We start from the raw sequence: 464,906 nt of genomic DNA, 5'->3' as shown, positions 1-464,906 counted from the left end.
AGACGCAAGCTTGACCGGTTGGGGAGCACATATGGAAGGGCTCTCAACCCAGGGGTCATGGTCGGCGAAGCAAAGTCTAAGATCGTCAAACGCAAGAGAGCTGATGGCGGTATGGGAAGCGCTGGGCCGATTCTCAAAGGAGATCAGAGGGTCACACCTAAGAATAATGACCGACAATTCAACAGTCGTCGCCCATATAAATCACCAAGGGGGCACCAAAAGCAGACTACTGATGAAGATATCAGGAGACATCATGAGTTGGGCACAGCGAAATCTCCAATCGATAACAGCGGTGTATATTCCGGGCCCAGAAAACACTATAGCAGATTTTCTGAGCAGGAGAGAAGTGCAACCGGGAGAATGGGAGTTGAACACACAGGTGTTCGATCTGTTGACCATGAAATGGGGTGTTCCAGAGATAGATTTAATGGCGACATATTCAAACACAAAGGTGAAGAAATTCTTTGCAAAATCCTATCATCCTCAAGCCGTAGCCTTAGACACCTTCTCAAGGAAATGGCAATTCCAGCTAGCCTATGTCTTTCCCCCAATACCCATGATAAACAAGGTCCTGAGGAAGATCCGGGAAGAGAGAGTGGAAGTAATTGCTATCCTGCCTTACTGGCCGAGGAGAGCCTGGTTTGTCAACGCAATGAAAATGTCGACACAAACACCGTGGAGTCTTCCCAACAGACCAGACTTACTGAATCAAGGACCAGTATTTCACTCCGACCCAATGACCTTCTCGCTAAGGGCATGGAGGTTGAGCGGCAAATTATAGAAAATCACAATGTGTCGCGTCAAGTATCAGAGATGTTGCTGAAATCAAGAAAGGATGTATCCTCCATGGTGTATTATAAAATATGGAACAAGTTTATAAGATGGAGCGGAATTACTGAGAACTTCTCGAGTATATCAACTGGGAAGGTATTGCAATTCTTGCTTAATGGATTCCAAATGGGTCTGGCTGTAGCAACCATCAAGACTCAAATAGCGGCGCTCAGTGTGCTGTTGGACCGTAGACTGTCGGAAGATAATCTAGTCAAACGGTTCTGCAGATCCATGAAGAGAATAAAGCCATCGATGAAGAATCTGGTAGCACCATGGGATCTAAATCTGGTGTTAAATGTCCTAGTCAAATGCCCCTTTGAGCCTCTTACAGAGATAACCCTTAAACTACTTACATGGAAAGTAGTATTCTTAGTTGCCATCACTTCAGCTAGGAGGGTGAGTGAGTTGCAGGCACTATGGATAGAGGAACCATACCTCAATATATTCCCGGATAGAGTTGTCCTGAGGACAAATCCGAACTTCCTGCCTAAGGTGATATCAAAGTTTCATATTAATCAACAGATTACATTGCCAAGTTTCCATGCGCATCCAGAAAGCGAAGAACAGAAGTTGTGGCATATGTTGGATCTGGTCAGAGCCATTTCCATATATTTAGAAAGAACATCCGATGTCAGAAAAACAAAACATCTTTTCATAATACCTGAAGGAGCTAAGAAAGGATTAGTTCCAACAAAGCAAACAATATCCAGATGGATTAGAGAAATGATCCTGTTCGCCTACAAGTTGGAAGGAAAAGCAGCTCCACCAATTGTGAAGGCACATTCAACAAGGGCAGTTTCTACGTCATGGGCTAGGAAGGCCAACGCGTCAACTGCAGAGATTTGTCAGGCGGCTACCTGGTCGTCCATCCACACATTCTCTAATCACTATGCGTTAAATGTATCTGCCGCCCACTTTGGGAATTATGTTCTTGAGGAAGCCCTATCGGGGAATTAATACCTCAGAATAAATATATCTTGCATTACTGATCCCTCCCATTGGTTTTTATTATGCTTTGGTATGTCCCAATGTATAGGCTGCCATGGGGATCGTAGAAGAAATGTGCGAATTATACTCACCGATAATTCCTTTTTCTTCCTAGAGATCCCATGGCAGCCATGATTTCCCGCCCTTGTGTTGTTGTCTCTTTTTTTCCAGGGACTAAGATGACGGAGACACTCAAAAGACACAGGGTACAGGGAGGAGGGGTCAATTATACCCAAGGTGGGCGGTCCCTGCAAAAAAGATCCTGTCTGAACTAAAGGAGGAGGGGATTAACCCAATGTATAGGCTGCCATGGGATCTCTAGGAAGAAAAAGGAATTATCGGTGAGTATAATTCGCACATTTTTTGGCATTAAACTGTAGTTGCCATGCTCTTGACCATTCCGCTAATCTACCTGGATCATCCATCATTTGTTTTACCCCTCCTGGTGTGTCTACCCTGTTGCATACCGTTTTGTGTCATCTGCAAAAAAGGCTTATTTTACCCTCCATTCCATTTGCAATATCACCAACAAAGATATTCTAAAATACTGGTCCAAGTACAGGTCCCTGGGGTATCCCACTGGTAACATTTCCCACCTGTGGCTGCACTCCATTTACTACAACTCTGTTTTTGTCCTGCAACCAAGATCTTATTCATTTAACCATCGTAAATAAACTTTAAAGCTTGGGATTGGATTCCAACAGTCTGCAATGTGGGACAGTGTCAAAAGCCTTACTAAAGTAGCTACAGCTTCCCCTTGATCTATTAGGTACTTATGTAGTAACTGGGCTGCCGATTTTGAAATCGGGTCCATCGCATCGCATCGCACCCGACCAAATCGCATGCGATGCGATGCGATGCGATGCGATGGACCCGATTTTTCCATAGGATTCAATGTTAAAATGGACTGAGTCCATTTTAACATGGAATTCAATGGGAAAAAGGGGTCCTTTTCATACCCCTACTATCCAAGTGGGCATGGAGTTGGATATAAACCTGTGGCGAGCGTAGCGAGCCACCGAGCCCGAAGCGTGGCGAGCGTAGCGAGCCCCGCGAGGGGACACAGAATACCGTCCCCTCGCGGGGCTCGCTTCGCTCGCCACGCTTCGGGCTCGGTGGCTCGCTACGCTCGCCACAGGTTTATATCCAACTCCATGCCCACTTGGATAGTAGGGGTATGAAAAGGACCCCTTTTTCCCATTGAATTCCATGTTAAAATGGACTCAGTCCATTTTAACATTGAATCCTATGGAAAAATCGGGTCATCGCATCGCATCGCATCGCATCGTATGCGATGCGATGCGATATCGCATCGCATCTGATTGTATGCCTTAACTTAAGGCATACAATCAAAAAATCGGCAGCCCAGATACTACATAAGTACCATCTATTACTTTAGTCACCCAGTCAAAAAAGTCTATATATGTTTAACATGATCTCCCCCAGTAAACCCAGCCTGTAAGTTGCTGGTTTTAAGATATTCTACAACTCTTTGTTTTAAGAGTGTTTCCAGCAATTTCCCTTCTACTGATCTAGGCTCACTGGTCAGAGGTTGCTTGCCTCTGCCTTGCTTCCACTTTTGTGCAGTGGGACATTTGCTATTTTCCAGCCCTTTGAGATTACTCCAGTAGCTAGTGACTGGTTGTATAATTCTGTTAATGGTTTTACTAGCTCCTCTTTAAGCTCTTCTAGTATCCTTGAATGTAGCACATCTGGCCCTATTGACTTATCCACTTTCAGTTATGAGCATTCTGTTAGGAGTTTCGCCTCTATAAATGTACTTTTATTCATTTTTCTGAATATACTTGCAACTTAACTGTAACCCATGCATGTCCAAACTGTGGCCCTCCAGCTGTTGTGAAACTACAAGTCCCATTGCAACAGTGTTGTCTATTAGGGAATGCTAAAAGTATGGCAAGGCATGCTGGGATGTGTAGTTTCATAACAGCTGGAGGGCCATAGTTTGGACATGCCTGCATAGCCCCTTCCCCTCTTTTTCAGCGTTGAATACTGAGAATAAATAATTATTAATATGATCTGCTATTACATTGTCTCTCTTAAGAAGACTTCCACCCTCTGTCTTTCACTAATATACCTTAAAAAAAAAAAAAAAGTTTCCCCCTCTTCACCCACTGACTGGGCCCTTTCCTCCTCAGCTGTGCTTTTGCACATCTGATTACCTTCTTAGCTTCCTTCTGTCTAGCAAGATACAGCTTTGTCTTGTTTATTCTTCATCTGCTGAACTTTTTTGCTTACACCATACTTGCTACTTCTATTACAAACCACAATGGCTTCCTTTTCCTTGTGTGTTTCCTAACTCTTCTTACACGAAGTTCTGTTGCTTTTAGTATTGCACTTTTTAATTGTTCCCACTTCTCCTGCACTCCTTCCAAGTTCCTCCACTCTGCCAAAGAATCACTTACAGAGTTTCCCATCTCTACAAAATCAGCCTTCCTAAAATCTAACACCTTTTGTTTTTGTGTGTGATGAGTCTTTTTCGGTCTTATTCTGAACCATGCTGCTTGATGGTCACTGGATCCCAGGTGATCAACCACATTAACGTCCCATATTCTGTCACCATTTGTAAGTATTAAGCCTAATATTGCGTCCTGCAATTGGCTCTTGTCAAGTTCCTCTTCCTGACCTGGTGGTCTGTAGATAACCTCTATATGAAGAATCGCCTTCTCCTGTTTCTATGGTCACCCAAAGGGCCTCAATTTTTCCAGTTCCTCCCTTATTATTGCAATAAATTCTGGTATTTTATTCCCTAAACTCCTAGCATTTGCACACCTAGTTCTTAAAGTTTTGTTTGTGCTTTACCTGGCACTAGCTACAGTTGGAGCCTTTATCAACTTTGTTCCTTAGGTCGTGGCTCACCATGGCTATTCTATTGTTCTCAGCAGCAATACAATACATAGAACAATACAGTAGGGGATTAGCATAGTAATCCTATTACTCACTTAATACAATTAACAGGCTAAATGAGGAGGGCTCAAGCTGTATGTTCATCTTGCAAGCTCCCAATGAGTCTTCTCACTATTTATATAGTATGTCAGGCAGCTGTTACACTCTTCCTGGTTTCTCTTCACACCTAGTAACAATACACTATACAGATACAGGCACAACCAAAATCACACTCTGATTTCTCCCACGAAATTACAATCACTATATAGATAGACCGATATAGAATACAAGACAGATAGAAAGCAATAGATAGTCAGTGACCTGTTTCTGGTTTAAACTCACAAGTCATTTAAGTGTGCAAGCTTCTCTCTGAGGGGTGAATTTATGAAGCTTGGAGAAGTGTTATCTATCCCCATAAAGAATGTTATGAGCAAGGTGATAATGGTTCAGCCAATCAGCTACAATATGTAAATTGACAGGTAAGAGCTGATTGGCTGAACCATTATCACCTTGCTCATAACGTTCTTTATGGGGATAGATAACACTTCTCCAAGCTTCATAAATTCACCCCTCAATGAGCACAGTGTTAATCCTGCATTCAATAATGATGCATGGTCCCACAAGGTCAGTATCGCAAGTAGAGACAGGCAGTGCAGGCAAGACCATTTTGACTATCTATGTGTACAGTGTATTTGGTCATAGGCCAAATAGCACAGGAAAAATTGTAATTCAAGAATAGTCATAATTGCAGCATAGTCAAATTAGGCCATGAGCCAGAATTGCACTCTGCACTCTTGCACTTTTACACAAACCAAAGAAAGTCATATGTTGTATGAACAAATTTTTACAAAATACATGGACAAACGTATGCCATGGTAAGAACATTTGAACAAATATAAAGCCCTCATGTAGTAACCATGGTAATACATATAAAGTATCATGCTCAATCTAAATTGCCATACAATGTATTATGGTTTTCAGGAGTTCAAATGGATCAACCAAGTAGATGACTATTAGCTTTTATATATTCCAAAATTAAAGTGATGCGTCGTTCATCATATTCCTTTTTAAATAGTTTCTCATCCCACTTGAACTGGACCGTAACATATGGAGAGACACAGAGGGTAATAAACACCTCTTTGTCTCTGCACATATGTTGTTGCTATTGACAGTTTTCAGCCATTTAATGTGCGTTATTTACATAGAGCCATGTATTCACTTTTTTGCCCATAAACAAAGATGATTTAGATCCAGCACCCCTGGTTAAGTTTACAATAGGATTTTGGTTTACAATTAGAAAATCATTTTATTTTTGTTATGTATTGTAAGCTGACTGTGTATTAAGGTGTGTACACACGGTCAGATGTGCCTTAAGATACGATGCACGATCCGATCCAGATTGCAAGGTACATCCGATTTGCATACAAGTCTGACTATATAGTGCAGATCTGCACTATATAGTCAAGGCAGACAAGATTTTCTGCCTTGCGATCTGCATCCGATTCCGATCCGATGTTGACTATATCATCAACATCGGAAGGCAAATAGTACCGTGTGTACACACTATTATACTTGAGTGTTTATAGGCTAATGAAAACAGATATTTAGAAAATCACAATCATTGGAAAATATTTCAAACCATAATGGCCAAAAGTAATATGCAAAATCACAATACACACATTTCTTTTTATATAAATATAATAATGTGTATTTTGGATACTGAGTAGAAACAACCTCCATTACCTTAATACAAAAGGGAGGGGGAAAAAATCAGCAGCTAACATTTTATTCCCAGTGCATGTCACTACAAAAAGTTACCTATCCACTGCTACCAGTCTGTATTTACGTTGCTGAATGCACAATTGACATATGTGCATACGGTAGTAAGACATTTGATCTAAAAACATAATAAAAATAATGCAGTCTTACCTCTTGTCCATTATGTTACACCTTTGCAGTGTAAGCACAAGGTTCAAATGATCCCATAAAGTCTCAGATATGTTTTAGTACAATGTAGATAAGAAATGTGTTGTATCTTTACAGTGCTCATATTGGCAACCACACTTATTTACCACAAATGTACATTAACCCCTTCAGTGTTTTTTTTTTATTTATTTTTAGGGAGCGCTCCCCACTGGGCAAGTTTTTTTTGGGGTAGCGCTCCCTAAACACCCCACTTTTTTTCCAGGGGCCGGGCAGCATTGTACACTAGATCAGCCGCTGCGCGACCCTGCCCCCGGTAACCCGGCTGTGTGAGGCATGATGTTAGCAATGTCACGCTGCACACAGCCTGGGAGGGGAGGAGGCAGGGCTGGGCAGCGGCTGAAGCTGATCTCAGCCCTAAGGAGGGAGCACAGACAGTGGCACCCTGAGCATTTTCTGGGTTTGCCAGTGTGGGCAGTGGCGCATAGGCCAGAAAATTCTGGGGAGTGCCAGCGAAGGGGTTAAAATGTAGATTATAGAATTAACTAAGATGATATCCTTACCAATCTACCTTACTGGTAAATTATGGCTATGTCATAGTACAATACAGTAGTGTATGGTGTGCCATGACCTATAGAACAAAATGTTAAGGAAAGGGCAGTACTGTTAGTATTCAGATTAGGAATCCTTTTTCTTTTTTTACGGCAAAAGAAAGCCAGTATTAAGATGGGCACGCACTTTAAGATAAGTGTTTGATCTGTTAAATTTTTTTTTGGTACTTGTTTCCTTGCACGGCCACCCCGATTTACATCGGGGTGGTCGTGTCGGAAAAATCGGGTCGATCGCATCGCATGCGATGCGATCGACGCGACCGACCGATTTTGGACCCGATTTTTTTTTTTTTTTGAATGAAATGTAAATCGGGTCCCTGGGACCCGATTTTACATTGGATTCAATGTAAAATATTCCCAACCCCCCCAAATGTCACGGCGTACACCCCACCCCACGATAGACGCCAACCCGAAGCGTGGCGTGGAGTTGAGAATAGAATAGTGTGGCGAGCGCAGCGAGGGGACGCGGATACCTTCACAGGTAAACGCGTCCCTTCGCGGACTTCACAGGTGTCCGCGTCGCCACGGACACCTGTGAAACCCGCGAGGGGACGCGTATAACTGTGAAGGTATCCGCGTGCGCTCGCCACGCTTTGGGCTCGGTGGCTCGCCACACTATTCTATTCTCAACTCCACGCCGACGTGGATAGTAGGGGAATGAAAAGGTCGGAGGACGCGCACCGCTGCGCTCGCCACGCTTCGGGTTGGCGTCTATCGTGGGGTGACGACGGGGACATCTAAAATGTGAAATGGGTCATATTGGCCCATTTCACATTTTTCACATTTTTTCAGGATTTCAATGTTAAAAAATCTTTTAATATTGAAGCCTATGTAAAAATCGGGGGCATCGCGTCGGGACCTATGTTAATGGTCCCGACCGACGCGATGCCCCCGATATTTTACCTTTCCCGACACGATTTCAATGTTAAAATATTTTTTAACATTGAAGCCTATGGGGAAATCGCGGGCATCGCGTCGGGACCATTGTTAACGGTCCCGACCGACGCGATGCCCCCGATATTTTGTCCTAGCCGGCCAAATGGACCTGATTTCAAAGGAAATCGGGTCCATCGTATGGATCGTGTACCTTAACTTAAAGGTACACGATCCATACGATTGTGGCCGTGCTAGGAAACAAGTACCTTTTTTTTTTTTTTATTTATTGGCATGGATCAAATGGTTGATTGTCATGTTCATAACCTGGCTGGTTGGAACAAAAGCTGATTGGACAGATATTCTTAAAGTGTTACCCAGCTTTACACCCTCCAAAGGTATATATTTTTTTGCTGATTTAATAAACTGTAAAGGCAATTGGAACAATATTTGTAATGGTGATTATCTTTTTTTTTTTATATATCTAAAACCACCATTGCTATATTGCCATTTCTATTGTGTGGGCAATTTAAAGAGCAAAACAATTTAGTACATGGCCTGTATCTATAGATATCTTGGTACTTATATGTTAGTTGGGCGCCCACTATAGTTCGTACGCTCATACCCCCACTATCCATGTCGGCATGAAGTTGATAGTGCAGCGAGCCGAAGCGTGGCGAGCTCCGTGGAAAACTAAGCAAATAGCTTAGTGGGCGCCCAACTAACATAAGTACCAATATGTTATAGCTGCTTTAACCATAATCTGCCTAAAGTGACACTTGGGGGGTATTTAATCCCAGGTCATGACTGTCGATCTGGGCGGACAGCCGTGATCCTGGCCTGTTCTCGTTTTGTTTGACAGCAGATCGCAAGACGCGATACAATGTTCCACTTCGCGATCCGCAAATAGGGGGTTTGTTTGCATAAACGGCCATGGATTGTTGATATTCGTCCGTGACAATTCACAGCCGAAATCGACAAAATAGGTCCGACTGCTTTTAAAGTCAGGCCCATTCTGTCGATCTGCTGTCGGGAATCCACCGTTGTAAATAGTGGCCCAGATTGAATACTCCGCTTGGACTCTTACAGTTATGGCTTTTATAACATGGTTGTTAAATACTAGGAGTAAAGAGGGGTATTATTGTATTTCAAGACAAATAGCAGATAATCAGACATGCTTTACAGAAATACATGGGAATGCTGCTATAAAGTTTACTTCCAGGACTTTGTCCTTTATTGTTAATGGAAAATTCCAGTTCTCATTACAAAGTACAAACTTTACGGATTTTCGGTGTATTGAATACAAATATAACAGCACTTAGAAAAGAATCTCTAGAACTATCTTGAGAATCCCTATGAGTATAGTCCGTAGCATTGGTTCTTCATCTTGAGATGCTTCCAGTGGGACTTGTCTTTGCTGTTTCTGACTTTCCTCCATCTGTTCGGGATCATAGGAGGCTCCAAGGAAAGGGTCCTCGTGAATTGTTCTGTCATAATAAACTTTAATTTCAAACTCACTCTCCATGTAAGCTGGATGGCCATAAATTCCAATGCCCACTGGGCGATGAAAATGGTCTGGGACAACTACTACATCCAGGCCGCATGTTGTAGATTGCAGCTCGTAGACATCAAAACTGGGATTAAGCGTTGCATCAGAAACATACATGTCTGCATCGCCTCTCAGACTCTGCATCTCCAGTATTATTCTTCCTTCCTGGTTAAGTCTGAGATAACTGTAATTTCCAGCCCCTATTTGTCCCTGGACCACATGGAGAAGAAGCCACTCGTCTGGTATCTCATCATCTGTGAATCCTTCCACAAGAGATAAAGTGGACAGTGCAAAAAGTGTCAGAAGGCGCTTTCCCCAATGCGACACCATCTCTCCACTGGAACATGCCAAAGGTTGGGGAAAAGAAAAAAAAAGGTGGTCATTTTCTAAATACAAAAACACATGAAAACATAAAGAGGACATACATTCTTTGCCACCAGTGTTCTATATGCAAAATACATATTTGGTGTGGTGTTAAAAGGCTAAAATGCAATAATAAACACCTTCAATATCATTGCCATCTTACATTTCTGGCTTAAACACTACTTAGTGAACTCTTTGGGTAAGGTTACTAAGGTGAAAACACACCCACAAACCCCTGATTATAATGAAATTCCACTTAAATAAATCTATTTATAGTACACACAGTAGAAATAGCAGGAGTAATTTAATAAACATGAGTGGAGTTTGCAAATATATATATGGTTGGGACAGATAGCAAAATATATACTGAATAATCACTATTAATATACATAAAGGGTTACCTGTCTATGAAATGTGATGTATGGTGCCCATAAGCAGAAATCTCCCAGCCTTCAGAGAGAAGAGGCATAAACACAGTTCAATAAGAACTGCAGAAGATCTGTAGAAAACATGGTACATATTGTACCGTATCTATACAGCTTGCAATGCCAATATGTACCACCGAGGGGTCAGTATCGTAGCACAATTTTGACTTCAAAGTGTCCAATCTGGTTTGAGCTATTTCTAGTATAGCCAAAATTGCACATTTTGTATAGTCAATATCTGTGGTTCTGTGCGTTATGAATTCAAATTTGCATAGTCAGCAGTGAGTACATCAATGTCCTACTGACCCTCACTTAGCATTTGCAATTTTCTTTTACTGTATAATTGAGACATCAAGTAAAATTCCATACAGGTTTTGAAATTAATATTTATCTTTAAATATTTGTGCTCATATCTTTTTTGTTACTCTTGTGTGTGTTTTTTATTTCTATGCGTCTATATTTTTTATGTTCTATGTTTTATAAATGTTTAATGGCAGCTTTATAAATATTGATTATCTACTGGTCCTCCTGTTTGTTCAGGAGACATATTTTTATGATGTTTATGAAAAATCTTAACAATATTTAAAAATAAATAAAAATAAAATAATTATCAAGGGTTAATCTCACCCTAGCAGTTTTCCAAATTAGCTTTATAGTTGTACTCTAATGCTGCCGCAGATGCAATTGTTGACTGCAAGAATGTGCTAAAACATGCTAACTGGACAGCTGCTAAGATTTGTAGACCGCTGGACCTTTCGCAGCTGCCCACAACTGTGTACAGTCCAGGCATGTCCAAACTATGGCCCCCCAGCTTTTGTGAAACCACAAGTCCCATCATGCCTTGCCACTGGTTTTCTAATAGGGAATGCTAAAACTATGGCAAAGCATGCTGGGATGTGTAGTTTCATAACAGCTGGAGGGCCACATTTTGGACATGCTTGGTTTACACGTTCACAGATCCAGAACACACAGACCGCTCTAGTAAGTCTATGGTTACCCCGAATGGAGGCTGCAACTGATACGCCAGAGACATAGGGCCAGATGCACTAAGCTTCAAAAAGTGATAAAATGGAGAGAAATAAACTAACAACCAGCTCCTACCTGCCATGTCACAGACTGTTTGAAAAATGTCAGGCAGCAGCTGATTGGTTGGTTATCACTCTCTATTTTATCACTTTTTGAAGCTAAGTGCATCTGGCTCCCAGAACTGCACATGGGAGCTATGGGTGCCCAAAACAATTCCATGGAAAGCAGTGTCCTAAGATTCTACCTACTGTACATGAATCACACTAATAACCTCACAGGAAGAGACAATACAGTGATACTGTGGTCTATGTACTGTACTAATTCTTGGAGAGAAAAAGTGGATGCATATAAAGTGCCAACCAATCAGCTTTTGTAATTTTTTCAAACAGCCTGTTAAATGAAACCAATTGGCTGGTACTTTCTCCCTCCAGCCACAGTCCTGTGGGATAATGTATGAGTGTTCCTTCCCACTGTGAATGTTAGAGCACTGAGAAAATGTCCCTTCCAAGTGTCGCAATGTCCCAAGTCGACGCAGGTGGCACAAATACCTGCTTCAGCTGACTTTATCATATGGCAATAGGCTTATTATTCTGCATATGTTTATGCAAAATGTTTTGGACTACACAGTGGTTCTCATACAGTCCATGTTTTCCAGATCACCTGGCAGGAGCACTCTGTATCACCAACTACCTCAGGTGACCTGGAAAATATGGTCTGTGTGGGGTCCTGAGCACCAAGTTTGAGAATGTGTGGACTTAAAAATCAAACCATATAAATCAAAACATGGAAATGAAAACTAGATTGGAATAACTTAAGTTGCATAAGAGTGTTTACATGTAATCACACTGACATTTATAGCTCTTAGATCAGACACTACTGCCAGTCACTGTACTGCACAGGAGCACACTAGTGGCACTACGAGGCTCAGCAGCTCTCGGTGCCCGCACCACACACACTACTCAATGTGGCAGGAGGCGTGTGCATGGCCCGCGTACAGAGCACCATGTCCTCTGAGCCTGGATTAGGAGCCATGTTACAGGGGTAGTGTCTCCGGGTTACGAGGACAAAGTACTGGGAGTGACAGCAGCAGCAGCGTCACCGGGGAGACAGTACCCCATAGCAGCAGCAGCCGCCAGGCAGAGACTCACTCACCGGAGAGGAGACTGCAGTTCCCCCAGCCCAGAGGCGAGCGCAGCCCGGCCCCCAGATCTACCAGCAGCAGCACCTGAGTGGGACTAGTGCAGGAAGCAGTAATGGCAGGAGGAGGAGCAGGAAGTGCCTCATACATAAATAACTATTGTGATGATGATCCTGGATGATTCCAGGCAGACTGGGTCTGGCACCATTACTGATCTATGACAGGCGGTAGCACCTCATGCCTACCCAGTACCCACCTTCTTACCCTTTAGCCCAGCATGACAGATGAGCTGCCTTACGTTTTTTAAAGGAAATTCATGTTTTAATGTTCATTAGAGCCTTGAAAATAGAGTAGGACGTGTGTGTGTGTGTGTGTGTGTGTGTGTATATGTGGATAGTGAATGTTTGAAATATAGAATGCTGACACTAATGCAGACACGGTGTAAATGTTACAGTCATTAAACAGTTTATAAAGTTATACTACTTCCATGGTTAAAATGTAAGTAAAATGACAACAATGTCTGTATTATGCCGTCAGCATTCTGCTGTCCAGATATTAATTGTTGACCAAAAATGACCACATCCAGTTTAGTGGTCTGCTGATCCCAGATATGATTAAGCTTATGAGGGTTTTTTTTTCTTTTCAGTTTACACACAGAAGCACTGCATGTAAAATGCATCTGGAAAGAATTGACAGCGCTTCACTTTTTCCACAAGGCTGAAGTTATCTTCTTATTCGAACTCAAGCTTCTGATTTAGAACATTCACTGTTCCAAGGGTTAACGAGCAAACAAATTTGGGCAACAAATTTGACACCTAAAATCAACAGAGGGGGGTCACTAGCATATGACCCACATGTATTTTGCCTTTCTCAACACTGGTTTGGGCATGTAATGCTGGCGAATTGGGCACATATTATTATTTACTATTTGGAATAAGCAGCTGCAGTTTTGCAAGGGTTAACATGTCTAATGCTGTGTACACACACGGTGCGATAGCCCTGCTATTCGATCCGGAAAAAATCACAAGGGAACCCAAACGCACGCATAAAATGTTGACAATATAGTACAGATCTGTACTATATAGTCATGGCTGCGATCGAAAGCTTAAAACCATGTTTGATCTCCATTCGATGTGATACCAATTCGATTTTGACTACAGTATATAGTCAGGTACTTGTGTATTAGCCGGTCGCCCAATTAGCATACGTACGCAGGCGTAGACTAGCTACGCTGTCAGCGTAGTCCAACGGCTACTTAGCGTAGTGACTTTGTGGCAGCCCAACGGCTGCCTAGCATAGTTAGCGTAGTCACTCCACAGCAACGGCTGCCTAGCGTAGTTAGTGTTGTGACTCCGCGGCAGCCCAACAGCTGCCTAGTGTAGTTAGCTTAGTCACTCCACGGCAGCCCGGCTCTGTCCCCGGCATCCATGGCTCTATCCCCGGCGTCCATGCCAAGTCTAGTGAGCGCCTCTTACACAGCGTCGGTAACCGCCAGATCCCCTGCGCTGGTGGACGCCGGCGGAGAGGCGCTCCAGCTGTCTGAGACGTAGGTGCGTCTCAGACGCTCCTGCATCTCAGTAATTATTAGCACATGCGTCTCATGCATAAAGGGGGTATGCGGGCGCAAGTGCTCCAACTGCTCTGTGTTGTAGGCTCGCCAGCAATTGGAGTAGATGTGCGTCCCCGGTTCGATGTGGCTCTCGATGGCGGCCATCAGGGTACTGGCATCACGTCTTTGTACTGGTGTCACAAAGCACTCACCAGTCTCCCTGCAAATGCCTCGGAATATCCTCTGCTGAGGCAGCATCTGTCCAACATGGTTCTTCCTCTTCACGAACAGGCTCTCTTTGACTTTGATGATTTTCCCCGGACCGAAAATTTTGCGTTGGGGCTGCGTCATCAGGTCCACAGTGCAGGTCTCATGCATAAGGTGATTATACTGGACCGCTGTTTTGTTGGACATGTTCAATTGACGCTCACAAAAATTTATAATTGTGAGCTCCTCCACCCAGTAATAAATAAAGCGTACCAGTGTCAATAACATTAAATGGCAACCTGGGAACCAATGTGCCGCATGCAGGCTCACCTTCTTACGGCATGATTTGATATGGCAGCGCCACGTTGACTCCTTCATGCTGAGGCACATTGGGTGTCCATTTATGCAACTTTAATGGGCCCCACACACAGCACAATTTTCAGGCATTTTCTGAGCGATTTTACTAAATCACTCAGAAAATGGCTGAAAATGCATGTAAATCGCTGTGTGTATAGCCCACACAGTGATTTGCATGCGCGCCCCCGCCGTTCTGAATCTGCACAAGATTCAGAATGGACCTGCCTGTCATATGTGGCCTCGGATGTGAGCAGGGCCTTCTGAGCGACGATGGACGCCGCCCTGATGTCCCACAACGCCGCCCCCCTTGCCATGCCGGACGCCGCCCCCCCTGCTCGCCGCACAAAGACACAGTAAAGACCCGCCGCCCCACCGCCTCCCCCTGCTCCCTCCCCCTGCTCGCCGCACAGAGACAGAGCAGGGGGAAAAAGCCACTCACCCACTCCACAAATCTGCTGCCTACCCGCAGCAACTCCCCCCCCTGTCACCTGTCCTCCTCTGGCGGCGAAGTACTTCAAGCCGCCTGCCCGCTCACACGTCCCCCTGCTGCTGCAGCTCCACTGCCACCAATGATAAGGCACCCCTATTTATTTATATATAAATAAAACCACTGCCACCAATGACAAGGCTTCCCTAATTATATATATATATATATATATATATATATATATATATATATATATATATATATATAGCACTTACCCAACCTCAGTAGGAAAGGACCAGACCAGCACTCAGTTTAGGTGAAAAAAAAGGTTTATATTCAAGAAAAGTACAGCATAATCAAGTGTAGACAACAGGGCTGACCCGACAGCCGCTTCAAACGGAACCCAGTCCGGTTTTCTTCAGGGGTTTTCTATATATATATATATATATATATATATATATGGAAGAAAGGGGTTGACTCTGTTTTTGCGCTAATTTGTGTGTGCAGCACCACCAAAATTCCTCCTGTTAGTGAGGAACAGTATAGTAATGGATAGGAAAGGGGGGGATTGGGGTGCGCTACTCAATGTGAAATCTGTACCTCCCAAAACACAATTATTAATATAACATTTATTTAAAATTTCATTTCCTTGAGTTTTCGTCCACAGTGATTAGGCCCAGTCCATGTCTGGAAAAATATTTCTTTTATTAAAGATCAGAAACCCGACGCGTTTCGTCTAAAAGACTTCATCATCGGTGATAACTGAGGGTGGTACAGAAGAAAAAAAGGGGAGGGGTATATAATTTCCATAATATTTTCATAAAAATACAATTAGAGATTTTTTCTTTTATAAATTATTAACTTACATACCGATTGGAAAAGATAAATTCGTACAGCTGATCCTGGTATGGAAAATTTCTGCTGATCGAATAATATATTAAATCTAAAATAATAATGGTTTAAAATTAATACTAATAATGAGTATCGTGTTTAAAATAGTTGAAAATAAGATATAGGAGGAGCTAGCATCAGAGGGATTATTTGTATAATATTCAAATCTTACCACAAATTTGGTCTAAATGGTAAGAACCAATAGTGGACTTTTTCTGGACTTTGATGAGTTGGTAGAATATATATAAAGGATTTCTACCAACTCATCAAAGTCCAGAAAAAGTCCACTATTGGTTCTTACCATTTAGACCAAATTTGTGGTAAGATTTGAATATTATACAAATAATCCCTCTGATGCTAGCTCCTCCTATATCTTATTTTCAACTATTTTAAACACGATACTCATTATTAGTATTAATTTTAAACCATTATTATTTTAGATTTAATATATTATTCGATCAGCAGAAATTTTCCATACCAGGATCAACTGTACGAATTTATCTTTTCCAATCGGTATGTAAGTTAATAATTTATAAAAGAAAAAATCTCTAATTGTATTTTTATGAAAATATTATGGAAATTATATACCCCTCCCCTTTTTTTCTTCTGTACCACCCTCAGTTATCACCCCTGATAAAGTCTTTTAGACGAAACGCGTCGGGTTTCTGATCTTTAATAAAAGAAATATTTTTCCAGACATGGACTGGGCCTAATCATTGTGGACGAAAACTCAAGGAAATGAAATTTTAAATAAATGTTATATTAATAATTGTGTTTTGGGAGGTACAGATTTCACATTGAGTAGCGCACCCCAATCCCCCCCTTTCCTATCCATATATATATATATATATATATATATATATATATAACAAAGAAGGTGACACTCCCCCAGGCTTTAGTTCAACCCCTTATTTAGATTTTGAATACTTTTTTTATTCCCCTGAAGTTTCTGTGAGAGATTTGAAATCTGTCATGCTGAATCTGCCATTATGAATCTCTGGCACAAATCTGTGTGTGTGTGGCTCATTATCTGAAAATTCAGTTTTAGGGAAATCTCTCGCGCTGAATCTCCCGTTATGAATCTCTGGCACAAATCTCTGCGTATGTAGGCACCTTTAGTCTGTGGCAGCAAAAAATCCAAAGACGAGCAACAAAGCTTATTAGGGGAATGGAGAATTTAAGCTAAGAGGAGAGATTAAGCAATTTGGGACTATTTACATTAGAAAAGAGACGTTTAATGTGGGACATGCTCAACATGTACAAATATATCAGGGGCCAATATAAGGAACTGTCACACACCCTTTTTTCTACTAGAAAGGAATCTAGGATGCGAGGGCATGAGTATAGATTAGAAGAAAAAAGATTTTGTTCAGCTAGAAGAAAAATTTCTTTACGGTCAGAGCAGTCAAACTCTGGAACTCTCTTCCTGGAGAGGTGATGTCAGCTGGCTCAATAAATACGTTCAAAACAAAGTTGGACAAACACTTGAGAATGAGAAATATGGTCTGTCTTTGAATTGTCAGAGCCTACCAAATCAGCAATGGATAATCTATTCTAGGTTGAACTAGATGGACGCAAGTCTTTTTTCGGCCTTACCTACTATGTAACGCATCCCCTCGCGGGGCTCGCTGCTCTTGCCACGCTTCAGGATGATGTGGATACTGGGGGTGTTTTCTGGTCTCATTCACACCTGCAATATCATATATCTGACACACTAATGACGACGTGTGTTAACGAATAACTGCTATAATTTAGTAAATAATTAATGAAGAAAGAGCATATTAAAAGAAATAATGACAATAATCACCAAAAAGAATGACAATGATAGGATTTAATGATGAAGAATAATAACATTAATGAAGAAAAACTGGTAATTATGAAAGAGCATATTAAATCAAGTAATCACAATAAATAATTAATATTAGTAATCAATGAAGAATAAGAACATTAATGAGGGCAAAAATTAGCCAAAAAATATAAATAAGAGTCAATCTTCCTTTGGGAGCAGCGTCAGCGCGTGGAGGATGTGCTCAAATGTCTTATCTGCAGCCGCCCCATAAATTCCTGCAAATAGGACTGTAAATGTTGGCGCTTGTTCCACCATTTGCAGGAGCCCCAAAGGCGTTCGATGGGTTGCGTGTGCACACCTGTATCAGGGTCTACAAAGTTATATCGGTGGTTTACTCTGGCATGCCCGCCAGCAATCACAGTAAATGGTTGGGCCAGGCTCAATGTTCTCATTGATGGCTGACATAAGAGCGGTGGCATCACATTTCAGCACAACTGTAATAAAGCACTGTCCAGTTTCTCGTGAGATCCCACCAAAAATCCATTGTTGAGGTAAAACACGGCCGACATTGCTTTTTCTCGTTGACCTCAACAATCTGGCCCGGACCACCGATACGGCGCTGCTGCTGTGCCATCAGGTCCATGGTACAGGCCTCCCGCATCCATGCATTGTACAGGACCACAGTTTTGTTGGACATTTGGAGCTCACGCTGACAATAATCTATTGATGTCAGCTCCTCTGCCCACAAGTATATGAAACGTATGAGAGTGAGAAATGATAAGCGGCACCCCAGAAAAAAATGGGCCGCTCTTAAGCTAACCTTCTGACGGCATGCTTTTATATGGCACCGCCACATGCACTTCTTAACCGTCAAGCGCATGGGGTGCCCATTGGTGCAAGTAGCCGTCACGGGCAGCAGGTGATGGTCCTGAAAGAATTGGACAGCCTCCTCCTCCGTCTGAGGCAGCGTAAAGATGCTCATCAATGCAGCCATCTCAATAACTTTCACTAATTCACAAGAAATCAACACCAGCTCTGAGGTATACTTCTACTCCTGTCAGAATATCACCTCAGAGTGATTTCTGAGAGGATCTGACAGGGGACGGGAATGACAGGGTGCGGAAAGGGTAAAATCACATTGCATTGCATGGTACTATAACGTAATGCGTTACAAAACTGGGTGCCGTGATAATACACAAGTACCAAAAAATGTATACGGTCACTAGGTGGACCAAAGGAAGGTCAACATACATTAGGTCGTCCACTGAAGGGAAGAGATTCCTGCCAACCTGGTCTGCACTAACTACCAGAGATCTTGTGTGTCTGGTCCATATCTTCAACCAGAGATCCTACACCATGTCAGCAAGCTCTGGGCTGTCGTTACCACCTGGTCGTCCTTGTATTATGCCTAAGTCCTCTATTATTCATAAATCCTGAGTTCCTGCATGGCTTACCTAAAAGCTTCTGTGTCTGCTCCTGATCGATGGACCTTATTCTTGTTGACTCGCAAGGCTGTGTATTTTGCAGCCTTGCAATTCCACCAGACACTGCCCTCGACCCGCAGTTCCGGACATGCCCATCGCACGCCGTGATCCCCCGTGAATCCCCGCAGGGCTGCAAATGGATGATTTGCATAATCATCAATTCGCAGGTTGGTGACCATCGAATAATTTCTCCTGATCCTTCAGCATCCTGTGCAGGAAGCAAGCGGGCAACTGACATCTGTGAAATCAGCTGCCCATCACACGCATCACCGGGCGATTACCATGGGAGTGGCTATGAATTCCCCTGCACGCCGCCCCACACTCCCTGGCTGCACAGGGAGAGTGACAGCAGAGAGAGACTGACAGTGGGAACACACACAGAGAGAGAGAGAGAGAGAGACAGCAGGGACACCTAAATGTGCTAACACTCCAGTAACTGATGGTGCTCAGGATGCTGGAGATGTAATAAGCAGAGTTTAGGGCAGATGTAAATAGACCAGGTGTAATTGCAGCAGCAGCAGGAAGGTTCTCTGGTGACAGGTAACCTGGAGCCTAGGAATCAGCCTCTGGTATCACTCTCAGTGGTGTCTGATTGGTAGACTGTCATGTGACTGCAATAGGGACTCTGATAGGAGCATGGGACCTGGAAGGTAACACTAGGTCAGGCCGCACGATGGACCGCAGCACTAGGATGACATCTGAATATCAGGCCAGGCTGCAGCACCAGCAACAGATCTGCGGCAGAGTATGGACCAGTGCGTGGGTAAGACGCGCACACCAGTGTCACATTTCCTGACATGGATGACATCCATGGACCTACTTATTGATGGATTTTATTACTGATCTTCTGCTCCTAATGGATTTAACCATTTGGGTAGTCATCAATTGAATCTCAAAGATGGTGAATTTTTTTCTCTGAAAAGGTTACCAACAATGAGTAAAACATTTTTTTTCCACAGCCTGATTCTCAAAGCCGGTGCATTTTGTTCCTCTGAAAAGGTTACCAACAGCGAGTAAAACATTTTGCCACATCCTCAAACTATCGGCCTGACCAAAAGATTCAAGAAAGATCTGGAAACATTCCCCTATCTTTACCTTTCTTCTTCACAAGACAGTCTGGTCTGAGTTACTTCTGTGATCTGAGTTCACAAACACCAATTATAACCATGTCTCTTCTGGTTCTAAGCCGTTCTTGTCTATGGACATCCAGGAGTTCGGGAATTTCAGAGGTTACCAGTTTTCGATGTTCCAGCAGTCAATGCTACTTTACAATATTTTTCTAATATTTGGAAAAAATTGCAGATCATCATAGATGGGCTCTCCAAGTCTACATATTGGAGATCGAGTTTGGCTTTCCACACAGGATCCTCAATAAGAGTACCTTCAATGACATTTTCCCCATGATATTCCTACTCAATTCTATCTTACCTCTTGTATAGAAACTCAAACTTTCACCTACCTTACGGATTCCCTTCCATATTGTATTTCTCTGTTGAAACCTCTAATACGAAATCAATTCCAGACAACTGCTGCCAAAACTCCCAAAGTTCGTTCTCAATTTGGAAAAGGGTTTGAGGTTAAGGAAATACTACAGTAGATTTGCAATGTCACTTTGGGCATTTGCAATATCATATATACTGGAAAGGATGTAAAAAGAACCTGGTTTGAAGCTTCTTGTGTCCATGCTTCTGGCCTAATTTGGAAATGACATCAGGAAAATCCTTTTTTAATTTTTTTTTATAGTTTTTATTGAAGCATTGGCATCGCACTAAGGCCCTTATTCTAGTTCACTCTTTTTGACAAAATCCTTCTTAGATGGACAAAACCATGTGCACTGCAGGTGGAGCAGATACAACGTGCAGATAGAGTTAGATTTGGGTGAGTTATTTTGTTTCTGTGCAGGGTAAATACTGGTTGCTTTATTTTTAACCCGCAATATAGATCTCACTTTGAGGTAAAACCCCACCCAAATCTAATTCTCTCTGCACAAGTAACATATGCCCCCCTGCAGTACACGTGGTTTTGTCCATTTAAGAAGGATTTTGGCAGAAAGAGTGAAGTAGAATAAGGCCCTAAGTCACACACACATTATTACAACCAACATGAATATGCAGTGCCAAGATGTATACATATATAAAAATAAAAGTAGTACAATGCAAATACAATCAAAGAGTATTACAGATCAATAATTGTATGACATAGAAAAAGCAGGTTAATCATTTCCAGAAAGGTTAGGAAGAAATTACTAATATCCCATTCTCACTGCAGCCAAATTCCCGGGTCTAGCATGTAGCGGGAATTTTCCTTTTAACACAGGATTTTTGGCAGTGTGAACGGGTCGCATACCCGGATCTCAGACACGGGTAAAACCCTTCTTTTTACCCGTGTCTGAGATCCGGGTATGCAGACACGGGTTGACCCGTTCACACTGCCGAAAAACCAGTGTCAAAAGGCAAATTCCCGGGTAGAACTTATTCACCCGGGAATTTGCCTTGCAGTGAGAACGGAGGTCCAGGGCGGCAGTCCCCATCATTTCAATGCTGGTGAAAAGCCGTGTATTTCTCACTCGCAGTGAGAACACGGCATAACTGACGCAAAGTTTCTCTACCACATTTTCTTTTTTTTCCAGATCTGAGAGAATTAACAGGAACCGTTTCTTTAACAGTTCATGTTGTGTTTAATAAGTAATAAACTTAAATAATCAGGAACAAACTGAACATAATATGCCGGATGGGATTGGGAATGTTACGTAATGTAAGATATATAAAAGATTATTTCTAAGGCACAATAACATATTAAACATCAACACAAAATAAGAAAATCTTTTTAAAGTTGGGAAGAGTCCAGAGTCCACTTCAAAAGGAGGGACTACTGTCAGAAATAAGCGGGCACATGCCTGGCGGTTACCTTTCCAGAGGATTTGAGCAGAAGTCTGCCTGGTTATTTTTTTCAGTTCTGAATTATCTTCTTCCAACATACCAATTAATTTTGTCTGGTTATTTCTTCGATTCTGATTTATCTTCTCTCAGCAAGTTCATTATCAGTGGCGTAGCTACAGGGGTCGCAGCGGTCGCACCTGCGACCGGGCCCCTGAGCCAGGGGGGCCCAACCCCCGCCACTGTCCGGCCGTCCTGGATGAGGGTAGTGAACAGCACCCGTTCCCAGTGGTGCTTTGCGGGCCCGGCCAGCGTGCGTTGCGCTGACGTCACGCGGCTCTGGCATTTCCCTCCGGGGGGGGAGTAGGACGTTCGGTGGGGCTAAGGACGGCATCTCAGGAGCTGCCTCTGTAAGTTGCGATGTCCGCAGCTTGGCGACACAGTAGTTACTGCTTCCTAACCACATCTTTAATATTTGATCTATTCCATAAATTGGAATACTTTTACTTTATGAATGGTGTGTGCCAGAGTAAAGGAAGAAAGAAAATCTATCCTGCAGCTTATGAGCATCTTCTGTGTCCATTAAACTTCCTTTTTGCTCCATCCAGAAAACACTTGAGACTATTAAATTCATAAATACTTTTTTCCTGTATTTCTGCTGGGTGTTTAGCTATCTGGGGGAAAAAAGGGAAAAATAAATAAAATCAATAGAATTGATTTACAGGTATGAGGAATCAGCCATATTTTGAAGCGAAATACATATGGGAGATTACAAATAGAGTATTAAAATATAAACAGACAGAGATTTTAATTTTGTTGTATGTAGGGGGGCCCCAAGCTGACCTTTCGCACCAGGGCCGATGAACCCTTTGTAACGTGCGTGGGTGGATGTGAGGTAGGTGGTGGGCTGAGCCCTCAGCCGGGACCGCTGTTTAGAACGGCCACCGCAAAGCCCTACGCTGACTCTGTTGGCCGTCCCGGACCAGTGACCGCGGGCTGCAAGGTGCTAGGCTTCGCCTGTAGCCGCCGCGTTCGAAAGAGTCAGTTAAGCCGACTCTAACCCCGATGCAGCCAGGTGTTATGTAGGGACAAACCCACGGCGACCATCAGGGACTCGGACCAAGAGGAGGAACTGGCTAATAGGGCCTAGCTGGAAAGAACACCCTATCTCGCGGCACCAGACCAAGGACGGGGGGTGTGACCGAGTCACAGACACCAGAGCAAAACGTGACGGGGTATACCAAAGACACCCCTACAATAAATGATACAAATACCGATACCCCCAAAACGGGCGAGTACCCCCTAGCATGCGCCTCTCCTAACTTCGGAGAGGCCAGGCATGAACCAGGAAAGAACAACTAAAGAATAAGGGCTGCTTGCCCACAAATAAAAGAATAATGAACCAGGCTCCACTGGAGCACTTACACAACCGGATCGGAAACACCAGCGGCAATGGATGGAGAAGTGCACGTCTGGAGGATCTCGGCGGGACCAGAGGACACAGCTGCTGACCACGGAACAACCGCAGGACCGGCGGTAAGATGCGGCCGAGCAAGTGGCACGGGAGGCGGCACAGGACAAGTGCAGGGTGGTGAAAAGAGCAGGGACCAGGACACCAGAGAGTAACTGACTCTCCAAAGAAACAATATCACCGGCGGGGCTGAGTTGGGCCAGCCCCCTTAAAAGTGTGCTGCTGGCCAATCAGACTCCGCCGTGAGATCCGGCCCTCACTCTGTTTTACTTAAATCCAGCTGTCTGGGCGAGCCCCGCAGGCGTCCCCTGGTTGCCTGGCAACCGCCGGTTGACGCGGCCAGACTTTCATTACAGTCCCCCGGCTGGGTGGAAGTGACGCCGCAGCCGGGCGGACGTCGCGTCCTTCCCCCGGGACTCGCCGGGTGGAAGTGCCTGGACCGCCCTTCTAAGGGCGCCGGGACGCTGCTGCGGCGGCACCGCAGCAGCGCGCTTCTCAGCGCTGCTGACACCCTTAGCTACGCCCCTGTTCATTATACTTCATCTGTTTGTCTTTTGAATGAACTATTCTTCTCAGGTTACATCAGTAATTTGTCTTTGTGCTTATCCAATCCAGTACATTCATCAGCCCTCAGCTTTCTCTAGTTACCTCAGTAGAGTTTGTGTCAGACTACCCAGGCAGGGAGCCATGACCTACATGTCGGGAACAGCCAAGTCCAAACCCTCTTCTGGTGGTCTCTGCTGAAGGCCTCGGCCGTTTAGAGTCTGTGCCCCTGTACTGGATAACATCAATTGTCTGATACAAACTTTGGTCTTCATTGGTTCCTGCACAGGCATTACATTTAGCCAGCTACACTGCAGGCAGTGGCGTATTTTGAATGAGTGCAATGTGTGTGGTGCACATAGGTCCAAGTCCCAGAGGGGCCACACCGCACACACTGCACCCATTGTTTAATACTTACCCTCTGGAATCCAGCGATGAAAGCAGCAGCCCGAAATCACTGGAAAAGTGGCAGTGGCATCATTTTATCATAGTTCTGCAAATGTACAGTAGAGTCTGGGCCCTCTAGTATTTGGAGGCTACTACACTGCGCACTAGAGCAGTGCTGCGGCACTTGCAGCTGAGAGAGAGGAGTTGGCCGGAGCAGAGAAGGTTGCACACAGGCCTAGTCTCTAAAAGCGCCTCTGGCTGCAGGCACCTGAACAACTCCTCTTGACCCACAAAAAACCTGGTTCATGTCACACCACACCCTCTGTAGTACTGGATCCATTTGAGTATTGGTAAGTTTGAAGTCAACAGACTCAATGATCTGTCAGCCTCAGTGGGCAGCACACTGCAGTCTCAGGCATTAAGCAACACTAGTCTTAAAAGCACAAGCGGTTGAGCACAAGCGGAAACAGACAAGCCCACAGGAAAGTATACAATGATATGATATACCGGAACTTTAAGCACTGCACTCTCTCTTTTTCAGTTTCTTCCCAATCATTGTGGCCCCCCTTCCACACTCAGCAGGTGGCCCACAGCACCCCCATGCACTCAGCGAGCGGTTCATGCCATCCCCCTCTGCACTGAGTGGGCAGCCAGCTTCATCCCCCATGCATACACACTCAGCGAGTGGTCTGTGGCATTCCGCTCCTCACTCAGCAAGTGGACAGCTCTCATCCCTGCCACCCAGCTCTCATCCACAACACTGCTGGAGTCTGTCGGGCAACCCATGGCCTCTCAGAGCTGCCGCTGGTCCCCTCAAAGTTGCCACTGGAGCCTGTCGGTCACCTTCACCCGGCATTAATCCACACCAATGCTGGAGCTCCGCACCCAACAAGTCTGTTAGGCCTGCTGTGTCCCTGCTGTCTCTCTAGCTGGGTCCTAGCTGTCACACTACCTGTATCTCCACTGTCACTCTCCCTGTGTCTCCACTGTCACTCTCCCTGTATCCCTGCTATCACTATGCCTGTGTCCCCACTGTCACTTTCCCTGCTGTCACTCTTCTTGTGTATCTGCTGCCATTCTCCCTGTCCCTGTATCCCCACTGTCACTCTCCCTGTGTCTTTGTTGTCACTCTCCCTCTGTAGCCACTGTCACTCATTGTCCCTGCTGTCACTCTCCCTATGTCCCTGAAATTTGTCACTCTCCCTGTCTCCACTGTCACTCTCCCTGTGTCACTGCTGTCACTCACTCTCCCGGTGTCACTGCTGTCACGCACTGTCCCTTTGTGTCACTTCTATCACTCACTGTCCCTATGTCCCTGAATTTTTCACTCTCCCTGTCCCTGCTGCCACTCTCACTGTATCCCCACTGTCATTCTCCCTGTGTCCCCACTGTCACTTTCTCTGCTGTCACACCTTGTGTCCACACTGTAACTCTCCCTGTGTCCCTTCTGTCACTCTCCCTGTGTCCCCACTCTCACTCTACCTATGTCCTTGCTGTCACTCTCCCTGTGTCCCTTCTCTCACTCTCCCTGCTGTCACTCTCCCTGTCTGCCCGCTGTTACACTGTCCCTGTGTTGCTGGTGTCACTCACTGTCCTTGCTGTCACTGTCCCTATGTCCCTGAATTTTGGCTGCTGCTGGAGTCCACCAGGCACCCCTGGTCCCCTCATAGCCACTGCTGGTCCCTTCAAAACTGCCACTGGAGCCTGAGGGATACCTACGCCCAACTCTCATACCCATCTCCCGGCTCTCATACATGCCGACGCTGGAGCCACGCGCCCATCAAGTATGGTAGGCATGCTGTGTCCCCACTGTCACACTCCCTGTATCCTCACTGTCACTCTCCCTGTCTCCACTGTCACTCTTCCTGTGTCCCCGTTGTCATTCTCCCTCTGTCCCTGTCACTCTCTCCCTGCTGCTACTCTTCCTATGTCCCTGCTGTCTGTCCCTGTGTCACTGCTTTCACTCACTGTTCCTGCTGTCCCTGCATATGCATCTGCCCCACTGGGATAAGAATTTACCTTTTGCGGTGCACATCTGGTTATGTCTGTATCTTAAAGAATTCACTGATATACTGCTAAGCAAAGTTACATATGTGTATATAAGAATTGTGGTAATAACACTTTTAATTGAAATAATAATGATATTTAACTACAATATTCTACTATTCGAATAATAACTCTCGAAGCTCTTTGGAGTGTCTGTTATAACGCCTACTGCTTTCAGATGTGTTGTGTAGGGCACCAGAATAATAATGTATTAGGAAACAGCGCCCCCAAGTGACAGACTGAGACCGCACAGACAGAACTCCCTTAATGGTGACAAAGCGGCAGTATTACTGACCACCGATCCAATGTCTATTAGCACCACCTAGTGAAAGTTAATGGTTTCACCTCTCTCTAACATGCACAATAATCCTGCTCTAGTAATACAGGGATCATATAGTAATATAAGTAATTGAAGAAACAGCTACATTTTTGCGATTTTTGTTAGCTTTAGTTTTTGTGTATTATGATAACCTAGCTATCTGTCAGGACGTAAAAGTACAGGCTCCACAAACATGGCGCCTTTAAGAAGACAGTATTTCTCTATAAGTTTATTTTCATGAACGTGGCGCCAAGGACGTCTATGCAGCTACGCACAGTTGTTGGTCGCATGATACAGTTTGCCTTGTTGCTAGGATACAGAACTGCTGTCTGTGGTGCCAAATACTGGTGTGTGCAATAATCACACGAGGTAGGAAGTGCACTTTGTAGATTCTGTAGACTGTAGTTGTGAGGAGGTTTCTTAGTATGACCCACGTTTCTTACTTAGAATTATTGTGTAACAAAGGCTTGCAGAATTGATGTCAATAAGTGTGAATATCTCTGGCTGAGATGCATTAAACCATTTAAAGAGAAGTTCCCTGTAGCAGATTATAACTTTTATAGAATTTATTTGATAAATGATTGCTAGTTTTTATGGGCAATACATTGCCCTCTTTAGAAGGTTTTCTGCATCTCCCCTTAAATAAATCATATAGATCACCCTGGACGCATTGCATCTTTTTTTTGGAAGAGACTAGATTCCGGGACTATGTAAAAACCTGACCGGACTAAACCCCGGACTGCCGGACAGGACATCACAATCTGCAGTCCGGAGCTTGTAGGGTCCGGTCCAGGGGGGGTGTCCTTTCCGGGGGGTGTCTTGTCCAGGGGGGTCCGTGGGAAAGCTATCACCAGGGACATGGGGAAGGGGTGATTACAGCCTCCCTGTGTGGTCCGGACCATCCGGGTTTTGCTACATGCCCGGACCATGCAGGTAGGCTTTATTCTCCCCCTGCTCCTCTCCCTGGTGACAGGTGTGACAGGCAGCCCCCCCGGACAGGACACCCCCGAACAGGACACCCCCCGAACCGGAGGCTACAAGCTCCTAAATGCAGAGTTTGATGTCTGGTCCGGCGGTCCGGGGTTTTTGTCCTGTCCGGCTTTCACCCATACCCCTAGATTCCCTTCAGTTTTGATTACAGGATGTGATGATGTTCAGTGAGGGCAGAAGTTGTTAGATTCACCAGGTGTAGGTTATTTTCTTTTATTTTAGCTGCATTGTACCCTCGCAGGCTTGCTATGCCCACACGCTTTGGGCACGGTGGCTCGCTTCGCTTGCCACAGATTTAAATCCCCCCTCCAGGTATACGTAGACCCAGGGCATGATAGGAAAATTGTCAAAACTGAAGGGGATCTAGACACTACCCTTCTTTTTTATTTCCCAACACAGAAATACAGAACGTCATGTTGTATTGTATGCTTGCAGGGGGTACTATTGGAAATGCTGCCTGACACCTCTGCCTTAAAAGAACTTCCGCACAGCATGGTCTCTGAGAGACGGTTCATGGTATCCACTACGCCTCTATCCCATGTACAGTTTGCATGTACCCACCAGTACTGTGCTCTCCCACTGAATGGAAATGAGCTTTGTGTATGGAAGACTGACCCCCTCCAAGAACAGGTAATCTGTTACCGGTGACCGCAAAACTACTTTTATTATGGAACCAACTGGTTTTCTAGCAAGTTTGGTATTTTTAAGATGTTAATTGCCTCAGTTTTGATATCAGAGTTGTTCCCAATCTGTTTTGCAAAACACAATGGGAAACTTGTGACTGCATCACACCCACACGTGTCATGACCACTTTCCCATCCCATCCCTACTCTTACTTACCAACACCCAGGAATTGGTGACGTAATGCCTGGAGGGCTGCCAGTCATCAGAGCTCCCTGCTACTGTGACCTCCAGTACTGTAAAATGAGCTGCCACCTTGCAGCATCACTTTATTGCACTGGGTAGTACAGGAGCAGCACAGAGACCCGATGACTTGCAGCCCCCACTGAAGCACCAATCACCTATCCCTAGGTAGGGAAGTATCAGCTTGTGTCTCCATTAGACACACATAGCTTATCCATACTTTTCTACTTTTGAAAACTAGTTTCAGGCAGATTAAAGTTGGTTGTAGAATTTTGCTCCACATATATGTGCCTAAATGCTTGTTGTGAGATATTTCTGTTTAACATTATTAACTATGTATTCACGGAATCTAGCAAGTGATTATAATAACATTGCTGTCTGCAATATTGGATTTATTTGTTTGTAGCTATTTGCTGAAATATTTATTTGCTTTAAAACACAGCATAATATACATGATTGATCACACTGGCCCTGTCCCTACACAGCTTTCCCTGCCTAACGGAAAGCTGCTCCATAAACCCTTTAATGCATGTAAGTGATACTAAAACAAAGTGAAAAGTCTATAAAAACATTCCTTTTCACATTATTTTAGTAAAAAAAAAACTGATCATAAATCTGGCCCTTAAGCTCCATACACACTAGGTGATTATGTGCATGGTGCACGATGATGGGGAAAATAGCTGGGCAGAAAAAGGCTCAGTACTTACACACTGAGTGTTTTTCCCACTGCCCAGCAATTTTCCCTGGGAATGGACGGCTTTCTATAGCAGGAGGCTATACCACTCTATCGCTCATGTGCTGGTAATACCGGCGTCCGGCAGCAATGATGCGGGCGCGGGGAGCAGTGCTCACCGCTCATCGCTGGCCCGCACACACTGGGCGGCTTTCATGCTGAAAGTCACTCAGATGAGAAAACTGAGCGGCTTTCACATGAAGTGAAGTCTGGGGTTTTTAATTTATGTAGGTTTGGACTTAGGCTAATCATCATTAATTATAAAATTTATGGAAAAAAGAGAAAGTTGGGAGGAGCGTGCCTCTAACTGGCAGCTGGTACGGGGGTTGTCAGCCCCAATAAAAAGTGGTACCAAAAAGAATGCAGATGTACCAGCGCCGGCTGTTATTAGTGAATGAATATACTCAATGTATAAAATGAAGAGTTATTTTAAGACAAGATACAGTATAAAAAATACATATGGAATTCCATTAATGCAATAAAAACATGTTAGAGCGCATATTACCACTGGATGTGCTTTTAGATGGTAATTGGGATATGTCTCCTTTAAATATGTAGCGACGGACGATTGACCAGGTAGCCAGCAATTTCCAATGGTTTGTTGGTGAAGAGATGTCAGATGGTATTGTCCACGTACCCAGTAAGGTATTTTTGAGGTAAAACCTGGATGAACAAACAGTTCTTGGGTCGCATCGGATCAGCCTCCGGATACAATTGAATAAGGAGATTGTATTTATATTCCCATTTGAAAAGATGTTTCTTGTGAAAAAGATGGTATGTCCATGCAAATCTTTTTCCACAAGAAACATCTTTTCAAATGGGAATATAAATACAATCTCCTTATTCAATTGTATCTGGAGGCTGATCCGAGGCGACCTAAGAACTGTTTGTTCATCCAGGTTTTACCTTAAAAATACCTTACTGGGTACGTGGACAATACCATCTGACATCTCTTCACCAACAAACCATTGGAAATTGCTGGCTACCTGGTCAATCGTCCGTCGCTACACATTTAAAAGAGACCTATCCCAATTACCATCTAAAAGCACATCCAGTGGTAATATGCTCTCTAACATGTTTTTATTGCATTAATGGAATTCCATATGTATTTTTTATACTGTATCTTGTCTTAAAATAACTCTTCATTTTATACATTGAGTATATTCATTCACTAATAACAGCCGGCGCTGGTACATCTGCATTCTTTTAAGTATAAAATTTAGTCTAGTATGTATTCATATTATGAACATAAAAATGACAATTTTAGGTGACAGTGCTGCACCCTCCTCCCCTTTGTTCCTTGCTTAGAGCTGTAGTTGATACTAGTAACTGTTACTAAAGTATGGGGGCTGTTGGAGTAATTGAGCGAGAATTGTAACCAGGAGATATAAGTGATGTCTCCTGCGTTACACAGTTAATAAATATCCTTGACACCTAGGGCAATATCCAATAACCTGCGGTCGGTGATCATGGGTAATTGGCCCCCCGGGTGCTATCTTATTAGCCCTGTGAAATTGGCCACAAAATTAACTTAAGTTTCACTGCTATATACTTCATCAAAGATCATTGACAGGCGATTGACAGACCCATTTGGAAAACCTCAAGCAATAAAGATGTAATTCTGTAGTTCTAGAATGTAATATGGTTATTTTTCCATTTTGGCAGCCTCTGATTCTGAAAGGACATCACCAAGCAATAAGTGCAGTGGCAGTTAAGCAGGATGGGGGAGAGTGGCTAGTCGTCTCCGCATCACAAGACTATGTCATTATGTGGAATCTGAATGAATGCACACAGGTATCAATGCATGGTACTGTAAATAACTTTTTTTTTAAACAATGGCAGTATTGCATGCTCGCTTAGTACATGCTTTAGTTATTAAACAAAAACAATCTATACTTGTTCAGTTATTTATTTTCAGATATCTATTTTAGTTTATAGGAACATGGTCCAGTGCTTAACATTTTATTATCTTAAATGCACAATTTTTATAAAGAGTTTTCTTCAAATCATTTGACACTTTAAGATGAACCAAGTCCAACTGAATTCCAGTTCCACAACAAAAAAATGAAAATAGCTTCAGTTGGAGTTAGATTTGTTTTTATATAATCTTACATGCATTCAGTGTGTACTTTCCTGACCCTGTTCAACTTAATCTGCTGAAACCCAAACATTTGCTGGGATTAAGCCAGTTGATTAGAAAAAAATGATATACTACTTACTGGCTCTCCATGGATCCAATGATCATGCCAGTGTCCCATGGCTTGTACACACCTAATTCCACACAAAAAGCTTTAAATGGAGTAAACTACCCTATGGGTGTGGGTCATTGGGTAGACATGCATTTGGTCGACATGGCTTAGGTTGACACCTGAAATAGGTCGACATCGATGGAAGGTCGACACGTGTATGTGTCGACAATCGTGACCAAAAGGGAAAACCCAGTGTCGACCTACCCAGTGTCGAGCTAATGCTTGTGTCGACCTTCCAACAATATTGACATTAGACATGTCGACCTTCAGTGGTCGACCCAATGCATGTTGACATTTGCTGTGTTTTACTTAATGGCCGTATACCAACACAGTGCGATTTGGAGCAATTTCACCCTATTCTGATGGATCGGACTGAGAAATGGGATGAAATCGGGTCAAATCACATATGTTTGACATCAGGTCCGACCAGATGTGCGGTCCTATGCGCATTTGGTCAGAGTCGACTCCCTGGGAGCTCCCCAGGATTTCTTTTACATGCGATAAATTGCATATGATTTATTGCATGTAAAAATGGCATGTGCCAAGTCCGATGTGAGCCCTCCCGGTGGAGCGCAAGGGAAATCAGGTCCGACGGAAGTCTGTAATCAGGGGATGCATAACTACATTTTCAGTGTCTGTGATTTGAGCTTCCAGAGTGCGTGTGGCCATTACCTAAATAAGCAAACCATAAAACCTATAGCCATAGACTTTATAAGTAAAGCAGCATGTGACTATATGGGAAAGAGACTAGAATATCCCTGGCAGGCTTTTATAGCAAAACCAAAATTGACTGGAGAGAAGACAATGGGGGTTATTCTAGTTCACTCTTTCTGACAAATTCCTTCTTAGATTGACAAAACCATGTGCACTGCAGGTGGGGCAGATGTTACTTGTGCAGGGAGAATTAGATTTGGGTGGGGTTTTACTTCAAAGTGAGATCTATATTGCAGTGCAAAAATAAAGCAGTCAGTATTTTCCCTGCACAGAAACAAAATAACTCACCCAAATCTAATTCTCTCTGCACATTTTACATCTGCCCCACCTGCAGTGCACATGGTTTTGTCCATCTAAGAAGGAATTTGTCAGAAAGAGTGATCTAGAATAACCCCCAATGTGACGCTGTCATACTGCATGTGTCACATGTTAGAACTATACACTGCCAGGCCTGTTATTACAGAGAAAAGATCATGTATTCATTAATAACAAAACTCTGCACTCTGGAGATCAAAGATTATGGTACATGCTTGAACCGGTAGATCCACAGTAATTAGAAATTATTAATCTGTTGTGCAATTACAGACTACATGGTCTCCTGGCAACCAAATAGACAGATAGTGTAATACCCCTTTTACAAAAGCCAACCAGGTCAAAATCCCGGCAAATTTTGCCGGGATTTCAACCCTGCTATTGAGCAGGGTTGATCCCGGGCTCTACCCGGGGTCCTTGCTGGTGTGAAAGGGGTATGGGTACTCACCCTCGTTGCCGGTCCTCCGTGCATGCGGTCAGGCCGGGGATCCACACAGGCAGCGGGCGCAGATGACCGAACAGGCAGCAAATGAAGATAATGCAGCTCTCCGGGGCCCTCACTGCTGCCAGAGAGCTGCGTCATCTGCGCTCACCGTCTGACCTGTCATCTGTGCCCACCGCCAGTTTAAGGACCGGAAACCCAAGGTGAGTACTCTCACCTGCCAACCCACCTCCTGCCCGCCTCTGCCGCCATCCCACCTCCTGCCCACCTCCTGCCCACACCAGAAAATGCAGGGACTTTTCTGGTGTGAAAGGGGCCAACCCGGAAATGCCCCGGCATGATCCCTGGGCCGTATTTAAGGGTGGGTCCCTGCATTTTCTGTTGGGAAAGGGGTATTAGTATTTGTTGTCCCTTAAATATAAGAGCCAAAGGTAGCCTACCTCTCTGTGCAGAGCCCCCTTCCCCCTTATAGCCCATTTTGCACAGCTACTTTTTATAGGAAGCATCAAGTTCTCCCTTCTACAACAAGTGCACATTGCCCATCTTGCGTGATCATCTGCTAGCACCAGGCAGGAAGCTGTTTAAACATTGATCTCCAATTGGTTACTGCCCATGCAGAGACAAATAATGAACTGTGGGTACAATGCAGATAATTATGTGAAAAGACCCCCAGTCCTTCCTTGCTTAGTACAATATATAACAATTACACTCCAGCTGCGCTTCCAGATCACAGCCAGAAGTTCTGTGTATAATAGTTTCTCCCCTGCCTTTATGCTGTCATTTGACTTATTTATTAATATATAGCTAAGTCGACACACATTGCACTAATCAGACACTTGCATTGACTGAGCTACGAAATGATTTATCATTCTTCTTTCTTCCTCTTATGCATGTGTTATGATGTATAATTTAGCTAGATGGCGATCACAAACTTAATAAAAGAAGAATATCAAACATTTAGTTTCATGGATCCTGGGATATTTCTGTACTGGTTTTATGGCACCCGCTATTTAATATGTATATCATATCTTCAAAAGTGCAGTAATAATAAGTAATTCAATTTCCACACACTTTTGATAATACATAGGCCCTCATTTAGTTACTGAGCATCCCCCGTTTGCACAGGGAACCAATGGTGAAGTTCTGCGCCAAAAGGTGTGACCCTCAAACCTTGAATAAATGGTACAGACTCAAATGCCTTAATCAAAGTTTCAATGTATTTTCCAAACATCTTGGAGAATCAACCACAGATCTGTGGATGTGGGCTTAATAAAATCCTTCTGTCTCATCGTGGCACATGTTACATCTACCCCACCTACAGTGCACATAGACTTTTGATCAAGTCTTAATTAGGCCCAAAGTCACCCAAAAAAGCCATTGACCATGTCTAAACCATGTATTAAGGTAGGCTGATTTTAGTCAAGTTTGTGTCTCCCCTAGCTTACTAGGTGCGAGACATAAATACAATAAATACAGACATCTCCACATACACCTTTCCTTTCCTTTTTGTTGTCATTTGGCAAGAGGTGCCTAGCACAACTAAGATGCTCCATGGCATATTTTAAGAAAAATCACCATGCATGGCACACCAATTGGGGTATGTGGCTTGCTGTTAGGAAAGGTATATGTTGACACATCTGTAAAACACACTTACCTTATATGCTCTAACCACGAACAGTGAAGTCTAATTGCCAATTATGGGACCCTCCGTTTGGCTGGCGTCGTTGGCTGAAGATATCATCACCCATTCATCATCTTATAACATCAGTGACCCATCCCCATAGAAATGGGGCATATACAAAACCGAATCAAGATATCAGGGGAGGGATCAATAGCGTCTTTTTAAAGTGGTCCACCATTTTAGTGTTCAAAGCTAAAATATATATAAACAGATTATAGTTCTAATCAAATAACATTTATACTTCATTTTAAAAATATAAAGGCTTATCAACACTCTATGTGCTCCACAGTGCTGGACTGCAGGCATTTGTACTTTCTCCTTATTCTGCTAATAATTGGCACTTTACAGAGCTTTCCATGTTGCTTGCTGCTTATTCTGATTTGCAGTAAATACCTGGGCAAGACAACTCCATATCCTACTGGTAGCTCAGGTGATGTTCCAGTCACAGGTCAGCTGACATCTTTAGTTATGCTCTTAGCCTAATAAATACATTTGTTGCATCTTTATACCATATTTAATATACATCTATAGTGCCTTAACTTATGTACCTGCTATGAATAAATGTTAGGATTTTAGTTTTGTTTTCCTAAAATATTTATGTGAACAGACATAGTCATGAAACTATATTTCAAGCCAAATGCTAATCTATTGTACATGTTTAATTATTTTTTAGGACTGCTTCCTCGAGGACTTGTCATTGGGACTCTCTTGGGCGCTGTTCAACATTTAGGTTTCCATCCTGAAGAAAAGTTGGTGGCAGCATGTGTAATGAACAGAGTATTTATTCTAAATGCTGAGGTAAATCACCTACAGAACTGTGTTGGCCTGCACAGAGAATGTTGTTAAATGCCATTTAATATTCATGAGTATTCATACTGATTATGGTAACAATAATAAAAATAATAAAGAACTCAGACAACAGGGGGTGTTATGTCTCCATTGCTCTTGTACCAAAAAATGGTGGATAAGAACCAGTGCAGCCTAAAATCGGCTGATTGTGCCCTCCAGTAAATACAGGTAACTGATGGGTCCAACAAGCGCTAAACCTGGCGACCCCAGAAATAAGCAGCCACTCATCGGTTAGGTCCAACCGTCCTTTGATATCTCCTCCTTGTGACGCAATACTGAGCTCCACAGTACATGGTCCACTCCTTATGGTGCAATCTAGTTTACTTTGATGACTAACCATTTCTTCTGGTACAAGTACCCTTATTATGGAGTTGACTTATCTGATTATATTCAGCTATCACAATATCACACTATGGCAGTGGATCCCAAACTGGGGTGCTTCGGAACACTGGCAGGGGTGCCCTGGCTTGGTGGCCCAGGACCAATTAAAAATAATTTATTGTCAATGTAATAGGAAAAACTAGTGCTGGTGGCCTCCAATCATATGTGGACAAACATAAGCAAATCCAGTCACTCACCGCATAACTGACCCTGAGGATGACATAAACACAATTTACTTAATTTAAGATTTTTTTTTTTCTCTAAATTACTCCATAAAACATTTGGCCTAGGGGTGCCACGACAACATTTCTGATACTATAGGGAGCCATGATTTCAAAGAGTTTGGGAACCACTGGACTATGTTTTGTGTTTCTGTCCGGCTTAGTAATTACAAGGATGTAAAATATCTGGATGGGAAGGATTCCTGGATTCACTGCAATACTTGAGGATTCCAGTATATCAGTAATGAGTTTAGCGCCTGTTGGGCACATCGGTGACTGTTTTATTCTCCCTTGCACTTGCACTCAATACTACCCTCTGCACCCGCATGTGGTGGGACACCTGTAAAACTATGACTGTTTACATTTCTACCGAAGCATATTCTGCCATTTTTATTAGTCAGCTCAGAATACAAAATCATGAAGTTTTCTTGGTGGCTTGCTTTAATTTATGCAGTGAGCCACTGTAAGTACGGTAAATATTTTTTTTGTGGTTATTACTACATGACAGCTAGAACATGCTGGTGTTCTATGTATCAGTGCTGATTAAATGTTTCATCATTCTCCTATTACCTACTAACAGAGGGAAGAAATGATGGCAGACTTTGAAGCACACTTGGGTCCAGTGACTGCAGCTGAGTTTTGGCGTGATAACCTTATTGTGTGCATTTCTGAGGATAGAACATTTTCGGTAATGGTAGCATACTGTACATTGGCTTCTGCTTTTTTTTTATGTAAAGATGTGTAAAATTTTAATTAAGGAATAAATGTAATTAATTTCTTACTGAAACATATAAAAGCTGTCTTGTTCACAATGGCAGATAGAATTGATCTTGATGATGAATTAAGGGTGCTATACAATAAGCCCCATAAGCCGCAGTTTATGGGGGATTTTGCTTTGCTTGCCTGAGAAATGGGAAGCATAACCTCTGATAAGCAGCACCAGGAAACTCATTTTATAGTAAATAACACATGGGTCCAGGAACTTATCCTGGGTCATTTACCACACGGTAAAAATGACTATAATTGGATAGCCCGATAGAATTATCGTGCTAAAAAAGCTAATTTGACCACGCAGTAAATTACTACATGTAATAAGATACCGCCCTATGGGGGATATTTACTAAGATGGGAATTCTAATTCACATGGGATGTTGCTATGGGCAAGCAATCAGATTCTGTCTATTATCTTCTAGAAGGTGCTAAATAAATAAGAATTAGGTTCTGTTTGGTTGCCTATAGCAACATCCCATGTGAAGTAGAATTCCCATGTTAGTAAATTTCCCCCCTAAGTCTTTTGAGAGATGATATTATGGCTGTTCTGAGGATTTTCACATTTTTAGTAATTAAACTATCAAAGTGTATATTTCATAGTTATCTTTAGGATCTTTCAATCTGTTACTGTTATTTTTGGTTACTGGTTAATATAGAATTACTTTACATATACATAATTGTATTGCTTTTGCTGTGTATCAAAGAAACAGTGAGAACAGTAATAAACTTGAATATTCTGTTATCTTTGCAGTTATGGGATTATTGCTCAGGACACTTGGTTTACCAATCTGGAATAATATCAGGTATTTACCTAAACAGAGTAGACATTTTTTATATTGTTTTACCCATGTTTTTTTTTTTTTGAAAAACGTTTTATTGAGTCAAAGCATCAAAACAACACAGAATGCATTACTGCACTCTCAGGCACGAGAGTCATACATTAAATATTCAAGTATACAGAAGGGGGTTACATAATAACAACAGAATTTCCCATTTTTGTAGCATGAGTTTAAAGCGATAGTCGTAGCAGAGGGAGTTGGTGAATTAATCCAGGACTAGCGGGGGGTTGTTGAGTAATCTCTGTTCTTCGTACCAGCGGGTATTTTGGAAGCATTGGTGGAGAGTTTGTTTAGTTGATGTGGGTAGGGTTTCCATATAACTGTTCCAAGTGGCAAAGAGGGAGGCCTCCAACCAATCCATATGAAAAACAGTTTATCTCTGAACATTGCCAAGGCTGGAGGGGAATTTTGAATCCACACTTGCGCACTGCCGCGCGCATAGCGCTAGTTATTTGCTATTCACTACAGGGACCCCGCCGGCCGCAGCCAGCTTTATACACATGACGGCGCCGCAGGTACCCCTACGGCACGGACACCCCTGACCGCCCCAGCACTGCAGGGACGCCGGGGCAGCAATTTGTTTTACACAGTTCGCTGGGGGTAAGGGGCGAACTGCCACCCTCCAGGTGCCGGTGCCCTAGGCAAATGCCTAGAGCTGCCTAGTGGTGGCGCCGGCCCTGTGTGTGCCATATGTATGGCACTGCGAACCAGTTTGTGGTGCCTTAAATAAAATGCTATAATAATACTAGTAATAATAATAATAATAATAATAATACCTGCTCCCAGCGGCAGCAGTGGACTTTTTGGAATCCTGATTGTGACAGTGACTTCTGGGTCAGACCTCTAACCCTTTCCATAGTGGCTTACTCTAAACACTCCCCCCCCTCAGCTTTACTTACCTTCTTTCAGAGCTTTACCTTCCATCGCAGCCTTACACTTTTAACATTCTAACAATGTCTTCATTTCACGTGTCAACATTCTGAGACATTTTGACTTTTTGTCATTTTGTCATTGTCAACCTTTGGATTGCATCCTGTGTTAAAGCACAGCGCCTTAGAGCTGTAAGGCTAGATCATTATATATTTTAATGGGTATGGCTCATAGGATAGAAAGACATTAGGTCTACACGCATTAGGTCAACCACTGAAGGTCGACATGACTGAATGTCGACAGAGTCATTAGGTTGACAAGGGGAAGGTCTACAGTCAACGGTCGGGTTTCACATGGGGTTTCACTTTTTGACCCGAATGTCGACACAGTTGACATGGACACTAAAAAGGTGCACCACATCCCCTCACATACTTCGTGCCCATGTCGACCTAACCCATGTCGACCTTCATGCAAGTTGAGCTTCAGTGGTCGACCTAATGCTTGTGACCATATCTCATTTTAATAGTTGTCACCAAATGCAGAGAAGAGTTGGTATGAACAATCTACTATTAGCGCTAAAAGGTAGAAAGCTTAGGTTAGAAATCTAATAGAGAAAAAAACTCTAGTTACGCTAACTAAATAAAAAATAATGTATTATTTGTTTATACCAGCATTCCCTCTGCTGAAGATGTATATTGATCGAGAAAATGAGCAGCTGGTTACCGGTTGTGCCGATGGGATGGTAAGATACACATTTAATTTGTTTTCTTTGTTTCCTACCAGTTTTATACAGTCCTACACTTATAGTGTGTACACACGGTTAGATATGCCTTCCGATGTTGATGATATAGTCAACATCGTGTCGGCATCGCAGGCAGATCGCAAGGGTGAAAACCCTTGCGATCCCGATGCGCGTTCACGTATCGCAAGACAGATAGGCAGGTATTCAATGCCGGTGCGAGCGGCCGGCGAGGGGGTTAAACTGCGAGGATCACAGAAAACCAGTGATCCTCGCAGTTTAACCCCCACGCCGGCCGCTCGCACTTTGCAACGTTCCGGGGGAATCCTCGCAGTCACAGAACGGCGAGGATTCCCCTAAACTGCGAGAGCCGAGGCTAGTGCAGCAAACTCGCTGTAATTAGCCTCGATTCTTGCAGTTTTTGGAGGCACATTCGCAAATTCCCCCTCGCTCAAAAAACAGAGCGAGGGAGAATTTGCGTATGAGGGGGGTCAGTTGAATACTGACAGGGTGAGCGGTGACTGCGAGCAAAAAGTCCTGCTCGCAGTCACCGCTCGCCCACGGCATTGAATATATGCCATAGTCTTGGCTGCATTGACTATATAGTGCAGATCTGCACTATATAGTCAAAATTGTGCCACTGCATGCATGCCGTGCGATGCGAGTTCAGAAGCGATCTGATCGTATCGGGACTCGCATAGCACAGCATATCTTAGCGTGTGTACACACCATTAGAATATCTGGCTGTCTCAGAAACTCATTATCTGATGTAGAGGTTTTGGGTATTTAAAAATAATTCCATCAGGTTAGACAACACATACCCATAAACTGTGCCTTTTTCTTTTTCAGATCCGATCCTTCAGCTTAGCAAAGGGACACAATTTTCGAGATCTTTGTCACATAAACCTTCAAAAGGAGAAACTCAAATTCTGCAGAATAATGGAAAAATACAGGCCCTCTGGAATAACAGGTGACCTACTGTACTACAGATGGAGCGCCTCTCAATATTGCCGCCAGCTTGCATGGTGGAGGTTCTGCCGTTCCAATTTTCTTCTTGTGCTGGAGTCCACCAAGGGGTGTGGGTGCACGCCATGCAATACAATCCGCCACCACTGGGTGGCTAATGCTCCATCAAGCTAGCATCGGAGTGATATACTGTAATGTGCCAATGGAATCCCGCCATTCGCCATACAGAGCGCACGTACAGTATGAGACGCTCGTGCGAAATGAGACGTGTATGTTTTATATGGTATTCAGTCACATTGTTGCCACTCAGAATGTCAACATTACAATGCTGAATGGTTCAGAATGTTGACATGTTCATAATGTTTACATTCAATGCATCAATACTGACCATTAGCTTTAGACTGCGGTCAGGGTTAAATAGTCATGTCAACATTTTCACTGTCAGCATGCATAATGTTGACATTCTAATGTGCGACTTTTGCGGAAAAATCGGACCAAACTCGTCTCCCATTACATTCTGGCCCAAATGTTCATTTAATAATCTCATACCTACGGGTGGCAGCTGCCACTAAATGACCAATACTGTAGTGACATCTCTAGCCACCAGTGCCGCCAAGCTTTGGTTTCACCTTCTCCTGTTGAATGGAAGATTTAACCAGTAAGCGGTCCGTGTTCCACAAATAGTGAAAGAACTAAGCTCTACCAGTACAAAGGAGTGAATCGCCTCTGGTAATGTACACATACCAGAGTGCAATGCTGTCAGATTCCAAGGCATGGTCCTGACAGTTATTATCAGGAGCCATAATAAAACCTAAAGCTGAGAAACAATAAAACCATGAAACGGAGAAAAAAGTACAAAGCTTGATAAATTAATAATTTAATAGTTTATAATAATGTATGAAAAATTGACCGTAACAAATAATAATAATCCTTACACTTCTTATAATTTTTGTGAGAAAAATATTACTGATAATTATCAAGCTCTAATATATTATTCATTTGGCAATATTTTGGGTTTGTTTAAAATGTTTACTATCCATTATTTTAAATGAATGAAATGGAATAGTAAGTTATAGTTTAAGTACCAGAGCACTCTTTTTTTATATTTTTAGTGCCTTCAACATCTTTATCATTCATACGTTATAGGGCAATGTCAGAGATTACCATTGGACTGAATGATATATGTGTTGGTCTAATAAGTGGCAGATTAGTTGTATTTATATACTGTTTTATGGTCAATTATATAAACATTTTAGTTTTAATCTATCAATTTATTCAGTTTGCATGTACTCAGTAATCAGGGCTTTATTATTTTTGTCTATATCATGGTTTGCGGTGACCTGGAAGCTCTGTTTTCTCCCACTTTTTTGTTGTCCCTCATTTTATACACTTGTTTAATAGCCGGTCCAGTCACAATTGTATAGTTCTGTTAGGGATTTTGTTCTGTTTTGTTGGGTAGTTAATAACCAGAACCATTGTTGGGCATTTATGATTTTTGGACTTCTATCTTATACTCATTATGCATTTATCCACCATATATTATGTCTGTGTGTATGTTAGGAGGTGAGGGAGAAGGGCAAGGGCAAAGGGAGAAGGGCAAAGTATATGGTTGCACCTGGGTCTACCACAGCTGTTCACATTACTGTGTCGACAATCTGAATGTCTGTTTTATATACAGTGCCACACTTCTTTATTCTACTCCTAAATACACGGCTCGCAATCAGAAATGTTCCCTATTATCCTGCATAATACTAATTTCTACATCTTTCTGCCACATTGTCTTATGGTGCTTGTCTGAAAAATCATTACCTAAGTGTCAACTGGAATCTAGTTGCCATCCATGCCTTTAAATCAGATTGTAAGATTCCAATCACTATACTGTTTTGTTGAGGAGTACAGCCAATAAATGAATTACACAAATAAAATAAAAAATAGCTGCAGAGGTGCTATGTCCACTACTAGTGTGAGCAGCAGTACATAAATCACTGCACTATTGATCAACTGACAGATTTCTACAGGACTATTGAATTATGTATTCTAATCTTAATGAAGAATAGTTATTCTATGCAAAGAATAAACCTTCGACCACAATTCACAATATACAAAAATTTATTTCCGATGTCATTTTTATGAAACATGATTTATTAAAGCATCACTCCTAGTACAACTTCCTCAAGAGCACCTTGTGGCATAAGCCATTGCAAACCTTCTCTGTTCCATTTTGCATCTTATTTTATGTGTTCTCAATATTTATAGACAAAATGAAGTTGCCGTCCATGGATAAGAGTCCTTGTGATGCAGTAGATTCTGGCCTTCCTATATTACATATTCAGAAATATGAACAGGACGAGCAGGAATATGACATGTAAGTGGCCCATGATGTTGTTACTGTTCGGTCTTCTTTGGAAATCGTTTTCCTTTAAATTTGTTAAGCCGCATACACAGCGGGCGATCGTGTGCTTAGCGATCTAGCCCCGGCGATGTGGCTGGTGGCTATGTGTGGTATTGCGCATCAATACCGCTATGAGGCATACTCATGAGGCAATGTGTGCTTAATTTCTAAGTGATCTAGACAGATTGCTTAGAAAATAAGCAAAAATTGCCTTGTGTGAATGGGCCTTGAGGCCAGATGTTTTCCTGATTTCCAGAAATTTTCCATTTAAGCACACAGTGAAGGGTGTCATGTCAGGTCAATGTACGGCAGTACACGTATATGCCTGTATATTCTATGAGTTTTGTATTTAAATATACAGCACAACATAATCTTGCCTGTATATTGCTCTTACAGCTACAACCAATGGGCAATATTTTTCAGAAAATTAAATTATCATAAGTATTTTACTTCCACTGACTGCTAATCTATTAAACATTGATTTTATTTAAGTCTTCATTCTGGGAGATTTTACAGGAGAAATGCAGTCAAAATGCATTGCCAGTAGAATAAAATAGGAAAAGGCCAGACAATCACAAATCATGCTTACATGCCTGCCATTTTGTCTACCTGAGCATTACTGACCTCTAGCCTTATTGAAGTGGGGATTGTGGCGAAACAAAAAAAAGTCATTTGGAATTGTTGAAGAAGTGCCAGGATATCCATGTAGTGAAAGGCAGCCAGGACTTCCAAGTTCCACACTAGTATTTAATCTTTTTTTAACCCTTTGATTGCCAATATCTCTGTAAGGGAAAATATTCACTAAAAATGTCTTTGTCGCATGCATTTGTTATATAACTTTATAAACATTGTGAAAAAAAAAGATTATATTTCCTATATAAGGTAAACAGGTCATTACAGGTCACACCTATTTTTGACAAAAGGCACTGAAAGGGTTAATGCAGATGTGTCCACATACATCTAGCCTCCTAGCACATTAAACAGCCTTTCTAGTCTTGCCACGCCTTAAGTGTGTATCTTTTTGCGTGCAACTTTTTCCATGCTTATTTAAAATGGTGCATATCATTTTAATCAGCAGAAACTGCTTGTGTATCTTATACTTACTGTTTTGCAAATAAGATACATAGGGATGGAAAAATTGTCACGCAGAGACATTCAATGCTGCCAAGCTACATGGAGCTGATGTGTTATGTGTAACGTGACTTGTAGTGGACGGGGATAGATGTATGTGGACACATCTTTCATTAATTTTTAAATTCACTTACTGCACAAAGTACTCTTTTGAAATTGGCATTCAGTAGTTTACACCTCTTTACGCTTGATATTAAAGAATAAACTATAATTTTTCAGGCCACTCTTAGGAAATCCTGTACGTCTCTGGGTAGGCATTTCTACGGATCTGATTTTAATCAACATGGCTACATCGGAAATTGAAGCTATTGTTCATTTTGAAGGTAAGAAGCTACAATATCACTCTATTGTGCTGCAAAATCAAAGTGAAGTCCTACCAAGACAGAATACACACACACACACACACACACACATATATATGTGTTGTTGGATATATATATATATATATATATATATATATATATATATATATATATATATATATAGCAGTTGTAAGTTGGCGCCCTTGTTTAGACCTTTAGTGATTGGGTCTATATAGCCTTTTGACAAAATTCAAAGCAATAAAAGTAAAGTTTGTAAACATTTATTAAAAAGTCTCTTACTCCACACAGCAGTAGTGGTTATTCCAGACCATAAAAAGTTCAATAGTGCATTTCAGAAATTTCAGAATAGCAAACACTTTCCCAATGCGTTTTGTCCCCTTCATCAGGGGTTCGCTACAAACATAAAAATATACTTTAAAATTACATAATGACAATTCGAACATTTATTTTTCTACAATGACCATAAAAATCAAGGGACTTCACTTTTAAACAATTATGATTATAACTTAATTTGCTAAGTCATCTGAATACATCAATTCATGGTCTGAGAAAGTTACTAGAATAAGGAAGAAAAGGTAAAACCATAAGGTTGATTGAGGACAACTCGAACTATTTAGGTAACATACTGTACTAAATAGCACTGACATAATTTCCACGATTCTCACAAGCGGGATGTATCCCCAGCCAGACGTTTTACAATAGGTCCTTTAAAAATTCTGAGGTGCCTGTTGGAGATAATGTACTCTTTTTAGGATATTACTACATAATAAACTTGACTCTTTTATGAAGATTTCATAGGGGGAGGATTACTGATTGTAGGTACAAGCCTTCTTTTCTTAAGGTACACACATTCGATTTAAATTTTCCAAACTTAAAACACTAACACTGTTGCTTTAAGTCCTTCTCTTTCAATAATTGATTCAGTATTAGGATATTTTATTTCTTGTTATTGGTTATATCCGCATACAATTGAACGGATAGCTGTAGACATATAAACAAGTTAGATTATTGTGGACATAAGGTTAAAGTATACCCCCCTTCCGGGGCCAAAGTTCATTCTGTAATTGAATGTTTACCTTTGTGGATTAAGGGGTTTGAAAATTACTCCAAAAAATATATCCAATGTTAGATCAGCCCCAATTGTGGGGGTATTTATGTTAGGTGACCACCTGTCTACACAAGCAAATACCTGATTAAAGCCAGAAGAGCAACATCCATAATGTCTCATATTATATCATAAGGGCATACCTACCAATGTATGCTCAAGTACGGGTACACGCAATACAAAGTCATGAACTGTTCAGAATGTGGTTCTCACTGTCTGATAGACAATCTCATTATTAGGCCAACCTAAACATGTTGAATAAAATATTTATAATTAACAGTATTTGGCTCCGTATCAGAATATCAAGATTTCAACAAATATATAAGATGTGTTTATTTATTGTCCATGAAAGGATTCAGAGATTGTAATCTGTGATTTTATGTTTTTAATCCACCCAATAAGGAGTTAATCTCAGTTGTGGGGTTACTATTATGGAATGAAGTTTGTCTACATATGTAAAATAACAAACTAGGAGAATATCTCCCATAATTGCTCCTATCTTATCATAACGGAAAAGTCTGAGAGGGCATACATACCGATATGCACTTAAGGACAGGTACAGTCAGTACAGAGTTGTGGTTTTGTTCAGAATGTGGTTTTCACTGTCTGATACATTCTTAGACCACTTTACATAGGTTAAAGTTACAATTTGCCCACAATATTAGGCTCTATGTCAAAATGTTTCACTTTTAACTTTTAACAAATATTTGCCATATATTAGATACTTCACAAAAAGAAAAAACACACATGTATTTTCAAAGCAATTATTCCTTAAGAGCATGTTCTAACAAAAGCAAAGTTTAGCACATTAAATATACACAATTTAACAGGATGATTTACCCTTTTGGATGTGTATGCCAGTGAAAGGTTCATTGAGAATGAAATTGCCCTATCTACTGGCTCAGGTATATAAAGGGGCCATATCGTGACATCACTTCTTGTTGTTACTTATTTAATTCGGGTTATTTATAATTCAAAGTATTAGTATTCACACCCTATCTTAATTCTTAACTTGACCTCTATTAGATGGCCTTTAATATTTATAGAAAACATTAGTGCTTATCCTGGTTTATTTAATGGGACTGGACTACCCAGCCTACTTTGCGGCTGTCAGTCTGGTTCCCCTGCCGTTTGTGGCGTTTCTATAAGTTTATAAATGTCCCCATAACGTTGGTGGTATAGTGGAGGAGTGGGGGATCACTACCCACTAACTTGATCCCCCTTCCTTCACTCTAGTAAGCCGCACTTCCGGGTTGCGTTCCAAAGGCCGGAAGTGCCATTGTCTGGTGCTTCTGGTCACTGCTGGCTGTCTGATGAGTTGCTAGGAACCTTTCTCCAGGTTCCTAGCTGGAATTTGTGCTGCTAGAACTGCTAATCCCCATGCTTAGTAGATTTACACTGCCAATATAGTTTCAATATCTACAATTATAGGTGTACAGTATTCACATCATGAGGTAATACATAATAATAAAGAATCGTAAAAAATTATAGAAAAAATTATAAAGAATAATTAATTAAGGTGACCCTTTTATCCATTAATTAGTGAATGATTTAATTTATTATCCCATCCCTTCAAATTCTTACATTGATTCCTAATAATATATATAATATCCAATATAGAGTAGCACTCTCAAACGAATACAATGTCGGTGCTCACCACAGCCCATACCTGGGGGCAAATACAATAGACGGCATAGAAGTGGCACTTGCTCCAGGAGAAATAATCACAGAACATGTTTGAACATGCAATGTATCATACCCCTGCACAGTAAAGTAAACCCAAATATGGAATTACTATATTTGATATGACTATTTATGAAATTAATTGCATTGTTAAATTATATTTCCCTATGGATCACATATCAAATGTATAATAGATTTCTCGTATTACTATTTAGCTGGCAATGTGCTTTATAAACCTTTCATTTTTAATTATTTTAAAGATTTTGATGGACTCAGTATTCATGTTGCTGGATCAGTCTCAATTTCTAGCAACTCTGGATCTAAGGTATGTTTTAGATGAGTATTGCATTTGTCCAATTTGTTTTAGTCTAAACTAAAGCCTCATATACACTAGCTGATGTTCCCGGCCAGCAAAATTGGCAGTATCGGGGAGCTGGCAGGGGTGCAGGCATCAGCAAGTGCACACACTTGCAGGTACCTGCTCCGAAGTGAGCAACAGCAGGGGGTGGTGGCCCGTGCTGCAGCATGGCCGTCGTTAACGATGACCTCCCTCATCTGGACATGCTTGGATGAAGGAGAGGGTCATTAATGACGCACAGGAATGTGCATTGTTAACAACAGGGAGCATACACACTAGGCAATCTTTTCTGAGTGATAATGTAAACAATATCGCCTAGTATGTATGGGGCTTAAGGGTCAGATTCAGTTATTGCAAGATGCCTCTGACCCATTACAATATCATTTCTTATAACACCTTGGTAGGCAGTAAATGGCAGATGTACTTTTATTTATTTTTTCTCATTCTCTATTTTTATCATAAATTCTAAATTGGCAAAGATACTAGAACTTGTATTTTTTCAAATGTCTGTCTTATTACATATTTAGTTATGCCTGACAGAGAAAATGTTTAGAGTAATGTGCGCAAATAACCTAAGGTGCAGCTAAAAAGATAATAAAAAATGTGATATCCTGTACACTCAACAAGAACACAAATCCAGAAAAACATAAGCTTATATAGCGCTCCAAGTTAAACCATAAGTGAATAGTAGTACTGGTGTCGCCACATGCAACACAGGAAAAATTAATAATAATACTGTCCTTTTAGTTCCGCATACAGATTTCTTCAGAGATATAGTTCAGCTCTAAAATTAAAATACAATCTTCTTTCTCATAAAACCAAATGGCACATATAATAGGAAGCCCAGAAAAGACAATTGATAGTACAGATCAATTTGGTACAGCTGGAAGTTTAATAATAGATTAAGTTGGGTATTCAATCCCCTGCTGCTATTCCCGATGGGGGAAATAGCGGCGGGGCTCTATTCAATGATGTTGTTTCCTGACAGCATTGAACAGGGATCTTGGCCGAATGGACCTGAGTTTAGAAGCAGTTGGGCCCGTTCTGCCAAGAATGGCCGTGGATTGTCGACCTCCAGGCCATTGCTTGCCGATCCACGGCCATATCTCCCAGCCACGTCCCCTTTTCAGCGTTTGACTGGCGGGACATTGAATCGCCTGCCGATTCTTAGTCAAGCCACCCGAGAATGGGACAGGGTCACGGCTGTCGGGCCAGCCCGACAGTCGTGACCTGGGATTGAATATCCCCCTATCACTTACAATAAGCAGAAATGTATATGCATAGTATATGAAAATCTTAAGGCAATGCTGCTAACTTGAAATCCAAATCCATTGGTAATGTCTATATACGTTAATCGTTCGCCTCATAGGTCCATGAATATAGAGAGAAGCCAAAGCAAACGGCAAGTGCAGATCAAATAAATAAACAAAATTTTAATATCAGATTGCACTTACAGTATACATTTTAAAGACAAGCGTGAAACATCCAAGGCAAAGCCGCATTAGTGAAGGTACTGTTCGCTCACATTCAGATAATTGTTGCTAATGTTAACATACAACTATATATATAGAAAATGATATATTATTTAACAATATATTGATAAAAAAAAAAAACTATTAGAATGTATTTACAAAAATGCTATCATTGTCCACTTTAAAGATATCAATAACTGCATAGAAACACTAAAAAACTGGAATATAGAAAGTGAAAAAACGAATAGAAATATAACAGCTACAAATTAAAGTAAGAAGTGTTTTAAATCAAAATTACCATTTAGTTCCTAGGGAACAAGGGTTCCTAAACGAGGAATCCACTTCATTTCAGATTGTGCAAGTCTCTACATCCCTGGTTGTATACCCCAAATGTTAATTAAAAAACTATTTTTTATTAACTTTTGGGGTATCCAATTAGTGTCACTTTCTATATTCTGGTAAAATTACTTTTGTTTATTTAACTGATTTGCACTATTTTTGCCTTTCCTTTGGCTTCTCTCTATATTCATCTATCTGTGAGGTAAACTATTGCTGTATATAGACATTACCAATGGAATTGGATATTGGGTTTGATACAATTGCCTGAAGATTCTCATATACTATGCATATACAGTACATTTATGGGTACTTATGTAGTATCTGGGCGTCCGATTTAGAAATCGGATCGGATCGTATCGCATCGCATCGCATGCGACCAAATCGTATGCGATGCGATGGTCAAGATTTTTCCATAGGATTCAATGTTAAAATGGTCTGAGTCCATTTTAACATAGAATTCAATGGGAAAAAGGGGTCCTTTTCCTTTCCCCACTATCCAAGTGGGCATGGAGTTGGATATAAACCTGTGGCGAGCCCGAAGCGTGGCGAGCCTCGCGAGGGGACACAGAATACTTTTTAAGAAATATGCGTCCCCTCGCGGGGCTCGCTTCGCTCGCCACGCTTCGCTCGCCACGCTTCGCTCGCCACGCTTCGGGCTCGGTGGCTCGCTGCGCTCGCCACGCTATATAAAATCAACTCTATGCCCACTTGGATAGTGGGGAAATGAACAGGACCTTCTTAACATTGAATCCTATGCAAAATCGCATCGAATCGCATCGCATCGCATCTGATTGTATGCCTTAAGGTAAGGCATACAATCACAAAATCGGCAGCCCAGATACTACATAAGTACCCATTTATGTTATTGTAAGTGTAAATCTATTATTAAACTTCCAGCTGTATCAAATTGATCTGTACTATCTATTGTCTTCTCTGGTCTCCCTATCATATGTACAAATGGTTTTATTAGAAAGGAGAATATATTTTTATATATTTTAGAGCTGGACTATGGGGGGTATTCAATCCCCGCCGCTATTTCCGTCAGGGGAAATATTGGAGGACATCTATTCAATGCTGTCGTTCCCAAAGAGGCAGCTTGTCAGAACGGACTCAAATTTAAAAACAGTTGAGTCCGTTTTGCCGAAAGCAGCCATGGATTGTTAAGCTCAAGGCCGGATCTCGACAATCCACGGGCATTTTTACAGACACTCCCTCTTTTTGTCGATCAACAGATACACTTTCTTGTTTATTTTTCTTGTCATAAGGGACTGACTATCCCTATATTTATCTGCTGCTTTTTTTTAACAAAAGCCAGAGGTAGCGCCTGAAACAAACTGTCCTTAAGACAGTAACTACCCACTTTTTTGGGACATTGCATCCTGCCTGCAGATAAACTGGTGAAGGGGCCAGTGTCCTGACTGTCGGGATGTACCGACCGTTGGGACCCAGGATTGAATACCCCTATATCTCTGGAGAAATCCGCATATGGGAACCAAAAGGACAGTATTATTATTATTATTTTTTTTTTCCTGTATTACATGTGGTGATAATTACTACAATTTTTTTTTTAAATTGTGTAATTTTTATTGAATTTTTTTTGAACAATAAACAGACCCTTCGATAGGGGTGTATTCAGTACTGCGATACATGAATGCAGGGAAGATATACAACAGTGGAATAAAAAAAAAAGATTTATAAAAGTATAATAGGAGAGAGCATACATTACTGAGTCACCCATATTCCCTCATATAAATTACACAAGCAGAACTTTTCACAGGATAAATAAAAAAAAAAATGAAAAAAAAAAAAAAAAATATATATATATATATATATATATATATATATATATAGTATCGAAGTTGTTTGGCACTCGAGATAATTGCAGCAATGCCGAGGTGCCTTCCAAATAGAGAGATATACAAACGTAGTTTTTCCTTCCAGTACCCAGCCGGGTGTTCTGTCGGAAAGAAGAGGCGGCACTCGTCGGACTTTAAATAGGTGTTATATTGGTACAAGTAAAAAATTCATTACACCAGATTAAGACGACGTTTCAAGACCCATATTGGTCTTTTCATCAGGTCTCAGTGCAAGTGGTACAGTGCAAAATCACAAACAAGAGTATCTTACCTCGGGAGAGACTTATAGCAGTGTGCAATTAACATGTGCATGAACACAGGTCTGCAGCTACTCCACAGGACTTCCGGGTAGACGGATGCAGTGTTCCGCCTACCCGGAAGTCCTGTGGAGTAGCTGCAGACCTGTGTTCATGCACATGTTAATTGCGGTATTGTGGTATACCTGGATCCCGAGCAACACCTTAGCCCTACCCAACTATCTATACTATCTTACCTAATTCTATGACCCGCCCTCCCCCCCCCCGCTCCCCACCTTAAGTAAAGGATAGTATACGGATAATAAACAGGGGCATAAAATAAAGTATTCATAACTAATACAAGGCCAGCCTTCCCGCTTTAGATAAGGCCCATAATTAGAAAGCTAGGTATTAGGATATATTGATTAGTTGAGAAATAGACAGCCTAAAATATTCTTGAAAAGGAACAGGAAGAATAAGCCCTCAGTAGGACAGACCTAAGACTTATTGGTACCATCACTCCATCTGTAGTGATTTGGAAACCACAATAAGCAAAATATTTTAGCAGAGCCACTCGTAGCAAGACAATATAAAAGAGAAACAATAAAAAAATAAAAATAAAACACAGCAAAATAAAGCATACTATATATGACACGGGAACATTAGGGAGCATGAGGAGGAATAATATATACATAGGTGTACATGATCCATGATACATGAAACAAATCCCTAATCTGGCCAATTTTTAGTTCCCTGATGAAATAATACCATCATCACATGTGGATTGTCTTTCTCATGAGAATCATTCTAGGAATATCTGGGACATAAGAAAGTCAAAATCCAGGAGCACTGTGCACTCGATTTTAGCTGAAGCAAAGGATAAAAACGAAATAATTCACCAGAGCCTTCCTCAGGATAAGCGTACCAGATGGGCTCAGCTGCATATAGGTCCATATAAGAATAAATGTCCGGTGTAGTGGTCAGGTCTGCCAGAGGATAATCCGGATAGGCAATAAGCTTGTGAATATCATCTGCATTTCCCAAATCACAGCAATCAGGGGCATCAAGAGTATAGGAGACACCTCTTCGTATATCATCCAAGCAGCGAGAGATTCTGGCAGATGAAGCTTATATAGCATGTAGGATTTGCGTAACAGAGGATTCCATTTTTAGCAAAAGAACAAGTGACTCAAGTGATCCGCTATAAGAGTATGTATAGTGGTCCGGCCAGGAAATCGCCAAAAATGGGTCACATTCAGCAGAGTCGTAGGTCAATATCCAAGCCAAGAGAACGGCGTCAGCCAATCACCAATTATACCGTTAAGGCGCTGGATCACCTGGCGGCTGCACAGGACAAAAGCGGGAGTATACCAAATGGCTCCGAACCCCACCACGGCTGCCATCCACTGAATCTTAGGCGGTCTGTATCGAGCCCCCCAGCTCTGTGCACCGCCGGTCAGGGCAAGATGGCGCCGGTCCCTCCGGTGCGGTCAGTGACAGTGTGTCCCAGCCGAGACCACTTATCGCTACCTCCGCTAAACTTGCCGGAGAGGTTGCCAGCCCGCACTCCCCCCAGCCCGCCGGGTCACCGTAAGCAGGGGGCTATTCAACAGGAGAGTGTGTCCGGCGCTGGGAAACTCAGCCTGCAGATCCCCAGCTTCCGGGGTCCGTTGTATCAGTAGGCCGCAAATGAGAAATCAGCCTAGGTGGCGCAGAGACTACGTCGCAGCACACCAGCCGGGGCACCGGGTAGTCAGGTATGTAGTCACACAGGCAAGGCAAGTGTCAGATCCGTCGGCGAGGGTAAAATAGGATATTTAAAAGGATATGTAGCAGGAGCTCCTGGAAGCTGCTGCCTTCCTCTAGCCTGTCTAAGCCACGCCCCCGATAATTACTACTATTAACTTATGGTTTAACCTGGAGCATTATATTAGCTTATGTATTTTTGTATCTATAGTTAGTTATACCTGTCTAAGTCAGGTGGATGCCGCAATGCTGATTATTATTGTGGATATGAGTGTTTATTTTTGTACTGAACATGAGTGAGGACTAATCAATGTGTTTAACAGACAGAAAGCACTTGTAGGTGGTATTGCGGTGGCAACTCGCAACCATCTTGGGGGCGTTTCTGTGTCTGCGACTTCATCTGTGTATGCATTTACAAAAGATCTGGCATCTGACTTCGACATTTGACATTCTAAGCAACCATAGGTTTTCCAGATATACAATGGTGCAACTGATGTCCGTCCAATGCTGAATCTTTGTATGCAATCTTTGATTTTACACCAGCTTTGGGTGTCTCAATACATATTTCCATGCTGCCACCTCTGATATTCACCGTGTACAGGATTGAAGCTTCTACATGATTTATGTGTACCTCTGAATCAAGCCCACTGTAGCTATACAAGGCTCAACAATATATTTGATAGTATTCCATCTAGTACAGGTTGGAGCTAAGTCAAATCAAGGCTTCGATTCACAGAGTTGAATGCAATTCGTGTTTCACAGGGATCTTGCAATTCAGTCACATTTCCATTTGTGGCTGAATGGGTGGAACTGGGTGGTAAGGAGGCGTCTGTATGTACTGTATGCAAAACTTAGGGTGTTTATAGCAGAAGTGCAGGCTATGCCGAGTGCATAAATACACCCTGGTCTGATGGATATCTTCCACCAACGATTGGAGTGGTGTAAGAGCGTGCTGATAATTATTGCAGCTATAAAAGCAAATGTATGGTTATGTATGGTCACAGATATACAAACAACTCTTAATATGGATGAAGGCACACAAAGTGATTGCAATTCCTGTTAAATTGTGTTCAACTCTGCATTGTCCCCTTCATTTCTCTGAACAAAACCTTCTTATAATGCCATACTTCTGAATATGTCAATGGCAAAACAATGAGCAATTCATTTTTCATTTATTAACAGGTTTTCTGCTTGATTGCTTCAATGTTTGGAAACCAGATCTCTCTTCTAGAGTTAGATGCCCATTCTTTGTGGCAAATCCAGCCATGTGCCCTGCAGACTTGTGGAACAAGCACAAACTTGTCCATTGTATCCAGGTACTATTATATATTTTTATTATTTTTTAAACCTAAAAATATTTCTAGCGCTCATATACTTTCAAATAATAAAATATGCAACCATCACATTAAGGATTTAAAAATTCCATATTTGTACTGTAGTTTACCCACACAGAGTAATGCTGCAATACATAATGTACAATACTGTATAGGCCTTTTCAACATTAGTCACATTTAATCAATCATGTCCAATAAAATGGTCACATTTTCTCCACTATTAATAAATCACATTCCATTACACATTTTCCATATTTGCCAAAGCCATCTACTCTAACATTAAACCCGCTGTTCAAGATCAGAAGGAGACTACTGATCTATAACCAGGTGGTTATAGAATCAAGGTCAAAAACTAACAAATGGACGGAAAGGCTCATTGGGAAGTTATGTAGAAATAAAGTTTTGGTTTTAAAACTGCCAAATTTAATAAAAGCCTATGCCAGTGGTTCCCAAACTGTGTGCCGTGGCTCCCTGGGGTGCCTCGGGACACTTGCAGGGATGCCTTGGATTGGTGGTCAAGGACCTATTCAAATTATTAATGGTCAGTGTAAAAACATTGCTGGTGGGCTGTCAGTAATAAAATATGTGGACAAACAGAAGCTTATCCTGTCCCTCATCCATAATTAAACCTTTGTATGACATTCAGTATAAAACAATTTGCTTAATATTTTTTCTAAATTTCTGAATAAGAAACTTTTGGCCTAGGGGTGACATAAATAAATTCTGATGCTTTAGGGTCCCGTGATTTGAAAAAGGTTGGGAACCACTGGCCTACAGAAAAGTGTGGTTGTTGTGATAGCTGAGGGAGCGCAAATGTATTCTGTTTGACTTATATGGCAATATCTTTATTTATCTGGCTTTAAGTTAGAGAAAAACTCAAGAATCTCGAACGCCAGATGCAATAAGTTCTAGCATGGCATAAACTGCTGCTTGCCGTTATCCGTATACATGTGATTATTCACTTAAATAAACTGTTGTTTATGCAGCATATTTGGCTTAGTTTACTTTTTAGTCATACCTATAAACTACAGTATACTGCCAATTTATTTTCCTTTAAATGCATATTTTCCACCCATGTTATTCGAGATTGCAGGGAAAAGCAGTAGCTGCATTTTATACCACATTGGACCTAAAAAATCATTCACCAGCTGCAGCCATTGTTTCGGTATAGGGATCATGTTTTCTCCAGTGTATTAATGTTTGGGTGTGTGTATGGATGTTCCACGATAACTCTTGAACGCTTTAATCATCTTCAAACTTCGAACACTACCTTATCATATTAAGGGGCAACCTAAGTTCGAAGATGGGTTTAATTGGACAAGCCCTTAAGGGTGCTCTCATAATGGTCCATGCTATTTCTGTTGGTTTCATGCATTGTGATATGTCTTTGGAAAGCTTATGACTTTCTGAATACTACACAATAAACAGACTCCCTTAAGTGGACTCTTAAAGACCTATGAGGGTCCATTAAATGAAAAACACGAAACTTTTGACAAACTGAAATTCGTAAGCCACTCATCGGCAGAGTGGTCTGTGAATGGAAAACTATAGATATGTTGTGAAATTCATGTGAGATCGATCCCCAGTCAGTTTTTTTTCTCTTGATTGCTTATTCAGTTTATGATTTCGGGATCTTCTGTACCTGCTGTGGTTGGCAAGGGTAGATGGATAGTTGGAGACCTACTCTGGCTGCTGCAGCAGCTTCAGCCCTACTGTGGTTGGGAATAGAACGTGAATAGTTGGAGACTTGCTGTGCCTGCTGCAGCAGCTTCTGCTTTGCTGTGGTTAGGAAGGGTAGGTGGATAGTTGGAGGCCTGCTCTGGCAGCTGCAGCAGCTTCTGCCCTTCTGTGGTTGGTAAGCAAAGGTGAATAGTTGGAGACTTGCTGTGACTGCTGCAGCAGCTTCTACTCTGCTGTGGTTGGGTAGAGTAGGTGGATAGTTGGAGACTTGCTGTGCCTGCTGCAGCAGCTTTTGCCCTGCTGTGGTTGGGAAGAATAGGTGGAACAAGATTTGCAGAAGCATACACATTCGCCCTTCTGTCGGACGGGCCTTAAGACTAGTTGTTCCTATAATAGGTGATACATTATACAATACATGTCTAAAATAAAATGCTAAATGGTGCAATAAAATAACTCTTCCGTCTATTTGTCCTCATTCTAGCGATCCTCTGCTCTCAACATCTCCCTTATGTTTTGACCTTTCCACAAAGCCTGTCAAACTAAAGACAAATGGTTAGTAACACCTAACCCAATGATTGTATTGATTAATTCTATTTTCTGCTGTTACTTTTGTGGATAACATTTCTAAATCTACATCTCATCAAGAACATTTAACCCATGGAAAAATATGTATGCTGCCCCACATGTACTAATGTATTGATATGCGGCTAGAACTGCCCTGGAATGTAGGCACTTACACCTGCAGGACTGCATGTGGTGGCAAGAAAAAGAAATGTAACTTCTTGCCTACTAACAGTTTAGGAACAACCCTTTTTTTTATTAAACTAAATTTATTATTTAAATGAACCATGGAAATTAGGAGTTCAAGGCTGTTATAAAGCTGATTGCTGTTTTTTATTTTCCTTTGTTAATTAAATAGGGGACATACTTTAAATGCTTCTTTCCCGTTCCCTTTAAAACATCTTATCCTGCAAATCTAAATCTAATTTTATAAGAAAAAATAAAAATTTGTCACACAATTTACTTGGTGGATGGTAATCTAGACACAGTAATTTTGATGTGCCAGTTCCATGCACTATAACCTAAAAACTGTAAATATATCATATAAATGTCGAGTTAAATAATTTGCACTTCAGGACTGTGCTTATACACTTTCAGAGTCATCCTCACTGGCACTAAGAACAGAATATCAGTGTGCAGTGCTAAATTAGCATAGTACCTGTCATCCTTGATGTTCATAGGTGTGCTTTGATTTTCACATTGGAACATAGATTGCATCAGGAGGGTTATACTGGGTAAAGGAATCAAGTGGTGTGGATTATGCTCCCCAGTGGGTGGGTGTAACTTTGCAATTACTTTTTTCCTTTTGGAGAGAGTGGTAATAGAGATAATATAAAAGAGTGGAGTGCATGGCTGTTTTCACTCAACAGAAATATTTTAATGTTTTTTTTTATTAGGCATGTTCAACGACCACTTTTCATGTTTTGGGTCTTGAGCTCTAGCCACGTTTTGGATCTGGATTTGTTTTGAAACACAGCCTTCCGTGTTTTTTGCGTTTTGGATCTGTATTTTTTTGGGAAAAAACATAATAACCGCTAAATTCGCAGAATTTTTTCTTTTTATTGGATGACTATGCTAAGCGACACAAGTGGGTGGCACAAACATGTGGCCCATCTAGGAGTGGTACTGTAGTGGCAGACAGGATGGCAGTTTGAAAAACTAGGAAAGAGCAGATAAAGCAAAAAATAAATAAAAAAGATGTTCAAGATGGATTCGTACTTGGGAACTCCCACCCACCCTTATGTTGTATAGTAAACAGGTCATGCACACTGTCTTTAACAAACCGATAATTTTAGCAATAGGGTCAGCCACATGATTGTGGCTGAAATGATTGGTTTCAGAAAAAAAAAAAGTAATTAATCTCTCCCTTTACAAACTGGCTCTACAATGGCAAGATGTCCTCCTCATCCTCTGATTTCTCAGCCCCGTCAGTGTGTACATCCTCACAGATTATCAATTCATCCCCGCTGGACTCCACAATCACAGGACCCTCTGTAGTCTCTGGAGGCAATTGCTGGTCTTCATTGAAGAATTGATCATTCATTTTGATGAAAATCATCTTCTCCACATTTTGTGGAAACAACCTCCTACACCTCTCGCTCACCAAGTTCCAAGCTGCACTAAAAACTCTTCCAGAGTACACAATGGAGGGGGGACAACTCAGGTAAAATAGAGCCAGTTTATACTGGGGCCTCCAAATTGCCCCATTTTCTTGCCAGTACAGGTACGGACTGTCTGGCATGCCTATTTGGATGCTGTCACCAATGTAATCCTCCACCATTTTTTCAAAGGTGACAGCATTGTATTCAGTGACAGTAGACATGTGAGCAATTGTTGGCAGGTCTTAAGTCCGGACCAGATGTCCAAACTTGCTCCTGCCTGCCCTGCTTCACCACCAGTGGGTCGGTTAAGAAATGTTAGTTGTTTCGGTACTCTTTACCTAGAACGGCGCCCAAGATTTGGATCTTGGGCATCGCAAGGTAAAAAATCGCGTCGGTCGTATCGTATGCGACCAAAAAATCGCATGCGATGCGACCGACGTGATTACCGCGATTTTACATAGGGAACAATGTTAAATGGCCCAATTGACCCGATTTTACATAGGGAACAATGTAAAATGGCCCACAGAGCCCAAATAGCCACCCTCAAGTGTGAAATGGCCCCCCCAATTGTTAATGCCACCCCACGATCAACATCAACCCGAAGCGTGGCGAGCGCAGCGAGCCCGCGAGGGGCGGCGGTACGCGTCCTCCGACCTTTTCATACCCCCACTATCCACGTCGGCGTGGAGTTGAGAAAGTGTGGCGAGAGCAGCGAGCCACCGAGCCCGAGCCCGAAGCGTGGCGAGCAGACACGGATACCTTCACAGGTATCCACGTCCCCTCGCGGGCTCCACAGGTATCCGCGTCCCCTCGCGGGGCTCGCCACGCTTCGCTCGCCACGCTTCGGGCTCGATGGCTCGCTGCGCTCGCCACACTTTCTATTCTCAACTCCACGCCGACGTGGATAGTGGGGGTATGAAAAAGTCGGAGGACGCGTACCGCTGCGCTCGCCACGCTTCGGGTTGACGTTGATTGTGGGGTGGCGTTAACAATTGGGGGGGGGGGGCATTTCACACTTGAGGGTGGCTATTTGGGCTCTGTGGGCCATTTAACATTGTTCCCTATATAAAATCGGGTCAATTGGGCCATTTAACATGGTTCCCTATGTAAAATCGCGGTTATCGCGTCGGTCACATCGCATGCGATTTTTGGTCGCATGCGATGCGACCGACGCGATTTACATTTTAACATGCATTTCTATGTGAAATCGCGGGCATCGCATCGGTCGCATCGCATGCCATTATAATGGCATGCGATGTACATGCGATGCCCGCGATGGGCGCCGTTCTAGGTAAAGAGTACCGTTGTTTCCTCCCAGCCACAATTGTGGGAGAAAATGAAGGCCGAGCTGTTGCCGTGTCACGTTCCACTTCAGATGACAATCTAGATTTTGAAACCTATAATAATTTCCATTTAGATCCAGTTTTGAAACACGACACATTTAAAGCTTCACTACGATGAACCTTTATTAAAAGAGTGGCTGATATTAAACATTCCAGTAGGGAGGAGGAGGGGAGACTGGAAAGAGACTGCTGTCAATGTGAGGCTACATATTTGCTATCCAGGTCTTCCACTAATCGTTTGAGTTAAGATTTGGCTAGGAAAGAGTGATCAGACTACATGTCAGATAAATCCAAGTGTAGGCTACTTTTCTCTCAACATGCCCTCTAAGCACAGGTGCACATGGGTGGCAGCTATTTGGCATACCTAGCTAGTGGTAAAAGGGGGCAGTAGCTCAATTCAACACATCCTTGACTCTCAAAATGTAATGCATTACTCTACCGAGGATATTGTTCAGGTCTTTTATTCCTTCTATTGTACTTTATATACCTCCAAAGTCTCTTACACGGCACAACAATTGCAGGCATATCTCTGCCGCATTGATCTACCTCATTTATTCGAATCGTCTATTGATTTGCTGGAGGCTGGGATCACTTCGGGGGAGATAGAAGCTGCCATTGCTTCCTTCCCTAACAGGAAGGCGCCAGGAAGCGGTGGCATCCCTATTGAGGTTTATAAGACTATTTTGGAACTTACTGTCAGGACTCGGGGGTCCGTGGACACACCTACCGGCAGTAATCCGGTGGTCACACGGACGCCCCAGACCTCTGCATCTCGCAGGAGCCATGGGACAGGGCAGGGGAGCAGCCGGACGTCAGAGGCATCCTCCGTAGCTTCCGGATGCCGGGCGTCGGGGGTTGCTAGGCAACCAGCCCGGCGCGCTACTTCCGGCGGCAGTGACAGAACTCCCAGCGGGTTGCCAGGCAACGGCAGACGCCGGGCGGTTCAAACATGAGTTCTGACTGTTTCTAAGCAGTCAGGACGCCGGATACTTGGCGCCCTTTCTTCCAGCACCTATCACCTTATGGGAGGCTTGGCCGATTGGCCTCACCTCATTGGCTCAGCTTCCTTTATCAGGTGTCTGAGAATGCTCTCAGACGCCGGTGATAGATTCCTGTTTCTCGCTGGTCAGTTGCCTCAGCCACAGGCAGCCATCTCTGGGGAATACTTGGCAGTATCCGGTTCGTCCTGAGACCGTCATCTCTCACACCCTCCGGGTGTCGTGAGTTGCCCTGGGCTACCGCCGTGTAGCATCATTACTCTTTTGTGTGCCCTGTTGGAAGTGGGCCTTGTTCCTCCTTATCGGTTGTGAGAATATTACCTTATGTTAGTTGTGGTGGTCACAACTTTCTTTAGCAGTGTATTGGTCTCACGGTTATTTTGTGACTAGGGTCACTTGTTTGTTGCGACGGTGTCGCAGTATCATTTTGTATGGTTATCAGTTCTTTTGTATCTTTTGAGTATATTCTTTTGGGATACCCCGAGGGATCAGTCCATATATCCCGGAGTAGTTACTCTCCCAGGGTTCCTGGGGGCTCCTGCCTCTGGTGCTTTTTAGTTAGTGATCCCCTTGTTCTCTCCTAGCTTTGGTGGGTGCGTTGTTTCCTCTCAAGACCAGGTGGCATCGGGGTTGGAGCCTGACTAACGGGCTCCTTCGGACGCGGCTATTATTGGCGAAGCCTAGTACCGCACGCGTCCGCCAACGCTAGTCTGAACCAACGGAGGTAGGGCAGGCAGGAGGGTGCCCCAGGATCATAACACTTACTTACTAAATATGTTTAATGCTTTTTTATTTAAATCTAACTCCCTCTATGTTAAAAGCCATTATTATTATTATTATTATTATTATTATTAAGGGGCACAGGGATCATTACAATGGGTATAGGCTTGGCTGGCAGGCACCAAAAGAGTTAAATTAAAGCTCCCACAGTACATGGGGTGTGGCTGGACCAAGCAACTGAGCGGACGTGGGTGCTGGGAGCTCTGCGCAACTCCTGATTAAATATCCTGCCCCAGGGACTATAGACCTTTTGCCTCTCTCCACTTACCTCCCCGTGCCTTCCCTGCTTCTCCAGCGTCGCTTGTGACTCCTCTGCTCGGTCTGTGTGGGCGGTGGAGGCTGTCTGACCCTGCGGTGTGTCGCGCTGCGGGCCCAATCTTTGAAATTTTGGATGGGAGCGATCTGCTGTTGTTCTGCGGTGTGGTCTTGTCCTGGGTGCTCCTTTGCCTTTTGAAGCCTCCCCTGCACTGCTCGCGGTCATTCTGGGTGGCCTGTGAGGGACTGCCTGGACACTTCTGTGCAGCCCCCTGCTAGGGTGCGGGCGCCATCTTGAGAACTGTGCTGCGTGACTCCGTTGTGGGTGATATTCTCTCCATGCTACTGCCGCGGCCTGATTGCTGTCGCAGTCTCCCTCATGGAGAGAGGCTCTGCCTGCTGCCAGCTGCCCGGTCTCAATATTCACTCTTGCTGCCGGCTATCTTTTCTCCTCCCGGACGGGCTGTTTTGCTGGGTTGAGCACCTCAACCCAGCAAAACAGCCTGTCCGGGAGGAGAAAAGATATCCGGCAGCAAGAGTGAATATTGAGACAGGGCAGCTGGCAGCAGGCAGAGCCTCTCTCCATGAGGGAGACTGCGACCCCCAAACCGCGGTCGCCATCCTCAAAGTCCAGTGGATGTGGTCCCTGCTGCCTCACCTCTGCGGTAAATACCTATTTGTGCACACTGCATCAAGGTAGTGTGTGGTGTGCTAGCCACCACTAATCTGCTTTCATTACCTATTTGCAATATATCCTGCATGCACTACTTCAATGATGTCTGACCCTTTAAACCTTCTTTAAAATTCTGGAGGCAATTATTGCATCTACACAGAGGATCCTCGCTGCATTAGGGGATGTAGATGACTCCACAAATTCTGTATTTGTAACTTCTGAACCCTCTGCTACCTTCCTGGATCAGGTTTGTCGGATGGGGGTTGACCCGGGTACCTGCGCTGCTGGGTATGAGAATGATCTGACTTTATATACTGACCCTGTGTACCCTCCAGATTTACTCTGTCAAGTGGAGCCATCCCTTAATACTTCCACTGGGGTTTTGTCTCCTTACTTGGCGGTTTATATAAAGCTCTGGCCTACAGCTCCGGCGACCAGGCTTGCAGCAGGAAAATCCTTTTCTACATTTTCATTTCCAAATCCCTGGCTGGACGAGAAGATTCTGGAACTTTTGCCTCAACCCTGCGAATTGATCCGTGTGCGTTTCTGGGTATATGATGGTGGGACTGCAATTTATGTGGCTTCACATGGGAGGCGAGCTTGGCCGGACTGAACTTCTTTAATCCTTGCTGATGACAGAGCTTTTGCCATTTCTTGGCTGCTCCTTTGCAGACATATAACTGTATATTCTGTTTGTTTGTCAAACTGAAACTTTTGTAATTCTGTATTTCTATCCTGTTTACTACTTTATAAGTAAGGATCTAATTTTGAATGCCACATATTGCTTCATTTATCCAAATATACCTTATGTTTGGCATTGCTTTGGTAGTAGACCAGGGCCTTGTTTGTGGTCAGAATAATATGTTTTGATGAATGGGGGAGGTGGATCTTGCACATCCTGACTCGGGGTTCTACCTACCTATTTTGTAACTGGGTCAATGGGGGCTTGTCCCCTTTACGCAAACTTTCCTGGACTCTTTACAATTCGTATCCTCAAGTTGCCTTTAATTTTACTTAAGTAACCTATTTTCTTTGTCCCCTGTCAGTTATCCTGTCAATATCCTGTGTTTGTTAGAATAGGGTGGGAGGGGGGGGGGGGGTTAGTTAGTTGAATTAGTTAGTAAAGAGTATAGTGGGTTAGTGAGGGGTGTGGTGGGTTAATTGGGAGAGATAGGTTAGTTTTTCTGTTTTGGCTAGGTTAGCTATATTTAGTAGCTAAGGGCCGCTAACTTGCTTTCCCTTATCATTTATAGTAGTAGTGGGGTAGGGGTAATTTATTTTCAGGGATCCAGGTATGCCTAAGTTGGGGGTGGGTTGTACAGGGTGGGGGGTTCTGAGGTAGGGTTGCTTTGGGAGTATGGGGTGGTATTCTGTTTTGTGTTTGAGGGAACTTATTTTATTCCAAGATAGACATGTCGCTCTGCATAGCTCATTGTGTTATCATATCCTGTTTGGTATATGTTAAATCGGATAACTATCTATGTTAATCGATTCTGTAAATTGCACTATACTAAGATTATCATTTAGATATTCCTGCTTTTGGATGTTTGGCAGCTGCCCGAATGGCGCCTTCGGGCATTTCAGTGCCGAAATTCGCACAGAAATTGTGTTTACTACTGTTTACATGATTTTGAGAACTGTGTGCAATTTGGTCTTTTACTATGTATCTTTTGACATGTTTGCTTTTCTGGGTGTTTTGTTTGATTGGTGTTTTGTAAAATCCAATAAAAATTACTGAATTAAAAAAAAACTCCCACAGTACATGGCTCCTTAGGTTCCTATACCCTGTCCCTAAGCCTCGGCCTACCAGTTTTTATTTTGGTGCCAAAGCAGAGCAGACACCTTTTTTTTCAGGCTAATCCTGTTTTTCTTTATTATTTGATTTATTTAATTATCTTTGGTATCCTGTATGAGCGACAACGCCGGGGTAAAGGTCGCCGGGCACTGTCGCTCCAACAACTCACACTGGGACGGCAGCACTAGCACAAGACTAGTGACTTCCATTGTAGCCCTACAATGTACTCTGCTGGCGCTGAGGGGGTGAGTATTCCAGACTCCCCACGCAGAGATCTGTTCAGCGACAGAAGCAGATGCAGTGAGGGTCCAGTACCCCTAGGACTTGGCAGTAGTTCTTTCAGAGCCTGTAGCAGATTATTGCAGCCTCCCCTCTCTGTTGGCCCACTTACAAAACACTGGACAGCTATTTTCAGAGCACAATGCTGCTGAAATCCATACAGAGAAGAAAGGCTTTGGCTTGCTGGTCCCCTATACCTTGTTCTTGGTGTCACATTTAGATATTATCCTGCCTACTTTTAGCTGGACAGTTGAGAGATTTACTTTATTATTAACTTGCATTGTGTGGTTTGTGTCTGTGTACTTGTGGATAAGTGGGGAGTTTCTGCTTTATACCACCAGTAGAGGTAATTGTGCTCTGTAGACACATTAATTTTGCTTAAGTAAGATTGTTGTGTGGGATTCTCCCTTACACTAGTTTATCTCTCACTCTGTAGCTATTAAGTGTGTGGATACTGTATTGTTACACCATGTCCTCCAGAGGTAAGAAGGCTGTTGTCTCAGAACCTCGCTCTTGCTTGGGCTGTCCTGCTCTGCTTACTTCACAGAACCCAGAGGACATCACACTTTGCTGTGGATTTGGCTCATCTTCTTCGATGGAGTCTCAGAGTACCCTGACTCAGGTAATGACGCAGTGGATAGATCGCTTTGCAGCTCAGACCCCTGCCTCTCAAATAATCGCACCTCTGGCTGTAGGTTGCAGGCCTGGTATTTAGTCCTCTGTCAGCACAGGTGAAACAAACCATCAAGAATACAATCTCTAGTGTAGTATGTCCAGACAAATTTTGAGCTCCACAAAGCAAATTTTCCATAGGGGCAAACATCCTAGGCGCCCTAATACATTTCAGGAGAGTTTCACTCCTGTCACTGTTCTGACAGGGAGGATAGTGAGGCTCTGGGGTCAGATGTATAATCTTCCTTTTCCCCAGAGGAGGCTCTCTCCTCTGCAGAGGTAGATGCCCTCATTAGAGAGGATCGGTCTGTCCTTATTATCGTTTCCATCCTCTGCTCAATTAGAGGACATGTAAGAACTAGCATGGGCTAAATATGATAAATGGTTTCAGTTATCCAAATGCTTTGTTTCTTTTTATCCTCTCCTTCCTAAGGACAGGTCTAAATTGGAGTCCCCTCCTCCAGTAGATGCACACATTAGCAATCTAGTATGCTCTTCTGGGCTACCAATCTCAGATCCGTCTTTGAAAGTTCACACTGAACGGAAATGGAGATGTTTTTAAAGTCAACGTATTCTCATGTCTGCACAATTGCTAGGCCAGCACTTGCTTTGGCGGGGGGTAAATAAGACCATGTCTAGCTGACTTGAACATTTTCAGTAGAGCCTTTATTCCTCGTTTAGTCAGAACTAATTATTGAGCGTTGTCAATAAAGGCAATGAGCCTGTATCTATTTAAGAGAAGCCTCTATGGATACATTGGTTCTAGCTTCCAGAGCCTTGGTTTCTACGGTTATGACCAGACGCACCTTCTGGCTGCACTCTTGGAGGGCAGATGCTATCTCTAAGAAGGTGCTGGAGGCTCTCCCGCATTCTGGTGATACTGTGTTTGGGCATGAATTAGAGAAAATTGTTACATCTTTGGCTTCTTCCTTCTGCTGATGCTTCTAGACCAAAGTCTTTATTTCGTCAACAGGGCCAAGCTAAGGGACAGCCCTCGTCGAGATTTTAGGCTCTGGCCAAGGGGGCTAAGCACCACTACAAACAACCCTGAGTGACCACACATCCACCTACCAAGCTGGTAAACAAGCCTTCAGCATGATGGCATGGTCAACCTCCAAGTGGGTTGCCGTCTCCTGTCATTTGCTCTGCGTTGGTTGGAGACGTCGACCGACGCCTTGGTCAAAGCAGTTGTCCCGTACGGGACCTTTTGGTGTCGGCCTCCAAGATGGTTCCTGGGAAAGCAGCTGCGCTTCAGCAGTCAATTTCTGCTCTGCTTAAAGCTGAGGCCTTTGTCCCAGTTCCTCAGGATCAATGAGGCCAGGGAACCGGGCGGTTCATGTGCGGGAGCGTTTATCACATCGCACGGGAAAAACACATGTATGGGCACCTTGAATTATTTTCTTTGAGTCCATAGGTACTTAGGACACCCTCCCTTCTGCTCCTGTCTTGTGAGGGTTTGCCTGTATTGGTGGCGTGGGCGGTTTCCACTCTCATATGTCTGGTGAGTGTATGTTGCACCTTCCTTCCTTTACTTGCCCACTCCTGCCTTGGACTTGCTACTAAAACTCGTGTGCTGGGTCTTAGGGGCGGGGCCTGAGGAGCCAGACACTATGGGAGTTTTAATTTAACTCTTTCGGTACCATGCCCATGGTGTGCTAGACCTTACTACTATCTCTGTATCAGCCTATCTCACTAATGGTGTGTACACACAGTACTTTTTGCCTTCCGATGTTGACGATATAGTCAACATCGAATCGGATGCAGATCACAAGGTTTTTAACCCTGCAGATCCCGATCCGATTCCGATGTGCATTCACGTATTGCAAGGCAGAAAGTCTTGTCTGCCTTGACTATATAGTGCAGATCTGCACTATATAGTCAGACTTGTATGCAAATCGGATGTGCCTTCAGATACTATCCACGATCCGATCTGATCGGATCGTGGATAGTATCTGAAGGCACATCTGACCGTGTGTACACACCATAACAATCTCAGCAGAGGACCACAACATATGTACTGTATGAAGCAGTCTGCACTTAGTGGATGTGTCAATCTTAATGGTTAAATCAGTTGTGCGCATTGCCATAAACAACGTGCTACATCATTCACTTTGGAACCAGATTTTGCACCAAAATCTCATATTTCTTCTTTGGGGTTCCTGGGTCCCACAGGGATTACATCGGGTTGTAAGCGGATCCAGAGGACCAGGCACCAACTTCTCCAAAGCTTTCAGAGCTTCCCATCATGCCTGGCTCCTCTCCCATATCTCCCCTATAACCCCATCTCCATGCTAAGCTAGTCAGTTTTTTGTTGGTGCCTGCAGGAAGCAGGTGCACCAGTGATTTTCTCCAGGGATTGCTGTTTAGCAATCCCAAGCTTTATTTTTTATTTAAGTCTTATTTTTACACTGAGCGGGTAGCGCTGCTGACATTGCCCCTGCAGCGCCGCCACTCCAACCACCCCACGGGTATCCATTACCACCTGTCGCTCCAGGGGGCGTACACAGGAGAGTGGACGGAAGATGGGACCCGGTCAGCACGCCAGGTCTAAACTGCCCTCCATAGCAAGGATTCCACTAGACTACCAGGGACTGGGAGAGCAGGCTGGAGACAGTTATCCAGAGAGGAAACTGTCCTCCATTTTAAAATAGGCTCCATGTTACCAGTGGGGGGAAGTCTAGCTTAGGAGGAGGTGGTGCCTGCCTGCGGCCCCTCCACCCAGCTTTAGGCGCCAGTTCACCTCTGGATGCCTATTTGCTGCTGATTCGCGTCTCCAGCTCCTCTCCCAGAAGCTGGCAGGCATCTTCATCGCTGTACAGACCCTGGAAAGCTGAGCGCTGCTCCCCTGTAAAAACATCTCATGCTGACAGGTTTTTACAAGCATTCACTTTCTCCCATAGCCTCTGGTTATTGTGTTGGACATAGCGCAATATACAGTAGTGGGTGTGGGCTCACACTCTCTCTCTGTTTACTGTTGTATGTGTGGCTATATGTGCTGATTTGTATATCTATATATAGCCTACTGCATTGAATCTCCTGTGTTTTTACAGATAGTAGATACCCTTTTCCGGTGGAGGACTGTACGTTATGGGAGATTCCACTCCCGGTGGACTCCCATGTGACCCGGCTGGTTAAACCATCGGTGCTATCAGTAATTTCTACTGCTTCCTTAAAGAACGTCACTGACCGGTGTCTGGAACAGTGTCTAAAATCAATATTTTCCCTGGCAGGGGTGGTTAACAGACCCATTATTGCTGCATCCTGGGCCACAAGGGCTATTCAGGACTGGCTAAAGGTAATAGAAGATGAACTCCCGGCGGAGGTTTCTGAGGAATGTTCTGCATGTCTAGCTCACATGCATTAGGCTGTAGCTTACATTGCGGAAGCCATGAATGATGCTGGACAATTAACAGCTAAGTTGTCAACAGGTGGACACCGAATCCAAAAAAGCCCTGGAGGTCTTACCCTTTGCAGGGGAAATACTGCTTGGAGAAGAACTAAACAAAATAGTAGCTTCTCTGGCCGCAGCCAAAACTGCATGCCTGCCCCCAGCTTCTACATCCTCTCGAGCTAAGGTCGGTTCCTTTCGTCCCTTTCGTCCCACAGGTAAGAGTAAGGTGTTTGGCAGACCAAATCTGCAAAGCCCAAGCAGAGACAGCCCTGGGCAACCAGACATGCTACTCCCCAAACTGACAAGCCCGCTGACGGGGTGGGCCTCCCCCTGGGGGACCCTAGGGTGGGGGGCTGACTTATCTTCTTCTCAGAAGAATGGCTCAAGATGTCGTCAGAAGCTGGGTAAGAGAAGTGGTGACCCATGGCTACACCGTGTCATTCAAAGGGCGCCCCCCAAAGCAATACTTGCCCACAAGTTTACCCAGGGACCCACGGAAGAGGTCCTGTTTACAACTGGTAGTGGAGTCCTTACTACAGTCCAGAGTAGTAGTGCCTGTACCTGAGCATCAGCGAGGCCAGGGGTATTCTTCCCCCCTATTCCTGGTCCCAAAACCAGACAGGACATTCAGGCCTATACTAAATCTAAAATCACTGAACAAATCAGTAAAGGTGGCCAATTTCCACATGGAGACGCTCGGGTCCATTGTTCTGGCAATGGAACCAGGGGACTATATGGTGTTGCTAGACATCCAGGATGCGTACTTACATGTGCCCATTGCACTGTCCAACCAAATATTCCTGCGGTTTGCAATTTTGATGGATCATTTCCAATTTGCGGCTCTCCTTTTCGGTTTAGCCACGGCCCCCAGGGTCTTCACAAAAATAATGGCAGTGAGGACGGTGTCTCTGAGACGACAAGGGGTAGAGTACTTCCATACTTGGACGACCTGCTCATTCTGGCCAATTCGCAGAAGACCTTGCTGAAACATTTTCAACTGACACAGAAGGTCCTTCAGTCCCACGTGTTGGCTGAGAAACTGAAAGAAATCAGCTCTGGTCCCCTCCAGGCGGATGACACATCTGGGAGCCCTACTGGACTCTCGCGCCCAGAGGTTGATCCTTCCTCCGGAAAAGGGTCAGCAGGTGCAGACAAAAAATTTGACGTTTTTCTTCAGCTACAGAGAGTGTCTGTTCACCACGTGATGAAAATCCTGGGTTTGCACGTTCGACATGGGCGAATGGGCGCAGTTTCATTCTCACCCTCTGCAGAGACTGATTCTAGCCAGATGGGACGACCGTCCACATTCTATACGCTCTCAAACAATGAGCCTGACTCAAGAAGTGAGCATCTCTTCAGTGGTGGCTGTTGGAGTCCCATCTAAGGATGGGAAGGCCCTTTTGGATTCCACATTGGTTGCTTCTTACTATGGACACAAGCCTGCGGGGTTGGGCAGCCGTAGTAGAATCCCGATCCTTGCAAGGAAGGTGGTCCAGGGAATAATCCAGGTTGTCCGTAAATCTGTTGGAGCTGCGAGCAGTGTTCAACGCCCTTCTGCTATCCCAGGATTTGTTGCAGGGCCGACCCGTGCAAATAAGGTCCAACAACAGGACCATGGTGGCCTATATAAACCACCAAGGAGGCAGGAAAAGCATAAAGGCAATCAGGGAGGTATCCAAGATTCTCCAATGAGCCGCAAGTCACGTGCCAGGCATCTCGGCGGTATTCTTACCAGGAGTCCAGAACTGGGAAGCAGACTTCCTGAGTCGCCAGGACATTCACACGGGAGAATGATCCCTGCACCCCAAGGTGTTCTTGCAAATAGTCGAGAGGTTGGGCACTCCAGACGTGGACCTGATGGCTTCCCGGCACAATCACAAGGTGCCTTTGTTCGGTTCAAGAGCCAAAGATCCTCTGGCAGCCTTCACGGACGCCCTGTCGGTTCCGTGGAACTTTTGTCTGCCCTATGTTTTTTCGCCAGTGTCTCTTCTCCCTCTAGTTCTCAGGAAGTTCAAGCAAGAGGGAGGAGTGCTCATCGTAGTGGCCCCAGCGTGGGCCAGACAACACTGGTTTTCATATCTAGTGTAGCTGCCAGCTGCTCCTCTTTTTCAGTTACCTCTGCGGATGGATCTAATTGGCCAGGGCCCTTGTCTACATCCGGATCTGAAGAGGCTACATTTCACGGCGTGGCTCTTAAGACTGCTTTCCTGAGATGTTTTCTCATCAAAAGTGGCTAGGACCATGCTCCTAGGATCTATTTTAGGGTGTTGCACACCTATTTTACCTGGTGTAGGGCAAGATCACTCAACACCAAACAATTTAAGGTGGCTAGACTGTTGTCCTTCCTTCAGAACAGTTTGGATAAAAGTCTGCACCTGGCTTCACTGCGAGTACAGGTATCCGCACTGTCGTGTGGTTTCAGCAAAAGCTGGCTATCCTTCCTGACGTACGAACGTTTTTTCAGGGGGTGCTGAGGATTCAGCCCCCGCACACTCCCCCGTTTGCTCTGTGGGACTTGGTCCTTTCTGCTCCTCCAGAGCCACCTTTTGAGCCGTTGGACTCAACGGAGCTGAAATGGCTCACAACAAAGGTAGTTTTCCTGTTGGCTATGGCATCGGCCAGGAGAGTCTCCGACCTGGGAGCATTATCTTGTTGTTCCCCGTTCCTGATATTCCACAAGGATAGAGCATATATATGTGGTTTTTTATATAAGAATGTAGGTAGCAAAATTTATGCAATAGGTCAAAGAAGGATGGCATGTGGAATTTTAGGCATAATCACTATTGGAAATGCTATTGATAATATTGATTTATTTTATATATATATATATATATATATATATATAATATATATATATATATATAATGAGCTTGTCGACTTATTTCAAAGGAATCCTATCACATGCTCAGATAAAGGAGACAGGTCCTATACCCTTGCAATAAGGAGAACGGCACTACTAATGTATGGGACTGGTAAATATGGATACTAATGCCTCTGAATAACAAAGCAATTAACAAATATATATATAAAGCCTCATTTATTCTCTGAACATCATCCACATCTGCTTTGTGTATGTGTTAAATGTTGTATGTCCTGTGCGTCTATTTTTACAATTTTTTTCTTGATTGTGCACAATATGTATAATATGTATTAATTATGTGATTTTATTAAATTGATCATTCTTTATCTTTCAAGTCTTATATATTCTTTGAGTGAAGCAGCACCACCTTATGGTGTAGGTTCATAGCCAAACACCGCCCTGTAGTATTGTTCCAAATACAGAGGTACACAATACCTCTGATAGGAGGCTGCAGCTTGCACAAAGTATATTAAACTAACTACCACCAGTGCCAAAGCAGCGCTCCTGTGTGACTTTTTAAGTCACTGTGTTTTTAATCTAATTTCAGTTGTAATGTAGTTTAAATATTTCTTTCTAAACAGGGGTCCTGATAGGTAAAAGTGAAAAGCAATTGAGGGGGCGTGGCCTGACTGAGCTAGCGAGAGGAGGCGGGGAAGCTGAGCTCCGTCAAAATCGTGTTTTTTTTAATCCTGTATGCAGAGATTTAGACCTTCCTGCCCTGCTTGATTCGACCTCTGGTGCCCTCCTGATATTGTTGGACCACCCGATACCCACCTAATCGGCTTGACTTGGGCGCGTGGGGACTCTTGGCCTGCCTCCTCCTGTCCCTGGTGCGACTGAGACTGGGCGCCATTTTGAGCACTCTCCTTGGCGTCCTGCGACTTCTGTGGTTTGTCTACGTGTTCTCCCCAGGTGCTCTTGCGGACGGGTGCCGAGCGCTGGTCACTCCCTGTAAAGGTGAGCGGTGTATACGGGAAGCGTTCCCGTTGTCCGCGTGGGGGGTGCTGGCGCCGTCCTGCCCGCATGCTCCCTGGGCTGTGATTGCCATCATACATCCTCCTGGCCCTACCATCTCGGACCTCCAGCAGATCCCCTGTTTTCGGGCTGCGGCTACTCTACTTCTACTGTAGAACATAACAGTGGACATTGACTCCATACTATTATACCCCCTGGCAGTGATCCGGAATATTGGGTCTGGCAAAGTTACCCCTGATTATTGCCTTATCTAGTGCACTCACTGGACTGCTCCAGCTGTGGTGTGCACTTCAGCGACACTGACTGTGGTGGAGTGCTAGCCTCCGCCATTTCTATTGAGTTCAGTACTGCTACTTATAACCCTATGCACACAACCATGGACTGTTCTTTCCGACATATACTGGAAACAATTTCTGCTTCAACCGCCAGACTCTTGTCACAGTTGGATGGGGTGCTGGGAGGTGCCCCATCCTCTTCATCTGCTCCTGAGTGTAAAAGTGCGGAAGATATGGATGGCCTTTCTGTGCCCGCTGCCATGATGGCCCCTTCTGACTATAATCCGGACCTAGGTCTGACCATGTGTCCTGCTGAGACCCTGTGTACAATTGTGGACATCAGTTGCTCTATCTCCACGATTGCTTTTGGTAGCAATGATTCCCATCGATTAACACTATTGCTGCTGCTGAACACGCTAAGATCCTGGTTTCTGTCTATTAATATTTGTAATATCACCTATATATGCTCAGGTCCCTCTCCTGTCTTTAATACATTTGCTATACTTCTCCGAGGACCCGAGAAATGGCCTGATTGAGATCTCCTAATATGGTTTACATAAATACTGCTATACTGTTTAGTTTTTAGTTTTTAGATGCCTTTCCTTTACTATTATAAAAATAGAATAAAAGAGAGCGCGCACTGTGTTGATCTATTTATAATTATTTTACTTAATTAATAACAAATTTAAACAGTACACTTGAATAAAAAACATACATAATATATAAAATACATATGTAAATATACAATAAAAATCTTAATTGATGGGCATCCGACTTGTCTCCTTAGACCTGATTTTGTTATAATAGTGCCTCTGTTAAATCAATTGGATCCTTATGGAAATATCAACACTGACTCCCTTTTAAGAATGGTACTGATTAGTAAATGGTCTTAGTTCACAGTATCAATGATATTACCACTTGCTGTCCTCGTCTGTGTGCAGTAGTTGTTGAGATCCTCACATCTGTCCGCTTCAACCGGTGTTGCTCCGTTGTAGGTGAGCCGGTACCGGGAGCAGACTCTGTGATCCGGGCGTCCACTCGTCTGCTGACAACCAGCGTGGCCCCAAGATGGAGAGGGCTGGCGCTGGGAGCTGACAAGCCGCAAGATGTTGGCTGCTGATGACCAGCATGGCCCCAAGATGGAAAGGGCTGGCGCTGGGAGCTGACAAGCCGCAAGAAGTAGGTGTTAGCCCGGGCGTCCAGATAGACGGACGTCTTTTGAATTGCACCAGAACCGAGGGATAAGTCTGTTAAGGAGGTATAAACAGCAAAGTCCAGTATTGGGTGTATTTAAGGGTGTAGAAAGAGGCACCCAGAGGCAGTCAGGTTTCTTTGGAGAGGTCAGATGAAGGTAAATCCTTGACGCGTTTCTCCGTCTGCAAATACTGCCGGTTTCATCAGAAGTCCTTCTTCTCTAAGATCCTATTATCATAGCCCTCAGCAGATCCTGCTTTAAATATCCTTACTGAATATTATACATACGTTGGGATGTGGGGGGGTAGTTAATATAGGCTAGTAAGCGTAGGTTAGTGGGGGAACTGTTAGGTTTAGGGCTCCAGGTATTCCCAGGTTGGGGGTGGGACATACAGGGTGGGGGGTTACTGGGGGTTTGATTTGGGTCCTCCTGCGGCACCTCATCGCACAGTATAAAAAGTATGTGCTGCACATACTTTTTGTACTAGCTTTCTATCGCATCGCATCGCATGCACAAGGCATACGATGCGATGTGTGCTAGTTAAGCACAGAACGCACGCCGGGATCGATGCGTCTGTGGGCACCTTTACTTCTATTAAGGACCTGTCACCAACAGAAAATTGCACAGTAAAAAAAGATTCCTCAACAGACAATAATTAAGCTTATTTCATTTACTTTGTGTACAGTCTGTACTGTATGTTCCGAATACACTTTTCACCTGTTTGCAGAAAGCTAGCCATAATCTTTGCAGGTTTTCATATTAATGACAATGTGTAAAGCATCAATCTGTGCCATCATCTAAGCCGTTGTCGTGCAACTCAGTCTCCTGTTCAATTCTAGTTGGTCACATGACAATAGTGGCATAATCTTTTTCGTTCAAATCCTCATCTAACTTTAAAAAGTCAATGCAGGAAGTACAAGACCACAGGTTTCCAAATGATTTTAGAAAGCCCATAGTTAAAGACATACATTTATATTTTTAAAACAACTACCTCAATAGATTGGATGTGTATTAAAGGTTCAACAGTGTCTAGGTGGATGGTCAATAGATAGACGCCAAAATGTTCACATGGAAAAGGTTAACATTGATAAAAGGTCGACAGGGAAAAGGTCAACTTGACTTTTGCGCTGGAATCTCATCCAATGTGGACACCTGTCTACATGGACCCCCAATTATTGTAGCACGTACCTTTTGCATGGTGCTTCTTTCTTCTACCTCTATGCTCAACACACTTTACCATTCCCAATCGTTGTCCACATTGATCGAAAAGCATGAAAAAAAACAAAAAAAGAAAAAATTTGTGAAAAACTCACCCTTTTGCTTATGGTTTATTTGGATAGCCCTTGCCGATGCTATTAGCTACACGCGTCCTCCGACCTTTTCATACCCCCACTATCCACGTCGGCGTGGAGTTGATTTTATTCGCCACCGAGCCCGAAGCGTGGCGAGCGCAGCAGAATACATGTAAAGTAGTCCGCTTCGGGCTCGGTGGCTCGCTGCGCTCGCCACACTATATAAGTTCAACTCCACGCCGACGTGGATAGAGGGGGTATGAAAAGGTCGGAGAACGCGTACCGCCGCCCCTCGCGGGCTCGCCACACTTCGGGTTGGTGTTGATAGTGCTGGTGGCGTTAACAATGGTTATTGGGGGCTCACGATGCATAAGATCCATGAGATTAAAAAATCGGGTCCATCGCGTTGATTACCTTACCATAAACTTAAGGCATACAATCAATGAGACGGGCGCCGTGCTAGGAAAGCACTACCCAATATAGAGAGAGAGAGAGAGAGAGAGAGAGAGAGAGAGATGCAAGCTGTTTTGATAAAAGCCTGAGGGCTGAAACGTCAACTTAACCATTGTCTGGCTATGAGTTGTTTGTTATTGAACCAGTCCCGAGTGACGCAGTCTTCTCCTATTATATATATATATATATATATATATATATATATATATATTGTAAGACAGTGACAGGGAAAGTCATAGATGGCAGGTACTTTTCCCCTAGAATCCTGTCTTATGGCATATAGACTGCAGGCTATTTCAATCTGTGTGGTAAGCTCCAGCTTACAAAGGGTGTTCTGTCCTGGGCTGGTAATCAGGAGAGCACCTGATTCTTTTAAAAAGGAGTCAGCCCTTTCCATAGGGGCTCTCTCTCTCTCCCTGGGTGCTGGAGGCAGTAAGCTGCTGCTAGAGAGAGACAAGGCTGTAAGTACTGCATTACTGGATCTATATCTGCTGTATGTGTCCAGTGTCACATAGTGTGGCCCTGGTATAGAGAGGGACGTTTATTCTGTTTAGTTAGAGCTCAGACGAGCAGGTTTTTGTTTGCTGTTTTGCCTGAAGTGTAAAGGCTGTTGTTAGTTTCTTGCTCTGAGTGCTGCAATAAAACTCAGGCAAGCCCTGTTTTGGACCCAAGCCGTGATGTCACTGTCTAAGTCTGTGCCAAATCCTCACCTGTGCCTACCCGTTTGATGCTAAAACCCCACATATGGTGGAGAATGCGAGCAAGCATCTCACTTAAAGAGACATACATCGAACTATAGGACTTTTGCTACAGCAAGCTGGAAGTTGTTGCTAAAGGCAACCAGCCACAAGTGAGTGTCTGGAGTGCACTGATACTTGCATGTCCTGGCTGAAGGCTGCTGTAACACTGCAACAGGAGACTGTTAAAATGGAGGACCTTTTAAAACACTTGGTGCAGGCAAACGCATGTCAGCAAAAGGTGCATGAGGAGGCCATGCGTGCACAGGCTGAAACCAATGTTTTGCTGCTTGAATCTAACAGACTAGCCTTAAAGGAACAGCAGCAAATTAATCTGCAATTACAAGAGCAAATACAGAATGTGGCTAAGAGTGTGGCGCAGAGGGTGCAAACACCCCAACCCTTGCTTCCAACCACACGGGCTGCAGTACAGAAATCTCTGCAAAAGATGACTCTCACGGATGATGTAGAGGCCTTTCTTGCGGTGTTTGAACGTGTAGCAGAGCGTGAACAGTTACCCGTGGATCAATGGGCAGGTGTGGTAGCACCTTTTCTAACTGGAGAACCACAAAAGGCGTATTTTGATCTGAGTGAGCAGGATGCTAACGACTACGCGAAACTCAAGGGAGAGATCCTTGCTCGCTTAGGCGTAAACATGAGTGTGCGTGCCCGGAAGGTGCATAACTGGACTTTTTCTGAACAGTTACCTGCGCGGTCCCAAATGTATGACCTGGTCCACCTGGTAAGGAAATGGCTACAGCCAGAGGAGTCTACACCAGCGCAGATCGTGGAGAGAGTCGTGCTGGACAAGTATCGATGTTCCTTACCTCCAAAGGTTCAGCGCTGGGTCGGTCAGGGCGACCCTAATGATGCCGAGGGGCTTGTCAACTTGGTTGAGAGGTACAGAGCTACTGAAAATCTACTCCAAGAAGTGCCTCCTGGACATTCCACCCTCAAGAACAGCAAAGCGGCCGGATCATCTGGTAAGACTGTTCCGTTTACTAGAGGGGTGAATAATGTTGTAAAGGGAGGTGGCCTAGATGGGGAACAAACAGTGGAGAGGCGTTCCCAAGGGACAGTGGGGTCCAAACCTGGGTCGCAAAAAGACTGGGGCCGCATACAGTGTTGGCGTTGTCATGGACCTGGGCATATTGCTGCCAATTGCCCCCTTACTTCTGAGCCAATGGAGTGTGATACAGCCTGGCGAAGCTCTTTATATGCACGTTCTGTTTTCTCTGCTGAGACTGTGTCAGAAACTGGACAGCAAATATGTCATGTAAAGGTGGATGGTTATCCCGGGAGGGCTCTACTGGACTCTGGGAGTTTAGTTACTCTCGTCCATGCCAGCTTGGTAGACCCTGGGACACTCACAGGACGTTACATAGGGGTCTTCTGCATACATGGGGACACCAAGGAGTATCCCACAGCTTTAGTCCAGCTAAAGAGTACTTGTGGAACTGTGTCCCATGAAGTGGGCGTGGTAAAGACCCTGATGCATAGTGTGATCCTGGGAAGAGACTTCCCATTGTTCTGGGACTTGTGGAAACAGAATGTACACTGCACTAGAAATGCTGTTAATAATGAGAATGTGTGCCCTGTGATTAGTCCTGAGCCTTTTGATCAGGATACTGAGGTTCAAACGGTAGGGGTGACCACTATTGAATCTGACCGTTTTCCCCTAGCTGTTCTTGCAGGTGAAGCTGAGGAGCAGGAAGAAGCATGTGACATGCCTGAGCTAGAGATGTCACGTGATAATTTTGGGACTGCTCAACTTAGAGATCCCACCTTATTAAGAGCTAGGGAAAATCCTAAAGTCATAAATGGTGAGCCCCAATACCCCAATGCTGACAAAGAGTTAGTACAAAGGAATTATGATGTGTTCTCAGAACTTCCAGGGCGCACCACAGCCATAAAACATGACATTGTCACCGAACCTGGAGTTCGGGTACGCTTAAAACCCTATCGAGTTCCAGAAGCGCGTAGACAGGCCATATCTGGGGAGGTCCAAAAACGTTACCTGGGGTATGTTATCGGGAGAGGTATAATAAAGCCACAAATAAATAAAGTGGAGGCTATCCAAGACTGGCCTCGTCCTTCGACAAAAAAACAAGTCAGGGCTTTTTTGGGAATTCTGGGGTATTACCGTAGGTTCATTCCCCAGTTTGCAACCATGGCAGCGCCCCTAACCGATCTTACCAAAGGAGGTAGGGCAGTTATGGTCAGCTGGAACCCAGAGGCTGAAAGGGCATTCCAAGAATTAAAAGTGGCCCTTTGTAATCAACCAGTCCTGATCACTCCAGATTTTAAAAAAGAGTTTGTCGTACAGACTGATGCTTCTGATGTGGGACTAGGTGCTGTCCTCTCCCAAGAAGTTGGTGGAGAGGAACACCCGGTAACATATTTGAGCAGGAAGCTCACACCTGCGGAGAGAAACTACAGTATAGTCGAGCGGGAGTGCTTAGCAATCAAGTGGGCCCTTGAATCCCTAAAGTACTATCTCTTAGGACGCTCCTTTAGATTAATCACTGACCACTCCCCACTTACATGGATGTACCAAGCCAAAGAGAGAAAGGCAAGGGTCATGAGATGGTTTCTCAATTTGCAAAATTTCAAATTTACAGTGGAACACAGAGCAGGAAGGCTTCAGGGTAATGCTGATGCCCTATCCCGAACATACTGCCAGTTGGCAGACAGTGTCCGACCCCACAGGTTCGAACAGAGGGGGAGGGTATGTAAGACAGTGACAGGGAAAGTCATAGATGGCAGGTACTTTTCCCCTAGAATCCTGTCTTATGGCATATAGACTGCAGGCTATTTCAATCTGTGTGGTAAGCTCCAGCTTACAAAGGGTGTTCTGTCCTGGGCTGGTAATCAGGAGAGCACCTGATTCTTTTAAAAAGGAGTCAGCCCTTTCCATAGGGGCTCTCTCTCTCTCCCTGGGTGCTGGAGGCAGTAAGCTGCTGCTAGAGAGAGACAAGGCTGTAAGTACTGCATTACTGGATCTATATCTGCTGTATGTGTCCAGTGTCACATAGTGTGGCCCTGGTATAGAGAGGGACGTTTATTCTGTTTAGTTAGAGCTCAGACGAGCAGGTTTTTGTTTGCTGTTTTGCCTGAAGTGTAAAGGCTGTTGTTAGTTTCTTGCTCTGAGTGCTGCAATAAAACTCAGGCAAGCCCTGTTTTGGACCCAAGCCGTGATGTCACTGTCTAAGTCTGTGCCAAATCCTCACCTGTGCCTACCCGTTTGATGCTAAAACCCCACAATATATAGAGAGAGAGAGAGAGAGAGAGATGCACATTAAAAAAAACTAGGTCTGGAACCTAGTTAATCTCAAATGGATATATAAAAAGTGCGCAGTATACTTCCAAGGAGTTATGTCATGTTGAATTTTGTGCCCAGATATCACTGCCAAAGCAAAAAGAATTCCCTTACTTTTAATAGTTTTTAATACTTTAAATTTGTCATGGTGTTCATAAGAAGTTTTACATAATTTATATTTTTCATTTAGTACAGTTTAGTTCAGCAACGCCGATTCCCTGCGGTGTTCAGTTGTTTATGCTTCTGAAATACTAATATTGTCATATAAATAGTACTTTATTGAATGGTTTGTGTGTGTGTGTAATACTAAATTACTTTAACAAATGGGTTGTGTTTTCACCTCATACATCATTCAAAAATAAAATCACTTTGCTGTGTAGAAGAGATTAGGATAGAAAGTAGGAAAGCAAGCCTTGGAATGGTCTCAGCAATGGTTGTTGGACAGTAAATGTTCTAAAAGGTTTGGCACTATTTAGGTTGAAAGACTTTAACAGCCACACAGCATATTGCATGAGTCTTCTCAGACAGCAGCTTCTATAATGAGCAGTATTATACATTCTGTCAGCTCCATGATTCCCATATTTATGTACAGTGGTGCAAAATATTCTTTACATCTATAATACCCCTTTCACACTGCACTTTTAAAACGGTATATTGCCGTTTTTTTTTCCTTTTTAAAACGTTTAAAGCTGCAGCGTGAAGGTGCCAGAGTTGATTTACCGGTTAAAGTTAACTGGTATTTCAACACGTTTAAAAAGCAGAGTCCTACACGTTTCAAAGCCGTTTTTTAGGCAGTGTGAATGGCTCTATTTCTATGGCTTGAAACGTGTCCCTTGGGGGTTAAACAGGTTTGGTATTAAATGCTTTTTAAAACGGTTTTCACCTGCAATGTGAAAGGTCTTAAGGTTCAGACCCGTTTTAAAGTCCCATTTAAGAATACAGGGTCAATACCCGTTTCTGCAATGTGAAAGCAGTATTAATGTTTTTTCTCTTACTAAACAAAGACAATTTGATGGGAAACAGACTGGAAACATGCATTTTATCACAAAAACCTTTGTTTATCACTTATCTGTATAAACACACAGAATTTGAAAATCGGTGTTTCTTTGCCACAATACCTGTTTCAGTGTTAGTTTAATGTTGCCAAATAAAATACTTACCGTATATACTCGAGTATACAGTAAGCTGACTTTTTCAGCACATTTTTTATGCTGAAAAAGCCCACCTTGGCTTATACTCGAGTGAGGGTCCCACTTACCTGTTCTCTGGTGCAGTGCGGGTGTTCTACAGTCTCTCCCACTCATCTGCGGGCACTTACCTCTGTGGGTGGTCCGATGACTGCTGATATCACCACTCTTCTTTTCTCCTGCACGCTGGTTCGCTTTTGTGTGCAACCTACTGATGCCTCAATTAATGTAATTTTATTTGTATATATTTTTATTTTTTTAATTTACCATTAGCTGCTGCATTTTCCACCCTAGGCTTATACAGTCAATAAGTTTTCCCAGTTTTTTTGTGGTACAATTAGGTGCCTCGGCTTATATTCGGGTCGGCTTATACTCGAGTATATATGGTATGCAAAGAATAAAGAATGTTTTATTATCAATAGTTTTTTTACACAACAGAGTGCATATGTGAAACTGCTGCTTGACAAGTGTTACCTATACACAGAATAAAATGTTAAGTGTTGTTTTTTTATTTTAGAAATCTACTTCTAGGGTCTATTTATGAACTATGGAGACATAGGGGTATATTAAATTGATGTCGAAACTGCTTTCTTGCCAAAAAGACGGCAGTTTTTGACATGAATAAGTCAGAAGGGGTTCCGACATATTCAGTGCTGGCTGTTTTTTTTCACAGGTCAAAATGTTCCGACCTACCGAAAACCAGGTGGATTGATGGAATAACCGCTAATCCACCTGCTTTTGATGGAAACAAATGTGTCCGGCAATCTCATTCTGACATGAAAAGATGTCGGATTGACGCAGGTAGGATGGCGCTGGGTGAGCAGCAGTAGCTTACACATCGCTGTCCGCTGCCTCCTGTACCCTCCCGCCACATACCGTACCCTCCTGCTGCCTCCCGTACTCTCCCGCCGCCTCCCATACTCACCGGCCGCACCGGTGAGAGCAGTGGCGTAACTATAAATTTAGCTCCCCCCTGCCAAAAAATGTGTGGCACCTCGCTGAGGTGGAAACGGCGAATGCAGGGGGTCAGTTGAATACTGACCTGCGAGCTGTGAAGTCGTGAAATGGGCACTGCTCGCCATCACAGCTCGCCATGGGGCATTGAATATACCCCATAAACTTTTGTGGGGGGATTTTTGTCTTTTTTTTGTTTGTTTTGGCACCACACCAAAACTACTGGATGAATTTGGATCACTTTTGCGATTTGGGCATTGGGTTGATAAATTGGATGAAAAGTGCATAATCGCAGAATCAGACAGAATCTGATTAGTTGCCATGGGCAACATCACCTCTTCATTTTAGAGGCTTTGGTAAATTTACCACTAAAATGCACTTTTGGTTTTAAAATTATTGCTTTTTTTCAGTCAATGGAAATTTAGTAGTACATTTTATTTAAATGTATTCTTTTCCCCTAAACACAAACACAATTGAGGAAAAGAGAAATAAGTATGAGACAGAGGGACTGAAAGCAGCACAGGCAACATTGGAGAAAGCCACATTAAGGGCAAAGGGACACTTATGAAATGTATACATATGCGAAGAGCCACAGGAGCATATCTATACACAATATAAATCTGTTTCTGCGTTGCCATAAATTTTTCCATAGAGTCCGCAACCAAGCGATGAATTTCCTTCTGTGCAGGGTCTATATGTGCTCCATGAGGCATGTTATGGAATGTAAGTGGTGTTATAAGATAAAACCATATTGATACATTGCTTACCATATACTTTGCATCATTTTCTGAGGACAATAGCAATACAATTTTACCCCACTTTTTTCTGGTTTATGGTTGACTGTGTGACCAACTGGTCATCACCATTTTGCCGTGGTGATGGACCGATTTTTATGTGGAGGACTGGAGCTTGTATATGTCCCATTGTTAATCTGGCCCTGCTGAAAGCATTTGATATGGGGTTACTTTGCAAACATATATCCTGTATAGGATTTTTAGATTATGCAGATACCACTTAACACTTGACCTTGTATGCCCCCATTAATAAATAAATGCATATTGGAGCCCCTGGCTAGTATGCTTGATACTTATCACAGTTTCTCCTTTTTTAAATTTCATGTTTTTTTTTATTATTCTTTTATCCTGCGGCTTCATGAAAACACTGGTTGCCAAATCTCCCTTTCGGCCTTCTGTCTGTTTTCTTGAAAGTTTGCTCCTGGTCCCTTTCTCACATTAACTTTTTTATCAGTTACGGAATTTAAAAATTCTTCAAAATCTTTCAAATTATTGTGTATTTGATGCTAATCTGTCGTTTTAGTGTTTTTGGATATATACAGTATCTGCTATACAATGGAAAGCTAGGGATTATTTTAAACCCCTAAAATGTCATTGCTTAAGGGTCCCATACATCATGCAGGTATCCAGGCAATTCCCTGTCTGGCTAATCTGTGGATCAACGGATTGGTGAAATCGAACATGTTGGTAATCCCCAATTCACCAATTTTGATCAAATTTTTTTATAGGGATTGGCAAATAGGGGATCTTTAACCCCTTACCGCCGCAGCCTGTTTTTGCCTTCCTGACAGAGCCCTTTTTTTCAAATCTGACAGGTATCACTTAAGTGGGGATAACTTTTTTTTGCTTTTACTTATCCCAGTGATTTTGAGATTGTTTTCTCGTGACACATTGTACTTCAAGTTAGTGGTAAATTTTGGTCGATACAGTCTGTGTTTTTTTGTGAAAAATACCAAAATGTCGTAAAATTTTTTTAAATTTTGCAATTTGCAAAATGTTAAATTTTCTGCTTGTGAGACAAATAATCATACCACTCAAAATAGTTAATAACTAACATAGACCATATGTATACTTTATGTTTCCATCATTATTTCAACCACCTTTTAATTTTTTTGGACACTAGGAGGCTTAAAATATGAATAGCAAATTCTCAAATTTTCAAGAAAATTTCAAACACTGATTTTTTTTAGGGACCAGTTCAGTTCTGATGTGACTTTGAGGGACTTGTATGTGAGACACCCCCATAAATGATTCCATTTAAAAAACTGCACCCCTCACAGTATTCAAAACAGCATTTTGGAAGTTTGTTAACCCTATAGGTGTTTCACAGGAATTAAAACAAAGTGTAGGTGAAATTTCAAAATTTCATTTTTTTTGCAGATTTTCAATTTTAATACATTTTTCTAAGGAACACAGTAGATTTTACTAGAGAAATGTGACTAAAAATTGATTCCCCCAATTCTTTTGTTTTCATAAATATCCTATATGTGGCCCTAGTGTGCACGTTGACCAAACCACAGGCTTCATAATAGAAGGAGCACCTACTTGATTTTGGAGCCTCCTTTTTATGAGATTATTTTTTAGGCACCATGTAGGTTTCTAGGCACCATAAGATGCTAAAAGTTAGGAACCCCCCCACAAGTGACCCCATTTTGCAAACTACACCCCTCAGGGAATTCATCTAGGGGTATAGTGTACATTTCAAACCCCCAGGGGTTTCACCAATTTTGGTACAACTGGGCTGTAAAAAAAAAATGAAAAATTAAATTTTTTACACAAAAATGCAGTTCTGGCTCAAAATTTTTCATTTTCACAAGGAATGAAGGAGACAAAGCACCCCAAAATCTGTGCCCCAATTTCTCCCGAGTACGGCAATGCCTCATATGTGACCAAAAAATACCATTTGGGTGCATGGCAGGACTCAGAAGGGAAGGAGTGATATTTGGATTTTGCAGCACACATTCTGGTGGAATGAATGGTGGGTGCTATGTCGCATTAGCAAGACCCCCGAAGCACCAATACAGTGGAACCCCTCTACAAGTGACCCCATTTTGCAAACTACACCCCTCAGGGAATTCATGTAGGGGTATAGTGTACATTTCAAACCCCCAGGGGTTTCACCAATTGTGGTACAACTGGGCTGTGAAAATGAAAAATTACATTTTTTTTACACAAAAATGCAGTTCTGGCTCAAAATTTATCATTTTCACAAGGAATGAAGGAGACAAAGCACCCCAAAATCTGTGCCCCAATTTCTCCCGAGTACGGCAATGCCTCATATGTGACCAAAAAATACCATTTGGGTGCATGGCAGGACTCAGAAGGGAAGGAGTGATATTTGGATTTTGCAGCACACATTCTGGTGGAATGAATGGTGGGTGCTATGTCGCATTAGCAAGACCCCCGAAGCACCAATACAGTGGATCCCCCCCACAAGTGACCCCATTTTGCAAACTACACCCCTCAGGGAATTCATCTAGGGGTATAGTGTACATTTCAAACCCCCAGGGGTTTCACCAATTTTGGTACAACTGGGCTGTGAAAATGAAAAATTAAATTTTTTTACACAAAAATGCAGTTCTGGCTCAAAGTTTATCATTTTCACAAGGAATGAAGGAGACAAAGCACCCCAAAATCTGTGCCCCAATTTCTCCCGAGTACGGCAATTCCTCATATGTGACCAAAAAATACCATTTGGGTGCATGGCAGGACTCAGAAGGGAAGGAGTGATATTTGGATTTTGCCGCACAGATTCTGGTGGAATGAATGGTGGGTGCTATGTCGCATTAGCAAGAGCCCCGAAGCACCAATACAGTGGAACCCCCCCACAAGTGACACCATTTTGCAAACTACACCCCTCAGGGAATTCATCTAGGGGTATAGTGTACATTTCAAACCCCCAGGGGTTTCACCAATTTTGGTACAACTGGGCTGTGAAAATGAAAAATTACATTTTTTTACACAAAAATGCAGTTCTGGCTCAAAATTTTTCATTTTCACAAGGAATGAAGGAGACAAAGCACCCCAAAATCTGTGCCCCAATTTCTCCCGAGTACGGCAATGCCTCATATGTGACCAAAAAATACCATTTGGGTGCATGGCAGGACTCAGAAGGGAAGGAGTGATATTTGGATTTTGCAGCACACATTCTGGTGGAATGAATGGTGGGTGCTATGTCGCATTAGCAAGACCCCCGAAGCACCAATACAGTGGAACCCCTCTACAAGTGACCCCATTTTGCAAACTACACCCCTCAGGGAATTCATGTAGGGGTATAGTGTACATTTCAAACCCCCAGGGGTTTCACCAATTGTGGTACAACTGGGCTGTGAAAATGAAAAATTACATTTTTTTTACACAAAAATGCAGTTCTGGCTCAAAATTTATCATTTTCACAAGGAATGAAGGAGACAAAGCACCCCAAAATCTGTGCCCCAATTTCTCCCGAGTACGGCAATGCCTCATATGTGACCAAAAAATACCATTTGGGTGCATGGCAGGACTCAGAAGGGAAGGAGTGATATTTGGATTTTGCAGCACACATTCTGGTGGAATGAATGGTGGGTGCTATGTCGCATTAGCAAGACCCCCGAAGCACCAATACAGTGGATCCCCCCCACAAGTGACCCCATTTTGCAAACTACACCCCTCAGGGAATTCATCTAGGGGTATAGTGTACATTTCAAACCCCCAGGGGTTTCACCAATTTTGGTACAACTGGGCTGTGAAAATGAAAAATTAAATTTTTTTACACAAAAATGCAGTTCTGGCTCAAAGTTTATCATTTTCACAAGGAATGAAGGAGACAAAGCACCCCAAAATCTGTGCCCCAATTTCTCCCGAGTACGGCAATTCCTCATATGTGACCAAAAAATACCATTTGGGTGCATGGCAGGACTCAGAAGGGAAGGAGTGATATTTGGATTTTGCCGCACAGATTCTGGTGGAATGAATGGTGGGTGCTATGTCGCATTAGCAAGAGCCCCGAAGCACCAATACAGTGGAACCCCCCCACAAGTGACACCATTTTGCAAACTACACCCCTCAGGGAATTCATCTAGGGGTATAGTGTACATTTCAAACCCCCAGGGGTTTCACCAATTTTGGTACAACTGGGCTGTGAAAATGAAAAATTACATTTTTTTACACAAAAATGCAGTTCTGGCTCAAAATTTTTCATTTTCACAAGGAATGAAGGAGACAAAGCACCCCAAAATCTGTGCCCCAATTTCTCCCGAGTACGGCAATGCCTCATATGTGACCAAAAAATACCATTTGGGTGCATGGCAGGACTCAGAAGGGAAGGAGTGATATTTGGATTTTGCCGCACAGATTCTGGTGGAATGAATGGTGGGTGCTATGTCGCATTAGCAAGACCCCCGAAGCACCAATACAGTGGAACCCCCCCACAAGTGACCCCATTTTGCAAACTACACCCCTCAGGGAATTCATCTAGGGGTATAGTGTACATTTCAAACCCCCAGGGGTTTCACCAATTTTGGTACAACTGGGCTGTGAAAATGAAAAATTACATTTTTTAACACAAAAATGCAGTTCTGGCTCAAAATATTTCATTGTCACAAGGAATGAAGGAGATAAAGCACCCCAAAATCTGTGCCCCAATTTCTCCCGAGTACGGCAATGCCTCATATGTGACCAAAAAATGGCAGGACTCATAAGGGAAGGAGTGATATTTGGATTTTGCAGCACAGATTCTGGTGGAATGAATGGTGGGTGCTATGTCGCATTAGCAAGACCCCCGAAGCACCAATACAGTGGAACCCCCCCACAAGTGACCCCATTTTGCAAACTACACCCCTCAGGGAATTCATCTAGGGGTATAGTGTACATTTCAAACCCCCAGGGGTTTCACCAATTTTGATGCAACTGGGCTGTGAAAATGAAAAATTACATTTTTTAACACAAAAATGCAGTTCTGGCTCAAAATTTTCATTGTCACAAGGAATGAAGGAGACAAAGCACCCCAAAATCTGTGCCCCAATTTCTCCCGAGTACGGCAATGCCTCATATGTGACCAAAAAATGGCAGGACTCATAAGGGAAGGAGTGATATTTGGATTTTGCAGCACAGATTCTGGTGGAATGAATGGTGGGTGCTATGTCGCATTAGCAAGACCCCCGAAGCACCAATACAGTGGAACCCCCCCACAAGTGACCCCATTTTTCAAACTACACCCCTCAGAGAATTCATCTAGGGGTATAGTGTACATTTCAAACCCCCAGGGGTTTCACCAATTGTGGTACAACTGGGCTGTGAAAATGAAAAATTTAATTTTTTTACACAAAAATGCAGTTCTGGCTCAAAATTTTTCATTTTCACAAGGAATGAAGGAGACAAAGCACCCCAAAATCTGTGCCCCAATTTCTCCCGAGTACGGCAATGCCTCATATGTGACCAAAAAATACCATTTGGGTGCATGGCAGGTCTCAGAAGGGAAGGAGTGATATTTGGATTTTGCAGCACACATTCTGGTGGAATGAATGGTGGGTGCTATGTCGCATTAGCAAGACCCCCGAAGCACGGTGAAATGATGAACCTAATAATCTATAGATGTGTGGTATATTTTAAAGCACTCCTTCATACATAGGCCGGGTTTGTCGGGGCAAGTTTCACAGTGGAAAATAGTTTGCTTTCGTATTCCCTTTTTATAGCAAACTTTGCACCTTTTTTGTGTCCTGCCCTTTTTTCCAGTGGAGGGGATTTCGTTAGGAAAATGCTGCCCTGATACAATACGGGGGCCAGTACTTGAAGTACTGGGGCCAGTACTAGAAGTACTGGGGCCCTCTGCCTGCTGGTTCCCAAATATTAGGCCCTTTATGACTTCCTCTTGAAAGTGCATAAATGTCCCCGTCTGGCTGGTAGAACGGAATAGTACGTAAGCGTTATACAGTGCCATCTGGATGATATACACGACCAGCTTCTTATACCATATTTTTGTTTTCCGCAGGGCACTGTACGGCTTCAGTACCTGATCTGAAAGATCCACTCCGCCCATGTACTTATTGTAATCTAGGATACAAATAGGTTTTGAGGTGTGGGTACTGGTCCCTCGTACAGGGACGGAGGTGGTACTGTCTCCGTGAATTGTTGTCAGTATAAGGACATCCCTCTTGTCCTTATATTTGACCAACAACATATTTTCGGTGCATATTCCCCTGCTTTCACCCTTTCTCAGTAATTGGGCAACGTGCGTTTTTGGGAGGCCTCTTTGGTTCTTGCGCACAGTACCGCAAGCTGCTGTACCTCTTGAACCAAGGGCCTTAAACAGGGGGATGCTGGTGTAAAAGTTATCCACATAGAGGTGATAACCCTTATCCAGGAAGGGGTGCACTAAATCCCAGACAATCTTTCCACTAACACCTACGAGGGAGGGGGGGCATTCTGGCGGTTCAATTCTTGTGTCCTTCCCTTCATATACCCTAAACCTGTGGGTGTACCCTGAGGTACTTTCGCACAGCTTATACATTTTTATGCCATACCTTGCCCTCTTATGGGAAGGTACTGGCGGAATTTAACCCTTCCTTTAAAATGTATAAGTGACTCGTCTACACAAATGAATTTTTGGGGGATGTACATCTCAGCAAATTTGGCGCTGAAATGATCAATGACCGGCCTGACTTTGAATAGCCGATCAAAGGTGGGATCATCTCTGGGTGGGCACTGTGCATTATCGTTGTAATGCAAAAATTTAAGGATCGTCTCAAAACGAGTCCGGGTCATGGCCATACGATGAAGTGGGGTGCTGTACAGAACATCTGTACTCCAATATTGCCTAATTTCTGGCTTTTTAACTATGCCCATATGTAACACCAGACCCCAAAACGTCATCATCTCTACTGCATCTACAGGGGTCCACCTAGCAAATGATGACGTGGGGTTTTGGGCAATAAACTGCTGGGCATATAAATTACTTTGGTCCACCATTAAATTTATAAAATCATCAGAGAAAAAGACTTTGAAAAAGTCAATTTCTTTGAGGCCTGTACTATCAAATTGGATTCCTGGGTTGGCCAAAAACTCAGGAACCTGGGGCTCAAAATTGTCTGGTGGTGGGGTCCATACGAGATCAATCATTGGGGGGGGGTCTCAGCTGCTCTACGGGGGCGTCTTTGAGGGGGTCCCTCATCACTAGAGGAGGAAGAGGAGCTTAAGACAAATGCCAATTCATCGCTTACTTCACTGGCTGTGTCAGTGTCAGAGGCAAGAAGGGCATATGCCTCCTCCGCTGAAAACAGTCTTTGCGATGATTGGGACATTTTTATTATTTTTAAGTGTAGTGTTTCAACACGTGTATAGTGTAGGGGGGGGGGGGTACAAACTTTATTTCAACACGGGGGGTATGTAGTGTGTATGTAGTGCTTTAACACATGTAAGTTTAAACGAAAAAAAAAAAAAGCTCCTGCGCCAAAAATTGAGCACAGATGTTGGTCAGTAACGTCCGTCACTGATCAGCGCTCAGCGGGCACAGGACACCCACAAAAGCACCGTGGGTGTAAAAACAATAAAAAAAAAAAAGCCCACAGCACTCTCCAAAAAAATAAATAAAAAAAAACTGCTGAAAAAAAATTATATCAACCCTGTGCCAAAAATGCTGTTCAGTGATGTACGTCACTGATCAGCGCTCAGCGGCCACAGGACACCCACAAAAGCACCGTGGGTGTAAAAACAATAAAAAAAAAAAGCCCACAGCACTCTCCAAAAAAATAAATAAAAAAAAACTGCTGAAAAAAAATTATATCAACCCTGTGCCAAAAATGCTGTTCAGTGATGTACGTCACTGATCAGCGCTCAGCGGCCACAGGACACCCACAAAAGCACCGTGGGTGTAAAAACAATTAAAAAAAAAAAGCCCACAGCACTCTCCAAAAAAAAAAATTTAAAAAAACTGCTGAAAAAAAATTATATCAACCCTGTGCCAAAAATGCTGTTCAGTGATGTACGTCACTGATCAGCGCTCAGCAGCCACAGGACACCCACAAAAGCACCGTGGGTGTAAAAACAATTTAAAAAAAAAGCCCACAGCACTCTCCCAAAAAAATAAATAAAAAAAAACTGCTGAAAATTTTTTATATCAACCCTGTGCCAAAAATGCTGTTCAGTGATGTACGTCACTGATCAGCGCTCAGCGGCCACAGGACACCCACAAAATCACCGTGGGTGTAAAAATTTTTTTTAAAAAAAACCCCACAACACCCTAAAAAAAAACAACAACTGCTGATCAGTGATGCACCACTGATTAGCAGTGATGAAACACTGATTAGCAGTGAGTGGCAGCAGGCACACAACTGTGGGTGCAACCTGACAGGGTTTATATATATATAAAAAAAAAACCTGCACCCCAAAAAAGGTGCTGATCACTTAGTTTATAGTGATCAGCACAAAAGGGGGGCAGCAGATACAAAATTAAAGCACACAATTTAAATGTCTGACACAATGACGCTGCTGCAGCAGCAGCAGCAGCAGCAGCACAAGGAAGTCACACAAGGAAGTCACACCAGGAGCTGGCACCAACGCTGATCAGGTCAGTATAGGGCACAGATGGGCACGGAGACCGCTCTGCACGCTGTTCCTGACCGGAATGGCGGCTGCAGGGCTGTCTCCGTTATTTCATCTGAGGTGAAATGGCTGTGATTGGTCCGTCGGTCCGACGGACCAATCACAGCCTTTGGGGGCAGGTGGTGTGAGGTGGGGTGACCACCAGTGTCACCCTTACACCCGGTGGTGATTGGTGCTGTACTTTACAGCACCAATCACCACCGATCCCTGTGTCACCGGCGAACGTTATTCGCCAGTACACAGAAAAACGCTGTAATTGGCTGTTCACATTGAACAGCCAATCACATCGATCGCCGATGGGCGAGGGCATCGCTGCCCCCCCTGGGCAATGAGGGAAGATGTCTGCTGTCAGGGACAGCAGACATCGTCCCTCTGTCACCGCGTCTCTAGATGCGGTGACAGTTAAATGGCATGACGTACATTTATGCCATGTGTCGGGAAGTACATCCCGACCATGACGTAAATGTACGTCAAATGTCGGGAAGGGGTTAATCTTCATTTTTTTGATGATTTTGCTGATGCAATGTTGCTCATCTTTTCAGTAAACAAAGTCCGGCCGTAAATGTGCGGTCCACATTACCTAGAGAAAAGTTTATTATGTGGTGCAAAAGAATAGACCAAAAATAAAATCAGTGTACAGAACACCAATCTGAATACATCCTTTGACATAAAATATACCTCAAGTTCCAGTGGCAGCTGCAGAGCAGTTCAAAATTCAAAGAGGAGCCACGCCTATTCACCTATTGCCTGACGGGCGATGTTTGTTAGTGTTTGGAGTGGCAGTTGGTGTGGCTCCCCTATATTCATTATGGAGAAGCCACTAGGCCTAATTCTGCATCAGTTGTAGATTTGCAAAAACAAATCTCAAAACTGCAACATGCTCGGGGCCACCCAGTATGCCTGGTCCTTCCCTGCAATGCGATTTGCAAGCACATCGCAGAACTGTGACTTGCTCACATAACAATGGCAACCCCCTCTCTGGGCAGCATAGCTACAAAGGAAGGCACCCCAAAAATGCTTTGGACCATGCCAACCCAACACAGTGCATCCGCCCTCCTGCCATCATTCAGACTGAGGTTGCATTTTCCAGATTGCTACCACAGTATGAGGCTTTTTGCATGCACATTGCATGTTGCACACATGTGCAGAATAACATAAATGGCAGAATTTTGATTCTAGCAATTCTGCATTCACTGCTGAATAAGGCCCACTGCTCACAACCCTTCCAATTTTAAAAGGATAGTCCGAATTGAGGGGACTGTACTGCTCTTCCTCAATTGGCATGTTCGGAACTATTGTGACTTGGATGGCATCTCTTTAATGACCAGGTGCCACATGCATCAGAGGCAGAGGCCTGTGGTACTTTTAAAGAATGTTTTAGGAGTAGGGCAAGTAGGTTGTTGGCCAGTGACTGCTATAGTAGAACATCCAATAGTTAATATAACTTCAACTGAGGTATACACATACGTTACTTGTGTCTAAATTCTTGGTTGGGCTGGATTCTGGATGTAGTCAAAAACTTTGTTTTTCAGCAGGAACAGGAACCAATACTGATGCCTTTTTAGTTTTCCCATTTTGCCAACTACCGGGGATGCAGAATGATGACTTATCCATTGCTGTATGACTTGTTGAATTTGATATATGCTCTGGTATGTCTCTTAATTGCAAGGGCATTGTGTGATTTAAAACCTTTAGTTTATCTACAGTTCTGCGTTAGTTTTGTATCTTTTGTTCTGGTGTCTATACGATTCATATTATTATATTTTACATAGACCACATGGTGGACACAACATGAAATCTCATATATGAATCTTACTATAACTATATACTTAAAGCAATAAAGAGGGAGGACAGCGGGACAGTGTCCAAATAGGGGCACTGACCCGCTGTAAATGGGACATTTGGGAGGAATGTGAAAGTGTAATTGATAAAATAAGCTCTACTACCCAGACTTTGGCCTTTGAATTTGACATTGAGGTGGATATTGAGGGGGCCCAAAATTCCTAAAAGTCCATGAGCCTATCAAAAGGAGTTTTATTAATCTTTATCAAAGTCAGGTACTCAAAAACCCCCATGTTGAAATCCTACCCTTTAAACAAGTGTGCAAGGTCCACATACAGATCTCGGAGTGTAGCCAATGAACAGTTGATAATATTTTTTGTTACAGACTTCGTGAGTGGCTTCATTATCTATGCAGGAGCTGCAGATTTCATCTGTATCAACATGTATCTATCCAGTTATTTAAAAAAAAAAGTTTAGTTGAACTGTTAATTTCCAATGGGCAAGTTCCTGCCAGCTGACTTGAGTCATGCCCTCACTTGACTACCTTCCATATTTTCCATCATAAATTTTGCTTTTGCTTTCCCATGCAGATTTACTGCCAGTTTTCCACACTTTTTCTAATTTGTTTTCCTTCACTGTTGTAGCATGACATATTTCATATTTCACTTGTGAAATAATCCTTGTAAAATTCAAAAAAATGTATCCTCTAAAAAACCTACTTTGCTGCTTTAGGTAATGCACCATGTTTCTCCTAGTTTTTTATGGCTTACATGTGTGCATTGACATGATCTACAGAGGATTCTTCTGGATAGTTCCGCTACTACTTTCTACATCTTATTAACTTTTATTTTCATTTTATTGACTGCTGAATAGAATATTGCATTTAGTTGGTGACAACCTATATTGTTTCTGAAATAAAGATGGTGATGAAAAGAGATTGCCCAGATCCGTCAGAAACAATAAAACCCCATACACATGGGGCAATGGAAGGCCTGTGCTGAGTAAGGTGCTTAAGCACAGATTGCTAGTTAGCTCCCATTGCTGCACACATGCGATGCACCTGCAGTGTGTGCTATGCAATATTTTGCCTATGCTTATAGGTGATCTTAGTTGGATAGACAGTGCATGGATTATCTGAGCGGACAATGGCAAAGAGGGAGACCGCACATTGCCATAGGGAGCACACACGGAGTGATCCGTGCTTACTTTATCTTACCTTAACTTAAAAAACAGCATAAAATCGCTACGTGTGTATGCCCCTTAACTCATTCCAGCGTGCTATGTATCTTGGGTGATATTGGACCCAGATTAAAGGGCTGACAACAAATGATACATACACTGCTCAAATAAATAGAGGGAACACTTAAACAGCACTATGTAACTCCAAGTCAATCACACTTCTGTGAAATCAAACTGTCCACTTAGGAAGCAACACTGATTGACAATCAATTTCACATGCTGTTGTGCAAATGGAATAGACAACAGGTGGAAATTATAGGCAGTTAGCAAGACACCCCCAATAAAGGAGTTGTTCTGCAGGTGGTGACCACAGACCACTTCTCAGCTCCTATGCTTTCTGGCTGATGTTTTGGTCACTTTTGAAAGCTGACGGTGCTTTCACTCTAGTGGTAGGATGAGACGGAGTCTAAAACCCATACAAATGGCTCAGGTAGTGCAACTCATCCAGGATGGCACATCAATGCGAGCTGTGGCAAGAAGGTTTGCTGTGTCTCTCAGCATAGTGTCCAGAGCATGGAGGCGCTACCAGGAGACAGGCCAGTACATCAGGAGACGTAGAGGAGGCTGTAGGAGGGCAACAACTCAGCAGCAGGACCGCTACCTCTGCCTTTGTGCAAGGAGGAACAGAAGGAGCACTGCCAGAGCCCTGCAAAATTACCTCCAGCAGGCCACAAATGTGCACGTGTCTACTCAAACAGTCAGAAACAGACTCCATGAGAGTGGTATGAGGGCCCGACATCCACAGGTGGGGGTTGTGCTTACAGCCCAACAATGTGCAGGACGTTTGGCATTTGCCAGAGAACACCAAGATTGGCAAATTCGCCACTGGTGCCCTGTGCTCTTCACAGATCAATGCAGGTTCACACTGAGCACGTGAAGGACATGACCGATTTGGCAGTGGGTTAGTAATGGTGTGGGGTGGCATTTCTTTGGGGGGCCGCACAGCCTTCCATGTACTTGCCAGAGGTAGTCTGACTGCCATTAGGTACCAAGATGAGATCCTCAGACCCCTTGTGAGACCATATGCTGGTGCGGTTGGCCCTGGGTTCCTCCTAATGCAAGACCTAATGTGGCTGAAATGTGTCAGCAGCTCCTGCAAGACGAAAGCATTGATGCTATGGACTGGCCCACCCGTTTCCCAGACCTGAATCCAACTGAGAACATCTGGAACATCATGTCTCGCTCCATCCACCAATGCCACGTTGCACCACAGACGGTCCAGGAGTTGGCGGATGCTTTAGTCCAAGTCTGGGAGGAGATCCCTCAGGAGACCATCCACCACCTCATCAGGAGCATGCACAGGCCTTGTAGGGAGGTCATACAGGCCTTGTAGTGAGGCCACACACACTACTGAGCTTCATTTTGACTTGTTTTAAGGACATTACATCAAAGTTGGATCAGCCTGTAGTGTGTTTTTCCACTTTAAAATGGGTTAATACATTTGATTTCCATTGATAATTGTTGTGTGATTTTGTTGTCAGCACATTCAACTATGTAAAGAAAAAAGTAGTTAATAAGAATATTTCATTCATTCAGATCTAGGATGTGTTATGCAAGTGTTCCCTTTATTTTTTTGAGCAGTGTATAACATACAAGGTATATACTGACACATGCTCAATCATTTTAGTAATATGACGCAGGTGCATGAAAGTGAGGGGTAATCTTAAGTAAGAAAAAGCACATTGGGGTAAATTTACTAAAATGGGACTTTTCTATTGATGATGGGATGTTGCCTATAGCAACCAGTCATATCCTATCTATTATCTTGTAGAAGGTGCTAAATAAATAAGTAGAAACTGATCCTATCTTCAATAGAACTCCTATCTTAGTAAATGTACACTATTGTTTTCCCTAGCACACTGAAGGTATCAGTAATCTGATTTATAAACTATGCTGTGTTCTGAGCGAACTTGCTTAGTGTTCTGGGCCATCTAGCATTGCTCAGAACACTGCTCTGCATCTCCCCGTGTGTAGGCCCCTTTTGTAGAATTCAGAGATCTTGCTTACATATATCTGCAAATATATGGGTAAGCCGACTGTCAAGGCTTCTCTGACTATTGGTGGTCCCTATTGTTATCTGGATGTGCAGTGCGGCACCCCAAAAATCAGCATAAACCAAACGGCCTAGAGCAGCACACCAGTGCAATAACTAAAGCAGGGGTAGCCTGGTTATTGATATCATTCAGTGTGCTTGGGGAAACAATGGGCTACTATAAATGATACATATGGTTAAGATGTAAAATAAAAATAAAATAGTTTTACAAATTTTTTAATTTATACTACAATATTTTCTTTAGGAAGAGTATAAGATATATATTTGAACAGCAGCCATTGCTTCTCTGTAAGATTATTTCCTTTGGGCACTGCATGGAGTGCTGACAAATGACATTGAATGGGGGGAGGGAGGGAGTATGCTCTCCCTGCATGTGTGCATTGGCAGGCTAAGTATCTGTTTGTTATTTGAGTATTTGGAGTGTGTAGAGTACCTGTCAGGCTCGGAGTACCTTGTGGATCCGTCTGAGGCCCTGAGGATTGGCTATCTCGGTCTGGAGGAGACTGAAGTATGGCAGGCCGAATGTAAGTCTTTTTCATAGAAAGAGTCCTGTGGGAAAGGACCAACCCCATGATAAGGATGAAGACACTGGAAGATTAATCGGGAGGCTGGACCGGACTTGAAGATGAAGTAGATAAAGAGGAGGCTGGGTGGCTGCACCAGAAGACTTGGAGTGACCTTGAAGAAGAAGACAACGAAAGCATGCCGGAGGACCTTCCCAGACGATTGGACCAGACTTGAAGAAAAAGGACAATGAAGGATTATCCGGAAGGCTTCGCCAGATGACTGGGCCGGACTTGAAGAAGAAGACAATGAAGAATTATCCAGAAGACTTTGCCAGATGACTGTGCCAGACTTGAAGAAGAAGATAAATGAAGAATTATCCGGAAGACTTTGCCAGGTGACTGGGCCGGACTTGAAGAAGACAATGAAGAATTATTCAGAAGACTTTGCCAGATGACTGGGCCGGACTTGAAGACGAAGAATACTGGTACCGGTTCACCGGTATCAGTGCAGAAGCTGGTTAGCGGACGGAGGTACAGGTGCAGTGCTGGATTGCAGGTAACAGGTGCAGTGCTGGATTGCAGGTAACAGGTACGGTGCTGGATTGCAGGTAATAGGTGCTAGAGGCAGGTAACAGGTGCTGGATGCAGGGAACAGGTACTGAATTGCTGGTAACAGGTGCTGGATTGCAGGTAACAGGTGCTGGATGCAGGTAACAAGTAATTGATTGTGGGTAACAGGTGCTGGATTGCAGGTAACAGGGACAGGATTGCAGGTAACAGGTACAGGATTGCAGGTAACAGGTACTGGTAAGAGCATGAGCTGGAGCACAGGTTAAAGCTTCCTCTCTAAGAATTGACAACAAAGCACTGGCGTCTTTTAGCCCCAGGAGGACTGGCTTTATCCCCCTGGGCTTCCTTTTGATAGGTGCAGTTCGCAGGAACCCGGCGCTATTGGCCAGGTATGGCAAAATGGCGGCGCCCAGCAGGAGACAGGAAGCTACTTCTGTTCCCCCGCCGGGAGCGCATGCCGGGACCACCCAGAGGAGGATGGACACAGCCGGGCTGACTGAGCTGCCGCGCTCACCCGACCTGCACTCGGACAGCCAGCCAGCAGGCCCCGCCACCGGAGTGGAATAGGTAAGCGCCACAGCCCAGCATCGGCCGTGACAGTACCGCTGAATAGGGACCAGGTGTCTGGTGTCAGTGGCTGGGGGCATATAGGAAGGAAGGTCTGTGTACATAAAGAAAATTTGTATACCCCTACAAGGGGAAAAGGGGGAAGGGGGCACTTAGACTTGAGCTGGATCACTAGCAGCTGCTAAGGAATGTCAGGTTAGTCAGACCTGAACTAGATAAATACCAAAGAAAAAAGAAAATGGAGGAATGCTGGTATTTGATGCAAGTTGACCTCACATAAGTAATGGGGGAGAAAGGGGAGGGGCTGTCCATTCCTATTATGCCTCGAATCGGGACCATATAAGTGCAAATGCAAGGAAATAATGTTACCGTCCACCTGTTAATTGAAGACTGTGGTGTGTCTTGTTCCTCCCAGGGACTCAAGGTCTGAATGTACTTGGCCGAGTCACCATCCAAGAGTAGGGGAGTACACCCAATGGCTGCAGTCAAAGATGGTGGTATGGGGATCCTCCTGTGCAAATGGCAAGGTCCAAATTGTGCAAATGGTGTGGTCCAAGGGATGTTTCGTGGCTGTTCTGGATCAGTCCATAAAATGTGAGTGGGCAAGGCCCTGACGCGTTTCACTGTCTCAGCGGCTTTAATAAAAAACACCCTGGCCGCCCGCATATTTACTTACATTTGTGGAGTTGGCAGCCGGGACCGGGTTGCTGAGTGGGAGGGCTGCTGGCTTGCCAGGTTGGTAGGCCGTCTCCTACGGCGGGGTGGCTGGGTGGCCGGGAGCCGAGAAGGCTGGGTGGGCAGGCGGACGGCTGAGGCGGACCTCGTCATCCTGTGCAGTGCTGCACTAAGGGCCGGTGCTAGGGTGTTTGGCGCCCTCCCGCAATCTTTACATTGTGGTCTCACAAGGAAGGGGCATGGGCACACAATAGTACTCCCAATTCAAATTATTACACAGCACCAGAGCTGTAACTGTGGCAGAAAAGGAATTGTGACCCCCCCCCCCCCCCCCCCACCACCACTACAGAGAAAACAGGGAACAAATGTAGGGGCATGGCCACATAACAGTACCAATAACACCATTATTACACATTATGCCACATGCCGTAATGGCCATTCCTCATTATGGGCCTTATTCTAGTTCACTCTTTCTGACAAAATCCTTCTTAGATGGACAAAACCATGTGCACTGCAGGTGGGGCAGATGTAACTTGTGCAGAGAGAATTAGATATGGGTGGGGTTTTACTTCAAAGTGAGATCTATATTGCAGTGTAAAAAAAAAGCAGACAGTATTTACCCTGCACAGAAACAAAATAACTCACCCAAATTGAATTCTCTCTGCACATTTGACATCTGCCCCCCAGCAGTGCACAAGGTTTTTTCCATCTAAGAAGGATTTTGTCAGAAACAGTGAACTAGAATAAGGCCCTATGCTTCACAGTAATGTCAATTACAAATTATGCCACACATCGTGATGTACCTTACACATTATGCTATGCGTAATGCCCCAAGTTCTTCTGCTTATACACATAATGCTACCAGTAGTGCTCCTTAAACAATGCCCAGTACTGCTTTGTAATCAAGTCCAGTCTAGCCCTGAGCCAAGCAAAGCCTACATAGGCATGGAATTTATTTTCAAATGTGTCGCCAGCTCATGAGTCAATTGGAGCTCTCGGTCCGACAGCCAATCAATAACTGCAGCTGCCGGACCACAAGCTCTGATAGTAGTTGCATTGTTTATACATAATGGCCAATGTATCCCACAGTAGTAGCATTGCTTATACATAATGCCCAATGTATCCCACAGTAGTAGCATTGCTTATACATAAAGCCCACTGTTGCCCTCATTATTCATAATGCATTATACATAATGCCCACACTAGTTTCTGACAGCAGTAGCACCCTGTAACGCCCACACTAGTTGCTGACAGTAGTAGCACAGTGTAACGCCCACACTAGTTGCTGACAGTAGTAGCACGTGTAACACCCACGCCGGTTGCCGACAGTAGTAGCACCGTGTAACGCCCACACCAGTTGCCGACAGTAATAGCACCGTGTAACGCCCACACCGGTTGCTGACAGTAGTAGCACTGGAAGGTACCAGGGGTGCCACTTTCTGTAGAGCACAAGGAAGTATTTTATTTTATTTTAAGAGGAGTGCAGGGACACATATATTATAATACATCCTGAACTGCTGTGCTGGCTGACTGGACATATATATATATATAGGGAAATTGAAGAGGGCACCCACCAAATTGTAAAACATCAACTGGTTTTTATTGGCATCTGATAACCAAGCGTATCGACGTGACGTTACGTTTCGGTCCAATATAGACCATCCTCAGGACTAGGTACAGCATTACAAACAACTGTTGGCAGACATGCGACCTGGCATCCTTCCTCCAGAGAATGTATCATATGCCTTGATGTTGATTCATCAGTAGGAGCACCCCCCCTTGTTCTCCACATTGAATAAAGTGCGGACTACTTCCAAAAATTATATATATATATATATATATATATATATATATATATATATATATATATAGTTTGGGGGGCAAACTATAGTTTGGGGGTGCATATAAACCCGGGACAGGGCGGCTACTCAGTAGGTCTCTGCTCACTGTAGCAGAAGCACCTCTGGACTGCTGACTCCATTTTCCCTTCAAAGGCTGTGATATTTTGGTGACTTCCCCTTGATAAAGATCCTGGATTGGGATCGAAACGTTGGGACAGTTTTTGGAAAAACTGACAACTTACTTGGTATGTGTAAAACCTAAAAATCTTTTTTTCTGTTGATGAATAAATGAAAAAAGTTTTTTATCTTAAGGCGAGTGCTCATTTCCATTAGTGGATTTTTTGGATTATATATATATATATATATATAGTTTGGGGGGCACCAAAATTATATGGCCTCCTCGAGACTGGGATGATGCACAGCCTGCCCCCTCCCCTAGTGGTTATTACCTTATTCCTGGCACTCAGCTGTACCTCCAGTCTCCATTGATATTAGTGACTTCCTGCACCTGCTTTCCCCTGGCTGACCACTCACTGACGCTGACAGCAGCGACGGCTCACACAGTGGTACACGCCTCAGGGCTCCGCTGTGCTGCCTGTGTGGCGCACTGAGCCCGCTTCCAGGCTGTGCTGAGCGGGTAGCGCCGGCCCTGGCTGCACTGCCGGGTAAGGGAGAAGCCTGGCAGTGTCTGAGTGCTCAGACAATGCCCGGCATTAGACTGCGCATGCGTTTTGGGGGCCAAATCCCGGGATCCCGCTTATCCCGATCCCGGGATTGGCCACCCTAGTCTGCACCTACCTCTAATGTCTGTCTTCACTCCCCCCTCTCTCCATATCCAGTAAGATTGAAAGAGAACAGTGTCCCTTCAAAAATTGCTTTCACTTTCGGTTATGACATCTTTTAGCACACAAAGGAGACATTTGGTCCATCCAGTGGCCTCTAGTAATCATTGGCGGTACTTTACCTCATAGAGGTGAGGAGTAGTTCGCATTTTTTATATATAGATTTTCTAAACATCAATTGTTCTAAAGATTTCATTTCAGAAGAATGCAACGGTCAGAATATTTTGATGTTATGAAGTTATGTTGATTGGAAGTTTCCTTTTAATTACTTTAATTTCTATAATTTACATTTGCATACAGCAAGCAAAGTTAAAATATATTGACAATTGCTTTGATGTAAAATTAAAAAAACACCAGCTGTAAATAAAATCAGTTTTTTTTTTCAGTTTTAAAAAATGAGGTCGTCTGCATTTTATATCATTACGATGACTAAGAGGATGGAATTTGAGTTTTTGATCTAAAAATACATGTTAGTTTAAGGCATTAAATTCAAGAAAGTCCATCACATTTCCACATAAAATGGAATGAGGCATACGAATGAGCGTGTCTTTAGCTCGCACTAACTAACCACAAAAATGCAGCCAAAGGTACCAGAATCTTTCACTTCTAAAAATGAATTGCAACACTGCCAGTAAAGTATTTATGCATTCAAAGACCTTCTAAATGATCGATGATCACACTTAATTAAAATGAGACACTAGATCAACTATACAGAGAGACGGAAAAGCAATTTATTATCTTCCCACAAGACGATCCATGAGTGCTTTTACAAACTAAGCTAGACATTTTTACCAAATGGCATTTGTATTTCTGGCTATTATTTTTCTGCAGTAAGTTAATTAGTTAGTGGCTTTCGAAAATGCAAAGTTCTTACCACTTTTAAATATATTCCTGATGAGCATTTTTTCAACCTAAGGCTATTAAGATGACTTTTTTTAATAACCAACTTTATGGCTTTAACAATGGGGGTTATTCAATCCCGGGTCATGACTGTCGCTCCGTTCCGACAGCCGTGACTCTGGCCCGTTTTTGGCCTGCTTGGAGACTGGTGAAAAGGGGGCGTGTCCGCATAAATGGCCATGGATTGTCAAGATTCAGCCGTGATCGCAACAATTCACGGCCGTAAACGACAAAATGGGCCCGACAGCTTTTAAAGTCGGGGCCATTCTGTCGATCTGCCTCTTCAATGTGGTCGGTCAAGACAGCATTGAATAGGCGTCCGCGGCTATTTCCCTTGTTAGAAATAGCGGCGGGGATTGCATACCCCATGTGAATGCTGAAATAAGTTATCAGCAATCAGAGGGTTTTTCCTTCTTTCTTTTTTTCAGTTGCACATTTTGTTGTATTTGGTTGCACATGTGTATGATCCCAAAAAATAAATAATATATATATATATATATATATATATATATATATATGCAGGGTAGAAATAAGCGGCACTCGGAGGCTGAAGTGCTAGTGAAGAAGTGGAAGTTTTATTCCATGTGCCCAAAAGAAAACGTTTCGGAACTCGGGGGCCCCGTCGTCAGTTCAGGGAAGCTGGCTGGTGGGTGGGCCTAAGTCCCGGTTGGGGGGTGGAGCTCCAGAAGTTAACAGTCTCCCCCCGGCTGTGGCATTACCCTGCTGGCTGGTTGGTGCTGGTTCTTGGAATACGGGGGACCACTACTCATTTTGCCCCCCCCCGTGTTTTGGGAACCAGGACCGGCCCTTGAGCCTGGTGCTGGTTTTATAAAATCCTGGGGACCCCTATTTGTTTTGGCCCGCGATTTTATGAAACCAGGACTGGCTCTTTGAACCCAGGGCTGGTTATGCTCAGGAGGGGGGACCTCATGACATTTTTATTTTATTTTTGTTTTAACTCTTTTTATACCAGAACCATGCACAGATCACAATGATCTGTGATCTCATGAGAACTACCTACCTCTCGCGAGCAATTCCCCTGTGCTTGTCTACAGGCAAAGCCACCGGGCGGGTGGGTGGTTCACTCAGAACGGCTAGGGGGGCCGCATACGGCCCCCGGGCCTGAGGTTCCCCACCCCTGCTCTAGATCCATGACCTTGGCTTCCAGAGCAATCACCTGCTTACATCTGATACGGACATACTCGCCTTTGTACGCAATGTCCATCAGCAAATACATCTGACAAGATGCACACTGGTGGAGATTCTCAACCTTAGTCCAACTCATTTTACCTAGTTGGAGAAACTGCTACTAAATCATTTACTATTAAATACCAGTACAATAGTACCAGTACAATAGTATTACAGAACAGTAATCAAAAATATACTTAAATGTGCTCCAATTGGTCTGACCCTCCTCACAGTGTCCGGCCACGCTCTCTGGTGTGAGATTGCTTGTCCGTCTTTATGTGAAGGTTGCTATTGTGCACTCTGTGGATCCTTCATCAGGTCAGGTACCTGGGCCTCTAGCAAAGATAAAGGAATAACAAACAGAAACAGCATGGACGCAAGTCTCTTGCACCTTGGTTTAACCCCTTCCTGGTTTTAACTCCTTCATGGATGTAACTCCACACTTAAACAATGGTACTTGAACCAATGGCACTTGAATTCGCAAGCTCAATACATTCGCTTACCTCCAGCAGTAATGTACTGTATTAATATACTGGTAATTGATGCATGCTTGAAATTTAAATACATTTTTTAATATTTATGTGCTGAATGAAGAACATATCTCAGTGGTTCCCAAATGTACCAGGGCTTATAACCTTGAGGAAAGCGTTTGGGAATCTATGGCATAGTGATTGTCAGATGACCAATATTTGTAACACAATTCACTGCTTCATACGTCTTCATCTGTGTTTAGCCACATGAAATGTATGTGCTAACCACATATTATTAACGAAAAAGGCAGCTCTTATTTAAAATTAATATAAATTTCTTGTGTAACAGAAGTCACATACACTAGTTAAAAATAACTTGTTTCCTTTATTTGTAGCAGGTAGACCACATACAGACTTGACAGCTTGGCAATTCACAAGTCACAGCATAACATGTTAATACACAGGCTTCACAATGTGGGCACAACCAGAGGTTCCTAGCTTAGTCCCCACACCCCAAGCCTATTGCCCATCCACGAACTGGTATTGGGAACCCTAGCCCTCTGCTCTGAACAAACATTTTAAAGGAAATTGCAGGTGTTGGTAATTAGCCAAACCATGATTCTTATCATATTTTAGGAATACATGGACTGCTGCTGCTCTAAATCCTGATCCTGCTGTTCCATATTTAATTCGTGTGGAACTATGCTGTCCCTGCCACACTTGTTATATTACAGTCATGACACTAGTCCCATTATTCGATGCCCAGCAGACTCCGATGCAAAACATCATTTCCCTCGCCTTTAGATGTTAAGGGGCATATATCTACTTTAGCACTACTTACATACAACATGCAATGTCCCAAAGTCTCCTCCCCCTAGCGCAGTGAAATATATAAAGGAGCAGGTTATTGTCTATTATTTCTGCATACAGTACAAGTGTATGTGGAAGCATTTGTTCTGTATATGTTTTGTATAAATGAAATAAAAACTTGTTTTAATTGACTTGAGAGATATTTTAGGGCCAAATGTAATAGTTTGAGAGTTTCAGAAAGTAAAAGATTTTTCACAATTTTTTTTTTTTAAATCGGCAATCATTTACACTGAAAATCCAGGTTGATTTTTACCATTTAATTGATTGCTACTTTAAAAAAATGGGACAACCTCCCAAAATCTCTCACTTTCTGAAACGCTCACCCTATTACATTTGGCCCTTAGTTTTTTCTGTAAATAAAATGAATGGACATTACAATTTTGTTGAATGAGATACTTTTAATGTTGAAATGGAATGCTTCAGAAACACAGACATCTAGTGTATAATTGAAAAACCAGACTTTTGGATATATCCTGAGCAGTTGTGTCACAATGTAATAAAATATTAGAAATATGTCTGACATAAAAATGTCAATTGACTTGACCATAAAGATAATTTTACAAGGTAATTCTTTCCACTGCAGCCTCTAACTCATTTATTTTTTGGTGAGACATCATCCTAGTGGTAAACCATTCATTTCAATTTCTCATGTCATGGTTTGTTAAATATAGCTAAAAAAATAAAGCTGATCTATAAAAGTGCAGCACTTTAAGCATTTGGATTTGCAGGACAAGAGTTTTGCACATGTGGAAGTGCAAAGTTTTGGGACGTTCCTTGCTGAGTGTTTGCACTACAGTATGCATGTGAATGCACAAACTTAGCATGTGTACAGTTTTTCTGACTTGCCTTTGCCACATCTTCTGCAGGTAGCACATATTTGGCTTCATTCAACATTTTTAGTGGGAAACCCTTTGCATCTTCATGGAACACTTTATATTGAAACACAAATGCTCATGTGTAGATTTAAAAATACAGTGAAAAGCTTTAAGTGTGCATTGATGACACATGTAATTAACAATTTATATCTCACATACGAAGTGATTCGTATTTGGATGCCAAGTTTTCCTGACAGCCAAATACATATGAGCGTGAAGTCTGCACGGATCAGTCAGACCCGTGCAAGCTTTTGTATGTAAAAAGCAGAAAAATAAATAAATAATGTAATTTAAAAAAATGGTGTCCTCCCCCCCATGAGCATAACCAGCCTTGGTTCTTTAAACCGGTCCAGGTTTTTCAGATACCTGAAAAAAAATCAAATAGGGTTCCCCTGTATTCAAAAATCAGCACCGGCTCTTAAAATGGTCCTGGTTACAAAAGTACAGGAAACAAAAAAGGGGTCCTCTGTATTTTTTATAAACAGCAGCAGACTCCCAACAGCCAGCGATGTCATGCCACAGCCGGGGGAAACTTTTTATAAACGTTCTCCCAGTCACAATATGACACCCTGGCTGGTCAGCCCTGGTTGGGTCCCTGGGTAGTGGGGACCCCCACCCCAATAAAGGGCCACCCCCCTCCAGGCACCCCTGACCAATCCTCAACCCCATGGGCGGTGGATGCTGGGCTGATGGAATTGAAATGGTTCAAAAAAGAGTGTTAAAATATGATATTGGGGTTTGTAGTAGAACTACAAGGCCCAGGAAGCCTCCCCCATGGGTACCTGTGAATAAAAAATTATACTTACATCCCTCGGGCATAGAATGGTCCTCTACTTTCATGTAGGTATCCAGGGGGGTAAAAAAAGACCACTAAACCAACAAAACCCGATATCAATTGAACTGAGGAGCCGCAAGTGCCTTCTCCTGGAGAATGAGGGGATCCCCATTGCCGTCAGTCACTGGACTTCCCTCAGCCTATCAGGAGTGGTTCCCACCATAGACGCCTATGTTAAAACCCCAAGCCGTTTTTATTTATTTTCTGGGTATTTTCTTCTGAAATCATAGCCAAAATCAGCGGTACAAATTTTAGTAAATGAGCAGACCACAATAAAACGCATGACCATGGCTGAGTTCTATCAATGGTGTACTCATTTGTACACCTGAAGTTGACGTTCTTAAACAAAAAATGTAAACTTAACTTTATGAGCCGTAATGCAATTTTTAAATGAATATATCATTCCTGTAAGTATATATTGCTATCTTGAAAATGATTAATTCAATTGTTTCACGTGTTCTATGCAGTGGTACAGATGAAGGTAAAGGACAAACCACTTGTTTTCAACTCTAAAATCAAGTCATCTGGGTACACTACAGCGCCAAGGTGAGTTAGGCCAAGACTAGACTGAATATTTCATTATTACATAAGCATACTTTGGAAAATGTAACATGTTTTATATGGGATTTTAGATACATAATATCCATTTTTTTACAGTGATGTTCCAGTTTTGGATAAACTTTGTATTGGGTTGTTTTACAAACTCATTATTTTTGTGAATTTTGACAAATAATGGCCTGAAAGTTGTGATTTGAAACAATAGCTAACAAACAGTTTCAAAAGACTAATATAATATTGAGAGTGCTACAGAGTTGCTTGATTATCGCTCAACCAGAGCAGATATGTTCATCTTGCAGCGAGCCTCCAAGTGCGTTAAACAGCAGCTCTAGTCACCCCATGGGGACTCTGGAGCACTGAGCATATTTGCATGCAACTTTTTCCATTATGATGTGTCTTGTTCACAAAGCTGTGTAAATAGAATGCACAAACAGCTTCTGCTGATGATATTGATATGTAGCATGCCTATATCCTGCATGCAACCTCATCTGTATCAGCATACAATAAGCTACATAACATTGTTTTCCAGAAAAAGTCTGTAACATACTATTTCATTTGTAGATACAGCCACAGTTAAAAACAGAAGTCATCTCACGTATCTATTTAATCAGCAGAAGCTGATATTGCACCCAATACAGACTAGGAAAAGTCGCTTGGCACTATACACCGAGCTACGTATTATGTGTAATGTGAAAGTAGAGTATTGTAGTTAGCCTTTCCTATACATTTAATTGTGTACTAGTGTATTGGACTAGTCATATGCCTGGTCACCTTGGTCCATCTGCTGCTCTGTCCCACTTTGTTTCATCTTTTTGTAAATACTTACCCTCTTCCCATTGCAGAGTGGTCCCTATTTAGGCATGTGCTGTTGTTTGCTGCAGCACGAGCTCTTCAAGGGAAGGTGTATACACCGGCTATCACTGCTTATGCATGTGTTTGACAGGACAGACCTCAGTATTACATCCTGCCATCCTACCACTAATGTGAGATCATTGAGATTCAGAAAAATGCTTTTTTTAAATTGTTTGAGATATTAGAAGTTAGGAGTTTGGTGTAGCATTGTTTGAGGAATTTATTCTCGATTATGTTAAGTGGGGCTAATTCCGAGTGGATTGCATAAGTGGTGGTGGGACTCTGCGAATTGCGCAGGACAGGTCCTGCAATCAATGTGCAGAGCAGTGAACACCTCTGCCTGGGTGACCAGCAGAAGCATTCCTTTGGAAGGGCCGGGGGCACGGAGCCCAGCTTTTTTATGAAGCATGATCCACTGGTTTCCACTGGAGTTCCACTGGAGCAACTGCAGGGTTATGGGCGAGTCCCAGTGATCGGCACAGATAGCAGGAGGAAGCTAGCAGCCAATTGTATTTGAGCTCTGTGATCTTGCATCCAGGCTCACCTGTGATCATTTTGACAAGTGGAGAATTTGTCCAATCAGCTCTGAGGTAGCATTTATCAAGTGCATACAAAATGTAGGAGCTGGCTTGTTGTTCACTTCCCGGTCCAAAAATAATAGGGTGTGAGAATCAGAAAGTGAGAGCTTTTGGGAGAGTTTTCCCATTTTTTTTTTTAAAGTAGCAATAATTTACATGGCAAAATCAACCTGGGTTTTCAGTGTAAATGATTGCTGCAAGGGGCGTAACTAGAATTGTGTGGGCCCCATAGCAAAATTTTAAAAGCCCCCCCCCCCCCCCCCCTTCACCATGTCACTAAAATGCCCCTTAGAGGGGCAGAAAAAATGGGGAGAGTGAAAGAAAAAAGGGACAGGGACAGTGCTGCACACCAAAGGGCAGCCCTTAATGCAAGAGCTGTGCTTTGCTTTACTAATAGCATATGTTAGTGCATAAGCGATTAGTATGGATGCAGTAGCCAGCGGAGGGGGATGGCAGATGTTAGAATATCCCACCCAGAGTGTTGAGAGAGGTGAGAGCATAAAAAAGACAGAAAAGGGTATGGTTTGAGATTGAAAAAGGGAGACGGGGAGGATGAGAGGGAAGAGAGATGAGACAGAGAGTGCGAGTGAGAGAAAGAAAGAGGTGGCATGGGGGTAGAGGAGAGGGAGTAGGATTGGAGAGGAGAGGCAAGGCAAGGATTGAAAGGGTTTACAGGCATCCCTTTTTTGTGCCTCCCCCCAGTTCAAGAGGTGCTGCAGCAGGTCTTGCTCTCACCTGCAGTAACTGGTATTCTGTGCTGCTGCACCTGCACCATTCTCCCACAACGGCGTCTCATCTCCAGCTCCATCTCCTGCAGGGCAGATGACCTCCTGCGCCCCAGGTCCCACAGTGGCGGGTCACACGTATCCTCGCTCCATCGTCAGAAGGTCTCTGCTCTGCCTCCTATGCCAGCTCCTACAGCGGTGTCCCAGTTCCAGCTTCTGCAGCGGCAGGGCTCCTGTGCCTGGCTCCCGCAGTGGTGAGTCACATGCGCCAGGGTAGCAGCAGCTGGTTTCCTTGGTTCCGGCACGGTGGTGTCTTTTAACCAATGCTGGTGCCGCTGAAGGGAAGGGCAAAGCGGGCAGCTATTGCCCGAGTGGAAATATTTAAAGAAAGTGTCAAAAGGTGCAGGGGATAGCCTGCTGGGCCCGGGCCCCCCAGCCCCCGGGCCCCATAGCAGCTGCACCCTGTATAGTTACGCCACTGATTGCTGCTCTAAAAAATGGGAAAACTCTCCCTAATGCATTGTACACACCAGGACGACTAGGGCCTGATCCCCTCAATCTAGATCCAATTCCGACCAATTGGATGTAGATTGTAGGTAGATTGGGTCCTTTTTTTCCCTGTTCTGGTCCGATCCCGATCCGATGCGCGGCCCCGCGGGTCGGTCGGTCGTTATTCAGATCCTACCTGCTGCAGGTAGGATCTGAAGAACCACCATACAGCCGGGTGCGGGTCGCCATCGGATCGGACCCGCTCACAGTGCACATCGTGAGCGGGTCGTGCCCCCCCGCGTCACCGTGAGCGGGTCGGACGAGACACTGACGACCCGCTCATGATGTGCATCGTGAGCATGTCGTCGTGGTGTGTACCCTACATAAATCTCTCACTTTCTGAATCTGACACACTATTACATTTAGCCCTTAATTTGCAATACTTGAAACATCTTCCCCTTAGTTCCTTGAACTCTGTATTTATGAAATTATTTATAATGTTATATAATCACCTCTTTGCCTTATAAGCAATTGAACATGATAAAAGTATAGTATTCTGCTACTTCCTTATATTACAAACTTTCTAATATCTCTACAAAATGTATACACACTTAAACAATGTTAATTAAGGACAGAACAATACTGTTCTGTCCTATATTAGCATACTACAGAATGATCGTGATATCCCTAGGTTTGATGTGCAGCACATCAAACCTAGAGTCCGTCACTAGCGACCACAGGAGCACACAATCACCTGTACACACTGAGTGATGTAGGGGATATGTAGTTATGAAACAGCAAATCGGACCAACATTGCTCCAGTATGTACCTGGCTTTACCCACAGATACAGATGGAGCTGCTCTCGTTGGACGGGGACCTGGCGCGACTACCGCTATCCGGCAGGTCTGACCATCCACCAGGAATGTGAGACGCTCGCACGTCCCTTCTCCGCCATGCGCCGTCCGCCAGCTCCACCATCTTTTGGCTAGCTGGCGGACTGAACGAGAGTGTCTCCTTCTGTATTGATATAAAACATGTAGTGTTATAATGTATCCTAATTAAAGCATGTCAATGTATTAACTGAAATTTCATTACTTCTACCATTGAGCACATTTAACAAGCATTATATGTTAAAATCATTTTAATAAACATAAATACACAACATAATAGCAATAATCATATAATCTTAGCAATAACTATACTAAAGCAGTTGGATTTTTTTTTCCTGCTTTACAGTTTCCATTCACTGAATTGAAAAAAAAAAAAAATTTAGGAATTGACTAGAGAATTGGCTCAGCTCGAGGATGAATGCTTGAGCCACACAGAGTTTCAGTTATACTGCACTGACTAATTCACATACCAGTCCTTACTACCTATATAATGAGTATCCAGAGTGTAGACACATGTTTCTTCAATTATGTGGCGACAGTATATTTCTTCACATGCTTTACAGATCACAACTTGGGCTAGTATTGTGAAACTCTTTTAAAGCACATAACCGTACGTATATAACCATAAACTTATATAGTCAATGAATAAAATGTTTCAGAAATAATCATGCTTTGCTGGTTACCGTATAAATGGTAGGCACTGTCTAGGTCAACATCACTAGGTCGACCACTAATGGTCGACAGTGACTAGGTTGACATCTTGCAATGGTCGACATACCCAAGGTCATCATTGGCAAAAGCTCGACATAGGCTTATGGTTGACATATGCATTGTCAACATAAATAAGGTCAACTTGAGGGGACTTGTGTATTATCTGGGCGCCCGATATTTTCATTGTACAACCAAAAATCGGCCACATCGCATGCGATCAGATTGCATGCGATGCGACGCGATTGGACCCGATTTTTAATTGTGCAGGCACCCAGATTCCTGATTCATATGTTAAATGCCCCCCCAGACCCGATTTTTGATTGTACACCCACCCTGATTGGTAATGACTATGTCAAATGCCCCCCCAATTGTTAACGCCAACCCACGATCAACGCCAACCCGAAGCGTGGCGAGCGCAGCTGTACGCGTCCTCCAACCTTTTCATACCCCCACTATCCACGTCGGCAAGGAGTTGATTTTATATAGTGTGGCGAGCGCAGCGAGCCACTGAGCCCAAAGCGTGGCGAGCGTAAGCGCATTACTTCACATGTATTCCGCGTCCCCTCATGTATTCCGCGTCGTGGGGTGGCGTTAACAATGGGCATTTTACCTAATAATTAACCATCATGGTGGGTATACAATTAAGAATCGGGTCTGGGGGGCCATTTAACATTGGGTACAATGTAAAACTCGGGTCGGTCGCGTCGCATCACATCGCATGCCATTGTAATGGCATGCGATCGATTTTTACATTGTACAAGGAACGTCTAAAAAGCCGGGTCCCATCGCGTCTCATCGCATACCTTAACTAGTGGCATGCGATGAAAAAATCGGGCGCCCAGATATTACACAAGTACCAACTTGAGTTTTTCATGTTTTTTGTATCTATGTTGACATATGTCAACATGGACACCGTATAAATGTACCCACCCTCGCACAGCTCGCTGCGGTCACAATGCTTTGGGCTCAGGAACACTATTATATGCCCACTTGGATAGTAAAGTATGAGAAACCACCTTTAAAAAAAAAAAAAAACACGTGTGAAGAAATCATGTTACCTTATTCACATTGACCATGTCTATGGCCGACCTAGTGACCGTCCACCTAGACATTGTCTACACAATGACCGCATACCCTCTTTGCTATCTGTATTCTATGGATTTGCTTTGTTTATAGTACAGAGGTTGTTCTGCTTCAGTGTTCTCCATCATCTACTATTTTTTATTTTGGGACTTCGCCTCCCAGGTCTCATTATACAGCATGTAGTGTATTAGAAGAAATGCTTCAATAACTCGCAGATTATTTCCATATAATAATTCACTTAACCCTTTGAATACCACTGGCAATGTTGCTGTAAGCGATCCTCAAAATATCTGCTAAAAATGCCATTGTTGCTCACAGTGATTATTCGTTTAGTATAATTAAATACAAATACAGCCAAGTCAAATAATTGAAGTTTTATAAAATATTGCAGCCAAAAAAAGGACAGACGCTGTGAGGATCTCTCACGGCAACATTGGCACTCAAAGGGTTAAACATTATGGCATCACCTCTTGCTGGTAATCAATATGGATATGAGGTGTTTGTATGATGTAAGATACATGTATAAATATTGTCATTAAATGTTACCATATGGTTCTATAGATACCACAAAACTTCTTACCTTGTCCACTGTTGGAGCTGTGACACTGGAGGGCACAGAGTCACCCAAAAGCTACATGTGATTCTGAGGACAACATTGTCATATGACTTGGTAGTAATTGGCTTTGTTCTGGAAAGGCTAGTTTTGAGTCTGTGGGACCCATCTTTTTTAACAATCAAGTCCATGTTTGTTAAGCAGTGATCTCCATCTGATTAGTTTATATTGCAATTTTTATACTATGTATTTTCACAATGGCAAGATGGTTTGGTGTACCCTCCCCTTTTTATATAAGTAATTCCAGATGCATAGAGGTAAAATGTTTCACTGTAATCAGTTTGGGTCCGCAAATGGTTGGTTCTCAGGAATCTCACTAGGAGCATCCCATTGACATGAAGGATGGCAGCTCTGAAAAGGAGGGACATTCGATCAATAATCAGCTTAAGAGTATCTGAGGCCTGATCTTTGAGAGTTGGGGGATGCAATAACTTGGCAGATTCCTTTCTGAACTGTTGATGACCATGGCCCTGAGGGAAATTTAATAGGATGAGAGATTCAGAAAGTGAGAGATTTGGTAAAAAGGTCTCCAGTTTTTTTTTAAAGCGGCAATCATTTACACTTCAAAAACAGTTTGATTTTGATGTGTAAATAATTGCCACTTTAAAAAACTGGAGATTTCTTTCTGAATCTCTCATCCTATAAAATTTCCCCCGATGTGTGTGTAATGGATGCTAGATCCCAAAATTAGCATCCATTACATTATTATCCATTATTGGTAGACCATACAGTAACTCATGCATCCCAGAACAAATAGCTAAGTTGGATGATACACACATGGTAATGTGACCATGGTGATGAGCATAGATTGGGCACAACAATGTGCATACTCCGTGCTTCATCTATCCATTCTGTGTACATCCAATGCATCACCAAGGAGTCACATTCTGGTTCTCTCAGACCCATGATTTAGCTTCTGCTGCACCTGTTATGGGTATATGCAGTGCAATTACCCCAAAGCACAGGACCAGTCTCATCTGTATACCTTAGTCCCTCTATAGTGGTGCATTGTTGGGAGGCTAGAAGCAAGGATCTACCAGAATGTGGTAGTGCCAGGAATGGCAAGAGCTATACTGGCCAATATGTTGGCCATGTGCAAATTGTTCAGGTGCTTGACCCGGAGGTGCAGAGGCTGAAGGGCTTTGGTATGTCCATCACTTTGGTAGAGCCCAGTGTTTTCTCAGTGTATCTTATAAGGAACATCTTATCATGACTATGGGACAATTGAAGGATTATATGAGGAATCTAATAATCCCAATATCATCACATCGAGGTTAAGCAGACTTAACATTGCTTGCTGTGATTTTCTATGGTACATCTCACTCATACATTTTGTTTCTCCTTTCAACAAACCAATAGATAGTTCTGTATTTCGGTGTACTGTACAATGTATAATAAAATATACTTTCTTTTTTTAAATTTTTCCAGAATGAAAATGTTTTCTCCAAAAACCAATACAAGGACTAGTCCTCTTTTGAAAATAAAGACTGATATTACAAGGTAATAACTACTGACTTGCGATGGTGTCCAGCTATTATCCCCAAAATGGATAACCCCTAGATGATTAGATGAATATAGCTCTGGCATACTGTATGCTATACTGTATGTGCCTTCATTAGGAAAGGTTGAAGACCAGGAGGACAAATCATTTGACATTAATAATTCCAATACCTTTGCAGCGCTGCTGTGAGGAAAATAATAACATACACCTTCTATTTAAACATTTTTTTGAGGTGTGTGTGTATATATATATATATATATATATATATATATTAATGATGGGTTTTATGTGTGTTATATACTATATTTATGCTTGGAAAGTATACTTACTGTATGTACTAAAGGTTTTGGGGTCAACCAAACAATTTTGTGTTTTGCATGAAAACTGACTTTTATTTATCAAATGAATTGCAAAATGAATAGAACATATAGTCAGGACATTGGCAAGGTTAGAAATAATGATCTTTATTTGCAATAATAATTTTGTCTTCAAACTTTGCTTTTGTCGAAGAATGCTCCTCTTGCAGCAATTCCAGAATTGCTGACTTTTGGCATTGTAGCTGTTAATTTATACAAGATGAATATAGATTGACCCTTTTTGCGTGTCGCTGCCTATGGATTTTGCACGGTAGTATGAATCACCTTTCATACAACAACATAGAAAAATACAACGAAGATACTGACAATTCCTGGGCGCTGACTGGAATTTTCGCTTATTCTTGTACCATTGTACCCAAAACAGAAAGAGAAAAAAACACAAAAGTGTAGTACAGTCTATATATATTTAGACAAATGCTGATTTGAATGTAATTGTAAGCAGTAGGACTCCTACCCCATATAGTGGTCTACTTTTCAAGGTAGACACAACTCGCTTGTTTGGGAGCAATAAGGTCACCACTGGATCACAAGTACCTCCATCAGTTTTAAAAGCGAGGCTTGGAATAAACACATTATGGTTGGATTAGTGGTCACATGATCGGGAGTTTAAACCTAGTCCCAAGTCGTCCCATTATTACATACAGCTCAATCAGACCTTTATTTTCACAATTAAGTCATCATTTTTAAAAAGGAAAGAAACTGGCTTCAATCACCAAAGATTAATACATGACAATAGTTTCCCTGCATTAAGCCGAGACTTAAAATTTCAATTGTATATAATGTTTATGTCTATTATAATCCAAATTATAAAACAGTAGAACAATAATATTCAAATATATAACCAAACGGCCCTCTTTGAATAGAGCAAGAATATAATTAGTCATAGGCTTACATATTAATTATTACCATTGAGGATTAACCATATCCACGTAGAGGAATTTTACGTTCCCTTCATAAAAAAAGTTGAAAAGATTTATTATAAAGATGAATACAGCTGGATAAATCCCTAGGTAGAAATTAAGTAATTTCATCATTAAAGATTACACTACTATTCACCAGCAGATATAAATAGTGCAGATTTCACATTATATTATTAAATTCAAAGGCTTCATTGAGACCGTCCGGGTATAGTGAGTCCAATTAATGGATCCAATATATTTCCTGCCGGCACAGGAAATACCTGTCTGAATGTTGCTTTTATGTGTTTTATGCCTAAAACTCTCAAACATTCTGGATTATGTTCATGGTGATGAATAAAGTGTCTTGAAACACTGTGGGGTGTATTCAATGGGGCCGGCAGCGGCAGGGGGGTTAAATGGTGGGGATCACCGAAAACAAGCGATTCTCACCGTTTAACCCCTGCGCTGGCCACTCACCCAATTTAGCGTTCCGGGGGAATCCTCGCTGTCTGAGGCTCATGGCTAAAGCAGGGAGCCCACTGCATTTAGCCATGAGTCTCGCTGTTTTAGCGTCCACATACGCTGTTTCCCCCTTGCTCCAAAAACGGAGCGAGGGAGAAACAGCGTATGCAGGTGGTCAGATGAATACCTACCCTGCGAGCTGTGGCAGCGAGCAGGCAGACCTGCTCGCTGCCACAGCTCACCCCCAGCATTGAATACTGCCCAGAGATTCATTCATTTATTTTTTATGTTCCGCCTATTTAATGGAATCTAGTTCTAAGTCTCCTAGTAGTTCGACCTACATACATCTTACAATCACAGGACAAATCTTATCACATACTGTATGTAGTGTTTCAGTTAATGAAGAAATCTTATTTGTGTATTTGTGCATTAGTGGGGATCAACATTTTTTTTATACAGGTTGAGTGTCCCTTATTCGAATATCTGTTATCCAAATTATTCCGAAAACCATAAATTTCAGAAAGTGAAATTTTATTTTTTTGCTAAAACCTTACTGGGGACATCTGTAACAGCACTAGTAGGGACATGCTATGTAACTGGCACTATATATGTGCAAGAAAATGATTGCTTGGCATTCAAAGTCAGTGCCTGAGATAGTACAATTTTGTTTCATGTTTTTAAACCTTGTTTCATGCACAAATAAAAAATATTTGTGTGTATTTCATGTGTTTGATGTGTCTGTACAACATAAATGCAAGATACTTCAAAATACATCATTGAATTATTAAAATATTCAGAAATACGGAATAATCCGTTATCCAAAATTCTCCTGGTCCCGAGCATTTTGGATAGGGGACACTCAACCTGTATTTCTTATGTGAGGACAAGGTAAGCATCTTGTTCCACCACATTTGAAGCATCCCTTTGGCTTAGAAGTGAGCCAAGTGGATCCTGACTGTGAAGCTGAATCATCTGACCTTAAATGACTAGGTGCTAATAATTCTTTTAATGACGTGCTTTTTTTTTTAAATAAAGGTAGGTTTACTAGGAAGACTGCTAGGAATTCCTTTAAAAAACAGAAGTTTTACAGCTAGTATAGTAATTTACCACATTAACAATGTACACAGTGTATTTTTAATTAATTTAATGTTGTTCTGATTGAAAAAAAACAGTGCTTTTCGTAAAAAATAAGGACCGCAGACTTTTTTTCCCAATAACTTGTTTTATTAAAGCACCATGGATAAAACATACAATGAGATATTATAGTATTACAACAGTCAGAATTGTTTTTTTTAGAATTTCCATAATGATTGAACATGTTTATTAGATACAGAAACAGTATTTAGGGGTGGGCCGCCACTCCAAAACTAAGACAATATAACTAGTTGGTCCTGTGCTGCCATTCTGGTTAAGTACTACGTGGTATTTTTGATGCTGTTGTGTATTTGGTTTATGTGGAAAGTGGAAGGGAATGTATGTACAAATCCCATTGCGTGAAAAAAATGTCAACCCTCTTTCCCTTATGTATTATGGCCTGCACCCAGTCCATCCTAAATATAAAATTCAGTTTGGATAAAAATAGTGGTATTTGTGGTGGAGAACTGTCAATCCAACCCTGCAATATAGTTTTTTTCCCAGCTGTACTTAGGGCCAATAGTAATTTTTTACTGTCGGTACTTGTTTAATTTCACGGCGACAGCATGGCCGCCCACTACTTCCGGGTTCGGCGCTCTGCAAACTTTCTAAAATAAAGTCCATGCCAATGTGAATAGTTCATACCCCCACTATCCACGTTGGCATGGAGTTGATTTTAGATACCTTGGTCATCCTTAAGGTATGATCAAATACCCCCAGAATTGCCCACTCCGGGGTAAAGGGGACATCGTTTATTAGATTTGTCTCGGCGTACCTTCTAACAAGATGCCAGAAATATTGCACAATGGGGCAACTCCAAAGGCAGTGATATAAATCCGCTTCAGACTGATGACACTTTGTGCATATGTGGGATATTGACATCCCCATTTGGAAAAGTTTGAGAGGTGATAGGTAAGCATAGTGAAATGTATTAAGAAATAATTCAGATTTTACACCCCACCCCTTTATACCTTACGACACTGATACCATAGGTTGTTTATGTACCTGTTGTATTTAAAACCAATAAAACTTATTTGCACTAAGAAATAATTCAGAGGACAAGGCACCACAAGAAAATCTAAGGGCTCTGTCCAAATCTGACATGGATAGGGCTGGAAAACGCAACAACCAATTGGACATGCCACCCTTCAATTTAGAATAATCCAGTATTTTCCTCAGAAAATTATAATGTATGGAGATGGCTTTAGCCATAGGAACAGGGTAAGACAGAAGTGTGTCCATTGTATTATTCCAATCAATGTCAGAGAAATGTGAAAGAATATGATTAATATTCTGTGTTTGTATATATGATAAGGGGTATGGGCCAATCATAGCAAAATTCATAGTTCTGAAAATGTCAGAAGGCGCTTGTCCTCAATAGAGACTAGTGACCGAATTGTGTTGGACCAAAAACTTTTGAACTGTAGTGTATGTGATGTATCATCTAAACTATATTCAGTATTCTTTTTATGTTTTTTTTTTAGTGGAGTAAGAAAAGAATATCCTCTGAATTCCCCAGCACCCGGCTGTCTGCAAAAACAGATAGCACTGTCTAACAAACCAACATCTGTCTGTGGCATTCATTACTCAGGTATGTCTTCTGTTGGAGACACAGAGCATCAAATTAAGCTCAGTGATTCACCCCATCTCCCAGCAGCAGGAGTTTTGGAAACCTGGCAACTAACTACTCTGTGAGTAGCGACCGCTCACCTTCTAATCTGGCCCTGGTAGCCATCATTTTGGCAGGCTAGTTAAACGTATTTGAGCAGTAGATGCTTTGCAGAACTAATAGTTCTATCTTATAAATAGTCTGTGCATTGCTTATAAAGGTTTTGTTGCACAGATAACTCACATACCGCGAGCAAGTACAAACAAGGCGGTCCATTTATTAACAAGGTTTAGCTATTTCAAACTTGTTGTGTGTGATAAAGGGTGCTCCAGCTCCAACTACTGTTATCCCCTTTTAGTATTTCATAAGAGCCTTAAAAATGCTACATAATTCCAAGGAATCACATTTTGTATTTGTTTGTCCAGGTATTAGTGCCAAGCACTATTAGTGCTACGCTATTACTTGAATAATCATCTACTGTTTTTTTACATAATTTTTGGGTAGGGATATTATTTACAGCCATCAAAGTATTATTTTACACAAAAAAGTTAAGTACTTTTACCTTATGTGCGTTTCCTTCTTTTACCTGAACCATCATACTGTACTTCAATGGCATCTAATCCCTCGGTTTTATGCCACCCTATTATTTATTTTAGTATTGTCTGTTTGTATACCCTGTCCTTGTCCTATACTGTCTTGAACTGTAAATCACCATACACACGGCGCATAGTACACATTCAATTCTGACTATATAGTACAGATCTGTACTGTCTTGCTTGCACAGTCTAATTTTCTATTAGACTTCGATGCCGCTCACGGCATCAAAACCGTTCGATGTTTATTCGATTTTGACTATATAGTCAAAATCCTATTGAAACATAACCCTAATTGCACCATGTGTACAGGGCATAAATCACTGTTATCTTGTTTTCGTTTACCTGTTTATAAATTTTGTAACTGGATGCTGCGGATCCCTTGTAGCGCTTAATAAAAGCAAGTACATGAAATATTATACTTTTATAAATATGAATTACATGCTGTTCCTGACTTTAAGTAAGTATTTTCAAATAACTACTTAGGGCAGGTCTCTTTTTTTGAAACACTCTTAAGGTGCCCATACACTTATCTGATTTGGGCCGATTTCATCCAATCCCGATGGATCGCGCCGAGAAATCAGCCCAAATCGGATGTGTTTGACATCCCATTCGGTCCCGTGCGCATCGGGTCGGACCTTACAGATTGAACCTGCTGCAGGTTCAATATATCGGATCGGACCCATCAGCAGCACATTGCGGGTGCTTTTTAGCACCCATAATGTTTTGGGTATGTGCCACTGGTGAAGCACCATTGGTACACACCTATGTGCAGGGGCGGGCCCCGGCGTGGTCCGGGCTGCACTGAGCACCCGAATGTGGTCATGCAACAGCGGGCTGGTCAGTGTCCGGAAAGCACTGAGCTGCAGGTGCCATGCGACTAGCGGCGGCGGAATTGAAAACAAAACATTTAATTAATTTTATTATCTTGATCTAAACAAGATCCAGAATTAAAGGTGAGTGGTGTTGTCTTCATATGTCCTTACCATTGGCAGTTTGATTTTGCATATCTCAATAGCAACCTATCACTATAAATGACAGGTATACAAACAGAATGAAATGGGAGTGCACAAAAAGAAAACCAGAAAAATAAGTACTAAGTATTAATCATAAAACATTCTTTTTAGATAATTTTCAGAGGTTTAATCTTCTTTTATATTTAACTAGCTGAAACATTTTCCGATACTTGTTTCCTAGCACGGCGCCAATCGCATAACGTACTTATTGGTGTGTGATGCGATGTAATATTCCCGTTAAATTAACAGGAGTGCTTGTACTATGAAATATCGCATAGCATTGCATGCCAGCAAATGGCATGCGATGCGGTTTTTAATTGTACAAGCACCCTGATGGGTGCTTACAATGTTAAATGCACCCCCATTGTCAACGTAAATGTAAAAATTGAATCGCATCGCATGCATCAATTGTATAAGATGCACTTCGGGGGCGCCGTGCTAGGAAACAAGTACCCATTTTCCAGTTAGTAAGTGATCAATGAGTTGTTACTCTTAACATATTTAAAAAAAATTAGTTGCATAGTATCTCTTCTAACACACCCATAAGGTGGCTACCTGATGTCCTTTTTGGGGTGTTACCAGTACCCCTGATTCCCAGCTTTTCTTTATGTTAAGTTTTCTAATCACTTTTTCATTGCAAGATGGGTTGAAAATTTTCTTTCTCTTATCAATGTTTCTATTCCAAGGCTTTTGTGTACACAATATTTTTTGTCTTCCCACCACCACTTGTGTCAGTTATTTTAGTTACGGTTTTATTTATTTACAGTTTCTTATATAGCACAGCATATTCCGTTGCACTTTACAATTGGAAACAACAGTGATTAAACAAACTGGGTAGATACAAACCGACATGGAGGTAGGAGGGCCCATTTCAGTCAGTTAGTAATTGAATTATGGTTATTTCTGTCAGTTGTTACAGTTCATTAAAGTTCCAAATCTGGAATGGCCACAATAGGCTCCTCATGTCAAAGATCTGCCTAGCGTACAACAAGGGGAGGTCTGATCAGGACCCCAACCCCCCTAAAACTTGGGCAGGATCCAACTGGACCATCTCACGTTGGTTTCATCCCGATCGGTATAGGGGTGCCCGAATGCATAACTGGACAGACAAACAGACCAATGGCTTTTAGATATAAGATGATATTTATTATTTCAAGATAATCTTTTAGTCAGTCTTCTAGTGCCCTGTACATGTGTGAGCCTACAAGTCAGTTTGGTCATGCACATCCATTTTCCACATAGGTCTAGCAAACCAGTACATTTTGTAATTCCTCTACCAGATAACTTTGCTGTCTTAGGAGTTTATTTACTAAGATGGGAGTTCTATTGAAGATGCAATGTTGCTATGGGTAGCCCATCAGATTCTATCTAGTATCTTCTAGAACAGACATGTGGCCCTCCAGCTATTGTGAAACTACACATCCCAGCATGCATTGCCATAGTTTTAGCACTGCCTAATAGCATAAGTGTGGCAAGGCATTGTGGGACTTGTAGTTTTAAAACAGCTGGATGACCATAGTTTGGCCATGCCTGTTCTACAAGGTGGTAAATAAATAAGAAGTCAAATCTGATTGTTTGCTATGGGCAATATCCCATCATCAATAGAACGCCCATCTTAGTAAATAAACCTCTTAGTGAATACGGACTATTCTGTCAATTCTCATTAAATAGACCCCACTTCTATAACTGCACTAGGTGGAAAAAAAAGGTCTTAGAAACAAAGGCATAGAGTGAACATGCTGCCTGACGTTGTTCATGGCCCGGTTCACCCAGACCTGATAGAGTTCTTATTGGACCACCAAGTGTCCGATAACACAAGGAAAGTTATTGATCTAATCCATGCTATCAACACATGTAAGACCTCTGCTCTGGTGGTGTTATTTTATGCCAAAATGGCCTTTAAATGGTTCACCTGGTCTTCTTTGTTTTGCATGCTCCAAAATATGGGTTTCTCTGGTCCCTTCCTTTAATGGTATTGCATCATCATATCACAATCCCACTACCTCTGTACGGAGCAGTTGCTGTTCCTCCCTGTTTTCAGTTCTCTAATCTCACAATAAATGGAACAGAATAGTCTCCATACCCAACTTTTCCAAGCCTGGCAGTTGTATTATCTCAGTGAATAATTGAAAAATATGCTACAACCAACTTTTCTCCACCATTTTCACCAAAAAGACCCCAGTGCATGGAAATGATCATTCTCCTCAATATTTAGACTTCTGACTTAGTAGGGCAATATAGTGCATTACATGACAGATATTTTAAATCCCCACCACTACATCCGGTGGGGGCCGAGGATGGTCGCACTGACACAGAGCTCCCTTTTCCCACCCAAGGAGTTCCCCCATCCTCGGCCCCCGGAGAAGAGTGGCGGAGGAGGCGGAGGGGGACGGACGGGAGCGCGAATGGAGGAGACGGTCGGAGGCGGCGAGGAAGCTGGAGGCAGAGCACGCTAGCTCCGTCCTCCAGACTGATGGGGCAGCCGGAGGCTGCTGGGTTCGGGGTTGGTCGCACACTCCCGCTCCATTCCTCGGAGCTCCCACCCCCGGCGCCCCCCTCCCCCCTACCGCACAAGACGGGCTAGCTGCGAGCAGGCAGCGGACCGGGATCCCCCTGGGCAGCGGCAGTCCGGGCCTAGCAGAGGCCCCACACCTCATCCATCAAGCAGCACCGGCCAGTGGACCACGACCTACTGTTAGGTGAGGAGGATCTGGCTTAGGACACCAGCAGCGCCAATTCATGGCCCCAGGCTCTCTTGCTCACCCCCTCGCAGGCCGGTAGGAGAGGAGGCCTCTGCTCCGGGAGACACCGGCATATGCTCCCTTCCCTGCATATGCTCCCTTCCCTGCAGGCCCACACCCCGGCCCCCTGCCTCACCTAGGAGATGAGACCTCTGCCCCTGGATGTGTCACCAGCAGCTACCAGCAGGTTCGAAAAGACTATCGGGGCAGCAGCATGGAACTCAGCCCAGGGAGGGCCCAACTCCAGCCCCAGGCCTCACTGACTCTCCCCAGGCCTCACTGACTCTCCCCCCCTCTCCTCCTCCACCGCCACCACTACCGCAAATGGCTGCCTCGGATCTGTGCACTCAGCCATATGTAACCTCTTGTCCATTGTCCCCTGTGTGATAACAGTACTGTCTCTGCTATAACTGCAATTTCTCTTCTCATACTGTTACCTTCCAGGCTGCTGCAGCGACCAGTGGCGCCGCTGATGGCTGCCTAGGCGCTGTGCAGCCTGGCAGGCATATGTTCTCTGTGTGCCAGTATACTGTCCCTGCTTATATTGTCACCTACCTGGCTGCTGAAGCGACCAGTGGCGCCGCTGATCGCTGCCTAGGCGCTGTGCTGCTTGGTGGGTATGTGTTCCCCCATGTAACGTCTCAATGTAATGTATGTAATGCCCCCCCTTCATCCCTGCTTGATGCTGCACTGTATATCCACAAAAAATTCCTAGTGTGCGCAAGCACACATGGCCAATAAAGTTGATTTTATTCTAGTATATTCTTCTATTGGGTATTTATAGTTTTCTCGGGTTTTGTAGGACACCATTTTCTTATTTTTTTTTTTTAGCTGAAATATGTTCTGAGAAAAAAATTCTAACTTATAAACGTCATGAAACTGTATTTATTGTAATTTAATTGTGGTGTCTGACCTCATTTACCAAATAGACTATGGGCAGTATTCAATGAGAAAAATTCGCTGTGATTTCTGGAGAGTTTGTGCTTTTCACACGGTGGAGAGAGGTTTTTTTTCTCCAAAGGCGAGCCACCCTATTCAATGTGAAATATTCTCCGTCTTTCTAAGTGATTCTCGCCGTCTCTCTCCGTGTAGAAATTCTCCATCTTTTGATGGAGAGCAGGAATGTGAACTTTTAAACTAAAAGGGTGTTTTTTTTAATTTTGGTGTCAAAAAATCAGGTTTTTTTTTCTGTGAAGGGCCATGTTATTTTTATTCATGTGCCTATAGCACATGAATATATATTTAATTTTTAAAAAAATATTTTTTTACATTTTTTTTTTTTTTTTACACAGTGCAGCCAGCAGGGGGCCGGAGCGCTCGAGCCGCTCATTAGATATTCATATATTCACTGCACCCGAAGCACGTTCGGGTACAGTGAATACTGGGTCCCCCGCTGGCTATAGGGGGGGCGGCCTGTGCTGCCTGGGTCCAGGGGAGCCCTGCTCCCCACCCCATATCCCCTGCAGCAGCCAAGAGAGACTTTAATCTCTCTTGGCTGCTACGTCCCCCGGCTCCCTGACAGCTCCCTGCCGCGGACGCTCGTCCGCTGCAGGGGTTAAGACTCGCCGCGAGTGGCGGCGAGTCTTAAAAACGTTGAATAGTGGGAGCAGGAGTGGCAGCGAGCCCTCCGGAACACGGAGAGTGCACGGCGAGCAAAAAAAAATGCTCGCCGTGCACGGAGAATATTTTCATTGAATACTGCCCTATGTGACTGCATAAACAAACAAATAAATGTTTACTAATATGTTTAAGGTCCTTCCACAGTTTGAAGCCAAGTCAGCAACCATTTAACCAAAGCCCCATGTTTTCTGTTCCTTTTTCTTTAATTCTGTGGCTTAAGTATGATAACATTTCTTGATTAAACCTTCCATATTTGTGCTACATCCTTGTCTTTCACTTTATTTTCAGTCAATGCACGTCAGATATTTAAACAAGCAACCACTGTGTTGTAAAGTGGCAATTTACTCCAGTCTTTTTGTATGGCATAATCCTGTAATTAAGAATGCATTGGTTACAGAGGGTTTATCCGAGGACAGAAAAAATGGAACATGTCCTCAATATCCGTATTATATATTAACCGTGTATATCTTGACATCCTGTTCCTCTCATGTCTTGACTTTCTTGTAACCAAGTTGTAAAGTATGCCCATATGTTATACAGATATCAACTTCTTGTCCCAAAATGCTCTATGTGATGTAATGGAATCCATTCAACCTTAATAGACCATATTAATTGATCTTAGAGCAGAGTTGCTAAAATATCTTATAAATATAAATTCAAACTGACATTCGTACTGGTGCTAGTAAAATCAAAAGTATTTTCTGTGGACAGAAACAAAGATGATAAGCTTCTAAATATCTGAATCAGTAAAATAGATCCGGGACAGTTACCGTGATGTACAGATTTATTATATTGGTGTATTGTAGCGGAACACACTTTTAAATTTTGTTTCTTATATTTTACCTAGGAGATGGCATGAAGCTCGCATGTGGATTATCTGACAAGTCCTTATTGGTATTCAGTTCCACATTAAATGGGGAGCCAGCTGTTTTTACAGGTATCAATCTCATTTATCTTTGTGTTAATATGTTTATATTGTACTTAGTGAGACAGAATGGCATTTTCCATATAAACCCAACAAAGCCTGTGCTATGCTACTTATAAATATAGCAGACAATCAGAACAAAGAAAGACCTTCCATTATATTGAATGCAAACATTAATTAGCATGGTACATAAGAAACTATTGTACATATTCATATACTGTAGTAAAGTGGTTCCCAAACTGTGTGCCTAGGTAACCGGGATGCTGTAAAGCTGTTGTAAGGCTGGTTTCACACACTCTGGCTCCTGCCGGACGGTGAAATCCCGCACGGCCAGGGAGCCGTGCCGCACACACTAGTTTATCATGGAGGGGATGGCCACAGCCCGGCAGCCGTCCCTTCCAGTGGCGGGATCCGGCTGCAACCGTGCGGCCGGGCTGTGGCCGTCCCGTGTGAATGGACACAATAGTGTCCATTCACAACTAATGTGTGCGGCACGGCTCCCTGGCCCTGCGGGATTTCACCGTCCGGCAGGAGCCGGAATGTGTGAAACCGGCCTAAGGGTGCCTTCGGGTTAGTGGTCCAAATCAAATTATTTATGGTCAAAGTGTAAATATCATCAGTGATACAGTATAAAGCTCGACAGTCAATAGGTCGACCAATATTGGTCAACATGCTAAAGGGCGTCACATGAAAAAGTCGACATTTGTTAGGTCGACATGTTCAAAATGTCAACACAACCAACAGGTCAACATCTAAAAAAGTGGGGGATTTCTAAACTTACTGAAGGACCAGTATATTACACAATCAATAGAAACACCTACTCGTAATGGGGCAATATTGGACTTAAGGGTGATTCAGACCTATTGGCTAGACTGCATTTATTCGCAGCCTAGCAAGCACCGAACAGCCTCCATACAAATCCCTGCATTAGCATACAAGTGGATGTGTATGCCTACACATCCACTCACTTTTATCCTGGCTGGAGATGGACGAATTTGGGGCAGGGGCAGCTACCCCCACCACACGCAGGCATTGACGCACACATAAAACGCAGGGTATTCCCCCTGCTTCTGCCCCCTTCCCTCCCATACTGGAGCAAACGCCCCATCGATTGTGAAACTCACCAAAGGCGTTTGCTCAGGTGGTTTGCACATATTGGTGCATGCTGCATGCACATGCACATGCACAAAACCCGACCACCGGCGACGGGGCCGAATTCGGACCTGAACGATCAGGTTTAAATCGGCCCCTTAGTACTAACACATAATGTGGATTTAGTATCCAACACCAAAGTAATTGAACATCTGGGAAACCATGACCACAATAGAGTTTTCCTGGAAATTAGCTTCTGTAAACAATAATATAAGGGACCATATAAAATACTTCATTTTACAAAAGCTCATTTTTAATTGTTTAGGGTCTCTTTAAAAGAATTAAAGTGGGATACTCTATTTAAGGAGGAAAACTTTCAAAAAGTTGCTGGATACATTAACAAATAAGAATAATAAGAAATATCAACAGAACAAACCCATCATGGTTGAACAAAAATGTTAATTGGTTCCCAACTAAATTAACACTAGAATGAATGTGTGTGCATGTACATGTGGTAGGGAATATAGATTGTAAGCTCCACTGGGGCAGGGACTGATGTGAATGTTCAACTGTACTCTGTAAAGCGCTGCGGAATATGTATGCACTATATAAGAAACTGTTAATAAATAAATAATAAATAAAATGAATGTTTGGGAAGCAATGAACAATAAAAGGAGAGCATATAAGGCTGACAGGGACGAGGAGGCTTTTACTAAGTACAAAGAATTAAAGTTTGTAAAAGGGAAATTAAAGAAGCTAAAAGGGTAAATTAAAAGCTAATAGCCTCTGAAAGCAAAAAAAATCCCCCAAAAAATTTAAATACATAAATTTAAGATTAGGAAAAAAGAACATACCATAGGCCCCTTAACCAACCTTAATGGAAATAGCATTACTGAGGATAATAAAGCTGAACTATTAAATACATTTTTTCTTCTGTCTTTACTAGGTAGGAGTAGGCAGTGAATCTACAGGCACCACATATGGGAGGTGCTCTCTAGAACTAGATTTCACTACAGAGGTGATCCACAAGAGGCTATGCAAACTCAAAACAAATAAATCACCAGTACCAGATGGGATTCATCCCAGGGTTCTAATGGAACTGAGGGAGGACTTAGCAAATCCTATGTATTACATTTTTGATAAATAATTTTAATTTGGTATGGTGCAAATAAACAGGAGAATAGCAGAAATAGTACCAATATTCAAAAAAGGAAAAAGATGAAAATAATTTGAGGGAATTTTAAGGGATGGTATCCTAAATTATTTAGAGGGGTATTGCATAATCAGTAGAAACTAGCATGAGTTTGTAAAAAATCGTTCTTGCCAAACTACTCTAATACGTTTTTACATGAAGTCAACGAGAACCTAGATATGGGGTATGCTGTAGAGGTGATCTACCTGGACTCTGTAAAAGCCTTTGATACGGGATATAATGCATGCATGGATAATAGATTTGGTAGTGTCTTTTGTGAGATTCTGTAGGGTCGTATTTTGGATATGTTTTTTAGATGCATGTAAGATGATTTTGCGACAGATTGAATGTGGGAACAAAAGACAGTTTAGAGTCAAGGATGACCCCTAGGAAATAAGTTTGTTGGGTAGGGTAGATTGTCAAGTTGTCAACAGCTATAAAGATATCAGGATGGTAACTGTTCTTTTCTGGTGGGAATATAAGTAATTCCGTTTTGGAAATATTGAGTTTGAGGTGGCGAGAAGACATCCAAGATGAGATGGCAGAGAGACATTCAGAGACTTGTCAAAAAACCACAGGTGACTCTGGGGTTGATAGATAGATTTGAGTATCTTCCACATACAAGTGATACTGAAATCTGAAAGAGCTGATTAGTTTGCCAAGAGAGGAGGTATAGATCGAGAACAGCAGAGGACCCTTGCTCAATTCCGACTGACAGAGGTAGTGAAGAGGAGGTAGAGTCAGAGAAGCGAACACTGAAAGAACAATCAGATAGGTAAGGTGAGAACCAAGAAAGGGCTGTATCATTAAGACCTAGGGAGTGCAGTGTTTGTATGAGAAGAGTGTGATCAACAGTGTCAAATGCAGCAGAAAGATCTATAAGAATAAGTAGTGAATAATGGCCTTTAGACTTAGCAATTACCAGATCATTCACCACTTTAGTCAGTGCTGTCTCAGTGGAGTGTTGGGAACGAAAAACTGACTGAAGTGGGTCTAACAGACTGTGAGAGTTAAGAAAGTGTGTGAGGCGAGAGTAGACAAGTCTCTCTAGCTTGGAGAGGCATGGGAGCTGAGAGATATGATGATAGTTAGAGAGAAAGTTGGGCTCAGAATTGTGTTTTTTTCAGAATGGGAGTAATCACTGCTTGTTTGAACAGAGATGGAAAAGTACCAGTAGCAAGAGCGAGATTGCAAACTTTAGTTAAGGTTGGGAAAAGCACAGGAGATATAGTTTTAATGACTTATGCAGGTATAGGATCAAGAAGAGAGGTAGTAGATTAGGAGGGCAACAAACTGGGGTGCAGTGCTCAGTGTCATGTAGCAACCAGTAAGGCCAACAAGATACTAGCCTGTATAAAAAGGGGTATAAGAAGTGGTGTCGGCAGACACAATAAATACATTTAAATTAAGGGGTGACAAGCATTTAATGGATAAAAACATCCGGGGGTATGACCAATAAACATAATTGAGCCCAAAGTGGAATCGAAGTAAAATATGCAAAAGGGGATTTAACATCTAGAGACCCTCTAAGGGGTCCTATAAAAGGTTGAACTTGATGGACTTGATGGTCTTCTTTCAAGCTAAACTACTATGTTACTATGAAATGGAAAAAGGTTGACATGGTCATACTTTTTTAATCCCAGTGAGCATACAGGGAGAACATAATAGTTTGCTGAGCGCAATGTGTCCATGCCAATTTTTTTTTACATATACAGTACCAAAAAATAAGCAAAAATGGATGTCGACCGTTTTCTGTGACAACCTTTTCCATTGTCAAACTTTTGCTCGCGGTGACCAAAAGCATGTCGACCTTGTTAACTGTCGACCTTTGGCACGTCGACCTTTTAACGGTCAACCTAATTACTATGGTTTTTCCTATGGTATTTATTTGAGAATTCCAGATAACTGCACCAACTTTTACACTTATACACAAAAATATTGACCTACAGAATGCCTTTCCTGCAACCCTGATTATAACTGTAGCTTAACATTTATTTGAAGGTGCATTTTCTGTATCATCAAACAAATACTGCCTCAGATTGGTATAACTGAGGCAGTATCTATGCTGTATGTTATAGTGATAGTTCTTTAAAACAGGTTGAGTATCTCTTATCCAAAATGCTCGGGGCCAGAAGAATTGTGGATAACGGATTATTCCGTATTTCAGAATATTTTTATATTTCAGTGATCTTGAGGTATCTTGCATTTATGTTGTGTAAGCACATCACATGAAATACATACAAATATATTTTATTTGTGAATAAAACAAGGTTTCAAAACATGAAACAATGTTTGCATGCTATCTAAAGCCCCGTACACATGGGGGAGATATATTGCTCAGCCATATATGGCTGAGCAATATATGGCTGAGCAATATATGGCTGAGTAATATATTGCTCAGTTTCTCCTTTTCATCAGTGACCAGAGATGGTCGCTGATGAAAAAGAAACTGCCGGGGGAGCCCGGCAATGGTAATCAGCTGGTCGCAGGAGCATGTTCCTGCGGCCAGCGATCACTACAGGGGTAAAAACGGGAGCGCGCACCCGGCGATATATCGCCGGTGCACACTCCCATCGTGGGCAATATGGTAGCTTAGCGACCATATTTCCCACAATATTGTACAAAATCGCCCCCGTGTGTACGCACCTTAAGGTACTGACTTTTAATGCCAAGCAATCATTGTCTTGCACATATTTAGTGCTTTTAGCAAAAAAACTTTTTTTTTCTCACTTTCTGGAAAGTATGGTTTTTGGAATAATTTGGATAACAGATATTTGGGATACTCAACCTGTATAAACTTTCCAATCCAGTTATGTTTGAGACGTATTGCCTTATTATTGTCTCTCAGTTCATATATCCATGTGATTGAGGAATATGTATAATTTTGTTATATAAAGGAACAATCAGAGACTGAATTTTATATTGGCATTATTACAGTTTTATTTGTTTATCCCTATGCTCTGTGTATGTTACACTGTTATTTACTGGTATTTAATGTCGGTCTACACCATTATAATTTTAACTTTTTACTGTTCTATTGTTTTAATTTCAATAGCTAAAATGTTGAAATAATTTAAGTTTAAGAGTTTAATTACAAACAATAAAGTGCACATTTGCATCTGCTCATTATTACCTTCCTGGAATTGTTATTTTTCTTGCATTCACTAATTTAAACAGCCTGTCATCTTGCGAAATGTCTTAATTTATGTTCTTTGGGTAGACACCATATTACTAAGCGTTACAGCTGCAACAACTCTCTTAGTAAACTGGAATATATAAATTTTTACAAACTCATTAGCGTTGTTCACTCTTTGGGAAGTGTAGTTTAACGTCTGGTCCACAGAATGTAATAATTAGTCTTTTGGACAAATGGAATCAGCATTAAAATGACATTGGTCATTAATCACTTCCTGGATAATTATGTCCCCAAAAACTGATCAGAAATAGTTTTTTTAAACTAAGTTTAGAACATATTGGGTGACATTCTATGGGATGAGATAAATGCGCATTTTTTTATCTCGCACCACATCGCCGATATTCGCACTTTTTTAATTCGCATTTTTTGGTAATAAATCGCATATTTAATGGGATGCGATTTGGAGGCTGAAAAGTGCGATGTAGTGCGATTTGCGGCGAAGTGGTGCGAATTTATGACACAAAAAAGTGTGATTTCTTCCGCCGGTCATGTGTGAGTTTTGGACCAACCGGAGTGCGATTTACAAAACTGTCTCCGCATGACTAAGAACCCCCTAACCTATTGGCCCACCTCTGTCCCCTCCATTATGCATCACCCCCCCCCCTATATAAAGGGGCACTGGCGCCATTTCACTCTTTGATTGGAAGTAAGGAGCATGGAGACAGTGGCAGTGTGAGCAGAGGAAGAGGTGTTCGTGGCAGAGTGAGGAGTGGCAGAGTGAGGAGTGGCAGAGTGAGCAGTGGCAGAGTGAGCAGTGGCAGCAGCCAGCCAAGTTGGAGAGGCAGCAGAGGACTGCTGAGGTCCATTACAGGGAGTGGCAGCAGTGTGGCAGGCAGCATGGCTACAGCAAGGCCAGCCCCAGACCAGGCCCTGGCGGACCAGCCCCAGCAGGAGGAGGTTGAGGATCCGCTGGCATCCCCATCCTATACCCAGGACCTATTCCATACCCCAGAGCAGCTGCAGGAGGGCCACATGTCAGAGGTGGAGGAAGATGGAGTGAGGAGGAGGAAGACACTGGCATGGAGGAGGAGGGGTACATGGCTGGAGTAGAAAATGAGGAGGAGGTAGAAGCTGGCCGCACAAAAAGTGGCTGAAAGGTCAGATTCTCCTACGAGGAAAATGCTGCGCTTGTCCGGGCTATCATACCCGTGTTTGACCGGTTACTGGGGAAAAGTCACCACAAGAGCACTGCACAGCGGAAAAGGGCTATGTGGAAGGACATAACCCAGTCTACTTCCTGCAGCCCTAATTTAGAGGTAAAGACAATGTCAGTGTCCGTGCAGAGGTGTGGATCATTAGGTTGACAGTAATTACCTTTTACTTGTGTCAACCTTTTCTCATTGTCGACCAAAAGTCTGTCAACCTTTTTTTTTAACCTATTGCCTGTTGTCCAATAGTGGTCGACCTATTTAATGTCTTTCCTAATTACTGTGGATCAATCTACTGTATCCCTTTGTGCAGTTGAGCAGATGATTTTTGTACTGTGCAAGCTTCTGAGTTATACTGCTGACAAGCAATGTTTAATGAGAAATGTTGGGCACAGAGAGGAAAGCAAAGGACAATCGATGATCATTAGATGGGAGGTAACAGTTGTGGACAGTCAAAGACAGACCTGACCATTTTGGGGTTGTGTCTGACTTAACACATATAGGGGGGTATTCAATCCCACCAGTGACAGTCCGAATTGTCGAGCATTTGTTTTTCTCGTTTTGCTCGACATGAATATTTAGCTCGACAAGTCGAGTTCTCGCCTATTCAAACTGTAATTTCAATCCCACCCGTAACAGTCCGAATTGTCGAGCATTTGCATTTGTTTTTCTCATTTTGCTAACTGAAAATTTAGCTCGACAAGTCTAGTTCTCCCCTGCTCGACAAGTCGAGTTCTCCCCTAGAGGAAAGTGGCAATTGTCAGAGATAGGCTTCATTTTTATAGTCAATTATATAAAAGTAGATATCTTGTTAAGAATGAAAATTCTCCTATAAAAACCATTTCCAAATCAGCAGACTGCACAATGCTGGTATCTCCCTGAAGTCTCAGTACAGGAATGAGAGCTCTGAGGTAAATTGCAATGCATTGCATTGTAGAAATAAACAAAAGAATGGCAACAAACAAACTAAACATAGGTGTTTGATCAAACCAGAAGTAGACATAAATAGACATGTATACAGAAGACTTTCAATGGGTAAAATGCAGCACAGTGAACATGAAAGGTGAGCAGAAAAAAATATAATACTTCTTATATGCCAAATGGAATAATTCAAACAAATGCGTAATAATACAAGCTGAAAACTGATGCTGACAATGGAATATTGGGTTAAAGTATACCATATAAACATGCAGCAAAAGTAAAGTTAATCAAAAGAGGAATATTTAGCAAAATATCACAAAGACAGAAGTCAAGATAAGCACTACAAACATTAGTACAATCCTGCATATACATTTAACACAATTTATGAACATGCAACAAGAGAAACTCCCTTGTCACGACAGAAATAATTGTCGAGTTAAATTTGAGGGAAGAGTGATTTCAAACAGTCGAGGTCAGGTGAATTCTTTGACATTGAATAGGCTGCAGGAAGGCACCATTCAGGGTCGTTGTAAAAAATAAGACAACTTTGGCGCATTAAAGTGTACAAAATCAAACTGAATTAAGTTGAAATAGAATAATAGCATATCAAGGGCGATTCTAGTAGCATATTTAAATAACAATGTCTATCTATTAAAACAGAAAAGAACCAAAACAAAACCCAAAACAAACGTCCCCATAACTCCTTAAAGCAAACCTCCCCATAACCCTCCACCCTGTATAACCTAACACCAACCTAGGAAATACTTGGATCCAAGAAAATCTTAACCCCAACTTCACCCACACTAATGTAATGTATGCTAATCTAAACACCCCCCCCCCCCCCTTAACCTCCCACCCACCCATGTACGGATAATAGACAAAGGGACTGTGTGGGGCGATGAACCAGTAGCCATTAAAATATATATGTATAGCCAGTATTTACCAACAATATTATGTTGTATATATTGAACACAATAGAGAATGTGACAGATATATACCATAAAAAAACAAAACAGGATACATAAATTCAGGACAGTAAGGAAGATAACAAAAGATACAAACAGACAGAAAAGGCATCTAAAATTATAAAAACACAAAAAAAACATTAATCCGTCCAGTTCTCGATCTCTTGAAAAAGCAAAGTTAACTCAGTAATCTCATACCCAGTCATTCAAGGAGAAACATGAAAATATCCAGAATATTTAAACATCAGGTTCCAGGATCCAGAGATTTTCATCAATAGTAAAAGAGGTGTTTTTAGATGAATCGTAACGACCCCAAAGCCTGCAAGTATGGGACAGCAAATAGTTCCACATTTGGGCAGAGCCATAGCAGAGTACAGATCCAAAGTACGAACTGGTATAGGAGCTGCAGGTGTAATATATATATATAGGCAAATCTTCCTCAACAACTTCAGCACACCGCTCAGGAGTGCAGGTCAAAGACAGGATATAACCATGTATGTCATCAATCTGGTGAAGAAGTCTAGTAGTAGAGGCGTAAACTGCACGTATTTGTTGAACCAGTGCTTTCTTTTTTGTCTTCATTTTGACCATTTGGGGATGTGAACCTATGCTCCTTTTTGGGGGGTGCAGATGGCGATTGTAATTTCTGTAAATATTCCATCTAATTCAGAATGAGCACCACTGATTGAAAATCAGCTCCACTTTCTATTTTATTGCGTTCTGTTTTGTAGAACACATAACTTGAACATTGGCTTTAACATTCTATTTCATGTAGATTTGTTGCTATTTACAAATAATATGAACTTCAGTAAACAGAGAGAAAATAATTGCTATGACAAATTTAACACAAAAAATGTTGTGTACAGAAAACTTTTCATTTCCACTAGAGGGAAGCAGATGAACACAAACATGAATACTTCTAGGAGATGATGAGCATGAGTTATTAGATATAAAGGAGCAAATGATACAGTAACATATATACAGTAACAAGGGTTGTCTGCTGTTAAGTGTGCAAATAAGGTCAAGAAATGATAACTCACTATATGAGTAGATGATTGAATATAAATGATATATATTTATATTAACCAGATTTGAATAAACATTCCTTAGTATATTGAAGAAAAGGGTTCGACACACTGAAGCCTTTTTATCAGTAACCATATTACACATAAAATCTTTGCCATTCACATCATTCCATACTTACTGTACCTATTCTCCCAAAAAGTGTGTGCGCCTCCCGATCATGTTGTGGGCTATAATTACAGATAGATGTACACAGTATGTGCTGTTACCTATACTATCAGCACTCAATTCATTCAAATTCAAGTTTCTGGCTGAATTTGAAGTTTCAGCTATTACTATTATTTTAGTAGTTTAAAGTGTGTCAAATGTGTTATGTTGCACAATTCATTAAAAAGCTAAATATTATTCATCAAATAGTTTATACTCATTTGTTGTGTTTTCATCCCTATTTAATCCTAAATTAACAGTATAAAAATATTCCATACAGGCAATTTCATGCAGAAGTGCTATTCCTGCCGAGTGTAGTAAGCATGGTGATCTTATCCATGCTTGGCAAATGTTTGCTCCCGCTAAATTGGTCTGTTAAGGATTGAAGCAGAGGCAGAACTCTGGGAGGCAATGGAGTCATCTGCCGCCGGGCTCCTGCTCCCAAGGGGGGTACCTCTCCTCTCCTGCAAGTTTGAATCAGTTAATTGAAAGCCATTGATATCACTTCTGTGGCTGACTCCCCCTTCCAGCATGACCATAGTAGTCACAGTTTCTTTATTTTTAAACATAATATACATTACATACATATATATTTACTGTATGTAAGGTGCAGTGTGTGTGTGTGTGTGTGTGTGTGTGTGTGGGGGGGCACCAGTATTTATCTTGCCTCCGGGCAACTGGGACGAACTTACGCCACTGGATTGAAGGATTGAACGTAACATAGAAACAGAGAATTTGATAGCATATAAGTCACTTGACAGTCTAGTCTGCACCTTTTTTTAATCTTATAGTGATCTTGATCCTTAGTTCTTTGTAAGGACATCTCTATGTCTATCCCAAGAATGCTTAAAGTGATCTAATTAATTAGCCTCTACTGTAAGCAGACTTAGGGCAGTATATAATCCGTGATTCCGACTGTTGGAACGTCTGGACATTCGGAATCCCTGGCTCTGCTCGGTAGATACTTGACAGGCGGAATTCAATTTTCTGCCTTTTAAGTGGCGAAAAGTGGGTGTGGTGGAGAAAATGGCCATTTCCAACAAAAAAGATCTGACTTGTTTTAAAGTTGGATCTGTTTTGTCAAAATTTGCTTTCAATGCTGTCTGAAACGGCAGCATTGAATAGGCAGCAACCACTATTTCCCCTGTCGGATATAGCGGCCGACATTCAATACCCCCCTTGCTATGAGAAGAGCTTCCTATATCCATTTCCCTTATTTAGGACTTGTGGTACTTAAGAGGTGACAGGTGTTATGGCATTTTCAAGCTTCAAGTCATAAATATGGGGGAGAAGGATAGTTTCATGCTCTGCTCCTCCCTTGATGCACGCATTCTGTAAAACACCGATGCATATACACATACTCATGCAGACATTCACACAGAATATATATTGAGACACATTCATACTCACACCATACAGTAGTTGCCCATTGTCCTGGGATTTCTGGAAAACTCCTTAATTTGGCAAAAAGCAGTTCTCCAACATCCTACTATTGTAGCCACACATGATCAGTATGCAGTCATACATGATCAGGGGATGCAGTTTAAATCCCGGCGGTCGGGATCCCGGCGTTCAGAATCCCGACGCCGGAATCCCGACCGCCGAAATCCCGACAGTTTCTCCCTCCGTGGGTGTCCACGACACCCCTGGAGGGAGAATAAATTAGCGTGCCGAGTGTAGCAAGGCACCGAGCCCGCAAGGGGTCGTGATCCACGTTCCCCCCTTGTCAGGATTTCGGCGTCGGGATTTTGAACGCCGGAATCCCGACCGCCGGGATTTCATACTGAATCCAAGATCAGTATGGTTATATAATGCCATGAATCATGGCAAAATGTCATGTCATTATAGTACCAGCCTTTGCTCAAATACAATATACCATTAACCCCTTGGATGTTATGCACGAAAATTTTCCGGGCTCAGCTGCGTTGCCGCAGCGGGCTGTCCTGAAAAATTTCCGGGCATATATACGACTTTACATTAGGTGCGCACCAGTGGTGCCTCCAGCGAAGCACCACTGGTGCACTACCTTTAGGGGTCCCCCCCATCACTCCCCCTCCTGTCGCCCCCCCCCCCGCTCCGGCGATCGTACCCTGAGCTCCCCTGCCACCAGCCGCCATTCACTGTGACGTAGGCGGCAGGCTCGGGGATGGTCGGCGCGGCTCGGGGGGACTCGGGAGAGTTCAGGCACCCGAGTCCTCCCGAGCCGCTGTGAAACATCCCAGAGCCTGCCGCCTGTGTGATGACTGACAGGCGGCAGAGCGTAGGTGAGGGGGGGGGAGCAGAGGTGAGGAGGGGAGGAGTGGCGGCTTCCTAGATTCTGTGGTGGGTTTTGCTGGGGCAAGACAAACCTGCCCTAGTAGGTTTGTCCTGCCCCAGCAAAACTCACCACTCAAGGGGTTAATGTTCCCCCTTTCCTAAATATCCAAATAGGTTTTCCTAAGTTGACCTAGTAACCGTATACCTTCTCTTCAGGCTGAGATTTTATCCTTAGCTAGAAGAGGTAAACTGTTTGCTCAGTACTTCAGTGCCCATTACCAATCGCCAATTCAGCAGACATTGAAGAAAAGCTTCATCAATCCAGCCCTTGATAGATCAAAAACAATCCATTATGTCCTACTTTATACTCAAAATAGAAAAAAAATTCCACACCCTGAAATACTGAATTTTTATATTTTGTCACCATCAGAATCAGAATTTGCTTTATTGGCCAGGTATACTTGCGTATACTAGGAATTAGATTTGGATTGCTGTACAACAGCCAGGGTAGGAACAAGTAACCGTGACAGTACAGATATATATCACATGTACAGATATGCATTAAACGTATTCTAATGAGGGAAACGGACATGGGGTACATATATTTACTGAGCTGTGCAGCACCCAGGCAGCCAATCAGCGTTGCCACTTGGTGATTGCACCAGCCAGGCAGGTAGACAGGTAAACCAGTACAGCTGTAGGACACATACAGATATGCACTAAATGTACTCTAATGAGGGACACAGACACGAGGAACATATATTTACTGAGCTGTGTAGCACCCAGGCAGCCATTCAGTGGCGACACTTGGTGATTGTGCCAGCCAGATAGGTAGCAAGTAAGAACAGTACAGATATAGAAGACTACAGGGGTGACATGGGGTATATATTTTGGCTAGTGGCACATTTAGAGATTTCCTACTATTCACTATTTTTTTCTAATGTTTTTTATCGGGCTATCCAATTTGGTTCGCCTGTTTAAAAGTGAATGATCTCCTCACTGTAAGCACTCCTTGTCCTGATCTCCTCACTGTAAGCACTACATATTGTATTTTGTCAGTGCTTCATATATTTAATAAAACGTAAGTTGATCTAGAATCCTAGGTCGTTGTCGTTATTTGTCACCAAAACTCTCGATGTTCTTGTAATATTTCACGTAGATTACTACAATTTACTTCTTTCTGGTCTCTTTCTCATTCATTTCCCCCTATTTCAATGGGGTACCAGATGAACTCCTGCCAGTCAGAATTCTGACAGTCATTACACCATCAGGCTTCACTGCGCTCGAATCCAGGCAGTTGGGATTCTGACGTCGGACTAATGACTGTCGGGATCCTGACTAGTGGCGCTCTGTACCTCACATTTGCAATCTATCATGAACACTGCTGCTCATCTGATTTAATTCTCCCACTACTCTGTCAGCTTCCACCCTTGTGCAAATTGCTTCAACATAAATTATATACAGTTTAAGCTGATTACCCTCACCTATAAAGTCCTCATTTGCTCCACACCCACCTACATTTCTTACCTTTCTTTTCCTATCTACAACACTGACCTCTTCCTCGCCTCTACTCTGATTACCTCCTCTAAATCCCACACAAAAGAATCATCCTATGCTGTCTATCTGCTCTGAAACTCTCTTCCTCACTTTCAGAATTTTGGTTAGCCTCCAAACCTTCAAGCATGCCCTCACTATTTCATGCCAGCCTATCAGTCATCTTAGCTCTCTTCCTAACACCATAACCATTCATCTACTCTCTCTACTAGTTTATCCTCCTTGTTTTTACCTTCTCTCAACTGTAAAGGCCCCCATACACTGAGCCGACTTGGGCTGATTTCAGCCGAATCGGGCCATCAAATTGGCACAAATCGGGTCGGTCTGATGTCCCCTCAGGTTCGATGTGCGTTCCTGTGTGCGTCAGACCTGAGTCATTGGTCGGACCTGCTACCTGTCTGACCCCATGACCTGTGACCTCCCTCCCGGTGGCGAGTAGGGACACATGCGGTCCATCACAACAAATTATGATGTATTGCATGCATCCCGGCTGCCCGGGAAGGAGTATCGGTTGCCGTACACTGCTGCGAGACATCGCAGCAGTGTATGGCCACCTTAAGCTTTTACAGACAGGACTCTCTCCTTTCATACACTATCACTGCCACCAGTGAACTGTATCTACTGGTAAAGGTCCTTACACGGTACAATTATTGTATACAATTTGGACTAGATCGCATCGCATTGCATAGGCTTTGCAATGCGATGAGATGAGATCTAGTACAAAAAGTATGTGCAGCACATACTTTTTGAGCTGTGCGATGAGATGTGTGACGGAAGCATGCATCTCATCGCACCCAGCAATTGTACCGTGTATGGGCACCTTAACTCTAATCCTCTCAGTTGGCCCACTATGTGGTTACAGGCTCAATTGCGAAATTCAATTGTTGATCAACCCCTAATTCAGTTAGTGTTGATTGTGCTCATTATGTTTTGTCTTAGCATGCATATCCGCTAAACCCAACCCAAACTATTGGCCGCAATGAACAAAAAGTCCTGTTTCAGTGAATTTCAGCTCGCCACCCTGGTGGTGCCAGCTTAACTGCAGGAAGCGGTAGCCATCCCCCCCCTCCCCTTTTTACTACCCACATAAATATAGTCTGATCAATTTACTGGATCAAACTTGTTAAATAAAATGATCAACCGACTGTAGCTTTCAAAATCAAATCCACACCTTTTAGATTGTGAAAAATGGCCTGCATTATTACCTTGTTTTGTTCAGTTCTCTGACCTCTCTTATTATGACCCTCACAACAAGAACACTTTGAAGTACTCAGAAATGCAAAAATGTTTTACATGGTATTGAAGTTCTAAGTACTGTTTGTTTCCCAAGTACTACTAATTGTTACAGATGGGCTTATCAGCTACAGTATGTTCAGTGCTATATGCTGTAAATAAATGGAGTCTTTGCCATGACAACAGACAAACAGTAAAACAAGCTTATAACTTGGAGACCTTGTGCTGTAATTATTTTGTACAAAGAGGTAAAGTAACCTTCTTTGTTGCACAATATTAAATCTGGCATTAATACAAACACAAAGAGATAATAAAAATTGCAAAATGCATCCAACTTTGCCTGGTCTACAGTTATTACGGAACTTATAAAACTTTGCAATATAAATATTGAAATTAAAGAAAAGTAGGTTTGTGCGTGCATTATATAACTCCTCTCCCATAGAAGAATATAAAATAAATATATGTACTATGTATGTATTTACAATAAATATGTGTGTTAGCTAATAAATTATACAGTAGAAAGAAACATATATTAGCAGACGAAGAGTTGGCCTCAACTGCGCCCCAAACCCCATACATAAGGGGCCTTGTTTTGAACCGCATGCCCGTCTATGACTTTATACAAATGGCCTGACCACCAGGTCAGGATGAGGAACTTGACAAGAGCCTATTGCAGGGCATCAATAAAATGGCATTAAATGGAGAGGTATTAATCATGGGAGACTTTAATCTACCTGATGTAAACTGGGAGGTGTCTGTTGTGAGTTACCTACTGTATGCTATTACTAGTGTCTGTCCTTGTGTTTCCCTCCTATGTCCTTATAGATTGTAAGCTTGCAGCAGGGCCCTCTTACCTCCAAGTCTGTCTGTTGTTACCCAGTTTGTTTATCTCTGTTTACAATTGTAAAGCGCAACAAAACTGCTGGGCTATATAAGAAACTAAATAAATAATAAATAAGTTACACCAGAAGTAGGGAAACTGGTGAGAGAGCCCACTTGTAAAGACGCACAAATGGTGACAGAATATCTGACGTAAATGGGATCCAGTGACCTTCAAGCAGTATGGTTCAGAATAAAGACAGAAAACGACTCATCACACACAAAAACAAAGGTGTTAGATTTTAGGAAGGCTGGTTTTGTAGAGATGGAAAACTCTGGAAGCGATTGTTTGGCAGAGTGGATAAACTTGGAAGGAGTGCAGGAGAAGTGGGAAAAGTTCAAAAGTGCAATACTGCCCACCTTTCCATCACAACCCTAATATAATTTACCCCTCTTACCAAACCCTCGGCCCCACCATGCACAATGCCTAAGTCATTCGCATACATGCTCTATTTTTTCATAATCTGCTACTATACATCGGATCTACCTACCCTTTCCCTAATTCCCACCCCCAACCCAAACTTTCCCCCTACCTCTCCCTGTCTCTTCACACACATCTTTTGGCGTACTATATATTTGAAAATATATCTATGTTGTTATGACTAATCTGTCACATTGTATTTCTGTATACTGTACCCATTTAATTTCAATAAACATATTTTGCTCTAAAAAGTGCAATACTGAAAGCAACAGATCTTTGTGTCAAAAAATTTAGGAAGAACACAAGGAAAAGGAAGCCAGTGTGGTTTGTGAAAGATGTAGCAAGTATTGTGAAAGCAAAAAAGTTGGCCTTTAGGAAATATTAGAATTATGAAGACAGAGGTGTATCTTGTTAGACAGAAGGAGGCTAAGAAGGTAATCATATGTGCAAAAGCACAGGCTGAGGAGAAAATGACCCAGTCAGTGGGTAAAGGGGGACAATTTTTTTTTTAGGTATATAAGTGAAAGGAGTAAAACAAAAAGTGGAGTAATAAGACTAAAGACAGATGGCGGAAGTCTTCTTGAGGGAGACAATATAATAGCAGATCATATTAATAATTATTTTTGCTCAGTATTCACTGCTGAAAGAAAGGGGGAGGGGCCACAGTTAAGTTGCAGGTATATTCAGAAATATGAGGGAGAAACAAGTACATTTACAGAGGAGAAAGTCCTAACATAACTCTCACAACTGAAAGTGGATAAATCAACGGGGTCAGATGGGATACATCCAAGGATACCAAAAGAGCTTAAAGGGGAGCTGGTAAAACCATTAACAGAATTACTCAACCAGTCACCAGCAATTTACAGGATTGTAAACAGCATGGGTTTAATGGGGGGGGGGGGGGGGGGGTAATTTCAAACAAATCTTATTGCCTTTTTGTCTGAGTGATTAAAGTAATAGATCAAGGGGGGACTGTAGATGTCGCTTATCTAGACTTCAGTAAGGCTTTTGACACTGTCCCACATCACATACTGTTAAATAAACTTGAAAGCTTTGGATTGGATTCTAAGATGTTGAATGGATAAGGTCTTAGTTACATGACAGAAACAAAGAGTTGTAGTAAATTGGGTGGTATCACTGGAGGGAAAGGTTACCAGTGGAGTAAGTGGTCAAGATCATGGCAACTACAGTTTAATGCCAAAAAATGCATTTGGGTCTCAAAAATCCAAAGACTAAATATAGTATAAATGGCACTATAATGGAAACTACTGAGGAGGAGAGGGATCTAGGTGTCACTATTTCAGGTGACTTAAAGGCAGGTAGGCAATGTAACAAAGCAATGAAGAAGACACGTCAGATACTTGGTTGCATAGGGAGAGGAATCAGCACTAAAATAAAAAAGTAATAATTAAACTGAATAGGTCATTGGTACGACCTCATCTAGAGTACTGTGTTCAGTTCTGGAGGCCATATCTCCAGAAGGATATAAATACATTAGAGACTGCACAAAGAAGGGCAACTAAAATGGTGCATGTAGGCTCAAAACTTACCCGCAAAGGATGAAAGATCTTAATATGTACAGTTTAGAGCAGAGAAGGGAAAGGGGGGACATGATAGAAACTTTCAAATATATCAAGGGTTTTAACAAGGTACAGGAGGGAGACACACTTCACAAAAGGAGCAACAGAACACAAGGACATGCACTGAAACTAGAGGGAGGAAGATTCAGGGGAAATTGGAGGAATAATTACTTCACAGGAAGGGTAGTGGATAAGTGGAATAGCCTCCCATCAGAGGTGGTAGAGGCAAATATCATCAAGCAATTTAAACATGTTTGGCATATGTATACGGATATCCTTACAAATAAATAAGGATCAAATATGGTTTCAGGTAACATGTTTAATAAAGGGTTAGACTAGATGGGCCAAGTGGTTCTTTTCTGTCATCAAAGTCTATGTTTCTATGGCCTACAAACTCCTTTCTTTGTGTACATTTATTCACTCTAATGTGAAAAGACGAAGACTAGTAGCACCCGTACCATTTTGTGTGTCCTTATTCACTGCCATCAGTTCCATCATCAAACATTGCACCAGCCTTGTGGCAGGTGCAGGTTCTTCTTCAGACCTCCTAGGTTTGTGTCTGGGTCTGATTGCTTCCATAATACGATCAGACTTTTTTGCGTACACTACTAGCTATCTCCAAGTCACTACCCAGGATCAACCATCACTTTTCCCACACATTTCTTATACCATCTGAATTGATCACAGCAGCGCCTTGTGGGTACATTCTTTTAAATGTATGCGGTGTAGGCGTTTTCAGAAATTTCTGTATGTGCTCAGTGTACTCAAATAATCTCTCAACTACATGATGTGCATTGTGTGCACATTGTAGGTGGCTCTGAATCAGTCCTAAAATGTTTTTGCTAAAAAAGTACGCCCTGATTCAGAGATGGAACATGGGGCCTTATTTTGGTTCATTCTTTCTGACAAAATCCTTCTTAGATGGGCAAAACCATGTGCACTGCAGGTGGGGCAGGTGTTACTTGTGCAGAGAGAATTAGATTTGGGTGGGGTTTTACTTCAAAGTGAGATCTATATTGCAGTGTAAAAATAAAGCAGTCAGTATTTTCCCTGCACAGAAACAAAATTACTCACCCAAATCTAATTCTCTCTGCACATGTTACATCTGCCCCCCCTGCAGTGCACATGGTTTTGTCCATCTAAGAAGGATTTTGTCAGAAAGAATGAACCAAAATAAGGCCCATAAAGCCGTTGGAACTGAGTGATTATTGGCACAGTGCTGAAGTAATCCTTACGTACCCATGCACAATAAGGATGCTTCCGCAAAGGGATTGACAGTTATGGACCATTTGGGCATGTTAACATGGTATTAGCTGGGAGTGGTTGTTACTGGGTAGACATGTTATGGCCATTTTTGATCCATGAGTGATTTTCAGTAAGAGCTACAGTAGCAGATCTAATCAGGATTCCTTGCATTGGGGGCATCTGTATGTTTATTTTGTTTACAAATGACTTTATATGGCATTTGTTTGTTATGCATAGCACAATTCATTAGGGTGCGCACACACAGTAAAACCTAGAAAGGGATACTCGACAACAAAGATTCTTTATGTATAGGACCACATGTGCATGTCTAGCACGCTTTTCATGTGACCAATCCCCCACGGTTGTATTCCACAAAAACTGTTCCACCCAATCTCCAACCCGGCCTATAGCCATCATATGCCCATCAGTAGTGTTCTATAACAAATGTACAACTTAATACACAGTTCCTGTATGGGTTGAGATAATAGGGGTGCAAAGCAAAGGTGAGTGTGCCAAAGCACGGCTACATTTTGAGTGAGTTGCTTACTGACACTGATCTCATCGGAATGTCGGCAACATTGGAAAGTTTGGTGTCTAGTGTCAATATGGCATACAGTAAGACATGTGATCCTGCAATATAATATTCCATCTACAGTCAGCGAGTAGGAGTAGCTTGTCGGGACAGATGGCAGACAGATCACTTTTTCTTATTAGTATTTCACTTAAAATAGTGAACTACTGTATTTAGGCTGCATGGCAGCTAACATTAATCACTGTTGCTAGTGATATATCCTTGATAGGTGGACGGAGACGTTTTTATGCTTTCAGAAATAAAATCTACTCCTTTATTAGGTACAGAAGTAGATTGCGCATATCTGCACACCGCCACTCACAAAGTAATATTTCACAATGTTTCGGAATATGTCTAGTGTCCGTGAGTCTCTGAACCACTGCCATCTGCTGGCAGAGAGTGAAATTACATCTCTTCATCACACAAACACAGAAGGTAGCAGACTAGCTTTCGAAGCTTTTGTTTCGAGCGGATTGCTAGTATTACATATTTGTTTTAGTACCCTGAAACAGACAACACTCCATAATATCATATTTGATCAAGTCACAAAGGGCAACAACTCTCCAGGTATAAAATTGTGATTTAGTTCAGGGTTTTTGATATTTGTAGGAATACATTTGCTGAAATGATCATGCAATGGGCAATATTCATAGTTTGATGCTAAAATAAAATGTGACTACACAAACAAATTGACAATCTGCGTTGGCTGCAAATGCAACTAAACCTGCTTTGTCAGTGAATGATTCTGCCTCCTCATTCAAGTTACAGGAGCAGATGAAAAAGGAATGGGGTAGTAGGTGTGGCTTCACTATGATATGTGTATGCACACTACAGTAACAGGCCAGAGAGCCAGTAGTAAACAGGGCCATAAATAGGGGTGTGCAAATGGTGCCATCGCCTAGGGCATATGGCCCAGGGGGTGGCATCATGTTTGTAAACAGATATTCAGTACAAAGTAGTTAGCATTTTAGTGAAATTTGCAATGCTTAAAATTCATATGCCTTAAATGTGATTTAGAGCAGTATTCAATGCTCTGGATTCACCGCTTTTCTCTGTGAACTGGGCTGTTTTTCATTGAAATGGTGAATTTTTTTTCTCCGAAAATGATATTCGCTGTATTCAATGTTCACAGTTTGCTTTCAACAGTGAATGCCGGCCAGTTCTCCGTTTCATACTCCCTGCAATTTGCTGGTGTATTTCAATGGGGTTTTGACTTTAATTTGCCGAGAGTGTATTCAGTGCTAAAATGGATAACTGCTTTCTACGTGATTTTCACCGAGTTTCACAGTTTTACATTTGTAAACCTTTTTATGTGAACTAGAATTTGTTCTTTTACAATAATGGTTTTCTTTCTTTTTTTTTTTGGTGTAAAAAAAAAAATCGGTACTTATGTAATATCTGGGCTCCCGTTTTTCTTATGAGACCGCGTCCCTTCGCGGGGCTCGCTGCGCTCGCCACGCTTCAGGCACGGTGGCTCGCTGCGCTCGCCACACTATATAAAATCAACTCCATGCGTAGTTGGATAGTAGGGGTATGAAAAAATGGGGTGCATTTAACATGGGAGTCCAGATAATACATAAGTAGCAAAAAATCTGTCATTTTATTATTTGAAGGATCTTGCTATTTGTTTTGTTAAAAAAAAATATATATATATTTTGTACAGATGATGTCAGTAGGGGCGCGGGGACCTGCTCATTAATATTCACTGCGCTGGGTCCCACCGATTACATATGCACGGGCAGGACCAGCACAGCACTCCCTGCACCTCCACGCCTGCCCAGTCTCCTGGAACTGCAGCTTCTGCTGCCTGTGTCCCCACCAACCCCCCCTGCTGCTATGTGCAGCTGCCATCTCCCTGCCTTCTGCCATCCTCCCATCTCCATATACGGCATTCGCCGGGGGGGTACAAATTTGCTGTCAAGGGCAGCAAGCCCCTTACGAGTTGAATAGGGGGAGAGGGAGGGCTGTCTGTGAATCCTCCAGCCCGGAGAATGCCAGCGAATGTGCAGCCGATTGGCTGCACATTCGCTGGCATTCTCCCGGGCTGCACAGGGTGAACCGCGGCATTGAATAGTTGCCTTAGACAAATCAGATAAAGGGAAATGTAATAGGATAGGACAGAATTATGTACCTGATGTGCACAGAATCAAGGGGTTAAATGTAAGGGTGTGAGAATCAGAAAGTGAGAGATTTTGTGAGAGTTTTATCATTTTTTTAAAAGCGGCAATCATTTACATGGCAAAATCAACCTGGTTTTGCAGTGTAAATTATTGTCGCTTTAAAAAAAGTGGAAAAAATTCTCACACCCAATTAAAGGACAGGTCAACCAGTGGCTCTCCAGAAGTTGGGAAACTACAAATCCCATCATGCCTTGCCACCGTTTTAACACTCCTTTATAGCAAAACTGTGGCAAGGCATGATGGGATTTGTAGTTTGACAACATCTGGAGAGCCACAGGTTGGCAAGGCCTGCCCTATTACATTCCACCTAAAACCTGTATCCAGCAACATCATTAGTTCACAACTGACACCATTAAGACATGTCCCTCATATAGGGCATATGCAGTTTGCATCAACTCACCTACTTGGGTGATAAAGCTAGATGCAGCCAGAGAGTACAAGTTGCCTGGAAAATATAGTGCATTGCAAAGATGTAAATGAGAACTTAAAGCAAGTTACAAACAAAAACAAAACCACAAGTGGAAATGATGTCCATCTTTGAATGAGGTCCAGAATGTTTTCCAGCTTCCAGGCTTTAATTGGAGTTGGAAATGTATCCCAATATTTAATAAGTTGATTTATGTTCACAATCTAATATTTAATTTGATCTGTATAAAAATATACAATATTCAATGTGGTTATAGAGTAAATTTTGTACACAACTTTTGTAATCTTAAATGTTCTTTTCCCTGAATTTTTGGAACCAGAACCGTTCCAAGAGCAGGACGATATTTACCGCAAATCGGACACTATTACATGCGTGATTTTTGTCGTTTATGATCAAAAATATTGCACATTCTAAAAATATATATTTATTTATTTACAGTTTCTTATATAGCATAGCAGATTCCATTGCGCTTTACAGTTGTAGACAGTGATCGAAAAAACTGGGTAACAACAAACAGACATGGAGGTAGGAGGGCCCTGTCTACAACTGACCACTAAGACAGCATTGGGGCCCTTATTCAGATCTGTGCGGCCGGAGCCGCACACGGTGCTCCGGCCGCACAAACCAATCCCCGCCCACGATACGGATCGCCACGGCCGTCCGTACACGGACGGCTGGCGATCCGCAAGAAAATGGTGGGGCGTACGCCTCCACCATGGTGGGAGCTGCCCCCTGCATTCGATGGTCGGCGACCATCGAAGGCAGGGCCGCACGCCCCACCAGGTCCCGCAAGCTGAGACCACACGGACAATCGTCCGTGTGATAGCTTGTATGGGGGCTGAGAGCTGACATCCGGCGACGTCAGCTTTCCGCCCCCATCACTGGCGTCATACCCTCATTAGCATGCATACGCCCCGCGTTTGCATGGGAACGCCCATGAAACGCGAGGCGTATGCATAGGGAAATGAGGGTATGAAGCCCCTCACGCCCCTATACGCCCCCTTTGCGGCGGACGAACTACGTCTGCGGCGAATTGGGCTGCACATGCGCAGATTGACCTCTGCGCATGTGCAGACTGAAAACATCGGCGGTACGGCCGCACGCGGGCCGTACCGCACGATTCAGAATAAGGGCCTGGGTGTGGTATCATAGATGTAACATGGCAGGGCATAAATCACAAAATCTGCTTCATACCTCAGTCCTTTGCACAACTAATGTGTTGAAACCAAATACCGCATGCTTTAATGTTATTCACTGCTTCAGGTGTCAATACTAATGCAGGTGGTCTTGTAATTATTACACATTACAGTTAGGTATATTTGTGTATACTGTTGAATTTTTTATTGTTCATTCAGGGTAACTATAAATGCAATATTTATTACCTTTCAAAGGCCACAATGGTGCAGTTAATGGCTTGGGCTGGAGTTACAACAGAAATTGGTTGGTTTCTACCGCTGATGACAGAGCAATGAGGATTTGGAATGTGAAAAATGCAGATTGTGCACTGGTTCTGGTAATAAACATTTTTCACTTTCAGTATGTAGACTATATTGTATAATAAGTGTGGATTATTAGATAGAAAATGTCAAGATAAACTGTCAATAGGTCTACTCCAAAAGGTAGACAGAGTGAAAATGTAGACATGAAAAGGCAGACCCACTAAGCTGAGGTAAACACGGTTGAAATGTAGACATGAAATAGGTAGACACATGAAAAGGTCGACATGCGTTTTTCACTTTTTTTCACTGTAAGCCTAGACCCCCAATTAGTGTATCGCGTACCCTCGCATGGCTCTCTTCGCTCATCATGCTTTGGGCTTGATGCTTCGCTACGCTTGGCAAACTATTATTCTCCCTCTGTGCCATCATTAAAAATTCATGTAGACGTTGTCATGTGTCTACCTATTTCATGTCCACGTTTTGACTCTTGATATTTTGACCTATTTCATGTCAAAATCTTTCATTTTGACCTCTTGACCCTGTGGATAAATAAGGGGCCTGGACACATGATAAGGCAAAGGGCGAGGAAAGTATACATTTCTATATTACGTGTTCTCCTTTGATGGGGGCTCTGTCCGGCACTTTTCTTACATAGCTCACAACACTGTGCCCCGCACCCTCCTCCAGAAGAAGGATCATGGTTCACAGCCCTCTCCCTCTCCTAATCTGTTCCTGGTAAGCAGTAAGATGATGGGCTGCGTCTTACCTCCTATGATAGTGTTTGGTCCACCCAGTGGCTAATAGAGAACAATCCCCAATTTCCTCCCTGGCTTTCTTCATAATGCTGTCTGACTTCAAAACATTACAACTTAACCCCTGTAGTGGTGACATCATTTTGGATATATTACTAGGGAGATGGAGCTGGCAGCGGTTTGACTATGGAGACAACCACTGCATGTATTGCATTAGATCTATTCTGGTTTCAATGGGTTCTGTGTAAGGCTCCCCATGATCCGGAGCTTTTATGCTCCACAAACCATGCACCAGTTATTGATACGCCATAGCTGGGCAATAACTTATAGTGACACGTGCTGTGTCTAACTTAAAACTCAGCTTAGTGGGTATCTCAAGGTGTGAGCATCCAACTACCAGGAGAAATACAGCTGCAGTATAATATCAGGTGGCCGGGAACCAGGAAAACTATTGCAATGCACAATGAGTCTTTGGCATGATTTGAAAATTCATCCTATGCATTTAAGCGCTGAGACAGAGTTGCACACAAGTCAGACATAATTACTACCGCTTGTATTGCATTCACATAACTAAATACATATATTCAGAATTAGACACATTTTGTAGAGCCAACTGTCCACATCAATATGCTGAATTTTGATTGCAACCAGGATCAGCTGTAATTAGAGATGCAACAAAAATGTGTGTGATTCTGCAGTCACTGTAGCTGTAGCAGTCACTGAGGTTTATCAGTAGTAATGTTATTTACGTCATTCTCTATTTTTTCTATTTTCTAGGGGAAGGAATCGTTCTCTAGGCCTGTCCGCTTCCCACAGTTTTATTACTTGGATAAATTTATTTTGTTGTCATCTGGAGCAGAGATTCAGGTTATGAAATATTATCTAGATGACTGCAAGGATGACGTAAAAAGGTATTTAAGATGTAATCTATGCATGGTTACTATATTTCTTTCTCATACCTAAGGCTAGCTGTCCAAAGAAAATCATCATGATATACTTTCTGTATAACAATCAATTAACAAGGAGAGGGCTGCCCACATTCTTCAGAGAGGAAGGCAGCATTTTTTTTCTGGTTATTTTTTTCATCTCTGTAGTGACTGGATGAATATACTAGTATAATAGTCAGAATTCTTTCATAATACTGGGTGCAATATAATGCTCAAAACTTCACAAAGGTGCAAAATAATTAGAAATGTACTGGTACTGTTTTACCCGGATTTACTCGGTTCTCATATGTGACAGCCAATAGCCAATCGGAAAAATCTGAACTTGCTATAATTTAGAGATAAGAACTGAGAAAGTTTGAACCTGCACATCTCTAAAAATAATATAATAAATTGCAACAATGGCAAAGTTTCAATTTTGGATATACTGTGCAGTTTTTCTTACAATCTAGAGGACTGTGCATACAGTATATCCTTACATACACAAGTGATGATTTAATGTTAAATCATTTAGTACAGATGGAGCGCTTGCGCCTGTGGTTCTTGCAGTGTCTGATCACCAGCCCCCACCAGCCGCCGGAAGGGGACGAGTGCGCACGTCCCCTTACTGTGAAGCTCCCTGACGGTCCCCGTTGTTTCGCCGACAGTCCCCACCACCAGATCCAACCTCCCCGCCCCCCCTAACCATGCCCGTCTCCCTGAAATGGAGACGGGCATGTTTCACGTCCCCATCTCGCCAGCGGGGGCAATCTGACGAGCCCCGGCGCTGTCTGAGGCACTCCTGTACATCTGTATAGTTGTGTTCAGTGGTTCCTTCGTAATTCAAATTCAATTGCAGGATGTGCTTTCATCTACCTGTATTAGTTTTACAGTAGTTCTTGGAACCCCAATAAAGCATAGTTAGCAACAGTGAAGTGTGAGGAGTGTCCTTGTAAACTTAGCGAGGTTATAATGTGACCGAGTACACTGTGAATACATTATACTGTATATATTAAATGTTTAGTTCCTTTCTGAGTTTATATATTAAATATTAATATATATATTTTTTGTTTACCAACCTGCCAAAGAAATTCTTTCTAAAACAGAACATTAAACAACTATAAAATAAAATCATAAAACCAGCCTACGGTATTCTCATTATGTTTAATTTTGTTCTTTTTCATTTAATTGCTATCCAATGTACTGTACACTGAACTGCAAATTAGATAAGAAAAGTACATTTGTGTTCAGAAATCTTGTACTGTTTTTATACATTTTCCAGTTTTTTTTTAGTATACAAAGCTAGAAAGTTGCTTTGTGGTTTTTGAATGATATAGCAAAAAAATAAGAAATCCAGCACAGATATTTAACAAATCCTGAATTCTGGATCAAAATAGTCCCTTTTGGTTTTGGTTATCAAAAATTGCTTACCTACATTTTATTTTCTGGTTGCAATATGAACATTTTATTGGCAGAGCAATCGGAAGAGACTCTAAGCCCAGAACATTTTTTAGTGTGCCGAACATGTTCTTTTCCATACACGCATGTGGAAAGGCATGATTTCATGGTGATTATTAACACAAATAATCGTTTGTGGCTTATTTTGTCTGCGAATGCAGAAATGTGTAATGATACTAGATCTGATGTATATCATAAAGGGTAGAATTTATTTCTGTGATCAGTTTCCTTATTGCCCATAGTTGATTAAGTTATAATGACATATAATGTATCTAGGCTAGCTTTAATACAGTAAGTGTCTTGTGAACCTTTAATTTTATTAGCAGTCATAGCGCTTAAATTCACCCATACCTCTTTTATATAATTAGTTGTAAAATTGTATGTATTATGTCTTCCCCACAAGTGTTCTGAAACTCCTGCACAATTACATAAGATCCCAGTAGCCACTAATGAGGGTCTTAAGGGTTTTAAGAGAACAGCCACCCGCTAAAAAGGAGTAATTTGGTCTGCCGAGTGGCCACTAGTGGTCACTGGCGGTATTTCACCTAAAAAAGGTGAGGAGTAGTTAGTATTTTATATATTGAGATATCTATTCCTAACTATACCATGTACATCTCATCAACACATTTTGGTGGAAACTTTCTAAGATGGGAGTTCTATTTTACATGCGATGGTGATATGTGTAACCAATAAGATCTTGTAGACAGTGCTAAATAAATAATAAGTAGATTCTGATTGGTTGCCCATAGCAACACCCCATGTGACATAGACCTCCCATCTCAGTAAATGCCCCCCTTTGTGTTGTAATGTTAATATTTACAGAATATGGAGGGAAAAAAATAGTATGAATAAAACTAGAATGAATCCCTAAAAACGTAAACCAATTTAACAATGACACATCAAAGTGATTGAAGATTCATTGCATAAATAGAATAAAAATAATAGTTCTTGAAAAAGAATTGCTCCTTAAAACCAATTACAAACCTTGGATTATGCAAATTTAACATTTCAACCTTAACTATTGGTATACTTCAGGGGGGCCCTGCCTTCACGTGAAACATTTGCATTGAAGTAAGGAATTATATGAAGCTGATATGTTATGATCTATCATGATGTTTTTGTTAGTATTATTTTATCCATTATCAGAGTTTATCTGTTTCTTCTGAGATATTACAAAGCTACAGCTGAAAATTATTGAAGGATTAATTAGTGCCCTTTAGTCTATTTTTTTCAGTTGTGCTTTAAGTGGATAAATGATACATGTATTCATAGTTGTAATTGACTGTGACTATTTAGGGTAGCTAGAGTTGTTCCATTATATTTATGTAAACCTTTAAATGTATTGTATAATAAAGCCCCGGTGCTCCAGGATTTCTCTTTTCTCTGTCATTGACTTGATTTTCCCAGAAACTACTGTTCACATTACTCATGACAAACTTATCAACTAACCTTGCAAAAATGTTTTTTGATTTGCTGAATATTTTGATGTCTTATCATAAGCAATAGGCTTTTTATGCAAACAAAATGTAAAACGTAGATTTTCCCACAAAATAAGTACCAAATCAATTATCCCCTGCAGTTTCTGCTGTCAATTTCCTGTACTTTCTCTTCTAATTAAAACATTGTTTCGGTACTAGCTGTTCCATTTAATTAGAACAAATAACAAACTGAACATCTTGGGAGATAAAAAGAAAAAAAATGTTTTTTTACACCTTTTAGGCAGACATCTAATTAATGGTAGTTTAAAAAAAAAAAGTATAAATATCTAAAAGGAGAAGTATGCAATAATTACATAACTATGGTTTATACTAATGTAATATACTGAAATATAGCTTCATATAAAACAATTTAATTTTCTAGTGCTGTTTTTCATAAAATCTTACAGTCCCATTCAGTACTTTTCAGATACTACTTGGTAAAGCATGTTACATGTTATGTAATAGTTCATAAAAAATGCGACTAAGTGGCAATACAGGTTGAGTATCCCGTATCCGAGTATCCGTTATTCGAATTATTCCGAAAACCATACATTCCAGAAAGTGAAAAAAATAAATATTTTTTTGCTTAAAACTCACTGGGGACATTTGTAACAGCACTATTGGTGACATGATATGTAACTAGCACTATATATGTGCAAGAAAATGATTGCTTGGCATTCAAATTCAATATCTGAGGTAGTACACAAATTTTGTTTCATGTTTTGAAACCTTGTTTTTTGAACAAATAAAATATATTTTTGTGTATTTTATGTGGTAATAAAATATATTTGTGTGTATTTTATGTGTTTATACAGCATACATGCAAGATACTTCAAAATACATAATTGAAATAATAAAATATTCCGAAATACGGAATAATCCGTTATCCAAAATTCTCCTGGTCCCGAGCATTTTGGATACGGGATACTCAACCTGTATTACAATTAAATAAAAGCGTTTATATACCTTTTGGACAGCAGATGTTAGTTCATGCAATGCTACATTTTTGGATATGCACATATGTAGTAACATACAGGATCTCCCTCAGGCTGATGCAATCAGTATACTGATGGCGCAAATGCCAGTGGTCACACCGTCAATACAAACCCGAAAACTATAATACCAACAGGCACATTACACAGGCAACTGGAATCCCAACAATGACAATATACGGACAACATCAAATATCGACAGCAGCAATCCCGACAGGCTGAAATTGAATACCAAGTGGCATTCATAAACATACCCCCCACAGTTCAAAATCCAGACAAAAAACAGGAATGTGTCAGCGGTGTGTTTCTAGCAACACACCAGGACACTGGTGATCTGACTTGCTTTATAATGTATGAATGATCTACATCACCTGGCGTCCTGTGGTGCCGTGCGTCACTTGCTATGGCCTCTACACATGGAGCAATTTTCTAAGCGATCTAGTCAAATTAAATCAGATCGATAGAATAAAAAATGACACAAAATCAGTACATGTGTATACCCCATAACTAACTATATATATTGTGACAAGGAATCACATACACTGGATTGAAACAAAGTCTGATTCTTTATTTGTAGCAGGTAGACAGCATACCAGGATAACAGTTTGGTAATTCTTAGGTTACAGCAATGGCAGGTTTCAGCAGGCTTCACAATACGGGTACTCCAGAGTATACCTAACATAATTGCCACATTCCCCCCAGCATATGACCCAGCCACTAAAAGACCTTGGAAACACTGACCCTCTGCTCTGAAAAAATATATAACAGCAAGCAACAGGTGTTGTTAATTAGCAGACCAAGAATCACAATACAATTTAGGAAACCCAGACTGGCACTCACTTATGGGAAATCTACTAAGATGTGTATTGTACTTCACATGTGATGTTGCTTTGGGCAACCAATCAGATCCTGTCTACTATCTTTTAGAGCAGGGCTGGGCAACACCGGCCCTCCAGATGTTGATGAACTACACATCCCAGCATGCCTTGCATCAGTTTCAGCATGGCCAGATAGCAAAACTAATGCAAAGCATCCTGGGATGTGTAGTTCATTAACATCTGGAGGGCCGGTGTTGCCAAACCCTGTTCTAGAGGGTACTAAATAAATAAGAAGAAGATTCTGATTGGTAGCCCATAGCAACATCACATGTGAAGTACACATTTAGTAAATTTCCCCCACTAGCCCTGCTCTTGCTGCTGTTTAATCCGCATTAAGGTAGTGTTTTCATTAAGGTGCCGCACTTCAAACTTACATGGCTGTAAGGCAAAAAACTAACAGGTCACAGGCATTCACCTCTTTCCATTTCATTGCACTATTGCAATATGGGGCCTAATTCAGACCCGCTCACTAAGCAGTATCCTTTCTCTACTTAGCAAGTGGCAAATGCCACCCACCCTGCAAATGTCCACGCCTGCACGTAAATGGATGTGTACGCTTATACATCCATTTGCATGCTCCCAAGTGAGCTTAGACATGCCTTCAATCTCATGGAGATGCCCAGTGTTTTTTGGGGCACACTCACAGTTTTTGTGGGCACGCTCCAGGAAATACTGGGCATTCTCATGGGACAGCCCCCTGCCTGCCCCGCTCTGTTCAAATGCCTTAGCGAGTGTGATACTCTCCAGAGGCGTTCACGCAGCGTATCTGCACATGCATATTTTCGCCACTACGCATGCACCATCAGTCCCCAGACCAAATTCAGATTTATCCAAGTCAACTTGAATCACCCCCATAGTCTAAGACCCCGTACACATGGGGCTTAAGCACGGATCACTCAGCACACATCGCTGCACACCTGCGATGCAACCACGCTAATAGGCAAAAACGCTGTGATCTTCACTGATCATTCCTTGCAGGCGATGGCGACACGCGGGACCGCACATTGCCATCGATGGGTGTAATACACACTGAGCTCCATTTATAAGTCTAGCCTGATTGAATAGAAATTTGGTAAAACTCGCCCTGTGTGTATGCCCCTTAAATCTATACTCCAGCCAATATCTGATAGTCAAAATTGAATCTAACCAGAATCGCACTTAAATTGTAGCACTCAAGCAGTTAAAAACAAACAAGCAGAACATAATTTGTTCCTATTTAAATATATGTTTATAATTTAGAGTAGCACTTGCTGTTCTTTATTTGAAAATTAACTATGAGTTTGTTCCTCAATGATTTAAATTATAACATGAAAGACAGTTACACTAAAACATACTGTACTAAATATTTTGTACTTTTTATTTTTAGGTATAAACAGAAAAGCATATGTAAACCAGTACAAAAGATGCAGATGGATTCGGCAGTGGAGATTACTGGTCTGTCGGCTGTGAATGATTTTTATTCCTGTATCCTCTTTTAAAAAGAAATAAAAGAATTGTAAAAATATATCAAATATATATTAATACTTGATTGATTAATTATTAAAATGATCCAACAGACCTCCAGTTGCTATGCAACCAGGTTGTCAGGGTCAACACCAAAAAGTTCGACATGCAAAAGTCTGACACATAAAAGGGTTGACGAGTTTTTCAGGAGTTTTGTTGCTATCAATGTCGACACTGGAAATGTAGGCCACCAATTAATGTGCGCTCGCTCTGACTGCCATATTTCAGGCCACTTTAACATTCCCGATTAGAATCCATGTGTGTATGTGAAAAAGAAAAAAAAAATGTCGGAGAAAATTAAAAAAAAAATCCATTTAGACAATCGCCATGTTGATTTTTACTTGTACTGACCCTTTATGTCAACCTTGTGCATGTTGACCTTTTGGTGTCAAGCTATTGTCTATAGACCTATCACCCAGAACCCATGCAACCAGATTGTGTGTCTCCCACATAGAAACATTGCTTGTGCACACCTAAAGCCCTGTACACATGCATCGATTTGCTTTTGATTCGATGTTAGATTTGATTTTCTATTAGATTACTTTTGCATTAGATATCAAATTCGATATCCATTCATGGTACATTCTACACATTTGATTTACTAGATCAAATTTGATATTTCCTTGGCTGCACAGTAGATCTTTCTGTTCGATTTTGTGAAAACGGGATCGCGCATCGAATCGAATGCAGATCGAAAGTGACACAAAAACCATTCGATTTCATTTAGGATTCGATTTGATTTTGCTTGTATAAGCAAAATTGAATTGAAAATCGGGAAAAATCTATGCATGTGTACAGGGCTTCAAACTGTTTGTTTTTAACCTCCTTATTCTATTATTTTCTATAAAGTGTTATATAAATCACTGCTAAATAAATAAATAAATAAATAAATGATAAATGGGGCTATTTCATAACTATAAACTGCTGTCAAATAGTACTGTATTTAAGTTTATATAACAAATGTGAGCAACAATGTTTTGAACATCTCTCACAGAGATGTTGGCACTGAAAGGGTTTATACTGTAAGACTATTGTCATGTATCTGTGGACATGTTTTTGTGTTTTGTTTTAGTAAAAGTTACTTAATTATTACGTACGTTAATTAAACCTGAACAGCGGTCCTTCAGATATTGTACTTGCAGCAGGAAGCAACCGCGCTGTTGAGGTTTTTGATCTTAATGTTGGCTGCAGCATAGCAACGATACCAGATGTCCACCCAAGAGCTGCCCACCAGATCTGCCAAAATAAGGTAACAACCTACAAATCAATTAAGTTTTCCCCAGTTGCCTGGAGGCAAGATAAATATTGGTGCCCCCCTCCCAACACACACACACACACACACACACACACACACACACACACACACACACACACACACACACACACACACACACACACACACAACACCTTATATAAAGATAATGCATGTGTGTAAGTATGTATGTTATATTTAAAATAAAGAGAGAGTAATATTGAAGGCTTTCAAAAATAAAGAGAGAGTAATATTGAAGGCTTTCAATTAACTGATTTAAATTTGAAGGGGAGGAGAGGTGCCCCCTTGGGAGCAGGAGCCCAGCGGCAGATGACTCCATTGCCTCCCAGAGTTATGCCTTTGCTTCAAATCTAGTGTTTAGCATTAAAACACAAAAATTATATTTTCCTGAGAAATGTGCTCAGTATCCACGTATTATTGAATGTTATTATTTACATTTTGTGACTATGATTTGTCTTAATATAATCACATTATCCTTGGCATTTAAAACAACATTGGGTACTTGTTTCCTAGCACGGCCACAACGATCATAATCGCGGTCATCGGGGGTAAAATCGGGGCCATCGCGGGCATCGCATGCGCAAAAAAATCGGGTGCGATGGGCCAGCCGCGATGCCCGCGATTTCCCCATAGAGAACAATGTTAAATGCCTCAATTTACCCGCGATGACCACGATTTCCCATAGGAAACAATGTGAAATGGCTCAATTTACCCAAATTATCATAGGAACAATGGTAAATGGGCCAAAAACACCCCTGAACATTGAAATGTCCCCCCAAAAGTAGTTTACGCCACCACGTGATCAACGTGAAACCCGAAGCGTGGCGAGCGGCGGCGGTACGCGTCCTCCGACCTTTTCATACCCCTACTATCCACTAGGGCGTGAAGTTGAGAATAGAATAGTGTGGCGAGCGCAGCGAGCCACCGAGCCCGAAGCGTGGCGAGCGAAGCGGATACCTGTGAAGCCCGCGAAGGGACGCGTTTACCTGTGAAGGTATCCGCGTCCCCTCGCGGGGCACGCTGCGCTCGCCACGCTTCGGGCTCGGTGGCTCGCTGCGCTCGCCACACTATTCTATTCTCAACTCCACGCCCTAGTGGAGAGTAGGGGTATGAAAAGGTCAGAGGACGCGTACCGCGGGGTGGCGTGAACTACTTTTGGGGGGACATTTCACTGGTCAGGGGGGTTTTTTGGGCTTTCTGGCCCATTTACCATTCTTCCCTATGATGATTTGGGTAAATTGACCCATTTAACATTGTTTCCTATGGGAAATCGGGGTAATCGCGGGTAAATTGAGGCATTTAACATTGTTCCCTATGGGGAAATCGCGGCCATCGCGGGTGGACCATTTAAGCATTTTTAGGCGCACACGACGCGACCGACCCGATTTTTCACTGTTTTCAATGCATTTCAATGGAAAAATCGGGGGCATTGCGTCGGTCGCGTCGCAGGCCACTAAAATTACCCCCGATGGCCAAGATTTGTGGCCGTGCTAGGAAACAAGTACCCAACATTGTAATTTTGTGTTCAGATTGTTGGTTCATATGTTTTGGGGTAGTTAAATGATATCACTGGTTATTATAATATTGTTATCATGCCTTAAGGTGCCCATACACGCTCCGATTCCGGCATCCATTGCATCGCATTGCATGCCTTGTGCATGTCTTGTGCATGTGATGTGATGCGATGCGATAAAAAGCAAGTACAAAAAGTATGTGCAGCACATACTTTTTGTACTGTGCAATGAGGTGCCGCGGGAGTGCGCACCTCAAAGCACACATCGCACCGCCGGAATCGGAGCGTGTATGGGCTCCTTTAGATAATGATGACAGTATTGCAACTAGAATTTACAACCCCAGTATTAAAATTAAGGTTGGACAACATTTATTGGATAAAAACATCCAGGGGTACAACTTATGAATGATACATAATTAAGCCCAAAGTGGAATTGAAGTAAAAATTTCAAAAGGGGACAAACACAGGTATTATGTGGTATATATATATATATATATATATATATATATATATATATAGACAGTAGTAGCGGACCGGCACTCCTCCCTTGAAAGTATTCTGCTGTCGTGCCTTCCGATACAAGTAACTACGTTAGAGGAAGAAATGGCGGCACTGGCAGTCTTGTTGAGGAAAATCAATGCATTTAATTCACATCACAGCAACCAAACGTGCATAGGTGTCCGACGTTTCGGGGTGGTATCCCCGTTTTCAAGGTGCAGAAAAACAACAGCATTACATGTGTTAGGACTCCTACCTTTATGGGGTAGAAGATCTGAAGGCGGGAGCCCGTTCTCTGCGGCGGCGTCCGGCGTATGACCGGAAGTGGTCAGTGCTCACCTTCCGGCTCTTCCGCCGGGAGCGCTTGTCGCAGGTAACCCAGGCAACCTGCATAAACAAAGTGGAGTGTGCATGAGTGAGGCATGTACAGTGTCAAAATACAGAACGTGTAAGTGTAGACAACATTTAGATATAAAAAACGATTTAAAAGGTATCTCTCTGTGGCTCTGTATGGCCGTTGCTTGCAGCTTCACTGCCGTTAGTACTATTTAATGCACTTTTCAAGCATAGCATTGTATTTCAAACAGAAGTCGACAGCCGTGTCAACATTGCGATACATGATGTTCCTGCTCGCGGAATCCGCTGTGAAATACAGCGAATATCGCAGGCAGTGTCACAGTGATATATGTTTGCAAATATTGTTAACTATTTTTAAGTATTATTAACTCAGAATGGGAGAAGGGGACTTTGGGGAGTGCATAAAATTAACGCTGGGCCAGTTCATGCATTCTTGATGCCTTCAAATGGTGTTGTTCAATCAGAAGACATTCCATGGCATCCTTTCGTTCATTCCCTGTGGAAAGATGGTTTTCAATTTAAATATCCATCGTGCTTCGGATTGAAGCAACCGGGTGTCCCTGTCGCCACCTCGAAGTTGTGCCGGTATATGCTGTATGATTATATGTTTAAGATCGTTCAAAGAGTGGTCCATCTCTGCGAAGTGCCTGGCTACTGGATGTTCTGACACCTTTCCTTTTGCTTTGTTATTCAATGCGGTTTTGATGGTGGACCGATGCATTGCCGCCCGTTCCTTAAAGGGCCTAATGGTTTTACCCACGTACCCCTTATCGCACGGGCAGGTTAGAAGATATACCACGAATGCCGTGGAGCATGTGACTACTTCATGGATCTTGAAGGTGCCAGGTGCTGATTTAATTGTGAATGAGGAGCCAGTTCTCATATGGTGGCACGTCGTGCATTGGATGCATTTATAGCACCCAGGTGCTTTTGTTAGAAATGTGTTTCCACTTGTCGTTTGTTTAATACTAGCAGCAAATCCGGTAATGTCCGTATGGACCACCATGTCCTTGATGTTTTTGCTTCTAGTGAAGCACGTCATGGGTCTCTTGTTCTTAAAACACGGGAGTCCTTTGTCAGTACTGACAATAGGCCAAAGTGCCCGGGTGGCCCTGGGTATGACTGGGCTTGCAGTGGAATACTTGCTGGTCCAGGTGATAACTTGGTTGGTGGTACGTGGCTGTCCATCTAGGAGGGTTTGTCTAGGTGTGTTGAGAACTTCCAACTTCTGTCGTTCCAGTATTTTGCAGTCATAGCCCCTATTGCTAAATCTCTGGACAACTCTGTCCAGTGCTTCCTCCACCATTTCAGGGTCACTTGTGATCCGGGCACTGCGTATTAGCTGTGACTTGGAGAGGCCCACCTTCAGGGCTTTGGGATGATGGCTGGAGGCTTTTAATAGAGTGTTTTTACTGGATGGTTTGTAGTAGACTGTGGTACTTAGTCTACCCGCATTAAGAGTTACGAGTACATCCAGATAATTGATTGATTTCTCCTCAATTTGTGAGGTTACCCGGATAGGCGAGTCCCTCTCATTGATGAATCTTATCAGATCTTGAAGAGCGTCTTTCCTGCCCTGCCACAGCAGGAAGACGTCGTCTATGTAGCGACAATAGCTGTATATGTTGCTCGCCCATCTGTCATCGGAGAAATACATCAATTGCTCCTCCTGTTGCATGAAAACATTCGCGTACGATGGGGAGACATTGCTCCCCATCGCACACCCACTTGTCTGAAGGTAATACTCTCCGTCGAACAGAAAATAATTCCTTTTAAGGATCAATTCCAGCAGGCACATAAAGAGATCAATGTCCAATGCCACATTGCCTACGTTGTTTAGGAATCGTCTCATCGCCAGTAGACCTTCACGGTGGGGTATGGCCGTGTAAAGGCTGCAAATGTCCATAGTACATAGCAGGGTATTTTCCCCTACTGTGTCATTTTGTTGTAACCGTTTCAAGAAGCTGGTCGTATCTTTAATATGATTGGGTTGTTTCAGAATCAACGGTTGGAGGATACCATCCAGAAATGCTGATATTGGATGATACAGGCCATTCCTGGCAGATATTATTGGCCTGCCAGGAGGGTGCTCACTGTTCTTATGCATTTTCGGCACCGTAAAGAATACCGGGCAAATGGGGAATTTCTGCTTCAAGGCTGCTGACAATTTAGTGGAGATTTTGCCACTCTTTTGGGCTTCGTCTAAGACAAGGTCTAGCTCCTTCTTATATTCTGCGGTGGGATCGTTAGACAATTTGCAGTATGTGCTGGAGTCGCTCAATTGATTAAGGGCCTCTGCCCGATAGTCATTGGTGTTCATAATGACTATCCCTCCGCCTTTGTCGGCTGGGCGCACCACGATGTTTTTGTTGCTGCCCAGAGTGCGGAGGGCCAGTTGCTCGTCACGTGACATGTTGGCATGTGTGACCGTAGTGGCTTTGGTGTATTTCGTGACTGAGTCATCCAGCAACCTCATAAAAGTCTTTATGGACGGGTTCGTGGAGGATGGGTCGTATTTTGAACTCTTCCGAGAGTTAATAAACGTTTGGTGCGTCTCCACAGGAACAGAATTTGTAGAGTTTTGGAAGTGCTCCCCAAGTCTTAGTTTACGCCCTAATTTGTAGGAATCAATGCCCCATTGTAGCTCGTCATGTTGATGGGTGGGAATGAAAGAAAGTCCTCTTTGTAATGCCGATTCCTCAGCTGGGGTGAGGGTATGGGTAGACAAATTAAATATTACCGATTCCTCGGTGTTGATCTTATCGGGGTGCCTTTTGTTTTGTCCCCCCCTGCGGGTGGCCTGCCTCTTCCTCTGGCCACCGGGGTGGGTGCGCTGGGTGGGTTCCCTAAAGGGGCAGCCGTAAGATTTTCCGGGACTGAGTCCATATCATTAACGGCAAACTCACTGTCACTGTTGGACGTGGCAGTTTCCCGACCTTGGCCCTCGCGTCTGCGCCGCCAGTGGTGTTTCGCCCTGGCATTGTAGGGTCGTTGCGTGGCCTGTTCGCCTCCCATAGCCCAACGGTAGACTTTGTTACTATCATAGTCCTCAACAACCGCCGCATATTTGGACCGTTTGAATTTGACCAGGTCACGGTGGTATTTATCGACCTGGCTTTGTAATTTAGTGAGCCACTGTTGAGTCGTGTCCTCTTGTGCTGCTGCTCTAAACAGTGGTTCAACTTGTCCTATCTTAGTCTTAGTGATCGCCAGTTCACGTCCCGCTTCTTCGATCACCAAAAGGACCAGGTCCAAGCTGCATCTGTTGAGTATCCCCACCCATTTGCTGCAGAATTCAGGATTGTAACGCCCGATGGTCGGGACGTTACGAATCCTGAATCCCCGGGGGATCATTTTTTCTCTAAAATAGTCTGATAGCGCTATGCCATGCAGTTGAAAATCAGATTCCCTTTTCTTCAATCTGATCAGCTGTTGGAACAGGTCCTCCGCCCCTTTATTATCCTCCTGTGATGACAATTTGTCAGAGAACAGTACCCTGGGTATTTCATCCTCTGAAAAAGTGTATGTGTAACCCTTGGACAGGTTAATATTAGAATATCCCCGTGCCTCATCTCCTTGTTGCATATTGCAGGTAACGTTGAGTCGTAGTCAACGCGTGTCTGTGTCGCCTCTTTTAATTGCAGAGTGTAAAGCGTAGTGCTGCACGGCAATCAGCCAGTTTGAGGGCCACTGGGATACTGATAAACAACAGTGATAAGTGTCCGTGAAGAATAAAGCCTCCCTGTTATAGTGGCGGTGCTGGTGTGTCGACCAGGAGCTGTCAACACTCCGTGAAGTAAACAGGTGCTCAAGATTAAAACGTTGCTCCGTCTTCTGCTTATTAATAGGTATAAACAAGTAAATACTGTGTATATATATATATATATTTATGTTTATATTAACCCCCCCCCCTGCAGTTACCCATTGACCAAGTTTATACTGTCTTTACCTTGTGTATTGACAGTGCAATAAATTTCCCATGCAGTTTGTGGCCAGTAATAACAAGTGGGAGTGGGCCCCACTTTCTAATGTGACCCCGGCTCCCCCCAAAGGCTTAATCCGGCCCTGCCGGGCATTATAGTAGATGAAGGTGCATGAGTTCAACCTAATGAATAATAATAATAATAATAACAGTATCTGCCTTCTCCCTTGAGGAGGATGAGCCCTAGAAGCTATGTGACAAAGATGAGGATCAGAGAGACTATATCACAGGATAGGGGCTTGGTGTGAAATATATAACAGGATTACAGTAGAAGTTGCTGAATTCTTTATTCTTCCTAACAGTATGGCAGAGTAGGCACATTTGGTTGTGACCACTTCTCCAGGAAAGCCCTAAATAAGTAATTCTTCGAATGTAAATGTTCGGGTTTAGTACGTGTGTGTGTGTGTGTGTGTGTGTGTGTTCTGTGTATATTTACATCTGGACAACACCCTCTAAGGCAGTGGTTCCCTACCATTTTTATTTCTCCCAAACCACTCAATTAGGCTACCCCCTCATCTAAATTGGAAATATCCACTCCACAGTATTTGGGAGTGGAGTGGAATGGAAGTAAGTGATATGCGTATCCTTATGCGTATCTCTATATTAAGGAGTAGCGGGGGAGTACTGTGCAGTCAGGAATCGGGCCCCTCTGTGTCTAGTCGCTGGCTGTGTACTGTCTCTGGCGTTCCTGCTAATGCCTGTAGGATTACTGCCGCTGCTTCCTTCAGATAAATAAATGAATGAATAAACAGCATCGCTCAGAGTCTTGTGAGTAGAAAATGTATTCAAAAAGTGGGGACATAATCAGGCCAACGTTTCGGGGGCTCAAACGACTCCTTTGTCAAGGCATGTACATTGCCTTGACAAAGGGGTCATTTGAGCACTGAAATGAAGCTTGAGGTGCTAGGTGCCTCTGGTGCGGCCTAAGCCAGGGGAGCCTGAAAATTAACTCTCACTTTCAGGAGGCATTTTTACCCTTTACCCCTGCCTTATGACTAGGGAAGGGTACATTTTTCATGTGTGTGTGTGTGTGGGGGGGGGGTGTTTGCACTACACCTCATAATTTTCTGTTTTTGTTGGTCACCTTTTTGTGGGGCTTTTGGGCATGGCCAACCCTGGGGACAATGGGATGACCCTGAGCCGTAAGGAGGAGGGGTGTCCAACGGCCCTTGCCCTTTCGGGTGTTGGGTCCCTCTAAGTTTCTGCATGAAGGGATCCACAAACCCTTTTCCCCCTTAGTGGATCTTTTGGCTTTGAGGGCTTTGGAGAGTAATGAGGCACTTCTCCTTTTGGAGAGGGTCCAAGGCATTTATTTTTCATGTTCACTGGGTGATGAAGCCACGCACCTCTGGCTTTAAGTGTAAAAAAAAAAGAGAGAAATAGAGTGTTAAAAAGTAGCTACTTACTTGAAATGACTTAATTATGACTAAGCTGCTCTAATTTGTTATAAATGTAATGCAATACAGTATAAAAAGCATTAGTAATGTATTTCTGAGGTCAAATTCTTATTGGATTGGTATCTTCTGAACAGTTCAAAGAATATGTAAGAGTATGCTAAAGTACAGCCTGATCTGGTAAAACACTTAGCTGTTTTGAGATGCTCACATATCGCTTACAACACGTGTGCAACCATTCTGCTACTGGTGTTCCATTCTTTTGCTCAGTCAGCTGAGAGATCTTGGCCTGGGTAAGCACTGCATGCTGTCAAAACTGTGGACACATGAGATCTCTTGAGGCTGAAAGTGGAGGCAAAAATTTCTGTGGTTTAGAAAGGAAACTTAAACTTGTTTTTCTTATGTCAAGAAAACTATTAATGGATCTTATAAATCATTTTTTAGACAAATGCATTAGAGTTGCATATGAGAACATTCTGATCTGAAAAGTAGTCCTTGATTGCACATACAGTAAATTTACAGATTTTCGGGACTATATATTGCGCGAAGAAGTAGTTTAGATGCTATACAGATTCCAGAATACTCTCCCAAGCACTACCATTTCCTTAATACACTAGCTGTTTAAAGCTAGTTTATGTAAGATTAGAAGTTTATAAACATGATTTTCTATATTTTTAAATGTTGTTTCTTTGCTTGCCCTCATATTCTGAAAGTGTACTTTATATTAGTTGACAAGAATTAAGCCTGATAACACAAAGATGTTTGATTCTGAATCAGGTGGATCTTTTTTTGCATTTCCAGAGCCATAACTAGACATTTGAGTCCACTGTGCTAGGAAGAGAATTGGCACCACCCCCTTTATTCCAATAGGGGTTTTGTTTTTTCTCCTCGTTTGGAGTGGCATGACAAATTTGATTCCAGATAAAGCCAATTCCCATGCTATGATGCCACTTCCTACAGTATATATGTATTACATAATATTTAAACATAATTACTCTTTATACCAAAATTCGTACACTTAACTTTAAAGATATTTTTTAACCAGTTACAATACCCTTTAGTAAAAAAACACATTTCAATAAACTGCCATACCCAGGATTTGAACCCATAACCTGTTGCATTCCAGTCAAATATGATCAGCATTACAATTGGGCAAATCTATGTACTGTGTGTGCAGCACACAGCCAATCCCGTACATTACACATTGTAATGGCATGCGATGCGGCGTGATATTAAAATTGTACAGTGCGGCTCTTAGGACCCAAAAATCGGGTCCCATCTTATACCTTAATTAGTGGTATGTGATGGCATAAGATGGGCGCCATGCTAGGAAACAAGTACCGAAAACAATTTCAAACATGTTAAACCATCTCAGGCATATTCTAAACACCATTAGGAACAAAGATTAATACAAATATTCACGTACTACAGTAAGTATTAAATGACTTTGGTGGTGTCTTCTATGCAGAAGTTTTGTAAATACATCTAAAATGTATCCAAAATGGCATGTTTGGTCTTTGTTTCTTGATTAATATTAAACTGTGTTTAGTGTGTTTCTTGTTTTCTTCTCTTTTCTTAAACATATATGGCTAGCAATATTTCTATTGATAGTATTAAAAGTATTTTACCTTTTGCTTTTTCACACTTTTTTACAATTTCCTCTTTATTTACACAGGGCTCTGCATTTAGCACTCAGACAGCTGAAGCTTACAATCTCTTTGTGACTATGGCCATTGGTGATAGCCTAAAATTATGGGATATTAGGATTTTGCGGTAAGAGTTAAAAGCAAAAACTTAATTTTTTTGCATTGTATTCTACACAATTTGAAAGCATTATTATTGGCACAACAAAAAGTTCGAAATTACTGTACCAGCTTACACATTTTCCTAACTCGCACAACTAATTGGACCGGCTTCAGTCAGGCTTTCGTTCCCAACACTCCACAGAGACAGCACTGTCTAAAGTAGTAAATGATCTGGTCACTGCTAAGTCTAAGGGCCACTACTCACTTTTTATTATTCTAGATCTCTCTGCTGCTTTTGACACTTTTGACTATACACTTCTCATACAAACACTACAATCCGTAGGTCTTAAGATACAGCCCTTTCTTGGTTCTCATCCTACCTATCTAACCACTCCTTCAGTGTTCGTTTCTCTGATTCCACCTCCTCTTCGCTACCTCTATCACTTGGAGTACCTCAGGGTTCAGTCTTAGGTCCTCTGCTGTTCTCAATCTATTACAAAGTAGTGATGCTTTTGCGCTACTGGATAAATGTAATGCTGAATATATTTGCTGAATAGAAAGAGAAATGAATCCGGACACACTGCTTGAACTATGACAACTTTATATCATTAAAATTTAATCACATAAAATACAGTTCACATAAAAGAAAAAATAATAAAAAATAAATAAAAAATAAAAATTGTCAGTACCTGGGTATGTTGTGGACCCGAGCGTGGGACAGGATCGGTTGGGGACCGCAGGATAGCCGGATGGATGTAGGTCTTTCTCATAGGCCAGTCAGAGGTAGATGAATACACAGGATGCCGGAAGATCTCCCTGGAGCTATAGACTGCTGAAGGTAGCCAGTGGGAGCATGGAGGACTTAGAGGCTGGCAGCTCGAGGTGTATGGAGGCCTGGAGGCTGGAGGTACACCGAGCTGAAGACGGAGGACACACAGGAGGTTGCAGCGGAGGTTGCACTGTCGCAGGAGACCGGAGGTGCACAGGTGTTGGCAACGGAGGGTGCACTGGAGCAGGAAACTGGAGGTGCACAGGTGTTGGCAACGGAGGGTGCACTGTAGCAGGAAACTGGAGGTGCACAGGTGTTGGCAACGGAGGATGCACTGTCGCAGAAGACTGGAGGTGCACAGGTGTTGGCAACGGAGGGTGCACTGGAGCAGGAAACTGGAGGTGCACAGGTGTTGGCAATGGAGGGTGCACTGTAGCAGGAAACTGGAGGTGCACAGGTGTTGGCAACGGAGGGTGCACTGGAGCAGGAAACTGGAGGTGCACAGGTGTTGGCAACGGAGGGTGCACTGTAGCAGGAAACACAGTTAATGTGGTAACCAGGTTGGGGAGCACAGAACGTTGATCCTTCCAACGGAATGACAAACGAAGCTCTGGTACCAGCCTGCTGCAGGCTGAAGCCTTTTATCCCCCTGGGAGAACTGCAATTGGCTGCAGCTCCTGGACTGGTAATTCCATTGGTGGGCTCCGGAAAGATGGCTGCCATTTGAGGACATTGCAGCCCTCTCAGCTCAGCCCCTGACCCGGTGCCTGTTGGTGATCCTCCCACAGGCTACCAGAGGTACTGCTGGGTTAACCCACTCTCCCCCGCTGCTCAGCATGCAGCAGCGTGACCCTGCTCCTGGCCCGACGTTCCCCCGCAAGTCACAGCCCGCCGGAGGAACGGGCCGTGACAAAAAATAAAGAATGTTATACAATAGTAGTGGTCAGTCCATACGGAACAACATTAAGAAGTCTCCGGTTAATAAAATTATGCAATGAACAACAATGCAATTAGCAGCAGTAATTGGGCAGTTCAATATATGGTAAAGGAATCCGCACATTAAGGGCATATGTAGTGCAATGAGCCAATCCTTTTTAACATGGAAGTGTAACACGCATAAGTATTCCGTTGGCAAAGATAGTCTGTTAGCACAGGTATAGATGTTTTTTACCCTTGCAAGGTAGGAATAGGGAGCTGGAAGACGGTCACTTGCTCACCTAATATTGCGGTGTCCAGTTCTCGTTAGGCGGAGAAGTTCATACAGCTCTGCGGCTGTTTGTAGATAAAAGCCGGAAATTGATATGCATGCTGTACGGGTCCGAAATCACCAGCCACAATCACTGGCAATAGATACTGCTCGTGCCGCCTCTGTAGTTTTTGCAAGCACTTTAAATTTTAAATATGGTGTGTAGCGTGGTTCGGCAGGGTCTGATCAAACAGACAGGAGATCCCACAAAGAAAGGAGATGACCTCAACGCGTTTCGTAACACCTTGTGTACGGGAAACTTTCTCAAGATCTGTCTTCTCGCCACCTCATACTAAATATTTCTAAAACAGAATGAACTATATTAAATATATTTATTTCCAATAAATAGTAGTTACCAACCATATATCACTATAGCGGTTGAGAATATGACAATCACTCCTACCACTCAAGCTCACTATCTAGGTGTCATTCTTTACTTAAAACAAGTTGTTTGTCAATGGAAAAAAAGAGGGGCCTAGGTCCAGACCATTTATTACTACCACTACACGCATTGTCACGGAAGAGTGGAGTTCCGAAATAAATGAGATCGGGAGTCTATGAGATTTTTTTTAATCAAGTTTCTTTTATTGAAGCATTACAGATCAATATAATATAAGTACAGTGTGTACAGAAGTAAAGACACAGTTCACTTAAAACAAGTTGTTTGTCAACGGAAAAGAAAATAATATACGACATTTTCACGGTGCAATAGCATTCCATTGAAGATGTCAATGAACATACAGTAAATAAAATAAAATAGAAAAATTATATATAATGAGAATCACAAGAGGGGCCTGGGTCCAGGCCATTTATTTCCTCCACTACACGCACTGTCATACTTGGAAGAGTGGAGTTCTGAAATAAACAGTATTCTATGAGATTGGGGGTCAAAGGACTTTCATCAGGCTGCATCCATCTGCGGAATGCTCTCCCATGCACAATAAGATTCCCCTCCAGTCTCCAAACCTACAAGCGTTCCCTGAAAACTCAACTTTTCAGGCAAGCTTATCAAATTCCAGAACCAGCCACTTAACCTTCATATTCCGTTCCTATCTAATCACATCACCGTCGATGGGACCACCCAGCTCATACACAAAGTCACTGGAACATGCCTCCTATGCGTTTTGTCACTCAATTGGACTTTGAAGTCCAATTGAGTGATGAAACACATAGAGGCGTGTTCCAGTGACGTTCTGTGCGAGCTGGGTGGTCCCATCGATGGTGAACCGGGAGTTGTCGGGCTCTGGTGCGGCGTATAAGAAAGACTGTCCCATGCCATTGTGATATCGCTGGCAAGTTGTTCATTCAAAACTTTACTTGTATGTGAGCTATTATTTTATTATATACATTTTTTACCTTATTGCTCATTGTGCGCATCTCCTATTCTTTGTATATATATATATATATATATATATATATATATATATATATATATATATATATATATATATATATATATATATATATATATATATATATATTGAAGAAAAAGGTGTAGAGGTGCGCTCAGAGGATAGTTTCACCAATCAACAATTGGGGAAATATAAAACATTTATTACATACAGTAAAACAATTAAAAATACTTTCGTAAAAGAGCTTCTCATTTGAAGTCAATTATACAATTTTACAATTTCATGGTGTGTCATTATCATCCAATACAACTTTGATCATAGGTGTTGAAAGATCACGCAGAACCCTACGCGTTTCGTCCACTAGGGACTTCTTCAGGGGTAATACACCAGGATCTAAAAAGGGAGTGGTGAAACAATGCCGTAAGGAGATGGAATTTAACCAAGAAAGTTTGTTTAAGGAGGATATTTTCTCAAAGCATGGAGGACCGGAGGAAGAGACAAAAAGAGGAGAACAAGAGGAGAAAGGATGTGGGTGGTTCCTCCCAGGGAACTGTAGAAAAAGTTTAAGTAGGGATTTCCCAGAGTCACCCTAGTGAAAATCAGGGGTAGAAAATGAACATACCTATGGATATAGTATACCTTGGTTCGATACAAGTGGCATATAGTAAATAACCCTTTTGGGAATTAAAGAGGGAGATGTGGTCACAATAGTTATTCCGGTGACCCTGTGATACTCCACTTAGTGATGGGTATAAAGGAATCTGTAAATTAATACAGTGTGAATGAATGAGTACATACAACTCCATCGTCAGTGGGTTCAATTTTCCAATAATAACATCATAAAGACTACAAGACATATAATAGGTCTCTATAAACGTATAAACATCTTAATATATGGCCCAATCGTCAAGGTGGGGTATAGTGGGTAAACATATATAACTGTACATCCAGTACGGTGCAACATCTCTATGAATCGTTGGTATTACAGGTACTTGAAATATGATACAATGAGAAAGGAAATGTACATACCGAATCGAGAAGCACAAAAAACACCTCCCCGACAGGTGACTTATTTTCCAACTGTACAGTCAATTCTGAATATTATTACATAATAATTGGTTACAAATTTATACATAGGAAAATATGATGCTTGTTAAACACCAGCTGACTGAAATATGTCAACTTAAAAAATATGTCAACTTAAAAAATATATGGCCGCTGGCTTTAATAATCCATAAATGGGTATAAAGGTACATAGAGTACCTGTATATATATATATATGTTAGCTTGTTCACCATATTGGGTTATTAACAGAACATCAGTATATGTTGTAACTAAGATTCACTAAGACAAAACAAATAGTGAATAATACCTCAGTATATGTTATAACTAGAATTCACTGGGACTCACTGGAACAATATATATAGGTAACACTCAATTTTGCCTATTACCAGTGTGGACTTAATGGTGACAGATGTGCATAAATAGTACATACAATATGTCCTATGTTTACAGTGATGCATATCAAACATACTTTGGGCATTACAAAGGGCCATAACATACAGTGGTCAGAAATATACAAGACCAATTGGGTGCAACCTACCTGAATTAGTTAGCCTCAGTCACAATCAGCATGGGGAGAGAAGATAAACCTCTGTGGAGTGAGGCTTTAAATACCCTTCTTAGAGTGACCTCACTTCCGGTTTTTGAATAAGTGATTAAAGATAAACCCAGGTTTTTGAGAAACTGAGGGTGGGGTACAGGGTAATACAGCTGTATAGCCATGGATAAGGCAGACCCAGGCTCTCTAGATCAACAGAGGTGATTAATTAACTATCTAAAGGGAAATATCGCATTTCCGGGAACGCTTTTGCGTTCCATTTTGCGTGTCAGCCCTCTGTTTAGAGTGGCTGATCACGTGCGCGTTAGTTCCGTCCGATAGGAGGCTGGGCGCCATGGTTATCAGGAGGGGGTGGGCATTAAGCCTACTAGGCGTTCCCCTATTGCGTAGCAACCCTCTGACCTTACTACTGGTACGTGGGCGGGGTCTATCTACTGGATGGGCGGCTGGGCGTAACAGGGACCGGGGGAGTGCGTGACTCATCTAATAATCACGTGTGTGTGAGCGCCGGTGCTGAATGGTCAAACCATCCAGCCTATATTAGTAAGCTACTGATATACAACTGCTCACGCTTTGCGTGCCAGTTTGCGTTCCACAGTAACTATGGTAACGCGTGGTATAAGGAAGTGGATAGGAAGTGAAAAAGAAACTTCTGATATTAACTGGGGGATATAATATTCCCTATATAACGATAAGTGTAAATCTTACCTATTATACGTGTAAGGGATGTTGGTGTGATGTAAAGGATATATTATGACAAGGATCCCAGGGGCTCCGTGACATGTAGAATGCACATTTGAACACACTATATGAGCACCTTGGCTAGTGAATGGATGACTACCAATACGCCCATTTGTAAATATAATGACAAAAATAGGGATCAGTGACGTGTGTAATAAACAGTGTGAGCACCTAGGCTAATGGATGGATAACTACCAATATAACCATTTATTAATAATAATCAAAGACTATAATGAGGAATGTGATATATGAATATGTGTAATAGTGGAGACTTCCATTTGTTCTAGTAATGGGGCAATTTAAAGATGGAGGGAACCTTACCCTCGGGGTACATTAATATGTATATGTGGGACACAACCGAGCTAATGGGTGAATGGAAATATAGGTATAATCTAAACTGCACTTAGGTCTCCCGTGTGCAGGGAGGGAGGGGAGAGGGAACTTTCTAGGGGTAGTGCCAGTGCGGGACTATAAGTAAATAGATGGGGGATGGATAAGACCCGACTATAACCCTCTCTAGGTTTATAGCCATCCCTCGAACATAACCTATGTGGTTATGGGTGGAGTGACTTTCTGTACTCAACTCTATATAAAAAAAAAGGAAAAAGGGGAAGAGGAACATTGATTGATTAGGAACAATCAATGTTCCAAACGTCAGGTTTCTAGCCCAATTGGTCCTGTATGTACATATTTTCAAACATCTCATAACAGCCTTCAGATCCATGTATAGAATGGGAAATATAGATAAAGAGAGCAGGAAGTGGGAGAGCTGAATATGTGCCCTTCAGTAGATCTACAAGAAAGACACAATATCAATGTTCTCATTGAGACCATTGGGAGTTAAAGAACCTAAGGTGAATATCCAGAACGTCTCACGTTTGGATAGGGTAAGGTCCCTATTCCTGCCTCTGGGGTTCTGGGGGATATGTTCAAGGACGGTGAAGGAAAAGTTTTTTTCCGGAATGGAACAATGTTTGTGGAGATAATGGCGGGGTAAATTATGAGAAGTTAACTTGTTCTTAATACTTCTAAGATGTTCCTGAATCCTTATTTTAAGCATTCTCTTGGTCTTGCCTATATAATATAGGCCACATCCGCAAGTGATCCTATACACGACATAGTTTGAAACACATGTACAAGATTGATTCAGGGTATAGGATTTATTCTCGATGGTCTTCCACAGGAATGGTTGCTTTTCCATGTACTTGCAACATATGCACTTAGTGCACGGGGTACATCTGATGGTATCCTTTAGAAAGTGGTTCCCCCTTTTCGAAGTAGTTTTATCTATACAGAAATGACTAGGAGCTATTAGGCTTCTCAGATTAGGGGCCCGTCTATAGACCACATTGGGTGAAGGAGGTAGTGTCGGTCCCAAAACTGGGTCTTTTAATAGGATATGCCAATGTTTAGCCAGAACTTTTTGATGCGGTAATTTTCCTTGTTGAATTGGGTGATAAAAGGACGGCATAAGGTTTTTTGAACCCTTTTGTCTGTTTTATCACATAACATTACTTGTCTATCAGATCTTTCGGCTTTTAATCGGGCTTCTTCGATTTTTTCCTCATTGTAGCCGCGTTCAATGAATCTTTCTTTCAGGACTTTCGATTGTTGTGCGAAGTCATGGAGTTCTGTACAGTTCCTTCTGAGTCGGAGGAACTGGGCGTATGGTACTCCGTCTTTCCATTTTGGATGGTGGCAGCTATTATAAGGGATGAAGCTATTGGCATCAACCTCCTTAAAATATGTTTTTGTATTAATAAATTCCCCAGGTATTCCCTTGAGAGTGAGGTCCAAAAAATCGATTTCTTTGTCATTAACCTTTGAGGTGAATTTAAGGTTGTAGTCATTGACCTGAAGATAGGAGTTAAAATCATCAAGACTTGAAGCGTCTCCCTGCCAAATGAATATTAGGTCATCAATATATCTATAAAATAATTTGATGTGTTTTTCAAATCTGGAGCCATAGATGTATACCTCTTCCCACCTCCCCATCAGGAGGTTAGTATACGAGGGGGCGAACTTCGTCCCCATCGCTGTCCCGTTCTGTTGGAGATAGTAAGTGCCGTTGAATTCAAAGTAATTGTGTGTAAGGATGTAACTAATACACTCGATGATGAAATCAACTTCGTTTACGGACTTCTTTGGATCCTTAGATAGGGTCCATTTGACAGCTTCCATTCCTTTTAAGTGCGGGATGGACGAGTATAGAACTTGAACATCCACAGTAAGCCAGTAAAAATCTTCTTGCCACTTGATGGTTTGAACTTTCTGTAGAACGCTTGTAGAATCCTTTAGATGGGATTTGTTGAGTTTCACATAAGGCTGTAAAAGGAGGTCTACAAAGTGTGACAGATTCGCACTGAGAGATTCCACACCTGCCACAATGGGTCTTCCAGGGGGTTTCTTTTTATCCTTGTGGACCTTGGGGAGATGGTAGAATATTGGCATAATGGGGTGTTTCGTATACAGATACTCAAACTCTTTTTTAGTAATCAATTGATTCCTAAGTGCATTTATCAGCAGTATGTATAGTTCCTCCTGAAATTTGGCTGTGGGATCTTCTTCAAGTTTTACATAAGTTGATTGGTCCTCAAGGATGTTTGATGCCTCTTTTAGGTAGGCCTCAGTAGTTTGCAGAACTACTGCCCCTCCTTTGTCGGCCCCTTTAATGATTATTTCCTTGTCTTTCTTCAGGGTTTTGATGGCCCGTTCTTCTGGGGTACTCAGATTATTGTTAAATTTGTGGTCTGAAACTTTAAGTTTTTGAAAATCTTCATTCACTGAGTCATAAAAGATATCAATATGACTCCCTCTGGACTCTACAGGGTAGAATTTCGACGGGGGAGCTACTCGGGATAAAGTTTGAATTTCTCCTTCCGGCTCCAAAGTGGGGTTTTTAATGAAGTGTCTTTGTAATGCCAAGTTTCGAATAAATTTATTCAAATCTATGAAAAGGTCGAATTTTTTCACGTGGGTATCCGGTGCGAATTTAAGACCTTTATTTAAAACTGTGATCTGCGTTGCAGGTAGTTGCCGCGCAGTGAGGTCAATAACCCCTGTTTCTGTGACGTTATGCCCGATGTGGCTTTTCTTTTTTTGGGGCTTCTTTCTTCCACCTCTACATCCTCGTCTTCCCCGTTGAGGATTCTTTTCGTGCCTTGGGGTGAATCCATCATACGGTGGAGTTCTTCTTCTCTTTGTAGGATAGGTCGTTGAAGGGCCATATTCCCACCTAAAAAACGTTTGGAGTGTGGTGGGGTAGGAGATGGAGATCTGTAGTTCCTTCTATGGTAATTATGTTCGGACGGGATTCGGTTACGATAGATTTGTTGTCTCCTAGGATCAGATCTATCCCTATAATTCCTAGGGCCTGAAGGGTCTCTAGGTTTTCTACGGCCTGAACGGTCTCGGGGGTGCATATAATAATGATTGGAGTTGGAGGCTTCTTGATTATACACTGGTTGTTGCCATCTAGTGTGGTAATCTCTTCTCGTATTCCTACGTGATTTAGTTTCTTCTACAAAACGGGAGTCCCGCTGATGGTAGTTGGAATATATGGGGCCTTCATAGAATTTAGGTCTTGTATGTTGTGGATTTTGTTCCATCCTTTTATCAAAATTTGACCAGTTTCGGATTTTCCCATTTGTATAGTCGTTTTTATCACGTATGAATTTTTTCTGTTTTCTACGTATAATCTCATTCTCTTATTCGTCCAGTTTATGTTGAATATCTGCAACATCACGTTTGAACTCCTCGCTCTCACCGAATTTCTCTAATAGTTTCTCTATCTTGTTTAACTCCTCTTCGGTTTTAAGGATTTCTCTCTTTCTTTCATCCACTATTAGTGCTATGAGTTTGGATGAGCACTCATCCAATATAGCATTCCAGTGTGTCAAGAAATCTTCATTATTGTTGCCCATAGTTGGGGTCTTACTTATTCTCAGTCCTCTTGGTACACGTCCTACCTCTAGGTACTTTTCCAAGGTATTGATGTCATACCAATTCCTTAGCTCCCTAAGGGTGAGCTTTTCAACCATATTAAGGTAGTTGTAGTAATCATCCTCCTCTGTCTCAATTAGTTGTTCCTCCTCCAGAAAGATATTTTTCACTCTGTTCGATCTTTTAGATCTATCATAAAACGGCATAGTGTCTAGCAGCAGATGGGGTGCACTTTAGCAGCTGAACCTAGGTCCACGAAAATAGGAGAAAAGAGGGGGTTTGTGACCCTATACTGCGCTATTGGGTGAGCAGCACGACTCTAAAGACTCCGCCGCTAATGGGAGTCTGACGTAAAGAGTGAAGAAAAAGGTGTAGAGGTGCGCTCAGAGGATAGTTTCACCAATCAACAATTGGGGAAATATAAAACATTTATTACATACAGTAAAACAATTAAAAATACTTTCGTAAAAGAGCTTCTCATTTGAAGTCAATTATACAATTTTACAATTTCATGGTGTGTCATTATCATCCAATACAACTTTGATCATAGGTGTTGAAAGATCACGCAAAACCCTACGCGTTTCGTCCACTAGGGACTTCTTCAGGGGTAATACACCAGGATCTAAAAAGGGAGTGGTGAAACAATGCCGTAAGGAGATGGAATTTAACCAAGAAAGTTTGTTTAAGGAGGATATTTTCTCAAAGCATGGAGGACCGGAGGAAGAGACAAAAAGAGGAGAACAAGAGGAGAAAGGATGTGGGTGGTTCCTCCCAGGGAACTGTAGAAAAAGTTTAAGTAGGGATTTCCCAGAGTCACCCTAGTGAAAATCAGGGGTAGAAAATGAACATACCTATGGATATAGTATACCTTGGTTCGATACAAGTGGCATATAGTAAATAACCCTTTTGGGAATTAAAGAGGGAGATGTGGTCACAATAGTTATTCCGGTGACCCTGTGATACTCCACTTAGTGATGGGTATAAAGGAATCTGTAAATTAATACAGTGTGAATGAATGAGTACATACAACTCCATCGTCAGTGGGTTCAATTTTCCAATAATAACATCATAAAGACTACAAGACATATAATAGGTCTCTATAAACGTATAAACATCTTAATATATGGCCCAATCGTCAAGGTGGGGTATAGTGGGTAAACATATATAACTGTACATCCAGTACGGTGCAACATCTCTATGAGTCGTTGGTATTACAGGTACTTGAAATATGATACAATGAGAAAGGAAATGTACATACCGAATCGAGAAGCACAAAAAACACCTCCCCGACAGGTGACTTATTTTCCAACTGTACAGTCAATTCTGATTATTAATACATAATAATTGGTTACAAATTTATACATAGAAAAATATGATGCTTGTTAAACACCAGCTGACTGAAATATGTCAACTTAAAAAATATGTCAACTTAAAAAATATATGGCCGCTGGCTTTAATAATCCATAAATGGGTATAAAGGTACATAGAGTACCTGTATATATATATGTTAGCTTGTTCACCATATTGGGTTATTAACAGAACATCAGTATATGTTGTAACTAAGATTCACTAAGACAGAACAAATAGTGAATAATACCTCAGTATATGTTATAACTAGAATTCACTGGGACTCACTGGAACAATATATATAGGTAACACTCAATTTTGCCTATTACCAGTGTGGACTTAAAGGTGACAGATGCGCATAAATAGTACATACAATATGTCCTATGTTTACAGTGATGCATATCAAACATACTTTGGGCATTACAAAGGGCCATAACATACAGTGGTCAGAAATATACAAGACCAATTGGGTGCAACCTACCTGAATTAGTTAGCCTCAGTCACAATCAGCATGGGGAGAGAAGATAAACCTCTGTGGAGTGAGGCTTTAAATACCCTCTTTAATTCCCAAAAGGGTTATTTACTATATGCCACTTGTATCGAACCAAGGTATACTATATCCATAGGTATGTTCATTTTCTACCCCTGATTTTCACTAGGGTGACTCTGGGAAATCCCTACTTAAACTTTTTCTACAGTTCCCTGGGAGGAACCACCCACATCCTTTCTCCTCTTGTTCTCCTCTTTTTGTCTCTTCCTCCGGTCCTCCATGCTTTGAGAAAATATCCTCCTTAAACAAACTTTCTTGGTTAAATTCCATCTCCTTACGGCATTGTTTCACCACTCCCTTTTTAGATCCTGGTGTATTACCCCTAAAGAAGTCCCTAGTGGACGAAACGCGTAGGGTTCTGCGTGATCTTTCAACACCTATGATCAAAGTTGTATTGGATGATAATGACACACCATGAAATTGTAAAATTGTATAATTGACTTCAAATGAGAAGCTCTTTTACGAAAGTATTTTTAATTGTTTTACTGTATGTAATAAATGTTTTATATTTCCCCAATTGTTGATTGGTGAAACTATCCTCTGAGCGCACCTCTACACCTTTTTCTTCACTCTTTACGTCAGACTCCCATTAGCGGCGGAGTCTTTAGAGTCGTGCTGCTCACCCAATAGCGCAGTATAGGGTCACAAACCCCCTCTTTTCTCATATATATATATATATATATATATATATATATATATATATATATATATAGAAGGAAGGAAGAAGAGATAGTGCGCTCTGTCTATTTCACCACTTTTGTACATTAATGATCATACATTGGTACATAAATTTTGTATTTAATCTAATTTTCTTAACAACGACAAAGAATCAATAAAAAAGTATAAAATTCAATACAGATTGCAGATTCAGATACACTTTGTTCAAGTGAAAGACAACAGATCCGACTCCAAGATGACAGGGAGATGGACAGAGTTAGGGGGGGTGCGGGGAGGCGGTGGGGACCCCGGGTGACTGCCGACAAGCCATCTCGTGCACGCGCGTCACCTTTCGCAGATACAGATAGCGGGTGGCGGGGGATGGCGGCTGGCATTGCCATCGCCATCCCCTGCAAAGACAAGCCCGGCTCCATCTATATATTTATATATATAGTACTAGGTGATTCATCACGCCCTACAGGTGCTGTTCGTACTGTTGTAACCTGTAAACATCAATTTGCGTGAAAAATGTTGTTTGTATTTTATGGAGGATGCGCTGCATTGCTACTTTAGTTAGAGGTGAAATTTTGTAGATGAAAAGGTTGGTTCTGCATGTGTGTGGTGAATGTGGTGTAGGGGTGGCTGTGGGGGTGCTTATGTTGTTTGTTTGGATGGTTGAGAGCGGTTGTGGTGGTGGGGCTTGATGGGCGGGCGTGGGGTTGGCATGGATGAGGCATGGGTGTGGGCGTGCTGTTGATTGGTGTGAGTTTGGTGTTCCATGGGTGTGGGTGGGGGAGGGGCTGTTGTGTTGTTTATTCAAGTGCATAGCACCTGTGTCACAATTCCAGTAGTTATTGTGACACACGTGCTATACAAATTCACGTACTGGACAATGACACTTGTGCTACACTGACCACCACTGATCGCCTGCACACACTCACGATCAGCGCTGCAATAACATCACGGCTGCGCACTTCCAGTATACCCGGAAGTGACGTCATGCGTTCCACAGTGTGGAACGCAAATCGGCGGTGGGAGGCTGCACTCCCTTATATAAGCAGGGAGACAGACACGGCTCCCCTGCCCCTGTTCCCACATGAATACCTTGGTTGAACTATTGCTGTGTATTGCTGCACTGCCTTGAGAATGGTCCTAAGGGGCCGAAACGTCAGCAGGCTTTTCACTTTGACCGAATAAACTGATTGGGACATTGATCCCTGGTGACTACATTCTACTAAGTCTGGTGAGTGCTGTTTTGTATCTATATAGCAGTGTGAGTCCTGGCTACACCGCTATTTATACGGCACCCCAGCGGCTACCTGATATGTGAGGGTGAGAGTGCAGGTCCTGTATATGTATGTATGTATGTATGTATGTAGGCAATTGCATATGCGCGGCACTCCGGACTGATGCTGTATAGATGAAGGTGGAAACCCCGGTGCCCTCCGTGCGATACACCTGCCGACTGCAGGTGCCTGTATGTAGCTATCTTGGGGCGGCGGCACTCGGTCCAAAGGGAATAAAAGTCAGGAGACTGTGTAGTTATACACCAACGTTTCAAACCTCTGCGGGTTTTTTATCAAGGTGAGCAAAAGACAACATAACACTGTGACAAAACATACCTTTATACCATTCACCTCCGCTCACCCGACTCCCCGGCGTCCCGCCCGGCGCTGTAACATGACGTCATCCTGGATGGAAGCCGACGAGTCCGTGAAGGGCATCCTGAATCTACAAGTGCAAATATCAAAAAATTATCATAAAATACGTGCAGTACATAAGAGTATCAGTGTAGGACCTGCCCACACCCATACATGGTGAAATATACATATTATGTAAGACATTTTATAAAAACTTTAAAATGACATGTGGGTGCAAGTAAAAAGAAAAGCTTGAGAACTTCTGCATTGCGGACTACTAACATATCCGCTGGACCATAGGGATTCGTCTAGTGCTGTAATGATCCCTAGGAAATTATAAGTTAAGGAGAACACAGTCGACCCAGATGGAACTATAACAATGGGCTACATGCAGTCGACAGATGGATAGACTGTGTCGACATAAACACATGGGTTATATATAGTCGACAGATCGGTAGACTGTGTCGACATAAACATGAATAATGCTCCTGCTGACGCTATTATAGGCAATATTTATAAAAAGTGTGACATTCCAGAGTGCTCATTAAGCCCTCTGGGGGATAATGTATCTAGGCGGAAAATCCACCGGCTCTCCGCTCTATTTAACATTAAACCCCTGTTTCCCCCCCGTTTTAACGGGGGTATTTGCTCGATGATTTTGTACCTCAGGACAGATAGTGCATGCCTGGCTTGTACGAAATGCCTGGCTACAGGCTGGTCGCTGGTGCCCGACAGAAGGGCATGTTTAATAGCTGACCTATGGGCAGCAGCTCTCTCTTTAAATGGCCGGATCGTTTTGCCCACGTAGTGTTGGCCACATGGGCAACTGATCAAATAGACAACGTGGTCCGAGTGACAGGACACACGCTGTCTAATTTTAAAGGGTTTCCCCGAGTAGGGGTGCCTGAATGTGTCCCCGACGGACATATAGCTGCATGTTGTACAGCCCGTACACTTAAAGCACCCTACTTTGGGAGTGCCTAAGAATGTGGATCGTGCCGGACCCATGCTGTCAGTGATGTCATTTTTCATTAAGTAGTCTTTGAGGTTTTTCCCTCTAGTATATGCACACATTAATTTAGAATTTTGGAGGCAACGCAAGGATGGTTCAGTGCGGATGATAGGCCAGTATGATTTGGCCATTTTACTGATGGCATGACTACTTGGATGGAATGAATTGACCCATATAAAGTGGTCGCCCTTTTTCCGGCTAGATGGTAACAGGGCTTGTTCCCTGGACATGGATAAGACACGCTGTTTGGATTTAAGTAACTCCACTGTTTTGTAACCCCGGGTCCTGAATTTGTCAACCATTACAGATAAAGTTGTTTCCAACTCCTCAGGGTTGCTGACAATCCAACGTGCCCGCAACATTTGGGAGAAGGGAAGGCCAGCCTTGAGGGGGGTGGGATGATGACTGGTGGCCATTAACAAATTATTGCGATCCGTGGGTTTACAGTATAAGGCCGTGGAAATGACGCCCTCCTGGTTCCTAATATCCACGTCCAAATACTGTATACTCTCATGGCTGATGGTGAAGGTGAGTTTAACTGGCGATGGTGAGGCATTGTGATTGAAAATGAGCTGCTCAAGAAGTTCACGGGGACCTGACCACAAGATCAGCAGGTCATCTATGTACCGCGTGTACATGACCAGATGCCTGCTGATCTCGGGGTCCTCAAGAAATAATGTATGTTCCACCTGGAACAGGTAGCTGTTGGCTAGCGACAGGGCCACAGAGGACCCCATCGCACACCCGCAGCGCTGTAAATAGAATTTGATGTTAGACATAAAAAAAATTCTTTTAAGTGTAAGCTCGAGCAACTGTACAAATAGATCTATATCAGGGCCCTTGTACAGGGGATTGTCAGTTATCAACGATCGGACCGCCGCGAGCCCCCCCCTCATGCGGAATACATGTGTAGAGGCTCGCGACGTCCACCGTGCACAACAGACACCCCTGTGGTAACTGCCCCAGCTGTTGCAATTTTAGAAGTAAACTGTTGGTGTCCTTCAAATAAGTAGGCTTCCCCTGCACACAAGGCTGTAAAAAGCTGTCCAAAAAAATGGATACAGGTTGATAAAGCGACCCCCGGGCCGAGATGATGGGTCGACCCGGTGGGTTCCTGGCATTTTTATGCACTTTAGGTATAGTGTATAACAGTGGTACCACTGGGAATTCCGTGGTTAATGCTGTTTGGGTATTGACATCGATGTGTCCCCGCTTTACACCTTCGGCCAAAATGGAGTCCAATTCACTAGACAAGTATAAAAAAGAACTAATAGCATACAAAAAGAACAAGAAGGACCGCGTTAATAATGATTACGAAAAACACCTGGTTTATCCGTGGCTCACAGGTGGGGATAATCTGTCTAGACCTTACAGGCGCAAAAATACACAACGTTTTGCGCGTAACATCAGAGACACAGAATCATCCCGAGGGTCCAAAAAACTCGCAATCAATTGGCCCGCAGCGGAGAAGTTTTACCCGCCGTGGAGGCCAAAATCAAAGGTCAAAAAAGACAAGTAAAACCTCCTGTCAAAAAGTGATTGAGCCTATCTTTAATTTGTCTTCTCGTCCACTCACTGGGGATGAAGAAAAAGTACTCCTTAAGGGGTTAAACTTCATTCCGACAAATAAAGCGGACCCATTTCTGATCAAGATCGAACAATTTAAACTTAACCGCCTCCTAAAACTAAAAGAACATTATCAGGACAAGGAAACAGTGTTGCCTACCACGGAACCTTTACCCACAGCAATTCGAAAAAAATCCAAATTCGAGCCTATGTCGGTAAACCCGTCTATTAAAACGTTCAATAGACTCATTGAACATGATAACGCCACCATTTTGTCTTCCCCCATGGACACCAATTCCAATTTCTCCGCATCAGAGTGGAAGGCCCTGAAAACACTCAGCACTGACACCTCCATAACTGTCCGCCCTGCAGACAAGGGGGGCGGACTGGTTATTCAAAATGTCTCGGATTACCTACAGAAAATCGCAGGACAACTGTCAGATGTCAACGTATATACACCTCTTCATAAAGACCCGTCCATCGAATTCAAGCGTGAATTGGACTCCATTTTGGCCGAAGGTGTAAAGCGGGGACACATCGATGTCAATACCCAAACAGCATTAACCACGGAATTCCCAGTGGTACCACTGTTATACACTATACCTAAAGTGCATAAAAATGCCAGGAACCCACCGGGTCGACCCATCATCTCGGCCCGGGGGTCGCTTTATCAACCTGTATCCATTTTTTTGGACAGCTTTTTACAGCCTTGTGTGCAGGGGAAGCCTACTTATTTGAAGGACACCAACAGTTTACTTCTAAAATTGCAACAGCTGGGGCAGTTACCACAGGGGTGTCTGTTGTGCACGGTGGACGTCGCGAGCCTCTACACATGTATTCCGCATGAGGGGGGCTCGCGGCGGTCCGATCGTTGATAACTGACAATCCCCTGTACAAGGGCCCTGATATAGATCTATTTGTACAGTTGCTCGAGCTTACACTTAAAAGAATTTTTTTTATGTCTAACAACAAATTCTATTTACAGCGCTGCGGGTGTGCGATGGGGTCCTCTGTGGCCCCGTCGCTAGCCAACAGCTAAATGGTCCAGGTGGAACATACATTATTTCTTGAGGACCCCGAGATCAGCAGGCATCTAGTCATGTACACGCGGTACATAGATGACCTGCTGATCTTGTGGTCAGGTCCCCGTGAACTTCTTGAGCAGCTCATTTTCAATCACAATGCCTCACCATCGCCAGTTAAACTCACCTTCACCATCAGCCATGAGAGTATACAGTATTTGGACGTGGATATTAGGAACCAGGAGGGCGTCATTTCCACGGCCTTATACTGTAAACCCACGGATCGCAATAATTTGTTAATGGCCACCAGTCATCATCCCACCCCCCTCAAGGCTGGCCTTCCCTTCTCCCAAATGTTGCGGGCACGTTGGATTGTCAGCAACCCTGAGGAGTTGGAAACAACTTTATCTGTAATGGTTGACAAATTCAGGACCCGGGGTTACAAAACAGTGGAGTTACTTAAATCCAAACAGCGTGTCTTATCCATGTCCAGGGAACAAGCCCTGTTACCATCTAGCCGGAAAAAGGGCGACCACTTTATATGGGTCAATTCATTCCATCCAAGTAGTCATGCCATCAGTAAAATAGCCAAATCATACTGGCCTATCATCCGCACTGAACCATCCTTGCGTTCCCTCCAAAATTCTAAATTAATGTGTGCATATACTAGAGGGAAAAACCTCAAAGACTACTTAGTGAAAAATGACATCACTGACAGCATGGGTCCGGCACGATCCACATTCTTAGGCACTCCCAAAGTAGGGTGCTTTAAGTGTAGGGGCTGTACAACATGCAGCTATATGTCCGTCGGGGACACATTCAGGCACCCCTACTCGCGGAAACCCTTTAAAATTAGACAGCGTGTGTCCTGTCACTCGGACCACGTTGTCTATTTGATCAGTTGCCCATGTGGCCAACACTACGTGGGCAAAACGATCCGGCCATTTAAAGAGAGAGCTGCTGCCCATAGGTCAGCTATTAAACATGCCCTTCTGTCGGGCACCAGCGACCAGCCTGTAGCCAGGCATTTCGTACAAGCCAGGCATGCACTATCTGTCCTGAGGTACAAAATCATCGAGCAAATACCCCCGTTAAAACGGGGGGGGGAAACAGGGGTTTAATGTTAAATAGAGCGGAGAGCCGGTGGATTTTCCGCCTAGATACATTATCCCCCAGAGGGCTTAATGAGCACTCTGGAATGTCACACTTTTTTATAAATATTGCCTATAATAGCGTCAGCAGGAGCATTATTCATGTTTATGTCGACACAGTCTACCGATCTGTCGACTATATATAACCCATGTGTTTATGTCGACACAGTCTATCCATCTGTCGACTGCATGTAGCCCATTGTTATAGTTCCATCTGGGTCGACTGTGTTCTCCTTAACTTATAATTTCCTAGGGATCATTACAGCACTAGACGAATCCCTATGGTCCAGCGGATATGTTAGTAGTCCGCAATGCAGAAGTTCTCAAGCTTTTCTTTTTACTTGAACCCACATGTCATTTTAAAGTTTTTATAAAATGTCTTACATAATATGTATATTTCACCATGTATGGGTGTGGGCAGGTCCTACACTGATACTCTTATGTACTGCACGTATTTTATGATAATTTTTTGATATTTGCACTTGTAGATTCAGGATGCCCTTCACGGACTCGTCGGCTTCCATCCAGGATGACGTCATGTTACAGCGCCGGGCGGGACGCCGGGGAGTCGGGTGAACGGAGGTGAATGGTATAAAGGTATGTTTTGTCACAGTGTTATGTTGTCTTTTGCTCACCTTGATAAAAAACCCGCAGAGGTTTGAAACGTTGGTGTATAACTACACAGTCTCCTGACTTTTATTCCGTTTGGACCGAGTGCCGCCGCCCCCAGATAGCTGTATGTATATATATATATATATATATATATATATATATATAAATATATATATATATATATATAGGTGTATTCTCACAAAATGTTACGGTACTCACACGGACTTGGTTCATCCCAAAAAAATGAGTCAGCAGACATATTAATTTTGTATATAAAATATACCCACCCACTATACATAAATATGTGTATTTGATGATACATGTAGCAGCATAAGCAGAAGAGGAATGTCATCTTCCTGGCCCGGTTAAGGGGCCTCTTAAGTATTTCTAAACTTGGGATAATAGAAACTTCTCAACTACTAAGAATCTTTTGTGGTTGTCTGGTGACGTTCAGTTACATCAGTGTTTCTTATTCTTTATAGGTTGTGGAAAAATGTGGACCATATTAAAATGTCTGTGGAGCACCAGTTATTTGTTTTTACAATAAATATGAAAAAAAATCTGTATTGAAATGGTCCTTAGAAATTACCACATAACTTGTATTTTAAAAATTACTACTTTTCCAAGAGAACTAGTTAGGGGGAGGCGGGGGCGCTATCAAAACCAAAGAGCATCCATGTCCATGAGCTTTGTTTTCTGTAGAAACCACTTTCTATGCTGTAAAATAGCAAAGTCTGAGTGAATACATTGCTCCATCTATACAGTGGGCTGATTTTGAATTACACGTAAAAGCAGATACTGCAGCATCTATTGGCGAGCACCCATCTACAAGTTTATTCAAATGCAGCCAAAAACTCCTTCCCTTGTCTAGTACATCCCTGTGGCCGAATGTTCAAGGACAGAGGAGCACACTTTTTAGCACCTATGCATCATATTTGCCTACCCTCCCGGAATGGCCGGGAGTCTCCCAAAAATCGGGTTCCCTCCCAGCCCCACGGAAAGGTGGGCAAGGCTCCCACATTCCCCCCATAGCCCCCACTCCCCCGTGGAGCTGGGGAAAGAAGTGCCATAAATCGCGGGTGTGGGGGAGGGGGCGGGACTAAAATGACGCAAATTGCGTCATTTTAGCCCCGCCCCCTACTCACGGACCCGCGAATGGCGGCGTTTGCGTGGATTGGGGGCGGGGCATTGATACGACAGCCTTGTCCCTGTCCCCAGACCTGCACATTTTGTTGTCCTCTCCGGGGTTCTCCTGGAGAGGGACATTGAAAAGTCGGCAAGTATGTTATGCATGCTGTAATACCAATTGGTGCATTCTTATACGCCACCATCGGTCGCACCATTGAAACTTACACCAGCCTTATAGCTAGAGAAAGTTTTTCCTTTGATAACGTCCTCCTATGCTTGCATCTGGGAATGCAGCCACTTTCAATGACACCCTCAATGAACAGACCATTCTTGCATGCACTATTAACCACCTCCCAGCCACCACCCAGGAATGCCCCAACAGCAACTTTTGTGAATGCCATAACAGCAACTTTTGTGAATGCACAGTTACAAGCTGTTCCCCAGCTGCATTTTGGGTAGATCGGTATCAGGCTCAGTGTGTTTCTAGTCTATGAAGCTTTAGGGTTTTATTTATGAAACTCTACTCTTTTGGTCGTATTTATGCTTTATATTTAGAAGAGCAATGTTTTTCCAACCATTTCTTGTAAGTAAAACATTGCTTGATCAGAATTATATATTGCAGAAAGTGGAATACATTATATATTCAAACGTAGCCAGAAATTTCAGCCTAGAGAAGTATCTGCTACCTTCTTGTTAAGTGAATTTCTATGGTTCACATAAAGACTTAAAAGAGAAATTGTGGCCATCTTTAACCACAAACGTATTTAAAAAAATTAATTCAGCCTATTAATACCACTCTGTACATACTGTAGTCTCCCACTGTAAAATTATTTCCCAGAGCCATTGCAAATACACCCTCCCGGTGGCGATTTAATCCCAATTAGCATTAACACCCCCCAGCAGCACCCTCCTAATTATTAATGATGTCCAGTTCTGTAACATATAATAGACTTTTACTTGTACAAAATCCCATCGATCATTCGGAGATAGAGGGGAGATCAGTGACGTAACTATAGCTCCGCAGCCCCCGCCATGGCGGGGAGGCACAGAGAAAGTTTGGGCGCCAGGGGGTCTGCGGGGCTATAGTTACCCGCTGCCATCTGCCGTGACCTGCCGCCGTCTCATCTGTTTGCGGTCATGGACTCCCGGCTGTTTCGGCTCCCTCCTGCTGCTTATGAAAAGAGGCACTCACATAATGGCTGCCCCCATACAGCAGACCATTTTTGTGGATGCTAGAGGAGGCGGCAGCCTCCTCCTAGCATCCTTAAAAATGGTCTGCTGTATGGGGGCAGCTATTTTGTGAGTGTCTCTTTTCATAAGTAGCAGGATGGAGCCGGGAGTCCGTGACCGCAGACAAGACCAGTGGTGGATGCGGCGGACGAGGGAGGGGTAAGGTGATTGAGCTGGAAAGGTAAACTGTACTTGGGGGGAGTGCTACTAACATTTTTGGCAGGGGGGAGAGAAATTTATAGTTACGCCACTGGGGGAGATAGATTGCGTATTACTGCTTATCACTGAAAACTTTGCAGACAGCTATAGCAGCTCAGCATTACAGCAACAGCAGCTGCTCTGTAATTCACACACTGTATTGTATAATATTACATATCTATATTGTTTATATACAAGAATCGGAAACCACATATATAATATGTTTATTGTTCCAACACATGAGATATCTTGATACCATCTGGCTTATCACCCCTATTCCCTCCTTTTCTTTCCCGCCTCCCCCACACCCTTTTTTCTTATTCTTGTCTTGATCTGTATTTTACTGTATGTCAGTAAAGACACATTTGAAACATCTATCTTGTCTTAAAGTGTGCTACAGCAAAAAGAGTCTTCTTTTTCTTCTCCCTTACAATCGTCAGAACACAGACATTTTGGGGTAAATTTACCAAGATGTGAGATCTATTGAAGATGGTCTGTTGCATAGCAACCAATCAGATTCTACTTTTTAGCTATTTAGCACTTTCAAAAAGATAATAAATAAAATCTGATTGGATGCCATGGTCAACATCCCATCTTCAATAAAACTCGTATCTTAGTAAATTTACCCCTTAGTGACCATTTCTGATAATTTCATACTTCTCCTAATTACACTATATCAGCTAATACCTCAAGGCTGTTAAAATTCAAGATCTCACTTAAACCCCATACACACTATTCGATATGCTCTATGAGCTACTGTATATCAGCAGTGTCTCCCCATCAGCTTCCAGGCAAACGATATGAAGCATACATTTTAAGCATAGAAACACTGAATGATATCGGTGAATGAGATCATTCAGTGACATCATCAGGACCCAACAAACATGCAGATCATGGCTATACTTTTTGGTCTAGTGTGTATGGGGCTTTATGAATTATAATATCTTTTAGTTGAATTCCGCTGGTAAAGCAAAAAAGCAATATTTTATAACACTGACCATTTAAAGAATGTGGTCTTCTTTTTAATAGCAGTCTCATTTATGTGTGTATATGTGGTAAGTTTTACTTAGTTTGTTTTTTGTTAAAATATGTGGATAAAATCATATACTTGTAATGTAGCTTTTCATTTGGAACTAGTCATTATGCATCACTGTGGCTAGAGTTTGTTTTTATGAAGTAATGTCATTCTAAGCTTCTGAGGTTATGTGGTCCCAGAAATGATGTCTTCAATATTCAGCAAAGTACTCTGCTTAAATTCACTTTCTCAACTGGAATGAGGATAGATGATATACCGGGAATTTTTTTTATAGTTTGTAATGTTTTATTTACTGTTCCAGTTTTATTAATCACTTCTGCAACCAGGACCTTCCCAAAATGGTATTTTATGAATTGGCTACAGTTGTCCCTTTGTATAGAAAGAGGTCTACTGCAATACATATTTTAAAATGTATGTGTTATCAGAAATTATTTGGCAACATTTTATATAAATATATATATATATAGGCGTGGGGATGTCGGCACTCCAATCCTCTAAATCTAGGTGCCTGGTGCCTTCACAGGGCGGGCAACCAGGGCTGGACGCTGAATACAGATATGGACAGCAGCGCGGCACTCAAGGCAGTGTAGAAAAAAAACATACGTAGCCAAACTTATTGAAGTTGACGTTTCAGCCTTGCGGCTTTTATCAAAACAGCTAACATGACAAATAGAGGTTACTCACCACTATAAGTAGAGCAGAATCACTCGTTTGTGCGTGTATAGCAGCCATCTTCTTCCGCCCACTACAGGCAGACCAGGATGACGTCACTGTACGGGAGACTATTGCCATAACATCGGGTCAACAGTGTGTGTATGCTGTGAGAACAATAAAGTTTGTTGACAGAAACAGGAAAAAAAAAACGTAAGTGGTACATTTAAAGAAAGTGCAGCGTATGCGTTAATTAATACTGATATGTGTGAGGAGGCAAACACTCCTCCATCTAATTGTGTGGCCGCTATCATCGCCAAACCAGTGATTCACTCTTCAAATACAACAACACATCAGGAATACAGTGCAAAAATAACATCAAATGATAGCGGATTACTTTCTTAAAAAACAGTGCAGATATGAAACTTAATTATCATTTAAAATATGAGCATCGGAAAACTGAAAGCTAACTGGCAGAACTGAGTTTATGAATTGGTTGATCTGGTACCTGGTGACGTTATTACATGGTTTATTCTCCAATAATCACCAGTGGTGAGGGACCCTGCTCTTAAGCTGGGTATTCTATGTGATATTTATCCATTAGTCAAAGATCATGATATCTGACTTAAGCCTGGTGACAATAACATCATGGTTCCAGGTAGACTTATATTTCATAAGAAGCTATGTAAGCTTAATATCTCATTCAAGCCTTTAGGGGCCAGGGTCTCCAGTTTGAAGATCCACCTGGCCTCTACTTGAAGTAATTTTTTTTTTCCCGGTCACCTCCTCTGGCGAGGGGGGGTACGTGATCAATAATCATGTATTTGACGCTGGCGATGGAGTGTTTAGCCTGAGCATAATGGCAAGCCAGGGGCTGGTCACTGGTGCCTTTTTTAATGGCTGCCCGGATGGCCGAGCGGTGGTTCGCCATTCGCTCCTTAAAGGGCCTTTCTGTCTTGCCCACGTACACTAAGGAACATGAGCAAGTGATGGTATACACCACAAACTTGGACGTACATGAAAGATGGTATTTAATGGGGAATCTTTTCCCCATATGGGGGTGGGGGAATGATGTTCCCACCTGCAGAAACCCACAGGTTGTGCAGTTGGGACACCAAAAGCATCCCTTCTTACTTTGTCCCAAGAAAGTTGTTTGGGTTTTGATGCCCAAGTTGGTAATATCTGTGCGTACAAGGTGGTCTTTTAAATTGCGTCCCCGCCTATAAGCTGGCATGAGGGAGGTATCCTGGAGGTTAAGTTCCAGGTCTGTTTTTACTATGGGCCAAAGTTTTTTGGCTTTCTTGACCCTGTCTGGTGTTTCGTTATTGTAGGAATGAACCCACACCAGTTATGTCTTTTGTTTTTTATTTGGATTTTTTGGCACTAGAAGGTCAGCTCTAGATTTAGACAAGGCTTTGGTTCTCTGTCGTGCTAACAAGTCTGCGTCGTATCCCCTTGCTAGAAATTTATCGCGCATGGTGTCCAACTCCCGTGCGGCTTCTTGGGGGTCACTCACTATCCGCAGTACTCTTGGAAACTGGCTGTAGGGCAGAGAACTTTTACTGTGAACAGGGTGGGCACTGCTGGCCAGGACAAAATTGTTTCTATCCGTGGCTTTTCTATAGAGCCCTGTTTGAACCACTCCAACTTTTTTGGTGATTCTTACTTCTAGGAAATTTGTGGTTTCCTGTTCGATTGTGAACATGAATTTGACAGGGCTGTTAGTGGCGTTGTGGCCATTAATGAGGTTAACAAAAGCATGTTCAGGACCTGTCCACAAGATGAGGATGTCATCTATATACCTGTGATAACTTTTTATGTATTGCTCAATGAGGTTGTCTGTGAAGAATAGGTCCCTCTCAACCTCGTACATGAAGGCGTTGGCCACTGACGGGGCCACACTCGACCCCATGGCCACACCTTCTGTCTGGAGGTAATGGCAACCATCACAATAGAAATAATTTTTACTCAAGACCTGTTCCAACAGCTCTATGTAAAAGTCCAGGTCTGGACCACAATACCTAGTATTGTTGGTGAGAAGTCTCCTCACCGCCTGTAACCCTGCTTGGTGGGGAATGCAAGTATAAAGGTTGCAGAAGTCTACAGTAATAAACAGACATGGTTCTGGTAGAGTGCCCAGTTTTGAAAGGGCAATGAGTAGAGATGAAGTGTCTTTGAGAAAGGTGGGTAATGCTTGAATGGCTGGTTGTAAAAACCCATCCAGGTAGACCGAAATTGGCTAGAAAAGGGATCCCCTTGCCGAGATAATCGGCCTACCTGGCGGCTTTGTGGGGTGTTTATGTATTTTGGGGATCAGGTACAGTATGGGCTTGATGGGAAACGCCACTGTTAGATGATCCCGACATGCTTCAGAGATCTGAAGCATCTCTGAAGCATGTCGAGATCATCTAACAGTAGCTATCTAGGCCACAATCTTACAGAGCTCAGTTTTTTTATCATCCAAAAGGCTGCCTACTGACTCCTTCATAGAGGAAGAATTACCTATTCATGCGAAAACCACACAACGGACAAACCAAAGAGTACAGGATAATAGAAACAACACACAGTGGAAATCACAACCACGGATCCACACAAGAAAACACCATACAGAGGAAAAAAAGACGAGAACCACTACTTATAAAATTTTCCAATAAATACAGGAAATCAAAGAAACTATAAAGAATACGATAAGAAAAGGTTCACTTATCAGAATAGAATGGCAAAAAAATAATTTCAGACTGGTCTATAAAAAGCACAAAAAGAGATAAAAGAAGGCACCAACACATTAATCAGAAACATAGAAGAAAACAGTCAAACCCATAACCGAAGAAAATGAAATACATTGGAGGATAATGATGATGAAGAATGTATATTCAAAAGATTTTTTAGAACAGAACAAGACCCCTGAAAGACTACATACCCCCCAAGAAACAAAGAGTAATGAACACTTCAGGAAAAGGGGGAAAGAGGTGGAAAGAAGACCGCAATTCCAAGGATGGTGTCAGCAAAGGGTTAAATCAGCTCGATGCGTTTCCCCGGATCATGTACCTCCGGCTTTCTCAGGAGAAACTACTGAGCAACTAATTGCTCCTGAGCAAGCCGGAGGTACATCCGGGGAAACGCGTTGAGATGATTTAACCCTTTGCTGACACCATCCTTGGAAGTGGTGTGACCTGTCCATCCCCCCACAGACGTCCCTCATATAAATCTGGACCAAAATCTTTTGGGATAACTGCATGATACCTAATTCATCCAGTATTCAAGAGGAAGATCGTTAAAAGTGGGAAGCCTGAGCCCTTGAAATTATAGGGCAACTTAGGACTACTGTGTCACCCGAGTCTGGACACAAACATCTACCAGACGAACTTGGGTGGCAATATGAACTCACATTGTCATCTTTTCTATGGGAAATTCCAAATATTAGTATCACACAATAATATCCCTGTAATATATGATTTTAACAGTATATATGGACTTCATGTCTAATGATTCATTATATAATTTGATATCAATATATTATTTGATATTAATATATTATTTGATATCAATATATTATTTGATATCATTTGATATCATTCATTTTTTAATTATTACATTTGTTATACATTTTTGAGAACCGTCTGGTCTGATCATTGGTACAGCCAGCGCTGGCACATTTCCCTTTTTTCACTTTTGTTACCAGATGGAAACAGAAATAAAAAAAGTCGAATCACTGGATAGAAAAGAATTACTCAAGCACAAAAACAAAGACACAACAATGATTGGGAACTGAGGGATACATTTATTAAGCTTGGTGAAGTGATAAAGTGTCTGGTTTTTATCACCGGCCAATCAGCTCCTACCTGTCTAAAACAAAAAAAGATCTTTAAAGTCCCAAGGCGCAAGCAGAATCCTTGCTGCCACACCGCAAATGAGGAGCAAAGGAAATCCTCCAGAGAATAAACGTGAGGGATGGTACGTGGTGAGTGGCGCTAGATTCAGTTTTCAGATGCTTGCAATTAGGTTTTCGTAGGTATTTTCAACGTGATAGTACAGTATGTTATGTTGTTCATCCTTGCTGGCGGGTCGCCAGAACATACACGCTGGCGACCCGCCAGCAGCCTCGCCAGCGAGGAGACTGAGACGCGCGTGCGTCTCACGCGCACGCGCGTCTCAGTCTCCGTCGCTAGCGCGACGGAAACCCTGTCCGTCTCCGCCTCAGGGAGACGGACAGGGTTAGGGGGGGTTAGGGGGGGTGCGGGCAGGCGGCGGGGACCCCGGGTTACCGCCGGCAAGCCGGCGGGGACCCGGGGGAACGGATGGAAGCGCCGTCGGAAGGATGTCCTTAGTTGTGCACCCCTATCACTCACTGCTTTCGGATGTGAGTGCGGAACTTTCTCTGCTATATATATATATATATATATATATATATATATATATATATATTATTTTTTTAAGGCCAAACAAAAAGAAGCCTTAACAGCGGAGCATATAAATAACATCAAAAGGGCCTTCAAACACATAGGGGGGAATTTACTAAAGGAAATGTGTAAAAAAATAGGTGCATTTGTATCCAGAAATACACTTATTTTTGACATTTACTATCCCGAAAATACGGCAATTCGTAGTCGTATTGATGTGCTATCAATACGAATACGAATTGCCGTATTTTCGGGATAGTAAATGTCAAATATAAGTGTATTTCTGGATACAAATACACCTATTTTTTTACACATTTCCTTTAGTAAATTTCCCCCTAAATGTCAAAAATAAGTGTATTTCTGGATACAAATACACCTATTTTTTTACACATTTCCTTTAGTAAATTTCCCCCATACTATCCCGAAAATACGACAATTCATATTCGTATTGATAGCACATCAATACGAATACGAATTGCCGTATTTTCGGGATAGTAAATGTCAAAAATAAGTGTATTTCTGGATACAAATACACCTATTTTTTACCAATTTTCTTTAGTAAATTTCCCCCATAGCCTCAACATTTTTCTACACATTACAAAAACAAACCAAATCACCTCATTATAGACACAATTGAAAAAGTCACCCCAAATTGGAGAGGTGGGGACTAAAGAAACGAGAGTCTAAGTGGATCTATGTTTTAAAACCATCAGGACTAAATATAGACTAAATATCCAACTTTTTTTAAATAAACACATTTCACATTTTTCAGTTTATTTTACTTTTTCTTTAATTTAATAAAATTTTCCATTCAGTTATACACCATGTGCATGCTGCCAAAAATATTTTACAAAAATAAAGTTTAAAAAAAATAAAGTTTTTTATGGACTTCTATAAATATAGTAGAGCAGACCACCAATAGATATCCTTGACAAAGAGGTCTAGTGCCTTGAAACGCATTGAATAGAGGGGAAGGAACTGGAGCCTCTCGCCTCGCTTATGGACCCGAACTTCCGGTCACGGAGAAAGTGACTTATGGGACACGGGAGAAGATGCCATCTTTGTTGTTTTAATCACTAACACATACCTTTATTTCACCTATATATAAATTATACAAGTGCTTTATCTATATTTATCTATACTGCCTATTTGATTTTCTCAAGCTGCTAATTTGAGTGCATATGAGTCTTTTTTTTATTATACCCTGCAATTCCTATATAAACAATGTGGTCACAAGACATAGGGCACCCCAAAGCTGGGAAAGGTGAGTGCCAATGATTAGTGTGTGCGTGTATGTATATGTATATATATATATATATATATATATATATATATATATATATATATATATAAAGCAGCCTGTTATTTAAAAGCCTATTCAGTATTCAGAAACAGCCATTGAAATTAATGTACCGCAAAAATGAAATGTTTTTGCAAGTCATTTATTAGATTTTGTTCACGTTAATGATTAAAAGCAGTAATTAAAAGGATTATACAAAATTGCTATCAGACTGTATTGTATGGTGTTGTGTAATAATATGAGTTATGATTAGCCATTGCAAGGGAACTGGCTGTATTCTTGGGTGGTATTCTAGTAACAGCAAGAGAGGCACTTTCTGAACTAGATCTGTAAATCTGTGGTTTGGATGGGATGGGAAATATCCCATCAATCATGTGTTATACCACACCAGAGTTAAATCTGTCAAAACAAAGCAGGGAAATGGAAAACCCAGGCTGTCTTGCATATTGCTAAATATAAGCATTAGATGTGTTAGATAAATGAAAATGGTAATATTTCAGTGTGCTTCTATATAGTATGGAAGAAACATTATCTGAATTCTCCCAAACCAATGCCTATTTCTTCCATGAGGTTAGGTGAGTCTTCTCTGCAGGAACTATTCTAGTCTCACTTTATGTCCTTCAGTCTGCTCCCCATCCAGTATGTCTGTTAGTCCTTATAAAGTAGTTCTACTCTCGCAGATAACTGGGAGCACCCAGTGTTTCCTCTGTAATCAGTGTTTCTGGCTTGGTTACTGATCATGAAGAAGAGGTTGGTTTATTTTATTTGATTATGCAAGGCACTGCAAATGCTACCACAGTGCTACCATGTGGGAGAAATAGATGAAAAATGGCACATATCACTCTTTACAATGTCGTTATCCTTACTATTACAAATTCTCCCTCTCTTATTTGCTTGAATAAGTCCAAGCATCAGTGCAGACAAGTCTAAATGTATTGCCTTACTCGTCAGTTAAAAATAAAAAAAAGGTTTTAATTTAGATGGCAACCGTGAACTATGAAATACATTATGGTGTGTACACACGGTCAGATGTGCCTTAAGATCCTATCCACGATCCGATCAGATCGGATCGTGGATAGGATCTTAAGGCACATCCGATTTGCATCCAATCTTCACTATATAGTGCAGATCTGCACTATATAGACAAGGCAGCCAAGACTTTCTGGCTTCCGATACGTGAACGCGCATCGGGATCGGATCAGGATCGCAAGGGTTAAAACCCTTGTGATCTGCATCCGATTCCGATCCGATGCCAATACGATGTTGACTATATTGTCAACATCGGAAAGGAAATCGGACTGTGTGTACACACTATTAGAGTTTACTGTACCAAATCCAATGATGGTCTTTATTTCATCAATTCCTCTGGATAAATTAAACCTCTCAAACTGGAATAAATATTTTACGGTATCTTTTGGTTTGACCACATAGCAGCTGATGTCCATACTTCAAGAACTTCTGTACTTTTGGCAAGCTCCCATTCATATCTTCTCTGAAGTTCTCAAACATCTTCAGCAGTCTCTCGATAAATTTATATAGTGGTGGGGGGCAGAAGCCTACATTTGGAAGAAGCCTATGGTGATTAAACAAATTTGGGCATGCAAACAATCAAACTTGCTAAATAATCATTCCCTTAAGCCACACCCTAGGGAGGTTAATTTGACTCCTACTGTACACTGAATTTTACATTGCCAGTTTTAGACTTCTGTACTACCGTCCATAACATTTCAAGTTCTTTAATTCGCACATGGCATATGGGGCCAAATGTAATATGGTGTAAGAATCAGAAAGTGAGATATTTTGGAATTTTCCAATTTTTTTTTAAGCAGCAATCATTTACTTTGCAAAACCAGGTTGATTTTGCCATGTAATTCATTACTGCTTTAAAATGTGAAAACTCTCCAAAAATCTCTCATCTTCTGATTCTCACCCTCTATTACATTTGACCCATGGTTCCTTTGTGCAACAACCCTACTTTCAAACCTGAATGAACCCACTCAAAGTTTCTCCACTGAACCAAACATAATCTGATTTTTCCAATAGAGGTTGCTTACCTGTGATCTATCCCAGATTTTGCTTCACTCTCCTCAAAGTTGTCTCTTACCAGTCACTATTCTTTTAATTTTGTGCAACTTTATCCATTAGTCAGAAACCCTCCAATACTAGAACTCTGTGTGTTGGAGTTGTTTCTTCTAATGGTTTAATATTGTCTATTTAACAACTTATACAGTCGCACAATCAACCCATAAAAGGTCCTCGAAAACTAACTTCTGAGCAGAATGTTGGGCAGATCCTGAGAGGTTGTATAAATGAGGGTAAATCTGGCTACCAAATCTTCCATTAAGTTAAAATCAGAGAGATGGGACTTGGTGCCGACACGCCAATGGGACTTGGTGCTGACATCCCGTTATTGTACTTTGCTACCTTCTAAACATTATTATGTCCAATAATCAGTTCTTATGAACCAAAATGCATGCTCTTATCAACTGCATGACACTAAAATGTCTTGTTCCCCAATCTTTATCTCATTTTCCCCATATGTTTTCTGAGTGTCCCCAGATATGCTCAGAAATATATACTTAATACATCTAAATGTCAGATCACTCTAATTTGGAGAGCAGGCCCCCTCATACTCTTCCCTTTTTAGTGCTATATGGTCTGCTTACCATATGGAACACATTACAGCCATTCTACAGAGTTCTCTGGATGGCTTTAACATGACATCATCTACATCAGGGCAGGCCAAACCAGTCTTTGAGATCTACCACTGTGCACATTTTCCAAATCACCTAGCTGGTGCACAACTGTAACCGTTACTAACTGTCGTATTTTCAAATGTGCTGCATTTATTCCTGCTATAGATCCACAGGTTGCCTGACAAATATGATCTGTTGTAGATCTTGAGGACAAGTTTGGCCACCCCTGGTCTACATATATGGATTACATTCGAATTCAAACCTAACTGAGCCTATGCATAGATTACTTTGAATGGGTTCTGTGCAATCTGTACTTGCAGTTGTACCTCCCCTTTTCCTTGTTTACCTTGATTTATAATTTTCTAACAACTACCCCTATTCCCTCTTCCTTGTTTTTATTTACTGTACCTCATAGTTTGTATTACTGATTTTCTTTTCTTGAAAATGTTTTTATTATATTTGGAAAATGTCAATAAAATAATATGTCAACAAAAAAAGTAAAAAAGTTGTCACATCTACTGCTGGAACCCCAAGAAAGGTGTGCGTGACAAGATGTTTCGACCATACTGTATTTTCAGCAGCTCTACCTTGGTCAGAAATCATGCATATCCTGCTTAATCACATGAAACAACCTTATGGTAAAGAAGAACATTACTCACTTGTGAATAAAAGTTATATTTTTAGTAAGTAATTGTTGAAACCATGTCCTTATATGGTGTACTGTTTAAGAATTTTAAACTGACTGATTTAATTCCTGAGATATACAGTTGGGTTATGCATCCTGACCACTAATAGTTTTCTTCTGAAAATGCCAAGTTTAATGCATCAGAAGGAGAATTTCTTATAGTTTACTGCAATATTACTTATATTGGAGATATTTTCTCTAACCAGTTCAGATTTTCCTATCCATAATAGGATGCAGAATTTTAATTTTTACTATTTTTTTACATTTTTTGTAACTTTTACTTTCCATTTTTTGTTATTGAGCACTTATGCAACATGTAAAGTGTCCCATCTCCTCATATACTGGCACTTTTGCAAAGCTTTCTTCATGGCTCACCTCTATATTATGGTACATCCAGGAGCTGCTTGTCCTTTCACTTATTGAACGGGATGCATTAACCCTTTAAGTGCTAAAGTTGCCGTGAGAGATCCTCAAAATAACAGAAAATAATTCCTGGATCGCTCGCAGTGACTGTTCTTATAGTATAAATAAATACAAATACAGCCAAGTCAATTAATTAAAGTTTAGATATTGCACCCAAATATATAGAACCTTCACTGTGAGCGACATAGGCTTTTCAGTGGATATTTTGAGGATCTCTCACAGCACTCAAAGGGTTAAGCTTCGCATCCCATGAGTTATCACAAGGATAATGACATATATTATAGCAGTATGCTTAAAGAAAATCACAAATGACAGCTCTCACAGTAAGATCTGTCCTTTGTGATAAAAGTAACCCAAAGGTTGTGAAACTTATCTGCGCACCTACAGAGCAGTAAAAAGAATTATTCTGGGGTGTCCCCTGCACTTAAAAAATAGCTTTCCAAAGCTCAAAACATGTTGGAACCTACTGAAATTACTGGAACAGTGTTATCAGCTTCTGACTGTTAAGTGCTGGTTTTAAAAAGGGACAGTAAGGAGCTGATTGGCCGGTGATAAAGTGCCAGCCACTTTCACACTTCTCCCTTATCACTGCTTCATACATCTAGCCCTGTATGCAGGCACCAGCAATAACCACACCTCGTGGAGCCCAGTCTGTGTGTCTAACAGAGGATTTTTTGTAGACACCATTCTACCTACCCAAAAGACACTCACATTCTTCTACAGCTATGATTCATCTTCTGCTGTGATATAATTTACCAATACTTGCTGCTACTGTATAACAATATTGCCACTGCTGTTCCATTTAAAATTAAATATATGTGATTTTATTTTCTTGGAATGTCTATTAATTCACACTTTTGTATAGAGTAATGCCATCTGAAGATGGTGTGGCCCCATGCATACAAGCTCCGGGAAAAGTGACCATATCTCAGAAAACTGAATTTTTGGAAGTTTGGCTGCAGTTTTAGCTTTGATGCATATTGCCCATTCTGTGCAGAAATGTTTATTTAATTGCAGAATTGGCTTTTCTCATGAACTGTTTTCTCATCGTCTTTGGTGCTTCCCCGTCTTTAATATTTATATATATATATATATATATATATATATATATATATATATATATATATACCTGCACCACAAAGACTGAAGAGTAGTGCTGCTCCATTGTACCCTTCAAACAGTAGCCGATCACAGATGGAGGGTGCAGCCCACACACACTCTTAGACATAGGAGAATGCTGCTGCTACCCACAGAGGCAGGCAGAAGCTATGGACAGGTAAAGGTATGGCATTAGACTTGGGCCCCTACACGGCATAAGTTGTACCGCAACCCCCTCCTCTTGGCACCACTGGATACAGGCTTTTGATGTTTAACCCCTTCCCGACATTTGACGTACATTTACGTCATGGCCGGGATGTACTTCCCGACACATGGCATAAATGTACGTCATGGCTTTAAACTGTCCCCGCGTCTATAGACGCGGTGACAGTTTAAACATGTCTGCTGTCCCTGACAGCAGACATGTCCCTGCATGCCCAGGGGGGGCTGCGATGCCGCCCCCCCGTCGGCGATCGCTGTGATTGGCTGTTCAGTGTGAACAGCCATTCACAGCGTTTTCCTGTGTACCGGCGAATAACGTTCGCCGGTGACACAGGGATCGGTGGTGATTGGTGCTGTAAAGTACAGCACCAATCACCACGGGGTGTAAGGGTGACACTGGTGTCACCCCACCTCACCCCACCCGCCCCCAAAGGCCGTGATTGGTTCGTCGGACCGACGAACAATCACAGCCATGGAGGGTGATTTAAACTAACGGTGACTGCACTGCAGACGCCATTCCGGTCTGGAATTGCGTGCAGTGCGGTGACCGTGCCTATCTGCCGCAATATACTGACCTGATCCTTGCAAATACTTACCTGATCACTGCTTGTAGCGTTCCTGGATCTTGTTACTTCTTGTGACTTCCTGTGTTGTGCTGTGCTGTGTTGTGCTGCTGCAGTGTGATAGATTTATAGATAGAGAGATAGAGAGAGAGATATAGAGAGAGATAGAGCTAGTGACAGAGAGTCCTATATTTTGTGCTGCTGCAGTGTGATAGAGTTATAGATAGAGAGATAGAGAGAGATAGAGAGAGATAGTGACAGATTGTGCTATATATTTTTTATATATATACAGCTGTACTGCGTGTGCAACTGACTGCTGCCCCCCCCTTTTGTGCTGATCAGTATAAATTAACTGATCAGCAACTTTTTGGGGGCGCAGGTTTTTTTTTTTATATATATACCTGTCAGTGCTGCTGCTGCAGTGTCATAGAGTGATAGATAGTGAGAGATAGAGAGATAGTGATAGAAAGTGCTATATTTTGTGTCTGCTGCCCCCCTTTTGTGCACCCCCAGCAACTTTTTGGGGGTGCAGGGGTTATTTTTTATATATATAACTGTCAGTGCTGCTGCTGCAGTGTCATAGAGTGATAGATAGAGAGAGATAGAGAGAGATAGTGACAGAGAGTGATAGAGAGTGCTATATTTTGTGTCGGCTGCCCCCCTTTTGTGCACCCCCAGCAACTTTTTGGGGGTGCAGGGGTTATTTTTTATATATATAACTGTCAGTGCTGCTGCTGCAGTGTCATAGAGTGATAGATAGTGAGAGATAGAGAGAGATAGAGAGAGATAGTGACAGAGAGTGATAGAGAGTGCTATATTTTGTGTCTGCTGCCCCCCCCCTTTTGTGCTGATCACTATATCTGAGGTGATCAGCAACTTTTTGGGGGTGCAGAGGTTTTTTTTTTATATATACCTGTCAGTTGCTGCCAGTTGCACTGTCAGTTGCACCAAAGGTTGTGCACCTGCTGCCCCTCACTGGTAATCAGTGTCGCATCACTGATCACCTTTTTTTTTTTTTGAGGGTGCTGTGGGGTCTTTTTTTAATTTTTTTTTTTTTTTTTTTATCAAATTCCTGTTGCCTTTGAGCGCTGTTCAGTGACGGACGTTACTGACCAACATCTGTGCTCAATTTTTGGCGCAGGACCTTTTTTTTTTTTTTTTTTTCTGCACTACATACACACTACACACTACATACTACATTGAAATAAAGTTTGTACCCCCCCTACACTATACACGTGTTGAAACATTTCACTACCAGAAACACAAAAATAAAAATGGCATCCCAAATGTCATCCCAAATGTCATCCCAGTCATCCAGAAGAATGTATTCAGCGGAGGAGGCATATGCCATGCTTGCCTCTGACTCTGACACAGCCAGTGAGGCAAGCGGGGAATTTGAAGGATTCATCTTAAGCTCCTCTTCCTCCTCTAGTGATGAGGGACCCCCTCAAAGACGCCCCCGTAGAGCAGCTGAGACCCCCCCCAATAATTGATCTCGTATGGACCCCACCACCAGACAATTTTGAGCCCCAGGTTCCTGAGTTTTTGGCCATCCCAGGAATCCAATTTGATTCCACAGGTCTCAGAGAAATTGACTTTTTCAAATTATTTTTCTCTGATGATTTTATAAGTTTAATGGTGGACCAAACTAATTTATATGCCCAGCAGTTTATTGCTCAAACCCCACGTCATCATTTGCTAGGTGGACCCCTGTAGATGCAGTAGAGATGATGACGTTTTGGGGTCTGGTGTTTCATATGGGCATAGTAAAAAAGCCAGAAATTAGGCAATATTGGAGTACAGATGTTCTGTACAGCACCCCACTTTACCGTATGGCCATGACCCGGACTCGTTTTGAGTTAATCCTTAAATTTTTGCATTACAACGATAATGCACAGTGCCCACCCAGAGATGATCCCACCTTTGACCGGCTATTCAAAGTCAGGCCGGTCATTGATCATTTCAGTGCCAAATTTGAAGAGATAGATGTACATCCCAGATAAATTCATTTGCATAGACGAGTCCCTTATACATTTTAAAGGAAGGGTTAAATTCCGCCAGTACCTTCCCAATAAGAGGGCAAGGTATGGCATAAAAATGTATAAGCTGTGTGAAAGCACCTCAGGGTACACTCACAGGTTTAGGGTATATGAAGGGAAGGATTCAAGAATTGAACCGCCAGAATGCCCCCCCTCCCTCGTAGGTGTTAGTGGAAAAATTGTCTGGGATTTAGTGCACCCCTTCCTGGATAAAGGTTATCACCTCTATGTGGATAACTTTTACACTAGCATCCCCCTGTTTAAGGCCCTTGGTTCAAGAGGTACAGCAGCTTGCGGTACTGTGCGCAAGAACCAAAGAGGCCTCCCAAAAACGCACATTGCCCAAGTAATGAGAAGGGGTGAAAGCAGGGGAATATGCACCGAAAATATGTTGTTGGTCAAATATAAGGACAAGAGGGATGTCCTTATACTGACAACAATTCACGGAGACAGTACCACCTCCGTCCCTGTACGAGGTACCAGTACCCACACCTCAAAACCTAATTGTATCCTGGATTACAATAGGTACATGGGCGGAGTGGATCTTTCAGATCAGGTACTGAAGCCGTACAGTGCCCTGCGGAAAACAAAAATCTGGTACAAGAAGCTGGCCGTGTATATCATCCAGATGGCACTGTATAACGCTTACGTGCTATTCCGTTCTACCAGCCAGAGGGGGACATTTATGCACTTTCAAGAGGAAGTCATAAAGGGCCTAATATTTGGGAACCAGCAGGCAGAGGGCCCCAGTACTTCTAGTACTGGCCCCCGTATTGTACCAGGGCAGCATTTTCCTGATGAAATCCCCTCCACTGGAAAAAAGGGCAGGACACAAAAAAGGTGCAAAGTTTGCTATAAAAAGGGAATAAGAAAGCAAACTATTTTCCAGTGTGACACTTGCCCCGACAAACCCGGCCTATGTATAAAGGAGTGTTTTAAAATATACCACACATCTATGGATTATTAGGTTCATGATTTCACCGTGCTTCGGGGGTCTTGCTAATGCGACATAGCACCCACCATTCATTCCACCAGAATCTGAGCCGCAAAATCCAAATATCACTCCTTCCCTTCTGAGTCCTGCCACTTTTTGGTCACACATGAGGCATTGCCGTACTCGGGAGAAATTGGGGCACAGATTTTGGGGTGCTTTTTCTCCTTCATACCTTCTGAAAATGAAAAATTTTGAGCCAGAACTGCATTTTTGTGTAAAAAAAATGTAATTTTTCATTTTCACTGCCCAGTTGTATCAAAATTGGTGAAACCCCTGGGGGTTTGAAATGTACACTATACCCCTAGATGAATTCCCTGAGGGGTGTAGTTTGCAAAATGGGGTCACTTGTGGGGGGGTTCCACTGTATTGGTGCTTTGGGGGTCTTGCTAATGCGACATAGCACCCACCAACATTCCACCAGAATCTGTGCTGCAAAATCCAAATATCACTCCTTCCCTTCTGAGTCCTGCCACTTTTTGGTCACACATGAGGCATTGCCGTACTCGGGAGAAATTGGGGCACAGATTTTGGGGTGCTTTTTCTCCTTCATACCTTCTGAAAATGAAAAATTTTGAGCCAGAACTGCATTTTTGTGTAAAAAAATTTAATTTTTCATTTTCACTGCCCAGTTGTATCAAAATTGGTGAAACCCCTGGGGGTTTGAAATGTACACTATACCCCTACATGAATTCCCTGAGGGGTGTAGTTTGCAAAATGGGGTCACTTGTGGGGGGGTTCCACTGTATTGGTGCTTGGGGGGTCTTGCTAATGCGACATAGCACCCACCAACATTCCACCAGAATCTGAGCTGCAAAATCCAAAAATCACTCCTTCCCTTCTGAGTCCTGCCATGCACCCAAATGGTATTTTTTGGTCACATGTGAGGCATTGCCGTACTCGGGAGAAATTGGGGCACAGATTTTGGGGTGCTTTGTCTCCTTCATTCCTTGTGAAAATGAAAAATTTTGAGCCAGAACTGCATTTTTGTGTAAAAAATTTAATTTTTCATTTTCACTGCCCAGTTGTACCACAATTGGTGAAACCCCTGGGGGTTTGAAATGTACACTATACCCCTAGATGAATTCCCTGAGGGGTGTAGTTTGCAAAATGGGGTCACTTGTGGGGGGGTTCCACTGTATTGGTGCTTGGGGGGTCTTGCTAATGCGACATAGCACCCACCAACATTCCACCAGAATCTGAGCTGCAAAATCCAAAAATCACTCCTTCCCTTCTGAGTCCTGCCATGCACCCAAATGGTATTTTTTGGTCACATGTGAGGCATTGCCGTACTCGGGAGAAATTGGGGCACAGATTTTGGGGTGCTTTGTCTCCTTCATTCCTTGTGAAAATGAAAAATTTTGAGCCAGAACTGCATTTTTGTGTAAAAAATGTAATTTTTCATTTGCACAGCCCAGTTGTATCAAAATTGGTGAAACCCCTGGGGGTTTGAAATGTACACTATACCCCTAGATGAATTCCCTGAGGGGTGTAGTTTGCAAAATGGGGTCACTTGTGGGGGGGTTCCTCTGTATTGGTGCTTGGGGGGTCTTGCTAATGCGACATAGCACCCACCAACATTCCACCAGAATCTGAGCTGCAAAATCCAAAAATCACTCCTTCCCTTCTGAGTCCTGCCATGCACCCAAATGGTATTTTTTGGTCACATGTGAGGCATTGCCGTACTCGGGAGAAATTGGGGCACAGATTTTGGGGTGCTTTGTCTCCTTCATTCCTTGTGAAAATGAAAAATTTTGAGCCAGAACTGCATTTTTGTGTAAAAAATGTAATTTTTCATTTGCACAGCCCAGTTGTATCAAAATTGGTGAAACCCCTGGGGGTTTGAAATGTACACTATACCCCTAGATGAATTCCCTGAGGGGTGTAGTTTGCAAAATGGGGTCACTTGTGGGGGGGTTCCACTGTATTGGTGCTTGGGGGGTCTTGCTAATGCGACATAGCACCCACCAACATTCCACCAGAATCTGAGCTGCAAAATCCAAAAATCACTCCTTCCCTTCTGAGTCCTGCCATGCACCCAAATGGTATTTTTTGGTCACATGTGAGGCATTGCCGTACTCGGGAGAAATTGGGGCACAGATTTTGGGGTGCTTTGTCTCCTTCATTCCTTGTGAAAATGAAAAATTTTGAGCCAGAACTGCATTTTTGTGTAAAAAATGTAATTTTTCATTTGCACAGCCCAGTTGTATCAAAATTGGTGAAACCCCTGGGGGTTTGAAATGTACACTATACCCCTAGATGAATTCCCTGAGGGGTGTAGTTTGCAAAATGGGGTCACTTGTGGGGGGGTTCCACTGTATTGGTGCTTGGGGGGTCTTTCTAATGCGACATAGCACCCACCAACATTCCACCAGAATCTGAGCTGCAAAATCCAAAAATCACTCCTTCCCTTCTGAGTCCTGCCATGCACCCAAATGGTATTTTTTGGTCACATGTGAGGCATTGCCGTACTCGGGAGAAATTGGGGCACAGATTTTGGGGTGCTTTGTCTCCTTCATTCCTTGTGAAAATGAAAAATTTTGAGCCAGAACTGCATTTTTGTGTAAAAAATTTAATTTTTCATTTTCACTGCCCAGTTGTACCACAATTGGTGAAACCCCTGGGGGGTTCAAAATGGGGTCACTTGTGGGGGGGTTCCTAACTTTTAGCATCTTATGGTGCCTAGAAACCTACATGGTGCCTAAAAAATAATCTCATAAAAAGGAGGCTCCAAAATCAAGTAGGTGCTCCTTCTATTATGAAGCCTGTGGTTTGGTCAACGTGCACACTAGGGCCACATATAGGATATTTATGAAAACAAAAGAATTGGGGGAATCAATTTTTAGTCACATTTCTCTAGTAAAATCTACTGTGTTCCTTAGAAAAATGTATTAAAATTGCAAATCTGCAAAAAAAATGAAATTTTGAAATTTCACCTACACTTTGTTTTAATTCCTGTGAAACACCTAAAGGGTTAACAAACTTCCAAAATGCTGTTTTGAATACTGTGAGGGGTGCAGTTTTTGAAATGGCATCATTTATGGGGGTGTCTCACATACAAGTCCCTCAAAGTCACATCAGAACTGAACTGGTCCCTAAAAAAATCAGTGTTTGAAATTTTCTTGAAAATTTGAAAATTTGCTATTCATATTGTAAGCCTCCTAGTGTCCAAAAAAATTAAAAGGAAGTTGAAATAATGATGGAAACATAAAGTAGACATATGGACTATGTTAGTTATTAACTATTTTGAGTGGTATGATTATTTGTCTCACAAGCAGAAAATTTAACATTTTGCAAATTGCTAAATTTTCCATTTTTTTACGACATTTTGGTATTTTTCACAAAAAAACACAGACTGTATCGACCCAAATTTACCACTAATTTGAAGTACAATGTGTCACGAGAAAACAATCTCAAAATCACTGGGATAAGTAAAAGCAAAAAAAAGTTATCCCCACTTAAGTGATACATGTCAGATTTGAAAAAAAGGGCTCTGTCAGGAAGGCAAAAACATGCTGTGTCAGGAAGGGGTTAAGATTATTAAATATGCATACCATAAGAAAATTGTTAACTTTTTCAAGTGGACATCCATGTCTCTGGAGAAATGGTTGCTCCGTGCCACAAAGTTAATGGGAGAGGGTCTCCATGTTAAAAATTCCTGACCCACCAATTAGAATAATTTTTGGGTCATAATTTGAGATTATCATGTTGGATTTTGATGATCACCCGACTCAGGCAACAAAAGTATAGGGAATTTCCCCTATAGGTGTCTGATGTATTGGGCCCCATTCTATGATATAAACAACTAAACAATAGTATGCAAATTTAATCTAATTATAGGCTGATTATTAAAAGCAATGCCAAAATGTTTCTTAGAAGTATGTAAGTGCATTGTTGAATATTTATGACAATTTAAGCCTTCATCTTATTCTATAATTTATTCTACTGAACTGTGTACATATTCTCCATCTTACATTTAAATGTATTAACTGTTCTGAGATTGATATAGAGTATAGTGTGTAGTGCAAGAGAGCTTTCCATTTTCTAGACATACAGGGGGAAATTTACCAATATGAAAAACCTAGTTTTTCGTATTGGTATTTCCCCTACGGCTGCATACGACTGTTTTAGTCGTATGCAAAGTAGTGTTCCGGAGGGGAAATTACAAAGCAGTCAGATACGACTGCTTTGTAACCCTCCGATGGTGTAACAATTCGTATTAGCGGCACATATATACGGCCGCTAATACGAATTCGTACAGGCAGTCTGCACGGATCAGTCAGATCCGTGCAGGCTGCAAGGTGTAAAAAAAAAATAGAAAAATAAATAAATAAATTTAAAAAAAAAACAGCGTGGGGTCCCCCCCACAGCCGTAACCAGCACCAGGCTGAAGGAGCCAGGGCCGGTAATTAAAAATCAGGGAACCCGACAAATAGGGGTTCCCCAATTTTTAACAACCAGCCCCAGGCTCCAGGTCCGGGGCTGGTTCCCAAAATACGGGGGACAAAATGACTAGGGGTCCCCCGTATTTTAAGAACCAGCCCCAGGCACAACCAGCCAGCAGGGTAATGTCACAGCCGGGGGACACTTATAATATAAGGTCCCGCGGCCAAAACATTAACCCCCTGACCGGTCAGCCTGGCCAGGGGCCCTGGGGGAGTGGGGACCCCCCCAATGAAGGGGTCCCCCCCCTCCAGGACTTACCTGACCAGGCTGAAGCCTGGTACTGTTCCCGATGCCCCTGGGCGGTGGGCATCGGGCTGATTATGGTGTAAAAAAAAGATTAAACTATTGTTTTTTACTGTGGCACTACAAGTGCCAGCAAGCCTCCCCAGCAAGCTGGGACTTGGAGAACCACAAGTCCCAGCCTGCTGGGCATTAAAGGGCCCGCTGGCACTTGTAGTTCCACAGTTAAAAAAATAGTACAATAAACACACTGACACACATGAAAAATAAAAGTTTAATACATACAAAGCCCACACATACTAATACTTACCTATCTTCTTTCCGTAGGTATCCCTGGTCCTGTGTCGTCTTCTGGTCCATGTCGACGTCGCTGTCGGCGATGGCGTCCGGTGTCCGGGTCCGACGAAATCCATGGAGGAAGCTGTGGAAGGAAACCATACTCACCTGTCCCAGCGCGACGTAGTCCAGGTAAGTGTCTTGGCAAAAAAAAAAAACGAACACCCGAAACCAGACCGGACTGAGGGAGCCGCACGGTGTTTGTTTACATCGTGCGGCTCCGCCTCCCGAATGCCGCTATTGGCCGCCTTGCGGCCTAGCGGCCAATCAGGAGCCGCTAGGCCGCAAGGCGGCCAATAGCGGCATTCGGGAGGCGGAGCCGCACAATGTTAACAAACACCGTGCGGCTCCCTCAGTCCGGTCTGGTTTCGGGTGTTCGGTTTGTTTTTTTGCCAAGACACTTACCTGGACTACGTCGCGCTGGGACAGGTGAGTATGATTTCCTTCCACAGCTTCCTCCATGGATTTCGTCGGACCCAGACACCGGATGCCATCGCCGACAGCGACGTCGACATGGACCAGAAGACGACACAGGACCAGGGCTACCTACGGAAAGAAGATAGGTAAGTATTAGTATGTGTGGGCTTTGTATTTATTAAACTTTTATTTTTCATGTTTGTCAGTGTGTTTATTGTACTATTTTTTTAACTGTGGAACTACAAGTGCCAGTGGGCCCTTTAATGCCCAGCAGGCTGGGACTTGTGGTTCTCCAAGTCCCAGCTTGCTGGCACTTGTAGTGCCACAGTAAAAAACAATAGTTTAATCTTTTTTTTTACACCATAATCAGCCCGATGCCCACCGCCCAGGGGCATCGGGGACAGTACCAGGCTTCAGCCTGGTCAGGTAAGTCCTGGAGGGGGGGGACCCCTTCATTGGGGGGGTCCCCACTCCCCCAGGGCCCCTGGCCAGGCTGACCGGTCAGGGGGTTAATGTTTTGGCCGCAGGACCTTATATTATAAGTGTCCCCCGGCTGTGGCATTACCCTGCTGGCTGGTTTGGCCTGGGGCTGGTTCTTAAAATACGGGGGACCCCTAGTCATTTTGTCCCCCGTATTTTGGGAACCAGCCCCGGACCTGGAGCCTGGGGCTGGTTGTTAAAAATCGGGGAACCCCTATTTGTCGGGTTCCCTGATTTTTAATTACCGGCCCCGGCTCCTTCAGCCTAGTGCTGGCTTCGGCTGTGGGGGGGACCCCACGCCGTTTTTTTTATTTATTTATTTAATTTTTCTATTTTTTTACACTGAAGCCTGCACAAATCTGACTGATCCGTGCAGGCTTAAAGCAAATACGACAGGAAAATGGTGTTCTATTTTTCTGTCGTATTTGCGTGGGTGTTTCACACCACTTAGCAGCCGTATTATCAGTACGGCTGCTTAGTACATCAGGAACCACCATTCTTTTGAATGGTGATTTCTGTCGTATCCTATCGATGGTGTAGGACATTCGTATTTGTAAATACAAATACGAATGTTCCATCTTTAGGTCTACGAATTGTTGTATTTTTGGGATTGTAAATCCCGAAAATACAAATTCGTAAAAAAAAGGTGTATTTCTCCCTACGAATACACCTTTTTTCTACGAATCCATTTTGGTAAATGTCCCCCACAGTATCTTATGTCTTTCGTGTATGATGTGTTCTGACTTACCAATTAGTGCTCTCATGCTTAAAGTATCTTAAATATCATACAAGATACCGGTGGCATAAATTGGTATGTAATTTAAACATTTCATCTTCTTTCAACATCTGCTAATTCTATTAAAATACTGTACAGTAGTCTATTTCATTAGAATATTACAATCTGCATATACAGTACAGTAGGATTGTTTAACCCTTCTACATTACATTGGGTTAATTATTTAAAAAAAAAGAAATGTATGGGATAAAAAAATATCTTATATTGCAGGAAGATAAAATAATAATACTACATAAGGGAACTGTAATAAATATTTATATATATATTTCTACTTTCTCACCCCAAAGAAATGGTAACTATCGGTCTGTTCAACTATGACCCAGAAAGAAGCCTGACAACCCATAATATGAATGATCCATACCAGTTAGGATTTCAGAAAACACATAGCACTGAAACAGCCCTGGCATGTGTGTTTAATAATCTTCTCATGTCAAAAGACATAGGACCTTATTCTGGTGAACTCGCAAAGCTGCAAATTTCACAGCTTTGAGAGTCCACCAAATACCGCCCGCATGGCTGCTCGCACCCCACTCGCATGCTGCAATCCCCCGCAGGCATGAAAATGGATGTTTTTCATAAACATTCATGAAGCGCTGGGCATTCCCATGGGTGCGGCCCGTCACCGCCGCCCCACGCCCCCCTCCAGTAAGCATTCACTGATTACGTTGGTCTCTGGAACCTACCTTACTTAAAAGTACTTTCTCTGTTTGCCAGTAGCAGTGGGGTGTGGTGCAATTTGTCGACATTCAGATTGTCAAGATGTTCCTGTTGTCCACATGGATTGGGGATCAGCATGTCACATGTCAACATTTACACTGTCAACATTGCCGGATTCTTGACATTGCTAGTGTCGACAGGTGCATGTTGATCTTGTGTATGTTAGTAGTGGCATTGAGTATTAATGATCCTAACTGTCATCGCAGCCTAAACCTAATACAAAATGACATGTTGACAATTTAATAGTAAACACGGTGAATATTGATGTTCTGAATACATATACCAGGATCAGGGATACCTGCTAATACTTTTTGAGTCCCAGTTTATTGCACGCATCCTTAAAGCTTAGTTGTTTAGTTACAAAAAAAGAAGGTGGACGGCTTTCCAGCCATATTTCATACAGTATATAAATGGAAAAGAAAATTAGGACTAGATCCTTAACCTGTTTTTACAATAGTGCTTGCATTGGCCTAATAGGTTATGTAGAGCTGCAAGAAATATTCAATTATGTCTGCTTGTTATGCTGGGAGAAAGGAGGGCAAACTGAGTGGGACAGAAAGATGTTCACTGCTTTGTAAATTGGAAAATGGAGTATTTTCTAGTTTCAGCTCTGCAGTGCTGACATTAAATTAACTCATTTTGTGTTATACTGTAAATATATTGGGTTCACATCAGGAAGATGTGATTCTGGCTGATCTGATGGCTTATGGGATGATTTATCGCGCCATGCATACACACTGCATAATGGGAGTTATTTTGTTCACTCTTTCTGGCAAAATCCTTCTTAGATGGACAAAACCATGTGCACTGCAGGTGGGGCAGATCTTACTTTTGCAGAAATAATTAGATTTGGGTGGGGTTTTACTTCAAAGTGAGATCTATATTGCAGTGTAAAAATAAAGCAGTCTGTATTTTCCCTGCACAAGAAACAAAATAACTCACCCAAATCTAATTCTGTCTGCACATTTTACATATGCCCCCCTGCAGCGCACATGGTTTTGTCCATCTAAGGAGGTTTTTATCAGAAAGAGTAAACCAAAATAACCCCCAATGTACAAGAGTGCGATGTGCATTCGGCAGCATGGTACCACACCCATATCTTCTTGTTGGACATGCAGCACGGCCAACCAAAAGTTATTGTACACAACCTGTGGGAGCTTGCAACCGGCCGACACACTGTACGATCCAGACAGTGTTCCAGATAGCTTTGTGTACATTTAAACCATTAATTACATATAATTATTTTCTGTCTACATCTTCAACAGGAGAATACATTTGAATTTGCTTCTACAGAAAAAAAAAAATATGCAGTTTGTTATCATTAGCGGTTCCTTTTTTAACAGGTGTGTTCGTCATTTTGAAGGTCATATAAATCGTTACCAGCCATGTGGCGTTGCGATCAGCCCTTGTGGAAGGTTCATTGCTTGTGGATCTGAAGATAGATGTGTAAGTTTTTGATTTCTAAGATCTGGAGCAGTTAACCAATTTAAATTGCACAAGTCTATTGCCTAAATTGTATCCCTTTAACAGTTACAAAATACATGTACCCTCATTTGCTGTCAACATACACACATATTACATTTTTCTTTATGTTTAGTAAAGGCATGTCCAAACTGTGGCCCTCCAGCTGTTGTAAAACTACACATCCCAGCATGCCTTGCCATAGATTTAGCATTCCCTAATAGCAATACTGTGGCAAGGCATGATGGGACATGTAGTTTCACAACAGCTGGAGGGCCATAGTTTGGACATACTTGGTTTAGTATCACTTTTTTCAACTTTGCCATGTGTAAGCGTACATCAGAAGATGCCATGTTACTTCTTGAACTACTAATACCCCATTCACACCAGAAATGCAGGGACAAACCCGGGAATTCAGTTCCCGGGACAAGCAGGGACATTCCCGGGTTTGGACCCATTCACACCAGAAATGTCCCTGCATTTTCTGGTGTGAGAAGGGGGCGGGAAGGAGGCCGGCAGGAGGTGGGGAGGAGGCGGGCAGTCGGTGGGATGGCGGCGGCGGTTGGGAGAATACTCACCCCGGTTGCTGGTCCTCCGTGCAGGCCAGGGATCCACACAGGCGGCGGCACAAATGACGGGACAGGCTGCGGATGAAGATGACACAGCTCTCCGGTGTCCTCACTGCCACCGGAGAGCTGCGTCATCATCATCCACCGGCTGTCCCGTCATTTGCGCCCGCCGCCTGCATTAATTCCCATCGGACAGGACACGGAGGACACGGCAACCCGGGTAAGTATACCCTGTACCTTTCACACCAGCCAGGTCCCCGGGTTGAACCCGGGAACAACCCTGGTACCTAGCTGGGTTGAAATTTGCCTGGGATTTTGTCCCGGGAACCTTTCACACCAGCGCTAGTACCGGGTTGTTCCCGGACTCAACCCGGGAATTTAGGCTGGTGTGAATGGGGTATAATGTGTCTCTACCACTCATATACATACATACATATTATTAATATACTTCATGAGCTGTTGAAATTGAACATGTAAAACTATTTTTAAAGACATGCTTGCTGCCATATATATATATATACCAATGAATCCTTCATCTTTTCATACTGCCAGTCTATCCCCGGCCTCCTAATTTTTTGTATATTTAAAATGTTCATTACACTGTGTTCTACAGTAAAATGATCCAGGGATTTGAAAGCTCTTGATAAAACTACAAAGGATTTTCTTGCAGCAGTGATTTATAACTTATGATATATGAGAGAGGTAGGCGAATATCAGACAGCCAGGCTGTGGCAAGTACATATAAGAGATGGATAAAAAATGAAAAAAAAAAAAAAAATTTGACCCTGGTTTGGTCTTTAAAGGATATGAGAGGATAACTGATTCTCTCAAGTAGAAAGTGATTTGATTCTGTTTTTATAGAAACTGTAATAGCATAAAGAAAGGTATTTTAAATATGAAAGTGATTGATCTTGAATGAAAACAAAATAAATGGTAATTCTTGTAATTTCACTGAAGTAGAAATGTCTGTATAAAAATAATCATAATGTAAGCACATTGAGGTCAAAGATAAATGAAGTAGATGTTGCCAAAATGATTAAAGAGCTGTGTTATAAAACCTAAGTATGCACTGATACACAAAGAAGTTCTGCATAGCATGAATTTATCAATAAAACCGCTTTATCTTTAATATACCACAGATACAGGGTTTTATGATTGTATTATCTTTAATGATACACTAGATTTAAAATTGGCTATCTCCAACAAAGTTCTCCAAAGACAATAAAAGATTTGTTTAAGCTCAATGTGTTTTGCCAAATAGTCTTAAGTGGTCTTTATACTTCTATGGCCAAATTTATTGTGAAGCAGTCCAAGGTTGAAATGTGTTTACAATTCAACATATTCATACATATTAAAGGGTATCTTCACTTAAAATTGTTGACATCACATTTGTGTGTCTTACACAGTTTATATAAATATAATAAAATTGATTGCTGCTAAAAATTATTAGTTGGTATGAACTTTGATCTTACCCATCTGTATCAGTAATTTTACTACCACACATCTATAGTTTCCAAACACTTCCATTATTTCCAATATTCATTCATCAGTGCCACCCTATGATGAAATCTCAGACACTGTCTGCCAATAACAACATTTTAACATAAAAAAGGCACAAAGACCACATGATGACATCTAAAGAACTGCAATAGTAACGATAGTAAAATAAATAGACCTTCGTAAAGTTAAAAATCAAGACATGCATTTGTTTTAGGTCCATCTTGCACAAACTTGCAGGTTTAGGCCATGACATGCAATCATTGTATAGTTGTTCTATTTCAGCTGGAAGAGCTAAAGTCTTCCCTTGGAGGAAGAGATGCTGAAGATTAAATTAAATTGTGAGATTGGGCAGAATCTTTAAAATATTTGGCCAGATATGTCACTCTGTGTAACGCTGGGCGGAGTTATAGAGTGACAGATTGAGTAGCCTATCAAATAGCAAGAGAAGAAGGAGATACCAATGTGATGACCACACACACACTGCTGTACTGTATCTACAGTAACTACATACATGCTGCTGGGATCAGTATGTAGTCCTGTGCTACAAATCCTTCCATTCCCCACCACCATGCTGCTAGAGACTACAACTCCCGGCATGCTGTGCGGTAAAGGGCGACCTCTGATTGGCCGGATGCAGCTTGCCTATGGACTGTGCATGTGAGAGAGGAAGCTCAGCAGTAGCACTGTCCCCTGGTATGCAGCTATGAAGAGGAGTGAGCATTAGCCCAAGTGATGCCCAATACTGAGCACCAGCTTCCCTCTGCTCTGTGTTCCATTCCTCACCACCATGCTGCAAGAGACTACAACTCCCGGCATGCTGTGTGTTAAAGCCGACCTCTGATTGGCCGGACCTCAGCTTGCCTATGTGCATGTGAGAGAGGAAGCTCAACAGCAGCACTGTCCCCTGGTATTATTATTATTATTTTATTTATAAGGCGCCACAAGTGTTTTGCAGCGCCGTACAAAGGAACAATACAGGGAGACAAAGCTTGGTATAACATTGAATAAATAACAAAAATACAGTACAAATAAAGAGCGACACAGTTCAATACACATTACACCTTGGATATAAGTAGTGAGGACTCAACGAAGCAGCAGCTATGAAGAGGGGTGAGCATTATCCAAAGTGATGCCCAATATTGAGCACTGCAGCCTCCCCCAGCTCTGTGCCTTCTCTTCTGCTGCCTGTAATGTACCCTAGCACTACTGATATATATATCTCTCCAAAGAAAAAAGGATGTATGGCGCCACCTGTGTCCTGAACTAATTAACATCCTAATTGTTGGGTTTAGGTAAAGGAAACAGGTATACCTTTAAAAATGGGTGTCAGCTAGCCTCTAAGAATAAAACACCTTGGTAAGGGGTGTATCAAAAAGAATGCAATAGGTTGGATAAAGGCATTAGCGACTACAAATACCTGTACAGTAAGCGTGTCTTTTTTTAAAAATATGAGAATTTATTTGATATAAAAAAGTGCGCAATAGCACTATTTATAAGAACAAACAGTAAGAGTGGATTACATAGAAAAAAAAACAGAAAACTAAGAGATGCAAATTTTTATAAAAAATGGCCTACATATGATATCGCTAAAAAAGATATATAAAAACGTTTTTAAAGAGAGTATAAAAACATAACTTGCTGCTGCTCCCATCCTATGGAATGCCCTTCCATGCACAATAAGACTCTCCGCTAGCCTCCAAACTTTCAAGCATTCCCTGAAAACTCACCTCTTCAGGCAAGCCTATCATATTTAAGTTCTACACGCATAACCCTCTGAGGCACTTATGTATTATTTAGCTTCCCTTCTGCACTTGTAACTTGTTGGGACTGCTATGCTATTACTGATGCCTGTCCTTGTGTTTCCCTCCTATATAGCTAATAGATTGTAAGCTTGCAGCAGGGCCCTCCATCCTCCAAGTCTGTTGTTACCCAGTTTGTTTTATCACTGTCTACTATTGTAAAGCGCAACGGAATCTGCTGCGCTATATAAGAAACTGCAAATAAATATTAGGAGGAGTCAGCAGGCAGTACACAACGCGTTTCGTCACTGAGACTTTATCAAGGGACCCCTTGATCAAGGGGCCGCCTATATAGGCGACCTAAATGGTGTTCTGTGTTTTCTTTGTATGACTGAGTGCCGCCTGCTATGCTTATTACATTGGACATGCTGTTTTACACAGTATGTTGAGGAAGGCACCAGAACCGAATACACCTATTATCAGCGAGTGCCGGGACCATACCGACTATATATATATATATATATATATATATAACAAATGGGGGAACCCTTTCTGCGCTTGAGAAAGTGGCAGCAGCACCTCTGGGGGGTCCTCTGTTAGACAAGACCCAGAATAGAAATGGAAGGAAAGGTGGTTTTCCAGAGGGCGCTAGCCAATAGTTAGACAGAAAAATACCGGTTTTTACCGTTTATTATAAAAATGAACAGAATCCCTTTACAGGGTATCACAAATGCATAAAACTCATATACATAACAAACAATGATAAAATACTGCTTGATACAACAATTGATGTCTGACGTTTACAATTTCACATGAAGTGATGTTCAGATTTGCGAAGAATAGCCCAACGCGTTTCGTCAGAACCTGACTTCATCAGGGGCAGAAAACATAGCCAGCAGACACTGTAGATTTGTAACAATGCAGAAAATAATTAAAATCAAGCACAACATATAATCTCAGTTGAGAATTACAATAGGGATTGAGATCAGGAGGAGGAGATGGAGAAAAGGAGAACGACCAAAAAATGGAAGGAGGAACATCCAGAGAGATGAAAAAAAGACGACCATAATGAGATAAGTGAAACATATCGAGATGGTTTAAATCTATTTAAGATGAAAAAAAGTTGAAAAAAAGGGTTGTAGCCACTCCGGAAACACCACGTGATGGTTTAAGTCAGGAAGTACATACCTATAAGAGTTCTATACCGATAAAGTTTGAAGGTACAATTTCATATAACGGTCCGTTGAAATTTCAAAACTCTATATAGAGACATATTAGGAATATACATATAATGGTATCATCAGTGACCAATTATAAAATTTGAACAGTTTATACAAGTACATAAAGAGTATAACGATCCAGGAAAAAATGTACATACAGTATATAAAGGGTATAACATACCGGAAAAATGTAACGTATCTCAGCAAGCAATTTAAAGGAATATTCTCAGCAGGTAGATCAACTGATAGGTCTCACTACAGGTCAAATCAGGTAATGATTGGATCTGATCAAAGTCTGATAATGAAATGGGCTAGGTGTCAATACCATAATACAATCCAGAGAGATATGCCTGTTCAATCAACAAGTATATAAAAAAACTCAAAATAAGTAACTTACATAGAGAGCCACGGGGAGTAGCTAATGGTGGCGTGGCACCAGAGTAGATAATTGCTTAGTGCTACCAGCAAGTATAGTAGCAGAAGAGCCCAAAGTATTTTCACTACAAAAGAAATTTAAATAGTGTTTTTCAATACAGGAGAAAATTAGACCAGTGCCTAATAACATAGGGTATTATTACTATATAGTAGTTCAGCAGAAAAATGCCTACAAGTGTATAGAAAATAGGAGACTACTTACATAGAAATCAACAGGAAGTATCCAGCATCAGGATTTCACCAGAGTGAGTGATATCTCTGTGTGTCAGGCAAGTATATATAGTGCTTTAGTGATGACATCACTTCCGGGATGGAATATAAAGTATTAAGCTTATAAACCTTACAAGGTAAGGTATAGCAAATAACCAAGTATAATAGAAGTGGCATGTAATGTGTATAGTGGCTCCTAGTACCTAAATAGACTAAGAGTCTAGCTGTATAAGCAGCGTTTTAGATGTGCTGGAACGCAAACAGCGCGCTGTGCGTTCCATTTGGCGGCCATCTTGGATTCTCTACAACTTCCTATGTGAGAGAAGTACACCATAATATAGAGGGCGGATATGACATCGCGCCCTTACAGTTTACACAGTGTGAAGGCGATCTAAGCCTATATTCTATGGGGAATATTATTAAATAGCAAGAGAAAGGTAATATCGATAGTTAATAGTTATATAACATAGGACAGGACAATTTTAGAGATGAAATGGAACGCAAATATAGCGCTGTGCGTTCCATTTGGCGGCCATATTGGATTCTCTACAACTTCCTATGTGAGAGAAGTGCACCATAACCCAAACCCAATGTAGTATATCGAAGAGCCTCTAATTTAAAATCCATCCTGGCGCCCAGCAGACTTAAACCCATCACCGAGGACAAAACTGCTAAAACCCACTTCTTAGTTAAAAAAGCAGGAGTGACATCATGCAATAAATGTATTTGCTGTAAGTTCTTGGAAAAAACCCCTTTTAACCACACTTTTGAAGATGGCCGGTTATATACCATCAAAGATGCAGTCACATGCAATTCTGATCATATCATCTACATGATCACCTGTAGTTGTGGTTTAAGATATATCGGAAAAACCATTAGACAGGCAAAAATCCGAATCCAGGAACATATGCGGAACATCAAAAATAAAGTGAAAATACATAGCTTACCGAGACACTACCTTGAGAAGCATAATTCAATGGTCACAAAAGAAAATTTTTCATTCACCATCCTGGAAAGAATTTCGCCTAACCCCAGAGGTGGTAACAGAGGACAAGATCTAATTAAGAAAGAAAGCTTCTGGATCTATACTCTGGACACTTTAAAACCCAAAGGCCTTAATGAGGGCATAGATGTAGTGGCCTTCATTTGAAGTCCATTGATCATAGATTCGACTATTTCTTTTCCCCACCCCTTAAGTATATCTCCATGGTCACCCCTCTGTTTTCTCTTCTCTTCCCGGCCCCTCAGTAATCATTTTTGAGGTTAAGATACTATTTATACTATTTTCTATATATTATTTATATTGGTTAGATTTGGTTATTTTTTAGTATTGATTACTTTATATCCCTATATATATTTATTTAAAAGGGAATTATGTAAGAAATTTTATAGGTCTTGTAACTATTGTCGTTTTTTTCTTATGTAAATGCCAGTTCAATCAAAACAGGTATCATTTGAATTTTTTGGTATATAAGAATTTTTTCTTATCTCCCCTTTTTTTCAATAAAAAGTCCCATAAATATTGATAGTGAAATCCATTAAAAAATATTTTTTTCTTCAGGACTAGTTGTCCATTCCACATTTCACGATTCCCCTTATTCTAGTAAGAATAGGTTTTCCTCACGGTACTAATTATTTAAACACTCCCACTTGCTGAGGGCAGCACTAATATAGATAGCTGTTGAATACTGTCACATTCACATATTAGATATTGATAATCATATCTTGATTAGATATAGTTATATTCCCTAACTTATATTTCACACTCTTTATAATGAATGAATTTCATTCTAGATTATGTATATATCACAAGATACACGGGATTTGTTATGCGATCTATTAGGTTTCAGAGAATCCATTATTAGATCCTCTCATTATTTTTATTATTTATTTTAAATTATTTGGTAATTCACCCACATTATTAATTCATTAAATTACCCCATATGGCTGCTGAATGGAACGCACAGTGTCCCATTTGCGTCCCATCAGAATTTCCTTAAATCTGTCTCATTTGAGAAATATCCCCTTTCTATAAAAAATCCAATATGGCCACCAAATGGAACGCACAGCGCTATATTTGCGTTCTATTGCTTCTCTAAAATTGTCTTGTCCAATGTTATATAACTATTAACTATCGATATCACCTTTTTTTAGCTATTTAATAATATCCCCCATAGAATATAGGCTTAGATCGCCTTTACAATGTGTAAACTGTAAGGGCGCGATGTCATATCCGCCCTTTATATTATGGTGCACTTCTCTCACATAGGAAGTTGTAGAGAATCCAATATGGCCGCCAAATGGAACGCACAGCGCTATATTTGCGTTCCATTTCATCTCTAAAATTGTCCTCTCCTATGTTATATAACTATTAACTATCGATATTACCTTTCTCTTGCTATTTAATAATATTCCCCATAGAATATAGGCTTAGATCGCCTTCACACTGTGTAAACTGTAAGGGCGCGATGTCATATCCGCCCTCTATATTATGGTGTACTTCTCTCACATAGGAAGTTGTAGAGAATCCAAGATGGCCGCCAAATGGAACGCACAGCGCGCTGTTTGCGTTCCAGCACATCTAAAACGCTGCTTATACAGCTAGACTCTTAGTCTATTTAGGTACTAGGAGCCACTATACACATTACATGCCACTTCTATTATACTTGGTTATTTGCTATACCTTACCTTGTAAGGTTTATAAGCTTAATACTTTATATTCCATCCCGGAAGTGATGTCATCACTAAAGCACTATATATACTTGCCTGACACACAGAGATATCACTCACTCTGGTGAAATCCTGATGCTGGATACTTCCTGTTGATTTCTATGTAAGTAGTCTCCTATTTTCTATACACTTGTAGGCATTTTTCTGCTGAACTACTATATAGTAATAATACCCTATGTTATTAGGCACTGGTCTAATTTTCTCCTGTATTGAAAAACACTATTTAAATTTCTTTTGTAGTGAAAATACTTTGGGCTCTTCTGCTACTATACTTGCTGGTAGCACTAAGCAATTATCTACTCTGGTGCCACGCCACCATTAGCTACTCCCCGTGGCTCTCTATGTAAGTTACTTATTTTGAGTTTTTTTATATACTTGTTGATTGAACAGGCATATCTCTCTGGATTGTATTATGGTATTGACACCTAGCCCATTTCATTATCAGACTTTGATCAGATCCAATCATTACCTGATTTGACCTGTAGTGAGACCTATCAGTTGATCTACCTGCTGAGAATATTCCTTTAAATTGCTTGCTGAGATACGTTACATTTTTCCGGTATGTTATACCCTTTATATACTGTATGTACATTTTTTCCTGGATCGTTATACTCTTTATGTACTTGTATAAACTGTTCAAATTTTATAATTGGTCACTGATGATACCATTATATGTATATTCCTAATATGTCTCTATATAGAGTTTTGAAATTTCAACGGACCGTTATATGAAATTGTACCTTCAAACTTTATCGGTATAGAACTCTTATAGGTATGTACTTCCTGACTTAAACCATCACGTGGTGTTTCCGGAGTGGCTACAACCCTTTTTTTCAACTTTTTTTTCATCTTAAATAGATTTAAACCATCTCGATATGTTTCACTTATCTCATTATGGTCGTCTTTTTTTCATCTCTCTGGATGTTCCTCCTTCCATTTTTTGGTCGTTCTCCTTTTCTCCATCTCCTCCTCCTGATCTCAATCCCTATTGTAATTCTCAACTGAGATTATATGTTGTGCTTGATTTTAATTATTTTCTGCATTGTTACAAATCTACAGTGTCTGCTGGCTATGTTTTCTGCCCCTGATGAAGTCAGGTTCTGACGAAACGCGTTGGGCTATTCTTCGCAAATCTGAATATCACTTCATGTGAAATTGTAAACGTCAGATATCAATTGTTGTATCAAGCAGTATTTTATCATTGTTTGTTATGTATATGAGTTTTATGCATTTGTGATACCCTGTAAAGGGATTCTGTTCATTTTTATAATAAACGGTAAAAACCGGTATTTTTCTGTCTAACTATTGGCTAGCGCCCTCTGGAAAACCACCTTTCCTTCCATATATATATATATATATATGTATATATAAGGTAGGTTAATCTATTTTGCTTGGTAAGTAATTGTGAAATCTTTTTCCACATCTAGTTGTCCAAAAATAAACTTTCCAATTCAAATATACCTTATTAATAGTATTGTTTTATTTTCCAATTTTCAACAGCTAAAATAATACAAATAAGATATTACAGTATTTATTTGTATGTTTTTTTTTTATTGAAATTGGACACTATAATAGTTGAACTTTATAATATGTCATTGCTGGCCAAGGTAACATCACAGTGATATATATTTTACTATAATAGGATCTTCAGTGTCAGTAACAGAAATTTAAAACTATTTTCAAACAATTGCCTTTCATTAAAGCATATTTCAGATAAAGGGGTTCCCCTAATTTGATGGATTATACAATAAGGGGACAACTACAACTTTGTTTTAGTTAAATAAATCATTAGAAGGCATTCTGTAATACAGCCAATAAATTCAGTTGCAATGATATTTTTCCATGAATATATAGGATACATTCTTATCAATGTTGGTGCAGTGAACAAAATGGCTGCCCTTATTATACGTGTACTTTAGGTAGGGAGGAGTCATACTTTAATCTAAACAGGCTGTAAAAATGTCATTATGATTTTGCATTTCAGCATTGAACAAGTTGCTTGTGTGTTCATATTTTGTTTCAGGCATATATTTATGAAACACGTTCCAGTACATATCTGCAAAAGCTCACAAAGCACTCAGAATCGGTCATCAATGTGGCATTTAATCCATCTTCCATACAGGTATGTTTTCTGATATTTTTAATATGATATATGTACTAGGTAATTACTTAAGAAAAGTGTTTCTTCCAACCAACATGTGAAATATATTTATGAAAATATAAGATGTGAGTATTAAAAAGTAAAGCAGGTGCCATTGCTTGTAAGGGTTTGTTTGATTACACATATTGGGCTTGATTCTGAGGTGCTCGCAGTTTTGATTTGTTCGCAGCTGGCAGATATTGTGTGTGCTGCACATGCGGTTGAGCCAGACTGTACATGTGTTGCAATAAATGTCACTGCAGTGGCTAAAACGTAGGTGTGTTGCAACCATTTTGGGGGTATCTTACAGCCAACAACTGCATCTTCAGATTTTTGGAAGTTTGAAAGAAGTTTGGAAGTACCTGTGTCCTTTATTTCTCCTTGGTGCACATTCCCTGGACAGATATTCAGGTGTGCAGTGCATGCGGATGGATGGATGGGTAGGTAAGTTTGGAAGGATAAAAATGGACTATGTGACTTTGCAATAATTAAATAGTATTTATTCACCAATGGTTAAAAACAATAATGTTCCATAATGGTCAAATGTAGTCCAAGTAAGTATGGCAGGTTAAATGAGGGTCGGTGTGTCAAAAACGTTATGCCATATTTAGGATTTTCTCAACGGCAATGTATTTCCTTATTTAAACCTACCTCTGTAACCCCTGTAATTGTCACCTTTCAGGCCTTCTGCTCTGAAAAGAGAAGAGGGAAACTTTTTCTGAGCATTTGAATTCAGTGTTCAGTTGAGTAGAGCAGAGGTGTGGGGCTCAAGGGAAAGGTCACAGTGAGAGCTTTTGGGGCCTCAGACAGAGAAGCCTTGGCATTGTCAAGGTCCACCCACTTCCCAGCCATATTGTGACCCCCTTATAACCACTGTAATTCAGCTACAATTTGTGCTGAGCGATCTGTATTGGTGAGAACACTAGCGATTAGACAAAATCTAGTCAGGCCACCACCGTTGCTATTGCCTGTACACACGGAGCAGTCTGTGCTAACTTTCTAAGTGATCTAGACAGATCGCTTCGAAAATAGCCCAAAATTGCTATGTGTGTATAGGGCTCTAAAAATGCAGATTTTTTTTTTATTTTTATATAATGGACTGGGACTAACTTTGCAGACCTTCAGCTTCCTAGGGAACTTCATGCGCAGTGTTGCATCCCTATTTTTGAATCTCTCAACCCTTCTCTTAGCTAATGGTTTTGCCTCCTGCATTCAGTATCATGACCTCCTTTTGCTTCTCCTTTTTTTCTATAATTATGGAACCGCTATCTGCTAGGTTGTGCTACAATCCTAGCATCCATGATATCTGCATTGGCCCAATTGATAACATGGTTGCCTTATATGGGGAAGATCTTATAATGGGTACACACGGTGCGATTTGGCTTGCGATTTGACCCTGATTCAATTGGGATTGAATCGGGATCGAATCAAATGGTATGCAAAATGCATTTGATTTGACTATATAGTACAGATCTGTACTATATAGTCTTGCCTGACACTTATTCAACGCATCCTTAGAACAGCTAACTGTGCCATTATAGATCCCCTTCTGCCTCGTCCCTTCATAACTCAATTTTGCACACTACTGTATAACTTAGAGCATGTTACTAGTTATCTGCATGAAAAACCCCACAAATGTAGTAGTATTTGGTCCCTCAGGATCACTGCTGTATGCAGACAACCTTCCACCCTTTTCTTCTATCCCTTATTAGCACTGCTCTTTCTCCCTTTTTTATGTCGAAAACAAGTCAACTTTTTTATATACTGAAGCTAATCCAATCCTACAATATTTTATGTTTATGTTTTAATTTTCAAAATACGGTTGTGACAGATCAAAGATTCTAAATGAGGAAGGTCCAAAAAATCTCACCTACTGTGTGTGGTTCAAGGTGCATGTCAGTATTATATTACAAATGTTATTAAGAAATAGAAGTTCTGCAGGGGTATACTTTATATTTGTGATATATTGCGTTTCATATATTATATGAATAGATATTACATGTATCTACAAATTGAACTGGGTGCCAAATGACACTTGCTTTGGTTTTGTGTTATTTCTACAGTTTGCCCATTGCTTTACACTCACTGAAGAACCCTCCGTACCATGAAAAAGTATACATTTCCCATGTCTACCCTGCCCCTACTGTAGAACCACCCTGTCAGTGAATTAGATTTCTCAGTCTTTCACTGAACTACAATACTGCACTATCTACCACCATCATTTCTAATCATTTTTTTAAGGATACATTGGTGCTTAAGTAACAAACATCTTGACTTGGTCGAAACTTTACTAACTCTCCCTTTCTGGGAAAGTCCTGCTTCAAACCAGGATTGAATAACCATTCCTGTGGTCTTTTTTATTTTTTTGCAATGTGTTTGACCATGGGGTGCACAATACACTGTTTGCCTCTCTCACAGAACAATTGAGTTTGCCAAATAAGCATTTTACATGTACAGTATCTACAGGTCATACACTTTATACAGTCATTACTCCAGATATACCAATCTGCTCAGGGCATTGATTCAATTGTCTCTCTCTCTGTTCAACAACCCATGTTAGGCGTTATAAAATTCATCATCAATACTGTAAACTCTTAACTCCAGGAGCTGAGGCTGTGTACCCACACATATTCTAAATGGCCCTTCGATATTCCTGCCCTTAAAACATTTGAAATCGGTGACCCAAGAAGTTTAACTTAGGATAATTAGGTACTTATATGGGTACTCTTTACCTAGAACGGCGCCCACGATGTCCATCGGGGGTAAAAAATCGCGGGCATCGCATGCACTAAAAAAACGGGTGCGACGCGATGCCCGCGTTTTCCCATAGGGATCAATGTTAAAAGTGTCAATGGACGCAATTTTTGTGTTCAATGCCTCAATGCCCGCGATTTTTCCATAGGAAACAATGTTAAATGGGCCACAGAGCCCTAATAGTCCCCCTGAAGTCAGAAATGGCCCCCACAATTGTTAACGCCACCCCACGATCAACGTGAACCCGAAGAGTGGCGAGCGCAGCGAGTCCGCGAGGGGCGGCGGTACGCGTCATCCAACCTTTTCATACCCCCACTATCCACGTCGGCGTGGAGTTGAGAATAGAATAGTGTGGCGAGCGCAGCGAGCCACCGAGCCCGAAGCGTGGCGAGCGCACGCGGATACCTGTGAAGCCCGCGAAGTGATGCGTTTACCTGTGAAGGTATCCGCGTCCCCTCGCCACACTTCGGGCTCGGTGGCTCGATGCGCTCGCCACACTATTCTATTCTCAACTCCACGCCGACGTGGATAGTGGGGGTATGAAAAGGTCGGAGGACGCGTACCGCCGCCGCTCGCCACGCTTCGGGTTCACGTTGATCGTGGGGTGGCGTTAACAATTGTGGGGGCCATTTCAGACTTCAGGGGGACTATTTGGGCTCTGTGGCCCATTTAACATTGTTTCCTATGGAAAAATCGCGGGCATTGAGGCATTGAACACTAAAATCGCGTCCATTGACACTTTTAACATTGTTCCCTATGGGAAATCGCGGGCATCGCGTCGCACCCGTTTTTTTGGTGCATGCGATGGCCGCGATGCCCGCAATGGGCGCCGTGCTAGGTAAAGAGTACCCTTATATGTTAGTTGGGCGCCTACTAAGCTATTTGCTTAGTTTTACGCGTCCCCTCGTGGGGCTCGCTGCGCTCGCCACGCTTCACATTAATATGGCATACATGTCCCATGCCCCAGGTTGGCACATGGTCCCAGATGAACTGGGTAATTGCCCTAAATGTGGTACTCAAGAGGTATCCTTTTTTAATTAAATCTGGGTGTGTGGTACAATCAATTTAATTTGGTACAAATTATTTTGCTTTGTCAACCATTCATTCCTTGTTTATTTCTACATTTTGCTGACTGGGACTTGGTTCCCTAAAGCAAATGTATCATCACCATTTAACGATACTTTTAGCAGCTGTCAGAAAGCTAATTTGAAATAAACAGATCTCAAGTTCTTCCCTACACGCTCTGAAACCAAACTAATTATTCTGGAAGTTCTGTACTCTGAACATCAAGCCACACTCCCAGACATGGAGCGTGGTGTCACAAGATTTATTTTTCAAAATGGAGTACTTATTTTAACAGCCTTGATGAGTTGATGCTAGCACACTTATAACAATTGTTCAAATCTACTTATTGGTGTCCGATGCTGCAAATTACAAGATGGAGCCTTCTTCAACTCACCTGTTGTTCTCACCTGCAATACAATACATAGAACAATACAGTAGGGGATTAGCATAGGATTAAGTCCGACAGCTCTGGCTCACTTAATTAAAGGGCTAGAAATGAATGGCGCTATCTACGTAATTAGACTGTTTTTCCTATACTGTAGTTCAAAATTTAGGTTAACCAATCTGAATATATCACACTGATTGATAGCAGTATTTCAACCATCATCTTGTCTTCCCATCCCTGATGTTTTATCCCCCCCCCCCCCGATCCATAGTCTATGTTTCTTATTAGATTTATTTAATATATGTTGTGTTTAATATATGGGGTGGTATCTATATTTATTGTCATACCTTGTAGTATGCTTCTTATAATGTCTCAAATACCAGGTTTTCAGCCTTACATTGAAAATAGATGTATTTGTACGCTATTACATTTTGTTCTCTACATACCTAGCAGTGGTGGAACTACCATTGGTGCAGCAGGAACATGGCACCAGGGCCCATGGTGACTAAGAGGACCACTGCTGCCCTAACCAGCAATTAGTTATTGAGAACTTGGGTCAATAAAGTGTTTTGAAAACAAAAAATATTGTACTGCTCCTATTAGACTCATTTATGGGTTAAATTATTCAGCATTAAAAAATCTAGTTCAATATATGATCCTTTATAAGGCCTATAAAAGGCCTATGTTAAATTAGATATGCAGGCATATCGGGGATGTGAAAAAATATGCATAGAATGGTAACAAAAAAGGGGAATATTTATCAAAGATTGGAGAGAGACCAATCTGCCTTCAACTGTCATTTTACAGGCTGTTTGAAAAATTGATAGGAGCAGATGGGTTGGCATTTTATCTCTGTCCACTTTATCTTTCACCAAGCTTTGATAAATCGCTCCCAAAATGAGAAGAGCAAGAACACAGCAAGTAAAAATTAATTTTAGCTAACATCTTCAAGTGAATGTAGGTACCAAAATAAAAATGTGGTCATATTTGCCTACTTCTCCAAATTGACAGGGAAGCTCCGGAAAATCAGGCCATTGGAAAGGTAAACAAATCTCCCGGATTCAGCCTTACCTCCCTTCAGCCTCCCGCAACCTTTTCACCCAGCAACTGATGTTGTGATTTGTGCTAAAGTGCATCGATTTTTAGCTTCATACTACCACAGCCTGCTTTACAATGCCTGTAATGTGAGCATTGTATGGGGGCGGCGGGGCCACAATAATGTGATTGCATTTCTACCCCCCAGACCACACATTTTTCAGAGTGCAGCCCCCTTTTGAGCTTACCTGGCTGCTCACTCCTGGTGCCAGCAGCCAGAAAGTCGGCAGGTACAGGGACATTGCAATGATCCCACAGACCCTGTGGCAGCTTGGGGAGTCAGCACTGGCGGAGCCTGTCTGGAGCACCAGGTTGCTTCTCTGCCGTCAGGCCGGAAAGTGGTGCCTGTCTGCTTAAGCAGTGGAGGCATCACAGCGGCATAGCCTCCTTCCTTCTCTCCACCCTCCAGGGGAGCTGCTGCATGCTTGCACCCCCAAAGTGAAAAAAAAGCCCTGATACAGAGAATACCGTCAGTGGCTCCGTACATACCATAACTCATTCCCCTTAACCCTCCATCTCCAAATCCTAACCCTCCTTGCTAGTGCCTAACCATAGCCCTTGTACCCGCTGCCTAAACCTAACCCGCCAACCCACAAATTAACCCCAATCCCACCTTGTAAATGCCTAATCCTAGGCTCCCCCCCCCACACCCTAACCATAAATATCCCCCACTATTGCCTAAATCTACCTCCCCTTCCCCTTCCTTACCCTACCCTAGCATATAAACTTGGGATGTCAGTAGTCAGTATTCTGGCGTTGGCATCCTAATGTGTTTCAGAGTTTCATCGCTGGTGTTCTGATGGCAGTCAGGAGGACATCCTTGGTATGCTGAATGCTGGCATCCTGACCACCAGGATGCTGCCTGCATCTAATATATATTATTGGCATTACAATGCATGGCATAATATGTAATGGGCATTACCACGTGTGGCATAATACGTAATGGGCATTATGGTGTGTGGAATGGGCATTACAATGTGTGGCATAATGTGTAATGGAAATTACAGTGTGTGGCATGTGTAATGGGCATTACATGGTATGGCATGTGTAATGGGCATTACGGTGCATGGTGTAATGTCTATGGGGCAGTACAAGAAGGAGGGAAAATGCCAAAAAGGGGCAATGCCTGGGCATGCAGGTTGTTGGGATATAGGACCTTATTCTGGTTGACTCGCAAGGCTGCAAATTTCGCAGCCTTGTGAGTCCCCCAGACATCGCCCGCACGGATGCCCCCCCCCACCTCACAATCCGTGATCACCTGCATAGCTGCGAATGGATGATATGTATAATCATCCATTCGCAGCCTTGGGTGCAGGGGGGAAACTTCGATGGTGTCTCAGATCTCCAAGTGCCTTGTGCAGGAAGCGGGTGGGTAGCTGACATCCACTGACGTCAGTTGCCCGCCCCCCCCATTCCCATAAAACTCTGGGCATTCCCATGGGCTATGCCCCCCGTTGCCACACCACGCCCCCCTGCCCGCACGCTGAGGACCAATGCAATTAGAATAACCCTCATAAGGTAGTCTTTCCCTGTAAAGTCATAAGGTCACACCCTTTGCAGTGAGATCACCCATCCTTTTCAGATTGTGCATGCCAAAGGTGTCTGCGGATATTTTTAAAAGGGGGGGGGGGGTGGATAGACGGACGGACATTTTTACTGTTCGCTCTGGAAGCCATATTGTCTAGAAACTTCTAGAGGGGGGTTTGGCGCCAGAACGTTCTTTGGCAGGAGGGGAGCAAAAGTTACAGTTATGGAACCGGCCAGGGTTGTTTTTACCTGCAGGCACAGATACACTTTTAAATGTTACGGAGAGATACAGTTATAGTCCTGTTAAGTTATTCTTGTATACACTAATTCTTGGGACATACCGGCAGTGTATCAGTGTGTAAGGTTACTGCAGTTCATGTGAAACTATTTTGGCACACAAATAAATGCTTAATTACTTTTTCCATTTACTGTTACATTGCCAATTATTATTATCGTAGTCCATTGTGAGGGGGTATTAATAGCGTAATAACTGCCTTACTTAACACCTCGATGAAAAACAGACTGTACATATTGTCAGGAGCAGACTTAGGGGTCAGGGTGCCCCAAGGCACAACAGTAACGGGCTTCCCTCGGCCAAATTATTATTTTCATTGTTTGGTTATAAGCTCTCATTTAATGATTGGCAACATAATATATTTATAAAAAAAGGCATGAACGTCATTTCATTTTTAATTACAGATGTAGCCACATAATCTTTGCCATGCCAATTGCGACATACATGGCGATGGACATGATCCCCTCACCACGCACGTGCATCTAATTTGCTCCAGTAGCTCATAGAAAAGCATTGAGCGGTAATGTAGCAGCGTGGCATTTTTGCACCGTGGGTGCGATTTTGGTGCACCAAACATGCATGGGAATTTGCCAGGGCATGACCTGCCTCAGACCCTATTTACACTGCACTTTAACCTGTGTTATTCCCGGGTCATGCCCTTTTACACTGAAAGCTGATCAGCCCTGCTTTTCCTTGCTGCTGTCATAAAAATGGCCTTTTTGGGCTGTGTAAGAGGTTGCAAAAAAAGGGATCAGGGAGGGGTGGGGTCTGCTCCCAGCATTGCAGCAAAGATGGCAGACGGGGTAGCTGTGTTTTACTTTCCGCTGTATTTTTCAGTTTCAGCAATAGAGAGTTTAAAGTACCTTCTCACACTATGCTACCTACTGCAGACTTGGAGGAGGAGGGCACAATTCTTGTCTGAGAGGTCTAGGTCTCGATGCCAATATTTGTGCCAGTGAAGAACGCTAATATTATTTAGCCTTACCACCATTTTTAGACTGATGACCATGCGTGATCGGAGGATCTGGGTCAGAGACTGGTGCCACAGAGATGCTTTCATGCAGACTGTGGAAGCTTTCAGGAGGAGCAGTGGATGGCACACTTCAGGATGTACCCACCCACTACTGGCAGCCCATCGCCCCAAATGGAGATTAGCCATTGCCCTTTTGTGGTATGCTACCCCTGGAGACTACAGCACACACTCCTGTTTATTTGGAGTTGGGATTGGCACATTCTGCAGGATCATCTACCAGGTGACACAGGCCTTTGCGAATACCCTGTACCAGTGGTTCATCGGTTTGCTGAAAGGACAGCACCTTAATGATACCATCCAAAGCTTCCTGAGGTGTGGTTATGCACAGTGTGCTGGTGCTATAGATGGGGACCCACATCCCCATCATTGCGCCCTGTGACAGCCTCACGGACTACTATTACAGGAAGGGGGTGGCATTCCATTATACTTCAGGCTGTTGTGGACCACCAATACTGGTAAGTACATATTTACTGTTAATTTAATGTGAATCTTTGTAAATTGTATTTTTTTTAGCTATAACAATAAAACACTTTTTTAGCTATAACAATTAAATCTTAAGTTTTACAGGTGTCTTCATTGGATGGCCTGGGTGGGCTCATGACACCAGAGTTCGCTGACTCTCAGCTGTATGAGATTACTGAGGACAAGCGGGGTGAATGGCTGTTCCCTAGACAGGTAAAAATATATTGTACATTTTTTTTTCTCCTTTGATGGACCCATGTATTTTTGGCTAACACAAATATTCTGCTGTGGTTTAAACGTGACATATTGCTTATCTTCATGACCCCCTATAACTATGCCCTTATGCCTCCTCTGTATTAATAGTGACATTCACTAATAGAAATTGCTCTTCATAGATGAGGTGGAAATCCCGGTCCACATCATTGGGGATGCTGCATACCCTCTACTACATTGACTCATGAAGCGTTACACCCAACATGTAGAGTTGTCCCTGGAAAAGATCACCTACACCCTAAGTTCTGTTCGAATTGCAGTGGAAAACGCCTTTGGACGTTTAAAAGGTCGTTGGCGCTACCTGATGAAGAGTAATGATGTGGACCTACAATTAATGCCCCACGTAGTTGCAACCTGCTGCCTTCTATATGACATTTTTGCAAAATTCAAATGGACCACTTTCTTCCAGAGTGGAATGTGCAGTACACTGAGGGCAATCCTGATGCAGCAGATTATGATGGGGACCATGATTACAGTGCAATAAGAATCAGGGCCACCACTGCAGCAAACCTTCCCTCAATGGTTTAAAATAAAAAGCGTTCATAATCTTCAAGCTTTTTGTCTTTATTAAGCTAAAAATTTACATAAAAGTTTTCATACATTTGTAATCTTTATATATAGATGTTACACATTCTATGAATGAAAGATAATGATGCAGTGGCGTAACTACATATACAGCACCCCCTCATAAGTTAACACTCCCCCCCCCGAAAAGTTAACGCCCTCCTTACTCCGTTGCCGCCTCTAACCCGGACACGCAGATCTGTCGGGTCCCCGGCTCTCCACTGCGGGACAATGGCGGCCCCAGGCGGGATGCGGGAACGTCCCCGAATACCAGGACAACAGTAAACTGTCGGGTTCCCGGCTCTCGCAGCTACACCTGCTAATAAAAAGTGACACTCGGAAAATGGCTGCCCCCATGATGCAGACAGTTTTTGAGGATGCTAGTATTCTATGTATGATAAAACATTGTGTCTCCCATATCCAAAGTCAATAATATTTCAAATTCAAAAAATAATGAAATTACCTTCAGGCATTTGGGGAGACCTGTATAACCATTCTTAGGACTCATGTCATTCTGAGTCCTATCATAAGTTATTTGGTTCATTGGTTTTTGTTGTGATATATATATATATACAGTATATATATATATATATATATATATATATATATGTGTGTGTGTGTGTGTGTGTGTGTGTGTGTGTGTGTCTGTATGTGTTTTACCCTATAGAAGTCTTTAGGTCAAATTTATAGTAGCCTATAGGGTAATGGTGGCTTCACATTTGAACATCAGATATCAGCTACAATCAAAGCAGGTATCAGCCACAATTAAATCCTCATACTTTCATCTAAGGAACATATCCAGAATCAAGCACTGCATTTGTAGCCCTGTTTCAGCCACATAACACCCATTCTCTACTCCCTCCGCTAACTACCTGTAAGATGTCGAATCACGTTCAAGTTTGGCTTACTGATTTTAAAGCTTTTCATGACCCAGTCCCAAAGTTCTTGAAGCAGCTTCTCATTCCTTATTGCCCTGCTCATTTACTATGATCTGTAGATGAAGGACTATTAAATGTCCCTGAACCCCCCTCATCTGGGGTTTGAACTTTTAGCTTTGTGGCTCTGCGCAGTTAGAGAGTTCCAAAAACAGTATCAAGATTTTCTTCTTCACTCAGCAATTCACTAATATCTTCTGTTAAACTTTTTGTAATTTTTGCTATAAAGGCAAATGTACAGCACTTGTATTATAAAATTATAGTAATTTCTAGTAGCTTTACTTTCATTAACCAGTGACCATCGTGCAGTGTGGGTCAGAGACCTGAACCAGGAATCTATTACACTGCTTCAAGCTCTACTCCAGAACGGGCTCTAATTGGAACTTTTTTCCTACCAAGAGATTTTTAGTAAATTCTCATGAAAATTGTAATATTAACTTTAAGAGTTTGTGATAAATATTAAAAAATATTGATTGTGATATTGATGCCCTTTGAATTGTTGGCACCACAAGGTCTAAAAGAGACCATGCGGCTATAACGTAATAATAATACAGAACACGCATCTGTGTTCTTTTACTTTCAGAGTTATATACAGGTAGTACATACACACTGTACATACTGTAGTATTAATTGTGATGTATATAAACTATTATGCCTATAAATCATTGATAAATGGGTTGGTGACAAAGTGGACTTTATCCATAATTTTAAGTTTTTACTTAGAGAAAGAAAAAATATTTTAAACTGCTGTTTACAGAAATTTCAGATTAAAAACACATTGTCAAGATGTTCACAATAGGACATATTTTCCTTCCACTTAAAAGAATGTTTAGAACAAATGAACATTTGATTAAATTATGCAGCCAAAATGATTTTCATTACCAAATGGCAAGGCAGTCCTAAATCACAGAGAGGTAAAGTTCACATTCCAGCTCTCAGCGTCAATATATGTATATATAATTATATTTTCTCTTTTTTTTTTCCCAGTCTGGCACTCTGTCGCAGCCAAGTTTACATTGCGTAATAAACTAACAGTCTGCTACAGGCTGATGTTGGAGATGCTGCATTTCAGTGACAGAACGTTTCAGTGGTAGAGAGTATAACCTTCATTCATAATCCCACGAATCCACATTTTTACAAGTTTACACGCTTTTTGTGTCGATGTAGTGGTGCACAGTTGCACTTCTGTTTTGTATCACCGCATAGATTTGGACGCATCACAGATTCTCATCTCTCAGCCACACCATTAACTAAAAAATACAATTGTGTTTATACGCTAAAGCTTAATTGATGATATGCAGATACAAGACAAATATAAACACAGGGAAAGCTCAAACAAACATCTTCTTTATCCAAACAACTTTAGCTAAAAATGTGTTAAATATGAATAGATTCTCAACACAGGGACAAGTTTTTTAAAACACGGCCAGGCCAAGGTTCTGCGTCTTCTGAAAAGACTTCCAGGTCCCTGCTAAGCAATTCTGCCAGTCATTCCGAGTAAGCTGTGCTATGCCGTATAACTAAAAATCTCAATGTTTCCAAAAGGCTCATGAGATAGGTCTGCACTTTCCTCCTACTTAGCAAGCTTATGCCCTTCATAAGGCCGAGCAGGTCCATCATGAGTTTGGTAACTAAGATGAATTAGTGTAGTTCTATACACTACACTAGATTACTGCAGCTAATAGAATTTTCCCCAAAGAGTAGTTTATCTGATAGCTCATGTACTCCAAATAGTACAAGGTACAGATAGGGGGCCTCATTCAGACTTGATCGCAGCGTACATTGCGAGAGCTGAAGTGTATAGCTTTACTAGGGTAACAGACCACTGGCCGCTTGGATCACATTAAGTTATCATCACAGGACCTTCACATGAGCGTAAAATACAAATAACATCATTATAATAGAGGGGGAATCCAATTATCCCCATTAACTGTTCAAAGCGACCTAATATCGCAATTTATGAACAATGATCTGTATCCAGTAAGAGGTTGTTTTTTTGTCCAAAAATTGATCTTTAATGGCATGTAAGCGCATGGGATGCCGGATAAGTTCCCGATCCCATGTGTTATTGCGGCTCATAATATCCGATAAGTGCTGGTGTTATATAATATTGGCCCTATTACCACTCAAAACAGAGCCCATGTTTGTAAAAAAATAACTTCCTTTGTTACTTTCTAGCCAAACAAAACTTTTTAAGATAATCATTAAGCCTAAATACCTGTATCTTCTCTAGGATTCAGTATATATCTGTAGGGGAGTGTCAAAGGCTGTTGATCTTATAGGTTACTAATTTGTTTGGGGTGATAAACGTGTCTGTGTTAGACCCAGGGCCGTCTTAACAGCATTGTGGGCCCCTGGGCAAAGCAATGCACTGGGGCCCTTACCCATTCTCCCCTCCTAAGGGTGGGAGGTGCTATCATTAGCAGCTTTGATGTCCCACAGGTGACAAGGAGTGCTCTATCTTCCATTCAACATGTAGGACCTGGAGCAGTAACTTCTGTTAATTACTCCTTTACTGCACAGGTGGTGGGAGGGCGAACACTAACGTGTGGAAGGGGGCACTGAGCTGAATGAAGGGTCCCTTGTAAATGACTTCCAGGGAGGTATGGGGTGTTTTATATGCAGGGGAGGGTTGGATAATGGAGTGGGCTTAATATTCATCATTTTCCGGTGGAAGGGCAGCTTGTTTGATTGCAGATATCGCCATTATCTGGAAACAGATTTCTTAGCCTTCAATAGTATAAAAACCTAGAGTCCCAACTTTCAGGAGGTACTGGGAACATGGGGATCAGCGATCAGGAGCCAGAGCAATCCATTGACAAAAATATAAAACTGTACACCCGACATTTGGAGCTGGAGCAGGGATCGGCTGCTGGAAGGCTGATATCTCTGGTTCTGGGCAAGACCGAGACAAGCCCCTAGAGTCGACAGAAATGGGGGAGTCCCAGCTTTTGGAATATACTCTCAGAAAAACTCTAAGTCAGAGAGAACTTGAGAAATATGACTGGGAAGTGCAATTAGCAGGTTGGATGTGGACTGCTGCTTTGAAGGTGGATATCTCCTGTTCCCCAGGGGCGATTTTAAAAATTCTGGTATCCCTGGAAAAAGGGGATCATCAGCTATCAGCATAGAGCCCTTATACACCTGGGGCCCCTGGGCAAGTGCCCATTAAGCCCATACAAAAGACGGCCCTGGTTAGACCCTCATTCAGCGTGATGTTTGCAGGCAGCTTTGGAGCTGGCCGTTTCAGGGCAGCTTGCAAGTCCAATTAAACTGTATTTCACAATGTACAGTATGCAGCCCTGATGATAATCAGACAACCATGCACATGCTTTGTGCACTGTGCGCATGAGCAGGGGTCCCCCTGCGAACAAAGCCAGTGATGGGCCCTTTGCAAGTTGATTCACCGGCAGGGGCCATTTGTAGGCAGCACCCCAGCATTTTCTTGGAGTGCCACCGACAAACGCAGATGGATCCCGACAGTGGGGAGGGAGGGCGGCTGACATAAACGCGATGATGCACACAGGTGGGAAGTCCATTTGATGTTAAGTGGCTACAAATGGATGTCCCCATCTTCGCATGGCTATGATCATATTGGGGCTGGGCACAGAGGCGGGTTTTCTCTCTGGTGGGTGGCTACCTGTTCACTGGGCTATAAAGATTCACAGTGTATGATCATTATTGATGTTAACTTAATAAACTTTATATATACTGTTTATATATTGTCACAAAATGAAGGTTAACAGCGCTCTCCAGCCAGACCTTGTCGTACCTGCGCTGTCCATCACCCACTGTCCCAGCTGGCATTCCATTGTTGAAAATGCGTCATTCTGCCTCAGCTACCTGTCTGGACACTGTGTGTCACTGCAGGCCACATTACGCCAACATTCCCCACCAGGTCTCTCCATGGGCAGCACCATGACACTTCCTGGTCTGCTCCAGCACAAGAACCAGTCAGGAGACAGATCCTAGTCAGAGTTCCACTCCAGCCAATCAGCCCTGAACAGGAGGTATAAAGTCCAGCTCCAGGCACTGGTAGTTGTCAGTGCTTTGTTGTCTGTCAGTGTGTAGAGAGCTCCAGCCTTACTCAGTTTCTTAAAAACACAGTGCAGTTCCAGCACTATCCTGCTCTACTGGAATCCCCAGCTTCAAGTTATCTTACTATCCTTCACTGCTGGAATCCCCAGCTTCAAGCCATCCAGCTATCCTTTCCTGCCATTGTCCCCAACTTCAAGCCATCAAGATATCCTGCCTGCTGGTATCCCCAGCTTCAAGTCATCTGCAAATCCTGCTCTGCTGGAATCCCCAGCTTCACATCTTCCAGTCATCCTATCCAGAGCAGGATTTCCAGATAATTTGAAGCTGGGGACCAGCTTCAAATTATCTGGAAATCCTGCTCTGCTGAAGTCCCCAGCTTCATGTCTTCCCATCACCCTGCTCTGCTGCCATCCCAAGCTTTAAGTCATCTGACTATCCTACATTACTGGCATCAGCTATCCAGGTATCAGCTATCCAGATCCCAGTCGGGACTACCCTGAATTGCTGGAATTCCCAGCATCTGCTTCATCAACAGCCATAGAAGGATCTATGGTCCTGGCACCTGTACAATAGAAGCTGGCTGTATGCGCAGTACAGATGTTTGTACTGCGCATGTGCCAGTCCTGGCACCTGTCATTAAATCACAGGCATCGGGGACACCGGAGAGGAAGCAGCGGTGGCGGCTACAGCTGCTGCGGTGGCGACAGGGGGAGGGGTGTGCCTCAATCGCGGTACCCCTGCTGCGGCCAGAGGCAGCCCCCAATCAGTTCTGAGCCGCCACTGGCCGTGACACACACACACACACACACACATATATATATATATATATACAGTATATATATGGATATGCCATGCTGGAGAAGACAGAAAGCAGAAAGGGGATACCACAACCAGCCCTAGGTTGTGGTAATACTAATTACCGAACTGATGTGTAAACTTAATCTGGACAGTGAATTAATAACTGGCAGATTACAGACACCAACCGGAAGAAATGGCTTTGAATGATGTGTGAAAGTTTTGTCGTCTGCACTAGAAAGCAAAGTTCCACATACTGTAGGTTGGGGAAATGCAGTTATTTCTTGCTAATTGACTCCCAGGGGCTGTCCAGTTATCCCTGACGCAAGGCCGATGGCAGCACTTATTGTGGTTTTGTTTTCGAAATCTCAGCAGGTTAATAATTAGCCAGTATTTGCAAATTGAGCAGTGAAAACACATACTGTAGGCCCAAAAAAGTATAACACAGATTTTTTTAAGAGGTAATGTAACAGGAGCAAATAACATGCTTTAATTAAAAAGCCCAGAACAAAAAAAAACCTATTTTTTGTGTTTTTTAAATTATCTGGTCTAATTAAATTACATCCATTGTATGCTAAGTAATTATGAAGGTGCAAGAAAGCAGTGCATTACCTGAGGTCTGTATACAATTCAGGAATACAAGTTGAAGGTCAACCGACATCTGAGCCAGTAGATCAGGCTGAAAATGGTGAGAGCAAACTGGAGCCAGTATGTCTTTCCGAGAATGATGAGAGTGAGTCAGGGTCAGAGCCAGTAATAAGTCCGGAAATGGTGAGAACAAGCCAGGGTCAAAGCCAGTAAATCAGTCCAAAAATAGTGTGAGCAACCTGGGATCAGAGCCAGCAATTAAGTACAAAGAGAAGTCAATACAAGAAGACAAACAGTGCAGAACAAACGGGTCACCAACCGTGAATCAAGGAAAACACTACCACTGGCCCTTGAGTGATAGTATGGAGGCTAGATAATGGTCCAGCACTCAATGACTGACCAGGTGATATCCATGACAGAATCAAAACAATTTGCCAGTCGTGATTGGACAGGATGTTTCTGGCTGATCATAACAATAACTTTGCTTTCAAGGATGGCTGGAAAACCAGTTCATTTTTCTAGCACCAACCAAAATTCCAATCTATATGTATCATTGACAGATCTCTATTCTGGTCAGGACCAGCACATTGTGACTATCCCAGCATTTAACTGTGTACTGTGTGTGCTTATTTGTATTCCATAGTGGTAGGATCAATTAACAGTTGGAATGAACAATGTGGTCTGTGTTGTGCTCCTCCATTAAAATCATGGCAAATGTACAAAAGCAGCATTAGATTTATATGGAAAGAAAGTCTGTACTCAGAAATCTATTAGAGGTGCAAGCATGTGTTCAGTTTCATGCAATTTTGTATAACTTATATATAGTGTTTTATTTATATAGCGCGCTAGGTTATCTCTACAAATTAAAAATTTCAGTATGTGCGTCTTCGCAGTTATAACATGTGCTCTTAATTATTTGAAGCTTCCCCCATCTGTATTGTGGTTATTGCTTTTCATCCCTTGGCCTACATGTTTTCCTAAAATAAAGGAAATAGCATGTTCAATATTCATAGGCTTTATACAAGAATAAGGGTCTGTTTCACCTATGTAAATGAATGCAAGGCCGCCGAGAGGGGGGGGGGGGGCATTACTAATTACCCAGGCCTGGGCTTGCTGGAGGGGCCCGGCAGGGGCCCTAGACCAGCTCCCCCTTTCCCCCTCCATCCCTCCTGGGCAGCAGCAGCACACACCTCTACAGCATGCTGAGCCTGCTGACAGCACATGCTGTAGGTGTGTGCTGCTGCTGACTTTAGAGTTTTTTCGTCCCCTGTAAACTTTTGGGGGCGTGGCCTCATCGTGGGATGTGGCCATGCCTCCCGCGATTATGCCAGATCCCCAGAATTTTACCGGGGCTCGGCATACCTCTCGGCTGCACTGGGTGTTTGAAAATTGCAAATAACACAAATCCTGGTATTTGTATTGAGTCCAATAGGAGGTGTCGTTGAACCACCGCTTGTGTACAAAGATGCCACAATTAGACGCACATTGGTCGAACATCATCTGTCAAAGTAACACTATAAATTGTATTTATTTATTTACAGTTTCTTATATAGCCAGTGGTGCAAGTATGGCGGTACGGCGTACCGGTAAAAGATATACTGCCGGTACCCCGTACGGCCATAACAAATGCCCCCAAAAATTCTCAATGCGCATGCGCGCATATGGAAGTGGCGGGGGGCATGGCCTCTGCCGCCCCGCCACAGCTAATAGCGTTCGGAGGGGAGCGCATTGCGCGTATCTCCCTTCCCCTCCCTGTGTCACTGTGACACAGACGCCTGCTCTCCAATCAGAGCTCGCGGGCTGGCAGCCAATCAGGAGCCAGCCCGTGAGAGAGACTGCAGGGCTGAAGAGTGGAGACACGAAAGATGCGCTCCCCTGCAGTCCCCAGGGAAGAAGCAGACAGCGGCCCCAGGGAAGATGCAGGCAGCGGCGGCGGGGAACTAGAGGAGGGGGAGAACACCTGACGGTGAGTTGCTGCTGAATACTGTGAGGGCATTCATGTGTGGCACTGTGGGGGCAGATTTGGCATTGGGGGCATATGTGTGGCCCTGTGGGGGCAGATCTGGCACTGGGGGCATATGTGTGGCACTGTGGGGCATATGATATCTGGCACTGGAGGCATGTGTGGCACTGTGGGGGCAGATCTGGCACTGGGGGCATATGTGTGGCACTGTGGGGGCATATCTGGCACTGGGGGCATATCTGGCACTGCTGGGGCATAAGTGGCACTTTGCGGGCATATGTATGGCACTGTGGGGGCGTATGTGTGGCACTGGGGGCATACTTAGCACTGTGTGGGCATATCTAGCACTGTGGGGGCATATGTGTGGCACTGTGGGGAATATGATATTTGGCACTAGGGGCATATGTGTGACACTGTGGGGGCATTTATGTGCGGCACTGTGGGCATACCTAGCACTGTGAGGGCATATGTGTGGCACTGTGGGGGCATACTTAGCACTGTGGGGGCATATCTGGGACTAGTGGCATATGTGTGGCACTGTGGGGGCATGTGTGGCACTGTGGGGGCATGTGTGGCACATACTAAGCACTGTGGGGGAATATCTGGCACTAGGGGCATATCTGGCACTGCTGGCGCATATCTGGCACTTTGGGGGCATATGTATGGCACTGTGGGGGCGTATGTGTAGCACTGGGGGCATATGTGTGGCACTGTGGGGGCATATGTGTGGCACTGTGGGGGCATGTGTGTGTGGCACTGTGGGGGTAAATGATATCTGGCACTGTGGGGGCATATATGTGCACAAGCCCAAACAGAAATGTCATTGTGTTTTAAAGTTTTGTCATGTAGCCACTCCCCCTCGTGTCATATGACCACGCCCATGACCACGCCCATTTTTGACACAGTACCACTAAGAAATTTTTTCTACTTGCATCACTGTATATAGCGCAGCAGATTCTGTTGCGCTTTACAATAGTAGACAGTGATAAAACAAACTGGGTAACAACAGACAGACTTGGAGGTTAGAGGGCCCTGCTGCAAGCTTACAATCTATCAATGAGGAATATGGTTGCTGACAGTAAGACACCATTATAATTCAAAGTGAGAACCCTTCACCAGGGCACCAAATAGATGTATCATTAACTTCCCTTATTGCTTTTAGGGATGGAGCAAGAGCTGATGTTGGTCACAGCTTCTGGATAGACACCAGTTTTCAATATACAGGTTTCTCATTTGAATTTCACCATAAAATGAGAAAACAGTTCCGTAGCATAATACTGTATTTAATGAACAATCCACATAACATAAGCAAACGAATGCTTCACAATAAATGTCCCCAGCTGTAGGTGCATATAGGACTGTGGAAACGTAATTACCAGACAGATTGGAACCGTCTATTTATGGGTTCTGTTCAACATGTTCTGTTTAAATTGCCGAGCGACTTGCATTAGGATCTTGTCCAGTAGATGCGCATCACACAGCCGCCACCAATCTGCCAGATATTCATATTGACGCATTCCAACCCACTGTTGGGTCTCTTTCTAGGTTCCTGGTCAGTGCACAGCATTCCTCCTATTTCACTTATAAAGGCCCTTCCTGTCAATTTTATATTTACTGCATTTCTGTCTTTGCTAACTGGAAGTCCAAATCTCGCCTACATCAACTACCAACTTAATCCCCAAAAACCTCTTTATACGGGAAACGTAACAGCCATGTTTTAGTTTGAAAGTCTGTGAGAGTGGATGAGTTTCCACGCCATTACGTATATTTCTTAGATGCTCGCCCATATGAGTTTTTAATGGATGCAAAGTTATAGCTAAGATTGCACAAACATTCAATTAGATATACAATATTTCTCACAATGCATGCAATGAATTCTTTGATATTTTTAGATGCCCCATTGATTGATATTTCTTCTACTTTTTTACTGGTACCAGGAATGTTTTTACAGGCTACACATAATCCACAACCGTGGAACCTATTGTTCTTTTGCCTCTTCTTACATGTGTTGTGGGCTTCTTGTAAAGTTATTCCCCAGATTGGGTGAATTTCTATAAATGAAAGAAGGCCTATAAAGGAATGAAGGGGAAGGGGCCACAGTTAAATTGCAAGTATATTCAGAAAAATTAGGGAGAAACAAGATTTACTTGGAGAAAGTCCTAACAGAACTCTCAAAACTGAAAGTGGATAAATCAATGGGGCCAGATGGGATACATCCAAAGATATATCAATTGTTCAATGAGAGGGCTGGAAAATAGCAAATATAGTCCCACTACACAAAAGTGGAAGCAAAGAAGAGGTAAGCAACTACTAACTAGTATGCCTTACATCAGTAGTAGGGCAATTGATGGAAACACTCTTAAAACAAAGAGTTGTACAATATCTCAAAACCAGCAACTTACAGGCTCATAAACAGCATGGGTTTACTGGGGGAGGGGAGATCATGTCAAACAAATCTTACTGACTTTTTTGGGTGACTAAAGTAATAGATAAAGTGGGCTGTAGATGTAGCTTATCTAGACTTTAGTAAGGCTTTTGAAACAGTCCTACATCGCAGACTGTTCAATAAACTTGAAAGCTTGGGATTGAATTCTAAGATGGTTGAATAGATAAGATCTTGGTTGCAGGACCGAAAGCAAAGAGTTGTAGTAAATGGAGTGCAGTCACAGAAGGGAAAGGTTACCAGTGGAGTACTCAAGGGATCTTTACTTGGACCAGTGCTTTTTAATAACTTTATTGGAGAAATTGAAAATGGAATTAAGGGTAAAATACATGTATTCATTGTTGCAGATGACACCAAGGTATGCAACATGTAGACACACCAGGAGAGGTAAAACAAATGATTGATGATCTAGGTCTGGGGTAGCCAACCCTAGTCCTCGAGAGCTACCAACAGTGCATGTTTTGCAGGTCTCCTCACAGAATCACAAGTGAGCTAATTAGCTCCATCTGTGTATCTTTTAAAATGTGTCAGTGATTAATGAGTGCAGCTGTGCAGCAGCTAGGTTGTCTGGTAAATGTGAACTGTTGGTAGCTCTTGAGGGCTAGGGTTGGCTACCACTGATCTAGGTAGATTAGAGGAATGGTCAAGAGCATGGCAACTACAGTTTAATGCAACAAAAACACAAAATCATGCACTTGGATTTTAAAATGCAAACACTAAATATAGTATAAATTACACTATAATGGAAACTACTGAGGAGGAGAGGGATCTAGGTGTCACTATTTCAGGTGACTTATAGGCAGGTAGGCAATGTTACAAAGCAATGAAGAAGGCAAGTCAGATGCTTGGTTGCATAGGGAGAGGAATCAACAGTAGAATGAAATAAGTAATAATGCAACGCTATAGGTCATTTGTACGACCCATATAGAGTACTGTGTTTAATCTCCATAAGGATATAAATACATTAGAGACTGTACAAAGAAGGGCAACTAAAATGGTGCATGGCCTACAGTACATCACAAAACTTACTCGGAAAGACTAAAATATCTTAATATGTATAGTTTAAAGCAGACATGATAGAAACTTTCAAATATGTCAAGGGTTTTAGCAAGGTACAGGAGGGAGACATTATTCACAGGAAGAGGAGCAACAGAACACGAGGACATGCACTGAAACTAAAATACTTCACAGAAAGGGGAGTGGATAAGTGGAATAGCCTCCCATCAGAGGTGGTAGAGACAAATAAAGTAGAGCAATTTAAACATGCTTGGGATAGGCATATTGATATCCTTACAAAGTAATATTAAATGTGGTTTGAGGTAACATGTTTAAAAAAGGGGCAGACTAGATAAGCCAAGTGGTTTTTTAGCTGCCATCAAATTCTATGTTTCTATGGAACTTTTTTCTCATTTTATGGGGAAATTTATATAAGAAACCTGCATATTGAAAACTCGTGTCTATCCAGAACTGTGACCATCATCCGCTCTTGTGACATGCCTAAAAGCAATAAGGGAAGTTAATAATACACGGGCAGTACGGATGATGTAATGGTTAGCATTACTGCCTCACAGCACTGAGGTCATGGGTTCAATTCCCACCATGGCCCTAACTGTGCGGAGTGTGTATATTCCCCCCGTATTTGCATGGATTTCCTCCGGGTACTCCAGTTTCCTCCCACAACCCAAAAATATACTGGTAGGTTAATTGGCTCCAAACAAAATTAACCCTAGAATGTCTGTGTGTGCGTGTACATGTGGTAGGGAATATAGATTGTAAGCTCCACTGGGGCAGGGACTGATGTGAATGTCCAAATATTCTCTGTAAAGCGCTGCAGAATATGTATGCGCTATATAAGAAACTGTTAAGAAAGAAATAAATTAAATAAATACATCTATTTGGTGTGCTGGTGAAGGGTTCTCACTTTGAATTATATCTTGTCCGACTTTTGGGAGTGCAGAGGAACACTCCGGAGTACCCCTCCTAGCTGTGTCAATCGCTCACTAAGTTAATACCCCATTATTCTATAAAAGTAAGACACCGTTGTATCTCAGTGTGACATATACACATGGTAGTGGCACAAAATTGATCCATCCACTGTGTATGAATTAACATCCATGTCTATCTCTGAATCATACTTTATTTTATCGCTTTGCCAATGCTAGCAGATATGTTTTTCCTTCCCAAATTAAACAAACCAGAGCTTAAGTTGTGCTTGGTGTCTTGAATGAATGGTCCTTAACTTTACCCTTAATGTTTGGCAGTAATTCTTTTCCACAAGCGAAGCATTTCTTTGTATTGATATAGAAACGTCTGTTTTAGATTTCTCTGAATGGAACTTTGGCTTTGATTGTTCTAAAATCAGCCCTAGTTTTGCATACTTTCTGGTATTGCACATGGTGATACATTTTGTTTGCCAATATCAGAAGTATTTAATAAGTCTTAATTAATTTTAAAATCGAATTCTGAATGGGCTCAGCAACAGCGTATTTGCTTGCCATCTTCTGCAACAATTAAATTACACATAATTAAACACATTAGTTTTATTTTTGGAAGACAGTGCTATTTTGAGCTTAACGAGTTATATTAACCTGGCTTCTGGAAATTCTTTGCAGCAGGAGAAGTGGAATTGATTTAGTACTAGGGTTTGCAGTCCTCTAATTTATCAGACAAATGCTTTTTATTAGTAGATCTTTCACATTGGTTATATTGCAGAATTTACTTTTCTCATGCATCAGGCAAGCACAGAAAGCTTGTGAGATAAACTACTGTGACTAGTACAGGTTCACTTCATTATAAGGAGACTTAACAGAAACTTTTTTTCATACAGATGTAGTGGGATTCATCTTTGCAAGGGATGGCGATGGCGACGCCAGCCGCCATCCCCTGCCCCGTGCCATCTCACCCCCCCGCAGTGTCCTCGAGTCCCCCCCAGCCCCCTCGAGCGGGAGGCGGACAGTATTGCGTCCGCCTCGCCGCCCGCCGCCAGCAACACGGCGCTCCATCTGACTGAGATGCGCGTGCGTGGGGGACACACGCTCGTCTCAGTCAGATGGAGCGCCGTGTTGCTGGCGGATCGCCAGCAACATGCTGCTGGCGGTTCGCCACCAACAATAAGTCCGGCTCCATCTGTAGTACCCTTAGACCAGGCATATCCAAACTATGGCCCTCCAGCTGTTGTGAAACTACAAGTCCCATCATGCCTTGCCACTGATTTGTTAATAGGGAATGCTAAAACTATGACAATGCATGCTGGGAAGTGTAGTTTCACAACAGCTGGATGGCCACAGTTTGGATATGCCTGCCTTAGGCTATAAGTTTTTTATTGAAAGTAAATTGTATTTATATGTCATCCTTAATTTCAGTTATGTGGTGAGGGGCAGGATTCACTTCTGTATGCAGGGGGAGGGGGGAGGAGAGTACTAATTACCTAGGCCCGGGCTTGCTGGAAGGGCCCGGCGGGGACCCTGGTCCGACCCCCCCCCTTCTCCTTCCATCCCTCCCAGGCAGCAGCAGCACACACCCAGTGCCAGATTAAGTTCTAAATGGGCCTGGAACTGAAAATGATCAAGGGCCTATTATGCGCAACAATAGGGGTTGTGGCCAGCACCTAATAATGTGGCGGGCATGACCAGTGTTCTGGTTGGGTGGTCTGCTCATGGGTGTGTCTCTATTTGTGTAAATACTTTCAGATAATTATATATGCCTGGAAAAGGCAGGGGACTGGCATAGGAAAAATGCAAAGGGTTTAGTATAGGGTGGAAAATGGCAAAGAGGTTGGCATATGCAAGGGCCTGGCACAGAAAAGAGGGAAAATAGAAGCTGCCATATATTGCCGGGTGCCCTCCAAAGGTGCACCCGCAGGACGCCGATGTCCTAAGATACTTGCAGGGTGAGGCGGCACTCCAGTCATAAAAAAATACTGAAAGCCAAAACTTGTTAGACAACATTTCAGCACCTTTCATTTGGTCGACTACGTTTACCAAACCATATACCCCTTATACAAATCATGTAACTCAATAGTAACCCCCTTATACTGCACTTGCCTATTACACATTATGCCACACAGATTAAGGCAAAATTCACATTTTGCCACATGTATTGAGCAAAAATACACACTATACCAAACGTATTGAACAAACATTCACAATATGCTTCATAAACAGGGACATTGCACACCAAAAGCGCTTATTAAAAATGTACACCATAATACCCATTACATGTTAAGCCACACACCATAATGTGGTGCATACGTGCTGCTTACCTACATGCTCATTGCCAGGGGTTTCATGCTCATTGCCAAAGGGGAATACATGCTCGCGGCAACTGGGGGACAGCCGCCGCCAGACAGAAGTGACAGTCATTGACAGCCAGGCAGAGAGCAGGGGGCTGCCTGGCTGTATTCAGAGCACTGCAGTTCCCAGCTATTTATTTATTTTATGTTTATTTACAGTTTCTTATATAGTGCATACATATTACGCAGCACTTTACAGAGAATATTTGAACATTCACATCAGTTCCTGCCCCAGTGGAACTTACAATCTATATTCCCTACCACATGTATACGCATGCACACACAGACATTCTAGGGTTAATTTTGTTGGGAGCCAATTAACCTACCAGTATACAGATGGGGCTGGGCTCTTCTTTGCTGGCGAATCGCCAGAATGTCACCGCTGGCGATCCGCCAGCAGCCCGGCTCGCCATCTGACTGAGACGCGCGTGCGTCTCACGCGCACGCGCGTCTCAGTTTCCGTCGGCGGGGCGATGGGAACCCTGTCTGGTTTTCCCACAATATCTCTGAAACCAATTAACCCATATGGACCAGCCTGGTATCAGATTGAAGGTCCAGTGATTTGGGTTTGACTGAGATCAACCTCGAGCTTCTGTGATGCCGGAGGGGGAACTGGCAGCTGTTGGAACCGGGTGGCGGTCAGATTTAGTGGGTCCCATGTTATCCTATGGGGAATACGTTCCAGCTTTGGCAGGTGGTATATCCAGTTCCCGAGGGCCTAGTGACATGAGGCCGGGCTCATTGGAAAGCCCTTTGGAGAGTGGGCCTGGAGCAATAGCTCCATCAGGCCCATTGTTAATCCGGCCCTGCACACACCTCTACAGCATCTGCTGTGCTGACAGCAGGCTCAGCAAGAGCATCTCATTGACAGCGTCAGAGCTCATGCTGAGCCTGCTGTCAGCACAGCACATGCTGTAGGTGTGTGCTGCTGCATGTAAGTGCAATAACAGCACTCCACCACAAAACATTTTTGGGGCGTGGCCTAAAAGCGGGAGGTGGCCACACCTCCCATGATTAGATCACACCCAAAAATTTTTACCGGGGCCCGGCATACCTTTCCGCGGCCCTGTCGACATATTTTATGATTGGCAGCCACCAGCTCTGGTTTTGCCTAATACATTGACCATATATAATTTGATTTGGTCCTGAAGCACCAATTCGAGCCATCTACAAGTGTCCTAAGTCACCCCAGGGAGCCACGGACACAGTTGGGAACCACTGAAGTACATTTGATACATGATACAATATTTAATATGCAGAACAGTATCCAAATTGTATACTACAGCTGTTGGCTATACGCCTATTCTAATTTACTAGGCTTGGATACAATGTATCTTTACTATCTAGTAGCAAAAATCTACCTTTTAGCATTTGTCATTGCAGTAGTCATAGTATTGTCATACAATCATCAGCACCCATTATTGAGATGTGGGCTAGGCCGATGTAAAAACATCAATGGTGTGTAACCATTCTGCCAATGATGATGCAAGGCTGAAGGGGCAGCATGTTTGCTAATCCAGTGGCACACTACTACTGTATTCTAACTTGTAGGATGCCAAGAGAGGCACCCTGTTTCAAGGTACAGTAAGCCACAGGGCATATCTTTAGGGCTTGACACCTGTCTACACCTGTTCTGGGGGCAGGGAGGGCTGGTCCAGGCAGTGGCGTAACTACTGTAAGGCAGCCTCTGCTGCTGCTTGGGGAGCAAGCAGCAGCAGGGTCTGTGTGGGCGCCGTCACCCGCTGCCTGAGCACCAGAGGCGAGTCAGCCTTGGCGTGGGCGCGGCCATGACAGAGACAACAAATCCCCCCCACTGATTTAATTGACTGGCTATTGACTGCTGTGTACAGGATGGGCGGACGGATGGGCTGGGACGGCCTGGGATGTGTCGGAGCCAGGGGAAGCAGCAGTGTCTGCTGCGCTCTCTGCCTCTCTCTTGCTTCAGCTTCTCCATTATGGGTGTGACGTCATCACGTCACACGCTAGGGAAACATGTTGTGTATATATATATATATATATATATATATAAAATTTATTTTTTTGTCTGGGGGGGGGGGGGGGGGCACCACAAACTTTTTGGCAGGGGGGAGCAAAATTTGTAGTTACGCCACTGGGTCCAGGGTCCAGAGATTTTATATAAATATATACATATTGCATACCTCCCAACATGACCCTCTCCAGTATTGGACACATTGCTCTGTTTCTGGACTTATCCCTTAATTTATGATTACCATCACCTGCAACTGCCCTGTAAAGGGTTAAGAAGGAGCCGTCCAGCCAGGTAACAGAACCTGGTCCACTGCAAAACCTGGAATGGGTCTCTGAGATGTGTTTGGCGGAGAGACGGGTGAGTTCCCAAACACATGGCTCTGGTCCAGGTGTTCAGACAGACTGCACAGCCACAGGTGGAAAGTGGGCTGCTTGCAGCAGAAGTCATTTAAACCTTGTTCAGTTTGCTGCTCATGGCACTTATGCCAGTTAGTAGGCATAAATAATGGCATTGAGGGACCACGCTTACAGACAAATACCTTTGTTTGTTTATATGAAGCTTGGTTTGCTGTGAAGTGGATTTGTGGCTTGCATGTCATTAAATACATGCAAAAATACTGAATACTGCCTGCTGTGTCCTATCTGAATGGCAAACCTGTTACAATATATAATAATATTAATTCTGATACATTTCAGAACACCTCTATGTAATGTCTATATGTCAACTTTCAGATATTGAAAGTCACTTAAGATTTCTATGACGTGTATTACTGCATTGGTTTGGTAGCAGATCTGCTTTGTAACTTGCAAAGTATATGCAGGGAATGCATGACCTTCTCACATGTGCCTTCCCCAGACTCTGTGAACTTTATGATATTAATTTCTATATTCGTCATTTGGAAAACATTTTTAACTGTGATTTTTAAATACCCCAATAGGTTCTTTGTTTACATTTTTTATAATTTTGTACAAATGAAATAAAACTGCTGCCCTGGGGAGGTTTGTTCAGGTTGGCTTAAAGCTGTTCTATGCCCTAGACCAGCGGTTTTCAACGCTGTGCCGTGGCACACTGGTGTGCCACAAGCTGTTGTTAAATGTGCTGCCTGAGCTGCTGACCAGGTTTAATCTGCCGCCATAAATTACTATAGTTTTGGCCTGGTGGCCTGGGACCAGCGGCTCAGATGCTATATTATAGCACATCACGTTAGTGCCCCCCCCCCAGCCTGCGCGCCCTCCGCCTGTCCACCCGTACACTAGCCCCCATACCCACTTGCATAGTACAGCTCCCCTCTCACAGTTCAGTCTCCTGCAATACAAGCCTTCTTTGTCCCCTCAGCACCATTGCACAGGTGGGGGCAAGTGTGCTTTTTTCTGTAGAGGAGCACTGTCTTTAGTTATTCAGTCCATTGTATTTGTATTACTGTGCGGGGCAGTGTGTTTGAATTACTACTGTGGGAGGCCACTGTGTTTGCACTACTGTGGGGGGCACAGAGTTTTCACTACTTTGGGGGGGGGGGGGTACTGTGTGTGCACTACTGTGTGTGTGTGGGGGGGGCACTGTGTTCGCACTACTGGTGGGGGGGCACTGTGTTCGCACTACTAGGGGGGGGGGGGCGCACTGGTTTTGCACCACTGTAGGGTGCACTGTGTTTGCACTACTGTACTTTGGGAGCACTGTGTTTACACTACTGTGGGGGGCGCTATGTTTGCACTACTGTGGGGGACTGTGATTGCACTACTGTGGGGGCCGCTGTGCTTGTTTAATTACTGTGGCGGCCACTGTGCTTGTTTTTTTTTCCTGTGGGGACTTGAATGGGTGCCATGGCACTTTTAAATTCTTTTCGGTGTGCCGCACGATGAAAAAGGTTGAAAATCACTGCCCTAGACTTTAACCCTTAGAATGTAGATGATGAGGTTACCTTGACATAGGGGGTTTAGTGTTCATTCTAGCACTCGCCATATTTGAAAACCCATTGCAGTTCCTCTTCCCTGCGTGGGGTGTCGCTGTCTGCTGTGGTGTTTCTAGCACAGGTCTGGTTTGCATATCAGTGCTGATATACAGACCACACTGTGCTAGAAGCACTACAGGCAGGGAAGAGGAACTGCATCGGTTTTCAAATATGGCGAGTGCTAGAATGAACACTAGGGTTAGTCTGGTTGATTCGCTCAGATGTGAATTTGCATCATGTGTTCGCACGCGCTGGCTGCGAATGGATGCTTTACATAAACATCCATTCGCAGCCTGCAGGCTAACGCCCACATCATTCGAATTATGTGGAATGTGCACGCAGATCTAAAGTTGCTCAGAACAACTGCATCCACATTCTGAGGGAAGTGGAGGGGAGCTGACATCTTGTGGTGATGTCAGCTGCGCCCCCCCCCCCCCCCCCCTGCACCCGCGTCATCGGCCCATTACCATGAGAATGCTCATGGGAATGCTCATGAAATGCTGGACATTCCCATATGCTAATGAGCCACACCGTCGCCCCCCCTCGCCCAGCAGCCGTAAGGTTACGTGCATGCACCCGGTGAACATTCTGTTCCCCATGGCCGCATGCACCAAGCACATGCTCACAAATTCGCAAAGGGAAAACATTGGCCACGTGAAAACGCATGCGGCCATGCGAACGGACCTGAATAAGGTCCATAGTGTGTAAGCTCATAACATTGGCCAAGATTATGCAAAATTGTTGATTTAAATGTAGTAATGTTTATATAGTGCATCTACATTCTACATTAGTGTTTGGCACTAAAAGCCTCAGCAGAGTAGCATTTCCTATTACATGTAGTTAGGGTGTGCAGTCTAGGGCCCTCCCATATTTATCCCCAATAATCAGCCCTCAGAGCCAGGATAACGATTTAGTCCAGGAACACATCGCTTATCCTATGTGCTTTCACCCCAAAACAGATGCTTTTTCGGATAAAAAAGATCTATAATTGCTTAGTACGATAATCACCACCGGGGTAAAAAATTTCTGCTGAAAAAGTAATGGAGCTAATAATATATGGACCTTAATGCTTAAAGGTCCCTTAGACAAATGTACTATAAAAATTATATAAGACACTGATATTTCTTAAAGTATAATTAAATAATGCTCTGTTTATACCCACATTCACCACTTTCTTTCTATTGTCACACTGTGGTTTTTGATCTCTAAAGGAGAATCCAAGATGGGATCTGCATGATAGGTCAATACTATATGGTCAATACAAGCAAACAGTTGCCCAAGCTATGGCTGACCAATGAAAGATTGACATGATTTTTTTTTTATTATTTGTTTCTTCGTAAATTCTTTGGACTCTTTGATACTTAAAAACTGGAAAACAGCGCTGGTGGAATTGACACAATTGAATAAATTAACACAAATTACATATATACAAATACACAATAATATCAATCAATACCAGCCAGTAATACAATAAAATTATAAACCATAAATTGTATCACTATCATCCTATATTTACAAAACACTTCCACTTCAATTAGGCAAAGCAGCATTCTCAATCAGATACAGTCCTTGTTGCAACAATAAGCCAACACAAGTGATGATGCCCAAGCACTCCTAATGGCTGAATGTTAGTATGTATGCAGCTTTCTAGAAGTAATAACCCAATAAGCACATTCAAAGATGTGTGTTAATAATCACAGTTCTCATCTGAAGACAGCAAGTTAGAATCCCGCTCCCAGCTGTCACTGGTGTTAATTTTACCTTGAGCTTTATCTGGAGTTGGTCAGTCAGAGGTTGAGCATGGCCAGACAGCTCCTAAAACACTCTTTAAAGCTTTCCCCCACCTTTGAAAACTTCAGCGGCTTACTCAAACTATTTCATACTTTACTATCTGATTGTGATAGTAAAATATGCATAGTAGCAGAGTGAGAACTTGGGCCAATGCATGGTAAGCAATTTGCATGTTGACCATTTGCATACCTTTGAAATAAGTGGCAGCGTGACAACTTCATGTGCCAAAGTTACATGCCTGAAATTAGAGGACGTAGCCTTAAGGTTAGGGGAAATGGCCTACGATCACATTATTCTCCCGCTGTGAGAGCATGGCCAGCGCTCTGTGAACTGCTGGCCATTCCCCCTGTCCCTCTATATCTAAAAAGTTGCCATGCGCATGCGCACAGTGTCTATTAATTGCTGCTCTGCTCAGAAGAGCAGCGATGGGCAGGAGGGACTCCTAACTGCCCACTCCCACAATCACCACCACATGACACTGCCGGCCATGGAACAGTCCCCCCAAAAATGGGATTGTTCCATGAAATTCAGGACAATTGGGAGGATGCTTGTGTATGTCGACCTTTTGGGATTGAACTAGACACTTTCAGCACCATGAGCCACACCCATCCAGTCCTCTTCTACTCCAATAGTAAAGGGTATTGCAGTACAAGAGGTAGCCATCATATGAAGGTGTGATTTATTCACCAGGTCTTCTGGTGCAAAAACACACAGTACATATTGCACATGCTCTTATCTTCTGACAGTTGGAGAGCAACTATTTAATGGGTGTTAGTGATTAAGGGCAGGATGTTCTAACAACCGCAGCCCCCCTCCTCCGCCCATCGCCGACATAATTATCGCATATGATCTAACATATGCGATCATTATGGCAAAGGACAGCTCTTGCCTTAAGAGCTGTCCTTTGCAGTGAGATTCAGCAGGTCCCAGCATGTCCCGGTGGCTCCCCCTGCTGCTGGGGGGCTGGCTCTCCTCCCTGCACCCGGAAGAGGATCACAGTGCAGGGAGGAGGAGGTCTGTGCTGCCCGGACACAGGTGAGGGGGGGGGGGGGGGGGTCGGTGCGGGGTGGTGGTGAGTTGCAGTAGAAGCCCATAGGCTTCTATTGGGGCATCACCAGCTTTTGCTGGCGATGCCCCCGTTGCGGTAACCCGGCGGGGGATGTTTTTTAGGTACTCTTTACCTAGATGGGCGCCCGTCGCGGTCATCGCGGGTACATTTATGTCTGCCCGCGACGCGACCGACGCGATGCCCGCGATTTCCCATTGAAACCCATGTTAAACATGGAAATCGTGTCGGTCGCGTCGCGGCCGGCCATAAATGTACCCGCGATGCCCGCGACGCGATGCTCACGATTTCCCATAGGAATCAATGTTAAAAGGCGCGATGGACCCGATTTTAGTGTTAAATGGCTCAATGGACCCGATTTGGCCATAGAAATCAATGTTAAATGGGCCACAGAGCCCATTAACCCTTAAATGTCCCCCCCAATTTTTAACGCCACCCCACGATCCACGCCAACCCGACGCGTGGCGAGCGCAGCGAGCCCGCGAGGGGCGGCGGTACGCGTCCTCCGACCTTTTCATGCCCTACTATCCACTAGGGCGTGGAGTGAGAATATAATAGTGTGGCGAGCGCAGCGAGCCACCGAGCCCGAAGCGTGGCGAGCGCAGCGAGCCCCGCGAGGGGACGCGGATACCTTCACAGTTATACGCGTCCCCTCGCGGGCTTCACAGGTGTCCGTGGCGACGCCGACACCTGTGAAGCCCGCGAGGGGACGCGTCTACCTGTGAAGGTATCCGCGTCCCCTCGCGGGGCTCGCTGCGCTCGCCACGCTTCGGGCTCGGTGGCTCGCTGCGCTCGCCACACTATTATATTCTCACTCCACGCCCTAGTGGATAGTAGGGCATGAAAAGGTCGGAGGACGCGTACCGCCGCCCCTCGCGGGCTCGCTGCGCTCGCCACGCTTCGGGTTGGCGTGGATCGTGGGGTGGCGTTAAAAATTGGGGGGGACATTTAAGGGTCAATTGTGCCTATTTGGGCTCTGTGGCCCATTTAACATTGATTCCTAGGGCCAAATCGGGTCCATTGAGGCATTTAACACTAAAATCGCGGCCAATCAGCCTTTTTAACATTGTTCCCTATGGGAAAATCGCGGTAATCGCGGTCATCGCGGGCATCCCGATTTACCCGCGATGCCCGCTGGCGCCCAACTAAGTAAAGAGTACCGTTTTTTACAGCATTTTTAGTTTAGAGAATCTCCCCCATGTCTTATACATGGGTTCAATTATTAGGTAGGCTCTGTTCACCTTATGTTTGTTAGTCAGCTTAGGATACTTGGCGATAAATCCATTTACCCTAGTTGAACTTTTCCTCTTAACTGATAAATTATGTCTGCAGAGTGTTAAGATAAATATTCAGAAGAAAAACAAATTGTTATCGGTACTATTACAGTACAACAAAAGGCAAGCAAGGAAAATATTCCAATTTTTATCAAAACAAAATTCATATTACATTATGTTTTCATAACTAGTGATTCATAAATCTAAATGTTAATATCGGGTAATACATTCAAAAAGAATTATGCTGATTACATTTTTTTACAACACATAGAGCTAGTATCTATAGATAACAATTCTAGACAGTACACATTATGTCATTTTCGGAAATATTAATAACTTCAACTAATATTTAGAAACATTACTTTTTAGAACTAAAAAAAAAGACATTAAGAGATAACACGTAGTCACTTTCTTTGCTTTTAAAGGCGTAACATGCAAGATGACCTTCCACATAGTCACTATTACAGTTATTTGGCAAATTATGGATTTAGAACTAGCAGACAGGAATTGCATTACCAGTTTCAAGTGTCTGATATCTAATGCACTGCTAGCATTAGACAGGGACTCTGAAGGCCCATACACATTAAATGATTTTCAACTGAAAGTCGTCCAGTGCGTATGCCCCAGCGACAGCATACGGCTAGTTTTACCAGCACATCTAGCGATGTCGGATGGTTTTTTATCCATCATTGCTAGGTATGTTCAGCCGCTGGGCTGAAAGATGAGACACTTTCAGCCCAGCTGACCGCGCCACTCCCTTCCACTGCTCACACTCACCCCATCCTGCTCCCACACCGGCCTTTCTCACACGCTAAACGGACCACTCAGCTCTCCCACCCGGCCACACAGCCCGTTGGAATGCCCCACCCCCGGCTGACTGGCCGCTTCATCCTATATATATTTGATACCCTAGGCAAGATTTTGGCTGTTAAAAAAAGCAGTATACACTGTTCTAAGCGATTGTCAGGGCTGTTTTATGAATGGTAGCAGCTGTTAGTCATTAGTTAGTATTTATTAATTTGGGATTAGTCAGATCCCAAACGAATAAATACACAAAACAGAAAAAACAGCGCTCCAAAACACTTATGAGACAAGTGATTAAGTATAAAACAATTTATTGACACACATTAGTAAAATCTCAAGGGGAATAAATTATTAAATGGCATAAAAACAAGGCTTGGACCCTTAGGCTAGTTTCACACACTCCGGTTTTGACCGGACGGCAAAAAGCCGGACACACTTTGTCCCTTATTCAGATCTGATTGCAGTACAAATTTGTTCTCATAATGGGCAAAACCATGTGCACTGCAGGTGGGGCAGATGTAACATATGCAGAGAGAGTTAGATTTGAGTGGGGTGTGTTGAAACTGAAATCTAAATTGCAGTGTAAAAATAATGCAGACAGTATTTACCCTGCACAGAAACAAAATAACTCACACAAATCTAACTCTCCCTATACATGTTACATCTGCCCCACCTGCAGTGCACATGGTTTTGCCCATTTTGAGAACAAACTTGTACTGCGATCAGATCTGAATAAGTGCCTTTGTCCGGCTTTTTGCCTGACAGTTGTTTCTTTCACTGGCACCGGCTCCGTGAGCCAGTGCTGTGTAAATTTGAGGGTGGAAACTGAAGTGACGTCAGTTTGGTGGCGGTGGAGAGCTAAAACCGGACCCCAAATGACCGGTGTGTGTGAAAGGCCCCCATCGCCCTCAGCACACAGTGACCTGTGAGGACGGGACGGCCACAGCACGGCAGCCGGACACTGCAGTGGTAAGATCCGGGTGTTACCCGGCAGCCGTGCCGTGACCGCCCAGTGTGAATGGACACATAGCAGTCCATTACACACTGCAGGGACGGCATGGCTTTTAAGCCGTGCGGGATTTCGGCGTCCGGCAGAAGCCGGACAGTGTGAAATAGCCCTTAAGGGACTAATAAACCTGCACTGGATCAGTAGGTGGGTTCCCAAATGATGGAGTTCTCACTAGAAGATGGCTAGTATCCAAGATTGTGGGTACTTGAGGTGGGAAAAGATGGCAAATGTCCAGAAGAATGAGCAGGTGAGTATCCCATTAGTTTGTAGATGGATCCCAAGGTACACACCAACACGTTTTGTTACCACTAAGGGTAACTTTATTAAGGTGACAGGTTAGGACTCAGTCCTGGGTATAAATACCCTATCCAATTAGTGTGCAATGACCTCATTGGGAAATCAATTCACATGTCTTACATGAATAACAATGAAAATCTCTGAGACAGACTAAATATGTATTTAAATCTAGTTCATATACAAATGCTGCATTTGCTTACTATTTTCATTTGCATTTCTAGTTCATATACAAATCCTGCATTATGCTTACTGTGTGTGAGGAAGATGTGAAGATGTGTCACATACAACCGGCGCCACTTCAACTTGCTGGACCACAAGTCCAGGAAGTGAATCACTGGCTGTCATACTCATATGTATATAGGTGGAATGCAACAGTCTTTATACACGGAACATAACCTTTTAAATTATGTAGATACATTGGGGGAAATGTATCAAAGACAAGATCTTGAATCTAAAATGTGATCTGTAGATGTCCTCCAGATGGATAAACCTATTTATTACTCAAGTACATATAGGGGATAACATAAAATCCATCCAGAATATATGGTAGATGTATAATTATATTGGGGTCACCGGTATAATGGTAAGACCTGGGTAAAGGGAAAAGGAAAAAAAGGTGGGAAAAAGATATTTAAGGGGAGATCATAAAACAGAATTCAGTTCCAGGGATTCATTTAATCCCTTGGGGAATAAGGAATCGGTTCAAAAAATCCAGTAGATTTCTTGATGGCATAATGTTTTAAACCTATCGCCACCCCGTATTGTAACATTGATGCGATCCAGACCAACCACTTTCAGATCTTTTGTGACACCGTTATGGCACTCCACGTGGTGGTGTGGGATGCTATGTAAAAGATTCTTATTCAAAATATTCCTTAGATGCTCAAGGAATCGTATACAAAGTGCCCTAGTGGTCCTACATACGTACCTGAGGCCGCAGGTAAGCAGGCAGCCCATATAGTTAGTCCTATTTTGGATATAATTACAAGTGATGGAGGCATTGCGGCCACATTTAAAGCAGCCCTGTGTCTTGGATGGTAGCCAGGTAAAAGAGGAACCTTTAGTTGGTATTGATTGTTCCTCTCTAAGGGCACTAGGAGCCAGGAGGGATTTCAATGACTTGTTCTTTCTGAAAACAAAAGAGGGGTGATTGGATAATATATCACGTAACAGTGGATCTTGGTGTAAAATATAATAAGTTGGTTTTTTTTGACAATTCTCTTGATATCTACAGATTGACCATAGTATGTATGTTGTTCATGTCATATTTGGGTGTCTTCTTGGGACAACCCCTCAGTAGATTATTCCTATCTCCCACCCTGGCTATTTGTGCTGCTTCATTGACCAATTTGACGAAGTAACCCCGGTCCAGGCCTGTTCCTAAAAGATATGTTGGTCTGAGCAATTACGTTTTATTCATAACATTTTGCCCGTTGGTATGTTATTAATCCAGGCTGGGTGGTGGGCACTATCATATCGTAGGTAAGCATCTTTATTGGATAAAGCATTGTCTAATAATATAATTTCCAAAGATGAATTCCACCTTTTTGTTTGTTGAAAACCCCACCATCTCGGTGTACTATCACCTCCCCAAGATACACAAGACCTTCACCCACTGGGCGTCCCATTATTTCAGGTGTGGATTATTTGTCGTCTAACCTCTCACATTATCTACAGTCACGAGTTTCTACACTGGGTCTTTCAGCATTACAGTGACCCCCAGCAGTGTACCTAGAAATTTTGCGCCCCCCTGCCATAAAAATTTCTGCCCCCCCATACATTAATACAATTTCTTTATCTACATGCTTGTTGCCAGTGGTTTCTATGCCCATTGCCTTAATTTTCCATCTCAAATCACCCCTCTGGCCCCTTTCAGCTTTAAGGCAACCTTGGTCCAAATATAGCATAGGATCCCAGTGCATCTGATTCCATGGCTTATCTCCTGTAAATGTGCAGCAAATAGCCAAGACACAGAGACTTCTATGGAGTCTGGGATTTGAGCTGGGCAGGCACAGAGTAAATAAGACACTCCTGAGAAGTGGGACCTGGATTACAGACGGAGAGGTGCTACTGATGGTCTGGAACAAGTGAACATAATAGTAAACAATAGGAGAGAGCCCTCCCCACACACATAATAATAAACAATAGGAGCCCTCCCCACACACATAATAATAAACAATAGGAGCCCCACCTCCACACACACACACACACACATAATAATAAACAATAGGAGCCCCCTCCCTAGAAATGTGTGCAGCAGTGAAGTTACTGTATGTGATATAGTGGCAAGTACCATGCACTGCCACCCCACACCATCCCATAATATGTAGCAGTGCCAGAACACAGAGACCCTCAGTACCTGGATCTGCCTTGTGTTACTGGAGGCAGCTACAGCCAGGAGTAGAAGAAGGAGGAGATCATGAAGATTCAGCCATAGAGGACGCTGTGAGGATAGCGGGAAAGATAGGAGGCATGGCCAGCCTGTAAGAAGTGCAGCTCATTGGTGGCTGGTCACAGGAGAGAGGCCAGCCACTGTAAAGCAAAGCATCACTGGGTAAAAGTGTCTGGGTATACTGGACAATAGCAGCAGCGCTGAAATCAGAAACCTTGCTACTGCCTGTGATCCGGGATCTCATATTTCCCCTCCCCGCGGCAACATGTATTTGCCCACCCCTGCTGAATATAGAAAGCTTCAAGCGCTGCCAGCAGCCAGCCAGGAGCTGAGCTCCGATTGAAGTAAAGTCCGACAGGGGTGGAGGCTGTGGTAAGCCACTGAGGGCTCCCCGGAACTGTCTTAAGTTCCAGGTGGGCTAAATTGCCCTGCTCCCCGATCTGCATAGCAGCCTCTCCTCCAGCTGACCCCAAATGGTCACTGCGCCCTGTGGCGCTGGCTCCCCACGCCACCGCTAGGGCTGCAGAGCCCTAGCTACACCACTAAATGACCCCAAACACACCTGGGCAACTAAGGAGTGACTCCTTATAAAGCATTTCTAGGTCCTATAGTGGCCTAGCCAGTCTCCAGCCCTCAACCTAATCGAAAATCTGTGGAGGGAGTTGAAAGTCTGTGTTTCCCGATGGCAGCCCAAAACATGACAGATCTAGAGAAGATCTGCATGAAAGAGTGGGCCAAAATACTTGCTACAGTGTGTCAAGAATTCCAGGAAAAGTTTGACCTCTGTAATTGCCAATCGAGGTTATATTACAAAGTATTCAGTTTAACTTTTTGATTGTCCAAATATTTATTTTCCCACAAGAATATACAAATAAATTGTTTCAAAATCATACAATATAATTTCCTGTTTTTTTTTTTTTTTCACATTCTGTCTCTCACAGTTGAATTGTACCTACAGTATGATGGAATTTATAGACCTCTCTTCTGTTTTTAAGTGGGTAAACTTGCACTATTAGTGGCTGTGCAAATAATTTTTTGCCCCACTGTATTCTGGTTGGATTTTATGTTATCCCATATTCTTGAGTAATAAATAGGTTTATCCATTCTGGGGAACGTCTACAGATCACATTTTAGATTCAAGATCTTGTATTTTACACTTTTCCACCAATTTAACCCCTTCCTGACAGAGCTAGTTTTTGCGTTCCTGACAGAGCCATTTTTTTCAAATCTGACATGTCTCACTTAAGTGGGGATAACTTTTTTTTGCTTTTACTTATCCCAGTGATTTTGAGATTGTTTTTTCGTGACACATTGTACTTCAAATTAGTGGTAAATTTGGGTCGATACAGTCTGTGTTTTTTTGTGAAAAATACCAAAATGTCGTGAAAAAATGGAAAATTTAGCGATTTGCAAAATGTTAAATTTTCTGCTTGTGAGACAAATAATCATACCACTCAAAATAGTTAATAACTAACATAGACCATATGTCTACTTTATGTTTCCATCATTATTTCAACTTCCTTTTAATTTTTTTGGACACTAGGAGGCTTACAATATGAATAGCAAATTCTCAAATTTTCAAGAAAATTTCAAACACTGATTTTTTTAGGGACCAGTTCAGTTCTGATATGACTTTGAGGGACTTGTATGTGAGACACCCCCATAAATGATGCCATTTCAAAAACTGCACCCCTCACAGTATTCAAAACAGCATTTTGGAAGTTTGTTAACCCTTTAGGTGTTTCACAGGAATTAAAACAAAGTGTAGGTGAAATTTCAAAATTTCATTTTTTTTGCAGATTTGCAATTTTAATACATTTTTCTAAGGAACACAGTACATTTTACTAGAGAAATGTGACTAAAAATTGATTCCCCCAATTCTTTTGTTTTCAAAAATATCCTATATGTGGCCCTAGTGTGCACGTTGACCAAACCACAGGCTTCATAATAGAAGGAGCACCTACTTGATTTTGGAGCCTCCTTTTTATGAGATTATTTTTTAGGCACCATGTAGGTTTCTAGGCACCATAAGATGCTAAAATTTAGGAACCCCCCCACAAGTTACCCCATTTTGCAAACTACACCCCTCAGGGAATTCATCTAGGGGTATAGTGTACATTTCAAACCCCCAGGGGTTTCACCAATTGTGGTACAACTGGGCAGTGAAAATGAAAAATTACATTTTGTACACAAAAATGCAGTTCTGGCTCAAAATTTTTCATTTTCACAAGGAATGAAGGAGACAAAGCACCCCAAAATCTGTGCCCCAATTTCTCCCGAGTACCGCAATGCCTCACATGTGACCAAAAAATACCAGTTGGGTGCATGGCAGGACTCAGAAGGGAAGGAGTGATTTTTGGATTTTGCAGCTCAGATTCTGGTGGAATTTTGGTGGGTGCTATGTCGCATTAGCAAGACCCCCCAAGCACCAATACAGTGGAACCCCCCCACAAGTGACCCCATTTTGCAAACTACACCCCTCAGGGAATTCATCTAGGGGTATAGTGTACATTTCAAACCCCCAGGGGTTTCACCAATTTTGATACAAGTGGGCAGTGAAAATGAAAAATTACATTTTTTTACACAAAAATGCAGTTCTGGCTCAAAATTTTTCATTTTCAGAAGGTATGAAGGAGAAAAAGCACCCCAAAATCTGTGCCCCAATTTCTCCCGAGTACGGCAATGCCTCACATGTGAACAAAAAATACCAGTTGGGTGCATGGCAGGACTCAGAAGGGAAGGAGTGATTTTTGGATTTTGCAGCACAGATTTTGGTGGAATGAATGGTGGGTGCTATGTTGCACCAATACAGTGGAACCCCCCCACAAGTCACCCCATTTTGCAAAGTACACCCCTCAGGGAATTCATCTAGGGGTATAGTGTACATTTCAAACCCCCAGGGGTTTCACCAATTTTGATACAAGTGGGCAGTGAAAATGAAAAATTACATTTTTTTACACAAAAATGCAGTTCTGGCTCAAAATTTTTCATTTTCAGAAGGTATGAAGGAGAAAAAGCACCCCAAAATCTGTGCCCCAATTTCTCCCGAGTACGGCAATGCCTCACATGTGACCAAAAAATACCAGTTGGGTGCATGGCAGGACTCAGAAGGGAAGGAGTGATTTTTGGATTTTGCAGCTCAGATTCTGGTGGAATTTTGGTGGGTGCTATGTCGCATTAGCAAGACCCCCAAAGCACCAATACAGTGGAACCCCCCCACAAGTGACCCCATTTTGCAAACTACACCCCTCAGGGAATTCATCTAGGGGTATAGTGTACATTTCAAACCCCCAGGGGTTTCACCAATTTTGATACAAGTGGGCAGTGAACATGAAAAATTACATTTTTTTACACAAAAATGCAGTTCTGGCTCAAAATTTTTCATTTTCAGAAGGTATGAAGGAGAAAAAGCACCCCAAAATCTGTGCCCCAATTTCTCCCGAGTACGGCAATGCCTCACATGTGAACAAAAAATACCAGTTGGGTGCATGGCAGGACTCAGAAGGGAAGGAGTGATTTTTGGATTTTGCAGCTCAGATTCTGGTGGAATTTTGGTGGGTGCTATGTCGCATTAGCAAGACCCCCCAAGCACCAAGACAGTGGAACCCCCCCACAAGTGACCCCATTTTGCAAACTACACCCCTCAGGGAATTCATCTAGGGGTATAGTGTACATTTCAAACCCCCAGGGGTTTCACCAATTTTGATACAAGTGGGCAGTGAACATGAAAAATTACATTTTTTTACACAAAAATGCAGTTCTGGCTCAAAATTTTTCATTTTCAGAAGGTATGAAGGAGAAAAAGCACCCCAAAATCTGTGCCCCAATTTCTCCCGAGTACGGCAATGCCTCACATGTGACCAAAAAATACCAGTTGGGTGCATGGCAGGACTCAGAAGGGAAGGAGTGATTTTTGGATTTTGCAGCTCAGATTCTGGTGGAATTTTGGTGGGTGCTATGTCGCATTAGCAAGACCCCCAAAGCACCAATACAGTGGAACCCCCCCACAAGTGACCCCATTTTGCAAACTACACCCCTCAGGGAATTCATCTAGGGGTATAGTGTACATTTCAAACCCCCAGGGGTTTCACCAATTTTGATACAAGTGGGCAGTGAACATGAAAAATTACATTTTTTTACACAAAAATGCAGTTCTGGCTCAAAATTTTTCATTTTCAGAAGGTATGAAGGAGAAAAAGCACCCCAAAATCTGTGCCCCAATTTCTCCCGAGTACGGCAATGCCTCACATGTGACCAAAAAATACCAGTTGGGTGCATGGCAGGACTCAGAAGGGAAGGAGTGATTTTTGGATTTTGCAGCTCAGATTCTGGTGGAATTTTGGTGGGTGCTATGTCGCATTAGCAAGACCCCCAAAGCACCAATACAGTGGAACCCCCCCACAAGTGACCCCATTTTGCAAACTACACCCCTCAGGGAATTCATCTAGGGGTATAGTGTACATTTCAAACCCCCAGGGGTTTCACCAATTTTGATACAAGTGGGCAGTGAACATGAAAAATTACATTTTTTTACACAAAAATGCAGTTCTGGCTCAAAATTTTTCATTTTCAGAAGGTATGAAGGAGAAAAAGCACCCCAAAATCTGTGCCCCAATTTCTCCCGAGTACGGCAATGCCTCACATGTGAACAAAAAATACCAGTTGGGTGCATGGCAGGACTCAGAAGGGAAGGAGTGATTTTTGGATTTTGCAGCACAGATTTTGGTGGAATGAATGGTGGGTGCTATGTTGCACCAATACAGTGGAACCCCCCCACAAGTCACCCCATTTTGCGAAGTACACCCCTCAGGGAATTCATCTAGGGGTATAGTGTACATTTCAAACCCCCAGGGGTTTCACCAATTTTGATATAAGTGGGCAGTGAAAATGAAAAATTACATTTTTTTACACAAAAATGCAGTTCTGGCTCAAAATTTTTCATTTTCAGAAGGAATGAAGGAGACAAAGCACCCCAAAATCTGTGCCCCAATTTCTCCCGAGTACGGCAATGCCTCATGTGTGACCAAAAAGTGGCAGGACTCAGAAGGGAAGGAGTGATATTTGGAGTTTGCAGCACAAATTCTGGTGGAATGATGGTGGGTGCTATGTCGCATTAGCAAGACCCCCAAAGCACCAATACAGTGGAACCCCCCCACAAGTGACCCCATTTTGCAAACTACACCCCTCAGGGAATTCATCTAGGGGTATAGTGTACATTTCAAACCCCCAGGGGTTTCACCAATTTTGATAAAACTGGGCAGTGAACATGAAAAATTACATTTTTTTACACAAAAATGCAGTTCTGGCTCAAAATTTTTCATTTTCACAAGGAATGAAGGAGAAAAAGCACCCCATAATCTGTGCCCCAATATCTCCCAAGTACGGCAATGCCTCACATGTGACCAAAAATACCAGTTGGGTGCATGGCAGGACTCAGAAGGGAAGGAGTGATTTTTGGATTTTGCGGCTCAGATTCTGGTGGAATGAATGGTGGGTGCTATGTGGCATTAGCAAGACCCCCGAAGCACATTGAAATTATGAACCTAATATTCCATAGATGTGTGGTATATTTTAAAACACTCCTTTATACATAGGCCGGGTTTGTCGGGGCAAGTGTCACACTGGAAAATAGTTTGCTTTCTTATTCCCTTTTTATAGCAAACTTTGCACCTTTTTTGTGTCCTGCCCTTTTTTCCAGTGGAGGGGATTTCATCAGGAAAATGCTGCCCTGGTACAATACGGGGGCCAGTACTAGAAGTACTGGGGCCCTCTGCCTGCTGGTTCCCAAATATTAGGCCCTTTATGACTTCCTCTTGAAAGTGCATAAATGTCCCCCTCTGGCCGGTAGAACGGAATAGCACGTAAGCGTTATACAGTGCCATCTGGATGATATACACGGCCACCTTCTTGTACCAGATTTTTGTTTTCCGCAGGGCACTGTACGGCTTCAGTACCTGATCTGAAAGATCCACTCCGCCCATGTACCTATTGTAATCCAGGATACAATTAGGTTTTGAGGTGTGGGTACTGGTACCTCGTACAGGGACGGAGGTGGTACTGTCTCCGTGAATTGTTGTCAGTATAAGGACATCCCTCTTGTCCTTATATTTGACCAACAACATATTTTCGTTGCATATTCCCCTGCTTTCACCCCTTCTCATTACTTGGGCAATGTGCGTTTTTGGGAGGCCTCTTTGGTTCTTGCGCACAGTACCGCAAGCTGCTGTACCTCTTGAACCAAGGGCCTTAAACAGGGGGATGCTAGTGTAAAAGTTATCCACATAGAGGTGATAACCTTTATCCAGGAAGGGGTGCACTAAATCCCAGACAATTTTCCCACTAACACCTACGAGGGAGGGGGGGCATTCTGGCGGTTCAATTCTTGAATCCTTCCCTTCATAAACCCTAAACCTGTGGGTGTACCCTGAGGTGCTTTCACACAGTTTATACATTTTTATGCCATACCTTGCCCTCTTACTGGGAAGGTACTGGCGGAATTTAACCCTTCCTTTAAAATGTATAAGGGACTCGTCGATACAAATAAATTTTTCAGGGATGTACACCTCTTCAAATTTGGCACTGAAATGATCAATGACCGGCCTGACTTTGAATAGCCGGTCAAAGGTGGGATCATCTCTGGGTGGGCACTGTGCATTATCGGTGTAATGTATAAATTTAAGAATTGTCTCAAATCGAGTCCGGGTCATGGCCATACGGTAAAATGGAGTACTGTACAGAACATCTGTACTCCAATATTGCCTAATTTCTGGCTTTTTTACTATGCCCATATGAAACACCAGACCCCAAAACGTCATCATCTCTACTGCATCTACAGGGGTCCACCTAGCAAATGATGACGTGGGGTTTTGAGCAATAAACTGCTGGGCATATAAATTAGTTTGGTCCACCATTAAATTTATAAAATCATCAGAGAAAAATAATTTGAAAAAGTCAATTTCTCTGAGACCTGTGGAATCAAATTGGATTCCTGGCATGGCCAAAAACTCAGGAACCTGGGGCTCAAAATTGTCTGGTGGTGGGGTCCATACGAGATCAATTGTTGGGGGGGGGGTCTCAGCTGCTCTACGGGGGCGTCTTTGAGGGGGTCCCTCATCACCAGAGGAGGAAGAGGAGCTTAAGACGAATCCTTCAAATTCCCCGCTTGCATCACTGGCTGTGTCAGAGTCAGAGGCAAGCATGGCATATGCCTCCTCCACTGAATACATTCTCCTGGATGACTGGGAGGACATTTGGGAGGACATTTGGGATGCCATTTTTATTTTTGTGTTACTGGTAGTGAAATGTTTCAACACGTGTATAGTGTAGGGGGGGGTACAAACTTTATTTCAACCCGGGGGGTATGTAGTGTGTAGTGTGTATGTAGTGCAGAAAAAAAAAAAATACTTTATACCAATAAAAAAAAAAAAAAATGAAGGGGTTAAAAATAAAAAATTGAAGGGGTTAAAAAAAAAAAAAAAAAAGGTCCTGCGCCAAAAATTGAGCACAGATGTTGGTCAGTAACGTCTGTCACTGAACAGCGCTCAAAGGCAACAGGAATTTGATCAAAAAAAAAAAAAAATAGATCAACCCTGTGCCGAAAAAGCTGATCAGTGATGTACGTCACTGATCAGCGCACAGTGGCCACAGGACACCCACAAAATCACAGTGTGTGTAAAAAAAAAATTAAAAAAAGACCACACAGCACCCACAAAAAAAAAAAAAGGTGATCAGTGATGCGACACTGATTACCAGTGAGGGGCAGCAGGTGCACAACCTTTGGTGCAACTGACAGTGCAACTGACAGGTATATATATAAAAAAAAAAAAACCTCTGTACCCCCAAAAAAGTTGCTGATCACCTCAGATATAGTGATCAGCACAAAAGGCGGGGGCAGCAGACACAAAATTTAGCACTCTCTATCACTCTCTGTCACTATCTCTCTCTATCTCTCTATCTCTCACTATCTATCACTCTATGACACTGCAGCAGCAGCACTGACAGGTATATCTATATATAAAAAAAAACCTGCGCCCCCAAAAAGTTGCTGATCAGTTAATTTATACTGATCAGCACAAAAGGAGGGGGCAGCAGTCAGTTATATAAAAAATATATAGCACAATCTGTCACTATCTCTCTCTATCTCTCTCTCTCTATCTCTCTCTATCTCTCTATAACTATCACACTGCAGCAGCACAAAATATAGCACTCTGTCACTAGGCCTCTCTATCTATCTCTCTCTCTCTATCTCTCTCTATCTCTCTATCTCTCTCTCTCTATCTATAACTATATCACACTGCAGCAGCACAAAATATAGCACTCTCTGACACTATCTCTCTCTCTATCTCTCTCTATCTCTCTCTATCTCTCTCTATCTATCTCTCTATCTAGCTATTACACTGCAGCAGCACAATTTCACAGCACAGGAAGGCACAAGTAGCAACAGGATCCAGGAAGCATCCAGCACACTACAAGCACAGATCAAGCAGTGATCAAGCAGTGATGAAGCAGTGATCAGGTAAGTATGGAGCAAGGTTCTGGTCAGTATATGGCGGCAGGTGGGCACGGTGACCGCACTGCACGCTATTCCAGACCGGAATGGCGTCTGCAGTGCAGTCACCGTTAGTTTAAACCCCCCTCCATGGCTGTGATTGGTCCGTCGGTCCGACGGACCAATCACGGCCTTTGGGGGCGGGCGGGGTGAGGTGGGGTGACACCAGTGTCACCCTTACACCCCGCGGTGATTGGTGCTGTACTTTACAGCACCAATCACCTCCGATCCCGTGTCACCGGCGAACGTTATTCGCCGGTGACACAGGAAAACGCTGTGAATGGCTGTTCACACTGAACAGCCAATCACAGCGATCGCCGACGGGGGGGCGGCATCGCAGCCCCCCCTGGGCATGCACGGACATGTCTGCTGTCAGGGACAGCAGACATGTTGAAACTGTCACCGCGTCTATAGACGCGGTGACAGTTTAAATCCATGACGTACATTTACGCCATGTGTCGGGAAGTGCTTCCCGACCATGACGTAAATGTACGTCAAATGTCGGGAAGGGGTTAAGTACATAGTTTAAAAGATTCAATATAAGTCATTATTTAATTGATATTCATATATCATTTGTCAATTATTTATCATCTATGATTACTCATCTTTTATTCTCAAATTTTTTTTTTCATATTTTTTTTTTTATATTTTTATCAAGAATGTAATAATTTTTTTACCCATCTACAAGAGTTGAGTACTGTGTACCCAACTATTGAGCAAACTACCAATGTGCACATCTGAATGGGTATTTACTGGCTCTGTTTCCTTGATAATCTCCCCAAATTGCATTCCACTTATACACACATATAGGTATGACAGCCGGTGTTTCACTTCCTTGACTTGCGATCGAGCAGGCGGAAGTGATGCTGGTTGTATGTGAGGCATATTCATGATTGATGTGACTGACAGATAGATCTGTGTCTATATAGACTTCCAGTATATATAGCATACAGTCCAGTTTCCAGAAGTCTCAGCCAAATATATTGATGGTTGTGCAACATTAGTTTCCGCCACACATCCTCATACTCTGAGATATTAATGCATGCCCCACCATCATGTGGCCCAACTACTGGAAGGTCCTTCCCCCTCCGATTGGCTGAATTTTGCCCATCCGAATTAATTAGAATCTCTACCTATATATGTGAACATAAGCAGCCTAGCAAACTGGTCTGATTCAGTCCCTATATACCCCTATACTCCGCAATACCTTTCAACACTATATAACCCGCATATGCCGCATAACATGACTACACTGAATATCCCCTATACGCCCCACAACATCAATCTAAGTGGACATAGAGTTAGATTATAATTGTGTTTGCCTTGCTACTGTCGACATGCAAGGTGATGGGGGGGGGGGGTCAAAGGGGACACTTGTACCAGGCCCCAACCTTATGAGGGGCCCCAAGGCTCTGAGGGGCTCAGGGGTTGTAAGCATGGCTGCGACGGTGCAGCCCTAGCAATGGTTTATAAAGGTTCTGCCTGCTCACCTTGTTCCTGGAATGCCACTTACATGGACCCCAATCCAGTACCCCCTCTTGGTCTGGGCACCTGTCCGTTTACCAGTACTAATGCGTTAAGTGATATTACGCAACACAGCAAACCATACGACACACAATGCTGCGCCCTCCTATTTGTCCTATTGTATTGCATAGTAAATATTAACAGTTTTCATCTAATAATAAAAACACATTCAATGTTATTAAAATCTTGGTGTGCGGCCGGGGGGGGGCAGAGATACCCATGAACCAGGCCCCAAGGTTTCTATTGCCGGCCCTGACTGTCAACCACGTTTTTGTTGATCATTCACAGGCGTCGATCTCCTGCTACTGTCTAACAAAACATGGTCAACCAAGTTTAGGCGTGCTAATTAGATTAGGCACACCTCCTGCTCACAGGTATAAAAACCCAGACTGCACACATGGTGCCACACCTTTGAGAAAGCTGTCAGCCAGACAGCGAAAAATGTCAGGGAGCACCTATTGATTTTATTTACTGGGTACTCTTAGTCGCTCTGGGACACCCTGTTTTTATAGATTGTATTCTTGGGAAACCACCACCTGCACACTGCGGATTACAATTATATATCACTTTTGAGGATACCCCTACTAACTGGGGAACACCAATTGGGGTTCTCAAACATCCTCCAGTGTCAAGAAAAATCCAGCAAGGTTTATGGACGCTCACTTTACTCAGCTATTATGGACTCACCCAAGGGATAGCAACTCCTAAAAAGCTCCTAAACAAGGACTGCGCACGGGACTCCAGACTACTGTTATACCCACAATCTTTTAACTGTTCATTTATGCTATTCCAGTATTGATTGCTATATCTATAACTTTTTATACCTTAACAACTATATATTTTATTAATAAATACCTATACTGTTTTTTGACAATTAACCTATTGATCCAGTTTTTTAGCACCCCACCTTTGTTTTTGTATATTTATATTTCTTTAGGGGTTTGACGCCCCCTAACAGGAGCAGCTTGACAACACACCCTATTAGGCGCCTGTCTACTTTATGCTGTGAGGCCCTAAGTTAACTCTCAGGTTTAGGCGTCTAACTAGATTCCATATACTACTAGTGGTCGATCATGGTATTTTGAACCTAACATGGTCGATTCGATACCGTCCCCTCTCAGCACCAACATCTTACCCACATCCCCACTACACATTACATTACTGCACTATGGCCCTGATTCTGGTTGACTCAGTAAGCTGAAAAAAAAATTGCAGCTTACTGAGCATCAGAGATGCCGCACATCCGGCCCGAATCCCCTTGTTTATGTGCGAGAGGATGTGTAACGAAGACACATCCCCTCGCATGACCCCACTCTATGGTTGGCGACCATCAAATGATTTCTCCTGGCTTTGCAGATAGAAGTCATTGGGAACTGACTTTCATTTGCTTGTGCCCGGACAAAGACGCCCTGTCACCCACCCCCGGCACACATTGTCCAGCCTGCATACCCATGGTAATGCCCACCGTTTTCATGTCGACACCCATAAAACGCTTGGCGTTCCCATGGGTGACCCCTTGCCACCGTCCACCCCGATCCTTGCAAATGGCTTGGCAACTAGTCACCAAAGCCATTCACAAAGGGGAGCTGCACATTCGCATAAAATACCATGTGCAGGCACAGAGGCCCAAACATCGGATCTTTCCAAATTTTGCCCGTCCAAATGAATTAGAATCACTGCTTATATCTGGGAACATAAGCAGCCTAGTCAAAAGAGTTAGATATCCAAGAGAGGATATCGAAAAAAGACTCCCGGGTGGGGCACAGCCTTCTAATTGAAAATGGATAACTGTTAATACAAAGTTTATTAGTTAAAACATGCCCCTAATTCAGGGTCAAGAAAGAACAAAAGACAAAGACAAACAGATAACACTTATGGACAATATATATGAGAAAGTAGTGAAATATTATTTCATTGTAAATCTGTCTGGGGATTCAATGGAGAGAACGCTCCAATCAATCTTGGTATGCACATATACACATATGGAATCCTAATAGACAGGAGAAAACCTCAAATACCAATTTATATTAGAAATAAATATCAAAATTAGCTAGAGTCAGTTTATACTTGTGTTTCCTGTATATGACAAAATTGTGTGGACTGGGTGGATCTGAGTGGCTGGTCGATAGCAGTATGATATAGGTATAGAGACACCTGAGTATGGATATGCTAAGGGAGTCGCTGCTGCCTGTGCATGTGACGTTAATCAGTGAATGCGCAGTTGAGCGGACTCCGGGAGCGTCACAGGTGTCAGAATATAGATGAGGGAGTTTCTGCTGTTTCCAGGGGTGACCTGTCTGGCTCTGTTATACAAAGTACAGCGCAGAGTCGGATCCAGGGTCCCCCAGAAATGAGAGAACCCTGAATAGAAGTGGAGTATAAGGTACCCCTTCGCCCTTTCCCTGGTGTTTGCTGCTATCCTCTGTGTACAGAGTTATCTGTAGTGAACAGAAGTTGAGCGATACCACCCGGGTGGTGAAGTGTAGAAGGAAGTCAAAGTTGCACGTGAATGGGTGGTAACACGGTTGCTTGTGCAAGACACAATAAGATCAGCGACAGTTTTATAGAGAGAAGGATGTCCAGCAATCTAGACTATTGGTGCCAATATGGATACTCAAATTATAGTGGCCAGAACAGGTGCAGATGGTGATTCTGGCATGAGATAGTAACATTCAGAGATTCAATAGAAGTTACAGGTGACTGCAATTTTTCGTAACAAAAAACTGCAATTTTTCGTAACAATTCAATTGATGCCACATAAAGTTATGTGGGGTACTAGTAACTTGGGCAAATTAACTGAATTAGCGAAAATTAGTAGTCACGGTAGATACCAACAGTAGATGAGGACTGCTGATAAGAGCTGTAGGAAAAGTTCCTTGCACTATATAGTAGTAATCCAATAATGCACTATTGTTTATCAAGTTCACCAAAGTGTAAGATGCCTGCAATGGTGGGTTTAATAATCAATGTGTCGTAATTAAGCTGTAATTAGTTACACTAAAAAATTGCAACAGGAAACATAAGTTAATACATTGCTATATTCAGCGCAAGGAACACAAATGAATACAATGTTAAATTTCAGCGCTAGGATTTAAACATGCAGTAAGGTGATTACCACAGCCCAACAGTCAAAAGTTCAATAGAAGTTACAGGTGACTGCAAATTTTTCAATTAATGCCACATAACATAATGTAGGGTAATAGTAACCTGAGCAAATGTAACTTAATTAGCGAAATTTAGCAGTCACGGTAGATGCCAGCAGTAGATAGGAACTGCTGATTAGAACTGTAGATAATGTTCCTTGCACTATATAAATAAAAATACAAGATTAGCAAAGGGTGTGGAAAATAGTAATTATAGGTTCAGTGTAAAAATTCATTTAATGCCACCGGTAATTAGATAAGTGCGCTGCACAGTAGCTATCTATTCAACAAAGTGTGAGATGCCTGCGATGATGGATGAATAATCAATGTGTAATTATACATTATCACATTGATTGGAGTATGCCTTCTTACCCTCCGTCATTATAGCCCAGTGCCCTCGGCCTCTCCCCTCTTCCCTCCCCTCTATTTGCAACATAAGCAGCCTAGTAAACTGGTCTGAATCAGGCCCTAATCACCCCTATACTCCACAATACAGTCCATCACAACACTATGGGCCTTATTCTAGTTCACTCTTTCTGACACAATCCTTCTAAGATGGACAAAACCATGTGCCCTGCAGGGGCGGCAGATGTAAAATGTGCAGAGATAATTAGATTTGTGTGAGTTATTTTGTTTCTGTGCAGGGTAAATACTGGCTGCTTTATTTTTACACTGCAATATAGATCTCACTTTGAAGAGAAACCCCACCCAAATCTAAAGCTCTCTGCACAAGTAACATCTGCCCCCCACCCTGCAGTGCAAATGGTTTTGTCCATCTAAGAAGGATTTTGTCAGAAAGAGTGAACTAGAATAAGGCCCTAGATAACCAGCAAATGCCACACTACATGACTACACTGAATACCCCCTATTCGCCCCACAACATTACTACACTAAATACCTCCTATATTCCGCACTACATAACTACACTATATACCCCCTATACTCCGCACTAAATCACTATACTATCATAATTCATTGGTTATCTGTATTCTACCATATTCAATACAAACTTATTTTACTCACACACAAAGCCATAAACCAAACTACACCAACATACATCTCTTCTCTTGTCTCAAAATATCTTCCAACCAGACCTCTTCGCTCCTCACAAGATCAATGTCTCTCATCCACATTACTCGCTCCCATTCCCGATTGCAGGACCTTCTTTGGGTTGCACCCACTCTGTGGAATGTTCTCCCACTCACAAAGGAGGTCCATACACACTGGGCGACTATGTCCAGCGTGTATGGACAGCGATGATGTCAATCATCGCTGCGGGGAAATACACACTGAGCGGCTTTCCCCCTGCCCGGCACCGACGGAGGGGGAGGACAGCTTTGCATAGCGAAGAGTGATGCAAAGCCATCCTCAAAGCCGCTCATCAGCTGGTATTACCAGCAGATGAGCGGCTTTCCCGGCGATGATGCGGGAGCACGCAGCAGCAATCACCGCTCATTGCCGGGCCATACACACTGGGCGGCTGTTTTGAGCGGCTTTCAGCTCAAAGTCGCCCAGTGTGTATGGGCCTAAAGACTCTCCTCCATTCTCCAAACCTACAATCGTTCCCTAAAAACTCTCCTCTTCAGGAAAGCTTATCAAATTCCAGAACCAGCCACTTAACCTTCATACCTTTCCTATCTAAACACATCCCCACTGTACAGTCCACACATATCCACTCTCTTTCTTTTTCACATTTTTCATCCAAACTGCTGTGTCAGCACAGAACACCAGGAACCTTTGCATTCTGGTGGAATTAATGCCTATTTCCCTATAGATTGTAAGTTTGCTAGCAGGGCCCTCATACCTTTGACCGTTTGTAAATACCCAGTTTGTTGTATCACAGTCTCCTATTGTATAGTGCAACAGAATATGCTGTGCTGTATAAGAAATAAATAAAATAATATACTATATAGTAATATACTATATATACTAATATACTCCGCTCTACATCACTACGCTATATACCCTCTATGTGCAGCACTACATATCTGTACTATATACCCACCTATATGCAGCTCTACATAACTGCTCTGCACTACATTCCACACAATAACATTAACTTGTGCCACCCTCCACATGTCCTTACTATTTGAAAGTCTGTCCACCATAGCTTCTGAGGGAGACCCTGCAACATGGTAGTGTGGAAGGTGGAGACAGGGACCCAGGTGACAGCTGGACAAAGCAGTGCTTGGTCCTCCGGCCAGGACAGTGCAGGGCAGAGGGAAAGAAGGGGGTGTGGCTTTCTCCTCCGAGCTGGGATAGAGCAGGCTAAAAGGGATCTTGATACTCGCTGAGATGAAGAAGGAGGCGGGGCTTAGTCCTCTGGTCAGGGAAAAGCAGGATAGAGAAGGAAGCGGGGACTTGCTGAGGGAAGGAAGGGGGTGGGGCTTTATCCTCCGGCCAGATGCAGTGAATGGAAACTGGTGTGGCTGAGGGGAATAATGGAGCGGGGCTTGTTCCTCCAGCCAGGGACAGCTCATGAAAGTGGGAACTGGTCAGAAGAAGATGGGGTGGGGCATGGTACAGTGCTCTGTATATGTGTGAATGAAGCAGGGATGGGCAGAGGAAAATTAATGCTGGTTAATAGAGAGCAGCCGATGGGGGCTGTCCTAAGGCTGATGGGTACTGGCCTATGGATTGGGGGAAGTATAACAGAGGAAGAAAGGGGCAGTTCTGACCTGCAGTAGCCCCGTTCTCTCCTTATGCCCTTGTGCGCAGCACACTCTCTATGCTAGAGCTTGGACGTCTATGAGTCATTAGACTCTAACTTATATCAGCGACATCGGGCTCTGTCACTGCACCGGCCCTAGGCAAGCGGCATAAATGCCCTTTGGCATTTCTGCCCTAGGAATTCGCCTAGCTTGCCTATGCCTAGGGCTGGCTCTGGTGAGCAGGGCGGAGTTTACCTGATCGCTGGGTTGCAAATATACACAGCCCAGCAATCAGTCCTGAATCAGGCCCAAAGAACAGAAATGCACTAAATAAAATGGCCCCTGCTACCACCATTGGAATTCAAACCCATCCCATTATGTAAATAGCCTTTTACATGAAAAAGTTTCAGCAAAGTCTTTTGCCTCATGAAAATCTCTTGCTCTTTGTGAAAATAGCTCAGTGTGTACGCACTACTTTGGTGAAAGATATTTCTTTTAGAGATTTTGGCAAAGTCTTATGAAATAGTAACATAGTAATTAAGAAAAAATACATTAGTCCATCGAGTTTAACTTATCTGACTTGTAACTACTGACTTGTGTAATTTATAGCTATAGGATTCCCTTAGTGGCCAAAAATGTATCCAGTTTTGATTTAAATTAATTAACAGTAGTTGCTGTAATCGCCCCCTCCGGGAATGAGTTCCAGAATTTGACTGCTCTAATGGTGAAGAATCCCTCTTCTTAATGCAGTATGAAATTTCTTCTCCTTGAGCCTCAGTACATGCCCGCGTGTCCTAAGTATAGATCTGATACTGAACAAATCATCTCCCAGTTCCTTATGATTCCCAATCCTGTAATTGACCATACTAATCATACCACCTATCAACCTCCTTTTCTCCAGTGAAAACATATTCAGCCTGGTTAACCTATCTTTGTATTCTAGTGATTCAAGGCCCTTCTCTGTACCTGTTCCAATTCATTTGCCGTATGTTCTTTTTAAGGTGCGGTGCCCAGAACTGAACACAGTGGGGTAGATTTATTATAGCGGCGCCTATCGCGCCGCTATAACAGTTCCTGCTTCGCCTCATTAGCGAGGCGAAGCAGGAGGGGACACCGACAAGATCTATTAAGATCTTGCCGCCGGAGTGGGGGAGCGCTAACTCCCCCCTCCAGCGATGTCCCTCCTGGAGACAGCGCATCAGTTAATACTGATGCGCCGTCTCCTTCCCCCCGGCCGGCTCACTGCGCATGCGCGGGATCTCGCTAGTCTCGCGAGATCCCAGTGCAGCTCAGCGCCAGCATCAGGGACAGCTCTGTCCCTGCTGTTAGGTATAGGGCATCGCCGCCTGCAGCTGGCGAAGTCGACAGCTGCAGGCGGCGGAACGGTCAGCGTTGCTGACCGTTCATAAATCTGGCAGGAGGCAGGGGCGCAGTGCAAAATATCGCCCCTGCGCTATGCCTCCTGCCCCACACCGCCGGCGTTAGAGTAAATGCTTGGCGGGTGTGATAGATCAGGGGAAGCGCTATCCCCTGCTATAACGCACGGGGATAGCGCAGATTCCCCTGATCGCCTAGTCATAAATCTACCCCAGTATTCCAAGTGTGGTCTTACCAATGCCTTGTAAAGAGGCACTATCACATTGACATCCCTTGAATCCTTTCCCCTTTTAATGCATTCCATGAAAATCTCCTAATGTGTATGGGCCTTAAGGAGCTTTGAACTTTGCCATGTCCAGTATGCCAGTCACAGTCTTTAGTACTGGTTTTTAGATTTGGGGTAGATACAGTAGCTCCAAAAAAAGTCAGCAAACCAGATTCTGGTACACTGGTGATCTCAAGACACAGGGATTAAGCAAAGGAGAGTCACAAACTAAAGGTGCGTACACACAGGGGCGATTATAGCAATTATCGCTGGAAATATGGTCGCTGAGCGCCCATATTGCCAGTGATTGGAGTGTGCACCAGCGATAAATCGCCGGGTTTGCGCTCCCGTTTTCAGCCCCTGCATGGTCGCTGGTCGGAGAAGCATGCTCCTCCGACCAGCGACATCCCCTGCCTCTACTCCCGGCAGTGTGATTTTCATCTGCGACCATCTCTGGTCGCAGATGAAAATGGGACACTGAGCAATATTATTGTTGAGCAATATATTGCTAGCAATATGTTGTCAGCGATCATATTGCCCCGTGTGTACGCACCTTTAGCTATATTCAGTTTCTGAAAAATGTGAGACAGCACTCATTAAAAAAAAGTAATTTCTAAAAAAGCAGAAATACACCACTATCAAGACATATCTAAAATGTAAACATAAACAATATAAAATAATAATACAATGAACAATACAAGGTTTACAAGATTAATCCATTATATCTTGTCAATAGCAATACACCGTATATAGTGATGACAAAACTAATGTATGTATGTATATAACTTTAGCAGATTAAACACGCTGCAGTTTTGTAAGAAGATGAATTTAAAATAGACTAAAAACAAAACATCCTGTCCTTAATATGAGCATGACGGTACTGATGAAAGTACCAAGACCAACCTACTGTTTTTTGCATATAACTACAACTGATAACATTGTTGTGTAACTTGTTGACAATGTTAAGTACTACATTTTTGGACCGATATTGCGACAGTTTCAAGTTATTTACAGTCCAGTGTGTGCAGATGGCGAAACTCTATCCTGCTTAGATCGAGGGGTTTTGCCTATAAGCATAGAACTCCGTGCAGCTTTGTTGCAGAGCAATACATGCTTAAGCACCTCTCTCAGCACGGTATCCGGACTGGTCATAGACTGACTCATCATAGACAGTCATATGGTCGACCACTAATGGTCGACAGTCACAAGGTCGACAGGGTCAAAAGGTCAACAGGGTTTAAAGGTCGACACACAATATGTCGACATGGTCTAAATGTCGATGCGGAAAAGGGTCGACATGGTCAAAAGGTCCACATGAAAAAGGTTGACATGCATTTTTTTACAAAATTTTCAGCCGACATGTGCCGACAGGCAGTATTTCATGCCCTACCATCCACTACGGCGTGGAGGGAGAATGAAATAGTGTGCCGAGCGCAGCGAAGCAACAAACCCGAAGCATGGCGAGCGGACACGGTACACTTAGACAGTGTCCATGTCAACCTATGTCGACATAGACACTCTAAAAACATTAAATCGCATGTCAACCTTTTTCCATGTTGACCTTTTTCCATGTCGACCTTTTGACCATGTCGACCGTTTTCATGTGGACCATTTAGCCATGTCAACCTTAAGACCCTGTCGATCTTGTGACTGTTGACCATATGATTGTCTATGATTAGTATGTCTATGATTTATACCATAACCCTCAGCACAGTGCTGCAGTCGTCTCATGGGATTCAGTATTGAATCCCGGCGGTCGGGATCCCGGCGTTCAGAATCCCGACAGCCGAAATGCCGACAAGGGGGGGACGTGGATCGCCCCCCCTTGCGGGCTCGCTGCGCTCGCCACGCAGCGGGCCCGGTGCCTCGCTACGCTCGGCACGCTATTTTATTCTCCCTCCAGGGGTGTCGTGGACACCCCAGGAGGGAGAAAGTGTCGGCATTTCGACGGTCGGGATTCCGGCGTCGGGATTCTGAACGCCGGGATCCCGACCGCCGGGATCTTAACTGCATCCCGTCTCATGTGTATGGGGCTTAATATTTTGGTATGTTATTTTGTTTATATGCAGGGTAAATACTGGCTGCTTTATTTTTATGCTGGAATTTAAATTTCAGTTTGAACACACCCCACCCAACTCTCTCTCTGCACATTTTAAATGAACCCCGCCCGCTGTGCACATGGTTTTGTCCATTTGCAAACAAAATGTGCCCTGCGATCAGGTCTGAATTATGCCAAAAGAGCCTTTATTGATACAGATAATAGTTGAACTTAAAGTAGCTTTAAAAATATGTTACGAATTTTCAAAAATATTTAAATTGTAGTCAAGATTAATGGTTAATTATCAGTTACAAAGTCAGAATTGACAATGGTTATTTTTTGTAAATATGTGAATTCCTATATTTATCTGTCAGCACACGACCTGACACTTAATACCCTCTGTCCAAATTCCACAACAAATGCTAGTTCTACTGTACATTAAATCTGTCTGTATTTGATATTTTCTCTCCTCATGTGGCCACCCCATTTTCGTTTTAGAAGATTAATGTCATGAACTGTCAGAGCCATCAAAGAGCATTGACAGCTTGCCTTTAATTGGATCTCAGCTTTGCATTACTTTTGTTATTTTTGTAAGCAAACGTGTGCAACTAGGGTTGTATCAAAACCAGACTTTCTGTAAAAACAAAACAAGAAAAACTCATATTATATTGTTCTGCTGCTACCCAGGACCCCGTCGGCTTAATGGTAAGTGTTAAAAACAGAACACAGAATCTTTTTTGTTCTTAAAATATTTGCCTCCCTGGGCTAAATTTCTTCTCAAGCTTTGAGCATGTGGTCTTCCTGTAAAAGTGGCAATAGTTTCAGATTTAGCCAGACTGCAAGGGTGACAATATAATAGGAGGGATCACAGCACCATTCCAAAAATGTGATACCAGGTTGGGCTTCATCAGCACAATTGCATTATTTTCTGGGTGAATTGTGCCAGGTATATTGTGCCTATTGGGCAGCAACTAAATTATAAATTATAAATACAGTATCACTCGGGATCATCCTGTTATAGTATAGTTAGGGAATCATAAAGTATACTGTACTGCATATGTAAAATAAGATAATAAGTGGAGTGCTCAAAAAGATTGGATCAATTGGGTATCACATTAATATGCAAATATTGTTTTATTTGTATAAAATACTCAATAATACTTGTTAAAAGAGAAAATATAATTATTGCCTAGGCAATGTAATAACAACATTAAATCATGGATTAAACTTCTTTGAATTAACTTCTCAGTGTTGAGAGATTTGGGAAAAGAAAATTGAATATAAAGTATACTTATAGCAGTCCCGCTTGTTCCTATGGTGCTTCCTTGATAGAAATAATAGTCCCCAAATGTATCGTCCAGAATTAGAGGTGCTGGATAAGTAGGATGTCCATAATCCGGACTGGGTACAGTGGCCTGTGTTTTAGTTTCCACAGTTGGAGTAAGGATCTTCTCTTTGTTAGAGTCCAAAGAATGAGCAGGTGGTGGTTTTCCAGGTGATAATATCCAGATAAACCAAAGACTAAGGGGTGAATGGTCAAGGTGGAAGCTGGTCCAAGACGGGTGAAATAAGGATGTTCCCAAAATCTGTCAACAGGAGTGTGTCCTCAAGCGTTTCGTTGTCTCCTGACAACTTTTTCAAAGACACTGCATGGAGACAGGGTTTATATACCATGAGACAGGAAATACACCCTACATCATTAACTCAATTACCCAATTGATTATGCATTTATCTATAGCATTGCAATGTCAAAGTATTTAATCATAAAAAATCTAAATCGGAGGCAGACCTGAAATATATATTTATTCTGAAGACATAAAAAAAACTCCATTTAAAAAAAGGAATACAATCTGTTATAAAATATAAATATAATATAAATAATGGGCCACAAATAAAATGAGCTTGTATTGAAAAAGAACCAATAGGGCCCTAGTGATGAAGGAGGTGTGATGTAGAAATGCCGCTGTCAGTGTCAGGAAGTCCGGCACCCGGAGCGCACCATGAGTGCGCGGTCTTCCGGCCGCGTACTTCTGGCTGGTGGGTTCTAATAAGATGCTCATATGACGGCTATGTGTCCCTTCTCAAGGAGGCAAAGGACCTCATATCCACCCGTTGACCCACATCAAGGGTTACCTAATTTCCGGATGGTGACATGCCCCATAGATTAATTTACTTCCGGATTACAAAAAAACATTAGAGATAGTATCTTTGTAAGTTACAAGAAATGAGGAAAATGTAAGAGAAAATAAAAAAATTAGTCAGATAAGAAAAAGATTATGCAAATTATCATTAGAGACCCATTTGTATGGATTATTATTGATAATGATAGAGATTTCTCTTATCATTATTGGAATATATATCCAGAGATTTTCCGGTGCATATAACATTGCATATATTCAATTGTTATGGAAAAGAGGAAAATTTCTATAGCTTTAAAGAAAAGAAAAGAAAGTTATATAAATCGATCTAGAATATCGTCCTTGTATAAAACAACAGAGTGTAGTAAGACCGTTGCAAAATCTATTTTGTAAACATCATTTTTTTCTCCTGTGTGGCTATTAATCTTGCCAACCGACAGAGACAAAAATAACAGTAGTGATACACATGAGCTTATAATGGGCATTGGTGTACCTACAGTACTATAGGATATGGGAATTTATATCTACAGACATACATTAAGTTCAGCTTGATCATTATCCCTTCAGTGGTGGTTTTTTCTGGGGCAGGAGTACCTAAATAGGACAGGTTCTCCCTGTCCCAGAAAAAATGACCACTGATGTGGTAGATGAGTCCCAGCGCTCCCCTCCCCACCTGTGACCCCCCAGCCCCTCCGCTACAGCGGTCTTCAATGGAGCTCCCCTGCCGCTGCGGCCGCTGCCGATCATAGCAGCACACTGACCGGCAGCAGACGGCAGGCTCGGGGATGTTCGGGGCGGCTCGGGAAAACTCAGGCGCCCGAACACCTGAGCGATCCCGAGTCCCCCAAACCGTGCCGAATATCCCCGAGCCTGCCGCAGTCTCTCCTGAAGTAATGGCGGCGGCAGGGGACCTCCGGCGTGCGATTGCTGGAGCGAAGGTGAAGGGGCACAACAGTGGAGGTGGGGAGGGAGCGGCTTAGTGGGGGTCGCTGGTGAGGTGATGCGCCCGTGGTGCACACCTGCAGGCACCACTGGCGCACACCTGTAGATTTGTGGCATGGACGAAAAATTTTCGGGACTACCTGCTGCGGCCCCACAGCTTGGCCCGGAAAATTTCCGGGACTGACACTGAAGGGGATAAGACCCACAGGGTGAATGGAATTCATTAAGTGCATCCAGTAAACTTCCTGGAGGCACAGAGTATTAAACTGGTCTCCACCTCTTTTGGTGCTCTTAATGTGCTCCAACCCTACAATTTTTACACATTTGGGTTCACTGTTATGGTATAATAAATAGTGTTTAGAAACACTGTAGTTTGTATATAATGTTTCTCCTATGTTCTAAAACATGTGTTTTGAGAGACCGTGTAGTACACCCAATATATTATAGATCACAAGAGCATGACATCATGTATGTGGTCTCACAGTTTATAAAGGATTTCATTTTATGTTGTTTATTTTCACCTGTTTTGATCCACTGTGTCTTGTTTAATATATGTTGGCATGTTATGCATCTCACTTTATTACACATGTAACAACCAGTTGTAACCAATTCGAATCATTGGATTCGGTTGTTTTGAAAAACACTGGGGGCTAGCATATTTTTTTATTGTTTTATTTTTTCAAAGATAAAGTTTTATAGGTAAGTATTCCCTCAGGACAGGATCACATTTTAGAAGGTTTTAATTTTTATTAATTATATCTTTAATTTGGAATGATTCATTGTAGGTGGAGATGAGAGAGACCTCTTCCCTTTCCCTATATCACATGTATGTGTTCCCTTTTTCTTTTTGGGAGCAAGTAATTGGGTTTTATGTAGTTTTACTTCCATGAGGGAATTTTCCACAAGGGTTTTGGGGTATCCTCTTTCAATAAAAGAGTCAGCCATATCGACACTTTGTGTCTGAAAGGAATCAAGATCTGAACAGTTCCTGCATAGACGCAGGAATTGTCCTTTCGGAATATTGCGTTTCCAGGGGGGCTAATGTGCACTATCATAGTGCAGATATGAATGTTCACTTCTTTATTATAGTTAGATGTATTAATCTGATTATTCATAATTTTAAGGGAAATATCTAAATAGTTAATCTGAGTTGGGTGATAATTGTGTGTAAATTGTAAATGAAATGAATTAGAATTTTAAAAAGTAAGAAAAGTAAGTGCTGAACATGCATCCCCATCCCAAATGAAAAAAAGGTAATCTATATAACGGCCATAGAGGACCAGGTGCGCCCAATAATCGCCGCCCCACACGAGTTGGTCCTCGACCATACCCATGTAGAGGTTGGCATAGCTACGGGCGAACCTGGTCCCCATGGCCATCCCCATAATATGTGTTATATAATAAAAAATAATTGTGATGTAAAATAAAATGAATAGAATCAAGTAAAAGTGGGTACTTATGTAGTATCTGGGCGTCCGATTTAGAAATCGGATCGCATCGCATCGCATGCGACCAAATCATATGCGATGCGATGGTCAAGATTTTTCCATAGGATTCAATGTTAAAATGGTCTGAGTCCATTTTAACATAGAATTCAATGGGAAAAAGGGGTCCTTTTCCTTTCCCCTCTATCCAAGTGGGCATGGAGTTGGATATAAACCTGTGGCGAGCGTAGCGAGCCACCAAGCCCGAAGCGTGGCGAGCGTAGCGAGCCCCGCGAGGGGCCACAGAATACTTTTTAAGAAATATGCGTCCGCTCGCCACGCTTTGGGCTCGGTGGCTCGCTGCGCTCGCCACGCTATATAAAATCAACTTTATGCCCACTTGGATAGTGGGGAAATGAACAGGACCTTCTTAACATTGAATCCTATGCAAAATCGCATCGAATCGCATCGCATCGCATCGCATCTGATTGTATGCCTTAAGGTAAGGCATACAATCACAAAATCGGACGCCCAGATACTACATAAGTACCAAAAAGTGATATGTGAATCACTAAGGTCACCATCTGATTTGAGTTGTCTGGATATTGCTTCTAGGCCCATATTGTTTGGTATGTTCGTATATAAACTCGCAATATCGAGGGTTAGAGAGGCATAACTTTCCTTCCACTCGACGTCGAGAATTAAATTCAGAAAATGTTGTGTATTTTTATTGTTACCTCAGTGATTGAACCCGTGATTGTAATAATTGATTGTAATAAACATAAGCAGCTCAATTTGACGTGAGGGAGTGAATACCAAAAATAATAGGACGCCCAGGGTGTGAGCTAAGTGATTTGTGAATTTTGGGTAAGTGATAATAGGTGGGTGTAACGGGATGTGTAGAAAAAAATAAATTTAAATTCTTTAGAAATTATTCTACTTTCTAGTGCTTCATCTAAATGTTGTTTCAAAGTGATGTTAAAGGCCATAGTTGGATCGCATATTAATTTGGTATAGTGAGATATGTTAGATAACTGTCTATTGGCCTCTAGTAAATAGTCTGCTGTGTTTTGAATAACTACCCCCCCCCCCCCATTTTTCTGCTTCTTTTATGGTTATTTTTTAGTCTTTTTGAATGTTTTTTTAAAGCATGTCTTTCCCATACATTTGAATTATCTTTTTTGTCTGATCCCTTTTTGTTATTATGGCATAACAGTTTGGCATAACAGTTTGAAGTCTTCTATAACTCTATAGAAGGTGTTCAAAGCTGTCCCCCTTGATCTAATTGGCTAAAATTCCAACATTCATTCGGAATCTCTTCCTATCAGCCTCTAAATTGAATATTAGTTTATTGGAAGGGCTGGAGACATTTTCAGATAGTAAACTCTCTAGCTCTTGTAATGTTTGGTAATCTTTGTGAGATGTTTCTCCCATCTTTCTAATTTTCTGTGTGGCGAAAAAAAAAATTCCTACACAGAGTTCATATGAACCTGTTCAGTTCAACGTATAAAGAAAAAAGGGTACTTGGTTACTAGCACGGCGCCCATCGCATTGCATACCATAAGGCATACGATGGTATGTGATGCGATGCAATGTTACACGATGGCAGCCGATGTTATACAATTTTATAATTGTACCCACTAGTAAGTCTTGCACTAAAGTGGAGGTTTTATTCTACTACGATCGCTCTCTATATCCATTCTCACACACACACACACATATATATAAGTCAGGTGTAGGTACTGGCACTCACAATAAGTAGGTATCTGTGCTTGTTGCCGTCCAAATAGTCGACATCACTTGCATGTGTCAACATACAAGCAAACAGGAGACGGAGGCACTCAAGACAAACGAAATAAACACTCAGAACTCAGCCTGTTCGGTCTAACAGGCTGAGTTCTGAGTGTTTATTTCGTTTGTCTTGAGTGCCTCCGTCTCCTGTTTGCTTATATATATATATATATATATATATATATATATATATATATACACAGAGAGAGACAGGAGCGAATTGCAGCACTCATGTGGATTCCATAATAAGACGCCACACAGATAAAGCATCAAAAGCTGACATTTCGGATTTTACTCCTTTTTAAAGCCCAACAACCAACATAATGCCTATCAATAAACATTGGGCACTCAAGAGGGTATTGCGATCAGTCGGTTTTCAGAAAATCGATGCCACTACTCACAGTAATAGCAATTTTATTATTTTATTTACAGTTTCTTATATACAGATGGAGCTTTCTTCAACCAGCTTTCTCTGGATAGCCATGGTGAGCCCAAGGCCTATTGTTTTGAGCTGCAATACAATACATAGAACAATACAGTAGGGGATTTGCATAGGATTAAGTCCGACAGCTCTGGCTCACTTTATCCTATTAAATGGCTAGAAGAGGATGGCTCTATCTGTAGCGCAGCAGATTCTGTTGCACTTTACAAATGTTGACAACACTGAAGGAACAAACTGGGTAAAACAGACAGACACAGAGGTTGGAGGTCCCTGCTGCAAGGTTACTATCTATAGGGAACTAGGAGGGAAACACAAGAACAGGCAACAGTAATAGTATAGCAGTCCCACCAAGTTGCAAGTCCAGAAGGGAAGCTATATAATACATAAGTGCCTCAGAGGGTTATGCGTATGGAACTTAAATATGATAGGCTTGCCTGAAGAGGTGAGTTTTCAGGGAATGCTGGAAAGTTTGGAGGCTAGTAGAGAGTCTTACTGTTCATATAAGGGCATTCCATAGGGTGGGTGCAGCTCTATGAAAGTCCTGTAATAGTGAGTGGGAGCTAGTGATCTGTGCAGAAGAGAGATGCAGATCTTGTGCAGAGCGGAGAGAGCGAGTTGGGAGATATTTTGTGATAAGTGAAGAGATATAGGTTGGTGTGCTTTGGTTGAGAGCTTTGTATGTGAGTAGAAGTATTTTGTATTGACTATGGTAGAATACGGCAACCAATGGAGGGACTGGCAGAGCGAATCAGCAGACGATGAACGTCTGGCTAGGTAGATCAGCCTCACAACAGCGTTTAAAATAGATTGCAGTGGTGAAAGTCTGTTCTTGGGAAGACCAATGAGGAGACTATTGCAATAATCAATGCAAGAGATAATGAGTGCATGGATTTGTGTTTTAGCAGTGTCGTATGTGAGATAGGGTCGTATCTTGCATATGTTTTTTAGATGCATGTAACATGATTTTGAGACAGACTGAATGTGGGGAACAAAGAATAGTTCAGAGTAATGGGTGACCCCTAGGCAGTGCGCTTAAGGGGTAGGGTATATTGTCAAGTTGTCCACAGTTATGGAGAAATCAGGATGGTAAATAGATTTAATTTAGTCTTGGAAATGTTAAGTTTGAGGTAGTGAGAAGACATCCAAGATGAGATGGCAGAGAGGCATTCAGAGACACGGGCCAAAACCACTGGTGACAACTCTGGGGTTGATAGATAGATTTTAGTGTCATCCTCATACATGTGATATTGGAATCCGAAAGAGGTGATTAGTTTGCCAAAGAGGAGGTATAGATTGAGAAGAGCAGAGAACCTAAAACTGAGCCTCCAACTGACAGAGGTAGTGAAGAGGAGGTGGTATCAGATAAGCAAACATGGAAAGAGCGATCAGATAGGTTGTATGAGAACCAGGAAAGAACTGTATTATTTAGACCTAGGGAGTGCAGTGTTTGTATGAGGAGAGAGTGGTCAACAGTGTTAAAAGCAGCAGAGAGATCTAGAAGAATGAGTAGTGAGTAATGGCCTTTAGACTTGGCAGTTACCAGATAATTCATCACTTTAGTCAGTGCTGTCTCACTGGAGTGTTGGAAAAGAAAACCTGACTGAAGTGGGTCCAATAAGTTGTGGGAGTTAGGAATGTATGTGAGGCAAGAGTAAGAAAGTCTCTCAAGCAGCTTGGAGAGGCATGGGAGCTGAGAGATAGGACTGTAATTAGAGAGAGAGAGTTAGGGTCAGAATTGTGTTTTTTCATAATGGGAGTAATCACTGCACGTTTGAACGGAGAAGGAAAGATACCTGTAGCAAGAGAGAGATTGCAGATTTTAGTTAAGGTTGGGATGAGCACAGGAGAAATAATTTTGCTGACTTTTGAGGGTACAGGATCAAGAGGAGAGGTAGTAGAGTAGGAGGATGAGAAAAGTTTTAATACTTCTTCATTTGTGAGCTCAAATGAGGAAAAAGTGCCAGAGGGCTCAGGTAAGGAATGGTGTACAGATGTAGCGCCACTCGTCCAGTGCCGGGGCTCGCTAGACCAACCCCACTGGTGAGCGGCGATACATATGACTGGGACACGTGTCCCAGTTTCCCGGTAGCGGCGGGACAGGAAACCTGCCCATTAGGGGGGGAAGCGGAGAGGTGGGGGAACTCAGTGGGGACTGGCGGTGGGGACCCGGGAGAAGCACCGTTGTAAGGGGGCGCACACACGTATCATGCGGGCGCGGTCCTGGTGAGTGGTGAATCCACTGCCAGCCCCTGCAAAGATGAAAGGCGCTACATCTGTAGGACACTGGTTGCAGAAGAGCAAAGCATCTTATACCGGATGTTATCAATCTTGTCCTTAAAGTAGGAGGCAGGTTCTTGTGAACAGATGGTAGCTGGTGGAGGAGGTGAGGGAGGGTATAGAACCAATTTAAATGTATTAAAAAGTTGCTTGGGGTTTGAGGCGTGAAAAGATATAAGAGATTGGAAGTATGTTTGTGTCCAAATCAATGCAGTAGGAGTGGTAGGCAGTCTTATACGTGAGGAAGTCACCCAGACTCTGAGATTTACGCTACTGACGTTCTACTTTACATGACTGATTACGTAGTTTTCTTGTTAATTTGGAGTGCCATGGCTGGCATCTAAGCCTGCGTGGGGTGTAATGGAATGCTGGGGCCACTTCATCGAGGGCTGTTTCTAGTGTTTGGTACAGGTGGGAAACAACAGAGTCAGGAGAGATAACTGTTGAAATTGGTGAGAGCTGTTGTTGCAGAGAGGTGGAAAGTTGTGGAAAATGAATAGCATTAGTATTTATGTGGGTTAGAGTAGGCTTGCATGATTTCAGTGTCAGTGAGCTTGGGGTAATGGAGGAGAGCGAGAGGGTAATGAGATTGTGATCAGAGAGAGGGAAGGGAGTGTTAGTAAAATCAGAGACTGAGCACAGCCTGGTGAAAACAAAGTCAAGGCAGTAGCCTTCCTCATGAGAAGAGGAGACAGACCACTGTGAGAGGCTGAGAAGGAGGTTAGAGAGAGGTGCTTGGAAGCATGCAGAGATTGTGGACTATCATTAGAGATATTGAAGTCACCCAGAATGATTGTGGTGAGGTCCAAAGATAGGAAGAGGGTGGGAGCCAGGCATCCAAAAATTGAGATTTGGGTGGTTCAGGTGGGCGATAAATGACAGCAATACACATAGAAAAAGGGGAAAAACAACTAATAGAGTGAACTTCAAATGATGTCAATGTGAGTGAAGGAACTGGTGGTAGAACTGAGTATGTGAAGGATTGGGACAGTAATATACCTACCCCATCTCCTCTACTGTCACCAGGCCTAGGGGTCTGTGAGAACAGTACATGTAAAATATCAAAGAATATAAAAAATAGAAACAATTGAGGGGAACCCCTTTAGGTTTGCAAGTGTGCCAGAAAGTCTGTTCCTATATTACCCCTAGGAAATCACAAAATACCTTAATAGGGTATGTGTGTCCTCCACAGAGTTTCCACTAGGTCGGTCCAAGATGGCACAAATTAATGACAGTTCGCTAATACCCCTTTCAGACAGAAAAAAAGACCCGGTAATTTCCCTGCTCTTGCCGTGTCGACACGGGTTTTTCTTCTGTCTGAAAGGGTCAACACGGGTCTAAAGTTCCGGGACTTCGACCCAGGTATTTACCTGGGTTTTTCCCGTGTCAGACACGTGTTTGCGGCTGTGTGAAAGGGTCCGACCCGTGTTTTTCTCCCGACTATTGAAAAATCATGCTGATTGGCTGTGCAGCATGGAGCTGCGTGATTGGCTGATCTTTACAGGTTCCCTGATTGGCTGAGCGCACGTGGCAGAGGCGTGCAGCGCAGCAGTAAATGGCCATGGCACACTGGAAAGATGAGGAGATCCGTGAGCTGCTCAATGTCAGAGGGGAGGAAGAAATCCGCAAACAGATTACTGGCACAGTGAAGGACGCTGTAGTCTACACCAATATTGCCAAGGTCCTCACTTCAAGGGGCATTGTGCGTACCCAGCAGCAGGTGGTCAACAAACTAAAAGCTCTGCGCAGGTACTACAACAAAGTTTGTGACAACAACAGGAGGAAAAGTGGTGCTGGGAGGATGGAATGGGTTTACTTCGACCAATGTAACGAGGTCTTTGGCAATTCTGCCCTGGTGAACCCTGTTGCCATATCATCATCCAGTGCAGCTTCATCACGGAGCATAACTCCAGAATGCAGCCCATCTTGCCCACCTATAATGGAGTTGGAAGACAGCATAGACAACAGCATCCCTGATCCTATTGCTGCCATGGAGGACACAATTGATCCATTAGAGGCTGAGGTTGAGGACAGTGGAGCCAGCACCATTACTCCATCTGGGACACCCACTCCTGCACAGACTGAGACCCCAACGTTGCGTCGTAACAGTAAGTTTTTCAAGTATTGTTTGTGTATCTATTTTAATAGATGTACAGGGGGCTATAGGTATCAGCAGGCCTTTAATGCCCCACATGCTGGTACCTGTGGTTCTCCCAAGTATCAGCATGTGTTGCAGGCTTGCTGGGACCTGTAGTCCCACTGTAACACAGGTAACAACCCCGCACCCACTACTACAGCACACGTGTGGTGTGCCCTGGAGAGGGGTATTGTGGGAACCAGTAGTAGTAGTCTCTCTCTCTCTCAATATATATATATATATATATATATATATATATATATATATATATATATATATATATATATACACACACTGGCATGCCGCTATTGGATTGTAATGATTTTTCCTTTATTTTTAGTATTTGATGTACCTGCAAGGAAGAAAAAAACGTCAAAGATGGAGCTTGCTACGCGCTCAATGTCAAGAATCCTGGTAGATCATCTCCGAGAGTCCGATCTTGAATTTCAAACTCAAGAGGATGCCCGACTGCAGCGCTTCTTTGACAACGAGAGACAGTTGCAAGATTCCTTTCTCACACAGTTGGTGGGTCTGCACGAACGCATAGCGCGTGAAAATCGAGATGCACAGATGACCTTCCTTACCAATATGGTGTCTACATTACAGAATCCGAAGCCTTACAAGCTGTGTAGTCCGTACGCTGAGGGTGATTATTGTAATCCTCCACACAGAGGCCATACATTTATGCCTTCAAATTCAAGCCAAACTACTGTGCAGGGCCAAGAGCGTAGTTATACTGAAAACATGGGCAATAATTTTTCACATGCCACACAGCCAAGTAGGCCACATGCCAATACCAGTCCACAGGAGACAGTGCATGATACTGTCAATGGCACAGGATATAGTAGGCAATATGGCAATGTGAAAATTTATGCTGATGATTCAGTGAATGCCAGTAATCATAACACTCCTGTTAGCACTGTAATCAGCACTGCCTACAGGCATTTGTAGTAATGTTGCTATATGGTTGTTCTTTTTCTCTTTTTTCTGGGCTCGTTCAATTTTTCATGCTTAAAAAGTGGCACTTACAAGGCCCGTTAAATGCTGTGTTCCATTTTGATGTACACAGTAGAGTATTATGGTTCTTTAGTTTATGAGCCTCAAAAAAGCTCATTTGGTTCTTCAGTTTGGAGCTGAATCAAAGTTCTCAAACTTTTTTTTTATTTAAATGTGTACAAATAGAGTATACTCTAGATATGTGGCTGAACATAATCTATAATGTGTACACAGTATGCCTTCTTCTTTATCTTTAAGGCAATAAAAAAATTCCCTGTTTGGGGCTTATATTTATATATTTATATTTTTTTGGGGGTGTAATAAGGGCTATTTCACACACTCCGACTCCTGTCGGATGGCGAAACCCCGCACGGCCAGGAAGCCGTGCCACACACCGTAGTTAATAATGGGCACAGATGTGACCATTCACCCAGGCCGCCTGGTTTCAGCCGGATCCCATCATTGTAAACTGCTGTGTGCGGCACAGATTCCTGGCCGTGCGGGTTTTCACTGCCCGGCAGGAGCCAGAGTGTTTCGAATTGCCCTACAGCACAGGTCTTCAACCTGTGGCCCTCCAGATGTTGTGAAACTACATGTCCCACCATACATTGCCACATTTTTTCCTATAGTAGGATGGCAAAAAAACTCAGGGCATGCGGGGACATGTAGTTCCACAACATCTGAAGGGCCACAGGTTGAAGACCTGTGCCCTACAGGTACCAAAAATTGCAAATACAAGTGTTTATCTATATATACAGTGCCGGATGAAAATGTGTGGCTGCTGGACAGTCAAACTAGGTGTGTGTCTCCCCTATACAATACCAGCTTGGATGGCAGCACAACCTATTCACCCACCACTGATAGAAGACCTATGCTAAATACTTATTCTACCTCGTGTTGCAATAGTTCAATGTTGTTTCAGTGTTGAAAGGGTATTTATGACCACTAAAGATATATTTGAAAACATTTTATATTTAAAAGTGAACTAACAAGCATAAAACATATTTTGTGAAAAATAAAACAAGTTCTTTCAAACATCCAACCAATGTGTCCTTCTATCTACTGTGTCATACTCTGTAAGTTAATAGTGAGGGTGTTACGGATAACCTCAGCAGTGGAACAACTTGTCTCACCCTCGTACCCTGCTGATTCGACAGGGGTATCAGCCAGGTCATAGTCCTCCACATTCCACTCAGGTAAAAAGTTCTCTTTCTGTAGCTCACACACATTGTGCAGAATGCAGCAAGCTGCCACCACATCTGGAACCAGGGTAATGGCAATGTCATTCCTCTTCAGTAGACACCGCCATCGCCCCTTTAGTCTTCCAAAGGCGTTTTCCACCACCATTCGAGCCGAGCTCAGAGTGTGGGTGTAGTGGACTTGGTCAGGAGACAGTGGGGTATGTTGCGTGAAGCCCTTCATAAGCCAACGCCTCAAAGGGTATGCCGCATCTCCAATAATATGGACTGGGATCTCCACCCCGGATACAAACTTTGACCACTGTAACGGTATAAAAAAAAACATTAGAATTGTATAGGTGGCAAGTGTAGTGGTTAAAGAGCACATTTTTAAAAATAGACAAAGTTACCTCTCTAGGGAACAACCAGCCACCTCTCTTCTCCTCCGCGATCTGGAACAAGTCCGAATTGGCAAGTACCCGTGAGTCATGAGCACGACCAGGCCAGCCAATGTAGACATCTGTGAAACTGAACAGAAAATGTATTTGTGTTTAACAATATACAGTGCGGCCCAATCATATCACTAATGTAAATACTGCATACTGTACTACTTACCAATACTTATGGTCCACCACAGCCTGCAAGATGATGGAGTGCCAACCTTTACGGTTATGGTAATCTGCTGGGTTATCTGGGGGTGCAATAATGGGTATGTGTGTCCCATCGATGGCTCCAGCACACTGCGGATAGCCTCTTCGCAGAAAACCTGTTATGTCTCATCCTTGTGGTAAGCAGATGAAACGCTTGTAAAGGCTCTCCAACAATGCCTGTGTCACTTCCCGCACTAGAACACACACCGTAGAAATGCCCACACCAAACAGACATGAGATGGTACGGTATTCCCCTGGTGTTGCGTACCACCACAACACAATCCCCAGTCTCCTGCATGGCTCAATGGTTTTCCGATAATTGGTGCATCCCCTTGTAAGTGCCGGGGTGACCAGTTCCAGCAGGTAGTAGAAGGTGGCTCGTGACATCCGGAAATGTGCCAGCCACTGCTCAGGTGCAAAAGCTTCCACAGTCTCCCAGAAAGCTTCTCCATGCCTGCGGTCTCTGGCCCACAACGACCGGTTTGAGGCACTTGTAGACTTCAGGATAGAGGTAACACTGGACAAAATCAGGGCTCTCCTCCGGTGCAAATACCTGCGTCGAGTGGAAGCCCTCTCCACCAAAAATTGTGCCTTCCTCCTCCTGGCATAACACTGTGCCAGGTAGCACAGTGTAAGCATCTGCATAATGCTCTGATTTGCTGTAAGCAGCAAAACACACAGAGCACTCATGACCTCCAGGTTCTGCAACTTGTCAGCCATGTTTAATGCAATGCAGTGAGCAGACACCTCCCACTTTTCATGATCTCATCTCTGTGTGCCTTTAAAACTGTCCTATTCTTATGACACACAGAGTTTTGCAGGAAAAATCCGGCTTCTGTGTGAAAGGGGTCGACACGGGAAATACCCGGGTTTTTGCTCCTGTGTGAAAGGGGGTCAGCCCCTTGCTGCCTAGTTGTACCCGGGTTTTTGTATCCGGGAAATACCTGGGTTTTTGGGATTTTTCTGTCTGAAAGGGGTATAAGTGTAGTGCTCGGTTGGTGCACAAGAGTAGATAACAGGTAGTGTGGTACCAGAGGAGTGTCACGTGGGTAAAACACGCTGAGGTAGAGTCCTTGATGGAAATACATCTGACATGTTTCAGCATTCAAGGTGGCTTTATCAAAGGTGGGTAGCTGTCCATGTGAGGGCTGACTTTATATACCCTAGTGTACAGGTCACATGACTCATCAGCCGCAGCTGAGAACATCCAGTCGTACATAAATAATGAAAATAATCAGAAATGAACAGGAGGCAAAGTACTTATACAGTCAGTTTTATACAGACCTATTAATAAAAATATTTACAATAAACATCATTTGGGCTTAAAGAATTAGTCTTCATATTCAGATTTCCCCGCACAATGGAGAATCAGTTAATTATCTATTATCTTAAGCAGATATTAAACACTGCAGGGGTCCTCCGTAGTCCGGGGAAAGGCTGCTCCATGGTGAGTCCATTATCATTGGTATAGCCGGTCACGTGATGTGCCCAACATCACTGTTGCTGGGTTACCCGGTGTGTTATCGATAGTGTGTTGGTCCCCGGCATCTCCCTAGTGGGGTTTTCGCCGGATGCCGGAAGTCATCACCGTTATCACGTGACCTGGCATAGCACCGTAACTATATTGATATCCCCGGCTCCCTGGCGTCTCTGTTGCCGGGTAACCGTTAGTCATTCTGGCCACATCTCTAGGATATATTTTACATAGAGATGATCTGCATTAAAGTTTTAAGTATGGCAGCTTCCTTCCACAACTTTCGTAATATTAAAGAAAAAACCTACTAGAGTAGACAATTCCATATTTAACCTAGTCATATTCATTATGGATCCTTAATTTATGATTACCTTCACCTGTTTAAAACAGGTTAAGTGCTAACAAAGGTGTTTCAACACAGGTGATGGCAATCATACATTAAGAGGGAAGTGCAGGAGCAGAGCATTGTGTCCCTCCTGGATTGGGTCATGTTGGGAGGTATGGAATAGACAATTATATAATTAAAATAATGATATTCATTATAGGTCTTAATCACATGACCAAGATTGCAAATAGTCATGGAAAACACATTTTAATATGGATATATATATATATATATATATCATGTCACAGTTATCGATGTAATAGATATGTAGATATGTGTACAAAGTTTTGGTGTAAATTGCACAAGTCATTCCAGAGTTATGTGGTATGCTGAAATACTCTGTGCTGCTTCCTCAGCCTTAGGGGTGCTAGGGGTCTGTTACCCCCACAGTGTTTATTCACAGATAGGAAGTCTTATGTGCACCAAGGACCTGATTCTGGTCCATACGTAATGCTGCAAAATTTGAAACTCTGCTCGCAATGCTGATGCTTGCCGACCATCAAATGATTTGGAAGGTGCACTCAAAACTAAGACACTGTCTGGTGTCTTACCTTTGCGTGCTCCCTGTACGGGAAGAGAGTGGGCAGCTGACACCCGTTGACGTCAGCCGCCCGCCCCCGGCACCCGTGTCGTGGAAAGCCCATGAAACGCTATGTTTAAAGTTTCAATTTCAAATCTATAAAGACTAAATATATAATCATTAATGCAATGAAAGTTATCAGCTCTTGGACAGAAATTTCTTATTTTATTCTCTCATTTTTCATTTTTCAACTCCATGTATTTTGTCTGAATGGGCTTCTCCTATATTTAGAGATATTACCCTACCTGTAAATGGTCCACTAATAAATAAAAAAATGGTATTCAAATTTGTTTTATTCCTTAAGGGGAGATTTTGGCTAATGGATAATTTTGACAAAGCAAGTTTGAGAGAGATTTTGGCTAGATCCTCTGGAGATTTTGACTAAGCGATTTTGTCTAAGTAATAATAGTGTATGATCTAGTGCAGCGAGCTGCCTGCCTGCCCGCCCGCCCCTCCATTATTTGCTGCCTTGAAACCCTCTGAGCCTGTGGAGAGGAGAGCGCATTGCGAGGCTCTCCTACCCCTCACTGTGCAGCCTGGTGACTGGGCCTCCCATCCGCCAATCAGAGCTTGCGGGCCGGCAGCCAATCAGGAGCCTGCCCGCGAGCTTAGATTGATGGACGGCCCAGTCACAAGTAAAGGGAAGGAGAGACCATGGTGTGCTGTGCTCTCCTTCCCTGAGAAGGGAAGCAGCAGCGGTGGGGACGGCAGGATAGCAATGGCGACACTGGACACAGCACCACAGCCAGCGGAACTGCAGGGGAATGCCGGACTGTCCTCTCCCCAGCAGCAGCAACAATGGTGAATGTGTTGCTGCTGGGAAACCGGCACTGTGGGGCATAGTCATTGTTGACACTGTGGGGGCATTGTAGGCACTGTGGGGGCATTGCAGGCACTGTGTGGGCATTGCAGGCACTGTGGGGGCATTGCTGGCACTGTGGGGGCATTGCAGGCACTGTGGGGGCATTGCAGGCACTGTGGAGGAATTGCAGGTACTGTAGGGGTGCTGTGGGGGCATTGCTGGCACTGTGGGGGCATTACATGCACTGTGGGGGCATTGCTGGCACTGTGAAGACATTGCAGGCACTGTGGGGTCATTGCTGGCACTGTGGAGGCATTGCTGGCACTGTGGGGGTATTGCTGGTACTGTGGGAGCATTGCGGGGGAATTGCTGGCACTGTGGGGGCTTACCTGTTTCTGGCACTGTGGGGGCATACCGGTCACTATGGGGCATACCTGTTTCTGGCACTGTGGGGGCATCGCCAGCACCATGGGGTCATACCCGACAACATGGGGGTATTCCTATTTCTGGCACTGTGGGGGCATACCTGGCACAGTGGGAGCATATGTGTATCTGGCACTATTGGGGGAATATGTGTATCTGGCACTATTGGGGGAATATGTGTATCTGGCACTATTGGGGACATATGTGTATCTGGCACTATTGGGGACATATGTGTATCTGGCACTATTGGGGCATATGTATATCTGGCACTGCACTATTGGGGGCATATGTGTATCACACCCCCATTTTCAGTGGACACATGTGGCATGTGGCTACACCAATTTTTTGACGCACGCCTACAGTACGGTATGTAGCATAATGTTTCAGGGTTATTACAGTGTGTTTTTATTTTAGTAGCTCTTCGGGTGGTTTATTTTGCCGCGAGTAGCTCACACCCCAAAAAAGGTTGGAGACCACTGATCTAGTCAATATTGCCTTGCCTGCACAGTCAATCTATGCTATGCTATTTATGCTAGACAATATTGACTAAGCAGGAGAAAAATAGGGAGAATTTGGCTAACCTTCTAGGAGATTTTCACTATCTAGTCAAAATCTCCTGCCAAAATCTCACTGTGTGTACACCCCTTTACTCTCAAATCCAAAATGAAAGTCTAAAATGGAAACTACAGGACACATGGACTACCATAGTTACCATTTATGCCACAAATTCCAGACAAATTCCTTTGTTTATTTAATTAATTAGCATGGGTGTTTTTAACTTTAGTGCTTGACTTGAAATTAGATAAATCACATACACAGCACCTGGGGCCCTCCACTCTTTAACCCGTTAACAGAATGTAAGCTCTCACGAGCAGGGCCGTCGATCCTCATGTGCCTTTCTTAGAATATATAAACCTCTTCCACCCTGATGATTGCTTCAGTGTCCTGTCCCCTGATGCAGCTATCCATATTTACCACGTACTTGTTCTAAACTGTCTTGTGCTGTAATTTGTTATGTGTTTTTGCTCATAACTATGCTCTGTAAAGCGCTGCGGAATATATCTGCGCTATATAAAAACCTGTTAATAAATAAAACTGCAGAATTGTATCTTTGTTGAATTGCTGAACCAGATGGGAGGGATTATAGTTTATTATTTAATTTAAAAATACATAATCATGCATAGACTTAATTCTATTATACAGTATGTGTGTTCTCTCCAATAATCTCTAAATATATAACAAAAAAAACCTTCCCCCTAGTGGGTTAACTACAAAATGTGTGCCCCCACCTGCCAGAAAATTTTGGCAGTACCCCCCCCCCCACAGTAAAGTTAAGCCCCCCTAGAATAGTTAAGTCCTCCCAACCCTGCCTTACCCCTCCGCTTGCCGCCGTCTGTGTCCGGGAACGGGAGATCTACATGTCTGTGGTCCCAGCGCTACTCCTGCTGCTAATGAAAAATGCCCCATACAAAATGGCTGCCCCTTATAGCAGACCATTTTAAAGGATGCTAGAGGAGGCTGCTGCCTCCTCTAGCATCCTCAAAAACTGTCTGGTGTAAGGAGGTGGACATTTTGTGAGGGCCATTTTTCATTAGTGTGTGATGGAATTAAACAGATGACAGGTGATGTTTATAGTACATTATATTTTGCAAATGTAAGGATCCAGGTGGCCTGAAAGACCAGGTCATTTAGCCCACTTGTATATGGTAGCTCCTTATTGGCTAAAGGACCTGTCCTTCAGGCCACTTAAATCTAGCATGTTTTATATAGTTTGGTTACATTCAAGTGGACTGATGGACCAGGTCTTTTAGCCCACTTGGATATAGACTCAACCCTTACCATTGAACACTGTTTTATTATGTGTGCAAAATAATATACATTAACGGTGTATAGCAATTTTGAGGCACCCAATCAACATTAGATAAAGCCACAAAATATAACACCTGAAAAGACCGTGCATCATCTCAGTTTTTTAACCTCAATTTATTTTACTACATAAAAATAAATAGGTGAACAAAAAGCATCAAATATGTGTTTATTCCTCTCTGTAAGTGACTCTTTATTCAGTTTAACCTGAGGACAAAGATGATCACACTAGTGGTGTTACAGACTTCTGTCTAGCAATCTTACTTTACTGCTCTGAATAATATGACACTCCAAGGTAAATGTCTTACACAGCTGGTTAAATAAGGTCATATTCCTTGGAGACTTTGGCAACATAGACAGGAAGTTGCGGATTAAACTATATTCAGCTACTGCCAAGATACACCAAAGATACTTGGTTTATCTGGAAAACAGATTTTACAGTGGTTGGACTGTTATTTTCAGCAACATGCGTGTAATGTTGACTTTACTTGCAGGCTGTTTTATTCCCAACCAAGACAAAGCTTGGAATGTTTTCCTGAACCATTTGAAACTGGTGTTTTCCACATAGCATTATCCTGGTAAAACAGTGATTGCAGCACTACAGTATGTATGTAGAGTAGACAGGTTGAAAAGAGCATTTAGATTTTCACAGAGTTAATGATTGTTAGAAACCTAAATGTTTTTTTTTTCCCCTCAGTTAGACAGATGCCTTAATTGCATTATAGGACCAATAGCCATGGTGTTATGTTGCTCTAAGATACTGTATATGCTTAGAGTCTAAGCATATACAGTAGTAAATTATATGTCCCTGACGATCTTCGCTCATGGTTGTGCCTGCCTTTCCATGTCCCGTTCAAGCTGTACTATGCAATATTGTGCACATTAAAATATATTTTTAAGCATTGTTACATTTACTACTTCTGTATTATCTAACACTAATATATTATTTTGCAGCAAGGAATTGTAATTTACTTTTGTCCTGAATTTCTTTGATGTCACTGCTTATGATTGTGTTTTGTACATTGTTTAAATTAATCAATTGGTACGGGCTTTTCACTCCCCAGTACTAGTAAGATGAAAAGCCCGAAAAAACACCATCCAAATATATGGAAAGTGCATCTCATACTTGCCTACTTCTGAAAACTAGAATCAGGGAGATTCCCAGAATGCAGTTGAGGGATGTGTCATACTTTTCCCAAAGGTCGTGTCTACATGTGTGGGTGCAGGGGATGGCTGGCAACTTTTAGCCTGGGGGACAAGTCCAGAGCACTGGCCCATATGTAACAGTGCCTTGTTAAATGGAGGTTTTTCGTTTACAAAATCTGTATTAATAAGATTAGGCCAGGAGTTGATTATACTATAGACACTTTATTATTATAACTTTGACAGGCTGTTCCCCCTGCATAATAATAACAGGACACCACAGGCTGCTCCCCTGCATAATAATACCAGGATACCACAGGCTGCTCCCCCTGCATAATAATACCAGGACACCGCAGGCTGCTCCCCTGTATAAAAAGAACAGGACACCACAGGCTGCTCCCCCTGGCTGCTACCACAGGCTGCTCCCCTGTATAATTATACCAGGAAACCACCGGCTGCTCCCCCTGTATAAATATGCCAGGACACCACAGGCTGCTCCCCCCCCCCACATAATAGCAAGAGGACACCACAGGCTGCTCCCCTGCATAATATGAACAGGAGCCACAGGCTGTTCCCTCTGTATAATTATACTAGGACTCCACAGGCTGCTCCCTCTGTATAATTATACCAGGACACCACAGGCTGCTCCCCCTATATAATTATTACCAGGACACCACAGGCTGCTCCCCCCCCCCCCTCGCATAATAACACCCAATAAATGTCACCTGGCTGTCACAGTGCCTTTCAAGTGTCACCTCCCTGGGTCCATGCTGCACCGCTGCGTCTCCCGGCTCTCTGCTTTGCTTTGCTTTCCCACGCCACGGCTCGCTCAACTTCCATCCTCCGAGTATCTGTCCTCCGTCCTCCGCCCCTTTACCCCTAGACACACGGGTGGGTGGCGTTGGTGTCTGTCACAGTGCCTGGAATCAAGAGGAAATTAATGTAATACAGGCAGCTGGCCCTGCACATATTTATCCCTGGAGGCTGGTGGACATGTCCTCATGCACTGCCTACCAGAGGACAGGACTGGATAAGGAGGTAAAATAGGAGCCGGCCCACAACAGTACCTGTTAGAGCGGCCTGGGGGGCACATGGCACCCTGACCCCCGGCCCACCCCACCCCTGTGTCTATACTTAAATGCTTGATGCAAAATATTTCTATATAACATTAGTAACAATATCTAACTAACTAAATGCAATCTGACCTTGCCTGAATTCATCCTTAAGCCTATAAGTGTGTAAGTATGTTTTTGGTGTATAAGTTATTATTTTTTTGTGAACACAGGACTGTTTGCATTTTGTAGCCACTGCGTGGACTTCTTACAGACACCAGATACTCTATTAAACAAATTTAACTAAAGGAAGATTACTAACAAAAATCTTAACCTAAATCACAGCTCACTAGCAGCAGACACAGCAGCACGCTGTGGAGTGCACACAAGTACAGAATAAATAAGAAGACAGAGGTCATTATCAGAGAAAGTAGCTTCAGAAAATCATTAATCAAGTGATTACAGCCAATCATAGTCATTGCAAAAATAAAAACTCCTTAGTGACACCTCTGGCAGAATCTGTACAAATTGTGATATCTGAAGTACAATGGGCAGTATTCAATGAGAAAAATTCGCCCTGTTGTATGGCGAATTTGTGCTTTTTTCGCCTTGGACGGAGCATTTTGCTCTCCAAAAGCGAGCAACCCTATTCAATGTGAAATATTCGCCGTCTTTCTAAATGATTTTCGCCGTCTCTCTCCGTGTAGCAATTCTCCATCTTTTCATGGAGAGCTGGAATGTGAACTTTTAAACTAAAAGGTTTTTTTTTTAAATTTTGGTGTAAAAAAATCAGGATTTTTTTTCTGTGAAGGGGCATGCTATTTTTATTCATGTGCTTATAGCACATGAATATATATTTAATTTAAAAAAAAATCTTTTTGTTAATATATATTTTTTTTTTACACAGAGCAGCCAGCAGGGGGCCGGAGCGCTCGAGCCGCTCATTAGATATTCATATATTCACTGCATCTGATCATTACATATGCACGATAGGGTGCAGTGAATACTGGGTCCCCCGCTGGCTATAGGGGGGGGCAGCTTGTGCTGCCTGGGTCCCGGGGAGCCCACCTCCCCTCCACATATGTTCTGGGGCAGCCAGGGAGACTTTAATCTCCCTGGCTGCCACCATCCCACGGCTCCCTGCCAGCTCCCTGCCGCGGACGCTCGTCCGCTGCAGGGGTTAAGACTCGCCGCGAGTGGCGGCGAGTCTTAACCACATTGAATAGAGGGAGCAGGAGAGGCAGCGAGCCCTCCGGAACAGGGCGAGTGCATGGCGAGAGAAAAAATCTCTCGCCATGCACGGCAAATTTTTTTCATTGAATACTGCCCAATGTCAGGCAGCAGGATGTTTATGGCTTAAATGGGAGCCTCCAGCAAGATGCTGGAGGGTAGGTAACTATGGGCCCAATTCAGACCCAATCGCTGGGCTCTGCTTTGTAGCTGCCACTCCTCCAGAGTGAAATTCCACCCATGTGCAAGGCTGCAAATGGCATCGCAGCTTTGCAAAAATCTGCAAGTCCAGTTGCAATCGCTCACCATCAATGATTGCCATTGTGTGTGCAGTGGCTGAGTAGCCAGGTACTTACTCAGTGGCTGCAAAGAAACTGGCTGAATGCAGCAATAGCTAATGTTAGAGGTCCTTCATGAATATGGCTGGGCCTGCTTATGTTTTTTTCTTGACACTCCCTGGAAATGGCCATGTGCCACCCCCAAATGATGGCCACCTGTCAATCTCCCTTTGTACAGCCAGCTATGAACATCGGACACTGGCATTCTTTGCAGGGAGGTCTCGTGCATGTACATTCGATAATCGCTCAGGCTGCAAATTCGCAGCCAAGCATACAAGTCTGAATTGTCCCTATATCCTAAATACTACTGAACATATACTGTACAGTAACATGTAAGCAGAACTGCTGCATATGATCATTCACAGCACATGCAACAAATATACATTTAATCAAATCCCCCATATTTATTTATATATTATTTAGTTACAGTTTCTTATACAGCGCAACATATTCCGTTGCGCTTTACAATTGGAAACAACAGTGATTAAACAAACTGGGTAGATACAAACCGACATGGAGGTGGGAGGGTCCTGCTTGCAATCTTACAATCTATAGAAAAACAGGCCCATATCAAACAGGGCTGCCTACAATAAAATCTCATCCCAGTATTTCTAAAACAATATGATTTGTAGGAAGAAATGATCAGCAAGGATGCATAGTAACATAGTAGTTTGCTGAAAGAAGACACATGTCCATCAAGTTCAAGCTTTTATAGGACCTCTTAGAGGGTGTTGTCTAGATGTTAAATCCCTGTTTGAATGGGCTAAATTATGTTTATCGGTTGTACCCCTGGATGTGTTTATCCAATAAATGTCAAACCTTAATTTACATGTATTTATTGTGTCTGCCGACACCACTTCATTTACTGCCCTGACCATAAAAAAGCCTTTCCTTAGGAGGGTATGAAACCTTCTTTCCTCCAGCCTGAGCGCATGCCCATGTGTCCTAGTCTCCGGCCTCAAAGTAAATAGGGTGTCTGACAGTTATATTATCCCCAAAAATATGTGTACATGTTAAGCATGCCTCCCCAGTAATGTCTCTTTTCCATCATAAACATTCCTCATTTGGCTAATCTGTCCTCATAGCTTAATGACTCCAACCCTTTTATTAGCTTGGTTGCCCTTCTCTGGACTTTTTCCATTTCTATAGTGTCCTTTTTGTAGTGTGGAGCCCAGAATTGTACTCCAAATTCTAGATAAGGTCTAACCAGTGCCTTGTAGAATGGCAGAATTATTTTGGTGTCCCTAGCTTCCATGCCCCTTATTGTACAGGCTAGTATCTTGTTGGCTGCTACATGACACTGAGCACTGCACCCCAGTTTGTTTGCTGCTCTCTTAAGGTTATCGCCTCTTTCAGAACTTATATACAAAAACACAGTCCTGATACTCTTGCAAACAGTGGCTATGGATAATCAGCAGAATTACACATTTGCATGAAGGTAAAGATAGATGGAATGTGAATATCAGATGTACTGTATGCTTATATTGGAAAAATCTCCCTTTCAGAGATTATATCCAATTGATTTTAGTATTGTTATCCTTTATTAATATGGTGCCAAAGGGTTTGTAGTGCAAACATAACAAGTTCTAAATGATGACCTACAGTTCAAAACTGAATCTAGTAGGATACAAGTCATACAGTATAAACATTACTGCATATACCTTGTACAGTCTTTATACCCACAAACACAACACTTTCAGAACCAGGAAGTTCAGTGTCGCTGTTGGCAAGATGGAGGTGATGGTATAATTGAGGAACAGTGCTCCTGAGAGCTTACAATTTATAAGTGATAGGCATAAAGACATGGGTGACACAGAGGAGAACTAACAAGGGCATAGGTGCTGCGACAGGGTGGCAGCTAGCCATCCCCAAATATTTGAGAGGCAGCAGTCAAAATAATGGGTTGCGGGGTCCGTGCTGCCACCATCTACCTTTCTGGATGCTTCAATTAACCCCTTCCTCCTCATTGTCCTCCTTCTGTACCCGGCTCCAGACCCTACAGTGTGTGGCTAGTTACTGTAAGTTAAACCCTCCTCTGAAACCAGCCCAGTACCCTTCTCACTTCCCACTTCATATGTTTCTCACCTCTCCTCCTCATCTTAGCTAGTGTCAGAGCTATGAATTGGCCCTTACTCTTCCTAATCTACATAAAGTCTTACATAGTCACCCACACCCCCGGTATACTGGGCAAACCTCTAGCATCCCACCCACTTACTAGTGAAGTAGACGGAATGGGGAAAAAATTTAACTCAGAATGGTACTGACCTAATGTGATTCGGTACTTGTGTAATATCTGGGCGCCCAATTTTTTTATTGCATGCCTTAGCTTAAGGCATGCAATCAGATGCGATGGGACCCAATTTTTTCATCGGGTCAGAAAAATTGGTCGCATCGCATGCGACCAAATCGCATATGATGCGATGCGATCGACCCGATTTTTACATAGGATCCAATGTTAAATGGTCCCTGAGACCCGATTTTACATTGGGTCCAATGTTAAATGCCCCCCAGACCCCATTTTTAATTGTATACCCATCCTGATGCCCCCCATTTTTAATGCCACGCCACGATAAACGACAACCCGAAGCAAGGCGAGCGCAATGAGCCCGCGCGGGACGGTGGTACGCGTCCTCCGACCTTTTCATACCCCCACTATCCACGTCGGTGTGGAGTTGATTTTATGTAGTGTGGCGAGCACAGCGAGCCACCGAGCCCGAAGCACGGCGAGCGCACCGAGCCCCGCAGAATACGAGCCCGAAGTGCGGCGAGCGGACACGGAATACATGTTAAGTAATCTGCGGCCGCTCGCCACACTTCGGGCTCGGATTCCGCGTCCCCTTCGGCTCGCTTCGGGCTCGGTGGCTCGCTGCGCTCGCCACACTATATAAAGTCAACTCCACGCCGACATGGATAGTGGGGGTATGAAAAGGTCAGAGGACGCGTACCGCCGCCTCTCACGGGCTCGCAGCGCTCGCTACGCTTCGGGTTGGCGTTGATCGTGGCGTGATGTTAACAATGGGGGGGCATTTGACATAGTAATTACCCATCAGAATGGGTATACAATTAAAAAAAACATTGGGTCCAATGTTAAATGTCTGGGGGGCATTTAACATTGGACCCAATGTAAAATCGGGTCTCAGGGACCATTTAATATTGGATTTTATGTAAAAATCGGGTCCATCGCATCGCATCGTATGCGATTTGGTCACATGCGATGCAATGCGACCAATTTTTCTGACCCGATGAAAAAATCGGGCACCCACATATTACATAAGTAGCCCCAACATCTGAGCAAATCTGGATGAATAGCGACTTACGGTAACAGCCGCTGGCGCATCCCCTTATTGTTGTGTATTTCTATGGTACTTATGTACTAACTGGGCTGCCGATTTTGAAATCGGGTCCATCGCATCGCATCCGACCATATCGCATGCGATGCGATGCGATGGACCCGATTTTTCCATAGGATTTAATGTTAAAATGGACTGAGTCCATTTTAACATGGAATTAAATGGGAAAAGGGGTCCTTTTCATACCCCTACTATCCAAGTGGGCATGGAGTTGGATATAAACCTGTGGCGAGCGTAGCGAGCCACCGAGCCCGAAACGTTGCGAGCGTAGCGAGCCCCGCGAGGGGACACAGAATACCGTTCGCTCGCCACGCTTCGGGCTCGGTGGCTCGCTACGCTCGCCACAGGTTTATTTCCAACTCCATGCCCACTTGGATAGTAGGGGTATGAAAAGGACCCCTTTTTCCCATTGAATTCCATGTTAAAATGGACTCAGTCCATTTTAACATTGAATCCTATGGAAAAATCGGGTCATCGCATCGCATTGCATGCGATATGGTCGTATGCGATGCGATGCGATATCGCATCGCATCGCATCTGATTGTATGCCTTAAGTTAAGGCATACAATCAAAAAATCGGCAGCCCAGATAATACATAAGTACCATTTCTATTACTACTCTATTGTCTGCATAATTTTTTTATTTGCTTTATTTAACTTAAATGTGTAATATATATAGGGTTAAGGTAGCTATTGTAGTTTTTGGGATGGCCTTACTTTTCTTCCTCTGTCCTGAATATTTTTGGTTGTGAATAATGGAGTGATGATGTTAGTGGGTGATTATCAATGGTATCTGTGTTTTCTTATTAGGTGTTCTCTTACGAGTGAGTGGGAAATAATAGATGTGTTTTCAGATTAGCGAACAAATGTAATAGGGTGTATGAATCCGAGAGATTTTGGGAGATTTTTCTAATTTTTTTAAAGCAGCAATCATACTGAAAAAAAAAAAAAATAAACAGGTTGACTGTTGCCATGTAATTGATTGCCGCTTTAAAAAAAGTAACATCGCTAGCACATGTGACAGGGTTCAGGGTTTATACCAAATGGCAGTCACTGGCATTGTGATGACATAATATTTATCAGCAGTTTTTCTTGTATAGTTTAGTTTAAAAAAACAAAAACCTTTCACTTCAAATATTGTACATGTATCACTATGTTGCACATTGCTGTTTTAGTGATAGGTTTCTCTATTAGATAACATGATGTTTGTCTATCATTTATGTACATTTTGGCATGGTTTCAAATTCCATCATTTCCTGTATTTATCTTTCACTATTACTTGTTCAACAGAAAGCTTTACAAGCTATCACTACTGTATATTGCCACTGGCACAAGATGATTTTCACAATCATGAAGCAGTTTTATTCCATAGTTACCATATATACTCGAGTATAAACCTACTTTTTCAGAACATTTTTTATGCTGAAAAAGCCCCCCCTCGGCTTATACTCGAGTCAGGGACCCGCTTGAGTCAATAAGTTTTCCCAGTTTTTATGTTGTAAAATTAGGTGCCTCGGCTTATATTCGGGTCAACTTATACTCGAGTATATACAGTATTTGTTATAATTACAGACAGTATCTTCAACTTCAGTGTGTAACTGCACACAATTGCTTCAGCTTTGCAAAGGAATCAAAATGATCAGACCAGAGAAGTGTTTAAAATACACAGCATGAAAGGAGAAAAATAAATTTTATACTGCAAAAATAATTTCTGTAATAATGTATGATCCACATGTTTTTCTTGGTTTGGATGATTTAAAGAGTGTGTGTTGCAATGAATTACAGATCAGATCATGTTTAAAATTCTAGTACCATACTTTGCAAACTTGGAGTACATAACTAAAGTTGAAAACTTTCTATTCAATATTAATTTTACAATGTGATAAAATCATAGCAAATTCCCCCCTACATTCTGCAGGAGACTCCCTGAAATAACAGCCTTCAGCTTTTGGATTCACTTGAGTGAACTTCTGGTCACCCAGCCATATTTACCTACCGATCCTTGATGCTAACACCTGTATAAAAGGTGTGAGAAACAGGATATTTGGTGATACACGCCTGGGCTATTGCTTTTATGTTCTGATGTCTGGCGACATATTTACACCCGTGCAGCCCTAGCTTGAATACACAGTTATTTGCTTGGTCAATTAGAGACGCTCCGAGAAGATATATATCTGTACGATTCTTGCTTAAATACACTATCTTTGGTTTGGTCAACTGGAGACACTCCAAGAAGTGCTATGGCACCAATTTCAATCAATATTCCAAAATGCCCCTGATGAAGTCACGTGGGTGACGAAACGCGTTGGGCCTGTCTCTTACTATGGACTGTAAAATTACTCTGTGAAATGGCTGTGTAACCTTGTATGATTTGTTTTAAGCCTAACCAGAGGCTTTTTTTTATTAAATATCTATGTTTTAATAAGAAAGTTGTACAATTTACCTTAGCGCACCCTGATCTTTTCTGTATATATATATATATATATATATATATATATAAAAGAAAGGGTGAGAAGGGCGCCTACTAGTGTAGTATTTTAGTGTACTGTGGCTCCCACCACCACTATATGAAAAAAGGGCACCCCAAAAAATATAGTAGTACTGTATACAATGGTATCCCACCACTGTCATTCAGTTTGTCACAGTATGTATTCCATCAGCCAGGTTTAGCAAATACTCCTTCTCCTCACGTGTACTGACATAAATGCATACAACGACAAGGATAAAGGGAAGCAGAATAGTGTGATATTGCTAAGAAATTTTATTAATACCGCATAAATGACAATAAGAATGCGTACAATGTTTAAAAAATTCAGTGCTTATCTGATACTGGCTCCACGTCTGCACAGTCAGGTAAGTATCCCCATATGGCATAGGAGAGTCCCTCAACGCGTTTCGTCCTTGTTTCCTTTAACTGGACTTCCTCAGGAGTGTATGTACTATAAGCTTCCTATCCCCTATATATAGTAATGGCAATTGGTGTTAAACAAGCATAATTTCCCGCTTTTTGCGGTCATTACTTCCGGGAAACGGCATTTGGACCGCATCTAAATTCACTTCCGGTTCCCTGTGACACGAACGGGGCTTCCGGTTTCATTTGCAAAAGAACTGGCCAACAAAGTTAACTTCTAATATTTCGGAAGTCATACTATAACTTCTGGTGCCCCCCACCTTATACGGGGCTTACTGCTGCACCTCAGTGCAGTGGTTTCTAGATGCTTCCGCTATCCGAGAGTCCGTGAACCGCACAGAACTTCCGGTGCGGCTCATCTGTGTTGCTATTGTGTCTTCCGGAGTCACATGCTCGTCACGTGATCTGCTCCGGCTCGTATTCTATACCGTGCACTAGCGTAGCCATGGTTACCGCTCTCACCGGTTTTCATAGCCGCGATACTAGCGGGGATTCGCATCCAGTGCTAGGTTAGCCCATCCGTGGATCTGTTGGTCACAGTGCCACTCCACAGAGGGGGACCCCCACCATCTGTCTGCCCCTCCCCACTTAAAGCAACACACTTTTGGAGATCGATCTCCCTTTTCAAAGTGCAATGTGCTAAAGTCTAAAATTTAGCAGCTAGAATTGTTCATATATCTGGAAAACAGCATGTACAGAGATAAAAACCACTATAAAGTGCTGGTGCTATATAACGCATAACCATTAAAATATACAGTAAAAACCAGTAAAATAGTATAAAAGACAGTATAAAAGACATATCTCATAAAAATGGGGCTAATTCATAATTGTCATTCAACCCATTAGGCGTCAATGTACTCAGTTCATGTATCCAAAACATTTCACGCCTTGACAGCAGGTTCTCCCTGTTGCCTCCTCTAGGGCCCAGGACTACATGCTAATACCTTAAACTTTAAACCTTCTGGATTGCTCTCATGACATCTTTTGAAATGTCTGGGAATTGTATGGCTCTCTACTTTGTTCTTAATGCCTCGGATGTGTTCCTGAATTCTTAACTTCAGGTGGCGTTTGGTTTTACCTATACGTTTCAAGTGGCAGGGACACTCTAACATATAGATCACCCAAGGTGTATTACAGTTCACCAGGCTCTTTAATTTGTATTCCTTTGTACCATCCGAGTTAGTGAAGGTTCTAAAATCCATATGCGAGAACCTACAGACATTACACTTGTTGCACCTATAGAAGCCCTTCGCCTGGTCCCAAGGGGTTTTATTTTTTGTTTTCATCCTTTGTGGTGACATACTTGGCGCTTGAGAGTCTTTAAGATTCCTGGCTTTCTTAAAAACTATATCTGGTCTATCTGGTAAAATCTTTCTTAAAACTGGGTCTGTTTGGAGTATATCCCAGTGCTTCGTTAAAATTTTTCTGATACCTGATTCCTGGGAGCTAAAAGTTGTTATAAAATTGATCCGATCTTTATTTTCATTTTTCTTCCTGTATTGTAAAAGATCTTTCCGATCCAGAGTCTTAGTTTTCTCTATCGCAGTTCTTAGAATCTCTTCCGGATATTTCCTCTCCAGGAATCTGTTCTTACATACCTCCATTTGTTCTTCACCGTCCATAATTTCAGAGCAATTCCTTTTGATCCTTAGGAATTGGGACAAGGAGAGATAAGCAAGAATACGACTCAAATAAAGTAAAAAAGTGGAATGGAAAAGTTATAGGGAACACGGCACATAGAGATAGCTCTAGACAGAAAAATTACAGAGAATGGAAAACAGTAATAGGAAAAACAAATATAAAGTGGCCACACCAAGGAGAATGAACTACGAGACTTCCAATAGGTATGAAGTCCTGAATCACCAGCAGGAAGAAAAGAAGAATGAGGGTTTTTTATACAGGAATGCCTCAGAGAACCCGCAGAGACGGATACAAGAACTAAAAGAAGTAGTAAACAGAGCGTCACCTCTAAAAAAGAGACCTTTAGAAAATGAGGATCAAGAGGCGGGAAGCTTAAACAAATACAAAAAACTGAGAAACTTAAAGAGTTAGGAAATGTAAGAGAATATAAAATGGGAGATGGGGGCATCTACAATTTATCAGAACATAAGCTAACCCATATGGAGACGTCCCTATTGAACAAAGGGATGTCATTCGCCCCAAGTTCTGAGATGAATCCATTTGAAGTATTCACCGATCTCAACAAATTTGTGACGAAGCTCACTTTAAAAAGACACTTTTCCAAAAAGGAAATAGTGGAAATAGAAGTAGAGCCGAACAAATCGAAACGGGCTTGAAGCCCACCTCAAAATTCTATTCATTAGAATCAAAAAGTACGCAAATAGACCTTTTCTACGAGCTGGTAAGGAAAGATTTGGAAAGTCTGGGTAAAATTAAACATAAGGATAATAATCTGACAAATGTTGAAAAACAGTCCCCAAAAGCACTAAAGAACAATCCAGAATTAGTGCTGAAGAATGCAGATAAAGGAGGAGGCCTAGTGCTCATGAATCGGAAAGATTACGAAAAGGAAGCTTTGAGACTCCTAGGGGACTCTAACTCCTATAGCCAATTAACAAAAGACCCCACCCTGGACTTTCTAGATGAATTAAGACCAATTTTAGTAACCGCCTTACATAAGAAGATAATTGAGAAAGAAGAATATCAATACTTGATCTCAAATTCACCGGTTATACCAGTATTTTACTTCCTTCCGAAGTTTCATAAGCGGCTGGACAACCCCCCGGGACGACCAATAGTCTCGGGGATAAAATCATTAACATCAGGGTTATCAGAATATGTAGAAATCTTCCTAAAGAAATACGTACCCAAATTAACATCTTATACGAAGGATACATCAATCCTGCAGACTCTGGATGGCGTGGCGTGGAAAGAGAATTATTTATGGGCAAATATAGACGTTCAGGCCCTATACAAGTCCATTGACCACAAGAAAGGAATAGAGTCTTGTATGGAGTTCTTGGGTGCTGACCAAGATTTGGAAAGTGGACACAGAGAATTTATCTGTATGCTGATAAAGTTCATTTTAACGCATAACTATTTTACATTTTTAGAGCTGTACTACTTGCAGATTTGTGCTATGGCAATGGGGACGGTGTTTGCACCCAGCTTCGCCAACCTGCATATGGGGAGCTGGGAAAAGAAAGTAATCTACGGAAACAACCCCTTTTTAGACAAAATTAAACATTTTAAAAGATACATAGATGATTTTTTAATTATATGGGATGGTTCGGAGGAAGATTTTAAACTTTTTATGGAAACCCTGGAAAGTAACGAATATAATCTATCTTTTACGTATAAAACCAGTAAGAAGGAGGTAGAATATCTAGATTTGGTACTAACGAATGATGGAGAGAAGGTAGTTACCAAAAATTTCATGAAAGCAGTAGATGCGAATTCTTACATACATTTTCGGAGCAACCATAAAAAACAGTGGAAAGAGAATACCCCCTTGTCCCAATTCCTAAGGATCAAAAGGAATTGCTCTGAAATTATGGACGCGAAGAACAAATGGAGGTATATAAGAACAGATTCCTGGAGAGGAAATATCCGGAAGAGATTCTAAGAACTGTGATAGAGAAAACTAAGACTCTGGATCGGAAAGATCTTTTACAATACAGGAAGAAAAATGAAAATAAAGATCGGATCAATTTTATAACAACTTTTAGCTCCCAGGAATCAGGTATCAGAAATTTTTTTAACGAAGCACTGGGATATACTCCAAACAGACCCAGTTTTAAGAAAGATTTTACTAGATAGACCAGATATAGGTTTTAAGAAAGCCAGGAATCTTAAAGACTCTCTAGCGCCAAGTATGTTACCACAAAGGATGAAAACAAAAAATAAAACCCCTTGGGACCAGGCGAAGGGCTTCTATAGGTGCAACAAGTGTAATGTCTGTAGGTTCTCGCATATGGATTTTAGAACCTTCACTAACTCGGATGGTACAAAGGAATACAAATTAAAGAGCCTGGTGCACTGTAATACACCTTGGGTGATCTATATGTCAGAGTGTCCCTGCCACTTGACACATCCGAGGCATTAAGAACAAAGTAGAGAGCCATACAATTCCCAGACATTTCAAAAGATGTCATGAGAGCAATCCAGAAGGTTTAAAGTTTAAGGTATTAGAGCATGTAGTCCTGGGCCCTAGAGGAGGCGACAGGGAGAACCTGCTGTCAAGGCGTGAAATGTTTTGTATACATGAACTGAGTACATTGATGCCTAATGGGCTGAATGACAATTATGAATTAGCCCCATTTTTATGAGATATGTATTTTATACTGTCTTTTATACTATTTTACTGGTTTTTACTGTATATTTTAATGGTTATGCGTTATATAGCACCAGCACTTTATAGTGGTTTTTATCTCTGCACATGCTGTTTTCCAGATATATGAACAATTCTAGCTGCTAAATTTTAGGCTTTAGCACATTGCACTTTGAAAAGGGAGATCGATCTCCAAAAGTGTGTTGCTTTAAGTGGGGAGGGGCAGACAGATGGTGGGGGTCCCCCTCTGTGGAGTGGCACTGTGACCGACAGATCCACGGATGGGCTAACCTAGCACTGGATGCGAATCCCCGCTACTATCGCGGTTATGGAAACCGGTGAGAGCGGGAACCATGGCTACGCTAGTGCATGGTATAGAATACGAGCTGGAGCAGATCACGAGCACGTGACTCCGGAAGACACAATAGCAACACAGATGAGCCGCACCGGAAGTTCCGTGCGGTTCACAGACTCTCGGATAGCAGAAGCATCTAGAAACCACTGCGCTGAGGTGCAGCGGTAAGCCCCGTATAAGGTGGGGGGCACCAGAAGTTATAGTATGACTTCCGAATCATCCGAAGTTAACTTTGTTGGCCAGTTCTTTTGCAAATGAAACCGGAAGCCCCGTGCGTGTCACGGGGAACCGGAAGTGAATTTGGATGCGGTCCAAATGCCGTTTTCCGGAAGTAATGACCACAAAAAGCGGGAAATTATGCTTGTTTAACACCAATTGCCATTACTGTATATAGGGGAAAGGAAGCTTATAGTACATACACTCCTGAGGAAGTCCAGTTTAAGGAAACAAGCATGAAATGCGTTGAGGGACTCTCCTATGCCATATGGGGATACTTACCTGACTGTGCGGACGTGGAACCAGTATCAGATAAGCACTGAATTTTTTTAAACATTGTACACATTCTTATTGTCATTTATGCGGTATTAATAAAATTTCTTAGCAATATCACACTATTCTGCTTCCCTTTATCCTTGTCGTTGTATGCATTTATGTCAGTACATGTGAGGAGAAGGAGTATTTGCTAAACCTGGCTGTTGGAATACATACTGTGACAAGCTGGGATACCACTGTATACGGTACTACTATATTTTTTGGGGTGCCGTTTTTTCATATAGTGGTGGTGGGAGCCACAGTACACTAAAATACTACACTAGTAGGCGCCCTTCTCACCCTTTCTTTTTTAGATTACATACAAAGGTTTCTTGGAACAAGAAATCGTCAGGAGGGGAGCTGCCGCCCTGAATAGGAGGGCCTGTGTTATTAAAGAACATAGAAACAGTGTTTATGTGGACATTAGTGTGGGACTACTGCTTTCAGGGCCTTCGGCGCTAGTACCCCCCCCTGTATTTGGATATATATATATATATTAACCCAATAGTGCTGGCGCCCTATGTTCTGTTAAAGGGTTATTCCTGTCTTTCCCTTATTTAGAATGAACCATGCATATGATTTTACACATAAAATATTTATTAAAACACAACTTTCTTTAAACAGTGTCTTCATATCATGTTCTTGACATGGAGGTACATTCTTTTGTTTATGGATGAATTTCAGAAACCCAACGCGTTTCGTCTTTTAACAAGACTTCATCAGGGGTAACATATTTTTTACAATGTTCTTTCAATAAACAAGATAGGTGTTCACTTTCCTTATAGGCTTGCCTTCTTTGTATTCCTCTTCAGGCTTTTATATGTAAGGGCCCTTTAAGACTGGGTCCCGATCTCTGTAGCAAAATATTAGGGTTCGACTAAGTGGATGTTATCTTCATTTTTTCCGTAACTGGAAGAGCTTTGATGTGTAAACCTCACTTTTTATGATCTTTAGAACACTGAGGATGTTTTTCTCCAATCTAGTAAAAAGCTTTTTCATTCAATTTTGATTGGATGGAATAATGGTAAAATGTGTCCTTAGAAGGACAATGTGGTCTTTATGCCTTTAAGAGTTTATGGATCAGAGCGGAAATGTTGTTTAATCCTGGTGAAGTGGTGCATGTGTTCTCCTCTGCTTCCAAACTGCATGACATGCCCGAAGCGTGGCGAGCGCAGCAAGCCCCACGAGGGGAAGCGTAATATCTGTGAAGTAATGCGCGGCCCCTCACGGGGCTCACTGTGCTCGCCACGCTTTGGGCTCGGTGGCTCACTGCTCTCGCCACACTATATAAAATCAACTCCACGCCGATGTGGATAGTGGGGGTTTGAAAAGGTCGGAGGACGCGTACCGCCGCCCCTCGCGGGCTCGCTGCGCTCGCCACACTTCGGGTTGGCATTCATCGTGGGGTGGCGTTAACAATGGGGGGGCATTTGACCCATCAGGGTTGGGAACCAATAAAAATTGGGGTCTGGGGGTCATTTAACATTGGGGCCAATGTAAAATTGGGTCTCAGGGACCATTTTACATTGATTCCAATGTAAAAAATTGTGTCGATCGCGTTGATCGCATCGCATGCGATTTGGTTGCATGCGATGCGATCAACGTGATTTTTGGGGTCCCGATGGATACAATTTTTATCGCTGGCGCCGTGCTAGGAAACAAGTACCATTATTAATTTTATATCATGCTTGTTTATGTCTTTTCCATGTGAGTGCATTTAATATTAAATCAGGGTTGCCTACTTGACCTTCTCCTTCAGGGAGAAAATGCTCTGTTCCTGGATTTCCCTGGTAATGTATGATTGCCAGCACCTTTCTTATCAATTAACTAGCTCCCCACAGGTTATGGTAATCATACATTACCAGAAAATCCAGGAACAGATAATTTTTTCCCTGAAGGAGAGGGTGAGGTTGGCAACCCTGATTAAAATTGTGTCTTGTTTGAATGACCTGCACCATTGTGGCTTCTTTGGATTTCCCTTTATATGCATCATCTGGGAAAGCCTGAAATCCTATCAGAGATCAATCCCTTAGGACAGGGTTCTCAAACTCGGTCCTCAGGTTCATGTTTTCCAGTTCATCCGGCAGGTGCACAGGTGCATTCATTACTCATTGACACATTTTAAAAGAGCCACAGGTGGAGCTAATTATTTTACTTGTGATTATGTGAGGAGAACTGCAAAACATGAACTGCGTGGCATCCTGAGGACCAAGTTTAAGAACCTGTGCCCTATAAGCTGTCAATATTGCCTGCGGTATGTTCAATCTGTTTTAAGGATATCAATGCTTGTGTACAGATGGAATAATGAAACTGACTGAGCTACTAATTAATGCACCTGTATTTAACCATGGATGCTGTGGTGCCTTGAGGACCAAGTTTGGGAATAAATGTTCTAGTAGATTTGAATTTGCTGTATTTTTTAAAATGAGTCCTCTCCTTATCTACTTGAAAGCGAAATATTACAGAATATCCATTTCTCTATGCCTTTTGTTTTTTAATGAGACTACACTTTCTTCTAATATACCCTCCAACTGTACCGATTTTGCCGGTACAGTACCGTTTTTTAACGGTCTGTACCGGAAAAATACAAAGTGTACCGATGTACCGATTTTCTGCCGGCCCCGGCCGCGGGTGGTAAACAGTAGCATCCGTTCCCAGTGGTGCTTTGCGGGCCCCGGCCAGCGTGAGTCGCGCTGACATCACACGGCTCCAGCGCGTACCCTCCCGCACTCCTCTGTCGGCGCATGCTCTGCTGAGGCGCCATGGAGCAGGAGGACCTCCCGCACTCCTCCGCGGGTGCATACTCTGCAGAGTATACAAGGAGCAGAAGGACTGTGGAGCACCTGCAGCGGCTGGCGGTAGTCAGGACACAGTGAGCAGCACACAGTGAGTGGGCAATGGCTGCTGGCATACACAGAAATTTAACGTGACATTATTCGGAAAGGGGGTGTGACCACGCCCCCTTTGCCCATGTCCACGCCCCCTTTCCGCATGTGTACCGATTTTTGCAGTGCAAATGTTGGAGGATATGATATATTATCTTAGTAAAATGTAATAAAACTATACATAGAAAATGGGTTTGTATGTACATGCCAAATAATGGTTTTCTACTGCCAAACTCATCCATGCCAAGTTGTACTTTTTACAGGGTTATGTATGTGCTTTTCTTCATGCGTGCAAGAAGTAAATCACCTGGCACATGTGAGTGGGGCATAGCCTCAATATTTCAGTTCTGTAAAATCTGTGAGCCAATTATTCTTGATGGGGGTATAGGGAGTACATTACTTTAGTTGTTTCTATAGCAGTTATCCTAACAATGTAACTAGGCTATTTAACATTGTTCATATTGTTTATATAAAGGAAGGGTTGGAATAATGAAATATACTTTATGGTGTTCACATCCATAATGAGCATACAAATGATTATATTTTGCGATTTTATACCCATAATTTCCTATTCTCTAACTAGGGTTAATAGAATAATGTAAGAAAACTAGGGTTTCCATTTGTTTGAGAAATTGTCATGCCTTCTATGATGATAGAATTAAATACTGCATGCTATAATTACTTTGTAAAACGGAAAAAGACAAAAAGTTATTGTAAAAGAAGCCTTCTTTTTTTTTTTTTTTAAGGAATTTATGGAAAAATACCAACGTTAATATATCATGACTTTCCATAGAACATTTGCATTTGCCATTTCTTATGCTTTAAGAATATGTTTAAAGATTATACACAGAAAATGCCAGATTACATCTGGAAACATTTCCGTAAATATTACAAAATACCAATAATGAACAGGAATATTGTGTTACGTATGTGCCTGTGGCAGAGTCAACTAAATAGAATTTGACCTGTGTTTAAGGACAGACAAATAAAACAACACTATAATACTAGGATGGCCAATCCCGGAATCGGGATCGGTGGGATTCTGGGATTTGACCTAAAAAACTCCAGGATTTCAATCCCGGGCAGTGCCTGAGCACTTGCTGAAATGCTGCCCAGATGTTCCCGATGCCTGGCTTGTGGCTCTGTGCAGTGTGACGGTCAGAGGTAAAGCTGCGCAGGCTGAACAGTAGCACTGCCGAAGGCCGAACAGACCACTCTGCACTGCTCCCTGGCCTGGAACCCAGAAGTGTCTCCAACTCCCCGGCCCGGCTCCAAGCTACCAACTGCTGGGCTACAGCTCCCTGGCACCAGGCTTTGCCTCCAGCAGCACAGCTCCCCGAACTGGCTCCCAGCTGCCCGCACAGCTCCCGGCTGCTCCCGCCTGCACCCTGACATAAGGGTAAATATGCGGGGCAGCTTGGGCATTTTTTATTTATTAGGGAAGCCAATCCCGGGATCGGGCATTTTTCAAAAAATGCTGCGGGATTGGCATCCCTATATAATACAGTACATTAAATAGATAGTTTATACCTACCAGTTCCATGGGAATTTGGGTGAGACAAGCAGCAGCGATGGGGTAGGGATGACAAATTTCCCAATAACATGTCCCCTAGAATGTCCTGCTTGCATCTCACCCCTGGTACCTCCAGGAGACATAAATACTCCAAAAAAAGAAATAAATTGGGAAATACAGAATGCTTTCAGTATTTGTTTATTTCCCATATGCTCCATGTAAAGTGTAAGTGCTTTTATACGAAACATACTGTTCACAGTACATTGCTACTACTGTACTTATACTGATCTTGAACTTGTAAATCGGGTCTACAGTATTTATGTGGTTCACTTCATTTACTAATACCTTGGTGTTAACACATATTGACCAGACATACATAGACCCCTATGTTTATGATATGGAATATCTATGTGCTGTTAAAGAACCCAGGTGTATACAGATACCATGTTTTATATAAATTATATTAGGAAGCACTATTAAACATTTTTTTTTTTACTTTTAAATGCTAACATTTCATTTGATTTTCCAAAGCCAGATGCTAGTTAGCTCATATGACTTCTGTTTTGGCATTGTCCTTTCGTGGCTTTGGCTTTATTTTATTCCACTTAATCTGACACCATATAGTAAAATCCGCATTTCAGCAGACAGAAATGAATTGTTTTTCATTACAACTTAAAAGTTAATAGCTGCTCTTCGGTTGCTTTACTTTTAATATATTACATAGTCACATTCTAACATTACATTTGCGCATTAGAAACATATTGTAATGTTAACAAGCAAGAAAATGCTTTGGGAAGCATTTTTAACACTAGAAGTTAAGAGCAACAGTTTAAAAAAAATCCCCTTAAGTTATACCACTTTCACACGGCAAAAAAAAACCAGGTCAATGGGGTTGTTGCCGGGTCGACCCGGTCACTGTGTGGTGTGAAAGGGCCCTGCTGAATATCCTGGGTCCAGCAACCTGGCAATCCAACCTGGGATATAAGCAGTGTTATTCCCGGGTTAGACCCAGGTTGCTGGGCAGTGAGAATGGGTAACCCGGGTGAAGCGACCCAGGTCCCGTTCACTTTTTTGGCGTCACCTTAGTGCTGTTTCCTCTTCCGCCCCCATCTGATGCTCTGCCCCACCCCCGGATGGCATCAGCAACCCAACAATAAGCTGGGTCGCTGTGAGCCGCAGTTAGTGCAAATGCAGGGTGGCTCCCGGTATGGACCCCGTGTCCAAATCCTGAGTGTGACCCGGCATTTGCAATGTGATGTGGGTATTATACTAGTTTCATGTTTTTTATTCTACTTATTTTGTTAGAAAATTTACATTTTGTTCTAATGGCTTAAACAAGCAGCTTTTCACATTGTTTGTCAAAAATAAAACAAATAACCAAAAATATCAAACACTCAAAATAAATATAACAAAATAAGAAAAGCAAAGAGGGGTGGCTAACACACCATAGAACATTCCCATAAGAAACATGAAGGTGCAAAAAAAAAAAGAGAGACCCTAAGGAATAGAAAATGAGCATTCCATTGGACAAGATTTCCAGATTGTACCAGGAAGATTAACTAACGTGGTTTTTAAGTGAATGCCTGACCAGCATATTAAGCGCCAGATTCAGATGTGGCTTGAGGTGCAGCACATAGTCATAGGCGAATCTAGAAATATGGTAATAGTGGGCCCAGTATACATGACAGATTTGCGTGCAACAAAAAGGGGTGTGGCCTATTTTGAGGGGCGTGGCTTAACAGGGCAAGTCACTCCCACATTTTTTCACCACTGTGAGGGCAAGGGCCCTGGCAATCACACTGGCAAGTTTGATAGTATAGTAAGTAACATAACAGAACTTGCAGCGTGATATATATATACACACTCACAATGCAAGTTCTGTTATGTTACTTACTATACTATCAAACTTGCCAGTATGATTCCAGAGTTATTGCCAGTGCCCCTGCCAATCACTCTGGAATCATACTGGCAAGTTCGATAGTATAGTAACCCTCCACCCTGGCCTGTCTTGTCTTGCCCTGTCTTAAAAAAAAATGCAGTAATCTGCCCCCCCCCCCCCCCCCACCGCCCTGGTGTTTATATATATATATATATATATATATATATATATATATATATATATAAACACCAGGGCCAGGGCAAGGCAGGCCAGGGCGGAGGGTTACTATACTATCAAACTTGCCAGTATGATTCCAGAGTGATTGGCAATCACTCTGGAATCATACTGGCAAGTTTGATAGTATAGTAAGTAACATAAAAGCAGGCAGCACAAAACCGCTCAAGAAAAAGACAGAATATCCTGAGGCTACTGGCAATTATAGCCTCATGCAAGTGCTCTTGTACGGTAACGGTAGTGGTGTGATGGGAGACAGGCTCAGCACAAAACGTACTGTTTCAGTCTGTGTGTGTTTCTGCTGGCGCACGCCTGTCAATCCCCGCCGTCACAGATCCGGACCCTGCACGCTCCAGCAGGCAGCAGCACAAGGACAGAGACGGAGGGAGGGAGCTGCCTGGTGCTCCCATCCTGCAAAGGACAGCGGGAGGAGCTGCGTGCAGTCGGGCATGCGTGCAGCCCTCCCGTGGCCATGTTTTTGGTAGGATAAAATGGGCAGTGGCGGTTTTCTATTTAAAGGTGCAGAACGGCCGGGCAGTCTAATGGGTGGTCCGGTGCACCCCCGGACCACCCCTTTGATTCGCCTATGCACATAGTTCAGAGTAATGATGTTTAGTACTTTGTGCAGGTAAAGGACCCTTACTGCCCATGTGCAGTATGGGTGTGTGCCATTTTTAGATGCATGTGCTCACATTTGGGTGTGGGGAGAGGGCAGCGATGTGACTGTTTCCATTGGGGTGTGATCACTAATGCAAGCAGGAGGTGACTTCTTATAATATATCAAATGCCTCCTTCTGCCTTATAATATTAGTACATCACTACTGCTTCTAAGAAAGCAGCACCTCAGCCCGCCCCCCCTTTAATCATGTGGTGCCGGCGCTCGGCGTGCTCCCCCGACGTCACGCACAACAACAGCTTGCACAATATTTCAAATGTCCACTCGGCTAGAGGGGACACCAGGAGGGGAGTGGGAGCGTGCTCTGCGCTCTGCTCCTCTCCCCATAGAAGCAGCTGCACCGCTCTCCATCTCTCCCTGCAGCAGCATCGAAGGCTCATATAAAAATTTACAGTAAGTGACACTTTTGGGGGCATTGCTTAAGGGACACTACAAGTGGCGGTATGTGGGGGCATTACGCATAATGTGTGGCTTAATGTGTAAGGGGCATTACGGTCTGCAGCATCGTGTGTAAGGGGCATTATTTGTGCAGCATCATGTGTATGGAGCATTATGTGTGCAGCATCATGTGTAAGGGACATTATGTGTGCAGCATCATGTGTAATGGGTACTATGGTGCCATCAAGCAAGAACCCCCTAGCAATGAACACGGAGGTAAGCAGCACTTATGTGGCAAATATGTAATGGGCATTACGGTTTGTTATATAGTATGTAATGGGCATCATGATGTGTGGCACAATGTGTAATGGGCATTATGGTGTGTGGCCTTATGTGTAATTGGCATTACGGCGTGTGGCTTTATGTGTAATGGGTATTACGGAGTTTGCTAAAATGTGTAATGGGCATTACTGTGTATGGTCTAAAGTGTAATACCACACCCCTTTTTGTGATGCCACGCCTCCTTCCCATGAGGCCACGCCCCCCTTTTGCCACGCGGCTATGCCGTGCAAAGGTCCCCCTGCTATTATGTCTAGATCTGGGACCACCTATTACCATAATTCTAGATTCGCCTATGATCATACTGTATTAATAAATAGTTTCAAGTCCAATACACTACTATATTGACTTTGAGACGTTTGATGGTCCCTATACTCCATCTCCTTAGCACAGTAGGTAAAACCAGTGATGAAACCATGAAAATTTCAATGTGAATATGTAAAAGGCAGAAACACCTTATTTTTAAATGATACATCTACTTTCAGTATTCTGCTTATAAAATATTGCAATTAGTGTATTTCCTAGGGTGTATCCAATTAATCCAGGTCGCTAGCAATTATCGGAAATTATGCTTCGCATGCCCCCAGGCACACCAAGTATAAGCCCTGATAACCAGCTCTAGGAGCAACAGTAACACGGGTATGGATCATTGGATAGACAGCAACTAGGTCAACACCACTTGGTCGACATGCATGAAGGTCAACATGACTGAAGGTTGACATGCAGGAAGAATGATACGACTGAAGGTTGACATGGGTTAGGTTGACAGAATCTTTAGGTCGACACAAGCATTATGTCGACATGGGGTTTTTCACATTTTTTCCCCAAATGTCAACACTGAAATGTACCACCGCGTCATCTCGCATAGCTTGCTGCGCTTGCCATGCTTCGGGCATGGTGCCTCTCTACACTCTGCACCATTCCCTAGTGGATGGTATGGCATGTAATACCACCTGTCGGCACAAGTCGGTTCCCAAAAAACATACCTTTTACTAAAAATGCATTTTAATAGAAACACACATACTAATTCACCAGTTCCAGTGAAAACCATATGATTGACATGACAAAAAAGTTGGAAAGGTTCAAATGTTCAACATAACAATTGTCCACACAACACACTATGAGGATGTATTTTGCATTTTTTTCAAACTTTTCATACAGTACTTTACTGTCCTTTACGGGAATTACGATTTGGGACAGTAACCTGCCCAACACATGCTGAGCAAATTGGAGCTCTATAAATTGACACCAAAAAAACATTGTATTGACTTTTTCATGTGTTAACTATTTCCATATCAACCTTTTTCTTGTATTGACATTTTTCCCATGTCAACCATTTGGGGTTGAATTGATCACCATCAAGCTCTAAAATGTCAGAACAAGCACTACTGTATCTATTCGTAAAATGACAAAACAGACTACAGAACAATATACATTATAAACATCAATACATTTAGTTTACTTTGCTTAGAAGTTATTTTCTTAAAACTTATTATTGACTTCCCATATACAGTATACTATAAGGGGCATACTATACATGGTGAGATTTAGGCTATATACAATTTTGACTGTGATTTCCCTGGAGCCCAGAACCATACAATCTTGACTATATTTGCTTGAGATTTTGGCTATGGACGATTTGGATTTTACAAGCACACTACTCTGTATACAATAATCAAAATTGGCTTGCTTGCACAGTCTATTTTTTCTTGTGATGCTGATCCCACAGGGCCGTACATCTGCATCACAAGTTGTATATAAATGCTGTATGAATTGTTCTAACTTTTCTTTAGATTTTGACTACAGGTATAAACCTACAGGTATCCAAAATATGACCCTATCTCACACAAGACACTACTAAATCTCTTATCCATGCACTCATTATATTCCGCATTGATTATTGCAACTGGTCTTCCCAATAACAGACTTTCACCACTGCAATCCCTTTTAAATGCTGCTGCTAGGCTGATCTTCCTAGCAAGTCTGCTGATCCGCTATATCAGTCCCTCCATTGGTTGCCTGTATTTTACTGTATTCAATATACTGTAAAACACTTCTACTCGCATATAAAGCTAGTAACCATACTGCACCAGCATATATCTCTTTACTTATCACAAAATATCTCCCATCTCGACCACTCCTTTCTAAGGAAGATCTGCGTCTTTGTTCTGTGTGGATCACTGGCTCCCATTCACTATTACCGGACTTTCTTCGGGCTGCTCCCACCCTATGGAATGCCCTTCCATGTACAATAAGACTCCACTAGCCTCCAAACATTCAAGAGTACCCTGAAAACTCATCTCTTCAGGCAAGCCTATCATATTTAAGTTCCACATGCATAGCCCTCTGAGGCACTTATGCATTATATAGCTTTTCTTCTGGACTTGCAACTTGGTTGAACTGCTATGCTATTACTGGTGCCGGTCCTTGTGTTTCCCTCCTATGTCCCTCTAGATTGTAAGCTTCCAGCAGGGCCCTCTTACCTCCAAGTCTGTCTGTTGTTACCCAGTTAGTTTTATCTCTGTTTACAAATGTAAAGCAACAGAATCTGCTGCGCTATATAACAAACTGTTAATGAATATATAAGTATATAGGCAAAATTGGAAGCTCAAATTGCAACGTGTGTATGCACCTATAGACTCAATCCATGGATGGCTTTGAAATGTGGACTTGTTAAATGAATGAACAACAATGATAGATCATTTGATCTGTGACTAGATGATTGTGATTCCATTCTGCAGCTTTAAACATAAATTTGTTTAGGCACACGGAGAACAGTTAATCCTCTTTGAAATTTTAGTATATGGAAATTAAAACAAACCATATCGAATTTTAGATTGCATATTTGGATTTTTCTTTTTCCTGCAAAGTCTTTTTATTAAATGAACAGGAAGCAAGTTCAGCCAAGATTGCATTCCCCAAATCATGTTGAGATATAACGCCACAAAAGCTTTTATATTATCAGTCCTGACTTTACTAATCTAAATATACGCTATATTGCAGTAATATCAGCAGGATTTGAGTTTCACCTGACAAAGAGGCACCAATGTTCTAAAATTTTAAATATTATATACTTTGATTTTATGCACAATAAATAAATAAATAAGCTTTAATCATTTACTCCCTTTATGTGCAATAAATGAAAAAAAAACCTCTTTTGAATTTTTTATTCTTTTACATAACATTATTGTACTGCGTAATATTCAAACTAAAAACATCATGTCATTATCTATATCTACAAGTTAAAAGTTGAATAATGAAAATCCATATAATAAAAAAAAAACATTTTTATTGCAACATAATTTTAGTGGATAATTTAATTTTGGAAAAATTATTGTGACAGCATCTCAAAGTTTATAATGTGTAGTTTTTAGATTGAGATATTGAGTGAAATTTAATAGGATGAGAGATTCAGAAAGTGAGAGATTTGCTCCAAGTCTGTTGTTACCCAGTTTGTTTTATCTCTTTTTACAATTGCAAAGTGGAACGGAATCTGCTGCGCTATATAAGAAACTGTAAATAAATAAACAAATAAGAAGTTTTGCAGTGTACATGATTGCCGCTTTAAAAAATTTGGAGATTGCTTACCAAATCTTTTACTTTCTGAATCTCTCATCCTATTAAATTTCCCCCAATGTGTAGTGTTTAAATTGAGATACTGGGCGAGATTTAGTGAAATTACCGTTTTTTTACAAATTGCGATTTTGTCCTAAATCGCCCTATATCGCACTTTAAAAAAATCGCACTTTTGCTGTGAATTCGCATATTTAATGAGATGCAAATTTGCGGCAAAGAAGCACGATAAAGTGTGATATAGTGCGATTTTTATGCATTATGGAGCAGCATGGGGGTTGTCCCAGACCCCAGACCATGATTGTCTGGTGGGCGGGCCTAAATCCCGGTCTGGGGGCGGAGCCCCAGATGTAATCAGAACACCGGACCATGATTACAGTGCTGTAGGGCTCCCGTGGAAGCGCTGAAGACGTCTGTGAGTATATTTTCTCCCCACAGGTACCCCAGTGGAATCTACAGGACAAGGGGACGATGCTTCGTGGCAACTTTGTCACGTTTCGTGAAGCACCAGCTGGAGTGTAACTGAGGCTGGGTGCTTTGATGTAGGGCTGTTGCATTAACAACAGAAGGGAGGGAAGCAATTGAATAAAGTAAACCTTATTTAATGAAGATACTGCGGTACAGAATATGAATGATGACACAATAATAAAACTGTAGTTTCTGATAAATGATAAAGTCAATAATATACAATGCTTATTGAAGAGCTTTGAAGATGATTGGTAAATTGAATAATTGAATAACTGCAAGATTGGATGATTGAGCGATTGGAAGGAAAATTGGATGATTGGTTGAAGGATTGGATGATTGGATGAAGAATTGGAGGATGATGAAGTCCAAATGAATCTATGCTGAGTAGGATCGTAGCTGCAGAACCAGGGATGACCACAGAGAATGACCGTCAGGAATGAGGGAGAAGATATTGCCTCTTTGGGGGGTTAACCTTGTCCTATCCGTATAGGCGGCAACGGGTTCCGTGATGATATGGTACAGGCAGTGAGACGATCAGCAGGAGACTTGGAGAAGACTTCACCAGAGGCACAAGAACTGTAGTGGGAACTACAGACAGCCAGAAAGGGTCAATGATGCGTGTGGGGAGACATCATTGTACTGACTGCCGGTCTTGCCCGGCAAGTCAGTATTTGAAGGGTAAGCTGCGCGGTGATTGGTTGACGCTTGACATCACTGAATGGAGCCATGCAGCATAGGCTGAAGGATCCCAAAAGATGGCCGCTGCCAGAGGTGGCGATAGAAACCAGCCGGCAGTGATTGTGCGCGAAAGCGCTGCAGCCGGCGTGTCCAGCCTGAGGCCTGACCTGACATGGACCCATCATGGCGGTTCATGTCTCACGCCACCCAGAGCCTGCATGGCACAGGAGCACACACCACCGCTGTCACCCGGTGGTGACAGTGCAACAGCATGCACTCCACCAGCATGGGAATCAGCAGCGGAGGTGAGCGCCAGGGCAGGAGATGACCTGTCAGAGGTCTTTGGGCTAGGGACAGCACAGAGGGACTGGGTAGCTGACATGGTGGTTGTGACAAACTTATAGGTGAGTATGGATGAATGGGCTCCGTGTGTACTAAAGTTGTACTGTCAGTGTGTGTGTGTGTGTGTGTGTATTTATTTAACTATTTGTGCTACTGTGGGACTACAAGTCCCAGCAGGCCCTTTATTGCCCCACATGCTTGGACTTGTGGTTCTCCACAACTCATAGTTCCACAGCAGTATACAATAGTTTCTCTATCTTTTTACACAATTATCAGCTCGATGCCCACCGCCCAGGGGCATCGAGGACAGCCCAGGGCTTCAGCATGGGCAGGTAAGTTCTTGAGGGGGGGACCCCTTCTTTGGGGGGGTCCCCACTCCCCCCAGGACCCCTGCCCATGCTGACCGGTCAGGGGGTGAATGCGTTGGCTTTGACTTGTATAAAAAGTCTCTCCCCGGCTGTGGCATTATCCTACTGGCTGGTTGGGCCCGGTGCTGGTTCCTGAAATACGGGGGACCCCTACTCATTTTGTCCTGCCGTATTTTGTGAACCAAGACCAGCCCTTGAGCCTGGTGCTGGTTTAATAAAATCCTGGGGACCCCTATTTGTTCAGCCCCGTGATTTTATGAAACTAGGACTGGCTCTTTGAGCCCGGGGCTGGTTATGCTCAGGAGGGGGGACCCCACGCCGTTTTTTTTTCTTCACTTTTTTGATTTAACTCTTTTTTTAACACCAGAACCATGCACAGATCGCAATGATCTGTGCATGTTTCTGACATATTCGCCAGTCAGAACCTGTGCTATTTTTTGGGCGATTTTTGCACATTTTTTGGGGGCGATTTCCAAATTCGCACCCCATTAAATTGGCAAATTGTATGTTTTTCAATGGGAAAACATCTGGATGCAAATTCAGATATCGCCACTTCAGAATGTGCGATTCACGACAAAAAGTCAGATTTTTGCCGCAGTTCGCATCCCATTAAGTTGGCGATTTCTAAAAAACATGCAATTTCGGCTGTTTTTGCGCAAAAAAATCACCAAAAACAAACAATCACTCCCTATTAAATGTCACCCACTGTGTAGTGTTTAGACCAGCGACACAGTGCCCGTAAGATAAGTGGCAACTTATGTACTAAAAGAAAAAACACTTTGTTTAGTTAAATACATTTAAGATAAGCTTAAGGTTAAAAAAATGATCATTTTCAATACATGATACAGATGGAGCTGGCCTCGCTCTTGCAGGGGATGGCGGAAGATTCGCCATCCGCCATCCCCCACCAGCCTCCATCTGATCTGCAAAAGGGGATGCGCGCGTGTCCCCTTCCGACGGCGCTTCCCCCGGGGACCCCACTGCCTCCCCACTCGCCCGCCTAACCCTGTTAACCCTGTCCGTCTCCCTGAAGTGTAGACGGACAGGGTGCCCGTCGCTCCGCTGCCCGGAAACTAAGACGCGCGTGCGTGTGAGACGCACGCGCGTGCGTGTGAGACGCACGCGCGTCTCAGTCAGATGGAGCGCCGTGCCGCTGGCGGATCGCCAGTGGAGACAATCTGGTGATTTGCCAGCAAGAGGGAGGCTGGCTCCATCTGTATATCTTTCTATGTGAAAGATAACTGAAGTACTATATATACAGTATTGTATAATGTAGGATTTGCTTGCCAGCTCCTTCATCACAAATCACACAATTAATGTTGACTTTTAATATTATTTGTTCTGTAGTATTCTCATTGTTTTGCAGACAAAAGCTGATTCGTTAGTAACTAATGTGTAATTGAGGTACAGACAGCACTGCTAAAATGCTTTCAACCGTCAACATATGAGTTTTCTAGATGCGTTGTAATCAGGCAATGCTTTTTGTGGCGGTAATCAAGGCTATTGAGTACTGGCACCTTTTATTGTTGTTTCCTATTTTGTAACTACTAAATGCAGGGCCGGCGCCACCACTAGGCAAATCTAGGCATTTGCCTAGGGCGCCAGCCACTGGAGGGCGGCACTTTGCCTCTCGCATGGAGGCTGCAGGGGTGTCCGTGCCGGGTACCTGTGGCACTGTGTGATCTGGCGGCGGGGTCCCTGCAGTGATGCGCGCTCTCCAGCAGCCAGGCGGCGGCGCGGGAAGCGCTGCTGGGTTTAAAAAACATTCTGCAGCCAATCAGGCTGCCGGATAGCGCGCATCACTGCAGGGACCCCGCTGCCAGATCACACAGCGTCGCAGGTACCCCCCCCCCATAGGCACCGGGGCACCCCACCCCCCTCGTCTGGGGCGCTGACTAAATGTCACCGGCCCTGACTAAATGTTAGTGTGGAATTCCACCAATTCCATTTTTTTTACGCGCCTGAAGAAGTGAACATTTTATGAATGCCGGCAAGGTCAACTTTACAAACTTCAGTTTTTTTAAAAGGGCAAACGTGAATCAGTTTCTAATAACTCTACTTCTCTCAGGGAAGAACATGTGACTTTTCTTCCCACAAAGTTTCCTTTTGCTAGAGGCTAAGCAAGCATAATCAGCTGTAAATGAGGAGCATTCACATTGGTTGCCCTTAGCAACTTGCCATTTGAAATATAACTGACATGTACATGATTTAAAGCAATACTCACTACATAAGCACACCACTATACTGGTGTTTTGTGTAGTTTCTTCATGTTAAACATTTTCAGCATACACTATAGATAGAGCCAAACACATAAATATAATGTGAAAATGTACTTACCAAGTAGTCAGCCATTGGGCATGGTGCGCTCCTGGAAGCGGTTCCAAAGGCCAGAGTTATGCAGGATATAGGCATCATGGCAGTTCCCGTGGTAGCCTGCAACCACACTGAGATGTTCAGGTTGGCATCACATACCACTGGCACAATACAATAAAACAAATTATTTTAAAATACTTGTAGAATTTCAGTGACAGAGCGCAGCATTAAAACCTGCGTCTTTATCTTGCATCACCAAACGGAATCAGTCTTCCGCTCTAGCGCAGCAGCTAGTCACAGGAAACACACAAGAGATTCAGTGCACAGGTAAAAACTCCCTTTATACCACATATATATAAATATATATATATATATAGATATATATATATACATATATTTATTGCTGGATAAAGATGGCACTCATCAGTCTTCACAACAATGTTGAAAAATCTAAATTTTTATTCCAACATGTTTCGTTATGGAACCGTCATCAGGGAACAAGTTACAATATATATATATAGAGGTCGTACGGCCCGACACTCTCCCTTTGTGAACAGCCGCCCCGGTGCCCTTCCTAGTGCTGCAGATTCTAGAAAGAAGAGGCTGGCACTCCGAGGACTTGGTAACAAAGTGTATTGAAAGGTTGTGACACAAACCAATGTTTTGGGGCTGCGCCTCTTTGTCAAGGTGTAGGTGTTACCAAGTCCTCGGAGTACCAGCCTCTTCTTTCCAGTATATATATATATATATATATATATATATATATATATATATATATATAGAAGGACATAGGCGGCACTTGGGCGTCTTGGAGAAGAAAAAGACCACACACAGGTTCCTGTGTGTGGTCTTTTTCTTCTCCAAGACGCCCAAGTGCCGCCTATGTCCTTCTATACATATGCCAGCCTGGAAACAGCCTGTTGCTGAGGAAGGCACAGGGTGCTATTTTGTCTATTAAGCAGTGGAGCGCCTGCTTTTTCTTCTGTGTGTATATATATATATATATATATATATATATATAGAGGTATAAGGTTAGCACTCCAATGAGCCCAAGCTGATCTGCAGGCTTGATGCAGGCTTGATAGATAAGGGTTGCAGTAGATCCGGTGCCTTCCAAACCCGGGAGAGCCAGCTGGGTCTCTCGGTGCAATATCGAAGGTGTGGGGCGGCGGCACTCAGGCAAATAAAAGCACCTTGATAAAAAAAACCTTAGGGTTTTGAAACGTTGGTTTTAAACACCGTCTGTTTGTGCTTTTATTTGCCTGAGTGCCGCCGCCCCACACCTTCGAGATATATATATATATATCTATATATATTTATAATAGGAGAAGACTGCGTCACTCGGGACTGGTTCAATAACAAACAACTCATAGCCAGACAATGGTTAAGTTGACGTTTCAGCCCTCAGGCTTTTATCAAAACAGCTTACATGGCACTCCCAGTTCCAACAAACTTCAGCTGCCCGGGTGCCCTTGTAGAAATGAAATAGAATGGACTGGCTGGGGATGAGCACTCACAACCGACACGGCACTCCAGGGTCTGTATAAACTGGTGATATTTATTATAGCTACGTTTCGAAGCTCTAAGCTCCGTCGTCAGGCTACAGTGAGAACAAAAAAAACAGTGAAACATACCTCTATAAATAAGACTCCAGCATGCAGGACGCCGTCAGCCTTCCTCCCTCCCGTCGCCGGGCGCCTGTGGATGACGTCAGCTCTCATTACCTACACATGCCTTGATTGCTAGGTCCGGGTCTGAAGCCACGCCTCCCTGCTGCCCAGCAACCTACCGGCTGCTCTCTGCGCTGCGGAGATGACAAATACAAATAGTGAAAAAACAGTGCTGGTTGTTAAGAAGGAGCATGCGAATTGCATGCAAGGTGCCTGAATGAAGAATGTTTTTATACATTCTTCATTTATGCACTTTGCATGCAATTCACATATATATATATATATATATATATAGTATATAAAAGTTTAAATCAATGAATTAATTTACTTCATCTAAACTATTGGTTAAAGATAAGTACAATAAAGGCAGATTGTAATAAGATATTTAAATAGTAACATTTACTTTGGACATTTGCTTTTACTTTTAGCATTTTTCATTAATTTTGTAAAACAAAATGGGGTAAATTTACTAACATGAATCTGATTCTACTTATTTAACTCCTTCTAGTATAATAGATAGATTGTGATTGGTTGCTATGGGCAAATCCAATCTTTAATAGAAATCCCATCTTAGTAAATTTACCCCAATGTATTAGTAAAGATCTAAGTATGTGCTTTGCCATATAAGGTATTTGGTTAAAAAGTGATTGACAATTCCAAATTTGAGCCTGTTATACAGTGTTGCACATAGAGGAACGTAGCCAGAAAATGGTCTGGAGGGATTACTGCTAGGAAAGTTTGGTTTATTCATATTTGATAAATGTTAATTTTTAAGACAGCTCAAAGTTAAAAGCTCCCAAAATACAGATTTTGTTTCCCATTGTGGATCATATTTTTATCCTTTCATGTGGCCAGATATTGTAACATGTCCTTAGCTTTTTCCCTTAGGTTCTATTCAGCAATTACACAATTGCTTATTTTTTAACTCTATTAATCATTGCTTTGTCTTTGATATACTGTACATTTTTCTTTGTATCATGAAATTCTGGTAATAATCCTGTAGTACTTAAAAATCCAGCATACTGAGTAGATTACAGCAGACCCCCCTGTTTTCTGAATTCTACATTTGGATCCAGTTATTGAAGCAGATACTGTACATGTGTAACACATTTCCATTGTCTTGCATTGTCATTAAAACCAAAGTAAAAGAGATAGCTATGTGAGAAAGATATTTGATTGGCCTAGTGGAGACATTACTTTGTCTAGTCCTCATCACATACAGAAGTGCCTTTTGCTAACAATTGCCAGGTTCCAGAAATGTCATAACGTGGCACAAGGTTGCTATATCTTGTATTTCACCATTTGTATTGCAATATAACATATGATAACTAGTGATCTCTATGACTTATAATTATTTTTCTTCCATGTCAACACATCCTGTCTATTAATAAAGCAGGAATGATAGAACAATACTCTACTTGCCCTTGGTTAGAAAGCTTGCAGTGTACTTACAAGGTGTTTTGCTGCTGAATACGGACATCAATTTGCCATTTTTTTACATAAATGTATGTGAAATTGTCTTACTTGATACATTTATATAGGTAGCTTACATTCTCTAATAAACAATTTCATCTTGCTTGTTGTTTTTTTTTGTTTGTAAAAATAATAAACTTTTTTGTACATTCACAATGTTCTCTTATGGTAATAGATATTGATATAGGAAACGATCTTATCAAATTCATATTAGCCATGTAACTGGTACCTCTTGTTCAGAACCCGGCATCCATTGTCAGTTTTGTCTTCTGTTAAGACAAGAATGTTTACCAGGCCTAAAGTGGCAATTATATTCAAGCTTTGACGGACAAATGAATCCTACTCTGGTGGTGGCTTTTTATTAACACAGTCCTAGGTTAATTGCCAAGAGAGTTGCACCTGATGTACTCCTGGATGATCCAATTCTGCATCGTCAGCTGGTCATAGAAGCTGGCACTGCGTACAAGGAAGCAGGGTATGTGTGAGTAGTGCCTATCTCTGAATAAGCCCCATAGATTCAGCCTTTTTTATTTTACAATTTTAAATAGATTGATAGAAAAGATTGATAGAAAAGTAGTGTATGCATTATTTTATGTGCAGGGGCGGTTTACGATAGGAGGGGACTGGTGTGCAGTCTCTTGGGCCATTTCCTCTTTGTGGTGCCAAAGACTCTGCACAAACACAAGTCTCTGGAAACATAGTGCCCACCACATTACCAGAGACTACTCTCTCCTGCACATGTGCAGGTCTGTGAAAACATGGCGCCCATCATGTTCCTGGAGACCAATCTTTCATGTGCATGTGCGCATCTTCTGAGGGATTTCTCTGGCATCAGAAGCACCAACTTGCACTCTGGAGGGTAAGATATTAAAATGGGTGCAGGGTGTGTAGAGTGGGAACATGGGCCCCTGTGCCCCACACACGGGCCTCTGTGCCCCACACACAATGCACCCATTTTTTTTTTTATTCTGTAATTTTTATTAAGTTTTAACAGATATACAAAAGCAAATTATAATCCCCATAAAACTGTAACAGATACGTCCCTGACATATGCTGGAAACACAAAGTAATATGAACGAACAGCGTAAGCCATACATAGAGAACAAAGACATTAGGAAATATGTCAATCAGTGCAATGTATCCGTTCCCCCATTATCCAAGTCACCATTCTGATAGTCTAGAACCCGAGGGCGCCTATCAGGTGAGACCATACGGATTTGTGCACAATGTACATCATTTTGTTTGTTAGGATAGTGACATAGGCTACCACCTAAACAGTGGAAGATACGTAAAACATATATATATATATATACTAAGATCACATCAGAAAATAGGTCGGCTTTACACAGCACATATCGAGAAAACAGAATAATATAGCAGAATATTAAATAAAGAAAAAAAAATAAAAATAATCCCATCCCAGAACCCCCCACCCTGTATATCAAAGCCCCCAACTTTAGGTATACCTGGATCCCTAGAACTAACGTAACCTAACCCAATTAACCTACTCTAAATACCCAATTGAATGTCCCTACCCAACTGCAATAAGGAGAAGGTAAATTAGTGGTTTTAGCCATTAGTAGTGAAAAACTTCCCTATTGGTTACTCAACCTCCCTGCTAATCTACCCCTCCTATCCCATTCCACCCACCCACCCCCCTAATATAGGATATTAGACACATTGGCTGAAGGATTTAATACTATAATAATGACCGCTTCGGTGTTAAAAACTGTGGGCAATAAGAGAGCACGGAAACATAACATATGGATATAGTAAAAATCATCATCCAATACAGAAAGCCAAAATGTAAACAAGAATTAGTCAGGCCAGGCTTCTATGTCAACAGAGGCATAGGTTTTGACATCAGGATTTTCAGCAGTAGAGTAGGCTCCGAAGCAGACAAGGCCCACATCACCAGGATAAGTTCCAAGATAGTGAGTGCTTTCATTACCAGGAGAAGTTCCGCATTTGTGAAGGCTTTCATCACCAGAGTAAGTTTCAAAATAGGGAGAGCCTACATCACGAGGATAAGTTCCAGTGCAGTGAAGGCTTACAACACCTGCGTGGGTTTCAGAGCAGTTAAGATAACAGATCCAAAATCGAGTTTGTAGCAGAGGCCGTAGGTATTTTACTTGAAGGGGCTCCGCTAGGGGTACAGGATGATATAGAAGAGCATTAAACAGAGCCTTGCTGAGAGTTGGATGATCATGGTGGCGCATGCCCTGAACATATATGGATACAGGAGCCATAAATTTGGTGCAACGGGTTTCCCATTTTCTCCTAATATACGGAGGTGACAATAGAAGAGAGGCAGGCTCACAGTTATGAAAGTTTAGGAGAACGGAGGTGACAATAGCAGAAAGGCAAACTCCCAATTATGTAGACTGAGGAGACACTAGGGGCGGCTAGCACACCCCCAAGTCGCAAGAAGGACAGAGAGCGCCTCCCGCTCAATGCTCCAAAGCAGAGGTGGGAAGACTGAAGAATCCAGGCCCGCACACAAGGGTATGAGGGATGTCGCCTGCAGTCGATATCTCCACAAAACAAGATGGCCGCGGCCCCCACCTAGCGTCCTCAATGCACGGTAAAATAGCTCACAGTTCAAGATGATAGTGGATTTTAGGCTCTGTAAAGTGTGGCAGCCCAGAAATACACTTACGAGACTGTCCAGGTAAACCGCAGCTGCACAAGGCTCCAAGGCTCAGCTTCTGTATGTAGCTGCAGCAGCAAGATGGCGCCGGCTCACACACGCCGTCTCCTCACCCCACCACTGCAAGGATGTTAGTTGGGTAGCGGGGGGCCAGGTCCCGACTCAGATACCACCGGAGCGCTGCCAGGAGGTTCCCCCACAGCTCTGTAATGTTTGGAGCACCGAAGCGACCACAGGATTCCTATTCAGGATAACTGACAATGCACCCATTATAGATACACCTATGATTTATGAGCCTTGATGGAGTAAAGAAAGTGGTGTTTCCGCTGGTGGATAGCACAGCCATTGATGTTGCTATAAATTTGAGTCTGAAAAGCTTTGCCCACGTCTGAAAAATAAGAAATGCATTCCCATATGTGCAAATTCCTTCCTTGACAGTTTTTTTTATATTTAGCATGAAAAATAGAATATAAATGTATGTATTCCTGGGTATTACTGCTACTATCCTTAAAACAACCCTAGGCTCCTGGTCTGAAACCATGCAGCACTGCAGTTGGGACAGATTTTAAATATGCAGAGAGATTTGAGAGGGTTGCAACTAAACCGTAGTGTAAAAATAAAGCAGTCTGTAGTTACCCTGAATGTATGGCCGGATCCAAGGAGGGGAGGCAGAGGCAGTCGTTCCGGAGCCTACACTCCATGAATCGCGCACACCACTGGTGCACTAGTATCAGAGCACAGTCCTCAAATAAAGGTTGTTAAGAGGATAATTGCGCTCTGAAGAAAGAATGATGTTGACTTGAAAATGAAGAAGGTTGATGATAACTTGGGAGGTTATATCCAGTTAAAGAATGATTGATATCACGAAGAAGATTGGATCCAATAATGAAAGAACGGTAAAAGACTCTAAATGACTGGAGCTTAACTTGGAGCCAGATCCAGAGGGTACTGACAGAGTCCGGAAAGAACCAGTTGGACCGGACCAGGAAGAATGGACCTGGTTTGGGTTGCGAGACCAGCAATGGAGTTGGAGTCTTGCCATGGACAACAGACTGGCTGAGCTGAGAACAGGCTGCAGGCACTAGAATGATCAGGAGTCTTTCCTCCACTGCACGGCTCTGGAGACTTTCTGCACGGACCCAGATCAGCCTAGGCAAATCCCCTATATACCTTGAGGGCGCTGCCATTGGCTGACAGGGCAGGGAAACAGAAAAGTCTCTGACCTGGCCCATTCGCTGTTCTGCCCATAGCTAAGAGGGCGGAGCCGGCATCACAGCGCCACCTAGCACCAACCTGTCTCCGTGCATCATAACCCAGCCCCCACGCTGTCTCACACACCCGCTACCCCTGTTGCCCCCGTCTGCCACTGGGGACTAGACGTACACATGACAGCCGATGGTGGACACGGACGGGTAAGTAGCGTGCTCGCCGTATATCACTGCGGCTGTATGTGACAGGTGCACAGTTACATTCTCCTTATTAAGAAACAACAGAAAAAGGGGGAGAATCGGCGCTCAGAAAAAGTGCTAGTTCAAGTGCTTGCATCAATTCAGTAAAAAAATTTTTTTAATGAAATAATTTCATACACATATACATATATAAAAATAAATATAAGTATAAAAACAATGGATTAATAGCAATGGACCTATTGGGAGAGATACGGGGGGGGGTTTGTATAGTCACCAGTACTATGTTGATAGGACCTGCACTGATCCAAGGGCTTGTGTCCATAAATGTCCAAGGAGCGTCCGTGTAAATGTGGCCGTATGATGGTATATCTTGGTAGATGCCTTGGAGGTTGGCCCGTTGGCAAAGAAGATGTTTGTAGCCAGCCCGGGATGTCCTTCCAGTTGGAATGGCAATCAGGATTTTTCAAGGCTTCTCACGGTCTCAGTGGAACAATTTCCTTATTCCCATATCAGAATCAGGCCCATACACACTTACCTGCCATTTATCAGTTTGATCTTTTTAAATATTTGTGATGAGAATGAAATCCTATGCTCAGCAAGCTTCCTTCCTTTTTTGGCTCGCATGTGGAAGCATTAAAAAATGATTTCCCCTTTTATCCGCTTTCATGTGGGAATGCTGAGACATTGGTTTATGACATTTGGATCACAGATATGCTGCAACTGTGTCATTTAGAAAAAGTGTCATTGGTTTTTGTCATGTGGAAACATCAAAATACTTTAATTTGTATTTGTCAAAATCAATCCCATGCTTTAATGTTATTGCTTCGCATTCGTAGAAACATGTTTTCTACTGATGTGGAAACATTGAGCCTCTGCTTTTGGTGCCTTCTACTAGCCATTAATAAACAGACTAAAAAAAACAGGTTTTCCACGGACTCTTGATTTACTCCACTTATAAACATCAGCTTTGCACTCCAGCCCACATCCCGTTTTGCATAAAACTAAGGAGGTTATTCAGACTTGATCACACCAGCTGCTAATCTCTGCCCAGCCAGACGGAAATCCTTCCTTGTGCATGCTTGCAAATTGCTGTGTGAATGGGCTGTAAAAATTCCACTGATTGGTGGATAGCTGCAAATCCAACCATTTTTCTGACATCCGAATCCCAACTGCCATGAGCCCGACAGTCGGAATCCCGACTTACACAAGCTATTTTTCCCCCGGCGGGGGGAGGGGTGAGGTGCTTTAGTGTCCCTGCCCCCCATAGAGGGAGAATGGATAGTTGGTGAGCGCAGTCGGGAGGTGGCGAGTCGGTAAGTTATGCCACACCCGAAATAAAGAGGCTGATCAAGGTCAGAGCTAAAGTCACAAGACTCCTCTTCAAATACCTGGGCATGCCTGCATTTTTCCTGCCATTTCAAGAAAAAGCCGGTTACCTTCCTAAAATGCCGTCTTCCTGGCATTGTTACTCCACTGCTTGGGCTGTGGTGGGATAGTTACTCCACTGCTTGGGCTGTGGTGGGATTGATACGCCACTGGTTGGGCTGTAGTGGCATTGTTATGCCATTGCATATGCTAGAGTATATGTTTTTCTCTGCTTTCTCCTATTTAAAAAGATGGATACCGCAGAAGATCACCTTTTTTTTAATTGCATTTTACCACATACCCATAGCCTACTATGGGGATATCCAGGGGCAGAAAGATTTGCTCTCTGCCACTAGTAACACCATCTTGAAATTATGTTACCCTGCATCCATTCTAGTATGAACATGCAAAGCAAAGGCAGAAATACATTGTACTTTAGGGTATGGAAACCACAGCAGAGGAGAACAAGGAAGAAGCTGGATTGATAAGTGAAAAACTATATCAGTGTTATACAGTATGTAGCGATATTTACTGTTCACTTCTATGGAAGCATACAATTATTAAGAAATAGACCACAGCAATGCAGAAACCCATCTGTGCAACTGCTGACACAATGACTAATATCGGCACGTGTCCTCAATAAACAGCAGATGCATCACAGGGTGACTTTTGCAACTTTTTATATGACGGTTTATGTAGAGGAGATGGCCTTTTTAACTATATGTCACGGCATACGGGAAAAAAACTTTGGCCTCCTAATTCATATGGCAATAATGAGTGTTATGTTGAAGTTTTTTCTTATTTATGCTTGCAGTACACCTAAATCCCACAGTGTTCAACTGATCTAAAGGACATAAAATAAATGTGGCCTTAATTAAGTGATTTGTCCTACCTCCATAGTCTGAGAAAGTAACAGGTTCAGTATGACTCCAAAATCCTGCTCCGGTTTATTTTGCTCCAAAGCCTTTATAAACAGAAACTATTTCAACACATAGTATGTAATTCGATAAGTACAGATGAAACCTAAACAAGATGTTGCATGAATGGAAACCTCATACCTCAGTCTCATCTCTTGAGAAAGGGAACCTATCTATACATATCTGCTTCAGTAGCTAAATGAAAATATGGAAAACATATGGCTTCGAAACCACATTGCTGGAATTCTAGTGGATGCCTGACAGATTATTTGACCCAAACGTGGTCCATGTAAAGATTGGCCAAGATAAATGTGAATTCATTTAATGTATGTCCCATAACAATATCTCTCCTTGCTAAACTGTGAAATGGAAATGTTTGGTATTTTTATAAATATTAGTATCATCGTTGGCTTTTTTCTAATAAACATCTGTAACCAGCAATGCAGAGTATTCTTACTTTTCTATATACTGTAGAACCAGGAAGCTAAATTAATCTGTAAACCGTGGCATAACACTGGCATATTGAAAGTTAGCTTTGTACACTTCTACTGCATACATTGGCAACATTCCAGTGGCTCAACAAAGGATCACTGTCAGCGATTTTCTGTGTGCTTCGGTATTTCATTACATTCTAGCAAGAGTACGTTACAGATGTTGTCAGCCAGTAATAAAGTGCAGTAATCTGGACCTGTCACCCCTATGTAACACTCAACTGAATATGGGGCATTCTAGTTAACTGCTTTTCAAAACGGAAAGATGTTACATTTCTCTCTGCAAAGTACAATAGCCTGAGAATCTGTGTATTGGAGATTTTACAAGGAGGACAATTGGTTCCCAAAAAAAAAAAGAATGACAGAGGTTGCTGCCCCTGCAAAGTACAGAGGTGAAAGGAGCTTGGCAATGCCCTATTGCTCTTTCCCTTGGCCCTCACCTCCCCAAAAGCTACCTCTTGGGCTTCTTGGGTTAGACCCCCCACCTTCCCTTATAACTATGTATAACCTTTCTACAGACTTGTATAAAACACTTATTTCTGCAACACATAAAGGAATATTAAAATAATACATAAGAATGTTGAATGCTCCTTGGGCTGGACCCCCACTTTCCCTTCTGTTTTCCCTCACAAAGAGGGGGCTGGGACCAAAAAGCTGAGCATCTGAAGCTGACACCTTGTATGTTTCTCCAATATGCCTGGTGCATATCAATAGTTATTGCCCTGATGCTGAGCCCTCTTCTGCTCAAAAGAGGCCCAGGATGCTTGATTAGAATACCTAAGTATTGCTATGGAGCTCCGCTGTACACTGCTCTCGCTGTAATTGGTTCATCATGTAACGCAACTTCAGGGGTTAATAAAGACCTGATTGAGGTGGCCGATCGTGAGGCCATTTAGGAAATAGAATCCAGCGTTTGTGGGTGGGAACCGGCCTTTATTTGGAAGTGTCAGGGAAAATATAGGCATGCTAAGGCATTTTCAGGAAGGGTGTGTGACATCCGCTCTGGTCTCAACCAGTGTTAGGGACACGGGAGATCTCGCCAACCCTAACTCCGTTGTCACCTCTTGGAGTTGGCGGATGCGTGCTTAGCTAACCTTCACCAATAATAGCCGCGTTCGTGGGAGCCCGTTAGTCAGGCTCCCACCCCGATGCCACCTGGTCTTACTAGTGACAACGCAGCCGCCAAGGCCCGAGGTAAACAAGGGGAAAGCTAACTAACAACAAGAGGCGAGAACTACCCTGCCCTACGGAGGAGGGTGCCAGTGGATAAAACTCAAAGCTGGAACCCCCTAGGCAAACGCTGTTGGCAGCGGGTGAAGCAATACACAGTAGTCAAACTGACAGGTGTAACAATACACAAGGTGCTGACACAATAAGAACTGCTGACGGGTGTAACAATACACAGTATGCTGACACAATAAGAATCTGCTGACGGGTGTAACAATACACAGTATGCTGACACAATAAGAATCTGCTGACGGGTGTAACAATACACAGTATGCTGACACAATAAGGAAATAGTAAGTACTGAGACCAAGAGTGGGAATCTCCCAACTTATCTGGAAACAGGAGGATCTGCAGGCAGGAGCAGACAAGGATCCTGGAGACAGCTGAGACCAGGTCACAGGAACGGGAGCCAACGCTGGGTAGGAGCCTGGAACCGGGAACACTCTAGACACCAGGTCAAGAACTATAGCCGGCGTCTGAGTGTCCCGGCCAGGCAGTTTAAATAGCGCGCCAAGCGCTACCCTGACGCTGCGTGCGGCGTAGTATCCACCCCTTCCTCCCTGCGGCCGCCAGGCGTCCCCCGTCGCCTTGGCAACCGCTGCGGCAGGGGAGGAAGGGGTTGCACCCGGGCTGCCTGACGCCCGTCACCGTCCGCCGGAAGCTCCCGGCTGGTGACGCGACGGCGTCGTGGTAACCCAGCAACCGCTGGGACGGAGCTAGTGGAGACTGCCGGGCGAGCGGAGGCGCTGCCCGTGCAGCTCCTAACAACCAGCTTATTTTTATCGCACAGGAAAATGGATTTGCAGCGGTTTGTTGATTGGCGGGATTTTCGCAAGTCATTGGCAGACCTGCACAGGGTCTGGACATGGCTTTGTCCATTAGATAGTGATTGTACCTTTCTGAGTGAATCAGAATAACCCCCTATATCCCTGGGCAATAGTGGGGTCACACATCTCTATCGTCCATAATCTACACAAATTGCAATTTCGGCTAACCTTCTAGGCAATTTTGACAAATCGTACCATGTGTACACAGCTTAAATCAGATTGATGAACTATCATGTTGTGACGTTTACTCTATTGTGAAGTCAGAGAAAAACACACATGATGAAGTCTCGACATGTTGTGTTTTGTATAATTGTGCCTCCGTACTTTCCTTACAAGAAGTCGGGAGAAGGTCACCCTGTGATCATTTAAATATTATATTATCATGCATATCAATCGTATATATTTTTTTTATACAATATTTTTATAAGTATATTTTTGCTGGAACATTGTATACTGTTTTAAAATGTTTCTAAATAGTTTTTAGAGAAACATATTATTCCCCGGGGTTATTGATTATTGCTTGGAACTCCCTCACTGTTGTTTTTTGTTGAGATATTCGCGTTGACTAAGAGGGAACCATGGGAGTTATGCAGACCTGATCGCACGGCTATGAATTTGCCTAACGGCTGATTATTGATACACTGCTCATGTGAATGGGCTGCAATGCATGTGCAGGACACTGTGCTGGACACCCCCTGGGGCTGCTGCTTCCAGCTTCGGCTGTTTGCGGCTGCTTGGAGAAGTTTGGGGCTGCTTGGGAGCGCTCAGGTGTTTGGGCGTTCAGCCATTCGTTTGTTTGGACATTCCTGTGTTTGGACGCGCAAACCTCCCCGAGCGCTGACGGATAGGATCTGCGATAGGGGCGGTGACATGGAGGATCCGCAATGGGGAGGGGGGGGGGTCAGCAAATGGGGGATTCTTTACAGTTGCATGCCCGGAAATTTCTTGGGACAGCCCACTCCTGCAGCGCATGTTCAACCCGAGAAATTTCCAGCCATACCACGAAAGGAGTTAAATACAAAAGTAGGTATGAGCTGCATAGTAAATGTACCCCATTGTCACAAAATACATTAAATTAAATGTAAGTTATCAGTTGCCACAGCACTGCACTAAATTTTCTGCATTATTTGATTTTTTTTTTCCAAATATTTTTTTGTTAAGGATTGAGCATTATGGTAATACAATCAACGAAATACAATTGTGTTTGTTACAACAAATGATATGATATGCATTCAAATTACATTAGGATACTGTATAATTTCTCTTCATTCTTTATCACACAAACAGATAACGAATATGCAAACGAACACGGCCCAAAGACCCCAGAAAGTTAAAGCAGTTATTAGTGTTTTGATAAATCTATTGGAGCGTCTCCCAAGAGACTCCTAGTTTCGTACCATTGTGTGGACCTGAAACATTTATTAATCTGTACTTTAAGATCATCTGATAAGGAGTCAATAAAACCCTCCCATATTTGGAAGAAATTTTCAGTGCGTTCTTCCTTCTGTAGGGATGCCTCCACCCACTCCATATGAAAGATGTGGAAAAGTTTTGCCCTAAATAGCGGGATGGTCGGAGGGTCCGCATGGATCCACTGATGTAGGATACATTTGCAGGACACTGCCGAGATTATCAGCATCATCTTTTTATTGTCTGGTAATATTGGTGATTGGGGGGGGGGGTATATCCCCAGCAAGGCCCACTCTGCCTTTAAGGGAAGGCTGTTTAAAAGATAAGTCACAGAGAAACCCTGCACCTGTTTTCAAAAACGGAATACTAAAGGACAGTCCCACATGCAGTGTTTGAATGTTGCTCCCGAGCAGCCCAGTTTTGGCCATGTGTCGGTTTCGGAGATACCAATGACATAACGTCTATGTGGGGAAAGTTAACCATTGTGGTAAATACTATAAAACATTTCCCTGTACATACAGGAGGGCAATGTCTTCCAGGAATAGTGGAATGAGCGTAATAGGTGTTTTATTGAGTATTGCGGAAAGGTCTGCAGCCATGTAGATATACCCGTTCATATGGTGTCCAAGGCAATTGGGGTGTGTAAAATTTGATAGTAAATCGAGATAGCTCTTCTACCCGAAGTTGGTCTAAATAGGAGCGTGTCTAAGGTGTTGGTCTTATCAGTAGGTGAAAGAAATCTTAGGACTGAACTCGCCTAATGTTGAGCTTGTGACCGGGGAACTGTGTATTTTTCGTCCATGTCGTGAACCCTCAAGGGAGCTGATGCCGTTTCATTTACCAGGACCTTAACATGCCTTATCCCTTTACTTTTTCAGGATTGGAAAGGTTGTAATGCCTGACCTCCTTGAAATTCTGGATTTGCCGTTAGTGGTAAAAACAAGGAGTGGTGGCTATTTAATTGTGTTTGTTTCTTGTGTGGTGCCAGACTGTCCAGGGTGTTTGTAAAAGGGGATTTTGAGCTATTAAGGGTGTAATCTCCTGTTTGTGGCAATGTAAAAATGATAATAAGTGTACCATATATACTCGAGTATAAGCCTACTTTTTCAGAACATTTTTTATGCTGAAAAAGCCCCCCTAGGCTTATACTCGAGTGAGGGTCCCACTTGAGTCAATAAGTTTTCCCAGTTTTTTGTTGTAAAATTAGGTGCCTCATCTTACATTCGGGTCAACTTATACTTGAGTATATACGGTATATGAGGTAAAAAGGATTGATCTATGGCTGTGTCCGTGTAATTATAAGTATCATGTATCCAATCCTTAATGTATCTAAGGATACAGACCTGATTGTAGATGCGGAAGTTGGTAAGATTCATGCCTCCATTATCCACGGGCTGTTGTAAATAATAATAAACTTATTCTTGGTCATTTGTTTTGCTAGATAAATTTACGAAATACCTTAATAATGTGCTTTTCATCTGTGGTGGATAACATTATTGGTAACATTTGTAACGGATATAAGCGTTTTGGGAATATCATAATTTTTAGTAATTGAATGCGTCCTAGGTAAGATAACATTAAATGTTTCCAGTTATCAAGTTAATCTAGAGCTGATTTTATGGTTTTAGTAACATTTAGTCTATATAGGGCTTGTAAGTTTTTGGGTATATAAATTCCCAGGTATTTTATTGCGCTTGAAGCCCATCTGATTTGACATCCTCCGGCCCACCCAGGCCGTGTCTGAGAGCCCAGGTAGAGACCATGAGATTTGTCCTGATTTATTGAGAACCCAGATATAGACCCGCATTCCTCTATTTTTTAAGGATGGGTACAAGAGTATTTTCAGGATTAGAGATATACAAGAGTAAGTCATCTGCGAAAGCTACTACCTTAGTTTCTTGAGTCCCCATAAATATACCCTTAAATACTAGCCAGGATTGGAGGAGGCGCAAAAGGGGGTCAAGCGCAAGATTTAAAAGGAGCGGGGAGAGGGGACAGTCCTGTCTTGTGCCCCTTTCTATAATAATGGGTTGGCTTCTCTCGCCATTAATAATTAAAGAAATTCGTCCCCAAACGCTCTTATACGGAAATTTTTTTGTACGTGTGTCCAGGAAACGGTGTCAAATGCTTTCTCAGCATCTAAGCTGAGAAGCATTGGCGGAGATCCAAAAGTTGATTGGGCGGTCCGTATAATTGCCACCAGGGCAGTACGCACCCCCTTCACTGAATATCTATCATGAGTAAAACCAAGTTGGTTAAGGGTTAGTATGCACTATTTGATTTTTCTCATGGCAGAATAGGGCTTTTAATATACAGTCAAAACTAATGCTGAGTGAATACCATATTTTGACCCCCTAAAACTAATGGCGGTGCCCGTTGATATTAAAATGAGAGTAAACCCAACTCTTATCAAATTTAGATGGTTATTCAGACAAAATCGCAAAGCACTTTTTCTTTTTTGTAATAGCAAAGAGAGAGAGTTAGATTTGAGTGAGATATTTTGGTGGATAATCAACCCCAGAATAATTTTTCACCAGGCAGAAAAAACCCAATTGCCGCCTGTTTTTAGGGCGAATTTGACCCACGCTGATCAATCCCCGTGCTGAATTTTTGCATGGGCGAAAAAGCGAAAGTGAAAATCTTGTAACAACCAAATTCGCATGGTTTTGGTAAATTCGCAGCCGTTTACACCCATGTTAATTCGATTTAATTGTGATTGATAGGAGAATCTTTGCCCCTTTTTTTTCACCTGGTCGAAAAATTTGTCCGAGATTGAATACCTCCTTTTGTGTCTGTGCATGGAATATACTGGCTGATTTATTTTTACACTGCAATTTAGATTTCAGTTCGAACAGGTCTAAATAACCCGCTTAGGTACAAAGTTTATAAAACATTTTTTTGTGTATTTAAACTAATACTTTTTGTGCCATTTGCATTTGTTTTTCTTACCATCTGCTTACAAACCTTCTCCCACTATGGACTCTGATTTCAAACAGTGGACAGAGAGTAATTTAGTTTGGTTATTATTAAAATACGAGATCGATATCCTCATGGAATTTAATTTTATTGTACCATATAATATTGCTAAAAACAACATATCTTCAGTAAATGATAGCAAAGTTTAGCTTTAAAACAGTCCTGATTCAATCAGGATAATTGACTTTGAATTGTCCTTGCTTTATGTTAATTGTAATAGTAGAAGCTAAGTAGTCTAAAGATATAACCCCATTTTAAACCTTTTAGAGTCTGTTGTGATGACATAATCTCTCAGCCATGTTCTGTTGATTTTAGAAGATTATATGCTATTAGAGTGATCATATAGTAAAATAAAGTACCAAAATATTCTGTTACAGAGTAAAATATACTAAAGAAAATTCAAAAATAAATAGCTGCAGAAAATACAAAAGTTAGGTTTACAGAGATGGACCACAATTGTGTAGGTTTAAATGTATATGATTAACTTGCATTAGGCTTAAACAAATTCATATTCATATAGAATTCACATGTGACATTTATAATATGATGTCTAGTGTAAAATTACAGTATACTTAGAGAACTGTGGTGTAAAAAGTTTTACAGTATTTGGTGGGATGTGATGGCAGCTAGTTACGTTATGACATAATGACTTTCATATTCAGGAGTATAAGATTATTATGATTGCTGTTTATGGCTTCCATGTGTTTGGGTGTTTCCCAAGGCAATACCTACTTTTTTTTGTCAAATTAAATGTTTAACAGAAAAAGCTTTTTTCCCCCCACAATTTTGTGTGGTTATTGCACCTCAAACAACAAAATTTGTTTTTAATTGACATCTTATTTTAGTGTACAGGGTAACAGCGTACTCGAACAGGGTATTTATTTTTAATGTAATAAGATCCAAATGTGTTGTGTAACAAGATGTCATCAACCAATCATACATAGTTACATAATTACATAGTAGTTAAGGCTGAATAAAGACGTACGTCAATCAAGTTCAACCTTTGGTTAGAGTGTATGATCTATTTGCTACATCCCTTTATATACGTTTTGTATTCTGGTTTCATTTTAGACAAATGATGCTTGTTATTTGTACCCCTGAATGTTTTTACCTATTATATGTTTGTCCAAACTTATTTCAAATGTATTTATTGTGTCTGCCAACACCACCGCTGCAAGAAGAGAATTCCAGAATTTAAATTGCCCTGACCGTAAAAGAAAATTTGTTTTCTAAGGGTACGAAATCTTCTTTCCTCGAGTCTAAACGCATTCCCACTGGTCCTAGAGTATTTCCTCAAAGCACAAAGGGTGCCTGATAGTTCCTTATATTGGCCCCTGATATATTTCTACATGTTTAGCATGTCTCCAATAAAACGCCTATTTTCCAGTATAATCAATCCCAATTTGTCCAATCTGGCTTCATAGCACAATTTATCCAACCCTTTTATTAGCGTTGTTGCTCTTCTTTGGGCTTTTTCTGTAGAGTGTATTTCTTCTTAAAACTTTGTAGGCCACACGGGTATAAACTACTAGCATACAATCAGACTGGACAAATTGGTTGTTGGGGATTTATTAATGTATTTGTTTTTATTCTGTTTATTAACATCTTTTAAACTCTCTCTCTCCTCATGTGTTTTTCTTAGAATATATATCTGCCACCATGATAATTGCTTCAGTGTCATGTCCCTTGCTGCAACTGTCTTTATTATTTACCATGTACTTGACTAATTTGCCTTGTACTGTAATTCATAATTGTCTTGTTTTTAGTTCATCTATGTATTTGTAGGCGCTGCAGAACCCTTGTGGCCCCATATAAATAAAGAATAATAAATAAACAAAACTTCACTTTTGCTAATCCTACCTCTCTGAACAATAAGATTTCAGATACTGAAAATGATGTCCAATCTTAGTCTGTAGTTCATACAATATGATTAGTCAGTAAGTTTTATGAGAAGTCATATACAGTAGGTTTGCATATCCTAAAAACATTTTATAGCATTATTTTCTCCAGAATACACTTGATTAAATAGAAACAAAAATTCACATTTATAAACTTGTTTTAACTTGTTAAACTTTATGTCCAACATATATACAGTTATAGCGGATAATGTAATTCTAATACTTTTTTTACTTTTGTTTTTATAGTTAACCACTTGTACATTGGATGGAAATCTACAAATGTTTGTCCCTTGAATGGATTGATCACTGGCTCAACTTAAAAGACCATTTCCCTTTCATCTCTGGAAAACTGTTAAAATTGCAATAACAAATAAACTGACTATTTGAAATCTCAGTGGTTTGACCTGTGAAAGTTTTTTCATGGAAGATGTTAAATTGAATACAGGTTGAGTATCCCTTATCCAAAATGATCAGGACCAAAAGAATTTTGGATAACGGTTTATTCCGTATTTCAGAATAGTTTTATATTTCAATGATGTATCTTAAGGTATCTTGCATTTATTTTGAACAAATACATCAAACACATGAATACACACAAATATATTTTATTTGTGCATAAAATAAGGAATCAAACATGAAACAAAGTTTGTGCTCTATCTCAGGTACTGAATTTGTATGCCAAGCAATCATTTTCTTGCACATATTTAGTGCCAGTTACATACTGTATCATGTCCCCAGTAGTTCTGTTACAGCTGTCCCTAGTCACTTTCTGGAATTTTTTGGAATAATTTGGATAATGGATATTTTGATAAGGGATACTCAGCCTGTAATTGAAAGAGCTAAACTAAAACACCATAGATATTGTCAATTAAGATAATGAAATCACAATATATATATATATATATATATATATATATATATATATATATATATATATATGATATAAGATCGCACTCCATACAACAAATGTACAACCGCTGGGGTGATGTCCAGAACTTTCCTCACAAGAAAAAAAGTCCATGTATATAAAGACCAAAAAGACACACTCTCCAGACTGTTTGATGCAAAATAAAAAGCTGTGTATTTGTATTCACATAGACATCAATGTAAAAAGAAGGGTACTCAACGTTAGCGTTTCAGTCCTTATAGGACCTTCCTCAGGAGTTAGACAACAAGGGCATCCATTTGGGGTGAAGCACAGCGTGGACCACACAGCAGGTTCCTACAGCGTAGGAACCTGCTGTGTGGTCCACGCTGTGCTTCACCCCAATTGGATGCCCTTGTTGTCTAACTCCTGAGGAAGGTCCTATAAGGACTGAAACGCTAACGTTGAGTACCCTTCTTTTTACATTGATGTCTATGTGAGTACAAATACACAGCTTTTTATTTTGCATCAAACAGTCTGGAGAGTGTGTCTTTTTGGTCTATATATATATATATATATATATATATATATATATATATATATTTCTACAATCATATTCTGAGGCAGCCATTATGACCCTAAGCTTGGTCATAAAGGGGTATGTCTTTTGCAGCTGAATCAAGGCTAAGTCTCAGTAGTCCATCTTGAGAAAATGCAGTCACCAGCAGGAGCTGAAATTGCATTATACAAATAAATGATAAAAACAGTGGCGATATTTGCTTCTCTTAGTAATAGATCAGGGGTGGCCATACCTGTCCTCAAGATCTACCAGCAGTTCATGATTTTCAGGCAACCTGTGGATCGATAGTAGGAATGAATGCAGCAGGTTTCAAAATGTGACAGTTTATAATGACTACAGCTGTGCACCAGCTAGAACAGGGCTGGGCAACACCGGCCCTCCAGATGATAATGAACTTTACATCCCAGGATGCTTTGCATTAGTTTTGCTATGTGACCATGCTGAAACTGATGCAAGGCATGCTGGGATGTGTAGTTTATCAACATCTGGAGGGCCGGTGTTGTCCATCCCTGAGCTAGAAGATTTGGGTCATGTGACAGTTAGTAATGACTACAGCTGTGCACCAGCTAGGTGATTTGGAACTTGTGGACCATTGGTAGATTTCGAGGACCAGTATCGCCACCTCTGTAATAAATCCATCAATGGAGGATTAGAGAGCATGGCTTCTTATAAATAATAACATTTCTGGATGATTTTTCTTAGGTCATCTGAATTTGTTAAGAGCTCAGTGGAATGCACAAACTTTAAAATGACCTCTACTTTATGTTTCGTATAGTGTACAGAATAACAGCGTACACGAACATAGAATTCATTTTTTATTTTATCAGTTTCTATCTATATATCTTGTAATTTAAAATGTGATTAAACATCTGAAAGGTATGCTGTTTTCATGTTGTCTGTGAACTATATACTTTACAAAGCTTTTCCTACTGGTAATTTATACTTCCTCTTTTGTCATAAATTCAGTTGTTGTTTTAAATTGCTATTATTTTTTAAAAAGCTGATTATACGCATATGTGGACTCACATTCAGGCCCTCATTCTGGTTGACTCGCAAAGCAGCGGTATTTCGCTGCTATGCGAGCCAACTAAAAGCTGCCCGCACGAATGTTAACCTCCCACTGGATGCCGAATGTCCCAGCAGGCCTGCGAATGGATGTTTTGCATAAACATCCATTCGCAGGCTTGCGTGCAGGCCCAAAATCATTCGATGGTCAAAATTATTTTTGAAGCGCTCACTAATCCAAGTCACTCTCTGGTGCCTTAGATTAGCTCCCTGCTCCATGGAAGGCAATCAGCTGCCCCCGCTCAAATGGGGAAGCCCAGTGTTTTCCTGGGCGCACCCAGCTTTTCTTGGCAATGTGCCCCCACCCCCCGCTGCATGTGTCATTGAGACTGTGCAAGTCTCGGAGGGCGCCCGCAATGAAGGCCTGTACATGCGCATAAGCAATTATGCACAGGCTGTCACCATCGGTCCCCATTGCGAATTTGCAATGGGGCAAATCAATCAGAATGAGGGCCTAAGCATCATGCAGTTTGATTTTGCATTCTATGTGTTGTTTTACAAAAGGAGATAAAAGACATTTTGAAGTGGAATTTTTCAGTGAAAGGTCAGGGCTGGTTGAGTGCATACTTAGCTGGCGGAGTAATTGTGACAGATAATAGACATATTTAATAAAGAATACTGCTCTTCGCTCATTTCAGGTTCAATTATTTTTACCATAGTTTATTGACACTTTGGAGAAATCAGAGATATGAAGCATAACTTAAATTCTTTTGAAAGCCTATTACAGTATATGTGCCCTGCTAACAAGAGTTGACTATAGATGAAAAATGAACAAGACAGACAAAAGGACATGCTTTTTGTTTATGTGATAGGACAGGAAGCTAATGGGGCCTACACACGTAGCGATTTAAGGGTATTTTCTAAGTGATTTCACTAGATCACTTAGAAAATGCGTGTGTATGGGCCATAGTGATGCGTAGCGCTATCGTCCGGCAATATCCAGCATGCAGGATATAATTGATCAAGGCCAGTGCTATCAAAAGAGAACACTCAGTGCTGGTTATAAAAATATGGGGTACCCCTATTCTTTTTGCCCCCCCCGTATTATTGTAACCAGGACCGGTAACAGTCCGAGGCTGGTTTGCCACAAATAATTGTGATAAATTGCAAAAAATAGTTTGCAACAAAGTGCAAAGGACGTATCAGCTGATTCTCAATAATAGGTAGCGGGCTACCTTGTTTATCATAAATTAGCATTGCTGCATTTAATGAGATATGTTTTATACAGTGAGAACAAAGGGGACAAAAACACCATATACAGTAAGTATTGGATTTCAAAGAAATATGATAATATTAGAGTGCTAATAGTAATAGTAAATTGGTATTTATTAAAAATCAATTAATATACAATACATAAATAAGTAAATGAAAAAAAATTATGAAATAAAATAAAAAACCACCACAATATTAATTGTATAAATTGTATATATATATATTCACAGGTTCTGCTAAAGAAAGATAGAATTTTTATATCAATAAATCCCATTAGACTAGCATAATGTCCGTAGGTATTTTTGCAATCTACACAAAAGTGTCAGTATAACAAGGATAAAAAGTTGGCAGGAGTAACTTATCTGGTAAGTCTGCTGTAGCAATCTCCATGCAGCTGAAGGAGTAACTTGTCCGGCCAGCTCTCATTTACTCTGTGTGGCCGGGAGTGATGTCTGGACCACGCTGCTAACAGAGCACATAGCTGGACTACGCTACAGATCCCATTGGTGCCCCAAGCTGAATTGCACCTCATGCTGCAGAGGGATATTTAAAGCTGTGTAGACACCATGGAAGGAGGGCGCCTGGGGCCAAACTGGCTGCCAGGTGGTATTGGGTGCAGGACCATGGGAATATGAGCACCTTAATGCATTGTTCCACTGTTTTCAGGTAGCCATTTCATCAGAAGGTATGTAGTATGCTTAGCTGGACTGGTTTTTAAAGCCCAGGTAACCAATCATCAGTTGGACCTCATCACTGGGAGGTGATTTATTCACTAACAAGTCTATACTTAGGACACGCGGGCATGTAGTGAGGCTCGGGGAAAATATATTTTGTACTAGATTAAGAAAAGTATTCTTCACCATTAGAGCAGTACAATTCTGGAACTCAGTGCCGGTTTGGGAGGTTACAGCAACTACTGTTAATGAATTTAAATCAAAACTGGATACATTTTTGGCCAATGCTATGACTTCAATAGCTATGACTTTCTCAAGTCAGTAGTTAAAAGGCAAGTACCGTAGGTTGAACTGGATGGACTAATGTCTTTTTTTCAACCTTAATTACTACAGTATGTTACTATGGGCCTTATTCTGGTTGGTGCGGCCGGGCCGTACGCGTACGTTCCGGGGTTTTTCATGATCTGCGCATGCGTACATTCGCTAATGCGCAGGCGCGAACACTCCACAACGCTTACGGACGGGTCTCTCCATGCGGAAAAACCTGTACGCGAGTGTACGGGCATTGGGGGCGGCATAGGGGCGTGTTGAGGGGAGCGGCCGAAATAATGAGGGAAAATGGGCGTAAATATGGGCGTACACGGGGGTGTGCACCAAAAATGAGCGGTGCTACTACCGCACGATCGCCTAAAGCACCGTTCATTTCGGACACAAAACAGGCGGCCGCCAACCGCCAGCTCAGACCACCCCTACAGATACCGCATGCCTGCGTGCGCCTGGGTTTGCTAATTTACGCTGATTACTACTCAAACACATAAACCTGAATGTAATAACCAATGCTGCAGTCTATTAAGTCCAAACCATGATTTCACTACCTGCAAGCCACACACAGCACTCAAACACATTGGAAGCTTATCTTTCTATACTTCTCTACATTTAAAGGTTTGTTTAATTTAAGGTAAGAATCTTTTTAAGACCTGCTTATATATGCTAAGGTAGGTATTTGTTAAACAGTTAGACACATTCACTACGTGCTTTCATAGACTTTACACAGTAGCACACTCAATCTACACAAGTCGACATGTGTCAACGTGTTCACTCTAATACAAACATAGGTTTTGTATTTATGATACAATAACATAAACCACATCTAACACCTACAAAGGATGTTTCAGCAATGTTTTAAGCCCATGCCCACTATTTTGCACATTAATTAATTCAATCAATTAATTAATTTTCATAATTACAGTTGAAAGGCAAGATTTGCAGGTCCATATATGTGAAGGGTATGCCAGCGTACACGGACGTACGCTCACTCTCACGAGCGGTGACATAAGCTGAGTTTTCTATTGAAAACAATAGGGACCCGTCCGTGCAAGCTGGCGTACGCTCAGATAGCCGCAAGAAGTCGGTGGGAAGACGGACGAGAGACGTCCGTAAACGGTGGCGTACGCTCAATTGTACGCCAGTTGTCGGAGTGTAAGGGCTGGTCCGTCCGTGTACGTTGGCGTACGCTCAATTGTACGCCACTCCACTTCGACGTTGTTTCTGGCCGTACGTATGCGGCTGATTTGTGGGTGGACTTAACCCCAACGGCCGCGTACGGATAGCGTACGTTAATAGCGAACGTACGCACGTTTGGCCGCTACGATCAGAATAACCTCCTATGTTACTGATCAACTGTGGTGAGAGTTTAATCCAGCCTAATTAGGTATTTATTTAGAAACCCTATCAAAGCAAACATATACAATCAATACAAAGCATTTCATTTTATTTTCATTCATGTTTAAATAGATTCCCTTTTAAGTCTAAGACACAGGGATAAATATAATTCAGAGTACAGTAATTATAGATAGTAGTTCCCTATGGAATTAATCTCTATTCATCTCTAAATACTCTGAATTCTATGTATCTTTGTATCTTGTACCCTTGTTGTAAAATCAGAATACACTGGGTCTCCATCTCTGCTACAGTGTAGCGGCTACAGAAGGGTTAACTGTGGTGGGTGCGCACACAGTGCTCTCAAGCAGCCTATTACAATTCAAGGTGTTATTCTTAAAGCACCTTAAAAACAGAAGGACAGTGTACAGTGAATGAATTGATACCGGCGCTTTAGAGAGGTAGTCTCTTAGAGATTTTGATTCCAATAAATGTCCAGTAACCAGAAGTTTGAATGGATGTGGCGATTATGGATGTATTAATCCTCCAGATATGGAATAAAGCAGAAACAGAATATAGTGCATAACGTTTAAGACAACAAATTTAATAGGGGTAATGCACTTACAATTGGTAGGAGTTAAAAAGGCACATAACAAATAGTCCCGGGGCACAGCAGGAGGTATGTGGTCAGTCTCAGACGCTACTGATGAAGGATCGATAAGGATCTGAAACGCGTTTAGCGTGCCTTGCCATTTGACTACTCTGACTTTGTACCCGTGCTGGACTTCGGGATTCGTGTGGACGGACGAGTTCAGGCTGTTTCAGTGTCCGGAACTGATCAGCCTTAGAGACCGACCACATACCTCCTGCTGTGCCCCGGGACTATTAGTTATGTGCCTTTTTAACTCCTACCAATTGTAAGTGCATTACCCCTATTAAATTTGTTGTCTTAAACGTTATGCACTATATTCTGTTTCTGCTTTATTCCATATCTGGAGGATTAATACATCCATAATCGCCACATCCATTCAAACTTCTGGTTACTGGACATTTATTGGAATCAAAATCTCTAAGAGACTACCTCTCTAAAGCGCCGGTATCAACTCATTCACTGTACACTGTCCCACAGTGTAGCGGCTGTCAGAAGAGAGTGAGCAGCAGAAGAGAGGACATGGCTGGATGGAGCAGGTACAGTAAGTACAGTATGTGTGTGAGAGAAATTTCAATGTAAAAGCTGTGTTATTAAAGTTATACCCCTCTTGGTGTCTGTGTCTTTCTTTACACATTATTTTTACAGGTGAACTACGAGACCCAGCGGGCACATTAATGCCCTCCGTACTGGGTCTTGTAGTGCCGCTGCAAAAAGGAATGTGCTTTTTCTAATTGTTGGACACATCAGCCCGGCGGCTACTGTTCTGGGATGCCGGGGACAGCCCCAGACTTCACACGTCCAGGGCCTTTATTGGGGGGGGGGTAGTGCCACTCCCCCAGGTAGTGCCCCTGGCTGTGGCATGACACCACTGGCTATTGCAGCCCAGTGCTGGTTCCAAAATATGGGGGTCTCCCAGTTTTTTTGTCCCCCCATATTTTTGGAACCAGGACCAGTCCAAGAGTCTGGGGCTGGTATCAGAAATACGGGGGACCCCTAAGCTTTTTTTCCCCCCGAATTTTTTGATAAAGATCTGGCTCAATGAGCCCAGGGCTGGTTATGCTCATTGGGGGGGACCCCATGCCATTTAAAAAAAAAAAAAATCACTACATTCTGCACACTTCCATGTCTAAAAATCGCACATTTTTGTTACTAAAAGACACACATTTTCCTTACTAAAAATCGCACTAAATCGCATGCAAATTCTGAGTTTGTCTAAAATTTTGCACCAAAACCTTGCGGGCAAACTTCCCAAATGTGACATTTGACAGGTGCGATTTGGTGTGATTCTTTTAGATACCTTTTAAATCGCACCCTATTACATCTCGCCCTGGAGGTTGTATAATAGGGTCTGAATTTTTGAAGCAGCACGTTTATGGCTATCTCGGCTGCAGATTTAAGGCACAAATAACTTTAATGTCTTTTAAAATATTTGTCTTTTAAAATATTGCCACTTTAAATATGGCTAAATATCCCATTACCTAGATACAAAGTTTGATGAACACCAATACATATTACTGCATACGTAAATGCAAACTGAGAAATACAGTATCTAAAGGCCGATTCCAAAAGCACTACTTTGCAGAACCACAAGAGGATTTTTTTGGGATATTACCGGCTCTTAAATAATGTTTAGGTGCATTTTGATAAATTATGTAAAATATTTACCTGTATGTTAATGATATGTAATTAAAACAATCTCGATAATTTTAAGTGGTTTCGGTTGATAGGTCAATAGATCGACCACTATTAGTCGACAGGCACAAGGGCGACATGGACAAATGGGTAAAATGCACTAGGCCTACAATGACAAGGTTGTCGCAAACAAAAGGTCGACGTGGCAATGGTCGGTATCCAGACTGATCATAGACTGACTCATGATAGACACAATAGGTCGACACAATGGTCGGTATCCAGACTGATCATAGACTGACTCATGATAGACACAATAGGTTGACAGGGTCTAAAGGTTTGACATGGTCAAAAGGTCAACATGGAAAAGGTCAACATGAAAAAGGTAGACATGCATTTTTTTTACAAAATGTTTAGCTGAAATGTGGCGACAGGTGGTATTTCATGCTCTACCATCCACTAGGGCGTGGTGGGAGAATAAAATAGTGTGCCGAGCATAGCGAGGCATTGAGCCTGAAGCATGGCGAGTGCAGCGAGCCATGCAAGGGGACACGGTACACTTAGACAGTGTCCATGTCAACCTATGTCAACATAGACACCCTAAAAACATTAAAAACGCATGTCGACCTTTTTCCATGTCGACCTTTTGTATGTCGACATTTTGACCATGCCGACCTTTTTCATGACGACCTTTTAACCATGTCGACATTTTATCTGTCGACCTTTAGACCCTGTAGACCTTGTGACTGTTGACCATTAGCGGTCGACCATATGAATGTCTATCATCAGTCAGTCTATGGTTTATACCATAACCCAGTGGTCACCACATTAAAAGATCAACATGAGTTTTTCACATTTTTTTATTTGGACTTTTTCAATCCACATGGACTACATTTTGGAACAGTAAAGTGTGCCGAGTGAAGCACCAGAGGAACGCATGCCCAAAGCAAGGCAAGCAAATGTGTTACACTAGTTATGGTTCATGCTGACAGATGCTGACATTGAAATAAAAGAGTGAAAAAAATCATTTTGACCTTTTCATGTGTTGATTATTGTCATATCAACATTTGGTACTTATGAGTTATCTGGGCGCCCGATTTTTTGATTGTATGCCTTAAGTTGGATGCGATGACCCGATTTTTCCATAGGAATCAATGTTAAAATGGACAGAGTCCATTTTAACATGGAATTCAATGGGAAAAAGGGGTCCTCTTCATACCCCTACTATCCAAATGGGCATGGAGTTGGATATAAACCTGTGGCGAGCGTAGCGAGCCACCGAGCCCGAAGCGTGGCGAGCGAAGCGAGCCCCGCGAGGGGACGGTATTCTATGTCCCCTCGCGGGGCTCGCTACGCTCGCCACGCTTCGGGCTCGGTGGCTCGCTACGCTCGCCACAGGTTTATATCCAACTCCATGCCCACTTGGATAGTAGGGGTATGAAAAGGACCCCTTTTTCCCATTGAATTCCATGTTAAAATGGACTCTGTCCATTTTAACATTGATTCCTATGGAAAAATCGGGTCATCGCATCGCATCGCTTCGCATCGCATCCGATGGTCGCATGCGATGCGATGCGATGTGCCCGATCCGACCCGATTTAGAAATCGGGCGCCCGGATAACTCATAAGTACCCAACATTTTGCTTTTAGTTTTCTGCATGTCGACCCTTTCCATATCTCGACCTTGTGCCTGTCAAACTGAACACTGTTGAAGATAGACAGGATGTTACTGTAGACTGAACAGGTCTTTATCTGTGAACATAAAAGTGAAAGGTAATGCCAATAGTTTTCCACCATATGCATTTCCAGAGAGCAAAATAGCATACAGAGTTTATAGACGAGACCACTATTGCCTGTTGTATGCAGAGCAAAGCCTTATGTTGAAATCTCAGAATTCAACCTCTAATAACCTTTAAAATAATAAATCCATCTAAAATACAAATAATCATATTTGAAATAAGAATATATGTCATGGAAGAAGCAGTCACTGTTTGTGTCTATGTAAACCAGACTTCCTTTTCTGACAAACAGGATCTATTTAAAGTTTTTCAAGGACATATTTACATCATGTTCCGGACAGTTCTAAAGTATTAGACAGGAATGCTCATTTGATTGTTTTCATTTGCTGAGTTTCATCTGTCCTGGATCTTTCACATACATTTGGGTATGGTATTTTAAGTATTTTTGTCACCTGGATTTGGAATTTCATTTATACAACCTTCTCAAAAACACACCTCTTAATTCTCAGGCAAGTAAAGTCGGTTCTAATTTCAATTCCAACAAAGATCTATATTTTACAAATTTGAGGTATTCATTAAACAAATAAGTTTGATATGGACAATTTGTAATAGGAAATAAGCATGAAAGTGAATGTCTCCTAAACCGATGCATAAAGGAAATGTTTTATGTGATGTTGTGACACCGCTAAATCAACTAAAAATACATTTAGAACTGAGGTCTATGGTTTATTAAGTCTTAACAAGATATAAATGCAAGGGTGATAACAAGAGATAAACATCCAGCCAATCACCTACTAACAGCCATGTTACAGGCTGTTTTTGAAAAAAGTCAGTAAGGAGCTGATTGGCTGGACGTTTATCTCTCTTTATCACCCTTATTTGTTAAGGCTTAATACATCTGCCCCAATGTGAGGATCTAAAGGCCCATACACACTGGCAGCAGCTTATTTTTGTCGTTTGAGCTTTAAGCTCAAAAACCGCCCTGTGTGTATATTACAGATGAGCGATGGGATGGATGGCTTTCCATCGCTCCGTGTGTATGTACTGAGCGTTTTCAGCCCTGCAACTTGCCCTATCATTGTTGTGCATACACGCTGGGCAAAAACACCTTAAGAAGTGAACAATCCCTGTTTGAGCAAGGTGAAGCATAATATGGAAAGAGCATAGGGAAATGATGCCTTATCATTGGAAAGGGGCAAAGAACACGCTTACTAAAGGTAACAATATACTAGAAAAGAAAAGAATCTGCGCTTTGAGGAAAGGACATAAATACGTCACACAACGTGCTGTAATTAATATTTTTTTATATATACCAACAGACTTTTAGGTACTTATGTAATATCTGGGCTCCCGTTTTTCTTATGAGACCGCGTCCCCTCACGGGGCTCGCCACGCTTCGGGCACGGTGGCTCGCTGCACTGCGCCCGCCACACTATATAAAATCAACTCCATGTGTAGTTGGATAGTAGGGGTATGAAAAAATGGGGTGCATTTTACATGGGAGCCCAGATAATACATAAGTACCGACTTGTATTATACATACATGCATTTACGGGTAAAAAATGAATACTAAGAAAAAAGATAAAAAAATTATAATTAATAAAAATGGACAATCTGGTATAGTGATGCAATTTAAAACCAGTAGCTGTGAAGCTTAATTGCTGGGTTAGGCAACCATTAAACTTCCTCTTTTTTGGGATCCTGTTCCATATATGTGGACTGTGTACACAGTTATTTTTGAACAACTCCCGATTCCGGGGAAAAGTCCTGAGAGGGCATTGGTGAAAAAAACTGTAGCACCTTTATTCTGTTATATATATAAACGTGGGGACTTAGATAGAGACTTTGATGTTTATTTTCACAGCAGGTCAGAGCATACCAAGTTGATTCCATGTGTGATCTTAATTACAGGCAGTAGCATACAGGCAAACTCAGCACACCAGACTCTTCAAAGATTTCAATAGTCCCTACAATAGAACACCACGGTCCTATCACTTGGGTAGCTAATCCACCATCAAGAGCAAGGTGACTCTGCCCTGGATATTTTTATATCAGGAAATGCCAGGTGCTGCTGATTATCCACCTGAGACTCTGCTCCCAAAACCTGGTTTGGATCCTCCACATTACTTTCATGTGGACAGTACACAAGTCTAGTGTAAAAATTAGTAACCTGTTTGATGTCATTGTGTGCTGTATTATAACTTTGAACCCAGTGTTATCTATCACTCTTGGTAGTTATTTCTTTTCGGCCCAAGGCTTGACTTCTCGAAAAATTAAAAGCCTTGGTTGTGGCTGCAGGTAGAATAGCATGTGAGTATCCACTATGAGTGTTATAACTTGACAGTTTTTTAGTGCCCTGTGCCAGAAGATGAATTGGCGCCCCCAATAGGGAAATAGGGACAGTGCACGCCAAAATTGTGTGGGCATAGCTTAATGGGAAAGGAGCATGTTGACTCCCATCCCCCCTCCCAGCACACAGTACTGACCCCTCCCAGCACACATTACTGACCACCCTCCCAGCACACATTACTGAAAACCCACATTGCTGACCCCCACTCCCCACATACATTACTGACACCCCCCTTAAAGCAAACATTAGTGACACCCCCTCCCAGCACATATTACTGACACCCCCTCCCAGCACACATTACTTATACCCCCTCTCAGCTCACATTGCTGACACCCCACTCCCCCTCCCAGCACACATTACTGACACCCCTCCCCCTCGTGGCACACATTCCTGACACCCAGGCCAGGACTTGCCTAAATCTCTGCTGTACACCTGTTGGGTGGCTGGCTGCTAGTGCTGCTGCAGGCTGCTCTGCTTCTCCTGACTTCCCCTGTATAACAGAATGCAGTCTGCAGATAGGGGAATGAGCATTTGTGCTTCCCGCTGATGTTAAGGAAGGGGAGGATCATGGTGGTGACCCTGCTGCTGCCTCTTATACAGTGTGACAACTGCAGCCTGCAGCAGCTAGCAGCACAAAGTAGCAGAGCAGGGAGAGCACCTTCCTGCGCTGCAGACCTTCATACCTCCCAACAGTCCGGATTACCGCGGGAATGTCCCGGTTTTCGGGGACATTCCCACATCCCTCCCGCGGCCGGCAGTGTCCCACGGTGAGGGGGGGGGGCTGTTGGGAGTCCCCCTGGCGGCAGCTGAGCAGCGGGGAATAAACGCTGTGCACATGCGCACAGCGTCTATTCCCGCAGCCAGGGGGCTGGGGGCATGGCTAGATGCTCACAGAGCCTCTGGGTCATGCCCCCATAGCGCCAAAATGGGAGCTTGGCCTCGCGGGAGAGCTGGGAGTATATGTCACGCCCCCTTTAATTAGGCCACGACCTTGGTCTCCCTACAAGTTGGGAGGTATGGACATTGCTGAGCGGCCCTAGGTGTGTGCCACTGGTGCCATACAACGCAGATGCTCTGTGGGCAAGGCACCGTTGGCACACACCTAGTTACGACCCTGTTCTACATCATGAATCTTGAAGGTCATTTCATCCTGCAAAAAATATACGAGTATAGGATTCTTGATTTCATAGCCACAGGGTGATAACTATCAGCACGCAATAAAGTTCAGTATTTTTAGTAAAGATATGGTAATTTTGGGGAAGATGTATGAAGCAGGAATAAGGGATGCGAACTGAACCAGAGGAGAAATGCAAATGATAGAAGTTAATGATTGTTTGCCAGGGGCCACTTCTCCTCTGGATCACACCTAGGAAAGGAATCTGTTCTAAACTCATTTGTAGGTAAACTTAATCGAGCAATATGGTAATTTGGGGCAATTAATATTCTCAATCAAGTCAACAAAGACATTAGAGCTAACTCTCCATAATACCAACACGTCAACAGTACAATGTTTAGTATATGATAAAATGCATTCTCTCACATCTCTCATAATGAAGATGCCCACCTCCAAGTCAAACTTTTATGTGTTTATGTAAATGGGTGCAACAGGAGAACCCATGGTAAAACCGCTCACTTGCAGGTAATATTTGTCATTGAAATAAAAGTAGTTGCGGGTTAGCATTATATTTAGGAGAAAAAGAAAAAAAGACGTGTCCTGTCCCTTATCAAGGGGATTGTTCATCAAAACTTCCTGTTACAATCAGCCCCACCTTCTTGTGGGATATTGGTATATAGGCTGCTGATGTCCAAGGTACATAACCACATGTTATCTGGGTCATCACTCAGCCCATCCAGTATCAGTAACAAGTAGGCAGCTCATAGAAGGTCCTACATAAATAATATGTAGAATCGGATTGGTTCTCATGGGCAACATCCCACCTTTATAAAACTCCCTCCTTAGTGTCACAACATTCAGTTATTGTTTGTTTCTTACCTGGTTTGTGGCTTCTCCTGTCTGTTCAGCCTGCTCCATGCTGCAAGGAAGTTCTGTGTGGCCTGAGCTTTGCTAATTACAGCACCTGGAGGAGTCCTTGCTGCCAGACAGCTCTGTGGCCTGTCCATTGCTAGTGATTGAACAGTTGAGTGAGACATGCTCAGCTCTCATTGATTGAGGCACAGGTGATCCAGTGCTTCCTATAAAAGACAGCCTCTGGCAGACAGAAGCTGCCAGAGTATAGGTTCACACCAGCTCCAGCGTCCTTGTGCTTAGTATATTACCAGTTTACTGATTACCATATTTGACCCCGGCTTGTTTCCTGACTATTCTCCTGCCTGATCCTTTGGTACCGTGTCCAGTGTATGACCCAGCTTGCCGTTTGACTATTCTTCAGCCTTATCCCAGTGTACCGCGAACTGTGCTTCCAGTGTATGACCCGGCCTGTCCTTGGATACTCCTTTGCCTTTCCCTTGTGTTCCTACTTGCCCGCACTGATACCAACTCGGCTAGACGACCACGCTTCCATATTTCACAAGCTACCGCCACTCATACGGGGAACCTGACCAGGGGGCCGCGACCGACGTGTCGGGTGCCGCAGAAGCCCATATCCCGCTTGGAGGGGTCACTGGCAGAAAACCCCCGGCACGGTTAGACTCCGCGCCCCTGTGTCAGGTCTAGCCAATCCCCGAGTGGTAGTGCACCCCAAGTTTGTGACAGAATACTCTGGCCCAACTGGAATATGGAGTCCGCTAGTGGTTTGTCTCAGGAAGAACTCCTGGAACTCCTGCTGGTCCGGGTTAACAAGCAAGAACAGGACCAAGCTCTGATTATGCAAAGCTTGCAGACTGCAGCAGCAAATGGACTTCGCTCCACTCTCTCCAACACCTGCTATATCAGATCCAGGCACTTCTGGAGTGCTTCGCCAGCTAATACAGCAGTTACAGGGGCTGCTGGCCAACATCCTCACCCTTGTCACTAAATTGCTTGGCGATTCCGCTATGGGTTTGGTACCTGCTAGACCCTTAGATTCCAGTCCAGGAACCCCATCGGCAGATGCATCTGTGTCTTGTAAGGACAGGTTCCTGAGTCGGCCTCGTCCTCAGCTGACAGAGGAGGAACGCCAGCGGCGCAGGTCCTTGAACTTATGTTTCTATTGTGGAGCCCAGAACCATTTTATTGAGGATTGTTCCCTCCGTGAGGCCAGGATTAAGAGTACTGCTTCTATGCTCACTCTGGAAAAGTGGTTATCACTGGGGTCCCAGAACTAAGATCGTTTTACATAAAGACAGTAAAATTTTGGTCAAGCCACAAGAGGAGATCCTGTCGGTCCCAGCCCCAAGTGGGGGTCTGCACACATCCAGAGGCCCAAAGTCTCCAACCCCAACGGGGGTATTCCCAGGCATTTTGCCCCAGGAAGGGTTTCCAAGTGTTGTGTTCCAGAAGGGGCATCAAAGTGCTACACCCCAAGTGGATCCTCACAGCGTCGAGTTCCTAGAGGGATCTCAGAATAGTGAGCCCCAAGAAGGGATACAGAGTACTTCACCTCAGAAGAGTTCTCGGAGGGTAATTTCCCAGGAGGGTTCTCAAAGCTTCAAGCCACAGAAAGGGGTTCAGAGTGTCGTGCACCAGGAGGGGTCTCAGACTGTCAGGCTCCAAGCAGGGTCTCAGAGTACCACACCCCAAACAGGGTCTCTGAGCATTGCGCCCCAGGTGGGTTTCCTGAGCACTGCACCCCAAGAGGTGTCTCTGAAGGTGGTACCCCGAAAAGGGCTTCTGAATTCATTACCCAAAGAGGAATCTCCGAGTGTTGCACCCCAAAAGGACCCTCTGGTCGTCACACCCAAGGAGGAGTCTCTGAGTGTGGCTTCCCAAGTGGGGCCACCGAGCACTTTGCCTCAAGAAGGGGCTCTGTATATCACCCCAAGTGGGGGTTCCGAGTCTATCACCCCAAGTGGGGGTTCCGAGTCTATCACCCCAAGTGGGGGTTCCGAGTCTATCACCCCAAGTGGGGGTTTCCGAGTCTATCACCCCAAGTGGGGGTTCCGAGTCTATCACCCCAAGTAGGGGTTCCGAGTCTATCACCCCAAGTGGGGGTTCCGAGTCTATCACCTCAGAAGGGGATTCCGAGTTAATCACCTCAGAAGGGGATTCCGAGCCAATCACCCCAGATGGGGGTTCCGAGTCCTTCACTCCAGACGGGAGTTCCGAGTGTGTCACTCCCAGTAGAGATCCATCTGCCCTTGCCTTCGGGCATGAGGACCCATCTGCCCTTGCCTTCGGGCATGAGGACCCATCTGCCCTTGCCTTCGGGCATGAGGACTCATCTGCCCTTGCCTCTGGGCATGAGGACCTATGTGCCACGGCCTCCGGGCCTGTCTCAGTGGCCTCCGGTCCTGTCTCAGTGGCCTCCGGGCCAGTCTCCGCGGCCTCCGGGCCAGTCTCCACGGCCTCCGGGCCAGTCTCCACAGCCTCCGGGCCAGTCTCCACAGCCTCCGGGCCAATCTCCACAGCCTCCGGGCCAGTTTCCACAGCCTCCGGGCCAGTCTCCATGGCCTACGGGCCTGCCTCCAAGGTCTCCGGGTCTTCCTCCGCAGCCTCCGGACCTGTCTCCAGTACCATCAGGGCCTCTAAGGTTCCAATGCCTGCCATTCAGGAAGATTTACCTGCCGTGCTGGAAGTCCCTACCCTACCCAAACTGTCCTCCCAGTCCATTCTTCAGGGGAATCCAGTTCAATTAGATCCATCTAAAGAGCCTCGGTTCATCCAATTTGATGGAGATCTCACCCATTTCCAAGCCCTAGCAGACTATTATTTAGATGCTATGAACTCTGATCCATCCTCTGGGGTTAATTTGGCAAACATTGTCAAATACTTAGTGTTGTCATTCAAGGGAGAAGCCATGGAGTGGGTTAGTCCACTCATTGAGACTCATGATCCCAGGCTAAAAGACCTGATTTCTTTTTCCAGGGCTGTGGTTGAAAGATTTGGACCAAAGACTCTTGGTGAGAGATCTATCCTTTCCGCACCTGAGTTCAGTCAGAGTGGTGAGTCAGATAGACTACATTCTAAAATTCCCAGAGCATCTCCAAAAAATTTTTTGAGACCCGATTCCTCGGATTTAGGAGGTGGAGTTATATGTGTAGGTTCTTCCAAGTTGGTGGTGGATCCTCAAGAACTACCTACACTGATCATGGACAAGGTTTCAAGTTCAGAGTGTGGCTCAGATCATGATGTCACTGCTTTGTTGGGACGTCCAATATTCTCTACTGCCCGTTTTGTAGAGCCAAAGGCCACATCTCAATCAACCAAATCCAAACGATCTTCCAAAAAGACGAAGCACCGCAGACGACCTTGAAAGTATCCATGTGGGGTGTTCGGAGCCCACCCCTAGAGGGGAGGGTAATGTCACAACATTCAGTTATTGTTTGTTTCTTACCTGGTTTGTGGCTTCTCCTGTCTGTTCAGCCTGCTCCATGCTGCAAGGAAGTTCTGTGTGGCCTGAGCTTTGCTAATTACAGCACCTGGAGGAGTCCTTGCTGCCAGACAGCTCTGTGGCCTGACCATTGCTAGTGATTGAACAGCTGAGTGAGACATGCTCAGCTCTCATTGATTGAGGCACAGGTGATCCAGTGCTTCTTATAAAAGACAACCTCTGGCAGACAGAAGCTGCCAGAGTATAGGTTCACACCAGCTCAAGCGTCCTTGTGCTTAGTATATTACCAGTTTACTGATTACCATATTTGACCCCGGCTTGTTTCCTGACTATTCTCCTGCCTGATCCTTTGGTACCGTGTCCAGTGTATGACCCAGCTTGCCGTTTGACTATTCTTCAGCCTTATCCCAGTGTACCGCGAACTGTGCTTCCAGTGTATGACCCGGCCTGTCCTTGGATACTCCTTTGCCTTTCCCTTGTGTTCCTACTTGCCCGCACTGATACCAACTTGGCTAGACGACCACGCTTCCATATTTCACAAGCTACCGCCACTCATACGGGGAACCTGACCAGGGGGCGGCGACCGACGTGTCGGGTGCCGCAGAAGCCCATATCCCGCTTGGAGGGGTCACTGGCAGAAAACCCCCGGCACGGTTAGACTCCGCGCCCCTGTGTCAGGTCTAGCCAATCCCCGAGTGGTAGTGCACCCCAAGTTTGTGACACTTAGTAAATGAACACCTGCTTGCTGGGTTTTGCTCCTCTTATTGGTTCCAAATGACTCCTGCTCACTGGGTTTAGCTGAGCTCATTGCATGGCTGCCTTTACAATCTCTGGTGTAATTTGTTGGTACACTGCTGAATCAATTTCTTCTTACAAGCCTGGGCCCATCAGCAACAACTCTGTATTATAACTTTGATGCTGCCACAACCAAACTTCATAGCTGGATGATCTTCTTTGGTTGGAATGCAGTGTTTAAATATCTACTAGCACAGGGGTGGCCAACCGGTCAGAGGTAAAGAGCCGAAAAATATCGGTAGTCAAGCTAAAGAGCCGACATCATAAGCGCGCCGAAGGCGCATGCGCCAAAAAAAGGGGCGTAGTCTATTTTGACCCCTTGGGTGGGTGTGATACAAATATGCCTCCAATAGTGCAGTGCCATATATACATATGCCCCCAATAGTGCCAGATACACATATGCCCCCCACTGTGCCAGGTATGCACCACACGGTGCCGGGTATGCCCCCACAGTGCCAAAAAGCTGGTATGCCCCCACAGTGCCACAAACTGCTATGCCCCCACAGTGCAAATTTCCCAGCAGCAGCACTCACCGTTGTTGCTGCTGCTGCCAGGCGGGGAGAGGACAGTCTGGTGTCCCCCTGCAGTCCTCCTGTCATGTCACCGATGGGAGGAGAGCACAGCACACCGCGCGTCTCCTTCCCCCCTCACTTCCCTGTGACTGGGCCGCCCACCAATCAAAGCTCACTGGCCGGCTCCTGATTGGCTGCTGGCCCACGAGCTCTGATTGGCGGACGGCCCAGTCACAAGGATGCACAGTAAGGGGTAGGAGAGATGCGCGATGCACGCTCTCCTCCCCTAAGAAGGAGAAGGGATTCAGGGAACCGGCAGCAGGGGAGACTGGGATAGATGGTGGGGGGCGGGCAGCAGTGGGAGCAGGAGCCGCACTTTACAAGGGGGAGAGCCGCATGAGGCTCAAGAGCCACAGGTTGGCCACCACTGTACTAGCATAATGCTTGTCACTTATGCCAAAACGTACTTTGTCAGTAGCCCACATAATCCAGATGGTCTTTTTGGAGAGCAGTGATTACTTGGTATCCTCCCTGGCACGCCTCTCTTACTTAATGTTTCAACTATTTAAATTATAAACTAAGACATTACCCAAAAAGGTTGTCCACAAAAATGCAAATATTGTATGTGGCCTCAACAGCTAAAATAGTGTTTGTGTGTCTGTATGAATACACCCAAATTTATACAGCAACACACGTGTCTGCATCTATATGGTGGCATCTATGGGGTGTTTTATTGTGTGTTCAACTTCTAATGGAGGGCTCTGGGCACAATGGGGAGCATGGATATTTTCATTTAGGCTTACATGTATATAGATTTGCATAGAAAAATAAATATTTAATTGTATGATATCTAAAGACTCAAGGGGCAGAAGGTGAAATTACAGGACTGGTTTGCAACAAGCACAAGGCTTCCACTAAAAAGGAATTATTTCTTTTAGGATGAAAGCAGTGGTTCTTAACCCTTTGAGTGCCAAGTAAATTTGTAAAAATAGGTGTAAAAATTGTCAAGCAAACATTTTTATCCATCATAATGACCTGTAATGTTTACCTTATGGAAATATAATCTTTTTTTTTTTGTTTACACAACATTTTTTTTTTGAATTTATATAACAAATGTGAGCGATGCCGGCATTTTTAACAGAAAGTTTGTGCATCTCTCACAGAGATGTTGGCACTCAAATGGTTAAATATCAGTAAATGTCAAGGTTTTATTGGGAGATGACTGTTAGCATGCACTTTCCTTTGGTTGAGGGTGCATATACAGTACACAAACAGATGGGTATTGTCCTTTTGCTGTTTTTTACTCAAATGTAGACCTCTGTGAGTATTGTACACAAGTGGATAATGTGCTGTTATAGGTGATTTCTGTGCACTCCGTCCTACAGTTAATTCATTTATTTGCGTTTGATATTATGAAGGCTAGACCCAGTAACTTAGCCCTCTTTCCTCTTGTTTTAAAATCTTAAATAATAGGGAAGGGGGTGTACTTCCTCATTTTTACTTTATTGTTACCTCATTGAGTACAATATAACAATAGTTTATTGTCCAGGCAGTTTATTATCCAGGCAATTCCCATACAGCTTTCAACCATGGTACTGGATCAAAGTGTCCCATTGGTTCAAGAAAGACCTGTACACTACGATGCAGTTGTTCAAATGACCAGGATAGAAACAAGCAGATAACATATTCAGGAATCTATATAGTAAAGCTGTGTACACATGGTGCAATATATCGCTCAGTGTCTCCTTTTCATCAGCGACCAGAGATTGTCGCTGATGAAAAGGAGACTCTGCCAGGGGAGTGGCAGAGGGAAACAGCTGGTCGCAGGAGCATGCTCCTGTGACCAACGACCATTAGGAGGCTGAACACAGGAGTGCGCACTTGGCGATTTATCGCAGCAGCACAAACAAATAACTGGCAATATGGTCACTCAGCGACCATATTGCCAGCGATATTGCACCGTGTGTAAACAGCTTAAGTCTTAAAAAGAGGTGTAGTGGCTGACTTAAATGTCATCAATGATCCTCCATGATTAAATGTGGGGATTATTTATTAACAGTTTCTTATACAGCGCAGCATATTCCGTTGCGCTTTACAAACGGAGACAGTAATACAACAAACTGGGTATTTACAGACAGTCAAAAGGTAGGAGGGCCCTGCTCGCAAGCTTACAATCTATAGGGAAATAGGCATTGATACATAAGAATAGATACTGTATTCTTTATTGCATTGATTCCACCAGAATGCAAGGTTTTGTGACTGGTTCTGGAATTTTATAAGCTTGCCTGAATAGATGAGTTTTCAGGGAATGCTTATAGGTTTGGAGACTGGAGGAGAGTCTAATTGTGCTTGGGAGGGCATTCCACAGAGCAAATAATGAGTGTGGATGAGAGATGCATATCTTGGGAGGACCGTAGAGGTCGGGTTGTAAGATATTTTGAGATAAGAGAGGATATGTATGTTGGTGTAGTTTGGTTTATGGCTTTGTGTGTATGTAAAATAATTTTGTATTGAATATGGTAGAATACAAGTAACCAATGAAGTGACTGAGTAGCTTTGCAGACGATGAATGTCTGGCTAGGAAGATTAGCCTCGCAGCTGCATTCGTGATGGACTGTAGTGGTGAGAGTCTTTATTGGGGAAGGCCAATAAGGAGACTATTGCAATAATCAATGCGTGAGATGATGAGAGCATGGATTAAAGTTTTTGCGGTGTCTTGTGTAAGGTAAGGGCAAACTTTTAATATGTTTTTTAGGTGCACGTGGCATGATTTTGAGACAGATTGATTGTGGGGTACAAAGGAAAGTTCAGAGTCAAGGATAACACCTAGGCAGCGAGCTTGAGAGGTAGGAGTGATTGTCATATTCTCAACAGCAAAAGATATATCAGGTTGGTAACTACTATTTATTGGCAGAAATATAATTAATTCTGTTTTTGAAATATAAAGTTTGAGGTGGCGAGATGACATCCAGGATGAAACAGCAGAAAGGCATTTAGAGACCCGGCTCAATACAGATGGGGACAGGTCCGGGGAGGATAGGTAGAGCTGAGTATCATCCGCATACAGATGATACTGAAATCCAAAAGAGCTGATTAGTTTGCCAAGAGATGAGGTATAGATTGAGAAAAGCAGAGGACCTAAAACTGAACCCTGGGGTTATCCAACTGAAAGAGGTAGCAAAGAGGAGGTAGAATCAGAGAAACGAACACTAAAGAAGTGGTTAGATAGGTAGGATGAGAACCAAAAGAGGGCTGTGTCTTTAAGACCTATGGATTGTAGTGTTTGTATGAGAAGTGTATGGTCAACAGTGTCAAAAGCAGCAGAGAGATCTAGAAGAATTAGTAGTGAATAGTGGCCGTTAGCAGTGACCAGGTCATTCAAAACTTTAGTCAGTACTGTCTCTGTGGAGTGTTGGGCATGAAAGTCTGACTGAAGCAGGTCCAGTAAGTTGTGCGAGTTAAGAAAGTGTGTGAGGCTAGTGTAGCCAAGTCTTTCAAGTAGTTTGGAGGTGCATGGAAGTTGAGAGATGGGACGATAGTTTGAGAGAGAGCTTGGGTCAGAATTCTGTTTTTTCAGAATCAGAGTAATAACTGTGTGTTTGAGCAGAGAAGGAAAGACACCAGTAGAGAAAGAGAGGTTACATGCCTTTACAAGTGCTGTGAGGTAGGGTTCGGATGGAAGGTTAACAATCAATTCGTATACATGTTTTAATTTGAATGGGATTTTAGTCCATCTATGAAGGAGGTTTGTTATGGGGTTAGAGATAGAGGAGTGTGGGTTTGCAAGTGGTAGCGATTGCAAGTAGTGGCGTGACTGGAGTAACATGAAGAAATGTGTGTTCAGGAGGTCTAAGGTCTCCCTCACAAAGGAGAAAAGCATTAACGATCCCCCGTGGTCATATACCTGGTTTGCCGCACATAGTCCTTTCACTCTCCATTGGAGAAAGAGGTTATTGGTCAAGGAGGGTGTAAATGAGGGGTTGCCCCATAAAGTAACAAAAGGGAAGGCTGTGTGGTCACTTCCTAATTTTTTGTGTAATTTAATCCAAGATATATAGGTATCGTGGAACAAAGGATGATTTAGTATGTCTGAGGGGATGAGAGCTTTTGATTAAATTGCTATTTATCTTGTTTACCTTTGAGCGCCCCACGTATTTCTTTCTTTTTTATCTTGTGGTTTTTAGAGGTTGGCAATCCTCTTACGTGGTGGCTGCAGGGTGGCACGTTACACCCCTATAGCCTCTAGCGCCTAAGACTAACTATCTAGGGAAAGATCCCTGCCAGGTTTGGGTAATATTTTCAGTACAACGGAGTTGAAGTGCAGCGGGGGATCGCTAGCCTGAAGGAAAGAGTTAAATACTTGTGCCAGAAGTGGATTTATTTAATGATTCAGTAGTTTGTAGAAAATTCCACAATAACCGTCAGGCCCGGGGGCCTTCTTTATTAGGTTTCAGGTGTTTAATGGCTGACAGAAAAGAGGGGGTCTACAGCGCTGGGTTGTTCTGAATGATGACCAATCACAATTTATATAGTAAAATACAAATACATTTATTTCACATACAACAAATAAAGAGAGTACTCTCTAAAAAAAAATTGGCACATTACATATACTTAAAAAAATGTATATAAAAAATATATATTGCGCAATGAATGAAAAAATGGGGGGGGGGGTTTTGAAAAAGGTCAATGCATGCACATAGCTCCGGAAAGTGAGTCCCCAGTTCATGGGCCAATTAATTTGTTATAGTTACCACCATTAATGGTCAGAACATCAGGGTCTCATCTGGGGACCTGGAGATGGTACCGGTTAATTCCCAGCTTATCGGTCCAATGTGCCTCAGGTGGAATGGAGCAGGAATGGTGGGTGGATGATGGGATGACCACCGCCGTGAATCACTGCCAAGGAGGTGTGGACCTGTGCCTCAGGTGGAATAGAGCAGGAATGGTGGGTGGATGATGGAATGACCACCGCCGTGAATCAGTGCCAGAGGAGGTGGGGACTTGTGAGGCCCAAGATGGTGGAAGTTGGTCCGGGATGGGTTCACTGCTGTGGAGCCTGGTACAAGGTGGTGTTGGGCTCTCAATTGGGGTCAAGATGGAAGGTGGAGCTTTGGTTGGTGTCAGGGTCTTTGATATGGCTCAACGCCTTTCGACGTATAAGCACGTCTTCATCAGGAGCAGTAATAACAGGATGTATAGGGAAGCTGTATATATACCCCCTGGGTCAATTAGGGGAGTGTTTACAGAAGTTATGTGACCATGTTGTTCAAACAGGGAAATATAAATAAATTCAGCATATAAAAACATTAAAATACAGTGTCATAAAACAATGCACAGGAGAAAGTATTGTACAATATAAAATAAACAAAATAGTCATAGATAAAAGAAAAAATGTGTGTTTGTTCAAGGTATGTATTCAATAAAGTTGTGTGGTCACGTGGTCGGGACAGATCATGTGACATGTGTGATATGTGTAATATACTGGCTCTTGAACTAAACAATCTAAAGGTTAGACAAAGGAGAGGGATATTTGTAGAGGGAGCCCCGTTATTTGCGCTAATGTTATGCGCTATTTCGGAGGTCCCACCAGTGTGTGAGAGTGCTGGTGTCATTTCTCTAAGCTCCGGTGTTTATTCCCGGGAGCTGAAATGTCGTTATACCTGGTTGGCGGAATTGAAGTGAACTGGTTGGCAGAAGTTCCATAAGCCGCACAGAGCGGCAATAATAGACAGTAATAGCCATTATGAAGGGCAGAAGTTTCCCGGCGCCATATTTGGTGCTGGCAGATGATGTTACATTTTAATAGTGTCTGATCTTTGTTCGGTATTAGCAATAGCCCGTGTGAAGGGCAGAAGTGTCTTCAGCGCCATATTTGAGGCTGGCACAATTGTAGTATTAACCTTAGAGGTATTAGACATTGATTCAGCATCAAATATGGTCTATTTAATGGCTGGAACCCATTCTAGATTGTTATTAGAAGGACCCTATACAGTTTGATATAGAAAGAGAGGACTAGGGAAAGAAAAGGCATTCATATGAATGTGGAGCGTCAGATAAATATAATAGATGATCATAGTAATAAAATATATGTATATAGTAATGAAAGATAAATAATAAAAGAGATATTGTTAGTATTAATGTTTGTATGTAAGGAAATCTAAACAAATATAAACACATATAATAAAGAGATTATAAATTATAATATAAAAAGTTAAGGTACCCAGAGATTTTATATATATATTGTGGGTATTGATATTAATGTATGGAGAGGGATACAGAGTTAGATAAGTGTAAAATATAATATATAGCGGTGGGAGTCGGGGGAGTCCATTTATATATGTGGTTATATAAATTGTGATGGGTTTATAGAGTTATACATATAATTATTGTGACATCAACAGATATTCACAAATATCATATAATGTTCAAAAATATATCAAAGGATTTATATAGAAGGATAAATTCATTCTTGATTAGTCATGTGTAGAGACAGGATTATATGCATTTGCATATTTGCATATGCATTTGCATATTTTGCCCATTCTCACTGGTTATTGCATATTTTACCTAAAATCTAGTGATGGTGCATATTTTAGGCCCTGCCCTTTTCCCACCTGCGAGTCACAGCACTGCTCTGTCCTTCTGCTGCTGGCCAGGTAGTGGTAGAGTGTGCAGGCTGGGGCAATATGTGCGCAGTGTGGGGAACCTAGGATGTAAGCTATGTCTGACACTGCTCTAGGCTGCCAATCCATGTTGATAAAAGTCAGTCGGGCGGATGCCATTACGAAGCTCCTGAACTTTTGCCTGCCCCTGGCCTGGGACTTTACACCAAGAGTCAGACTTCTGCAGCAGAGGAGGTGGGCAGGTTGTGACATTACGCAGCGTGGAGAAAATGCCATGCCACAGTGAGTATACAGCGCAGGGAGGAAGCCTTCCACTGCGCCGTCCTCACACGCTATGCTGACATTTGATCCATCGGTGCTGGAGATGAGGGTCCGTGTAGTTTATGCAAGAAGAGCTCTGGACGCTGCAGTCTGCTGTAGCAGCCATGAAGAAAAAAACTCCATGGGCCTATTTTTGAGGTTTATTTGCAACTAATTGTATGCTGATTTTTAAATAAATAAGTTAAAAATTACCTTTTTCATTATATAATGTAGCATATTTTAACACTTTTTATGCATATTTTAAGTATTTTTCATGCATATTTGCATGCATATTTCAAGCTTTTTATGTTGCATATAATCCTGTCTCTAGTCATGTGGTAGCGGTAACTCACATACATGATGAATAATTCTATAAACCGGATAAAGAGTATAATTAACCGCAAAGTCTAACTGTACCTATTTAGCAGTATTACAGAAATTATATATACATATATGTATCAAAAGCATGCGTAAAAAAAGGGGGGGGGGAGGTATTCATCTGCAAATTCTCAGACGCACATAGATGCACAAATGCACAGTTGTATGTCTGAGATGGAACAATAGTACGGATGATGCAATTGCTTCTCAAAGGAAGGGGAAGGAGAGGGGTTCACATGGTGTACTCATAGTACACTATTGAGTTCTAAGGCCTCATTCAATCCCTTTGGGTGTAGACTCTTAAGCTTAAAAATCCAGTAGACCTCCTGTTGACACAGTGTTTTATACCGGTCCCCTCCTCTTGATGACAGAGGGATGTGTTCAAGACCTATTATATGGAGATCTTTGGGATCCTTATTGTGAAATTGTAGAAAGTGTCTAGGGACACTGTGACACAGAAGGCCTTTCACAATATTGCGGCGATGTTCCATAGAGCGTGTTTTCAAAGGGCGAGTAGTGCGGCCTACGTATCTTAAACCGCAGGTGCAAGTCAAAAGATAAATCACGTAGCTAGTGTCACAATTGATAAAGTGTCTAATTGGGAGGTTCTCACCCTCTATGGAAACTTCTACGGTTTTTCTATTCATATGACTACACATAGTGCACCTATTTTTGCCGCATTTGTGGAAGCCTTCTGGTCTACATACTAGCCATGGGTCTGGTGTGGGGTTCAGGGAATTGTTCCCATCGTCACCTATTTCCTTTTCATTTTCCTTTGCGGTTTTCAGAAAACTTGGAGCTAAAATGGTTTTAATTGATCTGTTCTTCTTGTATATTACTGATGGTCTATCAGGCAAAATATCTTTTAGAATTCTGTCATGTTTAATGGCTGACATAACTTCTTTCTGTGTTATTGGTGCAGTGAGGGCTGTAGTCATGGCAGGGGAGATTTTTGGGAAGTTTAGGGACTCCCACGGAGATTCAGGCGGGTGTGAGATTATTGGAAGGGGGTGAGCATTGTGGGTGTCGGGGTGGTTGAGGCAGATAATATGGATTTGGTAAACTGGTTCGTTGGTGGGTTGATAGTGGATGAATATAGTTCTTTGTAAAATATTTGCATTGTTGGTGCAATCTCTGTGTTGTTCTTGGTTAAGGTGCCCATGGAGGTTCTAAAGGGCTGTACTATTGCTGGTTTGATTGTGCCCTTCAATAAGTTAGAGAGTAGTTTGCCTGATTTTTTTCTGAAACTGTGAAATTTATAATTAACGTTAAAGAGGTACCTCTATGTCAGACACATAGCCTTTTGCTGAATTTTTGCCAGTAAATATTGTTGTTTTAGGGAGGGGTAGGGGTTTTGCCTGTATAATTGGTAAGCCTTCGACAGGGACGTCTGGAGGAGGAGATACCGTTTGGTGTAGTCCCTATTGGATGCAGCAGTGAAGGAGATTATGACAGTTTTTATAGTCATCCAGAATAGGATTGGATTTGATATGTAATGTTTAGCATTTGTTGTACAGAAATCGTCCCAAGTGGCCTTTAATAAGGACTTGAATTGTGTGGATTTTGAAAATTGGGAGGGGAATCTCCATAGTCGGGGTTAGCCCGTTTCTGTAGAAACGTGAATTGTGATAGAAACCAGGGCATGGTCAGAGATAACTATAGGCGCTATGGAAGAGTCTGTGACGAGGGAGAAGATAGAGTGGGAAGTTAGAAGGAAGTCAATGCGGGAGAAGGTGCCTTGTGCGGCTGACAGGCAAGTATAGTCCCTTTTAACAGGGTGTAGAGCTCTCCAGACATCCACCACTCGCAAGGCTTTAAGCAAAATATTCACTCCAATTTTTGGGAGAGGTACCTCTGTTATTGGACCTGTCTAGTAATTATGATGTAAAATCTCCACCAATGATCAGATTCTCCTCCATATGTAGAGAAAGGATCTTAATGATGTGGTGGAAGAAGGACTTAGAATAGAGAGGGGGTGCATATATATTAGCCAATGTGTAAGATTTGCCCAGATACTTTACCACTGCCACTACAGTATGTATCTGCCGTACGCGTCCACCTGTGTTTGAATGACCTCCAGTGCGAAAGACCTTCGGGATAGTATGACCACTCTGCGAGCCCCTGAAGAAAAAGAGGAATAAGTGACTACAGACCATCCCAGCATTTGCAGTTTGGGCACCTCGGAGGGGGCCAGGTGTGTCTATTGTAGAAACGCTATGTTTAGATCACATTTATTTAGATACGCCAGAAGTTTCTGGTGTTTCATCGGTGTGTTTATGCCGCCCACATTCCATGTGCCTATTTTGATGTCAGACATCATGGGGTGTATGTTACGCTGTGCCATTTGTATGGTCAAAGACAAAAAGTCTACGTCCACGATGCATCTCTCTGGGCAAATTTTTCGGCCGTTGAGAGTTGCATGGAGGAGGAAAAATCGCTATACCACAAACTCAGATACCTGATCTGAGGAGTATAAGTGACAAGAGGAAGGGGGGGGGGGGGGTTTGAAGGCATAACAATGCTTAACTCATAGGTAGCAAAACCCATGGAGAGACTTCCTAGAAGCATTAATAACATAACATTGTGTGGGGAAGGAGAGACCGGCAGCACTATCCGTCTCCGTTCACGCACACCAATGAAAGTGATAACCAGACAACATCTTAACGTCTCGGGTCAGATCCTGGGATAGAAATTTAGGGTGACCATAAACATTGTGCTTGAAGGTATAAACAAAACACTAGAAGATATATAGCACGACTCATACAAAACATACTGTAGGCTTAGGGAGCAAATTGAGAGAAGCCATGCTGATCTTGGTGTTAGAATGAATACCCTGTATGGGGTTGCATGTCAGTCCCGTAAATTGACATACTGTATATATATATATATATATATATATATATATATATATATATATATATAATCAAATGGTTGATTAGTGAAAGGGAGGGCAAGTGGTCTTCATGGTGTCTTCCTCAGGCACACGTTTTATGATGACTTTTATAAAGGTGATATCTTTAAAGGAGTTCCCTTCATATATCCTCAGCTTGGATAGAGCAAACCAAATTTCCTACCATCAGAGGCTAATGTGGAGCAGATTGTGGAAAACGCTTTTCTGGCTCTTGAAAACTCAGAAGAGAAGTCCGGAAAGATGAAGAGCTTGTGGCTTTCCCATGTGAGGTTCTTTACTTTGCGTAGGCTGACCAAATCTCTGCTTTGTGGAGGTAGTTGAGGCAGTTAAATAGGGTGACTTGGGGTCGCGGTCTTTTGGGTGTCGGCGTCAGTCCCACCCTATGTACCCTCTCTATAACTAGGTCCTGGCAAAGTGCTTCAATGCTTAATAGCGAAGGGAGAGTGTTGCAGACAAAATTTGCCAAAGCAGGGCCCATAACAGATTCAGGCAAACCGACCAGTCTGATGTTGCATCTATGTGACCTGTTTTCCAATTCCTCAAATCTGTTCCACAGTTGGTAGTTCTCTTTAGTGATCTTTAATATGTCTTGTTGTGCATTTGCCATATCATGAGTCACAGCTCCTATCTGGTTTTCAGTGGCAGCAACTCTCTGTGTGAGTTGTTTCAATTGAGGGGGCATGTCATCCACTGCCCTGTTGAGGAGGGGGTCATAGTAGCAGTGATAGCCACCACTACTTCCCTGTATGTTACAGGGGTATCCAGCCCCTGTCTAATGTTTCCCCCAGGGGATGCACCCTCTGCAGCTGATTTTTTTGTGCTGGATGTGTGGTGTCACCTGAGTCATCTGGCGCCATATTGTCAGCTGCCCGACTCCGTTCCTGCCATGTTTGCTGTAGCATCTGCAGGCTTGTGGGGCGAGGTAGCAGTCAATCTGTGGTGTCCCTCGGTCGGCGGGGGGATATTGTGTGGGGATATTGCGTGGGGATCTGGCATCTGTGGAGGCTCCAGGAGCCGTGTAACTGCGGCGGTGTGTGCGGCAGGAGCGGAGCTCAGAGACGGAGCTCCCTCTCCATCAAAACCAGGAAGCGGAAGTCTGCTTATATATGTCTTTAAAAAAGATATAAAAGTTGGGCAGAAAGGATAACTCCTCTTTGTTTTACTTGTGTTTGAAAAAATGACAGGTAGGAGCTAATTGTTTGGTACTTTATCTCTCACCAAGGTTTAATACATGGACCCCTTGGCCTCAAAAAATACACTGCCAAGGCTCAAATGAGTATGTGGCTATATTACAGAGTCTGGATTAGAGTGTCAATTGCTGTATGTCTAGCCTGAACAGTTTGGATTAAAGTGTCATTTGCATTATGTCTATCCTGAAGAGCCTGACTTGCTCTATGTCTATCCTAAGATGTGACTTCTACAGCATGAATTTAAGCAGGGGATATCTGTACTTCTTGGATTATCATACCAATCAGATGTTCCTCAAAAGTTTAGTCAAAACCAGGGGCGGATTACGATGAAAAAGTAAAACCAGCCCGAGAAATTGATGGAAGCAGCCCCAAAGGTGGCAGGGTCTGCTGAGGGGGTGTGGTATATCAAGGGGGCAGGATCCCTCCTTATAGGGCCTGCTTCTGAGATTGATCACCAATTACTGTACATCCTTCCTTAGAGCTTTTGCTGCAGTTGCATCTATGACTTATACTATGCACTTTCCTGTATAGATGCATCTGAATATGCAACAAGTGAACTGAAATGCCCACTGCCAGTGTCTACAGAAGTTGCAATCTTGCTGATGCCACCATCGGTCGCACCATTGATACTTACACCAACCCTATGGTGCAGATCATCAGAGTATGGCTTCCAATATAAGTGATTCAGCATTTCTGTACACATCTACTATCGGCAACACAAACATACTATGTTACCTCTGTATTTGGTTTTCCAACCCCCTATAACAACCTAGGGAAGCCCAACACATTTCTAATACACTTCTTGATGTGTACATCTGAATCTGTACTGTAACTGTGTACAAACAGCATCAGGATGTATGCACAGTGCAATGCAGACACATTGGTCAGGAAAATAACAGGGCAGCACGGATGATGTAATGGTTAGCATTACTGCCTCAGCACTGAGGTCAGGGGTTCGATTCTCACCATGGCCCTCACTGTGTGTGCAGAGTTTGTACATTCTCCCCGTGCTTGCGTGGGATTGCTCCGGGTACTCTGGCAGTGCTTTACATTTGCTCCCATAGGAAACACATTGGAGTGGATGGTGGGGAGTTACTGGGTTAAATATAATAGGATGAGAGATTCAGAAAGTGAAAGATTTGGTAAGAAATCTTCAGTTTTTTAAAAATGGGAATCATTTACACTGCAAAATCAGTTTGATTTTGTAGTGTAAATGATTGCAGCTTTAAAAAACCTGGAGATTTCTTACCAAATCTCTCACTTTCTGAGTCTCTCATCCTATTAAATATCCCCCACTGTGTCTAGGGAGCTGTTGCATTGATGCTGACACAGCTGCTAAAACACAGATGCTGACACACAAATAGACACTGACACACACAGAAATGCAGCAGGGTGCCCTGAAACACTCCTCGGCAAATCCCCCTTCACCTCTTACTCCCCCAGCAATAAAGTGCAACCACTGGCAACAGCTCTCTTGTCGCTGCGGCCGGCAACCCCTATCTCTCCCTCCTAGAAGCCGCTGGCAACTGCCAATGCGTCCTAGTGCCCGGCGCAGGAGGTAGGACTGGGGCACTATATGTGGGGGAGCACTGATAAACCGTCTGGGTCAATCCGCCTCATCAAAACACCACAATCTTATGTTTCACAAATATGTAATATGTCTTACATGGTAGAGAGAGACAGAGCGATTTTCAGGGGGGTGAACGACTTTCCATAGTAGGAACATCGCCTGGCCGCACTGGGCGGTTTTGAGCTGAAAGCAGCTCAAATGGCAAACAGTGAGTTGCTTTCAGCTGAAATTATCTTGTGTATATGGGCCTTTAGAAAGATGTCACATGTTAATGACCAGTACTTTACCTTCTGCTTATACTGTAGTAGCTATTGTAAATGCCAATGATGATTAGGTAATAGACCCAGAATTGCTGGAACAAATTTATATCAATTTTAATAATTTTACCCTATAATTTGAAATGCCTTCCAGTAAATAATTACAGCTGGCACCAGTCCTCTATTGAATGTCTGCTGTATTTCAACATACTGTAACATACCAATTGCATTTATGGCTCTCTATCTAATTCCTTTGTGGTCATATTTTTTATAGTAGGCAGTTTTTTTTAAGCATTTTGGAACCTCATAACCTCAATGGGAAATATTTTAACAGACAATGGATGATAACTTTCCTGTTGTGGGTAATGCCTAATATTAACCTCATACCATAAAATCATTTACATAGACATCTAAATATTTCCTACAGTAGTGCACAGTCTCTTACTTAAATTTCTGCTTCCACTTTTAGGCAAATTACTCTGGGATAGTGGCCTGTCATTAGTAATATTAAGAGCAAATGGCTTCCAAATTGTACAATTCCATTGCAATCATATATGCTTGATGAAGAGGCAGTGCAAGCATGCAGCGTTCCTTTATTCCACATACAATGTATCCATCATCCCCAAGCCAAAAGGACAAACGTATCCTTCAGGTAGTGCCAGCTATATTATATTATATTATATTATGAAGTCTGATCCAGAGATGAACGCAAATGTATTCACAGATATGAATGTGAATGTAGCAGCTATGGAAAAAAAACTGTTTGCCAGTGGTTCCCAAACTTTTTTGAATCATGGCGCCCTTGAGTATCAGAAATTCTTTCACAGCGCCCCTAGCCCAAAAGTTTCTTATTGAGAAATTCAGAACAAAATAAATTAAGTAAATTGTCATTCTTACGGTCAGTTATGTCATGAGGAACAGTATTTAATTCTGTTTGTCCACATACTGGGTTATGATTTGTAGCCACAAACACTGTTTTTGTCTATTACTGTACATTGACCATAAATTATTTGATTTGGTCCTTGACCACCAACCCAGAGCACCCCTGCAAGTGTCCCTTGGCACCCCAAGGTGCCACGGCACACAGTTTGGGAACCACTGCTGTCTGCAAATATCGTTCCGACAGTCGGAATCCAAGACTGAATACCCCCTGTAATGTATTTGGTAAAATTAGGTCATATTTATAACAATATTTTTCTAGCTTAATTTTTAAGCTTATCAAGGGAATTCTATTATTTCCATATCAGCCTGTTTATATCAACTTAAAAAGGTTTTACCGGCATGGCTCAGTGAGAGACTGGAAAGGGAATGACCTCACCACCAATTCATATAATGTACTGTTTGTTAACAAGATAGAAAATAGATAATGGAAATCCCAAGCAGAGCAGTTGTGGCTCAGTTTGAATGTTGTTGCGGATACAAGACTGGAAAAAATTAGACATTTCAATGCACAGACACCAGCCAACTGTTTTCTTTATCATTCAGTGTAAATCAGATGAATAACAGCAAATCTACCATTGGTTTTTATGAATGTGTCCCATAAAAATGTCCTAGATGGAGTTACAGTACTTTTATAGTTGCTTCAGCCTGTGAAAGATATATAACCTACAATTTTATTATATCAACCTACAGCAACCTTGATCTGCGATGATGCATTGGAGCAAAATGTAATAACTGCTTTCATATGCTTTAGAGGAATGTGAATTTTACAGATGTTGTTCTCTGCATGTAGCTATAATTCCATGATAGTCTGCTACCATCCACTGTTTCTGACTTACATGAAGTACAGTTTATGTAGAAAAAGAAGACTCTTGTTTGGGGCCACTGCTTAAATAGTTGGAACAATATTTAGGATAATCACACTAGTGGGGAGTTCTTTCCTGGGGTGCTTGTGTGTGAAACAAGAGAGAACTCGCCACTAGTGTGACTATCCTAAATATTGTTCCAACTATTTAATCAGTGGCCCCAAAAAAGAGTCTTCTTTTTCTACTGTTTGTCATACTGTACGTTATTATTATTATTATACTCAGAGGAGCACCACCAACCCTCCCTATACTTATCTATAAGAGGAATCAATTTTATTAGTTCGTTTTACATCAAATTTTGGGTGCATCTCAGTAAAAATACTTATCTCTGAACGTCCTTTAGTTCTTGTGCAGGATCAAACTAGGGATGTGCACCGGCCACTTTTTGGGTTTTGGGTTCTGATTACCTTGAGGTTTTGGGTTCTAATGGGTTTTGCCAAAACACCTCCTAAGTGTTTTGTGTTTGGATTTTATGGGTTTTGGGTTCTGATTTTTCTGTTAAAAAGGCATAAAAACGGCTAAATTTTTATTTATTTTTTGCTCCTACGCTATATTGACTTCAATAACATTAATTTCCACTCATTTCCAGTCTATTCTGAACACCTCACAATATTGTTTTTAGGGCAAAAGGTTGCACCGAAGGTAGCTGGATGACTATGCTAAGCCACACGAGTGTGCGGCACAAACACGTGGCTCATGTAAGAGTGGTACTGCAGCGGTAGATAAGGCAGTACTAGGCATCAGACAGGTAGATACGGCAGTACTAGGCACCAGACAGGTAGATACGGCAGTACTAGGCACAAGACAGGTAGATACGGCAGCAATACTAGTATATGTGCACCAGCAGAATTTATAATAATTCATTTTATTATTAGGTACTGCTTGGCAATGGCACTCAGTGGCACACGTCAGTGCACCAGTAGCATGGAATTATTTTTTACAGTCCCACGCAGCACAAGTATTATTTTTTAATTAAATTATATATAGCAGCCTAGTATGTAGTTGTACTAGGTAGGTACACTTAGGCAGTAACACTGCCAGTGGCAACAGTGGACTGAGTAAATAATACTGGCAACCTCTATTCACAGTATTCAGTGCAGGCAGCACCAGTGGACTATATATAATTAAATTAATTAAGTATTAATAATAATATAGCAGCCTAGTAGGTAGAGAAACTAAACTACTAGGTAGGTAGGCAGTAGCACTGCCAGTGGTCACCAAAAAAGGTAGTTACACACCACCAGTAGCTTTATGCAGTGCACCAGCAGAATTTATAATAATTAATTTTATTATTAGGTACTGCTTGGCAGTGGCACTCAGTGGCACACGTCAGTGCACCAGCAGCATGGAATTATTTTTTACAGTCACACGAAGCACAGGTATTATTTTTTATTTAAATTATATATAGCAACCAACTATGTACTAGGTAGGTACACTTAGGCAGTAGCACTGCCAGTGGCAACAGTGGACTGAGTAACTAAATAATACTGGCAGATTCAGTGCAGGCAGCACCAGTGGACTATATATATAATATAATTAATTATTAATATAATATATTACAGCACAGCACCAGAGGTAGGCCCCAGCACAGAGGAGACAGTAGTACTACAAGTACACAGTTAGACTGTCCTCCTTGCTAGGGTGATCCCACCCTAAGCAGAGAGGAGAACAGAGTACACAGCAGCACTGAGAGACAGCCCCAGCAAATAAAAAATATTGCGTTTAAGTCATGCTCAAGTTTAAGCCCCAGCAGCAGCACCAACACACCCTCTCCCAACCCACTACTAGACTGGAGTGAAGATGGCGGGTGCGGCAGCCGCTATTTAAAGCCTTGCGAAATCCGGCGCCGGTGATGACGTTCTGCCCACGCGGACGGACCCGAGTCAGGGGGGAATCTCCTAGCGCTGCTCAGAACCGGGCTCGGAATGATGACATCCGTGGGGGCTCGGATCTCTGGAATCCGAGTCTGCACATCTCTAGATCAAACCCACTGTTTTTCATGAAGTACAGTTTTACTAGTGCTTACTAAAAAAGAATACTGTTTTCCTCTTTCTGTAAAGAATGGGATGACGACCTTATTCACCGGGGGATTCAAATTGACTGGAGGAGGCATTGTGATATGATATCGCAGTGTTCTACCAGTTTAGATGTAAGCGAAACCCAATATAAATTGTTCACCAGGTGGTACAGATACTTACTGGTGTTGCCCTTGGGTGTCGCCTCTGTGTTGGAGATGTGGCGGGGAGAGAGGTATCCTAATGCATATCTGGTGGGATTGTCCCCGTATAGTCCCATTTTGGGACGTAATTATAAAATTGACATCCAAAATAGTGGGGTATGATGTACCCAGCGGCCCTGACCTCTGGCTCCTCTCACACTGTAACCTACCAGTGATTAGTTATAAGAACTCACTTTTGAAACATTAATGCAATGCTGCTAGAGCGGTGGTGCCCGTTCACTGGCGCTCAGCAAGAGCCCCTACGATAAGGGAATGGTGTCAGAGAGTACATTTCTACATGCATATGAAGGACATCTACTTCTCTGCGCTAGAAAAACATTCCACATACGCATCCACCTGGTTACCGTGGCTTGAATTTAAATCCACAAATGAATACATTTCCCTAAATTCTCCTGTCTGCACGTGATATAAACTCCCCTTGAGAATCGCACAACTTTAGTCACTTGTTTCAGTTAGTGTACCTTCATGCCTGTACTCAGCCCCTTGTCTTACCCCTCCTTCCCCCCACCTTCTACTCTTGTTTAATAATTGTTAAGACTTTCTGTTTTTGCAAAATATACAGCTTTCTGTTTGTTTCTATATGATACATGTGAGACAAATAGTTATATTACTTATCATTTTGTACTTGAGATGTGCGAAACACATGTACCTATGTCTCCCTAGTTATTTGAAAAAATTAAAATAAAGAATCTATAAAAAAAATTAAAAGAATACTGTACATGTGTTTTGCTTTCGAAGATAAGTGTAATTATTTGGGGTATATGGTCTTTGGCCGATACTATTAAGGTCAACATAGATTTGGTTGACCACTGAAGGTCAACAGGCCTTATCTCGACACAGACAAAAGGTCAACATGGGTCAAAAAGTCAACACCAGCATTCAGTGGTCGACCCAATGTATGTCAACCTTAATTTGGTTGACCCAATGACTCATACCCTTATTTGGTTCGAGCGTTTACCCTGGAATTTTCTTACATGGATGTATGTTATTGCTTTGCAGAAGTAATTTTACAAAGATAGTAGTGCCATCGAATACTGTTATGTATATTTTATATTGTACACATTGATTATGTATTGGTAAACAAAAAACAATATTTAAATGTTTCCTTCAGGGATTAACAAGAAATGATACTGCAGCCTGTCATCTCATACCGCTACAGATGCTACCTTATCAGAGCTGCATTACGTCACAGCACTCTGCATGCAGAATCTGAGATCTACACCTGCAGCCCTGTGCATTTGTCCCTGCGACTTGTTGATTGTCATAGCAAAGCAGACCCCTAAACTGCATGCACCTGACTTGAAAAGGAAAATTGTTGGGGTATACATGGTATAAACACAGTCTCTCTTGTGCCACATCTCATTAGAATCTCTACCTTAATTAGGTTCCTCTGCAGAGCAGTCACTTTAAAGCTTAAGGAGTTAGCCCACTGCACGCATTGAGGGGTTCAGTCCAATTGACTCGGTAAGCTGCAAAGTTTGCAGTTTACCGAGTTCCTGTGGCACCACGCTAGCGGCAAATAGCCCCCATATCCCCTCGCAACCATGCAAAGGGATGTGTTACAGAGACACATCCCCTCGCAATGTGCACTCAACAGGAGAAATCCGCGGCCGCCAGGATGAATACAGGGTGGGTGACTGACGTCATGTGAGATGGAGCATACAAAGGCAGTGCAAAGAAAGGCTTCTTACCTTCTGGACCTTAGGTGCAGCCAGCGATGGGGATCACAGCAAAGGCCTCTATACACAGGCCCTAATACGTCCTTTATATTAGTTTTTTTTGTGTGTATTAGGCCAGAAATAGTGTTGCCATCTGGGTTGGTTTATATATCTATTCCTGTTTATGTGCACTTCCTTATTACATGTAACAGTGGAACACATTTCCAAAATGGCCATCAGCTTCTTGGAATGCATAGTTAAATCTAACACACACAATACCCCATATAAATACGGAGGTTTATACTCAGTGCGCTCCCTAGTATATAACATCTAATTTAAAACAGGCTTTGTGTTACCCCTAATGCCTTTTTGATCCGACATCAGTTGATCTCCGGGATTGAGTCGCCGGATGGAACACACATGTCATATCCGGTTGCCTAGATGGAACGCATACTGGACTTCTGGTCCAGCGGCATTTGTACTTTAAGTCGGTTATGGTGTTTCTAAACTGCATACATGTTCCACTTTTGGATATAGGTGTGTACCCATTGTGCGTGTCACTGTGATGACACACTCTGATACTAAATAGAGCCATTACGGTGTTTTTCACATGCACAGCGGGATGTCAGTGAGTGATGAGGTCACTTCCTGGCATTAGGTATTTAAACTGGCCCGGTGAGGCAGTTGAGGTGTGTCCTTTCTGGAGGATGGATGCCATGTTGCCTGCTTGATGTTACCATTTGTAATGCTGTATTAATTCCTGATGATGGTCTTGAGAAGACCGAAACGTCACGTTACACCGGAAGACAAAATGTTGCTATGTATATATTAAACCTTCAAAGTTGAAACCTTGACCTTGGTGAGTGCCCATTTCCTCTACAATATATATCTATAGTGAAATGTTCAATATTACTATTATTAGATTCCAATTAAGGAAAATTGCATGATGTCACAAATAAAGAGTGGTATGTGATCCTTAAAAGTATAACAACAATTTTTTAAGTTAGTTTTAACACAGTTGCTCATACATTTCAATAAAATATGTAAGCATAATCAGAAATCACTAATAGAAAAAATATAATACATAGAAAGAAAATAAAATAACTGGAAAATAGTATAATATATATATATAGAAAAAATAAATATGTTAGCTCAGTCCATGAGAATATAACCAGGTGCACAGCTGTTTGGGGAAGTTTGCGCCTTCAAGGTGTAAATAGCGCAGGGATTAATTACAGTCCCGATTTCATTAGGGAACAAATTTACCCTTTTAATATATGGTCCACTCTTAGGGCCTTAGATCTGAGCTCAGTACAAATTTGTTCGGAAAATGGGCAAAACCATGTGCACTGCAGGTGGAGCAGATGTAACATGTGCAGAGAGAGTTACATTTGTATGGGTTATTTTGTTTCTGTGCAGGGTAAATACTGGATGCATTATTTTTACACTGCAATTTAGATTTCAGTTTCAACACACCCCACCCAAATTTAACTCTCTTTGCACAGGTTACATCTGCTCCACCTGCAGTGCACATGGTTTTGCCCATTTTCCAAACAAATTTTTAGTGAGCTCAGATCTGACTAAGGTCCTTAGTGTTCCTAAGCATGTGGTGATCAGTTGTATTCTCCAATCCTGAAGCCACAGTACCAGAGTCAGGGCTGTCTTTTCATATGGGCTTAATGGGCACTTGCCCAGGGTCCTATGCTGATAGCTGAGGATCCCTTTTTTCCAGCGATACTAGAATTTTGAAAATCGGCCCTGGGGAACTGGAGATATCCAACTTCAAAGCAGCAGTCCATCTGACCTGTTAATTGCAATTCCCAGTCATATTTATCTGGTTGTCTCTGACATAGAGTTTTTCTGAGAGTATATTCCAAAAGCTGTGACTCTCCCTTTCTGTCGACACTAGCGGCTTGTCTCTATCATGCCCAGAACCAGAGATATCATCCTTCCAGCAGCCAGTCCCTGCTCCAGCTCCAAACGTCTGGTGTACAGTTTTATATTTTTGTCAATGGATTGCTCTGGCTCAGGCCTGATCTCTGATCCCTAAGTCCCCAGCACCTCCTGAAAGTTGGGACTCTAGGGGTGACATTCTATGCGTTGAGATAAATGCGCATGTTTTTTTAGCGCACCACATCGCCGCAAATCGCACTTTTTCAAATCGCACTTTTCTGTCAAAATTCGCATATTTAATGTGATGCGTTTTGGAGGCTGAAAAGTGCGAAGTGGTGCGATTTGCGGCGAATTGGTGCGCTGTCTTTAGTCCTGAAAATGTGCGATTTCATGTCTGAAAATCGCACGTTTGCAGGAAAGCGCAAAGTAAAAAAAAAAAACGCGCGCGGGGTCCCCCGCCCGAGCATAACCAGCCCCGGGCTCATTGAGCCGGTGCTGGTGACATAAAATCAGGGTCCCCGACAAATCGGGGTCCCCTTGATTTCATGAAACCAGCACCAGGCTCAAGGTCCGGCGCTGGTTCCCAAAATACTAGATGCGCAGAGATGTTTCTTCCTCGGCGTCTGTATTCAGAATGATTTCTGGCCAATCAGGAGCAGACTTTCTCGGCTCCTGATTGGCCAGAAATCATTCTGTCTAGAGACGCCGAGGAAGAAACATCTCTGCGCCGGTGAAGTCCTGTAAGCCGGGTACCAGATGGGAGCAGCGCTTCAGCCGGAGAGGATGCCGAGGTCGTCGCCGGGGACCAGGTGAGTAGGATTTCCTTCCTTAGGTACCCCTGGGGACTACCTCGGATCCCGGACCCCAGATTCTTCAGGCCAGGAGCCCCGGAACCCCGGACCAGCCCCGAAACCAGGACCAAGGCCCCGGAACTGGACTCTTCTGCCCTGGAGCCCCGGAGCCCGGACCCAGGATCCAGGGACCGACCTACGGGCTCAAGGTAGGTAAGTATCAGTGTGTGTGTGTTCTGTGTGTATTAAACTTTTATTTTTCAGGGTGTCAGTGTGTTTTCTTTAACTATTTTTTGTACTGTAGAACTACAAGTGCCAGCGGGCCCTTTAATGCCCCGCATGCTGGGACTTGTGGTTCTCCAAGTCCCAGCATGCGGGGTAGGCTTGCTGGGACTCATAGTTCGCCAGTAGAAAACAATAGTTTTACTTTTTTTTTTTACACAATTCATCAGCCCGATGCCCACCGCCCAGGGGCATCGGGAACAGCCCCGGACTATCAGCATAGGCTGGTAAGTCCTGGAGGGGGGGGACCCCTTCATTGGGTGGGTCCCCACTTCCCCAGGACCCCTGCCCATGCTGACCAGCCAGGGGGTTAATGCTTTGGCCGCGGGACCTTATATAATAAGTGTCCCCCGGCTGTGGCATTACCCTGCTGGCTGGTTGGGTCCGGTGCTGGTTCTTAAAATACGGGGGACCCCTAGTCATTTTTCCCCCGTATTTTGGGAACCAGCGCCGGACCTTGAGCCTGGTGCTGGTTTCATGAAATCAAGGGGACCCCGATTTGTCGGGGACCCTGATTTTATGTCACCAGCACCGGCTCAATGAGTCTGGGGCTGGTTATGCTCTGGTGGGGGACCCCGCGCTCGTTTTTTTTTTATTTTAACCGTTTTTTTTTTTTTAACACCAGAACCCTGCACAGAACATTGCGATATGTGCAGGGTTCTGGCTAATTCGCCAAACAGACCCTGGTCTGAAATAAGTGCGATAATTAGACACCTAAAAATTGCGATTTGCAAATGCGCATAGCATTAAATAAGCGAGTTGTATACTGTTCTGTATGAAAACATCTGGATGCGATAAAAATGCGAATTAATCTCGCACTTTTGGTCAGCATGCCTTAACGCACATAATATGCGATTTGATTAAGCGAGGGCTGCTTAGGCATGAGGGCATTTAAGAGCCTGAGGATTTTGGGATTGTTTGATAAAGTTAGTTGACAAGGTCTCTTACCCCAGAATGCACTGTGGTCAGGTGTAGCCAATCAGGGGCAGAATGGGTGGTAGCTTAGGCAGGTGATATAAGGGGTAGTCAGGGTCTTCCACTTCCTCTTTGAGTCTGGATTTTCGCCGGGTCGAAGTGCTGGGGAACTTGTGGATCATTCTACTGAAACCGCAGCTAAGTTCCTTTCCATTATTAATAGCATCATGAGACACGTCCGTTCAGCCCCCCCTCCCAGGTGGCTCGCTGAGTCTGCTCGCCCCCTGTCTGCGGCTGCAGCACGCGGTGGCGGCAGACGGGAGAGCCGCGCGGTCAGCTCACCCCTGCTGGTGACGTCACCCGCCAGGAGCCCCACCGCTGTGGACGTCTCACCGTCCACGGCGTCTGCTATATCAGGCGCGGCGCCCTCTCCCTCCCCGCTTGATCTCTCCGCCCGCAGCGTCAGCGCTGCGGCGGCTCAGGGAATGGCTGGCTGGGCACACACGCCATCCCCGCTCCACAGCACACCCGGTGTCACTCCCGGCGTATCACTCCCCGGTTCCCCCGCCCCCCTTAATACCTCCGCAGCCGGCAGCAGTATTAGCCAAGCTGCGGCGGACAGGGCCGCGGGGCGGGCACCGGAGGTCACTGGCTCCAACAGCCAGACTCCAATACCGCTCCCCAGGGCGTCCACGCCTGGGGATGCGGACATTATAGTGATTCAGGGCGGATCCAGGACGCCCCGGTATCAGGGTTTCCTGGACCCCCTGCAAGGCCCCTTCAACACCAGCAGGGGAGCGCTGCTGCCCTCTGGTGGTCCAGTGCACCCAAGCACCCTCCAACAGGGGTCATTCAGCATTCCCGTGGGGGGAATGTTTCCAGGGCAGGCACACCAGGGGCACTACACCCCCATGTCTGGGCGGCCACAGGGTACAGCGCAGTGGCCCCCAGCAGGGCACGGTTCCCCATGGGCCCCCCGCGGTTGTACACCCCACCTCAGGAACACAACGTGGGTTTCTACCCGGGGGCGGGCCAAGGTTTCCCACAGGTATTTCCACCCAGCGGGGGTTTTCAGGCCCCACTCCCGTGGCCCTATGCTGGTCATAACCAAGCAGAGCCATACCCTCCTCAACAGCAGGGTAGGTATTTCCACCCCACCGGCCACTCATACCCGGTTTTACAGGGTTGGGGTCCTGGGGGTCAACCCAGTGGCCCTTACGGCCGTGGCTGGGCCGCCCCTCCGCAGCAGGCACCTCCCACCTGGCAACCTGAAGCCACGGGTGGGTTCCCTTACTTCTCCGCCCAGTCCGGTCACCCCCCCACTCAGGGGTCGCCTCACCTTGACAGGCCCAGCACTCCCTCCCAGGCCGTTGCCCAAGGCGGGGTTGGGTTACAGCGTTCCCAGGGTGCCACACTAACATCTGTGCCTTTTTCTCCCGAGGTATCCGTGGCCACCAGGCGGGTAGCCTCAGGGGCCCAGCACTCATCGGGAACGAACAGTTCCGGGGCCAGAGAAAGGGCCGAGATCGGAGGGGCTGCACAAGGTTCTACAGCATCGGCTTCAGGCATCGCAAGCACAGAGGACACGGCAGCAGCGGCAGGGACGTCACAAGTTGTCGGCTCGGTGGAGGAAGTCCACGTTCAGGATGGCGGTGAGCAAGATGATGATGACGAGGGTAACACCTCTGAGTCCTCCTCAGGCCATTCCTCAGCTGACAGCACTGAGTCAGGAGCCAGGAAGCGCCCCCGCAAGTTCGCCAAGCTAGTGGCGCACGCTGTAGCAAAACAGGTGGGGGGTGGCAAGCGTGCTAGCAAGGCCAAACCGGCTGCAGAAGCACAACCCTCCTCCGATATGGTGCATTGCAGTAACACGGCAATGTCAAGGGGGCTGCGCAAGGGTATCAAGAGTAAGATAGCAAAGGGGAAATTTGTGGACGTGTTCACACTTACCAGCGATACCAAAACCGAGTTTGACAATGCTAAGAAGGCATCTGGCGCTGGTGAAAACTCATACAGGAGTTTCCACCATTGGCTCAAGGGGTTCATCACTTTCGCTTCCTGATACTTAGACACCAGGCCCGGGGAACAGCATAACATTCTCCGTTATATCTACCTTGTGAACGAGACATTTCTCGCCTACAAGGGCACGGCGTGGCGGGACTACGACGATAAATTTCGTCGTACCCACGACGGCGTCTGCATCATGCCCATGGGGCTGAAGCATGTGGAGATATGGCTTGAAGTCATTGGCAAGGGACAGGCTCCTACGGAGAGCCAGTCCAAGAAGCCATTTCTTGCTGCAAAGAAAGGTGGTAAACCCCCCGCCAAGGGCAAATGCTTTGCTTTCAATGACTCAAAATGTGACAGGGGGGCCAAATGTCGGTTTCGCCACGAGTGTCGGAATTGTGGGGCAAATCACCCAGCCAAAACCTGTAAGGCCAACGCCCCCGGAGAGGGTAGCTCCGGCACTAAGTAAGGCCCCCTCCCCCATTTCTCTCCCTCAACTGGAACGCCTGTTGCGTTCTTACCCCGATAGGGACGGGGCCCTGTTTTTGTTTAATGGGTTCAGTTATGGTTTCAGTTTGCCCATCCCAGAGTCGGTCAGGGTGGTCTCACACAGGAATTTGAAATCGGCGGCGGACTTCCCAAAGGTAGTTAGACAGAAAGTGCAAGCCGAGATCAGCCTCGGCAGGATGGCAGGCCCCTTTGCTGCTGAGCCTTTAGCTAACATGTGTTTCTCGCCATTGGGGGTAGTACCCAAGAAGGCGCCAGGTAAATATCGGCTTATCCAGCACCTGTCTTACCCCACGGGTCGTCCGTCAACGATGCCATTCCTGATGAGGTTTGCAGCGTACATTATCAGCTATTCGATGTGTACTTAAGAGCAGTCGATGTGTACTTAAGAGCAGTCTATGGTGCAGTGCAGTCTCTGCACTGCACCATAGACTGCTCTTAAGTACACATTTGCCATCTTCTCAAATATCACTGGGAAGATGATGCTGGTCGAGGACTATGGATCCACTTCATGAATTAAGCAAGGAGCTGGATTGGAATTTACTGCTGGGGAGTGTTTTACTAAATAGGAGTAGCAGTCACCGCTCCACCAGCTGCATATTGTTTACATGACCTAGGAGATTTTGAAAAGGAGGACAAAAGGAAGTCTAAAACAGGGGAGTATTAGTCTCTTTTCTTTAAGAATATTCTTCCCTCATATCACCTGGTGTAGCGCCCCCATTTCACTGGTTCAAGTATTTCTCAACTTCTTCTTAATTTTCACAAAAGGTCTGGGTGGGTCCTTTTTTCACTTGAACCTGAAATATAGGCAGCTTCCATTGCGCGGATTAGTGTAGACCCCATTTTTCTACTTCTGAAGCTGGACATTGAGTCCGCTTTTCGCCTGCTCCCTCTACACCCCGACTCCTTTTGTTTCATGGGTTTCCGTTTAGATGGGGGAATATACTTCGACAGGTGCTTACCCATGGGTTGCTCTCTCTCTTGTGCCTACTTTGAGAGGTTTAGCACGTTCCTCCACTGGTGCATCCAGGACGCCACAGGTTGCGAGGGCATAGCCCACTACCTGGATGATTTTCTTTTTGTGGGACCAAGAGACAGTAGCACCTGCTCCTTCGTATTGTCCTTGGCGGTGGCCATTTTTCAGGGCCTGGGTGTTCCCATTGCCGAGGACAAGACTGAAGGCCCCACGTGTGTCATATCCTACTTGGGTATAGAGATAGACACAGCGGCTGGATGCTGTCGCCTTCCAGCCGACAAAGTTAGCAAATTGCTGAACATCATTCAGGAATGCGTTCATAGGAAGAAGGTCAGGTTACGGCAAGTTCAATCCCTACTGGGGTCCCTGAACTTCGCTTGCCGTGTCATCCCCATGGGCAGGGTATTTTGCCGCAAATTGGAGCGAGCTACCGCGGGGGTGCGGGATCCTAACCACATGGTCAGATTGTCCCGAGAAATTAGGGATGACCTTGGGGTCTGGGTCGAGTCTTTAGGGAATTTTAACAGAGAGCTCATCTGGCCCTCCGACCCCTCTCCCAACGCCACTCTCCAGCTGTTCACAGACGCAGCAGGGTCCTCGGGTTTCGGGGAATTTCTCCAGGGTGACTGTGGCCACAATCTTGGGTCGATAGGGGCTTCACGGCCAATCTACTGCTCCTAGAATTGTTCCCCATCATTGTAGCGGTAGAGTTGTGGACTCACAGGTTGGCGGACCAGACCATAGTGTTCTGGTGTGACAATTTAGGGGTAGTTCATGCTATTAACAATCAGCGAACCTCCTCTCCTCACGCTCTGCGGTTGCTCAGGCACTTGGTACTCCATTGCCTGCAGCACAACATACATTTCATGGCATAGCTGACGCGCTATCGCGTTTCAACTTCACGAGGTTTCGTGAATTGGTACCAGACGCATCACCCCTGGGGCTCACTTGTCCATGTTCTGTATGGCAGATCGTAGAGCCGACATGATGGGCCTAGCCTTGCGGTCCCTGGCGCCTTCCACCCGTAGGGCTTACGCAGCAGCGCAGCAGGACTGGGTGGCATTCCAGGAGTCCCCCGGGAATGGCGGTAAGTTGGTCGAAGACCGTTTGCTGGCGTTCGTGTGGGGACATTACAGCTCGGGTCGGTCCAAATCCGCAATGGCAGCAGCATTAGCAGGGATAGCATTCCATGCTAAGCTCAAAGGCGAGCAAGATCCCACCAAATCCTTTGTGTTGGCGAAGGCTTTGAGGGGATGGGCTAAGGAACAGCCAACTGCGGCCGATGCGCGCAGACCGATAGACCGACAAATGCTGCACAGATTGATTAGCTGTGTGCAGGAAATAGCGGAAAACGTGGAGGAGGCGTCTTTCTTCCGAGTGGCGTTCTCTTTCGCGTTTTTTGGGGCTTTTAGGGTCAGCGAACTAGTAGCGGCCAACAAGAACTCCCCTGATTCTGGGTTGCGATTTGAAGACATGGTCTTCAGGGACGAACTGGTCCTGTGTAAGCTTCGCCGCTCTAAGACAGATCAGTTGGGCAAGGGCCGCTGGGTGACCCTAAATGCTCAGACGGAGGGCGATATATGTCCCATCCGGCTAGCCAAGGCTTTCCTACTGCAGAGGCCCACAGGGCCGGCCCAATTCCTCGCGCATGCGGATGGGTCACCGTTAACGCGTTTACAGTTTACTGCTGTGTTTAAGCGTTGTGTGGCTGCGCTGGGTTTGGAGGTCGCCGACTACGGGACGCATTCGTTTTGTATTGGTGCGGCCACCAGCGCAGCAGCGGCTGGACTTCCAGTGAATGCCATTCAAGAACTCGGCCGCTGGAAGTCCTCCGCCTATAAGTCTTACATTCGTTTAAGTAGAAAATAGTATGCGCCTGTTGCGCAGGATCCAAAAACGCAGTTTACACTCGGTTCTGGAACGGCAGCGTTCTGGAATCGAGGGGGTGAAGGGAATTTTGTACTTTTTCCTCCGATAGTGGTCTAATTTCAATTGGCTCCCCCCCCACAAGTCCACCGGAGGTTTTTTAAGGTTTTCACCTTCACTTGGGTCCTAGTGTACTAATTTAAATTGTGTATTACATGTATTAACCTTGAGTTGTGTTACAGTACAGTGAATTCCATGCTAGCTGGTCAGGTTTTCTCTTTCATCCCCCTCCCATCCCTCAATGACTCATGCCACTGTCTGGTTCGTCGGGCATTCATACATCTTTTGGGCATCCAAACATCAGTTAGCGGCTAGGGCTCAAGCGGAGTTGAGGGCTAAGGCCGTACACTGGTTTGGGGTCAGGGGACTTAAGTGGGATGGTTTGTTGTCACTACTTAAACAGAAGGAGCGCAGGTGGGGCCGCCCCGAGGTCTTAGTTATTCACTTGAGAGGTAATGACCTAGGCCAAGGTACAAGCATTGGCCAGATCTTGAGGATTGAGGCGGATCTCCGGTCCTTGGGCAATCGTTGGCCTGGGATAAGGATTATCTGGTCAGACATCATTCCCCGATTTAAGTGGAGAGGTTGCTGGGACCCCAGGGCTTTGGAAAAAATCAGGCGTAAGGTAAATTATGCAGTTTCCAAAGTAGTTACGTTCTTGGGCGGCATTGCTATCAGGCATCCTGAGTTGGTGCGTGAGTGCCCGTCGCTATACAGGAGCGACGGGGTCCATTTAACGGACTCAGGCATGGTGATCCTTCTTCAGGACCTTTTTAAGGTTTTTAGGTAAAAGGGAGTTTTTCCAGTTAGTTCAGGGCATAAGCTATTGTTAGGGTTGGCGGGCGGCGGTTCTTTAAGTAATTGTCTTCAGTGGCAATTTTGAACCTAGCTGTGGCGGGAGGGCGCTCTCGACCAGCGGTCAAGTTTGAGGTACAGGGGGTCACTGTGTGGTATTGCCACCCTCTGCCAGGAAGGCTGGTGAGTCCTGCCCCCGAGGGGGGACGTTGGCCACTTGCTAGAACTGTCCTCACCATGCAATAGGAGGTGGGGTAAGACCGTCACAGTGTGGGCTGTGCTTTGAACGCAATGGGGGCGGCTCATCGCCCTGGTTTTACAAGTTGGGGCGTTGCAGTCGCCGCCATTGTTAACGTTTGTGACTTAGCTGGTCTCCAAGCGCTCTCCTGGCCATCCCTTTCAATAGGGTCATCCAATAATAAATACTGTTGACCTTTAAACTTATGCAGTTGATGTCCGCGTGGTTATTTTAGCATAAGGTGTCAGTGTGAGTTATTTCTAGGGGTAATCAGAATTATGTTTAAGCAAAGGTCAATCTCAATAATCCAATAGGCGCCTTACTGTCCCTTAGCGCATCCTATTAAATATGCGTTTTGAAGGACAAATGCGATATCGCCATTTTTTGGACTAATTAACGCCAAAAACCGCAAATCGCATTCCATAGAATGTCACCCTAGGTTTTTATACTATTGAAGGCTAAGAAATCTATTTCCAGATAATGGCGATATCTGCAGTCAAACAAGCTGCCCTTCCACCGGAAAATGATAAATTTTAAGCCCACTCCATTATCCAACCCTCCCCCTGCGTATAAAACACCCCATACCTCCCTGGAAGTCATTTACAAGGGACCCTTCATTCAGCTCAGTGCCCCCTTCCATTAGTGTTCTCCCTCCCAACACCTGTGCAGTAAAGGAGTAATTAGCAGAAGTTACTGCTCCAGGTCCTACATGTTGAGTGGAAGATAGAGCACCCCCTGCCACCTGTGGGACATCAAAGCTGCTGCTGATAGCACCCCCCACCCCTAGGAGGGGAGAATGGGTAAGGGCCCCAGTACATTGCTTTGCCCAGGGGCCCACACTGTTGTTAAGACGGCCCTGACCTGAGTTATCTGTGGAAGCCTCAGGACATTTTTGGTCTACCGAAAAATGGCTCCCACCTGTTCAATTCAGACAGTAATAGAGACAAACTGTAAGGTGGAAGTTAATTCTTTTGACAATGTTCTCACGTTTTTCTTTATAAACATCCCCGGTACTCTTTACCTAGAACGGCGCCCGCGATTGTAATCAAGGGCATCAGGGGTAAAAAATCGCGGGCATCGCGGGTCCATAAAAAACGGGTGCGACGCGATGCCCGCGATGCCCGCGATTTTCCCATAGGGATCAATGTTAAAACGGTGATTGGACGCGATTTGACTGTTAAATGCCTCAATGCCCGCGATTTGGCCATTGGAAACAATGTTAAATGGGCCACAGAGCCCTAATAGTGCCCTTGAACTCTGAAATGGCCCCCACAATTGTTAACGCCACCCCACGATTAACGTCAACCCGAAGCGTGGCGAGCGCAGCGAGCCCGCGAGGGGCGGCGGTACTCGTCCTCCGACCTTTTCATACCCTACTATCCACGTTGGCGTGGAGTTGAGAATAGAATAGTGTGGCGAGCGCAGCGAGCCACCGAGCCCGAAGCGTGGCGAGCGCAGCGAGCCCCGCGAGGGGACGCGGATACCTTCACAGGTAAACGCGTCCCTTCGCGGGCTTCACAGGTGTCCGCGTCGCCACGGACACCTGTGAAGCCCGCGAGGGGACGCGTATAACTGTGAAGGTATCCGCGTCCCCTCGCGGGGCTCGCTGCGCTCGCCACGCTTCGGGCTCGGTGGCTCACTGCGCTCGCCACACTATTCTATTCTCAACTCCACGCCGACGTGGATAGTAGGGTATGAAAAGGTCGGAGGACGCGTACCGCCGCTGCTCGCCACGCTTCAGGTTGACGTTGATCGTGGGTTGGCGTTAACAATTGTGGGGCCCATTTCAGACTTCACGGTGACTATTTGGGCTCTGTGGCCCATTTAACATTGTTTCCTATGTAAAAATCGCGGGCATTGAGGCATTGAACACTAAAATCGCGTCCAATCTCATTTTTAACATTGGTCCCTATGGGAAATCGCGGCCATCGCGGCCATCGCATCGCACCCGATTTTTAGTGCATTCGATGGTCGCGATGGGCGCCGTTCTAGGTAAAGAGTACCACATGCCCTGAGCAGAATGAACATGTCTCTGAGTTACTATAGGCCACATGTAGGTACAGTAGAGATAGATTCCAGTCAGGGGCATAGGGAGGGCAGAGCCACCGGAGCACGCGCTCCGGGCGCAGAGAGATAAATGGTGCCGGAGGCGTGCACTGGTAGCTGTGGCGCCGGAGGCGTGCACTGGTAGCTGTGTTGCCGGCTCGCCCACTCGCTCCCCCGCCCGCCCGCTCCCTGCTCTGCCCGGCGGAGGCTGAGCTGCCCACATGAATGGCTGGTGAGTAGCCAGTGTCAGTTTGTTACAGTCTATTGCTATTTCGCTCCAGCGCTCCCAGGGGGACCCAGTAGCTTTCATTACCGCTGCTGTGCAGACTAGAGCGCACTGCATGTCATACTGGCTTGGCAGTGGCATCTGCAAAAACGGAAACTACTAATTTACAACGGGGAAGGGAGGGGGCGGAGTCCAAGCCGGGGGCGGAGCTACATGGCACTGTGCTCTATTGTGCTGCAGCATGGCGTGTGAGAAGAGGAGCTGCTGAATGTACACACCCAGTAACCACACAGCAGCCCAGCCAGGCCTGTTACTGTTAGAGGTAGGAGTGAGGCACACTCACTATATATGTGTAGAAGTGTAACAATATGTATTATGTGGTACATGCAGGGCTATTTTTGTGCAGGCTCCAGCAGGAACTGAGGCCCTTATTCTAGTTCACTCTTTGAGACAAAATATTTCTTAGATGGACAAAACCATGTGCACTGCAGGTGAGGCAGGTGTAAAACCCCACCCAAATCTAATTATCTCTGCACAAGTAACACCTGCCTCACCTGCAGTGCACATGGTTTTGTCCATCTAAGAAATATTTTGTCTGAAAGAGTGAACTAGAATAAGGGCCTCAGTTCCTGCTGGAGCCTGCACAAAAATAGCCCTGGGTACATGTATATGTTTATAACTATTGTATGTGTGTGACATTATGTATGTATGTGTATAAGTGTGTATTTGTGGATGTGTGTGTGTGTGTGTGACAGTATGTATGTGTGTGACTGTGTGTACAGGCGTATGAAGAGAGGAGAAGACCCGTGTGCCGCCTCCACTGACGGTGGGTATACTCTTGCATTATGCCAGAGTCTACTGCGCAACTGCTGGTCTCTGGGAACATTGCACTGATTGCGCTTGTTCCCGGGGACATATCCAGTGCGCCTGCGCAATCACTTGGAATTGGCCGCGGCGGTTATTTTTGGAGTGATTTGCGGCTCCTGTGGGCTGGAGAAAAGGTAGGGAGAGAACACTGCTATCTGCTGTGTGTGTGAGGCTGGGGACAGCACAGCAGCTAAGGAAGTGATGTACATGCCCACAATGACATTTGTGGACTTGCCCCCCTTGTTATGTACATGCTGAAGGTTTGTGTACTATGGTCCTGGTTCATGTATATAGAATCAGGTAAATGCCACCACACTGACCGCACACCCCCCACCCATGTGCAGGCTGTGAATGGGTTTGCATCCATGCAGACTGGGGGAAATCACTCACCATCGAATGATTTCCCCCTGCTTGCAGTCTAGACTTACTGTGGGGAGAAGGAGGCCGCTGAGGATGTCCGCAGCCCTCACTCCCAACGGCCGCAGAGCGCTTGCATTTTCCAGGACACTCCCGGAAAATGCTACGTTTATGCCTCCAGAGCCCTGCAGGGCTAACCATTGCAAGCTCCTGTCGTATGAATGGCTCCTGCATGCATACTGCGGGCAGTACACCTGCACGGTCACTCGATAATCGCCCATAAGATCATGCCTGAATTGGGCCCTATGGCCCATATTAAGATGGGGATGTAGCGGCTCATACAGAAAAGTACGATGTTCTGTACTTTGCACATATCACGGACACATACTGCACATGTGCAATACGGGTCTATGATGGTGAATGCAGGACGGCATTGGACTGTCAGTGATTGACAGTCTGATGCCATTTGAGAATAGCAACAGTCCATTTCTCCAAACGGAGGCCTCTACCATCCACCATTGCAGGGAAGGGCAGAGGCCAGGATCTCTATCAGAGGATGTAGATTCCTAACCTCTTGGTAGGTATTGTGGCAGCTGGCTTGCGCAACCCCATGGGCTGACTGCTACACCAGCCATAAAGTTGACAACCCGCACCTCAAGTGTACACAGATTGCATACAACGGGGTGGTGACTGTGCAGCTATTTGTAGCACAGAGAAGTAAGAGGCAATAGCTAAGGACAGGATAGGGTCAGTTTCTGTCTTCCCAGCACAGCTCACTCATGCACCTGCAATAAGCCATATATAAACTTTGTTTTTTTTGTGTGTGTACTTACAGCTACCACTAAAAGGTATTTTCATATTTTGATTGCATTTTTTCTTATATTTAAATTTACGATTTTTTTTCTTATTTTGTTTTTATTTTAATGATGCTTTGCTTCTATTTTTATCAATTTTACTTTTCTATTTGATTTGTCATTGCTATTCTATTAGTTTGCAACATTTCATTGTGGCTGCTATATTTGACACTCCCACATTTATTTATTTATTTATTAATATGCTAGTGCTTTTTTAATCTTAATAATTTTATTTTAAGCTGCTTTCTACCCATTCCTGTGTGAATTACAGCGGGCAGCGCTGAGCATTCTGAGTCTTTCCCCCATATGCTCTGCAACCCCTTTCCCTCTTTACCAACTTTTGCCGGGTACTGGAGCACAGGAGCACACAAGATTTTGTGTGAGTCTGCCTGTGTAATTAAAGTGGCAATAATTTACAAGGCCACTTTGGCACATGCTGTCCCCATTTAAAATATGCAGATGGGAGTGCCAATGCACTTGCTGGCACAGTGCACCAAACATTTCTAAGTTATGGCTCTGTAGATGAGTATTGCTATGGGTGAGGAGTGATGGGTGTTGCTGACTGCTGCGATCTGTGCTGCTGGGTAATGGGTGCTGTAATGTGACGGGGTGCTGTGCTGCTAGAGAGTTGCTGGGTCAGAGGAAGAAATAGCAGTGGCATTAGGGGGCACCAGCCAAATCTTGCCTAGGGCATCAAATTAGTTAGGGCCGACTATAAACGAGTGCGTCTTACTCATAAGAGATTCATAGGTCAACATATGTACATATAGATACAATTTGTAGCAGTGGTGAGTGTGTTGATACAATTTTCACTTTCCTGTATAATAGATAATACCACAATGGGATTGAAGTGATTTAAGTATCAAACTCGCAGTGGGCAAGCTCGTATCAACTTTTGAAATTGAATTTTGATCTGTATAGTTTAACTTGGCGCGCCTCATTAAATTAGCTGTCTGCGTGAACCATGAGACAGGGACACATCTGCTCCGGTCCACAGACTATAAGGGAACCAGGTCACTCCATCTACCCAGAGCACACTTTACAGTGTCCGGGTAGTGGCAGACGGGAGATCACATTGGCTGTACTACCGCTGCGGCTATCAGTGTTGCTAAGGGTAGAGACGCCTATTTGACCCCGGAACTTACCATCTACTTGGAGTCACAGCAGCGTAACCCACTTGTCCTCTGATCTGCCTTCGTGGGAATCGGCTCTGTAGAAGGGAGAGATACCCAATCTACCCAGGTGCCTGTCACCAACCCGAAGTCACAGCGGCATTATTGTACTGCCCGCTGAGAAGCATCTGCTTATTCAAACATAAATACAATAGCCTCAAGTGACAGGACACCATTCATATGTATATGTTTGCAAGTGTTACCTCAACATTATTATTGCCAGTCTGATCCTTGAATCACCTCAGTCTCATTGTGGTATAATTTATAATAAAGGAAAGTGAAATTGTATCAAGACATTCACCACTGCTACAAATTGTGTTTACATGTACATATGTTGTTATTGTCTAACCTGTGAATCCCTTATGAGTAAGATGCACTAGTTCATACACCAAACAATTCATACAATAAACTGAAGTGACATTGGATGCTCACCACCAAGGATTTTTTATCATTTTTTTAAGACACTCTTTCATATCTTGTTCACACTTCTTACTGTTCTTTTTTTTTTTTTAAATATTGCAGAATTTTTAAACAAACATTTAATAAAAGTTCATTTTTATTCATTACAGTTCGTTATATAGTACGTAATAGGCATCATGCGTGTCCTTCTGTGTAATGGGCATTACGGTATGTGGCTTTATGTGTAATGGGTTTTACAAAGTTTTGGTAAAATGTGCAATGGGCATTACGGTGTGTGGTATAATGTTAGGCCATGCCCCCTTGCTCCTGGCACCGTTGCACCTAGCTACACCACTGATTCCAGTTACCAAATACTGGATGCTATTCTGTTTCCTTTCTAAGTGTCATTGTGTATCTTTGTATCATGTCTGTCTGTGGCATGGGAGTGATTACATAGCAGCTCTGTATATTGGGAAATCCACAGGCCCCTGCCTACATACCCATGCCCAGAGCTATGAACATGCAGAGTTTGAAAAATACCAGGAAAATGGCAATGGCGCCATTTTAAAGGAGATATGTGTCACAGGCTCTTGCACAGAGTCTTCCCTGTGCATCCATTGTGTAAGTGGGGGTTTCCTATGAAGGTTGCACACAGACGCCCTCATGTCCCCAGGCCCCTTGGCATATGGCACACATTACAGGTTGAGTATCCCCTATCCGAAATGTTCGGGACCACGAGCATTCCGGATAGGGGAATTTATCGGTTTTTGGAATATTTTTTTTTAGGCATACTTACCTGTCCCCTGATGGTGTCCGGTGGTCCCTCGGCGTCCACGCAGTCCCCGGGTGTCCACAGCAGGCCTCCGGCATCTTCTCTGGGTCTCCAGCGGTCCCAGGAATGCATTGCGCGAGTGTGCGCGCGCACCAGTGACGTCACCGGCGCGCGCGCACACTCGCGCAATGCATTCCTGGGACCGCTGGAGACCCTTGAGAAGATGCCGGGGGCCTGCTGTGGACGCTAGGGGACTTGGTAAGTATGAAAAGAGGGTTAGGGGGGTTAAAAAAAAAATTCAAATGATTCCAAATACCACGGTTTTTGGAATAATTTGGATAAGAGATGTACGGATACAGGATACTCAACCTGTATTACTAATATTCGGGAGTTAAATTGTATATCTTTTTCCATGTAAACTTTTGGATGGTAACCAGTTATGTACTTTATGCCATGCATGCTGCTGAATACCATCATCAGTCCGCAGATACAGTACCTGTTATCCTATACATTATTGTACAGGCAAATGGGAGCTGCAACAATTAGGTCACATATAAAAGTTAATTGTCAAGTAGTACTCATAAGGGGCAAATTTAGTAAAAATGTTAGAGATAAACACAACATATTGTGCATGCAAAGATAAAAGAAAACTGCCTGTGACACTTGTCCCAATTTATATAAATATCATGTCATTCTGTGATTATACAAGTACAAGGAAAGGTGATGTATTGTTAAAATGTTACTAGACAAGGCGATAAAGAATGTGATTTGCACTGAGAATATAGAAAGATTGTGGATTACACAAGTCACTATGACAACATAAACAGTGTGATCTTATGAGATCAAATTCAAATAAATGAAACCATGTGTAGTTAAACAGTATCCAGCACTATTATCATCATAAATAAGATCAGTTTACGGCTGCATTGACCTACACTGTCAAAATGTATGCGTTGATTTGCAGTGCTCATCAGTTCTGATGCTATATCATTTTACCATAAAGCAATAAAGTTGCCTTGAATAGATTTTTCTGGAAATACAAAAAGAAGGATGGCCAATCCCGGCATTGGGATCGGCAGGATCCTGGGATTTGGCCCCCAAAAACTGGGATTTCAATGCCGGGATTGGAGTTTCCAATCCTAGGATCTTGGGATCAGACTGCGCATGTGCAGTTTCTAGAGGAAGAGTTTTTTGGTTTTGCACAGAGTGCTCCTTTGTAACGTGTTGCAAAAATATTTTCTTTCTCTTTACTAATTATTTTTAATCGTTTATTATTCTGGATTCTGATTTTTATATAATTCTGCAATTCTCTAATTTAGTAAACTTGTAAAGGACAAAAAGAAGAATGATAGAGATATCTAAATGCACTCTAGAAAGATTTTTGCACTACGTCTAACTGATTATGATAATCTAGTTTCCCTTACCGTTCTTTTATTGAGATATTTAACGTTTGGCTAGGAATATTTAATATTTTCGCATTCATTTATATCTATAATGCTTTTCAAGGTTCCCTGCTATTTCTTAAGTGTAACTGTTTGTTGATACAATTATTCTAGTTCTTTAGATACAGTATAGGCCCTTATTTAGATCTGATCGCAGTATAAATTTGTTCTCAAAATGGTCAAAACCATGTGCACTGCAGGTGGGTCAGATGTAACATGTAGAGAGATAGATTTATGTGAGTTATTTTGTTTCTGTGCAGGGTAAATACTGGCTGCATTATGTCTACACTGCAATTTAGATTTCAGTTTCAACACACCCCACCCAAAATAATCTAACTTTCTCTATACATGTTACATCTGCCCCACCTGCAGTGCACATGGTTTTGCCCATTTTGAGAGCAAATTTGTACTGCGATCAGATCTGAAATCACTTTGCAGGGAATTACACCTAGCTGAGCCTTAATATGTGCTTTGAGTCATTAAATGGTTCATATTCCTTTTGGTGCTGTGCAGTACAATTATCAAATTTTATTCTCCCTTATATTGGGTTCTCATATAGCATTTTTACTGTGTCCCTATTGGAGTTAGCAATGTACATATAAGACACACTCATTTACTCTTTATTATATTCCTTGTGTTAAGCCCAATATTTATTGATCGGCATAAGTTACCTATAAACATTTTTGTTTTGTGCCCAGGTCACTTATATTGTATGCATTGGGGTCAATTATAGCTTCTAGTACTTTTATGGATAGTACTCTGTTAAGCATTAGTGTCGGCATCTGTACTCGGCCTCATGCAGCCTGGACACGCTATTCACTCTCCATCAAATCTGCATGTGGCATCTCTGCCTTGCACTGTATAGGGACGTGTGATGCTTTTTTATTTTGTTGTAATCATGGCAGAACTGCATACATTCATTTTTAATATTTTAAGCACCACAAAATCAAGCGTGTCACTTAATGATCTTTTAAACAGTGTGCTGCTGCAGACTTGTATATGCCTCCCTGTGCAGCCTGGGCACACTCTGGGCCTTATTCTGGTCCGGTCGGCCAAACGTACGTACGGTCCGTATCACCGTACGTTTCCCGTACGCGGACGGTGAGCGTAAGTCCATCCACAAAACATCCGCATACGGACGGTCACAAACACCGACAAAGGGGAGTGGTGTACACTTGAGCGTACGCCACCGTATACGGACGGGTCTCCTCTTAGACACCGATAACTGGCGTACAACAGAGCGTACGCCACCGTTTACGGACGTCTCTCGGCCGTTTTCCCACCAACATCTTGCGGCTATCTGAGTGTACGCCACCGTGCACGGACGGGTCTCGCCTGTTTTCAATAGATAACTCAGCGTATGTCACCGATCGTGAGAGTGAGTGTACGTCCGTGCACGCTGGCATTCCCTTCACATATATGGCCCTGCTAATCCAGCCTTTCAACTATGATTAAGGCAATTAAAAGAATGATTCTAATTGTTAATCAATTATTGTTTTCTATTACCTCAATTGTCTACCTTAATGAACCTAATGAGCCTAATAAAAATACATTTTAAACCTCCTTACATGTATATTTATTATGTTCTAATGTTGCATTTTAATCACTATCTATGTGTCTATTTAGCATAAACCAAAAAACAATGTTCGTGTTAGAGTGAAAAAAGTTGACACATGTCGACTTCTGTAGATTGAGTGTCCTGCTGTTTAAAGTATATACAAACACTTACTGAATGTGTGTAGATGGTTATAACCTAACTACCTTGGCATGTATAAGCAGGTGTTAAAATGAATCTTACCTAAAACTAAACCAACCTTTACATGTAGAGAAGTGTTCAAAGATATGCTTCCAATGTGTTGTGGGCTGTGTGTGGCTTGCAGGTAGTGAAATCATGATTTTCACTTAATAGGCTGCAGCATTGCTTATTACATTAAGGTGTCTGAGTTTGAGTAGTAATCAGCGTTAATTAGCAGACCCAGGCGTCCGCTCTCATACGGTATCTCTAGGGGTGGTCTGGAGGTATCGTTGGCGTGAATATATGGGTGAATATTTATACCCCATGATTATTGAAGTGTGATACAAACCAAACTGGTTGTGATGACCGCATATTGGTCCATACATTAAATGGTTATTTAGTGGCTATCAAAGAGGTGTGCTTCCTGGTATATGTCATATGTCTTAACGTGAAATATGGAGTGCCGCGTCCATCCCTATCGAACTCTATATATAGATAAAGATAGAGAGAGAGAGAGAGACAAAGAACAACCTGTGGCACTCCGGGGAACTTGAAAAAACTTGTATTTGGTCACCCAATAGGCATTCCAACGTTTCGGGACATGCAAGTCCCTTTGTCAAGGTGCTGGTGTAACAAAGTAAGTGAAAAAGTGCTCACCTTTTAATAAGAAGATTACCCTCAGTCAGCGTGTGCCAAGCGGGCCTGTGCCTCTAGCAGCCGGAAGTGACCTTGCAGCGTGTCCAGGGAGGTGTTGCTGTCCCTGCGGTGATGCATATCCTGTGACTGGACCGCATTCCGCTTCCTGTTCCTGAAGTGCATGTCGCTTCCTGTCCACAGGACAAGTCCTGTCTATGGAGCACACGCTGTTGCCAAGCAACAATGTTCCGTCACTGTTAGTAGTAGTAAATGACACAGAAAATATATAGATATAAATATGGCAGTTGGCATACAAACAATACGAGATATTCACTGTATGTGCAAGATATGAATAATATCTAAAACAAGTATTACACATTCAAGATTAAGAATCCTTCTAGACAAGCATCTTATCACTGAACCTTGAATTCACAGTGTCCACATTATGGACTGTACTGTCCAAGACTTCTCTCGCACTGCCCCCCTGCACTGGAACAACCTCCAGCCACCCATCAGGCTTTTTGATTCCCTTACCTCCTTCAAGCGCTCCCTCAAACCCAACTTCTTCCGACTGGCCTATCCCTCCCCCTCCTAACCTCTTTTGCTACTCCTATCCTGCCTTCCCTACCCCTCCATCCGTTCCTATTTATCCTATTGTTTTTCATTCATCCACCCACCTCCTTTTAGTCTGTTAACTCTTACGAGTAGGGCCCTCCTTCCTCACGTACTCACCCTACCTCTTTACCTCACCTGTGCTCCTGCCCTGTTCTTCCCTTCCTCTACTTCATCTTCAGTCTCCTCCACAATTTCCACACCTACTTCAGAACTGATGATGATTTTAGTTCTACCAACTATACCCTATTTATGCTGTAAATTATCAACACACCCTGTAAGTTACCTTGTAATTTGTTTTTTGTTTGCTATGTACGGCGCTGCGGACACTTTGTGGTGCCTTATAAATAAACGTACTACTACTACTACTACTGTTGATAATGATAAATCTTGCTTATGTTCACATTTGGTGGAAAATAAATAATTAGCTCCTTTTTTCAGTATTCCACAATATATTAAACTTGTTTATCGAGGGGGAGCATAAGAAAAGATTAAGAGGCAATCTCTCATTCAATCCATGGGGGTTCACACAGTTCAATTTGTGGATCCACCTCGCCTCCAAACATAATAATTTTCCAGCTCTGTCACCTCGACATATTGACGTTGTATGTGATCCAATGCAATGTGTTTGAAATCTGACATGCAGTGCTTTTCCTGAGCAAAGTGCCTTGCTTCTGGTTGTTCGGTCAAATTGCCCTCTAACGCTGACTTACTGTAATGGCTGATCTGTGAAGAGCCATTCTGGTTCTCATGGATCTAACTGTTTTTCCCACGTAGAGTACATTGCATGGGCACGTTATAGCATACACAATGTGTGTGGATGTACACGTGAGTATGTGGCAAATCTGAAAGATTTTATTGTTCTGGGGATTTTTGAACTGTGACCCAGTCATCATATTTTGGCATGTGGTGAACTTAAGGCACTTATAGCAGCCTGGCACTCATCTAAAAAATTGGGACCTCTCACATTGGTATTTTCATTAGATTACACAACGCCAGTAATATCATTGTGTACTCTGATCTCTTTGATACTACGGCCTTTGGTGTAGCAAATCATCGGTCTTTTGGTATTCAAGCCTGTTATATCCTTATCGGTCTTGATGATCAGCCATAAGGCCCTGGTTGTTCTGGGTAACACCGTGCTGGTGGGGTTTAACCTGGTGACGAACTGTATAATTTTCTTGGATTCCTCATCCTTGGATTTTGACGGCAACAGACTTTCTCACGCCATATCCATTACTTTAGCTTTTTGTTGGATTAGTGATTTTTTTCTTTGGCTGAATTTAGTTGCCATGGTGTCCAGAATCTCCGGTAACTGGGCTCCATCACTCACGATTCTGGCTGCCCTCATCATTTGGGACATTGGAAGTGATTTTTTTAGGGAGATGGGGTGAAAACTATTGGATTTTAACAGTGTGTTGCGGTCTGTGGGCTTTGTGTATAATGATGTCTTGATGGTACCTTCGCAGTTAGTCACTAATACGTCAAGGAAGTTGATGGATGTGTACGATGTTTGGTAAGTGAGTTTTATGGCGGAAGGGCGCTCATTGATCACTCTGAGGAGGTCATGGAATTCATTTTCACTGCCCGTCCACAAAAGGAATAGATCATCTATGAAACGTGCAAATGCCAAGATATGTTGCTCCACTGTAGGGTTCTCAAAAAACATATTTTTTTTCTTCCTAGAACATATACGTGTTGGCAAAGGATGGCAAAACACCATCAGCACGGTGCTTTCTAGTCAGAAAATAACATAGATATATTGTAATGGCGGCACTCGCAAACAAAGAATCACTGACTCCAAACAGGATCAGGAGAATATTATGATGTTTCGGTTTATTAACCATCTTCTGAAGTGCCCATGTGGATTGAAATATATTGGAATGACTTCTTGCTAGTTTCGTGAAAGAATGGCAAATCATCGGTATTCAATTCACCAGGCACGGTCTACAGGTTCCACAGACAAACCTGTAGCGGGACATTTCTTGAGTTTGGGCCATCAAGTATCATCTTTGCGGTGTCGCATTATCGACTGGGTCCCGCCTCTACCAAGGGGCGGTGACCGTCTGACTGTTGTCAAGAAATTAGAGGCCAGATGGATTTTCCGTTTGAACATATTGGCCCCACACGGTTTAAACGAGAATAATCCATTAAATATTTTTATACGATAATAGAAGTTTTTTGCTTTTTTTATTCAATTGTGAAATATGAATATATAATAAGAAAACTGATCTAGGAGTCTTCACTCCCCGTGCAACAACCAGACTCTTCCATATTTTTTCTTGGATTTTCCTTGGCTCAGTGTGCCCTAGGCTGCTGATTCCACTAGTTCTGTGTCTGGTTGTGTGATGCAATTACCTGAGGAAGGTCCTGGATAGGACCGAAACGTTGTAATACCCTCTTAATGCTGGAATAAAATTCTGTTTTGATATAAGCCCTGGTGAGTGCCTCTTCTAAAATTTATATAATTGGATATCCTCTTCTGTGAAAAGAATTGGGTTACCAAGGGTGAAGCCCCAGTAATTTGCTATTTTGTTAGATTGGAGTGCGGCCGTTCTCTTGGATATATATATATATATATATATATTGTGGAGGACGGCGGCACTCGAAGGAACAATAATGACACCAGGAGCCTGAATTAATCACTAACGTTTCCAAGCCGTTACGGCTTCTTTATCAAGGTGCAGAAGACAATGGTCATACAGTGTAAAAAGATTTAAATACCCTTACCTTCTTCCCACGCCGTCCACGCCGTACGCCGAGCAGGTGGGGCGCCACCTGATGACATCACCACTGCCGGCCCCGGTCAGTGAATAGACGGAGGATTAGGGGCGGGTACACACACATCTGATTGAAAAACAAATACACATTATTGCAAAATGTGACAGCGTACATAAAAAATCGCTGGTATACATATGAATAGAATAATATTAACTTAGTGAAAACAATTTGTGCAGTCAAAAAAATCTGGAAGGGCACATACGTATTATGCGCCGGGGGTGTACGTGTATATAACAAAACGTTGATAATATATAATAAACATATGTGGACAAATAAAATATAAGTGTAAGCATCAAACATAAATCACAATAACCCTCTTGGACCCCGCAACGAATAGTTGAACTTCACTGTAATGTATATGTGTTGACACCTCTCGTGTGTCGACCAATGTAAGGCACTTTCCCTATGCTATAGGGGTCCTATTTTATAGCCATTTAGGCTCTCATCACAAATGCTCATGTACATACAAAGCCACACAGAGCTGCTACAGTGCCAAAACGATAATAAATACTTAATGACATGTTATGTCTACCTGCAGTTGATGTATTTAATAATATATAGGGGTCGGAACCCTCACTGATTAAGAACACACTATGAAAATAATTTTTTGTAAACAGCATTAAAAGTTGTAGTTGTTATAAAAAATTTTATATTTATTATAAAAAATAAGAATATCCCGCATGTTCATTTAACCCCTTAGGGGACAAGGTCTCAAGCCTGTGGATCCACCGACTTTCGGCTCTACACAATCGTAGATTCCTATCTCCTCCCCTTTTAGACTCTTCAATCTGTTTAATGATTCTGTGTCTAAGGGAAGCCAGCGGGTGCCTAGCCTCAGCAAAGTGGCGGGCCACTGGCTGGTCGCTGGTCCCGGACATAATGGCCCCCTTAATGGAGGAACGATGTGCAGCCGCTCGTTCTTTAAATGCCCGTACTGTCTTGCCGACATAATATCGACCGCACGGGCAACTGATCAAATAAACCACAAATTTTGAAGAACAGGATACCCTCTGTCTGATATTAATGGGTTTTCCTGAATAGGGATGGTAGAATGTATCCCCAGGGGTCATAAAATTACATGTGGTACACCCACTGCACTTAAAACAACCAGGTTTGGGCACCCCCAAAAAGGTGGGAACCTTGGGGCTTGCAGACACCACGTCATTCTTAACTAGGAAATTTTTTAAGTTTTTGCCCCTAGTGTAAGCACACATCAGTTTTTTGTTGTGTAAGGCCCGTAGTTGAGGGTTAGTTTTAACTATTGGCCAATGGGTTTTAGCAATGACATTAATGGCTTGACTCTGTGGGTGATATGAATTAACCCAAATATATTTATCCTCTCCCTGGAGTTTTGGGGGGCGGTTGATAGCCTGGTCCCTAGATATTTTTAAGACTTTTGTTTTGGATTGTTCCAACTCATCTCTATTATACCCTCTGGCGGCGAATTTGTCCACCATGGCTGCCAACAAGGTCTCAAGGTCTGCCGGCTCACTGACAATTCTGCGCACACGTAACATCTGCGAGAACGGCAGGCCTCTTTTCAGTGGGGTGGGATGGTGGCTTGAGGCTAAGAGAAGATTAGTTCTATCTGTTGCCTTGCAATATAAAGATGTAACAACTAAACCATCTTTTAACTCAATGTTCACGTCTAAAAAATTGACTTTAGTGTCACTGATGTTATACGTTAACTTAACGGGTGATTCTGATGAATTATGCAGTTTGATTAGCTCTTCCAGTTTCTCCTGAGGACCATTCCAGATGATCAGCAGGTCATCTATGTACCTGTTGTATAGTACCAGATGCCCGCTGACCACTGGATTGTCCAAAAACAGTTTATGCTCCACCTGGAACATATAGCTGTTGGCAAACGATGGGGCCACAGAGGACCCCATCGCACAGCCGCATTGCTGAAGGTAATATTTGTTGTCTGACATGAAAAAATTTCGCTTCAAGGTTAACTCTAACAGCTGTAGAAAAAATTCCACCTTGGGGCCGGTGTACAATGGGTTGTCTACTATTAGCACCCGCACCGCCGCGAGTCCCCCATCGTGTGGTATACACGTGTAGAGACTCGCGACGTCTATGGTGCACAGCAGACACCCAGGTGGCAATTGGCCCAATGCCAACAATTTCGTTAATAAGGTGTTGGTGTCCTTAAGATAGGAGCCTTGCCCTTGCACACAGGGCTGTAGGAAGTGGTCCAAGTAAATAGAAATACCCTGGTATAGGGACCCCCGGGCAGAGATGATAGGTCTGCCCGGAGGGTTCCTACTGTCCTTGTGGACCATAGGGATGGTGTATAGGAGCGGAGTGATGGGAAATGCGGTGGTAAGCGCTTCCCGGGTCTGGATGTCAATCACCGCCTCCCGAACTACTTGAGTAAGGATTAAGTCCAATTCTTGCTTATAGTCCTTCGATGGGTCTTTGGCAAGAGGACAATATGTTGAAATGTCCGACAGCTGGCGAGCAATTTCCAGGAGATAGGTCTTGGCATCTTGTACCACTAACCCACCCCCTTTATCCGCCGGGCGGAAAGTAATGGAAGTGTCCTCGCTGAGTGACTTAAGAGCCTTCCATTCTGCACTTGAGAAATTTGAATGGTGCTCCGATTTAGCAGCTAGAACTTTGGTAGTCTCTTGTTGGATTCGCCGACTGAATATCTTGATGGAGGCATTGTTCGTTAGAGGATCAAATTTGGATTTCTTACGAATCTTGGATGGTATATTGTGGGAGGGGTCAATGACTTGCTCGGTATTTTGAAAGAATTCTGTTAATTTCAGCTGCCTATTCAATTTGTATTGCTCAATTTTTATTTGAAAGGGGTCAGCTGCATTAGTGGGTATAAAATTGAGTCCTTTGGCTAACACCTCGATCTCTATAGGTGTTAGTACCCGTGATGACAGGTTGAATATGGATTCTTTCATTTTTTCGTTACCGCCGTCTTGGACCTTTTGTTTCCTCCTCTTGTTTTGCCCCCCACGGCGGGTGTAGGTACGTCTCCCTGAGCTATTTGACGCCGGGTACGTACCCCTAAAGGGGCCCAACCACGGGCTTGGGAGGCACTTTCAAAGTCACTAGCAGAGGACCCATCTTCCTTAGATGATTCAGTCTCGCGAATGTTGCGGTTGAATCTACGGAAGGTCCTTTGCCTAAAAGGTCGAAATGAACTGTCACCCCCGGTGAGCCATGGGTAGACTAGGTGTTTCTCATAGTCCGCATGTACCCTATCTTTTTTGTTCTTCTTATACGCGACCAGTTCTTTCTTATATTTGTCAACTTGCGTGGTAAGTTTTTCCATCCATTCAACACTGGTATCTGCCCTTAATATCGGGACATGTGTTGTTTCTAATGTTGCAATTTTTGACCTGATGGTGGTGAGTTCCTTAGACACCTCCTCCACCACTGCTAGCATGAGGTCAAAAGAACATTTGTTAAGAATGGATGTCCACGTTTTGCAAAAGGGTATGCTGTACCTACCCAGTGTAGGCACATTTTTTATGCGGAACCCACGGGGTATTTTTTTGTCCCTTATGTAATCGGATAGGGTCAGTCCATGATAAAAATAGTCTGTTTCTTTCCGCTTCAAATTAAGCAGTTCATGGTAGAGGTGTATGCTGTCCACCTCCGCATTGCTGGCTCCTGTATCTTCTTTGAAGAGAAGCTTATCATAATCAGTATCAGAATAGCTAAACACTGCTCCAGGGATAAGTTCTACCCGAGACTGTGCAGCTGCAGCCAGGCTGGTGGAAAAGGATGTACTGGCTGTAGTGTCCATTTCGTTGGCGTGATGGATGGGTAATTGTTCCCGGACAGGTGAGACAAACCCTTCACCTGTGCACTCACACCTGTGTGTGCACGGACTTCTGGTCACCCCAGGTAAGGGGTCTGGATCAGACGATATGACCGCGGGTGCCTTCAATTAGGCTGGGCAAACTCCCAACCCGATGTGTATGAGATGGGTGAAGCGGCACTCCCAGGTCAATCAAATAATGCTGATAATGCGGTGCCCGCCGTTAGTCACCTACTATCGCAGGCTGTAGATATATTGTGGAGGACGGCGGCACTCGAAGGAACAATAATGACACCAGGAGCCTAGATTAATCACCAACTTTTCCAAGCCGTTACGGCTTCTTTATCAAGGTGCAGAAGACAATGGTCATACAGTGTAAAAAGATTTAAATACCCTTACCTTCTTCCCACGCCGTCCACGCCGTACGCCGAGCAGGTGGGGTGCCACCTGATGACATCACCACTGCCGGCCCCGGTCAGTGAATAGACGGAGGATTAGGGGCGGGTACACACACATCTGATTGAAAAACAAATACACATTATTGCAAAATGTGACAGCGTACATAAAAAATCGCTGGTATAAATATGAATAGAATAATATTAACTTAGTGAAAACAATTTGTGCAGTCAAAAAAATCTGGAAGGGCACATACCTATTATGCGCCGGGGGTGTACGTGTATATAACAAAACGTTGATAATATATAATAAACATATGTGGACAAATAAAATATAAGTGTAAGCATCAAACATAAATCACAATAACCCTCTTGGATCCCGCAACGAATAGTTGAACTTCACTGTAATGTATATGTGTTGACACCTCTCGTGTGTCGACCAATGTACGGCACTTTCCCTATGCTATAGGGGTCCTATATTATAGCCATTTAGGCTCTCATCACAAATGCTCATGTACATACAAAGCCACACAGAGCTGCTACAGTGCCAAAACGATAATAAATACTTAATGACATGTTATGTCTACCTGCAGTTGATGTATTTAATAATATATAGGTGTCGGAACCCTCACTGAATCAGACAGAGGGTATCCTGTTCTTCAAAATTTGTGGTTTATTTGATCAGTTGCCCGTGCGGTCGACATTATGTCGGCAAGACCGTACTGGCATTTAAAGAACGAGCGGCTGCACATCGTTCCTCCATTAAGGGGGCCATTATGTCCGGGACCAGCGACCAGCCAGTGGCCCGCCACTTTGCTGAGGCTAGGCACCCGCTGGCTTCCCTTAGACACAGAATTATTGAACAGATTGAAGAGTCTAAAAGGGGAGGAGATAGGAATCTACGATTGTGTAGAGCCGAAAGTCGGTGGATCCACAGGCTTGAGACCTTGTCCCCTAAGGGGTTAAATGAACATGCGGGATATTCTTATTTTTTATAATAAATATAATTTTTTTTATAACAACTACAACTTTTAATGCTGTTTACAAAAAATTATTTTCATAGTGTGTTCTTAATCAGTGAGGGTTCCGACCCCTATATATTATTAAATACATCAACTGCAGGTAGACATAACATGTCATTAAGTATTTATTATCGTTTTGGCACTGTAGCAGCTCTGTGTGGCTTTGTATGTACATGAGCATTTGTGATGAGAGCCTAAATGGCTATAAAATAGGACCCCTATAGCATAGGGAAAGTGCCTTACATTGGTCGACACACGAGAGGTGTCAACACATATACATTACAGTGAAGTTCAACTATTCGTTGCGGGATCCAAGAGGGTTATTGTGATTTATGTTTGATGCTTACACTTATATTTTATTTGTCCACATATGTTTATTATATATTATCAACGTTTTGTTATATACACGTACACCCCCGGCGCATAATAGGTATGTGCCCTTCCAGATTTTTTTGACTGCACAAATTGTTTTCACTAAGTTAATATTATTCTATTCATATGTATACCAGCGATTTTTTATGTACGCTGTCACATTTTGCAATAATGTGTATTTGTTTTTCAATCAGATGTGTGTGTACCCGCCCCTAATCCTCCGTCTATTCACTGACCGGGGCCGGCAGTGGTGATGTCATCAGGTGGCGCCCCACCTGCTCGGCGTACGGCATGGACGGCGTGGGAAGAAGGTAAGGGTATTTAAATCTTTTTACACTGTATGACCATTGTCTTCTGCACCTTGATAAAGAAGCCGTAACGGCTTGGAAACGTCGGTGATTAATCCAGGCTCCTGGTGTCATTATTGTTCCTTCGAGTGCCGCCGTCCTCCACAATATATCTACAGCCTGCGATAGTAGGTGACTAACGGCAGGCACCGCATTATCAGCATTATTTGATTGACCTGGGAGTGCCGCTTCACCCATCTCATATATATATATATATATATATATACATATGAAAAAAGAGAGAAATAAAAGTGCGCTCTACATTTTTTCACCACAAAAAATACACAACATTAAAAGATGGTATTTATTCGAATTTTTTGGTACATAGATTTTTCTTCATATGAAAGCTTCACATATAATTCCAATAATTGATCTAACACCAGAATTTTTTTTTTACAGATATGACCCTACACGTTTCATCCGCTAGGACTTCCTCAGGGGTGATCTGGATCCAATCTTGCTTATGTAAGTTAATTAGTACTCTTCAATATTTAAAAACAGGGTGTTGTAAAAAAAATTACGTCGAAATCTATATAAAACACCTTGTCATACAGAAGAAACGGGCTGGGAGAAGGGTGTAGCAGACCAGCCGGTGGCTAAACATTTTTTGACATTTAAACTCAATTGTCCTCATTGAGGTACAGAATAATACATCAAATTCCGGAATCTATAAGAGGGGGTGACAGAAAACATTGACTCTTATAACTTGAAGCACGGTGGATTTACCGTCTGGGAACATTAACCCCAAAAGGTTTAAATGAGCATCTAAGCTACCATTGCTTTCTTTACATTTTTTATTCCATTTTTATTTCATCATAAAAAATTATTTAGATACATTTTAAACCATAATGCTCTTTCATCCTTGATAACAGATTAATTATGTCAATTACTATACTTCTGGTATTGATAGTATTTAAGAGTTTTCTTTCAGAAAATATTAAGGATATTTTTCACGATTTTTTAAGATAAGCATGTCTATTTAAGATAGAGCAGCAGTTCTAGCAGCGCACCGAGAAATATTATCTAATATTTTATGTATGATGAAGCTTATCACAAGCACTATTTAGTCTCCTGTTAACTAAGTGTAGGCAATTGGATACAGTTACAACTCCTTAAGACTATCATGTTGCTACATATAAAGTGTTCACAATATGTCACATTATTATGTTAGATACGGGCTTCCATAGCATAAAGCTGTATGATCACCATGGTGATGGGAACGCACATGTGATGACGTCACCGGACCCGCAATCGCGCACTGGGGTGTTTGAACACTATTTAGGTAAGATGTTTTCCATTTTTTTACATGTACATCCTGAAGAAAACCATAAAAGTTTGAAAGGTTGGTGTAATCGAGCAGACTGCTTGTCTTTCATTTATATACAAGCCGTGGAGTGCCGCCCACCCGACTGCCTGAGTATCTCCCTGCTACACAGCAGGGTAATTTTGGAAGGCACCACGCATCTCCTTTGTTGGAAAAGCCTTGTTTTTCCAGCATATCTCAGAGTTTACCACACACACATAAATTGTCTTAATATATGACAATGCTCCTGTCTAGCTGCACAAAAATTACTGTTGTTCAAGAAGCAATGACACTGTAAAATCCTATTGTAACGTACGGAATATAATAATAATAATGATCCAAATTTGATCAGACCTTTTGCTTGGAGACATACAGCAAAGTGTGTTGGAGTGTGGATTTGCCATGTGGCAAATACCAGTGCTCACTTAACACACTGGGGTAGTTTCTACAGTATGTCTCTGATGGCTAGTCTGTATACACTGATAGCTCCTATTCCACCCTGTTGTGAACTGGGCCTGATAGAGACATGTTGACTTTTATTGTTTTCTTTAGTTACTGTAAAATACGTGTTACTTTAGTTCTAAAAACATACAGTACACAGTCAAATGATTTATCTGAAAATGTGAATACAATCAACATCTTACACAACTTGGACAAAGAATAAAGTCCACAAAACCACATCTGCATCTTGTATTTTATTCCATATTTAGATACAACTGTCAGCAGATTTGATGTAACCTTCTCAGGTTGTAAAAACAATCCCCCAATGTAAATACTATGCTGTCTAACATGTTTCGCACAGTTTGGCGCCATCTGTTGTAATTAATTCAAAACAATGCACATGAACAATGATTACCTGTCTCCCTTGCTGACGAACATGCTGCAGGTCACCATGCATTGTTTGGGTATACAAATAAGGAATCAACAGCAGAAATCTGGTCATTATTTTCTTCTTTCTGGACGGGTTTATTCATTCTGTCTGGAAGAACATTTCTGTAGAGATGAGCAGCTTAGTCTTTGCTCGGATCTTCCCGCCAAGTTTGGATCTGAGAATGAGATAAGACACAAGTCATATTCTTGTAGATCTCACATGTTTGGATTGCATTGAAATTATAAGCCAGTTGCACAGAAATTGCAGGGATACGGCATATATATATATATATATATACGTCCAAAAGGCGGGTGGCACTCTGCTTCAAATAATGAGTAGGCGACACACCTTGTGTCGCCTACTCATTATTTGAAGCAGAGTGCCACCCGCCTTTTGGACGTATACATTTCTTCTTTGGAAAGGCACCTGCACCGCTGCTACATCGCTGGAGTGCCGGTCTTTTGGAGATATATATATATATATATATATATATATATTACTACCACAATAGTGTTAGGCGTCCTATAGTATAATGATCATTTCTGTCTTTCCTTATTTATAGATTTTTTCTCGAAAGAACCATACATATATTAACATATAAAAAAACTGTTTATTAAAACATATATTTCTTATAATCAGATTCTTCTTGTCATAGGAGTACAGTTTGTTTTTACAGGTGAAACCCAACGCGTTTCGTCTTTTAGCAAGACTTCATCAGGGGTAAAGATATTTATACAGTAATCTCTGTTTGGACAGGGATGGTGGTTATTGTATAAGTGTCTTCTTTTGACCTTCTAGATATTTCTGGGCTTACAAATGAACTTGATAATGATATATTCCGTTCCTTAAAAGGACAAAATGACCATAAGGTATGCCTATAAGGTTTGCCTATGGATCTGTACAGAAAATAATTGTTGTTCCTGGTCTGGTGAAACTAGTGTTCTCCTCAGAGTCCAAAGTGCACCTATTGATAGCGCAATTCCAGGAATCTTGTTGTTGTGTGTGTGTGTATATATATGTATATATATATATATATATATATATATATACACACACACACACACACACACACATACTAGGGTGGAGTGAAGAGGGGGGGGGATGCTATGTAATTGAAGTGACCAAGAAAAAAACTTGGGGCAAAAAATCAGGGTAAATTCCTTTTGTTTGCCCTTAATAGAATAATGCACACCTGTGTCTTCTAATGTCCAACAAACTCTTTACTGAATACATCAGTAAGTTCACTAAACAATGCATTACGCTCTGTTAGATAGGTGCAGTATTTTACACACTTCTGTTTATTGTCTTTAATTGTGGCAGTTTATTTTAAACATGAATTGGTCTGAAAAACTGTTTTGCATCCCCTATGCTGGGAACATGATTGGGCTGCATTACAGCATATAATTATGCAAAAGATAAGCCAATATATTAACAGTTAAATATGTTAAAGTGCATTATGCTGTAATAAACACATACAGTAAATCTAATGTTTAGAAAAATAAAATCAGGAACTTTGATTAAAAAATAACAGGTTTCAAAGATGTTGCACATACAGTATTGTCTTCTTGTTGTTTTTTTATGTTGTGTTTTTAGTTCAGTTTTATACAAACCACTTTGTTTGATGTCCACTATTATTAGACTGTTAAATTGCGTCAGTAAGCACATAAAAAGGAAATAACGTATTGCTGATCAATCCTGCCTAGTAATTAACACAGTGATTGGCATATACTGTATGTACTGCTGGACACCCCTGATAGAATGAATAACTCTCAATAGCATATCCAGTAGAATATGGGGTCAATCCTATTATTGCCGAAGGGTGTGAGTTGCCGTTCGGGTGCCGTTTAAACGCTGAAAACGGCACCCAAATTCAGCCTGCCGTAAAGTGCATCCGGTGCTGTGATGATTCGCACTCGCGAATCATCCACACAAAATAGGATCGACCCCTTTGTTATTATTTTCAATACACACAATATATCTGATTTTAGAATGAGGGCTTGAAAGTTGCTGTGTCAAATTTTTGCATAGCATATGGGTGTGGTATGAATTGTCGACAGTGACCATGTTGACATTCAGTATGTCTTGCTGGTTGAATAGTGGTCTCTTACCATTTCTCTCTGGCAGTTCCAGCTTCTCAGTAGACCTGTAATACTGTTGCTGTCAAGCTTGGGGTCTGAGTCAATGTGACGAAGGCCTCAGGCATAGGCTCGGACCGGTGAATGAATCGGAGAGGCTTGATTAGACCCTTGTACATAAATTGTACCGTAGTGCACCCAGAGTCAGGGTGAGCAGGAAGCAGGCAGGAGCAGGTGGGGTAGATGTTACTTGTGCAGAGAGAGTTCGGGTGAGATGTACTAAGCCTGGAAAGTGATAAAATGGAGAGTGATAAACTACCAAACAATCAGCTCCTACCTGTTATTTTTCAAACACAGCCTGTGACATGGCAGGTAGGAGCTGATTGGCTGGTGGTTTATCACCCTCCTTTTTATCCCTTTTCAAGCTTAGTACATCTGGCCCTTAGATTTTGGTGGGGTTTTACTTTCAAGTGAGATCTATAATGCCGTGTAAAAATAAAGCAGTCAGTATTTTCCCTGCACAGAAACAAAATAACTCACCCAAAGCTAAATCTCTCTGCACATGTTACATCTGCCCCCCTGCAGTGCACATGTTTTTGACCATCTAACAAGGAATTTGCCAGAAGGAGTGAACCAGAATAAGGCCCTAAAGGATTGAGTTTTGATGCCTGGACACTTTTTCTGTGGAGATCTTCATTTGCCTCCACCCGCTATTTAAATACATGAATAATATTGTTTTTTTTTTTAAGTTTCCTTCATTCTCCTTCCCCATCCACCTCTCTTTAGCCCCTGTTTTTATTTCCAATCACCATATGTTGGTCTTATGATTTTCATGTTGTACAGAATGTTTTATGTTTGATGTGGTTTGTTTCTTTTATTGCAGGCATGTCCAAACTATGGCCCTCCAGCTGTTGTGAAACTACACATCCCAGCAGGCCTTGCAATAGTTTTAGCATACCCTAAGAGCAAAACTGTGGCAAGGCATGATGGGACTTGTCGCTTCACAACAGCTGGAAGCCATAGTTTGAACATGCCTGTATTATTGACAGAATGCTAGATTTCTTACCAACGTTGTTGAACATGAGATATCATTTATATTACTCTAGTCAGCCTCTTTTTGGAATATTTTAAATACTGTCATCTGATGTTAGCATCTAGTGTCCCTATTTTATATACTGTATATACTTCCTTTACTAGTTTGAGGATACCACTGTTGCACGCAGCGGGCGTGTGGCGGGTAGAACGGGGCTGCGCTCCTGTCCAGCCGCCTGTTCTTCCGGGTCTGGCGTCAGGTTGCCAGGCAACCAGAGACGCCAGACAACAGAGCGACCGGACGCAGCTCCCGTCCTCTGCCCTCTCATCTCCCGGCAACCAGGGACGCCGGAAGGCGGCCGGGGAACTGCCTGCTCACGGCGGCACCGTTGCTTGGCAACGGTTGACGACACCGGGCAGCATAATAGCACGGCCTCTGTAAGGCCAAATAGCAGGCAGACCACAGGTGTCCGAGGGGCTGTTAATTAAGGCGGGGCAGGACTTCAGCTGGGATTGGCCAAAGCATCCCATTTAAGGGAGCCAGCCCAGCATTCCCTGCCGGTGATAGCTTCTGTCCAGGTTCTATCCACCTGCCCCTGCTCGCTTCCTTGCCTATGCTCCTTGTGGCACCTTCCAGTGGAATCCGAGTTCTCGTCTTGCTTCCGAGTTGCCCCGTTTGGGGTTGGTTCTGATTATTTCATTTACCTTTTTTATATCTCATTTTTCTCCTTGTTATTCCTCTCTAGCCAGTCAGGCTTGTGTTATTACTTTGGGTGATTTGTGGTGTGCCCGTCAGGCACATCCTTCCCCGTTCCCAGAGATACTGGGAATTCAACCCTTAGTTCCGTTTTACTGCGTTGTGCTTTTCTGGTGTGTTCTTTTTTGTTTATTGTGCGACTGGTGTCGCTGGTCTTGGCGACTAGGTTGCTGGCGCATAGTGGCGTTAGCCAGGGTTCGGCAAGTCGCCGTTTGGTTAAATTTTAGTTAGGACCCTTAGTCAGCTTTTCCTTTTGGGCGTACCCTGGGGGGGGGGGGTCCCCGGCTCCTTGTCCACACGTAACACCTGGCTGCACCGGAGTTAGTGCGGGCTTAACTCGCCCTTCCAAACGTGGCGGCTACAGGCGAAGCCTAGATTTCCTGTGGGAGTCGGTCACCCAGCCTGGGGGGTATAACAGAGTCAGTATAGGGTTCGCCGTGGCTGTCCTGAACAGCAGTCCCGGCTGCGCGGTCACACCCGATACCTAACAACCACATACTATTTTCTCTTGACTCACTTCTTTGATCAGCTATTTAGGGACTAATTCCGCATGGATTGCTAATCAGAGGACTTGCAAATCGAGCTGTTATAGAACCATTACACATGTGCAGCATATGCACTGCAGCTGCACAAGGTGAAATAGTGAACGACAATGCACATGGGTTTCTCCATACAGTACACTGCAAATTCTCTGATTAGCGATCTATGCTGAATAGTCCCTTACACAACAATGAAACACACAAACTATAGTGCTGTCCTACAGTATATCACAATATCCTAACATCTCTATTTATTAAGACTTCCGTTGTTCAAATGGGAATCGGCCTTTCAACTCAAATCCTCGATTTTTCATGTGGCATTCTATATTACCACACTGACCTGGTGATAATGCCCTACTGTATATGCACATAGGCGTTTCTCTTACACGGGTCAATAGATTCCCTCCCTTCTGAACCTTCCCGGGGGTACAAAAACAGTTTTTTTTTGGGGTGCACAAACACATTAATAAATACTGACCTCTTATTGAGGCCCTATGTGCACATAAGGGTTTCTTTGTACGGCAGGTGGATTCTCCACGTAAAAACATCACAACTTCTTCACTATAGTGATAACACAGGTGACTCAAGAATGAAGTGCATACTGACCTTCAAAACAGACCCATGTTCACATCAAGGTTTCTTTGGTAATACAATGTTCCTTCAATTTCTCAGCAATGCACACATTCACCCTTCAAAATAGATCCTTTTTGTTTGTCAGTTTGTCAACCTTTTTTTTGATACTTTGTATCTGTCTTTTTTATCATTGGAATAAATTACTATTTTTTATGGATGAATTTGTGACATGAAATCTCTGTGGCATTCCATCTGAGGAGGAACATAAAGATACCTTTTGAGGCATATATGGCCTCATATTGAGGTGAGCTGACATCCCTGGCAACAGCTTTTAAGTAAATTTGCATCTAAATATTAATTCTCGCTTTGCAGATAAGGCGGGAGGATTGCCCGAAGGGTATATTAATACAAACTCGGTAAGAACCAAATGAAGCAGGAATCCGAACCAAATCAGCCTATAATAGGAATGTCAGCTAAACAGATACAGTTTATATCACCTTGGTTGTTTCTAAATGCCGGAATAAAATCAAGTTTAATTTTTATTATTAGTTTATTTATAAATATTTAAATTACATTAAACTACACTATTACAAAATAATGAAATAATTAATTATCCGTTATCTTCCTATTTAAAACAAAAAACAAAATGGTTATCTGCTTTTCATGCTGGGGTCAGGTTGCAAATATTAAATAATGTAATAGATTGAGGCAGTCACACTAATAATAGTAATAGCCAATCACTAGCTGTGACTGATCATCATCATCAATATGAATTTCACATCAGAGGTCGAGCACCTCAAGTTATACGCCTTCTAACAGGTACATATGCACCTTTGTTGTGATCTGCATTAGCAAGAAGACAACAATACTGTACATCAGTGGTTCCCAAGCTTTTGCAAATCACGGCTCCCTAGAGCCTCAGAATTTCTTTCACGGCACCCCTAGGCCAAAAGTTTTTGTTGTATATGTCATACAAAGGTTTAATTATGGATGAAGGACAGGATTAGCTTCTGTTTGTCCACATATTTTATTATTGACAGTCCACTAGCAATGTTTTGAGCATAAATAATTTTAAATGGTCCTGGACCACCAATCCAAGGCTGATCCAAGTGTCCTGAGGCAGCCCAGGGTTCCACGGCACACAGTTTGGGAACCACTGCTTTACATATTAAATGCTTGCACGCACCCTCCACCCTTCTTTCTGCACCTCTAAGCAGTAACTAGCATATTTGCCCCCCCTGCCGATATCGGCAGCGCTGCTCCCCCTAGCCCTCCCACCCACCTGGCCAAATAAAGTTAACCCCCCCCCCCTTGCCCCTTCGCATGCCACCGCCGCATTCAGGGTCCCACAGCACAGATCTCCTCCTGGCTCCGTCTCCTGGTAATGAAAAATGACCATCACAAAATGGCTCCCCCCTAATAGCAGACAGTTTTTAAGGATGCTAGAGGAGGCCGCCCCCTCCCCTAGCATCCCTAAAAAGCATCCCATTTAGCACTGCAGGAGAAGAGGGAGCAAGAAGGAGATCTGCGCTGCGGGACCAGGAGGAGACAGGGAATCCCGGCCAGACAGACGCATATTAACCATAGCCCCGCAGACTGGCGCCCACAGTTAAGCAGCACCTCCCCGCCACAGCGGGGGCTGCAGGCAGTGGCGTAACTATAGTGGGTGCAGGGAGTGCAGTTGCTATGGGGCCCGGGGCTTGGGGGGGCCCGAGGCAATCCCCAGTACCCTCTTAATTTTTTTTCCATTTCATTTTTTAATGCTGCCGCCATCACGCAAACCGACCCCCCCCCCCCCATACACACACACTTCACCGGCTATTGGCGTACAAAGGATCCCCCTGCTATTTGATGCCATGGCATCGGTGACCCTCTAAGAGCTGGGGCCGTGCCTCTCCCTTCAGCCGATGTCAGTGCCAATTGGAAGGATCAGCCGTCACTGCAGGGCATGTGGTAACCCCAGGGCCGGTGCAAGGCACCGGAGCGCCCCAGGCGAGTCGGGGTGGGGGCGCCCCGGTGCCGGGGGAGGGGGGGGTACCTGTCCTGTGGCGCTGTCCGGTGCCGGGGGAGGGGGGGGTACCTGTCCTGCGGCGCTGTCCGGTGCCGGGGGAGGGGGGTACCTGTCCTGCGGCGCTGTCCGGTGCCGGGGGAGGGGGGTACCTGTCCTGCGGCGCTGTCCGGTGCCGGGGGAGGGGGGTACCTGTCCTGCGGCGCTGTGTATTTAAAGCTGGCGGCGGAGGCAGCGGGGGTCCCTGCAGTCCATTAGAAATAACGAGCGCTATCCGCCAGGCTATGCGGAAGCGCTTCTGTTGTGAAAACACTGGCAGCACGCTGATTGGCTGAGATCAGCGTGCGCCGTGCTGCCAGTGTTTTCACAACAGAAGCGCTTCCGCATAGCCCGGCGGATAGCGCTCGTTATTTCTAATGGACTGCAGGGACCCCCGCTGCCTCCACGCCAGCTTTAAATACACAGCGCCGCAGGACAGGTACCCGGGCGGCACGGGGGGGCAAAATGCCGCCCTCCAGTGGCCGGCGCCCTAGGCAAATGCCTAGATTTGCCTAGTGGTGGCGCCGGCCCTGGGTAACCCTGTACTGCCGGGGCCAGTGCACAGATATGCCGCTGTCTCGCGACCCGTGATCTTCCCTCTTCAGCATTGCCAAAGCTGCTCCAGGGTACATGGGACCGCAACCTCTACCCCAAATCTGGGGCCACGCCTCTCCCTTCAGCCGCTGTTAGCGCCGAGGATTTCTCCACTGCTGGACAAGGGATCTGCCACTGCAGGGCATATAGGGTTCCTCCACTGCTTGAGCTGGGGCCAGCACGCAGACATTCCACTGCCAGCCCCAATGAATAGAAAACTAATACAGGGTACTTACCATCGAGGGCAGGTGAGAACAAGACCACACCCACGCATTGCCGCTTGTACAGGTAGGGATGAGAGAACAAAGTGATGCTGCCCTGTGAAACCTTCGAAACCACTGACCCCCTGCCTCTCTTCACCTCCCCTTCCCTCCCACCCCCCCTTATCCCCTGGCCTCTCTCTTCTACCTTTTTGTCTCATCCCCCCATCTTTTCCTTTCCTATTTTTTCCCAGACTCTCGCTACCACTCTCGCCTCTCCACCTCTTTCCCCACACTTCCACTTTCTCCCTTCCTTCCCTCTCCCTCTCAGACAGTCTGTACCTGTCTCTCTCTCTCTTCATTGCACCCAGTTGCTCTTACTCCATTTTCTCCCTGACACACTCTCTCATTTTGTGTCTCTCCCCTTTTCTCTCCCAGACACACTCTCTCTCTCTTTCCCTGACACCCCCTCTCTCCCTATCTCTCCATGACATTCTCACTCCCGCTCAAACTCTCCCTTTTCACTGTCTGACACCCTCTTTCAGTGGCGTAACTACAGAGAGTGCAGGGGATGCAACTGCTATGGGGCCCGGACACTGGGAGGGCGATGTCCCACAGGCAATCCCCTGCACCCTCACTTTTTTTTTGTTGATCCAATTTTATTTAAATATATGTATTGCACCACCGTGGCACAGAGTTCAAATTTTCAGGAAGGAGGAAGGGGAGTAGTATCAGTGGGTCTATAGTGCCCAGTCCCAGAGCTGCCTAGTGTACAGGCTCGCAAGATGATGATGTCATCATCATCCGAGTCCAGAATGGAGGTAGCTCTGCAGCATGCCCCTGAGCACTGTATCACATAGCAGCGGTCCCGCTGGCCTCCCTCCAAATGTGTTCTACAAGACGGGTGGATATTGTAGTAAGCCACAGGGACACCCACCTCCTATATCTCTGCAGTGGTGAACGGGCAGACAGGCATACACCACTTTCCCCCCACTTCATTTAACTGCGCTGCACCACAGTGGGGGCCAGTGGGGAAGCAACGCCATATATGAGAACGGCAAGGCAGTTGCGGGTGGGGGTGAGGAGAACAGCTAGCAGCAGCAGGGTCTCTGACCCTATGTGCCCACTGCCTGTCCCTATGTCTCTGCTACCTCTGTCCCCGCTACCTCGGTATCTATGTCCCTGCTGCCTCTCTCCCTATGTCCTGGCTGCCTCTGCCTCTATGTCCCCGCTGCCTCTGTCCATATGTCCCCGCTGCCTCTGTCTCTATGTCCCCGCTGCCTCTGTCCATATGTCCCCGCTGCCTCTGTCTCTATGTCTTTGTTCCTGCTGCTTTTCTCTATGTCCCCGCTGCCTCTCTGTCTAAACACACTAAGGCTGAGTTAGAGGGCCCCATTACAAATTTTGCTATGGGGCCCACAAAGCTCTAGTTACGCTTCTGGCTGCAGGGCTGTAGTTTCTGCCTCTAAGCATACTGTAAATATGCATAAGTGCATCACAATATACACAGTATGAGGGGAAGTGCAGCAAATTATTTTGCTCAATGCAATACAATGAAATTAATTTACGCCCACAAATATGCTTATGACCAACTCTCTATTGTCCCATTTAAATAAAATGTACTGTTTGAAATGCTTAATGAATCTGCTAAACATTTTAATATATTTTCTGGGTAAAGGCTAATGTTGTTATTTGGGATTTTAAATATAATTTCCCCTTAATGTCATCTAGTGTCCCTAACATTTGTAACTTACTGTAAATTCAATAATTCTTACTAAAAAAAAACATATGTGCTTGATTCAGTGTTGATGAACACTGGCAACAGGCAAGAAATCTGGATTATGTAATACACACGAAAATGGAGGAACAATTTACATTTTAATTAAAGAGGTGCATTATTAATCAGGGCTTTGGCCAGAACAGATGGGTGAGTTCCAAGCCAATTAGAAGGTCACTTTAAGTATGCAATAATGTAATACTCTCTTTGGCAAGGAATTCTGCTGCGTTACTCTCTACCAGGTATGCATTGTGTTAAATAAAGTGATTGGCCAGGAGGGTTGTCCAATATCTTGTAAGAGAAAAATACATTGCTTCCCCCGGCATGTTTCTCTTACTTAGCATTACCCCTCCCCTACATGCACCTGAGTGATATCACTAAACTTATTGAGTGTCTTATGCTCATTATGCAGGATTTTTAATAAAGTCAACAATTTATCAACTAGAAAATTAAGAGGAATAACCTTACTTACTGGCAAAAGTATTAAGCTATCGAGTTGCTAGAAAGGAAAAAAGATTATTTTACACTTCAAACCTTTAAGAAGCTCCTATAATATTAGAGATACCACAATGTTCTAAAATATAAATTGTATGACTAAGAGTTCCCACATATAAATATAATGAAGACAGAAATACCGGGAAATGTTATAAAACTCACATGTTGGCGAATATTGAATAGCTGAGTGGTTGTGGTATTAAGTCATTTCCATGTTCAAAGTAATATATTAAATATCCCCACATGAAATAAATATAATAAATTAAACAAACAATTATTTAGGATAATGTTTAAAGCACCAGACATTTCAGCTATATTCCCGAATATTCCTGAATTGTAAGAGATTTTGCAGGTTCTTGGGAATGTAAATTGTGCGGTTGTTATTGCCTGTCTATGCAGTTATAAATTTGGGTAATTTGCGCTACACAATGGAATGTGAAACCTTGCATATGCTCTGGCATCACTCATGGCTAAATATCTGACAAGACACCATTTTGTGTAAAAGAGATATTATTTTTGAAAGTTGAAGGTTTTTCTGATTAATGTCAAAATAGTCACAATTTAACTCTGGGGTCTCTAAAATACCATTTTGATTTAACTTTTTCCTTTTGTGCCAGTGTGGCATTAAAATTTTGAAATATACCAGTGCCTTATATTTTGGGTGAATAAAGTCTAATATACACTGCAGTACACTCTGTCATATGCCTGTCTTCCTACTATACACCACCCATGGAAATGAAAAGGTCCACAGGTCCCCAAACACTCTATCACAATTGCACAGTCTTTGTGACACAAACGAGTGCTTAGTTGGTCTCCTCCTGCTTCTAGCAATAAATAATAGAGATAATTGGTACTTATGTAGTATCTTCGCCATTACTATGCTAATAACCTCAAATGCAATATAGCAAGATATTAAAAGGTCTAGCATATACATTTAGTGTGCACCTGCAAACTCCTCCTCCTGCTTGCTGCACTACAAGTCTCAGCAGGTAGCACCTCATATGTCCAGGGTGTGCAGTTTAGGGCCCCTCCCCCTATGTACTATATATTGTGTATTCATACACACTGGAAGGAACTAGAGACGCCTTCCTCCTAAACTTGCACCCCACCCACCTGTCCCAAATTGATTTTAATTAGGTTGGAGTCCCAACATTCAAGACTGCACACCTCAGCTTGGCACTATGAGGGTAAGTCCTACTATACATATATGCTGAGTGTTAGTCTGTGGGACCGTGTTTGGGGCTCAGGGCTCTTTGGGCTGCTGTTGCTGGGCTGCTCCATGGCATCATATCGTATACTTTCAATCACCCCTTTAGTTTGTTTAATATATATGTAGCACCCTTCACATTTATTATTACTTCTTACCTTGGTAAGTCCTATCACATATAATTTCCCCTATCCCTTTTACTATCACTTTAATTTTACACTAATGTGATGCCATGGGGTGGTTCTGCTGGGCTGGCCTGGGGGGCCCTGTGCCCTGGACCTGTCCCAGAGTAGTGTTAGGGACTTGTCCTAATGAGGTAACCTGGACGCGGTGGACAAGCCGATACTAATGGCCATTACTATGCTAATAACCTCAAATGCAATATAGCAAGATATTAAAAGGTCTAGCATATACATTTAGTGTGCACCTGCAAACTCCTCCTCCTGCTTGCTGCACTACAAGTCTCAGCAGGTAGCACCTCATATGTCCAGGGTGTGCAGTTTAGGGCCCCTCCCCCTATGTACTATATATTGTGTATTCATACACACTGGAAGGAACTAGAGACGCCTTCCTCCTAAACTTGCACCCCACCCACCTGTCCCAAATTGATTTTAATTAGGTTGGAGTCCCAACATTCAAGACTGCACACCTCAGCTTGGCACTATGAGGGTAAGTCCTACTATACATATATGCTGAGTGTTAGTCTGTGGGACCGTGTTTGGGGCTCAGGGCTCTTTGGGCTGCTGTTGCTGGGCTGCTCCATGGCATCATATCGTATACTTTCAATCACCCCTTTAGTTTGTTTAATATATATGTAGCACCCTTCACATTTATTATTACTTCTTACCTTGGTAAGTCCTATCACATATAATTTCCCCTATCCCTTTTACTATCACTTTAATTTTACACTAATGTGATGCCATGGGGTGGTTCTGCTGGGCTGGCCTGGGGGGCCCTGTGCCCTGGACCTGTCCCAGAGTAGTGTTAGGGACTTGTCCTAATGAGGTAACCTGGACGCGGTGGACAAGCCGATACTCATGGCCATTACTATGCTAATAACCTCAAATGCAATATAGCAAGATATTAAAAGGTCTAGCATATACATTTAGTGTGCACCTGCAAACTCCTCCTCCTGCTTGCTGGTCTATGTATATCATCAACTATTTCCTAATTGTTTAAAGCCTTCACCATAATGTTAGAATGTGTCATTCATACTCAATGACAGCAATGAAATCAGGTGTGGATTTGTTCCTTCGCAAACGGTTTCCCAGATCGTCAATTTTTTCCCAGATCATCAATGAAGGAAAATGAAAACTTGGTGTTTTTTAAATTTCTAAGTGAAATTTCCCAAAAACGGCTTATAGGTGCACACCACCGGGTCCAGAGGTATCTTGTTGCTGAATTTGGTGTCTCTGTCCGCAATGCGACAGACACGCACACACACGCACACACACTCTTCAACTTATTATATAGATGTGGCTTGTTATATACACTATTTGTTGCATCGGAATCTGTAGTATAATACACTCCAGTGAGTGTTTCTCAATGATTTATAGTCTAAATAAATACAATCAAAGATTTATTTATTAACAGTTTCTTATATAGCGCACGCACATTCCGCAGCGCTTTACAGAGAATATTTGAACATTCCCTGCCCTAGTGGAGCTTACAATCTATATTCCCTACCACATGTACATGCACGCACAGACATTCTAGGGTTAATTTGTTGGGAGCCAATAAGCCTACCAGTATATTTTTGGATTGTGAGAGAAAACCGGAGTACCCGGAGGAAACCCATACAAATATGTGGAGAATATACAAACTCTGCACAGTTAGAGTAATGGTGGGAATCAAACCCATGACCAGTGTTCCCTCTAAGCTGTGTGCATGTGCTCGCGCACACAACTCGCCGAGTGCGTGCACAGACATTACAACAGTGCGCACAAAGCAGCAATGGTCCCCTTTTTGCAGTTGTGGACTCAATGTGTGTTTCACCCTTTAACTACATTGTGTGCTGTGTTTTGAATGGTTAATATCATTTTGAAGAAAAATTGACACAAATGCTGAACGTCGTTTTCAGTTCTATAAATAAGTGACGAACAAAAATATAAATTTCCTTCCAAAGTTGCACAGCCAATAGTTTTTGCCGCACACAGCCTTTGTAAAATTAGAGGGAACATTGCCCATGACCTCAGTGCTGTGAGGCAGTAAGGCTAACTATTACACCATCCGTACTGCCCATGTTATTTGTTAAAGTGCAAGGTTGCTATTGCCTACCTCCCAACTTTTTAGATAGTGAAAAAGGGACAGCTGAATGCCCCGAAGGCATGCAGCCAAAATTAGTGGGCATGGCTTAGTGATAAGGGGGCGTGGTCTGCAAATTGCGAAATTCCCATGAGGCCACTCCCCCCTGTCTTGCCACTGTGGGGGCCTGACCAGCAGCTCTGTAAGCTGCTGGCCAGCCCCCAGCCTCTCTGCTGGGCACAGCGTCTATTCACCAGATTACAGGGGGGGACTCCCATCTGTCCCCCCACCCCATCCGGACACTGCCAGCCCCGGGCAGGATACGGGAACATGCCCAAAAAATGGTGAGGTTCCCGCTGAAAGCTGGACAGTTGGGAGGTATGCTATTGACTTTGAATCTGCGTGATTATGGGCAAAACCATGTTACACTGCAGGGGGGAGCAGATGTGCTGATGTGCTGAGAGATTTAGATTTGGGTTGGGTGTGTTCAAATTGAAATCTAAATTTCTGTGCGGTGCCCAGAACTGAAGACAGTGTTCCAAGTGTGATCTCACCAATGCCATAAAGAGGCACTATCACATTGGCATCTCTTGAATCCATTCCCTTTTTAATGCATGCAAGTGTCTGGTTTGCTTTTGCAACTGCACTTGAACACCCAAATGTTCATCCATCATGACCCCCAAGTCCTTCTCTACAGCAGAATTCCCTATAATAACTCCATTTATCCAATAAGTAGTGTATTTATTTTTGTTCCCATAATGAATTTACTTTACATTTATCAATGTTAAACTGCATTTTCCACCTGTCTGCCCACCTCTCCAGTTTAATTCAGTCACTTTGTAGTGTTTCCACATCCTCTCCTGAGTTAATTTCCTTACTCAATTTCATGTTGTCCGCAAATATTGTAATTTTACTCACTTTGTCACTTCCAATATTGAACCTTGCCGGACTCCACTTTGGACCTTTCCCCAGATGGAATGTATGCCATTTACCACCACTCTCTGTCCCCGATTGTGCAACCACAATGACCTAGTTTCATTAATAACCTTTTATGAGACACCCCGTAGAAAGCTTTAGCGAAATCAAGCAGTATTACATCAACAGATGTCGTTAAGTCCAGTTCCCTACTGACTTCCTCATAGAAGCTAATTAAATTAGTCTGACATGATCAATTGATGACGAACCCATGCTGAGCCTTACCTACCTACTCTTCTAAGAAATGTTGGATACTATCTTTTATAATTCCTTCTAATATTTTCCCCACAATGGATGTCAGGGTTTAGTTTTGCTACCTTTCTGCCATATTGGTACTACGTTAGATATGCACCAGTCTCTTGGTACCATCCCCGAGTTTATTGATTCCTCGAATATCAGATATAATGGTAAGGCTATGACAGAACTCAATTATTTTAGTATCGTAGGGTGTATTATTCTTTCCGGGCCAGGAGATTTGTTACTATTTAAGTTCTGTAATCGATTTTTACTATTTCCTCACTCAAACATTTGTTTGAGAGCAATGAAGAGCCGAGCCCTTGTAAATACCGAAGCAAAAAAATGAATAATTCCACTTTCTCTTTTCCTTCTAATACCAGAATATCCTTCTTATTTTTTAGTGGGGCAATATTTTCCTTCCTTAACCGTATTTTTAAATTGTGGGGTTCTACTTGTCTGCGCAAGAAAGGCTGCCTATATTCTTTTGAGATAAGGGATACCACCAGAATATCCCTATGTGTAAAACTTTGTGTGAAAAATGGGTATCTCAAATTAAAATATGGGCGCTTGGAATGAAAAAAAGAGAGACCAATACTCCCCTGTTCAGGTGTTCAATCCTGATGTCTCTCTTCACTTCGATTTATTCGAGGTCAGTACATGCAATGAAAAGAGAGAGAGAAAGAGCAACTGCCCTCATGTAATATTGTTTGGTTGTGAGACCAATTTATTGGTTATTCTGTGTTGACAACCCAAAATATTGAGCGGCCTGTTTTTCGGGGATTACCCCCTTTGAGAAACACTCATAATGTATAAAATATATAGAGGCACGTATCACATCATATGAAGTGTATCTTAATTCCGTAGTAGAAAATAATATTGCGGGGTTGAATACCCCTAATCCAATTACTCACTCAGAGATAAATTCAAATCGCCTGTCAGGTGGGTCTTTTCTCCTCGTTCTCCTCCTCCCTTTTGCCAAAATGATGATTCGGCAGCTGACAGGACTGATTCCACAAAGGTACTTATTTAAAAACAGTAACCTTTATTTATCAACAAAATATAATAAAACAAAAATTTCCTTGTGCGAGATCAAGGTGTCACCTTGAAAAAGATCCAGTGAGGAATCGAAACGCGTTGGTGGTGTCTCTCTCTGCATACTACCCCTAGGGACCAGCAAACTGGTGGGACGGAATAACCTGAATTTGAATGTGAGCAGAAGAACGGGGCCCCTTTCTTTATTCTTTTCACACGGATTACAACATCATTTCCAGGTCAGACCGGTCCTACACAGTAAGGCGGCTCTAAGGTGGATCTCACACAAGGAAATTTTTGTTTTATTATATTTTGTTGATAAGTAAAGGTTACTGTTTTTAAATAAGTACCTTTGTGGAATCAGTCCTGTCAGCTGCCGAATCATCATTTTGGCAAAAGGGAGGAGGAGAACGAGGAGAAAAGACCCACCTGACAGGCGATTTGAATATATCTTTGAGTGAGTAATTGGATTAGGGGTATTCATCCCGCAATATTATTTTCTACTACGGAATTAAGAGACACTTCATATGATGTGATACGTGCCTCTATATATTTTATACATTGTGAGTGTTTCTCAAAGGGGGTAATCCCCGAAAAACAGGCCGCTCAATATTTTGGGTTGTCAACACAGAATAACCAATAAATTGGTCTCACAACCAAACAATATTACACAAAAATGCAGTTCTGGCTCAAAATTTTTCATTTTCGCAAGGAATGAAGGAGACAAAGCACCCCAAAATCTGTGCCCCAATTTCTCCCGAGTATGGCAATGCCTCACATGTGACCAAAAATACCAGTTGGGTGCATGGCAGGACTCAGAAGGGAAGGAGTGATATTTGGATTTTGCAGCACAGATTCTGGTTGAATGACCCCTGAAGCACCCATACAGTGGAACCCCCCCCACAAGTGACCCCATTTTGCAAACTACACCCTTTAGGGAATTCATCTAGGGGTATAGTGTACATTTCAAACCCCCAGGGGTTTCACCAATTTTGATACAACTGAGCTGTGAAAATGAAAAATTAAATTTTTTACACAAAAATGCAGTTCTGGCTCCAAATTTTTCATTTTCACAAGGAATGAAGGAGACAAAGCACCCCAAAATCTGTGCCCCAATTTCTCCCGAGTACGGCAATGCCTCACATGTGACCAAAAAATACCATTTGGGTGCATGGCAGGACTCAGAAGGGAAGGAGTGATTTTTGTATTTTGCAGCTCAGATTCTGGTGGAATTTTGGTAGGTGCTATGTCGCATTAGCAAGACCCCCAAAGCACCAATACAGTGGAAGCCCCCCACAAGTGACCCCATTTTGCAAACTACACCCCTCAGGGAATTCATCTAGGGGTATAGTGTACATTTCAAACCCCCAGGGGTTTCACCAATTTTGATACAACTGAGCTGTGAAAATGAAAAATTAAATTTTTTACACAAAAATGCAGTTCTGGCTCCAAATTTTTCATTTTCACAAGGAATGAAGGAGACAAAGCACCCCAAAATCTGTGCCCCAATTTCTCCCGAGTACGGCAATGCCTCACATGTGACCAAAAAATACCATTTGGGTGCATGGCAGGACTCAGAAGGGAAGGAGTGATTTTTGGATTTTGCAGCACAGATTCTGGTTGAATGACCCCTGAAGCACCCATACAGTGGAACCCCCCCACAAGTGACCCCATTTTGCAAACTACACCCTTTAGGGAATTCATCTAGGGGTATAGTGTACATTTCAAACCCCCAGGGGTTTCACCAATTTTGATACAACTGAGCTGTGAAAATGAAAAATTTAATTTTTTCATTTTCACAGCCTAGTTGTATCAAAATTGGTGAAACCCCTGGGGGTTTGAAATGTACACTATACCCCTAGATGAATTCCCTGAGGGGTGTAGTTTGCAAAATGGGGTCACTTGTGGGGGAGGTTCCTAACTTTTAGCATCTTATGGTGCCTAGAAACCTACATGGTGCCTAAAAAATAATCTCATAAAAAGGAGGCTCCAAAATCAAGTAGGTGCTCCTTCTATTATGAAGCCTGTGGTTTGGTCAACGTCACATTTCTCTAGTAAAATGTACTGTGTTCCTTAGAAAAATGTATTAAAATTGCAAATCTGCAAAAAAAATGAAATTTTGAAATTTCACCTACACTTTGTTTTAATTCCTGTGAAACACCTAAAGGGTTAACAAACTTCCAAAATGCTGTTTTGAATACTGTGAGGGGTGCAGTTTTTGAAATGGCATCATCTATGGGGGTGTCTCACATACAAGTCCCTCAAAGTCACATCAGAACTGAACTGGTCCCTAAAAAAATCAGTGTTTGAAATTTTCTTGAAAATTTGAAAATGTGCTATTCATATTGTAAGCCTCCTAGTGTCCAAAAAAATTAAAAGGAAGTTGAAATAATGATGGAAACATAAAGTAGACATATGGTCTATGTTAGTTATTAACTATTTTGAGTGGTATGATTATTTGTCTCACAAGCAGAAAATTTAACATTTTGCAAATTGCTAAATTTTCCATTTTTTTCCGACATTTTGGTATTTTTCACAAAAAAACACAGACTGTATCGACGAAAATTTACCACTAACTTGAAGTACAATGTGTCACGAAAAAACAATCTCAAAATCACTGGGATAAGTAAAAGCAAAAAAAAGTTATCCCCACTTAAGTGATACATGTCAGATTTGAAAAAAAGGGCTCTGTCAGGAAGGCAAAAACATGCTGTGTCAGGAAGGGGTTAATATAAATACATGCATAAGTATACGCATACCGCTCACTTCCGCTCCACTTGTAAGTATTGTCTATATTTTAAATTGAGAGGAGGGGGTACTCATCAATGAAAAGCCTAATCAAGGGGTACGGGAGAGAAAAAAGGTTGGGAACCGCTGATCTAGACCATGAGTAGTGTTTCACCTTCCAACACCATTGTTCATTTGTTTGAGTGGGCTTAGACACAAAGATACCTTTACATGTGGATTCACATATCCTCTATTGTGAGTGTGGGGTACGCATCAGTTTAAAGAAACCCAGATGTGATTAATCCTTTTTATTTCACTGTGAGTCTGGGTACGTAAGATAGCCATATGAAAAAGAACCTATTTGTAGGTGTCCACATCACTACAACCGCTAAGCTTTAATGGTGAAGGCCCCTCAAACAACATAACATTCACCCCCTTTGGAAAATAACCATTTTCTACAGTCATTTATTTATTGACTTTACTACACATTGGTTGTTTTGTGTTTTATCCTTGTGTTACATGTTCCACCACCTTGGGAATGTATCAAGAGGAACCATTTGCAAATTATGACACCATTGAAATTACAGGAAAGTATTCACATAAGCACTTACCAGTTTTTTTCATTATCTCTTTTTCTTCTTCTTTCTGCTTGTTTTTCCAAACTATAGTCGAAAACCTATAGAAACCAGTTTCAAAATAAACCATTGCCAAGACATTATCACATTATCCCAGGAGAGACTAGATAGTTCTTTTACCTGTTCTGGATGAATTTTTACATTTGTACTATACCATTCTGACCATGATGAATTGAGAATCATAATTTATCATTATTTTAGCAAAAATAAGGCGATCCCAATTTTGATTTTACATTGTTTTGGTGTATACCTGTTGTTATGGTTTCGGGAGTTACCCCGCAGCCGTGACTGCTGTTTAGGACAGCCACAGCGAGACCCTACTCTACCTCTGTTGACCCCCAAAGCCAGGTAACCGGTTCCTGCAGGAGCTAGGCTTCGCCTGTAGCCGCCACGTTTGAAAGGGCGAGTTAAGCCCGCCCTGGCTCCGGTGCAGCCAGGAGTTATGATGGTACAAGGAACCGGGACCTCCTAAGGGTACAGCCAAAAGGAGATCTAGCTACGGGACCTAACTGGTATTTAACAAAAGGCAACTTGCCAAACTGGCTACGCTGCTAAGCGCCAGCGACCTAGTCGCTTAACCACCAGCGACCGAGTCGCATACACAAAAAATACACCACACAAAAAGGCACACCACACGAAAGACACGAAAAGAGGTGACGAGGGAACGACACCAAACAGGAGAACAGTAATGGGACGAAGACCCAGGGCACCTCTTAGGAACTACAGAGGATGGCCCCAAAAATAAGGATAATCCCAAGGCTGGGTAACCAATGCAAAAGAATAATAGCTGACCCCACAAGGGGGTACTCACGGGGACCAGAGGGGGGTCCAGGCAGGAGAAATCTTGGGCAGGACACTGCAGGTGCTAGAACAGCAGGGAGACCGGAAACCACAGTGACAGATGCTATAACCGGCAGGGGTATGCTGGGCTGGCCTCCTTATAAAGGAGTTACTGCAGCCCAGCCCGCCCAGCCGAATGAGAAACAGCTGCTGTCCTGGAGGAGGATTCCTCCCATACACCTCCTAATCAGGAGGCTTCCGCCGCTGCCCCCGGCGGCGTCCATCGTTGCTGGGCAACGGAACTGCAGCATCCGGCTGCCTGAGCTCTCCGGCGTCCCGGGTTGCTAGGCACCGTGCTGACGCGCTGTTCCTGCGCCCGGCCGCCGAATCCCGGGCGTCTGCGGTTGCTAAGCAACCTGGCCGCCTGGCGTTGTGACGGGGAGGATGTGCGGCCGTGAGATGCTGCCGCCCCGTCACAGACGCTGCACGCCTGCTGCGTGCAACACCTGTATGTAGTAGATTACTTTTCACATGTACATTTATGACTTTATGTATGAATTTGTGCCACACTAATCATGATTTTTAGAATATATCACCGTCACCCGAATGCTCTCTGTATTGTGTATCAGCCACTAAAATGCTCTCTGCACTGTATGGCAGTCAGCTGAATGGGTTTGGTAGGAAATCACAGCCAGAAGACCAACAGCAGAATATATATTGGCCTGTCAAACCATACCTTATTTACATACTTTTCTGGAAGGTCCAGTAGACTTGACTCTCTTGCATCCCATGCATATGCTAGTGTAGTGGGCAAAATGGGGAGTATAATGCCATGGATCATGGATCCATTAGAAGCCCTCTTTTTGCAGAACTGCACTATGCTAATAGGAGTCTCGTCTAGTGGTGAGAAGCACTATCTGATTGGCTGCACAACACCTTTAGGTAGGCAGAAATTAAAAGTTATCAAGTATGAGTTACACCTGCATTAGACAAGCCATGCTTATAATGTATTTTGTAATGCAATGTTAGAAAATATGGGGCACTTGCTTGGGCTTGTCCCCCATTCTGAACGTTGCCAGTTCAATATATTGTTTTGTCCCTGGATGATTATGTATAGCAAATACAAAAGAAAGAACTAAAACAGACAAACAAACAAAACAACTTACATACAGAAACTAGAAGTTGGACAATCTGAATAAAAAAAAACCCAAACTGAGAAGAGATGAACAGGTTGAAAAGAAAGTTGGGCAAGCTGTAGAAATGGTTAATAGAAAGTCATCACAGAAATAAAATAGGAGGAGATGTTATTAAATAAACCCAGTGTTTACACTATAGCCTCTGGGATATGTTGAAATAAATGATGTTGGTGCAGACAAATTGATACCTGAGATTTGTGCCTCTCTTAAAACAAGTCATTGGGGGCTTGTGTTTTATGAATCCACATCATTGGAGATAAGCTTTTGTAATTACTGGGCCTGCTAAATTACATTCAGTTTAATCCTTGAAATAATAGCACAATATTTAGGTTTTTTTCTTGATGAAAAGTTTGCACCTAGGGATTTCAATAACCTTGGTCTTATGTTTCAAGACTCTTTTTAATATAACCCAATTTGCAAAAAAATGTGTTAACTACTTTGTCCAATTGTTGTGGATATACAGCAATAATATTACTAATCCGAGACACCTGGATCCTTTTTAGTTTTTAATGAGTATAATGCAGGCTTTGTTCCCAGCGGTAATGAAGAAAAACTGTGGTTCTTACTGGAAAATATTCATATTTGATGGAGTCACATTGGACATCGCACAGCAAGACAGTTGTAAAAACATTAGTTGTAAAGTTGTAAGCTTGCAGCAGGGCCCTCCTACCTCCAAGTCTGTCTGTTGTTACTCAGTTTGTCTTATCACTGTCTACTATTGTAAAGCGCAACGGAATCTGCTGCGCTATATAAGAAACTGTAAATAAATAAATAAGTATTTTGGCCAGATGTATCAAGCTTCAAAAAGTGATAAAATGGAGAGTGAAAAACAGCCAGCCAATCAGCTTCTACCTGTCATTTTGTATGCTGGGTTTGAAAGATGACAGGTAGGAGCTGATTGGCTGGTTGTTTATCACTCTCCAGTTTATAACTTTTTGAAGCTTGATACATCTGGTCCTGAATCCTTAGCCATTAGAAATATCTCATCTAGTTCCCTTTCTATTTGCAATGTTGAATCTTTTGGTAAAGATCTAAACATTTTTGAGTCTGAAAACCTATTTTCAATGTCACCTGTATACTTGTCAATGTCGTGGATCACTATTGCTACCCCCAATAGAGGTAGGGCCATGTACATTCTCCATGAGGTCCGCCCACTCGCACTGGCAAATGTTCACATAGGACTACAAAACAGTCCCAGAGTCTACTGCACATGCGCTAATTTCTGGAAAATCTAATTGTGCCATATATTCAAGCAATATCTGTAGTGTGCATATGCAGATCTCTTGAAACCCTGGTATGGACACCATGAAAATCCCAGGATTTTTTGCTCTGTGGATAAAGAATCTACGTGGTTATATCTATAATGATGCACAGAGTGTGGTACACTTGGACCATTGAATATCAATTGGAATGCTTGCACCAGAATCCTGACTACTGGGAAGCCAAATGTCGAATAACAGGGGCGAGTTAGTGTTATGCTGTGGATGGGGGTTGGCTATGTTTAGGTACTAGTGAGGGGGCTTAAGGTTATGCTGTGGGGAGGGCTAAGCACTTAGAATGGGGGTTAGGCTGCAGGGTGGGGGATAGGTTTAGGCAGTGGGGTGCAGGAGTTAAGGTTAGGCACTAGCAGGAACGATTAGGGTCAGGCTGCAGGGCGAGATTTAGTGCAAGACTGCTAGGGAGGGTTGCAGGGGGGGTGGTAAGTATACTTACCTAGACCCTGTGGGAATACCCTCCTTTAGGATGCCGGGAGAGGGGTGGGATGCAAACATATATTACCTACAATATTATGTGGAATGGTAGCTACAAGCCACAATGTGGTCCATTCAAGTAACCACAATTCTGCTACTGTATCCAGCACTCTGGCCGCTGCCGTTTCTTGACACTACCCCCAGTTGATGCCTAGCAACAAGAATAGTACTCCTGATTCGCACAGAAAGTAAAGAGTTCCGCCCACTGTTAAGCAACCCAGACTCCAGAAGACTGCGCGTCTAGCAACTCCGCAAGCGCGGCTACGTGAACTTAATCAGCTGTCTCTTGTGAGCAATCTAGTTACCTGCTTCTTCTGGGCTTGATGATTGGTGGGCTATCTTTCAAATTCCCATTTGACCAACACTAAGGCATCGGTTATAGTCTACACTTGTACCTGGTCCCAGTCCATTGCATTCCTGTGGTTCCCAATGGAATACTCTGTCTATCTGAACCACTGGTGCTTCTCCGAATACGGTCATGATGTCTGATTGTCAGTCTGAACTGCTGCTCTGCAATCTTGTCCTGTCCAGTTCAACATTCCACCTCTAATTTCTATATACAGGTTGAGTATCCCTTATCTGAAATGCTCGGGACCATGAGAATTTTGGATAAGGGATTTTTGCGGATTTTGAAATATATTTTTTTCTTCATACTTACCTGTAAGAAATACTTTGCATGTCCCTTTCACAGGCGTGGTACACAATGTCAACATCCATAATAACATCATAAAGGCAGGCATATCAACATGCACAAACGTGACACAGAGGTTATGTTGACCTGTGACATATCAACATAATGAATGTCAACAGTTGGTATGTTGAATGTCATCATTTTTATTACACACACTTAATGGGCTATTCTTATCCATTCACTCCCCTGCGTATTTGTACAGGGCAGTGATGGTCAGCAACTTTATTAAGGTTTTATGTGCATGTGCAGCCACTTGCTTATTCCCCGGCCCATTCGCACCTACAGTAGCAGTGCGGCGTGGGGTGGCAGGGAGGGACTGCGCCCATGGGAATGCAAGCATTTCATGTAAATGCGTCGGTCATGCAGGCGCTGGGTGCAGGCAGTTGTGGATGTCAGCTGCCCACTCTCTTCCCATACAGGGAACCCACATATCTAAGACACCAGAGAGGTATCTTAGATATGTGAGCCCTTGCAAAATGATTAGATGGGCGGCGACCATCAAATGATTTTGTTCCCGCACGCAAGGCTGCGAATGGATGTTCATGCTAAACATCCATTCGCAGGCGTGTGGGGATATTTGGCGTGCAAGGGGGGTGGGCGTATAGATGACACACAAAGCTGTGAATTTTGCAGCTTTGCATGTCAACCAGAATAAGGGCCTTAGTCCATTGAGTTTACTGCTGCTGAATAGGGGCATAATCACCTCTCTCCTTGTATTACATACTGGCGGCATGTGAATTGAAGTGTTACATGTGAGAGCGAATCCACTCTGCCCCCCACCCTATGGTGCCCACCTTTTCCCTATTCTTCTGGGGACTGCTTCTGCAGTGGTCCTTGGTTCACCATCAGTGGACTTTATGTTTCCATTGGCACTTTAGCCTTATTGCTTGCCCAATCCTGGTTCGTGGATCTGCACATTCACCGCGCTCTGTCAGTCTCCACTGCACATGTGCACACAACTGTCTGATGCTGACTTGTCTTTTTAGCACTTTATGGCTCTACCTTCTAGATTACAGTGGGGCCAATTCAGTTCCGTTCATTTGGGTCCGAATTCGGCCCTGTCCCCAATGCTCGGGGTTCGCGCATGTGCGAATTTGCCCATGCACATACCCTGGGAGCCATTCACTCAGTAAGGGGAGGGAAAGGGGTGGGCAGGGGGTGGTAGAAGGGGAACGGCCAGCATTTTATAGGGATTGGGTGGCTTGAGGCGGGTGGCTGACATCACATCATCACAGGATGTCAGCGCCTGCCCTGAATTTGGAGATCAGCAGCCATCTCAAAAGTAAGTGTAGACTTACTTTTCAGACCGAGGGCTGGAAAAATCCTTTGATGTGAGCAACCATCGAATGGTTTCTCCTCCTTGGGGCCGCATGCGAGGGAATGTGTTACTGTACACTTCCCATCGCATTCTACCAAGGGGATTTGCATAGTGGAGGTGCCTGATGCTTGGGTGTGGCTGCATGCTAGGTTATTTAGTGAGGCTTTCAGCATGCAGACCCTGCAGGTGATTTTCCTTGTGCAGCCAGTCCTTGTCTGAGTCCTGTCAGCATCTTTTGCAAGCCTGAAGTTTGTGTCCTTGCTGTGCATCCTGGGATTGTGTCGCAGATGAGTTCAAGTTTCTTCCTGTTTCTTGGTACCGGTTCCTGATGTCATGACCCAGACCTGTTCAGAGATAAGTGTCCTTTATGATCTAGGCATTTGTATTCTCTGTTTTTTTGCAGTGCAGTATTTTCTATGGGCAAAGTTATATGGTGTCTCTCTGGTATTTCCACAAGCGATCCTCAGTGTTAAGATGGGAGCCAGCTCCATGTTTTATCATCTTGCTGCAGAACTGCATGTATAGGTCTGGCTGTTACAGTACTGTGTAATTATTAACGCCTTCATGCATTGTTGCATCCAGGGTAGTGTGGTGGGAAACTGTATCATTGCTCCCTACTTCTCTACCTTCCGAATTGATCCAGATAGGGATCATTACTCAAACAAGTTTACATTGGGCTGCTGGAGGATTTCCCCCTGTGGAGGACAGTGGTGCCACCTCACTGTTTTGTTAGTTAGCAATCCTCTTGTCTGCTCTGGAGGTGGTGGGCACCTTGTTTCCTTGCCAAGTCCAGGTGGCACCAGGGTTGGAGTGAACCTAATTTACTCCTTCGAATGTGGCTATTATTGGTGAAGTCTTAGCTCTGCAGGTGCCTATAGCTCTGGAGGGATTAGGTTTGGATCATGGCCTATCTGTCCCAGTAACCTCTTATCTGGAATCCCCTCAGAGTCCTAACAGCGGATATACGTCTTCTGTCTTATGTGTAACCAAATAAATACACATGAACAAAAGTAGAGTCACTATAAAATGTGTATAAATGAGGCACAATTTAATAAATAATACAATCTTGGAATATGTTTTATTGTATGACTAAGGAATATTGATTCCAACACAATTATATTCCTTTGGCATCAAATAACTTTGTTTTTGCCAAGGGGATACAAATCATGTGTCCTCTGTTTGACTGCGCTAAAAGCACATGGAGTAGGAAATTTTCCCAAACCACCTAAGAACTGGATGGTGACGTTTTCATTCAATCAGCCCTTTGATCCTATAAAGAGCAAAGTTTAAGTACATTGACAATCTTGAATTGAGTTCAGCACAGGGTTCAGACAATGTAGGGATGTGACTTTCCTCGCAGCTGGCTGATCTTCTGAGATACAAAGTGATTCAATCTGATGTGTTTTCAGATATTTCTGATCTTCAGACAAACCTTTTATATTATTATTAAACTTGCATTCAGTAGGGTCAGGCCCTCATCATCATAATAAGTAACTTGCTGTGTTTATAGGGTTTAGCCAAATGCTATAAACACATCACGTCAGAGTACACAGCTATCCAGCAAATGCATTTCTAAAATCTTTCACCTTTCCAGTGAACTCCGACATTTATCTTCACTGGTATTTTGGAGTTTCTACGTGCAGTTATTTCATAGCTGGCAAAATGTTTGTATTTCTCATTGTGTCCTATTACTCACTGGGATCAATTGCTGCAGTTGATGAAGAGCATTTGAGTGTGATTTCAGTCCCGAATTCGGAGATCAGCGGCCATCTGAATGTATTGACTTTTCAGACCGAAGGCTGCATAAAGCAATCATTCCCTAGATCGTGCCCCTTGCATGGAAATGCGTGGATTCACACGGGGGCAGCTGTTTGATCTGGCAGCGGGTCCAAGGGTGTAACCTGTTCGCTGGGCTGCGAACATATGCAGCCTAGTGAGCAGGTCTGAATCAGGCCCCATGTTGCCATGCAAGGTAAGCAGATATATTTATGTATTTTCTGTGCAATTTCAGTTTGAACACGGCCCACCAAAATATAAATCTCTCTGTACATTGTGGGTACACAAAGTTTGATGTGGAATTCGCTTCGATTTCAATTCGATATACCATTCGATTCAATTTCTACTACAGATGGAGCACCTCTCATGCAGCTCCAGGGCTCACCCCCGCTGGCGAGTGCTGGCAGAGAGGCGCTCCATCTGATTGGGACATGCAAGCATTTTGCATGCCATTGGTGAGTGATGGGATGTGCGCTCACACGGTCAATGCATCGCACAGTACGTTGCACATACATTTTGTACTGCCCGCAGATTGCATCGCATCGCATGCAAATCGCATGCAAATTGCATGCAAAATGCATGTGTTGCGATGCAATGAGATGCCATCCAGCCCATAATGGGTGTGTCAGCGCAGGCGGGTTTTGTGTTCCCGGCTGTGACCGTGGTGGACCAGTGGAGGGCGCTGGAGAGCCAAAGGCAGAAGGCTTAATGTAGGACATACACAGGGAGATCAGGGCACAGCGAACCAGAGTGTTGGCGGAGACCAGGAACAGGGGCGCGGAGTCTAACCTGCCAGCGGTATTCACCAGGGAGCCCCGCAAGGAGCTTTGGACTTAGCTGCGTCTGACAGGCAGGTCGCGGCCCCCTGCCCTGGTCCTCTGGACGCAGGCTAGGGCGAGGATACTTGAGCTTGGAAAGGAGCTTGAGAGCACAGCGGAGAAGATGCAATCTGGGGATTGCAGGGGATGTCGACCGTGGTGCCGACAGCTGGTGAGAGGCTCAGGTAATATGCTGGAGCAACAGGACGTGGATGGTAAGTCACTGTGATATGCAGCAGGGGAGTGTCAACCCTGGAGTCGACGGAGCCTGTCGGTAGTTCAGGACAAGGTGGTAAATGTCACTGATGGCTTTGAAGCCAATGATGGTAATCAGCGGAGCACCGGTTACTCGACTGCAGAGGTGGAATGGCAGGAGTCTTCTGGAGATGGACAGAACCAGGTAAGTATCGCAGGTGCAGGCGACGCTGGAGTGAGACACAGGGGAGCCTGGAGATCTCGGAGTCTTGGGAACTTCTCTGACACAGGAGAACACTGAGAGCAGATAAGCAATTGTTCAAGACAAGGAAGGAAGGCCGCAGGCCGGATTTATCCCCCTTGCTTGTCTGTGATTGGCTGCCGGCTGCAGCACCAATCAACACTGGGAAAAGGAGCACACACCTTGATTCAGGTACAGGTGTGCGGGTCAGAGGTGAAGCAAATGGTCAGTGGGGATTAGTCTGGGTAATCAGCTGACCGTGAGTGTCATGGTGGCGCCCATGCTGCCCGGGAACGGCATGCACCCGGCAGGGAACCATGGCAACGGCCCACGGGGACACTGGGGACATCACGCCACACATCAGATGCCATGCGGATGACAGACCTCTCACGCAACACAGACCATCGAGAGGATAATGAGCGATGTTTCCGATGGTGAGATCTGCGGTTTGTGACAGGGTGCGATCATTGCACCGTGTATGGGCACCTTAAGACTTAGATGAAACTTTTCCCACACTCCCAAATACCTTAAACTTAATCACAACTTCTTTATCTATTGATGACCCCAGAATCTCCTTTAGCCCACAGGTGTGTTGTCTTGTTGTTATCTTTGACTCCTTCCTCTTCTTCAAACCACAGTACTGCAATTTCTAACTTGGAAATACCTCTAAGGTCAGGCTATTTGCATCCTGTAAAACTCTAAGATCTTCAACTACTCACTCATCTTCTCCTCCAGACTGGACTACTGTTATTTCCTCTTATCTGGCCTCATTGATTCCCACTTGTCTCCATTACAATATGTCCTGAATGCTGCTGCAAAGCTCATTGTTGTCTCCAAGTGCACAACACCTGCCTCCCATCTACTGCAAGCCATATATAGGCTCCCCTCCAGAACTCAATTCAAACTTTTCAAACTCACTATCAAAGCCCTCACCCAATTATCTTCTATTTGCATATCTGACCTGATCTCCCTTCACACTTCTGCATGCGCGCTTTACTCCACGTACGATTGATGACTCTCCTCCTAATTTATAACTTCCTCCCTCTCTGCCTGTGCTGCTCATTAACTCTAAAAAAAAATCTCCTACTATCAGGCTCTTACCTCTCTACAAAATGTAAAATAAGCTCTCTACTTCTTAATCAAAGCCTTCCAGCTCTCATCCTAACCCACTGCTCAATGCTAGACTGTATGCTCTCATGAACATGTCCCACTTTCCTCATATGTTTTTCCTTCCCTCACATATATAATTATCTCTTCCCACTGCCTACAATAGCACCAAACCTGTGGGTTCTGCCCACTATTGCTTATTTGGGTGTAATGACACCTCCTGCTGCTCCTCCATCACACCTCCTGCTGCGTTACTGATCTGAACTGCATTCTAGTACGCAGTATTGGATCTTCCCCTGCAACCCTGGGTGTTTAGGTGCAGTGTAGAAGTGCAAGCTCTCTGTTGCATAAGCCAAGAAATCTCTGTGCTATGACAGAGATCCCAGGCCACTACCCTCCCTTTAAACAATATCAATACATCTACATTTTCTCTTGGCGCTGTCCAATAACTTGACCTCCCAGCTACTGCTGATCCCCATGTGCCATCTGCTGATCTTCCGCCAGACTCCCTGCTACTCACCCCGACCGACACTGGAGCCCAGCAGTCAGTATGGAGAGCCATCACCCTGCACAGGCTGGTGAGTAGTGGGTCTGTCGTGCATGGTGGTGAGTACCCATGACAGCATCTTTACCTACCTACTAGTCCTAACAATCTATTGGTGGTGGCTGCATGTAACTTTTATTCTTGTTGGGATAATATACAGGCAGGGGCATAACTAGAACTAGAACTCTGTAAGCCCCATAGCAAAATCTTGAAAGCCCCCTCCCCACCATTGTCCATACAATGGCTCTGAGGGTAATAGGGGAGAGAGGGGACAAGGAGACAAAGAAAGAATGTAACAGTGGAGAAAGAGAGGGAGATAAATAAAGATATAAATATGTGCATATATATATATATATATATATATATATATGTATATACTGTCCAATGGTGAGGCGGCACTCGCAATAAAAGATGCAGTCTTAGGCAATCTTTAAGTCATCAACGTTTCGAGGTTTTCTTCATTATCTCAGGTATCCTGAAGAAGAGATAATAAAGAAAATTTGAAACGTTGATGACTTAAAGATTGCCTACAACTGCATATTTTATTGCGAGTGCCGCCTCACCAGTGGACAATATATATATATATATATATATATATATCTATATATATATATATATATATATATATATAGATATATATATATATATATATATATACACACACACACATATTTATATCTTATTTATCTCCCTCTCTTTCTCCACTGTTAAATTGTTTTTTTGTCTCCAGTATTTGTGGATCCCCCCAGTGGGATACCTGTAAGGCACCCATTTGATTAACATAATCCTAGGAGTGCTGCTCGCTATACAGTGTATATCTCTATGGTGCGACGGCTTGTGTATCACCCCAACTGTCCACATTCTGGTGCAATCAGCTCCCTCCAAGGGGATGGAAAACAAGGCCTGCCCATTCTGAACCTGTAGTGGAAGTTTATAATTCCAGGACATCAGGGATAAAGAGAGTGATCGAGATGAGAGGAGAGGTCATCAGGGAGAGAGAGTGTCGAAGAAAGAGGGGGAAGAGTAAAAGAGAGATTGGTAAAAAGGCATTCAAGTGTGAGTGAGAGTAACAGAGAGAGTGTGAGGGAGGGAGTCAGAGAAAGAGAAAGAGAGAGAGAGAGACAGTTTCAATCTGGACTGCTGCATGAAAGGTAAATAACATGGGTCCTGATTCAGAGATGGATGCCTAAGCTTACTTACAACTCCACTCCCTAAAAATTGGACCAGAACTACTCCATTGTTTGAAAATGCAGGCAGTGCTACCCTGCCCCCAAGCAGCTGCAGCATGTCAATCATGCTGTGTCTTAGGAAAACTGTCAGCGATCTCTAGCGCTGCGGAATATTTGCGCTATATAAGAAACTGTTAATAAATAAATGAATAAAAATAATGCAAATGCGCAAAACTGGTCCTGCACGAGCACAGTCCCACAGACATTGGAGATAAGTAGCTATCAAGATTACGGACATCTCTGAATAAGGCACATGATTCATATGAAACATGAAGTATTATTAATTCTTCTTTGGAACATACTGTAACAGTATTTCGTGTAAAATCAGATTGTCTACTGTTTCCACACTCACAAAGAGCTCTTTTCATTTCTTACCAATAATGCTCACAAATTTCACGCTCTCATAGATTTTGCTTATACACTGCCATGCATAAAGTAAACAGAATTTGAAATACTTAGAATAAATATGATCCAGTGATGAGACACACTTGGCTAAAGGGAGAGTACAGAACCTTCCTTTTTTTTCTCTCTTTGTTTCTCTTCCATCAAATACCTCGATCCAAGAAATGTGGAAAATACGATATGTTTTTGGACCTACTTAAGTCTTAGAGTGTTGGTGGCTGGATTTTATTAAAGTAAAAGTAAATTTCATTGAATGCACCAAGTGTTCAGTTGTTGAGCTTTGTAAGTAAAATGATTTGTGTCATTATACTGTGACCTGTCTTTTAAAAACCGGTAAATATTTATTTAAGCTGAAAGAAAGATTGAATTATTTCTTGTTGGTTTGACTTTGCTAACAATATTAATGTTTGATAAAAATGTATTTTTTTATTATATTCACAATGAGAAGCAACTGGGAATATTGTATTGTTGAGGTTTTTACAGGTTTATATAAGGAATGAGCAGGTTCGGATCTCCGATATAAACCCCCCCCCCCAAACTTCATGATCAAAGCTGGGATCTGAGTCTGTCTCAGGTTTTCCCACCAGACTCGAATCCCAGATTGAGGCAAAAAACATCATCATCCTATGCATCCATTACCACAAATGAAAAATGTGTAAATACATTTGAAATGTTGGCTAGATTGCTTGTTCATGGTCTTTTTATTGGAGTGCCGCCCATACACCAACTTTTATTTGGGAGCCACATCAAGCCTCTACCGGGAGGGCACCTAGGTCTTCTAATTGTAAGTAGAGTCGTGGTGACTGCTTAACTGTGAATCTCCAGGCAGACATGGGCATTTCAATCTGTGAGACCATTGCTGTGGGTGTCGTGGTCGGGCACTACAGTGCAAGCAAGTGACCAGATTCTGGTATCCATTTGGAGAGACTTTACATGAAAAGCAGCAAGTGATCAGTGTGCACACTATGGGTCTGATACAGACCTGTTAGATAGTCTGCGTATACTCGCAGCCTAGCAAATAGGTAAGACCCACCCGCTGCCCCACCATAGCCTGGCTACCCATGCAACAATCCCCTGGCTAGCATGTGAGGGGATGTGTATGCGAACACACCCCCTCACATGCGGCCGCCCAGGAGAGAAATCATTCGATGGTCCCTGCAGTCCGAATTCAGGAAGTCAGCCGCTCTCCCCATTTAGCCATCGGAACTCCTGCTTTCCCAGGGGAATGCCCTGGAGTTTATACATGTATATACATGTCTGAATCAGCACCTATTGTATATCTGGTAATATTATACTATACTGCTGGATAATGGACATAATATAAACATATTCAAGAGACTATAAGTCTATAACCACTAAATCAGTGACCAGTAGATGCTCATAGTTATACAGTTACCGTTCTGCATATGTGAATGATTTTATTGATGAAAGATACTTAATAACGGCTTAATCTAGGTGGCCACCATTGCAATTGTTTATTTATTGATAAATAAACATTTATATTATTGAAACTGTTGTCATTGTATGGTATAGCCCTGGTGTCATAGAATATTCATTGCAGTGTTTCCATTAATTTATATTATCTCACATCTGCCAGTATGTGTATGTACCTCCGGGATGTCTTTGACAGCTCCGCCTACTATGAGCATCCCTTTTTTTCCTCAGCTCCTCCTCCTCATCTTTACCAGCTCCTACAAAGACACAGTGACATTATCTCACACCTGCCTGTATCATATTCCAGTATGTCTTCATCAGCTCAGCCTACTATGAGCATTCATTTTTTTCCCTCAGCTCCTCCTTGTCTTTGCCAGCTCCTACAAAGACGCAATGACATTATCTCACACCTGCCTGTATCATACTCCAGTATGTCTTCATCAGCTCAGCCTACTATGAGCATTCATTTTTTTTCCCTCAGCTCCTCCTTGTCTTTGCCAGCTCCTACAAAGACGCAATGACATTATCTCACACCTGCCTGTATCATACTCCAGTATGTATTCATCAGCTCAGCCTACTATGAGCATTCATTTTTTTCCCTCAGCTCCTCCTCGTCTTTGCCAGCTCCTACAAAGATGCAGTGACATTATCTCCTGCCTAGTGCCTGAAGTATCTACCACCAACATCTTTTTTCAGAAGGACAATTCCATCTTGCACATCTTTTCTTTGCATTATTTGCTATTTGAAGCACTGGCAGCTTGTTTTGTGGGGTCCTAAACAAACCAATCATTTAAGCCACAGTCATGTGGCAGACCCTGTCACTGAAATAATTGGTTTATTAAAGTGTGCATTTCCTGTTTATACAACATAAAGGTGGGAGATAGTGCCCAAGGACGATTTCATCTTCAACCTCTTTTCTTTGTATTAGGTGCTCTTTGGAGCATTTTTTTTGGCAGTTTTTAAAACTGTGCCACCCACTTGTGTCGCTTAGCTCAGTCATCCACCTACCTTGGGCAACTTTTTGGCCTAAAAACAATATTGTGAGCTGTGAGGTGTTCAGAAATGACTGGAGAAAAAGTGGAAATTAATGTTATTAAGGTTAATTATACTATATGAACAAAAAAAAATCATTCTGTGATTTTAGCTGTTGTTATGATTTAAAAAAATACAGATCCAAAAGTAAAACCAAAACCCTGAAAGGTTGGTTTTGTTAAAACTGATCCATATACAAAATACAAAAGGAGATCCAGATCCAAAACCAAAACACAAAAGGTGTCGGGTGTGCTTCTCTAGTTTGTATACTTTCAGGGACCATTGAGCAGGAAAGGTTAATCCAATCGCTAGTTTGTCCCTTTGTCAAGCATACAGTATATTCAATTTTCCAAATTATATATTAAGGGAGGTGCTCCCAGAAATCTGTGTTATGTACAACTTGAGAGGGGAAAAGAATAGGGATTCCTGTATGGGGCACACTGGCAATAGCTTCTGCCAATGTATGTTGATCATTGAGTGTCCCAAATAATGTTTTAAATAAAACTTACATTTTATTTCTCAAATGTAAAAGAAGCAAAATATTAAAAACATAAGTGAAAACTTTGTGAAAAAGGGGTGTCAGGTGTAATAAAGTGCATTAATAAAATCTATGTCCGCTGTGTGTTATTTTATTGGCTGTACAGGATGTAAAATCACTCTAAAGTTTAATGTGAGGCTTGAAGTAATGATCTGTAGTTCTCATTTCACATTTGATAAATAAAAGTAAAATATAATTTAAAACATTCTTTTGGGGCACTCAACGATCAAAAATAAAAATAGAGTGGGAGGAACCCCTTAAAAATGTACACATGACTTAATGCTCATACTTTATTAAACATGACAACCTGATGCTCGAACAGTACTTCAAGGAGATAGAGCAATTAAGTAATAAGCTCAAAGAGTGTGAACAAGTACATCAATTTCAATTGAAATTTGAAAAATACAAAAAAAGAGGCAAGTGAATATGAGTCTGAAATCACTGAAAGAATGAGAAATAAATTTACTTGTGACAGAAATTATTATGCCAGCAATCAAGTTTTCAGGTGGAATCCACGAAAGAAATCCAGAATAACAACAGAAAGAGGAAAACAAGCATCTCACAATTATACCACCACAGATCAAGAATCCACAGATATGGAAGGATCTAATAACTCCTTCAGAATCAAGGATAATTTACCTTCCCACCAGTCCAGGGATTTTTTTTAGTTACACCCCCTGGAAGTCTTCCAGACCCTGGATTAGGAAGAGGAAGATCAGATGGGGGAAGAAATACACGAAACAAAGAAAAATGGAAGACACAGGAGGCCCTGAGATATCAAAGTAGAACTCAACTAAGATGAGCAACCCCTCATGTACTAACCAGGATTATGCCAGAAATTCAAGACAATTTGAGAATCATAAATTTATCAGGTTGAATCAATGGCATATTCAGGTACTCAACAAAGGATTGTCTTCTCCCCCACCGCCTACTTCGATTGATCCAAGTGGGAAAAAAACATTTAATTATTTGGGAGAAAAATTACAATACATTTTTCAGTAGGTATTCTACAGATCCATCTAACGATTCTACCACAGTCCCAGAATCCTTCAGTTTCACTCCAATTGGAGAATTTCTAATGAGTGGCTTGTCTGAGGAATGAAAATTCTAGAATAATTGATTACTGAGGACTGTGCCCCTCTTCTATCATCAAGACCTATTTGCAAGAAAAAAGGTTGTTATTACCCACCCCCCTCACATCTGCCTACTAGTTGGCACGTTTTTAGAATTAGTATCCAGGGACCTGGATACCTTATGGCCAGAGCCAGATTAAGGTCTAAATGGGCCTGGAGCTGAAAATTATCAAGGGCCTATTATGCGCAATAATAGGGGTTGTGGCCAGCACCTAATAATGTGGGGGGCATGACCAGTGTTCTGGTTGGGTGGTCAGATCATGGGTGCGTCTCTATTTGTGTAAATGCTTTCAACTAATTATATATGCCTGAACAAAGCAGGGGTCTGGCATAGGAAAAATGCAGGGAGAGATATTGGTGAGTGCCCTCCAAAGGTGCAACCGCAGGATGCCGATGTACTAAGATACTTGCGGGGTGAGGCGGCACTCCATTGATAAAAAAATACTGAAAGCCAAAACTTGGTAGACAACATTTCTGCACCTTTTATGTGGTCACCTAAGTTTACCACACCATATACCCCTTATACCAGTGGTCTCCAACCTTTTTTGGGATGTGAGCTACTCGCGGCAAAATAAACCACCCGGAGGGCTACTAAAATTAAAACAATTTTAAAAAATCTGCCTAATAACCAAATAATGCCCTTTACACATCATGCCACACACAGTAATGCCCCTGACACACTATGCCACATACATAACTGTGTGCACGCGCTAAAAATTGGGTGTGTGCATCCAATGAATATGGGGGTGTGATACACATATGCCTAAATAGTGCAGTGCCAGATATACACATGCCCAAATAGTTCCAGACGCACATATGCTCCCACGGTGCCAGGTATGCACCAACAGTGTCAGAAATAGGAATACCTCCACGGTGCCAGGTATGACCCCATGGTGCTGGGTATGCCCCCACAATGCCAACAAGTAGGCCCCCACAGTGCCAGCAATAAGTATGCCCCCACGGTGCCAGGTGTTTCCCAGCAGCAGCACACTCACCATTGCTGCTGATTCTGCCGGCGCCACTGCTTCCCTATTCAGGGGAGAAGAGCACAGCGCACCGCGCGTCTTTCCTTCCCCTCACTTCCTTGTGACTGTGCCATCTGCCAATCAAAGCTCGTGGGCCGGATCCTGATTGGCTGCCGGCCCACGAGCTCTGATTGGCGGACGTCCCAGTCACAGGGATGCACAGTGAGGGGTAGGAGAGAAGCGAAATGCGCTCTCCTCCCCTCAGGGAACAGGGAAGCAGCGGCGGTGGATAATGGAGTGGTGGGCGGCGGCAGAGTGGGCGAGCCACCTGGATTGCTGCTGCAAGCTACCGGTATACAAATCATGCAACACAATAGTAACCCCCTTATACTGTACTTGCCTCTTACACACTATGCCACATGGAATGAGCCAAAATTCCCCCCACGACTGAGCAAAAATTCACACTATGCCACACGGATTGACTCAAAACTCACATTATGCCACACAGATTAAGACATTTTGCCACATGGATTGAGCTAAAATACAGACTATACCAAACAGATTGAGCAATAATGCACAATACGCTTCATAAACAGGGGCATTGCGCGCCAAAGGTGCACATTAAAAATTTACACCATAATGCCCATTACATGTTAAGCCGCACACCATAATGTACATTAAGTATTATGCCAAACACCATAATGCCTATTTGCCTAATGCTACATAGGTGCTGCTTACCTACATGCTCATTGCCAGGGGTTCCATGCTCATTGCCATGTGGGATTACATGCTCATTGCCAAGGGGGAATACATGCTCGTGGTAACTGGGGGCCAGCCACCGCCGGGCACAAATAACAGCCATTGACAGCCAGGCAGAGAGCAGTGGGCTGCCCGGCTGTATTCAGAACACTGCAGGTCCTGGCTATTTAAAATAATACCCCTTTCACATCAGAAAATGCAGGAATTTACCCAGGAATATGGTCCCAGAATTATGCATGGACATTCCGGGGCTGGCCCATTTTACACCAGCCTAGTCCCTGTATTTTCTGGTGTGAGGGGCAGAGAAAACCACCACCCCCCTTAAACAACCAGCTATATCTTCGGAACCAACTGACCCATTTACATGAGAACCATATCATATTGAAGAACGTTTGTGTGGGCTTCAAATTTTCTTGATCCCGTGAAACTGGACAGTTTGGTTCCAGAGAAATCTGTCCTCAAACAACGTGAACAGCCATGAAATTACATTTCAGAAATAAAAAAAAATAGGTTTACCCGCAATATCTCTAGAACCAATGAACCCATATAGACCCGCTTGGTATCAGAATGAAGGCCCAGCGATTTGGGTTCAACTGAGCTCAACCTCGAGCTTCTGTGATGCCGGAGGGGGAACTGGCAGCCGTTGGAACTGGGTGGGGGTCGGAATTAGTGGGTCCCATGTTCCAGCTTTGCCTGGCGGTATCTCCGGTTCCCGGAAGGCTAGCAACGCGGGGCTGGGCTCGTTGGAAAGCTCTTGCCCTCAGCTACAAAATGGGCCTATTTGGACAGTGGGCCTGGAGCTATAGCTCCATCAGGCCCATTGTTAATCCGGCCCTGCTTATGGCAAAACAAAATGAAGGGTCATTGGAAAGCCTCGGATAACCTTAGTCAGGAGGAATGTTGAGCCCTTAAAGATATTTAATCTTGGGATGATGTTGAAATCAAATCCTCAGACAAAGATGGCAATGTGGTAATTTGGTCAAACAGTGACTACATTTAAAATGCCATGACACATTTAACAGATTCTACATGTTACAAATGTCTGCTCTTCAATACAACACAAGATTACAATAGACAATATCATATCATTATCTCTGAAGCCTATAAACAAGGCATAATCACTAGGACTGAATTAGAAGTTTTGGTAGCAGAGGATCCCAAAACCAATACATTTTATATGCTGCCTAAAATTCATAAAAACAAGACCACACCTCTGGGCCGCCCAATAATATCTAGTAATGGATGCCTTACAGAGCAAGCCAACAATTATCTGGATAAACACTTTAGGAAACATGACATTAATCTACCCTCTTATGTACAAGACACGAGTGATGTCCTTAAAAAGCTGGATTTATTTAATTTATTTATTTACAGTTTCTTATATAGCGCAGGAGATTCTGTTGCACTTTACAAATGTTATGTTAAATGGATGAAATCCATATAGAGGAGGGTGCAATTTTAATAACCTGTGATGTGGAATCCCTGTACACCAGTATCAAACAAAAAAGGGGGAAAAAAGGCGTTAAGATATTTCCTCAATAACAGAAGAAGCACAATCTTATTGGTTGACTTCTTGGTGGAACTAATAACCTTTGTACTTAACAGGAATTTTTTCATTTTCAGCTACACATTTTATCTACAGGTCAGGGGCACAGCAATGGGGGCAGCTTGTTCCCTGACTTATGCTAATGAATACCTAGGATGGTGGGAAGAGACTATCGTTTTCTGTGAAGAACATGAACATTAAACCAAACATGTTCTTATATGTATATGCAATATATAGATGACCTCTTAATTGTGTGGGGTGGTCCAGCATCCAAATTTGTCAAATTCCTCACCATCCTAAACAATAATGATCTAAATTTCAAGCTAACATATAAGATAGGCATACGAAGAGAAAAAGAGATTGTCCTTAATGTGGTGCACCTAGTCCCTTAAAAATTAACTTTTATTAATTAACCATTAAAAGGCTGTGAAATATACCTAAAAGAACACATATAACATGTAGTGCTGACAAAACAGAGACAGTGACAGCGTTTAAAAGAGTAAGGTGGCGAGCAGGTGGCACACTCTGATTACACTTTGATTATAGCAGTTGTAGTGACTGCTTGTGAGTTTATGACTAGCGTTGCGTTATTTATTAGTCTGCTGTTCACAGTGTTTTGGTGTTATATATCTTAATGTCTGCTCAATGGCATGTATTGTCAACACTCACAAATACTGTGTATTACAATTAGTTGCAGAGGAAGCTTTGAAACATTTTTGCTACAGTTAGGAAAACTGGTAAATGAGGGAAACGTAGCCCTGTGAGTTTCCAATGGTTATTTAAATAGCAAGGTGCTGTATTCTTCACTGATTAGTAATATGCACAAGATTAGTGAGAGATGTCAATCTTTAATATATTGCTGTTATATTCATCGTGTGTGATTGTTATTTCTCAGGGATACTGGCCTTTAACAATCACTCATTTGCACTTGTCACCTATAGTAGCTTCACTCTAGTGTTACTTATCCACCCTTCAAATCCACGTGGTGGAGATCACACATTCGATCAGAACAAAATTATATGTAGTACTTGGTGTGATAGAATGACACTCAGGGCCGGCGCTATCACTAGGCAGCTTTAGGCAGCTGCCTAGGGCGCTGGCCGCTGGAGGGCGCCCTTTTTCAGCCCAACATTTAAATGCTTTACATTTACTTGTGGCAGCAGGTCCCTTGTGGTTTCCAGGGGTGAGGATTGGGGACAAGCGCCCCAGCAGTCATCCAGCATCTGTCCGGCCCTCACCAGAGGTAGCGCTGACGGCGCTGTGGAGCCGCTGGCAGCAGCAGCGCTTCCCTGCTAGCAGCAGAATCAGGAAGCGCCCCTGCAGTCATCCAGCAGCCGCCCAGCCCTCTCCAGAGGTAGCGCTGACGGCGCTATGGATCCGCCGGCAGCAGCAGCGCTTCCCTGCTAGCAGCAGAATCAGGAAGCAGCGCTGCCGCTTCCCCACCAGCAGAAGCAGCGGCAACCTGGCAGATGGCATCGGGAGAAGATGTCAGCAGTGGGGTGCAGTAACCCCCCTCCCTTGAATGTTATGCCAGCGGTAAGGCTACCTAAGTTGTAGGTATCACGATGTGCCCTTGCTGTGGGGAGTGGGGAGATATATGTATAAATGGAGTGATGCATTGTATGTATTACATGACTAATACATACACTCAAAGGGCAGTATTCAATGAGAAAGTTCTCCGTGCACTCTCCGTGTTTTAGCGGAGATTCTCCCTGTTCCGGAGCCTCCTGCTCCCACTATTCAATGTATTTAAGACTCGCCGCCACTCGCGGTGAGTCTTAACCCCTGCAGCGGACGAGCGTCCGCGGCAGGGAGCTTTCAGGGAGCCGGGGGACGGAAGCAGCCAGAGAGATTAAAGTCTCCCTGGCTGCTCCAGAGGAAAGTGGAGGGGAGGTGGGCTCCCCTGGACCCAGGCAGCACAGGCTGCCCCCCCCCTATAGCCAGCGGGGGACCCAGTATTCACTGCACCCGATCGTGCATATTAACGATCGGGTGCAGTGAATATATGAATATCTAATGAGCGGCTCGAGCGCTCCGGCCCCCTGCTGGCTGCACTGTGTAAAAAAAAAAAAAAAAAATTACATTTTTTTTAATTAAATATATATTTGCCAAATATGTTGATGATCTGGGATTGGTTGATGTGTGGAGATACAAACATCCTAATGTTCACCAATACTCTTGTTTCTCTACATCTTACCAGTCCTTTTCGCGTATTGATCTAGCCCTAGTGTCACCTGCACTTCTACCCAATGTTGTTGCAGTAAAATATGAGGCCAGAGGAGTGTCCGATCATTGCCCCTTGTCTTTGGTGGTAGACGTGGAGTGTCAGAGAGGTCAGTCATACTGGAAGCTTCATCCTTTTTGGCTTTCACAAATAGGGTCACTTGCTGATCTTGAAAAATTATGGGATGGATACTTTGTAGATAATGAAGATTCTGCTTCTCAGGCAACAGTTTGGGATTGCTATAAGGCATATTTACGGGGTACTCTTATTCAACGTATAGCTGCCCTTAAGTTAGCATATAGGTCAAAGGGAACTGAGCTCGAAACAGAGAGCTGTAGACTAGAGGCTCAATATATAAACGATGGTTTGGCTGATTCCAAACTTTTATGGGAAACTGCACGGGCCGCGTGGTTAAAACACTTGGAAGATCGTAACTTACGAAGCATGGTATTTAGTTCACATAGAAGTTATCAAAATGCTGACAGAACGGGCAGCTATTTAGCACATTTAGTACACTCTGACCGCCCTGCATCAACAATAGCCCGCTTGATGGATAAATCAGGTTCAGTGGCCACTAATACACCAGATATAGTGAATATATTTTTATCTTTCTATAAAGATATTTATCAGTCACGTATTAACTATACGAAGGAGGAACTGAAGTTATATTTAAATGGGATAGACCTTGCTGTCCTATCAAATGAGGCTAGAGAAAGTTTAGATGCTGTATTTACTGTGGATGAAGTTGAGGCGGCCATTGGATCTTTTCCTGGGGGTAAGGCTCCTGGATCAGATGGCATCCCCATTGAATTATATAAGAGTAATTTGGAAATACATGCACCCCGATTGTTAAAATTATTCAATGGTATTTTTGCTAATGATATTTTTCCTGACTCAATGTCAGAGGCGATTATCATTGTAATTCCCAAACCTGGAAAGGATCCTGTATTCCCAGATTCTTATAGGCCAATATCCCTTATCCCAACTGATGCAAAAATTCTGGCCAAGGTGCTGGCTATACGATTGAATGCAGTAATTTCTTCTATTGTACATCAAGATCAATCTGGCTTTATGCCAGGTAGATCGACTAGTATAAATCTAAGGAAATTATATATGCATCTTCAGGCTTTGCATGAAAGTGAAACACATTCAGTTATTGTTTCACTTGATGCTAGAAAGGCTTTCGATTCTGTTGAGTGGATGTATCTGTGGGAGGTCATGAGATCGATGGGTTTTGGACCTAATTATCTAAGATGGATACAACTATTATATTTTTCCCCTACGGCAAGGTTGTCCGTTAATGGTTTTGTATCCTCATCCTTCTCTCTCTCTCGAGAGGAACTAGACAAGGGTGTCCACTTTCCCCATCCCTTTTTGCTCTGGCAATTGAGCCTCTAGCTTGTATACTTAGAGCCCATCCAGATATTGTGGGGTTGCGGATTGGTAAAAGGATGGATACAATTGCATTATATGCAGATGATCTCTTACTCTTCTTACAGGATTATGAATCCGCTATGCCCATGGTTTTGAAGGTTATGGAAAGTTATGGTAGATTTTCGGGACTAGAAATTAATTGGAATAAATCCTTCATTATGCCTTTGAGAGGTAGTCCTCCAGCTGAGCCAAAAATTTCATTACCGTTATGCTGGACTGATCGGTTTAAATATTTAGGAATTAATATAACAAATAATTACAAAGATTATCTTTCATTGAATCTTCTACCGATTCTTTCATATCTTCAAGACAAAACAAAAACTTGGGGTAAACTGCCTCTAACAGTAACAGGCAGAGTGAATCTAATTAAAATGGTTGTACAACCAAAAATTTTATATGTGGTCCAGCATTCTCCAATGTATATTCCTACTAGTTTTTTCCGTAAACTGAATGGCTTGATCTCCTCTTTAATTTGGGCAAACAAACGTCCAAGAATTAGGCTTGATAATCTAACTAGAACAAAAGTAGAGGGGGGGCTAGCTTTACCACACTTTAAATTTTATTACTTCGCTTCGCAAATGACACATATTCGACAATGGTTACAGGATGAATCACCTGATCCTTTATCTTTGGCATTTATACAGCATACTGCTTCTGGTAGAACCCCGCTTCAATTACTCTTGAGTAGTGAAACCTCTATTAGAGGATCCCCTATTCTTACACAGGCCCTTAAAATTTGGCGAGACATTCAAGTCTTGTTTAAATATTATGATTATGACCCTGACACTCCTCTCTGGCACTCCCGTCGGTTACCAAAATTAAGGAAAATTTCTGGTGTCAAGGTCTGGACTCCTTGGGGAATTGAGACATTAGGTCAATTATATAATTCTGGTATTTTGAAAACATTCCAACAACTACAGGCGGAATTTAATTTATCAAGTACACTTTTTTGTCATTATTTACAACTGAGAAATGCCCTACAAGCTCAATTTGAAGATTCTCCCCCTAATATTGCTACATCGCCTTTGAAAAAGTTTATTTTAAATTTGAGAGAGAAAAGGAGTATTTCTGTGGCCTATTCCTTCCTAATATCTGAATATCATACAGATACCATGCAGGTTCAACGTCAAAGATGGGAGACAGATTTGGGTATCCTTAATGATATGGAATGGGATGCTGCTAGGGAATTTCCATCCCTTGCCACTTCTTCAATTAGGACTCAACAGATTCAATCATTTATATTATATAAAACATATTTGACTCCAAAGTGCTTGGTCAAATTTGGTGGTAGAGATTCAGCTGAATGTCCGAAATGTAGAGGGGCGGATTGTGGCTTTTGGCACCTTATATGGGTATGCCCTGTAGTTCAGAAATTTTGGAAACAAATTAAGACTGCTTTGATAGTCACAGGAATCCCGTCGGAGTATCTTACCCCCAGGGTATGTTTGTTAGGTGCAGGGGATGCTGAATTACTTTATAGGGATGATACTATGTATGTCATTAACCTGACTGCCCTAGCAAAGGTTTGTATA

At 42.9% G+C, this 464,906-nt stretch overlaps 3 protein-coding genes across 6 annotated transcripts; 2 read left to right on the top strand and 1 right to left on the bottom strand.

The window, feature by feature from the left end:
- Positions 1–9,335: 9,335 nt before the first annotated feature.
- C3H6orf120 (chromosome 3 C6orf120 homolog) lies at positions 9,336–12,778 on the bottom strand. Its single transcript, XM_083176280.1, has 2 exons — positions 12,645–12,778; positions 9,336–10,015 (listed from the first exon to the last, which is right to left on the bottom strand). The coding sequence occupies exon 2, from the start codon at positions 10,006–10,008 to the stop codon at positions 9,448–9,450; it is 561 nt and encodes a 186-aa protein (XP_083032406.1). The 5' UTR covers positions 10,009–10,015; positions 12,645–12,778; the 3' UTR covers positions 9,336–9,447.
- Positions 12,779–27,238: 14,460 nt separating this feature from the next.
- WDR27 (WD repeat domain 27) lies at positions 27,239–351,130 on the top strand. Of its 4 annotated transcripts, XM_083176277.1 has the most exons (25): positions 27,239–27,345; positions 28,402–28,596; positions 31,229–31,370; positions 35,635–35,759; positions 36,993–37,100; positions 37,935–37,986; positions 39,564–39,634; positions 40,481–40,601; positions 42,854–42,962; positions 44,340–44,443; positions 47,492–47,556; positions 54,421–54,554; positions 56,734–56,804; positions 106,899–106,977; positions 114,360–114,431; positions 118,789–118,895; positions 125,731–125,820; positions 149,290–149,411; positions 150,867–151,000; positions 157,185–157,282; positions 158,449–158,570; positions 168,014–168,111; positions 214,747–214,849; positions 225,291–225,389; positions 350,941–351,129. In XM_083176277.1, exons 2-25 carry the CDS (start codon positions 28,417–28,419, stop codon positions 350,986–350,988), a joined length of 2,454 nt encoding a protein of 817 aa, XP_083032403.1. In that variant the 5' UTR covers positions 27,239–27,345; positions 28,402–28,416; the 3' UTR covers positions 350,989–351,129. The 4 variants fall into 4 exon arrangements, 3 of the variants coding, with proteins under 3 accessions (XP_083032403.1, XP_083032404.1, XP_083032405.1); XM_083176278.1 differs by lacking the exon at positions 214,747–214,849 and having other exon boundaries at positions 350,941–351,093; XR_014471639.1 differs by lacking the exons at positions 168,014–168,111; positions 350,941–351,129.
- Positions 292,542–294,171, top strand: LOC146063680 (uncharacterized). Its single transcript, XM_083176276.1, has 2 exons — positions 292,542–293,152; positions 293,522–294,171. Exons 1-2 carry the CDS (start codon positions 292,600–292,602, stop codon positions 294,130–294,132), a joined length of 1,164 nt encoding a protein of 387 aa, XP_083032402.1. The 5' UTR covers positions 292,542–292,599; the 3' UTR covers positions 294,133–294,171.
- Positions 351,131–464,906: the final 113,776 nt, after the last annotated feature.

The sequence above is a fragment of the Crinia signifera genome, chromosome 3 (genome assembly GCF_055691185.1).
Source record: "Crinia signifera chromosome 3, ASM5569118v1, whole genome shotgun sequence".
Taxonomy (NCBI): domain Eukaryota; kingdom Metazoa; phylum Chordata; class Amphibia; order Anura; family Myobatrachidae; genus Crinia; species Crinia signifera.
This window is presented reverse-complemented; position numbering and strand designations above follow the sequence as displayed.

Bases quoted from the DNA above. Each gene is read 5' to 3' on its own strand.
- C3H6orf120 (XM_083176280.1), bottom strand. From the start codon at position 10,008: ATGGTGTCGCATTGGGGAAAGCGCCTTCTGACACTTTTTGCACTGTCC.
- WDR27 (XM_083176277.1), top strand. From the start codon at position 28,417: ATGCTGCCTGACACCTCTGCCTTAAAAGAACTTCCGCACAGCATGGTC. The intron at 37,101-37,934 runs GTAATGGTAGCA...TTATCTTTGCAG, and splicing joins CTGAGGATAGAACATTTTCG to TTATGGGATTATTGCTCAGG. The intron at 225,390-350,940 runs GTATGTTTTCTG...TTGTTTTTATAG, and splicing joins TTAATCCATCTTCCATACAG to TTAACCACTTGTACATTGGA.
- LOC146063680 (XM_083176276.1), top strand. From the start codon at position 292,600: ATGGCCATGGCACACTGGAAAGATGAGGAGATCCGTGAGCTGCTCAAT. The intron at 293,153-293,521 runs GTAAGTTTTTCA...CTTTATTTTTAG, and splicing joins CCCAACGTTGCGTCGTAACA to TATTTGATGTACCTGCAAGG.